General features: G+C 45.0%; 3 protein-coding genes, 2 long non-coding RNA genes, 1 other non-coding gene and 1 pseudogene across 20 annotated transcripts; 1 reads left to right on the top strand and 6 right to left on the bottom strand.

Moving 5' to 3' along the window:
• Window positions 1–24,034: 24,034 nt before the first annotated feature.
• Window positions 24,035–27,284, bottom strand: LOC113913346. Its single transcript, XR_003517165.2, has 3 exons — window positions 27,167–27,284; window positions 25,603–25,833; window positions 24,035–25,003 (listed from the first exon to the last, which is right to left on the bottom strand). It is a non-coding gene; the product is annotated as an uncharacterized LOC113913346 (long non-coding RNA).
• Window positions 27,285–31,984: 4,700 nt separating this feature from the next.
• LOC113912930 lies at window positions 31,985–55,544 on the top strand. 3 transcript variants are annotated; one of them, XR_003517041.1, is made up of 8 exons: window positions 31,985–32,120; window positions 37,962–38,494; window positions 39,181–39,336; window positions 41,780–41,892; window positions 42,949–43,179; window positions 52,977–53,114; window positions 53,498–53,660; window positions 55,115–55,544. It is a non-coding gene; the product is annotated as an uncharacterized LOC113912930 (long non-coding RNA). The 3 variants fall into 3 exon arrangements; XR_003517040.1 differs by lacking the exon at window positions 39,181–39,336; XR_003517042.1 differs by lacking the exons at window positions 37,962–38,494; window positions 39,181–39,336.
• A 5,271-nt stretch (window positions 55,545–60,815) lies between these two features.
• Window positions 60,816–388,804, bottom strand: NEDD4L (NEDD4 like E3 ubiquitin protein ligase). 13 transcript variants are annotated; one of them, XM_027575481.1, is made up of 31 exons: window positions 388,436–388,803; window positions 282,041–282,114; window positions 201,796–201,877; window positions 199,206–199,244; window positions 196,718–196,771; window positions 134,732–134,782; window positions 126,433–126,494; window positions 126,167–126,269; window positions 124,144–124,310; window positions 118,158–118,290; window positions 116,854–117,030; window positions 114,484–114,558; window positions 112,792–112,851; window positions 107,865–107,996; window positions 107,246–107,365; window positions 106,005–106,202; window positions 100,474–100,551; window positions 98,983–99,037; window positions 94,694–94,752; window positions 87,723–87,788; window positions 85,761–85,990; window positions 84,144–84,265; window positions 81,513–81,583; window positions 79,747–79,842; window positions 72,468–72,541; window positions 69,957–70,017; window positions 68,538–68,597; window positions 66,967–67,074; window positions 65,541–65,637; window positions 64,849–64,921; window positions 60,816–61,369 (listed from the first exon to the last, which is right to left on the bottom strand). In XM_027575481.1, exons 1-31 carry the CDS (start codon window positions 388,481–388,483, stop codon window positions 61,267–61,269), a joined length of 2,928 nt encoding a protein of 975 aa, XP_027431282.1. In that variant the 5' UTR covers window positions 388,484–388,803; the 3' UTR covers window positions 60,816–61,266. The 13 variants fall into 13 exon arrangements, with proteins under 13 accessions (XP_027431282.1, XP_027431283.1, XP_027431291.1 ...); XM_027575482.1 differs by having other exon boundaries at window positions 114,484–114,555; XM_027575490.1 differs by lacking the exon at window positions 388,436–388,803 and adding an exon at window positions 302,177–302,342.
• Window positions 160,844–160,916, bottom strand: TRNAE-CUC. Its single transcript has one exon. It is a non-coding gene; the product is annotated as a tRNA-Glu (tRNA).
• LOC113913430 lies at window positions 253,123–253,244 on the bottom strand (annotated as a pseudogene).
• Window positions 388,805–439,511: 50,707 nt separating the features above from the next.
• Window positions 439,512–439,820, bottom strand: LOC113912237 (U6 snRNA-associated Sm-like protein LSm3). The gene has a single exon (XM_035724089.1). The coding sequence runs from the start codon at window positions 439,818–439,820 to the stop codon at window positions 439,512–439,514; it is 309 nt and encodes a 102-aa protein (XP_035579982.1).
• A 28,961-nt stretch (window positions 439,821–468,781) lies between these two features.
• On the bottom strand, window positions 468,782–469,347 carry LOC113913138 (40S ribosomal protein S10-like). The gene has a single exon (XM_035723926.1). It carries the CDS (start codon window positions 469,324–469,326, stop codon window positions 468,829–468,831), a length of 498 nt encoding a protein of 165 aa, XP_035579819.1. The 5' UTR covers window positions 469,327–469,347; the 3' UTR covers window positions 468,782–468,828.
• Window positions 469,348–502,212: the final 32,865 nt, after the last annotated feature.

Here is a 502,212-nt window from a genome sequence, read left to right as displayed (position 1 = left end):
ATACCCCACCTTGCGGTTTTCATTCCCATCCGTTCTAGATGCCCCTGTGCCCACACACCAGTTTCTGAAACACTGCGGGGTTAACTCATTCATTTTGTTTAATGTTTATCTCCCCCATTACAGTGTAAGCTCTATGAAGACAGAGACCTTCATCCCCTTTGTTTACTGTTGGATCCCTAACACCCCAGAGTGCCTGGAACATAGTAGAAGCTTAATAAATACTTGTTAAATCAATCCTCAAGGCCCTTTAATGCCCAGATGTTCACAGTGGATACTGTCTTCAGACCGTGCTTTCCGGTTTCTATGTATATCAGATATACTTCCAAATACTTCATTCTTTTTGTTCATTTTGGCAAATCGGAGGATGAGGCTTAGAGAAAGCCCTCTTCTCCCCTCTCGCATTTAAGAACGCGCTAACTCCCCTGCCCACCCTCCTCTGCCTCAAAGCACCCTGAAGCCTCCTACCCTCTCGTCCTTCAAGCCCCGCCCCCAGCAAGCCCCGCCCCCAGCAAGCCCCGCCCCCAGCAAGCCCCGCCCCCAGCTGCGGCTGATCCTTCCCGCCGGAAGCTCAGCATGTACAGCGCTTCCCCCACTTCCGGCCTCCAGGGTCGGCCGACAGCCTCTTCCAGCCTTCCTTCTCCCACTACCCTTTATTGGCGGGTCTGTAAGTAACCGGCAAAACCCCATTCTTAACCCCACCCTCCCACCCCCCGTTCACCCGTGGATTCCAGAACTCCCAGGGCGTCGGGGGCAGGAAGAGGTGGAATTAATCTGGGCGGCGGGGCGGGGCTCCGTGCACCATCCCCGGGGATGCTGCTCACCCAGGAGAAGCAGGGACCTGGACCCTTGCGCTCTGCCGCCGGCCGGCTGTGAACGGTCACACGCAAGCCGACTTTACACCTTCCGGGCCGAAATTAGTCTCTGAACTCCAGGCCCAACTCTCCAACAGCCTCTTCAACGTCTCCACCCGAATTTCCAGCTGGAGGACCAAACCTAGTCCGTCCAACACCGGCCACTTGGCTTGCTCCCACATCTGCTGCTCCCAGGCTGCTCCGGCTCGGACAGTGGCAGCTCCGCCCGTCCTGCTGGTCAGGCCCCGGACCTGGCAGTGATTCTTGTCCCTTCTCTCTCCCTCACGCACCGCACCTCGTCCACCACCGAATGCCCTGCCTTCCCTTTAAGTGTATCCAGCACGGCCTCGATCCCTATCTCGCTGGCCCAAGGCCCCATCATCGCGCATCTGGCCTTCTGCAGTGGCCTCCTAACCCGTGTCCTGATTCTGTCCTTGCGCCCACTTCAGGCTACCCCCAGCAGAGCAGCCAGAGTGATCCCGTTAAAACCAACATCCTAAGATGCTGTCTTCTTAGGACCCTCCACCACTCCCGCAGCTTCCCATCTCCTTCAGAGGAAAGGTCCGGTTCGCTACGGAGGCCAGTGAGACCCCCACGGGATCCCCCAAATACCCGTCTGGCTTCATCTCACCGTTTGCACGCTCAAGTCCAGCAAACCCTCAGGCCCTTTGCACTTAATGTCCCCTGTGTCTGGAATGTTCCTCTCCAAATGTCCACCACCTTCTTCAGGTCTTTGCTCAGGAGTCACCGTCTCAGGGAGTCCTTCCTTGATCACCTGAGTTTAAATTGCTCCCCCTCCCTGATTGCCTTATCCCCCCTCCAGGGCTTTATTTCTGTAGCCTTTATTACCATGTGACATAATATACATTGTACTTGTTTTTTAAACTTGTCTATCTCCCTCGCACCAGAATATAAATTTCCAGAGGGCAGGATTTTTGTTTTTTTTCTGGTTTATTCGTTGCTGCATCCCAATACCTAGAAGATGTCTGGCACGTAGAAGACCCTTTGATAAACATTTGTTCACGGCATGAATATCTCTGACCCATCCACGCTGGTGTTCTCCTCTGACACAGAGGCAGGGCATCCTTATTTATCTCAATTTGATATGACCAAAAACTCTAGCTTCCCTTCATTCCTTGGCATGAGATTGTCAGAACTGAAACACTTCCAAAGCAAGAAGGCCACATGATGAGCAGTAAGCAGCTGGTCTCTGAATCAAACAGACGGGGGTCCAGTCTCAGTTCCAACACTTAGCAGCCGTGTGAGTTTGGAGAATGACTTCATCTTGCTGAACCCTAACTTCCTCATCTGATAAATGACTAAGGATACCTACCCTTCAGGGATGTGAAGATTAATTTATGTATAAAAAATAACTGGCCTAGAGTGGTATTCAGTAAATATGAATCATTATTATAACTACTAAGCTTTTATATATCTATTTTAGCTTAGAACAAGTATTAATCTGTAAATATCTTAGTCATAAGAAAAGTGAATTTTATAAATCATTTTATTATTCGCTAGGGGAAAAGAGTACACAAAACATCACCTAAAATGACTTACAACTGGAAATGAACTATATCTTCCCCTATTATTAAGAGGAAAATAAGAAATCTTGTCATAGGATGGATTTATGTCATAGATTTTTTTCAGGGTTCAGTTTTCAAAACTCATTTCACAGTGTTTTATCAGTCCCGTGCTATGTTCCCCCTCTATTAACCTCAGCCACCCAGTCTCTTAAGGGAGCTAGGCAATCGAAGTTCTAATAACTTGGCTGCCCCTCTCTTTAGAACTCACTTTCAAGCATCGAGGAGCCCTCGCTCACTGGAAACGGTCCAGGAATTACCGACAAGCCCATCTACATGAGCTTTGTGCTATTTTTAGATGAGCGCAGCTTTGATCCATAACTGCTAGCTCCTACTTTCTCTTTCATCTTCCATCTTTCTGAAAGAGGTGAATTTTGAGCAGGGCATAAAAGGAGGTGATGGATCAGCAGAGAGAAGAAAGGAAGGTAGATCCCTGTGGGGAGAGTCTCAAGAGCCAAGGTTCAGAAGCAAGGAGAGTATCGTCCGAGGGCGACAGCAAGCCGACTGGCCTGGAACGCAGGAGGCACTGTCCTGAGTAAGGAGAAAGCAGGAGCAGGCTGGGGGCATGAACCGAGTTGGTCTGGATTTTGAGGCTCCAGCTGCCCTCACCGTTACCTACAGAATAATCATTTTTAAAAGGCAAACAAGTTATTTTTCTCTGAATTACTGGAATAACGCCTTTCATTGGCTCTTTTTCCCAAACCTTCTCTTGGCTCTCTCCTTATCTTTTAGATCTCTACTCAAAAGCCATTTTCTCAGGGTATCCTCCCTAACCCGCTCACCGTGGTTCTCAGTCCTGGCTGGGCACTGCACTATCACGGAGCTTCATGGGTTCCGTACCCCCTCCCCAGAGCTGCTGATTGAATTGGTCTGGGGTGTAGCCTGTGCAGTGGGATTTGGGGGCTCACTTTTAATTACTTTGGGTGGTAGGATTTGATGCAACCCTACACAGGAGATGGGCCCACAGGGACCCCTTGCTTACATTCAAGGTTCCAATGTGTTTTTTGGGTACCAGCAAGCAATTCTGCAACCCCATGTCAGCTGGATGCCCTACAATTTAACTACATGCTGACACTATCTCCATGGAGATGGCATCAGATCCCACAGGTTCAAGGCTCAGTCCCACAAGACTGCCCCCACCGCCCACTTCAGATGCCATTCACAAGTCCAGGTTATCACCTGTGCTTCTCACCAATGAACAGGCTATAGATCGGAGGTTCCAAAGACCCCAGCCCCCTTTGGGTTCCATTAATTTGCTAGAGCAGCTCCCTGAACTCAGAGAAACATTTTACTTGCCGGATCCCCGGTTGATTGTAAAAGGATATGGCTCAGGAACAGCCAGATGGAAGAGATGCATACAACAAGGTAGGGGATATAGATATGCACCTTCCATGACCTCTCCGGGGTGCCATTCTCCCACCACCTCCACAAGTTCACCAACCTGGAAGTTCTCTGAACCCCATAATTTTGGGGTTTTAGGGAGGATTCATCATATAGGCAGGATTGATTAAATCATTGACCACCGGTGATTGATTTAAACTCCAGCCCCTTTCCCCTCCCATCAGGTTGAGGGGTGGAGCCAAAAGGCCCAACCCTTTGGTCAGTGGCTGGTTTCCCTGGCAACCACCCCTTCCTTAGATGGGGGGGGGGGCTTTCCCAAAGCTACCTCATTAACATAACAAAAGACACCATTATTACTCCCATTACTTAGGAAATTCCAAAGGTTTTAGGAGAGCTCTAAGCCAGAAAGGGGGACAAAGACAAAATATATATTTCTTGTTATAAATCACAGTATCACACACAAAAAATAAAATGAAAAATAAAATTAAAAAAGAAAAATAATTCACAGTATCACAAAGTTACACATAGCTATGAACAAAGCTTAACAGGAGTACTGTCCCCATCCCTGCAACTTTCCCTGCGATATTGTGGCATTAGTGACCAGTACAGCACACAAGAGGACACCCCTGAGTACTTATCCTCAGCCAAGTCATCAAGGAGGCACTCTGGGCTCAGAATTCCCTAAAAGGAAGGCAGTTACTTAGATGCAGAACTTTCCAGGAAGAAGCCTACACGCAAGCTTATCTTTCTGAAATTACCAGTTCCACCAAATTACAAGTGGTACCAAGAAATTTAAGTACCACTTTCCAAAAGTGAGAAAGCCTGTTCCATGCTTTTGAGCCCTAGTGAGCCCTGCTCAATAAGTTGCTGCCTGTGTGACTGGAGATTAGGGGACCAAGCGCTCCCCTGTCACAAAACACTTTCTTCATCCTTTTGCATCACACCCAGAAGGTCAACCTTTTGGGTGAAAATGTTGCATTTCAAGAAACGATGCAGATAGGCATGAGAGGATCACTCCTGCCATCTCCTGACGTGGGTTACCAGAAAGCTCAGCCCTGAGGGCGGTGGACACAGAGAGGTGGAGGAAAGATGGGAGCCTGATAATGAGGCAGAATAATGCCACGCTCCATTTGCATACAGCTGTCACTTCTTGAACTATGGACTTATGGACTATGCCATAAGCTTGTGACAGTTCAGGAGGATTATTTAGGCATCTGAATGCCCCCCCTTTCTCAAGATGGTAGCTGAGTGTGGAGATGTTGAGTGGACTCCCATGGGTCATTCATGAGCCAGCAAGGAAATCAGATCTGACGCATGCCTTATCCATCGCTCTGCCTTCCAGGCAGGTGTTTTTGGTGACTACATCCAAGATAAGCCTAAAGCCCTAGCTTATCTCAGCCCTAGGAACCTCCAGGAAGAATATCAAAGCAAGGGGTGGGGGTGGATTTGCAAAAGAGACCCGCCCCTCCCCCCACCCCCAGACCATCTTAGTTGAGCTCTCTGTTTTGCTGGGGTTCCTCTGTCCCTACCAGACCTCTGACATCACTGGCCTTAGGGCTTTGGACATGTTTATTCTCTTCATACTGAGGGTGAGACAGAGAGACCTCACTGTGGCTTACCCGGTTTGTCAGCATTAAATTTTCCAGGCTGCTTATGAGATGTTTCACCAAATACCCTTAGTGTGTTCTATTTTTATCCTTTTATCTTTATTGCATAACAACTCAAGAGAATTGCCACGGTTCATATAAATATATGTATATATTTATACCATCTATAGATACACACACAATGCACAGTCCGTCCTAAATGCATAGTATGTGAGTGGGCGATTCAAAGGTCACTCTGCTTTCTCCCAAAATTGTGAGTCACCACTTTCCTCATTTTGCATAAAGCTGGGTGCTGGCTCTGACTACCAGACAGTCCTCATACTTAGCCTGTGTTGGGTCTGGGTGGGTGGGGGCCTTTGCCTTTCACATTCCACCAGCAGCTCTGGGGGTCCACCCCCACCTATAGTTCTGACCAAGGAGATCTAATCAGGAGTCTGTAGGTGGGGCTTCCAGGAATGTTCTTTAAAGGGCATTAAGCTAGACTTCCAGGGAAGATGGTGGAGTAGGAGGACCCTAAGCTGTCTTAGATAACACCCATATCAGTATAAATTACCCAGAAAATGACCAAAAGACTGGCAGAACAAACTCTCCACAGATAAATGTAGAGGCCACATCAAAGAGGGTAGGAAGGGTGGAGACACGATTGTGAGTTAAACTATCTGCAGGAGGGAGGGATGCGGTGGGCACAGAGAGGGGAGAGGAGCAAATCCCCATGCTAGGCACCCCAGGAACCTGTAAGGGGAAGACCAATTCCCGTAACATTTGGCTTTGAAAACCAGAGGGGCCTAATAAGCAGTGGGCCTTAATACCCAGAATTTCAAAAATCAGCAGCTCCAGGAGAGCTGGAGGGTGATAGGAAATAATCCAGCCCTTAAAGAGAGAGCACAACAAACAGCCCCACGGAGATACAGCATAGAAGCATTAGTTTGAAAAACACCTGGGGTATACAGGAAGGAGATTTACTTGCTAAGGAGATTTATTTACTAATCTCTGAGCATGCACTGGAGATGCAGGGATCTTCGGGAGACTTCTCCAAGAACAAAAGTGCTGGTGGTGCCATTTCCCTCCCTTGCTCCCCAACCTAGACACACAGACACCTGCAGGAACCAGCTCAGCAGGAACATACTCCACCTAACTTGCTAACAGTGCACGCCCTGCCTCTGAGTTCTCCTGCAGATACGCTGCCTCCATCCCAGCCTGGGTATGGGTTTTTCCAGGTGGCTGCAGGCCCCCTTCCACAGCAGACCAGTGCAGGCCTTGCTGGCACAGCCTGCCCCACCGCCGAGTTCTCCTGTGGACTCATCCCTCCAATATGCCCTGGACCAGAGCCCATCCAAAGCAGTGCCACAAGCCTGGCAGCATGCAAGCAGCCCGGACAGTGGCCAGCACCACTCCAAAGTGACTCTTGCCACGGGGAGAGGGGACACACACCAGTCCAACTGTGGCCCCAGCTGTGGGCTGGGGGCAGACATCGGGTCTGACAGCAGGCCCCACCCACCAATGCAAGCTTCTCAGGGGACAGCATGGGGAAAGCACCTTGCAATTTGGTGCTACCACATCTCTGGCAAATGCCTGATCTGACTCAATTGAAATCCAAGTTGGCTCCAGACTGGCCCTCTAACAAGGGAACCCTGTTCCACAACAGGGAATGAGAGCCGTTGCCAATGACTGGAATGCAGGCAAATGGGGCTCAGCCACAACAGGAGGGCACATGCAACATGCATAGGAAACACTCCTAAAGCACCAGGTTCTGGTGAACAGGGGATATTGTACTACAGGGCACCACAGGATCTCTTCCTCTCAAAAGCAGGGGATGTAGCTGACTTTCCTAACACGTAGAAAGAGAAAGACAAAATGAGACAGAGGAATATGTCTCTTTGAAATGAAAGAACAGGACAAAATCACAGAAGAGACCTAAGTGAAATGGAAAAAAGTAATATTCCTGATAGAGAATTTAAAGTAATGGTCATAAAAATACTTACTGGACTTGAGAAAATAGGGGAGGACCTCAATGAGACCCTCAACAAAGAGATAGAAAACATAAAAAAGAACCAATCAGAGATGGAGAACTCAATAACTGAAATTAAAAATACACTAGAGGGAATAAATAGTAGACCAGAGGAAGCAGAACAGATCAGCGACCTGGAAGACAGAGTAATGGAAAGCAATCAAGCTGAACAGGAGGGAGAGAAAAAGTAATAATGAAAAGAGACTAAGGGAACTCAGTGACACCATCAAGTGTAATAACATGCACTTTATAGGCATTTCAGAAGAAGAGAGTGAAAAGGGTCAGGAAATTTATTTGAAGACACAATAGCTGAAAACGTCCCAAACCTAGAGAAGGAATAGAAATACAGATCCAGGAGGCACAGAGAACACCCCAAAAAATCAACCCAAGGAGTTCCACACCAAAACACATAGTAATAGTAGGCAAAAAGTGGTGCTGAAGAGAGAATTTTAAAAGCAGCAAGAGAAAAGAAAACACATACAAAGGAAACCCCATAATGCATTCAGCTGACCTTTCGGTAGAAACTTTGCAGGCCAGAAGAGGGTGGCATGATATAATCAAAGTGCTGAAAGAAAAAAACCTGCAACCAAGAATACTCTATCTAGCAAGGCTATCATTCAGAATAGAAGGACAGATAAAGAGTTTCCCAGACAAAACAAAAGTTAAAGGAATTCATGACCACTAAACCAGACCTACAAGAAATGTTAAAGGGGACCTTTGAGTGGAAAGGAAAGACCATAAGCAGAGTAAGAAAAGTAGGAAGCACAAAAGCAATAAAATGAAGTATATCTATAAAAATCAGTCTAGGGATTCACAGAATAAAAGGATGTAAAGTATGACACAATATACCTAAAATGTGGGGTGAGAGGAATAAAGAATGGGTTCAGACTTAAGCAACCATCAACTTAATATAGACTGTTATATGCAGAAGACATTATATATAAACCTAATGGTAGCCGCAAGTCAAAAACCAGTAACAGGATATGCAAAAAAAGAAAAAGGAAGGCATCTAAGTATATCACTAAAGAAAGCCAGCAAACCATGACAGGAGAGAGCAAGAGAAGAAAGGAACAGAAAACTACAAAAACAACCACAAAACAAGTAACAAAATGGCAATAAGTACATACCTATCAATAATTACTTTGAATTGTAAATGGACAACATGCTCCAATCAAAAGACTAGGGTAACAGAATGGATAAAAAAGCAAGATCCATCTATATGCTGCCTACAAGAGACTCATTTTGGACCTAAAGACACATGCAGATTGAAAGTGAAGGAATGGAACAGCATTTATCATGCAAATGGAAGTGAAAAGAGAGCTGGGGTAGCAATACTTATATTGGACAAAATAGACTTTAAAACAAAGACTGTAACAAAAGACAAAGAAGGACACTAATGATAAAGGGAACGATCCAACAAGAAGATAAAACAACTGTAAATATTTACGCACCAAACCTGGGAGCACCCAAATACATAAGGCAGCTAATAACAAACATAAAGAGAGCAATCAGTAATAATACAATAATTGTAGGGGACTTTAACACCCCCACTTATATCAATGGATAGATCATCCAAAGAAAATCAACAAGGAAACAGTGGCTTTGAATGACACATTGGTCCAGATGGACTGAACAGATATATTCAGGACATTCCATCCTAAAACAGAAAACACATTCTTTTCAAGTGCACATGGGACATTCTCCAGAATAGATCACATATTAGGCCACAAAACAAGTCTCAACACATTGAAAAAGACTGAAGGCATACCATCTATTTTTTCTGACCACAACACTCAAAACTAGAAATCAACCACAAGAAAAAGTCTGGAAGGAACACAAATACATGGACATTAAATAACCTGCTACTAAACAATGAAAGGGTCAACCAAGAAATCAGAGGAAATAAAAAAAATATATGGAGACAAATGAAAATGAAAACGTAACAATTCAAAATCTTTGGGATGCAGCAAAAGCTGTTCTAAGAGGAAAGATTATAACAATACAGGCCTGCCTCAAGAAGGAAGAAAAAGAAAAAATCTCAAACCTAACCTTACACCTAAAGGAGCTACAGAAAGAAGAACAAGCAAAGCCTGAAACCAGTAGAAGGAAGGACATAATAAAGATTAGAGAAGAAATAAACAAAATAGAAACTAAAAAAAACAAACAAAAAAAAAACAACCAATAGAATAATTAATGAAACCAAGAGCTGGTTCTTTGAAAAGATCAACAAAATTGATAAACCTTTAACCAGACTCATCAAAGAGAGAGAGAGAGGGTGCCTGGGTGGCTCAGATGGTTATGCGTCTGCCTTCAGCTCAGGTCGTGATCCCAGGGTCCTGGGATTGAGTCCCCCATTGGGCTCCCTGCTCCTTGGGAGCCTGCTTCTCCCTCTGCTTCTCTCTCTCTCTCCCTCTCTCTCCCTCTGTCTCTCATGAATAAATAAATAAAATCTTTTAAAAAAAAAAGAGAGAGAGAGAGAGAGAAGACTCAAATAAACAAAATCAGAAATGAAAGAGAGAAATAAAAACTGCCACCATGGAAATACAAAGGATTATAAGAGAATATTATGAAAACTTGTATGTCAACAAATTGAATAACCTAGAAGAAATGGATAAAGTCCTAGAAACATAACCTCCCAAAACTGAGCCAAGAAGAATTAGAAAATTTGAACAGATTATCAGCAATGAAATTGAACCAGTAATCAACAAACTCCCAGCAAACAAAAATCTAGGACCAGACAGCTTCAGAGGTGAATGCTACCAAATATTTATAGAAGAATTATATACCTATTCTTTTCAAACTATTTCAAAAAATAGAAGAGGAAGGAAAGCTACCAAATTTTATTCTATGAGGCCAGCATTACCCTGATAACGAAACCAGATAAAAACACTACAAAAGAAGAGAACTACAAGCTAATATCTCTGGTGAACATAGATACAAAAATTTTCAACACAATATTAGCAAACCTAATCCAACAATACATTTAAAAAAATCATTCACCAGGATCAAGTGGGATATATTCCTGGGATGAAAGGGTGGTTCAGTATTTGCAAATCAGTCAATGTGAGACATCACATCAACAAGAGAAAGGATAAAAACCATATACTCATTTCAATAGATGCTGAAAAAGCATTTGATGAAGTATACAACAGCCATTCATGATAAAAACCCTCAACACAGTATGTGTAGAGGGAAAACACCTCACGCCTGTCAAAATGGCTAAAATCAACAATGCAAGAAACAACAAATATTGGTGAGGACGAGAAAAAAGAACCCTTGTGCACCATTGGTGGGAATGCAAACTGGTGCAGCCCCTGTGGACGACAGGATGGAGGTTAAAAATAGAATTTCCTCAAAAAGTTAAAAATAGAATTACCATATGATCCAGTAATTCCACTACTGGTTATTTACCCAAAGAATACGAAAACACTAATTTGAACAGATATATGCACCCCTATGTTTATCGCAGCATTATCTACAATAGCCAAATTATGGAAGCAACTCAAATGTCCATTGATAGATGAATGGATAAAGAAGATGTGATATATATATACAATGGAATATTACTCTGCCATAAAAAGAATGAAATCTTGTCACTTGCAACCACATGGATGGAGCTAGAGAGTATAATGCTAAGTGAAATAAGTCAGAGAAAGATGAATACCATATGATTTCACTTATATGTGGAATTTTTTTTTAACAATTTTATTTATTTGAGAGAGAGAGAGCGTGAGAGAGAGAGAGCTCGAACAGAGGGTGGGTTAGAGGGAGGAGAAGCAGACTCCCTGCTGAGCAGGGAGCCCAATGCAGGCCTCAATCCCAGGACCGTGGGATCGTGACCTGAGCTGAAGGGCAAGACGCTTAACCCACTGAGCCACCTAGGCACCCTGTATGTGGAATTTAAGAAACAAAGCAAACAAAGAAAAAAGGAGACAAACCAAGAAACAGACTCTTAACTCTAGAGCGTATACTGAGGGTTATCAGAGGGGAGGTGGGTGGGGGGGGTGGGTGAAATAGTTGAAGGGGATTAATAGTATACTTATGATAAGCACTGAGTAACATGTAGAATTATGGAATCACTATATTGTACACCTGAAACTAATATAACACTGTATGTTAACTATACTGGAATTAAAATTTAAAATAAAATAAAATAAATAATAAGGGGATTGAGCTAGCAAGCAACTACCCTTTTCGTTCGGGCTTTAAGTTTTCCCTCCTGGGGCATGAAGTTGATAGCTGGAGCTTTCCCAGTCATACCGTGACCATAAGAACAGGACAGAGTGGCCACCTAGGATAGAGGACCCAAATTGCTGAAGACATTGTAGAGCCACTGCCCCAGTCCTAGGCTCTTTGCTTCCTGACTTTTTTTATTAAAGGAGAGAAAAATAAAGTTCCAGTTTTTCTAAATCACTTGTTATTTGATACATACTTTTATGTAAATTGTTCCTGTTTAAAAATAAATTCTCAAAGTCATTCAGGGTAGAGGATCTTGTTGATACCTTCTCTTACAACAATAGCGCTCACTTTTGGCAGCACATTCGAGTCACTTACTGTGATTTAAAAACGTCCATGGCTGCTTGCCCCTCAGAGACTCCTGAGTAATTGTTCTGGCATGGCCTGAGCATTGGGGTTTTTAAAACCTTCAGGGTGATTCTGATGTGCAGCTCAGGTTGAGAACACTGTGCTGTTCTCTTTCTCAAGGCAAGAGTAATTGGTTGATTGATTTCCTCCGTTGCTCTCATTAAACACTAATAAGCCCCACAGCGGCCCGGCCCAGAGCTCAGGGATTCGTCCCAATCACCTGGAGGATTTGTGAAAACACAGGCTGCTGGTCCTGCCCCCAGAGATTCTGCTCTAAGGGGTCCGGGGTGGGCCAGAGAATTTGCATTTCTAGCAAGCTCCCAGGTGATGCTGATGCCACAGGTCAGGGTTCACAGCTGAGGTGTGGTTTCTTTTGTCCCTAAGCTTCTTCCTTTTGTGACCTTTTCTGGTTCTGCCACCCCACCAGGCCCCAAGGGCTTTCTGGTTTGCTTTACTCTTCCTGCTCTATTGAAAGCAGAACAAAAATCTTGTTCCCTTCTAAAAGGTGAGCCTTTTTTTAGGTGGTAGCAGCACCCTAGAAGCTTATGCCAATACTCTTTCCCCCACTCATTTGTCTGAAAAACTTCTACTTGTCCTCCACGTTTCCACTATGTCACCTCCTCCAGGAAGTCTTCCTTTGAGCCCCCAGGTCTATGCCTTCAGAGTCCCTGGTACTTCTATCTCCTTGTACTTGGGTGCAATTGCTTCATTGACTCTCTATTCCCCTGAAGATGGAAATATGTTTTATCTCCATATACCCAGGACCCAGCACAGAATGGACACTCAGTGTTTTTCCTGCAGGAAGGAAAAGAGGGTGGCTTCAGGCAGGTCGGGCCTCTGCTCACAGTAAGAAGGAACTGGCACTGGTCCCAGCTGAAGCCAGAGCAGACAGAGGCCCTGGTGGGTCCCTCGTGACCTGAAGACTTCCCCGCCAAGCTCAAATCTGCCCTTCGTTTACCCCTCCCTCGAGACCCCTCCCTCCATAAGCTTAGGTCATGTCCTTCCTCACATTCTCTGACTCCAAGCCTAACTCTGCCCTGGCTTCTCTCTTCCTCACCCTCCAAACATACTCTGCTTTGTGGGACATTTGGTGTCATTTACCCTGCCAACCCCTCTAACCCTCCTGCCATTTCTACCTCTTCTGAAGTTCCCAGCCAAGGAGTAGCTGCTTTGAGCAGTTGTTCTCCAGTGGGGGGGATTTTGTCCCCGTGGGATATTCGTCAACCTCTGGAGCTATCTTTGGTTGTCACGACAGGGAGGATGCTCGTAGCATCTGGCAGGTAGAAGCCAGGGATGCTGCTGAACATTCTACCGTGCTCAGGACACCTACCGATAACAACGAATTCTCCAGCCCAGCTGTCAGTAGCGCTGGGCTTAAGACACCACGAGGGCGCGCTTCCCTGCCAAGGCCTCCCTGAGAACGGAGAGGACCCTGCTGTTTGCCCAGCTGGGTTAGTCAGCTAGTGTTCGGGGGCGGTAGGCAGCCTGTAACTGGGCCCAGAAAGCCTGAGAACTCTCCACATGCTGGTGGTGGTGAGAATCACAAATGGCCGACCTAAGCACAGGCCTGAGGGCACAGGGAGAGCTGAGCTGAGGTGGGGGGGGGGGGGCGCCTCCCTCCTTGCCTCAGAAAGAAAGAGCTGCTCTTGGAAAGCTCCTCCTCCTGGAAAGGGAAAGCCTCTGGAATCTGGGGAAATGGCAGACACCATGTGTCCTCCGGCCAGATGATCTCAAAAAGGACTGTCCTCTCTCGTCGTCGTGCCTCCCCATCAGAAGCCCTGCGGCTGGGCTCCTGATTCCTCTGGGAAAGGAGCAGGGAGGAAACCGATCCCATGGCACAGATACTTGACAGAAGATATAAATGAGGCCTCAAGCTCCAAGAAGTGCATCTAAAGTCATTCTGACAGGACTGTCGGGGGCCCTTCCCGGAGAGTTTTGCTGTTTGAGGCCACGAGGGAGGCTTGGTCCAGCACTTTCTGTGGCCCCTAAAGCAAACAGCTGCTGCTGAGCAGCCACTGGGGGGCCTGTGAGCTGCACAGGAGCCTGGTGAGGTGTTCACCATATTTCAGAAGGTGGCAGAAGGGAGGAACCTTCCAGAGGCAGACAGCATCCCAGTGGAACCAGCTTGAGCACCAAGAACACAGGACACTGGAGAGTGGAGGGCACCCCCCAGGAGGGCCGGTAACAGACTAGAGAGCTTGGCACACGTTTAAGCAAATGGACTACTGTCGCTTAAAATCACAGCTCCTCAGCTTTCTGAGGGTTGAGGACCCTCTTGACGATTGGATAACGGCTCTGGACCCTCATCCTAGAAAAGTGCATCTATGCATAAAATGTCGTTGTTGGCTTCAGGGGTTGAAGAATCACCCTGATTCCACCCCTGGGCCCAGGATTATCGCATCCATCCTCAGGACAAGAGAAATGGCAGCATCTCAGGTTAGAATCTGGCACGAGATAGCCACAGAGCAGATGTTCAGATGATTAAATACAAGGTGTTTGGCAGGAAAAGAGGCCACTGGATGCCAGAGACAGGCAGCTACATAGTTGTAACAGGACCAATATTGGCTAAAATAAAATATTGATTAGTAGTAATATGGCCCAATGAGTGGGGGACATGGCCCTGGAGACATGCATAAGATTCTTAACTCCACCAACCACTTATTTATCCAACAAATATTCATCACAAACCCACCATCACTGTTCTGTGAGCAAGGGTACCACAAGGTCCCTGTCCCCATGTGCCTGACCTAGTATAGACACAGAACATAAATAAATAAGTAATGTCAGGAGGTGAAGAGTGCTATGCTGGGGGAAAAAGGCTTCACTGAAAAGGCAACTTTGAACTGAAACGAGAATGAGGCAAAGGAGCGAGGTGTGCATAGATCTGGGAGACAGCGTCAGGAGAGAGGCAGCAGTAAGTACAAAGGCCCTGAGGCAGGATTACATTGGGCACGTTTGAAGAACAGCAAGGGGGTGGGAATGGTGTGGAGCAAGCAAGAGCAAGAGAAGGAAAAAGATGAGGTCTGTCTGAGGGGGATGTATGGGATCCTTGGATTTAATTCACAGTGGGATGGGAAGCCACTGAAGGATCTCGAGCAGGAGAGTGACATGATCTAATTAGGTTTTAAAAAGGAATCAGCTTCTGATGGAGAAAATAAACAGGTATAGTTAACACTCTCATTAAAGTAACAATCAGTTTTATTCCCTTATCTTATCAGATAAGTTATCTACTTTTCATTGGTCTTGATCACAGGTCAGCAAACTTTTTCTATAAATGGCCAGATAGTAAATATTCTAGGCTTTTGGAGCTATATGGCCTCTGTCATAACTACTCAACTTTGTCACTGGAGCTTGAAAGCAACCAGAGACAATATGCAAATGAGTGAGCCTGGCTGCGTTCCAGGTGACAAACCTGGAACTGAGGGGTTTTCAGGGATCCTAAGACATTCAGTGCCCAACTGGGATAGTTTGGGCAAATGGGAATGGTTGTAGGTTCCAATAAAACTTTATTTATGGACACTGAAATTTGAATTGCATATAAATTGCACATATCATGAAATAATATTTTTCTTTTGACTTTTTTCCCCCAATAATTTTAAAATATAAAAACCATGCTTAGTTCATATAAAAACAGGCAGTCAGGGGTACCTGGGTGGCTCAGCCAGTTAAGCATCTGACTTTGGCTGAGGTCATGATCTCAGGGTCCTGGGATCGAGCCCCTCATCGGGCTCCCTGCTTAGTGGGGAGTCTGCTTCTCCCTCTCCCTCTCCTTCTGCCCCTCCTCCCTGCTCATGATCTCTCTATCTGAAATAAATAAATAAAATCTTAAAAAAAAAAAAGGCAGGCTAGTCATCTGAATTTGGCCCACAGGCTATAGGTTGTCAACCCCTGGTCTTGATGACCCACCCCAGCAAAACGCATGATGATAAAATAATGGTGGCCATCATGCCTGCCCTCCTCATAGGTCCCTCCTCCATCCTGCTACCAGGGATGCCAGCCCCCACCTGCCTCTCCAGCCTCATCTTTTGCTTGCTCTTCACACTCCCGCCACACTGGTCAGCTTAAAGTTTTTGGCTCTTCCAAACTCTGTCTCACTTGGGCTTAAACACATGCCAACTCTCTTCCCTGAGAAGTCTTCCCCTGCCTTTTCATCTGGAGAATGGACAGCCCCTGCACCAAGTGAGTCTCCATGCTAATTCCTGCGTTCGGCTTTCTCATACATACCCCGGTTGTATGAGACTTTCCTGCCCCAAGGGTTGACCAGCCCCCTGTGTCACGGCTTGGACTGAAAGCTCCGCCCCAGCGGGAACACACAGCTTAAGTGAGACAATCAGTTCTGTGGCTCCGGGATCCAAACTGGAGAGACCGGGAAGGAGAAGTTACGTGGTAGCACGTGAAGAAACTGAAAAGACACCCAAAGGTGGCAGGCAGGTGGAGGCTAGTAAGTAGCGGGAGCCACTGAGACCCCAGAATTAGCAGGAGACATGAGAAAACAGTCATAGGTAAGCAGAAGCTGTGAGGACGGATGCAGATATGACAGCAGCAAGAGCAGAAAAAGGGAACAAATGAATCACCGTAATAGTAGAGGCTTAACTTATGTTTATAGCCTTGGGGGTGACCAGATACCCTAGTCTCAGGAGCACTCATGAATCCTGACTATCTGCCACTTTCCACGGGGCCTTACCTGGTGATTGGGAGCATCTGTGTGATTCCTGTCCCTTTACTGCCTTGTGTCCCTTTCCAAACACATTTCCCCAGCTCAGTGCCTTGTACATAGCAGATGCTGAAGAAAACATTGCTGTAAGGATGAATTACTTGAGATGATCTAAGAAAAATTGCTTCTTGCCATCAAAATTTCCTAACACACTACCTCCATTTTGGGATGGTTATGTGTGACCACCTCCTTTGGTTCGCATGGAGCAGCCCTGGCCACGTTTTACCCAACCCAGCATATCGGTTGCTCTAACTGCTGAGCCAAAGATCTGACTGCAATAGCCCAAGCTCGCGCAGAGATATAGGAGAGACCAGGAAAATCTCAGGCATAGGGTGTTAGTGCTCAGTGCAAGAGACTGTAAACACAGCATCCAGCCCGTCCAAATAGTGGGAGATCATCTCTGACTTCTTTGTATCCAGAGGCAGTAGGAAGTCAAGTGGAAAAGCAAGACAAGACATGCTGCACAGAAGACAGGCAGCCTTAAGAAATGGGAAGGGCTTTAATTAGCTCTTGTCTGGGTTAAATGTGCCAGAAAAGTGAAAAGGATGGGACTTATTCTCTAGGTAGAACAAGATTAGTTCTTGTCTCGTGTATTTACCAGGTCAACAGACACTGGATAGAACGATGTCTTCCGCTCCTCTCTCCCACCCCTTCAAGCCTTTGAAAACTTACTTTATCAAAATTAAAGCCGAACTGTGCTGTCAGGGAAGCCCTGAAAGCAATCAGTTTGGAATACTGAGCTAGCAAACTTGAAATCCTTTGGGACCACCGGGGTTACGACATGCAGAGGCACATCCTACCGTGAGGCGGCAGTATCCCTAGTAGCGCGGGGTCCCAGGCTCAAAGGGGTGGCCAACAGGAGGATGTTCACTTCAGCCCAAGTTGGAGATCAGAGCCCAGGCTTTTCCCTGATTCAAAAATTAAAGGAAAGTAAAGTCCCAGCTGAATGAGACTTTAAAGGCATTTTACCAAGCTCCTTGGAGAAATTGAAACTCTTCACAAACATGTGTCCCACAAACATACATACACGCATATGCACCTGCCCCAGTCGCTTGCCAAATACTACAACGTGCTTCTTTTATTTAAAAGGTGATCTTTTTCTGTGGATGTTTGGCTGCCTTTCTGAGAAGGAAAATCCCCACCAAATGACTTCCAGGTTCATAGTTCAATTGCTCTCTGGAAGAGCTTCCTGGGGAATGATTTGGAAACTTGAAGGTAGCTCAAGGTGGAAACTTGACACGGTGAACACTCCTATCCTGCACTTGCCAAAGTCACAAATTTCTCTTTAACTGGACAGCCATCTGGAGCACCAGAGTGCTTCTGCCCCGGAGAGTGTGTCTCCTCGCACGTGCTTTTCTCACCTGCCACAGAGGGTACTTCCTTCTTAAAGGTCCCCATGACACCCCATATCTACTTCAAAGACTGAGGCTCAGCACTACTATGACTCATTTGCCTGGCTGTGTCCTCAGTAGGTTGCCAACACTGGACGTTGGAGGAAGCATCTTACCGTTAAATTCTCGGTGACTAGCTTAATGCCTGACACATAGGAGGAACACTTGGCTGGATGTTGGTTGAATGAATGACTGAGGGCATGAATGTCTTACTCATCTTTGCATCCCATGCAGTGTTTAAGTATTCTAAATTGCACAATAAATTTGTGTTACATCAGTCTTTTTTCTTCGGAACACTTAGGGTGACCCGGCTGTCTAAAGCAGGCTATCTTATGACCAAGCCCTTAGGAATCTGCAGAGGCCATCTACTATTTTTGTAAACCTGGATGTGTTATGGAACCTCTCCTTTTCCTTCAGAAAGCTTGGAAGGAAACTTGAATTTCAGATAGAAGAAATGGTGCATGTTGGGTGCATGGGTTTGTACCCAGCAGCTTCCTCGAAACTGTCCCAAGGAAGGGGCAGCTGAGAGGCAGTGAGGCATTCCACGGTGGCCTGGGACGAGGCTTCCTGTGATAGGGAGGGACGCAGCAAGGGAAGAATGCGCCTAATGGCCCGCTGGTGTGAGCATGAACACAGACTGCGTTGTGAAAGACAACCAGCTCGCATCTTCCCCAGCTCCTCTGAGAAATGCAAATTCTTCGCACACATAACGGAAAAGTGTTCTGGTCCAACCCCTAACCCTGCTAAGGCCCCTCGGCACATCCTACATGGCTCATTATGCTGCCAGGTGGCAAAGGAAAAGCAGCAAGATCTTCAGGTACGGCACTGCCACCGACTGCAATGAAATGCCCTTGACCTCTAGCCTGTTGGCAATTGAATCTTCAAAATAAAGACGAGCGATTATTGCCCCCCCCCATAGTAACAAAAAAGATGATAATGTCAAAGATTCAGTGTTTCTTCAACTGAAAGGAAATGAAGGCCATAATGAAAGTCTTTGAATACCCCGTTGATGGCTCTGTGGTGGCATCTAGGACCCTGAGGCCTAAGTGTCTTTGATTGGACCTCTGCCCAACTCCTGGATTAAGAGCAGCTCAGAGAAGGGACCTAGCTTCCTTCTTGCGTCCCCAGAGCTCCGTACAGTACCAGGCACAAAGCAACCAGACAACCCATGTGTTTCTAGGGAACAGCGCCTGATGCAGGAAAGGGGGAGCATCCACATGGACCCATCTACCAAATTCTAGAATACCACATTCAGGAGTGTTCCTTTGAAACCTGAAGGAGACAGTTCTCCTAGCAATAAAAGAAAAGGGGACTTTGACATGGCATCCAGGCCCCTCATTCAGCAAGTGCTGCTTGACCTCTGTGCCTACTCTTGGCAGGCCGTAACCTCAGAACATAGGGATGAAGGGGCAAAACCTGGGTCCAGCTTGGCCACAGGCCAGTTGAACAGCCTTGCGCATGTCCCTCCGCCTTTCTGGGCTTCAATTTCCGCACTGGTATAAAGCCTACACTGGTGCACAGTTCTAACCTTCTAGTAGCTTCTGATTCAAAAAACATACCCAGTGGAAGATACAGATTTAAGAAGAGTTCAGAAAAAATGTGCAGAATAGTCATCTGCATCTGGTCAACTGCTATGCTGTGTCACAAAACCTCCTCTGGGGATGGCTGGGACATTGGACAGGCCCTAAGTGGCAGTTGTCACATTCGAGGTACACATCGTACTAGGATGAAAGGATGCCTAGGGCCTCACAGGGACGGCTCACAAAGCAAAGTAAGGCCTGTGTCCTGAGGAGGAAAACATGTCGTCGCAGCCGCCGGGGTGCTCTGCTGCCTCTCAGCTCGAGTGTGCTCTTCACTGCACTTCCAAGTGGACCTGTTCATCTTACAGACTATAGTTGGAGTCCGCAGGTGTCCCCGGGAATGCTTTATTAGAGAACATTGGCGGGAATCACGTCGGGGCAGCAGGCGAGATGGAAGCAGAGCTGGAGAAGGATGCCATAATCAGAGATTTGGAGCAGCGGGGTTATAGGAGACACGGCTCTAAAATGGAGAGTGAGAGGTTTGCCTTCTGTGTGTTCCTTAGAGATCTCTAGAAAGAACGGATCCCCAACCCCAGATGCAGAACTAACCCAGGCAGGAACCCTAATAAGCCCTTTCATGAGCCAACCTTGTAGGAAAGATGTAGAATGTCCTTCTTTTTGCTTCCTGTCTGATTCCGTCTGAACAAAATCTCAGGGCAAGTAGGAACGAGGAAGAGGAATGCCTGAGGCCATCTTGGGATTGTGCCTGAGCCTGGGCACGGTGTGCAGCCTGAGGTTCTGAGTCAGTGAGCGCCACATCAGCTGGCTGGGTCACTGTGGACAGTTTGGCCGTCCCCTTCCTAACCCCAACACTACCGCTGAGATGTCCCTTCCCTTCCACTTCATGATTACGGGGTTTTGCTGTGTTCGACTTCCTCTGCATTATGAACACTCACAAGGAAAGACTGTCATATGAGTCATCTTTCGGTGTCCAGGCTCTCCCTCAGAGTCCCTTGACAAAGCGGACAGGGAGCCAACTCCTCCATAGCCTCAGCTGCAGAGCAGGAGGTTTTGAGGAATAACCAGGCCAGGGAAGACCACAGGTGAAGGACGGACTTTCAGCTTGAGGGGACCGGGGTGAGCTGTGCTTGCATTTCGAGACAACCCCAGGACCATTCCCAGTCTCCCTTTGTCATCTGTGGAAGGACCCCCAAACCTGTCATCTTTGCTCTGCATTGCACGGATCGGACGAATAGTGTGCATTGCACGCCACAGAGCCCTCTATCACTGCTGCTTCAGTTAGAGCTCTCTCTCCAGAAGAACACCCAGAAGGACGTCAGTGTATTAATTATTTCAGGGGGGGCTGGTTCTCCTCTTGGCAGCGAACAATGCCAGGAGGAAAGAAGTGGAAGATGGAAGGAGATGCAGAGCAGACAGGAATGGTCTTCCTCTTGGGACAGAAGCTTCTCTGGACCTTGGAGCCTTTACAGTGTGTAATAGATGTGTAGACTGCACTCACACAGTGCTTTTCAGCCAGGGCCTTGGAGTTATTTTGCCCAGTTCGGCTCCTTTGGTTCCCTAATAAATATAATTGGAACCATCAGAATGGTCCCAGACAGAATGTGAGCCAGGGAATGCCCTTTCCCAGAAGTGAGACGTCAGACGCATTTAATTTAAAAGCATCCCCAGTGCCTAGGGCTGAGCCTAGGACACCTGGTAGCCTCTCAGTACAGATTTGTTTGATAAATGAACAGCGGAATGATTGAATGAACTTATTTCTGAGGGTTGCTCCAAACCTTTCAATTTGATTAAACAGATACTAGTTCATGCAGCCAAGTCACGGAAAAGAAGCTTCAGCCCAGCACAAACAGAACCTACTCCTTACTTTAAACGCCTCTCAGAGAAAAAATGCATTTCAAACGAGAACACCCAGCTGGTCCAATTGTCCCGGAAGCTGCTTGGGTTTAAAATGTTCAGGTTTGCTATGGCAACTCACACGCAGTTCGTGTAACATCTCCTGATGGTAATTCATTGAAACATAAGGAAAGGACTCGGCATACGAATTCCGAAATCAGCCTCGTAACTGGTTAACATCAGTAGAAATCAAACATGTTCTAGACTTTCTGAAAGGTCAGTTAAGCCACGTGTAAGTGTACTAGAAGTTCGTTTTCTTACGATGGGAAGTGAGGACCCACGTACGTTAATTCTGTTCCCATAAGCCTGTGGTTTGTACAACCTGGATTCAACCCACTTTTGGTCTTCCGGATATAATCCTTGCCTAACTATTCATTTCAACCCCACAAGCCTGGGTTGAACAATTGCCACATGCCTGGCCTTGTGCTCTGGGGGACATGGCCAGATTTTTTATTGACTCAGGAAAACAAGAAAATTCATCACCAGCTAAAGTATTTAACAACAGGGTGTGAGAGGCCAAGTTCAGATGACATGTTGGTTATGAGCACCAACGGGCCTGCGTTTATTCAGTAATTACACAGGACCGGGAACACTGCTGTAAGAGGAACATTCTTGCCCAAACCACACAGATGCCAAGGCATTTATTGAGCAGAAGGATTGCCTAACAGTAGCTATTTAGTGTGATAATGGCGTTTGATAGTTTGGACACAAACACCATTGTCACACTCCACAGCTCTGTTAAGGAAAATCTGTAACTTCACCTCCACACTCCGCCATTGCCACTGGTCACCATCAGGGAACCTTGGCAGCTCCACACAGTGACCTGAGCAGAGAAAAGACGAATCACGAGTGGGGGGAGCATCTTGAGGAACAGAAAGAGAGAAAAATGTCAGGCTTCTTTGTCTGGAACAGTTGAGCTAACAAAGCGACCCATTGCCTTGTGTCCACTGTCATCACCCCACGGAAGGCCTCCCACTGACGGGAATGAAACTTCCTATGGAAACGGATGGCAGATCTGTTTGCATCAATTTTCTAAGAGGGTTGAGAGAGAAAGAATCTCTAGAGGGAATTGATTTCAGGAAACAAAGACTCAGCTGTATTATGAACTGTAGTCATATGACCAGATTCATGGGCCCTCCTCAACTCTCACCTTCCCAACTATCCCAATCCACTGTCGATAAATATGGTAAGTTCTGCAGTCTAAGAAAATTAAAAGGATTTTGCATGGGGATATAGCATTTCCCCTGTATGTGCTGTATTTACTCTCAGGAACATCTATTGCATACCAAGGCATCCGATGGTGTGCTGTAATTTACTCTCAGGAACATCTATTGCATACCAAGGCATCCGATGGTGCTCAGATTTTAGCTCTTACTCACCTTGGTCATTTTCCATCAAAGTAGAGGGTGGGAGATGAGGGGAGATAAGGAAAGGAGCGCAGGGAGAGAGGAGAACGGTCGAGTTTTTTGTTTACAATACTCACTTTCCAGCAAAAGGGAGCCTCCTATGAATAAATCCCTTCTGTTTTCCTGGCTTTCCTGTTAAAAATGGTTTCTAACTGATACATGAACTCCTGCCGACCGTAGAGAATGAGAGGAAATAAATCATTTTACCTAACCCTTTATTTTCCCCCAAATGCTAGGAAAGGCAAAGGTTGAGGGCCAGTTTGTTTTTTCCCAGGAAAACTGAGTTGTTAACCTTTGACCAGAGCCTTGCTTTGGCCATAGAACTGGCCCATTCTTAAACAACTGAATATGCACCCTTCTGCATTTTTCAGTAAAAATGGCTCTTATTCACATGCAGACCAGGAAATCACCCTCTTCGACCTAGAATGTGCAGTTATTAGCGCACCATCTCAGTCTCCTTGGGCTGGGGTGGGGAACCCTGCCTCTTTTTTCCCCTTACCTTCTTGACTGGGTTGATTTGCTTATCCTCCTATGAAGCGCCTGACTTCCTCTGGTTCCAGTCTGTGACCCTCACTTGTCCTGACAGGGTGTGGTCATTTGCATGGCAGCGGGAACGTGCCCCTCGGCCCACTGGTAGACCAGCTGTCTTCAGGGGGAGCTCTTCACCTGGGCGGTTTTGGCGTGACTCACACCAAATACAAATTCTAGAATTCCAGCTGGCCCCAGTCACGCCAACCCTCGGCACTCTGGGCATAGACATGGTGGACACACTCTTCTGCTTCTTCCCCGGAGCCAGATTCATCTGCTTTGTCTTTGCCTGAGGGACTTAGAACAGAAACCCCCACTTCCTGGTCACTCATGGGATGTTGCTGACCATGACAAGAGGCTCCAGAAATCTCTTGGCCTCAGTTGGGAAGAATCACTGGGAGGTGAACAATTCACTGGTTAGAAGGGTCCCAGTAGGACATGCTTGGAGAGCCGTCCATCGGGCAAGAGCTTGGGCCCATTTCACCTCTCAGGACGTGCCAGCAGGGTCTGAGCCTGCCTGCACTTCTCCAGGTGGGCTCTCTATGCTTGAGGCATCTTACTAATCTGCAAAAGACAGAAAAGGGGAGGAAGAGTAAAGAGGAAAGAAGAGAGGAGAACGTTAATGCGTTTCAGGTAAAGCTTACAGAACTCCCGTTTTTATTTATCAACACCTCTATTTCTTTGGTCCAAGAAATTTATCTCAAGCAAAAAGCCGTTGAATTTTAGAAAAGATTTTTCTTTTCTACCAATTTGTATACAAATTTACCTATAAGGTTGTCCACGGAGCCCCTGTTTATAAGAGCAAAAATTGCAAACAACCCAAATGATAGGGAAAGGGTAATATATTTATAATATAACCTAGTCATTTAAGGTGACATTGTAGAAAAATGGTTGTTGACTTGGAAAGAGATTCGAGGTATGTGACTGAATGAAGAAGTAGTTTACAGAACAGCATACACAGTATGAGCTCTTTTCTGTGACAAATGCATATACGCCCAGGGCAAAAACATCAAATGTTAACCTTGTTATCTTTGAGTGGTGGAATTATAGTGGGGTTTTTTCCTCCTTTTGCTTCTCTGCATTTATTAATTTTTGCAATTAATGTAGTACTTTTGTAATGAGAAAAATAATTAGAATTTAAACAATTTTTTAAACAGTTTCTTTTCTTTTTTTTGGTGGATCCCATAATAAAAATTCCTTCTTGCAAAACACTTCTCTGAAATTCGGAGGTTAGAGCTTACGCTGTTTTGCCGACAAGCTTGCAATGTGAGTGCTGTGCAGAGGGGAGCCTCAGGCTAATTTCCTAGCAAATTATTAGTGAAATACTTTATTATGCAGAACAATTTTATGGTCTTATTGCATCCATCAATAAACACATATTTATTGACTGCCTATTCTCTCAGCCTTGTGAACAATTTTTTAAACGTAGTTATATTGGTCTTCATCTTTCAATGCTTTGTTTCTGTAGGAGTGGGTAAGCTGTCAACGGGCAAAGCAGTTTACACGAGCAAGTGGAATGTTTTCGGCCTCTTCAAATGCCAACCAATAATATGCCACTAATTAAAAAAAAATTAGAAGTGGTTAATGCCAGGATCTCCTTGGATATATATATTTTTTTAATTTCAGAGTCTCATTTCTCATTCTTCAGCTTAAAAAACATCTTTTGTTCTAGTATTTTCCAATTTAACAAGTGCACTTAAATGGTACCCGTTAATAAAGAACAGAATGTTTGTAAGCTGGTTGGGAAATAATTATACCTGTTACTTCCTGTGAAGAAAGTAATGCATCAGGCAAAGACACTGGGTGTTATTCAGGTTAATGTGAGATGCCTGCACCGTTTCCCACAGCTCAGAAAAGACCTTGCCTTTTCTAAGGATCCTCTGCCTTACTTCCTAAAAGGGGTCAACTGCTATGCATACCTAAACGCCTGGCTATCAAAACTCAATTTCTGTGCAGTGTCCCCATCTCCCTTCCCTCACTGTCCCAACCTGGACCGAATCTTTTGCTGTGGTCAATTCAGAATGTTGTTTCCCCACTGAGCCTGTGGGTATGAAAAACAGGCTAGCCTGGGTTTGCTCCTTTTTTTCTGTCATGGGTTTCTTGCCATAAATGGGGAGGGAGAGTTCATTAAGGAGGAAGCCTTTGCAAGCCTAACCTTCTAGTAAATTCATCAGCCTGTTAAGTATTCTGTGTGCCTCACAGCTCCTTGATCTTAGATTCCAAAGTACCAGGAATATCACGAGACTCCCTATCCTTTCTCACGTCAGGTCTTGTCTTTGCTTTCAGATGTTTCCCAGGCGCTGAGAATGTTCTAGGGCCAACCCTGAGGACCGAGTGCTTCCAGGGTCTGTGAAGTGTCATCTTTCTGCAAACCTAACCCATTAGCCTAAAAAAAAAAAAAAAAAAGATTTCTTAAAAAGCAAAAGATAAATGGAGATGCTTTTTCTTAATTCCAAATCCACATTTACTGTCATTTCAAACAGATGTGTTAGAGGCATCAATTAGATTCTTTAAGGCTGTTACAGTCTAGCTGAAGGCAAAGGAAGTTAGTATCATATGCCTGAGACTTGTCATTTTGAAAGTACATGGAAATTTTAAAATAGAATGTTCTTGTCAACAAGGAGCAAAGGCACATATCTTTTTTTTTTTTCACTGAAATCCATCTACAAGGGAAAATCTGGAAAGCTCCTTATGCCTGCAATTATTAGCGATGCTTATCACCAACCAGGGGTGAAAGTGGGGGTGGGGGTTTGATTGGGAAAATTCTCAGGCAGGTTGGGGTCTCAACAGACCTTTTTCAAAGAGAATTGTTGAGGTTTGGGGATTCCTGAGAACCGGTTTTATTCCTGTGCGGGTGTCTGTTTTCGGGGTCGTCAAGGGAACGGGGCTTCGGACAAAGGAACATCCCCGAGGCTGGTGAAAATGATCCGGATGTTTATGTGGTGAAGCCCCGGGAGTAAGGGATTCGTCCAGCCCTTTGAAAGAATGTCTACATGGGAGGCTCTGGGGAATCCATTTCACTTTCAAGGAGAAAAACCAACAGTGATTCTGAAAACAACGATGATTGTTGTAACCAGGAGAACAATTTGAAAACGACAAAGCAAGTTAACCACACAAGCTTAAAAAAACCCCACTGCTACCACATCCGTGGAACAAAGCTGGAGCGCACAGGGCCCTGGCGGTTTCCACAGGGCTCCAGAATGTTCTCTGTTCAGAATGTACCCCAGAGGGGAACACAGGGAGCCTTGCCAGGTGCTTGCCCCAGAGCATGGGGGAGGGGAGGGATTCCTGGCCTAACAAGCCCCCCTAATTCCAATTATCCTGCTGATGGGATCTTGTGTGAAGGCCTTGGTGCCACTATTCAGTCAGACCATCCTTGGACAGGAAGTGGCTCCACCGACGCCACTCCAAGGGCACCGATAAAAGTCGGGGCCATCTCTCGGCCCTCAAATCCTCCCTAGCTCCTCTCCTCTGCTGGGCTGAGAGGAACCTCCAGGAAGGTCTCCGGTTTTCCCAGCCTTGCTGAAGAAACAGAGCAATTATGGCAGACAAATTCAAATAGGCTGTGGTTAACACTTCACATCGCTCAGGTGCTGAGCGGGCTTTCTGGAAACACCTGGGCGCAGTACGCCCCTGTTACTCGGAGTCGGTGGCTACCCCCAAGAACGGCCTGATTCCCCCAGGGGAGCTGGAAGGGGCTCGGGGAGAGGGGTGCTTACCTTCCAGTCCGCGCTGGTCCCGTCCGGGCCTGGGCCCTCCTCTGGCCCGCGGCCCGCGCCGCGCAGGCTCCTGGTGTGTGTGGGCTGTGCCCTGTGGCCACAAGCCCTGAGCTTCTGGGGGGTGTAGGCCTTTCCGCTCTCCCTTTATGGGATCCAGGGTTTTAAAGTAAACAGTTCTTTCTCTCTCTGATAAGTCACATTAAATTATTGATTCGGAGGCTGGGAGGGCATGACCTTAGCCCACTAAGTCATCGTCACCTTTGGTCAAGCACACTAAGCCGGGCTGGGAAGCCCAGCGGCGCCCCCCACCCCCCACCAGGGCCGGGTGGTGGCCTGCAGCCCAGGCAGAAATGGGAGCCAAGGGGAAGGGAAGCAGGCAGCTGCACCTCCTGAACACATCTTTATCCCCCCACCCCCCCAAACCAGGGTGTTTTTACTCTTTCCTTACAGAAAGGCTGCAGTTTATGACATTGTCACCGCCTCAGATTTCAAGACCCGGAGACATCACTGGGTCATAGGAAGCCGTTAAATAAGTTAAATACATCCTTGACTCATCCTACTTGGAGCTCTTGACCAATATTTGGAAGCCGGTCTCAATCTCCTCTTGAACTGATCGTTTCTGACGTAGTTACAATCTATTTGTTCACGCCAACAATTATTTATTAAGCTCCTCCTTATCTGCTGAGCTCTTGTAATGGAAAGGTGAGCAAGACTGACGGAGTTTACAGACTGGTAGGAAGATCCACACAGAAGCAGTGAGCTCAACAACCATTGGGGACTGCCGTCAGTCCTAAATGTGGTCCGTTAGCTGCTATTATTCTATTTTTATTTTTAAAATCTGTTAATTCCAGTAGAATTAACATACAGTGTCATATTAGTTTCCAGTGTACGATCTGGTGATTCGACACCTCTTTACATAACTGCTATTATTTTTAATGTCTCTGACCATTTCTTTTCCTCCTCAGGCCACTCCGTCATTTTGCTTTCTTAGAAAGGAAGCTACTTGTCACCCTCCTTAGTAATAAATGAGATGTGAAGTGAGGTCTGGTTACCCCAGTCTAAGCGCATGGTGACCTGAGACATTGGGCGGCCCTAACTAGCAGGTGTTGTCGTTTTGCCCTACCCTTACTTGTAGTGATTCAGTTTCTTGCCAGGTGCAAGTGGAAAGCAAAGTATGCTGTGGCTTTTTCTTTTTTCTTTTTTCCCCTCTAAGAACTGATCCCAAGAAATGAGCCCGGGGCGCCTGGGTGGCTCAGTCGGTTAAGTGTCTGCCTTCGGCTCAGGTCATGATCCCAGGGTCCTGGGATCGAGTCCCGCATCGGGCTCCCTGCTCAGTGGGGAGTCCGCTTCTCCCTCTGCTTGTGCTCTCTGCCTCTGTCAAATAAGTAAAATTTTTAGAAAAAAAAAAAAAGCCCAAAGAGTTGCCTGCTATTTGGTCCTTCTACTGCTCCCTAAGTCCCTGTGGGAGCCCCCTCCCCTGGTTGCCTCGGGCCACCTGGGATCACCCTGCAAATCACCCCTAGAAAAGACCGGAGTCTTACCCAAGAGGGCTGAGGGATTGGCTGTGACCTTCCAAAGGCCGACACATTCCTATGGTAAAAGCCCAAATATTCATCCCGAAAAGAGAACATTCTGGAGCCCTGTGGAAACCGCCAGGGCCCTGTGTGCTCCAGCTTTGTTCCACGGATGTGGTAGCAGTGGGGTTTTTTTAAGCTTGTGTGGTTAACTTGCTTTGTCGTTTTCAAATTGTTCTCCTGGTTACAACAATCATCGTTCTTTTCAGAATCACTGTTGGTTTTTCTCCTTGAAAGTGAAATGGATTCCCCAGAGCCTCCCATGTAGACATTCTTTCAAAGGGCTGGACGAATCCCTTACTCCCGGGGCTTCACCACATAAACATCCGGATCATTTTCACCAGCTTCTCCGGCCTATGAATGCTGCGTTTTTGCTGAGACAGTTTTCCCTTTGTTTGGAAACCATGTTGAAGACAAATGTTCAACTTTTAGATGATTTTCTTTAAATTCCCAGACATGCTATTTGCAAGGATTCTGGATTGCCAAGAAAGGGCAAATTGTGTCCTATTTATAATCGTTACCAAACTTCTTCCAGCAAATCCCACAACCCCTACTTCAGGTGCCTTTAGAATTGACTTTCTTTTTCACATTCTTTTAATGTAAGATAGATTGGAATCCTGCAAGGCTGGAGTTCAGTTTGGAATGTCTGCATCTTTAGTGTTTGTACTCAGATACAGGCTACAAAACTGGGCTTCAGGCACGGGGAAAATCAAAATCAGGTAAGTTTCCGCTGGTGGCAGGTGGAAGTTGACCCCGCCCCCTGGAGGGTGACTCTGTTTTCTCCCCTTTCTCCTCAGAGCAGCAGAAATGTAAAAAAGCCTTCCATTTCAGTGAAGAATGCCGAATTTTGCCAGGAGGGAGGCGGAAGCTTGGGAACTGGGAATCCTGGGTCTCCTTTGAAATTCTTTGCCATTTGGATTTTTGCCTTTGGACAAGACACTATATTTTTGAGACTTTAGTTACCTCTCTGGGTAGCAAAGCTGAGAATACTTGCTTGCCATTTGCTCTGAAACCTTTGGTGAAACAGGAGATGGATGAGTTTTTATTAATGAGTAGAGAAAAACAAAGATGGACAGAGAGCGATGACAAGGGGCAGGGACCACATGGACTAATCGGTGATGTACTGGATAAGGACCGGAAGAGACCAAAGGAGTCGAATTTACCACGTGTGGGAAAGGGCCAAGCCCAGAGGGACTGGAAGGTTGCCGAACTGTCACAGCCTCAGATTTGCCACCAAGAGAATCAAAGTCACTTTCAAACCAGTGTCACAATCCAGGGCCTCAGTGAAAACGCAGAAGGCTGACAAGGGGGTACTGGTTTGATCATGGTAGTTGCACGCAGGTCATCTCCACTAAAGGTCCTGTTCTCATGGTGGGAACAGGCTCAGAACACCAGTAGGCATGGAGGGGTCAGGAGCCTGACTGCCATGGGAGGTGGGGTGGGGGGGCTAAATTAACAGTAATTCCTTAAGAGCATCTCATTTTCAAATTTCCCAATTATCTCCAAAATCTTTTTTTAAACACTTCTCTTTTCTTCTTCCTTTCTTTTTTAAAAGCTATAATCCAGTCAAGATTCATGCCTTGTATTTGGTTTTCCTTCCCTCATTGTTTTTTTTTTATTTTTTTTTTAAAGATTTTATTTATTTATTTGAGAGAGAGAAAGAGAGAGAGAGTACATGAGACGGGGGAAGGTCAGAGGGAGAAGCAGACTCCCCGCTGAGCAGGGAGCCCAATGTGGGACTCGATCCCGGGACTCCAGGATCATGACCTGAGCCGAAGGCAGTCACTTAACCAACTAAGCCACCCAGGCGCCCTTAAAATTTTTTTTTAAGATTTTTTATTTTTAAGTGATCTCTACACCCAACATGAGGCTCGAACTCACAGCCCTGACAGAGCCAGGCAGGCGCCCCTCCCTCACTGTTTAAATGACAAAAGTAATCTAGATGATCTCTAGCCACTGTCAAAATATGTTTCCATTGTAGGTTTTCCAGAGATTGGCCACTCCTCCAGGACTTCTAATGAGAAAGGCGCAGACGCAGGCCCTTTAAACCTTTAAATCTTTAAACTTGGCTTCCCTCCCCCTCCTGCAAATGAGCAAAACTCTCTTAAGTAAATCTTCTTAAACATCAAACAAGAATCTCCAATGAGACCTCATTCATTCACTCATTCATGGAAGAAATATTTGTTGAGGGCCACAATGTTCTCAGCACTATTCTAGATACTGGGTAGACAGCAGCAAAAACCAACCAACCAACCAGTCAACCTACCTTCCCTTTTGGAGTTTACATCCAGGAGGCAAGGAATAGAAAAAATAATTAAAGGTAGAGTACGGGGTAGTGAGTTTGGGGGAAGGGCTCAGGTTAAAATAGTGTGATTTCTGAGGTGGGGCTTGAGCAGAGAGTAGGAGGTTAAAAGGTGAACCATGAGGGTACCAGAGAGAAGAGCATTTCCAGGCAGAGAGGCCTGAGTGCTTGGATGTGTCTCAGGAAGGCCAGGACAGCCAATGCGGTAGGGAGAGGGGAAAGTTCCACATCCCTTAATCTATGGGATCTAACCCTGTCCCTGGGTAGACGGTGTTAGAATTGAACTGTAGGACACCCACCTTGTGTCTGAGGATTGCTTGGTGGTGAGGAACTCCCCTGCCCTGCAACATACGCTCACACACATTGCAAACTTATGGCCAGGATCTTAACCACATACTTTGGACAATCTCAAATGCCCTCCAGGTTCTGGGTCTCTGCTATAATTTTCTTGAAGGTCAAGGCCAGTTCACAAAGCAAATATATATATATATATGTATATGTATATATATATATATATGTATATGTATATATATATATATATGTATATATATACACACACTTGCATGGTTTCCTTGAAATTGAAACTTGGCAGGAAATTCTGAGCCATTTGGTCACTGTAATAACATTCCCTCTGTCTCCCTCTAGGTCAGTGTCAGGCTGAGAAGGTTTGTTTGTTTGTTTGTTCAGAGAGGGAGGGGGGAGGGGCAGAGGGAGAGGGAGAGAGAATCTTTTTTTTTTTTTAAAGGTTTTATTTATTTATTTGACAGAGAGAGACACAGTGAGAGAGGGAACACAAGCAGGGGCAGTGGGAGAGGGAGAAGCAGGCCTCCTGTGGAGCAGGGAGCCCGACGCGGGGCTCGATCCCAGGACCCTGGGACCATGACCTGAGCCGAAGGCAGACGCTTAACGACTGAGCCACCCAGGCGCCCCGAGGGAGAGAGAATCTTAAGCAGGATCCACGCCCAGTGTGGAGCTGGACCTGGGGCTGGATCTCACGACCCTGAGATCATGACCTGAGCCGAAATCAAGAGTCTGACGTTTAACTGACTGAGCTGAGAAGTCTGGGTGAAAATCCTGGGTACGTGTTCATGTTATGCATTGGGGTCTTTGTGCTCATCCCTGAGTGTGTTTCTCATAGACCCCCACTTTAATGGAGAGTTCTGTAAAGACCACCCCCCCACACACACGCACACACGTACATACATACAATTTTTGTGCAGGTGACTTTCTCCCTCTTCTCCTCTCCTTGCTCCCCGCCCCACCCCTAGGGCCTTTCCCCCCTTGATTGGACAGGGCAGCTTTCATGAGCTTTGACCTCCAACCCTGGGTCTCCCCTGGGGTCTGTCCACCAGCACCTCCCAACAAAACCTTCTCTACTCTCCTTGTTTCCTTCTCAGCCCGCCCAGCACACACCAGCCCACTTAGGTTTTGATAGAATCAACCCAAGACTTACTCTGAATGAAAACAGTTTAGACTGATAACTCTTTTGAAAAATTTAGCTAATTTATTTGCCTTCTATGCTGGCTGCAGCAGCTTTCTGTTGCCCCTTCATTTCAGAGCCAAGCAGAGAATTGGCATGTACTTTGTACTACAGAACAACAGATGCCAGAATTCAGAGCCAGGTGCCAAACTCGCTGTCTGATCAACGGTCTTAACGCTGGACTCCTGAGAGAATGCCACGTTGTCCCCTTCATTCCTCTCCTGCTTTCCCCTGTCCCCTCCCAAGGTGTAACTGTCAGGCCAGGGGACTCTAATGGTTACAACACAGATTCGGTCCAGGAGTGTTTATGCTGAGCACCCGTCCTGGGCCTGGAGTGGACTCTTAAGCAAAGTAGATAGATCGCCACTGACTGCTCATGTCAGAACAGGGGCAAGGCCTCAAGGAGTCCACAAGTGAATTGAAGAGACAGGGTTTTAGGGCTGCGGACTAACTCTGTGTTTGGGGTAACACGCACACAAGCCCGCCCGTGAATGGTAGAGATGGGACTCAGGGGTCAGAGCGGTGGTCTCAGAGCGCGGCGCAGCCAGCCCTCCAGCGGAGGAAGGCAGTCATAAAGCCTGGTTCTGGGCTTTGGCCAGGCCCTGTGCTCCGCAGGCACAGGCCCAAGCGCTGCTCAGAGGTCAGGCTGAAGAGAAGGGCTTAATTCAGCCAGCCGTGCGGACCCGCTGGACCTAAGGCAGTACTTAGGAGACATTATCTGCTAATGGTGGACAAGAGGATGATGGGAGGCACAGGGGATTGTGGGAGGCACAGGGGATTGTGGGAGACACACAGGGCCACTCAAGCGCTCCCGTTGTGAATGCAGGGGATCCTGGGAAGCAGAGGGCTTTGTTGGCGTTACACAGGGCTGAGCATACGCTGTGGGCACCGGGCACAATGGGAGGGAAGAAGGTAGGGCAGTTCTTTCCTAATCTGCTTGGTATGTAGGTGGGAAGGGGAGAGAGGAGGCAAGCCCAGGAAGCAGGAGTGAAATGAAAGTAGTGGAATTGGAAAGGATGGACAGAGAGCAGTCAGGGGTCTTTGTTCTGAGAAATGGACTACAAGTAGTAGTTAGGCGCAAGGGATTTGTAGCCAGAGAACCAGAAGTTTGAATCCTGTTTCTGCCCTTTCCTTGCTGAGTGAACTTGAGCCTAAATTTCCTAATCTGTAAAGTTCAGATAATAATACCTACCTCCCCAGACCATGGTGAGGATTAAAGGATTAAATGAGATGATGTATACAAAATACTTAGTACAGTAGCTGACACATAGTAAGCAGCTGATAAATATTATTACCATTATAAAGCAGGTATTACAGAAGACTTGAGAGGAGAGACACTCAGTTGGCTTTTGGGGGGAGGGGGCATGAAGTGGTTTATCATCATGGGAGACCGCAGGTCTATTCCTTAATGGCTCCTGCTTTCTCTGGCGCTGGGACCGTAGACTCCAGTTGCTGCCAACTGCCTTCCTCACTTTGCTAAGGAAGAAGGACCCTTGGGTCTGAGGTTTGGAGCTGGCCTAGAGGGCAAATCTGGACACTGGCCTGAGCCTCAAGGATTCCTCTCTGCCTGAGTCTCCCAAGTGACCAGGGCAAGTCGCCCAAGGGACCAGATGAAATGCTAATCCAGTGGGGGCACCTTACCTATTTATACCTCTTGACTACAACCCTTCCTCCTCCCGTCGCTCACATAGCTCCTTCGGCCCTTGAGAGGGACAGCTTGGGAGTCCCGGGCACCATGTGGAGCCTTCTCAGTCTCTCCCTGCCTTTTGCTTTAGCTGCCTGGGTCCCAGCCTGGCCTGGATCAGAGGTCAGGACAGTCATAGCAGTCCCCAGAGCCGGGGGCTCCCCAGAGTCCCCTGAGCTCTCCTCCCTCGCTCAGCCCCAGCCTTCCCTGTCCCTGCTTAACTGGCCCAGAAACAAATTAATTGTCTTCAGTTGCTTTACTTGGCCTGTGATAGGCAATCCGTTTGCACATTTCTCAGTAACAAAATGCAACAAAATATAACACCCCTTCCTCTACTTGCAGTGTCTTCATTTCTTGGGTTCAGTAAAGCACTTGGTCGTTTGCTGCTTTGCAAGAAAATATGTAACTGTGATCGTTTCTCCATGACAAAAAGGAAATTTTTTAAAAGATTTTATTTATTTATTCGAGAGAGACAGAGCATGAGCAGTGGAGAGGAGGCAGAGGGAGAGGGAGAAGCGACCGATCCCAGGACCCTGAGATCATGACCTGAGCTGAAGGCAGATGCTTAACCGACTGAGCCACCCAGGTGGCCCCCGAAAGAAATTTTTTATCACTAAAATATTGAGCCCTTTCTGCTTTGTTTTCATGCTTCTGCACAGAAATTAACTTTTCATTTCAATGCTGAATCATAGTGTAATCTTGGAAGACGTTTTAAATGACAAACTCAAAATATTCTGTACCAACAAGGCAGATCCCTCCACTGAGGGGACACCTCGACCAGCAATGACTGAGGGCTCACATCCACATAGATGACAATTACTTCATTTCTGCCACCTGCCCAACGGTGATGATGATGCCATTAATCCTAAAGGTATCCTAATTTTAGAGATGTTAAAACATGAGGAGGAGAAGTATGCCTTGGTAGGCAAAACGCAATTGTTTTGCAAAAATATGATAACAACCTGGGGCGCCTGGGTGGCTCAGTCATTAAGCATCTGCCTTCGGCTCAGGTCATGATCCCAGGGTCCTGGGATCAAGCCCCAGCCTTCCTGCTCCGCGGGAGGCCTGCTTCTCCCTCCCCCACTCCCCCTGCTTGTGTTCCCTCTCTCGCTGTGTCTCTCTCTGTCAAATAAATAAATAAAATCTTTAAAAAAATATGATAGCAACCTGTATTTTTCATTCAATATTCTACCCAATAGATGATCCATGTTAAGGATCATCTATATCAACATTCTTAAAAATAACCTTGGATTCCATTTTATTTCATTGTGTTCCATTGACTGAATTTATTATTCACCAAAACCCTATTTTGGAGTAAGTTAGGTGCTTCCTTTTTTTTTTTTTCCAGAATTATTAACAATGATGCAAAGACCATCTTTACAGATGAATAATTGCACACAGCTTTTGTAATTTTTAAAGGACTTTGGTACATATTGCATTATTAACTTTTAGTTTGATACCAAGAAAAATGGGCAGAGGTATTCTTTGCCTACGAGATCTTAAGTGTTACAAGGTGACCTTGCTGATTTCTACGTTGGGAATCCCAAATGTTGTTATATCTATTGACACACAATTTCTCCTCAATTAGAATTGCCAGATTTAGTTTAAAAAAAAAAGCACAAGACACCCACATTTTAAAATTTAAAATTAAATTTTAATTTCAGATAAACAAATGTTTAGTACACATATCTCCCATGCAGCATTTGGGGCATATACTAAAAATTATTGTTTATCTGAAATGCAAATTCAACTAGATATGCTATGTTTTACATGGCAACCCGATTTCAATGTATTCTGGGAGTCTGCAGGATCCTGTGCTGACCTGGCTCAGCTCCTTTTAGAAGTCGAAGGTCAGCTTCCTTGGAGTTACTTTGTTCCTTGAGCACATGATTATTTTAATAAAAGCGTTGCATTTAACCTTAGCTCTTCCGTTCCATGAAAGGCACTATCGACCAGGCAGACAGGGAGAACTGGGGAAGGACCAGTAGACGCAGAATCCTAAGGCAGAGAATAGTAACCCAGCCTAGCCCTTCCTGTTACCTCCATCTCCCGGAGCCTCTATTTTCCTACATAAAAAATAGAGAACAATATTATGACTCTCGTCAGTATTGCTACATAATAAATAGCAGTGGGCTGATCTATATGAAAGGTTTTTTTTTTTGCTGTTGTTGTTGTTGTTTTTTAATCAACTGCAAAGCTCCAAACATTACAATCTAAAACTCATGGGGAAAAGTCCCATGATGCCAGAGCTGTAGACATACTGAATTTTCCCACGTTTGTGTTACTGTGATCTCCTCCGATAGTCACCCCCATTCATCCCTTTCCCCCACAAGTAGAAAGCTACTCTGCAGGCCGTCAGAAAAACGCCCACCGCTCTTCGGAGTGGTTCAGCTAAAAGTGCTGCACGCAGAAGACCAAAGACAACTAGGGAAGTCATTTCCTCCAAAAGTTTTAGGGACGACATTCAAATAGGATTTTAATCAGACCTGTGTTTATGGGATGTCTTCTTCAATCCAGGTTGCATAAAGGGCAGCAGAAAGTAATCAATAACCCAGACAAGAGTTTGGAACCAGGGAAAAAAATCAATTGAATCAACGTCAAGTGTATTGGCTACTTTGGCTGAATTTGTGAATAGGGGGAAATCCCGGCTAGGACTGTCAAAGAAAAGTCAGCTCTCAGCATCGTGTTAAAGCTGTGATGTCCCAACAGGGGCCGAGGAGCGCTAGACACTAGGTTGAATCTTTATAACAGTCTGCAGCAAGTGTCTGGCTTTCGAAAATGTCTAAAAATACATATAATTTGGGGCCAGGGAATGCCTTTTCAGCAGCACACAAAGCCTAAACTCAAGAATTTCTAACAGTAGATGATTAAAATAATAAAGTCAGAAGACAAAAAAACCCCAATATTACACAGAACACAATCCCATTTCTCCCGTTTACAGAGCATTCCTCTCAATCAAGACTGAATAATTCAACATGAAAATCAGGAAAGGATATGAACATGGAGTTTATAGGAAAAAAACCACTGTGGTTAACTTCACTCATAATTGTAGAACGGCAATGAGATATCAATTCTCAGTGAGCAGACAAGTAAAAATGAAAAGGCTGGTCAACACCCAGTATTGGTCAGGCCGCGGGACACCTGCCACTCTCAAACACTTGTTGCCGGAAGTGTTCATGGTCTACTTTGGAGAGGATAATTTGACAATATCTGTTAAAACTGGAAGTACGTCCCTCTTGATCCAGTAATTCTGTGAATGCAAATTTACTGTATAGATATATTCACAAAAGAATACTAACCCATTTACAAAAATACTCGTTGCAGCACTGCAAGAACAAAAAATTGAGGCAAATTAAATATCTCTGGCAGAGTGGGTAGGTAAATAATGGAGCTTTATCATACAGCACTGTAATCATAGAGCTTATATCACGCAATAGCATGCGGACATTTAAGCAAAAACAGAAAAAGACTGGGAATTGGGGTAGGGATGGTGACTAATGCCATGCCTCCCAAGTCCAAAATAATATCAGAACACATTTGGTATAAATAAAAAGGATCTGAATAAATACTTAGGTGTGTTTGTTATATGTATTTGTTTGGTGCTAATAGTTTACTTTTTCTTTTCTTTCCTGAAAGATACAAAGAACATAATTGACGGCGGGCCTGGGGGGAGTGGGTTGGGGTTGGGAGGTGGGGTAGGGGGCTTTTGCATTTTGGGCTTTACCTGGCTATTCTTTAATTGCTTGGAAGATCAGAAGCGGAGCTCCAAGGCCTCTGAACCTGGCAACAGATGAGGGAAGACGTGGTCTCTTCGTCCAAAAGCTGAGGACAGATGCAGTGAGACATCAAAGGACGAGGATTTCTGCACAGACGAAGGCCGGCTGGCTTGCGGGTAGAGGTCACAGCACCGGCGGAAGTGACCTCCAATGGGAAGCAGAGGGCCTTGACACTCAGCAGTCCGGGGGCCAGTCAGAGTGGGAGTTAGGGGAGCTTTAACTCCATCCCAAAGGGAGGCAGACGGCTCCGAGTGTTTGCTTGTGGCAGGGGTGTCGGGGGGGAGATCCTGGGGGGCCTGACCCAGCAGTGGGGTCATGACAAGTTTCCTCCAGGAAGCCATGTTTGGCCTGAGCGCTGAAGGAGGCATAGGACTTGTCTAGGCACCAGCGGGGGCTGGAAAGATACCAGGTACAGGGAACAGCACGTGCAAATGTCTGAGGCAGGGGCCAGAAGGTGAGCCCATGTGGTTGGACCAAAACCAGTGGGAAAAGGTGCACACTGAGGACACAAGGTAGGCAGGGTGCTATCCTGTGGGACTTGGGGGCAAAGGTGGGGTTTCATCTTTATCCCAGCGGCACTGGGAAGCTTTTGTTCTGTTGTTTTGCTTTTTTGTGTCGTTTTGTTTTAAGCACTGGAAAGCTCTTGAAGGGTGTTAATTTTATCTAGACGGGATCACTTAGTGGGCAGAGACAAGAGGGGTATGGGGAAGGAAAAGAGAGGAAGTTTGGAGGCTCTGGCGAAGCCCACTTGAGGGATGAGATGCCCACGGTGGGAGCAGCAGAACTGGTGCCAGGGTTGGATAGAAGTTTCTGGGTATCTCTTGTGATCTCTGCCTCAAGACGCCCGCACCAGCTAGCGCGCCTTCCACTCCGAGCTGCCTTGCAATGTGCTTGTGGGGATGGGCACCAAAAGTGAAAAGAGATGACAAAGATCCACAGATCTGAAGACCAGTCGTGGGAGTTGCAGACTCTTTGAGACATCGGTCTGCAGCCCACATTCCATCTGTGCTCCTGGCCCTCGTCTGCTCCCACGAGTGGGGATACACAGAGACGCTGACTATTTCCATGTCGGCATTAGACTGTAATGGCGACCAGCCACTAGAATAAGAACTGTTGTGTTCTGGGGCATGAATTTCTTTTGCAGATATTGACTACATTGTTAACCACCTTTTCAGCCTCTTTCTTACTTTTCACCAAGCCTTAGGGACAGGACCTTCTCCTGGCAAAACTGTGAATTAGGAGAACCCGAGGCCCCAGCTTTGGAAAGTTCTCTCCTGCTTTCGGTACCTCCTCCCATCTAGGCTGCAGACATGAGAGGCAGCGAAAGTCTCAAAGTCCAAGCCTCTGAATACATGTGGGTGCTGTTGTGATTGGTGAACTAGAAATTTATTTTAATGTTCTACTGAATTCAACATAACTTAGGTCGTGATGCATTTTCTTAACCAATAGATCTTAAAAGCCTAACCTGTTACTATGTGGGGGGGGGCTTCTGTGGACTATTTTTTTAAAGGGGTCCTTATATTTACTAGTCTAGGGAAAAGGATCAGTAGGTGGATGCGTTATTCACTCAGTAAATAGTTATTGCATGCTTCTCGTGTGCAAGGCACCATTCTGAGCCCTGGAGATACTCATGCATGAAACAGACATAGTCCCTGTCCTCGAAAAATGTACAGTGTGGTGGGAGATTGAGGCCAGTGAACAGGTGGTTAGTGACTGGAACACCGGAGGAAAGCTGGTGTTAGGTAGAACATAAGAAGTATGGGTGGAGGGTAGGTTGAGTTTTAGGACTCGGGGCCAAGATGCCCGCCACGCCTTCCTCAGGGATGTGCGTGTTGAAAGAGGAGCCCCAAAGCGGGTAAACATTCACACAAAGAACTCGATTTCTGCTGGTGGGATTTCAGGAAGTATTTTGGCGGACTGATGCAAGCCATTTAAATAGCTCAATTGGAAAATAAATTATAACCTTTGCTAAAATCATAAGATATTATTCAGAGTATATATATTAATAACCAATATCATCAACATATTAACCATTTAGTGTCCGACATAGGCTGTGCCTGTGTGATGGACTCTGTTTTCATATATTTAAAGATCTCTGTCTGGTAATGGCCTCTGTAATGCTATTAGGATGTCAGAGTAATGCTTCTGGGGTCTGGAATGGTGCTACTGTTTGGTGGCTATTAGCCAACTGTTGGAATTTAAGCCTGACCTGCACAGCAGGGAAAGCTCAGTGATAAAATTGCCAATAATAGAAATAGAAGCCAAAATATTTTTTAATTTTTATTTATTTATTTATTTTAAGATTTTATTTATTTATTTGACAGAGAGATAGCAAGAGCAGGAACACAAGCAGGGGGAGTGGGAGAGGGAGAAGCAGGCTTCCCGCTGAGCAGGGAGCCCGATGCGGGGCTCGATCCCAGGACCCTGGGATCATGACCTGAGCCGAAGGCAGATGCTTAACGACTGAGCCACCCAGGTGCCCCAAAATATTTTTTTAAATGAAAAAGAATTTGGGACCTAGCTGGCTGGTGAGAGAAGCATGAGGAGGTGAAGCCACACGCAGAGCTCGTGGGTAATACATGGCATGGGCTTTCTTACTTAGACTACCAACGCCCTTTAAAAAAAAATTGAAATCATCCTGCAGGGTATTCTTCTTAATTAATATGACTTAAGTGTATTTTGTTGTTAATGGTTACCTTGTTGGAAGGTACTCACAAAACTCCCACTGGGGACCTGTCTGCCAAGGGAACACCCAAGGGAGGCTCCTCCGAGTGCCACCAAGCTTGGCTTGATTGGGAAATGAGAAATGCGTCCAGACCTTCCAGAAACCTTCTGTACCTGTATTCATCCACTGGGTTGGTGTCATAGCAAACTTCAGGGTGAAGGAGACTTTCAGTTATCCATTGTAAGGCAGAAAGTTCAAAGTCTATGAAATTCATAAACCTCCCTATTTAAGCATCCCAAATCAGATGGAGATCAGCTCCGGAAGGTGGGGACTTTGCTTTGGGACGAGTTGCCCCACCTGCCTAGCCTCCGTTTTCCTCAGCGGGAGCACTTCCTCAGAGACTGGTTGGCATAATCCCCTTGAAGCTCTGATATTGGGCTTTCTGATTCAGTTACTCTGGGGGAGGTATATTTAGTTCCCCATCCTCTGCTCCTTACTCCCTTTGCTTCCCTTCTCTTCCCATGAATGTCGGTCACATGGACGGCTGCGTCTGTCTAACCAGGTTGGGCAGGGAGGATTTGTCAGAGAAGATCAGGATCCCTTAGCTGTTTACAGACAATGGTCCATCACTGGGTCATTCCCCGCCAGGAAGACAGGCCATGTCGCTGCCTGTCCCTCAGGGGAGACAAAGAGCATCATGAAGGTAAGGGGTCAGTTTCCCCGCCTGACATTTCACACTGGTATCTAAGTCCCCAAAAAGTAGAGCGAACATGGCCAGCAAATTGCCTGACACTGAATGAGGGTTAACAGCCAGCCTTGTCTTCAGAAAGCTAAAGAGAAGCCTGTCTTTACTGACCAGAAGACCAGAAGACACGGGTTAGAGGCCATTACTGGGGGCTTCAATTCCTTAAACACCTTTGCAGATTTGTAGTGAGGGGAGGGGTAGGCAAAGACGGAGGCCTCCTCTCAGACCTCACAATCTTTTTGGAGAAACTAGACCCCTGCTGGTAGAGAGAGAACTAACTATTCCTGGCCCCTCAAGCGCTGGATGCTAGACAGTCAAGAAGCTACCTGTGCATGAAGATCAGCAAACCTGGGCAATCGCCTTTGAGCATTTGCGATTCCTTCACAGGCCTGGATTCTACTTCCCCTCAACACGACGCAAACATGTATCTTGGCACCAGCCTCAACGTGATTGTGGACCACGGAGCTTTTCTGCTGTCTTCGCCCTGGCAGGACTGAGAGGTGGGTAGAATTGGTTTCACGGCTTCTAATGTCTCTTGTGGCAGCCAGATTTCTTCTCCTGGGCAACCCCCAGTGCCTTTAAGCTTCTCTTCAAGCACCAGAAGCCGCCACGGGACACCACACGGAGCCTACCCGTCCCACGCTGGTGACCCTCTTGCCTCTTGTCCACTGTAGAAGTCTACTGGCTCTCCACAGTGTTGGCAAGGGTATGGGAACGGGCACGCTCATCTACTGCTGATGAGCATCTAGATCGGTACAGATTGCAAAGCAAATTATCAGAATTACAAATGACCGTATCTTTTGACACACAATTCCACTTTTAGGAATTTCTCCTACAGATATGTGCAAAATTGCAGTACTGCTCATATAGCAAAAGATTAAAAACATACCAAATATCTATTAGAAAGGCACTGGTCAAATAACATAAGGTATATTCATAGAAATATTCTGGAGCCATTAAAATAATGTGAAATGTGTTGGGTTTTCTTTTTTTTTAAACAAACCTATGAATCAATCTCAGATCTATTGTTTTTGTTTTTTTAAAAAGATCTTATTCATTTGACAGAGAGAGACACAGCGAGAGAGAGGGAACACAAGCAGGGGGAGTGGGAGGGGGAGAAGCAGGCTTCCCGCTGAGCAGGGAGCCCGACGCGGGGCTCGATCCCAGGACCCTGGGATCATGACCTGAGCCGAAGGCTGACGCTTAACGACTGAGCCACCCAGGCGCCCCATCAAAGATCTACTGTTCTTTAAAAACTCTTAGCTCATGGGATGCCTGGGTGGCTCAGTCAGTTAAGCATCTGACTCTTGATCTTGACTCAGGTCTTGATCTCAGGGCCATGTGTTTGGCGCCTGGCTTGGGCTCCGCACTGGGTGCGGAGCCTATTTAAAAACAAACAAATGGAAAAAAAAAACAAAAACCAAACCCCAAACTCTTAGAATACTCTCCATGTTTTATTAAGTAAAAAACCCAAGATACTCAGCTGTGTGTATAACCTACTTCCATTCCAGTAAAAACAGGGAAAAGAGTAAGCTATGTCTTTATTTGTCTGGCAGGACACCTGGAATGTTGCTCCCGGAGGTTGCCATGAGAAGGACGAGGGGTGCCTGGGGTTTGGGGAGTGGTAGAGACATCTCAGCTAAGTCTTCGTCTCCAAAGGCTCCTGGTTAAGTCCCAGTATGTCGGCGGACAGTATGACCCATTCATCCATTAGCACTTCAAAATGGACTAATTGATCATAGTTCCAGCAATAAAACAGAATGGAAAAGGATCAGAGAGCAAATCTGGTAAGACTTCTGACACTTCTTGGAGTTGATACATCAACATGGCTCAAAATCGGAGTTCTAGAAGGCAGCAGGCAGCAGTTGGTGGGAGGACAGACGGAGAGAGGGCACGTGGGGGGGGGTCACTCTGTATTCACGTGGCATCCAGTGGCTCACAGTTCCCTGCAGGGCCCGTGACTTCCACGAGGGTGCGTGGAAGATAGAATTAGAAAAGAAACGGAGTGCAGTCCCCCGCTCCGCCACGTACCGGCTGTGTGACATGACAGCGGCCCTCCCTGCCCCAGGTGTCGTCCCCTACAGAGAGGCTGCGATGTTGAAGGAGGCAGCAGAGAGGGCCAAGGATTTGTACGCGAGCATGACAGCGAAATCTGTGCCCGAAGTTCTAGATACAAGCGTTTCTCCGCTTCTCCCCTCCTCCATCGGCGCTTCTTTCCCTGGTTTTAAGGATATTAACTCGCTAGCACCTTTCGTTGTAGCCTGTCCTCTAGAAGCGTGTGCTGCACGGCTGCCGACTTCATCTCTGAACACAGTAACGTGTGGTTTTCTGTGGCTAGCACCAATGCCCCCTTTTCTCTGCTATCCCCCGAGTTGGTGATGTCCATCTCCTTGCTTACTTTTGCTGAATGGCTGTAAAGGCCCATTTAATTTGGCTTTCTCTCTGCTTTCCCAGCTTAGGGGAGCTGCTTACCTCTAACAGGGCGCCTGCTTTGAACCATTCGGAGAGGCCTTCAGGGAAAGTGGGACCCGCACAGCCCGTCCCCGAGACAACCACTGTTTGTCATTTCTTGTATAGACTATGAACCATAGACACATGCATGTGTATATATAGCCACAGGGGTTATAATACGTACTCTTCTGAACCTTGCTTTTTTATTTCACAATGTATCTTTGAGATCACTTTATATCAGTGCACAGACTCTTTACTCTCCTTGGCTGAGTGATAGAATGTTGTGAATTATTAAAGGGGTTGGAGTTTTACGGAGGACTGAACATACTTCCATAACGGAAATTTGCAAAACCTGCTCGAGCTGGCCTTAAGGGGAAGTAAAGGGAGATGATATATAGGCCAGCTGCAAGCAGTGATTTTGGGGGGACATTATGCTTACACCCCATGCGACTGCTCAGTGGGCCGCTTCCAGCCCCCATGCGTTCCATCGGAAGGGAGAGCTGTAATTTGTGTAACTAGGTCCCTGGATCGTCCACCTGTTGCCTGTTCAGACAACGCCACCAGGCAACTCCCTGCCCCAGTCTGGAGCCGCGCGTCTGGTTGGAGTCAATCTGCAAGTCGATTCTCCAGAGTGTATCTCCAGAATTTTCTTAATCCAAACATAGCCCCTGCCTCTTAAAGGCCATTGTCCTGTCAGCTCTTCTGACAGCTATGTGCCCCAGAGCCAGACTGCTCCCCCTTGCTGGTGACGTGAACTGGCCGGCTCAGTGGGGGGGGGGTGGGGTGTGGGGGGCAGTCTGTGCTCTGTCTAGGAAGGCTGGGAACAGCGGAGTCCTAGGTCCTCCCGATGGGCCACTTCTTCCAATTGCCTCGCTCTCGTCCTTTTAAGGACTTCCTCCTCCCTCTGCATCTTTGGGGGCAGAAATCCAACAGTTGGTCCCCTTTGAGGTTGAGCTCTAGTCCCTCTGCCCCGTGTTGCTCAGCGGCTCTTACGACAGAGGGGGATGGTCCGCGACGGCCCCGGCTTTGCTTGGGCATAGACCAGAGTTGGACACACGACAGGCTCGATTTACAGAATGAGGGGCTCTGAATTCCCTGATCTGTCCTGGGTGACACCATCCGAGAAGCCACATGCCAGACCTGGCTCACCGTAAGCACCTAGGAGAAAACCTGATGCCTATTTAAGGAGAAGCAAAGAAAAACCAGCTGCTTTTCAGAGCTTGGCATACAGCTGCTCCGCTCCTGGCTCAGACAGCGGGACGCCTGGTCATCTGGCACTCACCGCCCCCCCACGCCCCCGGGGGCAGGCTAACGGCAACACTGTTGTAAAAGGACTCGAGTCTTACAGATGCTGCTAATAAACCAGCAAAGGACCTGACTTGGTGCTGAGGCCCACTGAGCCCATCGCAGCATCTCCTACGCGGCAGTTCACTTTGAAGTCACAAACACCCGGCCGCAGAGGCAGATAATTCCCGGTAACCTTCAGAAAACCCAATTTCCAACGATGTGCGACAGAAGGACTATTTAATAGATGCAAATGTCATGCTTGAACATTTTTAGTCTTTCTCGTCAGTGCGTGAGTCACTTGGAGTGACAGATTGCATTCAGGGGGAGAGCAAGGATCTTACCAGAACCCCATTCCTTCGCTAATTTATTTCATACTTTTGACTTTCGTGAACCCTCTCAGTGATTTTACAGGAAGCTGCCTGCTGCTTTCTGACACATCACACACTTACCAAATCAATTCAACAGAACTGTGGCTCAGTTCCCTTTAAGGAAAACGCAAGTACCAAAAACTGGCCCTGCTGAATCTACCCTGCGCATTTCAAACTCCGGCTGCCTTTCCAGCTCATTTGTCTCTTTTCCTTTAGAGCTGCCTATGGCAGGAAGTCTTTTATTCATTCATTTACATTTTATTTTATTTTATTATTTATTTAGTGGCCTCAGACCCCAGAGGCTTTTGCTGGAAGGCTGCGTTGGCCTCCTTTTGCACAGGTAACAGGTGAGGGCCAGTGACAATGTGACAACACTCAGTCACTCTCGCGCTTCCCCCTCTGCAGTAGCAGAGAGGCTCCGAGGAGACAAATCAAGTAGAATTGGGGTCCGTGACTTCATCAAAGCTATGCCTTCAAGCTCGATTGACCTGGGGAGATTTTTAAGCTACCAATGCCTGGACCTCAACCCCAGAGATTCTGTTTCCACTCATTAGGGGTGACACCACACCCAGTGCCATTTCTGAAGGGGAGGGGAGGGAAGGAAGGAGAAACCATGAAGAGTTCTTATGGGAGCCCCTCGAAGGAAAGGATGAATCTTGTTATGCGTTTGTCCCCAGGTTCTAGCCCATCGCTTGGCACACAAAAAATACTCCAGAAAGAATAAATAGAAGGCTGAATGGATGTTTGAGAATGTGAACTGGAAAGCTTTGAAGACCAATAAGAGGCCAAAGAGTGTGGTGGGAAAATTCCAACCAGCTGGGGTTTGGGTGAGTGGGCTCTGATTTATTGCCACCATTTGCTCACTGGGTACTTTGGGCAAGATGCCCCCCACCCCAAACCCGCCCTCGACTCTTAGTTTCTTCATCTGCAATGCAAGGGGTTTGGAGCAAATAATTTCTAATGTTCCTTCTCTATTTTAAAAATTCTCCGAGTAGATGGTTGCTATGCCTACCGATGGCATTTGGCCACTTTTATTGCTACATGTGTGATTCTAGTCAGCTCTGAATTGGCTTAAGCTAGAGAGCAGTTGTCCTTGAACAAGAACTCTGGGGCCATCAAAAAGAGGTTGCTTGGTGACGGTGTGTGCAGTGATGACAGACACCCAGTGTAAGGGGAGAAGGCAGAGTGTTCTAGAACATTCTCTGACGCCCCTGCTAATTCCATGGTGGGTGGATGGGGGTGGGGAGGGAACACAGAAGCCTGGAGCATTTCTTTTTTGATGTGAGCTGGAGGTGTGCTGGTAGAAACATGGAAACCAAAGCCAGCTTCAGAGACTTAAAAGTCAAAGTTGACTTTTCTCCTGACCCAACTCCCTTCAGCATTGCCCAACTCTCTCCAAACACAGGTGAACGGCTGTTTATGTGCAGATGAAGAAAAGCTCTCTGTTGACTTTATTTCCAAACCCTGCCTTTTGGAATTGACACAAGAAGAGGGCAAACTGCTCACCAAGCTTGACCATCCAGTCAGCTGGCTCCAACCCCCTCTCCCAGCTTTCTGGCTCCATCTCCTCAAACAAACTCTGGAAACAGATCATCAATAACACAGATAAAAAGCAGGGCAACATGGGCTTTGAACCCCAAGGCCAACAGGCTGATTGCAAACTGGTCAGCTTCTCTCTGGGGCTGTCAGCCCCCAGGGGTGAAAGACCAAAGCTCCCCTCCTTCTCTAAGCCCCACCCTGCATGGTCCAGTCCCCCTGGGCAGGGGGACCAGGGCGTGATTTGCACTCCCAGGGATGCTTCCTCAGGACTCCGGGTGCCCAAAGTCTCGGCGTTGTGGTGGTACAGGTGGAGGGAGGCTGTAGCTTGGAACAGATGCCTGAATCAAAGAAAAGGCAGTGTTCCTTTCCGGTTAAAAGCACAAACTCTGGAGCCAGACGTCTTGGTCTGTCTCTCACAAGCTCTGTGACCTTGGGTGAGATCTTCTTTACCCTCTCCTCACCTTTTCCCATCTGAAAAATGGGAATAATAATGCACTTACCTAGAAAGGCCGTTTGGAGGATTAACTTCGTTCTCATTTCCAAAGCAGCTTAGAACACTGCCTGGAAAACGGGGTGTTTCAAATAAACTAGTGGTTCCCCCTGGGGAAGAGTGTAAATAGAGTGTGCAGGGTTCCACTTTCTGGGTGGCTTTGGGTGAAGGGTTCTCGGCTGTGCCGGCAGGACCCTGCTTCCCCTGCGGCTGGCCCTGGCTGCCCTGTGGCCTGCCTGAGTCTTTGCAGTTGGCTGTCGGGTGTGCGCCGCCAAGTTCTTCCTTTTGGCCAGTTGATCTTCTACATTTCAGCTCAAGCAGCACCTCCTCCAAGAAAAACTCCTTACCTTTTTGACAGATCTCTGGTCAGGAGCACAAGCCCTTCTGTGCCATTCCAAAATTGAGCTTTTATCAATGTGAAAGCAATCTTGGGGTGCCTGGCTGGCTCAGTCGGAAGAGTGTGCGACTCTTCAACTCAGGGTCATGACTTCAAGCCACACACTGGGTGTAGAGAGGACGTAAATAAATAAGTAAACAGAAGAAGAAGAAGAAGAAAGAAAGAAGAAAGAAGAAAGAAGAAAGAAGAAAGAAGAAGAAGAAGAAGAAAGAAGGAAGAAGAAGAAAGGGAGGAGGAGGAGGAGGAGAAAGCAATCTCACTGGGGGCAGTTGATGGCAAAACCCTGACCTAAACTGACATGAGGCTCTTTATAGTCTTTATTTATTCCACTTGGTGTAGGTATTCAAATGGCTGTAGAAATATTAATGGTGTGATGACAGCGTGCTGCCCCAGACTCTACCGGCACATTATATGGGGCACAGGATACCAAGCTTTTCTAAAAAAAAAAAAAAAAAAAAAAAAAAAAAAAAAAAAAAATCTGCCTTCCAAAACACAGCTGATCCCAGGAGTTTTGGGTTGCAGATCTGCAGCACGTTTGCTCTGATTATTGGCTTTGCTCTTCTGCCTTGTCACTAAATGAGAATCTTAAGGGCAAATGTTTGTTATAAATGATGATCAGTTAGTATTACTTGAATGAATGAATGAATGCTTTCTTGTAGGGAAACTGTACCCGTCTTTCTTAGTCTCTGTGACATTCTCCACCACTCTGTGACATTTGTGGAAGGGTCTGTAAAACTAATTTCATGTGGCTCTTTGTTTCTTCCTCCTTGGGGCCGGGACTGCAATTCGGTGGGCTGTCCCCACGCTGGGATGAGCAGGGCCTGGGAAGATTGTGTTTTGAACAGCTAGACTCCTCCACGATCCATTTTTTTGAGGAGGGTTTTGAAGAAGAGGGAGCATTTCTGGGGCATTGGCATGTCTTTTAATAGAAGAACTTTCCAAGATCAGGGAGGGGGGGAATGAGTTGATGTCTTCACTCCTGAGATTCTCTTTTCCTTCTCCTTCCACAAGATAAAGCTCTACCTGTACAATATTGAAGGGAGAGGATGCTCCACCAGACCCAGCCCTCCAGGCTCAATAAAGGCAAGGACAGTGAGAAAGACACATTGGCTGCTCCCAACCGAGTTATTAGAAGAGGGGAGGAGGTGGAGGCCTGGATAGAGTTGTGAGCCAGCTGGCTCCCAGTGTACACGAGTTAAAGACCCCACAGGGGATATACTGTGACAAGGGAGAACAGTCATGTTCTAAGTAAAGAAAAATGGATAATTATTAGATAATTCAAGCCCAAATCTCACATTGGTCCAAACTGCCTATGGTCACGAGCAGAGAGCTTGGTCAGCACCCAGAGGACACCTCTGAGCAGCCACCAGAAGTCACTTGCCAGGCACCTCTGCGTAGACAGCCGAGTGTGGCCGAGACGCCCACCGGCCTCCGAGGAGACTGCCATCTCTCAAGAACTAAAGTGTGGCTTATACTATGAGGTTTGAAGATCACGTCCAAAAGGATGGGAAGCAGAGCGAAAAGGCGACACTTGCATTGCTCTTTGGCTATTGTTTGAGGCAACAAGGAGAGTTGGCAGCACCAAAACCCTCGCTCGTGCCAAGGCCATGTGACTCTCTTACTTAGCAGACCATTTTCAGGTTTCGATGTCTTTGGTTGACTCCTTGTTTCCTCTCTTGTTCTCTTTCCAGAGACCCCAAATGCCTTTTTTACAGACAACTGGGTCTCTCTTCAGCGTCACAAGGTGGAAGGCGCTCAGCAGCCTGGCCAATGTTTGATTATTATTCGGGAGTGGACAGAGGCAGGAAATAGTGAGGATTCTCGAAACTGAAATCCACAGACAACCTCCAAGTTCACTGTAACCAGCAGCTTCACCCCATTCCCCAGACCCCTGTCCAGTTCCTTTTAGACCAGCTTTCTCGAGCATCCAGGGTACGGAGGGCATGGATGAAGCCCTGTGCCATCAGGTGGCTTATGGTGATGCGTAGGAAGGGGCCCAGTACACAAACACCACGACAAGAGGCAGAAAGGGGCCAAATGCTGCACGTTCAGAGGAGAGGTGGAACTTTCACGTGTTGGGGGCACCAGGAAGGGCTTTGTGTGGTGAGGTGACATTGGAGACGGACTCTGAATTTTGAGTAGAGTCGGATGTGTGGGAAGGTCCCTTCTAGTAGAGAGAACAGGGTGAACAAAGGCAAGATGGGAGGAAAGCTTGGGGTGTGTGGGCAGATGGTCTGTGGGAAGGGGAATACAGGGGCGGGAAGGGGAAGTGAGTCTGAAGCCTGACCGTGGCTTGGAGTGCTTGGCTAAGGAGTTGAGATTGTCACCGGTGGCCACTGGCAGCCATTGAAGGATTTCTGCAGGGGACAGCGGTGAGTAGAGCTGGGCTGTGTGTGCACTGGATTGGGAATGGGGCAAGGAGGAAAGGGGGTGCACTGTCAGGAGGTTCCTGTCGTAACTGGGGAGTTATGACAGTTTCTGAGGCCAGTCAGGTGGAGGTGGGGGTGCAGATCCTGAGCTGGTCGGCGTGTTCCTGCCGCGCTCTGCCCCTCCCCCCCCGAGATCAACAGTGTCACCCTCCGGGCCAGTCCCAGCGGTCATGCCTCAGTCTTCATCTTGCAGACCAACCGTAGTACAGATCTGCCTCTACTCACGGTGGGTTATGTCCTGATAAACCCAGCAGGAGTTGAGGTTATCATTAAGTCAAAAACACATTCACTGCACTAAGCTACGGACCCTCGGAGCTTGGCCGGGCCTCCCTTACCCGCGCTCCGAACACCGACCTGAGCCTGCACTTGGGCACAATCCTCGCACAGAGCCTCACGATCAGGGGCTGGCTGACGTCTCCTGTACGGAGCTGACTCCCTCACCGCGTGGGGAGCAGATGGTTGGCGGTGGGTCGGTCGTTGACCCTCATGTCATGCTCCTTGGCTGATGGGGAGCCGGGTCGCTGCCCCCCCGCCCAGCGTCACGGAGGGGGTCCCACCGCATGTCACTGGTCCCAGGCAGGATCCACACGCCAACTGCCAAGTAGGGTTTCTACTGAACACATATCCCTTTTGCACCATCGTAAGGTTGAAAGATCATGAAGTTGAACAGTCGGGACTGTCTGTAACTGACCCCCATGGTCTCCCTGCCTTCAAAAATAAGCTCTCCTCTACTGTTTCTGGGACCCCCCCCCCCAGCTTTCTGGGCCACTCCAATCCTGATAGTCTCATCTTACGGTCCTGGGACCCTCCTTTTCAGTCTCGGAGTTTTAAATGCCATCGACATGCTGATGGCACTTACACTGGTATCTCCAGCCTGGACCTCTCCCTGAATTTCTGTGTTCAACTTTCTACTTGACCTCTTCACTTGGATGTCTAACAGGCCTCTCACATTAGCATATTCAAAAGGGCTTCGACCTTATTCCCCAATCCTGCTTAGAGCCTTTGTGTGTCTGTTACTCCATCCCCTAGTGTGCTTCTCCAAGTAGCCACAGAGCTCATTCTCTCAGCCCCGTGAGGTCTTCACTTTGACCCCCCCACCCCCCCCACCCCCGTCTAGACGTGGACCCTCACACGCTACCTTAATCCTTCCCCTGCTTGCTTTCCATTCGTGGCTTCATCAATGTTTAATGTAACATGCATTTTATTTATGTATATGTTTCCTATTTGTTTGCCTCCATTAGAATAGATATTTCCTCATGGAAAGGATTTTTGCTTTGCTAATCATTTGTAATTGCTGTATTCTTAGCCACTACAAGTACGTGGTACATGGTAGCTGCTCAGTGCATGTTTGCTGAATGAATGGAAAACTGGACTTTGTCCCTCTTTGGACTTGGGGAGCAAAGCCATATGGAAGCACAAAGATGAAGTTCCAATGTGGATGCCTGGGAAGAAACCAGGGTACAATTCCCAGAAATTTAGAAAGAAGGGAGAAGAAGTTTGAGAGTGGTGTGAGTTTAGATTGGGATGTGTAGAGACTGTGGATAGGAGAGTCGAGGGCTCTGGGAGGGGGTAAGAGGTAGATTTGTCATTGCCCCCCCCCCCACAAAGGTGACGACTTTAAGCCACAGAAAGAGGAGGAGGAGGTGGATGAGGTGGTGGGGGGAGAGAGAGAGAACCAAGAGCAAATTATGGGGGAACATCGTTTAGGGGAGGAGAAAAACCAGCAGGAGTAGCTGGGGAGGGAGAGAACAATCCGGAAGGTGAAACGTCATGGAGACCAAAGAGCATTTCAAGAAAGAAGCAAGGGTTGTAGCACTGAACACCTCACAGCGAGGGAAGGACGAAGACTGGCGAAGGGCTAGAAGCGGCCACGCAGAGACCGCTGTCCCATTGCCCAAACTCCCCACATGGCCTGAGCGCCAGGCAGGACAATGGGGTCTGGTGGACACTTCGCATGTAGCAGAGTGAGGTGCTCGGAGCTTTTGTGGAGGCGGCCTAACAGGAGTGCAGGTTGGCTGGGAAGGGGAGACAAATAGAGGACACAGCCTTCAGGAGGATTCTGCAGGCGTCCTGACTAAAGGAACTTCTGGAAGCGAACTTAAGGGCTGGTGGCTTCAGTGTTCACCTCGTAGGGCAAGAAAATGACTGGCCCAAGGTCCTTGGGGCCCTTGGGTTTCCCAGACCCTCAAGACGGGTATGACCACTGCTCTTTCCATGTCACCAGCAGTGGGTATTTCCCAATGCTGTGGCTCTCCAGTCTCCACAGCTAATATTTGTCTCTCATTGATCCAGTTGCCAGCCTGTTACTTTTTAACTGGAGTCCAGGGTTCAAAGGCCTGAATTTTGTTTAAACACTCGTTGCATTGGGGAGGGCATGTCCCCTGATAATCCCAACTGATGAACAAGCAAGGATCTTCTAAGTCAATATAGACAGCAAAGAAGGCAAGAGAAGGTGGGGAGGGTGGGGGAGAGAGTGGGAAGCCCCTACTGGCAGAGGAGTCCTTAGAATTTGTGAGAGCGCTAAGTAACTAGGACTGGGAAGACCAATCCCAAACCCCAACTTTCTGCCACAAGTAATATTAAGTATGTTATACGTTAATATCTACAATCCTTTATCAAACAGAAACTCTTTAAAAACTATAACATCATCCTGGCGCTCCAGCGGATACCTCTTGGGGCAGAGACTCCCGCCCTCAAGTGTCTGGTCCTTTCCGGTCCTTCAGCTCTGTTGGCCAAAGGAGTGTTTGTGTTGCCCCGGAAGGTATGTGGAAAATATGCCTTTGCTTCTGAGGGTGGAGAGAGCTCTCTCCTTCGACAGGCGGAGAGGCGGTGTGGCTTCCTTTGAGGGCCTAGGGTGGGGGCTGTTCCTGAGGACAGGCTGGCTCTTCAGGGCCTGGCCGTCCCTCCGTTCTCCACAGGTTCCCCTCAGCCTCTGCCTGGGGACTGCAGAGGTCCCTGCCCTAGGGGACGGTGGAGCAGTGAGGGAGGGTGCCTGGATTCCTGAGGGACTCCTGGAGCAGAGCGTCATCTCGAACCCACACAGATGCATGAGGAAGAAACCTGTATCATATTGAGGCACCCCTTGGGTTTCCTTGTTACAGCATTAACTTGCCCTGATAAACCCTTGCTTTCTTCCCTCCTCAGGATGCATTCGTGAAGAAGGGGGCCCAGGAACTGGGGCATGATCCAGGCCAGCCTCTCCATCTTGAGGCACTGGTGACAGACCATAGCAAGACATGCCTGGATTTCAACCTGGAAGTTCAAGATGATCGCTGTATGTAAACAACAGGCTTAAACATCCTACAAGGTGATTGTGTATATTTGAAAAGTGGAGATTTTCACGTTATATATGAAATGGGGGATACTATTTGGGTATTAGACGATCTTTTTCATTCGTGATGACCTGTGGCTTCTCACGCATTGACTTAATGGGTTTCATGGCTCCAGGGCAGTGTAGACACTGAACTTAAATTCTAGCTGTGTAAACACAGCTAGAATTTAAAAAGTCACTGTAACTAATCTCATGGTTCCATTTCTGTGAAATCCGAAAACAGGCTAAACTAATCTATGGTGCAAAAAAAAATTCAGAACAGTAGTTGCTGGCGGGCGGGGGGAGGGCACCAAAGTGGAGATGGGCCCGGAGGAGACACAAAAGAACTTTCTGGGGCAATGGGAATTTGGGTTACATGGGTGCAGGCATTTGTCAAAACTCCGTGAATGTACACTTAAGATTTACTTCTTGTATGTGAATTTTACCTCCATTAAAAAGGAAACAGCGGGTCCAAAATGGAGTCACTTGTGCTAAGCAAAACAAGACTTCCTAACTGCAGTCTCTCCCCTCCGCCCCACTCCCAGGAATGTGACGGGGAGGGGGGTGTTCACCTTTTTCCACAGAGAGAACCTTCCTTCTTACTCAGTCCCCACCCGCGGGCGCCCCCAGGTCGTGACAGCCTCCTGCCATCTACTAATGAAGGGGCCTGTACTGGGTCTTAAGTCAACGCACCATCTATTTGTTTTCCGGTCCATAGAGTTCCCAGAATTAGGAAGTTAGCCATTATCAGGCCTGCTTGGCCTGGTCCAGACTGAAATGATGACACAAGCTAAAGGTAGAAGCTATGAATCACCTACACTTAGCTCTTGATAAGTAAAGAGAAGCTTTAAGAACGGCCCGCTCAAACTTCTAGTAGAGTCCACTCAGTGGACATGGTCTCCTGCGGAGCTCTGCAGAGGCACTGGGCAGGAGGGGACAAGCTGACGGGGGGGCAGGGGTGTTCACCTTTTGCCACAGAGGGAACCTTCCTTCTCAGGCTCCCCCCGTGGGTGCCCCCCAGGTTGTGACAGCCTCCTGCCATCTACTAATGAAGGGGTCTGTACTGGGTCTCAAGTCAGCGCACCATCTATTTGTTTTCCGGTCCAATTCAAGTCCCCTAAAGACCCACGGAGTCCTCAGCCTGAGTTCTCTGGGAACCTACCATCCTTTTCGAGAAGTGTTCTCTCCTGGGTGAGGGGTCTGCCAGTGGCTTTTGTGCTCACGTCCTGGGGCCTCTTGACCATGGCTCCTCAGAAGCAAACCGTGGGAATGAGAAACTTGGATGCCCACGCGGGGCGCCGCCGTTTGACTGGGGGCTTTGGCCCGCCCGAGGTGCTCAGCTCACTCACGGACTTCAGGGCAGATGACGAGCTTCTTCACCTAGCCCCCGTGTACCTGGTACGGGGTAATATATTCCTCTGTTCACTCCACCACTTGTCTTTTTCTCTCAGAAGGAACATACGCAAGTTTGGAGCCGCTCTTCCCACCAGCACCTCACACGCTGCTCACACCACCTTCCCAGCAAGACGCCATCTATTGCTAACTGCGAAAGGACTCAGTTATGCCCTGCAGGCATGTTACCTCCTGGCAGTCCCTGAGGGGCTGTCCTTGATGGGACAGGGCAAGGCCAGTAAGAGGAGGCTTCGTACTGAAGAGGAAACATTTTTGAGGTGGCTACAGTTGTTTAAACTGCAGGGAACTGATGCAAGACCTGGATTTTTGACAGCATCGTTCTTCTGAGAACCTCTTTGGGCTTCATGACCGACTTTTTTTTAATTAACATGATGTATCGTTTGTTTCAGGGCTACAGGTCTGTGATTCGTCTGTCTCACACAATTCACAGCGCTCACCACAGCACACACCCTCCCCAGTGTCCGTCACCCAGCCACCCCCTCCCTCCCACCCCCCACCACTCCAGCAACCCTCAGTTTGTTTCCTGAGATTAACAGTCTCTTATGGTTTGTCTCCCTCTCTGGTTTCATCTTGTTTCATTTTTCCCTCCCTTCCCCTATGATCCTCTGTCTGTTCCTCAAATTCCTCATATCAGCGAGATCATATGATACTTGTCTTTCTCTGATTGACTTATTTCACTCAGCATAATACCCTCTAGTTCCATCCATGTCATTGCAAATGGCAAGATTCCATTTTTTTGATGGCTGCATAATATTCCTATACACACACACACACACACACACACACACACACACACACACACCCACATCTTCTTTATCCATTCATCTGTTGATGGACATCTAGGTTCTTTCCACAGTTCGGCTATTGTGGACATTGCTGCTATAAACACTGGGGTGCACGTACCCCTTCAGATCACTATATGACCGACTCTTTAACTCACATTAAATTGAGGGTTGGTGGGTTAAAAACCAGAAGTGAGGTAAGCCTTTCTAGGGATGGACTCCTTTGAGTTATGCAAGTATTATATAAAGTCATTAATTCCCAAGCTGAATAACAAGATGACAGATGGCTAAGAACAGATGTGCAACCCAGTGAGTGTGAGCCTTGTGTTTCGGGCAGACTCCAATGGCGTCGTAGAGGTGTGGGGCTCTGAGGGATATTAAGGAAATGAGTGCTCTACATCTGCAGGCATTTAAATCCCCCGAACAATTAAGACAATGCATTAACGGAGAAGCTTGAAATCAGACAGCCCATAATACTCGATGTAGAAAACGTTCCAGCTTCCATAATTCTTTATTAAATATTTGACAAGTTGTATCACTTCTTTACAACGACTTCATTTGTCACATTACTTTTTCGCTGTCAGGAAAACAATCTACAATTTCTCTTTAGATCTCTCAAGAAAAATGAAAAGCAAAAAAGGATTTGTTCTTAAACAAAACTTTTCCTGTGTGTATCAAATTCAACCATATTTTAAAGCCATTCTGATTGTGAAAAGGAGCGTTATCCAGAAGTTGTGTTTAAAAAATTTCAAGGTAGCTTGGTTTGTAATCACCGTATCAAATAGTACTTGGCTTTGTATTATTAGGAGGTGGGGGGTTTATAATAAAAAGTTATGAAACATTGAGAATTCATTTGGAATGCTTGAAACTCTTTTCACCTTAAAAGTCACTGTTTTTTTCATGTTTCATTTGGTAAAAGATCCCGAATTACGGAATGACAGCACATTAGCATCATTTTCCTGGGGTCCCTCTCAGGCTCTGAGGGTCAGCCATCTCAGGACACAGCTTGGAGGAAACTGTAGAAGGACGAAGCTCTCACTCCCTTTTGAAACCAGATTACTCGAGAAAGGTGTAAAAATGCTATACAAATATATACATATATATTTGGACAGCATACGTATGTAAGTATATATGTATATACATCTCACATAAGTAGTAGTAAAGGAAAAACAAAGTTATGCAAAGTTAACATGAAGGAAACCGTGACAATCTAGGTGAAATCAGTCTGAGTCAAAGGGCAAACTGGCTTATCTAGGAACACAGATGTCTGCGGACACAGGGTTATGGTCATCAGAAAGGCTTTCACTGCTCTGACACGAGGCTGAGATGCAGGACAGAGGTCTGTAGCCAATGCTGTTAGATTCCTATTGATACTCCTTAGAAACATAAGCCCAACGAACAAGAAAACATGCATTTTAAAACATGCGTTGCTCTGTGCACAACACCTTTCACCAAGGAGAGATGTCTAACGAGAAGTTCTCTTGGAAAATTTCATAAAGACGGAAAGCTATCCTTTTCTGAAATAAAACATGACACAAGCTCACGTCCTAATGCTACACACAGCATCGTTTCTGACACTGAAAACACTCGGGGGTGGGGGTGTGTGTATGCAAGTGTATATACACCGTTCATTAAGGCTTAGATAAATTAAAAAGTGGTCCAAAGTATATCACATTGTCTTCCCAGTTTTAAAATCTAAAGTACAAAGTGGAGTTTATAAGGATTTCTTAAAAATGCATCTCAGACCTGAAATTGGCAGTTTTGACGTGACTTCTAAGGATGTACCCCAAAGCCTGAAGGAGACAAGAGGTAGTGCTCGATTTCCTGGGAGCCAGGAAGGGAGCAGAACAGGCAGTCACCCTGCGCAGCTGCGCCCCCTACTGACAAGGCAGGAGATGACACCAGACAGTAAGTGCCCTCTCCCGGTCAATAAGGGTGGGGGGTGCCGAGGAAGAGGAAAAGAGGGGGGCCAGCACAGCGGGCAGGGGGCTCGAGAATTGATTAACCTACGCTCTCTATAGATTTTAAAAGTTCAGAGGTGAGACACAAGACAAGAAAATGCTAGAGTCAAGTGTTAAACAATTAGTTAACTGTTACAACAACTAGGAATTTGCTGCATATGAACTTGGCTTTCAAGAGAGCCAGTCTGGATCTGGCAAGATCAAACAGCCACGGTACATGTTGCCTATTTAACACTGTGACATGTAGAAAGTGGTTCAAATATTTTGCCAACCATTTCTCAGAATCTGTCGCTGCATCTTCATGTGGGAGGAATAACCTATGTCCGTCCCTTTAGAGCATCTGCCATCTGACCACAGGGAAAATCCGATGTTCGACCAAAGGGCCTTGTAAACAAAAATCAAAGAAGCATCTTAACATTCTTGTGATTTGGTTCAGGACTGGCTACAGAGAAGTACATAATGGAAAATGTTTCAAAGCTGAATACAACCACAGACAAACGCCGCATGGTTTCCTGTTCCAGAGGCAGCCGGCAGAAAAGCAGCACACCATCTGAAGCTAATCCAGACTTTCCAAATTCGCCTGCAGGCCAGCAAGGGACAGGGACAGAGACACCCAGGACCTATAGGCAGGCGTCATAACTCATGTCCACAAAGCAGTTGTTAACTCTGGAACTAGCTTCTTAACCTCGTGGCAAAATGACCCATAGTAATACTGTTAACTTTCTTCAGGCAACTAAAAAAAGCCAGATCCAGGTAATTTCTAAGGGAACAGAAGGTACAGAGCCCCTGCACTGAGGAGAAGCGCCAGCGGGGAGGGTAACTAGAGGCGGCAGCCAGTCCTGCCCCCCCCCCCGCCCCGCCTCCCTGGGGCCTGCTGACGGGAACGACCAGCAGTCCCTGGGACTCTGTCGTGAAGACGTCGGAGAGTGGTTGTCAGCATCTAGAGAAAACAAGATGTAGGACTATTTTAGACAAAGAGTGAAACACTGAGGATTGCTGAGATGAGGGAATCCGATGTCGATCAAAAGCCAAACAAAAAAACACACCCCAAACCCAGCACTGTTCAGCCGTCACCGAACCCAGCATTTAGTGGTAGATGAAAGGAGTGGTCAGTCACAATTACGGTCTTTCAAGTATTCACAGGGGTATAGTTTGACAATTCCCATCTGCTCCTGGCATGGAAGTGATCTTAGGATGGATTTTTCTTTCAAATTTTTAACACTGCCTAATTTGCAATTACACAGAATATTCTGATTTTTTGAATACACGGTTTACAAAATGACAGAGTCCCAGTTCTTCAACTAGAATCATGGGCTTTCTCCCCTATAACGACATGATCACTCTCAAGAATCCGTCCAGGCATTGGCTTTGGTGTGAGTCTTAGAAAGAAAGCCCTCTGGACCAGGAGGGGCCACAGGAAGGGGGTTTTTTGCCATGAGACATTTGTTATATATTGACTGAAGAGAGGAAAAAAAAAAACAAACCCACAAATAGAGAAAAATAATGAGCATTGTGTTTTTTTCCAATTATTCAACCTCTGAGTTCTCTGATCACTATTGGATATTTTTAAATCAATAGGAAAAGGGAGCCAATCCTCACCTCTGTAGAAATCCACCTTCTCTCCGGTACCTCCGACCTTTGCACCTCTTAAGACGGCTCACTTATAACCCCGAACATTCGTGGTTTTTCACAAGCCACCCAGAGCTGGGTAACAATGAATCTCTTACACCAAAAGCTCCTTCTTACATAACCAATGGGGAGGCCCCCAAACCACGATTTTCTGTCTTATCTACAGCAAGAGATCGAATCTCTAGAGCCCCCCGACTGTCACGACAGGGTTTAGGACAACACAGGTTAAAGACCACAGAGCTGCTGAACTTCCAGGCTGCCCTCAGGCTTCCTCTCAAAAAACCACGGAATTCTGCAATGAACACTCACAAGCGGCAAAGAATCCAAGCGCGCGGAACGCTCCACCCCCGCCACCGCCACCGCCACCGCCAGCCAAACGGCCCGACCGACCGCGGGGGTCAAATGCAAGTTCCTGCTCACTTTTCAGTCCAGCACAGAACGGACACCATTCAGGCAGTACGCAGTGGCGAAGCATGCAACATGTCCCAGGGCACAAAACCCGGTTAGATGAAGTGTGCATTCAATGAATCTTGGTAGTCGCCCCGAAATCACAGAACGATGGGTGAGGACGGGGTCTGTAGGCTCAGCTTTACAGCCAGGTTTTAGACACCAGCAGCCAGAGTCAAAACTGACAGATATTGCACCGGAAAGATGCGTGCAGGGAGAGGAAATAATCACCACATTGAATGTCTACGGTAAAAAACCAAAACATCAACGAAACCAGACGGGACCTCCATGTCGTACATAAAGTGCCTTCAGAATTGGTGCAGTTAGAACAAAGAACTGGTTATTTAGCGACCATTAGCCAATGCATACAAATAAGATATGAAACAGATCTCTGGTTTCCACAGTTTCAAATCAAGCGGTGCCAAGGATCGTTCAAACGTCTCTGCTACGAACAGCAAAGAAGAAACGGTGAGGAGAGAAGGCCTGTACAGCATCAGGGAGGGGTAGGTAATGTCTCTTCTGAGAAAGTGCAGTCCGACCCTGTCCCACAGGTGTTCTGGCACACGTAATTACTTCTAAGGAATAATGGTGTGAGTCCTTCCAGTCAACACCGAATTTGTCACGCTATGTTACAATTCTCTCAGCCTGCAGCTAGTATGCTAAATTTGTACAAAAAAAAAAAAAAGGTAATATCCAGTTTGTTTGCATTTTGAATACGGAGAAAATTATCATTATGCCTAATGTTATAGTTTAAATGCTCTCAAAGTACTTGTTTGTAGAAGGTTTTTGGACAAAAATCAGTTTTCCAATTCTAATAAAGTAGGGAGAGGGGAGGTGCTCAAAGTACTTCAAAAATAAAAAAAAAATGTCACTGACATTAAACCTGGTATGAAATTCAAATACAAAAAAAATATGCTCACTTTTCCAAGTACACGAGACATCTTTAATTGTTAATGAAATAAAATCTGAAAATCGATCTAAATCATTTTAAAAAGTAAACATGAGTTGTAATACTATACCTGTAGAGTGATTAATTCCATTCATTGTCATTATAAAGTATGTAAAATATTTATTAAGGGCTTTGCCTACAGAGGCACAACATAAATAGAATTAAGTCCTCCTGAAATGTCATTAGTGTACACATCAACCAGTTGATAATTCGTGGTGGAAAATGCAGGAACTCGACCTGGGACTGGGCTCCCACATCTGAACCTGGGCAAGTCGTGGGCGAAGGCTCGAGAAGGCTCGGCTCCAGGAGCCACACCTGCGGCTCCTCCTTCCACCTGGTCTCTGCAAAGTCTGTTGTTAGGCAAATGCAAAAGTGCAAGCAGGGCTTGCTGGACGACCACCACCCCGAGGCCGGGGGGGCGATTAATCCACCCCCTCAAATCCTTGAGCGTTTTCCACGGCCATGAGAAGCTTCTCTCGTAAATCTTCAAAGGTCTCATATGGAGGTAAGTCAAGGCGATTAAAGCTGCAGAAGTAACAGAAAGTACAGATAAAAGGCTATCCTTGTTACCCCGTGGTCATGACAACTTTCCTGGTTGGGGGGGGGCTGAGCAGGCATTTGGTATTTGAGCAAGAGGATGTGCAAGTCTTCAGCAACAATTCCGAGTCATCAAAAATAAATACCAGCAATGACACTGTGCACGCCAAAGAGGTTCTATAACCTATGGACGAGAGACGAGAATTTTCTGATAGGCCACAAAACCTCTCTACCACAGCTAGATGTGGAGCCGGGGGGCCGGGAAAGGCCCAGCTCGGGGGGTGGGGGGGAGGCCCAAGAGGGAAGGTCCCTGACATGTGTGCCGAGTTTCAGATCCTTGAACACCAAGCACTTACATGTTTGGGATGAACCAAGGTTGAGTCTATTTGGAATGCTCTCACTTACTCTACACTAGGTCCCACGCCAAGTGCTTTCCCGGATAGCAACTTCCAGATAGTCACCTGTGATTCCAAATATGAACAGAACAAGTCCCCACATTTCTCGGGAACCCGGGAACCCTGAAGGCGACGTCTAAAAGGGTTTTCAGTTCCTTGATGCTCTCAAATGTGAAACAGAACCTCACTTCTGCAGACTGCACTTAACGGGAGCCTGTCACAGAAGGTGGCTTTCGTGTCAACTGCAACTGGTCCTTCATAGTCCAGGGCCAGGGATCCCTAGGGGGCCTGGTGGTGCCTTCTCCAGGTTCTGTCACCACCTGCCCCTTGTCTATGACCCTCTGCTCAGAATCACCGTGATGATCATAGGAGTTCAAGCACATAAAGTGCTTAGGACCCTGCGTGGACCACAGCAAGCGCTTGCCAAGCGTGAATGAGCTGGTGGGCAGGGGTCTGGCTCGGGCCTGGCACTAGCCAGCTGAGTGGCCTCCGTAGTCTCCATGGGCTTCACTTCCTCACGTGGAAGAAGTACGGGCCTCGGGAGGTGAGTTTTAGTCGCCTCCAAAGAGCAGGCGGCTCTGTGATTCTTTGTAAAGTGTAATTTTAAATATCCAAGGACTGATCTTAGCTAGAACAGTGAGATGAAGCCCTTTCCATCTCAGACACTGGATAATCACCTCTGCGAGGTTTATGGAAAGTACACTAGTTCTCGCCCTCCTGCTAAGTCAGGTTTGTATTCTGAAGCTTAACTGCCAATTTTATCTTTTCATAAAACATGGAAGAAATCAGGCCTATCTGCAGCTGAAGTTCGGTCGTGGCCGTTGCTGTGAGCAGCCAGCAAAGCCCCGTTCCTCTTAGATAGCACAGCCCGGGGCCGGGCCGGGAGGACGGGTGCGCCCCCGCCAGCCTGCGCCCAGCGCCCTTGCTCAGCGGGAGGCAGCCATCTGTGGGGAGCACTGGCAGGAAGATGCTGTGACCCACAGAGAAGCACAGAGGCTCCGGTAAGAGCCCCCGGGGCTGCTTTCCTCCCGTGGGCAGACCTTCGTCCTAGGGAAGGGCAGGGATCTTCAACTCCAGCTGTCTGCCAGAGCCACCTGGGGAGTTCTGAGAATCCCACAGCTCAGGCTACACACCACACCCATGAAGTCCACATCTCTGGGGCCAGGACCCTGGCATCGGTATTTAAAAAAAAAAAAAAAAAAAAACAACTTTCTAGGAGGTTCCAATGTGCAGCCGACGTTGAGAACCACTGAATTCAGAGGCCGTATCTGGGCAGCACTAGGCTTTAGTTGTGACCCAAGCATGTGGACTTGGGAACAGAAGGAAAGTTCAACAGTAAGACATCTGTCCACAGGGGCACAGAGGGACACATGGGCTGGACACTCGATTCCTTGGTTCTCCTCAAAGAGCCTCCAAAGAAAGTGAACTGTATCAACCGAGACAGCAGATCTCAGTGCAGGGTTAGCGTGTCGATTCTGGTTCTGGCAGAGCTGAGTCCCAATCCTGCGCTTTGGGAATCTGGGAGCTGCGTGATCACAGGGCAGGCTTCCCCGAGCGCGCCCTGACGCCACCAGACAGATCTGATCGTGCCCGGCCCACAGAAGATGGCTGGGCCCAACCGTTCAGCTCTCACTCTGCCTTCTCATGACGAGACCATGAGTTTGGGAGCTGTGCAATCAATCCCAGCAGGCCCGGGGCCCAGCTCTGTACTGCCTGCCCCCCCAAACGAAGGCTATCATAACCCAGAAAATGACATTGGACTCAGATACTGTTTGGAATAAAAGCTCCGAACTAGCAACACATTCTCCCTCTAGAAGAAAGGCAGAGAATGATGGCAATCGCTGCTTGGGAGATCCACCACTTTTAGGTGGGGTCAGCTTGCTTTCAAGGGTCGGACGGGCAAGGACCATATTCCTGCCATTCAGAGTCCTGTGAATGGTATGAACGGGGAATGCTTCCTCTCTGGCAAGGCGAGGGAATCAAAAGAACCTCCCACAGCCAATTTTCCACAAATACACTTTCATGAGAATTCTCTCCTAGGTACTCTGAGGCCGGGGAGGCGTTTCCCACGATGAGTGTTCAGTTGCATCCTGCAGCCCAGAGCGGGCTCTCCAGCAGTGAGGTGACGACCGTGGGCTCACCATTTTCCAGACGGCCCACCTCCACTTGCTTCTGAGAGCAAGAAATAAAAGCCTGTGGGGGGGAAACCAACCCAAGGAACACGGGCGCTTGGATCAGTCAGAGCTCCCCCAAGAGCTGCTGGGTTTAGGGGACTTCTCAGAGACATGGGAGGCCCCTCCTCCTGCCCTGCATCCTGGACGCCTGAGGGCTGCCTTGCTCCACACCGGTCTCCGTCGCTGACCCCTGGGGACGGGGCCTCTGTCACACCTCTCATGCTCCTCCAGCCAGTTGTACTGTTGCTCAACTCCAGAGACGTATGGGTTATTGATGGCCATGAGAGGCCTTTTATTTTTTCGTATTTACTCATTTGAGAGAGAGGGAGGAGGAGCAGGGGGAGATGGACAAGCAGACCCCCCGCTGAGTGCACAGCCTGATGCAGGGCTCGATCCCACGACCCTGTGATTATGACCGAAGCTGGAATCAAGAGTCCGACGCTGAACGGACTAACCAGCCAGGGGTCCCCATAAGAGACCTTTTAAAACAAAGTTTCTCCAGGGAATTTTATCCCATGTTCTGGGGATAAAAACCAACTTAAGGTTAGAATAAAAACCCAATCTGTCTTATAGAGTTTGAGAACAGTCATTTCCATGTCGAGTGAATACACAGTGAAATCTCTGCTTCCAGGAATGATGGGGTCTCGAGGAGGAACTCCCCCCAGCATGGCGGGGGGGGGGGGTTTAACCCTTTATGAGACAAACACACTGGGTCCATGCAGACCCTGATTTGAATTTTATCAGCATTACAACTTACATTTCATCGCCATCACTGGCACCTCGTACTCTGCTCTTCGTGGGCAGGCAACATAGCCTTCTGTGACCTCCAGCCCAGCATCAGCCCCAGCTAAGTATTTAAAGCCCTATTTATGGACAACTGTGTGTTTCTGACACTCACCATGTGTGAGCTCTGGGCAGTTTTTCAGGACTCCCCCATTGCTCTATTGTAAACAGCTGAGGACCATTGGAACCTAGACAAAAAGAGAAATAAATAAATGCCGAGCACCGTGGAGGCCGGCAGACAAGAAAGCTAAGGCGGGGCTTGGAGGAAGGGGAAGAAGGTGGGCGGGCGTGCTCAGCGAGAGCCGCACACCCCCTCCCTGGCTCCCGGGCGGTACTGCAGATCTGCCGGGGGAGAAGCAAGGGGCCCGCACAGCCTCAGGGGGCACGGACCGCGCATCACTTCGGACTGGAGGTGCGCCACGCTGAAGAGCACGCGGAGGTGCAGATAGGTACAGCCTTGCCGCCAAACCCCGCAAGCTTACACATAAAGCTCCTTTCGGGGGGAGGAATGAAGCGTGACCTTTACCACGCGGAGCGGAAAGAGTCTCCCTAACATCTCTACAGTAAGCACGGAGCAATTCTGTCTCCTGGAGGTACGGAGTCCTTCAAGATACCCCACAATGCAAAACAAGAAAAACAAAAAAGACCAACTGGTCTCTGTACAAACCCGAAAGCGCCCCTCCCCCCATCCCGCATGGGACCTGCAGGGGACACGCGCGCCCGGGGGGCCGAGCCTCGCCGGGCCACAGCGGACGCCTGGCTGCCAAGTTGCAGGACGAGCAGTGAGTCACACAGAGCCCCGCTCACCATAAAGTTCGGCGAAGCCGTTCATAGGTACTCGGGACGTCCCCGTGACAAACTGCAGTAACCGGATCCGCTTCTCGGCATCCATGAGCAGCACAGCCTAGGGACGGGGGCAGAAGGTGGTTAGAGCGTCGTGGGACACCAGGCACACGCTAACGCAGACACGCGGGACCCCACTATCAATGCCGCGGCGTCAGACCAAGACAGGTGACTGAAAATGGAGTCTTTTTTTTTTAACGGGCACCTGAATACCGCCTGTGTCATCTCAGAGAACGAGAGGGGTCACAATGTCTCTTTTTCTGCCACTAGGTCAAAAGAAATGAAATACAAACTCTTTGGTGGCACCGAGCTCATGTGTGTGTGGGTGAAGCGTGCCAGCACCCCCGGGCCAGTTACAGACATCCAGTGTTCGAGAAGCGCCGACACCAGGGAAACCCGGGTTACGGTGTGAGATTTCAGACTGTAGACAAATTCTCTAAAGAGAACGTTTTATTAGAAGAAAAACAGAGGCCAGGACAGGCCCCTACAATACCCTGTGCATGCTACACATCTGAATCAGGACAGGAACTGGGCAGACACGTGGACCAGGCTTTGAAGAGTCTGCTTTTAACATTTTCTCTCACCACTACTGCTGGCACTTGAAATAGTCTTTATAATAGAGATTTAGCAATTAAAACAAGTTATAGGAGTTCTTAGTTTTGTAAGTAAGCAATCAGCCCTTCCCCCCGGAATTGTTTTTTTAAAAAACGTCTTATTTATTTGAGAGAGAGAGAGAGAGAGAGAGAGAGAGAGAGAGAGAGAGAGAGAAGCAGGTTCCCCAGTCAGCAGGGAGCCCAATGCAGGGCTCCATCCCAGGACCCAGAGATCAGGACCTGAGCCGAAGGCAGAAGCTTAACCAAATGAGCCACCCAGGCGCCCTGAAATTGTTCTTTAGAAGGCAGTTTACGGTCTCTCCCTTGGACTCAACTCATTTCTATTTCACTTCTCTCCTAAGCTTAAGAGAAAGCAAACACTGGCCCTAAGACAGTAAATCACATTTCATTTGCATCTCTGACTGAAGGATGTAAAAATCAAAATGTCTGTTGGAATTAACCGATAAAATGGGGAAGTGATTTTTTTAACCAAAAACGGCATCTTGGAAAAGTCAGCCCCAAAGCACATTTTGCCCTGGGAGGCCTCCCATTCTTGGCCACACTCTGGCAGGGCCGGTTCGGGCTCCTGTACCTACTTCATCCTACTGTGGGTTTCTCAGGGAGCGCTGCTTTGCTCAGGTGGTTAAGGAAGGGCAAAGTGCTTTGATAAGGATCGACCCGAGGCAGGGACAGCTCTCCACTAGAGTTACGGAAAAAGAGCAGGGAGGGCTGCTTTCTGCCCCCAGGGGTCCGACCGACCCTGAGGAGCCGGACCACCCAGGCAGCCATGGCCTTACCTTCCAGAACCACTGAATGACAGGGTGGTTTGGGCAGTAGCCATTCTTGTAAATAGAATGCTGCCTCCAGTCGTTCACATCCACATCGCCAAGGCCGCACATCAGCAACTAGGAGGGAGATTGAGTAAATGTGAGTGGGGCCCACGTGAGCGCTGCATAAATCACCCATGGAGGAATGGCCTTTTCTCAATGCCAGCATCTTGTCGTCTGCAAAGCAGGTAAGCTGGCAACTCTTAAAGATGCATGACGGGGACATCGCTTTCCTGCCCCTTCCGCTCACAGAGGCAGGGCAGGTAAGGAGGGGGACCCAGTTCCAACGCGTGTTCAGGCCATGGCCTTTTGTGGTGGAAACGCCACTCCACGTCTGTCTCTGGCCCACGCCTCCAACGTGGGCCCGGGGCTCAGATTTTCTTGCGTTCCCTTTACAGCTGCCCGTTACTCCGGCTGTTTGCCCTTCTGAGACCCTGTGTGTCTCCGGATGTGAAATGTCTCCCGAACCCCAGGGGAATCAGTGCTTTATGGCAGCCGGAGCACCTCTCTGCCAGCTCGCTGACCAGAGGTACATGGATGCAGACCTGCATGAATGCAGTGACTGGGCCTGCGATGGAGTCTGAGGCGGCTCCTGCTACCTAACCCCCAAGCAGGGAAGGAGTGCTCAGGGAAAAGTGAGCATGATATTCCTGCAGAGGCACCAAAGAAAAATGGAAGGAGAACCAAACCAGAAGCCGGAGAATAGATCCTAGGCCTGACTGTGCCCAAACCTTGTTGGGTAAACCCGGAAGGTCCTTAACTGCTGCCCCCACCTGTTTCCCCACTTATAAAACAAAGGGCTCACACTATAGGATTTTGACGACATCTGTCTTGAAGTTGCTATTTCAAGAAGGAAGAACAGAAGGCTAGTCTGCGAGACATGCTTCATCAGATACGTGGCCTGGACAAATGGGTGACAAGTTCTCCAGATACAGCCTCCTCCTCCTATTTCTCAGCACAACACAGGGTGAGAGATCCCTGTGCTTTTTAAGTCGCTGGTTTTCCTCCAGGTCAACACAAAGAAGTTGAAGCAATACAATATCAACTGCCTCCTGCTACTACCTTGTTGTCTTCTGAAGTTCTTCTTTATGCAATATAAACCAGGTCAAGTTCACAGAGACATCTGTTCCACAGCCCCTGCTGCTCACGTCCTGGCCAAGGTCACATGACTATCACTGTGTGCGGAGGAGGTGCAGGATCTCAGCCAGCCCAACCTCGTGAGCAGCACGCTGCCGCCCCAACTGGCTGTCCCAACCATGACTCTATCAGAAGCAATTTTCCTTACCTGGTGCACCTGGCCATGAACCCAACCCAGCTCGGTGGGCCTCTACTTGTCTGGTGTGTCCCAGAACTACCCTCTCCTGGGTGAGGAATCTACAGCTGACTACTTCCACTATTCCCTACTTGAACATCGACAAACGCACCCCGTAAGAGACAGAGTAGAATCCACCCCAGCTTACTCCCTAGGACATCATGGGCCAGAGAATAAAAAAATACCATTTAGGAATATCTAACTTTAAGGAAATGTTCAAAATACAAACCTCCAGCTCATTTTCATCAAAAATTTTAATCAAATCAATAGGAAGCAGTTCTGTGAATCCCTGGAGGAAAAAAAAAAAAAAGTCACCCTAAATATCTTTTTCCTTGAGACAAATTTTACAGAGAAAACAGCCAGGAAAAAACACATTTTTTTGCTGATTTATAGATCAGCGATGGTATCCCTTAACTGTAGTTCTAGTAAAAACAGCATAGTCCCAATGTAGAAATTTAGAAAAGGAGGAGAATCTAGAAGGTTCGGTATTTGAGCAATTTCAGAAGCCCTTTGAAAATATGGGTTACTGTAGGCAGGCAAATTCCAAAAGCCTTTTATGACATAGCTGTGAGTCAGTATGTCCTAGAACGCATGAGCCACGAATGTGCAAGAGAATATATTTAAAAATAAGGTACTGAAGGCACAGAGATGGACTACCTAAGGAGATGGTGTGATCCCGGGGAGGAGAGAGGGACGCAGAGACCCCGCTCTAGTTCCCGCGTTAACACTGACCACCGGACTGCTCCGGTGAGATGCTCCATGCCGCTCCATGCCGCGGGGCCTCGCAGGTGTCTGGTTTCTGAATGTGGGATCACCTGGGGCGGGGCCAGGACCAAGCCTCCTGGGTTTCTTATGTAAATGAAGTATGAAACCTGCTGTCCTCCTGTAGGTCTAACTCACATTTTATGCCCCAAGTCCCTGAATTTTTTGAGTGTTCTGCTGGGCTTGGGGCTTTACCGCAGGTGACTGAGCTGGGGCAAGCTGAGGAGAGTGTTGCCCAGTGAGAACTCTGCATTGGTTAAGTGGGAATTTATAATGTGCACTTGGGGCTTGTTCCTACCTTCTCTTTACATAACTAAACCTGTTAATCAAGACTTAAAAAGGAGTTTCACTTTTGGTTAGAGTGAACCATTTCTTAAAGAAGATTTTACTTATTTATTTCAGAGAAAGAAAATGAGCAGGGAGAGGGGCAGAGGGAGAAGCAGACTCCCAGCTGAGCAGGGAGCCCGACATGGGGCTCGATCCCAGGACCCTGAGATCATGACCTAAGCCGAAGGCAGACGCTTAACTGAGTCATCCAGGTGCCCCCAAACTGAACCCTCTATAAAATGAGGAATCCCGCCACCCTCTGCTAGGGGCCTGGGAGCGTCGCTGACATTAAATATTTGGATCTGAGGAGTGGCTGCTTCACCCTCCAAGAGGAAGAAGTTGGCACAACAGGTCGGTGTTAAGACAAAAACCCAGCCGAAGACAATGTGTTTTGCATGCACCTGTGTGGAAGTGGAGTCTGCGAAGGATTCGAGGAGAACCAGAGCAAGAGAACATGAGATGAAAGAAAGGGTGGCTGACTGCTCCGGGCCACCAGCGCCCCCACCCCCAGGACCAGAGCCCTCCTCTCTCAACCCAGGACTGAGGGCGCACAACTTACCTCCAAGAAGGCATTCATTTGCTTCTGGACCCTGTTCACAAACCTCCACTGGATGACCAAGCTGCGGGAGAAACGGAAGAGTAGTGAACCACCCTCGTCACCGCGAGCCCCATTTGCTTCCTCACACCTTCTCACCCGGGGAGGGGAGAGCAGAGGAACCCCCGCCGTGGCGAACAGGGAGGGTGTAGAACCGTGGCACGCTTGATTCAGTAATGCTTTCAGGAGTAGCTGGGAAACCTAAACCCAGAGATAATTTATTCCCCTCTAATCAAGTCTTAGTTTAGCAAAGTTGCCTACCGATAGGACTACCCGGACAGAGAGAGAAAAAAACGGTCGTGGAGTGCGAACATAGAGGTGCATCATGCATGCATGCACACGCAAACTCATGCATATACACACCGACCTCTGCAACATGTACATAGGTTTTTTTTCCTCCTTTTTTGAAGATTTCATTTAGGTATTTGAGAGAGAGAACAAGCAGAGGGGAGAGGCAGAGGGAGAAAGAGAAGCGGGACATGGGACTCGATTCCAGGGACCCTGAGATCATGACCTGAGCCGAAGGCAGACGCCCAACTGACTGAGCCACCCAGGCGCCCCTAAACATGTACATATATTTTTAAAAGGAGTATCTAGTACAACATTTTGTGATACATTTCACTCTAGCGTCCAGTATACTGTTTTCAATGACACATAACTTACCAGCAAAATGATTTATGCTAATCCTTTAATACCAAAATTTGGAGAATTAATGATAAGACCTCTTTAACAGAAACCATTTTCTCTGTGACGATGTTTAGGGCACAGCAGAATCTAATGCTAGGTGAATCCATGCTGGACTCCAGCTAAAGCATTTTGTCGCGAAATAGCACGAAGCCCTCCATAAAGGGCTCTCCCTGCGAGGTGCCACCATGGCAACGGCCCTCCAGGCCCAGCCCCTCTGCACATGCCCTGCTCAGCCGCCTAAGGCTTCACCGCACTGCTCAACCATCAGCCCCAGAGCCTTCTTGCACCCCAGGGGCACCCGTGTGCCGGGGGATCGGGTGGAGATTTTCACCCTCCCTTCTTTTCCAGTGAAGCCACCTGCAACTCTGTCCAAGCCCACCCCCCAGCAAACTTGAAACCTAAAAGAATTAACGGCAAAGGATGATATACCACATGTATCAAATGTCCAAACACTCAGACTTCAGACCCTAATCCCCCTCAGGATTTAAAAATCCATTCAAAGCCTATACTTTCAAAATGAAGACCATGGCATCTGCCGAGGTGGCGTCCAACCTGCTGAGATTGTCCAAATTCAGAACAAGTGTGCCAATTAATGTGAACAGGTAAGAACTGTAGTATCTTATTTCTAGGTGGGTTTTTTTTTTTTTGTTTGTTTTGTTTTGTTTTTTTAAGCACAGCAAGCTTTTAACTTGTGAGGATGGGCGGGGAGAGGGCAAGTCTGCTATGCATGCTTTGTCAGAGTCTCTAGGTAGAGGCTCCAACACTCTCCATTTCTCCCTAATTAGGAAGGATGGGTTTTTCTTTGTAGAGGACACTAAAAGATGCCAAGACTCTAGGCCAATTCTTCAAATTCAAGTCTTCTGACCAATTATGTTGAGCAGGGAGGAGGGAACCAATTTGTTGAATGCAGACACTGGGACCCGGGCACCAAACACCACTGTGCCAACCCCATCCCTGCACTGGGGCTAGAGAGGGAGATCCCAGACTTGTGTGCTTGAAGCGCATATACACACCAAAGAGGAAATCGTGTAATGTGCCCGACAGACAAAGGCCTTCTGGCTAGCATAAATGCCCTAGGATTGCTTAACAGTTGGATTTCCAAAGGACTAAACATTTTGTTCCACCACCGAGGCTAAGATTGGGTTAAGAAAATTGTAAATATCAGAAATAATTCACTGTGTTTGCATATGTGGATTTTCTTAACCATTTTAACAATTTTCTTACATTTTCATTATGGAAGAGAAGTCACGAGAGAGAGGAAATATTTTATTTCTGGTTGTTCCTTATTTTACCCCACTGGTTGTTTTTTTTTTAAATTTATTATTTTTAAAAATTTTTTATTGTTATGTTAATCACCATATATTACATCATTAGTTTTTGATGTAGTGTTCCATGATTCATTCATTGTTTGTGCATAACACCCAGTGCTCCATGCAGAATGTGCCCTCTTTAATACCCATCACCATACCCCACTGGTTGTTGACACTATGTTCCAACACTGCAAATCTCAATTTTAGACTACACATCACATCCTCCAAAAGCATGTCCGCCATATTACTCAATACTGTACACTTTTTTCTCCTTTTATGACTCCCTCATAAGGCAGCTCACTGAAGTCATGATACAAGGCCCAACTTCCCATCTTATAGTTTGACTTCCTATTAGCCCAAGCCAGAAAGGAACTCGTATTACTGAAAGTGTGTCCACAACAGGCACGAGCTGTTTTCGAAAGGGACATCAACCAGCTTGTTCAATTTAATAAAAGGTTGTAAATCTGTGTATACGTACTCAATATATTCCCTCTTGTTTTCATTTGTCACCATTATTTCTGACCCATTGGGCTTCAGATCCACTTGATAGGTCTGTAATTGCAAAGATAACACAACAATCACCATCATGAAGTTACTGTGCACATTAGCGAGTACTAATGTCTTTCACTAAACAAGATAAGCAACATTCATTCAGAAAGACTTTCCAGCAGATGGGCTCTGAGTGTAAGAGAATATCTAACGAGGCTTTTAAACTTTTGAGATGTTACACATTTAAAGAGGTTATCAAAGGTGAATTATTTTGAGGTTATTTATGAGTTTTAATTATTCTTCATACATTACAAACAATGGAGAAGAACACTATTTTGTCACCTACTCATTTATCAGGAACTTAATTACGTGTAACAGAAAAGACAGGGTACGCTCATCAAGACTACCAAGATCCAAATTTTAATGCATTTTCCGAAAATCAGATTTTATAGTCATAAAAAAAGACGCATGGAATTTCTTTCAAAAAGGGGAAACATAGGGACTTTTAAATAAAAAAAAAAAAAGGGCAGCTTAAGAAGCAAGGCTGAGGGATGGATTTACCTGCTGTTCTGAGAACCCTGGCTTTCTATGTGCATCCGGACACCTCCTTGCTTACTGCCTGGACCAGCTCCCTCCCGCAGGGCCACCCAGCACTGTAAGAGCAAAGCTGCTGAATGCCAGCATGGCCTTGTTCTGTGCCTCTGGCCAGCCCTAACTCAACATCATGCCGTAGAAAGCAATAACTAGCAGAAAGCAAGGGACGGAGAGACTTAAAAAAAAAATAATAATAATAAAGTTTACTCTCATAGAAATTTTAATAGAAAAATTACCACCCACAAGTCTCCTATTCAAAGACAGCCACATCAATATTCTGCTGGGATCCCTTTCCTCTTTTCTATGCAGAACTGGCTATTTCAGAGAGTGAGGGTTTTCCAGAGTAAGTCTGTGGGTCACATCCATCATGAGGGAGAAGAGATTTGGAGCGGCGATGAAATCTGCTGCTCAGGCAGGGGTCCACCGTCAGCGATGCCTCACCTGCCCAGGACAGACGGAGCCTCTGTGACCCAGACGCGCAGCCCCTGTCCGCCTCCCAACGGTCTCCCGATTATGTGCGGGATCGCTGCTCCAGTTCGGGGTTTTCAGTCAAAGCACGCTGGTCATCTAATCCTTTTACGTTTCCTTCTTTCTCCTCTTCCTCTTACTCAGGGAGGGAGCTGGTGTTTCCACCCCATGACTGAACTCCACGCTCTACGATGTCACTGCAACTCTTTACCGTCTGCGATGTGGGTTTCAATGTTACCGTATTCTTAAGTTTTCTTCGAGCCCCTCCTTCCTGCCTGTTTCCCCCTTCTCCGTGGCTGTCCTCCCATCTGCCTGGCTCTCCCTGCGACTGCCTGCCCGGCCTCAAGGGGCCTTGGCAATCCTCAACAATGGTGGACACTTATGCTTAACGTGTGAGGTGGCGACGTTTCTTAGAATAGAACCAACCGTATTCATTTATACTGCTGCATTTTTAAATAAGATCCTCGTGGTTTTTCCTTTTCTCCCCCAAAGATGATCGTGCTGCTGTTCCCTTTCAGTAATGGGAGTTTCTCCGTCAGATCCACACCAAACAAGTTAATAAATCCAAGCCCAGTTCTCGGTACTGAGAGGTCTTCAGCACAGTTCAGCAACACTAAGAATTTTTTCCAGGAGCTGCAATTTCCAGAGAGCTCTGGAATGAGAAGATTGACCTCAGAGAGAGAGCGTGGGGAGGGGCAAGGAGAAAAACACCTCTGGTGCCTCCAAAACCCAACACCCAGTGAAAAAGAGGCGGCAGCCCGCACTGACTGCAGAGAAACCATTCTTCCCTACGCTGTTGGCAGGGGGTCGAACAGCTTCAACCTTTTGGGAAGGTAATTTGGCAAGAGGCATCAAATTTCAATGTGCACAGCATCCCTTGTCATAGTACCTTCTCTTCTAGAATTTGTACCAAGGGAAACTGGCTAGATCGACAAAATGTACATTCCAAGATTATAATCATCATGCTGCCTATATAGCAAAACCACAAACTAGCCTGCATGCCTAGCAATGGGACATGGTTAGAAAAGATCCGGTCTAAGACATGGAATTCAGTGTAGCCATTTAAAATAGATGACCTCGACACTTCCTGCCATGGAAAGGCAGCTGGGATGTATTAAGTTAGAAGTGTATGTATCGTACGAGTTCATTCTGTAAAAATAAAAAATCTTGTTTGCATGTGATCACAAAGAATAATTCTGGAAGACAGAAATCAAAATTTTAATCGTGAATTTTCTCTAGGCAGTAGGAGCTACGGATGATTTTTGTTGTACTGGCTTTATGTTTATTACTTACTAGTATTTTGTAATCAGATAAACAAATACCATCGTTTTTGAAGGAAAAAAGGGACCATGCTGTCTGTGTTACAGCAGCAGGTTAAGCAAGAGTCAGTCTGTGGGCAGCCGTCTGGTTCTGTGGGTGACTGACTGCGGGTCCCTCGGGGAGGCGGTGCTGGGGGCTCACGAGCAGGCAGAGAAGGCTGGTTTCCAGCTCTTGCTCCCAGAGCCTGACCATCCGTGTCTCTCAGTTCAGTCCAGTTCTCTCCTGCTTGGGCTCCTCACCGACAACACCTGAGTGGGAAGCAGTGGGGGCTCTTCCAATCCCACGTTTTCAACTGGCTGCCAAGGGCCAGGCACAGCCCGCTTCCTGTGGTCCGGGTGCAGGGTTAGGCTCGTCACAGGGGAAATCACGGACCGGTCCCCACGAGGCAGGTGCCACTGCCCCCATTTCCTCGCCGAGAGGGAGACTCAGCAGAAGTGGAGAGTGGCTTCCTCCCACCCCACCGTCTCCCCACCAACCTGAATACATACTTCCTCTGTGTGAACACCTGCATCTGGGCCAGTGTCATCATTGTCTTGTGTCTGAACTCAAGGACCCGGGATGAACAACACTAACATGGCGCCTGCACACAGGAGGCGCTCCGTATGTGCTTCTGGAAAAATCCCTATTCTAAGTCTACTGGCCTGAGTACAAAGTTACCCCTCTTCATAAAGACTGTATGTTAGATCAGAGGAACCTCCGAGGAGATGGGACTCATACATCCAGACCCTCTGCCTTGGCAGGTTAAAGCTCTGGATTCACACACATCCCCCAGATCGTTCAACGATGCCTTACGTCGAATGTCCGAGAAGTCTGCTGAGAAACTGTGTGGATCCTATTGAGTTGAGTGGGACTTGGGCAGAGCCAGGTTCGCCTGCCTGGGGCCCCATGCTTGGGCACGCTGCTCACTGCTGGGCGAACACCCACCTGCTGACAGGACATGTGCCCCACGAACCCTGCGGGATGAGCCTCAGGGTCCAGGCAGACAGGAAAGCGAGCCACGGGGCCAAGGCATCTGAGTCAACCGCCCTTCTACCTTCTTCACGTTTCCTACAGGTGTCATCTGGCTAGCTCCCTGACCTGGTCTTTGAGGAGCCCGAGCCTCTGCCCCGCCCTGCCCACCTGGAGCCACCCCCACATTAGGCTCTTGGTCTGGTTCTTCCCAGCTTTGGCCAGGATCTTGCCCCCTGTCTGTTGCTCACCTTTCCTCCTAGATCCAGTTTCTGCCTTTTACTCATTTTCTTCCCCTATGTAGTTTCTCGGCCTTTTTTTTCATTGTTGCCCCTTAAGAGCCCTTTCAGACCCCCTCTCCTGCCCCTCCCCTTTCTTCCCATTAAATCTTCATAAACAGATCTATCCTAATCCCGAGGCACATCCTGTGGCCTTTTGGGAGCGCCACAAGCCACCGTGAATAGCTCAGACTTTTTTGTTCTCCAAGAACTAGTTTTTACCCCCTTGGGGGTGATGTCACCCCAGTTCAGAATGTATGCCTTCACCTAACTTATGCCTGGTCCTGAAGAATTTTCCTGCAGGTTGCTGCCCAGGCTCGTAAGAGTCCACACTTCTAGTCTTCAAAACAACCCGATCAGATGCGAAGTTGCTGAACCGGCAATAAAGAATCTCTACTTATTACAGCTCTGAAAGAGAACCTGCTCCTGTGGGTGTGGGTGCGCACGTGCGCCCCAGTGCACACTTTATTCTTGCTGCTCGGCAAAGGACGACTGTTCACATGCTGAAATCTGTTCATCCGAGACATTCACAGGAGGCCCCAGAAACCTGCGGCTCCAAATTCTCACCAACCAGAAAGAAAACACTGCACAATAATGACCACAGCCTGAGTTTCTTTCCTTGAAATGACAGCTACCACCCAACTTCACAGCTTGATGTTTCCAGTTGCGGAATGAAAAACAAAAACAAAAACCAAAAACAAAAACAAAAAAACCCTGCTAGCTAATAGCCCCTTGGAAGGCCGGCTGCACCTACGGTCCATGTGTGTGGTGCCTTCACGCCATTGAAGAAATGACTATGTTCTGGCCCAAGGGAGGCATGCGCTTCCTCTTGGGTTCAAGTAAAAGGCAACGCGGTCAACAGCTGTGCAGAGGGCTGGAGGAGGGGAGAGGCGGGGACATCAGTGGACACCCACGCTGGTTCCACCGCTCCCCACTCCCAGGTGCTGTGCAGGTGAGTGCACGGTGGCCAGCAAGACGCATACCCAGTACTGCCGCCACCAGCCTGTGCTTAATGCCCCGCACCTAATCATAGCAGTAAATGCACAGTCATCCATGCTATATGCCACAGGGAGACATGGACGCACTCTGTGAAGTATTATGGCCTGGGGTCAAGGTCGGTTTCCTTTTGAGAAAGGGATTGTCTGAACAGCAAGTGGGAGGCAGTATGTTCCCAAGAGATGGAATGGCATGAGCAAAGGTCCTGAGGCAAGAAGGAACTGGTGTGTTCAGGAAGTCCAATGAGACCAGGCCCAGAGAGCACAAGGGGCAGCTCTGTGATGCAAAAAATGCATCTGGAGACAGAACAGATGGGGCAAGGCCATGCGGGACCTCATGGGGCCAATCGATGATCTGGATCTTTATCTTATCAATGTTTCTGGCAGAGAGATGATGATTTTTAAGTCCTGAAAAGACCAGTCTGCCGTTAAAGGAGAACAAGGTGGATATAAAAGCCCAGCTAGGAGTCTATGAGACAGGATGGTAGCTTAGACTTGGGTGTTGGAGGAGTTGGGAAGGGAGAACAGACAGATTTGATAAGTATTTGGGGGTTAAAATGAACAAGGCTTGGGGAGGGACTGGAAATGGGAGATGTGATCACTATGTGGCTGCTTAATTCTCTCTCAACTTCTTCCCAGAATGCAAAGGAGATAACACTAGTTCCCTGTTAATGAGGTCAGCTCTCTAAAAAGGGAAGCGGTAATTTAACAAAGAGGGCACCTAATCATTCTTATTACTCCTCCTGTGAGTCTGTTTTGTTACTGCATTACTCCACCCAGTTCAATCCAAAAGTCAGAAGAACCTACAGCATCAAATGAGGAGGGCTGAGAATTGTTTTTAATGAATAACTGATATGAACTATAATGATCTTTTATTAGATCTTTTAATCAGAACTTTTATTAGAAGTCTACTTAAAAATCCAAACATCATGTGTTTGGGTGTCATTTATTAGGCAGAAACAGTTCCATTTAACTGTCACTAAGGAGGCTTCCCCAGCACATCCGCTTCCAGCTCTGTCTTGCTCACGTCTTCTGAACCGTGGTAAGTCAGTCATATGGTTTTCTATATGAGTGGATATAAAGGGTTTTTTTGTTTTGTTTTGTTTTGTGCAGTCAACACACAAGATCAATTTTAAGTCTTCCTTGGTTCCTTATTTCTACTCCTTCCTCCATGTGTTAGAAATGAAAGGAAGACAGAGTTCCAGGATGATTATCCATGTGTTACCCTTGGACAACTGGCAGCACCCTTAAATAGGTCCAGCTTAAAAAACGAAGTCATTGAATTATTTTGTTTTCTCACACTCAGAGCTTCTGTTACTTACAACAAATTAACAGTTAAAAAAAAAACACAACTAGGTTGGTGCCATTCATTTGCCCGATAAGCATTCAGCAGGTCTCAGCGGCCGGTGAGCGCCAGGAAGACCAAGGCGACTGAGGTCGGCTCATAGCGGACAGTGGGTCTGTAATGACTGGGGGACAGCCTGAGAAGAGTTTTGGGAGAGGGGATGACACGGTGCAGGAACGCGGAGGGCGCTGCACAGACAGGGAGCTCGCCCGGAAGTGTCTCTGCAGACAAGGTTATAGGTACGCGATGGTTGTCAAGGTGACCAAGTGGAGGGGGGGGTCAAAAGATCAGGCTGAAGGTGGGCAGGGCCAGGTCATAAGCTATGCTTAAAAAAAAAAAAAAGTTTCAATTTATCCTGAAGGTCACAGAAGGGTCAACCAAGAATTTTTAAGTAGACAAACTGCATGTTTGTGTTTGCTTTCTAAGACAGTGAACCCAAGAGGGCAGGCACCTGATTTCCTAGCTTCACCTACACAACTGAGCACCACAATGTAAAGTGACAGGCATTTCTGACAGCAGAGTACACTTTTAACCACCTCTGAAGCAACAAGGAAGATCAGTTTCCTTTTCCATATGGCAACCCTTCATATGGGCTCCATGGTCTCATTCATTTCAAGGTCATGCAGATTTGCTCTGGGACATGGGAACCGTGTCTGGGCTTTTGTGAAAGGACAGGTACCAGGGCTGGATAAATACTGTCAACAGACCTCCCAAAAAGCACCGTGATCACCAGGCAGGGACAAATGAATAGAAGGTTTCGGGTTTAAGACAAACACACCCTATGGAACTTTAGGACGGTGATGAGAATTCCCAGCAGGCCACTTTATCTTTGACATCGATCTTTACGATGAATTCAGCCTAATGACAGTGTGTGTGCAAAGCAAGAAGGGAATGCTAGAAAAATCCGAGCCTGCTGAGCCCCACAAGACAACTTTCATCATGACCACAGAACCCTTAAAGGCCCCGCCAAACATCACCTCTCCTGGTCATGTACTTAAAACCACTACTTAAACACATGATTTTTTGAAGTACTTAAATTCTAAAACCAAGGCCTAAACACTCACATTCCGATTTGCTTTAAGTGAGAAGGAGATGGGCTTCACACCCCAGAGGCCTTAGAATCTCTAACTTGGCCGGAAGAGAGGAAGAAGTTAGCTTCCTGGCAGGACAAGGAGGTACCCATGTAATGAGATGCTAATTAACACCTGAAGCTCTCAGAAGTGATTTTAATTGTCCAGGGGAGTCCTGTCATACAGCCCTTCTGTGAAGAAGCAAAGACTGTGAAGTCAAAGAGGGAGTCCCGGGGAGGCCCACACGTACCTGTCCAAAGTTTTCTTCATCGATACAGAACATGAGGTCCAGTTCAGTAGGATCATTTTCCAAGATCCATTTCAAAGAGTTGTAATATTCACTATCCTATAGAAATGATAGAGAATTAAGTCTTCCTCCCCAAATACAAACTCATTTGACTTCTCCAAGTCATTAAGCCCTTCTAACGCAATTCCCTTCAGAATGCTCAAGGATTACTAGTCACTAATAGGCTTCTTGCTCTGCTCCAAACCTACTCTTCCCCTGTGATTTAAAATACAAATCAAACCAAAAAAACGTTGTGGTAGTCAGGAGGGGACTGGACGTGAATCCTGTCCTCCGTAAAGGGTAGAGGAAACAACCTGCTCTGGATTGGCAGAAGGAACATCAGGTTGACCATGGAGAAATCAGTATACTTCCGATCTTTTTAAGGGTGAAAATACCAGAGGAAAACAGGAAAGACAGAAAATGTTCTACTTAAATACCAATGATTTTATACCCCCTTCCTGTGCTTTTATTGCTCTCTGCAAGTCCTGTAAGCAAACAGGAAGGCTGCGCTGGTGTCAAAGCCAGAACACAAGCCACAGGGGCCTGGGCTCCTCTCTCTGGGGCAAGGCCCAGGGGCTCCACCACTGGGGACACACTGCACAGGCTCTGGGAAGGCAGAAGAGAATGCGTGCACCAGCCGTCAACAGGTGGTATAAAGTTTAGATTTAGAAGAAATTTTTATGTTCCCAGCTCCCTCATTCTATTATAATAGAAACGTAAGTTAAAGGTGGAAGCTTTGAGGCTGCTACTGGGGTTCTGTGTAGCAACTTGCCCACGGGAAAACCAGTTGAGTGGATTCATGTGCACGGTGGGCGTCACCCTCTTCCTTCACAGAGGTGATGAGCAGAGCACTGACGAACGCTGGTAAACGAGGCGAATACGGCTCAAATGCCCAACTACCTAAGAGACACCACTGACACCACAGCGAGGCCAAGGGGATGCACGTGCTTTCTCATCAAGTGACAGGACATGAAAGCAGAGTTGCAATACCCCAAGTGGACAAAGAGCTTCCTGATGGCCCTGTGAGCGCGCTGGCACTCGGGCAAACACCCCCACGCTCGGCTGGAGCGGGCTGGTGGGGGGATGGGTAAACTAGCAGAAAACCAGAAGCAGCAGGTACGTTACGAGAAGAGTGTCACTTTTGTTTTTATAGAAAATCCTTTGGACCCTAAAATGGTCAGCCTAGATAAAACGGGTAAGTTGACTACAATGGGAAAGCCCAAATCATGTTTCAGAGTGTCTTCTAGCATCCTTTTCTGACTGGGTTCATCCCGACCCCAGCACCGAACCGGTCACTTCCGTATCTGGAAGTGCTCTTCCCTTTAGCTACGTTTTGGCCTGAGCTCCTTCCACGTTTTGAGATTAGAAAACAGATGGATAGCTGATGAATCTCTGAACATTCGGATCAGCGGTTTTCGAAGGAAAGTAAGAGCTGCAGTGAGACCCCCAGATGACCCTTGGATTGAGTTTGGTCAAATCAGTTCCAGGGAAGTGAGGTGGCTGAGGCTGGAGTCTACCCACCTCGAGCAGCACGATTCTAGGAAATGTGAACAACGATTTACTTATTAGAATTTAGGGAGCTCAATTAACTTCGTGAACAAGTCAATGTTCCCTGTTGTTCATACTGAATGACAACACCCACAAAACTCACTGCAACTACAACAGGATCTCAGCTACCCCTCTGCGAGGCACAGGGGCCCATGATGCCCAGGGGAGTGATATTTACTCACCACAGATTCCATGTCATTCAGAGTTATCTGCTTTCCCAACATCATTTTGTAAAACGGTCTAATGAAGAAACCTGAGAGAGGGAGGAAAAATATGGGTTAGTTCTCAAAGCTGTGATACTGCTGAAATAAAAAATGAAGCTGCCCTCAGGTTGAATGAGAGGCCAGGCCTGGCCTAGGGGAAGGCAGGGCTCAGGCAGGATAGTACAACAGGAAGGGGTCTAAAGGCTTCTAAGGAGGGGGAAAAAAGTCAGGGCCAAGCGGGAGTCTGCAGCTCAAACAAGGCACATGAACAAGAGGACAAAAGAGCAGTGGAAGCGGAGGGGACAAGACAGACTTGCCAGGGGTGGGCCAGGTTGAGGACAGGCCGGAGAGGGGACTGGGAAGCACACAGCCAGCAGGGGGCGCTGCAGAGCCAGGCTGCTGCCTGTGGGGCTCCCGTGTCATGGAAAAGCCAGGTGAAAATTTCACCTGCACTTGGGGATCACTGGGCAGTAATGGGGAGAAAACATGGAAGGGGGCAAGTGGGAAACGAGGGAGACCACTCAGAAGGCTGTGCAGGCTTCCAGGGGAGGGGGATGAAGGCCTATGGCGGTGGACTCCACCACCACAGAGGTGGCCCGCAGGGACCCTGACTTGCCTTCCCCAAGGGCAAGTCGGCATCCCTTGGGCGCCACTTCCTCCCAGGGGGCCCTTCTCCCCCTCCTCCTTCACCCTCGCCCCCCTGCCCCATCCAATCTGTCCCGGTGCTCTGCTGCATATTCCCCACCCTGCTGGCTCAATAACCTTCGGGGTCTAGGGAGGTAAAAGGTAGTAAACGGAGGAAACCAGCAGAAGGCAGCGGTGCGCTGACCTGCAGAGCGCACAGGTTCAGCCTACAGGGGGCACTCACATTCTGAGCCCACACCCGGGGGCACTCTGGCTCTTAACTCTGCAACTGCTAAGATACACTGTTGTCCCCCCGTGTGGCAGTCTCCTCCACTCCACAACATGTTCCTGCCCCTTCCCGCTGCTCCCTCCATGGAGCCTGGCTCCAAAGTGATCCCAGCTTCGAAATGCGTAAATCCTACCCCACCCTCGAGGGGAGATACAGCGTGGTCGACACGCTCCCCGGCCCTCCAGCCAAGCTGCCTTCTCCTCGGCCTGTTCCTTGTGCCTCCTTCTCCTGTCGCTGCGATTCTTCTGCTCGCCACCACGCCCCCGCCCCAAGAGAACAGACGTTCACTGACGTCAGGATCCTATCTTCTACTTTCTAGATTTCTCCAAAGCAACTAAGAATGCCTTCTCACTTGGCAGAAGGTAAATAAACAGACCTCTGAGAAAGCTGAAATGAATCTGCATAGGCTGAAATAATTTATGGCATGACTCCAAAGTTGCAAATTAAAATATATTTACACACACCCTGTGTATATGTATATATTTTATATATACATAAATAATGACTGTGGCTTCCTTCTAATCAGAAAAAAAAGTTTACTTTCCCAACCAAAAATAAAATATGAAATGAGAGGATCAAATATCAGCTACCAATTACCAGTGAAAATATATTAAAGGGAAAAGTACAGAGGGGACATCGATTAGTTTTTGGAATAGCTGAGGTTCCATAAACACAATTAACATATTTCCCCATAAAACCTCATTTTCTATGGTAGGTAATTACAATTCTAACCCCAAATCTTACTCTCTGCCTTCTATCCTCAACTGTTTCATGCCAAAAATAGGTATTTTTGAAGATTTTATTTATTTTTTGGAGACAGAGAGTGCTCGCTGGGGGAGGGGTCGAGTGAGGAGGACAGACTCCTTGCTGAGCACAGAGCCCTTTGTGGGGCTCAATCTCATGACCCTGAGATCATGACCTGAGCTGAAATCAAGAATCAGACACTTAACCGACTGAGCCACCCAGGCGCCCCCTTCAAAAATATTTCAGATTCAATTTCCTCACTGATGATTTCTGTAATGCCCTCTTATGGGCATTACTTCTGAAGTGACTGAATGCAGAAGAGGTCTTTACTACCAAGAAGCCTATAGATCCAGCCAGGGAGGGAGTCTGACTTCTAACTTTAAGTATACCTTGAAATTCTTCCATCACTTATATGCTCTAAATAATACAGAGATTCTTTTGTGCCATCTGTTTTAGCAGTGATCCCAGGGTCAATCTCTTCGCTGAGTGATAGCATTGCTTTGAAATTACTTACAATCTCTTCACATTCAAAAATAATAATTTGGGGACAAACGGAACAATAGCAGGATATTGGATGGATTAGATCATTTTAATTAACTTTTCAATTAGCTTTTCCATCTGTCACCAAATATACCTCTTGCTAAAAAAAAAAAAAGTTATTCTGGAAAACATAGAAAATGTGCAAATACAGAATGCTCTGTGCTTTACAGTGTAAGGTTAAAAAAAAATTTTTTTTTTAAACTGTGTAGACACTATGTCTTCAGTGCTCAAATTAGGATGACACCAGGGAAAAGCACCTCTTTTACGGGCAAACCAAAAAACCAATTTATCCAATTACAGAGAATCAGTGAAACTTTTGCATAACATCGTGATGTGAAAGATAGGACACCTAGTAAGGAACCACAAACGGCACTGTCCTACTTTGGTCACTTTGTGTCATTTCAGTAACTTACCATCCAAAAGTTTCCCATGAAATACTGCCAGACCAGCAACTCTTCCAATAAAAGTGAAATAGGACAAATGGTCTTCATTACAGAGGCCTGAATTGGGGTTGATCTGAAGTGTGTAGTTGTCCCTTTGGGGAGGAAGAGAGAGGTAAAGCATAATCACACTTTTAAATAAGAAATTCAACAGGTCGACCTGAATTCTCCTTTGCTACCAGTCCTTAGACTTGCACAGTGCACCTGCAAACATTCTGTACCCAATGGAAAAAGGCGTAAAAGCTAGAGAACGTGACTTACTGTTTCGCCTCTTTGTGACCGACTGAGGTCTAACAGAGCAGGTGCACATGCCCTATGTAAGTCACATCACCAGAAACTGTTGATATTTGACTACTTTTGCTCTATAAAAAATGTCAATTGCATATGGTTCAGTCAAGTATTTTGGGAACACGAGAAACATCATGTAACAGAGGGGCCATGTGTCGACTGCCAATGACGTGAGTACTACAGGTTTTCTCTGTGAGGATGAGGGTTAATTCCTTTGAAAGACTTGTGGTTTGGAGATTAAAAGTTTTTCCGATGGACCCAACCCTTGGTCTGGCCACCACTCTGCCCTGAAAGGCTCCAAGGGCAATGGAAGTAGCATTTAGCCATCTCAACAATACAAACCTCAAAATGTTCACGTTTATCTAATCATCCTTCTTTGGTCTCAAGATCTTGAGGATCAGTGGTTTTCAAACTGGGCTCCACAGGGATTCCCTGTGGGGGGGGGGAATCTCTGGGAATGTGGGTGAGAGATAAGGGTCTTGCCTCCCTACCCTGCCCTCCACTTCAATGGTTTTATCAATTTCACATAGCAGGCTTTCTCACGGTGCTCATGGTGAACAACAACAAACAAAAAAAACAAAATGGGAACTCTTGGCTAAAGCAACCACGGAGAGCTCCCAGGAGATGATGCGGGAGAACCCATGTCCCTTGACGGCACAGGTGGCCCTTCAGCAAGGTCAATGACTATCCTACCGGGGCCTCAGGTTCAGCCGAAGCCTCTGGAGACTCCAAAGCCTGGAAGGAGCTCCCGACCCTGTGAGTCGTGGCTGTCTGATTCCTGAGAATGCAACTAACTCTGCCTCAGTTTCTGTTTGGTGAAGATAAAATCCCAATACAAGGGAGAATCTGTTTCTTCCCTTACAGACCAATACAGACCAACGGTCCTTTATATCCTGAAGAATGGGTCCTCAAAGTTTGCCATCATTTGCCTCTGAGCAGAACCTCAGAAACTATTCTTGTTCAAAACCTGATGAGTTCCTGAATTCTGACACTGACAAATCCTCCTGAATTACCATAACATTACAAATGAAAATTGCCTCTTGTTCCTAACCATAAGTCCCCAGCACATTTTCCACTTCAATTATATGAACCCGAATGACAAGGCAGAGTACATTACTTCACCTTGTAGAGTCGGAACCTGTTCTAGACTTACGGGGGGAGGGGAATGCTGAAATCAGCAATGTTAATTCACCTCGAATGACTGAGCCGCTCATTCTCCCATTAGGTTTAAATTCATTACTAATTACTCTTTCGGGGGGGGGGGGCGGGGAGACACATTCTGAGTGCACTCCGCATACTTACGTTGCAGAATACTCAAAAAGCCCATAGTAGGGGTTGAACATCTCTTTGGACAGTAAGAAGAACCACTCTCTGGCCACACCCCCATAGTCAAGACCTTTCTCCGATTCAAACTCGATCCACAGTCTGGCTTTCAGGACGTCTGGTCTTTTCACAGACATGATTCTCCGATAGGACTCTTCAAAGATGTTATTTCTGTGAAGTTTCATTTCAAACCTATTTGGAATATCAGCCTACATGAAAGAAGAAAACAAGCACGTAATCACACAGCAAATACACATCTTACTTTTGAACAGAGAAAAACAACAAAGAGTAGAAATGATGGCAGTCTTCAATTCAAATAAACAAGCAGTGACCAAGGGCTCCAACTGAGATTCCCTCCTTCAGGGATTTTATTCACACAGACATCGAGGCCCACTACGTCAGGATAAGATACACAGAGCATGAACCAGCAGCTGTTGGACGGAGCCAGCAACACATGAGGCACAAGAAACTATGTGGAGTAAAAGACAATCATCCTCTCCCCGCCTTTTATAAACAACCGTGAGGCACCTGTCCACCACTGGCCACTGAAATATAGTCAACTCTCGATACTGCTTCTGTCGAAGAAAGGGATGTCAGTCCAGGTCATTAAAACCCAGAAAACAATTCCCATCTGGCCCAGTTGAGAGCATTCTCAACTCTGGCAGGGTCTCCAGCTGGTAGATGTGATCCATGATGCCTACAAGCTAATTCTGGTGCCATGAGAAGTGGGACCTCGAGGATCATGCCAGGTTGTGGGAAAGCATGGCAAAGGTCACGGTTAAAGAACATGAACATCAACAAGCACTTGAGCGAAGTTGTGAATCACTGCTGCCTGGAAAAAGGAGGACCAGGGTTAGTCTTGCTCTGAAAGTGGATTTGCAGTGGGGTTTCCCGGCAGATGACACCCCAGCAGGAGTGCCACGGTATGACAGGCTCCCGTCCACAAAGTCATCCCCAGCTACTGGGGGACATTAGGTTACTCACTAAATAACACTGAGGAATTTTATGTGTGTTTATCAGAGTCACTTTCAAGGCAGTTATCCAAGAGCTACTTGAATCAGCACGCTGGGAGGGAGAGGATCCAAACGTGGGAGCTCCCGACGCAGAGACTGTCTCATGCACCTGCATGTCCCCAGTGCCTTGCCCATTGCAGAGGCCCAGAAAAGAGGCATCAGCCAAGGGCACGGAGTGGGAGAGACCACGATGGAGCCCGGGCAGACTGGGGTGAGGGGAGCTGTGCCCAGTACTCTCCTCTTCCCAAGGGGAGGAAGCCAAGAAACGGTGGCCGGTGCAGAAACCATGAGTGTGCACATTGAAGGGAAAACTGGTAAAACCTGCAGCAGAGAGGTGACGTCAGACAGGAAGACAGAAGACACGGTGCTGAAGATCCGGGGAGGATGTGCCAGGAGAAAATGTAATACTGTGATTTAAAACGCAGCCTGTAAAAACCTCACAAGGTTTCCCACTGAGAATTTTAATCTGAAAATTATACTCGTTCTTAACATGCCAAATATATTTGGCAAATTGTATTTGTGTTATAATTATAATTAAAACTATACTTTTGAATTGGGAGGGAAGGATGGGAACATTTTTCTGAGTAGAGTCTAGGTTTTATGATGACGACCGCAGGGTTCCCCACATTTTTTGACTAGGTCCTGAATTATTTTATATCCCACTAAAATCATTTCTACCTTGTTATTATTACATGAGAAATTACCATTCAGGTTGATTTGATATGTAATACTAAGTTAGTCTTCACTTACCAGGTCTCTTAAAAAGAAAATTCAGATTGAAGATCCAGGTGGATCAAAGTGCAATGGGGAAAGTAAGGGAGTATTTTTAGTATACACATAAAGGTAAACACACAAGTTGTTCTCACTGAAGTAACTTTGGCAACTTACAGACGACTAAAACAGCATTTTTGGAAGACATGTTACTCACAGGTTTCTTTAATTTCTTCCTAAAGTAGTCATATTTCTGTTTAAATTCTCTGGAGTAAGGAACAGCCTGGAAGATAAATTTGTAAATATAGATAAACAATACACTTGAAATTTTATGTATACTGAGCCAACATTCACAGAATTTCACGAATCATAAACCTTAAAATTCTCACTCTCCATAATATTATCACTGAAATTTATCATAGTACACGGGAAAGTTCTAGAAATGATTGAGGCTAATCGGCACTGTATGGGGGGGGGGCTTTCACCCCTGAAAACAACTGTACTGATATTCAAGAAATCATTTTTAAGGGATATGCCACATAAACCAAATATACTGTCCATGTGACTTTTGTCTAAATGGGAGTTAGTGTGTAACCTTTTTGTTGTTGTTGTTGTTGTTGTAAGTTTAGATAAAAGTTACTGGCTATGATTCTTTAACACAAAACCCAAAATGACCTATGTGGTCATTTTGAAAAGACTCTTCATGCTTTTAAAAACCATGGGGAGGAAATAAAATAACAAGGCCAGTGAACTGATACTCTTATCAAGGAATATATAATCAGGTAGATAGCATTCTGGAAACACCTTCGATTTAGGAGTCAGAAGGTTTGCCTCTTACTAGTTAGTAGTCTTGGGCAGGGATTTCTTTAAATCTGCAATGGCTTATCTAGGAAGCAGAGTGACGGTACCAAAGGTGTGGGTTCAGTAACTGGGTTAGCTTTCATTACCCAAAAGTTCTGGAATCTCTCCCGGAGAAGTAATAACCTTTTAATGTAGTCATTTATATTCTTAACTTGCTATGTTGTAAAGTGGCTTACAATATCTGAGAGCCGGAGCCCGGACTTCAGGCTCTACCGAAAAGGCTTCTAATTTTTTTAACGAAGCAGAGAAGATCGGCTTTTGCACACACATGGACTAGGACGGCCTCATACTCGGAAAAACTTGTTGCTTTTTCACAAATAGTATGAATTTGGGCAAGAACAGTTCTGCTGATATCATTTTGGGCTAAGCTAACAAAATACACTGATCCTTAGTAAAGTATCTCCAGACTCCAAACCTACCACCACCTTACACTTTCAGAAAGAGGAGAAGTGAGGAACCAAAGCTTCCCTCCTTCATACTATTTTAAGACACAATCACACAAACAATAAGCCAAAACAAAAATAACCACTCTTATAGAAAACAATAATCATGTCAGTGTTTTGCTTTGTAACTCAAGAACAATAAAGACAATGTGTTTATATATCCGAAGAACATTCTACAGACAATTTAGGGGTACCCCGGGTCTGCTCTTAGTTTTTAAGCCATTCTTCATTTGATTTTCCATTGAGCACTAGATTTGACCACATATCATATTTATTTGGGGCCGTGTTTAGTCTGATGATACCATGTATGAATCCTTATTCTAGGAAATGTAGAAATTTTGCCAATATCTGGACAACCACCAAAATGAGGGAAAGGATACAATGTTCTGACATAAGCCATGTCATGTTTTTGGCTCCACTAACACTACAGCCCATCACACACTAAGATTTCCTGCATATTCACTCTTTGGTGGTTCCTCTGCTGATTCATTCAACAGATGCTTCTTGAGCACCTACTGTGCGCCAGGGCATTTTAGGTGCTAGGGAAGTAATGGTACATCAACCAAAGATTTCTTCCCTTGTTCCCTCCTGGAGCTTGCAAGCTACTGTGTGCACGTGGCAGTAGGAAATAAATGAAGAGTGGTGAATGTATTGAGGAAAAGCTGAGAGAGAGCTCTCGGCAGGCTATGGTACGAGCAGTCAGGGACAGCTCTGAGGAAGGGACATCTGAGCCGAACCCACAGTGACAGGAGGGAATAAATCACTAGAAAGCAGTGTGTGTAAAATCTCGAGAAGGAAAGCGTTCAGCCGATGCTCTTAGCTACGCTGAACTGTGACAAAGGGAACGTAAGCTCAATGTCCTTTCACTATCTCAGGCCAGCTTCAGCGGACCTGGCTTGTAAGGCAGACTCCCACGCCAGCCAGCCATGTTGACGGACCCTCCAGACGACAGAATTTCTTCACGTTAAGAAGAAATGGACCAGAAGCACTTCAAGGCTCTTCCATTTCCAAAAATCTGTGATTCCCAGCCTATTATTTTTTGGTTTTGTGTCCACCCCCTCCCCCGAAAATGTTGAGGAAAGGCTTAAAATACAAGTTCAAGAGTCTTAAATGATGGGGAGGGGATATATTTTAAAATGTTGCCCCCAGCCTGTGCTCTCTGCTCTCCTGTCTGACTTTAACTGGGAGGTGCCGATTACATGTGGGTGGAAATAAAACGCTGAGATATTTCTGGTCTTTCTTCTTCTGGGGAACGAGGCATGAAAATGGAAAAATCCTGATCCTCCTCCAATACTTACTTCTCTCTCTAGAGAGAGTTCTTAGGAATAAGAAGTGGAATAAGGAGGTTTTTTACAATCTCCTCAACAGAAGCCAACAGCGTAGCAGGACAAAGACATCCATAACGCAGAGCCTCTGAAGACACTTCCAAGGGTGGTCCATGTCTTGTACTGGACTGGCCGGATTGTTGACTCTCTCTTGAAAATCTGGCATCTTATTTTCTTACGTACAATTGAACTTACAAAATAAAGCCTGCATCAGAACTTAACACGTCTGTTGATTCAAGCCCTTTGCTCTTTCTCAAATAGGTTTTCTATTCTGAGCACAAGTGACGAGCTGACGTATTAGAGAAGTCGGGTCTGAACGTTTTCAGGTCGTTCTAGCCCACCCGGCGCCGGAGCTCCTTACGGAGGACGGCTCGCGTCTGACACGGAGACACGGGTGAGGTCAGTGCACCTGCAGCTTCACTTTGACTTTTGGCATTTGCTGGAACTAAGGGTGACACAATTAGTTTTCCGAACTTCTGACAAATTGGGAACAACAACATCTTCCCTGCCTTCCTGAGGGGACTGCTTGGAGTTTTCAAAGCAGCTGATTATAAAGTTCTCGGCCAAGTACAAAGCGTGACACGAACATGAAGACAGTATTCATAAGAGTAGTAAGCACGGACAGCACTGGATCAACACTTCCACTGGTGATGCTTGTAACACAGAGGGCATACTGACTTACAGTAACGCTGAGCGGTCACAGAAAGGGACCCCCCTCCCTGATTCTGGGGTATTTTTTAAAACTTGGGGGAAAAAGAGAAATGTGAGGTTCCAGATAAGCAGCAAGACTTAAAATTAAAGAAGTGGGCATTGGACCTAGACTGGGTGCTTGGGCTGGGGTTTTAATCCACAGACGGGGACATGGAAGTTGGCCTACTAGTCTGTATGACCTAGGGAGTAAGAGCAGAGCTCCCTGCTTAAAACCTACATCTGACATGGGGACAAGAAAACTACCCGCCAGCCCAGGGAAGTTGTAAGGAAGCTTACCTTCTGTCCAGGACCACAAACGAGAGAAAAACAAAAAGAAACAGACCTGTGATAAATTCATACTCTAAGCCTACACCAAACTGGGTATGAAGTCCACAGTTATATTAACTGGGCCTGCATGATCCCAAGCTAAGAAGTTAACGGTAAATACAGGTCAGGTCTTATAAATGCCTCATGGCGGGGCGGGGCGGGGGGGGAAAGGTGAGCGCACACACACAAATTATAAACTGAACTACCACTGAGGAGAGTCTACAGACACAACATGTGGGAGATTTAGTGCCCCTATGGCCAGAGATAACAGAATAATCTGAAAGAGGATATGAAATAAGCATTTTAAGAATGATTAGAGAGCTAAGTACGAATTAAAAAAGAAAATAAAAAAATGGAAGAACATGATAGAATAACAGTAACTGAAAAGACCAAGCAAATTTAAAAAGACCCAATAGAACGATGAGTAATTAAACACAGTTAATGAAATAACAGACACACTGAACTGGTAAAGGGTAGGTTATAAAAAGCTTAAAAAAGAATTAGCTGGAAGAGCTAAGCCCATAATACAGCAATGGAGAGAGCTAGAGATTGAGGGAGGGAGAGAGAGAGACCGAGAGTGAGAGAGAGAGATGGAAAACTGGAAAACTAAGAGATTAGGAAGACAGAAGGTAAAGGTGAATCACATACCTAGGAGGAATTACTGGTACAGATAACCAGGAAGAATGGCAAAGATACAGTATGAGAACTAACTGCCAAGAATCTTCCAGAATGGAGGGAAGACAGGGTCCTTATATTGAAGAATTACAATGAGTCCAAAGCAGAATCAATATAAAGAAATCCACACTTAGGTTCATGAGAGTAAAATTATACAACACCAACGTCACAGAGAAAATTCAAAACTGCCAGAGAGAAGATTTACCCATCAAAAAAATGCCAATCAACAACAAGCTTCTCAACAGTTGTGGAGGCCAGAAGACAAGAAACAAGATCTCCAAAGTATTAGGAAAATAACTGTTAGCCAAGGCTTCAGAGCTGAACTGTCATTTAACGGAGAGGTCAGAAAAGCCTTCTCCCTCAGACTAAAGAGCTTCCCACTCTCAGACAGTGCTGCTCCAGGGGGTATCACCACCCCTAGGGGGGTGTGTCCAAACAGACTGCTGGGCCCACCCCCAACGTTACTGATTTTCAGTAGGCCTGGCTTGGGACTCCCAGATTTGCATTTCTTAACAAGTTTCCAGACGATTCTGATGCTGCCGATCTGTAGACTCTGAGAATCTGGAACCATACTTCATTCAGAAGATAATCTGGAAACAGCAGGTGTAAGAACCAATGGTGGGCAAAGAAAACTGCCTACATATGAGGGAAGGAAATAAGCACTGGCCATTGAGAACAAAGATAAAATATCAATGGCTGTTTGGAAAGTTTTAAAATGTTGCTGAACAATGGAAAGTAAGTGGGAAGAATGGCATGAGAGTTCCCTCAAGTCCCATTTTGCTCAGGAGCAGAGTAGAGGGCAATTAATTTTGTCATGAAGTACGTTGGTTAAAAATGTTAATGTAAGCACAGAAATAGAAAATACAACTTCCAAGCGAATATAGAAAATGAAAGAAAATAAAGGGCACTTTATCAATCTAATAGAAGGTAATAAAAGAGAAAAAATACAGCTAATTGAGTGGGAGAAAAGACATACCAGGCAAATACTAAGAAGAAAAAGTGAATGTAACTTGACTGATAAAGCCATGCTTGCCATCAGAGAGTCTGACACTACTGTCTTGGGTAGACAGAACAGCCAGGAAAAAAAAGCAGTGATGGAAATGAGTAATTTGAACACCATATGCTTGATTTAATGGACATATAAAGAACTCTATACCCAACAAAGACAGAATACACATTCTTTTCAAACACAAAAGGAACATTTATAAAAAAATGGCCAAGCTGCCAAGGAAGTTTCAAATATCTGGTAATCAATATTCCATAGATAATATTCTCTGACCACAAAGCAGTAAAATTAGAAAATTAGTAAGAAATGGATAGGCAAAAACCCTTCCATACTCTTAGAAACGAAAAGCACATTCTAAATAACTTATAAGTCGAGGAGAGAAAGAAATCATGGAAATTACCAAATATTCAGAACTGAATGACAACAAAAGCCAGCTGTCTACATTAAGTGGATAATTACCTAAATACACATGCTCTTCCTGAAAGAAGTATCCTACTACTAAGGAAAGAGTAAACAAGGCTCATTCGTTAGTAAAAAAAAAAAAAAAAAATCTTTCTTTGGGTCAAATTTACTTGGATTTATGATGCTAAACAATTTTCAATAGCAAAAAGAACTAACAGTGTTTGAGTGAAGGTAGATGATCGATAAGTGATAGAGATATTTCAAAAGGTTTCAGAATTATGTCAAAAGTCCTCTGTCACTTGAAAACAGCCTTGATTCCCGAATACGTTTCCCATGATGTAGAAGAGAAAACAGGACTCTTAACACCTTATCGTGACTGTGAATATATCAAAAGGAAGCCATGGTAGTAAGGCAGGTGTTGAAGTCACATAAAAAGCGGCTGTTTTAACTGAGGTATGATTGGGCACTTTGTGTTACACAGTAGCAAAGCAGCTGAACAAAGCCAATAAACAAATCCAACAAATTAACTAAGGGGATGTCAAGCATCAAGGTAGGTTTTCATGGTATTACCTTTTAAGTTTTCAAACAGACTTACCTTTGTAATTCAAAACCTAATTTGAACGGAATCAGATTAAAGCCACAAAAGCAGTATTATAAAAATACCTAAGGGCCTCTTAGCTCAGCATTCAATATGCTTTATTTCCTTTTGCTCCTCCAGTTTTTAGCAGATTCCCAAGTTTGCAATGCTTTGCTGATGCCATATGTTTCCTGTAATTCCAAATTAGCTCCCCACACTCACATGAACACTGACCAGAGAGGCTGGTACATTCCCTGCCGATGACTGTGACCCATGCGGTATTCGGGACCAAGTCCTTATGAACACAGCGTGCGGCAGTATTTTAAGAGGGTGCTCTACCTAGCTTCCTTTTGCACCCGGCGTATACGTGGGGACTGCGAGGAAGTTAGTGGGTCAACAGAGACAAAAGTTCTTAACTCTGCCAGCTCCAGAGGTTGGCTACAACCTCCCCCAAACTTTTCCAGACGTTCCACGCTGGAAGAGAGTCAGAATACAGCTTAAATTTGTTAGCATGCATTTACCACTCTTGGCCAAAAGAAATGACAAAATGCTACAGATACAGGGCTTGGCTTGGTATAAAAAGGAAGAGAGGACATTTTGATTGTTTTACCTTTAATCCACCTTTTTACAAAGGAGAAAAGGAAATGTTTAGTTTGTTACCATTAACAAAGCACTTTCTTTTCCTTTACAGCGAAAGCCCTTCAAAAAGGCAAATGCAGTTGTATCCCACCCAGGAACTCCAGTGAGGAAGAGATGGGGGCGATTCTAAACTAGCCAACCACACCAGGCCCCTGGCACCGGGTAAGCAGTAATACTCAAGAAATACATGTTTAGATGCAAGCCAAATATTACACTGAAGAGTTAAAACTTGAGAATACTGACCGGACCAGTAATAGCTGGATTCTGCAGTCTTGGGTCTTCCCACTGAGTAATTTTGCTATCTGAAAATTAATGTTTAAAAAAAAAAAAAAAACAGCATATTAGTTCAAATCTATTCTGTGTCAAAAATGTTTTCAAAAGAATTATTTCTGGATTTTTTTTCAAAAGCTGTCCCCCAAAATAGATAACTCAGTACTGCAGGGTTAGAAGAGCACCCTATTCTATATGCCAGCCCCCCTGCCCATACTGTTTAGTTAAAAACACTCAATCAAAAATGCACGACTAAAGCCAAACCATCTATTCACACTGTTTTTGGCAAGAAAATCTGCCAAAATTTCAATTATAAACCCCTGTTCTTTCAAGGATTTATAATTTCATCTTGATTTTCCTTTAACTGAAAAAAGGCATAACAAGTCTTAGTCCTTAAAAAGTTAACACACACACACACACACACACACAATTTTTCTCATTTCAAATACTTTTTTCTTTGCTTATGGCATTGAAAAACAGTTTTCAACTAAGAATCGTACACTGGACAAAAGAATAATCCATTATACGTGTCACTCATATGCACGCAAAAATCAGAGCTGCTAAGGAGTCCCAAAAAATGAGCATTAGATAGAGCAAAGAGGACAGAGAAAGGTCTCCCTTTTGGTCAAGCTGGCGAGAAGTGTGTTCTTTCTTCTAAATGAGTCCGTGTCAGCAAGAATGTTCAACGCCGCCTATACAATTACTCCAGTGGTGTAGGTGGTACGGTGCCATGGGCACCCTGAATCACGTGGGTTTTCTGACTGTGCACGGGGATTCCTGTGTGTGTAGGAGGCAGTGATGGATTTGCTTGAGAGGGTATGGAGAGGGCTGACTGGGGGAGAATGGGTTCTCTCTGGAGTTTTAGGGAATCTAAGTTGGTAAAAAAAAAAAAAAAAAAAAGGGAAATTAAGAATATTCATTCTGCTTATTTCCTATGTACTCTGTAAATAGATTGATAAGATAACCATTAAATTTGGTTTTAATGACCATACCAGGAATTTTTCCAAATCTGGTATTTTAATTATTTTAATGAAAGTAGAGGTCAAGTTTTAAAATCCAACAGCTGAAGCACATGATTCTAGATTCACGTTGGCAGGTAATGTACGTGAGATGTTTCGATGGTTTTAGAGAACTGTGATGGAAGTAAAAGGCATTTTGGGCCCCTTACCTCATGCATAAGAAATGTGGAAAGTAAAAGTTGCCATTGTGATGGAGAATAAAAGAAAACCAAATAAAGAGAGTACAGCTGAGTGACGGCTCCCCGGAGTACAGTCCTATCACCTGGATACCATCAAAGCAGAAGTAAATTAATGACTACCTACGCATGGCGTCTCCCACATAGTCTGTCCAGTTCCACCCTTGACACGTGCAACCACATTTCCCATGGTGACCTCAAATCCAACTCTTAAAAACCAAACCCATAATCTTTCAGGAACAAAACCCATTCCTGTGTTCCTCTGCTCCCAAATGCCCGTGTCATAGCGCATTCACTGTTCAAACCCAGCACAGGCTACACCCCCGCCCTCCCTAGCCATTCTCCTCTGGCTCCCGCCGTTCTGTTCCCCGTCTCACTGAGAAAGCTGCTTTCAGGAGGGTGCATCGCTTCCATGGACTGTGCCCTCTCTTTCCCTGGCCTCGGGCTCACTCATCCCAGTTCAAGCCTTCCTTTGCAGTTCTGCCACAGGGATCTTTCGAAAGAACAAATCTGACCAGTGAGGCCCCTCCAGAAAAACCTTCAGGACCTCCCTCCTGCCTGCAGAAGAGACAGACTCGAGTTTCCACCCCTGGCGGACGCCCTTTGACCTATGTGCCTCCTCTGTGCCCTGGCCATTTGCAGCCCCACCACAGGTCACAGACTGTGGCCCAGTCCACACACCTTCATACATCTGTATGTTTTCTCCCTCCTGGGGTTGCTCTCCTCGGGCTTTCCTGCATAAATGTGTCTTATCACTTGGGATCCATCCGAAAAGTAATCTGTTCCTAAGGTCCTTTTGCAGGCAGCCCCCAGCCCTGGCACCCAGCCACGTGGCAAGCAAGTGTGGTCCTCACCTGTTCTGCTTCTTCAAAGCTGGTTCATTCCTCTACCCAACACTGCAAATACCTTCTGGGGCTCCCAAGTCTCTATGTGGTTACAATGCAGATCGATTTTTACAGCTAAGTATTGTCAATACAGGATATGAATGTATAGTGGCCATTTACTCACTTTTTCCAGAACTTCTGAATCTAAACTTGTTTTTTGTCCTCAGACATTGTATTTGAAATAAAGGGACAAGAATGAAGGAGAAGAATGAGAAACTCAAGTTAATTTAGCTACTTTCTAACAGGTTTGGTAAGACTGCTGGCAAGAAAGACAAAAATAGCATTTTACACCCTCACTGGAATTTTTTCTCTTCTAGCTTTGATCTGAGACACCCGTGGCCACTGACTCACAGCTGAGGGGCATACCTGGTCTTTAAGAAGCACCACATGACCCCCAAGAGAGGTAGCGATTCAGTTCAAGATCTTCCCTTAACCTTTTACTCCAGGGTCGAGACAGGAGCTATTTAATCAATGTCAATACCTGATCTCTTCTGACATGACGTCTTTAAGCTACCCGTTCTGGCAAGAGGAGTGGGAAGGGAGTGAGCTGAGCACTTGGAGGGACTGGTGGCTTGAATAGGGAACAGCCCATTTAGCAAAACTAACATGTCTCCTGCCTCCCAACGAACAGAAGCAGGGAAAGCCTGGGGTGGGCATCGTTGCTGCTTCTCCAAGACGAGTTCTCTCCACTTTCCAACCAAGGACATGACCTTCCTCATGCCTTCACCACTGACCCTCCACAAATTAACTTCAAGTCACCGTTTATCAAGCATCTACTCTATATTATACTAGGTGTACGCACACCACGAGAAAAATAATCTATGATCTTTATTATTTCTAACATACACCGGGATGGACTTTATTGGCGATAGAGTTTTTCTTGTTTTGGGACCCTTCCATTAAGAACATTCATGAAATTCTTTTCAGGCCGACCCAACATCAGATCACCAGCCAGAACATGGCCACAATGCTGTGTGAAATATTCTGTGTGTAGCAGACCAAGGTTGTGTTACTGGTTAAGACCTTGTTTTAAGAAAAAGATCATTATTATTCGTATCTACCTTTGAAAACTGAAATTGTAAAGCATAAAAACTAAAAGAGGAATTGTTTTTTGTTCTTGGTGGGAAAAAGGTGTGTGCCCCCTTCCCTTCAACAAATTATGCTATGAGAATTACAAATAGCATATCAGAGAAAAAAGTGGGGGTACACACATTTTATAGCATTTATGGTAGCAATTTTAGGCTCACTGTAAAATTCTGGACAGCAGGCAAACCCTCAGTAGTTTTACTGGTCAAAGACAAAACTAAACCTAAGTACCGTGAATTACCGAATTTAAACCAAAGCGTAGCCCATTCTCCCCACAATTGGCTCATCGGTAGACTTTTGATTAGTTAAGAGAATGTAAGGCTGGAGAAACCTGTGGCAGACTTGCTAATCTTTAGGAACCAAATGAAAACAAAGAACAAAATACTACCAATTGCACACACTTGCAAACTTCTTTTAAATATACATTTTTCAGAAGTTCTAAGGGATATACGAATATGTTCCCATGGAGAACATGTTGCCTTAAAAAAAAAAAAAAAAACCTAGCTAAAAGCAATACCTTTATCAGTTTAACTTTTAGTTGAAATGAGAAACCACACATTTATTCATAGGTGCTGGAGCAACTATACTGTAATTTCAAGACACAAACTCCATATAGATTAGCGTGCCGGGTGCAAAGACACATGCTATGAATAGAAAATAAGTCAGAACGGGCTTCTTGCCATAAGACCCTTGACGGCAGTGCTTAACATGCTGCTTCAAAGCACTGCTCACACATAAATTTTTGACTCAATTATAACTTCTAACCTTATTTTCTATTACTACAGTGTATTTATTAAAAGCGCAGAAATCAAGGGGTTATTGACCCAAAAAATTTTTTAATGAAGGGGGAAAAAAGTTAATAGGTCACAAGATCAAATCGGGTAAAAGCTTGGTGGGCTCCTTTCAAGCAAACTTGGGATGAATGCACAGTACCGTACGAGGGCACTGACTCTCTGGCCTCATGCTCTCCACATAACACCTGGCTGCCTGGACAAAGAGTAAAATGACAAAGCTTTCACTATAATATTTGAATGATTCCCTGTCCCCCCCATCCCTTTACCTGCAATGCCTGCGTGTCTATAAAAAAACCTACTTACTATGGTCAATATAGAACGTTCGGCCATCCAAGTGAATTCTTTCTTCCCAACCAGGCTGGTATTAGAAGAAAAAGAGAGAGAGAATACAAACATTAGCTAACAGTTGCAAAAAAAATTAAAAATATGGCTAAATTTAAACACTCTAAGGACACTTTTTGACTCTTTTAGGGTACACTGTTACATTAAGAACAAGCCACAAACATTTCAAGTTAATGACAACATCTAGCAACACACTGTATCACATGTTCGCCAGCCTTAGGGGCCTTCACTCACTGTGTGATGAACAGGAAGCAGGGCTTGCTACTTCAAAAGCTTCAAAGGGCAACTCCAGCATTCCATGGAATAGTTGAGTTTAGGACTGAATAGCTCATTTAATTAAATATTTACCAAGTACTGAAGGGAGGAGGGAGGTTAATTTAAAAATGTCAAGAGACAGATGCTTTAGTCCTGCCACCACGTGGCTGAAAGACCTAACCCTGAGATTCTCTGGTGTGGGCTCTCACTCTTTGGACTCAGGGAATAGACGGATTTGGGTATTTTTTTTTCCCAATGTAAAGCTGGTATGCCCTCATTATATGAACGGTGCCTACTTGCTATCTGAAACTCAGGAATCCAACACATGAGGACAGCCCATGATCTTTCACGTCTAATCTCGGTCTCTGGCACTCTCTGGGCTCTTTCCATCTCAACCTAGGAACCAAACAGTTCTGGAGAGGGAGGGATATTTGTGTAAAACCTGACGAATGAAGACTGAACCCTAACCTTCCTAGATTCAAGTTGTGCGATCACATACCACACACCAGGCAACAGAGGGGTTCTTGAGTTTGGAAAATCCCCTCAGAAGAACTCCCAGCACCCTTCCATTCTACAAGAGTCTTGAATCTCCCTACCTTCCTGCCCTTGTAAGGCTGTTTGATCTGGGGGGAGGCGGCTGAGAAGGATGTATGGTGAAAGTTTCATTCAAAATCTAATATGGAGTAAATAGAGTTCAACTCCCCAAAGAGAATAAACCGATGAAAAATTAAATTTTATAAATAGTACTCAACAAGGGCAAAACACTTAAAATATCTGCAGGCTAATGACTTACAGAAACCACCTGTGATCACTTCGGCCTTTTTCTCCCACTGTTTTTAATATTTCTGTTCCAGTGACTTAATTAGCAATATGGATGGAACCCAGTGGTTGCAAAGTTACAAAATAAATGCGTGCTGCCTAACCTATCACATGTGGAGAATGCCTCTTACATCCTAGTTACAAGGTCTACCTTCTCCTAGCCGCAAACAACTCAGAAACCTCTTTCCCAAGTATGGGGCATCCGCTGTATGTACTATTAGAATTCAGCCATGCACCTAATTCTATGAAGAGATTACAGACCAACGGGATCCAAAATAGCCTGGAGAAAGAGAAGGCCCACAGGGTATCTCCCTCCACACAGGGCAGATGAATGGATAAACATTTTCAGACTTGTCCCTGCATCTGCAGTGTACTCACAGGAAGAGGGCCGAGGTCATTGGGGTTTAAAGATGCCTTTGACCGCATATGCACTGGAAATTTCAGGCGTGGATCTTCCTGCAAGAAAACGTAGAAGGCAGAGGACATTAAGAGTGACTCTGTATGTGACGTCATTGGCTCCTCCCCTTCCGGAGCATCGCAGTCCAAGCCGCACGCTGGCCTGCACGGGGTGGGGGGAGGAGAGGACCTCTCTTTGTACAGGAAGGCTGGCCGACCAGCTCTCAAGCAAGATTTTACTCTTCTCCTTGTCCTTGGTGAAGGCAGAACAGCTTTAAATAACAGGTGAAGTGTTTTCCGCGAGACCTCTAGCAGGTGAAGAGGAAGAGAGTCCCAGCAGGGAAGTTACTATGGAAACCAGAATGGTGGTTTGCCGGAAAAGATGAGGCTCTGTTTTGCAGAGGGGTAGGGAGGATGGTTCGTAAGTCTCTCTTGGCTACTGAGCTGTGGGGTGAGGGCAGCCAGCCATTCCATAGGGCCTGAGATTCCTGCTGCGCCCTTCCACTCCCTGATCTCCAGGAGAGGATGTGAATCTGATCTGAGGATCAAGTGTGTCCCGGCCAGAGTTCGGTGGCCTCGTCACATAACGTCTCCTACCCCTCACTAGAGAACTTTACTGAGATTCCTGATCAAGTTCTGCAAATGAGATTCTCATTTATGTCTCAATACTTAGAAGTTTGCCAAGGACTTCTCTTAAGGGGTATGGCTCACAAGATACTACAAAGAACCAACAAAAGGAAATACGTGCTCTGGCATCTTGGGTCATGCTTTACAATTGACAAAGAACAGGCAGATGTCTCATCTTGCAACGGCCCTGTTAGGAGGCTGTGCACACGATCTCTGCTTCTTTAGATGAGGACACTGAGCTGCCGAGACCACAAGAACTTGCCCGAGAGCTCTCACCCAGAGTCTGGGAGCACCTGGGAGTGCCCTCTCACATACACAGACCCAACAAAAATGCAATGGAACTTAGAGAAATCACATTTTAAACTCAAAAGATTAGGAAACTCAGAATTTGATATTCTGATATGATAAAAGAAAATGATAAAACTCAGAAAAGCACATTGTCAACCAAATAAGAAGCCTAAGATTAAAAAAAAAAAACAAAACACTTTATTTCAATTACATGAAAGACTTTGCTGCTGTCAGATCACTAAAAGGTTTTCTGCCTCACCATTTTCCCAAGGCAACAAAAAAATGAAATAATTGGTACAAACCTTGGACAATAATAAAACTCACTTTGTGACAGCTAGTAGGTATGAAAATGCTCTCAAACTGATTAGTGATGGTTGCAACATGTTTATTTAAGGGTCTAAAAACCACTCGTGTATCTTAAACAGGTGAACTGTAGGACATGTGAGTTATACTCCAAGAAAGCTGTTAAAAAAATTTCCCAAGTCAACAGTGTAAGCTGTTAGTATCACTGGATTATAACAAAATGACAGATTTTTGGAACTGGCAATGTCTACAAAAAAACCCTCCAAAATCAAAAAATAAAATCAACCTTGGCTTTCTGTTAACTAGAGCAAACCATTAATGGAAGAAATAAATTGTGTGAGCAGTTTATGATAGATATTGACCCTGAACCTTACTGATATCCTTTTTGAAGGGTAATCAGAGGAATAAAATAGGTCCAGTATTCTGTCGTATACTGGAATACAAACAGTGCAGTAAACGGACCCACTAAGATTTTGGATTTATAAGGTCCAATAAGCTGATAATTGGGTAAGTATTTGTGACAGGTTGGTTGTGGACAGAGGAAAAACTTGGGAGCACCCCACTGAGAGCTAGCTCTGAGCTGGACCTGGTGATGCCACAACCACAGGGCCCCCCGGGTACCCCCCTCCCAGCCATTGACCATGCTAGCTTCCGGATGCTGCATGCAAGACCAGCCATGGAATCATATGCACGGGCTACTGCGAAAGACAATCAGTAAAAAGCTGGTGATTTCAAGAACACACACAGAAAAGCAGCAGCTGAAGTTACAGAGAAGTGCCAGCATGTGGGGACGAGGAGCATGAAGTAGAAAACTCAATTTTTCAGGTCTGCTAAAATGGCCTGGCATGGAACCCTGGAATTCATAGAACGTGAGAGGGCTGGAGGCCCTTGGGGTCCTATTATTTTATTATACCATCAGAAGTCAAAATAATGGCAGTCAACCGAGAGGGCACTACTGAGCCCACCCCCACAGTGAGTCTCCTGAACTATCGAGGTGGCAGGGACCGCCCCCCCCCCCAGCTGGTGGAGCAGGTGAAGGCAGCCCCACAAGACTGATGACAACGTTCAGGATGACAATAAGCGGAAATACTAATGATGTTTCAAACGACAGAAATTAACATGAATATAAATGAACAAAATATGCAAAACCCATGTGGGAGTTTCTCCCTGTCCTCAAGCACCACGAGCACATTCTTGCACCATTTCACAACTGCTTCCCTCAATATGGCTGGAAGAATTTTTGAACAGAAGGCAAAGCTGAACATCTTAAAAAAAAAAAAAAGTTTCCTAGCAGAGTTTTAGAAATATGTAAAATACAGGAATGCTGGCTGGTTCAAAGAAACAGCTGTGGTTTTTCCTTCCTGGAAGAAGTCAACAACCATGCCTCGGCTACAAGAGTTTTATTAGTTTGGACCTGGGTAGAAAACAAATCTGCCACTTAATGAAGGTATAGTCTTTCTTGCTACAAAAAGAAGCCAATGCTTTGTCCTGGAGAAGATATAAATACACTCTTACATATACGCTTCCGGCTGCTTCCTTAGCAGGAAAAATGGGCAACCCAAAGGCCTCTCGTAATCTGCCCTCAGGCACGTGGAGGCCTCCAGCACGCCTCCTTGGCCCTGCTGACCCAGGTGGGGACAGGCTGATGCTCCCTGGATGTGGTCTGACTTTATCCTGGATAGAGTGCTGGCACACTTCGTGCATTACTCGGGTGTGCGAAAGGCTCTGTGTTATAAATAGACTTCAAAGGGAATCGGCCCCTATCAGTGTATATAAAGGAACTGTCGGCCCGTATCTTTTCATGCTGCTAGCTAAATGTAGGAAGCAAGAGCATACACACTGACAGAGGCAGGATGAGTATTTTCATTATTCTCAACCTGTCCTACCAGTTTCTCTTCCTGTTTCCATTATAAAGCTCACATTCTAAGAATAGCTATGCTGTTCGCTTTAACACACACACACACACACACACACACACACACACACACACACCCCACCCCCCCAGAGCGAACCCCATACCAGCTCCAAACAGATTCTAAACTGAAAATGGTCTTTACCCTTCCCTCCACCCTTTATCGAAATAAAGAGGCCCTTTCGAGCGTGCCTTCCACGGAGAGCATTCTGTAGAGGCCCCTGTCTAGAAGGGGTGACATAGCTGGCCCAGCACATCTGAGCTGAGCAAGGAAGCGTAGTCACTGGAATTTCCAGTTGTTACCTTAAGGGTTTTCAACAGCAGCAACAAAATACCGGTTTAACACATTAAAATGTTAAATGAGTATACGAGTCAACAGCAAGGATCTGGGTGGAAAGGGGCAACTGGAAATTCAAACTGGGTTTCATTCAGCAACGACGCAGGGAATAAATAAAGCTGGTGCGGTTTAAAATAAAACCTGCCCAGCTGTATTTACACTGCACTTGTGGCCTGAACGACGGCAAAAAGGTTAGGAGACCTGACTGCTAAGCTGGTTCAAATGACTCCAATCACAGCTTATGCGGACAAGCCGCAGTGGCTCCGTAGGCTAATCCATCCCCTCTGACAACAGTTACCCTATTTCTGGAGCTCCCATTTCTGGCTCAGGGCAGGAAAGCACAGCAGGACAGCCCCAGGTTCCACAGCCATGAGGAAAAAAAGACCTAAAAACCAATCCCTAGGACTGTCTTTTCCAAAGAGCTGCCTATCTTTCATTCTCAACTTGTCCACAGTCCTGTAATACTATCTTCAGGCAAAAAGGCACGTCGAACAAAGCAACATGCTAGCACGTGCCTTAGCAGCAGTTACGAGGTTGCTAAATGAAATGTCACCAGATCTCAAAAATGAATTCCCCTGGCAGGCTACCCCCTTACCTCTGAAGAGGAAGAACTTTTAGAGTGGTTCTCAATAAGGAGTGTTTAGGCTGTGTGGGGGCATTTTTGGTTATCCCTGTGGCGAGGGGGCGGGGGGGGGGGGGGGCGTGCGCGCGGGGAATGGTGGCTATTAGCCTTTGGTGGAGAAAGGCATGGTCCTACCCCAAATACAGAGAATGTTCTCGTGGAGACATGCCACTTCAAGATCCACTGGATTTTAGAGATTTTAGAGAGTGAGCCCTTTAGGGACTCAGTGAACATTCACCACGGGCAAAGTGTGAGCAGCAATCTAGGCCACTTTGGTGCAGGCCTCTTTCCTGACCCAATACTACTATTCTATCAACTGTACACACTTGGGGGTCTTCACTAGAAATGGGAATTTAAAGCACGTGGTCACTGGTAGCCTAAGATTGCATGGCTGGGCCAGCGACCATCACCCAAACTCAACCAGCTTTCACACACCGTCCGTTCTAAGCAAGCAGCACAGATGACAGAGGACAGAGCTACGCTCCGTACCCGGAGAATTACGCAGGGAATTACAAGGAACAGGAAGAAGAGCAAAACCTCCTGTAGCACCAGAAATAGAAACAAGAACACCAAGGTTGGTTTAATCACAGGTCTAGAGATCAACACAGTAGAAATATACCACTGACTTCTAAAGAAGAACTACAGGCTATGTTAAATAAGACACCATGAAGTCAGCTGAAGGAATGAAGGATGGACTGAGGCATACAGAGATATGCATATGCACCTCTGATTCATCTCATCGTGTTCGTTAATACAACACATTCTCTCTCCTGCAGGATTCAAGGGCACATGGGAGAGTGACATGATCAGAAAAACCAATTTTGACAAAACGTTCACCAAAAAGAGCCATCAAATTTACAACCAAAGTCCTCAGTGCATCTCTTGACCCCCAACAAAGGAACGAGACAGAGCACAGGAGTATAAAACACGAATCTGATGTGAACCACGAAGACTGACAGGACACATCCAATCAAGGTGATCATGTCAATAGAAATGCAGAAACTGATGAGAAGAAATGATTAAAAAAAGATTAGAGCTCCTAATAAAATTACAGCATCATGGGAAATGAAGCCATGACATCAAATTCCTGGCGCCCTGGGGAGCACGACAGCTTTCTCCCCAGTATGGTAGTGTCAGGACTAGAGCTTTCCAGGAGTCCTATGAAGGAAAGATGCCTAGCCTGGCACCAATCCCACAGGCAGCCACAAGCCTGTGCCCAGAAACCCCCTCCCCGTGGGCCACCCCCCCCCTCAACTGGCCCACATGTGCAGAGTCCAGATGTAGACTGAGAAGGCCCCCTTGGGGCCATGCTTCGGGGTCAGGGAAATCTCCCTCCAAGAACCAGGGCTCCTGAGTAAGGAAATGCAGGAATCAATGGCAGACCTCGTGACAAAAATGGAACCAAAAAAAAGCGGCAGCCTTACCCACGTCGTAGTCTTTGTGTTATGGTCAATGAAGAAGGGCCGACCGTTGGGTGCTATCCTCATTTCCCAGCCAGGCGGCAGGAAGCTCTGTGTGACTTTGTGTTGTGGTTTGGGGGAGTTGTAAGGTGATGGCTGTGGGGACTGTGGGTTGGAAAGGGTATCTTTCACAGCCCGGCGTATGGGCGAATCCTTGGCACCCTAAGGAATAACAACGAGCATTAGAACTCTTACCAGGTGCTATTGTGGAGGTATCAAAATGAACCTGGGTACACAAGGAACGCTCCTCTTTGGAGGGGCACAAGGGAGAGAGGCTCCTGAAACCTGTTTCTGTCATCCATTTACTTTGCAACCGATCTAACTTTCAAAGTTTTTCGGCTGGTTAGACACATGAACACATCAAGTACTTATGACCAAGGTCCGTGGGTAGCTATTCAGTACACACCCAACACACTGCTCTGTACTGAACATGATAGATGGTATCTTACAGAGCGTGGAGGAACACACGCCCCTGCTCTTAATGAGCTCACAGTCTAATGAAGAAGGGGTTGGCAATTTTGAGAGCACAGAAAGAAAACCCTGTACCCAGGGACTAGCACGGCTGCTACCCATGGCATTCACATCCCAGTTCGGAAGCGATCACAGCCACTCCCGGTCATCAGCACCAGGAGCCCCGGGATCGGGCCCGCGGCTAGCTCTAAGACACGGTCAAGTTCAGAATTTCAAACATTCGCTCTCTGGCTTCTCTAACTCAGACATTTGTGATGTGAAGGGATGGCACCAACACAAACAGGAGAGTGCACAAGCAGATGCCCCACAATGGCTTCGAGATGTGAGTGTGCCCATACAATGACAGGCCCTACAGTCGAGGGAAAAAAAAAAAAGATCAAAGCAACAGCTGTTTTAAAAGGCAACGTAAGCGCTGGTGTTTGAGAGAGCGAAACACAACGAGAGTGGAGAAAGTTCGGAAGAGAGGTGTCCCCTTCCGGCACAAGGACCTGTGGTGGCAGCTGAATGAGAGCGAGAGCAGGACTCAGGCGGGAGGCCGCGGGGGTTAGCCGGCGGCACAGAGAGGCATGAAATAAGGGTGAGGGGAGACTGCATGAGAGCGCCCTGCGCCACGGACACCACGACTGATCAGAGAGGATGGGGGCTGCAGAACTGAAACCCAAGTGAGATGAGCAAGGAGAATGAGAAGTCCCGGGAGAGAGCGACCCGGTTAGAGGGTGAGGCAGCCTTCTCACCTCCAGTGGGGCAGATAAGGTTACAGTCGGCGAGCTGAGGCTACGGGGCCGGCGGATCTGAGGCTCGATTAGGTGGTTGTTACTGTTTGTGGCGGATCCGGACGCACCGTCTTCGGCGAGCTATGTTGGAGGCAAAAACAAGTTAGCTTCACGGGAGAATCCCCCTGTGCATGTGATTAGGAGCACGGACCCAAACAACAACGCAGCCAGCACTAATAAGAGGTCTGGCCTATTTCGGGCGTGGAGGAAATGATTAAACATAATAATGGGGGCAAGGATGGAGGAACACATTCAAAGGAAATAGAAATGAATCACTAAGCCCAGCATAAAAACCAGCCTTGGGAATAAGGGGGGCTGGGAGAGAAGCTACACACTGTGACAGGCACTCCGACAGGATCTTTCATGTCCCACTTTAAAACCGCATCTAGGGATGGACTGACTGGAGGACCGAATTCTTCCTCAGGCAAGTATTAGACTTAGAGTCACATGTCTTCTTTGTGAGAAAAGTTTTCTTAAACATGGGTTCTTTAGAACAATACATTCACACCGGGAACAGCGAGCTCATGTACACTTTGGCTTCTACGGCCTGTGATTTTAAGTTGTAGGGTGATCTGCGTACCTGCATGATAGGTCGAGTCCAAGTTGTGGTTCGATTGTTATGATTGACATAGTATGTGCGTCCCTTAGCATCTTTTCTTTCTTCCCAGCCTGAAGGTAGGCCCGGCGTGGTGTGTGCATAGGCCACTGATGGCTGTTTGTGTAAGAAATCATTATTATTTAATATCCTGCATTTGCTTTCTGATCAGTTTAATAAAGTAATGTACACGCAGAGAATTACTTGATCTAGACCACGTAATTTAATTTCACTTGTACCAACATTAGTGTCTGGAAAAAAGGCAACTGATTTCCAGTAGCTTCCAATCTACCGTGAGATGAACCCCACACAGCCATGAGGCCCAAAATCTTACAGAGGTCCGTTGTAAAGCCCTGAAGTCTTAAACATAAAGGGCTGTTGCTAACATGATCCTGCGAGAAACATACAATCTGTTTCCATTACTAGATTTTACTGTCAAACCACACAGAGCTTAAAGGTATTTCAAGTTGTCAAAGGTTACCAAAAGAGGGATGCTCTGAACACTTTTTTCCCCTCAAGATAGCTGCCACGGAGATGCCCTCGTAATTCCTAAAGTCACCAGGACAGCGCAGCTGCCCCAGTCAAGAAGTCACTGGGCAATCTGAGGACCGAATTCCAGAGGATCCTGAGAACCGAGGCTCTGTGTACCCCCGTCCTCCCATGCAGAGTGTCTCTCTTTAAAAGGGTGAAAGAAGCACATGCAGTTTCTGGGTTTAGAGACACGTCCAGTATAAAGTGACTGCATCTGGATTGTCCAAATTAGACTGCAAAAGGATTCCCGAGACACTTCTGCTTATAGGAAGCAGTCTGAGAAATGCGGTCTGGGTGGAGAAACATGGGACCAGCGAGGATGTTCCAGGGATTCATGGAAAAGGAGATGGACGTCTGAGCCCAATGCCTCTGTGTGCACATCCTATCTTTCCCGTTCACTACCGACACTGTGCCTTGGCAAGGAGGGTCCCAGTCGGAGGGCCCCCGGGGCCTCTGCAGGATCGTGAACTGGGAAGTGCACTCAACGACACTGCCATTAATTTGGGGACTGCAGTTCCCGAGGCTCAATATTCTACTCCACAAGCTTGAGAGCAGATTCCAGAGAAAAACTGAGTCATGAAGCAGCTGCCTCAATGGTTATTCCTAAAACATGTTTACAACGCAATGCAAGATTATTTGTAAGAGGACTTTCTGCTAAAACTACGGTAACCGTTTTCTCGACATTTTTCCAGATGAAGTCCTGAAGGCCCTTAAATGTTAATTCCAAGACTGTGAGACCATAAGCGTTCTGGATCTAGGTGTGGGTCCACAACAAGAGTGGAAGGGACGGCAGCATGCAGACTTGACCCTTCTCTGAGCACCAAAGACAGATGAATTCATCTATCGCCTCAAGCTCTCGCCTCCCTCCTTTCCTCGCTAAGGCACCAATCCAAAAGAGCTGTTTCTTGGCTACTTTTTATCCAGGCACTACAACAACTGGACTCTGCTGAACTAAGTCAGAACCCACCATGTAACCTAAGTGGTCAGTTCATATTTTTGGCGGAGTATAGGCTATCACTCTTTGACCTACTGTTGCTTATATACTGTTGCTTATATGATGACCCAAAATGCTTGGGCTTAAATGGAAGACTGCATGCAATCTGCAGATTTTCCTCCTCCCCAATGAGTTAAGTTTTGGGAGAGGAAATCAGATACGCACTCAGAAAACTCTGTCCTGGAAACCATCAGGGTAGTATTAAAGTGACAGAATCCCTGGAAAGGGTATTTATGGGGAGACACCATAAACTACAATAACTTGGACGTGCCATGGTTAATCTCAGAATCAAATCTAAAAGCAGTTAGGACTTCCCGTACCAGGTTCCTGTCACAGATCCAGTTAATGGGACTAATCAGCTTCTGGAAACTAAGAGTGCAGTAGAGAACACTGATTTTGATTAATAGCCTCATTTTACCTTCTATTGAGAATTGAACTGGCAGTCTATAATCTAGCTCCATTTACATGAGATGGTGTTATTAAAATCTTTTTCCTTTATAGACTTCTTTCTAAATGACCATGGAGAACAACGTATGCCAACAACTGCATTTGTGACGCATTACACTGCTCTCACCACCCGCAGCAGGGGAGGAGGCAGGACTCAGCTTCTCCAGGCAGATCATTGAACTAGCCTATTTCCTACTGTGCAGGAGACCCAGCCCTGGAGCCGAAATCGGGTTTCTACTGCTGAGTGAGTGAGTGAGTGAGTTAGTGTGTGTGTGTGTGTGTGTGTGTGTGTGTGTTCACATGTGCGTTCGTTCCATAGGACCTCAAGAGACAAGTTATCAACTGCTAGTCAGCTAATTTAACTAAATTCCCCAGCTTTCCATCGGAAGAGGCGATTGTGTCTTGCATCGCCAAACAGCCTATCCTAATGGCCCCGTTTATTTCATTAAGACGGAGCAATCAATTCTGTGTAAACTGTGAAAGTTTCAATCTGCTTTTAAAGACGATGAACAGTTTGGTACTATCACAGATTCTCCAAGGTTCGCTCACACCCTGCTATACCGTTAACTCGGCGTATTTTTAGGTAGATACAGCGAAGTCCAGAAGGACTGTACTCCTTTTTGTCTTAGAGAGGGCTCCTGTGTGGCCAGCCGGAAAGTGACCCCAGTGTGTATGATCTGTGCGTATACACCAGTGTATAGTGTTCCTAAACCACCTATTGTGGTTCCATAGGTGAGAATCAGGGGTTGTTCATTAAACCTACAAAAATCAAAGCACTACCATGGGAAGAGATGTTCGCCAGGAGGGTTAAGGCAACGTGGTACATAGTGCCCCAAGGGGTGGGGGTGGAGCTGAATGCTCATCCATGGGGGGGAATTATATAAATTGAGGTGCATTCACATCACCGAATAGTGGTAATTATTAACAGGTCCCAGAGGAAGGACCACAAGTGAAAAATAGCGAATTGCTAAGTGATGTCTTTATGAGATCCCAGTTGTGTGTGTGTGCACGTGTGCGTGCCATGCATGTTTGTGGGAGCACAGGGGATGGAATGACAGGTTACGTCCCAGGGTAGCTCCAGTAGGAGACAGCACACGTGGGGCTGGCAGGCAGGGGCAGGAGAGGGTACAAAAGAGGGGAAAAAACCATGGTTAAGAGATGGAACTGGAAAACACACTTTCATCAAACCTGCCTCAGTTTCTAACGTAGCCATCAGGTAGGTTGGCTTACTGCAGCCGAAAGGTCACCAGGTACATGGGAAGCATCAGAGTAGGAAAGCATTTAAAAATGACTACTACCCAGTCTTTCTTTAAACAAAACCAAACTCATATTTTTAATTCACAGCTGAGGTGGGGTGGGGGAACGGTAAGAACACAGCAGTGGCAGGGGCCACAGGACCTCAATCAGATGGGTCACTCTGTCCTGCCACGTAGCTCTCACCATGGAGCCCAGGGCTCTCATAATTCACTTTATCCTGTCACTTAATATCTTCAGCTATCACAACACTCCAGTGCTAACAGCAGATTCCAAGGCTCCAATAAAATGCAAAAATGGATGGCAGGGAATGCTCATTAGCCCTGAATTCTATTAAAATTCTTTAATGAAATGATCTTCTCCACCTTGCAGCTCTGCTTCTGGTAGAAGTTACTAGTGCACAGTAGGAAATAGGCTAGTTCAATTCACAATTTCCTGAATTCTACTGGAGGCTGAGCCTGGCCACCCAACACATGACTTGCACATAAATCACTATAGTTCAATACCTTATAGGGGGCTCATTTTTGCTGATTGTCAATTTGATTTTCCTGTGTGCAATGCTGAGCATTAAAGTCTAACAATATAACTGAATTTTTCCTCTTTAAGTCCACATCCTGCCGAAAATCAGCAATTGCATGTGTATTTAAAGGTATTGTATTCTCAAGTAATAAGCAGTTACGACAAATCTAACAATGGTGACACAATAAGGAAAATTCTTCAAAGAGCTACAAGCGGCTCAAAGCATAAACTCTTAAGCTAAGCCTGTCTCTGGGAGGTCAAGCAAAAACCAGGCAATTAAAGTACACAGTCCTAGTCAAGTTACCCAAAATAGGAATACTAAAAGTTATTTAAAATAATGACTAAGAGTAACAGATACTTGGCTCAGAGGAACTATTTTTTTCTAGACCTTTTAAACTTCTTAAATATGTCCTCTCCTCTCTCCCCCCAAATTATACGAACACTTGTTCATTCCTGTGAGTAGAGACTCGTGGCAGAGCAGGGTCACTGGCTCATGCTCATGACACAGAAAATCTAACCCAGTCTGGCAAATCTGGTACAGGAAATGGACGAGAGAGGGGGGCCGTGCGCACGACCAGGAATCCACATGTGTAACTGCGTGCGGTTCCTGTGGCTTCTCTATTCTCCTCCAAACCAATTATTTTACCCAAGCATTCTAACAAATAAGAAAAGCTGACCAGGAGTACAAACATTAAAGACAGAAATATGTTCTAGTATATGTGCTGCCGAAGCAAGTGTGGCAGGAATATTTTCTTTTTTTTAAGTAGGCTCCACACCCAGCGTGGAGCCCAACGCAGGGTTCAAAGTCACGACCCTGATATCAAGACCTGAGCAGAGATCAAGAAACTGGCTGAGCCACCCAGGTGCCCCAGATATATATTTTAAACAGTCAAATTAAATGTTCTCTATTGAAGTTTGACAGCATTCCTAATAAAACTATATGGAATGAAAAATCGTTGTTTTACCCACTACCTTTGAACAATGTGAGAGGTTTACAGTGACAAACATGTACAGCTCTGTAGCACAAAGAAGCTGATCTTATCCAAAAAAGAAAAAAAAAAACCTAATCTTATCCAAAAAAAGAAAAAAGGGTATAGTTACCATTATGCAAAATGTTAAAACCAACCCACAGTTTTGCCATTAATGTCTGATCAAGGGTATCATTACCGTTGGCTCCTCACCACCTGTGACAGTTGATGACCGCACTCTCCTAGTTGGGGCACTGGGCTGTTGATGACAATTTACATCAGTGAAATGTACTTAGGGAGACCACCCACTGCTTCCTGAATCAGGAATCACTACAGCCAATAAGGCAGGTGACATGAATCAGAATCCCTGAAATCCACCGTGTCCAAATAAAGCTGAGAAACCACTCACTGATGACCAGAAGAAAAACAGGGACATGATCACCCTCCCACCCAGAGAAGGCTCAGGTTGTAGCCATGATTCCAGAAAACAATGAACGGCAACCTCAGGAACGTGAGCGGTCTTAACTGAAACAACCACTCCGGTTTTACCCCTACTGTTAAATAATTAAGCAGATTCTTAAATCTGCCAAACTCATAATTTGAGTAAGAGGCCACCAGTGATCAGTGAGTTGACAGCTTTATAGAGTACAGGGAAAGAGGGAGGAATCAACAACAGTTTTCAAGGAGAGTGAGCTCTTTGGTAGATAAAATTGACATTGATTTTGAAAAGGAGGGAAAGTGCCATTAATTCATCAAGGAAAATCACAGAATCATCAGGTTGAGGAGGATCCCCTCCCCAGGCTATCACAGCTGATTAGTCTGGTTTTTGGAGAGGCCTGTACTAAAACCATCCCAGAAAGGATGCTCTTGTCAAGCTTCTGATTACCAGTCCATTCCATGTGCGCCACAACTGAAATCTACCAGGTTGAATGACTCAGCTAACCAGCATACTCATGAATTCATGCTGTCACCATAAAAGACTAAAACACAGGCAACAATATGCTTTGAAGTAAAAATGTACACGATGGGGAAGACACCACGACTGCACAAAAACTGTTAAGTACGATCTTTTTTCCTTTAACTTCATACATGATATAGTATTAGTGCCCCCCAAATGATCAAGGATTTGTACTAATAAAAAAAAAAAACTGGTCAAGGTTAAACAAGTTGAACTTGCTAAAACCACAAAATATTTTCTCCTCCAAAGGAAGAACCAAATTTACAAAAAAAATTTTTACTGCGTACACCAGACCTCTCCCCAAGGCAGTCCTGGTCTGCCTTCCAATTTGATTATTTGTTCTTATTTTTGTCCTATATTGTCAAACACTCCTCATTCTCCCATATTTGCTGCTAGTTCTGAACATTGTGGGAGGATGGGAACAAATTATAACCAATTCTTTAGTTAGTAGAGCTGCCTTTATGGAGAAGGTACAGGCGCTTTGTGGGTTGAGAGTTTAGGGCATTAGTGATGGGAAAAAAACCACTCCCTGCAAACCCAGAAGAGTTCTTCCTGTTCAAAGGGATTCAATATGTTCTTAAGATACAACTCACCGGAGCACAGCGTTAGTGACTAAATGAAGTTTAAAAAAAAAAGAAAAGAATTATTAAAGCATGCTTTTTAGTTAAGTCAGGTAAGCACATCAGAATTTGGTATGAATTTGGGTGGAAAAGCCAAGCAATGGAAAGCTTTTAGCATTTCAGAGACTTCGTGGCAGCAACTCTTAGTACTGCAAATCCACTCTCCTTGGGCAATTAATTTGCTAGGAAATTCTGAGGTCTCATTTAGACAGAGAATGGATTTGCACAGGAAAAACTCTTCCTCTGTAGCCCAGATGATTTCAAATACAAGCCGCAAGAGCCAACCGATGGCTGGCGAGGGGGTGTGGGTTACCGGTGGTAGATGAGCCTGCTCGGCGGCCGTGTCAGTGACGCTACAGGACCGCAACCTCGAGGACGGCTCTCTCTGCTGAAGGGAGGAAAGGACATGAAGCATCATGAAAACACAGGCCCGGGAGCTGGGCTCGTTGCTTTAAAAAATGTCACTGAGGCCTAATGGAGTGCTCTTTGGTCTTAGAAGGTAATTAACTGAGACACCAGCTTTTCTGAGCCGTGACAGTAGTCCTTCAAGTAGCCAAGTAATCTTGCATTTTCAAGCGTTTCAGTCCCACTGGGATTCTGATTGGTCCTTAGTGAGGAGGGACAGCAGAAAGAGGAGGAAGAGCCAAAACAAGAAAGGGGACTCAAGAGGCCAGTGTAACGCTCTAGTACTGCTCTAAAAATGGAAACAGGAAGCTGGCAGTCTTGTATTCTGCTTTGGGGTGCACCCGCGGGTTAAGTTCCAGTGTGATGTGAACAGAGGAAAAAATATCGATATATGGTTATTAGACATTTATTGCACATTACTACTGACAAAGGGTCAGTTGGAGTCTAAGTCCAGAGAACTCAAATATGGTCTTGCGCTACTCCGAAGGGTCAGGTGTTTATCATTTTAGCTTCTGAATGGAGTTGAAGTCGTACGGAACAGGAATAAGGGAAATTAGCAATGTTAACCTAAAACATCGAGTGTGTGATGTATAACATTCCTCCGACTTGTTTGTATTAATCTATATTGTTAGGAAAAAAGCCTCAGAGATCCATCAGAGAACAGCAGTAGGCCCCAGACACAAGTGTCTAATCAGCAACTGGTTCATCCATGGGATAAGTACGTACACGGCACTCACTCATTTTTAATACTTTGCAATGAGAAGTGGGGTAAGGTCAAAGACAGACGCTGAGACAGTGATGGGGGCCATTCGTGTCCTTCCACAATGGTTAGCATGAAGGATTCCTTCTTTATTAAAAGGTCATGCTATTGCCCTTGAATACAGAGTGACTCTGAGAAGCAAAACTGAAGAAGAGTCCTGTATTCTTCTTTTTTCAAGACATTCTTAATAGTTAAATCAGACTCAACACAAATCTTAAAATAATACTGACTCTTGCACTTGGGATCCTAAAGGTATTTTATGATAATTAAATGCAGGCTGGTCCCCATACAAATTACTGGAGATGCTAACTTAATACTAATGCTGAAGAAAATTATGATTTTTTACTTGGTAGACTAAAGAGGTGGACACCTGCTGCTCTTGCACTACTTACTACCTTTTATAGGTTTTAAATATATGGCTTCATTGCTTATGTCGTTTCCATAGCAACAGTTTCACCAATTCAAATACCCCACATATAATTTTTCCCCCGCCCTTTGGTATTAAATTTTTTGTCTCAGTGGTATTTCTCTTTCTGAAAAACATTTACAGAATTTTAATATAAACCCACATTAACTGAGTAATCACATCAACTCATAGAATATAGGCCAATGGTGTCTTTAAATAAATTAAACACCGTAACTGAAGTAACAATGTTGTGAACACTTACTCGCTTTTACACTTGATGTGGTCCTCCCATCCACTTAGATTTGATACGGTTGTAATAATGACTATTTTTCTAGGATGCCATTTTCAGTGGAGTGACTACTATCATTTACTGTAACGTATCTTTAAGTTCAATTTCTTGAGTAACATCCAGACTGCATTTGTTCTCAACTTACACACAAGCAGGTATTTTTCTATGGACTTTTCTGCATGGTTTTGTGTTGCCAAACATGGAGGTCTTCATGATGGCTTTGCTGCTTCTCATTGGGGCTTAGCCCCATCCCAACTTTCTAGAAAGAGGTTCCCTGATGGTTGAGAAACCAAGTTCAAATGTTACCCTGAGGTCCGTGCCACCACTTCATAACCTTTCTTAAGGATTTGTTCTCTGGGACTTAGGGGAGGTCTTCTGTCTCCCATTCTAACTTTGTCTCGGATGAGTCCCTTCAACATCATGCCTTCATCTGTGACATGAGAATGAGACAGGGTGCAGCAGAGTACAAATTAAGAGGACTCATTAAGAGGCCCAATGTCTCTTAGGTCCCAGTGTGAAACATCACCTTTGTGATGGAGGTACTATTATGAGCCTTTGGCTGGGAAAAGAAATTCAGGATTAAACCTGGTAATAATAGAAGTCATGGACCCTTATTTTCTTGAGTTCTTTACAAATCAGGATTTCTCACCTGCTTGGACTAATTTTGGTATTGTCCTCTTAGGAAACGAAGACCTTTGGAAAATGTCAGAGTTCTCTGGGAGCTGGAAGAATCTTGGTCATTATTTGCACACTTAAAGCAATAAGGAATAAGCAATGGTAAAATACTGGCCCAACTTCTCATTCAAACGGGACTATTACTTACAATCAAAGAACCAAACTGCTCCCCATTGGAGTCTGGAGTGATCTGAAGCCTTCTGCTCAGTTCCTCAGACAGCTCCTGAGGGCTGGTCCGAGACATTGGGGAGGATGGTGGTGGGGGCAGTGACAGACTGAGGGAGTCCCCAGAGACGTTCGCTTCTTCAGAAATGGTCTCCCAAGGCTATCAAGGAACGAGAGACACTGGGGTAAATGGCAGGAACAAGGGATCCTCTCGTCACCTTGCCAACAATGATAACCATTATAATAACTATAATTACCATTTACCAAGCACTACAGGAGGCACACAATCTTCTCCATAACCACGAGGAAGATGTGACTACTACCCTGATGGACAGATGAGGAAACCGAGGCACAAAGAGTAACTTGCCAAAGAGGACAGAGCTGGGAAGTGGCAGGACCAGGAACTGACCCAAGGAAGCTTGGCTCTAGGAGCTGTACTCTTCACCATTTTATAACACCACCTCTCTGAGCAGTGACTCAGTTCTAGCACAAGTGATGACATATATGGGTTAAAAATGTTCTCAGGAATGCATTCATGAGTTTCATGGATTTTCTTTTACTCTAACTGCTGAGGAGTCACAATGAAAACAGCAGAGATGCTATAAGCTGTAATTAAATAGTACTTTTAAGGAACTTTCAGTGAATTTATTATCATTAATTTTGCTTTTCCAATTTTGAGCACTGTAACATTTTGTGAATGATCATCTTCATAACACACGGTCTGAAAAGAATGGATTTCTAGTAAGGAAATAGAGTTGTTAAGGGTGCGTGGAAGGTGCAGTCATTGCTCATTTGTTGCTCAATTCCTAATTCTTCCTCCAGCAATTTACCATAAACATTTAAGGGGAAAAATAATAAACCTTCTTAAATTCACCCAGATTTCTATTTTCTTGGGAATAAATCCCATGATTGTCAACACCACTCAGTAAAAGCATGTGTGGTACCCACACACGTTACAGGGCTCATTCAACTGCTGGAACAGGACAACCACGTTGCCATTGAATAAGATACGGTCAGACTCTGGGGAAAAGTAAGTTATAAAGTGAAAATATCTTGAGATTTCCACCACTAGACACAATGTCATTCCCTTTTGTAATGGAGAGACACACGTATTCATCAAACATGACTTTTATAAGCACTTCCTAAATGAATGAACATCCCGATGGTCCTCAATGAGCTGGAAGACCACGATCGGTCATTATTAGACAGGATTCCCCCGGAGAAAAAGGAGGACACGGAATCCAGCTGGGGGGCAGGAGAGGGAGAGGCCGCGTGGGGCTGGCTTACCTCCGGGCCGTCCCCGCCCTCGCTGGGCTCGGGCTCCAGGTCCTCACTGATGTGCCTGCGTGAGCGGAAGCGCCGGTGCGCTGCCTCCTGGTTGATCTGCCTGATGTTGCTGTCCGACTCGGAGGACACATCCCTGGGGGCGCAGGGCGGGCACAAGGGAGACAGGAGAGCTGACGTTGATCCCTGGCACTATGGCAACAGTCCAGTGCTCACCAAGGGCCTTACCCCCACTGACATGTCAGGGTTGTCCTACTGAACATGGACAACTAGCTGGCTGTTACGTAGAATTCTCTCCACAGAGCTTGGCTAAAGTATAGTTGTAGGTTCATAACAATCCAATAGATACAGTGTTTAAATGTATCCTGATGATGTCTTTGAGTATCTTTCAGGCATATACTGTAAAAGAACTTTAGTATTTAAGAAATCACAGCCCTGGGGCGCCTGGGTGGCTCAGTCGGTTAAGCATCTGCCTTCCTTTGGCTCAGGTCATGATCCCGGGGTCCTGGGATCGAGTCCCACATCGGGCTCCCTGCTCAGCGGGGAGTCTGCTTCTCTCACTCCCTCTGGCCTTACCCACTGCTCATTCTAATAAATAAAATCTTAAAAAAAAAAAAAAAGAAAGAAAAAAATAAATCACAGCCCTCCATCCGTTTACTCTAGTGATAAAGCAGGTTTCTCAAAGGACGGGTGACGGGTCTCAGACTCGGGGCCAGTCAGTCGTGACACTTCGAGGAGACTAGTAATGACAAGGCAGCAGCTTCTGGTCATTAACAACGGGCCAAAGAGTAGAAACAGTACAAACTCAAAGCTGGGATCTGGAGAAAAGTGCTCCTGATCCAACATGAATTTTTTTGGTTGCTGCGGATCTCATTTTGACAGAATCTCTGAATCATGACACTGTATTTCTCCCTATTAAGCCACTTTTAAAAAAATTCACACAATCAGGTGGTAAGTTCCCAAATCAAGGGGGATTTGTAGAACACTGTAACACTGTAACTTCATGCTCATTTTTTTTTTTTTTTGGTCACGTAACTCTCTTCATTCAGGATCTGAAAGCATCAATTCAATCATGAAAAACTTTTGCAGTAAATTACAGGCAATCATCCTTTAGGAGAAATACTACTTGCTGGCTTTTAGAGTAGAAGTTTAAATGTCAAAATGTTTTTTGGGGAAAACTCAAGACTCTCTCAATAAGACACCCTATTCAGTTAACAAAAATGATATTGCAAGTTAACCTTTCAAAATATTTGAAGACATTATTTCAGACTAATTGGACTAGACAGAGTATTAATCAAGGCCCTCCTTACAGAGTCTTCCTACAACACAGGTTTTAAAAATATTCGAATATACTCTTTAACTTACACTACATCCCAATAAAAAGCCTGTTGGGCCCCTGTAACAGTGAATAGTTTGAGACTAATACCACTGCATGCAAATAAATAGGTGAATCCTGGGGCGCCTGGGTAGCTCAGTTGGTTAAGTGTCTGCCTTTGGCTCAGGTCATGGTCCCAGGGTCCTGGGATCGAGCCCTGAGTTGGGCTTCCTGCTTTGCGGGGAGCCTCCTTCTCCTTCTCCCCCACTTTTGCTAACTCTGTCTCTCCCAAATAAATAAAATCTTGTAAATAGATAGATAAATAAATAAATCGGTGACTCTTCAATGCCTGTTTCTGAGATAGTTTAAGTATTTCCAACGAACATCTTTACGTTAACTTTTGGTAAACACTGTGATATGAACATTGAGTGACTAATGCATGCTATGTGCCAGGTCCTTATACATACTGCACTGTCAGAGGGACTTCTGAGCGGTTGAGAAGAAATGAGGTTTTAATATCTCTATGCCTGCATTTTTTATCTCTTAGAAGTATATAAAATTCCATTGCTTTGGAAGAGCTTACTTTTAAAAAGGGGACATTTAAAATCAATTATGCAAATCTTTCTTATCCCACAGGCTCGTATAATTAGTAATCGGTGTGAACCAGAAACAACTAAATAGCATAAAGATACCTCTGATTTTGAAATTCTAATCCCAGCTTTTACCATCTTTAGTGATGAAGTGAAAAAGTTCACACAAAGGAGGCCTTTTGCATGTCATTAAGCAACTGAATGAGACGGTTGTTGAAAGTGGAAATTTTAAAAGAGTCACTAATGGGATGATGAACATTTAAAAATATTTCTGAGTTTACAGATTAAAACAGAAAATGATTTTATTGGGGGCAAGCAAATATTTTAGGAAACGGTTATTTCAATTTTCTTCAGTCGTTAATTTCATACATATATTCTTCACTTGACTTTCATGGGAAATATACAAGTGGATAAAGGCATGATAAACCATCAGTTTATCAAGTTCAGGGCCAATTAAGATCAGTGTGAGATCACTCACATTCACATATGTTAGCTACTGCAATGATGAGCGGAGTTACTGAGCTAGGATTACATTGTTGCTACGACAGAAGATGTACAAAGTATTTTAGAAAGAGAGGTAATGGAATTAAGTAGGTCTCACAAGTTCATCTTCATTTATAACCTTAATTTCATTCCTTCACCATGTTTTTAAAATTGTATTTTTTAAAGATTTTTATTTTGAGAGAGAGCGAAAACATGAGTGGGGGGCAGAGGGAGAGAGAGAATCTCAAGCACATTCTGCGCCGAGTCTGGAGCCCGACATGAGGCTCGATCCCAAGGACCCCGAGATCACAACCCAAGCTGAAACCAAGAGTCGGGTGCTCAACCAACTGTGCCACCCAGGTGCCCCTAAAATTTTGCTTTTTACAGTAAAAAGCTTACAGCTGACATTTAAAACAGGGTCAAGGAGAATTCTAAAATTAGGGGTGTTTTAAAAGCCACCCTCATACTTGAGAGAGCTGGGAGCACTCTGTGGTCAGCCTTCCATTCTGGAATTCTATATCCAGGCCTAGACGGTTCACTAAACTGAGTGCCCATAATCACTTTCAGAAGGGATTCATCTGTGCTCGTTCGTTCAGCTATGAGGCATTTTGCTGAGCTCCTACTTTGGGCCAGGCGCTTAAGGGGCAGATCTGTGACTAAGAAAACACAGTCCCGGCTCCAAGAGGCAAGCGGAGCATTGGGGAGCACCAGCCTTCCAGTGAGACCTGAACAGAAGTACAGCTCCCCCAGAGGAAGGTAGAGGAGGCTGACCTCTAAAGGCAGCCAGAAGAAAGGGGACCTTCTAGTTTTGTTCCGGTTTTTGGGCAGGGATGGGGGGCGCAGTACTGCATCCACAGGGCCGAGAAGAGTAATCAGAAAGCAGCTGTGTATGGTCCAGCCACTCGACACACTGGGGGTTTATCACTGTGGGTGGGGAATCTGGCAAGAGACAGGGTGGAGAAGGAGCCTGAAGAACAGCCGCCGGAGGGCAATGAGCTGTCATGGAGATTTTTCAGGGGGTTGAAGTTTGGAGCACAGGCCTAATGAACTGAGGAAGACAGGGGTCACTAAGACAGTCTTAATTCTTTGCTTTAGCACATAGTTATCATGGTCTCATTTCCTCAGATAGAGTGAGCCTTTCAACAAAGATATTTCTTGGGGCGCCTGGGTGGCTCAGCTGGTTAAGCGTCTGCCTTGGGCTCAGGTCATGACCCCAGGGTCCTGGGATCGAGCCCCACGTCGGGCTCCCTGCACAGTGGGGAGCCTGCTTCTCCCTCTCCCTCCGCTCTTCCCTGCCCTGCTCATGCTCTCTCTCCTAAATAAATAAAACATCTTTAGTGGTTCCTTCGGTAGCTCAGTCGGTAGAGCGGAAGACTGTAGTGGAGAATAAAACATCTTTAATACACTTTTTAATATCAATTTCCCCTCAAAGAGTGCAGCAGTGTTCTGCAAATACTGAATTATGAAAATAATTATTTTTTAATTAGAATAATACTTTAAAATACTTCTGGAAGGCTTGAGGGCTTCTGGTCAAACCAAGTAAAGTTAAGGAGAAAGCACCTCAAATTCTCAAAACAGTTTAGATGGGATGAAAAGGTTACTGTGGAAGCTAACTCTTCATATCTTACTTTTCTCTTGTTTTCTAGAAGCCAGGCCCATTGGAGAGGAGGCACTCCCTGGGCCCCACCTCAGCTATGCTGATGTCCTTCCTGGTTCACCCTCTTTGGCTGCCTCATGGATGGGGATAGTCATGCCATGGACCACTCCCTAAACTACACATGAACCTGAACTTGGATTAAGAGCTGCATTTTTCCCATGTCACTCTGGACAACTGATGAGCCAGCACGGTAGAAATGATCTCTTTTGTTTTGGTTTAGTTCTTTGGGACACTGCCACCAAGGTGGTATGTTTACAAAAACATACGAAGTCTTTTCTCAGGAATTTCCTCATTACAGTTTCACAACTCTGGGAGGTAGAGAAAGCAAGGATTTCCACTTAACAGACTTCAGTCTACATGATTATAATGAAGGCGAGTATTTTTTCCATGTACGTATGGCCATGAGTATTTCTTTGTGAGCTGCTAGTGGTCTCTTTTCTACAGAGGTCATAGGACACTCTGGTCCCCACAGAGTGCTATGTGTCCTGTGATGATTTGTAAAGGAAGATAATGGTGCCTTAGGGTATGGCTACCAAGATTCTCGGTTCAAGATTCCCGATCAGTACATGTAACCAAGCTGAAGTTGGGGGGTGGGGTGTCCAGTTGTTTTGTTTCGTTTTGTTTTTTTTAAACTACAAATAGCTGGTCAAATGGCTTAAAATAGTTTCACAATAGCAATGGTTATTAATCAAAGGGGAATAGTAAAGAACAGAATAAAAATAATTAACCATTTCCATTTTATATTTCTATGGGAAAGAAGAGCTCATCATCACCTGGATGTTTGGATGTTTACACTGTCCTGTGACTAATGAGCTGGGTCTAAAGCTGACCAAGCACAGTTGATAGTCACAGGAACCCACTCGGGGGCTTAGGAAGGATTGGATTCATTGGTGTAGATTCGGCAAGCTTTCTCTCTAAATCAAACAAAACCTGGACGACCACTTCTTGGCTACCTTCTCCATCCAGGGTCATAAGCAGAATCTCTCTGGAATGTCTAAAGATAAGAGGCTTCCTGACAATACCATCCATCACACTGCTAATATCACTTGTTTAAAAACCATCATTAGCAAATTTCTTTCAGAGTCTGGGCTAAAGAGAAAATGATTTCAATATACTTGCTTTTATTACATATTAAAATTATATAACTGATTGATAATTACCCTCCTTGTCTTGGCTGCTAGGGAGCTCAAATTTTCAAAGATAATTTCTTCCTTTTCCTTCCTTTAATATTTTGTTTTGCCTTTTATTGTATGCTAATAGTTTTAGGTCTTGCTGCATACCATGATTTAAAAGCAAGCTGCTTCAAATCCTTTTTTTAATGTAGCTGAGGTTTAACTAGTGTTTATTTTCTACCATCAAATACAAAACTGCTGCGTGAACAAAACAGTAATCAATTCACTGCATCCCTGAGGCTGGTGAGGGATGAGAATAAACAGTAATGACTAATTCTGAGTTTGCAACCCTCCCATGGGTGTCTAGTGAGATCAAGGGGGTGATTAATAAATTTCCTCAAAAGGAAGAAATAGTTGTGTTCCCAAATCAAATAATTAAAGGGACTAAAAATCCAAAAACTTCAGAGAAAATTGCACAGCCTCTCCACCTGCTGTTTTCCATTCTGTGTTAGGAGAGAAGTGATACCATTACCATCCTTAAGATAAACCTGGGAAAAATAACCTGTATTTTTTAATGAGCCTGTATACAAAGGCACACAAAATGATTTAGTCCATACTTAAGACAGGCGAACATGAAACAAAACCAAGAGCTGCTTCTTTAGCACACGTGAATTCTGACGGGCTCCTGAGCTCTTTAAACTAAATGAAAAGGAACACTGTCGGGACCACACGCTTTTTCTGATGCAGGACTGATTTCCCTCTTTGCCCCAAGGAGCCACCACACCCCACCCTCTGAGTGCAGAGGCATTCCTGTCCAAGGGACGGTACTCACATCAAGCTTGGTCGGTGCCACTGAGTGGTCCGGTTGTTGTGGTTCACATAATAGGTACGACCGAGATTGTCCACCTTCTCTTCCCAGCCAGGGGGCAGTGGCGGGGCAGGGAGCTCCTCCTGGTGTTGAGAGGCCGACTCATTCGAGTCCACGACCTCCCAGCCATGCTGTGGAAGAAAAGCAAATGAAGATCGTTGAGGTGGGCCCTTTGGATGTGAGGAAAAACAATCATGGTGTACTCTGGGTCCTTCTTCCTTGCTCCTTGGCATTGTGGCTCTTTCAGTGGCTTCATGCGTCACATGTGAAGAAATTCCCAAAAAGGGCAAAAAAAAAAAAAATTAATTCTAGAAGAGTCTCAATTCTGAGCAATGACCAATTAATTGTGCTGCCTTTGAACGTGACCACACTGTACAGACAACACAGCTTTGGATATGTACAGTGTGTTGTGTCAAGTCATGTTACGCTCTTTCCGCACACAGATTTTGTTATTTTGACCTGAAGGCCTCCAGGGCGGTGCAAAGCCACACCAGGGACATGGGTCATGTTACCACTGTGGTCTTTTCGACACCTCCACGAGGTGAGAGGGAGCCGGGGCGATGAGCCACACCACATGTGTGTTCTTACAGAGATCCCGGCCTGAGGGGCCGAGAGGCCCAGGCTCCATCACTCCCCAGGGAGGATGACACTTGGGGTGGGGGAAACCTGGAAGTCCATCAGTCTCCCACTCTGCATCAAGTCCAGTCAGGAGAGCAGAAGTCCAGAAGCTGCTTTCTGCTTAGGCCCTCCCCGCTTGCTGCCACCCCATCAACAGGCTTCACGGTACCAGAGTTACGAATTTTTGCAACACATATTTTAGGCATTAAGTATTCCCTCCTAACATCCCCTAGTAAAGTCACTGGAAAATCAAAGTAATTCACTGGTTAGTGCAGCTGGAAAGCTACAAGAATGTAAAAAAATTCCTTGGATTTGAGATAAAAATCTGCCGATGTGCTTATGAAATCTTAACATTCGTACATGCCTACCCCCTGCTTCGCTCCTCCCCGTAGGGAGAAAGTGCACAAGTGAAACGCTGCCTGGAAATGCGACCACTTGGCACGGGGAGGGCTCCGAAGACGTGCCCCTAACACATAATTCACATAGCCCGTACATGCCACAGCTGCAAACAGATGTGCAAATAAGCCCCAGACGGGCCCCGTATAATGTACATTTCCAGAACAATAGCAGAATTTGTCTAATGCAACAGCACTGTCTGAAGCATGAGCAGGGAAGGTACAGTGGGAACCACGATGTAGGTATGGGACTGAGTTGTAAGAGGCAGCTGTGCCAGGAGGGAAGGAAAAATCCCTCTGGACAGCTGGTTCCAAAATGGCTTTTCTAGAGGAGAGCTTTCCTAATGCATCACCTGTGGGCCAAACACATAAGAACCTTGGAAAAGCTTTTCTAAATCATTTCCTCCACTTTGAAGCAATTCCAAACGCCGCGAGGAAATTTACAATGAGCTGAAAAGTCCAAAGAAATAAGAGGAGAAGGGGCGCCTGGGTGGCTCAGTCAGTTAGGCGTCTGCCTTCGGCTCAGGTCATGCTCCCAGGGTCCTGGGATTGAGCCCCGCATCGGGCTCCCTGCTCGGCGGGAAGCCTGCTTCTTACCTCTCCCACTCCCCCTGCTTGTGTTCCTGCTCTTGCTATCTCTCTGTCAAATAAATAAAATCAAAAAAAAAAAAAAAAAAGAGGATGAAATATGGTGAGCATTTCACATAGGAGTGGGGCTGTTCATGAAATGCGGGTACAGCATTTTATAAATAAAGAGAAGCCTCTTCAATTATCAGTGCTGTAACATAAAATGAAAAGTTTTTTTTTTTTTTTTTTTTTTTTTTAACCAAAGCCAAACACATCAGTAAGATTCAAAGACCCAGGTAGGTTTTTTCATAGTTAATTTATTTCCTTCAATTATAAAGTCTTAAATGAAATATTAGTATGATCTTGGGCAAGGAAACCAGATCAAGGCCTGCAGCTCTGCAACTTACCTCCATGTCTTCCCTCTGCTCACTGTTTTCTTCATCTTGACCTCCGTTTTTTGGCATATAGGCCATTTTCAATCGCAAAAATCCCTTAACTCGAGATTTATGACTGTGTGATGGAAAAAAATTGGTTATAAAGGATATAACTTGGTTACATCATTCATATTTATGACGAGTTTTAAAAAAAAAGATGCAAAAGGCAAAGAACCTGAAATCTTCCTCAGAGAAAACCAAACCGAAGCATGAAGAACACCTGTACCCCAAAGCCTCACCTTCTTGGTCTAAGGAGAAAATCCTTAAATGTATAGGGTCGCTCCATGGTCGGATCTTCTGTCTATAGGAAGAAAAAGCAAGTTTCAAACTCCTGATACTGTTGTATTTTAGATACACCAAACTGGGTTGCAGAGAACATACACTGGTGTTTTAGAACGTGGGAAGGTAAAAACGGGGTTGGTTCCTCAACCAGTATTTGACAATTATTTTATAGGTCAACAAAACTTTACCCAAGATCCACTAGATGTCACTATCAACACCCATTTTTAGGAGCCAACCCCAGCCTTAGACAAATGACAAGATTACAGTCGTCATTGCCAAGTGTAATTTCTAACTACAGGGTGCAGGCCTCAATCTCACTGCTGATTAATTTTGGAGAACCAGTGGTCACTGGTGCCTTCTTGTCCCTGTGATCCAAGAAACCTAAAAATGGAGTTAACAGGAAAATATGCCCATGAAGACAGTTTTGCTTTATTTTTAACATTAAAGTATCATATCATCAGCCTAAGATAACTGAAAGGCTATCCCCTCCTACAGAGACCATTCTAGGTAGCACCATTAATCAGCCTCTTGCTGGTGCTTATTTCATGAAGCTGTGAAATGTAATTGTGATTTTTTTTTTTTTAAAAGAAATCAGTACTCACCGTGCAAAATTCATTGGTCAAAGCAAGAAGGAAGTTGGAAAATTACTCTTCATTAATTTTTTAAATGCTATGTATGTAGCAAAACCTCAAATGACTAGGTTCTTTAATTAAAATAACGTAAAGTACTTTTGTAGCAAGAGAGACAAACCACGGTATTATGATTTGTTGACTTATTATATCGGAGGAGTGTGTGTATGCATTTATATTTGAAATGTTACATATTTTATGTCATTCCCTACATAAACTCCAATGGCTTCCTACTCTGCTTATAATAAACTGAAAATTCTTTCCTATATGTCCTATAAGGTTAAACATATACCTATAATGTCACTGTGAAGCAGTCTTTCCTTTCACCCCTTGCTCCAACCGCCCTGGCCTCATCTCTCCTGGTGCACATCACATCCAATCCTGCCCCAGCAGGTCCTTCTGCCAGACAGCTCCGGCTCCAAATGGCCTCAGCTGGCTCCGCTTTACAACCCGGGTGTGAGATCCCAGGTCATATCCTCAGACACTGCATTTGCTTCCCCTTTCCACCCTCTAATCAGAGCATCCTGGTTTATCTTCTTCCCTTTCACTATCTGAAATTATCTTGTTCATTTATTTATTTACAAATTTGTCATCTATCACTTTTAGAATTAAGCTAATGAGATTGGAGACTTGGATTTCTTCACCTTGGTGAGCAAAATCCTTGGTGCCCAAAACACTGCCTAGCACAAAGTAGGCACTCGTACAAGTAGCTGATTGATTCATCTGATCTACAGTAAAGTACTGAGGCCATGAAAATTCACTACTGCTGAAGGAAGTCAATTATATTCTCTGGGCAGTCCTCTTTAAGGCAATCAGGTTAGACATTTTGGAAACATTTTCTGAGAAAAGAGGTTTCCAAACATGTAACACTTATTATGGAAAATTTATTAATCAAGAATACTACTGGGGCACCTGGGTGGCTCAGTTGGTTGGGTGACTGCCTTCGGCTCGGGTCGTGGTCCTGGGGTCCCTGGATCGAGTCCTGCATCGGGCTCCCTGCTCGGCGGGGAGTCTGCTTCTCCCTCTGACCCTCCCCCCATCTCATGTGCTTTCTCTCTCTCTCATTCTCTTTCTCTCTCTCTCAAATAAATAAATAAGATCTTTAAAAAAAAATACTACTGCCTTTCTTCCTTTTCTCATTTATTCAACCACAAAAGTTTTAGAACAGCCACCACGTGAAAGACGTGTGGCTACAACATGGTGCCTTCCCTTAGAGTAACAAGGATGTGTAACAAGGACCATGGTAGCAACAAAACTTGAACCTAAGATGGAATAAAGATCACATTCTGTGGGACCTGTGTGGGGAGGGCAGAGGCGATTCTCAACTTGGGGATCAAAATGGTTTGGGGATGTGCGGTCCACACTGAGATGAATGGGCAAGTTTGGACACAGGTGGACAGCTGGGAGGAAGGACAGTTCAAGCTGCAGAACGGCATGAACAAAACTACAGGATCCTTAGCAGGCATGAGGGGTCTAGGATCAGCAGAGAGCGCAAAAGACAGCGAGCAGAGGAAAGCACAGACCTCGGAGGGACTCCTCTGCAAGTGAACCTGTCCACCCAACTACATAGTTTACATGACCAACACCACGCAAATCAAGAGGCAGGCCTTCTAGGTCTGTGTCCTGGATTCGCTACTGGCAGAGCCATGTGGCCAAGGGCAAGCCCCTCACCTCTCTGTGCCTCAGTGTCCTCATCTAAAAAGTGGGGCTGTAACAGGATCTCACAGAGTTGTTGTGAGGAATAAGCCAATCACCTGAGTGAGCATGGACAAAGTCCTTGCAAGGGTCCCTGGCACACCTCACACACGCTGGCCTTTATCATCTTCAGCTAATTCTCATTCTCATGTCACCTGTGAGTACGGTCACCTCCATGTTCTCCAATAAAAGGCAGGGCATTCACCTCCATGGACATTCTTGCATGTGAACAAGATGGTGATCTCGTAGAGAGTGGCAGGACTCTCCTTGGCATTATTCAGAGTCCTACTTGATCCTGTTTGCTGGGAAAAAGCCCAGGAGAGACCCCCAGGACAGCACTGGTAGAAAGCCACCGCGCAGACTGATGCTGACCGCGTTACTGGCCAAAGTGGACATTGCTGCCTCCTGTTCTGGGGCGCTGAACGTTCCCAAGAAAATCTTTTGGATACACAGCACTTTCAACTTAAAAAGGGGGAGCTGCTTTCAGCAGAACTATAATCACTGTCACATATGGTGAGATGAACAGCTCTGTGGGCAAATGGACGGAGACAGACTTACAGGGACCCTAGACTCCAAACCTGGATGCAACCACCAAAAGCACCCAAGCCTTAGACTAGGCCCCCTTCCACTCCCGAACCAGACCCTTGACTGTAACACAGATCAATGCTGGAGACGCAGGGTCTGGCCCAGCACTGCCGCCAATCTACTGATCACTGGACAAGCCACCTCCCTGTCTGTGCCCAGGTATCCTCATCGGTAAAGTGCAGGGAGTAGACAAATGGGTGTCTGAAGTCCCTCTAAGCTCTAGGACACTGAATTCTATACATAGGAGAGGGAACCGTTACCCTGCTATCAGCCATACACAGAAAAGGGGTGCTCATCAACTGAGTCACCTTCAAGTACAACTAAGGTGCCCAGAACAATCCCACCACCCTGAAAATGCTTCTCTCTAGGGAAACTGAAATTCAGAAGCTACCCTGACCGCCTTGAGTAGCACTTGACAAAAATAGGAGAAACCAATGTTCTTAAAATAGCGCTCTCCACCACAGTGTGTTTCCCGTGGATACAGAGATTTTGGAGCTGAGTAGGGTGGGCGGGCTGGGGGCTCAAAGAGCAGGGGAAACACAATGGAAGGAGGCGTCAAGGAGAACCACAGAAGTGCAACAGGCAAACGCCTGCCAGAAAATGTCCCTCTGTTGTTAGTCCAAGTCTCGGCGTTGGTTTGCCTCTAAATAATTAGTAAAGACAAGTCATAAACCTTGAACATAAAAGTCATAAACTTTTTTAACCACCACCACACCGCATTTCACAAACACATGTAAAAATGGTAGTTTACGAGAAATCAGCAATCGCAGCTGAGTTAAGCTGCGTTTACGGCTGGTGCCCCACGGCAATGGAACAACAACGAAAGAGCAGCTCTGTCTCGGCTGTGGTACAGGTGTCAGGCTGGTAGCGGGAAGGACTATCTTCCTAAATTAAGAGTCCCGCCTGCTCCGCACGCCTCCCGCGAGCCCTGCTGCCCAAGTCTCCCAGGTGACACGCGTGTCCTCTTGGTCATCTGTGCCTCTGCTCAGTGAGCCGTCGAGCCGCGGTGTGGACAGAGTGGGGTGGACACGGCGGGGGGGGGGGGTCATCTCTGCACACGCCCTCCTTTTACGGGTGACACAGAGAGGCCCAGAAAGGATGACTAGCTTATTAATGTTACCAAGGTGACTTGCTCATCTGCCAGGTCCGAGTCAACAATTCTGGAGAGATCTCCTAAAGCCTGACCTCTGGATCTTCTAAAGCCTGACCTCTGGAGACTTCCGTGAATATGTACTGATGTTTTCTTCATTCTCCGATCTACATAAAAGGTCGGACCACCAACCTTATTTACTCTCCCCTGTTCCCCCTCTCCTCCTTTTTCTCGCTCCTGCCCTCAAAAATAAATAAACCGGCAAGAAGTATGAAAGATGAGTGGCTCATCTAGAACGGGAGCAGAGGAAAGAGAGGTCCCTCCTGTTCTGAACTCCCATGTCCTGTTTCCTTTCCATGTTTTCTTCCAGAATAAAACTGGGAGAACGGATTCTGAGGGCTGAGGAAAGATGGAAGTCAATCACAAGTCTAAAATTACCTGCTTTCCTCTGGAAGCATTTGAGGAGTATAAAGCATGGAGGGATCCATCATTAGAACGGGAACAAGAAGATTATTTCCTTTCACATGACCCATCCTTACTCTTTCCTGTTTAGGGGACAATGACGGAGCTGACACTGGCCTCCTCTGGCCACTGAGGTGGTGACTCTGACCTGTGGGGTACACCTTGCTGCTCTACCTCTCCCGAGTGCCTCCTTCACTTGTCACCCTGGCAGAACGTCAACTCAGCCCCTTGCAACGACCCACAGGGCGCAGAAGGGCCCATAAGTACTCCAGGGACTCAACGTTGGGCAGGGGGTCAAGGAGGACCCTTGTGCACCAGGTCCAAGATGCCAAGATGCATGTGACTTTGCATCGTGCACCAGTGGAAGGGTCGCTCTGACCCTCCAGTCTTCCTGGGGGTCAATTTATAGCTGTCAAGTAACAGCTTAGGCAAGCCACTCCTAAGATCTTAAAAGCAAGGTTTTACATGGCAAACACCAATATCCCCTGGCAATGGAGCCAATATGTCTCCAGAATTTCAGCAAGGGAAGAAGGTTCTTTGCAAGCATCAATTACTAGGTCTAAAATACTTAGTTTTCAAACATACACAAAACACAAAATAGGATTTAAATTATGAAAAATAATTTCTTAACAATCACGAGATTACACTGAGTTTAGTTCTGCTGTCTTGGATCTTCTCCATAAAGCTCCCGATTTAGAAAAGGGCTTCGTGCAGATTAAGGCAACTTCTTAGACCAGAACCAAGACAGAGAGGATTTTTCTTTTTCTAAAGGAATAAAAGTTTGTGGTATCTTGTGGCAATAAGATAAAGCCTCATTCTTGGTTTAAAATGCCTTAAAAATAAGTAAGTGGATATGTATCTATCTGGCTACAGACTGCAACATGGAGGCAAACGCAATTAGGTATTTTGCTAATACAGATTTCAAAAAATAAAAAAAAATACTTCTTTTTAATTTCTATGATTTCAAACATCTGGGCTTTTTATTACTACCTAAATTAAATGTTCTTGGTATATCAGACCTGTAGAACTAAACAGAAACAGCCTCAGGTAAGGGGGAAAAAAAAAACAAATGAAAAATCACTAAGTAAAGCTGATGGGGATTTGGGAATCCCTCTAATAGCTAGAATTATTATCTGAGGAAAAGGGAATCCAGAATCACACATTTTTTTACCTAAGCCAACTTGGTCTCACCCTCACATGTACCATCCAATATGGTGCCATCTGCCACATGAGGCTTTTCAAAAATTTTAATTTTCATTAATTAACATGAAATAAAATGATAAATTCGGGTCCTCAGTCATATGGGCCCCATTTCAAATGCTCAGCTACCCCATGTGGCTACAATAATGAGTGATGATGCCAGGCTGCATGAGGGAGGAAGCTGCTTGCCTGGATTCCTCCTCGGAGACCAGAATCATGTCCATTGGCCATGCTCTATCAGATAATGAGGCTGCATAAAAATTAATCACCCCCGCCGTCAGATACTCAACCCTGAAAAGGCTCACCTAGGTCGGCAATGGCAAATTTACCACCACATTACTGCTCTCCCTACCTTCTCTCATTGCTAAGGAGACAATTTCCCTAATTTCTTTTATCTAAAATTTGATGTTGACAAATATTGACTCTCTAGGCCACATAAAACCTTCCTCGACAATGGTCACGTAGCTCTCAAGAAAAGAGTGACTATTATTGACTCCGCAAAATACATTCAAACGCTGACATCCATTTCTCACACCCACACTTGTGTTCTTCAAAATATAAGGACACTGTGTAATTTTCCCATGAGCACCCTTCATGTATGATCAACCGTACACATGACAGCACCTCAAATCCTGAGCCCAAAAGCTGCATCCATTCAGAATATGCTAGTTGGGTCTTACCACCACTTGAAAGGTGATGAATGCACCTTCGTTCCTTTCCTTCTGCTTCCTCTGTGGTCCATTTCCCGGACTGCAGTTGGCCCCACAAAGCTAGTCCGTCGTAAGTATGGAGATCACTGCACTCCTAAGCTCGGGGCTGTGCAGATGCAAAACAGGGCGGCTCCCTCAAGCACCCAGCTCAGGTCACAGAGAGGTTCTCAGTTCCCTCCAGGCATTCACTGGCTCCTTTCTTTTGTTGGCTGGTTTTGATTCCAGGCTCCAGTCCTGGCACCACTTCTTCCTTTGAAAGCTCACTCTTGCCTCCACCTGAAGCTAAACTATTCCCTCTGCTGATTTGGTCTCTGAAGAGGAACGCTGTTCTGTTCTCTGGGAGTCCCACCCAACCTTTCAAAACCAATTTGCCCTCAATCACTCAAACCAGGGACTGTCGGAGCAGGTTGCTTAAGAGATTCCACTTAACACCTCTCAGAGACTATTAGTACATAATTTGCCTTGACCAAGAGTCAGTTTTTATGTTAGGGAAAAGGGTGGTGAAGGATATCCACAAAAGAACTGGCCAACCCACACCGCCTCAAAATGCAAGATTACAGCTTCAACCTGAAGAGCAGACACAGAAGACCCAACTGATGTAGAAAGACGTGGACAGTCTCCTCGTCAACACTGAGACTTCCATGTCCTCTCAACACGACTCTAAAAGGATAACTGGGTTTCTGATGGCTTATGGAGTCGGTCTCATGTACACACAGGCACCCTCTGCAAGTACCTTGAAGCTCTAGGTTTTTATACAGAAACAAAAATATTTTAACGGTGTCAGTTGCGCTTCCCATTTTTTGGAAGGGAATGTGCTTGAAACTTTTCTTCCTTAATAGCTCCCCTGAGTAAATAAGAATAAATTGCTTGCTATCTCATGCCCTCACAACACATCTTCAGAGCTTCCTGGGTAAGACACAGTCTTTTCTTGGTATTTATATAACAAACGTAAGAGCCATGACTTCAACACAGTGGCAGACTCCCCCTAGGTGGTTTAAGTCATTTTAGTTTATAGACTGTTTATGCTATTTGCTCACACAAAGCATTAAAAATATTAACAAAAGGCCCTTGAAAGACAGAAACATTGGACTTCTCCTCTCTTTGGTGCTACCTGAGTCACTCTGTGATGCCCAGAGGGAGAAGGGCCAGGAGAGGGGATGTGACAATCTGAAAAACCGAAGCTGAACCACAAGCTGATCCGCCTTTCACCAAGTCCCGCTCTACCTACGGTGCCTCTGGAGCGGGCAGAAGACACTTTTAGCCGCGGTTATTGGTCAGAAGTCCCAATGGCTCTGCTACTGATCTGAGCAGAGAGGAATGGTAGCAACACCACATGTACCAAACTCAGTATAATTTCTAAAGCTGCAGTGGGTGTTTCCAGCTGACAAGTTCACTCAGAACAGACAGCATCTTTTGTCTCCATGCTGCCTGAGAAAAGCCATACACCCAAATCTGGGAAGCACTAGCTTATATGGATGCAGCCCAAGAGAAACACCCGTGTCATTCTAGACTAAGGAAACAAATATCTGATCCGACCCAAGGGATGAATTTTTGAAAGTAAAGACATTCCAGTGACAAGAAGAAGGTTTTGGCAGAGAAATGAGCTGTTTTATATGATGTGACAAAAGGAAGACCAGAAGAGAAAGAGGCTCATGATGCACACAAGCACATGTGGATGGTTCAGATACACATGAGTTTTACAATTAAGCCCTCTCCTGTCCCCCTGAAAGGACCACTTTCTAGAAAGGGCCAGGGCCAGAGCACATGCTCTTCATTTCAGCCTGCTCCACTGCCTTGAGGAAATATGCACTGAAATACACCCAACTGGAAACAATTAGAAAGCACTGCTCACAGCATGCCCCATAAAACAGGTAATAGTCCTTACCGGGAGATGACTGAGGGGTATGTCCACCTGTCCCAGGAAGTCGTCCCGTGTCTGTTGAAAAGAGAGCAGAGAGGTTAATGCCCCTATCTCTGCACTGAGTGTCAGCATTCTTAAAAATGTTTAGTATGTTTCTTTAATACAGTGTTTCTGTGATAAGTCAGGGATGATAGAGCATGAAGTCCAGGGTACTCTAATAGTGATGTGTGGTGACAGGTGACAGTTACACTTGTGAGCATAGCAAGATGTACAGACTTGTGCAATCACTATGTCGCACACCTGAAACCAAGGTAACATTGTATGTCAACTGTACTTCAATTAAAAAAAAATGTTTCTTAACAAATAGAGACCATGGTCAGGTCCTGGTACTGGAGTGCAGCGGGCATGGGTAGAAGGCAGAGGCCCCGATGCCTGGCAGACAGCCAGCGCCTGGGAGACCCGTGAGCCTGAGGCTTGTACACCAGATCTTTAGCTGCCTGAACCCCTGCAGGGCATCTGCTACCCACTCGAAAGGAAACAGATCAACTCTTCGAATTGGGGAGCATGCGATCAGTAAGGAAAGGGACACTCAGGATCACAGAGGGTTTGGGGTCACAGGTGGTCCAATTTACAGAGAAGACAGTAATGAAATGTTGGGAACACTCTAATATTTATTAAGTGCTGTAAAGAGCTTCCTGAAAGCTGAGAGTCCAAGGAAAGTGTAATAATCTAGTGATTAATAAATCTTAGAAATTACTTCTCCAAAAAAAAAAAAAAAAAGGCCTCAAGCTTTCAATCGTGTAAGTACAATACTTTGGAATCCAAGTTCATGGATTAGTTTGCTGGTTAATTTCTGGACACATCATACTTCTTCCTGTACTCTGTCCCCTACCACACAGCATACATCTTTCTGACTTGAGAGACCTAGGTAAGATACATCTGGAGGAGCTCACAAGCCCCCTTTCGGACTCTGGGAGCCACCTGGGAAGTCATAACTCAGGTTCTGCGGTCACCAGCCTGGACCACAGGGCGTCCGACAGGTTTGCTGCCTCTTATGTCCTGCTGCAGGGCTGCCTGTGTCACAGCTTCTGACATTAAGGTGACCCCAGGGTGTAAGTCTGTTACCCTTATATATAAACATGTAGTTGCTTCTACCACACTCAAATGCCTAAAAGCTCGGAAGTTCTTTAGGGGTAATCCGACCTGTCCCATAGCTAGCCTGAGGAACAGCCCAAGAGAGAACCCAGACCTCCTAACCCCAAATCCTGTGCTCTTATTTTCACTCTTCCTTGGTTTAACGAGGCACTCTAATTTACACACACTACTTTTTAAATGTACTTGAAAAACCTCTCTTCTTGCATTTAAAAAGCAGCACCTGGTAAATACGAATGAGATTCACTGAAATGATTTGCTGCAAGCTCAGCATTGCCTTATAGGTAGTTAAAAAAGATCTGATTAACTTAGAAAGCTACCTGGCTCCTCTTAAGTGATGCATGAAGCATAGTGAAAAATCAGTTAGCACCGGTCGGGTACACTCGAAGCATGAGACTAGCCTCGATCCTCTTGACGGGCATCTCCTTTCTTCTATTTCCGTGGCTACATCTGCTTCAACTCACCATGGAGATACCCTCCTCCAGCACAAAGCTACAGGTGCCAAATAATGCTGTGGATCTGAACAAAAGCAGGCGTCTGCAGAAGGTCCAAAAAAGGCAGACATCCTTGCCAGCCAAAAGAGATGGGGGATTTCCTGCTCTCCATTTGACTGATTTAATGATAAAGCTAGTGGGGCTGGTAGTTAACTCTGCTATCAAAAACCAGAAGTGTGTTGACTACTGTTGGATGTCTACCTAATGTAAGTGGTGGTATCGCCACTTGTCCCCGGCCCCTCCTGCTAGCAAAGAAGGAAAGGACACACAAGCAAAAATCAGATGGGCTTACCTGACGGAGTTCCATGCCCTCCCACCTCTGAAATGCTACTCCTCAATTGTCAACCTAAGTGCATCTTAATAAAAATTCACAAAACACCTACATGCCCAAGTTGTTTTGCTGGGGAGAGGTTGTGAGAGTTCTAGACCGGTCCAGGGCCTGCAGCTTGGCCCAGGCACCTGCCACTAAGGGCTAAAGGAGTGAACCCTATCAGGCCACACCTGATGCTCACAGCAACTGTAGGAGGTGGGCACTATTATGAAGCCCATTTCACAGACGGGGAACCTAGAGACCAGAGAGGTGTGTGACCTCTTGAAGGTTCCTATTTGGGCGGGCTGGTCCCAGAGTCCGGGCTGTAAACGAGTACTCCGCCCTACAGCTCAGTAACTGGCAGGAAAGCATGGCTTGTGCACCAGCTCTGGGCTTCTCCCTGGGACACTGGCTCCATACAGTGTGGATGGGAAGAGATTCTGATGTTAGCAGTGCGACGAGACTTGGTGGGGCCCTATGAAAATGCCCTTGTGGGGTATCTCCTGTTGCCATTTTCCTCAAACGGAGCAGGTAACTGAATCCCTGGGGTGCTTGGTCAGCAGCTTCACTTGGACATTAGTAGGTTTTCTCACTCAAATGAACACACCGTTTCTAAAACAGTCAAAGATGAAGCAACCTCACCCATAAAGCAAACAAAGGCTCTCTCTGGCTTGCATCAAGGGTGACTGTAATAAGATCAGGTTTTAAAAAAGATAGGGATAGCGATCAAGTACGGAACAGCACAGGGTCAAAAGAAATTGGCTTACATGAACGTTTCACCAAATGGAACGTGTGGTGAGATCTAGGTTTTCAAACCATCCCACTGTTGCCAGAACTATAGAAACTTCAGGAAATGTAAAGCATTTAGGTTAATGACAACATACCAATTTAAACAAATATATTTTATTTATTTGTTGGAGAGAAAAAGAGAGCGCACAAGCAGGGGGAGCAGCAGAGGGAGAGGGAGAAGCAGGCTCCCCGCGGAGCAGGAAGCCTGCTGCGGGGCTCGATCCCAGGACCCCGAGATCATAACCTGAGCCGAAGGCAGACGCTTAACCGACTGAGCCACCCAGGCGTACTGACAACATACCAATTTTGAAACACATCTTCAGTTCCCCAGAAGATTGCTAGTAGGGGGTCAGAGAGCCTACTAGTAGTCTTTATGCCAAGATGAGAAGCAGGGGCATCTCAAGGACACCTGGGTAGGCTGCAGTGGTAGGATCCCCACCCCTGGGGCCCCGTGTCTGAGGCCACCACAACTTCCTGATGTCGCTGCTGCCACTGTTCATATGGTGAACACTGGCATTTCTTGTGCTTATTTTTAAGTGGTAACTGCTGTCAATCCCAACCTCAGTTACCTGTTGTACTATTCTAGAGGCTGAAAATGTGCTGGTTAGTAACACAGTTATAAATATTCCCTTCTGACAAGCCACCAAATTATTTTCCAACGTAATGGCAAGGCAAAATGGAGCCCCTGAAATGTGTCAGATAAGGTGAAGCAGAAATCTATATTCCATTACTGGAAATGTGAAGTAACTATACCAGACGCTGTCTTAGAGCCTGCCCTCTAAGTGATGATTAACCCTCTTGAAGACTGCCCCCCCCCCCCTTTAAAAATAACTGTTCCCATTTAAATAAGAAGGAAAGGGGCAAGTGTGTGCCATCGTCATGGAGAGGTAAGCTGCCACCAGTGTGAGTGCCACTGGAACCTGAAGCCTGAGGGCAAGGAAAACAGCTCTGGTGAAACCCTAGGACGGCCCTCGGGCACCTCGCAAGCTGCCCTGTGTGCGCACCAGCCTCAGCTGCCAGTGGTCAAGTGGACACCAGGCGCCGGTGCCCTCACAAAATAAATGAGACTCGATTTCTCAAGGAACACATCTATTTTAAGAAACAACAGAGACTTTTGGTCTTTAGGTTAGAACTGTCCTCGAAGGACTGATGTGTGAGGAGTACCACAGAGGTCATGGTGAGAACAGGGCTCGGACCCTGCGCGTCACATCCAACCAGAAGCAAGCGAGGGGTGCACGCAGGTATGGCTGGGCAGTGATTTCTGTTTTACAGATATATTTATTCACCAGAGAGAGAGAGAGAGAGTATGGGAAGGCGCAGAGGGAGAGAGAGAATCTCAAGCAGACTCTGCTGAGCGTAGAGCCCGAGGCGGGGCTCGATCTCATGACCCTGAGATCATGACTTGAGCCGAAACCCAGAGTCTGACGCTTAACAGACTGAGCTGCCCTGGCATCCCAGGGCAGTGAGTTTTAAAGAGGAGTTGCAATCCCACTGGCTGCTCACAAGAAGCATGTTTTAAAAGTTCAGTAGAATGAGACAGAAAATATTAGTGCCTCACATGAATGTAGTGATTCAAGAAAATCGTTTCTGTTACATACATGAGAGAATGTGTACTAAGTTATGATCTAAATTTCTTTTCTTTGCATCATGATCAAAAGTTTAAAAGCCTCTCGAACTACATTAAGCGGAAACCATCCAGTACTACCAACTGCCTGGGGTTTTATCCTAGAAATTAATAAGTAGTGACTCCCAAGAAGATTATATTTAGAACTTCTCAAGACAAATGGAAGAGACAAGAGAGAGGAATCAGAACATAAGCTACAGAATAAGAATTTAGGAGTAAAGATATACAGCACGACTAGATTTCTGGCTATTACAAGCTAAGGTACACATCACAACTCTAACACCGAGCCAGAAAAAAACCCTCTGCTCTTCCCCTGAACCATTAAACGCAACGTCCCTGTCTGCCGCTTCCTTCCAAAGCACGTGGCCCACACTCCCGCACGGGGACTCAGCCGATGGGGGAAACGGGTTCTATTTTTAGAGTGACTTGGGAAGTATGTGCTCTGAATGATCTAAATAATGAATGGCTTGAGAACCTTTTACAGAAGCTTTTAGACAAAATGTTATAAATATCTGAACTCAACAGTTTCGTGTCTGGAGAGTCACCTGCATGTCGATTTGCATTTCGTGGTAGGTGCTATCTCATTCCTCAACAAAGCATGACGCCGGCTTTGTCGTCACACACAAAAGGACGGACGACGGGCTTGTTTCTCCTTGCACTTGTCCCACACATCAGCCTCTGCCACGCGGGCAGAACGGCTGGGGCTCACACAGGGAGAGTGAGTCGGGCCTCCACCCGCCCCACGCACTGCGAAATCCAACGTTTCACCACCTGCTGCCTCTGGCTTTCCAGATGAATGGTTTCAAAACAGGTCACCGAATTTACCTTCATCAAACAGTCGAGGGGCATTCTACTAAAAATCAAAAGGTGCCACCATGAAATGCTCTCTGAACACACGTGCTCTTGCCAAAACTCACTGGGTAGGCCCCAGAACATAGAACCAAGCAAAACTCCCGATACTTTTTCATAAAAACACATACAACTTTCACACTGTCTGCCCCTCCGCCATTTAGTTTTCTGGGTTAAGGGACAAGACCTCCCATTCACGAAAACAGAGCAAGGTGTGTCCTGGAGACACTGGCTCTTATTTACAACAACAAACAAGACTTCCATGTCAACAAGATGTCAGAGCAAACCCACAGGACCTTTATAGGCTCCTGTAACATCACACCGGGACGGCAGGCAGAACTTAATCATGCTGGAGGAATGTGTGATCGTGAAGATTATCTCTTTTAAAGGACACTTTGCTCAAAATTCAGAATGCAAAGCGGAAGGGGTCAACAGAGCAAAGGAGCACGGCGCTGGCGAAGGAAGACTAAGGCAGGAGCCGACGGGCTTTCATCCAGGCGCAGGACCCGCCCACCCCCAACAGCTGTCAGAAGGCACTTGTGTGCGGGGCACAAAGGGACTCCCAGCTGCTGCAGGTAGCCGGTCATCACAGGAGCGGATGAGAGGTGCAGAGTGTCCCCTCTTTCCTCAGTGGGTGGAGGTGACTCAAGAACATTCAGTCCTCTCCCTGCTCCAAATGTAAGCAGACTCCAGGGCCCGGGTCAAAGGAGGGCCACAGAAATCACGGCTTACTGCAGTAGGAGTACTTGATGATCTGAATTTCAGGTCCAATCAACTCTAGGGGTGGAAACTCTGGGAAAGAACTCTGGGGACCAGACACACAGAATGGGACATCCTGAGGGTTCCAGAAACAAGGTGCCCTTGTTCCCTATGGAGAGAAACTAACCAGCCCGGCTCAACAGAAATATAACGTGAGCCACATCTAGAACTTAAAAATTCTAATGGTCACAGTTAAAGTAAAAACAGGAACAATGAAGTCTCATAATGTACTGTAGTTGTCCCAATACATCCAAAATATCATTCCAACGTGTAACCAACATAAAGAGTCTTACTGAAGTATTTTACATTCTTTTCACTAAGTCTATGAAATCGGCAGGTATCTCTGGCTCGAGGCACACCTCGATCTGGACCATCCGCATCTCTGGGGGTGTGGGCGGGAGACGAGGCCAGCACCACACGACCCAGCTGCCGCCCCATACCACAGGCACAGACAGACAGACGCTGCGGGAACACCACCGGGGGAGAGACTCAGTCTGCCAAGGGTCAAGGGCAGGCACAGCTTCAGAAAGGACTTGATCTCCAGCAGGGTCCCGAAGGAGGAGTTCACCAGGGGGAAAGATGGGGGCAGCTGGGGAAGGGTGTGCAGGCAGAGGCATGGGCTGAGACTGCGTAGGAGAGAGCGTGGCAGGGGAAGGAAGAGAAGGTATGCGGGGGATGACTGGCAGGGGCTGCATTTCAGAGAGGTCGGCTGAGCGCTGGAAGGAGAAGTGACCGGAGGGGAAGACGCCAGAGGAGAAAGAGCTGGGGGGGGGGGGCAAGCTGTCGGGATGAGGCAGCACGAGGGGCTGGACCGCGCAGGTGAGCAGAAGGCTCAGCGCCCTTTGGAAGCGTTCTGCCCCTGGACTCTCCGGGTCACCATGTTAATGAGGGAACAGGCAAGGTCATGGACGCCGAGTCCTTCCACAGTGCCCACCAGGAACACTCGGGAGCCGGTGTTACTGCGAACGAAGCGGCAACACAGACAGCGACGGCACGGACCTCACGGTGACACAGAACACACGCAAGAGACGGCGGAAGCGGTGGCCACGGAAGGCGGGTGGTGTGGCCAGGCTGCTGTCCCATCTAGGGCAGTGGGCTGCCTGCGGGGTGCGGCGTGTCGTCACCCGCACTGTGCGGCACTCTGATGTGCGTCTGCTCTACGTTCCGGTTTGCGAAGAGAAGTCTTCTCCTTCAGTCCAGACAAGCTTAGTGACACAGACCCAGGAGAACAGACGGGCCCCTACAATCGTCTTTGTCTTTGGGGGAAGGAAGAGGCCACAGGCCGTCACCCCCCACAGGGTCTGGGGCACCGCATGGCACTGTCGTGACCCGTTTACACCTGCTGCAAAGCTGCCCGGCCACGCCAATGACACAGATGGTTCCTTAAAATGTTGTGCTTCTGATTTTATCCTACAACTGTTTTTAATTTCTCAAGATTTCAGAATAATTTTCTCAAGTATCTCATTTCTTCTCTGGAGAAGTTTTAAAATCAAAATTTTTTGCAAGCAATTTAAATAGATTATATGCATAAATGAAAAAAAAATAAAGTGAGGATACTTCTGGATTCTCTCCAAACTTAGCTACCCAAGAACAGACCTACATAACCTGAAGAAATTCACAATATACGCCTTTAGTAGCCAGAGCAGTGTCAAGGAATGAATGGGATATTGGGGAAAAGGGAACCTAAGTGGGAGCCTAAGTAACTGGAAGTGCAATGTTTGATTTCATTTGCATGTGTTACTGCTAAAAGCTCCTCCTCATACATCTCGGGGCATCTGAAACTACCAGTCCATCTCCCTGCCTGGCTAACCAATGGAATATCATACTCAAGAGGGCAACAAGAGACTACATGTAACTCAATGTGGTCTCATTCTTGCAATTTCAATGAGTGGCGAGTCTGAACTAGAGGTTCTATAGGTTTACACAAGGACAGAAGCTTTTAGACAAAATGTTTTCATAAAGGTTTTCATAAAAAACCTTTTCATAAAGGTTCCAGGAAAATGGCCCTGGCATGAGCTTTGGCGTCCCTGGTTAGTCTCCCTTCAGCACTGGCCATCCTCTGGCCGCAATCACATCTCTGGCCAATAGACTAAACGTTTACCGGGGGAAGAGCTCCAGCCATAGTTTGGGAAAGAACTTGAGAACTTCAAGACTGCGAAGAGTAATAAGCTAATGTGTAGCTCACCTATTATGTGCCAGAAACTGTTGTTTGCAGGTTAAGAAACTTGCCCAAGGTCACTGAGTTGGTAAGTAGCAGCCAGAATGTGAACCCAGGTAGTCTGGCTCCAGAGTCCATGCTCCTTATCATCACCATATAGAGCCTCTAACTTCATACTGGGTCTTAATGGAAAACCATGAACAGGCTCCCCTCCTTCCGATCAGAAAATCCTAGTTTGCTGTGCTGTGTCCTCAACTCCACCTCTCCTCAGGGTTACACCTGCCAGGTTCAGGGCTTGCAACCTGCAAATTTCTAAGGAACATAACCTGGGCTTTATTTGTCATGTGCATATTCTTGCATATGTCTTTCTCTCATTTATGGTCTAATAAATAAATAAGTGTAAGTTTGAAAGAGAAATGACATGGAACTGAATGATTTTTATTCCTACTAACCATCCCCTCACCCCCACCCCCACCCCCCGTATCTTTCAAAGTGGAGCTCTTTAAACTGGAGTATGCACACCTCTGCAGATATACAGAGACTTTCCGGGAACCTGGGCATGGGTTGTTTTTAAAGAAATGATTCTCTACATCCTTCCATATGCTCTCTTCCCTAAACCTATCTGTCAACAGTGTCTGTCTTCTGCTCCACTTCCTTTCCTACCTGCTTTTACCTAAATCACAATCCGCCCCCCCCCCCCATTCCTGCTTTCCAAAGAAAGGTGTACTCTTCACCCATCCTGGAGCTCAAGAGCATGCACTTGACTGGGTATAAAAGCACAGAATGAAGGGAGGGCTTTGAAAAACGCACAGCCCCAGAGGGAGCAAAGAGAGCGGAGAGAACATAGAGAGAGATTATTTCACCACCGCCTGGGTGATACAGGCTCATGGAATGGAAAGTCTTGCTTATCTACCATTCATCCAACCACTTTTCTTATTTACCTTTTTAAAATGAAGTCAGATTTTTAGTGACTGGGAATGAGCTTCATAGAGCTGACTGTTTTGAACGATAAGGAATGATTTTGTTAATTTTATGGCAGATATGTTCTATAAAATGAGCCATGTCTGCAATTACAAATGAAAAACTCCAAATTTTTCAAATACTCAATACACTAGAAGTTACATCTTTTGCAATTACTGGACTAATAACTTATTGAGCTACTGATAAATTACAGGTGTCAAAAAATATTTTTTTTTAAAAATGTGTGAGACACAGTTCTTCCAAATTCTTCACAAGGTTCACTAAGCAAAAATGTTTGGAGACTACAGTTTAAAGCGTATAATCTATCATGACGTCAAGCCATTAACTAGGTTGTTACTACAAAGCTTCCCTCAAAGCTCATTAAGTATTTAAAGCTTCCTCCTCTGGGGTACAGAATTTGTAGATAGCAATGAAAGTGCAAACAAAAATGCAAACTGAAAACGAAAATCACCTCCTTTCTATAAACAATGTTGGTGAGAAACATAGTCTGCAGGGAAAACTTCCAAGCTTTGTGAAAAATGACCCAAATGATTACGTAGCATGTAGCTAAGAGTAAACCATTTAAAATAAGAAATCTGAAGGATGAGGAGAAATTTAAGTCAATTTAAGGTTCTGGCAGGTGGGAATTAAGTCCACTCTTTCACTCCCTACAAGCTACTCAGGTCACACCGGGGCACAGAGCCCAGCTGCCCCCCCCTCCCCATCCCACCCGCCTAGTCTCCTGGAGACAGAATAATGTCAACAGGTATCCGAGTCAGGTCTTTCTGAGCAGGATGGGCAGGACTGAAGTACGGAGTTTACCAGGGGCTCTCCAGGCCTGGCTGGACATTAGACTCTCTTGAGAAGTCCAAAAAAGCCAGGTATCCGGGCCTCTCCTAGATAACAACATTGCTGGTAGAGGGCTCAGACAGGTGTTCTTCAAAAGGTCTCTGGCTGAGGGGTGCCTGGGCGGTGCAGTTGGTTAAGCGTCCGACCCTTGATTTCAGCTCAGGTCACGATCTCAGGGTTGTGAGATCGAGCCCCACGTCAGGATCCGCACTGGAAGGGGGAAGGCTGCTTAAGATTCTCCCTCTGCCCCACCCACGCCCTAAAAAGAGCTCTCCAGCTATTCTTATCTGTGGACAGGGTTGACAGCTACTGAGTAAACCTCTTGATTTTCCTTGTTCACAAGGGAAACTGTAATTACCTGTGAATTTCTACCTGTGAACCTGGTAGAATTTCACTGGTCAGCAACCTGACATTAAGCTGCAATCTCTCCACGTATGTAATAGTTTCCCCCTTCCCCCCTCATTTGCACCTCTACTGTGCTCCCAAAGGAGAACGAGCTGGACCCATTTACGCATGTTGGTCAAAGAAGTGCCTGGGCCTAGAAGGTGGCTGAGACGGGGCAGGGGATGCATTCTGGCTGCCCCTGTTTGGAACCCTAGCCCTCTGATCTGACAGCGTTGGGATATGAATAGGAATAAGATTCACAGGTGCACAGACAAAGCAGAAGGATTTCACCGGTCGTGGCCAAGGACTATCTGCCTGCCACTCTAATTCTGGGGCTAAAAAGACAAATCCCATTTCAAAACAGAATCAGGGAATGGGATACTCAGGAGGAACCTCCAAAGTGCAAACATCGCAGACTTAGTATCTCTACTCATCTGTCCCCAGCGGTTGCTCACCCTGCCTGATTCTGACCATCCCTGGCAGCGCGGAGCCCTGACTACAGGGGCCAGTAGAAAGGGCACAGGCTCTGGACCCATATATGTCTATTCTAAAATGCCAGGTCTATCTAGAAATAGCTGAATAACCAAAGGCAAGGTTCTTAATCTCCTCATCTGTAAAATGGGGATGAAAACAACTTCATCTTGCGTAGTCACTGGGTAGATATTAAGTGGGACAATTAGATTTAATAAATATTACTCCTAACCCAAGGTTTCTCAATCTCAGCACCACTGGCATTTGGGGCTAGATAATTCTTTGCTGGGGGGCTATTTCATGTTTTGTAGAGTTTTTAGAACCACCTTCTGGCTTTTACCCACAATGTGTAGTAGCAGTCAATCCCTGCCCCCAGCTGTGGTAACCAGATGGTGTCTGCAAACACTGTCAAATGTACACACATTTGTGTGGGGGGGGGGGAGGGGAGGTGGTGTGGATGGGCTCAGTTGAGAACCACTGTCCAGTTCTACTTCCCTCCCCTATGCTTCGTAAGGTGTTCATGCCACCTTTGGGCAATTCTGTAGAGTATGTTCTGGTGATTTGCTGTTGATTTTTCAACTCCCACTCCCTTAAAGCGCCAGGGAGCTTCTGTAACTAGAACCTTCTATAACGACAAAGTGGTTAAGCAGAGATTTGAACCAGAGTCTCTGTGACTCCAACTCTTACATGTGTTTCTACAATTGTGTCATTTCTTAGGGGCTAATCACTCTACACGGGGAATGGGACAGCTCAATCACTTATTTGAAGAAAGTTACCAAGTTTTTATCCTTCAGCTGGTTGCCCTTCCACCTTCCAGGGTTTTTTATTTAAGAGGGGTCTGCAAGCCAAGCAACACGCACCAGACTATTTCCTAATTAATGGGAAGAGCAGAGAGTGTGACAGTTCACTATGTGGCTGCCAGGGAAATCCTGAGAAGCTGAGAAGAAGGCTGAGCTCCCCGCCTGCCTGAGTTGTGTTTAAAGACAAGAGCAGAAGCTATGCAGTTATCAATCAGGAAGGAACTGAAGCTCTGGGCCAAAAACATTCCCAGAACAAGGAGCCGTGCTGTATAGGGCTGTAACTGGGAGTGTACAGGGGCTGGTGTTGAAGCCAGAAGGCCTAGGAACGCAGGAGACAGTGTGTGTGAATGTACTTCAGATAAAAATCAGAGAGGAGCGCCTGGGTGGCTCAACTAAGTGGCTGCCTTCGGCTCAGGTCATGATCTCGGGGTCCTGGGATCGAGCCCTGCATCATGCTCCCTGCTTAGCAGAGAGTCTCCTTCTCCCTCTCCTCTGCTCTTCCCCCGCATCCCCAACTCATGCTGGCTTGCTCTCACCCACTCAAATAAGTAAAAAATCTTAAAAAAAAAAAAAAAAAAAAATCCCAGGAGAAAAATCCAATACCCCCTTCAATATCACACCAGATCTTGAACAATCAAACCACTGAAGATGGAACGAGCATAGTAGGTACCAAAGTTTAAATCCTTACTGGTGACTCAACATACAAGGTAAACAAGCGCACATACGAAGCATGAAAGGCAGAGGCCTAGCCACCTCACCTGTAAAACCCCTGGGGACTGGGATATGCCCAGCAAGGCCCTGCGGGCAGGGCTGCCCAACGTTGAGGTGGTACCAGCTTCAATTCTGCGCCCGGATGCCTCTCCGGGCTGCCATGGTCCTGGCCTTGACCCCCACACGTGCCCCGCCACGGTCCTGGCCTTGACCCCCACACGTGCCCCGCCACGGTCCTGGCCTTGACCCCCACACGTGCCCCGCCACGGTCCTGGCCTTGACCCCCACACGTGCCCCGCCACGGTCCTGGCCTTGACCCCCACACGTGCCCCGCCACGGTCCTGGCCTTGACCCCCACACGTGCCCCGCCACGGTCCTGGCCTTGACCCCCACACGTGCCCTGCCACGGTCCTGGCCTTGACCCCCACACGTGTGGCACTGTCTGCCCTGCACCCACAGCTCAGAGAAGAGGGAAGTACAGTTTATGTTACGGGTGTAGCTCTGAAGCACCAGGGAAAGAACCCTCAGAGGCCTGGGGGACAGACTGCTGGGTGCTGAACTGGTTCAGGGACTAACCAGCGGGATGACTTTGGCCTCTGAGCCCTCCCTGGACCAGGTTCCTCATCTGGAACATGGGGCTGTGACCACCTGCACCTCCCATTTCATAAACGGTTACACACCTCAAAGGTCAGTTGACGTGGAAATCTTGGGCAAGCTATGACTGGAAGCTATGAAGCTTCTACATTTAGGGAATATTTTAAATGGAGCGTTGAGAAATGGGAGAAGTGGGGTCCCTGTCAACCCCAGCCAACTGGAAAGCAAACAGCTATTTTCAGAAACTCGGTGGTTCCATCAATGGGCTGTCCAGTCAATCCCCTTTTCTTGTGTTGCCAAGAGTTTGCACATACGGTTTGAGAAACCCTGTTCTATCCTCTGAGGGCAAAAACAGATGAAAGAGCTTTAAAAACAGAATCGACGATTATAAAATTAATTATCCCTTAAAAAAAATACATGAAAATGAAACGTCATGTTAGGGACCAAGATGGAAGACCAAAGAAGACTATGCTGCCGCCTTTTTTGGTTTGTTTTTAAAAAGCTCATCTGTGGGGCACCTGGGTGGTTCTGTCGGTTAAACATCTGATTCTCAGGTCATGATCTTGCCGTCATGAGATGGAGCCCCGGGTCAGGCTCCGCCAATCAGCCCAGAATCTGTTTCAGAGTCTCTCTCTCCACCCCTCCCCCTCCTGCCCCACTTGCACACACTTGCCCTCGCTCGCTCGCTCTCTATAAAGTAATAAATAAAAAATCCTTAAAAAAGGCTATTCAACTTACAAAGAAGTTACACCCGAGAGTCCATTTATGTATATGCTGGGTGTGGGGAATGTTAACCCCATAATCCTGAATAAAACTGTCTCACAGGCAGTGACCCCAGGGCTGGACTGCAAAAGCCAATGAAGTCTGTGAAGTAACTTGGCGCGAAGCAGCACTAATCTGGGGAGGCCAGTCTCACTCGCTCACTGCACTGAGCTCCTTAGCTAATACTCCCCTCTGCCCTGTCTGGGGCCACGAGGAGACCTGATGAGTCCCCCACAGACATCGTCATACTGCCACCCCCACCCCAAGTGCACAAGGGGGCTTCAAAGGTCACCCACAGGAAACAGCAGAACATGGGGACAATGACTGACAGCAGAGGTGAGTCACCTCCCGACCTGGGTTTGGGGTCAGGGCAAAACTGGGAGGCCATCCTGAATGTTCATAAGAATTCTGCATTCAACTCCATGATACTTCCAAGGCTTAAGACAAGAGTGATGATTTTCCCATAAGGACCTCTAAGCAGAACTACGGTGTCATGGTACTAGTCCTGTTTTTAACCTTGTGATTTGCAGTCAGCAGCTTGAAAAGCACAGGCCGCCCCCAACAACTGCAGGGACCCTGACAGAACTATTCTGAGGGTGTGCTCTCTCGGACCTGGAACATATACCCTCTCCCCCACCACTGCTCTGAGCATCTCAAAGAGTGTGTGTCTGTGTGAATGTATACAATCCAATGCATTATCACTAGAACAGTGAAAACAGCATGAATAAAACTAGCACACGATGTTGAATAAAGGAGATGCCTGACCAGGAAATTGTTATCCTACAGTGTACTTCCCCAAAGGAACACCAGAAAGAGTCACAACCTGGAGACTGTCCTTAGGAGTTGGTTTACGCGTTCACAGCCATAAACGGAACAGAGGTATATACAAAAAAGGCCCATGAAAATATAATTACATTTCCACACAATTCCTAACCTTCCCAGTCATCTGAGCTTCAGTTTCCTGAGAAGTGGTTGTCAGGCTAAGCAGTAACTTCTGTGGGGAAAGGACAGGAGAGGTACCCAAAGCATCACATGAGAGGTAGTATCAAACCAAAATACATTTCTCAAGGGTACAAAGTGCAGTAAAATCTTCTACATAAGCTGGGGGTGGTCAACCTCCCTAAATGTTTCCATGACACATTTCATTTTTAGCCATAAATCAACAATGACAATTAGCATATCTGGGACATTCACTCCCTGCCCAGCACATTCGAAGTGCTTCACACAACTCATCTCCCTTAATCCTTCTATCATCCATGTTACAGATGAGCAAACTAAAGAAAGGCTCAGGAATTTGTCCAACATCAGAAAGGTGGTAAGGAGCAGAGCCAAGGTCTAAACTACCCAACCTGTATGGATAGTCTGAAACTCATACAGGCTTGGCTGCCTACATTCAAAGTAAAACCCCCAATTCTTAGATCTCTTCATTTTTTTTTTTTTTTTTTGCTGGATAAAAATCTTACCCAGACATTAACATAATTTGCCTGTCCCTTCAGGAACGAGTATGTAAGACATGTGGCAGCAGATCATAAATGGACCAACTGCACTTTGAGAATTACAAATGTGAGCCTCACTTTGGATGCCATCTTGACAAAGACTGAGAAGAGTTAACTATGTGATTCTTAGAATCTTATAAACATCAGATTCTTTTCCAAACTCTCCACTATTCTAATCCTGATTTATCTCTAAAAGGGGCCAGTGCAGGGGAGGAGATTGCTCATCTACTGATTTATGAAATACAACCCAATTACATCTATTTCAGGACCCTAGCTGGATAGCTGCCCATGTGTGGTAAAGTGGGGTCTACCCACCCACAAAAAATAATTTAGGGCATTTCAAAGCCAAAATGATGGAGACTAGCTTCAGAGTTAAATTTTCAAAAAGAAACCAAAACACATTCAATTTATACAAAGGTACTGAAAAATGTTTTTGATTCATTAGTACATATTTCCTTTTTTCTTTTTATGCATCCACCAGTAAACGTGTGTATATATATGTTATGTATCTATGTAGATATATAACGTGTGTGTGTGTATATATATAATGTATAATAAGTGTATATATGCATATATATATCTTGATGTCTAACTAGCCAAGAAATCTACCACAGTTACTCACTTCGGTCAAACTTATCTCTGCCCCTCTCCCTGCAAAGGGGCCGTTACATACAAGATGGCAGTTGGACAAAGGCACGGGGGTGACACCTTCTGTAATGGCTTCTTCCTGTGTGAGTGGCTTAGTGTGGAAGGAATCTTTTTCCTTGAAATTCAAGTAAGAATTTTAATGAGATAGAATCATGAACTCTAGAACAATTAACTGTTCAAACTAGACCAAACTGAGTGCAAAACCACATGTTTTCCTCAATCCTCTCACATACAGAGGTGTGTATGCGTGTGGGTGCACACACCCACACATTATAGTTGAGAAACAAAAGTATATGCAAACATTCGAGTGATCTGATTCAAGGTAAGTATTTAGAAGGCAACTGTCATCATTAAATGTAACAGCTATGTAATCCTCAGCCATGGTACAAATCATTATTAGCTACAGTCCGCAACTTAACCATTTATTTATTTAGTTTCGAGTTGCACTAGAAGAAACATACTATGCTGCAATTCAAGAAGTCCCGGAGATGAAAATTATGGGGACACATTGTCATATAAAGTGTAACTTAGAAGCTTGGTTTATATCCAAGGTGAAATGGTATCCCCAGAAATGCTGAATTTGTCATCATGTGCTTGTCGGGTGGGACCAGACAGGACACTGTTTGATTACTTGGGGCAGTGTGCTCAACAGAGCCAGTAAACTGACTTTTCTCCCCCCGCCCCCTTTTTTTTTTTTTTTTTAAAGCGGGGAGAGAGAAGGAAAAGACAAACTTCAAGGCAGTGGTCTAAACACTGTATATGCATTAGCTCATTTTAATCATCCCAAAATGCCTGAGGCAGGTACCATTATTAGCCCTATTTTGAGGATGAGAAGAGTATGGTTTAGAAAAGTTAAGCAGCCTGCTCCAGTCACCCATAAGCGGGTGACATCCAGGTAGCCACAGACCCAGCATTCAAACTCAGGCTTGGCTCATCTTCCAAGCTGTCACTGCAGATTTAGTTAAGATGACCAGGGTCCCTGAGATACGCCAAACACCAGGCATCCCTGAATTCTTACCAATATCATGCCATTTGCAACACAGAAATACAGGGGCCCTCAAAATAATTCATAAAAAAAATAACTATTTTTTATTGAGATATTTCCACAGCTTTCACTAAGATAGGGAACATTCATGCAGATGGACTGAGCTAGGATAAAGTCAAATGACCCCAAGCAATATAACGGGGCATCATAGTAAGACTGAATTCTACCGTAAATTTCAGTTTCCTTGATTTTCTTCTTATTCTCTATCATGGATTCACAGAGGTGATTCTACTTGTGCCTATTCACACAGAAGCATTATCTCTGAATTGTTCGCCTTCAAGAATCTGATTTTATCTCGGAGAAAGAGAAACCAAAAGAGACAATGCACCATCCAACCCAACAGGAAGGATGAAGAACACACAGGAAGGCACGCTTGCTAGAGGCAGCTCTTGGGAAAGGACCCAGAGGCAGGAAAAACAATGGGATGGGAAAGAGGGGTGGGCTGGAGCTGATTATCTAAATTTCCCCGGGGTCAGATGTTCCGGCTTGCGGATCCGTGCAGGCCAAGGGCGCGGCTCAGCGACTCCAACAATCGCTGTTGGTACCACGTTCTGCTTCTTAGGATCGGATGCGACCTCGTTCTTAGGACTCATTTTACTTGTCCATGTCTTTGCTCTCGGCAAAATCACAAGCAACCCCGGGCAGGCCCCATGTTGTGTGTCTCTGTAACTTAGCAACAGCACCAACACATAGTATGTTCTCAATAATCACTCAGTTTAGTTTCGGAATAAAATGAGCCCTGGAGGAGAGAATCTGCAATCTCTGGCTCTCTCTGTAAGCTGTCCCAGTTGTCAAAAATGGGGCATAGTAGCAAGCTGAACACTACGGCCGGCAAACGTATCAGGTCCTCATCCCTGGAACATGTATAGGCCACCTGATAGGCGGAGGTTTTTAAGGATGTAAATGAAGGATCCTGGGGTGGGGAAATGACTCCAGATTATCCAGGTAGGCCTGCAATGGAATCACAAGTGTCCTTACAAGAGAAAGGGAAAGGGACATCTGACACAGCAGAGATAGGGGCAACATGACCTTGGAGGGCAGAGACCAGAGCGACCCGGCTGCAAGGGAGTGGATGCTGGCAGCCGGGGAGGCTGGAGGTGGCAAGGGACGGACTCTCTCACAGAGGGAGCACAGTCCTGCTGACAGCCTCACGTCCGCCCTGTAACACTGATTTTGAACTTCTGGCCTCCGGAATGGAGACAGAAGAAATTCCTGCATTTTAATGCCAGGTCTGTAGTAACTGGTTGTATGGCAGCCACAGGAAACGCATACACGGACAGAAGACCAGGGCAAAAACATGTTTAGGAGGAAAAGAACTGAAGGTCCGGGAGATGCCTCACCCTCGGATCAACTGAGCAGAATGCTCCTGCTGTGAATCCAGTAAAGACTGAAATGGCCTGGGGAATCCCGTTCTTACCCAAAGAGCTTCCTGACTAATGGTGTTGTGAGGTTCTATGCAAACTTTTATTCTGGGCAGCCCCCCAAAATAAAGATGCTATCCATTTGCCAAACTCAGACTCTGAAAGAGAGATCAGGAGACGATCTGGAGGTCTGCCCTGACCTCACTTTACAACTCAACTCATTAACAGGGTTGAGATGCACCAATACATTTCCCACCCTGCCCAAAGCTTTTCGTCTGCGCTCACAGACCACGAAGAACTTTCTTCCTAGAAACTCAGAGAAGACATAAGCAAAAATGAAATACCTTTTTCCATTGCAAACCCCTTCAAAAGTCCGTTTAAAACAACTATTTCCCCCCACCCCCCCTTGCATAAAACTTACAGATTTCTGAAGAGAACCCCTATCATGTGCCAGTAATACCCTTTCTCAACACCCGAAGTTCTCCCCCATTTTTATTTGCCTGCCCTGAGAGCCCAGGAACAGCGATCTGGTTGTCCATCTACTTACAAAGAAGTCTGTTCCACTGTCCTCCTTCACAATGTTACCATGGCAGCATGAAGCAAATGCTGTGATGCCCATCATGCTTCTCTGCTCCTTACACTGTTGTTTCTGAGGCCACACGATTACCCGAAATAGAGTGGTGACAGATTTCAATTTTATCTGAACCATGGTTTCTTTTAAAATCAAGCTCCATGGGCCATTCAAAGACTTGAGGGTTTTGTTGTGGCTTCTGTTCCTGGTGCTGTTTTAGTACTATTTAATAATGATGATCATCAGGTTAGAGACAGAAGACACAATGTACAGTGTGAAATCACTCCGCTGCTTTCCCCTGGGAGCTCAAACATGGGGGGGGGGGGGGGCAGGAGGGGGAGAAGAACCACCTGGTCCAGCAGTTTAATCAAATACATGACAATGAGAATGTCTAAGAAAAACAAATACTTATGTCACAGAAATCAACTCACATGCTGGCCGCTGCTGGTTTTTGATAAAACAACTATTTCGTTCATTTCAGAACTGCCATATTTTTACTTAGCCACTTCCTAAGAAATCTGTACGAACAGCTGCTTGGTTGAAAAATAAGACACTGAATTTGGAGCCATGCAGTCGAAGTGCTTCCCCTCAACCCCAGATGCAATTTATTCTAAAAAAAAAAGGGAATCCCAAAGTTAATCCAAGTCAAACCAAATTCAATAGACTTGGTAAGACATCCCACCACGGATTATGAAAGCCTTCTCATTATCTTGGTTACCTAAATTAAGAGAGAAAATATTACCAGAAGGTGGCAGGAAGGGGAATCCTTCAGATTATTTTGAGAAAAAGGAGCAAGCCGAAAATGTGACGTGCATTTCCACAGCAGTGACTCATTATCAGTTTTCCCCGTGCTAATATGAAAAGTCGGTATAAGGTTATAAAGGTCAGTATAAAATGGACATTTGGGGGCACCTGGCTGGCTCAGTCAGCGGAGTGTGCGGATTATGAGCTTGTTCTCAGGGTTGTGAGTTTAAGCCCGACACTGGGTGTGGAGGTTACTTAAAAACAAAATCTAAAAAAAAGGGGGGGGCTTTCATATCACTAAAGACATGGTATATGCAAAATTTCCTAGGGGCGCCTGGGTGGCTCAGTTGGTTAAGTGTCCGACTCTTAATTTCAGCTCAGGTCATGATCTCAGGGTCGTGAGATCCAGTCCCCACTTCCAGCTCCATGCTCAGTGGGGATTCTGCATCTCTCCTTCCTCTCTCCCTCTCCTCCCCAGCTCCCCATGCGCAAACACTGTCGCTCTCAAATAAATCTTTAAATTAAAAAAAAAAAAATTCCTAATATCCAAACTCCCATACTTGGAGTAAACAGGAGATCTAGAACAAACAAATCACAAGAACCCATTATTACACACCAGAAAATATGAGTCAAAAGCAATAAGATGTTTTGCAAAGACTAGGTTATGTTAATTAAAACTTTAAATAAATAAGAGCATAAATAAAAAGAAGTTTATTATTACATGATCACAGCACATGGCTGATGTAGTCTTAAGAACTTTATTGCACACAACCTGGGTTATTAAAATTACTGTGCTTTTTAATGACATGATAATTATCCCATGTGCAAGAGTTGACATCTTGCTATTCCAAAGGGGGATTTATTACTATTTTAGAGGTAATTTGTTCTTTAAATTAAAACCCAGCTAGACTGGTGCATTAACTACACTGGCACTGATTTTGCCAAGGAGAGAACAAGTCAGTTCTCAGCTTCATAAAATAATTTTATTAAGAAACATGATCCAACAGTTAATGAAGAATCCAACGGTCGCAATTATCCCACAACTGGAAAACAAATCTGAGTACCAGGTAAACACCAATTTTGCTCTGGTCAAGCACAAAGTTTCCTGTCTTGTTTGATCACTTTCTCTGAACCCCTAACTCACATTCCTGGACATCACCCAGCTGGATAGGATAAAACCCAGCAAAAAGGATTCAGGAGAAAAATATTACTTTAGATATAGCCTTCCCCAAAGACAGGTTCATGTATTTTTGGCTGTCATAAGCTAAACTCATACAAGAGAATAAAAAATTACATAGGTGTCAACTCATGTGTTTTTAAGATGATTATTCTATGGATAAAACGATTTCACCTTCCAGACTGAATTCTATTTTACAGACAGTCATTTTCTAAGTACACCGTATACAATCTAAACATCCAAAGAATGTTAAATATTGGGGAGCTAACATTCCCTATAAAGAGTAATATGTAATGAATTTATTCATTTAATACTTAAACGAGCATTTAGTCACATTATAAAGCATAACAGTACACAATATGAAGTATGAGGAAATGCCTACAACAACTCTCAACCTCACAGGAGCTTAGAGAAAAGGATGTAAAAGGGGACTTACACAGACATACTGGTAACTACAGGATAGACTGTAATATGAGCCATGAGCAAGGCAAAAGCCAAGTACTAGAGGGCAGCAGAGAGAGGCAGCTTGAGGCTTGGGTGGGGATACCCACGGAGGGGCCGAGGGAGCCCCTGCAAAGGGAAGGAGGACCAGGAGGGGGTGACAGGATGAGGAAGCAGCAGAAAGGAGGCCCCCTTCCAGGTACGGCCAGGGGAGAGTTCCTGGGAAAAGGAACACCCAGGAGAGCTGGAGGTAAAAGACCCACCCACCACCTGGGAAACCTGCGCAAGGGAGGTCCAGAGCACCTTGAGATCTGGATTCCCACTGGAAGGCACTGGTAAGTTAAGAGGCAGTAGAGAGGATGGAGGTGTAGGAAATCACGAGGTCAGCTCATCCTCGGAGTCCCAGCAGCAACGTGGAAATGGGAGGGAACGTACCGTTTAATTTCCCTGCATGTTTTTGCAGGTGAGGCCACTGGTACCCACGGGTCCCTCCTGTGCACACGGGAAGGCACCTGGCACTCCAAGTTCTCACTGAGCCTCCTGTGAGCCCCCAAGCCTGTGTTCTTTCATGTTGCTTCTCTCCCACGTGAGGCTTACAGGTAACTGATGGCCACACAGACTGTGCATCCCAACTTCGTTGCTGGCTCTGTCCAGTGTGGGAGAGGACAGCTTGGATTTTTGTTTCCTAAATATGCAGGGAGAGGGGTGTACGTATGTGCGTGTGTGTGCATGCACATGCGTGCTGTGGTCTGTAGGAGGGGCAGGAAAGGGAAAATTAAATACTTTTTATCTTGACCACCCCTAGCTGCTGTTCAGGGTATCCGTGGGGGAAAATCCTTGGAAATTCCTGTTCATCAACAATTATCAATGGCAAATTTTTTGTCCTTAGTTGCACCCAGCCACGCTTCAGTTTTAAAAACTGATATATCAGATTAGCATCTTGGAAAAACCAGACAGAAAAACGAGCGCTTTCTTAGGCCAACAGTACACCAGAGGCAAAAATCCATTCGCTGTGTGCCAGTCAGCGGGAAATTAGCCATTCAGTTATTCTCAGGGCTCAGAAAGTAGCCCATGGACGTGGAATTGGACTTAATTAAATCAGTTCGAAGGATGTATTATACCATACGCTGGTTCTAATATAAAAATATTGCTCACGAATTACAAACATCGCTCACCACTTTTTAGTTCTCTCTCCTTCCTAGATGGAAAGACTACGTTTCCCAGGCCAGAGTTTTGGCCAATGCATTCAGAGGAGGTGTGACTGACAAGTATCACCCCTGAGTGGAGGCTGGGAAAAGCTCCTGCACCAGCTTCTGTGGGTCTGGGTCAGTGACCTGGGCTGGCATGTAACAGGAGTGAGAAATAGACCTTTGGTGTGTTCAGCTAAGATAATGGGGGGGGAAGGGGAGAGGCAGTGTGCTAACATACCTCTATTTCAATGATCATCACCAGCCAGTTTCCCACTGGACACCCAGCAGAAAAACAAGGTACTACTTTGTGGCCAGAGGACAAGTCTCTACAAGACAGAATGTTACATGTCTACAGGAATCAACAGTTTCTTTTCATCAAAGGGAAACTGGCTACAATTTCAGCCCCCATTCCAGCAGGACTAATCCCGTGCTTCAAAGTCATGCTAACATGTTTTCTCGCTCCAAACTGTAGAAGACACTGCAGACATTCTTTTCTCACACGTCATTTCTAATAAGGTTGCTTCATATAAACACTATTTTCATATGCAACAAGATAAGGGATTACTTATCTATTTTTAGATGCTCTACCAGCTCTGGGCCTGGCCCATGTTGTTTATATACATTTGGAGTGACCTTCCAAGTTTTCATGCCCGCTACTGTTCTACATTTGCCAAAAGAACGAGATTCCCTCCGCAAGAGTAGTATGTCGTGCAGACAACAGGAAGTATGATCTATTTTGTCCTGCCGTTAGGAAGGCCAAACAATCGGTTTGGATCTATTTTAGATCGTCCAAACAATGAATGGGGACCTATTTTTATAATATTTTGTGCTAATAAGATTAGCAGAAGAAATCTGGTCACCGCACATCCCTGCTGAACTTCCTGATTACTAAACTGTATAATCAATGGTTGGCCCATTAGTCATTTCTTTACTTATCCATTCATGCAACAAATATTGTGCCGCCTGCTTTGCGCTAGGCATATAATAGGCTCCAAGCATCCAGAGTCTAATGCCAATCTATGGGTTTGTAGTATTAATTTATTAAAATATCTGTCCGACCACTAGAGAGTTGGCAGTTGTATTATGTTCTAATAACACAAACAGATGGATATTAAATATCTTAGTTTTCATTGTTACAGGGGTACTTGAGAGATAAGGAATGACGCTCCTGAAAGTCAATTCTATTAACTTTACCAAAGGAATTATGAATATCAGTGGTATGCGATGCTGGAGTAAGACCTCAGACTGATGATAGCAATCAAGGTAGAATTTAATTTAAGGTAGAATTTGAAGGGCGCCTGGCTGGCTCAGTCGGTAGAGCACGTGACTCTTGACCTCGCGGTTGTGAGCGTGAGTGTGAGCCCCACGCTGGGTGCAGAGATGACATACATGTGTACATAAATAATTTAAGCCAGAATTTGAAACCTTGTAGAGAGCTGTAGAGATATTCCTACTTAGCACATACAAATTTCACGGGATTTTTTTTAACTGATAGTCCTAAAATATGTAAAATCCACAGATGACCTTCTCCTGCCTTGGACACTAAAGATGCTTTATAAATACTTGGTGGTGATGAGGTGTCAAGTGGATGCTTCCTTCCCTCGTTACTGAAGACTTCTCTCACTTCAGTTGCTAGCACCCTTAGCAGATACTGTGCCTAGAGGAATGGGCCTCTGAGAGTGTGCGGCTGACTCATCTTACACCCTTGAGAAGCATGCTCTTCCCAGGCTGTGTGCAAAACACACTTCTGTTTGGAACCTTCCTTTAAAAGCTCTTTAAAAAAGCAGATTCTGGTAATAAAAACATGAAGGATTCAGTAAGTGGAATGCTTTCTCTGACTCTCAACCTTTCCTCCTACCCAGACATGACATTCATATTGGCCATGCACCCCAAGGCTGCCACCCAAGAGTCCCCCGGGGTACCAGCGATCTCCTGTGAGAAAACTGCTCACTTCCTGCTGCCCCTCCGCCTTCACTCAGCACCTCTGCAGATGCACCTGAGAGTGAAGTTATCAGAGAACAACCTTGACTGAGAGCTACTTCCTGCAAAAAGTGATCCTTGGTAAACATTAGCAATCTGCTGTCAAATTTGCTTGGGGAAGCATTCACCTATGATCTAGCACGCTTGTCAATGCCGTGATGTAGGTCCTTTTTACAGCTAATTGAGATAAATGAGTATGCAAATGAATTTAGTGGTACGGTGGAAGAAATGTTTCAATTCTCAGAATAAAAGAGCAAACACTTTGCATTATAACTATACTTAGACCCAGAGATGGTACCTAATTATGGACCTTTTTCTTTGGTCTGGACACTTATTTTTATACCTCTGGATGTGTGGTGTCAAGGGACCAAGCTGAATCTATACTGAAAACAACATCACTGGAAGAGCTTGTTTATCTGATACTTCTATCTTCTCACCGGAGAAAGTACACACCATTAGTTATCTGAGCCTTTTGGGGTTTTGGTAGCAAGTTAGTAATATTCATCTAGACTGCAGAAAAAGTTATATAATGAATGTTCAAGGTTTAAAACACTTTCAGTAGGACCTCAAAATAAAATTTAAAAACCCTACAATGGTGCTACTGGTACATATTTGGTCAGCCTCTACCAGAGTTTTAGAAATAAAGTCAATACCGAATTAAATTTTTTCACTTTGTAAATAGCAAACCGAAGGTCTCAGTAGATGACACAAACTACAGAAAACAGTTAAGTCACTTTCTTTTATGACAGAACAAAATTCTGCCATAAAACTATTACTAAATCATGTTAAAAGCCCACCTCACAGCCTTACACAGGCTGTCTGACATTTATCTCAACTGTTTACTGCTTTTATATAATTTTATTTTACAATATGAAAATTTATGGTCAGTTTTCTTAGAAACATCCTACAGTCAAAAATAAGAAAGAAGACAGAACCCAGCCTTTCAGCAGATGCTTTCTTTCCCTTCATGGTTTGCCAGACAGATTTGTGTTCTCTTTTATTTATGATACTTTAAGGTATAGCATTTTATTTTTCACAATGAACCTTGAAAGAAAAAGGAACATGAGCCTTCCCCAGAGCCTATTATTCCATTCTTCTTAAAGTCAGTAGGAGAACAGCAAGATTTCAGTAAGAACTACCTACTGGGTGGGCAAATTAGTCAGGCATGAATTGGCAAAGTTCTACTGTAATTTGATTTTAAAAGCTTATTTCCTTGTAATATTCAAGATCATGCTCAGCTGTAAATGAATCTTAGAGGATGAACAGGGCACAGGATTATCATTATTGCCTTTTTCTGTTTTGTTTTTCTTTTTTTAAATAGTTCTATGAGAATTCTTCCCACCATCTGTGTTAGAGCAAAAGAGCCCGGCCCATGGCTTACTCATTGTTCTTCCCAGCAAAACAAAGACGTGCGTGCACACATGACTTATGAAAGGATATTCATCAAAATTAAAACCCCAGCACACTGACTCAATTGTGTATCTGGTTTGAAGTTTTCTAGTTGACAAACTGTATGATGCATAAGGAAGCAAGTGGAAATACATACTACAAAACTCTTTTAGACCTCAGTTTCAAAAATATTTACAATTTTTTTAAAAGAGTTTTTATTCATTTATTTGACAGAGACAGACACAGCGAGAGAGGAAACACAAGCAGAGGGAGTGGGAGAGGGAGAAGCAGGCTTCCCGCCGAGCAGGGAGCCCGATGTGGGGCTCGATCCCAGGACCCCGGGATCATGACCTGAGCTGAAGGCAGCCGCTTGACGACTGAGCCACCCAGGTGCCCTGATATTTACAATTTTTTTAAAGTAGGCTCCACGCCCAATGTGGGGTTCGAACTCACAACCCTGAGATCGAGAGTCCCACGCTCCACCCACTGAGCCAGCCAGGCACCCCTCAAAAATATAATCAGAAATTTACGGATAGCCTGGGAACATGAAAAGTGTTGTGAATTGGAGTTTAGATTCTGCTACATAAAGTCAGAACCTAATTACTTTGCTCAGCAATGTCCTGTCGTACGGATGTGAACTCATGATCACGGGGACAAATGTCACCTACGGGTTTGATGGCATCCTCTGGGATGCCTAGAGCAATTCCACTCTATGGACCCCACCGGCAGGAAGCACGAACTAGAAGAATAATAGTACATTTTACTTTCTTTCCTCTTGTGTTTAAAAGATGGAGCTGAAAGAAGTTTATGTAAAATAAATTCACAATTACTGACCAACGCTTTGCCCTCTATTTGTAAGTCAAGCATGCAGTTGTCTGAATTCTTTGGCAGTGGGCAAACAGAAATAAATGAGAATGGAATTTCATGCTGGGTTAAGAGCTGCTTTTTTGATCATATAGACCTTTATTAAGCTCCTTAGCATTTGTACAGGATAAAGTTAAATGAGGACAAAGTTAAACCTGAGCAATGTCAAACTATAAGGGTTCAGTAAAAAAAAAAAAAAAAAGTGTTTTAAAATAGCTCTCCGAGCTCTCCAATTAAATATCAGCACAAATTCCTTTTGTGTCAATGTTAGGTTGCAGATGCTTATTCTGCACCAGTAAAAAGGTTATATAATTATCGTCAAACAACAATGAAGGGTTCCCATATATCCTTGGCCTTCTGGCAAAGTCTCCACTGGTCCGATCTATGAAAATCCCCAAATGCAGGTAATATACATGAGGAAGAGCTCATGTCTTCATCACTGCAGCCCCAACGTCTAGCATAGCGGTATTTAATATTTGAAGGTGTATTCAAAGGGACCCGTCTCAATTAGCACAACTATGTGCTGTGGATCAGCCATCAACTCACATCCAGAGCCATTGGGATTACTGTTAACTTCATGAGACCACGGGTTGCTGGGTTTCACTCTTCCAGCTACTGGAGCACTTTGTTTGCTGCTGCTAGAGGCCTACATGGTATCAACAGGATAAAGAATATAAACTATGTAAGGATAATTTATTATTTTCGTAGAATGCCTAAGACACCATCCACTGACACAAGCTTCTGACTAAACTGAATGCAAACAAGTGGAAAAAAATTGAAAAGATTTATATAAAATATTTAAGAACTACTTTATAGAAAATTCTTTTTTCAGAGATGGACAGCACAGCTTCACAGATGTCCAACCAATGTCTGGAAAATGCCACCTTTACTGGAGTGTTCACAGTTCACCCAAAGTCTGAGGACGAGAGTGGTTTCTCCTACATTCTACAGAACTCTGTAGGGACATATTCAGAAAACGTTTCTAGAGTTCATTTTACATACTTAAATTAGACAAAAAAAAAAAAAAAAACCTTTTAGGATTGACTATGTAAAGGTTCCCATGACCAAAATGTGTATTCTTTACCACCCAGGACTTAAATACACTGACCCTGCATAGATAAAGTGTACCTATGCAAAACACTCCAGCATTTCTGAAATGTGCATATATACTTAAGAACTTTAAGGTATGGAAATTGTGTACTGCAACGGAGAAGTTAAGTTTGTTTTCAGAAGTGAGGAGACTATCCTTAAATAAATGTTCTATTTAATGTGTCATCAAGATAACAGCTCGAGATTTATAAGGTAAAGTGTTGAAAAAAATAAGGGAACCCCCCCAGAAATACAGCTCACCTAATATTTACATTAATTTTCATATTCTGCTTTCGTAAAATGGCCTGAGGACAAAGTGTTTGATTCTTGGAAAGAATCATTTGAAAAAAAGAGGACAGGTTTTAACATCTGTGTTCTACAGTGGGAAAGTCAGTTTTATGAACTGGACCAATCTAGAAATTTCTCCTAGACAGGAGTTAGAAACATCCAGTATGACTGAATGAGAGATGACTATTTATCGTATAGATTTTATAGGTAATCTCTGTTATTGATTTCTATTTTTGTTCAAGTCTTTTTCTTTTTAAGTTGGTTCCACGCCCAGTGTGGAGCCCAATGTGGCGCTTGAACTCACAACCCTGAGATCAAAACCTGAACTGAGCTCAAGAGTCAGATGCTTAACCGATTGAGCCACCCAAGCTCCCCTTTGACTTTTTTTTTTTTTTTTTTTATTGTTTAGAGAGAGAAGAGCACATGGGGGCGGGGGGAGAAGAGGGGCAGAGAGGGAGAAAGAGAATCCCAAGCAAACTCCACACCCAGGGCACAGCATGATGCGGGTTTGAACTCACAAGTGTGAGATCATGACCTGAGCTGAAATCAGGAGTTGGACACTTAATGGACTAAGCCACCCAGGCAACCCCCCCTCTCTGATTTCTATCTTAATTGAGCAGGACCAGAACCTGGCCTCAGGAGAAGACTGAAAGCATGGGAAGTAACCGAATGTTAGAAAGATCTAGAAGGTAAACGATGTCAATTTGCCTGGTGGATTTTTGTGCATTTTCCAACAATTCTAACAGACAATTTAGAATGGTGAACATCATTTACTTAAGGAGGTTCCCCCACCCCGACCCTCCTGATATCAAAACGAAAGTCACAACTTACAGTAACTCCTATAACATGGCAAAGTTTAGGCATTCGCAGAAAAACTTGACATAAAAGCCCATTTTTCCAGAAACTGACAAATAATAAGAGCTGCATTTTCCTGTTAAGGGCCCCAGGCATGTTTAATTAATTCATTCAGGCTACAAGTATTTACTGTGTTACCTTCAATACACAGTACTAGGTAGCAAGTAAGGTAATGCTGAGCAAATGAGTGAAAATGAGACAAAAGACAAGAAAAGAACCAGCATATAACCCATAAAGTTCCTGGGCATCATCACCAACATTCTTTCCATTTACAGATTTACTTCCTTCATGATGTGAGTCAGAATAATGAAAAGAGAAATAGGTCTATGGCTCCAACCAGAAGAAAGTTAATTGGAATTCACCAAAATGACTGCACCAGATCTTAACACAGTAATGTGATCGCACAGATGGATTTTTTAAAGAAGATTTTTATTTATTTGAGCGAGGGAGAGAGAGAACAAGCAGGTGTGGGGGAGCAGAGGGACAAGCAGACTCCGAGCTGAGGCCGACACTGGGCTCAATCTCACGACCCCAAGATCATGACCTTAGCCAAAGTCAGATGCTGAACTGACTGAGCTACCCAGGCGCCCCTGCACAGCTGGATTAAAGAGATTTAGAGGGGCACAGAATCAGATGGAAAGAACAAACAGCACTATTAAGAATCATTATAAAACTAAGATAAATCTAAAGAAATTTTATGTACCTTAAAGCTCAGTTATCTAGGACAGTGAGAGAGTAAGAATTGAAGTTGGTAAAAAATTCAGCTCACTAAAAATTACTTCAAGGAGCCCCCTAAAACCACCCTCTTATGACTTCTCTTAAACGTCTTAAGACCAAAAATTAATAAGAATATTACAGGTGGGGATTTAACACATCGAGAGGCTCACCACAAAGGGTATCACATCCTGAAGATGCTTCTGCACATGACCAAAAATTACAAAGAACTGCTATTACGATCAGATTGTAAGGAAAATGTTCACAGGCTTACTGGAAAACAACACTAGGTCTATCAGGATAACTGTGTATAAAGCTTTGGTAATTTATTGTACTATGAACTGGGTTTTTGTATTTTTTCCTCATTTAAGTAAACAAGAGGGTTGAGATTAGATTTAACGGCAGTATTTACTCTCATCAGCAAGGCAAAACACTTACAGGACAGGTCTTAACATACTGTCTTTCAACACAGATATATACACACAGCCAGCCTTCATTTCGGTAGAATTCCACAAGTGAATCCCTATTATCTACTGTTTGGGATGCTAGTCTTCGCTTTCCAAATAGCACGTCCACTTCTCGGGCACAGGGTCCATTCCTTCAACTCCGTAATAATGCTAGCTAGGGAGACAGCTCTACTGGTTGGTTATATAATGGGAACAAACAAAGGAAAAAATAGAAACCCGCGGCAACCATAAAGCCAAGCAGTATCTAGTTAAAGGAGAGAAGATTCCACAACCCTTGGTACCTAATAATCCTCTAGAGGTATGTGAGGCAGAACCTGTGGAAAAGAACACAAGGAGGCAAAAGTACAAGCTCCCCCCAACAAAGGGAATGACCTGGTGCCCGACAGCAGACTCTGGAAATAGAATTCCAAACAGCGCCATAATATCCCAAGGAAATGCTGCAACAGTGTAAGAACAATCTATTGTTTCTCAAAGAGATTTTAGCATCCCTGAATTAAATTTTTCTCTTCCGCTTTCCCTGCCCTAAGTGACTCTGTTCCAATTCCCTAACTCAGTGCTGAGTTAGGAATGAGAAAGAGCCCATCAGAGCGCTCGCCAAGTTTTTGTGTTGAAAACCACCTAGCCACAGACCCACGTACAGATAGATCCATCTTCATTTTCACCATCAAGAGAAACTATAAAAGATGATCTCAAATTACAAAGAAACGGCCACTTGCTTCTTTCAGCCATCATGTAGGCCATGTAAAACCTCAAACTGAATCTTTAAGTCCGTTTCTGCAACATGGCAACCCAGAAATGCTTTGCAATTAAGTGTGAAAAGCAGGATAATTATGTTTGCCTATGATGCCCTCTTCCAATGAGTCCAACTGCTGTTATTACCAGTCCTTTAGCACAAGATCAACCAATCTCTAGCATCCATTTCACCCCGGATAAGAAAATTTTCAAAAAGTACTCTTGCTATATATTCCTCTTTCGTGGCTATAAAGAAAGTCTAACGTATTTAGTTAATTAGAATAAATAAAGTATTTCACCAACAGGTTGGGCATATAATTTCAGGATAGCTCATGTATCCACAAAATTTACTAACTTTAACTTACTTACTCTAAAACAGTGGAAGAATTAGCCTAAAGAACAGCATTTACTAACTTTAAAAAGCACTTATGATAGTTCTGCCAACATAATCAGATATAACTTGTCTTAAAAAAAAAAACTGCAAAATAAGAAATACATACAAATCTTTACAAAAAAGCCAGGCACCATCAGAACATGTGTGGACTAGAGTAAGAATTCTACCACTCTGAAATGTTAAATTCCACAGCACATCCAATCAGTGGATAAAAGGGCATCAAGAACATGGGTGCATGTGAATTCTGTGTGCTTCAGAACACACCTGAGTACAGAATTTCACACTGAGTTGGCTTCTCAGAGACCGTCAGAATGGTCCAGTTCCTGGAAACATAAACCATTTTACCACCAGTCAGTAGGCCTCAGCACCAGAAGCATCAGGTAAGGAGACACAAAATCTGGGGTTCACAAGTAACTGGAAGGGGAGAACTTCATTTGGGGAAAAAGGATAGCTTGGTAACCCCTGAGCACCTCCTTCTCTAGCACTGATCAGTTAACAAATCCTTTGCTTAAAGCATCTACTCAGAATTTTTTATATTATGGAGATCCTGACCCTAAAAGATATTAGCCTGTATCCACAGAGTGTGTGCATCTATGATGTATGTAGAGAGAGGAAAGCAAGCACAAGAATGCCCCCATGACAACACACACAGGGGAGAGCACAGGAGGTGACCAGCACCTGGAAGTTCACAGCCTGGTACCCGGTCACACAGCAACGCGGTTACACATAACCAGCAGGGTCAACCGTGGAATGCCTGACAGTGTCCACAGCATCCTTCTCTATGGCGATAGTAAAAAAAAAAAAGGTAGGTTTACAATTAAAATATCCAGACATACAGTTTAGCAAAGCAGTTTAATTTGTAAGCATCAATTACATAAAAGTTTTCCAAAGCAGTAAAATTATTTGGCAAAGCATCTTTACGGAGAGTCACGGATGATGCAAAATCCGCCTGCCCCAAAGACCAGATATTGCCACAGCAACGGAAGCAACACGGATGGCAGCCGCCAGCACTTATACCTATATACACAATTCTCCCTTCCTCCATCACGGATACAACCAACTCCTGCCCCCAAGGCTTTTTATCCCGCAAAAATATTTTCTCTCTTGATAACCACCTGCAACAGTATAATAAAGACAGACTGTTCATGTTGCTAGTACTGTCCCCTAAATTCCCCTTCTTGCTAATGCTGAGCTTCCACTAACAGATTTTACTCTTCATTTCCAGGTCTGTGACATGAGAAACATTTGCTAAAAGCTACTTTCAGGGAGTGGGGGGAAATCACCGAGATTACTCAAACAGAATTTCTCTGTGAACAGCATGTGGTGAGGACTCAAGACTTCTCCAAGGTGGCTCTTGTTTTGATTTCGCCTGTAGCAGTGCTTGCTAGGACCAGGAAAAATGATACAAAGTACGCTGATGAGTGGATGAGTTTGCTAAGGTTGAAGTATCACCAACTGGGCAGCTTCAACAACAGAGACTTAGGGTCTCAGTTCTAGAGGCCAGAAGTCTGAGATCAAGGTGTCGACAGGGCTGGTTCTGGCTGAGGGCTGTGAAGGAGAGCGGGTTCCATGCCTGTCCCCTGGCTGCTAGAGGTTCACTGGCAGTCTCTGGCAATCCTCGGCTCCTGTTTCATCACCCTGACCTATGCCCTTCATCATCACATGGTGTTCTCCCTATGTGTGTGTCCCAATTTCCCTTTTTTTTTTTTTTTAAATAAAGACACCAGACATATTGAATCAGGGCCCCCCAGATGGTCTCCTCTTCACTGGACTATGTCTGCTAAGGCCCTATTTCCAAATTAGGTCACAGTTTTACGCTCTTGGGGTTAGGACTTCAACCTATCTTCAACCCACAACAATTAATAATGATGAAGTGGCTAGGTGAGCTACGTTCTCAAGAGGGATACCCCATGAATCAAGTGCATGGTGTGCAGCACCAGCAGCTGGACGGGAGACTCCCTGCCAGGACCTCTAAGAGGAAGGATTCTTTTATTGCCCCAGAGCCTCATGATCATTAAGGTGGATGAATGGGGTGTACTGTGGTCATAAAGGCTGTTCTCAAATATCTTATTTCTCTTCCTTCTGGGCAATGATAGGCACTCCTTTCCACAGTCTGGAGTTAGGCAGAAGCCTTCAAGAGCAACGCACCACATGTCCCGTTTCTCTCCCCTACGGCAGTGATGATGGCACACGTTAGAGTTAGAGGTCATCATCGGGGGCCTCTCAGTGACCCATGAAGAGCACTGTTCCCCAGCTAACAAATGCTGGACGTGTATCATGAACAAGGAAATAAATCTCTGTGGTCTAATCCACTGGGATTTTGTTTGTTTCTGAAGCACAACACAGCTAACCTAGATGGGAATTCCCTATGTTGAATTCTAACCCTCTGTATTCCGTTGGGTTTCTCTTGCTTATGTAATCAGGAAAGGGAAGGCCATCACATGAGTTCACGTCAAGTAACAGGCCTAACTGCAGAATGTTATACCAGTCTGAGCCACTTTGCCCTCCCCACCGGGGACATTCACACTCACCCAGGCATCCAAACCTGCAAGAGAGCTAAATGCCTCAAGCCCAGTCAGGTCAGCTCGCTGACATACGCCACAAACCAAAATTCATTTGTTCATTCATTCAACCATTCAGTGGGTGTAAATTTTTTATTTAAATCTATTGATCTTATCCAAAAGGTACTGGCTTACCTTTTATTTATTTTAGTCATTGCAAGTAATAGGCTGAAAAATCTTTTTTTCTTCTTCACAATTAATGACCTCCATTTAAATTTCGAGGAGTATAAATTTTAGTGGCCTTCAAAATCAAATGGATGGAAAAAAATGGTTCACTTAAGATCATGAGAAACGGTCAATCATTTTTAGAAAGAGCTGCTGCCCCTGCTCTGGGGTGGCAGAACTGGATTTACCAGCTAAAGGACAGCGTTTAAACTAGCCTAGAGGGCGCCTGGGTGACTCAGTCGTTAAGCGTCTGCCTTCGGCTCAGGTCATGATCCCAGGGTCCTGGGATCGAGTCCCACATCGGGCTCCCTGCTCAGTGGGAAGCCTGCTTCTCCCTCTCCCACTCCCCCTGCTTGTGTTCCTGCTCTGTCTTGCTCTGTCAAATAAATAAATAAAATCTTTTAAAAATAAAAATAAATAAAAAATAAACCAGCCTAGAAAACATTCCTTGTTGCCCGAGATGCAGTGAACAGATGGAAAAATAAGCAGAAACTAAGTACCCACTCACTTAGACATTTTGTTGGAATTGTGAAAGACTTCGGCCCACTTTACCTTTTACCTAAAAATTAGGTTTCTTAACTTAATTTTAAAATTGCTCCAACAGGTCCCTGTAAAGTACCAAGGGGAGACGAGCATTTTTTTTTCCTCCAACATAATTTTCCAAAGACGAGGGGAAATTCTTGTGGACCGTTCAGGAAACGCCACTTATCTGAGCACTGTCTGCGGGCCTGGAGGGCCAAGGAGGAGAATGACCACTGCCTGATGACTGAGAGAAATCTGATGAAGAAGGGAGCCATGAGGGCAAAGGGAAGGGAAAACCATGAGGGAAAGCAGGCGGAGAGTCACAGAACAGAAACAAAAGCCACCTCCATGGATTTTAACGTTCCGCATAGGGACGCTAACGGATGTACTCCTCTTGCCATTTCCTCAGGGCTATTCCTTCCAGATTTAGATAGATAGATAGATAGACAGACAGACAGATAAAGACAAAATTGAAATTACAGCAGAGTTTAGGAACCGTGACAGAAGTGGAAAGCAGTTAATGATGAAGTAAGGCATTTTGTGATTAATCTTTCGCTAAATTCCACCTTTTCAATGCATCTCAAATAGGTAGCAGAGAAGAAATACTGATTATCTCTGGGTGATAGGAGCATGAACCATCCATACTGGTTTTCCCACTGTTGAGTTTTTCTATGATGAACATACGTTCATTGCGTTTGGATGCAGGGGGGAAAAAGTACTTCACTGAAAAGGACGATTTCTCAGATTCTGCCCTCATTTTTCAATTCCCTCTGCTCCCTCGGCCATCATCATTTCCTACTGAAAACACACCAGCAGCTTTCTGGAAAGGCCCCACGAGTCAGCCTGTCCAAGTGGTACAACTATACAACTTACCAGCCCCCACAGACCTGAATTTATGCCTAAGTCCCCCCACCCAGCCTCTGGAGTGCCCACCAGCTTTCGTTTATTCAAATCAAACGAGGAAGCCTGGCGCCCAGCTCATACCTTCACTTTTCTCTACACGGCACCCTGCTCACGGCCCTGCCAAGCCAACACCCGTGACCAGGTCCACTCCCCCAGCTCTCTCTCTGCTTACACGTGAGAACACGCAGACAACCAAACGGCCAACACAGAGGCACACCACAAAAGGCCCTTCAGAGGCCTTTCCTAACTTACAAAAATGATACCCACAGCGTCTCCTGGTACGCCGCAGATTCTACATTGGGATGGGAATCCTGTTCGGATGGAGGGCGCAGAGAACACTCAGCCCAGCTTAGAGCAGAGAGCAAGAAATTCACAGGGGCTCTCCCTCCACTCAAAATCTGGGTATTTCACAATGAACAGTGCATAACACAGTCTGTTCTCAACAGACTCTAAACAGAGGCCTGACGATACTCACTCTCTGGCCCCTTACAGAAAAAGTTTGCTGACTCCTGCTTTAGAAAAGAAAACAAATTCTTGTCAAATCAAGTAGAGTCGACCGTGTCACGTATCCTGGACAACGATGCAAAACCCCAGCCCTCAAATGGCCCAGATGCTCGTCCCTCGCACCAACGAAAGATGCCGACATCCTAGCCAACAGCATCTCTACACATCCCTGCTTCCACCTCCTTCTGAAGTCCTACCTCCTCTTCACCAGCACCTCATTGCCAACACTGGCCCACTCGGCTGAGATTTCCTCATCCCCAAGCCTCTTGCTAGAATGCTCTATCCATGGGTCTAAATCCCACGCGTTCAAGACCCACTTGCACCCGTCTTTCTTTGCAGCCTTTCGGCTTCCCTCAGTCATGAGAATCCACAGCTTTTCGTCCTGTCTTCCTCTGGGTTTGAATGTTCACTCCAGTTAGGAGTACACGCTGTCCTGCATGTTAGCTTTTCTCTACCTGCCTCTCCCCCTCGGCAGGAAGCCCTCTGAGGGCGGGGGCCATATCACCTTGGCCTCCCTCCCCTGAACTGATAACTAATAAACATCTAAGTATATCTAAGTAAAAGAAGCCAAATATATAATCACTGTGTGAACAGTGTTTTATTCTGAAAACCTCCAAGTTCGTATATGAAAATTTTCCGACCTAGCTTGAGAGAAGAAGGCAGATCTGCAAACATACGTGGGGGGACGGAGCTGGGAGCGAGGCGCCCCAAGGGAACAAGAGTCTCGTGAGTGAGGGACGGGGTGGAAGGGGGGGAGGGCACCTGGAGCAGGGCAGCCGCGGGGAGCACGGGTGGAGAGAAGGACGCCCTATCGGAGAGCGTCTGCGGGGACCGGCTGGAGGCGCCACCCATGAGGCGAGCAACGCAAGCCGATTTATGGCGGTGGTAACGGGAGCACAGATCTGTAGTTGAGAAGATCGCACTCCTGGGCTACACGCAAGATGGATTAGAGGAATCCGTCTGGAGGTGGTGAGGCCTCTCACCAGTTAGAGAACTACTGCCCTAGACAGGAAGTTGGCCACACAGTGGGTTGGGGTGGGGGTCAAGAAGGGAGAGCCCACTGCAAGGGGCAGAATGGGCAGGGCCTGGCCACCAGCGGATGTGGAAGAACAGTGAAGGTGCCTCCAAAGTTTCTGATCTTCAAATGGCTTTGGCTACCTGTAGAAGTCAGACCCCCGAACTCCAGAACTGGCTGCGTTATAAGCTGTTAGTTGTGAAACATACAGATTTCCAATGAAGAGAAAGGCTCTCTTAACTTTTTAGGCCTACCTGAGGTTCGATGCTATCAAAGAACTAGATGGGATTATAGATACACTTCAACACTTTTCTTTTGTCATTAAAAAAAAAAAAAAGGCTTCTTTGGTATTTTTCTAGTAATGACACTGCAGCTGAAATAAAATCTAGGGAGAAAATATTTCTGAGGCTATCAGTTTTTATGAGGCATCGTTCAACATTTCTTAGACCAAGGTTTCTCAAAGCGGACCATGGACCACCTAGGGTGCTTATAAAAATTGAAGTTTTGGACCATAACCTGCCCAAGCTAATCAAACCAGTTAAAATAGTAATTACAGCGATCCAGAAGGAGTTGAAAATAAGCTAGCAGAATACACCAATGGATTTCAAGCAGCATATATAGAATCTCAAAATATAGAACATACTTATAGGATATTTTATTACACATTTTATATGTTTAAATGTGTAATATCTATCTTCATCGCTGGTAAAGGTTAGAAATAATAAAAATGAAATTCAGGTGAATTTTTACAAAACCTCAGAAGCAGCCATGGGAGAAAAATCTGAAAACCACAGGTCTTCATCACCCCATTTACACCCACTCAAGAGCAGGCCAGAAATGCAAATGTGACCAATGACGTAGGCAGCAATTAACATCTAGCAACTAACTACTGGAAAAGAACTAACAGTCACAATTACAAGTCAAGATCTATCACATTAACAAGTTGCCTGGTCAACAACCTTTCTTTTCACTGCTCCAGGCTTCCTCAAACCAACCTGACATAGTCCCATCTGGGAGGATACCACTCCACCCATGCGCCCCTTCCCACCTCCACCCCCAGCAAGCTAGAGCTTGCCTTTCTCTGCTACCTCGGGGATTATTCTAGAATAATCTATTTTATCTGTTGCTTATATTTTCAAAGCATATTTTTCTTTCCTTTCCACAGGGAGGGACCCACATGATAGGAGTGTTCAGATCAAAGCCCCCAAGGGCAGAGTGGGCCCAGAGAAGCCAAGTCTAACATATTTCCCCCTTCAAAAGCCAAGTACCCTTTCTTCTCAACAAGTGTTCTGACTGAGACCTGCCATAAATTCCCCCTTCTGACCCAGCTGCATGTCTGGCAAGCGAAGCCTCGAGCAGCACAGCCAGCCTGGAGCCTGGCACTGAGAAATAAATACTCTCCAGGGAAAAAACAGAGTCCCTCTGCACAGAAATGTTTGATCAACAGCAGGACATGGTCTACTGGATCAAAATGCCTTAGCACGACTGTATCAAAGTTCGTAACCATAGACACCCAACACATTCCAACAAAGGATATACCCAGGGCCAGCAATGTATGCACAGTTCAGACTGACTTTGTTCCTTACAGCATGTGGCCTGCCTTAATTGCTTCAGCCTAAAATCCTTCTCAAGTCATCTTAGGGGCAAAAAACAAAACAAAACAAAAAACCCTCGACATTTTCTAGCTTTTCCAGAAAAACAACAACCACCTCGACATATCTAAGCTTTTTATTATCGATAATATAATCAGCCACATCTGTAAAGTACAAGAACACGTATATGACACTTATTCCTCACAGAGACTCTTGTGCAAGTGTGGTCATTTCACACATAGGAAAATGAACTCTGAAAACTGTAACGACTGGGGGTCACAGCAGTGGTAGAAAAAGGACCTTAATCTAGTGCTTTATTTAATATACTCCAGCAGGCTATTTTTTTAAACCGCAAACAAAACCTACACATAAAGCCAGTATTAATTTTTCTTCCTCTTGACTTGACAAAGGCTCTTTAACAAAACATTAGCAGAAGTGTGAAAAGAGACCAAAGACTTGAAATGACAAGTTGTTTGCTGCTGGCACTGCTCCATAAAGTGCCAGAAAGAGGCCAGACGAGCTGGGACTTGGTCATTGCTACTATCAGCTACCCACTGGTGAGTCTAATGAACAGCCAGGGCTGCGAGCCCCAGAGGCTCAAAGTCTTCCTGCCCTCATCCGTCTCATCCTTCTCCAGATCCGAGACCGGTGACCCACAGGTCTGGGCCAGTTAACAGGTGAGGGGTGTGCCCCCATGGTTGTTGAGACTGCAGGGCCGGGCTGGCCACCAGCAGCCCTCACCCCGTGCGGGTGACTTAGGCCATGTCGGCGTGGGGGCGTGGCACAGCTGCCAGACCCTGACTCCCTGGGAATGAAGACCGAGCATCAAACTGGCCGAGGTCTTTAAAGACCTATTCACGCTCAGGATGGAGGACGTGAGCTGTGTATCTTTTCAGATTACTCAAGAAATAGGAAATCCTTTGCTTGTCAAAAAAAATTCTTTTGCTCTGAAATTGTGTGTGTGTGTGTGTGTGTGTGTGTGTGTGTGTGTGTGTGTTGTGTGGTGGGGGGTGTTAATCACATAACATGGAGAACATGTGTTCAAGTATGGAGGTATATGGTCTGCAACTGATACTGTTTGTTGTGATTTTTAAACACAATAGATTTTGCTTCTGAGCAAGTTTACTTAAATCACATGTAACAGGGATCCAATTATTACAGAAACCAAACTGACCTCACTTACTGAGCACCTACTACAGACAAAGCATTTTACTAACTGCTACAGCCACAAAGGCCTAGGGGACACGGTAAACAAAAGTTGACTCCACTGAAGTCCACCAGCATTTGAGAAGGAAGAAAATGAAGACAACCATTCCACATGAAGCCATTCTTTATTATCTGGAAGAAGTCCTTCACTACCCACCTATTAAACCAGATTTTAACAAAGAACTGGATCTTGGTGCAGGCCTAGGCTAAGAACACTTCTCCTTCTGCAACTTCCAAGGGAACGATGCATTTCTTTAAACTGTCTTTTCCCTTCAAGTTGAATAATTCCATTCCTGAGAGCAAAACACCCACCCTTCCCACTCTGCTGGGCCCCTGCAGTTGTTTATCAGCTGTCCACACCAAGTGTATCCCTGAACTCTTTGGTCTGCCCATCTCAGGCGCCGCTACCCTGCTCCAGGTTCCGGGCAAACAGCTGTCCAAGCACTCGGCCATCCCACACTCCCCCGAGCTTACCTATGGGAGGTGGCTCTGCTGAACACATCAAGCTTCCATTCCCCAGGACTGGATATGAAGGACACTGTCCTTTTGGGTTACCTGTGGCTAACAATCCACTCCAAAACTCAGGGGCTTAAAGATCACAACAGACATTCATTACTTCTCACGAGTCTGTGGACTGACCGGGGGCAGCCTGTGGTCTCTCCGGGGCTGGAACATCCAAGGCCTCACTCCATCGGTCTGGCATTTTGGCGGGGATGGCTGGAAAGCTGGAACTTCTAGGTGGCCAACTTGACTGCTTTGCATGGCAGCCGGATCCTAAAAGCACACATTCCCCAAAGACAGCGAGTGGAAGCTTCCAGTCCTGCAAAGGCTACGCAGAGCACCAGCCCAGCCGCACTGCCACTGCATTCACCCGGGAGGGGGAACACGCCCCCCCCCCCCCCCCCCCGGCTCAGGGAGAGATGAAGCATCTCCTGCCACCACACCGTCCTCCGTGGTCACTCTAAGAAGGGCGGACGGATATAAACGCTAACTGTGGTCTTAGGGCAGGACCTATGCGATCTGCACGGAAGGTCACACAGCCTACCATTTCTGGTCTGAACTAAAGCACCTTGCAAGTTGTCCAAGAGCTCACTGAATGCGCCCCAAGTACGTCTGCTCAACTCTTTACATGGTCACGAAGCCCCATCTGCTAACACCCGACTGTCGGCAAGCATGCAGCGTCTGCACAGAAAATGAACAGCAACCCAACAAAGAGCTTAAACTTCTCTCCCAAATGTTTCCAAAGTGAAGGTGGAGTCTAAAGACATGGAAAGAAATCTTTCTGGCCTCACACACGTTCCTGACCACATTGTCTTTATGGTATCTCAGTAGAGGCAAAATATATGGCACAGACTTTTGACAAGAAAACAAAGTGGCTTCTGATCATGTGTGAGAGGAACAACGGGAGGAAGGGACCCTCTGTAAATCTCAAAGGTGACAGACACAGATTCTTCTTTCCTTCTAGAAATTTGAAGACTTTCTACTTTTCTGAATAGCTCCTTTATTTTCCCAGGCTCCAGAGTTTTTATCCACCAAGGTGCCTCTGTGTCATTTACAATCAGACACGAGGACAGAGTCTGTGACGTGAACGACCCAGAGCTCCAGACTGTTCCTTTGACTCATCGTGGACCACTATCTCCTTCCCTCTTTGCATACTCTCGCAGCACTGTGATCCCTTCTACTCCTCAGACACACTCAACTCTCCTCCCAAAGCAGGACCTCCGTGTGCTTGGTGCCTCCAAGCTCAAGAGGGGTTTGTCCTGAGCACCCTTCTTCAAGTAGGCCTCCGTATTATTTTTCTCTGTCTCAGCTTCCTGTTTACTTCCCTTGGCATCCTTAGGAAAATATGTAGTTATTTCACTTATTAGTATCTTTTTCCTATTCGTAATAATGACAATAGCTAGAACATAAGCCTCCTAGGAGCAGTGACCACGTCTCTCGTACTCATTATTTGCATCTCTAGAACAGTACCTGGAACGTGAAAGGAATTCAGAAGGGTCACTTCTCCTGACTTCAGTGTTTATAAATGTAGCAATAGCAGAGGAACCACACAACCTCCCCAGACTTAGTTTATTCTTTTTTGTTAAACGGGGGAGGCTAACTTAAAGAATATTAATTTTCTGCCAGTGTTACCACTGAACTGTATAGCCCATTTCACAGCTATCACCTACTGACTCAGGTGGAGGAATAAATGTTATTTAGATTTACTATTTAATCAGGAAAGAGTTAACAAACAGGCTTAATATCATAACATCTTAACGTAAGTCCGGACAGAAAAGCTATCTATAATCTTATAGAACACTTCAAGCATCTTAAAAGTACATAAGGAAGGTCCCAACAGAAGGAAAAAAAAAAAAGTAAGTAATGAAACCTTCGTATTTTTCATAAGCTTGGAATTTATCTTCCACACCAAGGATGATGTCCAATCCTTAACAAACTGCAGTCCTATGTTTGCAGTTGTAATTTGCTGACAAACTCCTTTCAAGCACATCCAAAATTAGCAACTAATTCTTTACACACACTTTATTAATAGACTCCTCAAATTCAGATGAGAGTGGCACATTCAGTGTGAAGAGGGGAAGATGCACAAAAAAGATTAATTTTAATATAATTCTTAACAAACAATCCAAGATGACCTATCCGGGAAAGTGCCAGGTGCCTACATTTTCAATCTCACTCAAAAGCGCTACACAATCAATAGGTACAATTATATGACTGTTGATGATGTTAGTGATCCCCAATCACCTGCACATCTTGATTTATGATTTGGTTTTTTAAAAATTTATAGAGATCTAAAGGGTAACTTAAATGATGACAACTCTGTGTGGGTTTAGTGAAAATCAGAAAGAACTTTTTCGGAAAATGTACCCAGGGGAAAGGCAGCCATTACAAAAGTGATCTTGATTTGGCCTTTAAAAAAAAAAAAGAGGAGAATAAACCACCAAAGCCTTTAAAGTCCTTTTAACTTAAGTCATGAAAATGAAAGTTGCTGACACCTGTTAATCTAATGAATCATAAAATTTTTAAGAACGCTTTTTATTCATTTTTTTTCATGGTTCTTACATTCAGCATAGTAGAAAATGTAGTAACCCTAAAGGAGAAGGACAAAACCCAGATAGCCACTAAAAAACTAAAATAAACTAAAAATATGTTTGCCAATATAAGTTCTGTTGATGGGCAATGAACCTATCCAATCCCTAACACCTGTGAAGAGTTTACAGCTTCTCCTTCAGAAGGAACAATAAAGACAGCTAAGATTTATTAAGTACTAATATGTGCCAGGAACTATGCTACACGCCAGCACAGACTATCCCACTGAATGTTTAAACTGAAATCTTACAATAATCTATCTGATTCCGGACGAGCTCCAAGAGGACAAGGAGTGTAACAGGCAAAAAGATGTGGGGGAGGAACAGATCACAGGCCCTCAATTCAAAAAGAATGACTCAAACCCCTACCCGAAACCTATTTATTCTTACTTTATAAACAATCCTACCAGGCACACCCAAACACCTTCTCCGTCCTCAGCAGATTTCAAGAAGCAGCCAATCAGAAGACGGAGGTGGGCTAGCCGCAGTGACAGGCCCAAGAAGGGGTAACGGGTTAGCAAGGGAAATGAGAAATGAACAAAAATAGCAAGCTTCGCTCACAGATCACAGGTGTCCTGAGAACTTTAATGACGAAGAAAAGTGGATTATATCTTATCAGACCCTGATGGCATCACTGAAAAATATTTATTTACACAAAGATGAGATTATATAATAATCTATAGCTCTGAGGATAACATTGAGTCAAAAAAAAAAATGTTTACTGATGTATGTTCCGAGTGTTTTCCTTAAGAAGGCTTGAAAGAGAGCCCTAGAACAGGGCGAACGGTCTTTGGGCAGTTCATTTGCAAAAGACTCCCGATGGCCAAGATTCAGCTCTAATTACTACTCTCCCGTGCTGGGGGAAGCAGGAAGAGCAGCGGTTTGGGCATGAGGCCACCCGATACCCAAGCTTGGCTACCACCTTCCTGTGTGTCCTTGGACAAAACACCACACTTCGCTGATTGTCAAAGGTATAAAACTGCAAAAAAAAAAAAAAAAAAAAAAAAGACACTGGCCCACACGACCTTTATGGTCCTTTGCATTTTTAATACTCGGCGTTAAATACTATAAAAGAGAGACTACCTATGACCCCTTTTCTGAAATTCATGAACACTGGACAACTGGTCAATGCTTTCAAGAAGAGGAGTTTGCAAATGGCACAAAAATGCACGCAATTTGTATTTACTTTGTTTACCTGGAGAAAAGTGGTATTTGCAAGTAAGACAGAACAGGACAGACCGGTCTTGCCAGTCTTGAATTAGAATCCCACTTTCACTTACTTCTTGCAGTTAGAAACTGAGGAGAAAATTATCCCTTTCATTCTAAGCTATTTTGGGATACAAGCTTTTTTCCATATACATTTGCAAATATTCAGCTGGAACATTCTGTTGTTCGTAATGCACAGGTGGTACTGTACAGCCTCCTTTGAATGGAAACTTATTTTGTGGCCTGCTGATGGAGGCCCATGTGAAGATAAATGCACTGGATCAGCACTGACACCAAGGTTTATGAAGAAAATCAAGATTTAGGTTCTTACTAGCATTAAGCTCTTAGACTAGTTGTTCTCACCCTGACTGCACATCAGCATCACTGGGGTACAGTGTCCTTCCCAGCCCCCCACACCTTCCCACATTAGTAAATCCACACACGGTCCCGGGATCCTTTAATGAGCTGGATAATGAGAATCAGTGAGATTCCTTTTATCCAGTCTGCACCATCCTTTGCAGATTGTATTCCATTAAGGGTCAACCTATTAATAGGCAGAAATAGCCATAAATTGAAATAAAATTAAAAACCCGACAGCCAGTGGCTTGCACTAGGCAGCAGGTCAGTAATTCTTTCTGCTGTACTGAACCATTTAAATACCATTCTGAATGTCGGGTGGGCCATGAAAAAAGAGGCATTCAACAGGCTTGGAAATACTTGCATGAACCCAAAAGGATTTTTTGAGACGCAGAAAGCAATGCGCTCCCTTCTATAGATAAATATGGTTTAATCCCACTCCCATCCCCAGCACGACCTGCCTCCCACTTCCTCCCTACTCCGCCTTCCCTTCTTCCCCCCACTTCAGGCAAATCTTCCTGCATCTGTTTTGCTTGGCAACACGCACCAGCATTCCAACAGATGCCACCTGGCCACTGAGAGCCTATTGCAACATAGTAGGCCAAACAAGAAACCTGCTCAAAAGGAAAAGCAATCTGCAGTGAGGTTTCTGGGAGCAAAGATCACTAGAATCACAGGGCTCCACTCGGTAAGGGAGGTGGCCTGGAACCCCTTCATGCCCTACACCCTGCCCATGACCCTTTTGTGGCCGTGAGATGGCAAGAATGTCCCCAGGAGTGTTCTCACTAATGGAACTTCCTGCTGAGGACTCCATCGGCCCCCTCCAAACCCAGAACCTCCACCCAGGCCTCAGTTGGTCAGTTCAGAGCAAGGAGGATAGACTGGCTGTAGCTACGGAGCTTCAGGACAAAGCATGACGCCTGGTATTTCCCTTTGTCTCAACCCACGTTATACGGGAAATTCTCAGGAGCTGAGACCAACGAGCATCTCCTTCCTTAAAGCAACTTAAAAGTTCTCTCCCCATCTCAGATCCTCTCCATGAACTGAGATCGTGTGGGTCTGTTTCAAGTTCTCAGCCCATCAGGGAAACACACGATGAACCAGAGGACGCAACCAAGGGACTTCAGAAATGGGAAGACGGATGGAAAAACCCCTGCTCCCGGACAACACTTTGGAAGGGGCTGCCTCTCTCTAGGGGTGAACCTTGCGGGATAAATGAGTTATTTTTAATTAAAAGCCATGGATCTGCCTTGTAGCCCACACATTATTCATCAATGGACAAGATGCCTTATAATAAATGCGATCTGCAAATCAGAAGCAGACTCCCTGGTGCAAAACTGCAAAAATAAATCCACCCACATCCTGGCATGACACAGGCAGCAGAAAGCATCTTGAAATAACACTCGCTTAAGAAGAATAAAAGCTTCCCATTTTCTCGACACTGCAACATGAAAATGACAGTCTAGATATGAAGGTTTGACAGTCTAAGTACGAAGGTTAGACTAACTCCTGAGAAAACTGATGACTGCCCCCAGTACCGGGAAGAACAAATACACAGAGCAGGGACGACAGCAGAGGCCAGAGCCCGGGCCCCGCCACCTCCAAGGTGACAGGCAACACGGCAATGGCCTCCCTGATCCTGCCTCGCCGTCTCAGGACAGAAGCCCGTGTGGTCTGTGAAGATAAAAATGGGGTCACATCACTCCGGGGCTTCAACCCCTCCTTGTGGATTTCCATCCTCGCGGCCCCACAGTGGCCCTCCACAATCGGTGTAAAATGTGAAGACAGAACTTGCACACCCACCTTCCCTGCTCTTCTCCAAGGCATTGATCCTCATTTAGTATCTGTATTTTTTCCTTTTGCTCAGCTGTCCCCATCCTATCAGCTGCTCAAGGGCAAAGAGCTTTTTGGTTTTGTTCACTGCTGTATACCTAGAACTTCGAACGGTCTGGCATGCACCAAATACCCAATGAATTCACTGCATAGACCTTTATCGTCTCATCTACTAGTAACCTCACAAATGATTTTCATCAGTCTCCAGGCAGCCCGACTGGGCAGTGCCACCCATTTGTTCTAATGGGGGGGAGGGAAGCTTCACCTAAGAGAAACAGGGAGGCTTAGAAAAGTATAAATACTATGATTCCATGAGTCAGAAACACACAACCACCTCCTTTACCCCAACATCAGTTCTAAACAAAGGCACCGAAATGGAGATCATCAACATCTAGAACCCTGCAGACTTTCTCTGCTCTATTACCAGGATACAGGCACTAAGGGCAGAACTGCATTTACTTCACTACCTGGGCTCTTCAAGTTAGGGCTGTTCTTCAATGTAAAGGTCATACTGATTGGGGGAATGGGTGTGTCAATAGATTTCTCTATCATCTGCTTGAAAGAAACCACAGAAAAGTTTTTCCCAAAAAATTCCTATTTAGTACTTGATTAAAATTAGAGAGAGAAAGAGGGAAATAGAGACAGAGAGAGAAGATCCTGAATATTTTTTCCTTCTGGATTAAGGCATGGATCCAGTAACTCTGATCTCCAAGATGAATGTTTTTGCTCCCTTCCAGGTCCCTTTTCACAAGCTATCCTCTCCATCAATCACAACCACCTTTGGCTCCAAAGAGTCACAAAATGGCCTTTTCAGGATTTCTGCTGTGTCATGGTCCCCAGATCAATATACATATTCAATCCATGCACATGGCCCCTTTCCAGGTTTCCCCAGATGAGGCCAACATTGTTGTTGCCACCTAATTTTTCTCAGTGCTCCTCTGTTAAGTCAGAAGCTGAGAGGGGTAAACGGATAAAGGAAATGGGCCCTCATGTGACCCCCATCACGGTCTTTGATTTGTGTGATTCCCCTGTCTCATCAAAAGGATCAGCTCTTTGGGGACAGAGAGAGTTTCTATATCCTCCAAACTCTAGGCATCCTCCACAAGTTTAACAATTGGGCAAAGTAAAGCATCTCTCTGCCAAGACAGCCCTTGTCCAGCGAGTACAAGTCTCAGGTCCCTGGGAAGTGTCTCGATTCTAACTGACTCCGGCATTACAAGGCAACAGGTCTTCACTTGAAGCGCAACGGGATTTTAGGCTCCTTGATTTTCAAACATGAAATATAGACCACTTTCTCTGTCAACGGCCAACAAAGCTCCAAGTGGCAATCCAAACTTGGGGTAGAATCCAACCAGAATTGGACCATTTTAGAGTACTTAATTATGTTACCTTCAGGAAGCCTATTCTCATGACATTAATTTCCACAAGCAAAAAATAATGACATACACAACTCAATTTAGCTATTTCCTATATGCATTGGCAAGAAAATTTCAAATTCTAAAATTCTGGTGACAAATTTAAAAAAAAATTTAAATTTTAAAAATTCTAAAATTCTGGTGACAAGGAGGGATTAAAGGAGCCTTCAGTTACCGAAAGGTCTGATGGCTGAGACCTGAATATAAATGCACAATCACCAAATTATTTTCACAGTAGCCAGTAATCTTAAAAGCCCTTCTTTTCATCCATCTGCTCTTTGTAAAGGGTATAGGAAAGCAAACTACTTAAAAAGCAGAAAATAGAAACATCTCTTTATAAAGGCTTCCATTCAGGTTCATAACTTCCTCTGGATTGAGTCCAATATTTCAACACACAAGAATTTCAGTACCTATAACTTGCCTTACTGTTTTTTTTTTTTCTTATTTGCCTTATCATTTTTAAATGCTTAAATGCACGACAGTCACTCTAAAGTCACATGCACGAACACTACCACCAGCAATTTGAACGTACTATTTGCAAACACAAAGTCTCCCCAAAATTTTACATAGTACGCTTACCATTTTTGTAATGTGAAAGGTACAAAGTGATGCAATTTGGGAGGATGGGCTTTTAGGTCTTTATTGTTCATCCCTCTGTGTGATACACCTGCACGTGCCTACTTCCCAGGGCAGAGGTGGGAGAATCAGGAGATTGGGGAACCTCCGTATTTTTCTGGTATTTACTAGAACTTTTACAACACAGACATTAGCAAAATTATATAAGCAGGATCACAGACACTGAGAAGATAGACTGTGAGAGAAGGTTATATTAAACGCTAAGAAAAACATCTATTGGTTTCCTGAGTTAATATTTCTCATAGTTCAGAAATTTAATACTTTTATATAGATGACTCTGTCCATTTTTTCTTGGTGATTCCCCTTTCTGCTTCCAAGGTTAGGAGTGATCCTTCACAGATCTGTTTTGTTTTGTTTATAAAGATTTATTCATGGGGGGCCTGGGTGGCTCAGTTGGTTAAGCATCTGCCTTCGGCTCAGGTCATGATCCTAGGGGTCCAGGGACTGAGTCCCACATTGGGCTCCCTGCTCGGCAGGGAGCCTGCTTCTCCCTCTCCCTCTCCCTCTCCCTCTGTCCCTTGCCCTGCTCATTCAATCTCCCAAACAGAATCTCTAAAAAAAAAAATTCATTCATTCATCCATTTAAGAGAGTGTGTGTGGGGGGAGAGGGAATCTCAAGTGGAATCCCCACTGAGTGCAGAGCCCAACTTGGGGCTCCAGCTCATGACCCTGAAATCACGACCTAAGTAGAAATCAAGAGTTGGACGCTTAACTGACTGAACTGCCCAGGCACCCTGATTTTTTTTTTTTTTACAGAATTATTTAAATCTAGATTTAGATAAATCTTGAGGTTATTTTAGTTCTTGGTTTAAGTTTTAGATCCAATCAATATTACTAATTTTATTTAATGACTGTATCCACCTATAAGAGAATATGGTTAATTTGAATAGTGGAAATGGGATTTGTTAAATCAAAATGCATACAAAATTTAAGTGTATATACTTTACATAGTTAACAGTTCCCATATCATAACGTAGAATAACAACTAGCATTTTCTTAAGTTAAAATGTCATTCTGGTAAGAAAGAAAGGCACAATAAGGCTGAGAATATTCATTCCTTTAGCCCTTCTTCAGGATAAATTCTCCAGCACATATATAAAGAATTAACAGAGCCTTATTAATCGAGCTTACTCATTTCTGTTTGGGTTATGGCCCTACAACAGATTACATTAAAGGTTACAGGCACCAGTTTAATTCCTGTTACCACTATTCAATGGCAGGAACTGTCTTGGTATCTCTTTGTCCGTGGCCTGGGCCAGGCAGGTGCTCATGAAACGGCTCTGTGGAAGGCAGGCAGACTGACCGGGAAGGAGTTCATTCAACTCAACGTTTGATGGGAAAGAGAAGAATTAATCATTCTGATAACTACACCACCACAAAATTCTTCAACGTTTCACACTGAGAAACAATCTGTTGAAACTTGCTGATCGTGATCAAGGAAATTCCTAGGCAAACACAGCAAGCACATCACTGGTGGTCACTTCTCCCTTCCGTCTTCCGAACAAACCCCTTCCGCTGATCCACCGAGACCAATCCTGGTCATCTTTCTAGATCTGGTTTTGATCTTCCCCTCCGTGACATCGTCCTTGTCCACCATGACCCACAGCATCCCATCCTGTGAGTAAGCAGCCTCTGGGTATCAGCACAAGGGTGGCACCTGCATAAGGCTTCTGCTGGTATGCCTCTTATCTCCACTGTCCTGTCACCTGGAAAGCTTCTAAGACCACAGGCTTCCCAACCTTTCGTGTTTCTCACATCAAGAAGTACACATGCAGTATCATGAAACAATAATCATTTCACGCCTGTGAGATAAAAAGTATGTTCTCTGTAATTGCAAAAATAATGCTGTTTCCTCATTTTAAAATGAAAGGAACTGGCTAAAAGGATTCCTAAGAGAACTCAAAGCTCTATAAATTGACGCATATAGAATTCAAAAAGGACTCCTGTGGGGCGCCTGGGTGGCTCAGTCATTAAGCATCTGCCTTTGGCTTAGGTCATGATCCCGGGGTTCTGGGATTTCTGGGATGGAGCCCTGCATGGGGCTCCCTGCTCAGCTGGGAGCCTGCTTCCCTACCCCCCCAACCCCGCCGCCACTCCCCCTGCCTGTGATCTCTAATAAATGAAATCTTAAAAAAAATAAATATAAATAAAAAGGACTCCTGCATACATCAGCTAGAGAACAATGCCATATTACAAAATTCAGGAACATCTCTTGTGAATATAATTTCATCTGAGGATGTAGGCAGGCCCTCAGGTACACTGTGTTTATGTAAAACTATTTTTACTGCTTTGTCCTTTAGTACAGTAACTGGGCACCCTAATAATGCATACTAATTAGAATTAGCAGAACACAGAATAACGTACCAGGATTTTTTTTTAAACATGGTTTCTATTACTGTAAGACCAACTTAAATATTAAAATTGCATCAAAAGTTTAGAGTTTTATTACAATTTAGTATCTTTTTCGAGTGGAAAACACAATCAGTACATACATACTGAACTGATCCTAAGATGGAGGTATTTTCATTCATGAGCAGAATACAGAAGAACCACAGAGCTATGCTATTAGTGCGCAGTGGTCAACTGGGCCGAACTCCTCAGGAAAGTTAGGGAGAGCTGTTGGTCACGCAATAAACTTCTAGCTGGAAGCTCTCTGCTTTGAAGAAATGCTAGGCTTCTTGGCTGGAGCTTAATATACACATTTCAACATTTCTGCTCCAACTCAACTTTTCTATTCAACTCAAAAAATCTGGACCAAAACAGCTCTTTCTCCCTCAGGAGTCAAATATCTAATTGTGTATTCTAAAAGAATATGAAAAAGAAATGGTCAAGAAGTACAACAGATTGTGAAGCTTTAAAAAGTCAAGGAAACAGATCAATTATGACGTGTGGGTCATTAAATATATTTTAAAGGTCTATCAGTTCTGGACTGACCTAGAAAGAGTAAGAAAGAGAAACTGTGAATCTATCAAACTATCTGAATCACCAAATACTTACTATGCCCCATACCATCCCTACCCCGGCCTAGCCTCCTCCCTCCCCTGCAAGAGATAAGCAACTTGAGGCAACACCCCGGTTGAAAACAGACTCCTCAGTTATTATATGAGGCACGTAAAAGCCCCTTGACTCACTCCCATCTATAAAAATTAAGTCACAAGAGAAGTCTGTGTAAATTCCAGGGGCTCTGAAAGGCAGATTTGCTAGGGGAAATGCCTGTCTCTTCTCACTGGGGTCGCTCACTCTCTTTCTGCTTACCCAGTTAAGCAAAATATAGCACAATACTTAACACTAAAATAAACACAGAATGGTTTCAAAGAAGGCAGGCACTTAAAGGAACAGATACAAAGTATCTGAACACTAGGCTAGGCACCACAGCCAATTGGAAGAAAAGAGCGCCCCCTCCAACATCAATTTCTGATACTTTCATTTCATTGCAGGACCTCTCCCTTCACATTAAGCACTTTGTTCCAAAGTGTCAGAATGGCCCATGGTTCTAAAATGATCAGGGTATAAAAAGGAGGCTTCTTGAAATTCAATCTCTTCCATCCTCCATCCTGAAAGCTCAACTTCCTGTTACAACCGTGGTGGTGCCTAGAGACCACCGAAGTGTCAACTCAGGACAGCATACAACTGGCCAGGACATCAACCACTTCCTTCCAGGCCACCTGTTTCTCTTTTCTTTTATAGTCCTCTGTATTCCAGTGCACCCAAATAAGCTGTGAGCAGAATAAACAAGGTGCAAAAAGGAACATCCATTGAGAACATTATTGATGCCTAAGAAGTCAAGCTAAAAATCTTTCGATAACCTCCATTTGCCCAGAAAAAACACAGACTTCCTGAAATACCTATTATAACTAATATTTTCAACACTCTATCCCTTTAGGCCCTTTTAACCTTTAAACTGGAGCTGGGTGTATGTAGCAGGTAGATGGGGTTAAGTGTTCTCTCCTTCACAGGACATGGAATTATATTGTGCTGCCTGGTATGAAGCAAGGGAAGTGGACCACCAAAGACAGGATACTAAATTTCTCAATAATCACTAGACTGGACTAGGCTTCCCAAGCTTCTTTTGGCAATTATAGTGGAAACTTAAGATAGTTTGGTATTCGTGCATTTAATCAATAGTTTCGACACTGTGAATTTCCTGCTTTTTCCTCATTATTGCAAATGTCCTGGTAGTATCATTAAGAGCTGGGGGAGGGGGGGAGTCAAAATATTTAAGGGCAGTAATCTAGCTCAGCAATAATATGAGCTTATTTTTATTAAAAATGTCTCCTTATCTCAAGTTATACAAATACATTAACATTCAGATTCGCCTCAATTAGTTTTAAACCATCAACTATACAGACACCCAACATTTATTAAATTTTAAGAGAATTCTTACATGGAGTCAATTTCCTCTGGTATTGTGAACTTTTATGTAGCAATAACAACTTTCTTATTAACGTGTTACAAAATTATAGATTAATTTCAATGCCTAGGAACTCTGGCTCCAGGCTTAGCCAAGAGCAGCAGCTGTGGCATTTATGAAAACCCTCCAAAAGGCAGTATCTGGTAAGGCACAAATACTACCCTCATTTGCCAATCACACAACACGGAGATCTTGTACAGATAACATGAGATTGCTGCTCAAAAGCCTCAACCTGTAAGAGGGAAAAGTAAACGTAACCAATGGAAATGTTACAGCAAAATGATTTGGTAAAAATACAACATCTGAAAACCCAAAACAGATGTTTCAAAGTTTCAAAATTCAATACAGCAAATACAATTAAAGATCCTTTTCTACAGTCCATAGCTCACCAATGAATTTGAGTCTTTTTAAGGACCGATCATCACAGGTGGTGTTTGGGATCTGTGATGCTGATTATCCAACAGCCACACTTAGGACAGATGAGATATCAAAGCTAGTTATTAAATATTTCCAGGTATGCCTTAAATCCATGCTATGCCTGATGCTGATCCAAAACTGACTGTTCAGAGTTAACTTGATCACCTTCCTCAAAGAAAGATTTGTCTATTACAACTATTCGGTTAAGAAGGAAAAAACCCCAACACCAACACTAATCAGGTACTTCCACATATATTCCCTCATTTAAACCTCACCAGAAACCTGGGAGCTGGCGATTTTTATCCTCATTTTTCACTGAAGAAGACGCTCAGAGAAGGCTTCTAACTCCCCTGAGACATGTCAGTAAATTGCCGAGCTGCCTCTGCGGGTCTCCAAAGCTGCCCACCCCCCGCCCCCGGCCCTGTTAAGCAGCAAAGCACCAACTGGAGGTACCATCTCCAAAAATTTCAGCAAAAATGGCACATCACTGGAAGCATTTAACTGCTTTTTGGCTACGCAGACTTTTAAAGATATTTTTAAAAACCCCATTATGCACACAAAGTGATAGAATATGCTAGTTCCCACATCTAATGGAGCTATCAAGTACCTTCATCGGAAAGAGAAAAGTAGCACTATTTCGCAGGATAGCAAGCAAGGCTGAGCGAGGCAATGCCTTCGCAATGGGATGTTAGCTACAGGGACCGAGTGAAATAAATGAAGGCATCCTTCAAATGGTGAAGTACTAGAGAGAGACTTTAAAAAACAGCTCCTGTCCGCGTCAACCCTGAGCAATGCCTCATCAAAGCATCCATGAAAATAGCTGAAATTTTGTTACATAGTACTGGAATATTCTCATACGATCGCATTAAGAGGTTGTTACTATATTCAAGGGAAAATCATGTTTAGAGAATCCAATCAGAAACCCAGTGAATGAAAGAAATAGCTTTTTTTCTTATTCATCACACTGCTGTTGGTGTGTTTTTTAAACAAAGGGGTGTTTTATACATATATTCAGAGAATTATTTTTTTAGGGTAAAAAAGTGACACCAGGTAGTACTAGTGTCAAGGTTTTTCTGTACAGTAAAATCATCGTCTCTGAAAGAGATTCAAATTAAAATCCCCTCCAAATAAAGAGAGTTTGGGTATTCTTTTGTTGTTTAGCAAAATACACTTTTAATCCCAAGAGATGAGTACACTACTTTTGCAAAGTGGATGTCCACAGAGAGGACACAGGGAAAATGCAGAGCCCCTAGGGCGGCAGTAAAGGAGAAACACTCCCTTCCCTGCTGGTATATGTAGTGGGTGGGAGACTACCTGTTTTTGCCCCCACTGGCCCTCCTCCCCCTGTTTACATTACAAACTGTGTCGGCAAGCAACTGAAGACAGCCCCAGAAACTTTCCAAGTACCCAGTGTAATGTTATATACACAGTGGACCTGAAACACTTCATGACATTAATGGGATCCGAAAACTCAGCTTGTAAAATGCAGAACCTAGCAGTGATTATCCCTGAGACTGTTTTGAAAGGGGGCACCGATGCTGGGAAATGGTGATCTAACTTCCTCAGAAAAACTCAAATACAGTGAAGCAGTCCATAACCGAACCAAGTACCTCAAAAACTAAGAAAATAAGTCATTCATGAAATGACTGTTAATAACACCACAAATGGAACTGCTCAGGCCTAAAGCCCTCTGAAATACCCTAACGGATGACAACAAGAACCAATTCTCCTTTCCTGAATGGGTGGTCAGACGGAAAACCATCACCAAAGGGGGTTAATGCGTGGAAACGATTTTTTTCCCCAGGAATCTAGCTGGTTGACATTTTTTGAAGTCATGTTGCATTTGAGATTTATTTACGGCAGGATGTTTGGGAGGCAGAGACACAGAAAATACTCAACAGGGTAACCTGAGGCAGAGAAGAGACTGCAATAGGAGCCCATGTGTAAAAGGAAGCCTGAGTGGTTTGCCCAATCGAGAAACATTTCTGATGTCATTTAAAAACCAGGCTGCAACAAATTTTCATTAAGTTTTCACGTGAACAAATAATGAAGTACCCTTCTGACCGAAGCAGCAGATATGTGAACCATCAAAAAAGCCTGGTGGCAGCCAGACTGTAGACGCCCCAGTGAATGTTTTCCCTCAAGATAAATAAGGCCAGGGCAGCTGCCGCCTAGACTTAACACCCCTGCCCATATGAAACACGTACAAAGTGTTGAATGGAGCAGACGGTTCTGTGATGTGACAAGTTTTGTTTGTGCCTCTTAAAGAAAAAAAGTTTTTGCTTTAAAAAAAAAACCCCAGCTGCTTACCAACCATTTATAAATTTCTGTCCATGAACAAAAATACACAGGTGTATCAAAATTCACATAGGAGACCTACACCTATGGAATTTGCACCAGAGAACTTATTCTCAAGAAAGGCTCTTTATTCTAGACCTTAAATTTCCAAATTGGAAGATACTTGTTTCCTGCTCTCACAGTCCTTTCAATTGAGAATAGCCCTTGTATCTAAGTACACATCAGTTTAGTATATACCCTGTTTGTTTCCTAATTACATTAGAAATTTCAAGCCAAATGAGATGTTACATAAACACATCTGTCTTCAACATCTAACTGCAAAATGACTGAAGTTTTTGGTAATATCATGGAGTAGTTACCAAAACTTTAGGAATGCATTTTGTTTATGAAACCTCAGCTGGTAGGCGGTCCAAGTTCAGAAAGAAATTGTCTTGCCCAGTGAAGCCTGTAACTGTTGTGATGTACTTTCTTGGGGTGAAGGTTAGAACTATTATAATATCAAAATTCTACTGAAATTTGTACTATTATATAAAAATTATATACTGGTTCAGATCAAGACAAAGCACTCAGACATTTCCTAACAAAAGGATTAGCGATAATAAAAGGATGCATGGAAAAGAAAGAAGAAACATTTATAGAACACCAAGAAAAATATAATACTTGCACTGAGCGTCGGACTACACCTTCAAAATGGTGCAAACCAATGATGGAGCAGTGTGATAAAGTTCACTTGAACAGCCAAAAACATTTCTCAAAACACGGCAATAAAAGATGATACAATTCCACACTAATACTCAGTCATCCACTTTTGAAAAGTCGCAACGCACAATCAAAACCCAAACAAAAAGTTCCCTTAATGTTTCACGATCTATCCTCAAACCAGTCATCAAATAAATCCAGAGGAAAAAAATCCATTTCAAAATGTAAGGAGCTTGGTGTTTAGACAGAGCCCTCGGTGGCTGGTAATTACTAGGTAACAGAAAGTTAACTGATAAAACTTTTCATCCCACTATAAACCATGAAAGCTGCAGAGTCATCATTTGCTTGGTGAAATTAGCAGCTGTCTTTCTGTACTCCATTTCACCGAGACGGAGAGAGCAAGAACACAGGAGAAATAAAAGCCAAAATCTGTCCTAGGGTGCCCGTTTCCACAGCTGGAGACAGGGCACTTAACTAGTCTATATACAGCCTCCGGGTTAGACACTCAAGGGGCCACTGTTAAGTTGCATGCCCTCCGCAATCTGACCATTAACATGCAGTTTTGCCTACCCTGGTCCATAAGCCAATCTGCTTCAAAAACACATTTCTTACTGCCCCACAAGGGTGACCACTCTTGTTCAGTATTACTTAATGGACAAAAACCCAAAAACAATAAATTATATAACAAGGGTCAACCCTCCACAGCAAAAGGGACATGAGGAAGAACTGATCAAACTTTCCATGCACTTAATTGTTAAGAGACTAGACTCAAGTTTTGTGACATTCTCTCACCTTTATGAGAACTGGTTATTTTTAAATGAAACATCATCAAAGCAAGCAGCTCTTAAATGCATTTCTGAGATCAACATGTTGGGGCACCAGCAGATTAATTTAAAGTAATAAATTTTTAAAATTCTCTTTTATTCAGAAGGGGACAACGAGGGAGCCGGAATCATCTGGATCTTCAAAACAGTTATTTGATTTTTAGGGTCTAAACACACAGTGTCTTAACCACCAACTAGTTTTATGGGCCTCTACCAAATACTGGGCTACAAATCACGGTCCCAGAACTCAGCCTGACATTGTTACAATGGCCTGGAGCAGGGAAACTCCGAGAAAGGAGGACGAAGTTTGTTTTAATTAGCCCGTAGAAACAGCTTTCTGGGCTTGGCTCAGTTCCTTCAGACCTGGCGGTCACACGCAAACGCACGCCAACTTACCGGGGCGCCAGCTACCGTGGAACCAGGGCTGCTGGCGTTGTTCTCCTCGGGATTCTGGGGGGCTTCTTCCGGCCCCCGAGTCACGAGAATTCTGAAGTGCTGTTGCCCCGCATTTTGATCTTGCCTGATCTTAAACGTGCAGCCCTGCCCCTGTGGCGTCCTTTCCACCGAGTTGGTCCTGTGGATTTCGGGAGCCCCCCTGCGGCCCCGAGGCGGCGTCTCCGGGTGGCCCCGCTCTTCTGTGGGGCTCCCGCGCTCTGCGCGGGGCTGCGTGGGGTACGAGGTGCTCCTCTCCAGCCGGATGCGGGGGTACCTCACCAGCCTGTCCCCCTTCGTGCCGGTGAAACCGAAGTTGAAGTCACTGCCCGGCCCCGGAGCGCCCGGTTGCGGCTGTTGCAACTGGAAGACGAAACAGCGCTTCCCGGAGCTTCCAGAAGCATCCGGAACGTGCTGCAGGGACCAGCGCCTGGGCTCCGGCGCCGAAGGGCTGCTCTGGCCGTCGGCCCCGAAGGGCGTCAGCCTCACCTGGCGCACGTCGGCGCTGGAGGCGCGGTGCTGGATCCGCAGCCCCCCGCCGCCCTCGGGGCCCCGGGCAGCCCTCGGCTTGGCCTCCTCGCGGCCGTCGCAGGCAGCGGGGCCCGGTGCTCGGCGGCCGCACGTGCCATTAAGCTGCGGGCCCGGAGCCCAGGCCGCCCTTGGGGGCGAGCTCCCGGGGGTCTTGGGTTCCGGAGGCTCCGGGCCACCGGCCCGGGATGCCGGGCCCGCGTCGCCGTCCGGGCCCTCGGGCAGCGCACCCGCGTCGGGGGCCCCGTCGGTCGCTTTGCGCTGCAGGGAGATCTGCACGGACGAGCTGCGGGTGGGCCGCGCGTCGAGCGGGCCCAGGAGCTGCGGGATGAACATGGACGTGCTGCGCTTGAGCGCGCCCACGGCCTCCTGCAGGCCACCGCCGTCCTCCGCGCCCTGTTGGGCGAAGGGGTGAGGGCCGCTCCTCCGCGGCAGCGTGTGGAATGCCATGAAAAAGTCCTCTTCCCTCTCCTGGTCTAGGATCTCGGACTCGGGGGCTGTGTTGCTGCGCCCAGCGCCAAAATGAAACCGAAGCCGATGGGCCATGGTGCCCAGGGGGGCAGGGAGGGAGAGGGCGAGCGGCGACAAGCCCGGCACTGCCAGAAGTCAAAAACCGAAGACACAAACTCCAAGAAAAAGTGTCCCATCTGCCAAAGCGTTAGCACTGCGGCACAAGGAGCGACAGATAGCAGAAATAACCCAAGTGGCAAGCGGCATTCCAGGCATGATTGGGTAAGAGCAAAAAGCTCTCTCATCCACACTGTGACAGAGGGTAGGATGGTCAGAACCACATGACCGCGGTCTCCCCCTCCAAGGCCAGCTTCTGCACTTACTGGAGTTTTCCCCCCTCTCGCGCTCTCAGTTTTTTTTTTTTTTTTTTTTTTTTTTACACACAGCAAGAGCCTGAAACAGCACCTTCCCAGCTGCTGCTTTTCCATCAGACAGGAGTGGCCCCAGCAGGGAGCTCTCACAGCTGACTAAGGCAGCAAACACAGTCCAAGCCATGCTGCTATAAATCTAGCCCGCATCAAATTCACGGGACAGTTCTTTCCGAACGAGGCAGGGCAGTCGGACTCTCTAACCAATGCCGGAGAGCCGGCATTGAACACATGCGCACACACCGTATTTCCCCCACCTCCCCTAGCAAACCAAAGAACGACAAGGAAAAATGCTCTGGCTGCAAGAAAACCCTTTCACAAGCATCCGATATTATGTTTCTGTTATTTATGATATCACCACACTACCACGACGGAATGCAAACTAATAAAAGGTACTATAAATATGATTCCACACCCCACAGAATGAGTGTCCCTTTAATGCTAAATAATTAGACCATGATCTACAAGTAACAAAATAGCTAAGTGCAGGGAGGCACAACTAGGGTCAGTTAGCTGTCTGCCTACTACTATATTTTTTCATTTAATAGGGGTGTGTGTGTGTGGATGTGGATCTCACTCATAATATGACTATCAGACATGGAAGTCCCAGAGAAAAGGAGCCCAGCTGGAGAAAACATTCTCTCCTATATGCCAGACAGGAGAAAAAACCATCACCACACCCACCCACCCCCCCATCCCCACCAGAAAAGGAAGGATAATTGAGGAAGGGTGTGAATGTGGTTTTCGTAGTGAGTTAACTTAAATACCATACAGAAAGAAGGCTGCCCAGAGCTGACTGTTTTCCAGGGAGAAGTCAGCAATATTATCATAAGCACGGAATCTTACCATTTTTGTGAAGGGCCAAAAAGGACCCGAGTAATAAAGGTCCACGTTCAAAAAACTGTCATCAGATTTGTAGCCAACTTGGATATAGTCTCTGTGTTTCAAGCTTACTGTTTTCCATGATCCAGAAACACATCAGTGATTTAACACAGAAGCTTATTTAGGAGGGAGTAAAAAAATGGGAGGGGAAAATACCAAAAGCTGCAGAGAGTGACAAAAAGTTTATTTTAAAATCCACAAAGCATGACTTTGTCAACAGCTCTAGAATTGAGGGTGTGGAGGATTAACCCCATGTTTACATACGTGCAAACCTGTTTTCCAAAGGCATGTGTTTTAAATGCCAAAACTGATCTCTATGAGAGAAATGGAAGCTAGTTCGTTGAAATGCTCAAAACTGCCAAGTACCACCATAGTCCTGTATTGTCTTAGCTGGATGAAGAGCCAACAAAGCAACAAACACCACCACCAGTTTTCAGTGAATGGTTAAAAAACAACAACAACAACAAAACTCCATAAACAGCCTGGGGCAAAGCTAGGTATTAGTATCATAAAACACAATGTTTCAGATAGTGTGTATTCACACATGATTTCTTAGAGCTCTGCATTCAAAGCCCTTTTGGGTTTGGAAGACTAGTTTGGGATCCATGGAGAGGTCATCTCAACAGCAGTCATTTTTTAGTAATCGAAATGGAAACAAAAAAAAATTTTTTTTTTACAGCAAATTTCTCTTAGTAAAAAGAAAATAATGAATTACAACACGTCTGACAAGAGGCATTTTCCCCTTAAATCTGACCCTCTCCACCTTGGAAACGTGTTGTCATACTCAATAAATGAGAGAATAAGGATTAGTCTGTATCAGTCTTCAGGGACTGACTTCTACTCAACACTGCCTGATTCAGTATTTGCTGGGTAAGAGATGGAGTGCTAAGAACTGCACCATCATCCGAATCTCTCATTCAATTTAACAAGAAAATAACTTCATACACACAGAAGTGATTTAGTTATTTGGTACTACTCATTATCACCTAAGGTATAAAAACGCTGAGTTCAACGTGAAGCCACCAAGACCCCGTATATTTTAACAGAAAAGGTGTCGGTACAGTAGGCCATAATCTGTTGGCTTTCCAATTTGGAGAATAATACCAAGCCCAGGAGATTAAACTACACTCCTGAGTTCCATAATAAGCATAAAAGGCCTGGCTATTCACCACCACTGGCCTGAGGACTTAGGAGAAGAGCAGATTCCACCGGGTGCTGTGTTTAAATTATGTAAAGTCTCCAGACCTCTCTTGTTTCATGTGCAAGGACACAGACTTAAATGAGATGTATTATAAGACTCCTCCAAAACTATATTAAGTTTCAGCTACTCAAAAGACTTGGCAGTTTCAGCTGAAATCAGCAGCAAGAAGGGTTTATAAGAACACTCCTTTTTGTTTCCAGATTTTATTTAAATTCTAGTAAGTTAACAGATTGGGTAATATTAGTTTCAGGTGTAGAATTTAGTGATTCATCACTTACGTATAATGCCCAGTGCTCATTACATCAAGTGCCCTCCTTAATGCTCATCCACCATCTAGACCCTCTCCCACCCACCTCCCCTACAGCAACCCTCAGTTTGTTCTCTATCATTAAGAGTCATTTCATGGTTTGCCTTTTTTTTTTTCTTTCTTAATAAGAACACTCCTTTTAACCAAGAAATATACACAAGTTTCATGAAAAGTAAATCTGGATACAACTAACAGAAAACTTGAGAGTTTTAATACCACTTCTGAGAGTTCCTTGAAGGCTTACACAGAACATAATAATATTCACATTCATAGCTGGAACACTTGGTTTGTGGGTACCTGATGAATACACTCTGGTTAGCTGATTCTGCCAAAATGCTTTAAAGCCAGACATGATGCTGAAATTCCATTTTTTAAAATGAAATCTTAGTTATATGTATTATATAGACAGACAGATATATAACATGTCCAAATCTTATCTATCAATGTATATATAAAATGTTTCTATATGAGTTTTATGCCTCAGGCATATCTTTGGTTCTTTGAAGGTACTTTCCACAAACTTCCCTTGAGAAAGTACCATTTTTAAAATACAGCTTAATTTTGCCTGCTAAATATAGATTCACTTTTTGCTATATACTGTTAATTAGTTTTTTGTTTTCCCAAAGAGAATCACCACAGATTCACGACTGAATGGGTGAAAGGACTGTAGTCTGGCTTATAGTAAGGTTTATTTACATGAGTAATGGCTTCTTTAAAGGTTTGCCTACCACTGCGTACTCCCAACATAAGAGCAGAGGCATATGGCTTGATGTATCACTAGTGTGATTTTCACTAATATCGACTATGATGAAAACATACACACATACAAATAAAATTTCTGTCCTATCCATACAAATGTTTGTTAGAATCATAAAACAGTAATAGGCAAAGAGAGTCTTGGGGGGGGGCATATGTACTGGCAGACGTACAACACAGATAACAGAGTTCTGAAAGATGCTGCTTTAAAATTCAGTTTTTAAAAAATGAAGCAAAAAATCAAGAACTGGGACCCACTTACCAATCTGTTTTCATCAAATACTTCAAACAGGAGTCTGTGATTAGACGGGTTTACCTATAAAGGGCACAAAAACAGTATTTTCAAAAATGGGCAAAAATAACTCGGATAAAATAAGAGACATCGAATGAAATGCTTTATAATGCACCCAGATCATCTGTGTCATCTAAATAATTAACCTGCTACTCTTCTAGAAATCCTGTGTCTATTAAATCACATTTTCTATTATTGATTTCTAGATTATTCTATGCCTAATATTTAGGCATAGAAGAATAAGATGCTCTTGGCTGCAAAGAAAATTTTAAATAGTTTTAGAGAGTTTCTAAATCTCCCCTACAAAAGGTATGGAGACCAAGGTGACATCTTCACATAGGTCTGTGCCTGAGGAAATCTCTTAGGTCTGTAATTACAATGAGAATAGCAGTGACAAAAATGAAGAGCACAGTAAAAGGAGCTATTGACTATTGTATGCTTATTTTGGGGGCACTATCTCCTTATTAAATATCAAAAACACATGGCCTCATCTAATCCTGACAGCAACCTATGGTGTATAACTGTCCTCCTAATTTTGCAAATGGGGAGCTGAGACTCTGAGGGTGAAGTGACCTGCCCAGGAGCCCGTAAGTATTATGTGGGGCAACTGGGAGGCCCCAACCAGGTCCGACCTGCTTGTCTGCAGAGCCCACACTTTGAAATTAGAAAGAACAAAGAAATCAAAGATGTCCCCATTTCCAGCAACTGTGGGGTCAGAGCTCCTGGGGCTTTCAGTGTCTTTTTGCTTCTTTCTATTTACCAAAACCTCACCAAAATGGCAGGAATCATCATTCAGGCTCAATTATCATTTATTAAGTACCAACTACAGGGGATACCTGGTAGATAAGCTTTCTGATTTACATCATTGCATTGAAACAACCCTATCAAGTGAGAACTTCTTGCTCCTTCGTGAGAGAGAAGGAATCCACAGCGAGTGTCTGTCTTCAGGTGGAGTTCTAAGGTCACAAAGGTGGTAAGTGGTAGAGCCAGAGATGAGATTCAGGTCTATTGCTTCACCATGAAAAGTGAAACAAAATGAAGTTTGACCGTAGAGCATGGAGCGAGTCATGGGCTTCTGGCCCCCTGGCCTGCCCTCTGCTTAGTGACAGAGCAAGCAGATGGACGGGGATCTAGCTAGGATCTGTCTGGAAGCTCTGTGAAGGTTGTGCTGACCAATGCATCCACACAGGCCCTGGTAGGAGCAGCACACAGTAGGTACTCAATCGAGATTTGTGGAATGAATAAAACAAAGGTCCCCCCCTTTTTTTTAAAGTAAAAAAAAAAAAAAAAACAGAGTTTACAAACTGCTATAGCCAAGTTGACAAAATCTTGGATCACTAAAATTTACATCAACGTGGCCCAGGTGTTAAACTGAGAGGAGTCTAGGTCATTTGGAGTTTTACAAGTGGAAAGCTGTATTTGAGACTTAACTAAGGGCCAATAACATCTATCTGCCCCCATTAGCTTTTCAGTCCTTCATGGAGTAATTTAAAATGCATCTGGTAGAGGCTATACATGGGATCCACCAAGTATTAAAATATCATGCCATATTTCAGCTCTGAACATAACAGAAAACAGGTATTGTAGATAGTGACCGAAGTTAGGAGCACATAAAATACTACTGTGATTGAAAGGAAGAAATCAGGACCGACGGTAATGGGTCTAATGGTAGTATTGTTCATTGGGAATCTACACTAATCTGAAGATCTCATCTGGAGCATTTCTGGAGGTAAAGAAGTTTTTAATACCACAGCTAAGGAGGCAAAGTATATTCATTTTGAAGAGGGGAAAATGAAAACTTTCTCTCCAACAGATGAGCAGTTTAGTATTTCCCAAATTTTCGTACAAAAAAATACAGCAACCACCACAAAAACTCCTTCAATAGGAATCTCCATTAATTCACACAATTGTCATTTCTACATATAGCTCTTCTAGGTGTTACACATCCAAGGTTGAGGAAATTTTACCCAATTCAGTGATATTTAAAGTCCAAAAATAGTTTTGTATTACACTTGTACACGCACACGTGTTTGAATTACAAAACTCTCCCTTCCTAACTAGAACATTACTGGTAAGTTTTAGGCTTCTTTTTAATCATGTTGCCTCTGTTGCTTTATTTTACCTCTAAAATCATTCATAACCCGTGTCTCATAGAAATAATTAAGCTATTGTTTTAATTATATTTTACCTTATTTTTAAAGAAAAATTTGAGTAGAAAAGCTAAAATATGGTACTTGGGTAACTCTTCTTTTTACTTCTCTAAAACACCCCCAAAATGAAACAAGTCCAGATTTTGCTACTACTAGGCAGTCTTTGAAAACTTATGCCACATGAGGTGGCTACCCGGCCATTTCTCAAAAGAATTTCACATAAAAATTTAACAGCTTTTACTCAGTATGAATCTATTGTGATATTAACCTAGTTATAACGGTTATTATCAAAAAAATGAAAAACTTACTCTAAAATAAAATTCTTCATTCCACTTTGGGTTCAGCGTCTGGAAGAGAAATTATCTTGTAATATCTTTTACAGTCTTTGAAACATAACAGTTACTAGTACAATGCAGTCCATGTATTTGCTTGAACATTTTTTTTGTGATTAATAGCTAAGAGATATTCAAAATGGCAATAAAAAGCATTTAGTCAATTATTTGAAACTATTCTATAAACCAGACAGGAAGGGATGTATTTATGAAACAGGTAATTCATAGATAAGAAACCATAAAGTGCATGCTATCAACCAGAAGGAATAATGTCAGGGACCTACAAAGAGCCATCATCATGAAAAATATGAAGATATTCTTCAAGAAATTCACATTCATATGATTATTTCATCAAGAAGAAAATGAATTCATTTCTCTCGACCTGCCACAAATCTATTTCAGAGAGTAAGGAAGCAGGTGGGGAAAGGCGAAAGTATTCACTAGTTATATAAATACTGAAATCTGAAGAGTATTTTATAAAGAACAATAATGATGATCAGATTATAGTTCATGAAAAAAAAAAAAACCCGCCAGTTATAAATCCGAAGTGGATTTTCCCCCCAAATAACTGGTGTTTAAAATCTTGACCTCCCTGTCATTCCTGTCCAACCATCCACCCATCTTCATGCCAATCTAAAGATCTATCTCACAAGGACACGGAACAGATACTTTTGTCCTCAGTACAGACAAAAGATGGGCTGCCAAGCATCCTCTGAAACTAAGATGAAACAAAGATACTGTGCAAGAATACATATATACATGTTAATGCATTTGGACATGCATAATACTCTTAAATAAATACATCCCTCAAAAATCCTACGTACCTACGTACAAACTGAAAAATCACCACCTCGCCAAAGTCTACAGCTATTTTTTAGGCTGAACCGTATTTGCCTTTCTCAATGGAATTCCTTTAACATACTAGTCCACAAAGAAGCAAAGATAGAACACAAATGCACCCAAAGAAACAACACACACAGAATTCACATAACACTGAACTGGCATTTCTAAAAAATCAGCACTTTGCCGGCCCACAACTCAAGAGGGACTCCAATCCGAAAAGGATGGGGCTTCATACTTTTGCCTGTGAATGGAGCCGGGGATACAATGAGTGAGAAGGGGGGAGAGAGAGTGAGTGGGGGGGGGGTGGGGAGAAGGGAGAGGTACCAGGCGGGCAGCAGGAGGGGCAAGGCAGGACCGGGCCTGCCAGGGGCGGACACAGTCCGGGACGCGGGCTGCCCAGAAAGGCACGGGGCAAGAGGCAAATGACAGGTGAGGACCGACGTGAGCCCGCAGCGCGCACGAAGGAACAGGCGGCCGGCCACGAGGCAGGAGGACGACAGCAGTTCGGAAAGCAAACCGAGCGAGCGCGGACAGCACCGAAATACTAACCGGGAGGCTGCGAGCGAGGCAAAGCAGGCGCGCTGGGCGGGAGAGGAGGGAGGCGGCGGCCCGCCCCGGGCAGTAAAAGCCTTGTCGGTAGCCCCCGTCTCAGCTGGGGCGGGGGGGATGCTGTGGTTCTTGGCTCCCTCCGCGTCCGGGTGCCCAGGTCTCCCCCCGGTTCGCCTGCGCTGCAGGGCGCCGGCCCTCCCAGGCGGGGCCCCCAGCTCGCTGCCGGCTGAAGCAGGGACAGCGCCTGCCACCCGGAACAATGGCCTCCGTGCCTTGCGGAGTCCTCCCCACTAATCAAAACACAGGCTCTTGTTTGCAAAACAGATCTTTAATGCCACTCACAAAGCCAGGTGGAGGACGAGCTACATTGGCTGTTCCTAACACAGAGTGACCCGGTCAAAGGAGCTCAGGTGTCTGCACAATGGCAGTGAGAGTTAGCAATTTTTAAAGCCATCCTGTTCGCCAGGAAATGCTTATCACACAAAGTATTGGACTATCTGTCCCCTAAAGGTGCCAGGAAAATAGTAATTAATAAATAATACTGAAGCACAGATAAAAACAGTATACTTTGGATAAAAAACCTACATCTTCAATAAATGCCCCAAATATGGAGTAAATACTTAGATTTGCATACACACATACAGGAAAACATGGTGACAGAAGAATTAAAATATAATTATGGAAACATCTTTAATGAAATCATGTAATGATTTAGAAAACAGATACACACAAATGTATAATTTCATTAATATTTTCATTTGTTCTCATGTAACTAAGCAAAATATTTCACTTCCTTTGGTAATATTTGTTTCAGGTTAAACCATACCTTTTGTGTCTACGAACTGCACACACCACTCCATTCCATTAAATGTATTTTAAATGTATTCATGAAAAACAAGAAGCCAACAAGAATGAATCCTTGTCTTACTGTATTCTTTGCAGGGAAAAAGAACTGCTAATTTTAATAACACTTATTTTAAGAATATTGCTTTTACAATCATTTAACTGAAAGCCAGAATGGATATCCTGTTCAATTTATGGATTTAATACTGGGAGATGTTTAAAATTAAAATACTGCCAAACTTAAAATACAAACTTCTATGGCGCCAAAGTACTTAATTTAATTGGATTAAATTATGACTTACATGAAGTTTAATTAAGGATGGACACCTACCTTTTTAATTGTTTTTGTCTGTACCAAAGCGAGTTCTCTATTCTCATCCGCTACGTACAATGAAAGTTTCACATACGGATCACTGTAAGAAAATATTTCAGATTTAATGAGATTATACTTTTCATTTAAAAAATACAAAAAGACAAAAACCTAAATGAAAATGCAAATATATCAGTTAATGCCCCAGTTTATGTAAATTCCACAAACTAAGCAGTAACATTTTCAACATGCCTACTAAGGAAATACACAAGAAAAGTTTCTATCAACCAGAGTCAATGATACTTACCTAAAAGCAAAAATATCTCTCAAATAAATCTTTTTAAAAGGGGGGGGGGGCACCTGGGTGGCTGAATCAGTTGAGCATCCAACTCTTCATTTCGGCTGAGGTCACGATCTTGGGGTCTTGGACCAAGCTCCATCAGGCTCCCTTCTTGGTGGGGAGTCCACTTGTCTCCCTCTCCCTCTGCCCCTCCCCCTGCTCACCCGTACTCTCTCAAATAAATCTCTAAAAAAGAATAAAAGTAAAAGTATCATGAAACATACACTAACTTTATTTTATTTTTTAGTGGGGAGGGACAGAGGGAGAGGGAGAGGGAGAATCTCAAGCAGGTTACATGCCCAGCACAGAGCCCAACAGGGGGCTTTCTCATAATCTGAGATCATGACCTAAGCCGAAATCAAGAGTCAGACACTCAACTGAGCTACCCAGATGCCCCTACACTAACTTTAAAGATAAGTAATTCAAAAGAACTAATCTACCATATTTCTTTTCCAAAACACAGATTCTGAAAAGATTAGGCATACAAAATGTTTATCAGACTAGCAAAATCTAGCCAAAAAATTTAGTTTGCATCTTATTTGTATTGATTTCCACTATATAAAAATGATTGTTCCTTTAATGAAGGTAAAACAGGCATTGTTCATCTAAACCAACACTTACCATTTTACAGATTAAAACAAAAAATCAAAACCCAAAGAACTAAAGTGCATGAAATCAAGAGAGATTTGCACAATGTTACTGATTTCAGTAAAGGCTAGATTAACTGAACACTTTTAGCAAGAAGTATATTAAAAGGACTACTCACTGCAGACTTTCTAAGAATCTAAGTCCACTCACATATTCTAGTCTTACTTAAGCCTGGGATACCTCAAGTCTAGTCAAACTATCACTCTTTAAGGGTTTAAAATCCAGGTTCTTCTGTTTCACACTGGAAATCCTGAAAATCATAGATAGGGCTCTCAGGTATTCAACTCCTAAATTTTCACTCATCTAAATTACCTATAACTGATGATTTATTTCTACCCAATTTGAAAATTATCCTTTAGTGGATATGCCATGACTATTAACCCTTATTCTGCAACTTTAGGGTATTTCCAAAGATTACAAAGAGCATCATAAATGCTTTAGTTTTTTTTTTTTTTAGATTTTATTTATTTATTTGAGAGAGAGAGAGAGAGAGAAACAGCATGAGAGGGGAGAAGCTCAGAGGGAGAAGCAGGCTCCCCGCTGAGCCGGGAGCCTGATGTGGGACTCGATCCCAGGACTCTGGGATCATGACCTGAGCCGAAGGCGGTCGCTTAACCAACTGAGCCACCCAGGCACCCATAGATTGATTTTTATTTAATACCTTAATAAATATGCCATGAATCCTTTGAAGAAAGGGGAAGGTGTGATAAAAGTAAAAGTCTGGTAATAACAGGACTCAATATCCAAAACAAATTGTCAGTGAAAAATATTGTATATATAGTATTTATTACCCATAAAATGCATCTTAATGGAAGCTACAACACATCTTCCACACACAAAAAAAAAAAAAGAAAGAAAAACCAGCAACAGAATTTGCTTGGTTATACTCTATTATCAGTAAATGTTTTTAACATTCTGGTTTAAAGAAGGTAGTCAATTCTTTGCCTCTTATCCATAAACTATCGATATTATTTGATTAAAGAACATCAAACCCAATGTACCTACTTCTCCTTATTTGGACACTCTCAGACTCATAATAAAGATGAATCTAATCTAGGCTTAAAGACCCCAAGAACACCCTCCTAATTAGAACCACGGTCTGGGTGATGAATCAGAAGTCAATTTCTAAGGTTAGAAGCTCTCAGACTTCAGCGTATCAGAACTACTCGGGGAAGGGGGTAGTTGAGACACAGATTGTTGGGCCCCAAACCCAAAGACCCCCCCACCAAAGATCCAGTAAATCTGGGGTGGGACCCTAGAATTTGTATTTCTAATAAAGTCCTGGTGATGCTGATGTTCTTGATCCAGGGACCACACATTCAGAACCACTGTTCCAGGTAGTATTTGAAAAGAGTATTTTTTAGCTATAGAAACTAATTTTCTATTTCCAGCCACCAAGCTATTGCTAAAAAAAGCTCAAGGTCTGGTATCTGTTATCTCAAAAACAGGCTCTGAGCATGCCACAGAGATGTGTATGTGTGTGTGCGCGCGTGTGCGCGTGCACACACAGTTCTGTATTCTGGAGAACACCATAAACTCCGCCAACTCGTTTTCATGGCCCTCGGCTATCATGGCTACTGCCTATTACATAACTGCAATAAAGACTAAAGCGTTTGCTTTAATAGAATACACACATCCTTCTACTGTTTATTTGCCTCGCTTTGAATCCCCCAAATAGTTCACAGTGAGTGACACATGCAGTTGGGAGTTGAGAGTGGGGTCTCTGAGTGGGACAAGGTCTCCCAGCTGTGATAGGAAGGCATGTCTGAGCATGTCATGAGTGCTCATCCAGGTCAAGGTAGGTACTAGGGTGTCGGCATGAAAGATCAACCAGGAAACTCCCTGGAAGAGAGTGCAGCATGGAGAGAGATCCAAAAGTGTGTGAACTGATAAAAGGATGGTAAGATGTCAGTACAAGAGGAGGGAGCGTAGGACACAGGATGAGCTGGCTGGTGACAAGACAGTAAGTTCAAGGGTGGTGGGCGGTGGGGAGGGAGGGGCAGGACAGTCACCCAGACTGGTCCCAGGTTCTTCCTCCCTTTCTGATGGAACAGCAGTACCATTCACATCAACAAGTAATTACTGAGCACCAACCATATTCCAAGGACTCTGCTAGGAGCAAATACAAGAGCCACTGAGCTGGGGAAAGGAGTGAGCAACAACAAAAAAAATGATTAAAACAACAAAGGCCATTAATGGGCATTTATGAATCGCCCCCACTTCACTCAGCGGACGGAGTGAGGAGGATGGCACTTTCCCATTTCGGCAGGGTGAATGCTAGAGCATGACGCTGAGATACGGGACAGGGCGCTGAGCATCAGAAAATGAGCAGGAAGACGCCAGAGCAGCCGGAACAATAATCAATACTAATAATCAATACTACCCCAACTGTGGGCACAACTGGCACAAGCACCACCAAGCACCGCAAGCCCAGCACCCAACCGCCATTAAGCACCCAGTCTGTGCCAGCACACGGGAGATACGCAGTATCTCCCTGGATCCCCAGTGCAAGCTTACAAAAGTCGGGACATTTTTTTCAGATGAGAAAGTGAGAGAACTCAAGCCACTTGCCCAAGGTGAAACAGTAAGCAGGAGAGCTGGGAGGGGATGCAGGCTGCTTGCTCCAGAATCCAGCTCTCCCCAGAGAGCGCACTGCAGTCTTGCTGCTGCATGCTACCGGCTGACCACCAACAGAGCTGGCTGGAAGGAACGTCTAGGGGCAGGAGTTCCTAACATTCTGCCAAGCTGGGAAACATTTTGTACCGAGACTGCTATTATGACCTAATTTTTATCTTTGCTGCTGTAGTGTCTGGAGGATGATCAAGACGCCTGGGCTGAGTGTCTACCTTTGGGGAAGGCCACGCCTCGAGATCTTATCTTCTCAACACCCCCAAATAACTAGCTGTATACCTCGGACAAATCACTTTAACACACTGAACCTGAATTTTTGTTATATCTCCAAAATAAAGGGATGAGATTCAATCGGTGGTTTTCAAACTGCATACTCTACAGAGCCTTACTTCTGCATTAACTATCTTGGGGAAACTGCAAGCTACCATTTACCCCTACGGCTGTTTTATATATTGGGCTTCCATGTTAGAATTTGGGGGGAGGGGGGCAGGGTTCTGTAATATAAAAAAAAAGTTTAAGGGGCACCTGGATGGCTCAGTTGGTTAAGCGTCTGAGTCTTGGTTTTTGGCTCAGGTCATGATCTCAGGGTTGTGGGATTGAGCCCTGAGTCGGGCTCTGCACTCAGTAGCAAGTCTGCTTGAGATTTTCTCTCCTCCTGCCCCTTATCTCCCTACCAGTTCGCATGCTGTCTAAAATAAATTTAAAAATCCTTAAAAATAAATACAAGTTTTAAAGCTATTGAACTACATGATCCCTTTCAGTTAGCATATTCTGAATCTCAGAAAAATTCAAACTCACTTCTCATCACTCATTTTAACTACAGCCTGGTCCATCCTAAGTAAACACAGCTTGACTACCTAAAGATACAGCAGGAATAGGGAATAAAGCCCTAATCTCTATTAACAGGTTTTCTCTGTCAGATGATAAAGGGTAAAAAGCTCACAGTTTTGGGTATGTGAAATCACTCTTGATCACCACCGGGCTGAAATTTTCCAGTACACGTTACCAGCTTCTAACGAACCTACCTGCTGGGAAAAACATAGGGGCATATGTACACGTATACTTGTGCATGTGAGTCTAGGGCAAGGAAACTAAGGCTCTCCGGGTTACACCACCACCCAAGCATTTAGAAGCTGGTGGTGAGGTTTCCTGTCCCGGGATGGCCTTCATTTCTGAACACAATGTTCTGCAGGAGTGGAGAAAGGGAAAGAATTCAGTTTCCAGAGGCTTTTTCACCCCTAACTCCAATAAAGACAACAGTTGTGGCGGAACCTTCTGCCCTCTGAAGTTCTTCAACACATCCCGTACCTTTGCTACAAAAGGCCAACACATCCCGTACCTTTGCTACAAAAGGCTTCTTTTGTAGAAAGATCTTCAACACATCCCGTACCTTTGCTACAAAAGGCCAACTCAGTCCTGAGGTTAATGCTTAGTTAAGACATACCTCCCTACTCCTGGACCACTGGGAAGCTTAGGAAAGACACAGAAGCAGCTCCTCAGAAGGTTCCAGTACGGGGAGTAAATACAGGGTGTGGGAACAGGTGTAGAGAGTTCTGGTTTTCATGTTACTCCTTATAAGTGGTTGGAAGATTTGGTTGTTGTTGGAAACCATGAATACATAATACTTATAAAACAGGGGCACGGGGGCACGGAGGGAAATAGGCCAGAAGACCATCCCTCCCCCTCCTCTCATGGTGCTTCTCCATCTGATGCCATTGACCATTTCCACTGGTGTCTCCAATCTCCATTTCACCAACTCTCTGACCTTCAGATGGTCATTTAACTGCTCTTACCTTCAGATTGTTCATGAATGAAATGGGAACAGTTTTTAACTCAGAGGGTTACTGTGAGGATCAGATAAAATTGTGTTAAGAGCACCTGGGGGGCTTAGTCGGTTAAGCGTCTGCCCTTGGCTCAGGTCATGATCTCAGGGTCCTGGGATCGAGCCCTGCGCGTTGGACTCCCTGCTCAGCGGGGAGTCTGCTTCTCCCTCTCCCTCTGCCTGCCACTCTGCCTACTTGTGCTCTCTGTCAAATAAATAAAATCTTTAAAAAAAAATAAAACTGTGTATTAATATCAGTACCCACTCAGCACCAGACACACAGTACAGGTGCCTTACAAATGATAGCCACTGTAATCATGATTCTGTTCTTTCCTCTTATAAGACTTTTGAGGTTCTCTGTTGCTCCTTCTGCCCCCCACTTCTGCTGTGATTGCTGATCTGATGTGCCCCTGATTACCTCCTAGTGAAACTGTGGACCAGCCAACCACAGCACACTGAGCTCCATGCTTCCTCCTTATTCACACTGCATGGCAGCCTCCTGGGGATCTGGGTGGAGAACCGGGTGGAGAACCGGGTGGAGAACTGCTCACCGTATTTACAGCAGAGCTCAGAATTCACTCCTGGCCACTAGTTCCGGTCCTAATGGCTGGTGTGTAGGACAACTCAGGGCCAGCATGAACATTACTCTCTAAGCAGCTCAATTCTTTGTGGATTAGTCTATTTCACAGCAGAACCTTCTGCCGTTTCTGCACAGTAAAGCGCTTTAGGCCACTTTCTTTTTTTCAGCCTTAGAAGGAGAATAAATTGATAGTAGGATTTAAGCATCCCATTCACTGTTGCCTACTCTATTCCAAGCAAGGAGATAATAAGACACTGTCCCTGCCCCCATCTGAATGGGTCACAGAGAAGCAAAGTAATAATTCAGACAGGGTGTGCCGAGTACTCGGGAATACAGCACTCCACAGCAGTGGTCCCCCACCCCAGGCCTGCCAGATCAGAATCTCCAGGGCTGGGACCTGGGATTCGGCATCTGTCAAATGTCCCACATGATTTCCATGCACTGGTCAACCTTGGCACCCCTCCGAGAGAGGAATCTGTGAGGCCAAGAAGGGAGGACCAAGAGCAATGTGAGATTTCTCCAAAGGGGAGAACATAAGCAAAGGTCCAGTGGCAGGCTGGAGCCAGGGTGTGTGGCACAGCTGCAGTCGGGGCGGGGGGGGGGGGGGGGGGGGGGGGGGGCTTGGGCAGAAGAGGGAGCCCTGGCTCAAACCACAGGGAGCCTTGTATGCAACTTCATGAAGAGCTGGCCATCACCACTGGGGGGGGGAGGGGGTCAATCCTGGCTCCCCTCATTTGTCGCTGTATGACTGTGGAAAACTCCTATAGGCCTCTTTGTGCCTCAGTTTTACCATTCATGTAATGGGGAGACTAGCAGTACTTCCTTTTGTAAGGAGGCGGTTAGGAGGACGGAGATAACAATAGTGCCTGGTATACAGTAAGCACTCAATAAATGTTAGCTGCCTCCGCCGTGACATCACTATTATCACGGGCTTGTTGAAAGGGACGATTCTTTGACCAGACTCAATACAAGGAGATGAAACAGCAGGTAGAGGGACCAGCCGGAAGGTTTCTGCACCGAGGACTGAGGAAGGTCTAAACACAGAGGCAGTAAGGACCAAAAACAAAGGACTGGAGCAGCCCAAAGGTGTATGGCAAACATCTGGGGATCTAACGAAGGTGGTGAGGTCAGGAGAGGCGTGCACGCCAACTTCCAACCTCCTGGCCTGGATGACCGTGTGCAGGCTCACACTACGGAACCGGACTGGGGCTCTGAGCCCTTACTGGGCCAGCAACATCCCCCATGGAGGAGTGGGGTGCGCCCACTGACGAGGCAGCTCTACCGTCTGGGGGGAAGCCAGTGAATTCCAGGCCACCACCTACGGCCTTGCCTTTATAACCAAAGTCCTTTTACACAGCTCTCGAAGTTTTAGGCCACCTCACAAGAGGCTCTGGAATCTTCTGCGTCCTGCCCATGAAGGGATCTAAGTCTGCAAGGGCCTATAAAAGGCTACGGTCTGTCCTCAGAGAATCCTAATGACTGAGTGTTATTTACATTATAAGTCTGAAAGTTAGAATTGGCCTCCAAAACTACATGTCTCAAGTGGGCAAACCACAAAATGCATCCTGAAGGCTCTTGGGTTCCTCTGCACTTTTCACTGAGTATGTACAGTTCAGAAGAGAAAACCACCTGGGGAGACTCGGGCTGTTCACTCACAAACAAGACCCTGCATCTGTGCACAGATGATGACTTTTTAGGGAAGAAACAGAAAGGTGTCATCACTGTATCTTGCACAAAGGAAGCCCCAGAAACTGCAGGAAATCAATGGCTAGAAGACAGATCCTATTAACTGGAAGCCGCTCTGTCATGGGAAGTCACCAAGAAACCTTAGTCACAAGCCCACCCTGATCTTGCAAAACTGATGAGCAAAGAGCATTGAAATCGTTATCCTGTTCATTCTCAGCATGGAGTCCACTGCTGAAAAATTCCATTTCCCCTCTCTCTGGGCCTCTGTTCCAGTTTTCTCCAAGAGACAAGAATTCAGAGATGGGTCTTGTTCCACCTTCATCACCAGTAAACAGAAACAGGGCAGACAATGGGCATTTCTCAGGAAGAGATGGACATAAGACTTCTGGCTTGCCCACTGCTCAACCTCCAGGACTGTCAGTCTGAGGCAACATTAACAGAGTGATACTTGGCCCTCTCCATCTGACTGGCTCAAATGGTCTATGACCAACAAGAATGTGTAAAGGCGAATCCTTTTGCACAGATTATTTACTTATTTTGGTCAGACTAAACAGTCTTTGCTGAGATCCCTATATCTTAGAGGAGGCCAGAGGCCAGAGAGTTGACTCCACTGGGCAGAGCATTCAAGATGGGTTACGATCAGGCTGCGGCCAGGTTGCAATGACACTGCCTTGTCCCCCAGCTGTAAAAGTGTCCTTCCAAGTTATTTGGAGATCAGAGGACAACGAGAAAGGTCTTCATTTTTCAACCATTTTTCCCTCCTAAGGGAAACACCACAACCATAGCCTGAAAGAAGCAGTAATTCCTTCCTTAACATAAGGCTGCTCAATATGCCACAGCCTATAAAAGGGCTGAGTCTTTTTTCCTTATTAGCCAAGAACAGTGGGCTAGTGTAGTATATTACTTCATGCTGTAGATCAAATTTGTTTTGACTACCTGATGTATCTGATGCACAGAGACTTAGCCGACCCAGAAGTCGTCTCATTGGAAAACCTATTTGTTCAAGGTTTTCCTCATTCTTTTCTATGGCTATTAATGCCAGTGTTGCATAAATTACTGACATCTGTAACAAATAGCACAAAATAAGGAAAATTACCTAGAAAGCATTGGAGACTAAAACACATTAATTTAGCAATATTGTTAAAACTGAAGTTTTAAGTCTAACAAATTGTCAAAGATGCAAGAGAGGTAACACTTTTGGAAGAGGCAGACATTTGAATACTAATGGAAAGAAATTATTCCAAGTTTTCTGGAAAGCAACATGGCAGCAGGTATCCAGTATAGAGTTGATGCCTTTATTAAACAAATCTATTTTTAAGGATAAATCCCAAAGAAATAATCAGACATGCAAGCAAATATTTACCTACAAAAGATACTCATTACAGCACTGTATATAAAAAGAAATTAGAATCAACCTTTTAGTCCAACAGAGAAATGATTGAATAAATTATCTTATCATCATGTGCTAGAATTTTAAAACCATGAAAATCATGTTTTCAAATAATATTTGTAGGAGTGCCTGGGTGGCTCAGTCGTTAAGCGTCTGCCTTCGGCTCAGGTCATGGTCCCAGGGTCCTGGGATCGAGCCCCGCATCGGGCTCCCTCTCCCACTCCCCCTGCTTGTGATCCCTCTCTTGCTACGTCTCTCTCTGTCAAATAAACAAATAAAATCTTTAAAATAATAATAATATTTGTAAATGGGAGAAAATAATCATGGTATAACATTAAGGAATAAGCAGGATCTAAAAATTCTACATACATATGGAAGTAATTGAGAAAAACAGAGCTAAAGTTAATAGTTGTTCTCTCTAGATAAGTTTATGAATTATGTTTATTTTCTTCCTTGAATTTTTTTTTCTAAATTTTCTACCTGAGCAAATACTATTTTTTTTTTAAAAAAAAGATTTCGTTTATTTGAGAGAGAAAGAGGCAGCGAGCAAGTGCGCATGGGCAGGGGGTAGGGTCAGAGAAAGAGGGAAAAGCAGATTCCTGGCTGAGTGGGGAGCCCAACTTGGGGCTCCATCCCAGGACCCTGAACTGAAAGTCAGCTGCTTAACTGACTGAGCCATTCATTGAGTACTATTTTTACAACTGCAAAAAAGTCATGAAAATACCAATAATAGTTACACATATGTTTCAACCATAATAAACTCTTCAACAAGGCACTGAAACCTGTAATTTCATGGCTAATCTACATTATGGTAACAAACCCAAAAGGGCTTCAAATTTTTTTTCCTACACAGAAAACTGCCTCAAATGGATGAGTACTAAAGATTTTTGAAAGAATATGCATATACATTCCAGCCCTTGAGACTTAACGCAAGGCATAAAATATGCTTTGAAATACATCACTTGCCATCAATAGTGGCAATGAGTTACTCGATACAATCTTTCAACAAATACAAGACAGCCCTGGGTCAGTTTACAGACAAATGAATTCTTATTTTGGTTCAAGGTAGGTTAAGTGAGGCATTAAAATTTTACAGCTTAGGTGTATTCTGTGAAACTGCTTTTAAAAAAAAATCTACTTTTCGATACTTCAGTTATGATTTTGTTGTTGGGAGCAACTAGTGGCTTACCCCTATCCTAAAACCTTCCCTGTCACCTAAGCCTTGAGAGTCTTGTCACCAAGACTGACTCTCTCCTGGCCCCCTGCCATCTATAACCAGTCCCCTGGGGAGGTCCCAAATTTGGGTCGTGGAGAACCCTGGGAGCCTGGCAGGGGAGGGGGGAGTACCTGCATGCCCTTCTGTCTAACACACACACACAGTTTTCTTTCTATCTGGGTAGACATGCAACAGCCCCTGAAAATATCTAAGCTACAGTTAAAAAAATTTTTTGTTTAAAACTAAAACCTATGTTTTCCTTTGTTGTAATAGTATAACTATCGTTCATCTCATATTGTCGACAGAAAACTGTTTCACCCTATAAATAGCTGAAACATTCAGACAGGTGCCAAAGGAAGCGATAGTTACAACTTGCCCTTATCTCCAGCATATTTTTTTAAAGATTTTATTTATTTATCTGACAGAGAGAGAGACACAGCGAGAGAGGGCACACAAGCAGGGGGAGTGGGAGAGGGAGAAGCAGGCTTCCCGCCGAGCAGGGAGCCGGATGCGGGGCTCGAGCCCAGGACCCTGGGATCATGACCTGAGCCAAAGGCAGACGCTTAACCGACTGAGCCACCCAGGTGCCCCTCTCCAGCATATTCTCTAGGTCTTTTCCCCATACTACCAAAGGTTAAGAAAACACTTCTTTCTAGTAATGCTTTAACAGAGCACAGAGCAGCTCACAAAGCCACAGGAGAAGGGAAAACAAAAACAGCTCCCTTTTCAGACTAATAACTGATTTAATTCCTCAAATAGTCACCAAGTGTCCACCCAATGCAAAGGATTGCGGCGGGCACCCATGGGGGAGGTCAAAGAAGTGGGTGGCAGGGGACAGATGAGGAGGGGCCCTCAAAGAGGCTGTCTACCCCTCCCCTCCAGAGAAACCAAAGTCAGACAAATGTACATAACGCAAGGTGTGTTGCCTTTATGGAGTTGGCTGTGTATATTAAGAACTCAAAGAAGCTCATCAATTTTTATGATTATTCTAAGACGATCTGAAGTGCAGGGAATACCTCATATGAAGAGAAGTAATAACTTCCAGAAACACCGATCAAGCACTACCTGGGTGAACAGCACTGTACCTGGAGCCTTATGTATACATCATCTCTAATCCCTCAAACAGTTCTGGCAAAGGGGGATGTTAATATCCCCATTTCATGAATAAGGAAAAGATGTCCTAATATATGTGTACACATAAAATGCTACACAGCCGTTAAAATGGTATTAATGAACTTGATTTAGTTGCCTTTAAAGAGAGAATGTTTTAAAAAAAAATCACATATTACAACTATAAAAACAAATAAAACCATTGCATTATAAATATACCAAACTATAAAATAGTGTGTATTACTGCATTAACGAGACCATGAGTAATTTTTTTCTTCCTCTCATTTCTCCATATATTCCAAGTAAGACAGATGTGTTACTGTTTAGCTGGGATGCTGAGACTGGAGGGTGACAGAGCTGGTGGGCCCCCCCGCTCTGGAAATGGTCCCAAATGGCAGCAACTAGAAAATCCAAGTTAAAAATATCGTATGTTTGCCTATTAAGTAGGTGGGGGGAAAGGCATTTACAACTTGAACGTGAATCTCTGATTTAACAGCCAGAGGGTAAGTAAGGGGGTAAAGAGGTCTCAAAGAGCCTTGAAAGAAAGGTACACAATACAGTAAGTGGAGCGGATGGGAGTATCTTAATTTCCACAGTATCTACGTTCAATGTCCTGTTGGTGAGACAGGCTTCATTAACATCATTCTAACAGCATCTCCCTGTGGGGCCGTGGCAAGGAGGGAACGTTTAATTATCAGGCCACAGCACCTCCTTTCTTAAACCTTTAGGAGGTTCTAAGAATCCATTCTGCCAAAGGCCTCAAGTGCTGTCCCCCACGCACATTCGAGGGAGGGAGCAATTCAAATCTGCATGCTTGTGAGAGAAAGTACCCATGTTCCCAGCTGCTGAGACAAGACCCTGCCCGGGTCTCTCTTCTGAAACGGTCATTCAGGAATGTGAGAAGCACAAGCACACACCCACAAACCACACGCACACTTACGGGAAGAATGCCACAGCCTCACAGTGTTTGCAAAGTTTCGGGGGTTTCCTGCCTTAATGTAAGTGAGTATCGCAAAATAATCCATCGATCAAAAGACGTACACTTCACAGATTAGAAACGGAACAACAAAGTTAAAATGACTTTGACTGTATGGTGGTATTGTCTCTCAATATGCAGTAACGTTATGGAAATCTTCAGCCAAACAAGACCATTACATCAAACACAACCGCATGTATCACTAATTTCAAACTGTCATAAAGGTTCAGAGGTACTTTTAATCCTTTTCTTCAACCTTTATTGACAAGTCACATTTGTTACCTCCCCAGGACCAGCCCCACATAAAGCAGTAGACAATAACCCAAATTCGGGCGCCTGGGTGGCTCAGATGGTTAAGCGTCTGCCTTCGGCTCAGGTCAGGATCCCAGAGTCCTGGGATCGAGTCCCGCATCGGGCTCCCTGCTCCTTGGGAGCCTGCTTCTCCCTCTGCCTCTCTCTCTCTCTCATGAATAAATAAAATCTTAAAAAAATAAAAATAAAAATAACCCAAATTCATAAGGGCCCTAATCCTAAGGACCCCAGCTAACTATAAGCATAGGAGTATGGCACATACTCGTGCCAAAAACATGTAACTCACGTTCACTTCATCAAAATACTCCATAGATGATCTGGCTGAACATAAATCTGTGAAATGAATCATCTCCCCATTACCTCCCAACACAGTCCCAGACATGGTCCCATGAACAAAAATTCTACCTGGAAAACACATTTTTTTAATGTGCACACATTTGGAAAAAAAAAATGCACATGCCCACACATGCACACACACGCACACACAAAGCCTTACTTCTGTTGAGAGCATTTGTTCTTTGTCAATAAATTATGTGTGTATTTAATTCATTAAAAAAAGGTCCCAGAAGAATGTCCATGGGCAGTAAATCCGTATGACAACATACCCTCAGTATAAAAATGCATACTTTCAAATTTACCACACAATTAAATTCCGTGTCATCATTCTTCACTGATCTTAAATATCTAAGCAGCTATCCTACTTATTTAACTGAATAATTAGCATAACCCAGAAGCCATACATTTTCAAAGACCAATTTATCTCTAACATGCTTGTACATTCACTGACCACAGAATGCTGCTCCGAAGCATTCCTGCCTGCAAAAGTGTTACCCACTCCAAATGTTTATGTACACTGGTTTGCACAAAGAGTTATAAGCTTCCAGAACTCCAAAGAAGTAAAACAGACAGGAATTCCAAGAAGTAGTTCAGGCAGAAACTGTCTGGGAGGGGTAAGCATGTTAATAACAGATGCATACAAGGCTATCAAGAAAGCCTGCAAATACCATCGGCTCTCCCACTTAAACATGTGAGAGGAGAGCCACATCCTCCTTCCAGAACTTTCCTTCCACCGCCCGCCCCCCACCGGAGAGAATCCGGAGCTGGCTGAACACAGGTTTCAATCTTACAAGTCCTATAGATCCTAAATGATCGACCTAAACGTTAAATCATCCCCAAAGAAGTTCTTTTGAAAACCATACAGTCCAACTCTATTAAATATTTAAGCAATATTTTATACTGTAGCAGAAATAGAAATCTGCTCAATCTATTTAACTATCCAGGCCAGAGAAGGAAATATACGTGGGGCACAGGGAAGTAGTCATGTAAGAAATCTTGTGTCACAGAGGATACTGCTCCTGTGAACAATTAGGAAGTTGGTGAGATTTATCAAGGAAACTTTCGAGTATTTCCCATCTGTGGCCCGCATCCTGTCACAAGACGGCTCCCCCTGCAGAGTCTACTCCTCACCTTTCTCCAGGTACCTATTGAGGGCTTCGATCCCGCTCTCACTTGGCAGTACCTACACTCTGATGGTGTTTGCCCACAGTAAAGATAAACTAGAACACATGCCCTGTCTGTTGTAGGAGCACTAAGTAGGGGGCTCAAAGGCAGACAGGCCCATTCTCTAGCCCATGGCATCACCACAATGGCTGTGACCTCGGGATTAGGAAATCCTAGAGGTTCTCAAACTGGGGTGGGCATCAGAATCACTTGGAAGGCTGACCAAAAACACAGGTTGCTGGGTCCCAAACCCTGTGTTTCCAATTCTGGTCTGAGGTAGAACAGGGTAGTCTGCATTTCTAACAATTTGCTTGTCTGCCCGTCCCCTCCCCTTTGGGGAGCAATGAGACTCTACTTTTCCCTCTTTGTGTCTCCAGAATCCAGCACAATGGGTTCATTCAACTCAGTACATGCGCCTCCACTATCCGATCACCCCCAAGAGGACCGGAGGAGGGTACAGCCTCACCTCTACTGGAAGCCAAGGTCTTTGACACTTGACACTGCCCTTGTTTACTGGGGTTGTAGGAAGGGCAACCTACAAGGCCTACCTGTAATTTTAATTAACCAGTCAGTACCGCTTTTTGTTTATTTCAATGGGGGTAAGGGAGAGAGAGCAGAGCAGAGGCAAGTCAGTTCTTGTCTATTTAAAAACACACCGTTGTCTAAAGAGACAACGGTTACAAGTACCCTGTAATAACATGAGCCTGTCAGGAATTCAGTTCTAAAGGGAATAAGGGGAAGAGGTGTGAGATGTGATACTTCAGCCAGCCTCACAGTCAGGTGGGATACTGACACCTGCTCATCTACTCTGTGATTCAGAAGAAAAGTCAATCCAACTCGAACGTCAAACAAAAGCTCAAAGATACATTATTTGCTATAAATTAGTTCCCTTCACCCCCAATTTATCAAGTCAGTAGCCTAAAAACAACAGGTGCGCAGATGCAGAACGGCACTGACATCAGCCTGCGTGGGACCAGACCTCCAGAGTCATCACCCATCAGTCACCCCGGAAGCCAGCTCCTTGGCTAATACCACCTGTGTCTTCATGATCGACAAGGAACAGCGCTGGTCAAACAGAGCAACTTTGAACTCGATGCCCAAGTGGAATCAACACTGAGCTGTGCCCACCTAGAAAAGATGGCCAAAGCCAAGGTAGAGAAGGACTCGGGGAACTAAACAGAAGAAAAGCTACTTTCAATGAACTCTAAGAGTGCTGGTTCCCACAGCAGTGGCGGGCTGCACGCTCTGGGGCCCCAGGACTGAACGGGGCATGGGGAGGGAGGTGCTCAGCAGCCCTCCGGCCAGCACAGAGATGGACACAGCCCAGACGCCTGTGTGCCTGGTGCTCAGAACAAAGGTCGAGCAGAGGGAGAGGCCCTGGACTGGTGAACAACAGCTCTGCTCAGAGAGCTCCTCGGACGGGCAGGGGAGCGTGGGGAGGGGCAGGGACCCCAAGTCAGCTGTGCATTCTGCTCCACACATTCTAGGCACATCAACATCAACATCAACCTCTCCCCCGCCAAGTGCTGACTCTGTGCCAAGCACTGCCCTGAGCACTTTCTGTATAATCTTTCCTTACACCTACTTAGTAAGTGTCTGGACTTCTCGGCGGGGGGGGGGGGGGGGGGGGGGGCGGAGACAGGCAGTGGGGCCAGGGGTCTCTCAGGAGCTAATGACCATAGGACCAGTGCGGTTCTCACTGTAAGAACTGGTCTTTCTTGTCACAGGCAGCATTCCCTGAGGAAAAGGGATTCCTCCCTCCCTGGAAGTTAGCGTGAGATATGGCAGCTTCTGAAGTCTGCACAGGCAGCCTCATGAGTGATGCCCATCAGTGAAGCAGCTGGTGGGGTGGGGAGAGGGGGGCACCAGGGAAGCCCTGAGGCGGAGGTCTCGAGCTTAGCACACACCTGAACACAGAAAGAACAGAGTAGCTCATCTTGAACCATTCCCTAGGTAATAGGCTAAATTGTGCCAAAAGACAGATAAGTTGAAGTCCTAACCCCAGTGCATCAGAACAAGACCTTATTAAGAAAAAGGGCCTTAGGACGCCTGGGTGGCTCAGTCGGTTAAGCGGCTGCCTTCGGCTCCGGTCATGATCCCAGGGTCCTGGGATCGAACCCCGCATCGGGCTCCCTGCTCAGCAAGGAGCCTGCTTCTCCCTCTTTCTGCCGCTCCCCCTGCTTGCGCTCTTTCTGACAAATAAATAAAATCTTAAAAAAAAAAAATAGGGCCTTTATGGAGGTAATCCAGTCAACATGAGGTCATTAGGGTTGGCCCTGGTCCAACAAGATGTTGTCCCTACAAAAAGGAAGTCTGCAGAGACAGACATGCACACACAAAGACGATGGGAGGACAGATAGCCATGTGGCTGGAAGGACGCGTCTACAAGGCAGAGGGAAGCTAAAGATCGCCAGCAAGCTCCAGAAGGGAGAAGAGGCAAGGGAGGGGTTTTCCCCCAGAGCTCCCGGAGGGAGCGCTGCCCTGCCAACACCTGGATTTCAGACTTTCAATCCCCAGAACCGTGAGGCGATACATCTCTAAGGTTTTTTATTTAAATTTTTTTTAAATATTTTATTTATTTATTCGACAGAGAGAGACACAGCAAGAGAGAGAACACAAGCAGGGGGAGTGGGAGAGGGAGAAGCAGGCTTCCCGCAGAGCAGGGAGCCCGATGCGGGGCTCGATCCCAGGACCTTGGGATCATGACCTGAGCCGAACGAAGCCGCTTAATGACTGAACCACCCAGCTGCCCCACATCTCTAGGTTTTAAGCCACCCAGTTTGTGGTACTTTATCACAGCAAACCCGGGAAACTCAGAGTCCGTGTTAAAGCCAGTTTTTCTGTGAAACCCTTGGGCCCAAATGTGTCCTAGAACTCTCACTTTTTTCTTGTTTTAGGAGGACCCGGACTATCTGAATTCTTGCATAACATTCCCAGGAGGGGCTTGGGGCAAGACTCGTAATCAAATGTCACATCTCTGCAGTCTGTATGAATAGTTATATTTAAGTGTTCCACACAAAAACCAGAAATGAGACTCAAGTCTGTTCAGGTCAGGTTTTGCCATCAAAGGAGTTTCCTACAAACCTACAAAAACATTCCCAGTTTCCAGGGCTTTTTGGATTTTGGAACTGATAAAGGAAGGATCTGGAACAGATAAGGGACTATGGGCCTGTTCCATGTTGCAGAACAACCCTTAAAATACATATACTCCTAATGCCACCCTGCCAATCCCGTTCAGACTGCTCACAGAAACACAGCTGCCTGGGAATCCTGCAATTCCCCACGGAAACAAAAGTATGCCCTCAACTCTTAAAAAATAATTTGCAAAATAATTTTTTACTTTACAAGTTTTATCTCCAAGGCTATTACACATGCAAACAAACCACGAGGCCCTCGACCTTTCCATTATGCGGAGTTCTGAACTATGTCACCACAAGGCTTTTTAAAATGTAATTTTATAAGAGAGGCAAAACAATTATGCTTCACGCTATCATCACAGGAAGAAAAGCAAGTATAATCAATAGAAAGCAGGCCAGAGGATGATAATGCCCCACCTTTTTGCTAGGGAGAGAGAATTGTCATCCGGCACACGTTCCCCTCCCCGCCTCCCAGTGATGCAATAAACGTACAGCACGTACTCACATTTGGACTTCCTGGCCTGTATGTTGTCAAGAAGAAAGGAAATTTATAGAAGAAGTAATAAAGTCTGTATCAGCATGAACTATCTCGGTTGACCTGCTTGTTTGTTCCTCACTGGTGTGAGCACCACCAGAGCCCCTTACCGTATCTCCAAAGCTAGATGCACATGGGAGATTTCCCTCTTTTGTTCAGATATTTTAAAATCCTCCCTTAAGTTACTGTGCTAGATGAGACTGGATACTGAAGGACTCCCAAAGAGAGCCTAGGGTGGGTTCTAGAATTGCTAATAGGGATTGGTCCTACCCACACCACCCTCACACCGTAGAGGGTGTTTGCGCGTGAAGGTTTAGCCCCTAGATGATTCTGTGGTGTCCCTGTGACCCTGAAGAAGTGTTAGATAATCATGGGGTGAGGGCACACAGAATAGATTAAGAGAATTTACCCAGAATAAAATGCACCTTTCCCATAAAAACTATGGTGGTCAGACCTCAATTACACTGAAACAGGACACGGATCCTCGTTTTACTTGTACCCGATGCTGAAGAATTTCTATTAGGCAGTAAGTGCAGAATCTAATTAAACCACTTGTCACCAACATCCACACCTGTCTGATTCCCCACATATGCCAATCTCCTAACTTCCAAGTCTTCACGGCCCACTTGCCCTGGGTGCATGCTTGCGTATAGGTGACTAGGTTTTCTCCCCCTCATTCCAAGGGAAATCCAGGTAGCCAGCACCAACCCCCCTCTTCTTCCCAGAACAAAGCACCCTATACTAACCAGCTTCCCCATGGCTCTACCCTCCTACAGTTGTGACCTTTCAGACCATTCCTTTGCCACTGAATCACATGGCCTTTCTGTATTATTTGCCCTTTACTCAAGTGTGTAAATCTTAGTTCTCTTAAACTATTTGCAAGACACTTAAGGCCACTATCTACGTTTTAGGCTAGTCTGCATTTTCCACCAAACCTCTCAAATATTTCTTGGTTGCCTGACTTCCTACCCATCAATATGACAGGGTAACTTCTTCCTAGGGTCACACGCTTGCAAACATGGTATTGCGTGAGTTGCCAAAACCCTGAATTTCTCAAGTTTATTAACCTCAAATCCTTAGGCGGCTGCTGGTGTGGATTGAGATACCATTAAACGGTGATCATGACAAGATATACTATATGCCACTTGTGGGTGTAAGCAGGTGTCACCACAAAAGGAGACACACAACCTCTCCCTTCGCTGGGTCACTAGGGGTAAGGTATGTTACATTACCCCTAGCAAGGTGAACATGCATATGCACTTCCCCATTCTGCAGGAATAATAGTCAGTAACCATATTGAATAAGCAGTTTGAGACCTCGGCAATTAACGTTCAGGTAACAGCATGACTCCTTGTAAGTGAACACAAAACCCTGCCCAGACACATGCAGTCTAAATTTGAGAAATGGTATGCGTGGGGATAACTATGTATTCTAGCCAAATACCAATTATTACCTAATTAGATTTATAGTCTATAATTTTGAGGACCTAAGGCTTGAGCACTAGGCAAACAAATGAAGGAATCTCCTGGCCATCCAGTCTCAGTGATTAAACGCCTCCAGGATGAAATTCACTACAAGCCCCAACCTCCTCTACTTCACATCTTGTTGATGCAGCCAAATATTAACCCAAATGCCCAAGCCCAACACGTAGCCATCGCCCACTGTGAAGTGGTTCTTTGTAATGTACGAGACAGTCTGGAGAATACACGGTCCGCCTCTGCGATTCCATCACCCCTGTGCCTTACACATGTAGCCAAGGGGGATGATTTTTTGTTCTCCAAACAAACCATGTTTTCCCTCTGCTGGAAACGTCCTGCGCCCACCTTGTGTGCATATGACCCTCACTCAACCTTAAAGACCAGCTCAACTGTCTCTGAGAACACTGCCTAACCCCAAACCCCCACTCCTGTTGGTAGAAGCCAACCAGGAGAGCAATCATTTACTTACGCGTCCATTTTTGCTACTGGTCCGGAAAATCCTTTTGAACAAGCATCCATGCCTTGATCACTTGTGTATATGGTATTCCAGTCACACAGTAGGTCTGCAGTAAGTCATGCTTTACAGGGTATCATGATGGCCCAAGAGCAAGTTAGGCATATGGGGCCCTGGGGATAAGGTGGTTGGGTTAAATCTCAAGCTAGCTGGTAGCCAGATCCTGGAACATCATGGACCGTACCGTGGAACATGTGAGGTTTATTTTAAAATAAATACTGCTAACAAAGGGGTAAACTGGATGGAAACAGAACAGCCTCATTTGTGATTTCTTGGTTATTTTTCTCAAGTCATGACTGAAAACAGGGAAATTCAATAGTAATGGAGAAGCCAAAAGTGAAGGATAATCTGCTCTTAGGGAGTTTGAACAAGAGGCAATTAATAAAGGATTAAGGCAAAGTAAAACCACAGCGGAGCATGTAACTGCAGCGTGCTGAATGCTGAAAACCAGAGTGGCAATTAGATAGGAAAAACCCACGATGGGTAAAACATTTGCTGCGTCAAGGAAGAGCTGCAAGGAACTTCAGAGAGCTATTCCCCTGTGCAAAGACCTCGCTGTGTAACAGACGCCAGGAGGCTACACTCTGACCCTTAGAAAAAGCATGTAAGAAAGTCTCCGTTCGACTTTCATCTCAAAGTGGTGACAACCATCCAGCCAACGCCATTATCCTAATGCATACAGCTGGGGTAAGGTGTCCTATCAACAAGTCACCTCAATACACCGACAATTCAGAAGAAACCACAGCCTCCAGGAGACCAAAGTCAGAACCAGGAAAGCCCAGGGGAAGCTCCCTTCACAGACCCTCCCCCTTCCTTCCTTCAAGAAATCTTCACTGGGCACCTACTACGTCTCCAGCACTGGTCTAGGCACCTGAGATACGCCCGGGAAAGAAACACTTAAAGCTCCCTCCCTCTGTGGAATTTACACTCCAGCAAGTGGAGATCGTTGGTAAACACAGAATAAATTCGTAAAGAAGAGGCATGTTAGAAGCTAACACTTGAGACAAAGGGCTGATGCTGGGGCCCTTTGTGAAACAAGTGATTTTGAACAGCAACTTGAAGGAAATGAGAACGCATTCACTGGAGGTGGGAGGGAGACCCTCACAGAAATAGAACGGTTGTGCATTTGACAAAGACAGGATGATGTTCTCTCCCGGTTGCCTCAATTTACTTGACTTAGGGTAACACAGCCACGCAATTAAGGGCGTGAGCTCAGTCAGGAGTAAGACACACCTGGGGCTGCTTTCCAGTTCTGCTACTTGCAACTGGAAATCATCAGTGAATCTCATCCAACGGCGGCCAGGCTTCCATACCCTTTCCCTTAGCACTTCGTGAACTGCCGTCGTCCTTAGCAGTAAGGAGACCACAGTAGGTCCCAAAGGACCCTGCTCGCAAGCACAGCACAGGAACTCAGAGCCTGGGGACCTGAAAACTGGCGATGCTGGGTTAGGAAGTTCATACTCCTAATGTACTGCTCTGCATGTCTTCACTTTCCCCCTACCTCTCAACAGCCTCAAGTTTTAAAACAGTAACAGTTTATGAGGTTTGGTTCCATAGGCTGCTATAATAAATCTTGACTTGAGAGAAAAAAAAGACAATTATTGGAAGTCACAGAACCCTAACAACTCCATTTGGCAAAGGACAAACCTTGTGTCATGTCAATGGTGCAGCTCCAAGTTCAACCCTCTGTGTTATCTAGGCCGCCACACCTATTATAGGAATCACTCACTTTTATGCTACTCCATTGATGTGGATGCTCCTCATTTCCAGTCAGACTAAATGACACTTCAAAATGCTTGATGGGTGGAAATTTTTTTTCCAGGAAATATCTTCTCCTTTTGCTCTAAGATCAATGACCACTTACCCTTTTAGGCACCATAATGTAGAGCTTTCTATGCAAAGGATGTTTTACAGGATATTTAAAAGCAGCCATTACCCTAGTGCTGGCCACAATTTCCATACTAACCAAAACCAACCATACTGGAAAGTGTCAGGAGCTCCCATACAGAAGGAAAAAAGCTCACCTACCTCTACAATTGTTAGACCCTCCTCCTGATTTCATTTCTTTAGATACCCTCACATTGCCTTCAATTACAGTACCTGTAATTGTGAACAGTACCTGTTCACTCCCCCGACAGGATGCAGCTCCCTGAGGGTGGTGGAAGGGGCAGGTGACTGTACGAGGCTGTGCAGCCTGCCCAGCACCCAGAACCTGAATGGCCCCTGAGGCCATATTCGTTGAATAACTGACTAAGTTTCACCTCAAGGCTGGGAGCCCATTTGGGCTCTAACTGGCGCATGCTCAGTATGGGAGCTCACAAACTGCTTTTCATTTTGTTCCCTGCCCACACATCTCCCCTCCCTTAAAAAAAAAAAAAAAAAAAAAGCAGAGCCAAATATAGGATGTGCCCAAGCACAACAAAAGGGTGAGTTAATTATGACGCAGTTAACACCTAGGATTAGGCCAGGACCTGCTGCTGGGGGCAGAGGAGGAGGCTCAAGGCTCCAGCCCAGAGGGGGTAAGGGGCTGCACTGCTTATAACTGCATGGAGGAACCCCACTGCTGAGCCTGTGGCTCTTACCCCCCAATGGGTTATTGCTAAACCAAGATGCTGGCTTTGTCACCAAACCTCCTGCCTTATATTCAAGCTGAAGTTGATTATAAACAGCAATATCCCTTCAGTAGCAGGGTGATGCATCATCTCGTGGGAGTTGGGAGTTTCACAAAGGTGACAAAGCCTCTTCTGGGTCGTACCCCCCCCAACACACCTCCCTGCTTTACATAACCTTTCTAGCCATCAGGTTCTTCCCCACCCCACCCCCCCGAAACAGAGTTCCACTGGCACACATGGGAAGAAAACTATTCTACCTTTGGTATGTGGCTTCCCATCTGTGAACAAAGAACTGAAAAGAAAAATGTTTTTAAACCAGCTAACATAATTAGGGGACATGTTTTCCCGATCATTAATCTTACAAATCAATTAAGTCTTAATTATCTTTGATGGCCATCTTCACTCAGCCCAGTTCTTAACAGCTGTGAGTTTTTAATCAGATAAAAACAAGGGGGGAATCAACCTTGAATTTTAGCTCAGCAAAAACTGCCAACTGTAGGAAAAAAGAGGTACCCCTCAGTGTCTAGCACAAAGATACTTAATATTTGGTAACTGACAGGCTGAAAAGTAAGAGGAATCATTATAAAGTAATGAACAAGACATTACACCTGTCTTAAATAGCCTGGTCAAGGAGTTAAAACAGTCACACAAATAGAACACTAGATGGACGGTGTCCAAAGAGAGCACCCCTCTTTCGGATACATTGCTCGCTGATGAACACAGGTACAAACCTCAACATGAAAGGGCAACAGGGGAGAAGGAGGAATATATTAAAGGACACTGAAGCCACCACACCATTCCCTTTAATGAAGCCAGAGACCTCACTGAGTCTCAATTACCTACTCAGCCCAGCAGATCTTGGCCAAAATAAACTCCCTGACCTCGGTTAATTGAGGGCGGAAGGTTCAAATCCCTGCACCTGGCAAGTGCTCCTGACGATCACAGCCCCAGGACTCTGCACAGCCTCTGCTCCAAATTCTATGACCAAACACCCTCATACTGTGACGAGGTCTCCAGGCACTGACCTGAGTCAGCGGTGGTTTATAATTCCATGTGATCCCTTGCCTGCAGCAAGCCCAGTAATAGTGAGATGGGCAGGACAACCCAAATCATTTCAAGTGGTGCTCTTCTATGTACTTCGACAAAGATCCGTCTACCCAACTTGGATCCGTCATCTGTGTTTCCACTTAGTGTGAAGTGACACTGTTAACTGCCTCTGGGGTGTGATGCTATGTCACAGGTCTCAGGTGCCGTTCCAAAAATTTCCATCGAGTCTTTCATGCTCTAGATGAAAAATCAATCCTTTGTTTTCAGGGATGATGTCAATCAGGTGCTGGAAATTTTTCTTTCAACTTTAATTCCAGTATAATTGTTTTATATTAGTTTCAGGTGTATGATATAATGATTCAACAATTCTATACACTCTTCAATGCTCATCACAGTTAAGTGTCCTCTTAGGAGATGGAATTTTGACTTTTCTTCCCGTAACTGTCTCTAAGATGAATAACAGCTCACCCGTCACGGCTGAGAGAGTATGGCTCACGGTTACCTGAGAAGATCTCATGATTATTTGGGCTGATCTAGTTTTGGCAACAACAGCAGGGCAGGAGGAATTTTCTAAAAGATCTAGAACCTCGGGCCTTTAAAGGATTCAGAAGCAAAGTCCTCTTTGATTTCAAGAGGGGCAGTCTCAACTCAAGACTAACCCACAAGTCGCGGCCAGTGCGCAGGATCACACGGGGAACTGTTTACCTGTGCTTCCAAGAAAAACAGGCCAAGCACCCAAGGAGCATAAATATTTACAGTAGGTGAAGGCATGCCAAGTGACTCTCTTTGGAATTCTGAGCCACTGAGAACATAGTTGAGGGCGATTCTGGAAACACTTGAGAACACGTGTTGCTGTCTTCACCATGAATGTGAATGACCTCAGAGGCCTTTGGGATCCAAGGTGAGAGATGAGCTGGCTTGCTTTGGGCTGACCTATAGAGTGGGACATCCTTTACATTGCTGGCACATTAAATCATTGCTCGCTAACCCAAAATGCACAAGGAGGGAAATCACAAGGAGGAAAAAGATTTCTGATAAGGTGAAGGAAATGACATGTAAATGCCTTCACCTGAAAACGGATTCGGAAAAGCCCTAAACGGTACAGATGATAGAAGAAACACTGCCTGGAATGAAATTCAAGAAAAAAAGTCAAAACAACCCTGCTCTCCCAACACAACCGTCATGATCACAAAAGCCTCTGTGTTATCACCCACCTCTAAGAGGTTGTCAATCAATATATATGGCTCCCCACGATCACCACACCCACCTAAACAAACCATTTTAGGATAAAATGTTTATATTCCTCTAATCGCAAATTCCTATCATGCCACTCCTGCCTTCATTTTATATATTATATTCCATGCCAATAAGACTGTCCTAAACATGTTGTTTTAAATCAACATTTCAGTTTCAAGATAGGACTCCAAAAAAACGACCTTCATTTAAAAAATTGATAACATCTGTAAGATTCATTCCTTTTTTTTTAAAGATTTTATTTATTTGAGAGAGAGAGAGAGAGAATGAGAGAGAGAGAGCACGAGAGGGAAGAGGGTCAGAGGGAGAAGCAGACTCCCCACTGAGCGGGGAGCCCGATGCGGGACTCGATCCCGGGACTCCAGGATCATGACCTGAGCCGAAGGCAGTCGCTTAACCAACTGAGCCACCCAGGCGCCCACATTCCCTTTCTTTTCTAATAGAAAGGATTCCCCCCCACCTCTTGATTTCACCAGCTTACTCAGATTCCTACGGGAATTAAAGTTCACCTCACCCTCCCCACTAACATTTAAAGGAGGGGGTACAAAACCACATAGGTTCTTTAAATTCCCTTTTCTCTTATAGTTTGGCTGCTTGTTTTCGTTTGTCTGATTGGCACAATCTAACTCAAACACCTGTGGACAACCTACTTCTCCACGTGAAAAGTATTTTATGAAAGAATGACTCAGATTTGACTATAGGCTTTGCCATCTCACACTCGATACATTTTTATTTACTGTCTTAAAATTCCATCACTCTTAACATTTAACATTAGGAATACTTGTTTGAAAGTAACCTGGCTCATTAATATAAAGGTGTGGCCTGCACGCTGATTTATTTCAGGCTTTGGCAACACTCACCGACACACACTAACTAGTTAACTAACAGTTTATGAATCACCATCAAATGAGACAGTAAAGAAACAGAAAAATCACATGTTAATCATAAAGTCTACTTGTACGTATGAGTAGTAAGGGTGGGAAAATGACAGCAAAACCTCAAGGAAAAACTCAGTTGAATATGGGCTTTAATTTTTGTTCTCTCAAACCCAATCATAATAACAATGACAATAATAAACGCATCCAGAACAAGTTATGAAAGCCAATACTAAGGGGAAGAAAGATTTCTCACCACCAACTAACAATTCAGATATAAGCCATAAATAACTCTCCAAGCCAACCATTTCCAACCTAAGATGTTATTTTCATTTGAAGCCAAATAGAGCTGGTGTCTCCCCTCTCCTCCAGTGAGATTTCTAAGTCAGAAGTACTCAAAGAGAGATCCACAACAGAACAGGAAGAAAAACAATTGTTTCTTCCTAAACCACTGACTTCTAACCGAAGTGGTCTACATTTTCCATTATTTTCACAAAGAAAACAAAGGTATCCATCGTGCTTTCGTTTTGAGAATAAAAAGTGTACGCTTTTCGAATCAAGACAGAAGAAAGCAGAAGGGTAGAAATCAGGAGAATTCAGATCACAACTCTTTCCAAGTTTCATTCTTTGCCTACCATCCCATCCATACAAAGCAAGGGTAAAAGTGATCAACCACAGCTAACCCTGAACACTGAAAAGTAATTTATCATGGAAAATCTTGGTATGTGCTAGAAAAACATGCCGCTGACATCCAAACAGCCCTACACCAAAATCAAACTCCGTGCCCACAGATGTTATGTATTCATATAACAAACATACAGTGGCGTCTTTGTTCTTACCTATAATTGTCCTCAAGGCTCATGAAAAACAAGCCATCTGTCCTGCCGGGAAGCGTCTGGTGGAGCTAGGTGTGCAGCCACACGGCTGGCAATCTACCTGGACGACCCTGGGGCTCCTGGCCTCGTCTTCTTCCTTCCCAGTGTGGAAATGCTGCCCGCACACACCTCTGCCGGCACTCGGGGACCACCAGGAAGTCCCCGCACAACTGAGGAGGAACGCGGGGAGCGTGCTACTTATACGGATGAGTCACTTCAATGACAGCTAGAGAGAAGTGCTTGTTGGTGGAGAAGGAGTCGACTCAAGCTCCACCCCTACCGTAAGGCTTAGGGAACTCCGCCCAGCTCAGCAATTAGCTTCCACCGCCCGGTGCCGTAACATTAGGTTACCAAGTGGCGCTTCTCACGAGGGAGGAGAACAACCAAGTCCCGGTTTACTGAACAGGACGGGTGATAACCCGATAACCGGAGAGCACATGGTGCTCGTCCTAACTGTAACTGGGGCTGCGCGGTTTTGTTCATTTAAAGCTGTGCCCCAGTCTTCCGGGAAGACAGGCCGGAGAGGTCTGCCCTTCACCTTCACAAGGAACTCGGCTCCTCTCCAGTTCCGTCGCGTGAGGCCCCCACACACCGGATATACCTGCTGGACCTCAAAAAGCTGAAAGTCGTCTTTTTTTTTTTAAGATTTTTTTTTTTTTTTTAACTAATCTCTATACTCAACCTGGGGCTTGAACTCACAACCCTGGGGTCAAGAGTCACATGTTCCACCAACTGAGCCAGCCACGCGCCCCAAAAGCTGAGTCTTGAAGGGGCAAGAGGCCAGAGCAAAGGTAACTATGATGCAAACGACAACACCTTACAGAACTGACAGGGGGGGGGACGGATTTGGTGTCACTGGAGAGAGAGCACCACCCTATAAACCAATCTACCATCTCTGGTGGGCAAACCCATTTTCAGATTAACCAGCTGGGTGTGCTTAGGTCTAGACTGAGGGCACTGAGTGAGGGCAGGGGGAGCTCCCCTTGGTACTTCTTCAGCACTGTGTGCCGCTGGAGGGGTACAGTTTACAGACCTGACCACCCTTCACTGGACTCCCGGGGACCAAAACATGTGCTCTTTGGCTTGTGACTGGCACTGAGCTCCACCTCCTTTGCTCATGGCCAAAGCCAAGTCGAAACCCACGTCTACAACCCCAGCAGGCGTGGCTGAGACAGGAAGTGTCCCCACTTGTAGCAAAAAGCTAACTTTCTACATTAACTCAAATTTGGTGGCACGCTCACCCATGAACTAGGCACGTCAGGCCGAGAATCTCTAAACCAGACTTTCAAGTTCCCACAGGGGTTCAAAGGCCGGGATTCCCTGAGGTGCTGGGGACAAGGCAGATCACCAGGGGAGTCGGCGACCTCTCGTGGCTGGGAGGATCACTGAGGGCTTGCTGGAGGACATCTGCCCCGGGGTTACCTCTAGAAACCCTGCCTCCAAATACACCTGCACAGACAGGCTGACCGTTGCAGCCATTTTTAGTAGAAATCTTAAAACAACAAGGGAAATACCCAAAGCTTTTAGTATTCAGCAGGTGAGGACACACAAGTGCTCAACACCACATTTAAGAGCAACAACTCCATCTCTGACTCTATCTAAAATTACAAAATTAAGCTGGTTCACATTTACACACTGGCTGGAAGGTTAAAAAAAAAATAAGAACCACAATGTACTATAAGAAAATGCACCTAAACCAGATAAATTTATTTAGCAATTTGCCTGTTCCATTAAAGATAAAAGGCACTGGGGTGTCTGGCTGGCTCAGTTGGAGGAACGTGCGACTCTTGATCTCGGGGTCATGGGTTCGAGCCCCACACTGGGTGTAGAGATCACTAAAAACAAATATATAAACGTAGGGGGAAAAAAGGCATCTATCCTTCCCATCAAATGTTACGCAACTGTTATGGGCTGAGAATCGTGTCCCCATCCCTACCTTACCCCAAATGCTTATGTTGAAATTCTAACCCTTAGTTCCTCAGAGTGTGTGTTTGGAGAGAGGGTCTTCAAAAAAGTAACTGAGCCACAGTGAAATCTTCAGGGTATCTTAAGGGTGGGCTTTTCGTCCAGTATGACTAGTGTTCTCACAGGAGAAAACATGGACACAGACAGGAGCAGTGGGAAGACCACGTGAAGAGACAGGGACAAGATAGGCCATCCGTAAGCCAAGAAGAGGGACTCTGGAAGAAGTCAATCCAGCTGACACCTTGCTCTCAGCATTTTGGCTCCCTGAACTGTGAGAAAATGAATTTGTTGTTTAAGCCACCCAACCTGTGGTACTTTGTTATGGTAGCCTTAGCAAGCTAATGCACTAATGATAAAATCACTTAATTCTAACTATGAATATAAAAAACAAAGACAGATTTCACATTTTTGATGAATAGCTATTCTCCCACAGCCGAGCACTTCATTTTAGTTATTTTTACTCCCTCCCTGTCTACTGAGGCTCTGCCTTGAATAATGCATAGAAGACCTTATTCTGGAAGGTCTACCAGTGATCTCTCCAACTCCCATTTGGCCACTTCCATTTACAGTCAAACTTACAGACCAAGTGGTCTCCATCCATGTCGTTCTCCTCAACCCACAGAAATCAGCTTCGGCTCAACCCTCACGAAAATGCAAGTAAACCCATCGACAACAATCTTAGCTCTGAATTAAGAGATGTTTTAACAGTGGAGGAAATGTTCGTTAACAGTGGAGGAGATGTTCGTTAACAGTGGAGGAGATGTTCGTTAACAGTGGAGGAGATGTTCGTTAACAGTGGAGGAGATGTTCGTTAACAGTGGAGGAGATGTTCGTTAACAGTGGAGGAGATGTTAGAAGTCCCACTTGGGGTCCCTCTGTCTAAAGAAGCACCTGGAGCCCAACCACAGTCTGACGTAGGTTTGACCCAAACATTCAGTCCTAACGTAGTGTTAGTATCCCTGCCCCACTATGCTATTAACTGAGGACGGCCTGAAATGATGGAATCTCTCCGATATTCCCGAAAGGAAATCCACTGCTCTACAGAGCAGCTATAGTGCAGGGAAACAAGGATATGAACACTGGATAACTGATGGAGTGTGGCCAAGGTCGGAGAGGAAGCCCCCCAAACCCCGGCTTCTTCAGCTTGGGCTCCATTTGGGGGTCGGGTACTTCTTCGTGGGGGGGGCTGTTCTGTGCATTGTAGGGTGTTCAGCGGCATCCCTGCTCTCCACCCACTAGACAGAGCTCTCCCCAGGGGTGACAACCAAAAATCTCTCCAGACTCTGCTTAGTGCCCCCTGGGACGTGACGTTGAGAACCTCCGGGTTAAAAGAACAGGACTTTGCGCAGAGAGGAGCAGAGAGGAGGAGTTGGTGGCCCTGGAAAAGGGGTGGGGGCAGCCACTTCTGAGATGGTGCAGAAGAAGAAAGGACAAGTGCAGTCGTAGACAGGGCAGGAATGAGGGACAGGGAAGGACAGTATATAGTGTTTCTCCCTCTGAGGGCTGCTTTTTTGTGATTCATTGCTTTGTTTTTTCCAAAGAAGTAGAAGACCAGGCCATGGGCTGAGAGTGAGGGAATTACAGATTCAAGAGAGACAAGAATACCAAAGTCTGGAACAGAGAGCAAATAGGATCGGAGCAGGGCTGAGTCAAGCACACTGAGCAGCTCTGAAGTCAGATGGAAGACAGTCCCATACACTAAGCACAGCCCCAGCACGGGTCACACTGCAGGCTCCCCCCTGCACGTCGGAGGATCCAGGAAGGTATGGAAGCCGACTGGATGAATGCAACTGGGGTCCCTACAGGGGTGTGGACACAGGGTGCCACAGATATGCCGTGGTTTTCAAGGCCACTGTGGCTCGCAGCAGGCAGAGCAACCTAGGGTTACTGGAAACTGGAAACAAGGAAACGAGCTGCAGCAGAGTAAAGGAAAGCCTCTTACGGGGGCACTGCCGCAGGAAATCAAGATCCTATAGACAATCTAGAAGGCTAACGACACTCTCCCTTTGACTTAATAGTTCCAATCCAAGGAATCTTTCCTAAGGAAATAATCAGGGATCTAGTCAAGTGATACAGACCAGTAAATTCCTTATGAAAACTAAGAAACTATACATAACCTTAAATGACCAACGGCAGAGAAAATAAATTACAGATATCTGTATGTTCATATCCTCAAAGAATATTTTACAATATGGGAAAAATAGACTGTTAAGAAATAAAAGCTATAAAACTCTACAGAACATAGTCCAGTTTTTAAATTTTACATATATGCAAGTATACATTTTTATAGCTTCTGAGTTTTAATCTCCATTAAGACAACAGCAGACACCAGATTTCCAAGCTAAAAAAAAGGGGGGGGGGGCACCTGGGTGGCTCGGTTGTTAAGCGTCTGCCTTCGGCTCAGGTCATGGTCCCAGGGTCCTGGGATCGAGCCCCACATCGGGCTCCCGGCTCAGCGGGAAGCCTGCTTCTACCTCCCCCACTGCCCCTGCTTGTGTTCCCTCTCTCGCTGTGTCTTTCTCTGTCAAATAAATAAATCATAAGGAAATAATTAGACTCTCGGAGAAGACCTAACAAAAGGAGTGGTCAGAGAGGAAAGAAGGGGAGCCAGGAGCTGAGAGAGTCAAGGGTCAAGGGTCAAGGGCTACAGAAGGTTGAAGAGGAACACGCTGAGCAAATACCCATCTCTGGATTTGATGAACAGGAAGTTATTGGTGTCTTGAGATGGTACTTCAATTCCACAGTGCGGGCAACATGCAGTTAGCAAAGGGAGTGGAAGGGATTCTTTCCTGGAATTCCCCACAGAAGGGAAGCCTGTGAAGGGGGGGGTGGGGGGGGCGTCCTCCCAGAAGTGTGCCAATAGGAAAGACTGCTTCTATTCTTATTCTATTCTCACTTACATCCCTTGGGGACCTATTTTCCAAATTTAAATTTCAAAATAATGTTTAAAATTCAGGGCAATTCTGTATTGCTTACAATGAAACGTGTATGTTTACGGCTTCCAGGGATTCTGACATATTACTAAAAAGGTTACTCAGTATTGTTTACTACACTTAGGAGATTGGTGTAAGTTGGAATCTTATGAAATACCACAAAGGGTCACAATGGATCAGTATGTTCTGATGGAAAGCAGAGGAAGAATACAAAAGGTGAATTTTTAAGTTAATATAATCAAAAGAAAAGTGTGAAGGCTGATTTCATTCATAACAAGATTTTGTTAATAACACAAAATTTGAACTTCAGAGTAGGATTCCAAAGACTTTTCAGTGGGTTTTTTTTTTTTTTTTTTTGGTTTTAAGCTTAGCAGAATTTGCCAATTACTGAGATCATCGAGTTTTTTTTTCCTTAAAAGCCATTGTCAATCTACCCATGCTCTGCAGCCTTCAAAAATCATCTTTCTAAAAATACTACTACAAGTTGTCATAAAATGCTCACCATAAAATACTGGTTTAAAAGCATCATTCCTTTTTTTAAAAAAAGCATCATTCCAAACAGTATTATAGCATTATTCTAAATAACCAAATTACTTCCATATACGTGTATATATATATAAGGCCAAAGAACTAAAAGAAAATAAAACAAAATGGCAACAGGTAGATCACTGTTTTATAATTTCTTTCCCAATGTCTAATTCTTTTATAACCAGAAAAACAATTTTAGTTGCTAAAAATCATCACTTATTTTTAAAACAGTAACCAAGTGAAGAATCTAAATACTTGGGGGCAGGGGGGAGAACCCAAGTTTCCCCTGTTTTGCTCAAAATCAGTTACAGCAGGAAAAAAAAAAAAACTAGGACACTTGGGGGGGAATACATTGAACAAACGAGGGTGACATGACACAGGAAAGGAAATCTTTACATAATGCAGGCCAGGTGTGGGGGTGATGACATCAAGTCTCAAATTTCCTCACAAGGTCTTAAATCCTCCTAACTTGAATTAGCTTTTTCTTCCAAAGCTACAAAAGAGGGCAATGTGTAATTTCCATGCTTTACAGGTTAATACCATCAAGTCCCAAGTGACTTTATCAAAACATCTGAAAGAAGAGAGTCTCACTGAGAAGGGGAAAGCTGTCTCGAATCTTTATAACATCATGCTGTGAATCTCTACTCTGCTCAAGGCACTAGCCACAACCGGATGGTGGGTATCCTCAAGCATTTGTAACCTGACAGCTTGCAGAAAGTTCCCTAATTTATGAAATGGCTGTTTTACTCAGGTTCCTGAACCCATTTTCACATAGGAGAAGTGCCTCAACCTTCATGCTCCTGTCCCCTCCCTTTGGCTGCAGAGACCATCTAAATGCCAACGACTCCCGCAGGCCTAACCCAGCTGGGACCTGGCCCTCAAGTTCCATTCTCTCTTACCGTCATAGTTCTCTTCTGCTAGAGGTCCAAGAGAACTAACACTAGTTTCTGATTCTGCCTCTGCACCTGATCCCCATCTCAGTGGCCACCAGCCAGCCAGCTGTCAAGCTAAAATTTCCTCAATTCAACTCTCCCCCTCCACCCCCCCGCCCCGCACACATCTAGTCCATGGACACACATTCTCTACCGATGGCAAGTAAAAGGAAAACACCCAAATATTAAGAGTGATGTTCTTTCTGTTGCTGGTAGCTTTTTTTTCCTTCTAATTTCTCATATTTTTTTTCAGATTTAGAAAAATGTGTATACATAGCTTTCACAATTGGAGGGGGCAACCTCACTTTTAACATAAAGATATAATGCTATACGTAGCTGTTAGCTTTCCAAGACACCACAGAAAAGACATTTAGAAGCACAATGTTAAAATTACAAGCTTCTAAACAAAATATACAAATCAAACGAGACAAACCCTATTTCCAAGAACTCTTACAAATCAATGAAAAATGAACAACCCAAAGAAAAATGGACAAAGGATGCAAATTAGCACTTACTAAAAGGAAGAATAACAAACATATGAAGAGATATTCAACCTCACTGATTAAAGACAAGAAATGAGAAACTTCCACCTTTCTAATGGCCAAGACTAAAAGATGGATGAAATGGAGTCATGCTGAGCATGGGAAAACCTGGCGTCTCATCAACTATTGGCGCCCATGGCAACTAGCGTAATACTCGGAAGGGCAAGTCCCCGGTATCTATGAACATGGTATATGTGATGTTCTTTCATTCAGGAAGTCAACTGTAGGAATTTATCTACAGAAACACCCACGCACAGACACAAACACCACAGAGCATTGAAAACATGTTGTCAGAAGACATCCTGACATATCAACTGGGAGAAAAAGCATGCTGCAATCTAGTTTATCTGGCGTGGACCCATTTTTGAAAAAAGCAGCAACTAACTTTCATGGAACTCATACTCTACAACAGGCCAGGCGCTGTTCTAAGCCCTTAAGAGCATCGTTTACTTTGCTCTTCACCATACCCCTTGGAGAAAAGCACTATTTTACTTATTATCCCTGCTCCACAGATGAGAAGAAACAGAAGTTTATATTCAGATGCCCCCTGAGTATACATTTCTACCACTCTTCTTCCACTGAGACTAAATATCACATCCCTTAAGAGTCCTAGGGAAGTAGGAAAGACTGTCATCACTTGAGCAGAAATGGGATGGGTCAGATGGGGAGAAGAACAAAATGAGAGCCTCCCAGTACCTCCCAGTATGCAGAGGAGAGCCGCTGCATGGGTGGAAGTGTTCTCTAGGTGCCAGAAAAATCAAGAGTCTGGTGATACAAAGGCTGGAGGGATCCCGGGGGCAACAATCAGGATGATTAATCAGAAAACCTCCCTTCCTCTAGCTCTTCCCGGTGCTACCTTTCTCATCCAGGGGAAGGCAGCAAAGTTGTGCGGTCCTGCAACTAGAAACCCAGGTAGAAGATGGCCAGGAGGAACATACAGCAGCCACACCTACAGGGCCACCAAGCCCCACACGTGGCCTCAACCTGACAAATACCAGGGACAGGCTGCTTTGGTGAGAAAAGGCAAATAGGAGTCACACATACAAAGGCCAGCAAAACACTAAGAATCACCAAGCGTGAAAAAAGCAGCAATATTGCAGAGAGGCACATGCAGGTAGAGGAACCACGCAGTGTCGGAAATGGAAGAGTAATTTTAAATATGTACAGTAATGTTCTCATAAAGTCCAAGAGGGCACCAGGGCGTCAGAATAAGCACAGCCTGGCATGAGAAAGAAAAAGAGAAAGATCTAAAAAAGGCAACCAGGATTTTTCACTTAAAGCATAGTGCTTTGCAGGTTCCTCCACAGGTAAAAATCTGGAATGTGGTAGACACTCAACCATGGATGGGTTTTTACATTCGAGCCAGGAGAGGAGGTGGAGGTGCTGGTTTGGAAATACCTTCTCTCCCCACCCCTCCCACCATTCAAGTCAACCTCCACTTCCCTCTCTTAACTTAAAGAACCAGAGTTTTCACCTGCTTCTCCATGCTCCCCCATTTACGCACTGGAGCAAATATAAGGAGAACCGGTCCTTGCTTCACCACTGGGTATTATATATACACTTTTCTGAACCAACTTCCCACAGAACCCCCCCCCCAACCCCCGCCCAAAGCCAACAGTAATATAGCTCTAATTCTTTCTGTTTAGTGGCTGCATACTGAGCCATGGTACAGATATCCCGTAAGTCAGCCACGTTTCAAGCAATGAACATTTGTTATTTTCAGTGTTTTGCCGCTATGATGGTACAATAAACATTCTTATACATATGACTTTGTGTACACTTTTATTTCTAGAAGACAGATATCCAGGAGAAAGGCTGCCTAGAAAGGTACATTAATTTTTAGTTTAATATGCATTGCCAGTCTGCTTTCCAAAGAAAGAATGGTAATTCACATCCTCATGCTAGCAAGTGTTACTCTCCTCTATTTTTACCAGTCTGATAGGTTTAAAGTAATGGCTCGTTGTTTTAATCTGCATTTCCTTAACAAATGTGAAATCTTTTTCATAGGTTTGCCGGCTGTCTGCATTTGCTTGGTATGAATTGCATATCCTTTCTCCATTTTCCCTTGAGTTGTGTTTTTCTTGCCAATTTAGAAGTTATTAATATTATAGACAGTAACCCCTTTGCTGTCATACATATGATAAATACCCCTCCCTCCCCAATGTGTCAAGCTTGCGGGCATCAAACCTTGCTTAAGAAGTTCTCCTTACCCCCAAGAATATACAAGTGGTTTCTTACGCTTTCTTATAAATTTGAACTTCTTGTAAGTTTTTGAAGATTCTGGGATTTCTTTTTTTTTTTTAAGATTTTATTTATTTGACAGAGAGATAACGAGAGAGGGAACACAAGCAGAGGGAGTGGGAGAGGGAGGAGCAGGCTTCCTCTTGAGCAGGGCTCCATCCCAGGACTCTGGGATCATGACTCAAGCCTCAGACGCCTAGCGAATGAGCTACCCAGGTGCCCCTGGGATTTATTTGTGATTATAATGTAAGATGTAGATCCATCTACCCTCCCCCTTAAAGAGATGGCTATGACAGTATCCCCCAGTGAATAATGCATTCTTTTCTCAACAGTACTGAACTACTCATCTTGTTATATATTACATTCTCCTACTTAATGAAACCTGGCCTTGGATTCTCTATTCTGTTCCACTGAACTACTTATGTTATCCTGTGTCAATAACCACATTGATTTGATCACAAAGACTTTCTCAGCACACTGTGATCACTTGTAAGCCAGGTTTGCCCTCACTGGTTTTTTCTACATTTGTCTGAGCTCAAGTATTATGCATTTATTCTGTTACATAAACTTCTGAATTGTTTTATTCAGTTCAAAAAGAAAAAACCCACTGCACTAGAAATTCTAAGCAGCATTGCAATAAATGCATGAATTTTATGTGTCACATGTTTTTATTTCAGAATCTTACTAAAAAGGATACAAGTTCCATACTTGTTCAATGTTTTCCTAGGTCATCTGCTACTATTGAGAAGAGGAATACTTGGATCTCCATTTCTGGGTGCTCATTTTCCAAACAGAAATGATCACTTCTAGATTTTTTTTTTATCCAGCTACCTTGACAATTTTTCCTATTGATTTTATATATATACATACACATACATTTTTTAAACTAGAGGTTCTTAAATTTTCTAGACAATACAAGTATTTCATTGTCTTATTACATTCATTAGAACCTCTAAGACAATGATAAATAATTGTAAAAGCAGATATCCATTTGAAAATTCTTAATTACAACTGAAATAGTTTTGTTGGAGTTTTGCCGTTTTAGGAAACATTTGTTATTGGGGTGTTTTGGTTAATACTGTAATATCTAGGCTTTTTGTTTTTTAAGTAATTTGTTTTTATTCCTATTTTGCTTTTTTAGATTGTGTCATATTAGGAATGGCTTAACTTGATCAAATATGGCTTTCAGCCTCTCTTGAGTTGGTCTTAAACTTTTCTCCTTTACTGTGTTGAGGTACAATAGTGGATGATGGTGATAAAAGTTCCTAATAATCACCCTAATTGATTATTGGAATAAACTTTTATTTTTTTATTTAAATTCCATTAATTAACATATAGTGTATTATTAGTTTCAGAGGTAGAGTTCAATGATTCATCAGTCTCATATAATATCCAGTGCTCATTACATCCCATGCCCTCCTTAATGTCCATCACCCAGTTACCCCATCCTTCCACCTTCTTCCCCTCCAGCAACCCTGTTTGTTTCCTGTGATTAAGAAGAGTCTCTTATGGTTTATCTCCCTCTCTGATTTTGTCTTGTTTTATTTTTCCCTCCCTTCCCTTATGCTCCTCTGTTTAGTTTCTTAAATTCCACATATGAATGAAATCATATGATAATTGTCTTTCTCTGAGTTTCACTTAGCATAATACCCTCTAGTTCCATCTATGTCATTGCAAATGGTAAGATTTCATTTTTTGATGGCTGAGTTTTATTCCATTGTACATATATACCACATCTTTTTTATCCATTCATCTGTTGATGGACATCTGGGCTCTTTCCATAGTTTGGCTATTGTGGACATTGCTGGTATAAACATTGAGGTGCAGGTGCCCCTTCGGATCACTACATATGATCCTCTCGATAGATACAGAAAAAGCATTTAACAAAGTATAGCATCCTTTTTTGATTAAAACTCTTCACAGGTAGGTAAAGAGGGAACATACGTCAATATCATAAAAGCTATATATGAAAAGTCCACAGCGAGTATCATTCTCAACATGGAAAAACAGAGAGCTTTTCCCCTAAGGTCAGAACACAAGAGGTATGTCCACTCTCACTACTGTTTCAACATAGTACTACAAGTCCTAGCATCAACAATCAGACAACAAAAAGAAACAAAAGGCATCCGAATGGGCAAAGAAGAAGTCAAACTCTCACTCTTCGCAGATGACATGATACTCTGTGGAAAACCCAAAAGACTCCACCCCAAAATTGCTAGAACTCTTACAGGAATTCAGCAAAGCAGCAGGATATAAAATCAATGCACAGAAGTCAGCTGCAGTTCTATACACTAACAATGAGGCAGAAGAAAGGGAAATTAAGAAATTGATCCCATTTTCAATCGCACCAAAAACCGTAAGATACCTAGGAATAAACCTAACCAAAGAGGGAAAGGATCTGTACTCTGAAAACTATAGAACACGCAAAGAAATTGAGAGGAAGACACAAAGAAACGGAAAAACCTTCCATGCTCATGGATAGAAGAACAAATATTGTTAAAATGTCTATGCTACCTAGAGCAATCTATACATTCAATGCAATCCCTATCAAAATACCATCAACTTGTTTCACAGCGCTGGAACAAACAATCCTAAAATTTGCATGGAACCAGAAAAGACCCTGAATAGCCAAAGGAATGTTGGGGGGGGGGGTACCCAAAGCTGGTGGCATCACAATTCCAGACTTCAAGCTCTATTACAAAGCTGTAATCATCAAGACAGTATGGTACTGGCACAAAAAGACACACATAGATCAATGGAACAGAACAAGAGAACCCAGAAATGGACCCTCAACTCTATGGTCAACTAATCTTCGACAAAGCAGGAAAGAACATCCAGTGGAAAAAAGTCTCTTTACCAAATGGTGTTGGGAAAATTGGACAGCCACATGCAGAAGAATGAAACTGGACCATTTACTTATACCATACACAAAAATAGACTCAAAATAGATGAAAGACCTAAATGTGAGACAGGAATCCATCAGAATCCTAGAGGAGAACACGGGCAGCAACCTCTGTGGCCTCAGCCACAGCAACTTCTTGCTAGATACTTTCCAAAGACAAGGGAAACAAAGGCAAAAATGAACTACTGGGACTTCATCAAGATAAAAACCTTTTGCATAGCAAAGGAAATTTCAGTCAACAAAACCAAAAGACAATCGACAGAATGGGAAATTGTATTTACAAATGGCCAGTTATCCAAACTCTATAAAGAACTTATCAAACTCAATACCCAAAGAATAATCCAGTCAAGAAATGGGAAGACATGAACAGACATTTCTCCAAAGAAGACATCCAAATGGCCAAAAGACACATGAAAAAATGCTCAACATCACTTGGCATCAGGGGAATACAAATCAAAACCACAATGAGATACCACCTCACACTGCTCAAAATGGCTAAAATTAACAAGTCAGGAAGCGACAGATGTTGATGAAGATGTGGAGAAAGGGGAACCATCTTATACTGTTGGTGGGAATGCAAGCTGGTACATCCACTCAGGAAAACGGTATGGAAGTCCCTCAAAAAGTCGAAAATAGAGGGGCGCCTGGGTGGCTCAGTCGTTAAGCGTCTGCCTTCGGCTTGGGTCATGAGCCCAGGGTCCTGGGATCAAGCCTCACATTGGGGTCCCTGCTCTGCAGGAAGCCTGCTTCTCCCTCTCCCACTCCCCCTGCTTGTGTTCCCTCTCTCGCTGTCTTTCTCTCTGTCAAATAAATAAATAAAATCTTTAAAAAAGAGAGAGAGAAAAGAAAAGCTGATAATAAGAGCTATCCTGCGATCCAGCAATTGCATTACTGGGTATTTACCCCAAAGGAATAAACTATTTTACTTAAACTGATTATTTACTGCAATCAACTATTGATTATAGTGCATTAGCTTTTTTTAAAAAGATTTTTTTTTAATTTATTCATTTGACAGAGAGAGAACATGAGCTGGGGAGAGGGGGAGCGGGAGAGGGGGAGCGGGAGAGGGAGAAGCAGGCTCCCTGCTGAGCCAGGAGCCCGATGTGAGGCTCGATCCCAGGACCCCAGAATTATGACCTGAGCTGAAGGCAGATGCTTAACCATCTGAGCCACCCAGGTGCCCCAGTGCATTAGTTTTTGATGTTAATGAATTAATTGGAATTTTTCCATTTACTTTCATAAATATTGGTCTGTACTTTTCTTCTTTAAAAATATATCAGGTATTAAAATTATGCTGGTTTTATAAAATGAATCACAAACCTTCTCATATTTGCTACATCCCAAAATAGTATAAATAACATTCTGTTTTTTTTAAACATTAGATAAAACTCAGTTGACAACCCATGGAGGCCGGGTGGCTTTTTCAATCCCATTTCTTATCTCTTCTATACTAATTTTTTTTTTTTTTTTTTTAAGTTTTCCATTCTTCTTGGATCAATTTTGGTAGTTTGTATCCCTGTGTTTTTCAAATGTGTTGCCAGGGGGCGACCTGTAGTGTTTTCCTACAAAGCCTATTAATCCCTCTGGTATCTCTCCTCATTCCTATTACCTATGTTTGTTCTCCCTTTTCCTCGGGGTGATGAGAGTTTATTTTATTGGCCCCTTCAAATAATTAGCTACTGAATTTATTTATCCTTTAAGGTTTCTTTTCTGCTTTATTAATTTAACTTTTACCATTGGCATCTCTTCATTCCTCCTTCCCGCCTTTCTAAGTTGTTCTTTTTCTAATTTCTTATGAGGTATACCCAATCCCTTCATTTTCCATCTGCTTTTATACTGAGGGTAGCTTTCCTGTTCTAGAGGATATCCCCTTTCTAGGTGATCTACAATATTTAGACTTTTCTTTTTTATAAAGAACAGGAAAGAAAAACACCTCAAATGAAATTTTAAGAGCCACAATATAATTAAGCAATGGAACTAATCCTCTAGTTGGCATGCTAAGAGCAGGGGCTTAATAAATGAGCAGGCACAGGAGGAAGACTTGTCCCCATTTCCTTAGTACAGGCCAAGTCTCAACAAAAGTCTATCTTACTGCGCTGTCAGGTTTTCATTCTGCATGTCACACTTGGAAAGTGACTGGATTCATATCTAGGTTAAAAAAAATCACCACCAGAGTAAATGCTGCAGTCAGTATACATTCAGCCTCATATTAAAACTTCTATCTGTAATCAGAACAGTGCTCCAAATCTAGGGCACCACAGATCCTGCACCAACAAAAATGGGCTCTTAGGTCATGATGGTGAACTTACCAATGCAAGAATGTGGCCTGATGCCTTTGAGGTGCATCTTCAGGACAGGTGGGTGTGAACCTTCCCAGGTGATCAGAAGAACTCATCATCCGGAACCCACTCCATTTCCACGTTCAACAATGCACCATAGAAGAAGCAACCTCGTCTGTGTGATTGCTTCAGACAGCAACTCTTAAAAATCAATGCCGAAGGGACTGAAAGAGGGTCTGTGCATCCCAGGGTGAGTGGCTCTGACCTAATTAGAAAAGTGTCTGAGGCCAGAAGCAAAGCTGCTACTATTTTCTTAATCCTCACTACAGGGAACTTTAGAAGACTTAGAAGATCCCAACCTGGCCTGAGGAAATTGAAGATGACACTCAGATAAAATCGCATTCATTTATGCTCTACTAATTCAGAATTATTTTTATGATCTGGAAAGGTTTGGACTCAGGTTTCCGTTTTTAGACCCTATGACAACAGGCAGAGAAGGAGGCTCAACCTACTTATGGGAACAAATTTTAGAAGCTCTGACTCATGTGTAAACAACCCATGTGCTAATAACTTATCTGTTGGTTAAAGCACATACTTCTACTTGGGTTGCTACCCTAAGTCCTTTTTGAAACCACAAGAAATTAACATTTTCTACATTTGTTTTTACTTTGTTCCTGAATGTTTCCCCCAGTGAATCCCAGTAAGTAAGAGGTCATTATCAAAGGCCCATTATAGCAGGGACCGTTTGGTGGTAGGGCCTCTAAACCAGTGAGGAAATACATCCCTTCTCTTTGGGCTCCCTGCACTGCTTTCGGGGAAGGACCACAGTCCCACCCTACACAAATATCCTATTAAGGACCTATTTCACCTACAGATCCTGATCAACACCCAGATGTCAGACACCAGTGCATATGTCAGAACAGAAAGTCATGCGTGTGACTGTACCCTGAGAACATTATTGGGAGGTGGGCATGGCTGGCCGCTAAGTCACGGAGATGTTAGAAAGGTGGATTAAGATTCAGAGGCCCGAAGCTCTCAGGACTCTTAAATCTCCTGGCCGTCTGGGTACTAGACTGACAACCCAAGTACCTTCCTAAGTTCCTATTTCCCCGGAAAAAAACAGTCCTGGAGACAAAGCCCCCTACACCTAGTGTACATGTACATCACCCTAACCGCCTTACCTCATTCTTCAGCAGGGAGCTACTCTACTCCAGATGTAAGAGTCATAGTTCACAGTCAAGGCCCAGTACTGGCTATAAACAAATCGTTTCCAATTCCCCAGAAATAGCTTTACCATGGGGTACTTAGTTGGCTGGTTTTTTGTTTTGTTTTCCCCTGCATGGCATTCTGCTTTTCATCTGTCAAAATTAAATGGGATTGTTTCCAAGGTTCAGGGGCAAGCAGCTACTATGGTTAAGAAATAATCTGGTTGTGGGGAGGGCAGGGCAGGGAGCACCTGGGTGGCTCAGTCAAGGTTAGCATCTGCCTTTGTTTCAGATCATCATCTCAGGGTCCTGGGATGGAGTCCAGGGAGGCTGTCCCCCACCAACTTGACTGGTTCCCTGCTCAGCAGGGAGTCTACTCCTCCCTCTGCCCCTCCCACTGCTCATGCTCTCTCTCTCTCTCAATTAAATCTTAGAAAAGAATCTGGTTGGGCCAGAGATTCTCGTATTATCATATGAAGTACTTAAATTTCACTTTTTGGTGGAAATAATCCTTTTTTTTTAAAGATTTTATTTATTTATTTGACACAGAGAGAGCACAAGCAGGGGAGAGAGGCAGAGGGGGAGGGAAAAGCAGGCTCTCCACTGAGCAGGGAGCCCAATGCAGGGATCGATTCCAAGACTCCAGGATCATGACCCAAGCCGATGGCAGACGCTTAACCAACTGAGCCACCCAGGTGCCCCTCTGGTGGAAATACTTCTAAACCCTTCTTATTCTTAGCAGATGGCTACATGCTAACTCTCAAAGAGGAGGGAGGCGTGTTTTACCTCGCAAAGGCCGGGGGGAGGCAGGCCAGGTGAAGAGGCTTCTTCTTGTGTAAGGAGGGGTGGGAGGCCGGTATCTGCACGTCACCCCTGCTACCCATCACAACGCCGTGTGCCCAGCTAGGCATGCGGCCACGTCCTACTGCACGTACCTCGTGGGGTCACAGCCACGTGGACCACCTGGCCTCCGTGCGCACACAATACCCCCGTCTCGCCAGTCACTCGGCTGTCGTTCCAGTGGCGGAGTCTGTCCCCTTGCCTCCCACCTGCGCTCTCTCTCCACTTTGTAGTTTCCCCCACAAATTTTAGCCAGGACGCCAGATCTCACGCCAGAGTTCCCGCGTCAGGCAAAGACGGATTCGCCACGCCGCCCCCAAGGTCTGAGGACAGGAGGTGGCGTCCCCGTGCCAACAGAGTTCAGAAGCCTGGTGGCGTTGGAGTAGAAAAGTTTGTGGGATCATTATGCTGACTTCGCCAAGCTCAGCTAAGGGGCGCCTAGGCTCCGTGCACAGGGAGCACTTCCACTCCTCCGCAAACCACCTTATTGCAGTTACAAAAGGAATGAAGGAAGCCTTTGTAGGGAGGCTGCTATCTGAGCGGGGCCTCCCCAGTAAGCAGGGAGCACCTGTGCATGTGCTCGCTTGCTCGCTCTCTGCCTCACACACACACCCCACCCCACAGGTATAGCATGAAGAATGGTGCGGGGTGGGGGGGGGGGGGGGGAATCAAACATACAGGGGCCTGGGCAGTTCAGCTTGGCAGCAGCAAAGCAGATGGAAAAGGAAGTGAAGGGGCCTCGGGCTGAACCAGAACTATCCTCTACCTGAATACCACGAAAACGGTATGGGGCCCCTTTTTCACAGTATTTTTTCCTTCTGGTGGCTTCCACCATGTCTCCATAAGTCTTCAACTAATGACATGAAAAACCTTGAAATTTCACGATTCTACTTTCTACATGTTTTCTATTCTTATTCTATACCAATTAACTTAATCATCTTGTTTCCCTCTCCCGATTGACAAATCCAGTCCCTATCAGCTGCTGCTCCCTCTCTCCCTCCCTCCCTCCCTCCCTCTCTCTCTCTCTCTCTCTCTCACACACACACACACACACACACACACACACACACACACACCCCTCCCTCCCTTTAGTGGAAACAACCCAAGCTATGTATGATTATAAAACAAACTTTCAAATATTTTTACCAAAAACATTTCTCCTAAATATAACTTCCATAATTTTGAGAAAGGCCAAATATTTTTCCCAGGTGACTATATTTATCTTTCTTTCATCTGTTAGTCCTTTGGCCATTTGTGAACACAACAGATTATGAGGAGTATTAGCTCAGTGCTCTAAGCTCACATTCCTATTGACCCATGTTGTAAGTACCAGCTAGAAGCTGGTGACCATAAAACTACCTTAGTTCACTAGCAGTTCATTAAGAGGACTAATGATCTAAATAAAATAGCAGGAAACAAAAATAGGTCACAATAAATGAGGATACCTATAATTAACTCTACATTACTTACTAGGGAGACCATCTTAGAATACCTTGTGATTATCCATCAGGTGATGTTCATTCAATTAGTTTAACTCTCAACCAAAACCTCTTTGTGTTGAGGTACTCACAGCCTATTGGATATTTGCACCTGATACACATTCTATTTGATACAAGGTTGAGTTCCTGACTTTCCATGTTATCTTTTTTTAATTTCTTCGTTGTATTCTGTCAGATTCCAGAGTTGGACAGCTTCATTTCATCTCACAAACCATTCAATCCTTTCCCCCCCCAGTGTTTTAGCACCTTCTTCCTCTTATACTTTTACACGCAACTCTCAGAAAGATGTACGATACTTATGAAACCTTTTGTGTCATGGATGTGTCATGCTACACGTTATGGAAATTCTAAATTTTTAAAAAGACAAAAGCTCAGAAACGGATGCAATACCCATATATCATGACCCGTCTGCAATCAACATAATGTCAAGTATCTGTAAAGGCCCGTGAGTAATTTTCATCTATCTAGATGCCTACCCATTCTCTGGGCTGGAATGACCCCATGGAACCCTGCCCAGCGGAAATGCTAAGGTTTCTATCAGACGGTGAGCATCCTGAAGTAAAGGGACTCAATCCTCTATATTCCTTATAACCACCTGTCACACAGACACCAAAAGCAAAATAAATGCTTATGTGAAGAACTAAATCATCCTTAACTATTTTGTAAATGTATGAGGGCCTAAAGTGCAGAGGGGTACCACGACAAATCTGGTAATAAGGTCAATTCAGCCTTCAAATTAAAAAAAAAAGGCTGAATTTTTATTAAGAGTCCTTCTACATCCAAATGGCCAACAGGCACACGAAAAAGTGCTCAACATCGCTCGGCATCAGGGAAATCCAAATCAAAACCTCAATGAGATACCACCTCACACCCATCAGAATGGCTAAAATTAACAAGTCAGGGAACGACAGATGTTGGCGGGGATGTGGAGAAAGGGGAACCCTCCCACACTGTTGGTGGGAATGCAAGCTGGTGCAGCCACTCTGGAAAACAGTATGGAGTTTCCTCAAACAGTTGAAATTAGAGCTACCATTCGATCCAGCAATTGCACTACTGGGTATTTACCCCAAAGATACAAATGTAGGGACCCGAAGGGGTACGTGCACCCCAATGTTTATAGCAGCAATGTCCACAACAGCCAAACTGTGGAAAGAGCCAAGATGTCCATCGACAGATGAATGGATAGAGAAGATGTGGTATGTATACACAATGGAATATTATGCAGCCATCAAAAGGAATGAGATCTTGCCATTTGCAACGACGTGGATGGAACTGGAGGGTCTTATGCTTAGTGAAATAAGTCAATCAGAGAAAGACATGTATCATATGACCTCACTGATATGAGGAATTCTTAATCTCAGGAAACAAACTGAGGGTTGCTGGAGTGGTTGGGGGTGGGAGGGATGGGGTGGCTGGGTGATAGACATTGGGGAGGGTATGTGCTATGGTGAGCACTGTGAATTGTGCAAGACTGTTGAATCACAGACCTGTACCTCTGAAACAAATAACGCAATGTATTTTAAGAAAAAAGAAAAAGAAGAAGATAACAGGAGAGGAAGAATGAAGGGGAGTAAGTCAGAGGGGGAGACGAACCATGAGAGACAATGGACTCTGAAAAACAAACTGAGGTTTCTAGAGGGGAGGGGGGTGGGGAGATGGGTTAGCCTGGTGATGGGTATTAAAGAGGGCACGTTCTGCATGGAGCACTGGGTGTTATGAACAAACAATGAATCATGGAACACTACATCAAAAGCTAATGATGTAATATATGGTGATTAACATAACAATAAAAAATTTTTTAAAAAAAGAGTCCTTTTGGTTATTTTCTGTGGCTAGAAACAATGGCTTTTTCATGGCAGCTGATCTGAACTGGATTCACTTAAACCAGGCTTAGATTTCCTAGTACAAATTTTAAGTGCTGGAAAAAATTCTTTAATCAATTATGCCCTTATAAATGGCAGTACATAGTTATTTTTCAAATGCAACAAGTTTTAGGGTCTGATTCATGACGTGTCTTCTCAGACAGTCTGGCAAGACTTAATTTATCTGAGAGCTCAACTACCAAATGGAGAATTTCATGTAATTATATAAAAAGTAAAAAGAATTTGAAAAATGTTTTTTTACCATAGTTATTTTAACATATACTAATTTAGGTACTAGCTAACATAGTTTAGAAAAAAAGATCATCTGTTTCTTAGTATAAAAAGCTGCCTTTAAAAGAAAACTTTATTCTTGTACATTTACCAACACTCCATATTGTACCAAAGTCTTTCCTCCAGTGTACTAAACCTCAGCACAGAATCTAGATAATCACTTCCACTTTCCAAAAATTGACCTTCCAAAACTGAAACTGGAAACGCTGAATCCAACAGTAAAGAATTTTTTATTATGCTAATGATTTCAAAATGTAGTCACTTTAGCTGCCAACTCAGTTTGGGGATAATTTAAGGAGTAATTTCCAATTAAGTTTTTATTTAAGTATGCACTGAGGCCTAATACTATCAGTTACACACATACATACACACACACACACACACACACACACACACAAAGCAGCATCAAAGAAACCAATAATAATGGAAATAATGATGATGATGATGATGAAGGAGCTCGTACATGACGGTACACACCACTAGCAGCCTTTTTAAGGCCCTTAACCTTGATAAGAAAATGCACAATAAACTAAAAAAAATTTAGCATGAACAGAGTCATGAAATAAAAGCAAAGGTACTTACCCAACATGTGACACATGACATAAGAGATAAATCCAGAAGGATGAAGGCTGTATATAAAGGGGAAGTAGAGGGCAGCACCAACCAGGAAAGACCTTGCCCCAGAAGAGATTAATTCTCAACCCTGTACAGAGAGAGGTCGGTGTGGAGCAGGAGGAGAGGCGCCTCAGGATGGGGGGAGTAGAATCTATTTGTTGAGAAGAAGCCTGCACTGTCCCTGTTGACGAAACACAGCTGTATCCCCTCCTGAAGGAGGCCACCAGACTGGCACACCCAAACTGGACTGGGCATGAGTTACCTGGGGGTCTGGGGAAAAGCTGACTGACTCGGTACATCTGAGCACAGGGTCCAAGATTCTACATGTCTAACAAGTGCCCAGGTGAGGCTGCTGGTCCACGGACCATACTTTGAGCAGCACTGCCCAAGAGGAGAGCCTGGCCAATGGTGGGCAGAGGGAAAGAGTCTTGAAAGGCCATCAACTGCTGGGCAGGGCACAGGAGAGCGGGGCTCAGGCTCTGCCCTCACTTCCTGGGTCTCCAGTCCTTCATCTGTTAACACCAGAAGGACGAGCCTATCTCTAAGTTGTCTTTCTAGCTTTAAAAACTTGGGGCAAGAAGGGAGGCTTATAACCTGAAGAGCTACACCTTCTAGATCAGGTGTTAAAGAGAAGACCAGAGCTTGAGGGAATGAGAGGTCAACAAGCAGTTGGGACTTCTACGAGACAAGACTGGAAGAATTAACTTGCCTCTTTAATCTTATCCCTTTATCCCTACTGGAATGCCTAGACAAAAATACAAAATGATGTGTGCACAAGGCTATTTATTGAGAAACAATGGACAAAGCTGGGAATAACCCTAATGTCCATCAGTAGGGGATTAACTGAATAAACTCTAATACATTCATACAAGGGTGTATGGCACAGCTGTAAAAATATGTGAGGACATTCTCTATACACTGATAGTAAGAAAATTGTGGGAAAAAAAACAAACGAACAAAACTAACAATATATCAAGTTGGTGCTGTAATCATAGAGAGAAACATTATCTCACTTTACTTTAAAATGTGTTTTTTTGTACATCCCTAATGGGACAGACCCTAAGGTAAAAAGAATTGTAAAGCAATATTAAACTGTATCCAATAGCAATAAATGGCAAAAATGTCAGTAACTGTTCAAGTTGGGTGATAGGATCTCATTATGCGTTTGCCATCATGCAATTTTCTCTATTTTTGTATACACTTGAAAATTTTTTTAAAAATCAACTCTCCAAGTAACCTTTAATATTAACCCACATGCACACCAAGCGAGAATGCAAGAAAGGGGGCAGATGGGCAACAAAACTCACCTTAGTCCCAGGTGAACATCAAGGTTCCTAATATAAAATGTACCGCACAAGTCAGCAAGGGCAGGAATGGGGGAGGTTGGCTGACACCTACTACAACATAACAACATATTCCACATCTGTACACATTTTACTGTATTCAAATACATTTTCTATGATCTCATTCTGTTTTCACAACGCGATTTCTGATGACTAGCCCACTGAGAGCTAAGGTAATGGACTCAAACTGGTTCAAACCCAAGCTCTCCTATCTCCAAGCTTTCACACACTGCTCCCCAGTACCCACACCAACAGAGGAATGCGGTGGGGGCCAGGAGCCTAAGGGCCTTGCTAGAAATTTTAAGTCCAACTTTAAAAAAATTCATGCTGGGGCACCTGGGTGGCTCAGTCGGTTAAGTATCTGCCTTTGACTCAGGTCATGATCCCAGGGCCCTGGGATCCAGCCCCTCTCCTGTACCCTCCCTAACTGAGCAGGGAGCCTGCTTCTCCCTCTCCCTCTGCAGCTCCCCCTGCTTGTGCTCTCTCTGTCAAATAAATAAAGTTTTCTAAAAATTAAAAAAAAAAGAATAAGTAACTCATTCTGATTTAAAGAATAAATAACTCATGCTGATTTTCATTTCTGCCTGAATACATACACGTTTAACACTCTCAGTGATTTATCAAATAGACCCACATGTATACTTTGTATCTTTATGAACCCAGGAAACACAATTCCTTATTCCAGTTTCAGAGGCATTGAATTACACCAGGCTGCATTGGGACAGTGACATCTGTCACCCAGATGCCTTTAGAGGCCCAGCAAAAAAAGGGACACGTCCCATTGTCCAACTAGCACATTGCTGGTAGCATTCCCAGCTGATAGTATTTCAATTGGCACCTACAAATACACTTTCTGTTGATGTAACTTTTTAACCTGAAAATTCTGTCTAGTCTTTTAAATATACTACCTAGAAATGAGTCAGTGCAATGGCAGGCAATTAACATCACATAATATGGTTTGAAATTGCTCAAACCAATTTGAGCGCATTTTGGAAAGAGGCACTTCATGGCTATCCTGAGCAGAAAGCTGAGAGGTGAACAAGGAATTCAACTTCGCAGCAGCCTATTCAAGGGGGGGAAAAAAAAATCACTAACATTTACTACTATGTCCTTTAATAAAATTATAGTTTTTTGTTTAAATTAAGACCTTTTTTAAAGAACAGTTTAGTAGACTTATAGAATTATTCCAAAGATAATACACAGAGTTCCCATATACCACATCATCTGGTTTCCCCCATTATCAAATTTTACATTAGTATGGTACATTTGTTACAATTAATAAATCAAGGTTGATACATTATTATTAACTGAAATCCATGCTTTATTCAGATTGCCTGTTTTTCCCTAATGTCCTTTTTCCTGTTCCAGGATGCAATTTTGATTTTCTTACAATTTAAAATTCACCACAGGAAGGCTATTTAAGCAAATATGACAAATACAAGGATAAAGGACTAAAATGGTACTTCTCAAAGCCAGAAAAATGCAAATATTGGATGAAACACCATCAAGAGTCAGCTCTTCAATAGACCAGCCTTGATCTATATAGCTCCCATAACCATCATCTTAGAGAACCTGTCAAATGGGTCATGAATTTCCATGTGTGCAAAGCGAGTTATGGTATGAAGAACACCAGTGTGGAGTCAGGTTCAGATAGTAAGGCTGGGTCAGTCATGCTAAGCTTAGGTGTCACTGAAATCAGGGCAACAAAGAGCTCCTGGAGTCAGAAACATACTTCTGTGGGTACCGCCGGGCCCCAAAGGCACGCTAGCCACTGCCCCATCCCCAAAGTGAGTTCGAGCAAATGAAGGAGTTGAGAAAGGAAAGCATAAAAAGGGAACCTGAAAGATTTCTAAGAGCAGGGCATGGATGACAGCTAGTGTGGAGGAGGTGCGCACAGGATTAAATGGAAGCTAATTCATTAAGTGATTAGGCAAAAATTGCCCTAAGAACTGAAACAGGGAGGGAGAAACCATGTCAGCATGGTTAGAAAAAGGAAGCCCACCTTTCTGGGCTCGAGTCCATCTCAAAGGAGAACGTGTTAGACTAAACTGATTCTTGAAATCCGCTTCTGCGTCGAAAATGCCACCGTGCCTTCTCATTTTGGTCACCAACAGCCCAGTGAGGTTAGCGGCAGGGACACCTGATCCTGCCATCGGCCACAGAGGGCCTCTGAGGCATGACCACAACCAGGTCTCCCCACCAGCTGCCACGGAGCGATCCCACAAGCAGAGAGCTTCTCCTGCCTGACGGGGAACAGAAATCCTCCTGGCAGGCTGATGGTACGAGCAAACGATCCAGTCACTACTAAATAAATTACGTTAAAGAAAGACCCTCTGCAAGTAATCTGAACTTACAAGAAAGACGTTTTATTGTCTTGAAGCTATGGAGCTATGTATCACATGATCCATTAATTTGTTAATTCAACCAGGCCCAATTGAGCACTTTTGGCAAAACAACAACAAACAACTGGCTTTAATTCCTTCGTGGAGAGGCTACCCAGAGAGTTCAGATTTTCTGTAGCCTTTTAAACTTTGTTCACCCCTTATTGACAGCAAGTGCCCTGGCACTACTGACACTATGGTTAGACACTTCTTTGTGCTGGAGGGCTGTCCCGTGCACTATAAAGACCAAGCAGCACCCCCGGCCTGTCCCCACAAAAGGACAGTCAAAAATGTCTCCAGACATTGCCAAATGTCCCCTGGGAGGGAAGCAGCAAGATTGTCCCTGGCTGAGAACCTCTGCCTTAAAGTAATTCATGATATATATAAATACAATATGATTTCAATCGTAACGTAAGATTTCAATGTGGATTAAACGATGTTTTAAAAACCTTAACTGGTCCATATGTACCCGTATTTATCTCAGAAAACATAATCACCGTGAATGACTAAAGAAGCAAAATTTGGTAAGAACAGATACTACACTTGATCTTAGCCAAAAGGCTAAAGAAGCAAAATTTGGTTTTTCCCTCCACTCGAGTTAGTACTTTTTTTACAACAGTAACTACACATAATGTATAGACTTGATAATGCCCCAGAATCAAGGAATTGGGGTTAGAAATCATTCTCAATCCTTTCCGTCCCAGGATTCCAAAGTAAACATCAGATTCTACACACAGAAGCCGAACCAACCAAGCACAAGGCAGAACGTGGTCTGGGAAAGAAGCCAAACCCAACGAGTCATGACCACTGGGTGCCACCCACCCTACCTACATTCCACCTCAGAGGACCATGGGCGCACTGCCCAAGGGCCATTTTGCCACCAGCGATTAACACAGACCCCATTCCCTAAAAGAAGATTAAGGCCAAGCAAAGAAGAAAGCTAATTTAAGTATGTGCCTCATAAACGCCTCAGGCTAATGTCCGGAGCTTTCCAACAAGTCACTCAGCTTAAATTTGGGGGTGGAGAGGAGAGGAATATTTTTTTTTTAAGGTTTTATTTATTTGAGAGAACGAGCGAGAGAAAGACACAGCGAGAGCAGGAACACAAGCAGAGGGAGGGGCAGAAGGAGAAACAGGCTTCCCGCCGAGCAGGGAGCCCGATGGAGGGCTCGATCCCAGGACCCTGGGATCGTGGCCGGAGCCGAAGGCAGATGCTTAACTGACTGAGTCACCCAGGCGCCACGAGAAGAATATTTCTATCATCAACAGTGAAACAGGACGAGGAAGTTCTTCAGGGAAACCTGAGAGATTGCAGGTTTGGTGCCTAACTGGCTGCAAAAGTGGTTTCTTAAAAATCATTAAAAAAAGACATTCCTCATTTTCGTGGTTATGGAAGCTATTTCTTCTTCTAGGTGTTCAGTGTGAATGTGTGCAACTCACCACCACCACATATTTAGGCCAAAAGAAAACAGCTAACTCTATCCAACCTGTAGCCCCAAGGCCATCCCAAGGCCTCTTCCCTTCGAGAAGGGAAGCCAGTGGATGTCCTCTCAGAAGAAGGGGAGGAGTGCAGATGGTTGCCAGGGTGGCTTCGAGACCCAGGCAGTCTGCACCTGGGCTGGGAAATGGGGCTCACCCCACATCACCACCCCCTGAACTAAAGTGTGAGCAGCCCTCCCTAAAGCAGGCTCAGCACAAAGGCTCTCTAGATGGGTCTCTGGATTTCTGGAGCCCTCCACTTCACAGAGCGCTCTGCAGCTGCTCCCTTCCCCTGAATATCTTTGGTTCCACCTCATCTGGCTCACACCAAACTCGCCCCCCCACACCCCGGCCACCCCCAGGGAAAGAGAACACATAAAGAGAGAACTGGCTGTGCCCAGTTTCTACAGGTGGGCAGATGGCTGGCAGAGAATAAGTCCCAGGGGAGGACCAGGGAGTTCAGCCTGTGTGGTACTAACCAAGCTAAACGTTAATCATGGCACAGGATCATTTACATTAAAGATCATTAACCAGGCGCTCGGGCCTCTTGGCAAAGAATGAGAGTTCACAAGCTGAAAAAATGCATTTAGATAAAGTCCCAGCCTCTTGTTGCCAAACACAGCAACTGGGTCACTTCAGGAGAAGGGCACCTCAATGGCACAGAAGGAGCAGAACCCAAGAGGGGCATCTGGCGAGGGGTTGGGGGGCGCACTTCTTTCTTTCCTTCCAGAATGTTCTCCACCCAGAGCTGCAGTTAATTCTCTGAGATTTATTTTCTGTTCTTCCTCATCCCTTATGAGGTATAACTGTCACCTCGCATGCAAGAAGTTTACAGGTAAGGAATTATAAACAGGTAAGGTGTGCAGACTTTGTGTCTCCAATTTTCCATTTCTTGGTGGAAACCTCTCCTTTTTAAGGTGGTGGTTTCGACTCCAGAGTTTTGAGCCACACAGAACAAGGATTACATGTCCCTCTTCATTAGGCGGCTCTGCCTTTTCTCCCACATCCAGGGCCCCAATATCACTTCTCACGCAAAACCAGAAGTCGCCATCAAGCAAACAGGGTCAGAAGTTCAATTTCACACATTACAGACAGCCATGGTTTTGAAGACTTCTGACAAGTGTTCTTTCTGACATGCTTCAAGCGGCTACACAGGCTCAGGCTTCCCCCCTCACACACCCTCCTCCACAGCTCAGAGATCATCACCAGTTCCACCGCCATCCTTTGCCGGAGGCAGCCTGAGAGTTTCTTGTTAGGGACTCACCCAAAAAGAGCAAGCACTGCCCTGCTTTTCCATCCCAGTATTACATAATTCAATTTCCCTCCAATTACATATTTGCCGGAAAGCATTACTTGTGACCGAAGTAGAAAGAAGCGGGGGGGGGGGGGGGGGGGGGGAGTAGAACCACACTAATTCTTGCTAGGGAGATTAATCTGAAACGGACAGACAACGGACTCCTGGAGATTAATCTCTATACGTATTTTTAATGACATTTAGCACGAGTACTCTTTTAACTTAGAGTCCAGAAAATCTAACTGCCAGTTTTATTTTCTCTATAAGGGAATACAAATTTGTATGTCTGGAGACTGGAAAATGTGGGGGAAAGATGATCAGGCACCTGGTTTACAATTCTGAAAAGTTCCTAACTGAATATCCATCCACAGAAGAGCAAAATCATTTAATCTGTGTGAACACAAGTGAAAACTAAAGTTAGGAGTCATGTGACTCATCCTCAAGCATTTCCTGTAAAGGTTATAAAACAAATAAGGGAGGTGTTTGTATCCCAGGAGGTAAATCTAAAACAATAGAGAGGTACGCCTGTCCCACCATGACCTAGCCGACTGCATTTGCTATGTTTAAATTGAACTTAACAATGAAGTCTAAAAAGAAAACATTTTAAATGAAAGACCTATCCTCATGTCACCTGGAGTTTTGTACCAAATTTCCAAACTCTGCATGACAGATCCTTCACTGTGTCTATTTCTGACATTTCAGGAACACAGTGATGACAAATGCAGTAATTTATTCATAAAAGGGTGGGGGGGGGGCGGAAGAGCAATATCTAGAATAGTTTTTCAGAGCACAGGAAAAAAAATAGGTCTCAAACCAGACGACATAGGTTAAACACGTAATTAAAATGTTTCACTGTATATACTTTTATTCTTGCAGCATGCAAAACATGTTTAACGGACACAAAAGAGATCAAGTAATTCACCCAATTCTGATCCAATTTTGATTAAAGCTAACAAATCCACTGTAAGAGAATGTTCTCCGGATTTAACCAAGGAAAACAGAACCCTTTGTGGCGCTTACCAGATCCTGGGCAGGAAGACCTCCTTTTAAAGGGGAGAGAGACAGAGCGAGGCTGGTCTAGATGCAGATGGTTGTCTGTTTCCCCTAACAACAGCAGCAGTGAGAAGAAATCCTGGTCTCCGCCGGGTTCCTCCTGTTGACAGGTGATCAGCAGCCTGGGGCGGGAGGCTCCGCACTCCCTGGGAGGTGTTTCCAGGGGAGGGTTCTGCAGCAGCTCCCGCCCAGGTAAGGCCCCACGGAGAGCCACCCACCCCAGACACCCTTGAGCCGTACTGGCTGGTGCTGTGCCGAAGCCTGTCTGGGCTGGAAGCTACTGCGGATGCCTGCGCCTCGAACAAATCAGGAGCAAATTCAAATGTGGGGAAGAGAGGAAGCCGCTCATCTGAGGCAGCAGAACCAATGGCTATAGGAGGAACTTTGTGGATTCAAGAGACACAAAACACAAGACACGGTCCCGCAACACTGCCCCCGCAAAAGAACAACGGGAAAGTTAACAGCTGACTTACAGGAAGAAGTGCGCACACCCGGCCTAGCCGAGGGGACCTGGGACTTTAGAAACCCCAAGGCACACGGAATGTCCCTTTTTGAAAATTAATGGCATTTCCCCCTAAACGTTCATGCCAACGTTGAAAGGAAGGACATTCAAGGAAATGAAGAAATCCTTCTGGATACTCATGTTTAAATAATTGCTCAGTTGCCCTCCTCTATATGGAATGAGCACGTGAGGAATGAGATCCTGGGGGCAGAAACCAGCAATTCAAGGTCAATGGGCCTGAGCCCCACCTCCCAAAAGCTGGTGGCTCTAACAGTACTGTCCTAAATCAACCACAGCCACCCCCTTTGACCTCCCCTCAATTTAAAAACCAATCCAACACGTAACCAATAGCAAAAGATGAGTTTCTCCTACTCTCTATTTTAACCAATGTCTCCAACAGGTTAGGGAGGCCGATGTAAACATCATTTTAGCATCTGAAGGTCAAAGCTAAATCATGTGGCCCCTCGGCCCAAAGCGTGAAAGGTATACCAACCTGCAGCCCGAGTCAGAGGAGGTTTCTGACCCAAATTCCTGGGGCCAAGAACATGCACATGCTTACTTCTAGGAGTCATTAATGTTGAGGGAAAAGATAGGCACTTAACTCAGCCAGAAGTCTTTTTCTTTTAAAAGGCAATGATTTCTTAAAATGGAATTCAGGGGCTGCTTAGGACACTACTCTTTGACAGGAACAACAGTGGCATGAGTAACCCCCATCAGTGCTATGCTTCGAGAGACCTTCGATGGGAGGGGGACTCCCAGAGTCCGGCTGGGGCCAAGAAGCTGCCGTCACCATCTAGTGGTGGCTCTTGCACATTGCAGTCATGAGCCCCACACCACCTTCAACCCATCCTTCTAAAGGAGGCTGGTTGGCATTCCTGCTTCACTGATTTTCTGAAAACAGGTTTGGCCGTTGTTCTTTCTTCCCCAGCACATCTTCTTCCCCACCCTCCTCCTTTCCCACAGACTTCTGATCAGGCTACTAATTACAAGTGGAAGGTTCAAAGTTCTGTTCTTCCCTTTCACTTCTGTCTCGGATCCAACACCTGGTGATTTGGTTACAAAGAATAAAGTCCCCAAGACAGAGAAAAGAGAAGCAAAGAGCCAGTATGTTCCCAAAACGTAACAGCCAAGGGCCAACTGGAAAATATGAGGCAGGCATCTTCACCAAGGAAGGAAGCCAGTTGAAGACCCAGGACATGATGAAAAAGAGGCAGTCTTTGAGCCGGGCCCTGGCCAGTGAGCAGGACTCAGGTGGGTTCAGGGGAGTTGTTCTGTGCGGCTGGAGGACAGAATGGGCTGGAAAAATCAGGTCACAAAGAGTGGCCAATCAGGTAACATTTGAAAAAATGCTCCCAACCACTTCACTCCTCCAAAGACTTCATCGATCCCTGGTGAATATATTTAGGTCCAGGAGGCTCCCAAAAGCAGGTGACTGACCACCTCAGGAAAAATATGCCAGAAGAAGTGAGGTCTACAGAGAAGAAACTGGAAAATTCACATTTAAGAGGTGTCGCTGGGATATGCTCTAAAACAGTACTGGGGATTTCTGAGCAAGTACCCGGGGAAGACGGTGCATGCAGGTTTGATAGACAGCCGTGGAAGGCCTGGGTGACCAGATGTGCAGCAGCTGCTTAAGAGTATAAACGAAGATGCCTCCTTTGCTTACTAGTACAGGTAGGAATTTCCAGGATTTCATACTATGTAAAATGTCCTTCCTGTTGTACCCACATCACCTCAGTAGGCTATGTGCAACAATTATAAAATGAACTACCTGACCGAAATTTAGCTTTCTTTTCTACGGGCGTACCTCTGAGACATTTCAGGTTCCATTCCAGACCACCAAAGTAAAGCAAGTATCAAAATAAAGGGAATCAAATGGATTTTTTGGTTTCTCAGTGCATATAAAAGTCCTGTTTACACTATACTGTAGTATATGTATGCACAGTAACATTAAAAAAAAAACAAACAATGCACATACCTTAAGTTAAAAATAGTTTATTGAAGGGCGCCTGGGTGGCTCAGTCAGTTAAGCGTCTGCCTTTGGCTCAGGTCATGATCCTGGGGTCCTGGGATCGAGCCCTGAGACGGGCTCCCTGCTCAGTGGGGAGTCTGCTTCTCCCTCTGCCTCTGCCCCCCACTCGTGCTCTCTCTCGTGCGTGCGCTCTGTCAAATAAATTCTTTTTTAAAAATTTAAAAAAACATTTCATTGCTAAAAAGTGCTAACCATCATCTGAGCTTTCAGTGAGTCATAACCATGGATCACAGATCACAATAATGAACAAGTCTGAAGTATTGGGAGAATGACCAAAATGTGACAGACACATAACAGTGACCAAATGCTGTTGGAAAAACAGCACCAACAGCCTTGCTTGATGCAGGGTTGCTACAAACCTTCACCTTGTGGTAAGAAGCAGTATCTGTAAAGCCCAATAAAGCAAGGTATGCCTGTACTAGGTTAATTCAAGAGGTGTATTTCAGGATGTTGTCTTCCAATCAAATGTACACTCTCTTAAGAGCTCGCCAGTATACAATTAGCTCTTTCCTAAATTCCATTTATACAAACTGGCAAAAAGATAAAATGAGATAAAATAGCTTTGATCAAGAAATACAGTCCACATATACCCCACCACCACCACCCACGACACTGGCCTTGCTCTCTTGTCAGCCACTTTACTTCAGAAACCTCGGTACCGGTCACAGGCACATCCCCAAGGCCCCACAGGCTGCTGCGTTGTGTTGGAACAGGACAATATCCAACATAAATACTGATTCTTTAAAACAATCAAGAAATGAAGCAAGCAGGCAGAAAGACAACTCCATGCGTTAACACATCCCCTCCTTTTTAAATGTCTGGAAATCGGTGCCCGATGTTCAAGGGCCACACTGAGCTCAAATCAGCAATAGATGACAAATTCCTGGAGGCCCAAACTCTGTGTTCCCTGGCTCCCGGCACACCACCTTGGACAAGAAGAGAGAGTTACTAAGTTCCACTGAAAGACAGATGCAAGTGCCTGTGAGCTGCATCCCCACAAACTAACCCAGCAAAAAGCCCCGAGCCTTGCGTTCTACGAGGCAGGAAACAAATGAACCGGACCACATCAGGGCAGCCCGGTGAAGACCATTACAGTGAGCAGTCCACTGTCAAAGGACTAGCATGAATCACTAGACTGGATAAGCCAGGAGTCAGGAGACCCACAAACTAACCCTAATGATGCCATTAACCACCTTCTTTCCTTGATTTAAGGCAACTTAACATCTTCACCTTTCTGAACTCAGCAAGTCTCTCATAGGAAAGTAGTAGAGGAAGGTGCCCACCCTCTTCCCTAGTTGTTAAATCAATGGGCACCTGACACGAAGTCAGTACTGCTGAGGATTGCGAATCATTTGTGATCCTGAGCACGAATTTAAACTCTCCATCCCAGAACACTCATATGTAAGGCACAGTCCCTTGTCCTACGGTGTCACAATCCAGGCTCACATATTTAGGAACCCGGGCTTAAAAACCCAACTCAGATGCTGTCTCGCTTGCTTCCAGGTATCAAGTACCACATGCTGGCACTGGGGCTTCTGGGATGGAAGAGTCGGCCTCTCCCTGCCCATCCAGGTCTTCTTTTCCTGAAGCCCTCAACACATGTCCTCTGTGCACACAATTTAGCACTTAGCCTGTCCACCAAGTTCTAGATAAATGTAATTTTTTTTTTAAAGACTGTATATTTATTTATTAGAAAGAGAGTGAGCAGGAGAGCAAGCACAATTGGGGGTGGGGAGAGGGAGAAGCAGACTCCCCACTGAGCAGGGAGCCCGATGCGGGGCTTGATCCCAGCACCCTGGGATCAGGACCTGAGCCGAAGGCAGATGCCTAACGACTGAGCCACCCAGGCGCCCCTCATTGTGTTAATTCTTTTGAAGGTGCAAGAAGATGGATTTAAACCACCGGGGTAAAAGGTCTATTCTGAGGTTCAAATCACAGGTTCTCAGGCACTAAAGAGGCAATTTTATTTTCTAAAACTGAAACTTTTCCAATCTTTACGAAAGCAATGTAGATTCTTTACAGGAAAATCACACACACACATACACATGTGAAGGAAGAAAATGAACACCCAGGAATCCCCTTCTCTAACACTATTAACACATCAGTATGTTACTATCCTTTCAGATCGCCTCTATTTGTTTTTGTGTAGAAGAAGTTTCTTACAAAAGGATGGGAACAAATTATACAAATCAATCTGTAACTTACTTTTTCATTGGATAGGTTTCCACGTCATCACACACCTGCATCATTTTTAATTAAGGTTTTGTACTATTCCATTTTAGAGATCTACTTATAATTAAACTATTTCAGATTGTTTGAACTCTGTCATTATGATAAACACTGCTTTGGAGGGGCAAAGGGAAGGTTGTCCCCAAATATACTGCTTTGACATGAAGATCATTTTGAGTTAAAAAGCAATCAAGGGGCGCCTGGGTGGTTCAGTCGGTTAAGCATCTGCTTTTGGCTCAGGTCATAATCCCAGGGTCCTGGGATTGAGCCCCACATCGGGCTCCCTGCTCAGTGGGGAGCCTGCTTCTCCCTCTCCCTCTCCCCCACTTGTGTACTCTCTTTCTCTCTCTCAAATAAACGAAATCTTAAAAAATCTTAAAAAATAAAAAGCAGGGGCACCTGGGTGGCTCAGTTGGTTAAGCGACTGCCTTTGGCTCAGGTCACGATCCCGGGGTCCTGGGATCGACCCCCGCTCTCCCTTTCCCGCTGCCTCTCTCCCCTGCTTGTGCTCTCCTGCTCTCTCTCTGTCAAATAAATAAAATTAAAAAAATAAAAAATAAAAAATAAAAAACAATCAAAACAGATTGAGGAAAAGCTCTTTACCTCTCCAACTACCTAAAAAGAATTAGAGGACTTGCTCCACGAAGACAGCGATCACCACAGATCACCACATTCTTCTGTGACCTCGGTTTGGTACACAGGGAGGAACCTAGCAAGGCCTGTTTGGTCAAACCCTCTGTGTCCCAGTGTTTCTGAGAGGCCCAGCAAACATGCGTTTACCAAACATTTGCTCTTTTTCATCTCGCTGTGAATGGCAGTCCTTCCCCTGGAAGTCCCGGTGCCCTACCCCCTCCTCCTTAGTTCCGAGTAACAGGTACTCCTCGCTGTGCCGGACTGTCTTTGGAATTTCCATGTCTGTGTGAATTCCCCTTACTTACCCTACTAAATTTTATTTTCTCCTGTTAATCTGTCTTATGTCAATTTGATTTTTAGTCTGGCTAGCAGGACCTTGAAGGTGACAGGATGTTCTTGCTCCCTGACAGCTTCATCATTAAAGCTTTATTCTTTGGATATATATGTAAAATATAAATATTTTATAAAACATGTATCGCACATATATATCCTTAGGATATACGTATAAGGATACAATACGTACCTCACTATTTTCTTAGGAGTTCCTTCTGAAGTGTGTTAGCTACATCATCAGGCACGCACATTTTTCTTTCAGTATACTGATAACATTCAATAATATACCTACTGCAGAAAATTTAGAAAAAAAGAAAAAAACTGGTAACTCTACCAACCTGATAATGGTGTTAACATTTTATTGTGAGCCCATTTCAAGCTCTTCTATGTGTCTATGTTCTTCTTTTTCCCAGTTTTAGAAAAATTTTGCCTCAAGGAACACTTGGTTGGTTTTACCAGGGGTTTTAATTTTAGGAGAATTCCATAAGAAATATTCAATTTATCTACTTTAAATTTAATAACATGAATCAAAACTTTCATTCAGGAAGTCCTATTGTGGACCAAAAAAAGGCCAACCTCAAAGTAGGTTAGTAAACACTTTATTCCTTGTCTTCCTGAGGACCGTGGCCCAGGAGACAGTATTTCAGGTGGCCCTGAGGAAAGGCTCCGAAGCCCATCAGCTACAGGGGAGATTCCATACGCAAAAAGGGGAAAGAGGTCTACGTGCTTGTAAGCAGTTCCCCGAATATTTGCATGCCACAAGGTACCATTTGGTTGTGAAAATTACGGTTTCCTGATTTCCACACAGACATCCTTAGGTCATCTTAATACATTTCTATCATTATCTGATTGTTCCAAAATATCGCCTGCATGCCTCTGCTTAACTGGTTTTCTGGTTCTTCTCGTTCCTGAGATTCCCCCCGAGGTTACATGAGAGGGTCACAGAAGGCTGACAGTCACCTCCTGAAGCTTTCATGCGCACAACAAAGGTAGACAAACACAGGAAAGGGCCAAGAGGAGAGAAGATCCACTACTGCCCCTGGACTTTGGGCTTCCCTCTGGAGGATCACTACCTTCGAAGTCACACATTCGCCGTTAGTTACAACCTCTGGATTCAGGGGAAGAAAACAGCCAAAACGCCTGGCCACAGAGTTAGCACAGGCCGACCAGAATGTGGTCAAGGCCCACATCAGCATCTCAATCCCATTTTATATAGTTTGTGCCCGCGCTCAGTAGCTGTTGCCACCCTAAGCTAATAACCGTCAGGTGTACCTGTACTGAATTTGGCCAGCCAACTGCAGGGTCCAAAACTCAAACCAGTCCGGCGGACAGGCTAAAGGTGCCTGGGGCAGATCGTGAGTTCTAAGACCTAGCAATTCATTCTCGCTTTCATCTAAGGTTCACTGCTTAGAAGTCGCTTTCTCCCCCCGCCGCCCCCCCAACACTTGGGTTGTATAATTTCAACAACTCTGGTGTAAAGGTCAAACCTGTGGTTTTGGTTTTGGTCAGAAAGAAGAGAGAGATGTACCCCCAGAGCATTCCAGGGCTTGGGGGGAGTTCGGGTGGGGAACGAGCCAGAGGGTGCTGAACTTTTAAAGACAAAAGATCCTGGTGTCTTTCAAACAGCAGGCTAGGCAGATAGAGAGAAAGGCTTTATAAAGTCTAAAAATAGGTACTCGCAGCAGAATGGTTTCTTTTGAGAACAATTTTAAAGATTCCCAGGAGGTGTCAGGTGTTGAGTAAATATCAGAGGAGAATAAAGGCTTTCTGAGCTGAGCTGTTGGGGAACTGCAAAGCCTGGCGAGGGATTCCTTTGCTTTTGCCTGGCGCCCCTGGACAGGTGAAATAGAAGTCTTTTGTTCCCATCCCTGCTGTAGCACAAAGGGGACTGGGAGAGAAGGTCAAGGCTTGGTTTCAGATGCAGGAGAGCAGTGCAGAGAAATAACTCCGGGCTTCTAGTTCTCTGGCCTCACAGACGGGCAGCAAGAATATTAGACCATGCAACTGTTTTCATTAGAAAGATAATGAATGAATGAAGCCCCCTGCAATCCTAACAATAAATAGAGATTAATAACAAGTACAGATTAGTTGTGCAATAATACAGATTATTATCCATCGTACAGACATAAGTAGGCATTAACTCAACTTCCATTATTCAAAACTAGGTGCTGAAGACCAGTAGGCTTACCCAGCGCCGTGTCCAGAAGTGTGATGTTGCTGGGAAGGTCAAGACTGCAGGACCTGAGCAACACTGTGCCGGAGAGGGCTCTGTGGCCAAAGTCACTGAGTCCCCTGGGTCACTGGAACCCACACCAGGCCACAGATGGGAGGCAAAAGCCCTAACCCGGCCTCTCTCTGCAACTCCGGGCCCCCAATGTGATTCTGATGTACAGCCCGGCTTGAGCACCACTGGTTCCAGGGGCTCTGAGCTCTGATGTCCTGTGTGTTTCCCCAGTAGGTTAGTGACGACCTGCCTGAGGAGAGGGAGAGACTGTACGCCCCGTGGGTTAACCTGCACATGGGATGCGGGGCACAGCTTTTGCTGGACCACATGCCCTCAGCGAATGCCTCTTTGCCCCACTCTTTCTGTTTTGAACACCAACTTACTCATCTCCACGGGCCCTTCTTCTATCCCTCAGAAGACCTCTCAAATCCCTACGATGCTGCTCTCTCTGGATTAAATGGGAGCAACAAAGATGCACCCAAGAGATAAAGCAGGCCTCACACACACACCTGAGTCTCTAGAAGGCAGAGCAACGTTGCTGCCCTGAAGGATCAGCCCCTTCATATTCTCTCTGCCATGAGCTCAGACCATAGACAAAGGAATCCCAGGGTGAGGGGCAGGGAGTGAGGGCTTTCCGATGTGTTAATGTGGCTTCCATATTGGCTTCCAGAATAGAAGTTCTGTCTGCCTTTTTTTTTCCATGAGAAGAGGAAACAGCATTTAATCATCTCTGAATATCACTAACATACATTTCTACCTCAAGTGTCTGGCAATTTGATTTTCATAATTAATCTTAAAATGTACTTAAGAGAACACAAAAATCTCATGACGTGGGAAGGAAAACAAAAGGGGGGTCCTACTTTCTGTGCATTTATCTACCATAAAAAATATTAAATAAAATGTTCATATGTAACAAAGCGTACTGAACTCAAATCTTTATCACATCGTTTTTAAATTTTTAATTTCTTCCTTATAACTCTTCTGATTTACAAGAACCCTAAGAAAAGACGAAAAGATGGGTTTTTCCTTCCTAACCCTTCTTCTTCTCTGGCCCCCACTGCTTGTGCATCTCTCTACTTGTGATTTCTGCCCAGAAGTTTCGCTCCTGCCCCCACCCCCCACCTCCCCAATCTGGCTGAGCAACTTTTCTGGGGCCAGAAAGCCAATGCTCGAAGGTGAGAACAAACCCAAACCAGTCATCCGAAGTTCCTCTCTGTTCCCCAGGTCCCTCTAGAGCCATCTCATGGAAAGCCAACAACTGCTGACCAGTGAGGACCCCCGGCCAGAGACAGGGAATGGAGTGCTTTCTAGAACCCTCGGGGCACTGTGCCCATCTTTCCTACGTGGGGGTCCCAGCCACTGCCTGCTGCTTCCATCCTTTCCAAGCTTGTGTCAGAAATCACTTTCTCGCATGAAGACAGGCCTGGCAGTGTGAAAGAGAACTCTCAGCCTGGAAGTAAAGCACCAGGAATCAGAATCTTTTATCACGTCAAAATCCCTAGTGAACTTCATCATTTTCTGGTGGTGTGAACTGCTCGGTGCAGTCACCTGGCAGGGGGGCTGTAAACACCGCAGCCCAGGCCTTACCCCAGCCCAGCTGAACCTCAAGGAGCTTCACAGGCAGGGGGGACAGGGTTTCTGCCAACACCGTGGCTCCTGCCACTTACCTGCCCTGACTTCAGACAAAGCACTGAACCTTTCTGACCCACAGTGTTCCTCACTTGGAAAATGCCAATCCTGTCTACCTCCTAGGATGGATGTGAGGACTATGATTTGATTACCACATACGAAATTACAGTAGGTCTCAGACTCTGCTGCTTCATCTGTAAAATGGCCATAACAAGGGATAAAGATCCCCTGGGGAACGTACCCGTACCGTAGAAAGGAAGGCGGGAGGGGCTGTGAGTCATACAGCCCGAGCCTGTGTTTTTCATATAAATGAGAGAGTTACTCCACTATCAGTCAACATATGGGACATTCCATTCCCCTGCTCCCAGGTCAGGGGTGACCCAATAGAAGGCAAGCCCCAAAGGCTGCCGGAGCCGTCCTCTTGCCTCTGCTGGGAATGAAAACCCGCTGAGAATACAACCAGCAGAAAAAGCAGCCGAGGGGAGAGCTTGGAAGGTGGGGTAGCAGACCAGTGTTGCAGGCCCAACACAGGATCCTGCGGGTGTGATGAGCATTTCTGTTATTCCTCCTGTTTTCTGACTGCCTCAGGAGGGAATGTGTGGTTCTGTACACCTTCCACTTCACACACGCGCACGTGCATCTGCTGGATACACGGACAGAATTGGGAAGGCTGGTCTCAGGGCAACAGCCTTCGGATAAATATTCTGATTAAGTATTCCCAAACTGCTCGAGGCTCCACCACTTACACCTCCTCCAACAGTTCAAAGCTAGCCATTTCCTCACACTCCTGCCAACATATTGCGCTATTAAATGTTTCTTAAATTGCAGTAGAGTTGACACGCGGTGTTATGTTAGTTTCAGGTGTCTCATACAGTGATTCAACACCTCCATCCATGTCTCGGGGCTTCCATCTATCACCATACGTGTTATTACATTATAGGATTACTTACTGACTCCATGTGTTGTTAAAATTTTAATTTTTGGCAACATGGTATTTGAAAATGGTATTTCACTGGGTTAATTGTGATTTCTTTTCTTACTGGTGAGATGAATTATCACAGTTGTTTAGCTGTCACTGACCTGGGCCACTGATGCGTGTCACTGTGCCCCCGGGTCCTAGCACAGTCAAGGCCTCCCTGCCTTTCCAGTAGCATCTAGCCAAACCTGTGCTCTCTGCTGAACTGCACCCCCACACTGACCACTAATACAAGTGCCTTGAGAACAACAAGGGCCATCGTCGGGGACCATCACTAATCGGCATCCCTGGTGCTACATAAACCATAAGCAAACACGGCACACAACCCTGTCTCCCTGGCAGCGTTGCCATGCTGCTTCGGGAGAAAGGTAAGCAGGGCTTAGCAAAACAATACCTTCTTGTACCCAAAAAACGAGACTCCACGAAAAACATTTCTGGAATATACACTACGCTACTCCTTCAGAGAAACTTTAAAAACTGACCCAGCTCCTTCTGGAAACTTCTTGAGCCACCACCCCATGGACCCCACTAGCCCCTGAGATGACCCTGTGAACACCTCCAGCAAGGCCTCAGCTGCATATTCACAACCATCCTAGAAGGCTTCTGGTTTTCACCAAGGGCAGGAAAGCTCATAGCGTCTGTTACAGCAGGCCCGGGGTGGAAGACCAAGCAAGACAGGCTTTTAATCCCTGCCTCTTACAGGTTTGCTGAGATTTCCACCACAAACATCCATCTTTTTCCAGATCACACCAACATGCAAATTTATAAGTAAATAAAAACACTCACATGGTCCTTTCTCATTATTATACTAGGAAACTATGATGTGCTGCCCATGAGCATTGCTGGGTTTCCTTTTTGGGGAGAAGAAGGAACACGCTCCATCTCTCTCCAATGGACACTCAAAACTGTTTTCTTTGGTATGGATGGGTACCGCAACCCAATTTGAGGCTCTGACAATATTTATGACTTCATCAGGCCCAGCCACATTTCTTTGCCATTCCTCACTGTTATTAGGGACACTCTCTTCTTAGTCTACTCTGCAAATCAAGCCTCAGATTCTCCACAAAGGCCCAAGGGGATACAATGTAGCAAGAGAAAGGCCTGAGGGAAAGCTGCCCAGAGGGCTGGAGCCTGAGGTGACGAAAATGTCCTCTGTCATGACCATGTGGTGAACACATTCCCCACTGCCGACCCCCTTTCTCTGCAACCTGTGAGGTCGCCATCATGTTTCTCAGGCTCTCCAACCCATAAGGAGGTGAAGAAGTACCCTTCCATTTAAGTTGCATTTTCTTCTCAGCTGAGATGGTCTTAGGATTCTTTGTTCATTCACCTGCCTGCTTTGGAGGTTGGCTTTTTTTTTTTTCTCCCCCAGGGGAAGGTGCCTAGACATAACAGTAGGGCCTTGTATTTGTATAAGGTTTTAGCATTATCAGGGGCTATCACGTGAAAACATTATCTCATGAAAACAGTCCTAACAGCTCTGAGAATGAATCTCAATGTCTTCAACTGAAAAGAAAAACTATTTTAGTGTCTGCTCACACCGACACTTTTATCCCTAATATTTCTCTCTGGTGGCTCTTGAAATTTTTCTTCTGTCCCACTGAAAACATTCATGGCTTTCTTCCGGTTTTTGTTTTTTGGCAGTATTCGCAGACATTAAGAAATGGCCAAGGGAGAGAAGAACATTATTGCAAAATGAGTAGATAAATGATCTATACCATTTTCCTCTGTGGGTGTTTGAATCACCCTGACTCTGTCTAAATAAGTCCTTTGCTGTAACATACCCACCTAGGCAGACTCTCCCAAAGACAACTTAACGACTCCTTCCCCTGCACCCGAAAGAATTTTATCAAAACAAAAACAAAAACCCCCAAGCATACCTGAGAGAAAATTAGCCAATCTTACATGTAAAAAAAAATTTTTAAGTGCTGCTACTGTTTTTCGAGGGGTATCAATATGAAAAGTAACGCCATCTACATGCATCGTTACAAATTTAGCTACAGGGACGAGAAAACATGAGAAAAAACATTTTCTAAACCTCTCGTCTTTTCTGTAGTTTTTCATGTCATGAATTGCTCCATTAACTTCTCTGTAGTGGTAAAAACTTCTAAACCACCTCAGAATGATATGCAAGTTTTTTTAATTCCAAAGCCAAACATGAAATTTTTGAGATAATCCATACCTGTTTGCCATAATTAGCATGGATATAGGTACTGTTTATAATTACTTTTCTATATTAACAATGTCAGCCTGGAAATTTCTTTAAGAAAACAGAGTGCTTAAGTTCTGATCTATCAAAGTGTGAGGCTAAAAACACATTATAATTCATTTTGTCTATGAATGCTGTCTATTCCATACTGAATATGAGGTACCCCTCATTTGAAGAATTTCATTCCTTCCCAGTATCAGTTATTTATTCTTTTGTAGTCTATGGCATTTTGATGATGCTACAAGTTTAGGAAATTACTGGGCAAAGAAAGGAAAAGAAAAAGGGGGAAATAAAGTTGATGCCACTTATTGTTTACTTTTAAAACCAACTATGTAAAAAGTAGGAATTGCTTAAAGTAAAATCATTCTTTCTCCTGTGTGTAAATGTCACTATTTGAGAATGACTTAAATACCTGCTAAAGCAAAGATCTGAGCTAATTTTAAAAATCAGAAAATTAAATTTAAAAAAGATTATTAGGGGCACCTGGGTGGCTCAGTCCTTAAGCGTCTGCCTTCGGCTTAGGTCATGATCGGAGGGTCCTGGGATTGAGCCCCACCCACATCGGGCTCCCTGCTCGGCGGGAAGCCTGCTTCTCCCTCTCCCACTCCCCCTGCTTGTGTTCCCTCTCTCACTGTCTCTCTCTGCCAAATATATATATAAAAAATAAAATCTTAAAAAAATAATAAATTTAAAAAGGTTTATTAGATCTGAATACCATTTTTACAGTCTAGAATGAAAAGGCACGTGATGATATGGCCGCCAGAGGGAGCTATAACTCCCCAATACATGTCCTCCGCCAGGCATCAAGAGCCATCCATGAAGCCTTCATGGTCAGGAACGCTCACAATTCCTCTCCTCCAGTGAGCTTCCCATGGACAGAGGAGTTAATGGTGAGGTATTCCTTAAAGTTTTTGCATTTGTAGCAATTCCAAAGCAGGAAGGAGCTGGAAATAATGCATGTGTTAGTCGAGAATTTTTGTATTATTAAAATTGATAATCTGCATAAGAATGAGGGTCTTAAAGATACAGAATAAAATAAGTAGGAAATTATGAAATGAGACAGTAAGGAAAATATGAGCATGTATAAATCACTGGGAGAGCACAAAAGCAGGAGAAAGAAACTCAGCCTAGTGGCAGGAAGGGTGCCAAGGGGCTGAGAGGAATATGCAAGTTTGCTGAGTGCATGGGCGGCGGTGGGGGGGGGGGTGGGGCGGTGATGGCAGTTATGGATTTGGTGGCCCTGGGCCAATGTGGGACCACAGCAGGGCGCAGAGGAAAAGTCCCAACACCATACCTCAGTGTGCCCACACGCAGCTGCACAGGGGTGAGCAAACAAAGCCAAGTGACACCAGACCTGAGTAAAGTGGGCAGAGACAGGGAAAGCTGCCTAGGGGTGATCTCATGGGGTGGGGGGTTGGGGGGTGCAGGCATGAAGGACAAGAACAAGGCAGCTGTGCAGAACAGGAAGATGCTGGTCATTCTGGATGCCCAGCAAAGGCAAAGGAGGCAGAGTGTGGTCTCTGAAGGCAACCGCAGCATTGAGTGTGGCTGCCTAGGAAGGTCAAGGCCAAGAGAGATGCCCTGGAGGGTGCAGAGTTGTCAAGAGTAAGGGGCTGGGACCTTAATCCACAGAAACAACTGATCCGATCATTAAGGGTTCTGCCAGGAGTGAAATCGGTCTATGCTGGAGAGAATTCTGTTTCGGGGAGGGGGGGGGGCGCAGATGTGAACAGCATCTGGGAAGTCCTCTACACAAACACGGAGACCAGGCTGGTGGGTGGGAAGGAGGGATGAGCGCCAAGGTCAACTCCCAGGTGTCCAGCTCAGATGCCTCAATAGTCGCTGCAGCCACCAGCGAAGACAGATCATTCCAGAAAAAGAACAGTTTCAAATACTTTGACATTCCACACCAAGAAACAGTGTAAGAACAAACCAAAGATCCTGAGTTATATGGTCTCACTAGTCATTCAAATCTCAAGATGGTCTGACTATGTATTTAATAACAGAGAAAACGAAATCACACTATGGGGAGCCCATAACTCATTCTGGAAGAAAGGAATTTGCAAATTTCCTTTCTACTCTCCAGACTGTCTAGATAACATTTAAAATCACTTCAACAAAATTAAAGCCACTGTTCACAATGAACTCCCAAGAGTTTACAAGTCAGAGGCAGAGAATATATAACGAACACTATCATTTTCTCACTAGCAAAAACAAAAAGAAAAAAGAAACAAGGATCAAGTTTTGTAAAGATTCACCCATTTTTGATTTCCCAACCAGTTGCCCCCAAACGTGAAACATAGCATTTCTTTCAAACGCTTTTCTGTTTTCCTACCATGAATGCTTAATTTCAAGCATCTAAAAATAACAGAGACTTGAAACAATCATCAGTTCTTCAAAAGGGGAAGCACAATAGTGCACCTTGAACAAGGAAGGAAGAAATGCAAACACTCCTTACAGCACTTTTACTACCCATTGCTCTCAGACTGCCAGAAGGAAGGTGAGCACACACTCATTAAGAGGCAAGGAAGGTATAGGGCGCCTGGATGGCTCAGTTGGTTAAGCAACTGCCTTCGGCGCAGGTCATGATCCTGGAGTCCCAGGATCGAGTCCCACATCGGGCTCCCCGCTCAGCGGGGAGTCTGCTTCTCCCTCTGACCCTCTTCCCTCTCGTGCTTTCTATCTCTCATTCTCTCTCTCTCTCTCTCTTAAAAAAAAAGAGGCAAGGTATATTTTATATCACTTGTGTTGATATTATACAGTAGAAATGCCAGTTCTTTTAATAATTTACTGAGGAGCCACACATTGCAGACTCCTTATTAAACATTACTTGCCCTAAGGTCCTAAGTCTAAAAAATATTCAGTGGAGAAAACAGGCTGTATTTTAATTACAGTACACTAAATTATGGGTCTGCACATCTGCTTGTACATGTATAAATTCAACTTTATCATTCATGTATTTATAGACAAAGCAGTGAGAATCATTTCCTCTAGGACAGAAACAATTTGACAGTTGTATTCATTCGTAGACTTCAAAATCCACAGTGCCGATCTAAAAAGTTCCATAAATGGGGCGCCTGGGTGCCTCAGTCAGTTAAGCGTCTGCCCTTGGCTCAAGTCGTGATCTCAGGGTCCCGGGATCGAGCCCCAGCCTCTCCCTCTCCTCTGCCCCTCCGCCTGCTTGTGCGCTCTCTTTCTCAAATAAATAAATAAAAGCTTTAAAAATTATTTAAAAATAAAAAAATAAATAAGAAGTTCCATAAGTTACATTGTAAGCATGCTGCCCTTGGAGAGAGGAAAGAAAAAAACGTTCCTGCAATATCTAGAAACCCCATTCCTCCACGCCCAAAAAGTCAATACTGGCTCAATTCCTGTCTGTCATTGACTAACCAGCATTGACTAACCAACAATTCCTGTCATTGACTAACCAAGTAACAGTTTAATCTGAAAATCATGACCAAATAACACTGGCACTCCCAGTTCTAAATATGTACGTTGTAGAGAATCAGTAGAGAATACTCTCAGGGGCTGGCAGCTTAGGGCCCGTGGGCCACCGGCACACAGACGCACCCACTGGATTCTGTCCTGGCTGCTTCTGAGCTTTCTTGGAGACCGTAAGTCCTGCTGAGCCCAAGATCTAGTATCTGGCCCTTCGAAGAAAAAAAGTGTGCGGGCCCCCAATTTGGATAACCACTTACAGCACTCAGAGGAGGCTCTATTTCCCACTTAAGAACCTGCCAGCTCACTTACACTTATAAGCCATCTTAAAATTTTATCTTCCAGGTCCCTCCCCCAAATATAAACCCTAAAGTAGAAGTAATTGTATGGAATCTAATGACAATGTTTCTTAGAAGATGAAATACTGTAACATAGATTTGTATCTGAGAAATCTAACATCTTGGGATTCCAGAGATATGTACCCCTTTTTAAAAGGGTAACTTTTAGGTATAATACCAGGATATTTTCACCTTCAATAAGAGCATGTCTGTCAACGCTGATGCATCGTGGTCCCAGACAGCAGTATTCCCAAGGCCTCTCAGAGGCCTGGCCACTGAGAATGGGCTGGCGAGCCACCTTCACCCCCTAACAACAGGGGAACCACTGACTGAGAAACCTCTCCCTCCTCCTCTGGTGAGGAGATGGAAGCGGAGACCCCCGGCCATCCCAACGCTGGACCTCCCTCCACACGGTGTCTTCTGGCTGTGTTTCTTCTGCAGGCTTGGTTGTTAAGTTCAACTTTTGTAAGATAAATATTGTCTTCATTGTCTTACACATTTAGAAATGCTTTCGTTTCTGACTCTTCTCCAGTTGGCACACCTCCTCGCTTATACTTGAGCTTCTTACACTCTTTCCCAACCTCCCCCCAAAAAGGAAGATGGTGAGACAAGTATAGAATGCTTTGGGATAAAGCAAGACTGAAGGTACTGGGATGTGGGCCGGGGAGTGGGGGAGGACGGGGGGGCGGCCTCCAGGCAAAGACCCGCAGCTGAGGAATGAGGGGGGGGGGCAGCCGGGAGGGGGAGCCCACCCCCCATGTCCACAGACATCCACTCTCCACCAAGGCCCAGAGGGGCCCTCTGTAATTACATTACATGATTAAAATAGTACCCATGGCTCAAGTAGCTTTAATCTTTCCATTCGCTCGGGCCCCCACTCTGACCTGATGACCAAAATTTATTGCGCATCTACGATGCCGGTGCCCCTCTTCTTCCTGAGACCCATCCAATTCTCTGCCTTACAGACTCAGTGACCAGAGAACGTTGTTCTAGACTCTGAACACAATGAGGGCAAGACGTCCTCCCATTACCCCCTCCGCTCTCTGTCGGACCATGTGGCCGAGCAGAGGCTTCTCTGATGATGCCCACATGTTCATGCATCAAGAGTGGAGGCCAAGGGCGCCTGGCTGGCTCAGTCGTTGGGCATCTGCCTTCGGCTCAGGTCATGATCCCAGGGTCCTGGGATCGAGCCCCGCATCGGGCTCCCTGCCCCGCAGGAAGCCTGCTTCTCCCTCTCCCGCTCCCCCTGCTTGTGTTCCCTCCCTCACTCTCTCTCTGTCAAATAAATAAAATCTTTTAAAAAATAAATAAATAAATTTATAAAAAAAGAGAGTGACGGCCAAGCCGAAGATTCTGAATGAGGGATTCACCTTAACATCAGAGAATGGCATTTAAGTGTGGCCTGTCTAGTTCATGCCTTCATTACCAAAACTGGGATGACTCAAAGGCCAGTTCACATAGCTAGTTTTATAGATTATCAGATGGACCCGGCACAGCACAGCTTTTTCAGTGACTCGAGAGCATTCTAAGTAGTGTGAGGACACTAACGGTACTACAGCAAGCCCGGGGGCCTGATGCAGAATAGAAACACGCTGGCCCTACACACTGACCCCATCTGCCACTTCTAGTTGTTTCCCTCTGGGAAGCCACGTGGCCGGAGCGGTGTGCAAAGCCATGATGGACAGATTTCTAAGGACGTGGCATAGACTCGTGCATTCAAAGACCAGGAAGGAAACACGGACACAGATAGGGTGGTGTGCTTTTTTACAGAGTAAGAGGTTTCCGTTCGGGAGGAGGACAACAAGACCCTTGAAAGTCCTACCGGGGGTGGGGAGGGGTGGGGAGGGGTGGGGGCAGGCACAGCTGGAATAAATCGTCTGACAGTGCGGTTCTCTGGGGCGCTCACATGAGTAACTGTATGAGCTCTTAGGGGCAGGAATTTTAAGACAAATACTTTTCAGCCCGGAGGCCGTTAGTGATGTTGTGATTCTGCAGCGATGCCCCAGATAGCTGAGGCCTGGCAGAGAGGAGGCTGACTGGCAAGCGCCTGCATGTCACAAACACCATCTCAGCTGAGCGTAAGGCGCTCCGCACCCACCTAAGGAGGTCCAGGTACTGTGGGTGGGGGGAGACTCCACTCTCTAGGTTAAAGACCCCCTGTACAGGGGTCAAAACCAAACACAGTCCGTCCCTCCAGGGGCTCAGGGCTATGTCAGCAGAGGAGGCTGGCTGCACGGAACAGGACGGGAGACGCGGGTTTCCTGGCGGCCCAGAGGTCATGGCCCCACCTAACGAGTGCATCCAGGAGACACCTCCAACCCCGTGACCTTGGGTGTCTAGATTGCCAAGATTTTCCAGAAGCCTGGAAATAATGGATTTTTAATATGAAATCTCCCAAGTGTTGGCTCAGGATTTTTCTTTGTTTTAGTTTTCCATGGGCCAAATACGCACACCTGTGAGCTCAGTCTAGTCCAGAGGGACCGACAGTTTGCAAACTCTGGCCTAATGAAATCCTAGAAGGGCTTACATCAAGGGGACTCTCAAGGCATGTATAGCCTCAAGGTTTCCCAATTGGGTAAACTTATGCTATGCAAGGTTTTCAAAAAATGGCAAAAAAAAAAAAAAAATCCTATTTGGAGACAAAGTGAGTTAATAGGTAAAATTTACTTGTGTACAGTGTGTGGCCAAAATATTGCCTCCCCCATTTCTTACTGGTCACCTGGGGGAAAAGTCAGGACCGTGGATGGAACAGACCATCCCCACATTAAAGCTGGGATCCATCTTGTTTTAGCACCGTTGGTTGTAGGACACCCAGACATTATGTTCCACCTGAGCAAACAGCATCCCCATTCCTGTCCCCAATGTTGAAACTGAATTTGATCAAGTCTTTTTTTTTTTTTATAAGATTTATTTATTTTAGAGAGGGACAGAGAGAATGTGCATACGCGGGAGGGATACAGGGCAAGGGAGAGAGGCTCTCAAGCAGACTCAGCGCTGAGCGCAGAACCCGACGCAGGGGCTCAATCGCACGACCTTGAGATCATGACCTGAGCAGAAACAAGAGTTGGGACGCTTAAATGAGCCACCCAGGTGCCACTGATCAAGCCTTTAGATGCAACTTCTACCAGACAGGAAACCCAGGAGGAGTAAGAGCACAATAAATGATACAGCAAGTAACAACTGAATGACCATTCCAGGTCACTTAAAGGGGGAAGGGGGCGGGGGATGATTCTAGATTAACAGCAGTTTAAGAGAACCACCAAAAGTAAATGCAATACATGATTCTCAACTGAATTCTGCTCTAAACGGCCCAGTTATAAAAGGCATCATAGGCACGGTTCAGGGGAGTCAGGTAATGGACCAGGTGAGAGTTCATGAGGCAATTATTGTTAACTTCGTGAAAACTGTATTGTGGTTATAAAGGAATACGCCGTCTTATCGAGACGCAGGCTGAAGTACTTAGGGGCTGGGTGTCATGATGTCTATAATTCACTGTGGAATACTGCAGTAAGGAAAAAAAAAAAGATAATGAAGCCAATGCAGAAAAATGTTTTTTTTTTTTTAAAGATTTTATTTATTTATTTGAGAGAGAGAGAGAGAATGAGAGATAGAAAGCACAAGAGGGAAGAGGGTCAGAGGGAGAAGCAGACTCCCCGCTGAGCAGGGAGCCCGATGTGGGACTCGATCCCGGGACTCCAGGATCATGACCTGAGCCGAAGGCAGTCGCTCAACCAACTGAGCCACCCAGGCGCCCTGCAGAAAAATGTTAACAACTGCAATCTAGATAATGGGATGGAGGCGAGGCGGGGCCGTGGGGCCATCTCGCTGGGGCACTAACTCCCCGTCACCAGCCCACACGAGGATTTCTTGCCACATCCCTCCGATGCCCTCGATGTGTGTGTGTGTTCTGCATTTCAAATCACCGCTTGTCCCAAAAAAAAAAAAAGGTCAGCAACCAAACAGGTGTAACTTAATGCTAATAGTTCCACACACAAAATCCACAGAAGCAAGTGTGAAATGAGAGTCCTGAAATCTTCCGTATGAAAGCATGAAATTCTAGTTGTCTTAGCCACTCTTGCTCAATTTTAAGGAGCAGCTTTATGGTCTCAGATGATTCTAAGTAACCGCAAAAAAACCGCAAATGACCGATCACGATTCAGGCAGAAAAGGCGAGAAGGTAGAGCTAAAACTTGTATTAAAAGGACCCTGTTGGGCGCCTGGGTGGCTCAGATGGTTAAGCGTCTGCCTTCAGCTCAGGTCATGATCGCAGGGTCCTGGGATCGAGTCCCGCATCAGGCTCCCTGCTCCTTGGGAGCCTGCTTCTCCCTCTGCCCCCCTCTCTCTCATGAATAAATAAATAAAATCTTAAAAAAAAAAAAGGACCCTATTCAGTTACTACTTAAGCCTATGACAAAAAGTTAGAGGTCCTGAGATAGAGGTTTACCTAAAGAATACAGTTTGAAACTTAAAGGTATTCTACGTTTAAAAAAAAAAAAAAAACACAAACTAAGATCTTACTTGGCAAAATCTATCTATTCAAAATCGATTTACTTCATGATATTCACTTACAATTCTAAGGACATGGGTCAGCTCAAATACAATGGGCAGTTCTTTAAATCTGCTTTTTAAAAAAAAGTATGCAGCGATCACATTTCAGCTTCTAGAGAGACCCTGACCGTCATCTAGTCCCAGTGGCCCGTCCAGGGACTCAATGTTTGTCACTCAGGTAGAGCAGTAACCTACCGTTAGAAAGAGCAGCCCAACCTGATCAGTCTGGACGAAAGGAGTGGTGCTGGGGGGGGGGGCCCAGACCAGACCAGAGAGAGTGGCCAGAGCCTGTTACCAGTGGACTCAAATCCTACACCTCAACAGGAGATTGCGACTGTGAAGAGGGGGCAAGAGGACTTTCCGGGCAAAGGGGCCTCCTTGATTCCCCCACATCACACTTTACCTCACAAAGACAACGGACCCATTTCCAAAATGGAAGCAGGTACCCCACGTATGCCACGTTTTCAACATGGTTTTACTTCCTTTTGAGTGTCATATTGGCATTTTACAGGTGGTATGCTTTTGTTTTAAGAGTTAAGATTTTCTTTTCCTCAGCTTTAGGGGAAAAAAAAAAAAATCAAATAGCATTCCCCCCCCCCCGCCCGCCATAGTTCATCAAGTGGGGCGGTCTTTTACCTGGGGTGACCGGTCTCCATATACATCCTACGTCCTGACCTCCCACATTTGACATAGCATTTGTTGCAAACAAAAGTGTCCCTGTTTAGTTGACAGATTATATGGTCGCCCTTCTTTAACCCGAAGGTGTGGCCCAAAAGAAAAGCTTTCTCTGCTAGTGCCATTTCCACACAGACCAAACACTCAGACATTCAAAGAGAGCAAGAGCTCAATTACCAAATCTTCTTTAAACAAAGGCTCTTTTAACAAAGTTAGGCTCTGCTGGAAGGAAGCTGGAAAATGATCTTGTATTCTTGGTGCAGGATTGGGACAAAGAATGCGGAAAAGAAGGGCATTTCAGGTACAGGCCTCTCAAGGGTGGATCAGCTGTCCTGGTGGAGAGGCAGGCCCGAGACCAGGGTCCCACAAAAGCCACTCCTCTGAAGTGGACCCTTAGACAGCCTCTCACTTGGGAGAGATGGAGTGCTCATGACACCGCCGACCAACACATCCTGCCCCTCTCCCCCCAACCCACGGTGCCCCAACCACCAGCGGCCAGGCAGCCTCCCTTGGAGACAAAGCAGAGAGAGCCCCAGAGAGGTAAATCCTGTATTGAGGTGCCTTGGTGGCTCAGTCAGTTAAGCACCCGACTCTTGATTTCAGCTCAGGTCATGATCTCAGAGTCATGAGATCGAGCCCCGCATCAGGCTCCGTGCTCAGCGCAGAGTATGCTTGGGATTCTCTCCCTCTCCCTCTGCCCGACCTCTGCTCTCTCTCCTTCCCTCCCTTAAAAACAAACAAACTATTCTAAAAAAGGAATAAACCCTGTCTTTTCAAAACACCCAAATCTATATGGTTTCTACCACTTAGGAGTTTCCGACGCTGCTGCTTGCCAACGCTAGCCTTCTTTCTCCGTCCATTATCCTTTCCACCACAGGGGTTCCCGTTCCTATCCAGCTCCCTTCCTGGGAAGGGAGAATGGGAAACACCGATGGAGGGGGTTCAGTGACAGGCTGTAGATGACAGGGAAGCTTACTGGGGTTCAGAAGGACACTGACAGTAAGGGTCTCACCCCAGCAGAGAGCAAGGGACACACACCACAAATCCACACTCATGACTTCTGCCTCCAAACACGGGAGAACTGCCAGGTGAGCAGAGTGACCAGGGGGGCCCTCCCCAGACTCCCGCACACCAGTTACGAGGCAACAGTGATCCCTGTTCTATACGAGCTGCTGGGACACACAGAGCTAGAGAGGATTTGCTCAAGGTAATGTGGAGGAGAATGCAGGTCATGGGCAAAATAAGAAGAAGGTGATAAACGGGGCCATTCTACAGTGAAATGCCAAAGTGGCGTGACCTGCACGCTGCCACCTAATCCTTCCGTTTTAGCTCACTCATTGGCAAATGGGTCCTAAAAGAACTATGGCACTTCAAAGAAAGTGGAGACCTGAGCGAGGCATGGAGAGCAGAGGAGGAAGGCAGGAAGGGAGGACGGTGTGTTTTGTGTTTATTAAACTAAGAAAATGAAGGACAGGGGCGCCTGGGTGGCTCAGTCAGTTAAGTGTCTGCCTTCGGCTCAGGTCATGATCTTGGGGTCCTGGGATCGAGCCCTGCATTGGGCTCCCTGCTCAGCGGGGAGTCTGCTTCTCCCTCTCCCTCTTGCAGCTCCCCCTGCTCGTGCGCTCTCTCACACTCACTCTCTCTCTCAAATAAAATGGACAGAAGTAGGATCCAGACTTTCTGCTCATCTTCCAGCACTTGGTCCATTAAGTCATATGCTATCTTTCCAACGAACACCTTGAGGTATTATCTGTAATTCCTTTTACCCTGCTGCTAAGAAATCATGCTGCCTCTTTTCATGTAAAAGGTAAAAATTCAAGGCTCGGATTTGTCTGCCTCTTCTAAGATTTGAAGCCTAATCCCACTACCAATTTTAACCTCAGATCTTAACAGGCTGAGAAATACAATATGAGTCCATTTCATTGTTTCATGAATGGCTTTGGTAAAACAAAGCAAAAGCAATCAAAATAAAAACCGCTGAAATTTTCCAAATCCAACCTCTTCCTTCAAAACTATAAAATTCATGGAAAAGAGTGAGAGCAATAGGCATTCTGGACATAAGAGCACAATTTACTGGTCAGCATGCAAATGTTTCAATTAAAAAACAATCTGCCCAGTCTGGCTCACGGTGCTCTGTATAAGCAACAGAAGAGAGAGGTCTCAATCCCCTGTAAATTCTAATCTAGTAGGAGACAGACAAGTGAGATATTGGCGCATTCACAGGGGCACAAGAAAGGAGAAGGAACCTGCAGGTGAGATGTGCTTCCCTCCCACACCACCAGCAGCTCCTGATGGAGGCGCATGCGTGCAGATCCCAGGACGGCTCAGACAGCTGACCCTCAGTCAGTCAGCTGAGGCACACATAAGAATGGAGAATTTTTTTTTTTTTTTTTAAGATTCATTTGTTTTGGGGGGGTGCGTGCAGAAGGGAGAGGGAGAGAGAGTAGCAAGCAGACTCCACGCTGAGCGCAGAGCCCAACGCAGAGCTCCATCTCAGGACCCTGAGATCACCATCTGAGCCAAAATCAAGAGTCAAGACACTTAACCCCCTATACCACCCAGGCGCCCCAAGTATGGGGAACTTTTAACAAGATCTCACGGATTTTTCTTGCATCAACTTTATTTATGTATTTTTCATAATTTCTCCAGGTGCTATTGTAGTAACTTATTGGGACGGGAAAAGCTAAAAATGTCCAAGAAGATATAGGACAGAAAATCAAGAGGTGTGCCTACCCAGGGCAGAAAAGGGCTTCTGCTGGGAGAGCATGAAGGTGAGGTTAGCTGGACAGAGCAAGGGCCCGTTACAGAGCGTCCAACATCACCCTGAGGCCCTGAAGCCAGAGGGTGACTGCGGGCAACAGCAGGGGGCCGACAGGATGAAATGAATGTTCTAATGAGAGCACTCCAGCAACACCCAACTGTCCCCAGCAGCCACCGCAACCCTCATGGCTCAATCCTACAGAGTACCAAGCGTGAACCGAGCGGGGCACCAGCGGCCTGTTCCAGCACCACTGACATGCATGCCCTGGGAAAGCAGTAACCTTCCCGGATAAAGTTCTGTCAACGATAGGACAGGCAAGTGGACTGGGACACCTCTAATGTCTCCATGTCTAAAGTTCAAAACGGTCTTTGTTCTCCAAAATCTGGTCCAAATCCCAGTTCTCAGTGGCTCTAACCTCATTGTGCTACTGGTCCAGTAACTTATTGCGACACCCAGCAGAGCCAACAGGAATAAAAGGGCTGATTTCAAGATGTAGGAGTATCAGGCACAATACTTAAAATAAAAAAGCTAATAAGGACGCAGAAAGACCAGGCTGCTGGTATTTCCAGAAAAGGCACAGAAATCACCAAATTCACTCACATCACCAAATCTCTCAATTCAGATTATACATACCAGAGAATACCCAGTTCTGGTAGGAACAAAATAAGAGCTTTCGTGTCTCCCTAAATTAGAGACTTTTTTTAAAAAAAGGAATGTATTAAAATAAACACACATTCCCAAACTGTATTTTTCTACAGAGAAAAAAAAAAAAACAACACATCGGAATCCAGTCTCCTCATCAAATCAAGCCAGATGGAAGGCAAGACCCCTGCACAAAACGAGGTCCCTGGCCCGACGGCCTCAGCACCACCTCCTCCATTGCTCCATCAGCAACTCAGGAGGGGGGCCCGGTAATCTTGTCTTAAGGAGGCCTCCAGGCGACACTGACACATGCCTCAGTTTGGAAAGTGCTTGCCTAACTTGTCAGAAGCCTCCAAAAAACCAAAACAAACATACCTGGCTCCAAAGATGTCCTTTTTGGCGAGATCAATTCCAGAAACCACCTTCACTCTGAGAATACGTGACTCTCCCTGTTGAAGGAGAAAGAAAAAAAAAGTTTAAGAAATGGACCTTCAATGGGTCACTGTCTTACCCAATATGCAAAGGTTAACGATTTCTGTTTAGACCAGTACTGGGGACACAGAACCAATCAACTTAGCATAGGCGATTCTTCCTCACACTGAAGTTCAAAAGGCAACATTCCAGCTCAGAATCTTACGGCCCTAGAAATTCAGAACATCTTGGGGCACCTGGGTGACTCGGCTGAAGTGTCCGACTCTTGATTTCAGCTCAGGTCATGATCTCAGGGTCCTGGGATCAGGCCCCGAGTCCGGCTCCACACTCAGCGGGGAAGTCTGTTTGTCCCTCTGCCCTCCTCTCCTCCATGCTCTCTCCCTCGCTCTCTCAAATAAATAAATAAAATCTTTTAAATAAAAATTTAGAGCATCCAGGTTAATTAAGCACAAGTTTAATTCAAACTACATCAAGCAGATCGATGTGGACCAGTGAAAGATTTCCCAGTTATATACCAAGAACACAAGTATACATTTGAAACCACATAGATCTTTAACTTTAATAAAGAACTTATTTAATAAATAATTCCTTGATTTTTCACTTTAATAAATAATTACTTGTGCAAGTTTGTACATTTGTGCACATGGCCTGAGACAGAAAAAAATTTCACGTAGTACAGTATTTTCTCAAAATTACAGTTTCATCATGTTGGTACAAAACAAGCAAAAATAATTCCTCAGGGGACGCCTGGGCGGCTCAGTCGTTAAGCATCTCCCTTCAACTCAGGTCATGGTCCCAGGCTCCTGGGATGGAGCTCCACATCGGGCTCCCTGCTCCACGGGAGGCCTGCTTCTCCCCCCTCCCCACTCCCCCTACTTGGGTTCCCGCTCCTGCTGTGTCTCTGTTAAATAAATAAATAAAATCTTCAAAAAACAATAGTTATTCCTCAGTTGCAGTGAGGAGGAAAAAAAATAAAGATCATAATCTTAAGTGGAAATCATCTCAAACCATCTCGGAAATCACTCATTCATTCATCCATCCATCCATCCATCCATCCACCCACCCACCCACCTGCTTACTTATTCATTCCATCATTCTCTAAGCTGCTCCTATTACAATTGGGCATTGAGCAAGGTCTTAAAATATAGATATGAATATGCTCACGGTCTCCTATGGGGGTGGGCAGAGCCACGGTGCAGGACCCCGTGATGGCCTCACGCCCAAAGGCACAGGTTAGAGCAGTAGCTAAGGACTAAGACATTCAGGCTAGAGGAGCTGGCTTGCTCTCAAGTTTCTGGTTTGGGTCACTAAGTGTTAACATGAACTGAAAGACAGGAGTAAGTTGAATTCAAGGTATCTATGTAACAACCAGGTCGGGGGAGAAAAAAAGACTAGGTAAATGGGAAAGACATCTGGTGTGGGTCAGACCGGGGCGTGACCGGCGTAGAGTGGTAGTCGGTGGTTACAGCCACGGTGTGAAAGAACATACCCAGGAAGGGTGAGGAGGGGAAAGGGCTCGGCGTGGAGCCCTTGGTGACAGGAGCACCGAGGGGCAAGAGAGGAGGGCTGTGAAAGCCATCTATCCATGTGTTTGGTCAAGACCTGCTGAAGGAAAAAAAAATCCAAATGATTATGTCAAAGGAGGCAGGGTGAAATTAAACACGGAGCCAGGAGGCCACTGAGCCCTGGTCAACGAGCTGTACACTCACTGAGCGTGCCTGTGTGCAACCAGAAGCGTGCTGGAGATCGTTACTTTCCAGGATTCTTCCATCCATCCTCCCTACCCCCTCTCCAACCACCTACCCCTGATGCAAGGCTGCCCACCTGCACACACAGCAGAGGCACAACAGGTTTCTCAACTTGCGTGTACTGAGGATCCCTTTCCAAATGAGGTCTGCATTCAAGTTTGGATTTCATGTGCTTGCTGGGCTTCACGAAAGCATGAAGACAAGTGAGGGATAACTAAAACATGGCTTTGCTACAGCCCAGCAGTGTCTCCAAGGGCTTCCCAAAACTTCCAGCTTAGGCACCGACTGCCCTGACCTTTCTCCCTTCCACTCACCTCCATGGCCGGGCATCAAGGATTCCTTGTTAGCACAGCCGTTACCTAGGCTACAGCTCTTCTGTCTCTGCCAGCACACTGCACCCCGCCACCCATCATGAGACCTCTCTGATGACCTGCTCAACTGAAGGAATGCCGCGGCAGATGCAGGTTTTTACACATGGATAAAAATCTGGCCGCACCTTTGTAGAGTTTATGGTACAATATGAAGAATTTAAGGCCCGCTGGTGCGCACACACTGCACAGAAGCTGAGGATCATGGGTGAAAACGAGATCCTTGTCAGCCAGGTGAAGGGGATCTCACACCTGAGAGGGAATGAGGAACCCGGCAGAAGAAATGAGGACAGGGGACAGCGGGAGAGGAGCGTACTTTCCTGTCTCACTGCTCCCCCCCATCCCAGCTCTCTGGCCCTCCCCCCACCCCATGACAAAGACTTCCAACCAGGAGTTCTCCCCAAACACACTTGTGTGTGTGGGGGGGGGTGTATCAGTTGGTACCCACGGATGGTGGATAGCGTTAAAAGAAGTGCTAAGTCTACAGGCCAGACCTGAGTGCTGGCAAAAGGAGACGGTGAATCATCTGGTCTGCCAGGCATAACCAATTGGGGAAAGGTAGCAGTCTTTCCACCCCAGGCTGGCACTGGTCACCAAGCTGGGGAAGATTAACAAGGGGCTGTCTAGGATGGAAACCCATGCACAGTTGGTAGCAGAGCAAAACATAAGAATTCTGGTAAGAAATGGTCTCTTTATCTCATAGGACTTGGGATTCTCAAAAATCCTGGGCAGTGTCCTGGACTTGCCACCAACTTGATAGGGGGCTCAACTGCATTGTGTCTGGATTCTAAGGATTAAGATAAGCCCAGCTCACACCGGTTCCCTGAGGTTTATATTAACACTGGGTGAATGTTCTTTGTTCTTACACTGGGCAGACCTACTTTTCAAAAGCACCCATTTTGAAGTCAGGGAACATTTATATGAATAAATGAATAAAAATAACACTTCACTGAAGGAACAAGTAGAATTTTTTTTTATGGAAATTGATTTATTCATTTGGTAAGCATGAGCGCTTGTTCTAAGATCTAGGGATACAGCAATACAGACAGAAAAAATGCCCCTCGCTCACCCTGCCCCACCCAGCTTCTGGTGTTCATCAAAGTGCTCTGTATACCAAGGCTCTCAACTACATGGGGACACAAATTGGGGGCCTGGAGGACAAAGGGCAGTATATAACATATACTTTAAAATTTTGTACACATATCTTTCCACTAAATAAATTCTCATGTAGGAATCAAACCTAAGAAAATAAGCACAGATATGTGCACAAAGCAAACCAAAAAGGACAGTCACCAAAGCATTTTTTTAATCGGGGGAAAAAAAAATGCAAAAGTCCCTCAAAAGTAGACAGTTACGTGTTCACGGCAATTCTGTGCAATGAGCTACAGCACTGTCATTAAAAATGTGTGAGATTCTGGGGCACCTAGGTGGCTCAGTAGGTGAAGCATCTGCCTTCAGCTCAGGTCATAATCCCAGGTTCTGGGATCGAGCCCTGTGCCAGGTTCCCTGCTTAGTGGGGAGTCCGCTTCTCCCTCTGCCCCTCCCCCTGCTCATGCTCATGCACACTTTCTCAAAGAAATAAAGTAAAAAGTGTGAGATCCTGTAATGATCTTCATTCGTTCCACAAGTGTTTACTAAGTACCGACCATGTGTCAGACACATTATCTGGGGGTAGAGAGATGAACAAGACAGAGTTCCTGCCTCAAGGAACCTACAATCTAGAAGGCAGAAAGAATATAAATATATATTGCAAACAGGAATTTCTGATGGTGTAAGTGCTTTGATGACACCTCAATAAAAGCAACTAGGCAGAGGGAGAGAGGGAGGATATTTATGAATATATATTGCAAACAGGAATTTCTGATGGTGTAAGTGCTTTGATGACACCTCAATAAAAGCAATTAGGCAGAGGGAGAGAGGGAGGATATTTATGACTGGTGGTCGGGGAAAGGCCTCTCTGGAGAAGAGACACCTGAGCTAAACCCAAAGGAGACAAGAGGGTGATGATGGGGGTAGGGATACTCAGGCAGGGGTGACAGCAAGTCCCAAGGCCTCGGGGAGCAGGTCTGGCATTGCAGGGAGAGGCGAGAACAGAGTGGTACGGTGGGGCCAGAGACCCAAGAGGCCAGCCAGCCTCTATAGAAAGTGGGCATTATTCCAACCATCTCTGGAAAGTTTTAAGCAGGGGACTGATAACATTTGACGTGAGTTTTTAGAAGACCACCTTGGTTGCTGTGCAAGATCAGACTACAGGGGAACAAGATACAGAAACAGATAATTAGAGATCTGGCAAGAGATGGTGGGGGCTTCTCATAGGATTGAGATGGAGAGGAGACCATGTTCAAAGTAAACAACTTGGTTTATAAAAAAAAAAGTTCCATACACAATTGAGTTAGAGATAATTAAGGTGGTGAATAAGCTATAACCCCTTCCAAATTGGACTACATTTCCCAGCATTCCTCACAGTGAGGTGGTCATGTGACTAGCTTCTGGCCAGTGGAATGTGCACTGAAATGATGTATGCATCTTCCAGACCTGGCCCATAAGACCCTCCTACTCATCATCCTCCCTCCATTCTCTTCTCCCGGCTCAGCAGAGAAAATCCTGAAGGCCAAGAAGGGAAAACCTCTGTGAAGGGAGCGTAGAGGGACAGAACATCTCCACTTCATCTTGCCCCCTCCATCACCCAGCCACCTTGCCAGGACAGTGAGCTGGAAACAGACTTGTAGTTTCTTCCCACTGTAAATCAAAGGTTGCTTTAGCAGTTGGCCTTTGCTCATACATAATATAGTCTCAATTTTCAATATCTATCAATTATGTATAGGCACAGAAAAAGACAACAAAAGGATTATAGTAGCAGTGATTACCTCTGCATAATGGGTAACTTTCTGGTCTACATTTTTTTCTTTTTGAAACATTACGTATTTTTCTTTGGAAATTAAATTTTTGTAGAAACACGGGAAAAATACATAAGGAACAAAAGAAAAATTTAAAATCACAGGCTTAGGAATCTAGGTTTCTGTATTTCTAAGGTGAATAAACCTTTTGTCATAATAAAAAGCTACAGGTTGTATTTTTAGCTAAGTCACAAAGGTACAGAGCTGTCTACCTGGGAGATGTGAAAAGGACACTCTTCTGTAACACCCAGGCCAACAGCTGGGAGGTGAAAGGAGGAAAGGGCCTTTATTGAGCACTTACTATTTACAAGCAGCTGTGACAGGAAATTTCACCTCCCTCCGAAGTTATGGGGCAGGGGAGCAGGAAAGAGAATGTTACTCTATAAAAATCATTTTTACACACGGGTTTCAGACATACAGCAAAAACTTATCTGTGTTTCCTCTCAACAGTAAGTGCACATACAGATAAGCAGCCATTGTGACCCTGTAAAGAAACATGTGGTCAGGTGTGTGACTACTTTTATCAGATGTAATGCCCGACAAGCTGAGCAACTGGACTTTCTGAGGCATGTTATTACTTTCAAAAAATCTACGCAGGACATTGAGGGCCCTGGTTATGACTCCAATAGAATCCAGTATTTAACTAAGGCGGCTTACGACAACGAGATATTATTTACAGGTGGGCTGTGCGAAGCAGAGAAAGTGCAGAGAAGAGGTGAGACCGAAACACAGAAGGTTCTCAGCAAGTGCCGAGTCCCAGGGATAATAGTCGTGGAGAAAAACCGTAGAAGCGCAGGACTTCTGTGCACAACCTACATTTCTCGACCTCTGCCAAATTATGGCCATCATTATGCCAAATGGAGCAAATGGGGAAAGGTAAAAGGATGGCGGCCCTCCAGAGCAGAATCGTAATTTTAATGCTCAAGGTGACTAACTTTCAGAAATTATGTTGTGTGGTTTTTTTAATTTATTTATTTGAGAGAGACAGACCAGGAGAAGGAGCAGAAGAGAACCTTCAAGCAGACTCCCCGCTGAGCACAGAGCCTGACAAGGGGCTCGATCTCATGACCCATGAGATCATGATCTGAGCTGAAACCGAGTCGGATGCTTAACCGACTGAGCCACCCAGGCATCCCCATGTTCTGCAGTTTTAAAATATGTCCACAACTTCCTTCTTCCAGAGGCAGAGCTTAAATTTCCTCTCACTGGAGGTTGGACACAGTGACTTCTTTCTAATAAACAGAATATGGAAAAAGTTGAAGATTAGGTCATTAAAGACACTATAAGCTTCCTCCTCTCTCAGATCGCTCTCTCTGGGGAAAGCCAGCTGCTGCCATGTTGTGAGGACATTCAAGAAGCCCTACGAGGGGTCCAGGCAGTGAGGACTGAGGCCTCCCGCTAACAGCCATGTGAACGAACCATCTTGAAGTGGGTCCTCCAGGCCCAGGCAAGCCTTCCGATGACGGCACTCCTCACTGACATCTTGACTACCACCTCATGGTAGATCTTTGCCTGCTATATGCCGGTAACTCTGCAGCGCACGTGTGGTGAGCCAACACCAACCAACGTCACCTCGTTGCTCCTTCTTCCAAAAGCTACTGAGCATCTATTATGTGCCCACCTTGAGTAGGTGCTGCTGATGTGTGGCAGCTTCTATTCATCCTAATTCACTGCCACCTCATTAGTCTAACCTTTCTAGAATGTCCTTCCTCCCTTACAACAGTGGGTCTTCCCCATGGATAGATGGATCTAATTAAAACCCCTCAGCATAGCAATGAAGGCTCAACACAACCACCTTTATTCCTACTCCCTGTGTTCTTCGCAGGGACCCAATTCCCTTCCTCACTGCACCCATCCATCCTCTATGGTCTGCTCAACGTCCATGTCGTCAGGTAACCCAAAGAGCTTACTCCGCTCTGCAAACAGTACCAGAAGAAGGAGTCAATAAGACAGAGTTCAAGCCTATAGGACTTTACTTTGTGTCCCATGAGAACAACATACACACAATTACAAGACGACACAATAAACTTAATAGCAGCAGTGAATGGTAATCTACAAGAATTCAGAGGAAGAAATGAAGGTACATGTAAGGGCAGGGGAGAAGGAAATTGGCCAGAAATCTGTAGCCTCAGATGAGCAGACATGTGAGGCAGGCCCTAAAGATTGAGAAAAAGGGAGGAACAATCTTCCAGACAAAAGCAGCAGATGAGGGTACCTCGAAATGGAGAGCAAATCAATGTGCAGAGAGACGAGAGGGAAGAACTGCCCAGGCTTCATCCTCTGTGTGCTACAGGGCAGACACATCCCGCAGATGAGGGACAGGCTCACTGGATGACAGGAGCAGAGAGAGTCGAGTCCAGAGAGACGACAGGACACGAATTACAATGGCCCACTACACTGTTCTGGCGGAGAGCGCAGTGGCTCTGGGGATGGAGCACACGCGACTGGTTCCAGAGCTCGGCGGGGGGGGTGTGCAGCATGGCTGGGTGACAGGCTGGTTTTGCAAGGTGAAGAAGGCAACCGCTCAAGATCCCAGTTTGGGTGTAATGGGGGCTGGCGCTATCTGATGGTAGAAAATAAAGGAAGAAGAGTGAGTCTGAGGTGAAGGGCAAGAGGAGAACGTGGATTTCCTGATCTGAGGTTACCTTGCCAGCGTGCAGGCAGAAATGTCCAAGAGGCAGTCAACATTCAGAAACCAGAGCTTGGCACAGAGGTCAGAAATGCACACTGAGTGTGGGGGCCCATCCCCTTCCTCCGAGCCTGGCTTCAGACTGATCACTCCGTCTGGCACTTGAGTAATAAGTACTGTAGTCTTTTTTCACTGTAGGTAAAGTCTTATTTTCTCAACTCTATGGGTGCACCGTCCAATATGGTGACTGCCAGCTACACAGGGCTATTTAAATTGAAGTAAAATCCATTACAATTAAAAGTCAGTTCCTTAGGGGCGCCTGCGTGGCTCAGTCGTTAAGCGTCTGCCTTTGGCTCAGGTCATGGTCCCAGGGTCCTGGGATCGAGCCCCGCATGGGGCTCCCTGCTCTGCAGGAAGCCTGCTTCTCCCTCTCCCACGCCCCCTGCTTGTGTTCCCTCTCTCGCTGTGTCTCTCTCTCTGTCAAATAAATAAAATCTTAAAAAAAAAAAAAAGTCAGTTCCTTAGTAACATGAGCCACGTTTCAGGTGCCCAACAGGTACATATGCCTAGGGGCTGGCTACCGTGTTGGACATGCAGAGACAGAATATGGGGCATTTCCACGGATGGTGCTGCTCTAAAGGGCACTACAACTCAAGGCAAGAATGAAGCAGGGTTTGAACACCATCTTGTGAAAGGTGGGAAGACTTGAAAGAAGGAAGGGAGAGAGGGAGGAAGGGACCCCTACTCTTAGCCCAACTGTAACTCAATCCAGCTGTGGAATCCAGCTCCCTGGAAACGAAAAGGGGGAGCTACTGTAATCCCATGTTTTAAGGGCAAGACTTCTCTGGACTACTGGAGACCAGCATGCAAATTCATAGCTGTAAAGGTGAATGAAGCCAATACTCTAGAGTGCAGTACAGTCCCTGAGTCTAGACATAACGTTATACAAACAGAGGGACAGTGGGGACAGTGGCCTAACCGAGCGCACAACGGAGACCTGGGAGCGCAGCTGATGAGGCCAAAATCGTGACCAGGTTGCTCCATCTTGCACAGTAGTCACAGGAAAACGGAGAATACTCGGGAGGGAAAGGGCACGTAGGCAAAGGGCAGTGACACCAGACGAGGGTGAAGAGCTACGGCCCACCACCAAAGCACTGCCTAGAGGGAGGCCGGCCGAGTGCAGACAGACCGGGGCCCAGAGGACCGACGGCCTGCAGGGAGGAGGAGACGGCGATACAAGGGAGGAAGCCACAACCAGCTGCTCCACAAAGGAAAGGCTGTTGCTGAGGAGCACCTGGAAGCTTCTGTCAAGCCTCATGCCAACTCCCACACATCACACTGAATCCCACCCCCCCACACACACACACACACTAAGTACAGTTTTCACCCATGTCTGAAAAGTGCTAGCTCTGCATCTATTTCTTTCAGTACCAACATGAGAAGTCTTTGTTTCTGACTTCTCAACAGAGTGTCGAGCCTTGGCGTTCTGGGTTCTTTGTAGAGCTTACCATCCTGCCATCACTTCACCTAGAAAATCGGTCCCTCAATTAGAGGAGATGGGGGGCCAGGCGGGGTGAGTGGTGGGCTGAGTCGTCAGCCGTGGGTGGTGGCTGGGATACATCATGTGCCGAGTTGCGTTCACAGTCCCACGGGCCTCACCCCTAATGGGACTCAAATGTACACCTCCGCAAGAACGTAAAGCCTTCCATGTGTGGACGGAGCTGTAGAGTGGCTCTCAACGAAAAATGTTCAGTTCTCGAATGCCAAGAATCCACAGTAATTCAGTGATCACGCAGATGGGAAAGGAGGGTGCCACTGAACAGCTTCTGTGAAATGAATGAGCTGGAAAGAGCTCCAGCACAAAGCACAGAGTCGCTCTCTTCCACTAATTAAAAATTCTCTTTTTACCAGAAGAGTTGGTAAAATTCCATGTAACAGGTCTTCAAAGAATCCATTTATCAATGGTGCTTTTGTTCCCAACCTCTAATCACAAGACAGGAAACACGTTTAAATTCCCCCCAAGATCACTAACACAAGAATTATCTTGTGTTTATAGTTCTAAAAATGATGATAATAAACAACTGCACTTTGTTGAAAGCCAAAAATCACAGCTTAAAATCTAAAATTCTTTATTTTTCATGGCAGTCATAACTCTGCCCTCTCCTCTTCAATAAAGTGAAGTCTGGGTTTCTGGAATGTGTAGTTTGACTAGAAGAATCTGGAAAAGGTCTGGGTTTCAGGCGGCAGGGGCTACTAAGGGCCCCCAAGAACACAATCCACGGAGTGAGTTCCCTGGTCCCAGATCTGAATCTCCCCAAGTAGGATCAAAAGCTGACTCATGAGTCAGCTGACTCATGCCAAGGGCACCTAGCATCTTGAAAAGGACACACCTGAACAAAGTTTGGTGTTGAGTTTTAGATTTTACAGTGAGGAAATGACCTGTTGCATGGATCTGAAGCCTCAGGACTGGCGTGTTTACTCTACAGGCAAGTTGAGCAGGTGCAAATTATAATCAGTCAAAAGGCTGTGTGTGGAGAACAAGGCTTAGTTTGAGTATCCAAATACATGCTATACTTGTCTCCACAACGGGGTGACCCTGCCACTCACAAGTGCTTGAGCCCCGAGGCTCTGGACAGGCCTTCCAACAGCAGCATCAAACAGAAATTTCTCCGGGCTTCCATTTCTGGAACTCCAGGCCACGCGTCCCCTCCCACTCCCAGGCTCTGTTCCCACCATGCAATGCAAGTGACAAGGGTCCCCCTCCACAGACGGCAACCAAATGCCACCCCGCCCCCCTGGAAATCACACCCAAGTCACCTCCACCGAAACGGTGGGTGGTCCCAAAATCTCCAGCCACGTATTTACAGATCATTCCTCGCTTTGCTCCCACAAATACCTTATTTGCTCCTAGCTTAATCCTCAAGAGGTTACTGTTCTTGATTCCTGGGAGGAGAGGAAGATCTGCTAAAGTAACAACCCATGCTTATGCTCCAGCTTGAAGCCTTCCTGCCCTCATGCTGCTGACTTCACTCGAGGCCTGGGGGAGAAGGGGACTGGGGGAACCAGGGCCCCAAAGCAGCAAATCTGGGATGTCAAGGACAACCTAGCTCTGCTACTCATCCCAACGAGTCACTTGGCACAGTGGCTAAGAGAATCTGCCATCAACCCCAAGGAATCAGACACAAAAGATGGGCAAATGTCCCAACTTTGAGAGTAAAGAAGCTATGAATCGTACTATAAATGACACACACGGGCTAAGATAGCTTTCCCCGCTGCCAGATCCACCACCTCGCTCTTCGGTTCCTATCTCCTACCTGCCCTTCAGCCCTCTGCTAACGCAGCACGTTCTCTGAAAATGTCTTCCCAGGGCTCCTAGGCTAGGTAGGGCCTCCCACAAAAGGCTCCCACGGTGCCCCAGATTTCTTCTCTCACCCTTTATTGCCGCTGCTTTTAAAATTAGCTACCATGGGGTGCCTGGCTGGTTCGGTCAGTAGACTGTGCAGCTCTTGATCTTGGGGGTCGGGGGTTCGAGTCCCACAGTAGGTGTGGGATTAATTTTAAAAAATAAATCAATAAAAAATAAAACCTTAAAATGAGCTATTGTGCCGAAGACGAAGCTCTCAGAAGGCAGGGCTAGACAGCAGATCACTGGGGGTGGCAAGAATCATGGCCCACGTGCAGCCCAGTCAAGGCTGGGGAACCACAGAGCAAACCCTCAGCTTGCTTAGCACGGCTTTCCAAGACTCTAGTAAAGAGCTCGGCACCCAAATGTTCCCAGGAGGGTGAATGGCTGGGTGAATAAATGACATCAATCCAAAGTAAAGTTCTTGAGTGAATTACTAAATAGTCTGTGAGCCTTTAGAAAAGGAAAACAATCTACAGCTCAGGTCTGCCAAGAATAAGACCTGCAAACTTATTTCCTTTTCTGATAAAGTAAGATTAACAGCTCCAAAGCTGCATACCTAAGTGTACAGAGACTTTGGCCAAACCACGATCATATTCTTCTAGACGAGGTGACAACAGGAGGGTGAACTTAGTTGTACCTTGTTAACTCCCAACCCAAGTATAATCATTAGACAACTCCAGGGAGGAGGGGTCGAAGGGGTGTGTTAGGTCCCAGGCTTCTATTATTAACTCCAACCTGGGCAACATTGCAAGCCTGGAAAATCCAGATGAGGATATTGATGGCAGGCTAATTCAATTGACAGCTGACACACACAACTGGGTAAAATGTCAGTAAACTGGATCAGAATCCAAAAAGATTTCATCAGAATGGGTGATAGGTCAAACCTTGAGGATGGTTTTACAGTGGAGGGTGTGCTCCGCTGCCTGATTCAGTGCAGGGGGCAGGAGTGAAGAGCACCAAATGTGTGAGAAAAAAAAAAAATCTTTGGGGTTTTGGGGTGCCTGGCTGGCTCAGTCAGCACAGCATGTGACTCTTAGTCTCAGGGTTGTGAGTTCAAGCCCCATGTTGGGCGTAGCGCTAACTTTAAAAAAAATCTTGGGTTTTTTTTTTTATCTCAAGCTCAGTATGACTCAACACTGTGACAGTAAACCACCTGTATTATTCAAAGTCCAGAGCCGGGAATGTTGTCATACTGCACCCTGGGCCAGGGTTATGTTCAATTCCAAGGGGCATGACTTAGGAGGAAGATGATGGTTTTGCTTTATTTGAGGACAAAATCTATACAACAAAACACGATGCAACCATAAGAATGAGAATGTGTTCTACAGCCAGCCTTGCAAACCCGAGCCGTACGTGACACGGCTGGGTGGGAAAGGCTTTGTACGGTGTGCCCTCCTCCATCTGAGGACAGGAAAGGAGATGTGTGTGTTGACACACATGCATATTTGTTCGCATGTACACAAAAAAGTCTGTAAGGACACAAGAAAATGGTACCACTGACAGACTGAGGACAGAAACGAGTTGGCGAGGGACCGAGGCTTATGAGACAGACACACAGAGATGCCTCACTGTATGAAAGCCTTCTTTAAGCTTGAATTTAAAACCACTTAAAGGTATGAACAACTCAAGAAAATGTTTTTTGAGTATCCAGGATAGTTAATAAACATCACACGAAGACTTAAGAATGTTTAACCTGGTTTAACAACAACAACCAGATTCTTTCTGTGGGAAGGGGAGGTGGAGTCGCAGAAGCCAAGACATTTTCTGTTCTGAGGCTGCGCAAACCTCAAACCAAGGAGTGAAAGCTGAAGAAAGGCAGATGTGCTTTACAGAGGGAAGGAAATTCTGGTTGTTAAGCCTGGTCAAACACAGAGCAGGTGGCCTCCTGAGGCCCAGAGCTGACTGGTTAGCACCAGAGTGAAAGCAAAGGCCTGCCACCTGCCCGAAATATCACCAGGTAGGGGGACCATGAACCAGATGATGCCTGATATCCCCTCCCAACTGTAGGGTGTGATTTTAGAAGGCCTGCCCATGAGGAGCCAGAAACTCAGACCAAGAAGATTCATGCAAGATCACACAACACTTTCTACAGATACATACACATGCGATTTCTCTAAGACAAACGCTAATTACGGTCCCGTCTCTCTCACACTACAACACATTCATAAACCAGAATACTTCGTCACATGCAACCCGTTTCAGGACATCACGAATGAAATAACCAATGGAAATAAGAGCATGTGTAATCAGTATGTTTTTGGTTCTGTTGTTGTTCTTATTCCACACCTTATTTCAAGAAGGATTTATGATGGCTAGCTGGCTCTATACAAGATGTTTAAAATTCCTTTTATAAAGAACAGCAAAACTTCTACCATGGGCTGGTCGCTGGAATTGTTCTCAGAGATCACGCTATGGCAGAAGGAGAGAGGTCGCTGGTGCAAGGAGCAGCTGAAGTTCGCTTGGACTGCTACAGAAAGCTCAACCGGAACAACACAGAAAAGCAATACCATCAGCTCCAAGGAGAGCGTCCAGATGAACCTCGGCTAGGGAAAGGCTGCAAATGGAATAGAGCTCTCCTATTAGAAACTTCAAGAAGCCGCAGCAAACGGTGCCACAAACCTTGGAATGCTATAGGCATCAACCCCAGGAGAGCAGGTGCCGGGGTGACAAGGGTACAGGATCTGTGTAACCATTCATGGCCTGAGGCCCAGGAAGCAGCCCCTTCGAGTCCATCCTAATTCCTCACTCTCCTTCTGTGGCTGAAAGCCAACCACACACCATGAGGGATGTTCATTTCATACCAATATATCCAAGACAAAACCTTCATGGTCACTGACTTCACATTTAAAAGGAGACAAGCGGGGTGCTGGGTGGCTCAGTCGATTAAGCCTCTGACTCTTGTTTTGGCTCAGGCCATGATCTCAGGTTTGTGGGACCAGCCCCAAGGCGGTAGTGGCTCTGAGTCCAGGAGGGAGTCTGCTTTCTCTCTCCCTCTCCCTCTGCCTCCCCATCCCTGACCCCGGCTTGTTCCTCTATCTTTCAAATAAATATTTTAAAAAAATAAAAGGAAACAAATATGCTAGATCATCGATCTTATGTTGGGCAGAATCTCTGCTTCTTATAAGCAGAAATTTAGGGCCTTAAAGTATGCACATGTGCATTATCAGATTTAACATTTCAGCGGAACCTCATTATCCAACAATGCCATTTTATCACAAAGACCTAACGTTAATAACTCATTAAGATAGTGACTGAAACATTCTATTTCCTAGCTTATTGGAATTTTACCTTGTGTTTTGAATCATGAATTTTGAAAAAAATAAATTCCTAAAAACAGAAAGCTATTATTTTTCAGGTTCCTCATAGGAAAAAAAAAAAGATTAAACGATTTCATCTCAGTACTCACTTTGCTTTTTTTTTTTTTTTTATTTAAAACTATCAAAGTCAAGGGGCGCCTGGGTGGCTTGTCAGTTATGCGTCTGCCTTCAACTCAGGTCATGATCCCAGAGTCCTGGGACCAAGCCCTGTGTTGTCTGACGTCAGGCTCCCTGCTCAGCGGGGAGTCTGCTTCTCACCCTGCCTCTGCCCCTCCCCCTGCTTATGCATGCTCCCTCTCTCTCTCAAATAAATAAATAAAACCATAAAAAAAACCCAACTATCAAAGTTTTCTAATTTTTTCCCAAACTACAAAATAATCTCAATTACTCTGTGGCTACATACAGCTTCGAAAGAGAGGTATAAGAACCTAATACCAAAACGAACACGACAAATGTTATTTCCAACAGAATGCTTTTAGGGGAAAAAGGAAACAGGAATGTTAAGGTCTTCTTCTTTAAATAACAGCTATAGGATGCTAGACCAAGTCAGTGTGCTAGTTCTCTACAAGACCATCTGAAATACATTTTTAAATATTTATTCCCTTCACAGTAATATTTTATGAAGTTTAATTATTTTTTAATTGTCCTAATACAGGTTTCTCCCAGGAGGGGAGAAATTCCAAAGTAGTCCCTTCAAAAGTGCTTGCACTGCACTACCTACACATGTACACACCCACTTCTCCTGTATCGGAACAGAGTCTGAAACGGCAGGTCTTCCTATTTGATGAGCAACTGCTTACTGCGGGTGATACTTGGGCTTAGCCCATCCTGCCCTGGCAGCAGCTTCCCTGTTCCAGAGGGTGGCTGGGACTTTATCAGGTGTTAAAGGGAACTGTGACTGTCACATCATTCTGTCCCTTGTGGTCACTGCATACAACCCTGCATCTCCCTTCTCACGCCACGGTGCACCCACTCTTAGAAGAGTTCTGCTCACGAGAACAGCAGAGGGTTCCATAGGGCCCAGGAAACACAGAGGCAGTCTTGCTCTGCACGTACCCAAGTTCATGTATCACAGGGTCGTTCAAAGCAAGGGTGCACAGTTTTCACTGTAGGGAACTTCCCTTGGACTTACAGCCTTTTTGTAAGACCCATGTCTCGTGTTTTTATTTTTTAAAGATTATTTCAGAGAGAGAGAGTGAATGAGCAGGGGGGAGGAGCGAAGGGAGAGGGAAAAGCAGATTCCCTGCCAAACAGGGAGCCCGATGTGGGACTCGATCCCAGGACTCTGGGATCATGACCCCAGCCAAAGGCAGACGCTTAACCGACTGAGCCACCCAGGTGCGCCCATTTTTATTTTATTCAGGATATCCTATGGAACATTTTTATTCCATTCTTTTGTCACTCAACCTCTGCTGAATGCTGGGTTTTTTTTCCTGTTATTTGAAATTAATCTTTAATTTTAATGCCAAGGACTTTGTACTTGGACTTTTGATGCTTGATGTTTACTTGCTTTTCCTTCGAATCTTCCAACAGATACCTTAGGAGACACGAACGTCAACCTCTTCCCACCTCTAATTTAAATCTTTACGACTACAAGCCCTGGGACACATTTTGTACCTTCTGCAAAGCCTCTGCTGTTCTTCAGGTCCATCTATAAAGAGCCTGTTACATTGATGAGGGTGATTTTTTAATTATCAAATGCGAGACTGTAGGACGACAGATACCGATTCATCCCTAGGATGATAAAGCTTCTGATATAAGCCATTTCACCCTCAGGGGCAGTGGATCCAGATCCCTTCCACAGCCCATGCATGCTCATTTCACTCCCATTCCCTGAAGCCCTGAGGATGCAGGAAGAACATCAGCCACCCTCGAAGTGCTGTTCACAAATTAATACCTGTCATACAATTTGTGCATTTCTCACACTGGACAGGTGCTAGTTCCCTGCATGATTCTATGCAGCATGAGGTACTGAGAAGCCACAGGACCGGCAGGGAGCATCTTCTTGGAGTACCGATTTTTCTGGAAGCCTCAATGAGTCGGACAGTGGTTCTCAAACTGTGGACCCCTGACTACCAGCACCGCCATCACTGGGCAACTTGGTGGAAATGCTCAGACCCCACCCAGACCTCCAGAATCAGAATCTCTGGGCTGAAGTCCAGTGATCTATGTTCACAGGCTCCCAGATGATTCTGAAGCACAATAAACTTTGAGGAACAATGTCCTATTAAAACTAAAAGGAAGTACCATGGAGTAAAATGGGCAATTTGCACCCGTTTTGAAGATTTCCCATTTGCAACTGGCGGATTTGGACTCAGCTGCAGGGAGGAGCTCAATCCCCTCTTCCCAGCCAAAAACTTCTAAATGCTGAGGACTCCCAGATCTGCATCTCCAACACTAACCCCCTTCCTCTGGCAGCCCAGCCCTGAATCTCAATCCTTCTCTCTCTTTCTCTCTCTCTCCCTGAGCCAGCAATGCTGGCAAGGGTGACTGGGGTCGTACATCAAAAGCTGAACACATCCTGTGTTCCTCCCTCCTCTGCTCCAAGGCCTGGCAGCACCCCAATAACTTTTTTTTAAGAGATGGGGGAGGGGCAGAGGGGGAAGGAGAAAGAGAATCTCAAGCAGACTCCCCACTGAGCGTGGAGCCTGAAATGGGGCTCAATCCCACAACCCTGAGATATGACCTCAGCTGAAAGCAAGAATCAGATGCTCAACCAACTGCGCCCCCCAGGCATCCCCCAACCCTTCCACCAGTCACTCTTATCAAGAGTCCCTCTGGGAAAACGTATCTACCAAACATTACCAAAAGTTCCTCTATGGGGCTTCCACTTTGGGTATAAATTTTTATCATGCCTGAGTGGTTTCACTTACCTTTATTCCTCCACAAAGAGCATCTATTATACTCTCAAAATAAGAAATTAAATTGTTTTTATAAGGAAGTTGAACCACTTTATGACTCAATAGCTTCCTTTTGTGTGACTCAGTATTTACTGAATCTCACTGATTCCATCCTTCTATCCCACGGAATAGATGCCTCGATTCCATCAAATTCGAATGAACAATATATTCATTCACACCATCCCCCAGTGGTGATCCAGCAGTGATCTCATTCTCTCCCTGGGCCCAGCCACGAACACTAGGGTATCCTGGACGCCCAGTCCAGGGTCCTCCCTTGCACACGGTCCGCCCTCCACTTGGCGCACACAGCCTCCTCATGGTGCTCTCATACCACTCCACTAAATCACTAGTAACACCTGACCCAACAAGTCCAGTACTACTTAAAATACCAGCAAGCCCTTTCCAGGCTGCCCCTCTCCATACGTGCACACACACACACACGCACAGTCCAGCCAGGCCAGTCCCAGGCTCCGGGCCGCCCCTCTCCATACGTGCATGCACGCACACACGCAGTCCAGCGAGGCCAGTCCCAGGCTCCGGGCCGCCCCTCTCCATACGTGCATGCACACACACACGCAGTCCAGCGAGGCCAGTCCCAGGCTCCGGGCCAGTCCACACACACACACACACACACACACACACACACACACACACACACACACAGTCCAGCGAGGCCAGTCCCAGGCTCCGGGCCAGTCCACACACACACACACACACACACACACACACACACACACACACACACACACACACACACACACACACACACACACACACACACACACACACACACACACACACACACACACACACACACACACACACACACACACACACACACACACACACACACACACAGTCCAGCGAGGCCAGTCCCAGGCTCCGGGCCGCCCCCTCCATACGTGCATGCACACACACACGCAGTCCAGCGAGGCCAGTCCCAGGCTCCGGGCCGCCCCTCTCCATACGTGCATGCACGCACACACTCAGTCCAGCGAGGCCAGTCCCAGGCTCCGGGCTCACCCTGTTCAGCTGTCAATTATCGGGCTATGGTGAGCTCTGTATTTTCACACCGGCTCTGGGCCTTCCTGTTTAGCAACCATTACTGAGAACCTGCTATGCACCAGAAATCTACATCCTGAATTACCGTAACTCATCCCTCACCTGAGGCAAACCATGACACAGGGAACATCCAAACAGGAGGAGAAAGAGTAATGGAGCTGGGACAGACCCCAGAGGAGAAAGAAACAGGAGGAGAAAAGGTGAACTGGCTGAGCAGACACAGGGAGAGTGGTCCGCAAACAGGGTCTTCCCTGGCAGGTTTCGCCTGAGCAGGGACAGCAGCCCCTCTCCGGGCCGGTGGTCTGTATGCAGAGATGGCATCAGTTATAGAATTATTTTAGGTAGCATGCAAGCAAAGGAAGGACTCCAAAAGTCAAGTTTAGGCAGCAGAAAATGACACCCAAGGAAGTTATGAAACCCCCTATAGGGGTTTTTAAAAAGTGGGTTTAGATTCTAATCACTCTGCCTGGTTGAGGTGTGGCCTGAATTCCCTAAGTGTTCAAAGTCCTCTTGCAAGCTGGAGGAGTCTGGGACTTACACTAACTTACCTAAGGCAGGGGAGGGAAGTGAAGAGAGATCACAGTAGGCAGGGGGTCCTCTGCCCCCCCCCCCAATGGAAAACAGTGCCCCAGCCTTGGTGCCCACCAGCCCCCACCACCATGCACTGGCCAGCAGGCAGGGCCAGCCCGCTCATAGAGGGACCAGTCACCTGGAGGAACACCTGTATCCCCCTCAGAAAATAAGTGGTCCTCTAGTCTCCCTCTCCTCCTATGCAAATATTCAAAGCAATCTAGCTATCTCAGATCTAAAATGCGTTTTGTCAGACCAAATAATTGGTGCTTTTAATTTTCTCCCTTTAAGCACTAGGAACAAACGTTTCAAACCAGTAGTGAGAATTTATCAACACAAAGGTGGATGGCCCAGGCCAGCAGGGTAAAGAGCAGGTAAATGGATATGTCAATTGCAGAACAAAAATGCAACACCTCCTTCACACAGAATGCTGTGTTACTCAGCCATTTACATTTAATTTTTCATGGAAATCTTTTAACAAACAAGGAAACATACAAAGCCTAAAAGAAAACCCACCTTTCTTCCCCCCCCCAAAAAAAATCTAACAATTCTATTCAATATTCAATACTGGGAAGAGCCTTACTCAGACAAGATGTACAGAAATCAATTCCCATTCCCAGCAAAGCTTCAATTCTCACTCAACAATTTAAGAGAAACATTCACAGATGCCCATTTCTTCTTTCCTCAAGAAAAATTCTCAACTTGTTTAAATCTGCTCATTTTCTTACATTTTTTCCCCCAAAGCAACACCTCCATTTAAGAAAACCAATCAGGCTCATTTGGACTCGTTCCTTAAAAAGTTCCCAATCCTGAGGTCTGAACAAAAATCCTTCCAGAAAGAAGTAAACTAGGTCAAGTGCGTTGGAGATGAATTACCAGCTCGGGAATCTCGATGTAACCCAACACTGCTAGGAGCTGTGGAAGAATGCCCAGTTTTAAAGTGTCCCGGGAAGACAAAGCCTCCTCCCCCGACCCAGAAAAGTCTTACCAGGTGGTATTAATTCCTTCAGTGCAAGACATCTCACTTAGGAGACTACAAATACGCTAAATCGTTATAGGTGAGGTGACGCTGGAAAACCCAAGGGCATCAGCAGTTCTGAAGGGTATGCGGAAGTCTTGGCTGCCACCAAGGTAACTTTCCACTGCCAGGTGACAGGTGTAGGGACAGCACCTTTAACCCACCTTCCAGGAAGGTGTGCCTCTGCTTTGCTCCTCTCCAGAAACCCGTGCTCTTGTCCCATCTCCCGTCACGTTGCGGGTGCCCTGGGAGCTTGCCACCTGGCCACACCAGATCCTCGGAGCCCGGAGCTTGCCACCTGGCCACACCAGATCCTCAGAGCCCCGCAGGGCTCCATCTCTGGGAAACGGAAGGACGGAGATAGCGCAGGTAACATCAGCGGTCAGCGCGCCTCCGCCTTCAGTAAATACGGACAGGTACGCCCTGTCTTAAAGGAACGCTTTCAGCGGTCAGCTTTTCCCTCTGCGAAGAATTCCTCTTCTGCCACTGCCAGGTTATGCAATCACACAACTGGCTGGAGGCCTCTCAGAAACTGCACCGTCCCACCCAAAGCAAATTCATTAGGTTCCTTGTATGTGCGAGGCTGTTAGCATCACTTAGTGAAGGGACCCTGACGTTCTTACCAACTTCTTAGAAGCAATCAAATAATGAAATATTAAAATACCTCCCCCCCAAAAAAACAAAAAAACAAGGATTCACCTTTATTCTAAGAAAAATTTAATAATCCACTGCAGCCTGGTCTCTTCTCACAAAAAGCATAGTTAAGTTATGTCATGGGCTGAACTGTATGGCAACCTCTACCTCCCCCCATATTCATATGTCGAAGCCCCAACTCTCTATACCTCAGAATGTGACTGTATTTTGAGAGGCGGGCCCTTAAAGAAGTGATTAAATTAAAAGGTCATGAATGTGACCCGAATCCCACCTGCCCGGTATCCTAAGGAGAGGCAACGTGACACACAGAGGCACCAGGTTGTGGGTGCGCGCGCGCGCGCGCGCACACGCACGCACGCACGCATGCACGCACACACGCGCACACACACACACACACACACACACACGAAAGCCCGAGTGCGGACAAAGGGAGCACAAAGGCATCTACAGGCCAAGGAGAGATAACAATCAATATCAATCCCACTGGCACCTTGATCATGAACTTCTAGAAATAAGTTTCTGCTATTTGAGCCCCCCAGCCAGCAGTATTTTGTTTTGGCAGCCTGAGCAGATGGAGAGAGCTGGGAAGAGAAAACAGGACTCAAGGTAAGCAAGACAACAAGTGTAAGGCATGACATCAGTCAAAACAGTCTTCAGACAGGTGATTCCAGGGGGACAAGGGGAGAGCTCCTTGGGTCCTGTGTCCTTTCCTGGGGGCACACACCTTGACAGATGAACCCCCGTCAGCCTGACCCCTTCTGCAGGACACAACAGAGGTCACCAGGGCCAGGAGCAAAGACAGCACATGAGGTGGGCCCAGCAGGACGGCGATGATGTGCTGGCGGAGAAGACAAGAGGTAACAGAGAAAAGCCACATCCACGAAGAGGACATGCAAAACCCCAACTGAGAAATGAACAACCAAAAACTGGATGATGGGCAGGAGGAATCAAGCCCACACTATGAAATTAGCAAATGCACATTTGAAATATTGGCCAAACTCCCCCACTGCTGTATTCAAATGACATCATGACTTAATGCCTCTTGATTTAGGAAAAATTAAGAATTTTAACAATGCTGTTTAGGCAAAAAATGAGCATTCAGAGCAGTGGTATTAACAACCACCAGGATAATTCAGAGGCTCGGTAGAAACTCAGGTCTTGCTACAACAGTGCTTCTCAACTGGGGGCGACTCTGCCTAAGAGGGGGGCTGGGCAATGTGTAGAGACATTTCCGATTCCTTTGGGGAGGGGGCTATACGGTTTATCTCCTGGATATTGACCCAGAAGTGGGGGGCAACACACACCACCCCCCTCCCCTCTTACCAAGCCCACCGGGACCCCCTTCTCCTTCATCCTTCCCCGAAGTGCACCCACCCTTCTGCCACACCTGAAGCTTGGCTCTGCAGAGAATACAGGCCTGGGGAGGCCAAGGGTTCTCCCACACTTCCCAGGACCAGGGCCGACCGCCATGCCTTCAAACCCCTCTCCTCCACTGGTCAGTAAGAGTCCCTCTTGCCATATTATCCACAGACCACCTGGCTCATCACTCAATGCCCTTGTATCTTAGCCCTTCTTCAAAGGTCACCCGGAGCTGGAGTCACCACCTTCCTCTCTGGCCCACATCTTGCATTATCCTAAATGACGCCAGGGCCCACGCCCATGGGACACCCTCAGTTTCCTAAATGGCGTCTGAACCCCAAGCATCTGTGCCCACATTCCACCTCAACCACCCACAGCCGTGCTGGCCTTCGCCACTGCTCAGAATTGCTCTGCCTCTGCAATTGTGACCCCAGCACCCCCACCCCAACTTCAGGTGTCCCCAGTTCCCTTTCCTGAGGGTCAACAGACCAGCCCACATAATAGGAGCTAAAGTTAGCTCAAAAGTTCATTAAAGGGTAACAACTCCGAGTCCACATTTTTCCACGTAGTCTCTTGTAGTCCTCACAAGAACTGAGAGATGGGGGTGCCTGCGTGGCTCAGTCGGTTGAGCGACTGCCTTCGGCTCAGGTCATGATCCTGGAGTCCGGGGATCGAGTCCCGCATCAGGCTCCCTGCTCGGCGGGGAGTCAGCTTCTCCCTCTGACCCTCTTCCCTCTCGTGCTCTCTCTCTCTCATTCTCTCTCTCAAATAAATAAATAAAAATCTTTAAAAAAGAACTGAGAGATGGCCACTACTCCTACCACCCCCACCTCCCAGGGAGAAAAACGAAGGGGAGAGATTTTGAGAAAACTGCTCTTGGTGACTGAGCCGGTGAGCAGTCCAGGCCCCAGGAGCTTGGACACAAAGCACAACTGCTCCCACCTGAATCTATAAAAAATGCTTTCAAACACTAATAATCAAAGGGATGCCAATAAAAAAACAAAGAGTATAGGTCTTCAGCCCAGCAAACTGACAAAGAGCAAGAAAGAGTGACAATACCCAGGCTGGTGAAAATGTCGGGGGAGGCAGGTACTCTGTCAGAAGGAAGACTGAAAACTGATACGGTATTTCTAGAAGGCAATTTGGCAAAACATAAGAAAGCCTTAAGTAGCAAAGAGCTTGAGGCAAACTGTCCACTTGTAAAAATCCAACCAACAGAACCACCCAGACAAGTGGGCAAAGATGTATTTACAAGAATATTCATCAAGGGCAAAAACCAAACAATTCACCAGACATCATCTAACAGGGCTGGTTAAACCATCAGACTAATAATTACCATTACTATTGTTAGCACTGTTATGTCAGCCCGGGTAAGCTGCTAATGTTTTGACATAATTTTATTTAATCCTCACAACTTGGTGGACGTGACAAGTAAGAAAAATGTTGCCTAAGTCATAACATAAACTGGTCGGTCGTGCCCTTAATGAGTAGTTCAGCTGGAATCCAAATCCGACTCCAGAATCGGCACCCCAGAGGAAGATGAAATAGAATTCTATCTGTTGATACAGGAAAATGTCCTTGATACATAATTCACAGCAAAAACAGAAATAACATTAGAACGGAGCAGAGGTTGATTCCAGATTTAATTCTTTAAAATGGCACACAGTGCTGGCTACTTAGAGCCACCCTCTCCTTCTCTGCTCTGTGACACCTAGCTGAGGACCCCACGAACTGTGCTCCCCAACGGTCTTTCCAGCTGGCTCCCTGGCAGGGCCCGGAAGAGGCTGTCAACATTGCAGGCCATGAGCTCCAGCTCCCATCATCCTTGAGCCCCTGCTCAAGGCTCCACCAGAGCTGGAGGGCGCCACCTGCCCCCAGGGGCTCAGCACCTTCCCTGCTGGGCCTCCTCACATCGCTGTGGTTCAGGTCACCCCAGCTCCTCCCTCGTTCCCAGGGGGGACGAGCTAACCAGGGTGACCCCCTTTCCTTTCAGCCTCCACACCTGCGCAAGCAGGTCTCGGGGCCAGGGCCCTTCTGCCAGAGCCTGACTGACAGCAGTGCGCGCACGACCACTCAGCGGCTCAGTGGGGGCGACTCCCCAGCTCGCACCTCGCACCAGGGGCCTGGGACACAGGCCAGGACAGACGGGCCCCACTCCGCTCTTGGGGTTGATGGGGTTCACACATGCTGAAAGAGTACCTGCTCATCCTTCGGCCGACTGAGATGCTGGGTCATTTTTCTCTCTTCTTTTTCTGTGGGTTCCCCCCATTCCAGTATTTACCTTCACAATCAGAAAATTCAATAAATAATCTAAAAATAAAGTAGAAAAACTACCTTCCTCTGTGAACTCCATAATGTTCCAACAAGATCGGTAAGAGAGCCTAAGACTAGCCTAGGAAAGAGAAGAGACCCTGCCCTCCGTACGTAACCATGGTCCTGTTTAAACCATATTTGGGACAGAATATTTTCTGAACCAAGAGAGATCCCTGATACCGTCACAACAACAACAAATACTAACTGACGCGCCCGCCATGTCTAAGCAGAAAGCTAGGACTTCACACCTAAAGTAGTATTTTAGAGGCTCAAGGTCAGATCACGGAGGAAAGGCCCACCCATTTTATGTATTAATTAACTCTCTTCTTTCCTAGGTGTGACACAACAGCGTCTCATGGTGCTAGGCCAACACCTGCAGAATCCTGGAGCTGGCCCTCCATCCCTCCCTCCTGCCGTCCTCGAACAGCTGTGGAAATCCAGGCTTGCACACAGCCAACCACGTGACTGCTTTCTAAGGGACCCCCCCCCCACACCCAGCAGGGAGGCTCCGTCACTTCCCATGCCTTCGTTCGCCAGGCAGTGCATCCCTGCAGCCCTGGGGGCAGGACACAGGCCAGACACGGCTCCCTGGAGTTCCTGGACCGTGGGTCTCCTGGTAGCTTCCGTCCCATCCCAGAACAGCAGTACAGCATGACCGGCACGGGGTCCGTAAGGTCTCTCGAGTCTTCCAGAGCCTGCCTGTCATCACGGAAGATAAGGAGGAAGTATGGAAGCGAACGAAACTGCCTTTGTGAGAATAACTTACAAGAATTACTGAATTGTCCAGTTCAGGAGTTACTGTCGACGATGAATCCCAAACCCTTTTGGCGAGATCAGGCAGCTGTGATCCATCTAACAAGCTCGAGTCAAGTGTTACATGTCGAGTCACCAGTGGAGAGGTATTTTTCAGCTCTGTGACCCCGGGCACAGTATTAAGCCTCAGTTTCCCTATCAGCAAACGGGGATATAATCCTCTACCTCTACCTAAAGCTAGCTAGGTCAGTCAGTAGCTGCCACACGAGAGGGTATCAGCACAAGTCAGAACTGGGAGCCGGGCCTCCTGACACGCGCCCACGTGAGCATCCTGCCTCTTCTCCAGCAACAGGGTGGTTTTCAATTCTGACCCAACCATATAGTCTGGTCTCCCCTCTCCCAATCTCCATTCCTACAGACTCTGCCTGCATCCAAATATCAGTGGCTTGACAATCAAACACCCGAGATAAAGATTCCTCTTAAACAGTTAAAACTGTTAGAAAAAATAACGAAAGGCGAGGTTTGTCATTTTTCAAGCTCCTTCTGTTGTTGCACAAAAGATGTAAAATTAAATTCTCATTTCAAGACTCATTATCTGGGCCTCAGTGTTCCTTAAATATCCGGCATGAAAATGCTAAGTGGAAAGATCTTTCCTGAACACAGAGACTTGGTTAAGCCAGTAATGAGAAATATATCAAACGCAAAGGTTTCTACAAAACAGAGTAAAGTTCAAGGTAAGAGTCCCAAAACTCCTTTTATATAGCTGGAGTTTCAAATTCTGCCACTCGGAAACCACTGGAGGTTTACAGCACGTGTGAACCCAGGTGCCAGGCTACATACAGCAGGTCCGAGGAATCCATCAGCATCGGCTCCAATATGCCCCAGTTGGAAGACACAGGATATTCCTTCTAGAACTGAAGGAAATTGCAGGCATGAAGTTAGAATCAGAATTTTAAAGTGGGTGATTCAAATTCAATTAGAAATTTTGCAGCGGGGGTGCCTGGGTGGCTCAGTTGGTTGAGCGACTGCCTTCGGCTCAGGTCATGATCCTGGAGTCCCAGGATCGAGTCCCACATCGGGCTCCCTGCTCGGTAGGGAGTCTGCTTCTCCCTCTGACCTTCCTCCCTCTCATGCTCTCTACCATTCTCTCTCTCTCAATAAATAAATAAAAATCTTTAAAATAAAAAAAAAAAAATTTGCAGCGGCGGGAAGCCTGGGTGGCTCAGTTGGTTAAGCGTCTGCCTTCAGCTCAGGTCATGACCCCAGAGTCCTGGGAGCCCTGGGATTGAGTCCCACATCAGGCTCCTTCCTCTTCAGTGGGGAACCTGTTTCTCCTTCTGCCTGCCGCTCCCCCTGCTTGTGCTCTCCCTCTCTCTCTGACAAATACTTTAAAAAATTTTTTTGCAGGGAGCAAGCGAGACAAAGCTGGGCCTGTGCACGCGGATATGGAATTTGCCATGACCAGAACCCCATGCTTGCCTTCACAGAATGGTGCAGCACTGTTTCCACAGCCCCGTGAGTTGCGTCAGACAGCAGCTGGGAACGTGAGCGCTAAGCCAGGCTCCTGAACCACAGGGGCAGGCTCCAGGATTCACTTTAGAAATTTGGGTAAATTTTCAAATACCCCTATTAGGTACATTCAATCTAAATGATATATATGCACGTATATGTATTCACAACGCTAGTCACAACACACATTATACTAGCCTAGAGGGAAAAGTAGAACTTCATATATGGAATTAGGATTATTTGTACAGGAAATCAGGACCTGCTTTCACACTCAGAGTAGGAATGACAAGACCAGAGTAAACCATCACCAGACGAAGTGATCTAGCACTTCAATGTTCAAAATAAGAACAATCTGTAGCTGGATGTTCAAAGAAAGGAGCAATATTCTGTCCCATTTCCAACCCCAGCCCTGATGGACGAGAGGAATTTTATTTTATGCTGTAACTCAAGATTATTTCATCACAGCCCCCAACAAACCCTCCTTGCCTCTCTGTGATAATACTGGGTAAGAGCTCATCTTCTCCCTAACCTGAATAATTTATACTGTTTTCTCCCATTGCCTCATGGTTGGGAGACAATCAAAGCCGCTTTTAAAATTCACCACCATGCGTCCTGAAAAGTGAGGACCCGGATCACTAGCAGGACAGCGAGAAACCCCTGATCGGCTGATGAGCACTCACCTAGGCATCAGCCACCTGTGCCAAGACCACCCTCCCAAGCAGCCTGTCAGCAAAGGTTAGTGTCCTCCTCCCAAGCAGGAGGAAACGGAGGCCCAGAGGAGAGAAACAACAAGATTGAGGAACTCATGGTGGGAGACCTGGGCCTCAGACTCAGGTCTTTCTGCCTGCAAAACCCACGCTCCTCCGCACAGCGCTGTCATCAGAATCGGTTATTACCAATGTGATAGTTGGGTCTATAGCAAGACGGAATCCTGAAGGCTTTCCCCAAGGCCTTTGATAGTCTCATAAAAATAAGCAATGACTCCGAGTAAAGACAATTTCACCTGTTTTATCACTGGCGGAGACCTGCAGGTGGCGGAGGGTAGCACAATGGATCCATTCAAGAGCCATTCAAGAGCAGAACTTTGCAGCAAAGCATTACACGAGGAAGGCATTCCTCCTCCTCCTCCTCCAGAAAAACACTGAAAATACACCACTAAAAATGGAAAGGAATCCTTTGCTCAGAAGTGGACAAAAGAATCCACTGATGACTATACAAAGGAACCAATCTGATTGGAATTTTTACAGCATGCAGCACCAATCTGCATTTTTGTAATATGACGAGGAGACGGGCTGTGTATTTCCCAGTGCTGGCGGCCTTTTGCAGGGCAAACAGGGAGCTTTTTATGAGCCTTGGGAATTAGGATTTTCATCAAGTTAAAAAAAAAAAAAAATCCACTGCCTGAAACTTGAGCAGTCCTTGATCTTTGCAACTGAATCTCCCTGTTACACACTTGCCAGGAAGCCCTCTGGGGCCCGGTGCAGAGACCTTATAGCTGAGTCCACCTTCTAGGTGCTCCCATCTGTCCCTCACCTGGATGACCTGCCTATATCCTAGCTTGTGTCCCTGCCTCTGCTCCTGCCCTCCTCCAGCACCAGGAGCCAGGGCAGGGGAACCAAGATACAAATCTGAAATCAACACCTTATGGAAAACTCCACCTCCAGGGGCCCTAACAAGTCTACAAAGCCTGAGCTTACCTGTAGAACTACTCACCAGCCTCACTCCATTCCTTCCAACCCATGCTCTGCGTTTTGGCCATAAGCCTCCCCCTTCTGGAGTTTGCAAGGAAGATGTGTGAATAAAGCTGTTCTGAAACAGCTCCTTAGACATAGCTGTCTATACTCAGCCAGACCTATACAGCTCTACCAGAACGTAGAATGACTCTGTTATCAAGTAACTCAGACAACAGATATCTTTAACCTGTCCCTAACTACCACCAGATTTAGGGGTTTCTCACTTTTTTTTTTTTTTTTGGTATTTGATGTTTTTATAACAAATACGCATTACTTTAAATATATTTTATTATAAAATAGGATGTATTAAAATGATAAAATGGATTATCCTCTATCGTCCCATTCTCTCCATGTCATCAAAACAAAGTTTCAGTTCATTAAGGATTATGTCCCTTAAAATGAATAAGGGTGCTGACAAATGTAACTGAGGGTCTCCTGTTCAGTGTGGGAGAGGCAATAAGGAATCCTATTATCTGCTCCAAATTACCCTCTCCTCCCAGCTCGCCCCTAGGAAATGTGCAGTTCTTGCCTTTCAAGCAGAGTAAGAGGAGTCTAATTTGCGTTGTTAAATGACCGGTGTATTAAGTGAAAGTCAGTAAGCTTGAGCATTCCAGCTTTAAGGGCTACACTGGCCAACTGAAGGCAGAGAATGAGGACACGGGAGCATGTCCAGGGAACAAGCCAACCCCAGGCTGCGGTGATCTGTGGCTCCTGTGAAACTGGACTGAGGCTGGGAGGTCCTCTTGAGATTCTGGCATCCTGCTGCGTCAGCCATGTGGTGCCCAATCCTGTCCCTTAGCCAAGGATCGAGAAGGCAGGGGATGGAGATGATTTCCCACATTTAGTAATTTATCAAAACAAGGGACTTACTTCTCAGGCCAGGTAAGTATCAAAACTTCAGGTGTGCAGCCTGGAGCACCTTTCCCCACACCACCCCCCAGCACACGCTCTAGCACCCTGCACCACCCTCTGTCAACACAGTGGATGGTGATGCTGCTGGTGGTGACACCATCATTCATTTCCTCTGTGATTCCTAACTCTGCCACTTGTTCTTTCTGAAGAGCTTCAGGGAGATGGGAGAGGAGGGGGAAAGGAAACGTAGAGCAGGGGGAGGAAGTGGGGGAGGAGAGTGGGGAAGGAGAGGGGAGGTGAGGAAAGGGGAATGGGGAGGGGCAGGGCAGGGGAGGGGAAGGGGCAGGGGAGGGGAAGGGGAAAGGGGATGGGGGAGGGGAAAGGGGATGGGGGAGGGGAAAGGGGATGGGGAGGGGAGGGGAAAGGGGAGGGGGAGGGGAAGGGGAAAGGGGGGCTCACAGCAACAATGCTATAGCATCTCTGTAAGTGGTCATCTAGATGGGTGTTTTTCAAACACAAGTCATACAACCTATGGTTATGAAATCAATTTAGTGTATCCTATTTAATGAAACAGAACAGAGTAAATGAGCAGCACTAAAACAGAAACCAAGGAAGAGAAAGGAGCCATCCCATAGAGGCCCCAAGGTCAGAGAGAAGCCCAGGAGATGCCGACAGTGGGCTCCCATCCAGCTCAGACCAGGGCAGCGGGTCTGGGAGAGACATCACCAGCACAGCACACCTACTGGGTCTGAGATTTGGAGAAAGAGCTGGGGGATACCAAAGCCGACAAAACAGGGGAAAGCACCATGGTGCAGAGATGGCGTCACGATCCACTCCTCGGGTCACAAAGTCACCACAAGGTAAACATGGACAACCCACCTGAGGGACATGGCAACAGACCAGTGTGGAAGGAGGGAGGGCCAGGGCTGCGTAGGTGAGAGAGGGCAAAGCCCTCACTTCCAAACTAGGAATCCAGTTTGAAATTCAAGTAGCAGCAACCAAATCATGTTGAGATTTGGAGACACAAGCTAAAAGAAGAGATGAAAATGGTTGCCTCTCAGGAATGGTAAATGGATACACATTTTGGGGCTCTCCCTCATTTCCATGTTATCACCCCTGTCAATGATGAGCCTCTCTTCCTGGCTCTCAAGGCTTTTCCCAGGGAAAGGACCACATCCCCACTGGTGCCACCCTCCCCTTCCTCCTCCACTCAGGCTTCCCACAGAGTCCTAGGAACCTCCTGTTCTCACAAGAGCTTCCCTGCTTAAGGACAAACAGAACTCCTTTCTCTGGTCTTTGAGGTGGGTTGAGCTTTATGAAGATAAGAGTCTGGTTATCCAGTTTCCTGTGTTAATGAGTGAAGCCACATGAGTAACATGGCCCATAAATGACACGGAGTGCATCTCTATCCCCAGGGCACAGCCTACACCCTTGTGGGAACCTTGCACCCATCAAGGTATAACTTTCAAAAGAGTCCAGGTGCTCTTTGCTTTTTGAAAGTGACTAAATACTGCTTACTCACACTTAAAACAACTGTTTTTGCCAGATCAGACACCTTACTGCCCTTGAAGTCAATGTAAATATACAGAAAGTCCCTAACTTACAAGGGTTCGACTGAGGGTTTTTCAACTCTTCGATGGCGCGAAAGCCACTCGCATTCAGTAGAAACCCTACTTGGCAGTTGGCATGTGGATCCTGCCTGGGACCAGTGACATGCGGTGGGACCCTCTCCCATGATGCTGGGCGGGGGGACAGCGACCCGGCTCCCCGTCAGCCAGCGAGCATGACATGAGGGTCAATGACTGACCCACTGCCAACCATCTGCCCCCCACGCGGTGAGGGAGTCAGCTCCGTACAGGAGACGTCAGCCCCTGATTGTGAGGCTCTGTGTGAGAGGATTGTGCCCAAGTGCAGGCTCAGGTCGGTGTTCGGAGCGCGGGTAAGGGAGGCCCGGCCAAGCTCCGATGGTCCGTAGCTTAGTGCAGTAACTGCATTTTCGACATGATATTTTCAACCCGGGTATGTCAGAATGTAACCCCATTATAAGTGGAGGAAGACTGTAGTTACAACAGCAGGTTACCAAATATTTAAGGACACAGGAGAAACTCTTTAAATTTTTTAAATCTAATCCATTTCTTGATTTTATTTTTCTATGAATTAAGAAAATCAGTGGGGCACCTGAGTGGCGCAGTTGGCTGGGCCTCTGATTCTTGGTTTTGGCTCAGGGTCGTGAGATCAAGCCCCACGTGGGGCTCTGCACTTAGCCGGGAGTCGGCTTAAGATCACTCTCTCCCTCTGCCCCTCCCGCTCATGCTCTCACTCTCTCAAATAAATAAATAAATCTTGAAAGAAGGAAGGAAGGTAGGTAGGTAGGTAGGTCAGGCTATGACTCCATTTTAGTAGCAAAACCTGTCGGCCAGTGCACACAGCATTGGCGGATAACAGGTTCAGTTCTGAAGGAGTCAAGTAAACAAAAATGTGCCCAAAGGAAACTACTACAATAGAGCTGAGTCTGGAACAGCCTCTCCTCACACCTGCAACATCTCAAGGGCTGATTTCCTCAGCTTCTCTGGTTCCTTCTGGAATGCCCTTGCTCCCTCACTTTAGAGCTACCTTAAATCTGAAAAGTTTCCTGAAGTCCCTCTTATTCCATAAACCTTTCCCTTGCTACTTCAGACCTTCCTTAAGTCCCCCTTTGTGAATGCCATTCATTCCCCTCCTGTTTCCCACTAGCAAACAAAAATCGCTTCAAGACAGAGAACATGACTTGAGCCAGAGTTCTCCCAGCCTCGATTCTGGGGAGAGAGGCCACTCAGCACAGACAAGCGTTAGTGCCAGTCCCCAAACAAGCAGACCATTTGTCATTAAAATCACTCTGCCAGCCGCTTACTCAGGCAGATTCATCTCAACTCAGGGCCAGGACTCAGGAAAGTTCTTCCTTGAAACCCCACTTTCTCTGTTCACATAGAACAATCACCCCTTTCCTTGCCAAGAGATTAAATATAAGAAACTGCTTCCCACAGAGAGCCAAAATTGGTATGAACCCCACAATAAAAAGACAGGAGACATCCTCAGCATGTGAGCAGTTCTCTCCTTTATTTACTTGCTTTACCTCTAAGACACAAAAAGCTTCAAACTGAGTCCGCATTTGTAATCTCCCTTTGATTCCCTGGTGGATGAGGTGAGTACTGGGTTTGCCAGTCCAGCTCCCTTGTGTTCAGCCACGGTGGGGGAGCCGGGGAAGCAGGGCAACCGTTAGCTCCTGGCCAACCTCACTAGGGCTACTGACATCAATGAGAAAATGAAAATCCAGTGTCTTCTTCAGGAAACTGGCGAGGACTGTCTGAATAAGCTGGGATCTCCCTCCAGGAGACCTGCTTCCGTTATTCCTCTACTCTGTCTGGCTTCTCTCATTGTGAGACCCAAAGACAGACAAAACCACCCCACAAATCAAGGGAGGGGGGAACACTCAAGTCCACACACCAGGAATACCAATGAAGAAAACTTTCTAAATGCGTTAACTCCAGAAGAACAGCCAACAACCAGTGGGGAATTTACTAGAAAGAGGATGGCTGCAGCCAAGTATGCCAAAGGGTAGTTTTTGCAGAATGCCTCAGATCACAACTTAGAATTTCACACTCTGCACTAACAGAATTAGGAAGGAAGGAAGGAAGGAAGGAAGGAAGGAAGGAAGGAAGGAAGGAAGGAAGGAAGGAAGGAAGGAAGGAAGGAAGGAAGGAAGGGAGGAAGGAAGGAAGGAAGGAAGGAAGGAAGGAAGGAAAGGAAAAAGGAAAGGAAAGAAAGATTGATTTTTATCTGTCAGTTCAAGGTCAGATGGCCTCCACCTCAAGGTTAATAAAGAATCAGAAGGGCAAAACAAGAAAAGAAGGCACCGCAAACACAACCCATCCCTCTCAGAAGAGGCACAAACACTCATGTTTACAACAAACAGCAGTTTAGAAAGCACGTTGCCTGAGTGTGAGATAGAGTCATGAAGCTACAGCAAGAGGCCAAAATCACCACAGATCTCAAGATGCTGGGACAATCTGCCACATCACCAGCCCTTCCCTCCTCGTCTGGAAGGCTCAACATTCACTTCTCCTTCATTCACTCATAACTATCACACAGCGTTGGAGGGCTTACTCCCGGGCAGGCACCACAGCAAGGGGTCACTGCCTTTGGGGAGCCGGAAATACGTTAAGTAGGCCGTTCCAATAAAATGGGAAACCCTTGATTCAAGGATACAAAGGGCACAGTCCTGCCACAGCAACCCTAGTTTGGAATGGAAAGAAAACGTAATTCTGAAATTTCACATAAGACATGGAATTGCTCTGATGGATTTGGGTGACACATGACAGCAAAAATTAAGAATCTGAAGTTCCATTCTCTACGCCTCACAATCTCATCCCCCCAAAGGGGATAAAATTAATACCGAGACTTGTTAGGAGGACCACAAGAGCTCATACTTCTACTTGTAAAGCACTCGGAACACAGGATAGCAGAGTGAGCGCTTACTATACTAGCATTTTCATCTTCATGAAACGTACATAAGGTAGTCTATGTGCATGAAAGGGAAAAGATGTTTGCTTTACTGTATTAGAAGACTAAGAAAAAAGTCAACTTGCACTTCTGTTTAACTCATTTAAATATATGGACTTTTTTTCATGTACATACACACACACACCCCCCCACACACACAGGTTAATGCTAAGAGCATATGATTTAAAGTAAAAAAGATCTGAATTCAAATTCTGACCCAATTACTTCATCTGGCACATCAACTGTAAACAAGCTTCTTTATATTCCTCTGGGCTCCAACCTCATCTATAAAAGGGAAGTGACATCTACCTCCCAGGGGCAAGATTCAATATGGGGCTTGAGAAAACCCTTTGTAAGCCCTGGAGCTGTGCAAACACTAGAGAAGTGAAAACAACCGGCACAGAAACTTCAGGAGCTCATTCTCCTAATTACCCGTTTCCTCAAAGCTTTAACATGCTAAATAAACAGTAGCATCTAAGCATAAAAACCCATAAGAATTCCATTAGGGTCAAAACCATGGATCTCCCAAATAAATCAGAGAAGACATCCAACTCTCAGCTGTTACTCATGTTCCAGTCATTCATTCATTCATCCATTCATTCAACAAATGTTTACTGAGTACCACATACCAGACATTTAAAAAGAGGAAGCCGCATAGCACCATGAAAACTAAAATCCACAAAAAGGCCCCTCCATCTGGTTTTGGAATGTACACTACGGTTTTTAAAGCCAGTGTTAACCTCCTAAATAGGAGTTAACTAACATTTGTTATTTGAGTTTAATGATTTCCTAATACATTTCTTAATATATTAGGGTTCACAATCCTCTAGCTACCACATCTGTTAAAATCACTTTTCACAGATTGCCTTTTGACTTTTTTCACAAGAGTTTAGTTTTTATGAGTTCAAATCACAGATACTCTCATCACCCTCAAGAAACAAATCAAATCAAAAAACCAAAATAATACCAACTGCTCAGTTCAAAGTCTTCAACAGCTCAGAAAGGCACCTCCCATTTGCCGAGCACCATGTACTTACGAAGTCTTATAAATTCCATAACGCCAAGTCATAGCATCATGCCATTTTACGGATGAGGAACTAGAGACTATGATAAGATTATTTACTAAGAGCACTCTGGAACAAAGTAACCTTGCCACTGGCCTACCTGATAGTAGACAGTTCACAAGTAATGACCCAAAATTACTGAAATACCCTTTGTTATGCTGCAACCCAAAAGGAACATGTTCAACCCGATCATAGTACTACATATTAAATTCGTATCTGCAAATAATCATTTAAATACACCGTCCCTTCTATCCACCCTATATGGCCATCCCACATTTAATTCATCCTATGGAAGTCCCATAGGTTTTCCTTTCCTAACCCCCTTTCCAGTGAGTGGCAAAACAAAACAAAAACAAAAGACCCACAGAAACAAAACCCTTTTAAAGTGGTAAGAGCCTACAGGGCGGGATAAGGCTGAAAGGCTTTTAGAATGCCTAGTAGGGGAGAACAGAACTTAGGGACAGGGTCAAGCAACCAAGGATCTTCTGTTTCTCACCTTAACCTAGTGCTTTTAGAATTAGTCTTAACCCTCTGCTCCAGCAATGAGGGGCAGGGTGGGGGGAGAGGGAGAGGAGAGAAAGGACACAGGGCCAATGGAGGGTTCTGCTGGCGGAGAGAAGGAAGAAGACCAGTCTTAGAAAGTGCATGTTATCTCCCATATTTTCAGAATAAATTTACATAATGTCTCAAATGATATAATCAAATTTGTTAAGAAACGTGGTCAAAATTCTACAGCGTTCTTCCCACAACTTTCCAAGTACACATCAACAGAGTCCAGGAAGCCTCTGTTCATAAACACACACACACACACACACACACACACACACACACACACACACACACACACACACACACACACACACACACACACAACAAAAATTCAAAAGAGCATGGCTTGGTGAAAAGCGTCGGGCCATGTGTTCTACCATCAGCACTTCTTGCTTGCAAGCAAGCAAACCACAGTGAAGCTGCAGATGCACAAAATGAATCCGGGACTGCAGGGGTTACGAGGTCCATTTGGGGGTTTGTCTGGGACAAATCTTCCAAGAGTTACATTAAGCGGAGCACACACAATTTAATGTAATCATTTGTCAATCCCCTCTCTTAACAGGTACATTACTTTAAAACTGTAACACTTAATGGGCCAAAATGAAAAGTGGAAACTAAGATGGGTGATTTACTGAAGTGGAGAAGCTTCCAGAATGGAGATGAGCCAGATGAACTATGAGTTTCCATTCTTTCTCTGATCCCAGGACATGATGCACATAGCTATGGTCGAGTTTCAGGCCAGCACACATACTGAAGCCCAAAGTAGATGACTTCTATTGTTCATCCTGAGTCAAGGGTTCTGTTTCCCTCCTAATGTTGATAACTGAGAACAAGGCAAGTAAGGCTGGTCATGGCCTCCTCTATTAAGACTTTTGTGGAATGAAACAAAAGCAACTGGCCAGACAACTTTCTGAGGATCTTCTCTATCAGCAATCTGGGCTGAACCAACCATACATATACATGTTCAATAAAGCATTAAGCACAGGACTATTTTTTTTTTAACTCTCCCATGTGTGATCTGGATTTTGTACTACTGTGTAAACAAACGCTAGAAAATCTAACTCCCCCACGAAACCTCCCCCCTCTTGATAAGGGAAATCTTATACATGCATGACAGGCACTTCATAGCTCGGAACTAACCGCCCCATTGTGAATATGTACGCACAGCAGACGGGGTTACTGTAGGTAGGAAATCATTAACCGAGTACAGTGAGATCACTCTCCATAATCCAAAGGCTAAAAATCAACCAGGAAAAACAAAAGCATCACTGCCCTCAACATCAAGAGAGAATGCATTTTATGCTCCGGGCATTTCAATGTGCTGTTCAGCCACAGTGCATTAAGCAGGGAAGGTTTTTAATCCACAGAATCCCAGCATTATATCATGGTAACAGCAAGTCCTATCTAGCCATACCTGCCTCCGAATCTAGAAAGGTAGGAACCTCAGAGAACAAAATAAGGGTACCCAACGGAAGAAGGAAACAGAACACGCTTTAGGCTGCATTTTTTTGTTTATATTATGGAATTTACATTTCTTGGACTTGAAACTTCCAGTTGCCTAGATGCTTGTATCATGTACTCAGAGGCAGCTGGACATAAATATTCCCACCCACCCCCATTAAAACCGTTTCAGAGATTGGGTTCTTTCACCTTTTGAGTTTCCTAGAATAACCACAACCAGGGATGTTGAGATGACTAAATGAATCATAATGGAAAATGTGTATCTTAAAACTTCAAACTTCATGCAGCCAAATTAATGTATTTAAAACTGAAACAGCACTGCCCAGCACTTTCCAGGACGTGTGCAATGCCCCACATGACAGCTACCAGCCACATGTCATTACTGAGCATTCGAAAAGTGGCTAATGTCACGGAGGACCTGAATTTTAACTTTTATTTAGTTTTAACTCATCTCAACTAGCCTCACGTGGCTAGTGCTTCCTGATTGGCAGGCACAGCTCTAATCCCCAGGAAGTGGCAGAGAATGCCATACTACACAGTGTTGTCAGAGAAAAGCATAGAAGCATCAGCGGGTGTGTAGAGAAAAAGGTCACCCCAGCAAAGACCCAGCTGTCTGGGCCTTACCCAGCCCAGAAAGGAAGGAGACATGAACACAGAGAGAAATGCAGATGTGCTCTTGTCAGTCAACAAGGAGACAGGATGGGGCCGGACAGGCAGCACCCGAAGGTGCCAGGGCGGAGGTGAGCAAGATGGCAGGATGAGCGCTCTGCGGGCTGACGGTCCTAAGAGGGGCGACAGAGCCCCACAAGGAAATAAGCCTATTGCAGGGCTTGGGGAAGGGCTACGCAGAAGCCCCCAGGCTTCAGACTGAGGTCTGGTGTCGCACCCAGGTGACATCCTCAGGCACTCTCAAAAGTGACGGGGTCACGCGAGTCATCAGAGGAGGAACAGACACAGTTTCAAGCTCGCAAGGGGAAGGCTAAGAAGGTGGACCATGGAAAGCGCAGAATCTGTTCTCTGAAGGACACTTTCTGTGAAGTGAAGCACAAAAGCAGGAATGGCAGGAGAGGAACACAGAATTTTTAAGGAAATTTTGAGAGAAATGTTTTAAGGCCTATTTTCATGCCATTTGGAATGATCCAGTAAAAAGCGAGAACTGACTGCAGGAGAGACATCCTTGAGGAGGTTAAGAGGTGACTCCTCGGGGGAGAAGGGTGGCCGTGGACAAGAACAGGCTGGCGCTTCTGCGGTTTTGGGTGACGAGGCAGAGGCAGGAAGGTAGTTTGACCAAATGGCCTCTTATTCTCAATGAAACCAAAAGCAAAGTCATCAGCTAAGAAAAGGGGGAGGCAGGCGTGAGAGAACTGGGAAGAGATCAGAGGGGGTGAAATTATTCAAAAAGTGTACGAAGATGCCGGACAGACGCCCATCCTGAGGCAGGTGGTCCCAAGTGTGACAGGAGTCCTGCCAGCACCATTTTGGAACAGTTGGGAAAACGAGCCTAACCACTGTGGAGACTCTACCCGGGGCTGCTGGCGGTCTCCTCGGGAAGTGCAATGGGTCAGAGGATCGAGGTGGCTTGGGTGATTACAGGAGGGAACCCTGAAGTCCAGGCCGTGGACAGAAACCACCTGAAGGTGGGTGACAGGTGGTGGGATCCACAGTTCTGCAGAACACTCGGCGGTAAAGTGACAGACTGACGTAGAAGCCTGCGAGCATAAGACTGAGGTGCTTTGTATCATGATTCTGATCGTGATCAGGACAAGATCTAAAGAGGGTTGCTAAAACGAGATGCGGACAGGCCAATGGAGCCGAGGAGGTCAAGAATGGAGGCCAGGATGCTGGCGGGGGGGGGGGGGGGGGGAGGGGGTCATCAATGTGCACAGTGAGGTTTCCCACACAGTGAGGGGGGCTGAGGCAGGGAGGAGGTCATCCGTGAATGAGGGCCGGGGCCCAGGAGGCAAGGGCAGAACCAGGTAAACAAAGGGGTGCCACAGTTGGTGACAAAAGTTCCAATGGGGCTCAGGTTTAAGAAGGGGGAAAGATAGGTTGCTGGAAAGAGCAATAGGGAAAAATTATTCTCTGAGGAGACTTTAAGGGAAGCAGTGTCCTCTGGGAACCACCAGCCATGTTTCTGTCAGAGCGAAGAGGTTAGCCAGTGCGAACGGTCATTGTAACAGGTGGTGCTACTTTACAACTGGTTTGGTGGTGGACGGGACACCTAATTCCCAGGTACCTAAGCAGGCCTCATTTGAGAGGCTACCACAAGCTTCGAGGCTCTTACAAAGGGCAAGCTCGAAGCATAAAGGTGACGGCATTCCCAGAGCTCACGAAAGCACGTTAGCCATCGCAAAAAGCCAAGCCTGTCATCAGCTTGTTGACCTGGAACCATCCCCCTCCACCCCAGCCCTACAGCGGGATGGCCGCTTTAAACCAAAGTCAGCCACCACCAGAGGGCGACACAGCCCAAAGACCTGAGCAACTCCCAGGCACGAATTTTAATTAAAAAAGCTCCAAGCAGGAGCCGACTCTGGCTGAAATTTCTCTCAAGTTCAAACTTCACTTAGTTCAGTTTTGAGTGTGGAATACTATAAAAACACAGAAAGGACCACGTGTATGGATAGGTCCAGAAAAAGGTCTCAAAGGCTTTATTACCAAACTAGTTAACACTGGCTTGCCTCTGAGAGGCGGGGGTGCGCAAAAAGGTTCACTTTCACTTTCTCATCTATATGCTGTTGACTAAGTATTTTTCAAGAATGCATTCACATGTTATTTGTATCACTTAAAAATACACTAAAACTTAGGGGCGCCTGGGTGGCTCGGTCAGTTGAGCCTCTGACTCTTGGTTTTGGCACAGGTCATGATCTCTCGGGGTCGTGAGATAAAGCCCTGCATCGGGCTCCGTGCTCAGCTGGGAGTCTGCTGGAGATTCTCCCCCCTCCCTCTCAAATAAATAAAATCTTAAAAAATTTAAAGTAAAAAACATTAAAAATTAGAAAGTAACAATTACACACAGAAAACTTACTATGGGTAGCAAACTTTAAGAACCAAAATAAGAGCAGCCATGACTCAGTAGCCCTCAGGATCGAAAATCTATCTCATCTAATTCTACGTTTTGTCCCAGAAGAAAACTGCCCCCCCCCCAAGGGATTAAGAAATTCGTTCAAATAACAGGCGCAAAATTAAAATAACATCCAAGTTTCATCCAGGATCCTAACATGTGGGAATCCTGTTTCATCCCCTGTGAAAACACTGAAACACTGTTCAATATTCAGTCACCGGCTCTCTGCTTCTTCAATGTCAGTGCCATCTCTTCTCTCCCCTGCAAGAAGGGGAGGGCGGAGTACTTAGGGATCAAGTACCTGGAATGGTTTAAGTCTTCCTTCGGTTAAATTTAATTTTAACAAATACTGGTTGATATTTTCATCTCTTGGTGGAAAACATGGCGATCACTCGATCAGAGAACATAAACACTAGAAACCTATCCAGTCCTCCGGCCCCTGGGTGGCACAATCAGCTGAGTGTCCACCTCTTGGTTTCGGCTCACGGTCATGAGATCGAGCCCCACCTTAGGCTCCACACTCAGCACAGAGTCTGCTTGAGATTCTCACTGCCTCTCCCTCTGCTCCTCCCTCCCCAGCCCGCCACTCCCTGCACACTCTCTCTCAAATAAATCTTTAAAAAAAATTTTTTACGGAGTCCTCATCTTCAAATCACCCGCCGTTTATTAAAACAGCACAAGCGGGATACGGTAATGACCACTCAAGTATAAAGGGATTGCCCAGGGGGTGCAGCACTAAGGACTATTTCCCTGAATTTGAAGGTAGGAAAGGACATGTTTAAGGAGCATCTGCTGAGCACTCACTCCGGGCTAGGCACGTGCTAAGAGCTAGTTTATGCTGTTACGAGTCCTGTCCTCAAAAATCCAATGCGGTAACTATAATGAACTTCCTTAAAGAGGGAGGGAGACCACAGCTACCCAATGAGTAGCAGAGTCGGGGATTCAAACCCAGGTCTGCCTAATCCACCCCTTCTCTGGTCTTCGCCTCTGGCAAGCAGATTGGAGGGCACCCTCTTTGCTTCCCCTGATATGCACTCCATTTCCTCCCCAGCCCCTGTGCCCTTGCTTTCACAAGACTGACATTTTTATGTGGATCGTCCAATGTGGCCAAGGTCAGTGCAGGCAGAAAAAGGGCTCATGGGCTCAGATCCTGAAGACTGCAGGTGAGGGAGGGGTTCAGAGGCAGGCAAGGGTCAGACGTGGGCAAGAAGAATATTTCTTCCTCAAAGGATCAGCAGAGATCTTAAAAGATCAGCAATCCTCTTAGAGGAGGATGAAGAGTAGACAGGAACAGACCTTGGCTCTCAACTGTGGCTTCTTGGAATCACCTGTGCAGCTTCTAAACACAACCTGCCAAAGCCCAGCCTGCCTGCCCCTGGCCAGTGACATCAGGACCTCTGGGCATGAGCCTCAGGGCCTCAATGAAGTTTTAAACCTCCCTCAGGTGACTCTAATGTGCAGAAGGAATTAAGAACCACTGGGCCAACCCAATAGCTAAGAGGACTGAAATTGGGCAGTAACAAAAGGCAGGTGGACAGGATTGTAAAGTCTCAAAACTAGTACGGCCAATGTTAGCAGCACAGACTTGTGATAAAGCCACACAACTTAGCTTGGTGACATTCACCAGCAATTTCCCGCAGCTAGGAGCAGAAAGAACACAACAAGGTAACCCAGGACAGCAGGTCAGTGGGTCAAAATTAAACGGAGGGAGTGCAAAGGCACCGTGGCAGCCCCTGATGAAGGAGTCCAGGCTGAATATGGAAATGAGGCCCAAATACAACTGACAGAATCCAGGGGGGCATCCAGGCTGGGGGCAGGCAGGGATGTCAGCATGGCCTAGGCACCTTTCGACATATGGACATCCATATGAGGGTCACACCTTCCCTCTACACCCCCAATTATTCTGGTAGTTGGGAACATCTTCCAGGTGTTTCTGATACCACTGTCCCACCGAGACCATAGAGACAGAAGGACAAGAGAAAAGGAGAGCAAAGAGGTAAGGCCAGGAAGGGGAAAACTGCAGAACTGAAGAACCTCCAAAGGCATCAAGGGCTTGGATTAAGGAGAAGCACCTTTGGACTTAGTTCAGTGAGAACAAGGCCAGGGGATCAGAAGCCCATCCACAGGGTTATCAAAGGCCCTGACAAAGATGCAGGGGAAGCCGCGGGGGGGCGGGGCACATGTAAAGTGAGGAAGGGACACAGAGTTGTGGCCCCGGGGCAGGCATAGCAGTGGTGTGAGGTGAGGTCAGGATCTCCAGGAGAGACCCGGCTTGGGGTGGGGCCAAAGGTGATCTGGAATCAGCAAGGAAAGACGAGAACCACGTTGGCAGGAAGAGAAGCCTTCATGGGAGGGAGGGAGTGGGGGAGCAATGTCCTAACAATTATTTTAGGCGAAAGAAGCAGTAGCTTCCCCAGCTGGAAAATTAGGAAATCAGGCTTCTCCTCGGCCCTAGTGGGCTACGGCTCCATTAAGTATTTCAAGGAAATTCTGAAAGATTTGGTATAGAGACTATTTGACCAAAACGACAACAAAACACAACTGAAAAAGGAATTCAAGTTCGAGAGTAGTGAACAGGCCTAAAAAAGGGCAGAGCAGTTCTGAGAAGTCTTTTTTTCATCAAAGGGAGGAAGATTTAAAATTGCTCTGAACTAAGAAAAACACGTTCTGACTATATGCAAACTGTTGCTTTAGCACATGGATGAATCAGACCTTCCAGTGAAACCAGTAAAGGAGATAAAAAAAAAAAAATGAAAAGCCAAGTTTGCTTCAGCCTTTCATCGACCCACAGATGTCTGAGACAGCCCACCTTTGGCCAACAGACGCATCCCACACACGTTGGGCACAAGGGAAGCACTGATAGACACACGCAGGTAATGTAAGCACATCGTGCAGAATACACACCATGTGTTCCGCTTGGTAACACAAGTCCCATGAACACATCTGTGTGTTCACTAACAGAACAGACGTGAACTTAGAAGGCATATTAAGTTTTAGGTTTCCTGGCACGTTTCTGAAAATAGGGGATCATTTCATGAATGAGGAGTGAACTAGTTAACGATATGGCAGGACACCAAGGACTGAGGGGCTGTGCGGCCTCAAGCATTGGGGTGTGTCCTTTCTACCAGAATGTCATTCACAGTAACTAAGTTTGGAGCCGCTGTGACAGAAAGAGAGAAAGAAAGAAAATGAGAAAAACACCTGATTGTAGGAGAGGCAGCCATTACCTAGAGGTGGAGAGAGAAAAGGCTTCTATGGTGAGCACTCACGAAGAAGGGAGGCAACATTCTGGGTGTGTCATAGGCAGGGGCGTTGGGGTGACCAGAACCAGGGCCGTGTCTTTGCCCACCATTGGAGGGAAACATTCAACAGTAACTGTCCACAGTGATTTTTCACACTTACAGACCCAGTCTCGTGAGCATTTAATTTTACCCTTTCCACTACAATAGGATTCCCCCATCAAGAGTGAAAAATGGCGGATAGCGTCCCTGTAAATACAGATTAAAGTAGAGGAGCAAACAAGGGTGACATCCAAACTCCAAAACATGTTTAAATTTGGAAACAAAAAATAAATTGATCGCATATTATCTTCAACCTAAATCATTCTAGTTGGTAATAAGGATAGGCTGTTTTTCCTGCTCAAAGGCCTACGTAAATTCCTATATCCTCTATAATACATGTGCTCATTTTGATTAGCCTCTGGAACCATAACCTTAATGTATCCAGAGAAAGTTCTCAGAAGGAAGAGGTAGTTCTACAAATGCTTTGGACTAGGAAAATATAAGTTTTTTAATTCTTAGTTCATCCCTCAAATATTTCCTAAGCCCCTGAAACTCCCTTCTAGATGGAGGGAACACCAACCAGCATACTCCTGCTTTACCTTCGCTCACTCCACCCAAAGGCAAGAAACGCCCTGAGTGTGGATAAGGAACCAGGCTAAACCCCTGCTCTGGTTCAGTCTTACACACTAGATAGAAATCTTCCCTCTGCTTGGTACGGCAACCTAAGTCCACGATGGTGCCTGACCAGAGTGGGCATGAGGGGCTGTCAAGTCTGCCCAATTCCACATTACCAAGTCCACTGGCCTGGCCACAAAAGCCACATTCTCCTGTGTCAAGCTTTAGCCCTAGTAAAGATGAACTATGAACTCTTCTGTTAGTGTCAGAGGATGGGGTGTATTTGGTGGACCCTCTTGAACTGATGTACAGGGCCAAGGAGTTGAGAGGCCAGGGGGTGGCTCAAAATTTGGGATGCAAAGGCCTATCTGGAGAGGCTGTTTTTTTAAACTTTTATTTTTTTTTAAACTTTTATTTTTTTTTAAGATTTTGAGAGTGAGAGGGCGCCTGGGTGGCTCAGTTGGTTAAGCGACTGCCTTCGGCTCAGGTCATGATCCTGGAGTCCTGGGATCGAGTCCCGCATCGGGCTCCCTGCTCAGCAGGGAGTCTGCTGCTTCTCCCGCTGACCCTCTTCCCTCTTGTGCTTTCTATCTCTCATTCTCTCTCTCTCTCAAATAAATAAAATCTTTAAAAAAAAAAAAAAAAAGATTGAGAGTGAGAGAGAGCAGGAGCACAAGTGGGGGCAAGGGGGAGAGGGAGAAGCAGGCTCCCCACTGAGCAGGGAGCCCGACCCAGCAATCTGGATCCCATGACCCTGAGATCATGACCTGAGTGGCAGGCAGCCACTAAACCGACTGAGCCACCCAGGCGCCCGTGGAGAGGCTATTTTAAAATGCAAATTCCCAAGACCTGGGCCCATAAATTCAGATGAAGGCGGCCTGGGAGGGCTGAGGCATCCGCGCCTCCGACAACCACAGCTAAACCAAAACTACACCTGGAGAAAGCCTTGGGGGAAGTTCATGGCTTTTCACCTCTGGGCTTAAAAGCACAATGTGTCAATAATAAATCTGAGTTTCCATTTCTGTAAGATGATATGATTTTTACGGTCGATTCGGTGACCCACAGAAAATGCTCCCAGGACAGGAAGACGGCAGGTGAGAAATGAAAGCCTGAGTGTGCTTAAGTAACCGGATACCCCAGTTTGTCACCAGTTCAGCCTGAGTCACCCACGGCCCAAAGAGGTGTGCTGGGAGGGGGCCAGGTCCTCACACAAGCACGGAGGCCACTGAGTGGGCAGACAGTGGCTCTGGAGAAAACTGGCAGCGCCAGGTATGATCACGTTCCCTAAAAAAAAAATCACTGGATCTAAACATCTTTCTCCTCCAACCACCCCCCGATCTCCAACCACATGTGCAGTTAACAAATGCACTATTGTCCAGGGCCCGCCAAGTAAACACACTGCCTTGATTTTTCTAACCTCTTAGCAGAGGAAAAAGAATCCCATTCCAAGATCCGTGATGTTAAGACTGCACAAAAGGTCAAGTTAAAACTCACAAACTTTGTATTAATATCATTCACAGATGTGCTCCCGTTTATCAATGTTTGGCTCAGGTCCCAACCTTCCAACTGCATTCTTAGACACCACGTCCAGAACGTACCTCCTTTCCACTTAAGGAGTGATTAAAACAGAATAATGAAAGTGTAAGTCGTTTTGAACTTTCAAAGGTCCTAAAATCCTAATTCCTTTCTCAATTAAGGCTGTATCACAGCCCCCTCCCCCAACACAAGCACCGGAAATCAGAATTTGATTACTTCTCAGATTACAATAAACCTTTAAACTAATCTTGGGATGACCCCTGGACATCCCCTGTAGTATTTTAACACGCTGCCTAAATGAGAAAAACCCAAGGTAACCCACTGTTTCCTAAACACACTAGTCTTCATGAAAAACTTCAATCTAATCAGTTCATGAATGCTATTTCCCCAAGACTGCTTTTAAAAAAACTCTATCATTTTAACTACAGAGGAATTCTCGTTAGAGGATTATATGTATTCCCAGAAGGTAATTCCACTCCATGATTTTAAAGTACGTACTGTGTGCTCAGGAGGGAAAACAAATCTAGGGTCAATACCAGTAGGAATCAATGAGCCAATTTCCTAGCATGAGAAAGTGTACGATTAAATCTACCACTGTGGAAGACAGAACAATGGCCCCCAACGCTGGCTAATCCCTAGAACCCATGACTATCTTAAAGGAAAAAGTGGGATTAAGGCTGGTCACCAACTGACCTTAAAACAGGGACATTACTGTGGATTATTCAGATGGGCACAATGTAATCATGAGGGTTCTTACAAGTGGGAGGGGGACACAGAAGGAGAAACAGAGGTGCCCACAAAGGAATGGCTAGAGAGGCTACATTGGGGGCTTTGAAAGTAGAGGGAAGAAAGAGGGGTGTCGGTTACCCAAGAAAGAAGCTGGAGAGGGCAAGGGGTCTTGCCCCTGGAGCCTCCAGAGTTAACACAGCCCTGCCGACACCTTTTGGCCCAGTGAGACTCGCATCGGACTTCTAACTGACAGAACTGTAAGACAGTAGGTTTGGGTTGTATTAAGCCACTGAGCTTGTGATGATCTACATCAGTCATAGGAAACCTACCTCTGATGCAACAGAAGGTCCACTGCTCCTTCCCCTGAGTACCAGAATGACTTCTAATCTACGTTAAGTGCTTACAAAAATACCGGATTTTCAAAACCAAGGGAAAAAGATAAAGGCCTTAAAAAAAAAAAATCTCCCAATCGATTCTAACAGGGAAGAAAAAAAAAAACAAAAACACCTTTAACCACCAACTACTGCCCAGCAGCAAAACTGTCACTAGAAACCACAAAAATAACAAATTTGCCCAAGTGTCAGAAGCTTGCAAAAACACATTTTCTAATTTGGTTGAAGAATTTTAATTATGGAAGGGTCACTCAAATATTTATTTAAGAGAAAAGCATGGCCCTGGAAGCTCAGAGAGGCCTTCTGCGGAGCCTTCACTAGCAGGCGTGAAACAAGGACAAACATTACAGAGACGGCTCCCTGTGACAGGGACGAGCAGATGGGACCTGCCACGAGTAGGAGTGTGGGAGCCCTCACGGAGAGTAAAGAAAACAAGGGTGCTGGAGCCCCAACTTACAGTCCCAGCTCCTATGCCTCCAGTGGGGTTCCTGGGCAGGTGGATCCCCGACACTCTATCTCCCTGCACCCATTCTTGCCACCATCTCACCCCCAAATTGCAACACATTTGATGCACAGCAACCAAAGTGAATTCTTTTATTTTTAAGATTTTATTTATTTATTTATTTGTCAGAGGAGGGGAGAGAGAGAGAAAGAGAGAGAGAGCACAAGCAGGGGGGAGCAGCAGGCAGAGGGAGAAGCAGGCTCCCTGCTGAGCAAGGAGCCTGACCCAGGACTCGATCCCATTACCTGAGCTGAAAGCAGATGCTTAACCGACTGAGCCACCCCGGCATCCCCCAAAGTGCGTTTTTTAAATTGGATGATGCTGTTCCCCTGCTTTTTAAAAAAACCCTTCAATGATACGTCATTGCATCTTGAGTAATATTAGCACGTCCACAAAGAGCCCTGCCTGATCTGGCCTTGGTCTCAGGCCTCCTCTCTTCCCCTTCCCCACCCTCCAACCACCCTGAGGTCACCGTACTTCCTCTAAACTGCCAGAGCTTCCCTGCCTTCCATGGTCACAGCGCCCCTCCCCTTTCCCTGGGTCTCAGATGAAGTGTCACTTCCTCACAGAGGTCTTTCCTGGCACATCCCCCACCAAAAAGAAAGTAAAACTCAACTCGGGAGTCCCTGTCATTCTCCTACAGAGGACCCCTTGCTTTCACAGCCCTTTTATGATTTGTCACGCCTTTATCCCTGAAAGGTCTGTCCCCAACTAGACCTGACCCTCCATGAAGGCATGGACCCTGCTCAACGCCAATGGCAGACTAGTCATTCAAATGGTCTGTTCACTTAGCACACGAACTCCAGGGGATCCCCATTTTTAGAATTTTGCCCATTTTTAAGAAACCATGTGATTTTACAACATGAATAGTCAAATATGTACTGAAAATGAATCGGACTTTGCCAGACACTGAAGTAGGCTCAGAATGAAGACAAATAGGAAACACCACCAAAGCTCCTCACTTAAGTGATGGGAGGTGATCTTCATGCTCACACAGGACTAATTCTCATTTCAGTTTAAGCTTGCAAGTTTCTCAACCAGAAGCCATTGATTGGGCTGGCCAGTGGGTTAAGCCGAAGAATCCAACACTGAACAAAGTATCACATTTTAAACTGAGACTGTAAGTCTGTAGATGGAAGGTAAGCATGTCCCTACAAAACACACACACTGACACCATTAATAAGGGAACACAAAGTCACAAAAGCATGAGCTACCAATGAAAGACAATGTGTGTGACCAGGAAGGCAGAACCATGCATGACATCTAAGTTTCACGTTAAATGATGTGAAAGAACATGTGACACCCACCAGGATGGCTCTAATCAAAGACAGACAAAAACGAGGGCTGGTGAGAATGTGCAGAATCAGAAGGCTCAACCCCTGCTAGAGGGAACGTAAAATGGTGTAAAACGGCAGAGCAGCCCTTCACACAGTTAAATGTAGAATCAGCATAAGACCCAGCAATTCCGCTCCTAGGTAAAAGCCCAAGAGAAATGAAAACATGTTCACAGAATAACGTGTACGAGACTATCCAAGAACACACATGGATGTTCACAGCAGCATCGTTCATGACAGTCAAAGTGGAAACAACCCAAATGTCCACCAACTGATGAATGGATACCCAAGGCTCTAGGAGGGTCAGCACTGTTTCCATCTTTAGAAACCATATGGTTTTACAGTACACTGTATTCCATACCATGGAATATTCTTTGACAGAGAAAAGAAGGAACTATTGATCCAGTATTTGTGTATGAAAGGTCCAGGGGAGGAAATCTGTACAAAGTAGATTAGAGGTTGCCTGTGGTTGGAGAGGGACTGTACGGAAGGATTGGGGAGTGGGGTTTCTTTTGGAGGTAATGGAAATGTTGTAGAATTATGGTGACATGAATTCACCTGATTTCACCAATATGTGAATCTACTTAAAGCCACAGAACTGTACACTTTCAACGGGTGAATTGTACGGCATGTGAATTATGGCTCCATAAAGCTGTTTTTGAAAAAGAACATGTGGGTTCCTGACAATTCATTTAAAAATGTGAAAGTATAACGGTGACAAAGAAATGTTTTTGGTCACAGCTGTACTGATCCATCTGTGTGTGCATTCACACACACACACAGACGCACGCACGTACTGATTTATAGTCTAGAAAAGGAGAATCAGCAAATTTCAGCCTCTCGTAGAACAACCTGAGTCAGGAGGGGCTAGCTGGTGGTAGAAAACTACCACTGCCGTCTCACATCTTAGAAACCTAAAGTGAAGGTTTCTTCCCCAGCGCAGGGCCACCCCATGTCGACCTGAGTCTGCTCTGTGCAGGCACTGACCTTGCTCGGGGACCCAGCCCCCCCCACAGAGCTGAGCTGCCCTGTGGAACATACCCAAGAGCGCCCCAGTGAGTCTTGTCTTGGCTCAAAATCAATAGGAATCTCATCTGTTCACTTTCTAACTCATCTCTAGGTGGTCACATCATCACGTCTGAGCCCACTGGGGCAGGGAGACGAAATTGCACCATCTATCCTGAAGAAGAAAGGTCCAACATTTGTGAGTGATCATAACCACCACCACAGACACCAATATCAAGCTCTACTCCTCAGAGCCAAGTCTCCAAAGAGAGAGGCAGTCACATTCACTGTCCCTTCTTATGCAGATGGTTCCAGACCCAGAGGAGGGCCAGCTACTTAAGGAAAAGGAAAACATGTGCTGCCCCTGACAGCTCCAACTCAACTCAACCAATCTAAGATCCCATGATCTGCTCATGTCCCACACACACCAGGCGTGTGTATGAATGGCACCGTTACCCACCCAGACACCCAAGCTAGAAACCCAGGGTCATCCCCACCCCACCCACATTCATCCTGACTGCAATGCCAACAATTCTAGAATCTGTCCTCTCCTCCAGGCTCCAGCACCTGACACCCAATTTCAAGATCTCAGTTTCATCTGGATCATTGAGAAATCTTTCCAAAACTCCTCCTGGGTCTCCACGCTGCCTCCTCTCCAAATCCTCCTCCACGCCACCATCGGGTGAGTCTTCCTCAATTGTAAATATCGGCCTGTCACTTCCCACCTGAAAATTTGTCGGCGGCTCCCCACTGCCTGGGAGGTCTGTCCCCCTTTCAGGTCTTGTCTTCCTCCATTCATCCCCCCTGTGTCATACTCATCCCTGCACGACTGTTTCCTAACCATGCCATGTACCCTCCAGACTCCTGCACGTGCTATTTTCCCAGTCTGAAATACATTCTCCACTCCTCTGGGTGATCAAACTCTCCCAGAAATTCAAATTTCAATGCTAGTGCTTGCTCCCCTGTGAAACCTCCTGCAAAAACCCTCTCTCCTAGAAAGTCCCCCTCTTCAACACCAACATGGCAGTGTGAGCATGCCTCTCGGCAACACTCGACATACCCTCCTGGTCTTGCCCACCTGGCCCAGAAGCTCGAGGAGGGCAGGAGCTTTGCCTTTTTCTAATCCCTAGCACTCAGCCCCTGGCTGGTGCTCAGACTTTTTTGTTGTTGTTGAATGAATGAATTAACCCAAAATTCATTGCTATATATTTTCCTCTATTAAAAAGTCTTTTTAAAAGACCCCTAATTTACCTAGTGATATCCTCCTTCAGTTATGATGATGATGAGTGCTCACCATGGGAAAGACACAGCGACAGAACCTTCACATACATTACTGTATGCACGCTCTCCATCAACTCAATGAGATACGTATAATTATCCACTTTCCACAGCTGATAAAATTGAACCTCTGCCAATTTATGTCATACGATAAATCTGACAGAGCTAGGATGAAAACCCAGTCAGTCTCAACTCTAAATCTAACCTCGACTACCCCGCAATTTGCTGATTAAAATAACATTTGTTAATAAAATTAAGGCATATTTAAGGAATTTAATTTTAGAAGATTTACATAATCTGTTTCTCTACAACCACAGACCAAAACAATTTCAGAGTCAGAAGCTACAAGCTACTTTGAGGCAATCTACCATGAGACCCAAATTCTCTCTTCCCCAACAAGAACCACACTATGATCCTAGACGTCCCGTGCTCCATTAAGTACTCTGCTCAATAAAGGACTCCAATGCCTAGCAAAACAAAATACAGATTTCTCAGGTTCCCATTTCCCACCCAGTCAGCCACCCAGTGCCTCCTCCCATTTACCCAGCTCTATCCAAACCAGGGTGCCCGCAGATCCCACAACAGCTCTGCTCATTCCAGATCTCTGTGTTCTGGGGATGCTCTTCCCACCACACAAAGTCTGCTCCTCTTTGGCCTTGGAAAACCGTGTCTGAAATCAAAAACTCAAAAATCACCTAGACCAACCGTCTGCTCCGTCTGTTCCAATGCTCCTAACTGTGCCTTCTCTCCAATTCCTGATAATAGGTATTTAATCCATCTGGTGTCACTACTAATCATTTCCTGCTATGGACTGAATTGTGTTTCTCGAAAATTCGCATGTTGAAGTCCTTAACCCTCCACATCCCAGAACATGACTGCATTGGGACGTAGGCTCTTTAATAAAGAGGTGATGATGTTACAATGAAGTCATTAGGGTGGGTCCTAATCCAACATGACTGGTGTCCTTAGAAGAGGAGGATATTTGGACACAGGTACACAGGAAAAAGATCATGTAAGCACACAGGGAGAAGACAGCGTCTACAAGCCAAGGAAACAGGCCTAAGAAGAAATCAACCCTGCTGACACCTTAAACTTTTAACCTCAGAATTGTCACAATTAAATGTCACTTGTTTAAGCCTCCAGGCTGTGATCCTTTACCATGGCAGCTGGAGTGGACTAACACACTTCCTAATCTTCTCCTGCCACGTCAGTCAAGAAGCCCGGAGTGAAGGGTTTGGGGACAAGCTCAGACCCTGCCTCAGCCCCTTTCCAGCAGTGAAACTTCTGCCACATGGTCGAGACACACAATGCAGAATAACTGGGACACCACCTACTCTGCATGATCGTTTCGAGGATTGAATGTGATCAGGAATTGTAATGCCCTTTAGTTCTAGGACAATTTTGTTTAAAAAAAAACTTACCACCTGGGGCATCTGGGTGGCTCAGTCAGTTACGCATCCAACTCTCGGTTTTGGCTCAGGTCATGATCTCAGGGTCAGGCTCTGTGCTCAGCAGGGAGTCTGTTGAGATTCTCTCCCTCCCTCTCCCTCTCTAAAAATAAATAATCTTAAAAAAAAAAAAAATTTGCCACCTGCCAGGAACTGCTCTCAGCACTTTACATACATTATTTAATCCTCATAACAACACTCTAAGAAGGGTCCTTCATTCGCCCATTTTACAGATGATTAGTCCAAAGTCACAGCTCATTTGAGAAGCAGAACAGGACCTCCAGCCAGGCAGCCCAGCTCAGCCCTGGTGACTGATGTGCCAGACTCCGCCACCCCAGAGTGCAGGGTCTGCATCTTGCTCTCCCTTACCCCCACAAGTACCTGGCACTCAAGAGACTATAAACAGTGGGACGTTGTAACCTCCCCAAGAGCAGCAGTCTTTAGGGTTGTTTTGTTTTGTTTTTAATCTTTCCACACAGTGACAGATGCCAAATTATCTTAAATACCTACAGATAAATTAGGCTCATAGTAGGATTTTAATACCCTGACCTGGAGTTAGAGGCAAGACTGAGCAGTGGGTACACAAAGGCACGTCCACGACCCCAGAATAAATTCCATCCACCGTTCTGGACACAGGCTCCCAGTCCGAAAGCTGATCTGGACAGTGTCCGGGGGGCCTCAGGCCAACCTCTGCAGGATGAATGCCTCCATGCAGGAGATGTGCCTAGCTGAGGGCCACCCGATAACTGGGTTCAGGCCTCCAGGGAAAGGCGGGCCTGTCCTTTTTTGCTGGACACACATCGAATAGCCAACCTAAGAACAGTTTTCCTTCTACAGGGCAAAATGGACCTCTCTCCACTGCTAGCTGCGGTAGTCACTACTTGCTGGGTGTTCCTGAGTTGCCTTTTTCAAAACAGTTCCTGAAATCTAAACCTTCTGGAAGGCTGGCCCTGGAAAAGGCAGAGTGTGGTTTATAAGCACAGCCTAGGACCCCTACCGGATGATTTCTTGTGGGCTGGCTTTCCTATCCTTTCCTTCCACAAAGCACCATGTGAAAATATGCATGCTGTAGGAGACGCATCCCAGGATGCTCACTGGAAGAGTGAAGGGTTTATAGGTCAACAATGCGCTGTAACGAAGATGGTCGAACATTACATGGACCTACATATATGGTAAAACATGTGTACAGGCAGTCCCTGATTCTTCACCGCAGTATAAGAGAAATGACCACAGAAGCTGAAACTGTGTTAAGTGCTACTAATCAACAGGGAAAGTTTCAACTGTCCTGTGACCTTAAATGTTTGTCACAATACTGAAAACTGTCACTTATAAATGTACAGGGAGGGGCGCCTGGGTGGCTCAGTTGGTTAAGCAGCTGCCTTCGGCTCAGGTCATGATCCCAGGGTCCCGGGATCGAGCCCCGCATCGGGCTCCCTGCTCGGACAGGGAGCCTGCTTCTCCCTCTCCCACTCCCCCTGCTTGTGTTCCCTCTCTCACTGTGTCTCTGTCAAATAAATAAATAAAATCTTTGAAAAAATAAAAATAAATAAATGTACAGGGAAAAGAAAAAAAGTCAAGCTAATATTTAAGCACGATGTCATTTAGAACATTAGAAACTGAAGTGTTTGATTTCTTCATTAAAAAAAATCAATAGTTTAGAAGTGCTTGCCTTCTTCTTGAAGCATAACTTACAACACAAAGAAAGCATCTTTTCTCTACCTTGGCAAATTGTTCTACTCTAATTGAGGTGAAATTCAGATAATAAAAAAAAGTGAACTGTTTACATTTGTTTTTTATTTTAATTCCAGTATAGTTAACATACAGTGTAATACTGGCTTCAGCTGTACAATATAGTGATTCAACAATTTTTGGGGGGGGTGATTCAACAATTCTATGCATTACACAGTGCTCATCACAAGTTCCCTCCTTAACCCCCTTCACCTAGTTCACCCACCTTCCTCCCCTCTGGTAACCATCAGTTTGTTCTCTACATTTAAGAGTCTGTTTCTTGGTTTGTCTTTTCCCTTTGTTTTGTTTCTTAAATTCCACAGAGTAAAAATCACATGGTATGTGTCTTTCTCTGACTTACTTCGCTTAGCATTATACTCTCCAGCTCCATCCATGTTGTTACAAATGGCAAGACTTCATTCTTTTTCATGGCTGAATAATATTCCATTGTATGTATACTATCACTCTTCATCTATTGGTGAACACTTGGGCTGCTTCCATTATCTGGCTATTATAAACAGCGCTGCTATAAACCCGGTGCTGCATGTATCCCTTTGAATTAGTGTTTCTGCATTTTTGGGGGGTACATACCCAGTAGTATGATTGCTGGACTGTAAGGTAGTTCTACTTTTAACTGAGGAACCTCCCTAGTCCTCTGTGGCTGCACTGGTTTGCATTCCCACCAACAGGGCAAGAGGGTCCCTTTTTCTCCACATCCTCACCAACACTTGTTTCTTGTGTTTCTGATTTTAGCCATTCTGACAGGTGTGAGGGGATACCTCATTGTGGTTTTGATTTGCATTTCCCTGATAATGAGCGACGCTAAGCACCATTTCATATGGCTGTTGGCCATCTGTACGTCTTCCTTGGAGAAATGTCTGTCCCTGCCTTCTGTCCATTTTTTAATTGGATTATTCGCTTTTTGGGTGTTGAGTTGTAGAAGCTCTTTGGATATACTTTGGATACTAACCCGTTATGAGACATGTCAAATGCAAAGATCTTCTCCCATTTAGATTACCTTTTAGTTTTGTTGGTGAGTTCCTTTGCTGTGCAGAAGCCTTTTATTTTGATTTAGTCCCCATGGTTTATTTTTTATTTTACTTCCCTTGCCTCAGGACACTAGGAAAATGCTGCTATGGCCAATGTCTGAGAAATTACTACCTGTGCTCTCTTCTAGGATTTTTATGGTTTTAGGTAAAACTGAATAATTTAAATTTAAAGAATTCAGAGGCATTTAGCACATTCACCATGTTGTGTAACCACCACTTCTGTCTACTTCTGAAATATTTGCAGCACCCCAAAAGGAAACCCTGAACCCATTAGGCAGTTAGTCCACCTTCCCCAGCCCCTGACAACCACCAATCTGTGTTCCAGCTCTATGGATTTACCTCCTCTAGATATTTCATATAAATGGAATCATATAATACATCATCTTTTATACCTGGCTGCTTTAACTCAGCATCATGTTTCCCAGGTTCACTAACATTGCACCACATTATCAGTACTTCATTCATCCTTTTTATGACCAAGTAATATTCCAGTTGTGTGTATAGACCACAATTTGTTTATGCCATCATCCACTGATGGGACACTTGGGTTCTCACCACCTTTCAGCTACATTGAATACTGTTGCACCACAGGCCACGGTGCTTCCTAAGACAGAATACACATATTTTCTCTTTTGCACTTTCTATGTTGGGAAATAATCGGCGAGTTCCTTTAATGTGAAGTTTGTTGTTTTGCCAGCTTCGCGTTCTCTCAGATATCTTTCTTCTCTCCTCCACAACCATGTTCCTCGTTTACGTGGATAGCTCACCTTCCTCACTTCCCCAGGCGGCAGTCCTAGGCCCTCCAAAGGCTGGAAGAGCAACATTCCCAGATAAGAAATTGTATACAAAGCTATTCCTGCTACAAACTCCATGTAGGTTGTGAATTGTCACTTCCAGCATTTTGAACTTCTTTAATGCACTTTCTCCTTTATTGACCAATTCCTTCTCAATTATTGCTCCTTTTGTAAAACGTCATATTGGTTTACCACTGGAAGACAAGAAGGCAACCTAACCACACACTTTGTGGCCTGTGCTTGAAGGGAGTGACAGGCGCAGGAGCCAATCACCAACAGACTTTGAAAGAAGGGGTGTGACTGGTTACTGAACAGGATGCACATCAGTGATGCATGTAGCCATTCATGGACTGACCACACCAGCAGCAAAGTGTGTGTACTTTCTGCAATTACAGTGCCGTTAACACACTGGGATAATGGAAATTTGAACTGTATTGTTGGGGGACTGGTATTTTTTAAAGGGTGATAACTGAAATTCATGCATATCAGAACTTAACCAAGTGAGGACTACCTGTATATGTGGGCATGTAAAAACATACATGTGCACACACACATGCACAACACATATATTACTAACTACAGTACACAGCTTGAAGGTAAGTAGCACTGCAACAAATCAGCGACACCACTGCTCCATGGAGAAATAAATATGCAAGGCACAGCGCCTCCCTCCATTCTATTCAGTTTGTTCTGGATACACTATCGCTGAGCACCCACTGCATGACAAGTCAGGACAGCCCTCCCCTCAAGAAGCAGCCTCTCCAACTTTTCTCACTCACTGTGTTCTTAGACACCAAATCAGGAGCCGGTTTTGAGCATACGAACAAAGGCTGAGCAGCCTGGAGACAGGAACTGCCATGGGATCAAACCTTCAGTATTTTTCACGACTTTTTATTTTACATTTCATATCCCAAGAAGGAAAACAAAACAACGTCAAAACTGGTCCTAAGGGAGGGCCCTGAGAGAGACTTCTCGAAAATAAAAGTGCAGGATGTTTACCATACAGAATTTTGCCCTATTTTCAGGAGCCAATTTTGTTCACTTTCCAGTTCTGATCAGGTTACAAAAATTAGTTTCAGGTGGATGAGCTGTTACACTAGTTGGATTTTTTTAAGTCCAATTTCCTAGGACCTAGGCGTCTGTAAATCCCTGGGCCACAGTTCTCCAAGGGCTCAGCCCTCCCCTGGTGTGAAGACGGCCTCGAGCACAACAGGAATGCCATTAGGATGGCCATAGTGACAAAGGCAATGGAAGAGGAAGAAGAGAAAGGAAACTATATTCCCGACCCTATTTCAAAATGAATTACCAGAAGCTTGAAAAACAATGTTTAGGAAAAGAAAGACAGAGAAAAGGATCAAATTAGGCTTGGAGGTAGCGAAGTAGATACATTAAAAAAAAAAACCAAAAAAACCAAAAAACAACCAACGAGCACATCACATGGGCTCTGCAGCCAGATCGACAGTAGCGGCTTCCTAAATGGCTTAACCGTTTGCTTCTACACTCATTTAAAAGAATACCCTCATTCATTCCATCATGAATAATTCACCCACTTTCCAAGAAGCACCCAACATGATCCCATTCAACAGAAAGAAGTCTCCCACCCTGGCTCCTCCCTTTCTCTCGGTCTACCGCCGACGCTTGTGATGAAGTAATTGACAAGGGCAGAAACAAGCATCTGAAGGGGTTTAAAAAGGCATCTGTCCTAGAATGAAAATGCATGTCACAGGGAGAGAATTTCCATTTGTAAATATGGTTTCCTATCCCATGATATCCTTCTGCCATCTACTGATGTGCGGGTATGTGAAAATCTAATTTGTAAACGGAAACTCACAGGACCTCAGAGCCATGAGCAGCGCAGTCGCTTGTTACTCAAATATCACTTGACACTGGGTAAACCGAGAATCACTGATTCGAAACCTCAGCCCTCATTACCCAAAACAAAGCGCTGGCTCTTTCCATGACCAGGCACTCCAGACACCAAATGCAAATTAAACCAACAGAACAAAAACCGTATTCACAAAGCACAGATTGCAGAAGCCTTGTTCTAAGTTCAGCCATTCACAGACCCTAAGGAGTACGACGCTGGGAGAGAAACGCAGCTGGGTGGCACAGAACATGCCCAGAAGCTACGCTCCTTCCTCAACCCGAAATGTTGGAGAGCCCACTTATCCAAGTCTCCTTAATACCCGTCCTCCTCTTGGTTGGCTCTATCCCACTGAAAATTGACATTTCAGCTAGAAGAATAAGATGTACATTCCGGCCGGCATTTTTTGAAGCTCTAAACTTCCCAGATCTAAAGTCTAGGAAGTTGTTTCTTTTTTGCACCCTGATAAGAGCTTCCTCCTCCAATATCCACTTCCATCAACCCCCCTATCAGCAAGGTTGGGGGAAAATATCCCCTTCAGGGTCTGAAGGCAAGTCAAAAACCAAGGTTTTGTTCTAGGCCTCCCCCCGCCCACCCAGCCATCAGGGAGAGTCTGATTTAGGACAGCGTCAACCCCCAGAAGAGAGATTTGGACTATTTCAGCCAAACTGCAGTGGGCCTGGACAGAGTGGTATTCAGGACTAGAGTACCAGGCAACATTCTAAGTGTGGGAAGGGTTCCCAAGTGTGTTTTAGTCCTCCCCATAAAACCTGAGTTTAGGATAATGGGCCAACATGGAAAGATCCTTTGGAGTCTGTTCAACAGTATCACCTTGGCAAAGTCCCTTGACCAATCAACTATCACTCGCAAGCAAGTGCCAGATAATTTACATTATACTCACTCATTACTCTGGCCTGCAGGAGCACTAGCTTTGGAAAGCTACAGTCTAACCAAAGGTTCCTCAGCTTTCCAAGAGGAATTTCAGAATCAACCAGAATGCTAAGAGAACTTAATGACTCTGCTGGCCCAACAATGTGGCCCCACCCCCAGCCCCCAGGTGCAGGCTGGGGAAAGACTCCAGCATCTATTCCCATGAACCCTCAGCAGCCTGCAAGAGGGGGACACTTCCACCCTTCCTCCCACTAACTCGAGAACGCGTCACCCCAGCAAGCTGCTCTCTGTCCTAGCTGCGGGAAGACCCCTAGCCACCTCAAATCCATTTTATATCCCTTCCTTCCTAATTCCATCAACCATTCTCATTTCATTGGACCTATACTTTCATTCTAAGCTATCTCAGATTATTCTCTATGGCAGGCAGAATATCAAGCAAGAGAAATGGACTATTACCTCTCTTATACCGCAACTATAAATCCAAGCTGGAAAGTAAAAGTGGTCAGGACAACTCATCTAATGAAGAGTGACCCGGTGCTTTTTGAAAACATCTGCTTACACCGTGGTTTGGCATTTACTAACAAATATGGTGAGGTGGGCAGGGTACCACCAGCTCTCTTCCACGTGTGGGGACAGAGGCTCAGGAATGAGAGTAAGCTGACAAGTTTTTGAGTCTAATAAGTACAGCATGATGGCTGTGAACCATATCTCCTGACCCTACGACCCTCTATGCCCCCACAGGGAATGCCATACACTGAACATTTGCTCCTCCCCAAAATTCACGTGAAATTCTCATTCCCAATGCCTCTGGGAGGTGATCAGACCATGAGGGTGGAGCCCTCATGAATGGGATTATGCCTTTTAGAAGTGATCCCAGAGAGCTCGCATGACCCAGGTGAGGACCCAGCAAGAAGGCGATAGCCTCTGAACCACAACAGAAGTCCTCACCAGACACCGAATCTGCCAGCACCTTGATCTTGGGTCCCCAGCTCAAACGGTGAGAAAGAAATTTCTGTTGTTTATAAGCCACCCAGTCTATGGTATTTTTGGTATAGCAGCCTGAATAGACTGGAGAAGGAATCTAGAATAAAGGGTATTTGTTTCCTTTGGTGGGGCTCCAGAAATGATGCAGGGAAGGGTATGGGTTTGTGTGAAAAGACAGGAGACGAATATAGCAACAGCCAACACCTGAACAGCTCTAGCTCCCTGAAATTCAGGAACTGTCACTCTTCCTAGTTCACACAGCTGGGAAGCGGCCGAGGCAGTGGAGTCGGGGAATCCCGCTCCTAGCTGCTCAGGACAAGGCTTCTGTACCTATATTCCGGGTACCCCGTGATGAAAGGGCCAGAGGCAGAGCAGATTTGGGAAATGAAGGAAAAGCAACATGAAGAGGAGAACAGAGGTGGGGGCATGGCTCCAGAAGCATCTCAAGCTCTTACAGGCCCCGGAGTCCGAGCCTCATCAGGCAACATGGGGCCTGAAGGGAGACACCAGAGTGACATCGGGTACCCTGGAAGCAACACGTGTGTGGCCACTAGGTTCATCCTTCCCACACCTGCAGGATGCAGCCATGCTGTCTAATCCCAACAACTGTCCCTGGCTGCTGGCGCGCCCCACGTACCACTGGGCCCATGAGCACGTCCCTCTTCACTGCACACCCAGCCCTCCTCCATCGGACTGTGACCTGACCACTCCCCTCCCTTCTCATGGCTCTGTACCCTGCCTTGGCTAGACTCCAACCCATGATTCTAGGACCATTTTCTGGGTAAAACTAAGGCTTTGGGAGGGCGGAAGGGGGGGGCCACTCACTAGGACAGCTGTGGTTTCCTGCTTCTAAATGCTTCCTGTAAACCCCCTCCAGCTTGCAACTACCTCCCCTAGGCGAGGATCGGAAAGGCTCATCTCTTGCTCTTACCATCTGCACATCTCACTTCAGCGTGTGTCCATTCGGAAGCTAAGGTCCTCCGGCTCACTACAACTTTAGATAACATGTCACAGAGTCCAGATAAAGAACAGAGAATTCCTGCCCCGGGGCTGCAAACAGCGACCTGCTCTGGGTTCGCTGTTCACCCATCGTGGGACTGGAATGCTTCTCCCACTTGGAATGGTCCCTGCGTAAACCACCTGCTTGCCAACTGCAAACCCGCCCAGAGAGGATTCAGCAGCTTCTCCAAGTTCTAAATAGCACTTAACACAGAGCTGGCACTAAAATATTATCCCTGACAGCAAGTTACAATGGCCGTATTTCTTTCCCATTAGAATGAAAGCCACAGAGCTTGTCATAAGTCTTGGAAACAGAACAGTCCTCATGCAGTCACTTTTTGGTAACTTAAGAATTCTAAATGGTTTGCCTCTTGAGATGCCATGCTTGATCTGAAATTTTATGAAGCACTGACCTGAATGGTCTGAAGATTCGAACCTTAAATGGCTATTGTAAACTCTAGAGCACAGAAAAATCTCAAACTTCTAACTGCCACCTGCTATGCCTCCACATGTCACTTTACAACATTGATAATGACTTTGCAAAGCTAAGAAGAATCCTCATCCCGACACATCGCACTCCGTGATTTATGGGCCTTCAGGACTGATCGACTGTATTTTTCCACTGTAAAGGAAAAACCCATTACAGCAAGTGGGAGCATGGACCTGGTTTCTGAAATTACCCGCGCTCCTGGTCTTAAACAAAAACCACAATGTGAAATCTAGATTCACACTGAGGCAGGGGTGCACCTGAGATACAAGCACAACCGCAGAATGACTTCTCATCAAACCAGCCTGATGCAGGACTCGCAAGTAGTTCTCCCATGTTTACAGAGACCCAGCTGTTGGCTCTAAAGCACCCTTGCAGATGAACACAATACCAAATGTTAGATTCTGCTAACGAGCCCCCATTGGGAAGAAGCAAGATCCTCCCAATCAACACAGCTCCAAAACGCAAACACCAAAATGCAAATTCCCAAAACCTAAAGCCTAAAACTCTAGACCATGTAAGTCAAAGCTTTCTGGCCGAATTTTTCTTTTTGAGAGAGAGAGAAAGAGAGAGAGTGCACGCATGGGGGATGGGGATGCAGAAGCAAAGACAGAATCTCAAGTAGGTTCCACACTGTTTAAGCGTGGAGCCTGACACAATGCTCTATTCCACGACCCTGAGATCATCACCTGAACCAAAATCAAGAGTCAGATGCTTAACGGACTGAACCACCCAGGCGCCCCTTGCTGGTGGAATTTAAAGTATAAGGCACACCTTGTTTTAGGTTCAATGTGAAAAAATGCTCCTAAGAAACAGAAGAAACTATGGACACAATTACAGGGAACATGTAGAGTTGTCAAACCCTAAATGAGGATTTCAAGCCCCAGTCTCAAAGCCCAGGAAGGTGAGGGTTCTATGTGATTCTGCGAGGTAGGCACTGGCTGACCTCGTACCACAGAGTCTCTCCCTTGGCCTGTTTCGTATGCATTCAGGCCAGAGCGAGCCCTGGGAGGCCTCTGCCAGCCAGTCCCACCCATATGCCCCGGCCTGCTCTCAGCCCCACTGCCCTGCCACCCGTGCCCTGCAGGGACCCTGTCACTCCCTGGCCTTCAGAGCATGCCTGTGCGTAGCTACTCACAAAGGATGAGGAGCCCAAAGGATGGGCCCATCCTTTCACTTTTCAAAGTCCAGCCCACCCCACAAGGCCAGCCAAGACCTCACTGGCCCACAACACAGCCCGGCCTTAAGAGGCAGGTCCTCCCTCTCTCCCTCCCTCCCACCCAGGCAGCAGGTGGCCTCTGTGAGAGCACAGGGGTGCAAGGCAGTTAAGTGAAGCCCTGTGTGACAGAGAGTGAGCAGGGTGCGAGCAGGAGGGCCTACCCACCACCCACAGCCTGTAGACCTTCCCCAGCAAGCCCCGGGTAGCCCTCAGTCAGGACCTGCTGAATAAAGTGGCCCTCGAGCCCCACTCCATGGCCCTGGGAGACCAGCACGGCTTGTAGCTCAATAAACACCCATGGAGGAGAGCCTGAGTGGCTCAGCTGTCAAGCATCTGCCTTCGGCTCAGGTAATGATCCCAGGGTTCTGGGATCAAGTCCCACACTGGGGTCCTTGCTCAGCGGGGAGCCTGCTTCTCCCTCTCCCACTCCCCCCTGCTGTGTTCCCTCTCTCGCTGTCTCTGCCAAATAAATAAAATCTTTAAAGAAATAAATGAACAGGGGCACCTGGGTGGCTCAGTCGTTGAGTGTCTGCCTTCGGCTCAGGTCATGATCCCAGGGTCCCGGGATCGAGCCCCACATCGGGCTCCCTGCTCGGCGGGAAGCCTGCTTCTCCCTCTCCCACTCCCCCTGCTTGTGCTCCCTCTCTCACTGTCTCTGTCAAATAAATAAAATCTTTTAAAAAAGTAAAATAAAATAAACACCCATGGACAACCGGCCTCTCAGGAACAGAGAACGGAGATCAGCAACATTGTGCTGGGAAGGAGGAAGGAAGATCACCTAGTAACAACACCCCAACTAGTAAAACATGTAGAAAAATGTGAGAATCCATGTAAACACACAATCCTCAGGCATCTGAAATCCTAATGAGCACGTAAGACCGACACAGCAGCCAGGGAAGCCCAAAGACACCCGGATAAAAAACCAGCACCAAGCCCTTGAACAAGGAAATCCCTTCTCTGTGTTTTTCCTGTAGGCGCCCTTTCTAGGTATCTCCCGGAGGGAGAAGCACTAAGGCTGTACCAGCCTATACATTCTTCCACATACTCCGCCATCTTCAAAGGTGAAGGGTCTGCATGCAAAGCTGCACCCCTGCCACCTGGCTTCCGGGGTGTCCAAGATCCCGCTGTGCCCAGTCTGGCCTTCCACCACGTGATCCCTTCCGCAGGCACTCCACTCACCAAGAGAAAAGTCCACTCTGCAGAGGGGGAGTCCACGGTGAAGGGGATAGCAAGATGGACCCTGAAGGGCGACCAAGGATGAGTAGAAGCCCATCAGGCAAGCAAGGGAGGAACGGGAGCATCCCAGGCAGAGGGCAGGGCTGGAGAGCATCAGGTGCAGGACTACCAGGCCATATGGGAGTGGTTCAGTGAGGCCAGGGCAGCCAGAGGTAAGCGGGCAGGACTCAGAGGGGGGCAGGCAGGTGAGAAGGACCTTGGAAGCGGGACCAGGGAAGGAAGCCCTTATTCTACAGGAAATGGAGAGAGGAGGCTCAGGCCACATCTGTGCCACAGATGTCCCTAACTGTGGCAGTGTGAGGTAAGGATGAGAGAAGGGAGTCTGGCCATGGTCCTGCCTCAAGAGCTCTGGAAACACCCTGGGTTGGGGCTGTGGGTCCTCTCAGTCATCATGTGGGGCATGCAGCAACTTTGAAAGAACGGCTCTCATTTATAACAATTTATTATCCACAACTGGATTTCTCCAATTGTAACCTAGTTTAGGTTATGTACCTTATATACCCTTCATCTACAAAATTTAATTTCCGGAGTGTGTCAAAATGTTTATGATGTTTTGAGAGTGGACAGAATTCCCCTCCAGCGTGAGTTACATAGTGCTTGGCCTCTGCATCATCAGACAACATGAGGGCACACTCCAAAGGAGGGGAGGACCACCGCTTTACAGGACGTTTCTTCAGGTGAACTACCTGACCGGACAAATGAATACGCACACACCATAGTGGCTTGAGTACAGCCACCTTCATTTGGGGGGGTAGTAAGGTCTGTGTGTGTCCCCCACCCCCAACGCCTGGAGATAACTCTGCTATTCCTGCTTTTCAAGAAAAACTTGCTAAGCTACAATACTAGTTAGTCTAAGGGACAAAGAAAATTAGGACATATTATTACTAACTGACTCCAATAGACCAGAAAGCAGAGTAAGAATAAGTGTTCAACATCTTAGACATTTCTCCCCAAACATCTTGCTATTATTCAAGACCATGTAATAAATACTTGTTGAAAAACTCCTACGTGAAAGCACCATGCTACTAGACACCATGAAATCAAAAAATTGAATCACTATATTCGGCAAAATCCATGTTCCCAAAAGCTTACAACCTATAAAGGATCCCATTCCCATCTCCGTTGCCTGGAAAGGTCCTTTTGCCTAAGTGACACTTGTAATACAACCCCCCCACACACACCACGGACCTTAAAACCAAATCCGAACAGGGGCACCTGGGAGGCTCAGTCGGTTAAGCGTCGGACTCTCGTTTTCGGCTCAGGTCATGTTCTCAGGGTCCTGGGATCGAGCCCCACGTAGGGCTCCACACTCGGCGCGGAGTCTGCTTGAGATTCTCTCCCTCCTGCTCATATTCTCCCTCCCTCTTTCTCAAATAAAGCTTAAAAACAAAACAAAAAAACCAAATCTGAACATATTTCTGAAACACCATTCAAAAGAGGAAACAGATCTTTTTCCTTTGGTACCATGGAGAGGACATCTTTATTTGATCTGAACTCTCAAATCCCACATAAATGGAAATTCTGGCGATCTGTACTGCACGGATCTGAAGTAGTGTTGCTTTCAGGGGTGCCTCAGTGGCTCAGTCGGTTAGGTGTCTGACTCTTGGTTTCAGCTCAGGTCATGATCTCAGGGTTCTGAGATCCAGCCCTGCGTCAGGCTCTGTGGTCAGTGCAGAGTCGGCTTCAGATGGTCTCTCCCTCTGCCCCTCCTGCTCATGCTCTAAGAAATAAATCTTTTAAAAAACTAAAGTGCTATTGCTTTTATGCTTTTTAACTGCAAGTTCTTGGAGATCAAAAATCTCCTCCCTTCGTCCCCTCCACCCCCAGCCATGACATCTGGTGCGGCGCCGGGCCAAACAGCTGCTGGAATCCCCTCTACCCACAAAATGTCTGTACTTCCCCATCTCATGTCAGAGGCTCAGCCCTCCTCCTGCTGGTCCTGACCTATCTGTCCAGCACCGTGATTACTGCTATGCCCTCTGGGGCCTAGGCTTTGGTGGCCCACCAGACCCACCTCTGCCTCCCATCCCCAAATATGAGATGCTCAGCAATCTCTCCTATGTTCTACACACAATCCCCCCACCCTGAGCCAGCCAACTCTCCCCACAGAGACCTGACCCATCTGCGAGAAGCAGTCTTGTCGTCCGTCAGACTTGCAAAACCTCCCGCTGGCGTGCCCATGTTTTTATCTCCTATGTTGGCAACACCCTCCACCTGGTCTCTGGATTAAGATCTCACCTGAAAGGAGGATGCTGGTGGCAAGTCACAGCACCTGCCTGGACCCCTGTCCCATGCCATCCCCCCTTTTACCCACATCTTTAACTTGGAGCAAACACAGAGCAACAGAAAACACCCAATACATGTAATGACAGAATCACGAGTTCCAGGGAGGACATTTAACCAATGAAGGTGACAACCCGTACTTGGAGCCAGAACACAGGGGTGCAGTGGCAGCCACGCGGGTCCTGGGGCATGCGGGGGCCAGAAGCTCCCAAGAATGCAATAAGCCCAGAGTCATATGTGGTTGCCAAAGGAGCTTCTGTGGTCTTAAGACAACACGCATGACGATATTCTGTGCTTATTTACGTGAAGACAAAGTCTCATGCCACGGTCTGTTCGTAAAACACAGCACAGCAGTTAGGGAAGCAGATCCCGGGGGCCTCCAGTCAGACAGAAACCTGGCTCCTTTTATTAGCTGCACAAGCGTGGGCAAGTGACATAATCTCTGTGAGAGTCAAATGCCTCATTTGTAAAATGGGGATAAGTCTACTAGCGGGAGTGAAGATTAAAGAGTAAATCCCTGTCAAGCCCTGAGCAACAGTACCTGGTACAGAGTGAGCCAGTCAATGAGAACAGCTGTTAGCTGTTTGTCATTCTCCACTGGGCACCAACTGCACACCAGTCCCCATCAGGTAACACACACACACAGACACACAAAACTATCTCATTTCACTTCATTTTATGAATGAGCAAACAAAGGTCCACGAAGGTTCAAGGACTTGTCCAAGGGTAAAGAAGCGCAAATGAACTCGAAACTCTAAGGAACTCCAGGGCCTAAGCTCCATCTACCCTGCTGCACTGAGAGGCTCTGGAACCTTCCCTCGTTGTACCAAGTACTGACCATCACACTTGAAGAAAGATACACACAAAATGGTACCCAGTCGGTGGAGAGCAGTGAGGACGGTAAAAGGCCCGAATTCCAATGGGAGAATCATATGGGGAACAGGAAGGCCCTGGAAAGGCTCAACCTGGTTCTCTTTTGGCCCATACAATGACTAAAGGTCAGCATGTAAAGTTTTCAGAGGACAGACCTGCCCCTGTATCGGTCTCCTAGGGCTACCATAACAAGATACCACAGACTGGGTGACCCAAATAACAGGAATTTATTTCTCATTGTTTCTAGAGGCTAGAAGTCCAACAGGTGCGTGCAGGTGTGATTTCTTGTGAGACCGTTCTCTTGGGCCTGCAGTCACCTTCTTGCTGTATCCTTTCGGGACCTTTCCTCTGCAAATCTTCTTACCATTTCTTCCTCTAAGGACACCAGTCAGATTGGATTAGGACTCACCCTAATGGCCTCCTTTTAACTTAATCACCCCCGTCTCCAAATATAGTCACATTCTAAGGAACTGAGAACTAGGGCTTCAATGCGAGGAGGGGACTAATTCAACCCATAGTAACCCTCAAAATAAGGAAGACCTTTTTCATCGCCTACTGCCCTCCAAGGATGGAATAAGGTGCTTCAAGAGGCAGCAAGTTCCCAGTGAGCAGGGAAAGGCAAGCATCAGCAGCTTCAGCAGGATAATCACTCGATGGTGAGGTTACCTGCCCGGATGTTGGGCAGCAAGATCTTAGGCTCTCATCTCAGCTGTGAAAGCCTAGGGATCCGTGCACTTCAGGTGGTTGGTTTTTTTTTTTAAACAACATACCTCTATACAAAAGATTCTGTGGAAAGAACAAGAGACAGAGTTGGAAATCGCAAATGCAAGGAGTCCTGGGTGTTATCTGGATAACATCCCCATGATGGGAAAAGGCTTATTCCCCCAAGAAAATGGAAGGAACCAACCGAAGTTCACAGGAGTTCATGTGCCAAAGAAAGGAAGAGGTGGCGCCAGCTGGGCTCCACAGGCTTCATGACCCAGTGACAAGGACTGCTGGGTTCCCCACTCCCACAGTCATTTATACTTAAAGCAGTACTTCTGCTGGGTCCCTCAACTAGCCACATACAGTTTCAACCAATCTGCCCTGAGAGCCGTGTCCAGTGACCACCAACGATAACACAGCCTCTGAGGAGGAAGGGGAATGGCAGGTGGTCCTAAGAGCATGACCAGAGTCCCCCGCCAGGAAGAAAGCACAAATACCACCAGTCTTCCAGTCTTCTTCAAAGGCTAGTAACTCCCAGTGGGAACTCTTATTCTCAACAGATCATCTCCCATTACCCGCTTGAAATGCATTTCAAACCATTCAAATTTGGGACTTCCAAAGATTCAATGTTATTACTTTAAACATCACACCATCTTATCCAGCACCCAATCGGCCACTTCCAAAAGCCTTCTCCAAAATCAGCAACTCCTATTAGTTACATTTTCTCCCATCACTGTTTTCTAGGAGCAAACTATAGAATTAGGGAATAAAACCTGGAATGGGTAAAAGCAAGATACAAATTGGGCTTTCTCCGAGGCCGAATCCTCCTAGAGCGAAGGAGGCTGTATTTTTTCTTACTGGACTGTGAGCCAGAGGACAGTGGGGCCTCATCTGCTTGCACACCTCGTATTCACAAGTCCCTGGAACACAGTCCAGCAAATGAGTGGAGTTCAAGAAATATGTATTGCATTTAAGAATATCTGGTTTTTATGCCCACAAATAAATTGAAATAGCTCACAGTAAAAGATCAAGTAATAGAAATATGCAAGTTAGGAGGATCAAGATCATTGCCACGTTTGAATAAGTACCACTTTTACTGTCCTCGGAGCCAGAGCAAAAATGGAAACCAAGCTTGTGTTTATACCGATTTCTGGAGAAAAACCATTTCTCTAAGAAAGTCTACAATGCACACCAAGTAATAAACAATGTGCCCACCTGCACCTACTAAAAATGCAATACTGAAGTTCATAGGATTCTTTCACATGATATCCACTCATAAAAGATGCAGGCTTATAAGTAACATGACAGAAACCAGATGACCCGTGTTTAAAGCATGACATTCTCACAATCAGTTGACATAAATCACTGGATTTCACAGAAATGGTGTCAGTCTCGAGGCCAACATCATCATTTCGAGGCCTCCCCAAGGGGGAGGTAAATTTACATCCATGTGTGGTCACCTTCCACAGGAAGCACGGCCGATCTATAACCAATAGGATAACCAATAGGATATCGTGGGAATGACAGTGTGACATCTGAGATTAGGTCATAAAATACATTGCAGCTTTCGCCTCTCTTGGATCTCACCATGTGAGGGAAGCTAGCTGCCACACCTCTTAGACATTCAAGCAGTCCACAGAGAGGTCCACGTGACAAGAAAACTGAGGCTTCCTGCCAACGAGCACTAACTTGCCAGGCACAAAAGGAAGCAGGAATGCCTGCCCCACTCAAGCCTTCAGATGACTCTAGCTGTGGTCACCGTATGACCACCGCCTCCGGAGAGACCCCGAGCCATCATCCCCGAGCTGAGCACTCTCACATCCCCTGAGCTGCACAGACTGTGAAATGATGATGTCCACGGGGTAAAGCCACTGAGTTTTGGACTAACTCCTACCGCAACAATAAATAAATAATACAGATTCTGCCAACGGCAAATGATGTGCTCCTGTCATAAAACTAACATGTGAGAGTGGCTTATGGAACCCAGCAGCGGAAGGAAGCTGGAAGGACTCAGACAGTGTTAGAAAAGCCAGAAGCGCAGCCCTCAGGGTCTTTCAGGAACCTGTGAGGGATGGGGGAATGTCAGAAGCTGGAATAAAAAGAATCCTGGTTACTTAGTGACAAAAAATTTAGCAACACTGTTGCCTATGATCATGTGAAAAACAAAAATGTATCTAATGAAACAAAGGATCTGCCTAAGGAGATATCCATGCAGAGTGTTGAGTGTGCCATCCATAGTCTTTTTAACTACTCAAAAACAAAACAAAACAAAAAACCCCACACAACCCTGGGAGAGCCACTGAGGCAAAAGGAAGGTTTCTAAGAAATAAGGGTGTTGTCCCCTAACAACAGTAACCCAATGTAAAGCACAGCTTCTCTCTCTCCAGCAGATCTGTGGATGTGGCTTTTGTCTAATCAAGTGAACCCCATTAAGATTCATAGGGCATCCACAACATTTTTAAAGGAATTACATTTGCAGAAACATCAGCTTGAACTGAAAGACACAAAGACAGTACAGAAAAAAATTCCTTTGGCAGGAAGCTGAGAAATCTACTCAGCTGGCAACAGAGGCTTTTATAGAAAAGGAAGGATGATATGGGACATAATGGTTTTCAGATGCTAAATTTTTAAGTTCTTAGTATTATATATTAATAATATACTTTTTCTCCAAAACACAGAATAAAGGTTATTCCTCTAATTCTCTTGGATTCAAAAATGACTTTTTGATCAGAAACCAGTAAAGTTAGGGCACGTGGGTGGCTCAGATGGTTAAGCATCTGCCTTCAGTTCAGGTCGTGATCCCAGGGTCCTGGGATCAAGTCCCACATCGGGCTCCTGGCTCAGTGGGGAGCCTGCTTCTCCCTCTCCTTCTACTGCTCCCCCTGCTTGTGCTCTCTTGCTCTGTCAAATAAATAAAATCTTAAAAAAAAAAAAAAGAAAGAAAAATGAGTAAAGTCAATAAATGAATTTGTAGATAGTGTGCTTATGCTTAAACATATTAGGTGGGTGACCCTGTCCTGTATGATATGGCCAAAACAAACAAACAGCACCCCAAAAACTAAAAACCAAGGACTCGAGTTTTTCCATAACATTTTTAGACAGTGAGATTGTTCTCTTAAATTAGTATACTCATATAGTTAAAAAAATATATGTATTAGACAATACACTGTAAACACCTCCCTCTCACCCTGACCTCCATCCTGCCAGCCCCCACCCCATCCCACCCACACACAAAACACCACAGGAAACCACTATTGCCAGGTTTCTTGGGAATGCTTCCAAAGTTTCTTTTTACAGACAGAAATATGAAAATCTCATCTCATATTCTCCCTTCTGACAAAACAAGCAGTATCTATTACACACTGTTCTACATCTCAGGGAACTCTAAATTAGCTGGAGAGCGGTCCATTCAATGCTCTATAAGCATCTGGATGATGAATGTTCTACAGTGCTCAATGTACTTTGAGTCAAGTGTTTTAAACGATTAAAAGTCAAAATGAAATATGTATGAAATTCAACAGCTCGAATTCCAATTACCTATAAGCAAAATTTACCCAAACCAAGGTGTATACACCCATGCTCTGATGGTTATAAACAAGGTAAGATAAAAAACGGTGCAAATCCGCCACCCTGGAAAACAGTATGGAGGTTCCTCAAACAGCTGAAAATAGAGCTACCATACGATCCAGCAATTGCACTACTGGGTATTTACCACAAAGATACAAATGTAGGGATCCGAAGGGGTACGTGCACCCCAATGTTTATAGCAGCAATGTCCACAACAGCCAAACTGTGGAAAGAGCCAAGATGTCCAACGACAGATGAATGGATAAAGATGATGTGGTATATATACACAATGGAATATTATGCAGCCATCAAAAGGAATGAGATCTTGCCATTTGCAACGACGTGGATGGAACTGGAGGGTGTTATGCTGAGTGAAATAAGTCAATCAGAGAAAGACATGTATCATATGACCTCGCTGATATGAGGAATTCTTCATCTCAGGAAACAGAGTGTTGCTGGAGTGGTGGGGGGTGGGAGGGATGGGGTGGCTGGGTGATAGACATTGGGGAGGGTATGTGCTATGGTGAGCGCTGTGAATTGTGCAAGACGAATCATGGATCTGTACTTCTGAAACAAATAATGCAAGATATGTTAAGAAAAAAGAAAAAGAAGAAGATAGCAGGAAGGGAAGAATGAAGGGGAGTAAGTCGGAGGGGGAGAGGAACCATGAGAGACGATGGACTCTGAAAAACAAACTGAGGGTTCTAGAGGGGAGGGGGCTGGGGGGATGGGTTAGTGTGGTGATGGGTATTAAGGAGGGCACATTCTGCATGGAGCACTGGGTGTTATGCACAAACAACGAATCATGGAACACTACATCAAGAACTAATGATGTAATGTATGGTGATTAACATAACAATAAAAAATTAAAAAAAAAAAAAACGGTGCGAATCCTAACCATCCCTTGTTAAGGAACCAGCTGTAAAATCTGCTACACTGTACCACAGTAACCAATGCAAGTGATTAACAAATACACTGGTCTCCATCCCACCCCTAGGATTGGGCTCCTGAAAACTCTTAGGAGAATCTGAGGTTGGTGTAAAATAAGACTCTCTTTTCAATAGAGAAAGGAAATAACTGGTTGCAAAGATTCAGCTTGGAAGAAAGCTATGTTTATTATTATACTTTACTTTAAAATACAGACAACACACTGAGTAAATAACATTTGACATACCTTATCAACAACGGGACCTATATTTTCATCTGCCTACACTTCCCTAATTCACATTACTCTATTTGCAAACGTCAAGTTTCAAAACTCTGAAGTCAACTCAAGACTCCTCGGTTCTGAATCTTGGCCTTTTACAAGGCCTTCAATCCTTGCACCTTTTCTATGTTTGCTTCATCATCTTGTATTTATCGCCCTCCTTCCAGGGGCTTCTCTCTGCAGCACACCTGCTGAGCAGCACAGATTTTCTGAAGTATGCTTTTACTATGTCACTCTCAGGTCATCCACCCCCTGCTGGCCCCCCACTGCCTGGAGAGCCAAGTCCACACCGCTGACTCTGGCACCCAGCCCCTCACAACTGGCCCAACTCCACAGGTCTATGCACCCCTGCCACTGCTGTCAATCTTTTGGCCCTAGAAAGATCTGCCAGGTCACTAGCCCATACCCCTTTTTCCCTGCCTCTCCACTCACAGGTTCCTGACCTCAACCTGGTAACCACTGTAATGGGCTGAACTGTGCCCCCCCAAAATTCTATGCTGAAATTCTGATGCCCAGTACCTCAGAATGTGACTGTATTTGGAGAGAGGGGTGATTAAATGAAAATGAGGCCATCAGGGTGGCCCCAACCAATATCACAGGCATTCTCAGGAGAAAAGAAAGAAAAAAAAAAAAGGAAATTTGGCCACACAATGAGAGAGTACGGATGCACACACACAAAGCAAAGGCTATGTATAAGGTCACAGGGAAAACCAGGCCTTTTGCACGCCAAGGAGGAACCAAACCTGCCAGCCCCTTGACCTTGGACTTCTAGCCTACAGAAATGTGAGACAATAAATTTGTTGTTTAAGTCAACCAGTCCATGGTATGTGGTTATGGTAGCTCCAGCAAATTAATTCAAGCCACCCCCACCTTCCTTCTATAATGCTAAAGCTCACTCGTTTTTTTACTTAAAAATATGCCATAATTTAAATATACCAATTGTATGGTATACCACACATACACTTCACCCATTTAAAGCGTACAATTCATTGGTTTTCAGTGTATTCACTGTATTAGTTATGTATTCAGGGTATGTGTTATGTAACCATAACTAATTTTAGAGCATCTTGCCCCCTGAAATAAAAACTGCACCCATTTCCCTCTTCCCCTACCCCTAAACAACCACTAATCTATTTTCTATCGCTATGGATTCACCTATTCCAGACATTGCACAGAGTAAAATTACACAGTATTGGCCTTTTGTAACTGACTTTCATTTTGCAGAATGGTTTCAAGGTCTATCCATGCTGTAACAACTGTCAGAACTTCATTCCTTTTCATTGCTAAATGTATTTTATTGAATGGACATACCACATTTTGTTCATCTAGTCAACAGTTGATGGACATTTGGGTTGCTTCCATTATTTAAGCCCACCTAATTTTTAAGTCTCGCTTCCTCCCCAGAACATTAGAAGTAGACTCCCTTCACTCCCAAAATCCCAGAAGACAACATATAAATTACTTGGGTCAATATCCAGGGTCAAACTCTTACACAATAAGCATTAGCTAGTATCCTACTATGAACCAATGCAGCGCTTCTTGTATATACAACCATTCAATCGTCTTCTTTATGATCACTGTCTTAGGTTCATTCAGTCAATAAACATTTGTTGAGTATCTACATTAAGGCACCATGCTAGATCTACATATTCAGTTACTAAAACAGATGCCTTATCTACCCTTAGAAATCTTTATTGTGTGTGTGTGTTTTGTTTTGTTTTTTTGAGATTTATTTCAGAGAAAGAGTGAGCATGTGGTGGGGAGAAGCAGAGGGAGAAACTCAAGCAGACTCTGTGCTGAGTGCAGAGCCCAACATGGGGCCCAATCTCACGACCCATGACATCATGACCTGAGCCAAAACCAAGAGTCAGATGCTTAACGAACTGAGCCACTTAGATGCCCCATGTGCTACTTACTTTCTACAGTCAACCCTTGGACACAGGTTTGAACTACACGGATCCACTTATACAGGGACTTTTTTTTTCAATACAGTGCTGTACATTTATTTTCTCTTAGGATTTTCTTAGTAATTTCTTTTCTCTAGCCTACTTTATTGTACCAATACAGTATCTAATACATGTAATGTACAAAATATGCGTTTATCAACTGTTATCAGTAAGGCTTCTGGTCAACTGGGGCTATTAGTACTTAAGTTTTGGGGAAGTCAAAAGTTATATGAAGCTTTTCAACTGGGGACAAGGGGGGGTCAGTGCCCATAACGCCTGTATTGTTAAAGGGTCAATTATACTTCAAATTTAAGTTCCTCCTAAAAATAAATATGTTTTGTCTCATTAAGAGAAACTGATAAAGGATATCTGAAAGGAAAGAACATGATGAATAAAAATGCTTCCCACAGCCTGTTTTGTAATACGGGAAATACCAGAAACAACCCGAGTCCAAGAATATGTAACAGACAAGTAAATAAGAGAATATCCATATGATGCAATAATCACTCATAATAATGCTTATAACATTTTTTAAAGGAAAAAATGATTTTATAAAAAAGATAATGTAAAAAAATACATCAACAGAGGCATTTCAATGTGTAAACTACTAGAACCACTGAAAAATTGTAACATCCATTGGATCTGGGTTTTCCCCCCGCTCCTCTCACATTTTTCCAGCTATGAGAACATACCCCTTAAAAACATCAGACTGCTTAGAACTAGAGTTTCTATCTAAATCTGAACACTCAGGAGCAAAGGAGTCAAGGGGATGGGACCTTGACAGAAGGGCGGGCTGTGGACACATGGGGTCACTGTGGTACATCCAAGCTGGGAAATTTTGTTTTGTACACTTCTCTGTGTATTGTTTCACAGTACAAAGGCCCGAAGATGCTTAAGGTATGCTCCTTAAAGGCAAAAATCATCACAACTTAAGTCATTACATTTCCCACATCCTTTGCACATCCTACTACTAGTTATGTACACCAAATAGACACTATATGCGTTTAATAAATGCATCATCCACCAATTCTTAAACTTGAACAACTAGGGGCGCCTGGGTGGCTCAGTTGGTTAGGCAACTGCCTTCGGCTCAGGTCATGATCCTGGAGTCCCGGGATCGAGTCCCGCATCGGGCTCCCTGCTCAGCGGGGAGCCTGCTTCTCCCTCTAACCCTCCCCCCTCTCATGTACTCTCTCTTTCTCGCTCTCTCAAATAAATAAATAAATCTTAAAAAAAAAAAAAAACTTGAACTAGCCCACTTGCTCTTCTGGGACACATAACTTACTGTCTCTGCTAGGATGGTAAAGGCTCTTCCAGGTTACTAACTGGCCCCTCCACCAAACTACCACCTAGGGTTTTATAACGTGTCTCTGTCTCTTCAATTAAAAGATAAATCTGCACTACCAACTCCTGGAAAAGTCATGTCTCCCAAATGATAGGTCACCAAGTAACACAGCAAATAGGACAAAACGTAAGAAAAGCAGAATGCAGAGGAACAAGAACGAACAATGGAATGTATTATACCAAGATGAGGAAGGAAACCAATAAATTATGGATACAGTCCATTTCCCCATGCAAAAGCTAAAACCATTTTTCAAAGTCCAGATAAACAAATGGCTGAGATTTCGAGCTGCATTTTTTAGTCCGGGGTCCCAATCATTTTCTGTGCCATTCCTTTCTAACATGAAAGACATGCATTACTTCACTCTTAAAATATAAACAGCCTGTCAAGTACAAGGGGAGATTATTAGATTAGGTAGTTACCACCAACTCTAAGGGAGATGTCACTGGGGAAATAGGCATTGTGAATTCTATGCAAAACACATCTGTTACGGAGAATGGCCTGGAAAAAGCAAGAAGTAAAGCAGACTCAGCCAACTCTTGTTTCTCTAATAATTAAGGTAAATACTCTGAGGCAGGTACAAGGGTTCAACCTGTACCACACAGGTTCAGAAGTAGGAAGTGGGAAAATGAAAATAAACAAAAGCTTGAAGTTCACATCAGGCCAGGGGAAGACAGGATGGTTCTATTTCTGTGTTTTATTTTGTTTTGACGGTTCATTCCAGCATTCAGACCTTCCACATGTGTTCAAAAGTCCTTTTGCACAAATAACAATAAATCCCCTGCTGAAAAACACCCACTGCATTCCAAAATCTAATTTGTGAGCTTTTCGTTATCTGAAACTTGGAATCCATTTCCCCAAACACAAATGAGTTTCCAAAACTAGTCCACAACTATCTTTTTAACTCCCCACGTAACTGAAAACACCACAAGCTTTTATTCCCTGAAAGCAGCAGAGAACAATGTCATGGTAATATTAACATACAGCAGTGCTAGAAGCCCAGACAACTTGTTATTCCCAGAGTTATGATGCTTGGGAGTCTGCGTGCTCATATTTCTCTGACATCTGACAGGGGCGTCCCCCACTCACCCACCCCAACCCCACTACCTCTCCCCACCTCCAGCAGAGTATTTTGGCTTGAGAGACTGCTCTATAAGACTGTTGCTCTCTCCTCCTGAAAGAGGTTGACCAGCCACCAGAACTTTCTGTCTCACCTCACACAAGTCGGCTGGCCAGGGGCCGCCCCCAAGCTCCAATGCTCACTCTAACAGATACTAAAGGACTGTTTTCTTTTTCTTGCTTGCTTGCTTGTATTTGATGGCTAAAAACAAAACCAAAAATCCTATTTAGAGCAGCCAAACACGCCTCCTCCCATCAACATGTGGGTATGCTTTTCCAAATGAGCAGCAGGTGCAGGACTGAGGAACATCTTGCTGCCCCCGCCCCCCGCCCCGATCTGGCTCTGCTCTCTGAGGTAACACAAGTCTTCCCCACAATGGTTTTTCTTCCACAAACTAGCCATGAGGTGGCTCAAGCTAATGAATATATAGCTTCTCACACCTTTCTAGACCAAAAACATCTCCAGAGGAACTGGGTATCTCACAGAAAGAATCACACTTTACTCTCCAGATCAAACCCACAAGCTTCAGTTAACCCAACACTGCAAGAACCAAAAACCTCAAAGGTTTTATGTCAAACCTAAAGCTTTTACCAGAACTCAGAAACCTGAGTGAACGAACTACTGCTCATCTGAACAACTGTGTGCATGCTGGAGCCAGGGGTCCAAGTGGATCCCCCCATCTAAAGGGAGCACTGGACCCCAGGCCCTCCCACTCCCCAGGGACCGCCTCACCACTCCATTCCCTTCCCCCTCTCCACTGACACATTCTCTCAGTAACTTACATACTCACACCTCAACCAGCTTGAAACAAAATAACTTCTATAACCCCACCCACAGCAAAAGGCTTCCCAAATTCTACACACACACACACACCATCAACCCCCATCCCCGAAGTTCACAAGGCCCCCAACTCCGCAGCCTCCTCCAGGACCCCAGGCAGGGGAGGTGGCCAAGTGTTTAAGATCCCAGAAGCCAACTGTGTACCTCACCAAGGTCTGCCCCTTTCTAGCTCTGACCAGGGACAAGTCACAAACTTCTGAGCCTCGGTTTCCTCATCTATATAATGAAGATAACAGTAATACGTACATTATAGGGTATTGAAAAGGATTACTTTTAAAGCCCTGAGGAAAGGGCCTGTAACACAGGAAGTGCTGTGTTAAATAGAAGAGAAAATGTATGCCTACTGCCATTTATTATCACTCTGATCATTACTGTCATTCCATTCCCAGCTTTCCTTCCAGAAGGCTCAACACCACAGCATGCTAGAGACAAATGATCTTTAAGATTATCCAGGCACCTCCATTTCAGATACGAAAAAATGAAGGAAGTTAAGAACAGAGAGATTAACTTGCTCAAGGACCCATTATAATTAAACCCCAGAGGGGCACCTGAGTGGCTCAGTCGGTTAAGTGTCTGACTTCAGCTCAAGTCATGATCCCAGAGTCCTGGGATCCAGCCGTCTCCCTCTCCCTCAGCCCCTGCTCTCTCGCTCTCTCTCTTAATAAATAAAATCTTTTAAAAAATGAAAATAAAAAAATAATTAAACTCCAAAGCCAAGCCAAGAATCCCAGGGAGTTAAGTTCATGAGCACTCCCTGCAGCATACCCAGGAGGCTATTATTCATCCACAGTGACCCGGGTACACCTTATACACACTTTATACGTACGGGAGTGTTCATGCACTGCCCCACACAGCCCTGGTTGCTCCCTCCACCCAGACACAAGAGCGCCTTCTAGCAATGGGGACATTTTATCAACTCTCACATTTAATCTTACAACAACGATGGGGCGTTGTTCTTTCTCCTCAAAGTAGATGTGAGTGGTGAAATGAACTGATCCTAGATGAACATCTCTAGAATAGAGATGTAATCAGGTTTCACCCAATCCAATCCAGCCAGCTTTTTGCTCCTGCCATATTGTCTCCAGTCCGGAAACTAACTGAGCAAGAAGGAACGTTTGATCCCATCTTGCTTGTTCACTCTCATCTTCCTGCTCTTTCTCGGGGCCAGCGCAAGCCCCATCTCCCACCTGACCACCTCAAGAAAACATCTCCCCCACGCTTTGTTAAGCCCTCTTTTTTATTTTACATTTTGTTTTCCTGAAGACTGATAAAATACAGATCAGAAGCCAGAGCAATTCTAGAAATGCACCTTTATCAAGAGACACTGTGGAGTCAAATTAGACTTTGTGAAGAACAGCCCCATCAATTTCTCAAGGCCCCAACTACTGAGATGCCCCCCTACCCTTTCTTCCTTCACCCACCTTCATCACTTCCTGCCCACCTGCATGATAGGCCCTGTTTGGTTTGAGGCTAATTACTGCAATCCCAAAACACTGTTTTCTCTGCTTATAATAGTTTTTAAAGGAAACTTAAAGGCCACAGAAAACATTACTTTTTCAGGCAAATTCACTCAAAGTTTGAGATAACTGGCCTTTTAACCAGCTTTTGGATATCAGATTTTAAATGAGGAACTTTCTGGAGCAGAAATCTGTTATTTTGTGGACAACAGGTAGATCCTGATTACAATACCATCTCTAATGGTCCCATCCAACTCTTAAATCCATCTCATGGTTTAGTTTCCTTTTAGGCCAAAAAAAAAAAAAAGTTTCTCAATCTCAGCACTACTAACATTTTAGTCCACGTAAGTCCTCATTGTGGGGCTGTCGTGGGTAGCACAGAATACTCTGCAGCATCCCTGGCCGCTGCCCACTAGATGCCACCAGACCCTCTAACCCCTCCCCCACCCCAGGTAGGACAACCAAAACATTCCCAGTTGAGAACCAATGGGTTTTAAGATTTTATTTATTAAAGAGAGAGGAAATGAGTGGGGGGAGGCATAGAGGGAGAGGGAGAAGCAGACTCCCCGCTGAGCAGGAAGCCCCACACTGTGATGTGATCCTAAGATCATGCCCTGAGCCGAAGGCAGTCGCTTAACCAACTGAGCCACCCAGGCACCCCAAGAACCCGTGTGTTAAGCAAAAGATCCCAAGGAAGCCAAAAATGGAGATCCATGGTCAAGAAAAGGGCAATAATCACTTTCAGTGGAGGTTGAAGTAACCAGGAGGCGCTTCCTGGAGCAGAAGACCCCAGGCCTGGCTCACCATCAGAAGCACCTGGGAGCTCTTCAAAGTACAGATTCCTGGGCCTGCCCCCACCCTTCTAAATCAGAAGCTTTGATGACACCTGGGAATTTAATCTTGAAAAAAAATTCTTGGAAGAGATCCATAACTAATACTGAACTATACTTAATTACATGCACATTAGGTACGTAGGACTAAAGTGTACTGATGTGGATCGTGTACTTTTAAAATAGATCCATAGGGGCACCTGGGTGGCTCAGTCGTTAAGCATCTGCCTTGGGCTCAGGTTATGATCCCAGGGTCCTGGAATCGAGCCCTGCACTGGGCTCCCTGCTCAGCGGGAAGCCTGCTTCTCCCTCTCCCACTCCCCCTGCTTGTGTTCCCTCTCTCGCTGTGTCTCTGTCAAATAAATAAATAAAATCTTTAAAAATAAATAAATAAATTAGATCCATAAATAAGATGGACAGAGGGCATAAACAGGTAATACAGCTGTTGAATAGAATGTTAATTGTAGAATCCAGAAAGTGGGTATATGGGTGTACATTCTTCCGCCTTTTCTGTGGACTTGTCATTTTTCAGAATAAAATGTTGGGGGGTAGTGTGCAGAAGCACTCCTGACGATCAGCAGGATTTGAAAAACCACGGATAGAAAGCATGTCCAACCTCCCTGGCTGAAGGAGACAGGCCTCATCTAACGTCTCACTTTACTCATTCCATAGTTAGCCAAGTTAACTAAAGAAATTCATAAAAATGGATCCAAACCTCAAACAGGATTTTTAAAAGTGTGCTGGCCCTTTTCCCTCCGTGCCCCGCAACCCTTTATTTTAATGGTATATTATAGTATGAAGCAAAACAAAACCGACCACCTTTCCTAATTTTGTTTAGTTTTTCTGGTTAATAGCCCCAAGCCTGAGGCAGAGCTCCTCACGGGCTACTGGTGCTTTAATCCTTCACTCTGCTCAATTTCAGAAAGGAAGGGTTTGCTTTTCAAAGGTCCAAGCCACTAACTCCGCCTCCCACACTGTAGTTTATAGAACTCAAATTATTAACACCATGCCAGTCTGGCCTCGTCCCAAAATACACCATCTTCAGCTCACATACTTGCAGGCTTCTCAACTTACCAAAAAATCCTCACCACAAAAAATGGACAGGTAACATTCCCACTGAACCACAATGTGAGCAATCAAGGGAAACACTCTTTGGTAATCTAGTGCATGGTATTTATCAAATGGCATAATCATTTCTCTTGGTAACAGCAATGTATTTTCCACAGCACTTTGTGCCTACCTGATGATTACTTTGTGCAGGAACGAAGTCCATGATCAGCTACCTGAAGAAAACAGTTCTTAAAACCACCTCCTGGAGCCTCAATCCTTTTATCTCCCTTTTGTTGTCTACTACAGGAAATCCCTGCTACTTAGGAGGTTCTGGGGTCCTGAGATTGTTGGATAAATGGGACCTATGCAAAGCATTCGCCCTCCCAAGAGAGCAATGGGGAAACGGAGTCCACAAGAGAAAGTATTCGAGACAAGGAAGGTCATTACGTAATGCTCAAGAGGTCAATCCAACAAGAAGATATAACATCTATAAATATTTATGCACCCAACATAGCGGCATCTAAATATACAAAGCAAATATAAAAAGAGAAACAGCAATACAGTAATACTGGGAGACTCTGACACCCCACTTATATCAATAAATAGATCATCCAGACAGAAAATCATTAAGGCAACATCAGCTTTAAATGCTGTTAGATCAGATGAACTTAACAGATGCGTGCTGAACACTCCATCCAAAGCAGAATACCTTCTTCTCAAGCGGACACAGAAAGTATGGGGAATATATGCAAGTTTTTTATGTCCTAACAACTGTCTGTCCATCCAACTCTTCACCAATAGAGAAGTCTCCCCTCCCTGCCCCTCCCGCTCTCGTATTTCCCAGCATCCTCTGACTCTGAGCCAACCACGTGCCACATACTGAAACGTTTACAGCCAGTACTGGCTGAAGATCTCTGGATCCTCTCTTCTAGGTCCCTGTCATTTGGGCTTCATCTCCTTGCTTTAATATGCAGCACCATTTCTTCCCTGAGGGTAACTAGCCAAGGACAAGAATCTGTTTTACTCTTTAAAACAAATTATCCAGGGTGCCTGGGTGGCTCAGTCGGTTAAGCGTCTGCCTTCAGCTCAGGTCAGGATCCTGGGGTGCTGGGATCAAGCCCCATGTCGGGCTCCCTGCTTCTCTCTCTCTCTCTCTGCCCCTCCCCCGGCTCATAGCTCTGTCTCAAATAAATAAAATTTAAAAACAAATTATCCTTGCTTACTCTGTAAACGTTTGCTCAGCGTTGAGGGTCTCATGGCATCCAGCAGATAGAAGCTTTTTGATAGTCTCTAATTACCTAAGATCATCTCTACAGATTTTTCCCCCTCATTGTGCTAATTTTTTACTTCACATGATTTGGGGAGGATAAGAGCAGAATGACAAGGTACGTGGAGAACGGGGAGAAACATGGCTATATCTAACACTGATGGAAGCTTAGGCTCATGTATTAGGTGGATGTGAACCAGCGGCCTGAGGCCCCTAAGTCCCTCAACTGAGGAACAAAAGTACATCCCTATGCTGCTCCCTTAAATCCAGTGACATGGAAGTAGACCCTGCCAGTGGCTGTAGGGAGGATGGGGAAAACAAAATGCGAATTTAAGAATTCTGCACAAGGAACAAAACGCCCAAAGTGTGCACAAGCCAGATGGTAAAGCCTAACCCACTGTTTTCCTGATACCTTCGTTGCATGTGGATGTGCCCTTATTCTTAAATAACCTTGAGATTTAACTCAACGTTCACCCTTTTGAAGGATACAATTCATTGATTTTTAATAGAGTCACAAAGCCGGGCACCTAGCACCTTTAGATAATCCCAAAACATTAGCATCATCCCAAAAGAAACTCTATACCCTTTACAGAAACACTCAATTCCCTCCTGCCACCAGACTCCCATAAACACTAAGCTACCTGCTGTCCCTATGGATTTGCCCATCCTGATCACTTCAAATAAATGTGTGGGGGCGCCTGGGTGGCTCAGTCGGTTAAGCATCTGACTCGACTGCAGCTCAGGTCATGATCTCAGGGTCCTGAGATCGAGCCCTGCATCAGGCTCTGCACTGAGCATGGAGCCTGCTTAGGATTCTCTCTCCCCCTCTCAAAAAAAAAAGCCAAAAACAAACAAACTCAAATAAATATGTGGCCTTTTGTGCCTGGCTTCTTCCATCTCCTGTAGTATTTTTAGTGTTCACCCATGTTGTACCATTTATCTGAACTTTACTTCTTTAATAGAATATTCTGTTGCATAGATAGAACACATTTTGTTTATTCATGCATGTCCTAGCACTCTTTGTTGAAAAACAATAGACCATAAACCCAAGGATTTATTTCTAGACTTTCAATTATTCCACTGATCAATATGGCTTACTATACGGTAGCTTTTGTAGTAAGCTCTTTAAACTGAGAATTGTGATTCCAACTATGTTCTTTTTCAAGATTGCTTTGGCTATTCTGAGACCCTTGCATTTCCATGTGAATCTTAGGATCAATTCAGTTTCTACAAAAAAGCCAGATGGGGTTTTATAGGGATTTCACTGAATCTGTAGATCAATTTGGGGAGTACTGCCATGTTAACAATGTAAGTCTTCCAGTCCACAAACATGGGTATACTTGACAATGTCCCACAGGTCTCTATGGTTCTGTCCATGTTTTTATTCCTTTCTTCTTGTTCCTCATACTGGAAAATCTCAATTAACCTGCTTTCAAATTCACAGATTCATTCCTGGGCCAGCTCAAATCTGCGACTGAGTCCCTCTAGTGAATTTTTCTTTTCAGTTACTGTACTTTCCAATTCCAGAATTTCTTTTTTTAAATAATCCGTATCTTTCCTTACATTCACTACTTGGTGACAAATCACTCCATTTTTTCCTTTAATTCTTTAGACATGGTTTCCTGTAGTCCTTTAAACATATCCATCAGGGCTGATTTAAGTTTTGTGTAGACCATCCACCACCCAGGCTTTCCTCCAGGACTGTTTCTATTAACGGTTTTCCCTTTGAATGGGGCTGGCCATATTTTCCTCTCCTTTCTGGGTATCTCATAATTTTCTGTTGAAAACTAAACACTTTAAAGAATGTAATGTTTCAAATCTGGAAATCAGCTTCCAGAATTATTATGGATCCCTGGGTTTGTTGTTGTTCTTGTTTACAGAATCAGTCCAGGAAAATCACTAAAGTCTCTATTTTTGTCATATGCAGCCCTTGAAGTCTCTGCTTAGTTCACTTAGTGGTTTGCCAATGACCGCACGATGACTCTGAACCAAAAACCTTCCAGCCTTTACCAAGGGCTTCTGTGTATATGCTGGGGTGTGCCTTCAGGGCTCTGTCAGTGTATAACTCTGCTTTGTCTTCACTTTTGCTTGCACAGAGCACCATTAAGGTCAGCCCGAGGTGAGAACTTAGACCTTCTCAGGTCTTTCCTGTGCGTGTGCAAAGCCTTGTAAATTCCCAGAAATGAGTTGGTGTTTTTCAAAGCCCTTAACGGACATTTCATGCTCAGCTTTTTCTTTTAGGATATCAGTTACCGGTTGGCCCTAACTAGCAAGACCATCTTCGGGAGCTGTGATTAAACAATTGCATCGGATTGTTTCCAACAAATGCTCAGTGAGTAGAGCCCCTTAAACAAAGCAAATGGAGTCAGGTCAAATAAAGAGAAGCCAGAAGAATGGAGCTTTTAAGCAAGCTGCCAGGCAAGTCAGATACTGACATTTCCTGCAGGAGCAGGCCTTTTAGGGAGCTCCAAAATTCTGTTCTGCCCCATCCAGTGGCTCCTAGACTGCTGGTTTTCACAATTACCATACTTGCAAGGCTGTCACCTTTCAAGGCCACAAAGCAGCTGGGGCAATGGGGGGGGGGGGGGGATGGAATTAACACAAGTTAAAACACCACTGTTCCCACTGAGGTTCACTATTCCTACAGAGAGACCTCATTGTTTTTCTTGAACAAGTAGTCCCCAAACAGTTGCACGTCTTTAGTGAAGTTCTGAAAAAGTTGGTATTGTTAGCTTTTGCCATTGTTCTCAATGCATTTATGACATACATGTTTAGAGGCCCTTACTCTTCCCATTCTGGAATTCTAGAGCCCTTCTCTTATTTTTGCATGAAATCTTAGTGGGGTATTTACCATCATTTAAAACTCGGTAGAATTCTAGAGCCCTTCTCTTATTTTTGCATGAAATCTTAGTGGGGTATTTACCATCATTTAAAACTCGGTATTACTGTGTCACCCAGCATTACAACATTAACACTTCCTATTTGTGTTCTGAGATACTGCTACTTTAAAAGTATGCGCAAGAAAGATGTGGAAAATTTGTAATCACTGCCTTCTATCCAGCCAAACTTTCTTCCTGGGGAATCCCTAGCATCAACCACTTCCTAACACTCAGCTTAGGAGGAAAGAGAAAAATGATTAGAATCTAGAGTACTTTTAATAATATTTTGCCACACTGTTAAATTTATATCAACTTCAACTTCTGAGAGTCAGTTCCAGGCAAGATGTCCCCCAGTGCAAGTCTAACACTGCTGAGCCTTAACAATTGTGCTCCTCATGCTGTTAACACTTGCTGAGGAAGGGCATAAGGAGATCATCATAATTCCTGATAAACCATTCAAGAGAAGAGTATGTAACAAGGAGCTAGAGAGGAACACAACCTTTTCAAAAGGAGAATTAAAAATCCAGTGCCCTCAGAGGCCCCACTCTGTCTCCTACCAACAGGGCATTCCCATCACTTCAGGGCCAAACCTGGTCCAAAGCCATTCACCTCACTGACCTCTCTTAAGTGTCTACCTTTCTTGGATGAGTAATGGGAAAAAAGAGAAAAAGTGGGGAGTGGACATTTTCCCTTGTAGGTTTCCTTTCAGTCTCCAGTACAGCAATGCTAAGGGAATGCGTAACACCTAACACCTAACCCCAAGACAGTAAGGGGATGTGTTGACCTTTATCTCCTTTATCGCTCATCAGAATCGTATTTACTTGGTTCCTCACCTAGCTCCTCCACTTTGCAAGTTAACAATCCTTTCTCTCTCTGCAGAGCCTACAAACAAATCAGCATTAAGGACAGCAACAGGGATGCTTCTGTTCTTTGTGTTTAAGAATTGTGCAGCCCTGTTGCCAAACAGTGCAATCCCACTTTGCCCTTCAGGAAGTTCCACCCCGTGGGTCCAATCCCCCACCTTGACGCAGACCACCTGCACTTCCCCTGCTGCCGCCACCAGCTGTCTCCTAGAATCCTCCCACTCCTAGGTCACCTCACTTCACCTCCGATCTGCATCACACTCAACGGCTCCACTGGGATGCAAATTAGGTATTAGAAAGGACAATATACGTGGCCAGTCACAAAAGCACTGCAAGTATTGCAAAGTCCTCAGAGAGCCACTCTTCTTACTTCCTAGCTCAGGCTCAATTTCTTAGCTAAAAGGCCTGCACAGAGCTGTGCAGTGATACCGGGATTTTCTCTCATTTTCCCTTTATGGTCGCTCTTCACGGCCCGCGGTCACCGTGATATCAGATGCACTCATACACCCTCAAAATCGAGTTTGAACACATGCATGCGTGATAGGTGAATTCGGACTTTCATCCAGACCTGTTTTAAGCTAGGACTAAACACTGCTTGATCCAAACCATAAGCCAGCACCGTGAGTCTCCACACCAATTTGCTTCCACGGAGCTTGGCTTGGTGGTGCCAAATCCTCCCTCATTCCGCTGCTGTTCTTTCTTGGCAGAAACTGAAAACGCATTTAACTTCACTGTAAAAGAAAGGGCCTTTAAAAAGCTTACATTGGTGAGCCTATCAAGGATCACTGAAAGATGACAAATTCTGAATCCACTGTGGGTGTATAGGAGGGATCTAAGTTTAGAAACCTCACAAAAATCAACCCAATCCCCAAACGAGCGTGCAGCATTCGAGGAGAAAGTGCTCGCTCAGCCAGTTACTGAATTTCCTAGTGCCTAGAAATCAATGTCCCAAATAAAGCCCGAAACCACCTAACTTCTATGAAAACAGAGGCTTCAAAACAGGATTTACAAAAGGCATCCAAAAATACCTTATAACAGGAAACAACTGAAGTGATGGGGGGGGGAATGGGGGGGAATGGGGGGGATGAGGGGGGAGCGGGGGGGATGGGTCTGTATTTCTACTGCATGAAAATTCAGTAGTTTCTGCTTTTACTTTTGTTAAAGATTTATACGAACTTTCTTTCCTGATACTAACTCTATAAGATATGCATCTTAAAGAATATGGCCGGTTCCCTCTGAATCCAGCATGAGTAACTGTGGCATGCCATTCTAGCCACCCTGGGACTCTTAACACTTATTTCAACAGAAAGTCCTCATTCGACACCTTCTCAGACCTTCTCTACTGGAAGAGTTGCCAAGAGAGCCCAGATTCCGTTACATCCAACACCCGGAGTGGTGGGCAGGTATGCTTTCCCAGGGGATAAATTTAATTTCCAGAAACAGCTTCAAAGCCAGCCATAGTGACTAAGACAAGTGTTCAATCCAGTTAAGAGCATTTTAATGAGGTGTTACTGTAAGGCAATGAGGCTAATGGGGACAGTAACCTGGCTGAAAAAGCAGTTTTGACAGAATAAGGATTACCGAGAAATTCACTGACCTTCAGTTACCCTCCCCAAGAACCCACCTTGAATGGCAATGCTCATTCGGATGGGCAGCATCCAGTCGATCTGTTAAGGAAATGTTCCTTATGTTATGGTCATCCCTGATTAAAAGCAAAGGGGGAGGAATTATTTTAAGGCAAGAATACCAAAGCTATTCAGGAACCGTGTGCAAGTCTGTGTAGCCGAGGCCCCAGCTACACGCTGTGCAGGGCACAGAGACCCAAGCTCTGCCATGCTAGGGACTTCAGAGCCAATCACTGATTTTTCGTTGCCCTGAAAAAGAAAAATCCAACAAAAGCATTTACTATTTGGAAAATCGGCAAGCTCATCTGACGGGTGACAGGGGAAAAAGGGAAAGGGCTGCTAAGGAAAGGAAAGAGGAGACTGAATGAATTGTTATTTTTAATTATTATTTATTCATGAGAGAGAGAGAGAGAAGGAGAGGCAGAGGGAGAAGCAGACTCCCCGTGGAGCAGGGAGTCTGACTCAGGACTCGATCCCGGGACCCCGGGATCACGACGCAAACCAAAGGCAGATGTTCAACCAACTGAACCACCCAGGCACCCCTGAATTGTGTTATTTTACCAGGGGAATTTTCAGTACCAAACTGTCTTTTAAAAGTAAAGGCAAGATCTGTGCAAGATCAAACAGCAACAATGCTTAAGATGTGTGAGATCTAATTGACAATATATTGCTGAGGCCGGGTGAGAATCCCCCACATTCTGACCCCTCACAGCTGTGTAACAGCAGAGTCAAGAGACAGAATACATCAGCTTCCCAAAGAGGCTCCGCCACTCACCATCATTCTGGAATCCCCTCCCTACTGGATTGACTAGAGAGCAGGGACCACAACTTGCACAGGAAGCCTCAGGCAATGACCTTCATACATTAATACAAGCACATTCTAGGTCATCTACATGGCCACCTCATGTCACTGGGTACTCCCACTGATTTCTGGAGATTCCACTGGCACTTGTATTCATGGTCAAGATGGAAGCAGTACTTCCCTGGGTCTCCAGCTAACAAGACTTCAAGTCAAAGACACCTTCATGCTCCAGCACATAGTACAGTAGAAAACAGAAGTAAAGGAGAACAGAATTAAACGATGGACCACCCCCCCCCAACAACTCCCCGCACGTGGTAGGTCAGGAAAGGAAAACTTGTCCTAGCAGCTAGTGCTTCCTGAGCATGGATACGATAGCTGTGGTTTTAGCAAAACAGCATCACCTGTCACATTAAAATCATAGTTCAGGGGCACCTGGGTGGCTCAGTCATTAAGCGGCTCCCTTCAGCTCAGGTCATGGTCCCAGGGTCCTGGGATCGAGCCGCACATCGGGCTCCCTGCTCTGCGGGAAGCCTGCTTCCTCCTCTGCCACTCCCCCTGCTTGTGTTCCTGTTCTCGCTGTGTCTGTGTCAAATAAATAAATAAAATCTTTAAAAAAATACAATAAAATAAAATCATAGTTCAACTGAATTAGGTTGGGAATTAGATTTGTAATGAATCTGCACATTGGTTTTAGTGATCATTATGGTGATACATGCACTATAAACATGTTAATTCCTTTTATGTTTAGACATATTTTAAGACATTATAATAAAAAATAAATTTAAGGCCACACGTGGTGTCCCCACTAATGTTTTCTCTCTAAAGGAGGTCTACTCTATAAAAGCTTTAAAAAATACTGTATCAAGTTGCCTGTGGTCTTCCCACCCCAAAAAGGAAACGAGATTAATTTGTTCTTCCCAAGGCAAGCAATATAGAATAAGGTCTTCCTCACTGGGAAATCTTGGGGCAGAAGAAAGCTCAACCCAATCAGTTAAGCACTGAATAATATTAACATTAATATAGTGAATAAACGTTTGTTACGTTTGTTATGTTGATGGTTATGCCCCCATATAGAGACAACTTTACTAGAGTTCGTTTCACAGATCATGCCTTCAGTTTATCAAAACTACCTACTACTACTTTTGAGTTATGCTTATGAACCTAAACAAGGGATCTGAAACGCAGAAACTACACAAGTTCAATGCTGAATGTGGTCTAATCCAGGCTAGCGACCACTAACACCAAGATGGAAGCAAACAATGAAGTTTTAGGTCCTCCTTGTCTCATTTTCATCCTGATTTTGTATCCATCTGTGCCATAATGAAAACATGAACTCTCCCAACAGAAACCTTTGTGGCTCTGCTGTTGGTTTGCCAAACTCCTCGGTACTCCCTGAGCATCAACTTTCTAGCAGAACTGACAACAGATTAGCAGGTGCAGCAAACAGGACTCCCCCAAAGCACTGGCCGGACTAAAGAACCCCATCTGTTTCAGGACAACAGATCCAATGGGTGAAAGACAGAAACTGCATGCTCACCAAATGGTCCCAGCAGCCCAAGCACCAGGACACCGTGTGGCCAGCAAAAAATAAGACTACACAACACAAAGACTGTTTTAAACAGACAAATCATGCCCATAGAAGTTCCTATCCCAATTTCAGTGGGGCAGCCTCCTTCACATCACCATCCAAGACTAGATCCTAAAATATGTAACTTTGAAAATATCAGTAATAGGATATCATGGACAGTTCAACTACGAGAACTTGGTCCCAAAGCTCTAATCTCACGAGCTATCAAGGAAGGCTGCTAATACATCCAAAATCTGCCCAGGAGCTGGATAATAATTCGAAAACCCATTAGAAAATTAGCAACTGTATCCTGAGCTACCAAAAGCTGTCTGGTCATTCTAGACCACACTAAAACAAACCGATTCTCAAAAGGGCTCCTTACCTCTGGCAAATCAATGTATTTTTACATTTATCTCTAAATCCAGAGCAGTCCTATGGGATCTTCCAAATTCCCCTCTTCATGCCATCTCTTCCTAAAGGGATACTTAGTAATTAAATTACTAAGAGGGGCCTGCAATAGTTCATATGCACAAGGAATAAACAGGGTTTGGAATGAAAATTTCTGCATTTTTGGTTATCATAAATTAACCGTAGTATTTTTAAAGGAAAAGATAGTATGTGTTCCCATATTTAGACCTGCAGGGGGACGCCAACGTCTAAATGATCATATTTCTGTGAAATCCTCACTGTAAGACCTTCAGGATTGGAAAATGCAGAGCTATTCGATCCTATGCAGAGCTGAGTATAAATAACCACCTTCCTTCCTGCCTCCTCCAGTCTGGAGCCAAGGCTACAGAAAAAGAACCTCACGGTCTGACGAGCCTCTTCCTCTGCAGCAATGTGAGGAAGAAGAGCAGCAGGGAGAACTGAGAAGACATGTCTGGATTCTGACATGGGTTCAAATGCCGACTCTGGCACTTACTAGCAGCTCCCTGGCTTTGAACCTGTTCCCCACTAAGCCTTGGTTTTCTCACTGGAAAAATGTGAAAGATGGAATTTATAACGTCTCATGATTGGTTCACGGGTTAAGTTAGATAGCTACGTAAAACTGATACATATACTGGAGTGGGATTGCTCAACCTTGGCACTACTGGCATTCGGGGCCAGGTATTTCTTCGTTGTCAGGGATGCCCTGTGCCTTGCAGGATGTTTAACAGCATCCCCTGCCTCTAACCCACTAGACTCCAGTAGCACCTCCCAAGTTTGTGACAACCAACAATGTCTCCAGGCATAGCCAAATGTTGGAGGGGGTTATGTCCCCCAGTTTAGAACCTTTATACTAGGTATTTAATAAATGCAGGTTTCGGGGCACCTGGGTGGCTCAGCTGGTTAAGCATCTGCCTTTGGCTCAGGTCATGATCTCAGGATCCTGGGATCGAGCCCCACATTGGGCTCTACACTCAGACTCAGGGAAGTCTGCTCAAGGATTCTCCCTCCGTTCCTCCCTCCACTCACACACAGGCTCTAAAATAAATACATCTTTAAAAAATAATAGTAATAAGAAAAAATAGATGTAGGTTTCTCCCTTCCTCCCATTAATGTAGCCCCCAGAAACAAGAAAGGTGGGTGATTATTCTACAGTCCTTTTTTCTCATCTCATCAGCCAGTCATCAATCCAGTGCCACCTGCATCCTAAATACCTCCTGCATTTATCCCCCTTGCTGGTTCCTACAGTCATCACCACCCTCTGTACCTGGCCAGCTGCATGACCACCCACCATTACTCACCTCACATCCACTCTCCCCTTGCTGCATGGTGAGCACCAAAAAAGCACCATCAACACCGGTTTCCCAAAGTCCCTCAGAGGATGGGGACCCAGTTCCTCAACGAGGTCCACACAGCCACTTCTTCTCTGCCTTTCCATCTGGCCACGAGGGCCTCTGCGGTGCCCTCCTCCCCATCCCTGAAGAACTGCCCTGAGACCCCGTGGCGTGGTGGTTCCACCCACGGTCCTGGGAGCCAGACTGCCCGGATTCAAGTCCTGGCTCTGCCAGCTACCGGCTCTGTGATGCTCTGAGCAAGTCAATTAACATCTCTGTGCCTCAGTTTCTCACCCTGACCCGGTATGACGGAGCCAGGAGGACCCACCTCAAAGAGCTGATGTAATGATTAGGTGAGTCCGTTTTTATAAGACCTTAATATCTGCACCTCGCATGTGGGAAGTGCTCAAATTTTAGCTGTTCACTTATTTTCATCTAAAACTCAGCTCAGAAGCTCACTTTGTGAAACTGGACACCCTGGCTGGCTTCTCCACCTATCTTCATGCCCCAGACCCCAAAGCAACGTCCTGTACCAGATGTTTCTGCTGCTTCACGGCCACCACGTGCGATCGCGGTCTTGGGCGGAGCTCAAACACATCACAACACTTCCCGGAAGCCAGAGCTGCATGCCCCCCCCCCCCCCGGGCTACCTCCGTCCCCAGCACAACATCAGGCCCGGGAGGTGTGCACTCCAGCCAAGACCCTTGCAGATCAGACAATCTCATCAGATCAGCTCTTCCCCCGCCCCAAAAAAAAAGAGAGAGAGAGAGAGAAAGTCCTTTTTAAGATCTTTTTGAATCCTAAGTTGTTCATGCCATAGAGATTATCCCTTTTTTCTCGTCTATTCCATGACCTAGAATTTAGGAGGGGAAGGAGAAGACGTAAGAGTAAAATCCGAACTGGACAGACACACCTATTGCCTCTCCAAGCCCCAAGGAGGCAAATACATTCAACAGAAGGGCACAGACTCGCCTTTAATCCTCTGACACACCCTGGGTTTTATTTTCCACAGATTCTTAAAAGGGCAAAGAAACGGTTGAAGCTGTCACTGTCCATACCAGAGCACCTGCTTGAAATGCCATTTTGCAGACTCCAGGCAGAATTCAGCCTGCCTGGCAAAGAAAGGCGTGGTCCTTGTTGCCTGAGCGTTAAAATCACAATAATAATAAAACTAAGCAGTTGCTCCTTCAACAGGGACATTATGGAATCTGGGCTTGCCAACCCACCTCAACCTGTCCATGAAAGGGCATTCCTGTCCCTTCCTGCAATTATTAACCTTTTTGTGTATTAAGACCAGCCTCATTCTAACAAGACTAAAGTTACTTTAAAATATAAGCCTATAAAAGCATTTCAAAGAGGGCAATGGGAGAGAGAAGGTCGAGGACACCAGGAAGTGTACTGTGGCTATCGACCACGAATTAGAAGGGTAATTCCCAAGCTTGACATTCCATCTGAAAGGTGAAAAATCTCTCTCAATTCTCCTCTGTGCAGACTTAAAATTCTGGGTTGTGATTCCATTCAGGAGACATGAACTAGGTGTGCATCGTGTGGCACTGGCTGCCACCAGGCTGGTTCCCAGAGCCCAGCAAGGCCATGCCAGCTCTGCATGTTTGGTGCCGACTCAGTGCTCCGTGCCCTTCCAGCTGTAGGGAAACTCACACCCATGACCCCCGTCCACCATCATCTGGCCTTCACTAGGCAGGAGGAGGTCAGCACTGACGTACTGGCGTTTCACCTCCTTGGCCTGAGGCAGATGAAGGGTCACCTATGCCAAGAGAACCAGAGATGGTTTCGAATGCAGGCCCAGAAACCCCACAGCGATGATCACACCAAGCTCACTGTGTAGGCAGATCCCCTCACTGCACCAATTTCTCCCTCTCCGCACACAAATACACTCTGGGGTCTCCCAACTTCAGAAAACATCCTCCAGGACCCATTCCTTGCTCTCCAGCGCCACAGGTCTCCACTCATGTTCATAGCGAAATTCCTCCCCAGAGCCGCCTCCAGTCCCCACCTGTGTCTGCTCCCCTCCCAGGGCATCCATTCTCACCCCTCCTAGCACAGCTTTCAGCCGGGCCACCAACGTGTGCGCCCCAGGCCCCCCAGCACTTGGCCCCCACAGCACCAGGCGCACTGGCCGGTCCCACCCCAATGGCCACCCTCCTTGCCCAGGGCCTCCACCTGCATCCTCACCTTCCCGAGTCCCAAGCCTTAAGTGTCAACTAGACACCAGGCGCTCCAACGTCCCATCCCCGGCCCGAGGGCTCCACTGGCTTCTAGACACTCATATCCCCCTGCCTGTGGGCATCACCCAGACACTTCATAGCTCTATCACTTTTAGCCTCATCGACACAGACCTGCTGATCTCCCGATTTCCCCCCCCCCCCCACACACCGGCTGCCGTGCCCCGGCCTGGATCCCAGCTTGCCACACCTCCTCGTAGACCAGTACCACAGTTCCCTGACTGGCCTCCCTGCTTTCACTCCTGCCCCACCCCCAACAACCCCTTCTCCAGAGTCGCTTCAAGTCACAAGTCAGAACCCACTACTCCCCTGCCAGAAACCCTCCAACCCGGCTTCCCACCGCACTGAGGAAACCCCAGCCCTCCACACTGGCTGTCAAGGCCATTCCTGATCTGTCCCCTGTCCCCCTCTCTGACCCCACTGCCTGCGAGGCCCCCCATGCTCCAGCCACTCTGGTTTTCCTTCTGTTCCTCCTGCTCATTTTCATCTTGGGGCCTTCACGTTTGCTCTTTCCCCATCTGGAACATTCTGTCTCCAAACCTCAAGTAGCTGGCAACACCTCATTCGGGCTCAGCTCAATCCCTATCATATCCCCTATTATACTGCAGGCCCCTGGACCTGTAGCACTTGGGGGGGAGGGGCACTCAGCCCCCATCGAGGACACAAAAACATGTCATAGCCCCTCCCTGATGCAGGGATGGCAACAGCTCAACACATACACACACCGCATCGCCTCACTACTGCGAACACTCATTTAACATTTATAATGGGCCCGATTCATGCTTAGCGGAGTCTTCTTTGTGAGGGGGAGATGCTGTGCTGCCCAGCATCTGAAAACAATTCTTATGTCTGGGGATACCCCACAGTGTGACTTCTGGTGGGAGGCCAGGCCTACCTCCCCCAACAGAAACCAAACATTTCAGAAAGGAGGAACAAAGCCCTCCTACCCCTCCCCTGGCAGCAAGGGTTGCTGGCACATGACCGAGACTGGCCAAGGCCTCCGAGAGGCAGGATGCAGGACAGAAGTGGTGCAGCAGGCCCGAGACTGCTCTCCTTACAAAAGCCTGCTTTCAAGACTGGCCCTTGGCTGGTGTCTGGGAACTCGAATGGTCAACGGTTCCTTCCACAGACAGAAAATGTTCCCTAAATGAGAAGTGTGCCTCACTGGGCCCAGAGACTGTGCCAACCACGTGGTTCATGCTGAACACTGACTCCCCTTCCCGGAGTCTGGAATGGTCGTACGTGCTGGACAGAAGGTGCTTACAGGAGCAGGCCCTGATAAAATCCCTGGCACGGAGTCTCTAGGAGCTTCCCCGATGGACGACATTGCACACACATGGGCACAACCGCCACTGGAGGAATTAAGCGCATCCCGTGTGCCGCCCCTCGGAGAGACTCCCGGAAGCTCAGAACCTGGCTTCCTCTGGATCTCACTACGTGCAGCTTTTCTTTAGATTTTGCTCGGTATCCTATCACTGTAATAAACCGTAACTGTGAGTACAACCATTTCTGGGTCTGGTGAGTCCTCCTCTCGAATCACCGAACCCGAGTGGTTGTGAGGACTGCCAACACGGGTAAGAAAGAAGACAGGTGGTGCGGCCCCCGCGACACAGCCTCCGGAGCCAGACGTGCAGCGGGGGTGTGGGCGGCACTCGGTGGCAGGGAGCCAGGGTTCTCTGGCCATGATCTGGGGTGCCCAGCCTCCCCTGGCCCCTGACTGCTATCTAGGCCTGGGTCTCTAGTTTGACAGGTACTTCTGTGCTATCCAAAATGCCTTCAATAAATCCCTTTCTGCTTAAACTCATCAGAATTGGTCAGTGTTGCTCGCAATCAAGAGCCCTAACTACAACAGATTTTGTGTAAAATAAGGGCTATAAATAAAATTGGAATGGCTGAGTCAGGGGGCAGGTAGGGGGTCCTGTGGGTCCCAAAGCCCCAGTCTGGGGAAGTTGGCCCTTCTGAATGGGCAGAGCAAAGGCAGAGTGGATTCAAGTGCCTGGATGGCTATTGGACCCAAACTGTGTGCCGATCATTCAAGGCTCCTTTCAAACTGCCCGGAGGTAGAAGCCCTAGGAATGAACAGGGCATGGAGACCAGTCACTAAGACAAAGAAATTCCCAGAACCAAAGACCTCATCTAGATAAGGTCACTGGCTGTTCTTACCAGCCCAAGGAATTGACTAGAAGCAAACAAACTCAGACACTAAGTTTTCACAGGAGCAATCCTGCTGCCAAACATTCAGATCAGAGGACACTAGCCTGTGGCTGTTCAACCCCAGACACACAACCCTAAAGCCCCAAACTCACACCCAGCAGGACCCAAGAAGGGGCAGTCTGCCAGTGCTGGCCCCAGCCAGGTGCAGCTGCAGAGGACAGGGACTACAGGAGGGTCTCACACTGGGCCTAATCCAGCAAAGCCAGAAGCTGCCAGACTAGCTGACCAGCCAGGGACTCCTTGCTAGTCCTGATCCGCCAGCTACCACACTGAGTTTTCTTATTTTTCCCCTCTCCAAGTGGGAGGTTTATTGTAGCATGCTACTCTTTCTTCACAGTTGTAGGTTGACGTTTGGGGGACCACACCTATTCAGCCATAAGTCACTAGACCATTAAAAAAAAAAAAAAAAAAAACTCCTTTCAAGTGTTAGAGAAGGGGCAGTGTATCGCCCAGAGATCCTTGCAATACTTAAATGAATTATTTGGGTTGCCTCCTTAGAGAAAGGAAGCATGTGATCTCACAGAGCCATGGGTATTTCTAAGGTGTACACAACTGAAAGTGGATGAATTATCCAGCAGGTGGAATGTAGGGTCATCATGGACTTCACCTCAGCTCAAGGGATAAACCCTTAGAACACTAAAGGTAATTCCATCCCCTCCTTGCCATTAGCTGGCTGAGAGATAAGCAGATCGAAACTTCCTTGGTCAATGGGACACAAGAGATTGCCTGGGTGTTTCTGGAAATGAAATTTCTTTAATCTTAAAGAGAAAGACACAGGAAGCCATTCCCTTTGCTCTGCAAGTAGGAAAAAAGAACGAGGCTCTGGTTACCACTGGCAGCCACCTGAGGACCCATAGGTCTCTGAAAAGGGCTAGACTTTAAACAATGGGGTAAAGAATGGAACTTGATTCCTTAATGACATCACTGAGCTGGCACAGGTCCTTACTGTCCAGGTGGGCGCTTAACAGACACAAAACTGAGCGAGAGATAATGTTCATCTCCATGACAACTGTCAATAATCTGCCATAATATACAAAATGAGATTGGCCAACTCAAGCACCACAGTTCTGTGAACGGGAACTTACTGTCAGGCTGTAAGCAGGAAGGAGGGAGTGTGGTATGAGTGCAAGGAGCCTAGCGCCACATTAAACACACTGGAAGATGCGTCCTTAGGTCAGAAATATTAAAAGCAGTGGGGGTTGGGGGAGACACAAAGAGTCAAGTGTCAGATGACACATAATGTGACATCTGTCAACTGCACCCTTTTGTTCGGGAAGGGACCACCATGAAACGTACTCGGACGTACTGATACTGGATGGACATTACAAGTCTGCCCCAAGGCCAAACGAAGAGCAGCTTCCAGATACTTAGATATTTGCACAGATGATGAAAGCCGTGCACAAGTTCCATTCTGACACCTAAAACGATTCAGGGCTGCACCAAGGTGCGAAGGCAAAACCCAAGGACACAAAAAGAGAAACAGATTTCAGTTTTTGTTTTTTATAGTGCACACAAAAAATTTCAGAGAACATAAAATGCTACTAAAGATTTAAATTATTTCTATGCAACTGTAACACACAGAAGGATGAAAATACAAATTTGAAGTGCCCATGGTGGAGAAAACAAAACCTCTGTTCTACAAGCTCCAAGTGAAAAGAAGTCTAATTTCCCAGTCACTTTGTTTGAAAAGTGTCCCATCCTTCACCTATCCCTCCACTTCCCACGTTGGTGGGGAGCTCCTCAAAAGCACGAGTGGCAATGCGACGACCTTGACATCCTTAAACACAGAGCACACAGCAGGCCCTCGATGAACATATGTTCAACTGAACACACACTATCAGTATTCTGAGCAAGTGCTCTCATTTTTACCCAAAGCCTGAAGTACTACAAGCATTTGGGAGGTTTCTTTCTATCTTACTTTGAAACTTACTTTTATATTAAGAAAAACTTCCCTGTAGAAAAATGTAAGAAAAATATAAAAAGGCAATGAAAATCACACCTGAAATCCCTTTGCTCAAAGATAACCGCCATCGACATCCTGGGATACATCTCCACTCATTTTTCCCTATGCATAAATACTTTTAGCACAATGAGATTGTACTGCACCCACTATTTTGTAACCGACTTCTTCCAGTTAGACGAGTGGCCTCTCCACGTTATTAAATACTCCCCAATACCTCCCCTGCCCTGCCAGCCACCCCCATTACTGCAGGATGCTCTTCTCTACCTCACTTCTCAAAGAAGCAAAGGAAAAGCTCTTAGCCCAAGCTCAACGTGTTCTCTTTCACTAGTAACAGCCAGGGAAATGAAGACATCTCCTCCAAAGGCAGGTGGTATGGCACATACCAATTTCTCAATTATCAGCATCAACATACTCTAGAACTCAAATATCAACACAGGGTTCAGCCCCTCCAGACAGAGCTTAAGTCAAGTGCCACATTCATGTATCCTCTGGAGTTATTAACAAATGGGGAAGATGTGCAGTCGGTTCAAAGTTGAGAAACGACCTGCCTGCCGTTCTGCTCACATCCAATTATCACACCCCAGACACGGAGCACCAAAGGGACTGGAGGAGGGTAAAAGGAAGCAAACGGATTCTCAGTTTTGCTTCTTCTTTAAACCTCACACTCCTTCCCCTTTCCAACCCAAACTGCCAAAGATGAAGTTGGCACTAGGCTAACACTCGAAGATGAATCACTTATTAACTGAGAGGGGGGAGAAATGGAGACTTAGAGGAAAAAAAGCAAGCAAGCACAGGTTTTCAACAGACTTTGGTTCTAAAGGTAGTTGGCAGATTTGAGAGTAAGTATGTGGAGCTTTTAATTCCATGAGATACACACTGAGCGCTTACTAAGCAAATTCTCTAAATAGCTTAGGCTTGCTTTTGTTTTGTGGGGATGCGGATGGGGGTGGGGGGGGGGAGAGACACCAGACCAAAATAACTTCCAGTATTTAAAAAAAACAAGACATACACGTGTAAGTAAAACTAACCCATTCAACAAACATCTTCGTTTAAAAAGGAAAAATCCAACATCAAAAAAAATCAAAAAACAAAAAGGAAAAATCAAAAGATCTTTATCTTCTCCATTACCTCTGACCCAAGCCTGTCTCCACTAGAGTCCTCATTCCTGTGACTTCTAACACAGTTGCCAAAACATCCATGAACATTCGAAATCCTATAGATCCCTGAACAAAACTAAGTTTGCATTTCGAGACATTAATCCGTAACAGATGTGCCACAGAGGCGGCTCGGTGGGACTTCCCGCCAGATATAAACGTGCTGGCGATGTGCCACAGAGGCGGTTTGGTGGGACTTCCCGCCAGATATAAACGTGCTGGCGATCTTCCCCAAGGGCGATGCTCTCCCCCTGTGAAGTCCGGCCTCACAGCGCGCTCTGAAAGGCACACTACAAAACACGATCCACAGCTGCATCCAGGAGAGCGAGGAGAGCCAGGCCTTCAATGCAGCTGGAAAGTGCAAACTGTGCTGAGGCCAGACCAAGACTCACAGGCACAACACAGCCCCTGTCGCTGCACCACAGGGTCCCCCGCTGGGGTCCGCTGGAGGTGGCCAGTCATGCGCAGAGGCAGAAGGAGCACATGGCCTCCGCCCGGCCGACAGAAGATGGACAGTGCCTGAGCCACTCATGCAATCCATCCAAACTTCACTCCAGTGTGCCCGGGACACCTCGGTGCACCGGAGTGCAGACACACTGCAGGCGATGGGACACGACCCTGACCAGCCATGGCCAGTCCATCCCCTCGGTGGGACCACGATCCCTACAAGCCCTTCCAAGTTCCATCTTGGATTTCACATCGCAGCATCTTACACTAAAACAGTCACTTTTCGGGGACCTGGGTGGCTCAGTCGGTTAAGCATCCGACTCTCGGTTTCAGCTCAGGTCATGATCTCAGGGTCCTGGGATCGAGTCCCGCATTGGGCCCCCTGCTCAGCGGGGAGCCTGCTTCTCCCTCTCCCTCTGCCCCTCCCCCTGCTTGTGTCTTGCTCTTTCAAATACATAAGATCTTTCTTAAAAAGATTCTTAAAAGGGGCGCCTGGGTGGCTCAGTCGTTGGGCATCTGCCTTCGGCTCAGGTCATGGTCCCAGGGTCCTGGGATCGAGCCCCGCGTGGGGCTCCCTGCTCAGCGGGGAGCCTGCTTCTCCCTCTCCCACTCGCCCTGCTTGGGTTCTCTCTCTCGCTGTGTCTGTCAAATAAATAAATAAAATCTTTAAAAAAAATTCTTAAAAAACAAAGTCACTTTTCAATGGCCCCTTTTTCTTGGTGAATAGGAGGTATAAAAATACGAACTCTCTCAGTGGATGCCTGCCTGCCAAGAAGTCACCCAACACTGAATTTGATGACAGCAAGGGAATTAGATAGTCTCAACCATTAAACTTGGCAAGTTCTGAATCAATACAGGACTTTGGAGTCTGGGACAAAAAGTCGATTAGAGGGTCAGATTTAAGCTAGTTACCCCAGATACGCTAATGGAATATAGCTTTCCACACCTAAAGGTATTATTACAGTAATAGCTGGCTTTCAGGCCACTCGGGTTCAGAACAAATCATTACAACTCTAACAAGGTCCTATGTGTTCTTGAAATATGTGTCCCAGATCTTTACACCGCTGGTTTTCTCTCTGCAGAACCTGAGCCACAGTCTTACCTCAGGAATCAAGAAGTTCTCCAGCAATCAAATACTTGGGAATGGTGATAATTATTCCTCCTCAAAGTCAATGACAATTCCAAACAGTCCATACAGAACTAGCATTTTCTTTTTTTTTTTTTTTTTTTAAGAAGTCTCTCTGCACCCAAGAACAAAGGACGTGACCGTGGTTCTCAAAGGAACTTTTCTGTGTGTGTGTTTGTGGGGGGTTTCCCCCCAGATCCAAATGCCTGTTCCTCTTCCAAATTTAGTATGCCCTGGATAAAAGGGTATTTCTTGATACTGCTCGCACTGACAATCACCTTAGGTGTTTTTACTAAACAAATTTTTTTAGTTTGTAGGAAAACATTGGTTTCTAAATCTAGTTTCTTTATCTTCATCGCTAAATTTGGCTCACTTCTATATTCCACCAACAGGCAACTCCCAAAGGAGAGTAGCATCATGAAACAGTACAAACATTGCCACCTATAGTCAGAAAGTGAGATCTGTTTGTTTATATAGGGTGACCTGGAAGAGAAACAATACAAGAACAGAAAGTAACATCTGGCCACCCTTCTCATAGCCTTCACCAATCCTACTATCCTAATACTTATTTTCATCATTATTCATATATTATTTTGATCCTCTTTAATATTGATGATCAAAAGTAGTTTGCTTTATTGCCAATTACATAGATCACTAAGCCAAAAACACTTCAAAGACCTACAACATCAAAACACCCGAAAACTCTTAAGTTAAAATCTCATTTTACTGCTATTCATCTAGAACCCAAAATTCAAGGGCACCAATAAAATCTGTTCAAATAGACCTTTTAACTCAAAATAAAAATGTTAAGATGATCTCAATCTGTCAAAGAGAAACTGATTTCTTTCTTTCACCAGTCACATACTACCACGCTTCTCTGTTGTTTAAGAAACTGCTGGATGCAGGAAGGCAAGTCAACTAGCAATGGGCATGAAGTTTCTTCCCTCACAGTGAGTGCGGACGCAATTTAACAGGAACTCAAAAAGCACTGCTGCAATGTGTGACACCATTCCCTAACGTCAGGGATTTCTTCCTGGAGACGTCTCCTAAATATACGGCAAGCATTTTGATGCTCCCGATATCACAAAACAACTTTGCAAGGAAGTTTCCTGGAGATGTGGGTCCTTGCTGCACTGAGGAGATGGCCAAGTACCATGCACCCTCTTCTTAAACTGTGTTCTGCTACGGTGAAGAAACCAGGAGGGTCTAGGGATTCCCGTTTTGCCACAGTCCTCACTCCTTTGAACAAAATTATTTTTATTCCCTGAGTTAAGGAAACTGCTTTTCAGGAATGAGGTAATTTAAAGCCTTCTGACTTAAACTGAAAATAAATTAAAATGTCAGTTTCTGCAACTGCCATAGAACCCTTGAAGAAAATAAAAATCTAATGAGAGTAGAACTTTAAGACAATACATTATATTTGTCGGTTTATAAAATTGCTTTTAAATGTCACAATAAAACCTAGGCCCTTTTAGGGTTTTTCTTCAGTCTTAGCCATCACAATGCAGACTGTTAACTCAAACACGCTCGTGTCCTAGGCATAAAGCACACCAACCAGCACAGCTAGGCTTGATTAAAGCAACTGGAGCTGGAACAAACGGGCAAAGCTTTATCTCCCTCTACAAAACTGCTGTTCAGCCATCCACCTTTAGTCCAGACAATATCTTATTTCCAAAAGCAATCTTGTGATCGTTTGTGCACAGCAACAAAGATGGCATGCAGGGTTTCAAGTAATCTCTCGAAAACACAGACCACTTCCAAAAAATTAACCCTGAGTTACTTACAGATGGCTATTCAGGTGGCCTAGCTCGTAGGCTCTCTGTTTCTTCTCTGCCAAGGCCCAGTTAAGAGCATTTCCCTGATGCGACCCCTTTTCTCAGAAATCTGACCAGCAACTGACTTGAAAGCGTTGAATGACTAACCTACTGAAACTGATAGCCCAGGGTTATCCCACATTTCTCATGAGAGTCAGGAATTCTAAAACATCCTGAAATAAGGATGCTTCATAAAATTAATGGTATATCATAATGTGACACCAACTGTTTTGTCTTAGCAGTACATAAAATAATGGTGCATCTTCAAGTTGACAGCATCTTAAAGAAAATATACCTATGCCAACAGTTAAACCTTACAGGTTTGTTATGGAGTAAAAGGAACCCTAAAACAATAAGGAGTAGTGGGGATGCTAGCAAATACAGCACTGCTACCACATCTCCAGGGCCACCTACATGGACCCACCAATTGTGCCAGGTGAGAATGGAGCCCCAATGAGGTCAGATCTTTGCCATTTTCTGTAAAAATTCCCAAGCTTTAAAACACAGTGGAGACCATACTAATAAGCAAGCTTCCTGGTCAGTTCAGAACTAGAAGTCTTTGGTTTACAACTTCTGATGTTCATCTCCATTGCAAATCAACCTCAACAACCTAACTATGAAAACCTTTCAAGATACTTGGAAGAGAGGAAGAATGCTAAAAACTAGGGCTGTGCAATCAACAAAAGAAGTTCAAATCCTGACTCCATAACTTCCTGTGTGTCTTTATGCAGGTCACTTAACATCTCTGAGCCTCCAGTCCTCATCTGTAAATCTTAGCACCCCTTGGGGGGGGGAGGTTCATGAGGATTAAATGAGACTGAAAGTACATAAAGCCTTAAAGGTGCTAGGTGCAGCACAGACAATATGAAACATTAGCCAACTATTCTTGTTTGTATAAAACACAGAGGGAGGGTGTCAAAGTACTATCCCACGTCAGCCTGGCCTTCATTTCTATGCCATCTGCCTCACTGTAACCACCCAAAACCTGCCACATCTAATAAGCAAGCTGTCGTTCAGACTTTAGTGTTTCACCCAGAAATCTTTTCCATGAAATATACCTTCCTAAGACGTTGTAATAAAAGACTTCGAGAGGTTAACAGTTTATATTCACAAGTAAACTGCCAAAAAGTGCTACACATTGCCAAAAAAAATAAAATAAATAAAAACAAAAAGCAAAACAAAAAACTGCCAAGGAACCAAGCCAGATGCAGCAACGAGTCCAACTGTTCTGATTCCAAACCAAATCTGACGCTGGGCCCTGCATCACAAGTTTTGCTAATTTGCTAATCTCTCAACACCAAAGTCCTTCATCTGATGGCAATTTTCAAATTTGGTTTCCCTAAGGTGACCTGATTTAAATCAGTAAATATGAACTCTACCTCTCGAGGAACCTCAGCCAGAAAGACACAAAAATCAACAGTCCACGCACTCACACAAGTAAAGTCCGTATTTAACCCCTTTCATTCTATAAGCTAGAGGGCCCGAGGAAGCAAGGTCCTCTGGTCTTGGCATCCCACAGCAATGCTTCATCACCAGCAATACTTACAGCGAAAGAAATCCTTCTGAGATGGGACAGGACACTAAGTGCACTCCAAACACACAATGCTTTCCATCAACTTCCAAAGAAAATACAAACTAACTTTTAAGAACTGTGCTACGTATGGACACCTATTTTGCTAAGAGATGTGTAAGATAACTCTTATGTAGCCATCAAACTATCTTCAGGTGTGATGTTCCCCAGCACACCAAGCGTGTAAACTGAAGTGCACTCATATTTAACACGCCTTGGAAAATCAACCCTGCCATTGGTTTCATCAGACTGCCTGCCGTAGGCCTGGTTCATTTGTTTTCTTACACTGACTGATTCAGGGGGACAAAACAAGCTGTGCAAATTCAACGATTTGTTAATATTCTACGAAGGCATTCTGATTTTCCAAAGGCTAACCTGACGGCATGAAACCTCCCATAAAAAGCAAATACCATAGAAATGTGAAGTCATCAAAACAGCCCTGCCTTATTTTTTTTCACTGGGAGAAGCTGAAAAAAGACAACAGATGCCGACTTGTCTTTTGTAATGTAATGTGCTGGGGAACTCAACAGTACCAGCAACATTGCCATCACTCATCAAGAAAATGTCTTCATCACCTCCTGCTGTTCCCTACACAGCCCCAACACCCTTCTACCAACATACAGGAGTGAACCCATTCACACACACACACCCCCCAATTCTGTGTATATTCCATCCTTCACTTTCACACTGGACACCAGTTAAGAAGATCTGAGTTAACTCATCTAAAAAGGCAAGATGTATGCTAGGTAGATGGTGACACTGGATATAAATGTAAACAAAGAATAAACAACAGGGACATGCATTGGACTCATTTATCCAGTTGAATTTCCCAAAACACTGTTAACATCTTTTTCTTCAGCATGCTATTAACAATCATACAATTTAGAACAAGAGAGACCAGAGATGAAGCGCAGCTGTCTCCCCCCACAATACCTCAAAAGCCCTTTGTTTAGGAATGTCTGTATCTCAGCACCTTTCTAAGAGCTCACTGCCTGCCATCTACCGCTGCTAATTAAATGGAGAAGTACAGAATGAAAGGGAAAGCTCCTCAAAGTGTAGAAGAGCCTGGGAGAGGAGAACCCCCTGGGTGAAAGAAAAATGATGCTTTTCACCCATCCCCAGGTAACTGCACCAAAAAGGGAAATTATTTTACACGAGCACAGCATGGCAAAGTAATCAAAAACGTAAATCACACATTATTTGCATTGTGATCATTCTTTGATAAACTACATACCACAGCAAGCCTTACCTAGCCCTGTGAAGAAAAAGTCATACCCCCAAACACTCTCCCCACCCCAAGATAACTATTCCATTACACACTTACAAAGCACGCGCGCGCACACACACACACCCCATACCAGAGCAGCAAAGCTGGTGAGAGAGAAGCCATAACGTGGGCAGGTCTAGATAATAGCCTCTCCACTAACCCCGCCCCCAACACCAGAGAAAGAGGGGACCTCAGAAAAGAAAGGAAAGGAAGAAAGAGAAAGCCAGAAATCCTCGAATCTCCAGGCATCAACTTTTCATGAAATGCACAACCAGGATAGGAAATACCTCCCTGCTGAGTAATGCTTCATGGGTTGTAAATTCACCTCTCGAAAGGGGAGCCAGACCTGAGCTCTCACCCCGCCAGATGGCAAACCCCTCCTACCTGCTCCATCCAGCCTGCCGGTCACGCCGCGCCAGCGACAGGCCTCCCACCCCCCTTTTTGGCACAGCAACACACCAATAAGAGCCGAGCGTAGCTGAGGACCGTTTCCAAAGGGGGGAGTGGGAAACCGCGAGGAGAGAGTGAGGGTAAAAACAAAGCTCTTTGCACTCAAACCGACAGCCTTGGGGGCGTGGCTTATTTGATTTGCTCTATTAGTAAAGACGATCAATTGAGCTTTTGTCTCCACCTCACCTACCCGGGATGTGCCGGGCTCGGAATCCTTGGGAGGGGAAATAAAAAAAAAAAAAAAAAAAAAAAAAAGGCAGGGCTGCAAGCTTCCTCCAAGTTTCCAGTAGCACCTGCCACCAAGCTGGACGTCCTCCCTCACGAAAAAGACCCCGAGATCCACACTCCTGGTTTCGGCTCTGCAAGCCAGAGCGACAGACACACCCAGCTCGAGCGTCTTGCCCACTCCCACCGGGATAAGCACACACTCATCAGAGCACTTGCTGACACTATCACCGGAAAGTTCCGGGGGGAGGGGGGTGAGAACAATTCAGGTTCCTCCGCGGCCCCGGGCCCCCCCGCCCGGCGCGGGCCCCCAGCCGAGACCCAGACGTGACACACATCATGGACTCCCAGGCTGCAAGGGCGAGAGGCGGAAAGTTGCCCAACAGTCCGGGAGACGCGGCTGGGAGAGGAGGGGGAACAGGGGGCCAGAGAGGAGCACGCGCCCTCCTCCCACCCCCAAGGCGGAGAAGCGGCCGAGCGAACCCCGGCTCGAAGAGCGTCGCGCCGCTTTATTTACAAACAATGCATTCCGTGGAGGGCTGGGGAGCGGGGGGACGCGAGCGCGGGGCGATGGGCCCGAGCACACCCCCCCGCCCCCAGCCGGGCCCCGCCGCCCCGCGCCCCGCGTTTGCGGTTCCGCCGCAGGCGCGGGGAACGCGTACCCCGGGGGGCGGCCCAGTCCCCACCCCCTGCTGGCGCAGGACTGGGACTCCCCGGGGAGTCCCAGGCGGGAAAGGGGCGCCGCTCACCTCGTCTTCCGAAAGTCCGTAGACCGGCTCCCCGAGCCCGGTCGCCATGGAGCCGGCGCCCCGCGCGGGCTCCGAGGCTCTCCCGGGCGGCTGGGCTGCGGCGCGGGCGGCCGGTCTTCTCTCCTCCTGCGCGCCCGGCCTGCGCGCGTCCCGCCGGAGAGCCGCCGGACGCCGGCAGGTGAGGGAAGCCCGAGCGCGCCCCGGCCGCTCCCTGCGCCGCTTCCTCCCGGAAGGCTGCGGGGCCGTGCGGGCTGGCGGTGCTGAGAGCGTGCCGTGCGGCGGGCGGCGGCGCGGAGCCCGCCGGGCTTTCCCTCCCCGCTAGCCCGGCGGCCGCTCTCCGCCCCTCTCGGAGCCTGCTCTCGGATCTCCGGAACCCGGCTCGCCCGCCCCCTCGCTCGCTCCCTGCGGCCCCCGCTCTCTCCGCCCCGTCCTCCGCCTCCTCCCACCCGGCGCCCAGAGGGGACCCTCCCCGCCTCGCCGGGGCGGGCACACGCGCCCCCCAAGCCAATCACAGGCCCGCCTGGGGGGGCGGGCGGCGGGCTGAGGGGTGGCTGGGTTCTGCCCCCACGCCCACCCCGCCCCCAGGCCTTCCGAGCCGCGCTCGGGGGCTCACCCGGCCTCGGGGCTGCTCCGCCCGGGGTTGGGAGCGAAAGGAGGGTTGCGGGTGCGGGCTTGGCCTTCCGAGCTGACCCACCCTCCCCTTCTAGCTTTCCCTCTGTTTGGGGGAAGGGGCGGCCTGGGCAATTGGGGGGGGTTGTTGAGGGCATTTTCCCCAAGGGGGGAAAAAAAACACAAAACCCGCTCAGTTCATTCCTCTTCTCCATGGTCTTTCTACCCAGAGCCCTAAGCTCGTCGTAACTGTTAATGGGGGAAACGTGGATGTTTCGAGACCCCTTTAAATTCTTGGCAACCCCAGCCAGCCGGACTCGGCTACGCTGTCAGGTCCCTGGGGCCGATCCGCCCTGCCCGGCCGCCTGCCGGGGAGAGGCTGCCCCGGTGTGGCCGCGAGTCGCCACTGCCTGTGTCAACCTTACAGGGCACAAAACCAACACGGCGCCCGCTCTGGGTACACACCCTACCCACTCGGAAACCGACAGCCTTGTTCTTTGAATAAAAGGCAGCTCATTTGTGAGCCGCAAGGTGAAATATCAAACTCAAGTTTAAGGTTATCCTCTGCATATGCAAACCCTTAAGACGTCTTATTAGGCACCGCAGGATTCTTCCCACATTCCAGCTACTCTTCTTTAGCAAGCGGTTCATTTTCATCCTTCAGATTTATAGGAACGCCAGAGACTACTCGAAATAAGTGAAAGAAATTCATCACTCGACTTTTTCCAAGAAGCCTTTCCTTAAATTTAGATGGTAAATGCAGTTGCGAGTTTTGGGGGGTTTTTTTGTTGTTGTTTTTGCCTTTTTTTTTTAAGCAGAACATGCCATTTTCCTTTGAAAAGAAACCTCAGAATGCCTACTTGGGATTAACAGGGTGCTTTTACAATTTTTCAAGTAAGAAAGGAGAACTCAAGTGATCCGTAAGTATCTTTATGCCTGTTGCCAGCTACTTTACTAAAATATCTGCTGTAGGCCCTGCTAGATCGTTTTCAAAAGAAAGTGGGCACACCCAACCTAACTGAAATTCTCCTTTGCTTCCCCATGACATTACAGTGGCTTAACACAATCTGCTCTGCGTCTGATGGGTTTCCTTTCAAGGCTTAACCCCATGGAGTCAGCACTGTACTCAGAAGCCTTCTTGTCTACCAACGGTGGGCCATTAAATCAATAGTACTTAGATGCCAGAAAAGCCTGACTGAGAAAAAAAAAATTAACCTTTAACCGGTCTCCCTCTTCATTCTTTCCAGGCCAAAGTTTTTCCACCCTTTCAGACCTAGATTCTTTTTGATAAATAAAAGGTTCTCTAACATACACACCTGTGCACACACACACACACACACACACACCAATTGCGACTCCTATAGGTTTCACTACTTCTTTACCCTAGCTAGCCAGGCCTTTGTCAAGCTTCGTACCCTTTATGGGGGAGGGGGGACAATAATTGATTTTAAAATTTTCTAATAGAGAATTGTAATTTCTAGTTACATAGGACACCCTTCCTACATCCTGGAGGTACATAGTCCCAGGCTTTATCTCTGGGGGAAGCTGTAATTTTGCAGGAAATGTAGAGGTGTGTCATACTTCCTCTCATCCTGTCTTCATCGGTCGTGCTCCCGTGCCCTCACCCCAACAGCCTGCATCTCTGGCACTCTTGGGTCACATCCTTGGCTTTTGCTCAGGGATGGCAATTAGAAACGATGATATGAAACTTGCCATATGTCATTTATTGTAGGGGTGTTTATAAAACTGTGATCCATAACATCATTCAATGGCCCCCGTAAGAAGACTCAAACAAGATGTTTCAGACCTATGAAGAAAAGCTTTCTTTCTTCCAAGGAACTGGCAAGCTTTTACAAATGGGTGACAAGAACGATTTCAAATGCTTGTTTTTCTATTTACTTTGGCCACCAGGAAACTCAGGACCAACTTTATGGCCTTAAGCCATAAAAGAACCTATAAAAAAATGAAATCAGTCCCCTTTGTAATTACGTACGGGTTTCCCCCAGTGCAGTGGTTCTCTGCTGAAGGCACATCGTCACCATCTGGGGAGCTTTAAAATTACCCAGTGCCCAGTACCAAGCACTCAGTTGCCAGTGTAGGAGACTGTGATTACACTGGTTCAGGGTAGGAGCTCAGGCATCAGTAGTTTCAATGGTTTCCCAGGTGATGCTAATGTGTATTTTCTCTGCCAGTGGTTCCCAAATGTTACTGCACATAGGAACAGCCAGGGGAGCTTTAAAACTATTATTCTCTAGCCCCCACCCCATACACTGATCTATTTGATGTGGGATACCACATAGGCATCAGGATTTTTAGAGGCTCTCCAGGTGATTCTATCTAAGGTACAGCAAAATTTAGGGATCTCTAGCCTAGTTAAATGATCCTGATTTTTTTAATTTAGACAAAATTGCATATTATAAACACACTCAAATCCTTTGTGGAAGGAGATAGGATGTAAACAAATACATTTAATGTGACTAGTATTGCTGATCAGTTCTTCTTAGGCCCCACCACTTGGAAGTCTCAGAATAGCAATCCAGTTTTTTTTTTGGGGGGGGAAGGGGCTAGTGCAGGGAGGACAACCCTTAAGACAAACTATTTGGCATTCTCATCCAAACTGTTGTTGCATCTTCCAGTCAGGTTCCCATCTACCCATCAATTGCATAGAAACTGACTTGGTTGTTCTCTAGAAGTCTTTCCGTTCTGTTCACTTTGGAGGCTGCTTTAAACATCTAAGATTTGATACTGTAGGTGTTTGGTAAATGCTCTTCATTGGGTCATCAGAAATGAAAAATTAGCAAGAACGATTTTAAAGTACAACGGGTAATCACAAATAGGAAATATTTTAATGTTAAGCCTCTTTACAAATTGAGTTGGTTTAGCTAACTATGTGTATCTTAATCAAGCCTGGGAAGTACCCAAAGCTGAATAGATAGTGTCATATATTTGCATAAATTTCATATAAATAACACTACATTTTTCTCATCAATTTTTTGGTGACTTGGGTTCTTTAAAAAGAAAGCCCATGAAACAATCCTTTTGAAGATGGCCACGTACCTTTAAAAACTGGTGTTATCTTGGAACTTAGCTGCATTCATTGACACATAGAGAAAGCTCACAAATTTAAGGTGTTTATGATTACACATGGAAATAAACCATGCTTCAAACTGTTGAGGAGTATAGAGATGCGTAACAAAGAAAGGCTTGTAAATAACTAATCTTTGTGTATAAAAATAGCTAAGCTTTTTAAGAACCACATGTTGAACACCTATGTGCTCTTCATTCTAGAGCTCCAAAAATATCTGAGACGTAGATAACAGATTCCTATTTTTTTCCCCAGTGTGACTAAACACTTGCCTCTTAACTGGCTATCTTAGCGATTTTCCTTTTTTTTTTTTTTTAGATTTTATTTATTTATTTGAGAGAGAGAGAGATCACAAGCAGGGGGAGTGGCAGGAGGAGAGGGAGAAGCAGTCTCCCCCCTGAGCAAGGAGCCCGCTATGGGGATCCATCCCAGGACCCTGGGATCATGACCTGAGCCAAAAGCAGACGCTTAACTGACTAAGCCACACAGGCGCCCCTAGCTATTTTCCTTTTTAAATAATATTTCTAAAATATCTAGATTTGTTTCCACATTTTTACTGTACTTTCCCTTATTTTTAAATGAATCTTTTTATTGAATTATGCTGTTGTTTTATTATATTTGTTTCCTTCTCCCAGCTGGGATGTTAATTGCTGCATTTCTATTCTTTTACTGTTTACTTTTACCATTTTATATGCATGCCTAACTTAACAAATCTAAAGTTAGTATCTTAATCCCCCATCTGAACAGTAGAAGCAGCTTAAAACACTATTTTTTATTAGCTCTTTCCATGGTCTATTACTATCCAGTTTCATTCCATCCTTTTTTAAACCACCAAATTAGTTATTTTCATACTTTTTTCCTTTTTTCTTTTTTTGGTTTTAGTAATGTGTTTTGTGGTTCCGTTTCCAAGGATTATTTGTTGCTTCTTAGACATTCATCTGAGATCATTTTCCTTCTTCCTGAGGAACAGACTTTAAATTTTTTTAGTAAAGGCTCATTGGCGATAAACTCTGTTTCTGTTTATCTGAAAATGTCTCCATACATGGAAGATGATGAAAATTATATATTAGAAGCAGACTCAGAGTGGTTATGGAATGTAGAAAGATGTAAATAAATCTTCTTAATGTGACTAGTGTCATCAACCTACCCAACCCCACCCCTCTAAAGTCTTGAGTTTGTGAATAATTTGGGGGGCAACTGGGGGTCAGGACAACCCTTAAGAAAAACTCCGTGGTCTTATCCAAGGTGAAAGGATGATCTCATTCTCTATACTTTGAAGATGCTATTCCTCTGATTTCTGGCTTCCGTTGCTAATGATGAATGGGCACCTCTTAGTCTAATTATTGTTCCTGTGTAGGTCATTTGTTTTATCTTTAGCTGCTTTTCGTGCTGTTCTGAACTTTCTATAATTTGTTTATACCTGGCTTTCCTCTTACTTATCCTGCCTAATCTACTTTGTGCCTTCTCTGTGGATTTAAGTTTTTTTATAATTTCTGGCAAGTACGCAACTTTCATCTCTTCAAATATTGCTCTTTTTCCATTCTCTATATTTGTCCCTCTGGGATTCCAATTGACCACATGTAGACTTTCTCATTCTATTGTCCGTGTCTCTTACCCTCTTTAACATGTCCCACCTCCTTGTCTGTCCGTGGGGCGTTCTAAGGGATTTATGCAGATCTCTCTTCTGCTTTGCTAAGTAACTATTTAGTTGAGTCTAGTTTTTTTGTTTAGCCCATCAATTGAGTTTTTTATTCAATAATTATGTTTTTCATATCTAAAAGTTCTATTTTTATAATCAGCCTCATCATTCTTGAGAGTTTCTTATTTTGTTTCCAAACTTTACTTCATTAAACAAGTCATAACTAATTTTTATTATTTGCTGATTCTAATATGTAAAAGTTTGGAACGTGTCTCTTCTGGTTTCTGCTGATGCTCACCCACCGTGACCTCATGCCATGTGTGTTTATCGTAAATTAATGTGGTTGTCAATTTATTTGGTTAATCTTAGTCTATGGGAATCCAAAGTGGATTTGTGTTTGCTTCTAAGACCAGGGGCACTACTGAGACCACTTTATCCTCATTTCAGAGTCTTGATTTCAGACAGAAGTCTCAGGTTCAGTCACTTGCCTAAAAACTGCCCTCCCCTTAATTGCAGTGCTGATACTGCATTTACTGCAGCTTCTTTGGTTTCAGCTAACTCTTTCAGGATGGAGGAGTATGGCACATTCATTATTATTCAGCAGATATTCACTTCCTCCTGTTCAGGAGGAACAAATGTTCCTGCCCAGTGATATTACACTTGACCACATAACTTACTCCGTTCAATGCCCTATGAGCAGAAGGCACTAGTGGCCAATTCAAACAGAGATAAGACGCTTTGCAAGTTTTGCCACTTCTTTTGTGTCCTTCTTTTGAGTCCTCCACCCACTCTAGGTTTGGTTTGCCAGCATCTCTAGAACATAACCTCCGTGAATGTTCCACAGTCTTATCAAGTGGATGCGATAGATGTTGGTGAGAAGCTGCGTTGCCTTCCAAGGAGGACAAGGCTTGAGAGAACAGGATTAAAATGCTGGAGAGAAAAAAGCCAAAGGTTTGGTGACATACTCTGTTGGCCAGATGGTGGAGATGCAAAATTTTCCCCCATTGCTAGTGAGTGTGCAAAATAATCCCTGTGGAGAAGAATTAGTCCGTGTCCATATCAAATTACATTGATATGATAATCTAGTAATCCCACTTCTAAGACTAACAGCTACAGGAGAATATGAAGCCCTGTGCATTTGAAAATATTGAAAGATTGAAAATAACCCCAGATGGCCATCAGTAGAGAAGTGGTTGAATCAGTGATTGAGACAACCACACAATGAAGTACTGTGTAATTGTAATAATAAATGGGGGTGCTCTCCATACACTGACATGGAGTAATCTCAAGGATATGTTGGGTTTTTTTTTTTGTTTTAAAGATTTTTATTTATTTGACAGAAAGAGACGCAGCGAGAGAGGGAACACAAACAGGGGGAGTGGGAGAGGGAGAAGCAAGCTTCCCACGGAGCAGGGAGCCCGATGCAGGGCTCGATCCCAGGACCCTGGGACCATGACCTGAGCCGAAGGCAGACGCTTAACAACTGAGCCCCCCAGGTGCCCCTCAAGTATATGTTGTTTAATGAAAAGAAAAAATAAGCGAAGTGCAGAACCGTGTTTATCGTGGGCTACCATTCATATGCAAATCGGAAAACACGCCTGAGTCCAGAAGTACAGATAATGTCATCAAGGCTCTGATGCTTGGCTCTGCTTGGCTCTGCTTGGCTTCACTCCTCAGTCTGGTTCTTTCCAAATGAGAAGATTGCTTGCAGCCCCGGCTCCTCCATCAATGAGGGAGGGCCCCGCCTGGGTCACAGGCCTGCCCCCGTGCAAGGGAGAGAAGAGGACAGAGTGGTGACAGCCCCACCAGGACCAGATGGCAGGACAGCAGGGAAGGTCCCCAAATGAAATGGGGCCACTGAACACACAAGGACAAGAGAAGCCCACAACAGGCTCAGACCTCTAAGAACAAGACAATGGGAAGAAACCATCTCAAAGTTTGTCCACATTTCAAAATTCTGTGGAATAGCTGAGCCTCCTTCCCTTGGGGGTATCAAATAGAAGCAGCTGTAAACATTTCTTCAAACTTCATAGTCAAGAACTCATAGCAAGCCATTGAGTTAATTTGGGGCTGGCATCATAGTTTGCTTCTGGTTTCTCCACCTCACCTACCAGATTTTTCTGGGAATCTGAAGCCTATTGCCTGCAAACAGAGCAGGAGTTGAGAAAGTGAATGCTGAACTGTGAAAGTAGAATCAAAGCAGCAGGACTCGCATCTGTACAAGGACAAAACAGCTTTTGGTGTTATGTTTCACACCCAGAGAGTTCTCCCTTTGCTTCCCTGGTGTGGATGCCTCTGGGATTCTCTGGGGCCAGCTGTAATGGAGAGCTTTAAGGAAGGGGCAGGTGTTACTTATTGGAAGAAGGCTAATGACCTCAGCAGCACTTTGGGACAAGCTGAGAGCCTCCGGCGAGCCTTGTAACAGGCTGCCAGCCCAATCTTAGCATTTACGGAGACTAGCAAAGCATCCCAGTGGAAACAGAATTTCTGTGCATCCGAAGGTTGTGATGGCTAAGAAGCTCAGGTTATTTGGAGTCATCACACCTGTTTCAGTAGGAAGAACATTATTGCAAACTACTTTTATGGAATTGTGCAAAAGCAGTTTCTCTTCCTTTCTTTCCCTTTCTCCTAAAACCAAACATCTTTGGGCCGTGGGTTGAGAAATCTTCTGCTTCCCATGGTTGAAACTGTGCCTGGGGAAATGGTCTTGTTACCTTTTGATAGATAATTCCAGTAAGCCCTGCTGGCTAATGGCCACTCACTCTGCATGTTCCCCAGGATCTGCTCAGTGGAGCTTCAACTTCAATTACTATAAAACAAACAAACTTCTATGCTTTTACAACCGAAATTTCTCATAGTCATGTAAACTCAAGTTCTTTTTTTAAAAAATCAGAAATCTGTGATTTTTAAATCTGTGATTTAAATCTGTGATTACCCTATGTTAAAACTATAGCACATTAAAAATACATTCCGTTACATTTTGCGGTTTACCATTAGAGTTTAATATTAAATCACTTCTTTGAGGCCTGTGTCATTGTGCCCCTCTTCCCTCTCGTTGCTCCGATCCTCAGATCCCTCCATCCATGCACCTGTCCTGAACGAAGACTTTGGTGCCTGGTTCCCCATTATCCTGTCCACCTCAATGCCTGGGCTATAATCTGCCTGGGATTTGATGAATGGATGCAGAGCTGCCTCATCCAACCTGCTGGCTTCTCAGGTCCTTGACCTCCCCATTTCGAACGGGCTTCACCTCTACATCCGCGATGTTGTCAACACTCCAAACTGCTCCACCTCAAACATCAGTGACTCAAACACCAACTCTCTCATCTCAGACTCCTCCCACCCCAGCTTAGGGTCTCCCGTGTCCTTTGGCATCATCAAGACCATTATCCCCTCCACGGCAGTGGACAGCCCTGAGACCCTCAGGCTTCATTCACCACCTTCCTGGTCTAGCTGAAATTCTAATCCCTTCTGTCTGTCCCTTTCTCTCGAAGTTGTGCCTAAACAGCACCTGCCCCCATCCCCTGCTCTTTCTGCTTTATCCCACCCTAAATTTGGGTAGCTGAGAATTGCTGAAGAACGTAAAGCTCAGGAGCTCCCCCCCACCATGAATTCCCAGTCACCATCCTCAACTGTGCTCCCTTTTCCTGACCTCTCTCCTACCCCGTCCCTCTCAGTGGATGGCTTTGCTTCTTGTCTTAGAAAGGGCTCTAGGGGCACCTGGGTGGCTCAGTCAGTTAAGCGATTAAGCATCTGCCTTCAGCTCAGGTCGTGATCCCGGTGTCCTGGGATCGAGTCCCATATCAGACTCCCTGCTCAGCGGGGAACCTGCTTCTCCCTCTCCCTCTGCCTGCCATTCCCCCGCTTGTGTGCACTCTCTTTCTCCCCCTCTCTCTGTCAAATAAATAATAAATGAAATCTAAAAAAAGAAAAAGAAAGGGCTCTAGGAGAAAAAACAGAAACCATCAGACAGGCCCCTCACCATCACACCTGCAAACGTCTCATCCACAGCCCAGCCCCAGGGCCACCTCCTTGTCCGTTCTCCTGTCAGGGATCCGTCATCCCAAGGAGGCCTGGAGCCCATTGCTCCCAGTCACCCCCTTTTTGCCCATTGGATCCTTTTTATCAGCATTTAAATTTTCTTCCAACCTCAAAAAAAAAACCAAAAAATAAACCATGAAGACAAAGCTTTCTCTGGGCTTCACATCCCCTTCCTTTTACCAGCTTATCTCGAGTCTTCCCTTCACAATCAAATGTCTACACCTGCTGTCTACACCTCCTCACAACCATTTATTTCCTGACCCCTCCAGTCTGGTTCTCATTAATTTCAATAACAACATGCCAGTGGAGACTCTTTCATCTTTTTTATTTCTTCTCTTAATGGCATCCACCACAGAGCGCTCTTCTGTCCTCTGGAAACTTTCTGTTGTGCTTCCTGGACTCACTGACAAGCACACTCACCTGGTTTCCCATCCACCTTTCCAGCTTCTCCTATTCCCTTCCCATCATGTGCTCTTTCTCCTGCAGCCCGTGAGCTCCCAAGGGACTCACTGCTGGCCCCTCTTCTGTTCATACCCTTTATGATGTCCCCTGCGATCTTGTTTTCTCCTCTGCTTTCAATTACTATATTTTCACCAGAGATTCTGAAATATACACCTCTGTCCCAGGCCTTCTTTCTGATTTCCAAACCTGGGTGTATGCTTAAAAAAAATTTTTTTAAGCCCCTACAAATTAGGGGTGCCTGGCTGGCTCAGTCAGGAGAGTGTGCAACCTTTGATCTCGGGGTTGTGAGTTCAAGCCCCATGTTGACTGTAGAGATCACTTTAAAAAATAAAATCTTTTTTTTTTTTAAGGTTTTACTTATTTGATAGAGCACAAGCAGGAGGAGCGGCAGGCAGAGGGAGAAGCAGGCTCCCTGCTGAGCAAGGAGCCCGATGCAGAGCTCGATCCCAGGACCCTGGGATCATGACCTGAGCCGAAGGCAGACTGAGCCACCCAGGTGCCCCTAAAAAAGTAAAATCTTACCAAAAAAACCCCAGTCCTGAATGTATGTATATAATCCAATTGACCACATAACACTGGAGGGTGTCTCAAATTTCAGTATGTCCCCAGTTGAACCTATCACCTCCCCCCACCCACCCATCCCCCAAATAATCTCCAGACAGAACAGGTAGTAAGCTCAGAGGCACGGAAGTCGGAGTGTGAAAGCCCGATGTGGGAGCTGTAAGGGAATCTATGAGGTTATGCGTGCAGGGCAATGATAAAGCGAAGAAAAAGATTTTATAATTTATTTATTTATTTTTAAAGATTTTATTTATTTATTTGGCAGAGAGAGAGAGAACGAGAGAACACAAGCAGGGGGAGTGGGAGAGGGAGAAGCAGGCTTCCCGCTGAGCAGGGAGCCCGACGCGGAATGTGATCCCAGGACCCTGGAATCATGACCTGAGCCGAAGGCAGACCCTTAACGACTGAGCCACCCATGCACCCCAAAGAGAAGATTTTAAACAACTACTTAAACATAAGCCTACCCTTTTCCTGCCTCACAAAGAAGCTACACGAATAAATGAGGTAGTATTTCTGAAGGCTGAACTGTATTTATAGATTCTGAATACTCCCAGTAGACTTCAGGTTGTGTTTATTATAATACACATCCAACCCCGTTCTCCTAAATGATAACCTCATTGTGTAAACGCCTGATACAGATGTATTTTTACATAAGACTAACCCTTGAAAATGGTGAGTCTCCAACCTGGAAAAACGAAGGGTCAGGTTAAAATGAAGGAAACGTATAAAATCATGAACACGTGAAAGAGAGAGAAGATGAGTCTGTTCATTAAATTCCAGAACACCCAAGAGAACATTCCCAGAGAACACCTGTTGAAGCTTAAAAGAAGTTGTTTAATATCAGACACCGTGGACAGTAAGCTTCTGAAACTTAGCCCCAGAAGTGATACAGCCTCAGAATGAAAATGAATTCAAGAAATGTTTAGCTGAGTGAGTGGAGGACGGATTTAGAGGGCCTTGTATCATCACAGCAGACCCTTACTGAGTACCACAACCTGTGTGGGACCTCATCGGGGCCCTTAACATTTCAAAGGTCACACCACGAGGCCAACTATAAGGACTTGTGCCACTCTCAGAGAACTGGCTCAGGTGTCCCAAGTCTAACCTAGTCTCATGAGCTCTTTGTTCTTGCGCTTCAGCTCCAGCATTACAAAGGACATTATGTGAGTGATTTATCATGTTATGAATGCTGCAGGTTTAGACAAACCTTTCTTGTCTTTCTCTTAAGGCATAAACACGATCCTTTTCATACTTTGCTCCAGACCCAACTCTGTGTACACACACATACGTGTGTGCCTACAGGTATGTGCGCCTTTTCTTCCCACATCTTGTTTTCCCCCACAAATACATATGAAGATACAGGTAGCATTCACGGTCTCCAAAGCCAATTTTGCAGTTCCTGTGTTGACCCCTCCCAGACGTCACCCAGTTCTGGAGTGGTTGTGAAAATCTCAACACAAAATTCATTTCTTGTTTAATCTAGTTTTGCGAAAAGATGTACACCAAATAGAGCTCAGGAGCTGGGAGGGACCCTGTATCAGAATGAAATAAAACGATGCATAGAGATCGTGGATCCAGGCTTGAATTACGATGGCGCTTCAATCTCCCTCTTCTTATTCATTCAGGATATAAAACATTCCTGCTCAGAGTTGAATTTCATGATTCCTCTTACACCCACTGGGTTTCAACTAATTCATGGAACGTAATGCATAGCTCCTACCCCAGGGCAAGGAAGGAGAATGTTTTCTCCATGGCTATAAAATCATACAGTGGTCGGGTCCCCCAGGAGTGAAAGGAATGATTTATCAGTTAACAAAATCATTTGATGAAAAAGCAAGCAATGGTCTGAACTGCCTGGAAAAATATCACCAATTCCCAACGTTTGGTGAAAATAGTCTCTAAGAGATACCATGGCATTTCTAGTAAACACGACTCCATATTTATTAGCTGATCAAAATAAAATAAGGCTTCTGCATGGGAAACAGTCATGGATTTAGTGTATTTGTCTTGGAAGGAGGCAGAGATCTATGCCAGTTAGCAGAAGAAACCATGGTTAGAGAACACAGCCCCATGAAGAGTTCCATTATTCTCTCCTATCCTGAAGAAATGCCCTTGGGAAAGCTTTGTGATGCAGCCACTTACAAACCTTACTTCCATTATAAAAAACTTCGCCTTGGACCTCAGTTAATATGCTTGTTTATGACCTGTTCAGATGCAGGCAATTGAAGGACATGGGGAACTGAAATATTTCCATGGCAACAATTTTTATGAAGAGAAGAAAATGCCAGAATTCTTTTTGATGACCAGACTGTTCTGAAATAAATACCTGGGCAAAAAAGTTATTCAAGAGTTGTGTGTGTGTGTGTGTGTGTGTGTGTGTGTGTGTGTGTGTGTGTGTGTTTTACCCAAATAATGTTTCAGTGATTAGTTAAAACTGAAAACTAATATCCAAGACTTCTGACCCCTAACTAGATATATCACTTAATTCCTCTATCTCCCCCATCCTCCCAGCAGTAAATAGAGATGCCGATAGTAATGTCATGTACGGGTAGTTTTAAGGCTTATTAGCTCATGATTGTAAAGTGTGTTTTGAGGTGGTAAAGTGAAAAAATACTACAAAATTTTATAATGTCATCACAGTTTTGTAAAATATAAAAATAAAAATCTAATGTACTTTGCCCCCATTGGGTCTGTAATTTATGGACTTTAGCTCTTATTTCCAAAATTTTTTATTTCAGTAGCTACAAGCTCATTCTGAAGTGATTTCATTAGTATCTCCTGAATCCTAGTTTAAGAAACACACACACATACACACAACCCGTCAGCTACAGAGACAAAGGCTCTTTCTGAGCCTTCCAGAAAGACAGCCAGAATCCCTCCTCTGATTCCATTTCTTGCTTCTACTCCCATTTTTCACTGCTTTAGAAAATGGAACCATATTTGCAACTCTGAATTCTTCAGCACAGTTCCTAAATTTGACTCTCAGATTACTTAAATATTTAAATAAGCAGGAAGACATCATATAACATACTTACATTATTATTTTCTAACAGTAAGAATTCAGTATAAGTACAATAATTCATAAGCTATACTAAATACAACATTGCCATTTATGTTGACAATTCAGAAGGTACTCCCAGGGACCATAATTAATTATGTTTACATTCTATTATGGGCTGCCAAATAATAAGAGGCATAGTCAAAGAAAGTTCACTTTAAGTTTTGTTTTTTGGTGTTTTGTTTTGCAAATCTCTTTTTGTCCTAGTACAAATACAAAGATCTATACATGGGGAATTTAATGAGTGCTTTTTGTGTAAAATACAGTAATAATGGGTGAAGGTAGTTAAAAGGTACGCTATCCCAGTTATAAGTCAGGGGACTTATAAACTAAATATAGCATGGTGACTATAGTTAATAATACTGTATTGTCTATTCAAAAGTTAGGAAGAGAGGAGAGTAGATCTTAACATTTCTCATCACAAGAAAAGAAATTGTAACTGTGTGGCAATGGATGTAAACTAGATTTACTGGGGTGATCATTTCCCAAAATATACAAGTAGCAAATCATTTGTCACATATGAAACTAATATAATGTTATATATCAATTATATTTCAAAATAATGGTAGTGACAATCATCCTATATAGTAGATAGTATTTTACAGAAAAGGAAACTGAGGCCCAGAGAAATTAAGGAGGGAGCTCAAGGTCACACAGCCAGGATTAGAACCTAGACAAGTCCGACTCAACAGCAACTTGATACACCTTGAAATGTCTGTCTCTGTGTCTGCAGTACAGTGACCGCATCTAGTGACACGCACCTTCCACAGCGATTTTCTGAGCTTCTAGGCCAACAGCAAGTCAGTGCCCGGCCTCAAGAAGTCTGTGTTGGAGGATGCATAGGATACTGTCTACAGTCCCATGAATAGCCTCTCAATGTCGAAAGATCTCCAGCTCTCCAAGACGGGGTTTGTCTACTCAGGATGTGACTCATTTTCCCTTCAGGTTTCTAGGCAGGCTGGTTCTCCTCTAATTGATGGTGATATTGTCGTCCAGACCTATATATAACCCCCCACCTCTCCCACCTGAGGTCCTACACTGAGTGCCTACAACAGTGGAGTGTTCCAGCCCCTCTTTCCATTCCCAAGCCCCATGCAGCACCTCACAGGATCGACCTCGACACAGCCCCTCTCTTGCCCAGAGGTACCACAGACCCCCAGACTGCCTTTATCACAGGCACAGACTCATACAGACCACCCCCAAGCTCGGCCCTCCTCCGAAACATGCCAAGCAGACGAGGAGGTGGAGCAGTGGCCAAGACTGAAGCAGAGCGCCAGAGAGAACTTTGCCCACAAACAGGGCAGGAAGAAATGAATGAAATGTGGAATGCTGGGGAGAAGCACCGTGGAAAACAGGAAGCTGACGGTGGCTGAGCAAAAACCCCTATGGATTTTTGTTTAGATGAAACACGGTGTTTCATCTAAACACCATGTCACACACATTACAAGCCTCCAAATGAGGGTGCAGGTGTAGGGCAACCATTGACCAGGGGCCAGGTATGGGGGCTGTGTGGTCTTGGTCACGTCGTTCCACTTACCAAATGTTTGTTTAGGGCATGGTCTGAGGGAGCGCAGGAAATATAAAGATGGCAGAGATCAGCTCCTACTCTTCTCTGATTCCTGTTTACTCACTTCAAATGAGGTCCTTCTCTAGTCTAAAAATCTGTGATTCAAGTGTCCTTTACTGAGGACCAAGGAAAAGTTAAGGAGGGGTGCTCTCCTCAAAGGTAATGATCACATTCTGATACTGATCAGTGATTAACCTAAACCTTAAATAAACCTGTAAATAATTTGGACACTGGATTTTCTCATCTGTAAGTTGGGGATCATCTCTCTCGTACCATCAGCTGGGAAAATGCTTGTCAAGCCTAAGGGCTATTAGGATTTTCTCCACAATAACAAGAGGCTAGGTCAGCACTTCTCAGCCTTGGCAGCCCATCACAATAACCTGGGAAGACTTATAAATATCAGTATCGGGGCCCTACCTCCATGATGCGAATTTAAGCCAACTGGGAGTGGGGCCGGGCGTCAGAACATTTGAAAATCCTCTAGGAGACACTAATGTGCAGTTAAGGTGAGAAGTGCTGCTCTCAGTTAATTTTAAGGAGTTAGTAGTCGTTTGGTTCAAATGTGATGATTCCTCAATTAAAATCAGCATTTTTTTTAAAAAGTGATGCAAATCACCCCAGGCGTGCTAGTTCTTCCCTTCGGCTGCGTGGACAGTGTGATTGCTGCCCCAAGCTGGCTGACAGGGGCATTCCTCCAGCAGGAACATGTCCTCATTCATTTGGGGGTTTTTTTGTTGTTGTTTGTTTGTTTGACTTTGTTGCAGCTTATTTCAACTCAAATGACCACTACATTCCTGCCGTTGTCCTTTTGACCTTGAGGTAAAGAAATGCTGACCTGGGACACAGCTGAGGACCGAACTCACTCCCATAACATCCCCGAGCCAGGTAAAGATGATAGAGAAACCGGACTGGGAGGTTGGAGTATACACTAGTAGTGACATTGGAAATGCTGATGAATAAGGTCTACACAAAAGAAAATCAACTGACACCTACAGCTGTAAGTTACTAAGACCTGTCTGAAGGCTGATACACAGAAAAACCCCCGTATTTTCAGCTTGCATTTAATGTGACTAGGATTTTATTCCCCACAGGCCTGAGAAGCACGTATTCTCAGCCTCAGAAATTGATTCCCTTTGTCCCGTTCCTCGGGATACTCCAGTTTTTGGCTCTGGTGACTTTTCCAAAAGTCTATAATCCATTTCACTAAATATAAATCAAATGGTGAAACCCGATGGCGTATGAGGAGCCCCAAGCTCTTTCTATACACGCGTGTACATTTTTTTCTAGTTAAGAGCCAGAGTTAACGCCCTGGAGAACGAAAAGAATAATAGCACGGGCGCATGAGAAACACTTTTCTGCTTTTCATCTAAACACTATGTCACACACATTTTCAGAAACAAGAAAAGCTAAAGCGTCGACACATTCCACCTTTCAGGATGATCCCCCGTCCTTATTTCTTTTAGCCTACACTTCCTTAAACTGGACTGTTTTCTTGAGTAACCAAAAAAGGAGGGATAGGGGCGCCTGGGTGGCTCAGTCGCTTAAGCGACTGCCTTTGGCTCAGGTCATGATTCCAGGGTCCTGGGATCGAGCCCCACATCGGGCTCCCTGCTCAGTGGGGAGTCTGCTTCTCCCCCTTCCCCTGCTCATGCTCTCACTCAGTCTCTCTCTTTCAAATAAATCTTAAAAAAAAAAAATATATATATATATATATAGGGGACATAATTGCAGCTAGCTTTTGTCATGTTCTTACAGGCTGGGCTCCGTACTGAGTGCTTACTTAACCTACAATGTAGGTGCTATGTTGTCCCCATTTTGCAGATTGGGAAACTGAGATACAAAAGGTTAGTATCTTCACACCTGGCCCGATTCCAGAGCTCTGTGCTTAACCAGAGTTAGGAAGTCTCCGTTAAAGCCTTCTCTACTTAGAGACGGTCCACATTATGCATGTGCTCCCTCAGAAAATGTGGAAGTGCATATCCATTCAATCAACAGATGTTTGGTGAGTGCCTAAAACGGTCATGTCCTGTACTAGAAACTATAGATAGACACTCAGACAGACACAGCCCCTCCTTCCTCCAGACAAGTCCAACTGGGGGGCAGATGTTACCTAAGAGCCATAGAAGCCATTCTGTTCAACTGTGACAAAAAGCCCAGAAGGGGTGTTGAGTGACAAGTGACAACAGCTGACAGCCGTGGAGGAGGTTATGGGAGGTTGGGAAAGCAGGAGACAACACACGGAGTGTTAGCTGTGTGTCAGGCATTGTGGTAAGCACTATACATCTGTCGTTTTATGTATGTGTCACAACGGTTCTTTGAACTAGGCTCTATTATAGTCTCCATTTTACAGAGGAGCAGACTAAGCACAGAGAGGTTAAGTAACCTGCCCAAGGTCACACACTGAGATCAGACTTTCATTGCTGGTACCAAGGCTGACAGGAAGTTCTGACTGACCCTCCTGCAGAAAACTAAAAATAGCCTGGATAAAATATATATTTAAAAAATATTCTTGGGATGCCTGGCTGGCTCAGTCAGTTAAGCATCTGCCTTCAGCACAGGTCATGATCCCAGGGTCCTGGGATTGAGTCCTGCATCGGGCTCCCTGCAGCAGGAAGTCTGCTTCTCCCTCTCCCTCTGCTCATGCTCTCTCTCTCTCTGACAAATAAATAAAATCTTTAAAACAAAAAGAAACAAACAAAAAAATTCTTTTTTTTTAAAGATTTTATTTGAGAAAGTGAGAATGAGAGAGAGAACACATGAGAGGGGGAAGGGTCAGAGGGAGAAGCAGACTCCCCGCTGAGCAGGGAGCCCGATGTGGGACTCGATCCTGGGACTCCAGGATCATGACCTGAGCTGAAGGCAGTTGCTTCACTGACTGAGCCACCCAGGCGCCCCACAAACAAAAAAATTCTTGAAAGCATTTAACAAGTGATATGACCAAAAAGAACTATTAAGCTAAAATCTGAGAAAAGGCAGAAACCAGATAAATAAGCAGAACACAGAGGATGCTTTTTTATTGGGGGAGGTGTTGTTTGAACTTGAACTTCAGGGGTCGGGCCCTCTTGGATAAAGAGCCACAAAAGACAAAGCTCAGGTGTCTAGCAGGACATCTTCTGCACATTAAATTGGGATCATAAGGACCTAGCCCCTAAATGTCTAATGATGAGCCAGAAATAACCCAACCCTCCCACCCTCACCCCCAAGGAAATTCTTCTTGGACCCAAGCATATCAGGAGGAATTAAACCCCTGGCCCAGAAAAGCCGTGATAGAAAGCAGCTCCTTCCGTGGATTTGTGGGCCAAATTCACATCACCTGGGTATTCCAGAAAACCTCAAGCTATGACTTCATTCTAAAGTTGCCCCAGACTCTTAGTTATCTTCGTGAATCTGGCAAAAGCAATGCACATCTCAGAGAATCACGCTTTCATCCCTGGCCTCAAGTAATTCCCTCAAATAATTTCTTAAGGAAAATGCATAGCTCACAGCAATAAATGAATGCATGCACACACATTCAAGTAAACTAAGTACCATGAGTGAAAACCGATAGAAAAAAAAAAACAGGGCAGAACAGCCTTATAAAATTTCAAATGCTGAAATTATCCAAAAGAAATTATTTGTTTTAAAAAGAAATTATTTTTAAACATACTCTGCCTCTTAGATGAGAAACAAATAGATAAGCTTGAAAGAGGAAACACTAGCAAAACAATGACAATTTTTTTTTTATTGAGCTAGAACTGATGTATAACATGGTGTACATTTCAGGTGTAGAGCATATTCATTTGACACACTTATTTTGCAGTATGATTGCCATTGTTGTGTTAGCTCACCCTATTGTGTCACATTAATATAATTTCTAGTGGTGGGAATGACTAACAGCAGATTTTAAAATTAGAACATATAGAAATAAAATCAATGATTGAAATTAACTCAGTGGACATATTAAGCATTGCATTAGGCATGGCTGAAGAAAGATTTAATACTCTGGAAGATCGATCTGAAGTCATTATGCAGAGGGTAGCACAGAGAGAAATGGAAAACATAAACGAGAAATTAAAAGATACGGAAGACAGGGTAAAAGTTCTCACATTTGTCTAATCAGAGTTTGAGAAGGAGAGGAGAGCAAGATTGGGACTATAATATGGAACCTGAATTTTATCTTGAGAGCAATAACCACTGAAAGATTTTAAGTAGAGGGGCATCTGGGTGGATCAATCGGTTAAGCGTCTGCCTTCAGCTCAGGTCATGATCTCAGGGTCCTGGGATCGAGCCCCATATCAGCTCCCTACTCCAAGGGGAGTCTGCTTCTCCCTCGCCCTCTGCCCACCACTCCCCTTGCTTGTGCTCTCTTTCTCTCTCCAATACATAAATAAAATCTTTTTTTTAAAAAAAGAAAGATTTTTAAGTAGAGCATTGAGTAGGATTGTTATAAAAGATGATGTTTATTCACTGCTCAAAGGTGAGGGGGCAAAGGGGCTGAAATGTGGACTGTGTTCTGTTTACCAGGACGCTGATGAAGGGTTGCATCTGCCTGGAGATAGGCGAGCATTTTTTAATTCCTGCAGGGACACTGTATGGCTATTCACAGCACTGGACCTGACATAATAGGTTCCAAATTTTTCTCTTTGGATGTAGTATAGAAAATGGGTTTTCCCAAAGAAAAGTGATATCAGATATGCTTTTCCATCATTTCTGCAAAGGTCAGATTTCCAGACTTTTCTTCCCTAAATGCAGCCAAAAGGTCACACTGTTAAGAAATGATACACATCCATGTCTATTTGTTTCATGGGAGATCGTTTAAAGCTATTTTAGTTCTTGATCTGGACTCTGCCTTAATAGCTGAGTTCTGCTATTGTCTTCCTCCATAGCTGCTTTCTTTCTCTTCTTGTGCCTCCTGAATACATTTTGGGTGGAAAAGAGAATTTATCTTCTCTTCCATCTTATCTTCTTTCCCATACTCCCATCTTTGGAGTATGTAATGCAACATTGGGCATCACTTTGCGTTCTAGAGCATGTAAGCTATTTTCTTTAGTGATCACATCCAAGAGATAGCCCATGTTCATGTCCCTGTGCATTATCTGAAGTCTCTGTCAAAAGAGCAATGTGACATTTCATCAGCTGGTTACATCACATGTGTTTTAGGGAATGATGGATGGTGGTTAATGGCTCAACTTCAAAAATTATAAAAGAGGACTATTAGGTTTGAGACAGTTTACGATCCTCAGAATGGGAATTAGTGGTAGAAAATAAAGAAATGAATGTGGTGCTAATTATATGGAAGGAAAGTAAAGCAGGTAGTTGGAGTTCATTGTGGTGTCTGTTAGGACAGAGAAGCTGGGATCTGGGTAAGGAGTGGGTCCCTCTGTAGTTAGCAGGAACAGGGTTATATCTGCTCAATCTTAGGTCTTGGGGAAGGGAATTGAGAAATGTCTCCTGAACTAGGCTTACTAGAGGAAACCAGTTACCCCAAACATCCAAATCTTCTGGGTCACTCTCCTGTACAAGATCCAGGGGCCAGCCCCTATGGGTAAGATCAGAAAGGCAGGAAATACTTGCTTGTCAAGAAACAAAGCATCTTGGGCGCCTGGGTGGCTCAGTTGGTTAAGCGACTGCCTTCGGCTCAGGTCATGATCCTGGAGTCCCGGGATCGAGTCCCGCATCGGGCTCCCCGCTCAGTGGGGAGTCTGCTTCTCCCTCTGACCCTCTTCCCTCTCGTGCTCTCTATCTCTCATTCTCTCTCTCTCTCTCTCAAATAAATAAATAAAATCTTAAAAAAAAAAAAACACTTAAAAAAAAAAAAAGAAACAAAGCATCTTATTTGCAGCAAATTAGGACAAATGGACAGCATTTCTTTTTTTTTTTTTTTAAGATTTTATTTATTTATTTGACAGAGAGAGAGACAGCGAGAGCAGGAACACAAGCAGGGGGAGTGGGAGAAGGAGAAGCAGGCTTCCCGCAGAGCAGGGAGCCCGAAGCGGGACTTGATCCCAGGACCCGGGGATCATGACCTGAGCCGAAGGCAGACGCTTAATGACTGAGCCACGCAGGCGCCCAAAGGTACAGCATTTCATGGAAGCTTTGGGGAGGGGAAATGTTTCCACTGAAGAAGGGATGATAACTTGAATTAATTACATATAGCATCCATTACCACTAATTAAAGATGTGTAATGCATTGTTAGTATTTCCATTGAGGATGCTCTTGGCTGCCTATTTTCTCTCTGTGAATACAGAAAATATTAATAAAGGCTTTCATAGTATCACTTCAAACTTTGGGATCCAATTCTCCTTTTACCATAAAGCTGAAAGTGTTTAACCTCCTAATTTTCCTTTTTAGGGGGAAATCCTGAATCTTGCTCTTTTAGTTGAGATCTTACTGTATTTATTTTTTTTTAAGATTTTTATTTATTTATTTATTTATTTATTTGAGAGAGCGAGAATGAGAGATAGAGCACATGAGAGGGGGGAGGGTTGGAGGGAGAAGCAGACTCCCCGCTGAGCGGGGAGCCCGATGCGGGACCCAATCCCAGGACTCCAGGATCATGACCTGAGCCACCCAGGTGCCCGAGATCTTACTGTATTTATATTTATAAAGAACGGCTTGTTAAATCCATCATGAAGACATTGTAGGCAGGGTTATCCTGCTCTTATCTGCCAACCCACTTACCCAGAAACAACAAAAGGATGAGCTGAACCTATAACCATTGTGTTCTGTGCCAAGAGAAATAATGGTGACTAAGACGTAGACTCTTTCTTTAAAACAAGTGCTGAAAGAGAAATAGGCATATAAATAGATAATACAATTCAATATGGGAAGTGTTTATTTTTTTTTAATTTTACTTATTTGAGAGAAAGTGAGTGAGAGAGAGAGAGAGCACGAGTCGGGGGCGAGCAGAGGGAGGAGCAGAGGGAGAAGCTGAGGGAGAAGCAGACTCCCCACTGAGCAGGAAGCCTGATGCGGGGCTCGATCACAGGACTCTGGGATCATGACCTGAGCCAAAGGCAGACGCTTAACAATTGAGCCACCCAGATGCCCCTGGGAAGTGTTTAAATAGATAATTGTATATAGTTGAAGCACAGTAGAAAGCATAATTTATTCATTTTTAAAATATTTGCACACAGATGTTTATAGCAACTTTATTCATAGTTACTAAACTTGCAAGCAACCAAGATGTCCTTCAGCAGGTGAATGGATGCCATGAAAAGACATGAAGGAAACTGAAATGCATATTACTTAGTGAAAGAAGCCAATCTGAAAAAATGTATATACTGTATGATTCCAACTATATGACATTCTGGAAAAGACAAGACTATGGAGACAGTACAATCAGGGGTTGTTGGGGGCAGGGGAGGAAAGCATAAGCAGAGCACAGAGGATTCTTAGGGCAGTGAAACTATCCTGTATGATACTATAATGTTGGATACATGTCATTATACATCTGTCTAAACGGTAAAATGTTCATCAAGAGTGAACCTAATGGAAACTATGGTCTTTGGGTGATAATGACATGTCACTATAGGTTCATAGACTGACAAATGTACCACTCTGGTGGGGCACATTGGTAATGGCAGAGGCTGTGCATTTATGTGTGTGTTTAGGGCAGGGGGGTGGTGGGTGGGTAGGAGGAGGACTTATGGAAAATCTCTGCACCTTCCTCTCAATTTTGCTATGAACCTAAAATTGCTTTTAAAAAATAATTGTTTAAAGTATTTATTAAGTACCTCCTGTGTATAAAACATTATGTTAGACATTGAGGGAGATGAAGGACTAACAAATTCTTGGACCCTTTTTTTATGTGAAGGTATGAGCAAGTTCGAGAAGAAAAAAATTTTTCAGATTTTATTTATTTAAAGAGTGAGTGTGAGTGGGGGGAGGGGCAGAGGGAGAGAGAGAGAGGGAGAGAATCTCAAGCAGGCTTCACACAGCACAGAGCCCAATGTGGGGCTCGATCCCAGGACCCTGAGATCATGACCTGAGCCAAAATTGGGAGTCGGACGCATAACCGACTGAGCCACTAACCAACTGAGCCACCCACATGCCTCAAGGAAAAAAATTGCTTTAATCTCCTAAAGATCCTACTACCTTGGGCCCCCTGGTAGAGAAGAGAAACTGAAGAAAATTCTCTCTGCCAGCACTTATGGCCCAGAGGAATCTCTTAATCCAGGAGCTAGGATGTGTTGGGTGAGGCAGTTGATTTCTCCTGATGTTACAGAGCACTGCAAGGATCCATGGCCAAATTCAGTTCATTTTTATCAGAGATCACTAGCAGGGCTTCCGGCAAATATTTAACCACAAGTTTTGCATTTTGCCAGGAAAATAGTTGCCATAACCTCTCCTCACTGTCGGATTTGCTGATCAGAGGTCAATAGTAGCTTTGAGAATAGTTATTGATTTATGAAGTCAAATATTCTTTGGTCCTTGCCAAACATAGATTCCATTCCTCACCCAGATGAACTGGTATGGTGTAGTTACTACCTGGAGAAAGGAATTCTTCTAAACCCCATTGTATAATAGAACTATAACAACAATAAGCATGTTGCTGACATCTGGTTTCATTCACCCAGATTAATTGCCTTTCAAAGAACATGTTGACTGGGCACCTGGGTGGCTCAGTTGGTTAAGCGACTGCCTTCGGCTCAGGTCATGATCCCAGCGTCCTGCAATCGAGTCCCGCATCAGGCTCCCTGCTTGGCAAGGAGCCTGCTTCTCCCTCTGACCCTCTCCCCTCTCAAGTACTCTCTCATTCTTGCTCTCTCAAATAAATAAACCTTTAAAAACAAAAAAAAACATGTTGACTTTGCCACCACCTTCGTCAGTGTTTACTTTGGGATCAATAACTCAAGTCAAAACTTTAAAGGTGGAGCTGAAAGCCTACAGATTAAAGAAGCTCTGACAAGGAGGAACTGAAGCAATGTAATGAGGAAACTGACAAATCAACATGTTGACTTTTTTAATGGCAACAATCGAGCTTTGGAAACCCAAGTCAGGATTCTGGCCTGGCTCTCAGGACTTTTTTTTTTTTTTTTTTTTTTTTTTTCAGAAGAAAAAGTAGACACCGGCTGCCCAATTCAACAAATCATGCAATGTGTACAGTTTCTTTCCTGAGATGGGAAGTAAATGGGAATAAAATTGGTGACTCATGTTTTTATTACCAGCATTCATGGAGCATACCAAATGCATGATGTGCATGTCAGTCAACCCTCAGTCCTACACAATTTGGACTGAAAAAAAGCTTTCTGTCAACTAATTACAACAGCTTCTTAGTCAAAGCCTCAATTTATACTTGAGGAAGCTGATCCTCAGAAAGGTTACGTTAGGGGCACCCGGGTAGCTCAGTTGGTTGGGCGTCTGACTCTTGACTAGGGCTCAGGTCATGATCTCAGGGTCCTGGGATAAGCGCGTGTCAATCTCCCTGCTCAGTGGGGAGTCTGCTTATCGCCCTCTCCCTCTGCCCCTCCCCTTGCTCTCTTATAAACAAATAAATCTTAAAAAAAAAAAGAGGGGCTCCTGGGTGGCTCAGTCGGTTGAGTGTCTTCCTTTGGCTCAGGTCATGATCCCAGGGTCCTGGGATCGAGTCCCGCATCTGGCTCCCTGCTCAGCAGAGACTGCTTTTCCCTCTTCCTCTGCTGCCCACCCCCCCCCGCCCCACTTGTGCGTGCATGGTCTCTCTCTGTCAAATAAATACAATCTTTAAAAAAACAACAAAAAAGAAAGGTTAGATTAAATTTGTAGGACTCTGAGCTGCCCTGCCTTCCACCTATCTGTAACCCTTCATGCCACCCACTGCTCAGTCGTTAATGGGAAAATACTGTAGACCAGTGTTTCTCAAACTTTACCTGTATGTGAGTTCCCTCAGGAGCTTGAGTAAATGAATGTTTGATTCAGCAGGTCTGTGATGGGCCAGAGGTTTTGCATTGCTGACAAGCCCCTGGTGGTGCTGGTGTTGATCTGTGACTGTACTGAGCAAGCAGGCTGTAGATGTCCCGTGCTCCACAGTGTTCTGCCCGGCTCGTTATTGGCATCATCTGTGGTGCCACTTTCCATCTTACTGTGTGTGGATTTTGAACTTGTTGTGACAGGATACCAAGTATTGAATCTGCTACAGGCTCTTATATTCCGAAATAATACTTAAGAGATTCATTTCTAATCTGTTAGGGAGATCTTTAAAGTATCTTCAGGCCATTTTTCCTTTAATGTCATTCCTGCTTACTGTTGAGACCTGTCGCCCTATATCAGGACTAAGGTAGAAAATCTGACAGCTCAAGGCACAACACATTTGTCCTGGTACAAATGCACAAAGTTTAGGGGGGAGAAAAAGTGACAGTCTTTTGAATATATTTTGAGCCAATGCTGAGATGTATTTTTCAGAGATACAGCAGAGAGGACGTGTCATGAACTTGGACTCATGATTTCCTGGATTCCGACATCCCTCATCCCTTCCCACCTAGTCATGTAAGCCTGGGCTCCAGCCCTCTGGTCCTTGTGTTCTGGATCTGGAAAGGGAGTGGTTGGAAGAGATAATCTGGAAGGGCTCTTAAATTCTAAAGTTTCATGGTTGGTAATGATTACCACTTTTCCCCCTACATTGCCTACCAAAAAAAAAAAAAAAAAAATCTGATGGAAATGTTTACCAAAGAAACATTTTGTCTGATCAAAGTTGTTTCAGGTGAAATGAGTGGGACAAAACAGTAGGATCAAAATAGAAGAGTAAAATGAGAAGACTAAATTGTCCTCTGCTCATTTCTTTGTATTTTCTCTTTTTTGGTTAAATATTTTTATTGAGGTGCAATAAATATAATGTAAAGTTAAAAAGAAAAAAGAAATGTTTACCAAAGAAAGAGACAGCCATTTTTCCATTTGGATAACCAGGAAGATTTTTTTTGTGTTTTTGAGAGAGAGAGAGAGCGAGCATGGGCACAGGTGGGGGATGAGGGGCAGAGGGAGAGGGAGAATCTTGAGCAGGCTCCACAGCCAGCACTGAGTCTGATGTGGGGCTTGATCTCATGACCCTGAGATAGTGACCTGAGTTGGAATCAAGCGTCTGATGCTTAACCGACTGCACCACACAGGTGCCCCATGGATAACCAGGAAGATTTTGATGAAAAAGACTAGTAAAGATAAGCCAAGTACTGGCTTTCTCAGCTTGACAGTTGCTATAGCAGAAAGAGTTACGGGTTAGGAGAAAAGAGATGGACTGTGTGATGTTGGGCAAGTCACTTCATCTCTCTGAGTCTGATTCCTCACCAGCAGAATGATGGGAGTGCCACTCGCATCCATTTTCGTCTACTGATCCATCCAATCCATAAATTCTTGAACCTAGTTTTCCTTTCTCCTTAGTCATCCATTTTGAGCTATGATGAAGGGAATGGGTCCCTGACCACACCCTCTAGCCTTATGGATGGAGCAAGTATAAACTCCTGAAGACAAAGACACATTTTATTTTCCATCCTTCCTTTCAGCATCCATTGAAGAGTTGGCACAATGAAGAAATGAGTGAGCATTTCCTACCACAGGACAACAGGGAATAATCACACACACCAAAGTCAGTGGTGCCCACAAGATTCACGTCTCCAGGGGACGGCACACAAGCTCCTGCCCAGAGGGCAATGAAAGGCATTTTCAGCACCTGAGGTTTGGTGTTCAGATTCCCCTGCTTGTGAGATGAGTTGGTGAAGGGTGCTATTAGCAAAGCTACAATGGAAAAATTAGCAAATTTGGGATCCTCTTTAGTTTTTATTTCAATCCCTAACGCTACATTTTAATTTGAATTGGGAATTGGGTTTAATCAGAAGTACTTCCACAGGGAATGGAACCTGGAAAATTAGAACACATATGTAGCTGCTGAGCTTGGTTTCAAGAGAAAAATCCAACCTTGCAGGGAAGCTCTGAACGTTTGGGAACTGTCGGCAGATATAATTCATAGAATCATAGCTGCTAGAGCAGGAAAAGTCCTCATAAATTAGTCCTACCCTTTGTTTGCTGTTTTTCTCAAAGACAAACTTGGAATGTGGAGAAAGGAAAAGAAAATTCCCGACAGGAGCATGAGAAGCTACTGCTGGGCCCCTTCATGCACAGACTCATTTAGGGTCCTCGGGTAGGGCCAGGGATCTGCATTTTTGCCAAGCTGCCCAGGAGATTCTCAGATACTGTCAAGTTTGAGAATGTAGCTTTGAACGACTACCAGTCATTCATACATTCATGTGACTAGATTTCAGATTCTTTCCTTACTGCCAATTGTATTCATTTAAGAGGATGAAGGAGAAGAACCTATGGTTAAATACAAGAGGGAATTTTGGAATGGTGTTAGAGGAGGTAAATTTGGAAAAAAACACAGCACAAATGCGAAGACAGAATGCATTGGGAAAAACCTTTGTATCAAAGCTTTGCTCAGACTTAGCTTTGATTTACAAATATTTGAAAACACAGCTCAGAGACATCCCTTTAAAGATGTTTCCAAACAATGAGGACATGGAATTGCTCTTTGATCCACCTCACCAGTTCAACTCCTTAAACTTCTTCTGCTGAGGGTGAGGCAGGTGGAGGGAGGCCCTTGAAGACATTTCCTAAGACCAAACCTTCCACAGAGCTATCCACACATCCGTGGGCACCGCCGAGTACCTCAGCCTGTGTCTCCTGACTTCTTCCTCCCACTCCTCGTGAAGACAGGTTCCTGAAAGGAAGAAATTTCATTAGACATCCAGCCACCTTCTCAAAATCATACTATGTGTCTTGACATAAAGGGATGTTGTCATAGCAGGATTGATAGACACCTTTTCGGGATAGACTTTTCCAAGAACTGGTGATAATTTATACACAGGGCCTTAGGAATTCAGGTATTTGGAAGGAATGAGCAGAATCCTCCCTGGGGACTAGCAATACTCAAGGAATATAGAAGACATGAAATGCAACGTCTCTCTTCTCTAAAAGTTAAGGTTTTGTCAGGGAGATGAACCAGACATACACAAAGCAGAAAACCTGTACCAGACCCTACAGGCTCAGTGCCAAAGGGAATACCGTTTAACGAGCTTCTATATAGCACCAACCAATTCCCCCTTCAAAATTCAGCTCAAATGAAAAACCCTCTGTTTGCAAGGTTTTCTCCCAGATTATGTTCCTAATGCATTTCCCACTTGGCTGTTAACATGAAGCAGTACTCCCTCATGCCATCTCTTGTTAAAACAAATCAAAGCCTGGAACAGAGGAAATAAGTGTATTTCGCATGGGGATGGCACATGAATTGTGGCCAGCAGGGAAGCAGTGGCAAAGTGTATTTCCTCAAAACAGCCACGCCCACAGATACCCATTCCCACGTGCTTTTCTCAAAAAGCCACAGATACTGCTTCCACTGACTTGCAGGGTCTATTCCCCTTCCTTCTGAATCCGGGCAGGAGCTGAAGACGGCCTCCAGCTGACAACCAGCCAGAAGCCAGGACTTTCAGTCAGATAGTGCAAGGAAATAAATTCTGCCAAATTACCTGGATGAGCATAAGCGCATACTTCTCCCAGCTGAGTCTCCAGATGTGAGCATAGCCCATAATACTTACGGTCCAGTATTAAAATGCATTGCCAAGGGACGCCTTCGTGGCTCAGTTGTTAAACCTCTGCCTTCGGCTCAGGTCATGATCCCAGGGTCCTGAGATCGAGCCCCACATTGGGCTCCCTGCTCAGTGGGAAGCCTGCTTCTCCCTCTCCTACTCCCCCTGCTTGTGTTCCCTCTCTCGCTGTGTCTCTCTGTCAAATAAATAAATAAAATCTTTAAAAAAATAAAATAAAATGCATTGCCAAATTATAAATGCTATGAAAGGAAAGAAAGTAGTATTGGCTTGGAATACTTCAGAGAAGAGGAGAAACTTTAACTTCACATTAGGAAGAGGTTTATTGGATTTGGGTGAGAGGAAAGGAGACAGGAGGGCATTTCAAATTAGGAGAATAGCCAGAGAAAATTACGTAAGGGTGGAGAGGAGGAGCAGACTGACATTTTAAAGATCATAAAGAGATGCTCGTGACAGAAAGTCTTTCTTGGAGAGTAGTAATCATGACCTGTTGCTTCTACTGTCTTTTCATGGCTACTGGATTTTGTGAGCACTTGTTTATTTGCTTGGCTCCAACTCTATAATCTAGACCTACTTCACACTGAGTATATAGATTTTTTGTTAGTGAAAACAATACATTTTGGAGTGGATTATTCATTAATCTACATTGTTAGTGCCATAAATTCATTCTGTATCAATCCAAAATGGGAGAAACTCCAATTCATGACGAAGCAGATTAATTTGACCTATGACGTAAGGTCTACAAATTGTAAAACCAGAACACTTAAATTTCTTAAGCATTGAGATTTATGAATAAAGTAGAATACCATGACTAAAGCCTGCCCATACCTCTTGGGATTTAAAGTTCATGTAATCTGGGCGCCTGGGTGGCTCAGATGGTTAAGCGTCTGCCTTCAGCTCAGGTCATGATCCCAGGGTCCTGGGATTGAGACCCGCATCGGGCTCCCTGATCAGCGGGGGCCTGCTTCTCCCTCTGCTTCTCTCTCTCTCTCTCTCTCTCTCTGTCTCTCATGAATAAATAAATCTTTAAAAAATAAAATAAAGTTCACATAATACAAGGTATTAGGATGTTAATAATTCTGACCTCACCAGAGCTGGTTGAGGTGTAGTAAGAACAGCAAGTATATGTATGTTAACTTGAAAAATCTGAGTTGCATGGTTGTTATGGCAACAAATAATATACAACTTATGTCAGAGGTTTGTCATGACATAAAATGGGAAATAAGTCCATCGTCATGGAATCTAGATGTTTAGCTCAGTGGCAAAGCGAAACTCCTAACATAAGAAGAGTGATCAGGCCTCGTGGGAGGGGTACAGGAAACCATCCACCTGAGGAGGAACCTGGGAACTGGGTAGAAGGGCCAAAGTCAGGTTACATGACACATGGGGAAGATATGTGCTAACATTAAGATGGCAGCTAATTAGTCAGGGTAATCTGAGTCATGCTGTGGAACCAACTCCAAATCCTAGGAGCTTAAAACTACAAAGAATATTGGTTGCTCGGCCTGCTTATCTGTCATTGGTCATCTGAAGAGCTCTTTCTGCTTTATCCTCATAGAAAGAGACAGGCTGAGAGAGACTCCCTCTTTGGTTTCCAAGATTTACAAGATGGCTGAAGTAGAAAAAAAGAAAACATGATATTGTGCACTGGCTTTAAAAGTTTTCACCTAGAAGTGCCACACATCACTTCCGGTGACATTACATTAACTGAGCAAGTCAATGACTAGCACACCAATGTGCCCCATATCCTGGCTTCTCATTCCCAGCACTCGTGACATCTGACCTGGATACTTCTTTACCATGGGGCTGTCCTGTGCATGGTAGGATGGAGCGCAGAATCCAGACACCCTGCTGTCCAAGAAGTGCAGAGCATGGTCACAGAGGGGAATGGGCAAGAGTCAGGGTTGACTCAAAGGCTAGGAGACACCCCCGCCGGCAGCCAGGCCAGGTCTTTCTCTTTAGAACTCCCATGTTGCTGCAGTGCCATTCAGCAAACCTCTACTCAGAGTCTATTCATTTGGATGACCTTGGTCTAATTAGAGGCAAACACAGGCTGACACAGTAGCTGCTCAGTAAATGTTTGTGTAATTAAAGGCACTGTGCTTTGGAACCAGCTAGATTGGGGCGGGGGGCGGGGGAGGATGAAGATGAAAGGAAACTCATTTTCCATTTGGCGTACAAAAGGATGTGGAATCTATACATTTACTCTTGCTGTCTCTTGAAACCTCATTGAAATGATAGTGGAGGGAGTTTTTAAAAGACATTAACCCCCAAGAACAAGGAGCATGGGATGGGAGAGAGCAGCAAGCACATTTTGGAAGCTGGAGAAATGGCTGGTAAAGGGGCTTCAGAAAGCCAAAAAAAGCTGAATTCTAAGCTGGCAGTGCGGAAAATAAAGACCCAATCTGATTTATAATACAGAATGAATGCTTAAAAGATTCCAAAACTGGCAGCAACAGGCACCTTTGAAACTGAAGGCTAAAAAGAGGTTCCTACAGGAAAGAGGCTTGCCTGAAAGTCTGTTGAACAATCAGTCAGCTGCATAGATCTGCCCCACTATTTGCTCATTCTGGTGGAAGACTCAGGGTTTTTCTCTGAAGATGGTCTCTGGATTAAGGACAGGAGTATTGAACTGAAAAAGGTGAGAGGATGAAGTTAACCCAAGCATGCTGAACCCTCCTGCTCTCCTCCTCTGGGGTATTGGCAACATAGCAACCAGGCCAACATCTTCCCGGCAGGAGACTGGCAGAGTCTGCAGCAAAGACAAGAGTCTGTTGTGAATGAAGAATCTCACCAGTGAGGAAGAAACACCTGAAGACACAGATGATATCAGGCTTTCCAATTAAATGGTCCAACCAGATCATCCTATAGTGAGGTTAATGGGTGAGAAACCCCAAGCATGTCCCAGAGCTTTCTAAGAACGTTTTAGTCCCAACTCTTACATTTGAGTCGACAACCAAGGATTATTGACTGCCAGGAAAAAGCCTCAAACAAGACAGAGACCTAAACAAACAAACAAAAAAGCAACTAGAAGGAAACATAAACTATATAGGTAGATGAAAACTTATTTTTAAAAGTCAATCGGGGGGTGCCTGGGTGGCTCAGTTGGTTAAGCGACTGCCTTCTGCTCAGGTCATGATCCTGGAGTCCCGGGATCAAGTCCCACATCGGGTTCCCTGCTCGGCAGGGAGTCTGCTTCTCCCTCTGACCCTCCTCCTTCTCGTGCTCTCTATCTCTCATTCTCTCTCTCTCAAATAAATAAATAAAATCTTTTTAAAAAAGTAAAATAAAATAAAATAAAAAATTAAAATCTATCGATATTCTTACAGAGTTAAGGAAGATATTGTAACCATGAAACAAGAACAGAATGTTATTAAAGGAGAACATTCAGAGAACAAAAATATTTGCTAGAAATTTAAAATATGAGGGCATAAATCTAAAATTCAATAGAAGGGTTAGAAAATCAAGCTGGAAACATTTCTCAGGTAGCGGAACAAAAAAGAGCTGGGAAGGGGAGGAAAAAATATAATAAAATTAGAGAATTATTGCAAGATGTCTATCATTTGAATAATAGAACTTCTAGAAAAAAAAGAACAGAAAAAAAAGGAACGATATCATCAGTGAAATAATTCAAGACAATTTCTCAGAGCCGAAGGACATGAATTTCCAGATTGAAAGGGCCCATCAAGTGCCCAGAACAATGTTGCAGATAGAACCACAACCAAGGGGCGCCTGGGTGGCTCAGTGGTTAAGCGTCTGCCTTTGGCTCAGGTCATGATCCCAGGGTCCTGGGATGGAGCCCCACATCGGGCTCCCTGATCAGCGGGGGGCCTGCTTCTCCCTCTCCTTCTGCCCCTCCCCCCACTTCTGTGCATGCACGTGAGCACTCTCTCAAATAAATAAAATCCTTAAAAAAAAAAAAACCATAACCAAGGCACTGCATCAGGAAGTGCAAAAACACTTGGGACAAAGATGAAACCTTGAAACTTTCAGAGGGCAAAAGCAGATCACAACACAAGCAATGCTGGAAGCTAGAAAGATATGAAGCGGTGTCTTCACAGTTTTAAGATAAAATTATTTTTTAAAACTAGCATTATGTTCTCAGACAAACCATAAATTGTGAGGATACAATAAGGAAATTGTTGGAGTATAAGGTCTCAAAAAATTACCTCCCAAAGACACTTTGACTGGAAATTACTAGTGGTATGCTGTGGAATATGATAGCTACTTGCCATGTGTGGCTATTTAAATTTACAGTCATTGCAATTAAATATAATTTAAAAATTCATTTCTTAGTCGCACCATTCACATTTTATATTCTCCATTGTCAGTTGTGGCTGCTGACTACTTCATTGGGCTGTGTAGGTAGAGAACATACACATCACTGCAGGATTTCTGTTGGATACTGCTACGCTAGAGGATGTGCTCCCCCCAGATAAGTGAATTAACCAAGAGAGAGAAAGACGTGAACATGGAGGGAAGAAAACATTGATCCAGCTCAGCAGGAAGTCTGCCTGTCCTTCCGCCTCTGCCGCCCCCACCCCCCTCAGCCACTCACGCACTCTTCCCCCAAATAAATAAATAAAATCTTTCAAAAAACTACAACTTGTTAATTTTGTTAATTGCATGCCTTGAGAGGCGATCCATGCAATTGGAAAAATGGTTGAAGTTGATTAGTGATAAGTACATAGAAAACAAAACAAGAAAACAAACAGGGCACTATACCCAGCAGGGTTTAATGAAACATCAGAGTCATTCACACCTAAGCCTTCCTGCTTTATTTTTTTTTTTAAGATTTTATTTATTTGCGAGAAAGAGAGAGAGAGAGAGAGCAGGAGCATACGCGCTGGGGGAGGGGCAGAAGGAAAGGAACAAACAGACTCCCTGCTGAGCAGGGATCCAGATTCGGGGCTCAATCCCAGGACCCCGGATTCATGATCTGAGCTGATGTTTAACGGACTGAGCCACCCAGGTGCCCCTAAGCCTTCCTGCTTTAAACAAGATTTCTTTGGCTGCCTCATTCCCAGGCTCCTCTTTGAGATGAGTCCTCAAGCTCATAGCCAGGGGCAACTTTGGAAGACCAGGGAGGGAGGGAGGGCTTAGGGGAAGCAATCTGATTGGCTGTGAGCGTGTCACGAGCAGAAGCAGATTTATGATGCACAGTAGGCTAACTAATGACCCCCCTGAGGATGCACCTGTCCTCATCTCCAGAATTTGTGAATATATTACCTTATATGACAAGAGGACTTTGCAGGCGTGATTAAATTAGAGATCTTGAGATGGGGGGGTTATCCTGGATTATTGGGGTGGGCTCCAAATGCAATCCCAAGTGTCCTTCCATGAGAGAAACAGAGGGAGATCTGACTACAAAACGGAGTGTTGGAGGAACGCAGGTGAGAAGGACTTGAGTGATGTTAAATGAATTAACACTAGACTGAGGTGGCTTCAGTGCCTCAGTTGCCTACTTATGCAAACCAAAACCTAAACCTGAAATCCCTCAAAGTTAAGAAATGAAAACCGCAGCGCCTGGGTGGCTCCGTTGGTTAAGCGTCTGGCGTCTACCTTTGGCTCAGGTCATGATCCCAGGATCCTGGGATGGAGCCTTGCGTTTGCTCCATGCTTAGCAGGGAGTCTGCTTCTCCTTCTGTCCCTCCCCCTGCTTGTGCTCTCTCTTAAATAAATAAATAAAATTTATTTTATTTATAAAGGAAGAGGAAGAGAGGAAGACATAAAAACCCAAGGACTGCCCATCACAAACAGCCAGCTAGGCTTTCCCAAATAAGGCAACCATGTAAGCTATAGTCAACCAAATAATTTCCTTGCTTTGCTTCCACATCTTCTTTGTAAAAATCTTGCCCCAGCTGCTGTTGGTGGAGCTCTCCTAACCACTCCCCTTTCGGTACTGCCCAATTTGAATTAATTTTTTTTTTCAAATAAACTCTTGATTTTTTTAATATGCTTCAGTTTATCTTTTAACACCAACCATTTCTGGCTTTAAAGATGGAGGGAGTGTCCATGAACCCTGAAATGCAGAAAGCCTCTAGAAGTAGAAAAAGCGAGGTAAGAGAGTCTCCCTAGGTCCTCCAAAAGGAATGTAGCCTGGCCAACACCTTGAGTTTAACCCGGTGGAACTGATTTCAGAATATCTGACCAGAACTGTGAGAATGAAGGTGTGTTTCTTGAAGACACTAAATTTGTGATGATTTGTTATGGACTTAATTGTGTATCCCCACCCCCACCCCGCCCCCTGCCACCAATTCATATGAAGTCCTAACCCTTAGTACCTTTGAATGTGACTATGTGTCCTCTAAAGACAGGACCTTTAGAGAGGTAATTAAGGTAAAATGAGGTGACATTGGTGGCCCTTATCCAGTATGTCCCTATAAGAAGAGATGAGGACAGGAGATGTGCAGGTGCAGAGGAGAGTTCGTGTGAGCACAGGGTGGAGTGGCCATCTACAAGCCAAGGGGAGAGGCCTGAGCAGACACCAGCCCTGCCAACACCTTGACCTTGAACTTCCAGCCTCCAGAACTGTGAGAAAGGAAATTTCTGTTGTTTAGCCACACAGCGTGTGGTATTCCGTTATGGCAGCCCTAGCGAATGAACACAGTTTGCCCTAAGAAAACTAGCTATGCCACTAGGTAGGAGGCGGAATAGAGATAGAATTTTACATGAATTTGAACACCAGTCAATTGTCCATGGGCTGACGGAGGTTACAGAGGTGCTAAGCCCCTGTCCCTAAGCCACCCCTGCCAATGACAGTCCTTGCCATTTTGTTCTTTCTAATTTCCTGTTTAGCCCAGAGTCGTTGGCCACATTGTTCTCAGTTCAGCTTGCATTTTAACCTGCACGATGCTACAATGTCATTTACCCACACTTGCTAAACCCAGATGGGAGAGGTGCTATGGCCAAGAGTCAGGGAGCTTTCCCAAGCCGTCTACCTGGCTGGTGCTCTGCCTGCTTATTAACACCACTCCTTCCTGGGATTATTTTTTGCTTGTCTGGTTTCTCACTGGGTATTTGCTATTCCAGGTTCTTCTGCCTCCACCCCAAACAACCTAGAGCTTTCCTCTTCAAAGTCCTTGAATCCTAAAGAAACAAGATTTTGTGAACTAGTTTTTAAGACACTCTCTCTTTTATCTTCAGCCTCCTGCAGGACAAATTCCATGGCAGGGGACTCTCCTGTCCCTTCAAGTGGGCTTTCAATACCCACAACTGCCCCACAGGCCAAATTTTGCTCTATAGCCTCTGATTTTAATCCTGGTATTTCCTGTTGCCCCGTAACTCTCTATGGCCCTGCTTTTCCCTGTAGGTGAGGCAAAACTTTACCTTTCCCCTCTGAGGGTCTCCAACGGGGCCTGGGAAGGACACTGATATGAGACAGAGTAATAAATTCTTACATGGACATGGGGGCCCCCATAGGAAAACAAAGACCCCAAACAGGTAGTCCCAAGAGCTTATATACTATTAAAGAATAGCAATTATAGAAAAGTAACTAACATATACAGGGAGAGAATAGGAAGATAAGAGTTTTTTTTTTTTTTAAAGAGTTGTTTTAATAAGGTCTGTTTGTACAGATTTATTTTCGCCTTGACTCCCATCTCTGGTGATAAGAATGTTTCTGTCCTCCTGAGGGAAACTTTCCCCTAGGAGTTTTCGCTCCTGCTTAGAGGGCAACAAGGGGAGGTCAGAGTGTCCTTCCTGAACCTCCTGTTTTTCAAGTGTCTTTAGCTCAGAATAATCTTTATGCCAAGGTGGCATATTTTGGGACGGCATATTTTGCTACCCTTCACCATCGTATTCCCAATTTTGTACCGCACCATCGTCCTTCCTTCCTGCCTATCTCCATCCTTTCTCCCTCACTACTTTCTTCTCCCCTCCCTTCTATAAACATTCATCTTCTGCTTTGTGTGAGGTAGATATTTCTGGTCGGTCACTATTAAACTCACTCATTTACCAGAGTGGTACAACAGAACACTGGCCCTTCTGTTTTCCTCATATAGTAACTGGGACAAGGGCCATTGTTGCAGTGGGTCCCTAGCTGTTTACTCTCCTTCGTCAATGCTATTGTGGACTCTTTATCATCTAATCATCTATCACGAGGGTGTTTTCCTGGAAGTTTGTCTATTTTTTTTTCCCAGTTGATTTTCCAGGCAGGGACTAGAAGGGTTCCGTACATTTTAGTGTAAGTAAAGGCAAGAAAGTTTGGAAAGGGAAAGAACTAGGGCCATACCTTCTATGATATATTTCTACAGGCAACAGAAAACATTATTAACCATGAATTAAACAATGAAGGCATCTTATTATCTCACTGAATGAGAAGTCTGAAGGAATGCAGACCAGAGCTGGATGAGGGGCTCAGTGATGGCATCAAGAAGCTAGGCTCTTTCTATCTTTCCTTGTCCACCATCTTCCATGTGTTGGTTTTGCATCTTTGTGCTTGAGGCCTCATGACTACAAAATGGTTGCTCCAACTTCCAACATTGAAACAGAGTTCCAAAACAGGAAGCAGTGGAGGAAGGGCAGCAACCAACAATAAAAGAACTTGTCCTCAAATGCCTCCCCATAAAGAAAACAGTTTTGCAAAAGATTCTGTCTCATATCTCCTTATAGCTCCTTGACCAGAACTGGGTCACATGACTGCCTCTAGCTGTAAGGATGGTCAGGTAAGTAGGGATCTCACTTTTCAGTTTCCCTGGAGGAAGTAACTCAAGGAAGACAGAGACTGGGATGGCTGTGTGTTAGCCATATGTATTATAACTGACCAATCAACCATACATATTACCACTCTTGAGACTCAAAGGCTCTTCCATCACAAACATTCTGAACTTTACCTCTATTCAAAGTCCTTAAGGGATCAGAAGATAGAAGACATGATAAAATTGGAGGAAAGATGTCTCAGGCATTGCCCAATTCCTCTCCTTACACATTTGCCCAAGTCCTACCTCAATATTTTGTGCCCAGAGCTACCTGGTTGGGGTGCTTTGTTTAGCAGTGCTAAGGCTGTGCATATGCTCTGGGGACCCTGGATGGCTGCCATGGGGATCAATGTTCTCCTGTGCTTGGGCCCTTATTTATCAGGCAGAACCCCACTGGGGTCTGTGAATCTATGAAGACACTGGCCGCATTCTGTGAGCCCATCATTCCTGAAATATAGACTCCGTCTCCAGTCCAAGCAGAAATGGTCTCAAGGATTCACGTAATACACATAAATCAATTCAAGTATTAGACAAGAGCTAGTGAACATTTACTAGAAAAGAGAGATTACATGTCTTGTGACCATTTTGGCCCCAGACGGTCGTCAGAAGGAAGGCTCTAGAGGCAAAGGCTTGTCCTAAAAAATATCCAGCAGACTTCTTTTTCCCCCAAGATTATTTATTTATTTATTTATTTATTTATTTATTTATTTATTTGTCAGGGAGAATGAGAAAGAGAGAGAGAGAGAGCACAAGCAGGGGGAGCTGCAGGCAGAGGGAGAAGCAGGCTCTTCGCTAAGCCAGGAGCCCCATGTGGGGCTTGATCCCAGGACCCCAGGATCATGACCTGAGCCGAAGGCAGATGCCCAACCAGCTGAGCCACCCAGGAGCCCCTCCAGCAGACTTTGAAAAGGAGGAAGAGAAGAGCATAAACCTTGAGGAGGTGTTAATAGGTATCACCAAGACTGCACAAACATCATCCTGTGGTCAGACAGGATAATGGCCTGAGTGACATCAGACCTTTTAGGTTTCAATTGTACAGGATAAAAGAACAATAATAAAAAATGTTTCTCATTTATTTCTGAAGATAATATTGGTGACTCAATCGATAGGGTGGCTTCTACTTATTTTTCCTGTGAAAGCAGTAGATTTCTGTGAGCTGTTCACTCTCTCCCTGTCCCCTCTCTACTAGATAGAAGAGACTGTTCTTTGAGAGGATTGAACAGGGTTACGAGCAGACTGTCTTTGCCCAGAGCAGGTAAGCAGTCGGCCTCCTTTCTAATCCCCTTAAGCCCCTGCTTTCCCTCCATCATGCCAGACCTTGCCTGAGGCTCCTGAGCCTAAAGAGCAGGCTCTGTTTGTCTAGCCCTGGGCTCTCCCTAGCACCTTCTCCAAAATGACCCCTCTCTGGTCTGCCCTCAAGCAGTGCTGTGTCATCTCATGTGCTTCCCAGCCCTGGAGGAGCTTCTTGAGCCCATCTTGGTAAACTCAACCATTTGTCAAGGCCTCTCTCAATTGTCACCTCCTATGTAAATCCTTCTGGGACCACATCCAGCGGGGCAAGTTGTCCTGTGCTCTTTGTGCCATGGTGTCTTATATGCATGATGTGTATGCACTTGAACTTTAGGACTTCAACAGGTGCTATATTTTTTGTGAATATGCATGTCTCTCTCTGAGACCATGAACCCTTCCAGATCAGAGACTGAATCTCAATCATGATGATTATAGTACTTTCCCCAGAGAAGGCTTGCCCACTAGAGATTTGGTGGGTGAAGAAGTAAATGTCTCTGTGCTAGAGAAATTAACCCATGTCAAGGCTTGATTACAGTGTGATTTGATCCCAAAATTTTTTTTAAGTTAAAATAGGAGTATCCTGCTATTAATGATCACTTCATCACAAAACAATGGTTTTGAAAAGGAAAAACAATGTTAGAGGACTTACACTACCCAATTTCAAAATTTACAATTAATTAAGACTGTATAATATTTATGTAAAGATAGAAAAATAAATCAATGGAACAGAAAGGTGCCAAAACATTTCAACGATATTTCTCTTCACCAAGTGACACGAGGACAAATGCATATCTGTATGCAAAAAAAAAAAAAAAAAAGGAAAGGAAAGGAAATTTAGGCACTTACCTCCACCATGCACAAAGGATTACAGACCAAATGTAAAAGTGAAAAGGAAAAGACTTCTAGAAGAAAACATAGGAGAAAGTTTTTGTGACCTGGGTTTAGGAAAGGGTTCTTAGATACAGCACTAAAATCATGAGCCATTAAAGAAAAAATTTTGATATATTGAAATTTATTAAGTTAAAAACATTTATGTTTCAAAAGATACCACGAAGAAAATGAAGACAAGCCTAGGAGAAAATATTTGCAAATCATATATCTGATAATAGACTTGTATCCACAATATATAAAGAACTCTAACAATTCAATAAGAAGACAAACAACCCAATTAAAAAGTGAGCAAAATACTTGAATAGATTTTTCACCGAAGAAAACATACAAATGGCTGATAAGCACATGAAAAGATGCTCAACACAATTAATCATTATGAACATGGGAATTAGAGCCCCTTTAAGATGCCACCTCATACCCACTAGGTTGGCTATAATAAAAAGAGACAATACCAAGTACATAGAGAAACTGGAACCCTCATACATTGCTGGTGAGAATAGAAAATGGGACTGCCATTTTGGGAAATAATTTTCACAGCTTGTAAAAAAGTTAAACATAAACCTACCTAGCAAATTTACTGAAGAAATCTACCCAAGAAAAATGAAAACATATGTCCACACAAAGACTTGTGCATAAATGTGCAGAACAATATTATTCATGATAGCCCCAAACTGGGTATCAATCCAAATGTCCATCAACTGGTGAATGGATAAACACAAGTGCTATATCCATACAATGGACTACTATGCACCCATCAAAAGAAATACAATAATGGTACATGGTACAACTTGGATGAATCTCAAAAACATGATGCTAAGTAAAAGAAGCCAGACACAAAAGACCAAATAATGGGTGATTGATGATGACATTGGACAGTTGATCATTTTTGAAGCTGGGTGGTGAATATGTGGGGTGAACTATTTTCTATAATTTTGTATATGCTTGAAATTTTCCTTTATAAAAATTTTTTAAAAGCTCCCAGTCACTGTTTTTCAATTATGTTTCAGAACTATGAAATCCATTTCAGACTTTATCTATCGTCACTCACTACTTTCATTGTTATTTCCTTTCTCTCCTCCCTTGACCTGGCCTATAACACATTCAGAAACATGCACATGTACAAGCGTGCTATGCTCCCCATCTTAGTTCTTCTCAGCTTAGAAGTGCTCATCACTCTTCTAGGTCATTTCTCTCTCAATGCCACCTTCCCTCACCTTCTCTTGCTTGTTTTTCCCAGAGGGGGTCCATGCACCTTTCCAGACACCATCTGCTCACACTTGACCCAGATGATAGTTTCTGCTGCTTAGCCTGTATCTGACTCAGTTGTCCATTTCTATCTGGTTGGGAGCTCTACAACCTTCAACTGTGTTTTTGAAAATCATTCCAGTGAGCTTCTTCTACACTTTAGAACTGCCGTACTTAAGCTTTCTTCCATTTATATAAGGACATCTACTGGGCCAGGTTTTCTTATTATATGTGTATCCTTTGGGGGAATGGGTATTTTATGGCATTTTATGAGCATTTTGTTCCCACCATTTTATACATATGCTCCCAAGGATAAGTGTCAGACTCTAACTCTATTGAGCAGATACAATGTTTACCCTGATGAAAAAATCGATAACTCTTGCTTGTGATAGGTGCTTTGGATGCAAATTCTCATTTAATTTATGCTTCACAACAACCCTAAGAAATAGAGTTTTTATCTCCATCTAATGGATAATAAAATGGAGGTCTGGGGGGCTCGAGTAAGTTTTTCTTGAGATATACAGGCAGTAAGCAGCTGAGACAGGAGGGAACTCAAACTTGTTGGATACCTAAGTCTAGGCTGACAACACAGACTACCCTGCTTTCTTATCAGCCTTGAGTGGGACCCACCCGAACACTGGGGATTTGGAATGAAGAGGAACCAGAAACACTAATGTTAGCACCTTATCTGTCTATTCTACTCTTCAACTCGTAGAAGGACTGAAGAAATGGCTGGGCAGCATTCTACAGGGATGGGCGGCCCAAAACACCCAGCTGGGGGTAGGAAGACACAGCTGTGGTTTGAACTCAGGTTTCCATGACTCCTTCTGCTGTAACTTGCTGTCTCTCGAGGAGTTATTTGAAATGTGAATGGGATAAAAAAAAAAAAAGAAAAAGAAAAGAAATGTGAATGGGATAGTCAAAACATGGACCTAAAAGACAACCTTGGGGGCGCCTGGGTGGCTCAGTCGTTAAGCGTCTGCCTTCGTCTCGGGTCATGATCCCAGGGTCCTGGGATCGAGTCCCGCATTGGGCTCCCTGCTCTGCGGGAGGCCTGCTTCTCCCTCTCCCACTCCCCCTGCTTGTGTTCCCTCTCTCGCTGTGTCTCTCACTGTCAAATAAATAAAATCTTAAAAAAAAAAAAAAGACAACCTTGGCCATTAAGATCTAGATTCCTTGTCTGAAGGGGAGGAGATTCTGGCAGACTCTGATAATCCTGCTAAGAGGGCCAGCCCTAGTCCCAGGCAGAATAACCGTTAGGATGATTTCAGAATTTCATTCAGAATAATTTTCTAGATACATCCTCATGAGATTCCAGAATAATAAGAATAGAGAGACAATCCTGAAAGCTCCTAGAAAGAAAAAAACAAAATTACTTAGAATGAAAGTCATAGTGATATTGAGATGATTTTATCCACAACACTGGATGGTAGATGTCAGTGGAACAATGCCTTCAAAGTCTTAAACCTAGAACCTAAAATTCAGTACTCAGTCAGACTATCAATTATGTGACATGTATCCCTTTGGAAGAAAAAAATATTTGTAAATATAATAAAAGAAAATGAATTTTCTATTGATACTTAAAATATTACCCTTCCTGTGGCACATTTTTATTTTTATTTTATTATTATTTTTTTAATTTAAATTTTACTTAGTTAACATGCAGAGCAATATTGGTTTCTGGAGCAGAATTCAGTGATTCATCACTTCCATAAAACTTCCAGTGCTCTTCATGGTACAGGTTAGAGACATAAAACCACTGTTCCTTCTCTATGGATGGAATCTCACTATTTTTTTCAAGTGGAGAATATTTATATTATCTAATTATGTATTATTTATACTTTTTATATATACTTTTTTATTTATACTATTTATATATATACTTTATATAATTATAATATCATAAATGCTGCTTATTGGCTCTTGATTTTCTTTTTTTTTTTAAAGATTTTATTTATTTATTTGAGAGAGAATGAGAGAGAGAGAGAGCACATGAGAGGGGGGAGGGTCAGAGGGAGAAGCAGATTCCCTGCTGAGCAGGGAGCCTGATGCGGGACTCGATCCCAGAACTCCAGGATCATGACCTGAGCCGAAGGCAGTCACTTAACCAACTGAGCCACCCAGGCGCCCGGCTCTTGATTTTCAAAATTGACCTACAGACACATACTGAAAGGGATCATAATGTTATAACTCTTCACATCATAAAAATAATGCCATAGCTGGCAAAAGGTGGAAGGAGGGAGATTAGAGAATGGTGGGGGGATGTTATTGAATGGAGAGAAAGAGATACTATTTACAGTTGAAAGATTAAGAAATAGAGATCTAATTCTACTATTTTAAGGTGTAAGTTTTGAGAGACTGATTATAGAAATGGACAATGGCCAGACCAATGTAAACATAGAAATTGGATCCACAACCTGCTGCCCAGGTAACCAAGCCTTTATTTATGATAAGGAAGCCAGCCCCTGTAAGTCAAGCTTGCAGGAAGTCAGATTCCTATCTCTAGTGATAATTCAGGATGCTACACAATAACTTCTGTACCAGTCAGCCCCAAATGGCCAGGACAATTAACAACTGATAGCTTCCCTAATTTTCGCCCCCTCTTCAATTTAAGACCAACCAGAAGAAGCCAAACACATCCCAGACCAATTACATAGGATGCTCCACTTCTAGTTGGCTCACCTACAGTTCCCCAGGCGAACAGCCCCCAAACAGGACACTTCTGAAGCCATCTCTTTTTTCCACTATAAAGCTTTCCTATTCCTCTGCCTACCTTTGACTCTCTGCCAAAATGCAAGGGATGGTGGCTGACTCCCTTGCTATATCAAAGCTCAGAATAAATAGCCTTTGCTTTTCTCATTTGGTTAGTCTTCACTTATTTCCACAGTTGACTCACAGAAGGATCAAAAGATAAAAATATAATAAAACTTTGGTGAAGGAGGAAAAGGAGTAATGGCAAAGTAAATTCCTCATTTTCGTGATGAGAAGTCAAGAGACACTTTTTAGAGCGATAAATCAGGAAACAGGGGCATATCATATTATTTAGAGTTACAGGGGTACTTCCTCATGATTTATAAGAGCCAATAGTCAAAAGCAGCTCTCCTGAGGAGGGAACAGAGAATGGGGGAACGGCAGGGGGATGCTTTCTTTTCACTCAAGAGCCTTCAACAACATTTTAACTTTTGTTTTCACATTGATTCATTACTCATAACAAATACGTTTCTGGATTGTTGCCTTTTATTTCTCTGGATAAACAACTTACATTTCTTTATTTATTTGAGAGAGCATGAGCAGGGGGAGGGACAGAGGGAGAGGGAGAAGGAGAATCCTCAAGCAGACTCCCTACTGAGTGGGAGCCCCATGCAGGGCTTGATCCTAGGACCCAGAGATCATGACCTGAGCCAAAATCAAGAGTCAGCTGCTTAACCAACTGAGATACCCAGGCACCCCACATCTTACCTTTAAAATGTAGATGCACCTAAGGAAGTCAAAGTCCTTGGCACTGACCTTGTTAGGGAAGACCCAGGCAACGGGAAAGACATGAAGTCAGAAAGTGGGTAGTCCCAGGTGCTGACTAGAAGGGAAGGGGTGAGGTGTTGCCGGATGGACATGATGTTGGGCAACAATGGTAGGCATGCAGCCATGGTCATGTGGAGGGGTATCAAGACATTCAAACAGGGGTGCCTGGTTGGCACATTTGGTTGAGCATCTGACTCTTGGTTTGGGCTCAGGTCATGATCTTGGGGTCATGGGATTGAGCCCTATATCGGGCTCTGCGCTCAGTGTAGAGTCTGCTTGAGATTCTCTCTCCCTCTACCTCTACCTCTCCCACCTGTGCTCGCTCACTCTCTGAAATAAATAAATCTTAAAAAAAAAAAAAAAGCCATTCAAACATTTCCACTCTACACTTTTCCTGGGGATATTTGTTACCTAGTCCAGTGACAGGCATGCAGGGTCAGACCCACGGCAGTGACTGCAACTGAAGAAGGAGTGAATCTGCAGAGACAAGGTTAAAACAAGCAAGATTCCGTACCAGGCAGTGACACAGGAATTGATCTGAAATTTTTAAATAAATGAGTTTTAAGAAAAAAACATTAATCTACTTTCACTTAATGGTCTAAAATAAAACCATCTATTCTACTTTATATTTGCTAAAATTGTGATTATTTAAGTGTCTTTGATTATTTCCCTTTATATCATTTGTGGGGGTGGGGTAGATGATGAATACTTGAGTAGCCTCTGAAATGTTCCTTGCAGCTCTAACCTAATAATTGTGTTGGTGTTAAGAGCTGACTAAGGAAGAGGAAGTCACAAAAAGCTCCTGGATTGTTGAAGATGCCATTGGGCTTGCTCCTTGCTGGTTAACACGGAAGGAAGGACCCCGTGTGGGTAGATTGTTATCTTTTCAATACCCCCAAGCGGTTGCTTGTTACAGTGCTTTGAGAGTGGTGTTGAAAATACAATGTAAGTGGGGCGTCTGGGTGGCTCAGTCATTTAGCATCTGTCTTCAGCTCAAGTCATGATCCCAGGGTCAGGGGATCGAGTCCCGCATCGGGCTCACTGCTCAGTGGGAAGCCTGCTTCTCCCTCTCCCACTCCCCCTGCTTGTGTTTCCCTCTCTCGCTGTGTCTCTCTCTGTCAAATAAATAAATAAAATCTTAAAAAAAAAAAACAATGTAAGTGGTCACACCCAGGAAAGGCTCTGCATACCAACGCAGCAAACTTAACTGCCTCAAAACTAAGACTGTATTTTTAGCACTGGGTATAGAGCTGCGAAGGACCAATCACTTCTGTTCTGTATGATTCTTAAACTAGGATTCATACAAATATACATTCATCCCTGGCACCATTGCCCTTCGGGATGCACCAAAGCCCATGCCATGAACAACTTGCAGCCCTTTCTAGTTCCCGTGGCTGTTGATGCTCTGGTGTCCATTGCCCCATGCCACTGCCCAGGAGCCTGGCAGGATCTCACCAGGCTTGGTCTCTTGGATCTGGGATGCCTGCTACGGCCATTCTCGACAACTCTCAAGAAGTATATTGAAAACATAGCCGCTTTAGAAGGTGCGTGGTAGAAAGAGAACAGGTTTGGTTACCAACTCACTGGGATCTTCACCAAATCACTGAACTTCCCTTTGCCTCACTGGTAAAATTCTACCAGGACTTTCTACTCAGTCCTCACTCCCATGCCCACAGCTTTCCTGGTATACTTCATAATTGGCTCATAAATCTTGGATATCAAAGAAGCATAGAATCCCAAAGGTGGAAAGAAATATAATTGAAGTTATACAAATAAAACTTAAGGCTGAGGACTACATGGAAGTTTCTATTCCTAGCTCTCTGGAGTGATTTTTGGGAATTCAGTGGACATTTGTTGACTTTGCTGCCGGTAATAATCTTTTACTGTCGTTTATTGTTTTTTTTTTTTTTAAAGATTTTATTTATTTGATAGAGAGAGACACAGTGAGAGAGGGAACACAAGCAGGGGGAGTGGGAAAGGGAGAAGCAGGCTTCCCGCTAAGCAAGGAGCCTGATGCCGGGCTCGATCCCAGGACCCTGAGATCATGACCTGAGCCGAAGGCAGACGCTTAACGACTGAGCCACCCAGGCACCCCTCGTTTATTGTTTTGATTATACTGTTGTTCTGTTTTACTATTCTCACTCTCTTTTCAACAACTAGAATCTGTGGCTAATTTAACAGAATTTCTAAAAGATCTAGATCAAATACAACACAAAGACTGCTTTCTTAGAAAAGGCAAGTGAGAAAGTTATGGTTAACCAGGTAATTTGGATGGGGACTGATACCAATTCTTAGACGTTGTTGGCAATTTAAGGAAGCAGTTTTGTTAAGTTTATTCTTTTTTTCCCCCATGACAAATTTCTGTGGATTACATTACATTTGTGTATAGATCTGTCTGACTCAGGGAATTGGTGTCATGATTTAAAAACCAAGATCCACCCCAGCAAAATGAATACCCTGCCCCTTGCCTTTGCAAAACACAGCTCAGTCTTAATTCAGAGTCTCACATGAATGCATGATGGGCAGGACCCAAATTAATCATGGGAACCTAGCTTTGAATGTCATTTTCTGCTTTCTGGCCTCTGCTGTATTGGAAGACACACTGGTTGAGAGTATGAAGAGTATTTTTTTTTTAAAGATTTTATTTATTTATTTGAGACAGAAAGAGAACACAGAGGGAAAGTGAGAGGGGAGGCAGACTTCCCGCTGAACAGAGTGCCCCATGCGGGGCTCCATCTCAGGACCGGGAGATCATGACCTAAGCCGAAGGCAGACGCTTAACCGACTGAGCCACCCAGGTGCCCCCAGAGTATGAAGAGTCTTTTTTTTTTTTTAAAGATTTTATTTATTTATTTGAGAGAGAGAATGAGAGACAGCACGAGAGGGAAGAGGGTCAGAGGGAGAAGCAGACCCCCCTGCTGAGCAGGGAGCCCAATGTGGGACTCGATCCCAGGACTCCAGGATCATGACCTGAGCCGAAGGCAGTCGCTTAACCAACTGAGCCACCCAGGCGCCCAAGTATGAAGAGTCTTAAGCAAGCAAGGCAGCCCACAGCCCACCACTCCCTGTCTGGGCTAGAAACTCAGAGATGGATATGCCATTCACCTGTCACTGAGGATGCCCAGTCCAGTTCAGGTGATTATCCTGTAAGTATGTAACTATGTTTCTGTGTGAGATGCCATGAGAACACACAGGAGGGAACAAGTCACTGCCACGGGGAGCCATAGAAAGTTCTAGAAACCAGGAGGTGACATCTGCAACCTGAGTCATGAATGTGAGGGGAAGGTGTGGAAGGAGTATGATAAAGGATGTGAGACATGCAGGGACTTCGGCAACCACTGCTGGGGGAGGAAGGGAGCAGCAGGAACATGCTTGGCTGAATGCTGACCACGCCCAGGGGCTGAGCAGAGGAAGACATTGTGACCAACACGGGAAGCTCTGCTCTTGCACTACCCAGCTGCAGGGGAGCCGAGTGGAAGCTGTGTGGTGGTGAAGAGCTAAGGGCTCGAGTCCAGCTCTGCCACTTACTATTTGGGGTCAAGTTACTTAAACTCTCTAAGTTTCAATTTTCCCCCTTCAGCCTCACATACAGGTGGGACCTTCTAGGTTCAATTAGTACCACATGGAGCTACACCCGCCCTCCCTCTGCTTAACCCTAGTGTCCTGCCTGCGTTCACTTTGATGGAGCTCTCCCCAGATTGGAAAAAGCAGACAGCCTATAGCCATAAACGGGAAGCAGGCCAGATGCCCTGCTTCCTTGCAGCTTTTTAACACATTTCTAGATATTTCTAAAGCTGCCTCCAGCCTATTCCTTGAGGGGGAGGAAGAGAAAATGAGGATCTTAGCATCTGCCTTCCCCTCTACCTTCCCTGTCCTCTTACTTCTCCCCATATTCTTCTGGGGTGGAAGGGACAGACTTTCTCCTCTCCCCTATATATCGATGGGAAACCTTTAACCTAAAACCCTATGGTGCCAAGGGCCAGGCTCTTGGTATTCTCTTGGAGGAGACAAAAGAAAATGTGAATCATATTTCTCAACAAAGTGTGGTTTGTAACAGGACGTATTTGGGCAAAAAATCCCATTTCAGATGCCAGAACCTGAATACCACCTCTTTCTACACTCCTGTTTTAACACCCCCTCCACCAGTTAGAATCCCACCACCCTCTCCCCCGGAAATGCATATATAGACAGCACAAAGATGCAAATGAGGAAAGCACCATCTTGTTTCTTAAAAATATTAATGTTACAAGCTCAGAACTTTCTTGCTGTGATGGGATTTGATAAGGAGGCGCCCTTGAAGTGTGAGTGGAGAACACAGCATTGCGGGGAAGCAGGAAGAAGGAAGAAGAAAAGACTGAGTGTTTCAGGGAACATGGAAGGCATCTGGAGCTTCCATGACAGTCTGACTCAGGGCAGGCATGGCAGACACTTTCTGATCTCTCCTGCCTTCCATGGAGGGGAAAAAAAGCAAGTTCAAACACCAACCAAGTCGCTGCCCACACTTGCCCAGCGGACCTGCTTGCTCCCTCAATATGAGCTTTCCCTTCAGCCACATTGCCGTCTGCATCTTTGCTGGCCCCCTCAGTTTCCTGACCATGTGCATTCTGAGAGATTTTTTAAAAAAAGACTTTTATTTTTTTTTAAAGATTTTATTTATTTGACAGAGAGATAGCAAGAGAGAGAGCACAAGCAGGGGAGTGGGAGAGGGAGAAGCAGGCTCCCTGCTGAGCCGGGAGCCTGACTTGGGACTCGGCATCCCAGGACCCTGAGATCATGACCTGAGCTGAAGGCAGACGCCTAACGACTGAGCCACCCAGGTGCCTCTGAAAGGCTTTTAAAGATTTCATTGTGGACAATTTCAGTAGGTGTTGAATATAGTATACCGAGCCCCCATGTACTCATCATCAGCTTCAACAATGATCAACTCTTTGCCCATCTTGTTTCATCTGTAACCCCCTATTCCTACTCTCCCTGCCTCCAGGTCACCCCAGATTCCAGGAGATCACAGCATCTCTGAGGCCTTTTTAATATCCCCTATGGCAATCTGCCACCTCACCTAAAATGCATGAGCCCCTCACTCCAAACCTGGACAAGATTCATAAACAGTTCTGGGTAGCTCAGAGTTTTGAACTCTGATTCCATTCCTGTGTCGCATGTCTCCAGGAACTGTGCATGAATCTTTAGTAATGAGAAGAGCAATCCCATAATTTATCCACTTTGACAAATAAGTCAGTGTCCCAATGACTTTAAAAGAAGTTAAGTGCTTCTAAAGCATATTAAAGTAATCAAAGGCTGCTTCTCTGCAGTAGTTAAAATTCCTGCCCTCCTCCCCCCCCTACTTCCCCTGTGCTATTTACCTAATTAGTTTGCTTGATGAAATATACATATTTTTGGTAAGGTTTTCTTGAAGTGGAGAGAAAGTATGTATAACTCAAACCCGTTTTTCAGCTCTAATTAATTGGGAAGACTAAGATGGCAAGAAAAATCAAAGGATGACTGTTTCCTTTTGCAGATGGACTTGAAGTTGCCCCTGCACAGGGACACATTTTATTAGATAAGATTACAGTCTCAGCTCTTTCTAAATGCCTTCTCCAGCAGAAATTGTAACATGAGATTCAGTAACAAAAGCCTGTACTCTCATTTCCCATAATGGAAGAAGTGGCTAAATCTTCACCCCTCCCTCAGGCATTTGTTTGGCATAAGAACTCCAGAGGCTTGCTTTTTGTTGCAACACTCGAATATTGCTAGCGTACTCACTTTGTAATGACTGAGTTCAGACCACAGGCTACCGCAAAATATGGCCCCTTGGCATATTAAATATATTAAGCTTAAGGAATATGAGAAAGGACAGGTGCAGGAAGGACTGTATGACATTCCCCTGATGCAGGTCATAGACCCTCAGGTGAGAGGCACCCTCCCTGTATGTACTTGGAGGAAAGGAGCATCCCTTTACCTCCCAGAACAGGAGATGCCAAGAGGAATCCAAATGAACAGGCTTTGCTAAGTTTCCTCAATTTACTCCATTTAGCTCATGCCTATTTGTCCTATCACATTTTCCCACCACTTCCCACTCTTCATCTAACCTAGTATAAAACACTCGGGATGAACCAGTTCTTCGGGTCTTCATTTCTGTAGGAAGGCTCCAGAATCACGTGAAACTGACATGAAATAAATGCGTATGCTTTTCTCTTAGTACCCTGTCTTTTGTTACAGAGCCCCAGCTGAGAACCTAGGTGGGTACAAGGAAAAGAGATTTTTCCCCCTCCCCTACAGTAGTTTGTATCTAGGTTCTGTATATAACCCTTGCTAGCCTAATTGTAAGCTGTCCCTGTATCTTTGCTATTGGCTAATGTCTAGGCAGGTGAGCTGGCCTAAGTGTTTAGTGTTGAAATATGACATATTCCCAAACAGCCTTGTAGGTTTAAGTGTTGAGTGTTGCCAATATTTTGACAGACAGTCAACAGTTTTCCAATATATATTTGCAGGCAAATATTTTTATTATTAATATTGCATGGAATAAAATGTAAGGTTGCATTAGTGCAACAATAGTGATGACTTTATGTATTCATATGTACCATGTGGAAGAGTTACATTTTCTCTCCCTTTAATTAATTAATTAATTTATTTATTTATTTTACATCTTGGTGATCACATTTATTGAAAGGGTTGGAAAAAAATTAAAATGCCCTTTAGCTTAAGAATTTGTGAGTTATCTGCAAATCAACCTATTTCAGGAGTGGAAGAATCCTTGGTAATTTCTTAATATCAAAATTTATGCAGGTTTCTCTTTTGAATGTCTTCTACATTTAAAGAGGCAATCATACAAAAGCTCCTATATTCCATACATGATAAATCCTTTGTTTCAGCCAACTCTTAATGGAGGGGCAACTAGTACACCACCACCTCCCTGGACAAAAAACATGGGAATATTCCATTTTGTTGATTTATGTATCTTTTCATATGTTTCCTCCTCAATTTCTATAGTAGTCTTGGTTTCTTCCGCATCCCCCATTATCATATTTAAATGCCGATCATAAGCATGTAATCTGCCTCGGAGCTCTTTGTCATTTCTCATTTTCACATGAATTTGCTCATCCAGGCTGAGCCTGATGAGATCCAGGGGCTCTTCTACAGTATTGGTAGTTTGTCGCTTGTCCACGTCATCTACCATGTTTCAAATCCTGCACTCTTTTCTTTCTTTCTTTTATTTTTTAAAGATTTTATTTATTTATTTGACAGAGAGAGAGACAGAGAGAGCAGAAACACAAGCAGGGGGAATGGGAGGGGGTGAAGCAGGCTTCCTGCCTAGCAGGGAGCCCGATGTGGGACTCGATCCCAGGACCCTGGGATCATGACCCGAGCCGAAGGCAGACGCTTAATGACTGAGCCACCCAGGCGCCCTCTTTTACTTCTTTTTTAAAGATTTATTTATTTATTTATTTGAGAGAGAGAGAAAGAAAAAGAGAGAGAGCACGAGCAGGAGGGGCAGAGGGAGAAGAAGAGAGAATCTCAAGCAGACTCCCTGCGGAGTGCGGAGCCCATGTAGGGCTTCCTTTTATGACCCTGAGATTACAACCTGAGCTGAAACAAGAGCCAGATGTTTAACTGACTGTGCCACCCGGACGCCCTGATTTTCTCTCATTTTATAAGGAATTCTCACTTATTTTTTCACCTAAGATTTTTTTTCAACTGTTATATAAGGGACAATTTCTAAATCTTAACTCCTATTTGCATTTCCTACCATTTAGTGGTTTTAGGGCCAACTACAAATTCGATTCCTGATTATTTTTCTCAGAACTAGGAATTTTTGTAAATGTTTAAGGTTATTGCTAGGAGAGAAAATGGAGGTGATCTAGTGAAGCCCACGTTCCTCATGTAATGGATGGGGAAGCTGGGGCTTCCAGAAATTCACACTGCCAAGAAAGGGGAAGACCAGCTTTACAATCTGCACATTTTTACTGCCATCAACTCTACGAGGCCCCAACATTCTGCTTTTAAAAAATGATTTCTGGGTGATTTCAGCATGATTTTATAGCTCATTTGCCCTTTAGCTAACTTAAACTGGGATTACATGCTAAAATATATTTAGCTTGTCTATGATTTCCTTCCCTTTATGGAAATAAAATGTGAGAGAGTCGGAGTAATTGGAACAATGGAAACTCTGGGGGGGTAGAGCCAAGCTCAAAACTCTCTGTATTCCCTGAATATTTGCCCTTCAGGGGAGAAAGGATCTGTCCTGTATTTAACTCTGGTCCTTTGTCAGGTCGGGGTGGGGGGCGGCAGTGATATTGGCCACCATCCTCCTTCGTGGCGAAGATGACTTGAGCTGATGCTGAACATTTGGTAAATAGTGATCAGTCGCTGGGTGGTGATGGCAAACAGGAGTGTGTGTGTGTCCTGGGTTCCATGACTGCTTATGATCTAGTGATCATGGACTCTGGTGAAGACAGGACTGGAAGCATCCAGAACGAGCCTCTGGCAGAATTCTCTTATTTTATAGATAAGGAACCTAAGGCTCAGTCAATGATGAGAAATGTATCATGTGGTCCCACCATGCAAGCAAGAGTGGAGAAGAATTGTAGAGTGAGTTGTGGAGATAAGCAAGAACATGGAGTATGAGACACTTCTTACTACTCTTCAGCTGCTCTCTTTATTTTTGTGTTTCTCCACTTAGTGGGTATCTGCCTCCCATGCCACACAGGGTGGTCTTAGTTGATGTGGATAACTTCAATAACATTGAGTCCCATGGTGACAAAGAAAGGTACTCCCTTTCCAATGTTCCAAATCCCTCCGATGAGTTAAGGAGAAATGACTCTAACACTCACTGAACTTCCTTTTTCCCTTGGCCTCAAAGCCCAAAGGCAGCAGCAGCTGGCTAGAGCTCAAGAAATAACAGTGTTGCTTTTAAAAAATGTATTTATTTTTATGTTACCTTCAATTTGTGGCAAACAATACTGGTTTCCTATTCATGGAAAGCTTCCTTTTATTATTTGTTTGTTTGTTTGTTTGTTTGTTTATTTAAAGGTTTTGTTGTTGTTGTTTAAGTAGGCTCCAAGCCCAACGTGGAGCCCAACATGGGGCTTGAACTCATGACCCTGAGATCAAGACCTGAGCTGAGAGGCACCTGTGTGGCTCAGTCAGTTATGGCTCAGGTCATGATCTTGGGGGCCTGGGATTGAGCCGCAAGTTGGGCTTACTGCTCAGCAGGGAGTCCACTTGTCTCTCTGCCCCTCCCTGCCCTGCTCATGCACACACACACACACTCTCTCAAATGAATAAATAAAATCTTAAAGAAAAAAAAGAAAAAGAGGCCCGAGGTCAAGAGTAAGACGCTTAACCAAGTGAACCACCCAGGCCCTCATTTTTAAGTAGTCTCCATACCCAGTGTGGGGCTTGAACTCACAACCCCGAGGTCAAGACTCACATACTCTGACTGAGCCAGCCAGCTTTCCTTATTTTAAAGGAAAGCTTCCTTTTAAAGTAAGTTAAGGTAAGGGGAGATGCCTGGGTGGCTCAGTTGGTTAAGCGTCTGCCTTCTGCTCAGGTCATGCCTGATCTCCAGGTCCTGGGATCAAGCCTGGGGTCTGGCTTCCTGCTCGGCTGGGAGTCTGCTTCTCTTTCTGTTCCCTCTTCCCCTCCCCCTGCTTATTCTCTCTCTCCAATAAATAGATAAATAAAATCTTTTAAAAACTAAAATAAGTTAATTTATATTTAAAAAGTGAGTAATCCAGAGAAAAAAATGTCTAGTAAAAATAGCACCTGTGGCATGAAGATGAGTCAACATTGGAAAGGTAGCAGGTGACATGACTGGGAAACACTCCACCAAGTGCATGAAAATGAATCTGAGGGGCAAGAGTGGAATTTAATACTGATCAAGTGACAAATACCCATGTAGGAAGTGGTTCATGACTCTAAGTAGTTTAAAATATATTTGAAAGGGCGCCTGGGTGGCTCAGATGGTTAAGCGTCTGCCTTCGGCTTGGGTCGTGGTCCCGGGGTCCTGGGATGGAGTCCCACATTGGGCTCCTTGCTCAGCGGGGAGTCTGCTTCTCCCTCTCCCTCTGCCTCTCCCCCTGCTTGTTCTCTCTCTGTCTCTCTCACAAATGAATAAATAAAATCTTTATAAATAAATAAATAAATAAATAAATAAATAAATAAATAAAAAAAATATATTTGAGAAAAGAAGACATTATATATATATATATATATATATCCCAAGCCCAAATGGTGAGCGGTCAGGGAAGGCCATGTCTTGCCTCTGCCTTTCTATAGGAGGGAAATAATTGCTTTAAGCACATGAAAGAGAGATATTTCTTTTTTTTTTTTAAGATTTATTTCTTTATTTTAGAGAGAGAGAGAGGAAGAGTATGCAGGGGCAGAGGAGAGAGAGAGAGGGAAGCTTTAGCAGACTCTGCACTGAGTGAGGGTGGAGCCCAATGTGGGGCTCGATCTCACAACCCTGGTATCATGACCTGAGCCGAAACCAAGAGTTGGAGGCTTAGCTGACTGTGCCACCCAGGCCCCCCAGGAAGAGAGAGATTTCTTTTGAGCTGGGCATAGGGAAGATATCAGGAAGGAGGGAGGACCTTATCCAAGCCTAGAAATGTACAATTTTAAAAAATTAAACAGGATAGGGAGAGTATTACCAGCAAACCTGTTGTTTCCATCAGGTTTTTTAGGATTCTACATAGAAGCTTACATCCAAATTTCATTTTTCACAATGGAGTTTTTCTACTATTTTTTTGGAAGTGTATCAGCACACATTTGCATATACTCCAATGTGACAGACACAGATTTAAACATAGGGGAGGCTGCCAATGTGTTAACTATGCCAAATGGCTGAACTATTTTGTGCTGACCTCGATCTCTTTATTATATGCTTACAAATGTAAATAATGCACCAAGGATGAAAGTGAAATAGAGTTTATCTCTAATACACAAAGACAAAATAAACTTTGTTGTTTTAAAAACTTTCAAGTGTCAGGAGTGAGCCCTGAGATTTTTGAGTTTCTTTTCATTTATATCATTGAACATTTCATGTTATAAGATATATTTGGAAAGTATTTTTTATGAACAGCGAAAAATTTAAGTGGTTGAGAAAGCTGTTCATTAACACTTTCAAAATTAAACAATCACCAACTAAGGATTATGAGCTGTTCTTAGATACGCTACATGCTTCCATGTTGAAATGGAAATTTCCTATAACTCTACGCTCAAGCTTTTGGAAGACTTTACTTCTGTGTATCCTGAGATTGCAAGACAAGCTGTTAAATTACTACCATTTGCAAAACTTAACTGAATCGAAATCCTCTTGATACCAAACAACAATAAAAAAACACCAGAAATAAATAGAATGCTGATTCATTCAAGAGTCATTGTTTTAAGAAACAAAACCAATACTATCTTATACAAAAAGAAAAAAAAAGAGTATTTATTGCAAGAAGACTCAGAAGAGTCTCAGAAAATCAACAGGTGGATGATGAAATTTATCTTGGGAGGGCGCCTGGGTGGCTCAGTTGGTTAAGCGACTGCCTTCGGCTTGGGTCATGATCCTGGAGTCCCAGGATCAAGTCCCGCATCGGGCTCCCTGTTCAGCAGGGAGTCTGCTTCTCCCTCTGACCCTTACCCCTCTCGTGCTCTATCTCATTCTCTCTCTCAAATAAATAAAATCTTAAAAAAAAAAAAAAGAAATTTATCTTGGGAAATGGTAAAAAACCACGGGGGTTCAGGGTGGGAGAAGCAGAAGCCCAGGAGAAGTTGCACTGCACACTCTTGCCTCTGGGATCACCGCCAACCATCCATGTTCCCGTGATACTTGCTCAAGATTTAAACTTGCAGGGGAAAGAAAGCATCCGAGTAAGTGAGGCTTAGTCATGTCGTTCTCTGGGAATAAGGAGGAGCTAATGGCCCTTTTCATTAGTGATAAAGTGATAATGTCACTGCCTCCCACCAACTATGCACAACAGACACCCCACGGAATATAGGGTACTAGCAGGAGGAAGAGAGGGCTGGATGCCCAAAATGACATTATTCACTACAGGTGGTGAGTCTGATAAAAGACCGGAAACTGTTAAGTCTAACTCCCAAGTTCAAAATTTTGTGTTTATCGAGCTCATGGAACTAACACAGAGATCTTGGTCTCTGACACCCAGACTCCATGGACAAAAGACTGATTCCAAGGCTGGAGCAGAGCAGCTGCAAGATGACCAGGACCATGGCGGTCCCCAAGTATGTGGAATATCTGGCCAGTCACTTTTGCAGGCTGTCTATCTAAAATTTTGGTTAAAAAATGTATTACAAAATTCATGAGACCACATAAGTTATGATTATTTATCAATGAAGATTTGGACTAACTGATAGAAAAGAGGTTGTTACCTTTGTGTGATTGGTCAAAGAACACATGACGATCATTCCCAGGATCTGGGCACCATCTCTTCCTGTTTGCCCAAAGCACTCTCCTTGGCTAAACTCCCACATCTCACCACAAGATAAAAGGTAACACTGTTAACTTCAAGAGCCACAGATCTTTAGGACCTGTGTCCTAAAGTTCTTACTGAAACAATATAGATTTTTTTGCCTCTGTATCTCTCTGGTACCATTTGCTCATGATGCTGCGTCATCCATGGAGCAAGCCCGAGAATGCTAACTTCCAGTGATTCAGTCCAAGGTGGTTCCTGTGCTCTGTCGATGATGTTCACATGCCTAAAGTGTGCAGGGAACTAAGATCTATTTTATATTTTCTGGACATGTTAAATTTCCCATTCTGAATTTTATAGAATGTAGAATAATGTAGAATAACATGTCTTCTTGTTGTGTCATCTCTTGAACTCCTCAGACATTCCTGGAATTTGCTCTCTTTAAATGTTGACTGTGCCCCTGCCTGGCACACACCACCAACAGGATGGTGGGGGGGTGGGGATCCACAAAGAGCTCATGGGTGGATTGGGAAGAGCGTGGTACCACTTATGCAAGAAATGGTTATCCCAGCTCCAGCACAGCTTGAGACTCCCTTGAGGGCAAGAAACGACAGAGAGTGGAAAGGCTCACTGCCCGTGTAGTGTGTAGTGGAGAATTAACCTCACCCAAAGAGAGGTCAGCCTTTACCTTCAGCTACTAGGAGGTGATCTCCTGGCTCTGGAATGTCCTGCCTGTGGGAGTGTCTGTTTACCTGGGAGCCTGCGCTGCTGGACAATCTAACAATGGGACCTATGAATGGGGCTTTGGGCTGTGCCTATCAGTTGTGACCTCTAAAGGAACTAGAGACTCAAATTTTAACCCAACTTCTGGGAAGGGCTAGAGACTAAAGGTCAGCACGTGGGCGGCATGTGATTGAACATGAACACAAACTCTGGACACCAAAGGCTCGGGTGAGCTTCCCTGATTGGCAATCTCTAGATGTACCTTCAGACATCACAGCCGGGAGGAAGTCATGCTGCCCATGACTCCACAGGAGAAAGGGACCAGGGTTCCGTGTTTGGACCCCTCCTGGGCTCTCTTCTAACATGCTTCTCCCCTTCACTGGCTTCAGTTTATATCCTTTCCTTGTAATAAACTGTAACCATGAGGGGTGCCTGGGTGGCTCAGTCAGTTAAGGGTCTGCCTCTGCTTGGGTTGTGATCTCAGGGTCCTGGGATGGGGCCCCATGTCTGGCTCTCTGCTCAGTGGGGAGTCTGCTTCTACCTCTCTCTCTCCCTCTGTGCTCACACTCTCTCTCTCTTTCTCTCAAATAAATAAAATCTTTAAAAATAAATAAATAAACTGTAACCACAAATATAACGGTTTTCAGTGAATTCTGAGCCCTTCTATCAAATTACCAAATCTGAGAGTGGTTGTGAGATCCTCCTAAACTTGCAATTGGTGTCAGAAGTGAAGGAAGTCTTGTGGGGACTGTTCCCTTAGACCTTGCAGTTTGGTTAACTCTGGTTACAGGGCAAGGGCCTCAAAAACCCTCAGCAGAGACAGGCAAAGCCCACGTGTTGTTGATCAGAACATGGTGGGGGCTGAGCTGACGTCCAGGCCCAGACACCAGGCTCCAGCCCAAGAGCCTGCAGCGGGCAGTAGGTGGCCCACACCTCTGAACTCATCCTGTGCCCAAATGTGTGCGAGTCATCCCAAATCAGCACATCAGCACAATGTTGGTGGCCCAATCTTGAGTGATTCTGTGAAGGAAATGAGAAGATTGGGGCAGTGTATCACAGGGAAGAATTGAGACCCTGTACTCTACCCAAGCCTCCGGTGCTGGCCCTGGGAAGTTCTAGTGATGGAGTTTTTGGAATGTGTTGGGGTCCAGAGCCAATGAATGACCACGAAAGAATTCTTGAGATGTCTTTGGTGCAAAAAGGGTGGTTTTATTAAAGCACAGGGATGGACCCATGGGCAGAAGAGCTGCTGCCCTGGGGTGGTGAGGAATGGCTGATTCTATACTTGGGAGTTGGGGGAAGGTAAGGACAAGGGAAGGTGGCCAGGAGGACTTTGATATGCTAAAGAAGACCCTCAGGACCCTGGAGGCCTGGCTATTATCAAGCTAAGATTGTTCTTCCTTCTAGAAAAACATTAAGACAGTTGGGGGGAGCCTGGGTGGCTCAGTCGTTAAGGTCCTGGGGTCGAGCCCCGCATGGGGCTCCCTGCTCCGCGGGAAGCCTGCTTCTCCCTCTCCCACTCCCCCTGCTTGTGTTCCCTCTCTCGCTGTGTCTGTCAAATAAATAAATAAAATCTTAAAAAAAAAGAAAAAAAGAAAAGACAGTTGGGGGCTTCCTTGCCTATCTCAAGTATTTGTCAATGGGCTGGTTACTGGGACATCTAATTTTATTTACAGTCACTTCTGCCTTTGTTTCCCACATCATTAGGACCCAGAGGAGGACTTAGAAGAACTTGAAGATGGTAGGTAGTATGAAAGCACATGACCTTCTGAGGCCCTGGCCTGGAGCTTCCCTGGGTCTAAACATGAGACTGATGGAGGAAAGATGTAGTTTTCAAAGCCCACGGCCAAGAAAAAATTCTTGAGACGTCTTTGGTGCAAAAGGGTGGTTTTATTAAAGCACAGGAGGACCCGTGGGCAGAAAGAGCTGCACAGGGGTCGTGAGGAGGGGCCCATTACATACTTGCAAGTTGGGAGGGGGTTAGGGATAGCATAGGTCTCTAAGGAATTTTAGAAGCAAGGTGTCCAGGACCTTAAGGCGGCTAGCTTTTGTTGCGAAAAGGTCATTTATTACTGTCTAATAAAACCTTAGTCATGAGACCCTTCAGATGTGTATCGGTGGGCCATATGCTTGGGAGTATCTTGTGGGTGGGGTAGAGATAAAGAAACTTAACAAAGGAATTTTTAGATGTTAAAGTAGACTTACAGGATCCTGGGGGGCGGGGCTAAGATTGCCTTTTGCCTTTAGCCAAGTATCAACATGGAGGCAGCTGAGCTCCTAGAGGAAGGTCACTCTGCCTGTTTCAAGGACTTTCCAATGGACTGTACATAGTAAGGAAATTTAGTAATTTTTCTTCTGCCTTTGTTTCCCACATCAGTACTGGTCTGAAACAGTCCTTTGTGCCAGAAAGTAAGAAGGTGCTCCAACAATGGAGGCTGCAGGAACCAGTTTGAAGAGTCTCCCGATCTGAGCACAAAAATTATTAAGCACAGTAACAATTTATAAACCATTGAAAAAATACAAATTCATGAATCTAGGGAAGGAAGAAAGGAAGGAAGGAAGGAGAGCAGGGCTATAGACCAGCTGTAAGTGTGGAGGGAGTGCTGGAGTTGACCAGTCTTCCATACATCAGTGTCAGCAAGCACTGAGGTAAAGGTTGGGAATGGCCAGAATCCTGAAAGAATGCCAAGTCAAGGAGGATGTTTTGATGAGGAGCGGAGTATATGTATTGTCATAAAGTATCTTCCCAGGGAAGCTGTCACAGTTACAAGGGAGGAAGTTATAAGTTATGATACAGTGGAAACATCAGGCAACACCTAGACTGAGAGATCAAAATTAACAACACTAAGGAGAAACAGAGGGGCGCCGTGTACCTCCAAGTGATGAGGAAGCAGAAGGCAAGCTGAGGACAAAGTACAAGCTGACACCCTGCAAACCGCGCCCCCCAACTCCTGGGTGGGATGTATGTGACATTGCTCCAGGAAACTCCTAACCGTCTGAATGTTAATGATTTGCTAGAGGGCAAAACAACCTTAGCTTGACAGTGGCGAGACCTCCTGGATCCTGAGGGTCTTCTTTAGCATATCAAAGTCCTCCCGGCCACCTCCCTTTGTCCTTACCTCTCCCAACTCCCAAGTATAGACTCCCCCATTCCTCACCACCCCAGGGCAGCAGCTCTTTCTGCCCACGGGTTCTCCTGTGCTTTAATAAAACCACCCTTTTTGCACCAAAGACGTCTCAAGGATTCTTTCTTGGCTGTCAGCTCCGGACCTCACCAACATTCCAAAAACTACATCACAAGTCTGATGCTTTGAGCACACAGCATCCTCTGTGCGGTGTTCCGGCCAAGGATATGTAACCGCAGTCCAGTTCCAAAGAGACATCAGGCAAACCCCAAATGTGGACTGTCCTATCAAAAAAAGGGGGGCAGGGGGGATAACTGTACCCATTACAAATGGTAATGGTATAAAAGAGAAAGAAATGAACTGCTCCAGACTAGAGGCAACTGAGAGACAGAAACACTAAATGAAATAACTGACCCTAGGCTGGATCCTGCAGTAAGGGGCATATTAGAGGTGTTATTAGGTTAACTGACAAACTGGAGCACGGCTGGTAGAGTATTGAATCAATGCAAATTTATTTATCAAGCTGAAAACTGTACTATGATTACATAATGGAATAGCCCTATCCTCAGGAGATATGCACTGATGTATTTAGGGGTGAAGGGTCATGACATGGAACTCATCCTCAAAACCTCCAGAAAAAATTGTGTGTGTGTGTGTGTGTGTGTGTGTGTGTGTGTGTGTGTGTGTGTGTGTGGTGTGCAGAGAGAACGGAGCAAATGATAAAGCATACAGGGTAAACTGTTTATAATAGCAAATCGGAGCAAAGGATATACCAGGATACTCTGACATTTTTATTTTTGTAACTTTTTTAAAGTTGTTTACAAACAAAAAGTTAAAAGTGTTTTGTGTTCATCAAACCATGCTGAATCTTCTTGTTGATCGCTTTTGTTATACATAAACATTTCTAACTCATAATTAAATATATCTGTCTTACACAGTGTGTGCAAGGTTTTGTTAATCTGCTTTAAAACAGGTTTGGGGCTCTTGAGTGGCTCAGTCAGCTGAGCATCTGACTCTTGGTTTCGGCTCAGGTCATGATCTCAGGGGTGGTGAGATAGAGCCCAGAGCCCCGGGGCTTTGCGCTGGGCACGTAGCCTGCTTAAGAGTCTCTCTCCCTCTGACTCTCCCCCACCTCTCTCTCTCTCTCAAATAAATAAATCTTAAAAAAAAAAAAAAGAATAGCATTAAAAAAGAGAGAGAGGGGGGCGCCTGGGTGGCTCAGTCGTTAAGCGTCTGCCTTCAGCTCAGGTCATGGTCCCAGGGTCCTGGGATCGAGCCCCGCATCGGGCTCCCTGCTCCGCGGGAAGCCTGCTTCTCCCTCTCCCACTCCCCCTGCTTGCGTTCCCTTTCTCTGTGTCTCTCTTTGTCAAATAAATAAAATCTTATTTAAAAAAAAAAAGAGTGAGAGATTTGACATCCAATGATGTAAAGGCATAATCCTGGGGTAAAAGTATGAGATCCTGTGGTAGATCGTTGAAAATGCCGCATTAAAAGAGCATTCACACAAGTCCAGACCCACGCATATACAAACAGATACGTGTAGACTCCCACATACAAAATGTGTCAGGGAGAGAAACTGTATGTGTAGCGTTCGTAGAGTCAAAGATTTGGAAAAAATCCATGAGATGATTTGGTCAGTTCTCTTACCCTAATATGAGTATCTTGAACTAAAATACAAGTCCCTATAAAATAAGACTCGGGCTTCTCTAAGACAACCCATTTCCACACTTAACAATCCCAACTGTCAAGGCCATTCACATATTCACCATATCCTTTTGTGTCGGGACTCAAATCCTTATCTTCCTGCCCTCAAGGAATAGGCAGAAAAAAAACCATTTTCACTTTAACAATCTTAAAAGATCTCCTAGAAGGAAAAGCATTTTGTAAATCCCTAGCTGAGATACTTGTGTTCTCAGAGTTTGGTTTCTTCCTATCGAAAATGAGCAAACAGTGGGCTGGCTCAGTCAGTAAAGCATGTGACTCTTGATCTCAGGGTTGAGTTCAAGCCCCACATTGGATGTGGAGCCTACTTAAAAAAAAAAAAAAAAAAAGGCAAGCAGCCCTGACCTGCCCTACAGGCGTGTTATGTAGATCAACTATTGGGCTACAGGGGAGAGAAAACACTTCTGGTACAAGATGGGGTTTGGGGCATGGGTACCGGTTTGGAGTAGGGGTGGGGGTTGCCAGCTAAAATAGATTTGGAGCGGTGGTTCACAACCTGGCTGCTCACCCACTCCCTTGGGGACATTTTCATATCCCAGATGCCCCGGCTGCACCCCAGACTGGTTACTTCAGACATAGGCACCCGTGTTTTTGTGGCTTCCCCGATGATTCCAGTATGCAGCCAAGGCTGAGACCATGGCCGTAGATGGCTGTTTCCTGGTGTTGGCCTCTACTCTGCATGACTTCCGTTGCTCTCCTCCTGCCTCACCACAAAAGGACTGCCGGCGAGAGACTGCCCTGGAAGGTTCCAGAGAGTTCTCCCACTCACCAAGTGAAGAGAGATCATCTCTAGGCCATCACGTCGATTTTAATTGTTTGTTGAGTCCAAACTAGTAGTACATCCTCACACAACTCCAGGGGGCACTGCTCACACCAGTTTCTGTGACAGGCTCCCTTGTGAATAAAACTCTCTGTGAATCAGGTGCCACCCGGAGGTGGACAGCTGGTTAGCCTTGGTTCAAGTGCTGGCCCCAATTAGATGATTAATTCCACATTTCTCTTCCCCCTGAGAAGAAACAGGCTAGTGTTCTACCACCTGGGATACAGCTCGAGGTCGGCCTCATTCCTTACGAGGCTTCTAGTGGTGATGCCTGTGTTACTCCATTGGTCATGAGCCTCAGCTGTGGCCTGTATAGGGCAGGCTTAACAGGAAAGCTGGTGAACAAGAGACATGTGTACGGAGGGTGCTAAGAGGTGCTGGAAAAACACCCTGACACCGCCAATATCTTACTAACTTTGCCCTTGGACTCCATCTTCCTATCACTGGCTTTTCGATATAATCATTTATAATACCTGTTTGGTCATTCAGATGTATTTGGTCTTCAGCCACAGTTCCTGAGTATGCTTCTACTGGAGAAGTGAAATGGCGTCTCCTTATTATAAAGGTGATTTTTGGACCCCACCCAAGGGTGGGGACTGGTTGCCAGGAGGACTAACCATGAATGGAGGGTGCGGGTCTACCCCCAGACCTCCAGGGAGGGGAGACGGGCTAGAGGTTGAATCAGGCAATGGCCACGACTTAATCAATCACGGCTATGTAATAAAGCCTCCATAAAAACTGCAGAGGAGAGCTTTTTTATCTTCTGAGCACTTCCTCTCTTAAAGCCCAAAGACTCCCATGTGCCACCAAGCTGGTGCCAAGCTCTACAAGGACAGAAGCTCTTCCATTCCGGACCTTGCTCTATCTCCTTCCAACTGGCCCTTGATTCATATCCTTTATCCTATCCTTTGATAAACCGGTAAATGTGTTTCCCTGAGTTCTGTGAGCTGCTCTAGCAAACTAATGCCACCTAAGAAGAGGTCATTGGAACAGCCAATCTGAAGCCAGTAGGTCAGAAGCACAGGTGACAGCCTGGGGCTTGTAACTGGCATCTGGAGTGGGTGCGGCCCGTCTTGTGGGACTGAATCCTTAACCTGTGGGATCTGATGCTATTTCTGGGTAGACAGTATCAGAATTGACTTGAATTCTTGGATACCAGCAGGATGTCCGAGAAAATTGCTTGGTGTCTTGCAGGGTGGAAACCTCTCCCCTGCCATGTTGGAATTGGGTCTGGGAACCCTAAAAGAGACTTCTTTGTTTAGGTGTTTGTAGATAGCTGTAAAAATGGATATATGGTCTGGGCAGGAAAAGTAAGGAACTAATTATTCTGGTGCAATTGGTTAATTATACTAACGTTTGCAGTGTGTGGGACTCTGGAGGGAATGGCAACATAAGAGGTATTTTTAATACGGGGCCTGGAGAAAGGGAGAAAAATTTCATTCCTGTCATTTTGTATCAGAAGAATTTAGGGGGGCCTTGTGGGCATGGTGGGAATATGTGGGTGGGGAGTGATGGGAAGGGGGACCAAGAAAGAGGAATATTAAAAAAAGTTAATTTACCATTCTCTAGAGCCATCCTGACTAGGTTTTCATTTATTTACTAAGTAATTTTTGCGCCTCTGTTTAGCAAGTGTTTTTAGTACAGAGGATAAAAGTGAAAAAGACATGTCCCTTCTTTTGAGTAATTTGCAGTTTAGTGTCAGAGACACTTAGGATGATTTAAGCTGCAACTGTTAGAAAACCAAACTTAAAATGTCTTCAACAATAAGGGATCTATGCCCCCCCTCCCCTCCACAGACATACAAAATCTGGTTTGGCATTACTAGGGTTGGTTAATTCAAAAATTCATGAAGGACCAGGTTTGTTCCATTTTTCTCCCTTGTGCAACTCAGTGTCTTCATTTCAACCTCACTCTACTCACACTCACAAGGTGGCTGCCATAGCTCCAGACATTACTGGGAGACCCCAAAAGATCCAAGATTCTTTTTATTTTATTTTATTTTATTTGAGAGAGAGAATGAGAGAGAGAGAGCACGAGAGGGAAGAAGGTCAGAGGGAGAAGCAGACTCCCCGCTGAGCAGGGAGCCCAGTGTGGGACTCGATCCCGGGACTCCAGGATCATGACCTGAGCCGAAGGCAGTCGCTTAACCAACTGAGCCACCCAGGCGCCCAAAGAGCCAAGATTCTTACTTCCCTACATGTCTTTTCTTTTTAGAGTGAAAAAAACCTTTCCTACAACTGCACAGCTGATACTGCCTTGTGGCTTTGTTAGCTGTGATTGCCTTAAACCACAATTTACCTGAGACATGGGGGAGGAAATGGATATCAGAAGAAAATCAAGGCTCTCATAAGTATGAAATGGTAGGGGCACCTGGGTGGCTCAGTCGGTCAAGCGTCTGCCTTCGGCTGAGGTCATGGTCCCAGGGTCCTGGGATGGAGCCCTGTGTCGGGCTCCCTGCTCAGCGGGGGAGTCTGCTTCTCCCTCTCCCTCTGCCCCTGCTCCCATTCTTTCTCGATCACACTCTCTCAAATAAATAAAATCTTTTTAAAAAAAGTATGAAATGGTAGGTTATTGTGATTAATTTGCATTTCCCTGGTGATTAATATGGGGGTAAGCACCATTTCATATGCTATTGACTGTTCCCACCCATTTCCCCCTCCTGGCCGGACCTGCTTATTCTTTTGTCTTCTTTTCAATTACACTTCTCTTACTGATTTGTAAAAGTTATTTAAATACACTGGGTATTATTAACCCTATGTCACTTAATGAATTACAAGTGGCTTCTTCCAGAGGGCCCTGTCTTTTCTATGTATGTCTGATGTCCCTGATTATAAGAAATTTTAAATTGTAATTTGGCCAAACATCTGTAACTTCTGTTAAGATTTATGTGTTCTTATATAGGTAAAATATTTTCCTACTTATTTATGATTCACTTTTCAGATTTAGACTTTTAATATACCAGGAATTGGTTTCTATCTGTGATAGGGATCCAATTTGACTTTTTCCTACAGATAACTAATTCTCCCAGGGCTGTTTATTGAATAAGGTTATACACTCTCCAAAGGTTAATAATCCCACTTCTGCCACAAACCGAGTTTCAAATATGAGTGGATTCGTCTCTCTATTCTCTTCCATTGATTGTACATTTTTTTACCCTTTTCTCTTCCTTGTATGGATTTTAAGATCAGCTTGTTAGAGCCAGAGAAAACCCTGTGGAGATTCTTATCGGACCTCAATTTAATCTATGAATTACTTTTGGAAGGATTTCCATCTTTGTGAAGTTTTTTTCTTCCCATATACAAGCATGATGTATGTTCACTTATTCAGGTGGTCCTGTGTCCATTAATAACAGATATGATTTTTTCTATTCTGCTTTGTTCATCTTTGAGATTTATTCTTAGGTACCTAACAGTTTTTGTTGCTATTACCAATATACTTTTCTAATTGATTATCATTGGTATCTGTGAATACTAGTGACTTTTTTTATTTTATTACTATTGACATTTTAAATTTAATTTTTTTTATCATAGTAGTACCTGGACATGACTTTGAAATCAATTTCACAAGACTTATAGCAAAAACACTCTTCTGTTCCCTATTCCAGTTTTCAACCCGGCATGACTTTGCATGCGCTCATCCCCACCCCCCAGGGACCTCTGTACTGTGGAGAGATTTTCGATCTTCACAATTAGAAGGGGGGATACTCCTGCCACACACTAGGTCAAGGATGGGATAGCCAGTCCCCTACAACAAAGAGTTCTCCAAGTGCACAGTACTGACAATGCCAAGGTGGAGAAGCTCTATTCTCTTCCGTACAATCACTCTTGTAGTTGTTCCTTTGGGTATTTAATCTCCTCGTTTCTAAATAATTTTTTAAAAGATTTATTTATTTATTTGAGAGAGAGAGAAAGAGCACAAGCAGGGGAAGTGGCAGGCAGAGAGAGGAGCAGACTCCCCGCTGAGCAGGGACCCTGAACGTGGAGCACTCAATCCCAGGACCCTGAGATTATGACCTGAGCCAAAGGCCAACGCTGAACCAACTGAACCACCCAGGCATCGCTCTAAATAATTTTTAAACTGCAACTGTTTCTTTTCCTTCTCCCTCTTTTTTTTTTTTTAGGGATTTTATTTATTTATTTGAGAGAGAGAGTGAGAGAGAGCATGAGCAGGGGGAGGGGGAGGGGCAAACTACCCTGCTGAGCAGGGAGCCAAACAGGGGATTGATCCCAGGACCCTGGGACCATGACCAGAGCCGAAGGCAGACGCTTAATCAACTGAGCCACCCAGGGGCCCCCCTCTTTTTTGTTTTAAAAGTAGCTTTCTTTGATTTATCCTCCAATCTCTGCCAAGATTAAATCTTCCGATATGTTGAAACAGCAAATACACTATCATTTGCATTTGTTCTTGGGGAATCCCTTTCTCCTCTTGCATGCTCTGTAGAACTGCTGGAGAGATATTAATCTGGGACTACCCTTTGCTGTAATTTTGGGAATTTCACTTCTCCCCTGTGTTGGGTTACCAGTTGGCTGAATTCCTGTCTTGTGTGATTTCTTCCTTCATTTTTCTGGAGCAGAAGTTTCAGTGTGTACTCACTATCATTTAAGATTGATAATTTGGTTGCTTATAAAATTCTGGACTGGAGATAATTTTCCTTCAGAATTTTGAAGACTTTGCTCCATTGTCTTCTGGCTTCCGGTGTTGCAGATGAGCTGTTAGATGAATTCCTGATGCCCAGTTCTTCATAAGTTCTTTTGTTTCTTTGCAAGATTCTGGGGGTCTTCATCACATAAGTTCTGTAAGTTCATGATCCTAGATCTTGATGTGGATCCTCCTTTATTGGTCTAAGCACACAGAGGCTCCATTTGATGTGGAAATTCATATCCTTCAGGTCTGGAAATCTTTTCTTGTTTTCATTTCTTTAATTTTGTCTTCATATCTTTATGAAACTCCTGTTTTCCAAATTAAAGGTTCTTATCTTTTATATTATGAACCCCTTTTCACAATAACACTTTGAAATACACAATATACGTATGCACTCTGTGCATTAAATGTAGAGTTTATGCACTAAAACTGTAGTGCATTAAAATAGGCGACTGATGTCAGCTTTCTGGGATCTCTCAAGTGACTTCAGGGAGAACCCACAAACTAGAACCAGAAAACCAGTTAAGCAGAGGCATGCAGGCAATATTTTTGAATAATCATTATGATAGAAACCTAATGTATTATGATGACTTAAGGGTATTTCATGTGTCTGTGTGAAAAGCAATAAACCTTAATCTTTACAACAAAACAAATTATACCTGGTGACCCACGAGTATTTGGAGGATTGCTTGCAAGAACATACACACCCTTCCCCTCTTTGTATATAGAATCCCCTGTAGCTAACAGGCTTTGGAACAGTTCTTCAGAGTAACCTGAAAGTCTCCTGGGCCATAGTGCTCAGTAAGATGACAAATAAAGAATTTACTAAGCTACCTTCCCGTTGGCTTTCTTTCAGTTGACAGATTATAAAAACACTTCTACTGAAATATAATTAACAAAACATTAAGAAATAAATTTGTCATATAGTTATATGTGTTATTGTATTTGTTACAGTTGTATGCTTAAATAACAAAATTCAACAGCAAGTTTAATAACTTCCAGGACTTTTTAAAGTAGTAATGAGTGGGGCTCCTGAATGGCTCAGTCAGTAGAGCATGTGACTTTTTTTTTTAAAAAGATTTTATTTATTTATTTGAGAGAAGGTGAGAAAGGGAGAGAGAGCACAGAGGGGGAGGGAGAAACAGACTCACTGCTGAGCAGGGAGCCTGATGCCGGGCTTGATCCTAGGACCCCAGGATCATGACCTGAGCCAAAGGCAGATGCTTAACCGACTGAGCCACCCAGGCGCCTTGAGCATGTGACTCTTGATCTTAGGGTTACAAGGGTGAGCCCCATGTTGGGTGGAGAGATTACTTAAAAATAAAATCTTACGGGGTGCCCGGGTGGCTCAGTCAGTTAAGTGTCTGCCTTCAGCTCAGGTCATGATCTCAGGGTCCTGGGATCGAGCCCTGTGTCAGGCTCACTGGTCAGTGGGGAGTCTGCTTCTCCTTCTCCCTCTGCTCCTTCCCCCAGTTTGTGCTCTCTCTCACTCTCTCAAATAAATAAAATCTTTTTTAAAATGAATAAATAAAATCTTAAAAAAATAAAATAGTAATGTGTGCAAACTCATTTTAAGAGATCTGTAACAACTGAAAATATCTAGGATTTCTCTTGGCGACAAGGTCATAGGACTACTGTGTTTTGTGGCTTACATTAATAACAAAAGGAGATGCTCCATTTCTGTTAGAGATTAGGGAAAATAAAGATGTGGTTTTTTCACATCCGAGTTCCTGGATCTCTTGAATTTTCTCCACAGACCTTTCGAAAGTCTGGTGAAGAATCAGATGTTTGGTCTCTAAAACAGATCCTCCAGTTTTGTTCTCTTCTCTCCCTATTTTCTGTCTCTTTTCCTTTTGTTCTGATTTCCAGATGATGACTTTTATTTTGTTCTCCCCTTCTTTGGTGGAATTTTTTCAAATTACATTTTTAATTTCCAAATATTCTCTTTTGTTCTCAAAATGTTCCTTGTTTTAGTGTCGCTGATCTTGCTGGGTATATGCAATATATCCTCTCTTCTTTTCTGAAGATTTAAAGGTTGTTTTGTTTGTTTTAGTGTTTAATTTTCTTATACTGCTTCCATCCTCTCTCTTTTGTGAGTATTCTTAACTATTTATTAGGGATCATGAGTTCAAAATAATGAATTGAATGAATTTATCTTTTGGTTGTTCATTTTGTTGGCTTTCTTAGTTTTTTTCATATACTTTGGAATTTTGGCTTTACACTTAATGGGAGGGTTCTCTTTCTCTCTCTCTCTCTCTCTCACACACACACACACACACACACACACACCACGCACACAAACATGCATGCTCATTCATTCATATTTCCCCTCCTCCTGGTCCATTTTCACAACAGACTTCAGCATCCCACATGGGGCCCAGTGCACACGCAGGTCTCATCCTGGCAATGAAGAGGATCAGAGCACGCTACCCCAAAATATGCCACTTTTTCATGAGGATTATTTTGAGCTGAAGGCGACTGAGAAATAGCAGACCCAGGAAAATCTCACTGACCTCCCTCTTTCTATCTAAAGGCAGGAGGGCATAAATTTCCCTTTGTCAAGGTAACAAATCTCTGTTTGTAAAGGTATCTCCCTGTCCTGAACCAGGAAAAGGAAGATGACCTTAATCACCAAGACAACTCTCATCGACGGAAAAGACCCCCACTCGAGTCTGTTTAACAAACCTTACTACATGACTTTGATCTTCCTTTAGTTTTTCCCATGTCTTTGTCTTCCCACAATTAATTTACTGCACTTAGGAGCCCAACCCTTCCTTCTCTGTCTAGTTACTTCTCCGCAGTCAATTTTTTACCCTTTGTTAAAATGGTTTATAATCCCTAAATTCTGACTTCCTTCTTTTTTTTTTTTTTTTATTTTTTGGCTTAAAAAAACCACACTCGTTATCTCACAATACTAGAGGTCAGAAGTCTGATGTGGATTTCACTGAGCTACCATCAAGGTTTTAGCAGAGCCGTGTTCCTCCTGGAGGCTCCAGGGGAGAATCCATTGTGTGGTTTCCACTTTCCAGGGGCAGCCTGCATTCCTCGGCCTCTTCCAAGCCAGCAAGGCCCACTGAGTCTTTCCCACCTCACCCTGACATGGACTCCCCCACCCACTCCCTCCACATTTAAATGAAATCTCAGATTACATTGGATAATCTACACTAATCCTCACCTCTTTAAGATTTTATTTAAATTCCAATTAATATACAGGCTCATATTAATTTCATGTGTATAGTATAGTGAGCCAACACCCGGTGCTCATCACGACAAGTGCCCTCCATCGTCCCCATCACCTGGTTCCCCCACCTGCCACCTCCTCCCCTCTGGGGACCATCAGCTTGTTCTCTAGAGTTGAAAGTCTGTTTCTTGGTTTGTCTCTCTCTCTCTTTCTCTTTTTTTCCCTTTGCTCATCTAATTTCCTTCTTGAATCACATTTCTTTGTGAACTCCCCTTATATGTAAATAATTAAATTTTTTTTTCTCCTGTTAATCTGTCTTTTTTCTGTTTGATTCATGGGCCCCACCGACTGAACCAAAGAGAGTTGAGGAAGAATTCTGTCTTCCCTACAGCAACATAGAAATACTGCTCCATATGATGTTGAGAATATTTAAGATCAGTCACCAAGCCTTTGTAGCTTGGCTTAATTCCAACAAAAAAAGTGTTTATGTTATTTTTTTGGACTGTGACCAAGAGTTCTTGCTTGACCAAACTTTAGCCAGGTGCCCTGAACCCTCTCGCTAACAAGATCTGTCTGTGCTTCCTTGTAGGATCCAGTTTGAGCAAGAATCCTCAGTTTAGGGGCACCCGGCTGGCTCAGTTGGTGGAGCATGCAACTCTTGATCTTGGGGTTATGGGTTTGAGCTTCACATTGGGTGTAGAGATTACTTTAAAAAAAAAAAAAAACTTGAAAAAAAAAAAGCATGTCAGTTTAGCAAGATTTCCCTATGCTTGATATCTGATCAAACTTCCCACTACCACTATCCCCTCTCCCAGGTGATATCAGATCACCCTGGCTGGACTTGAGCAAGACTCTCTTAGGGGGGTTCAACCATAATTTCCCCAGGCTTGGTATCTCCTCAGAGTCATTGTCCATCACCAATGGCCCCTCCCAAAGCTTGTTCCTTGGCTGTAATTCTCCACTACTTCTAGCTGTTTCCAGAATTAAGCCCAGTTCTATACTAGAGTCTCTTCCCCTACTGCAGTAGCTTTTTGAATAAAGTCTGTTTTCACCACCTTAAATTCTGTCCAGTTCTGATTTTTCTTTGGCATCTGTTTTTATATTTTTTATGTATTTATATCTTATTTATTGTGTATTGCAGGAAAGAGGGGGCACCTTACATCTTGAAACTACAATGCAACCTTGCCCGGAAGCCCTCCATTCTTTTTTAAGTGGGCTCCATGCCCAATATAGGGCTTGAACTCTGACATCAAGAGTTGCATGCCTACTGACTGAGCGAGCCAGGTGCCCCCCTCCATTCTTTCACCCACAGAAATCTGCCTTCTATCCCCACGACACCTGTAAAGCTACTTTTTAAGAGAACATCAGTAGTCATTATGTTGCTCAACTGAACATCTTTCAGTCCTGATCATGCTTGGCCCCTTGACATGCGTGCCAGTTGACTACAACCTTTCTCTCCAAATGCTCTGTTCTCCTGGCTTCTCTGGCACACTTTGAAAATTGTGGCAAAATACATATAGCATAACATATACTATCTCAACCACTTTCATACATATGGTTAGTGGCATTAAGCACATTCACATTGTTGAGCCACCAGCACCACTGTCTATGTCCAAAATTATTTCCATCTTACACAACTGCAATTTTATACCCATTAAACACTAGCTCCCCATCCCTCCTTCCCCCTAGTCCTTGACAACCACCATTCTACTTTCTGTCCCTGTCAATTTCACTGCTCCAGGTACCTCAAACAAGTGGAATCATGCGATGTTTCTCCTGTCATGACTGGCTCGCTTCACTCGGCATAATTGTCCTCAGGATTCATCCAGGTGACAACACACACTTTATTTTCTTTCTCAGTCCCTGGTAACTTCTTGTTAGTCTCCCCCTTGTTAATCTGTGTCTTAAATATTAGGGTCCTGGAGTGTCTGGCTGGCTCAGCCAGTAGAGCATATGACTCTTGATCTCAGGGTAGTGAATTTGAGCCCCATGTGTGGTGTGGAGTTTACTTAAAGGAAAAAATTAAAAACATATATTAGGTGGGGCTCAGTCAGTTCTGAGTCTGACTCTTGATTTTGGCTCAGGTCCTCTCAGGATCGTGAGATTGAGCCCTGTGTTGGGCTCCACGCAGGGCATGGAGCCTCCTTAAGATTCTCTCTCTTTCCCTCTGTCCCTCCCCCTCCTCATTCTCTCTCTCTAAAAAAAAATTTTTTAAATATATTAGGGTTTGGCCTGGACCTAATTTTTTCATTATCCCCCATCCCTGGGTAATCTTCAGTTATCTACATATTGATGGGGATAGACCCATGTTTCTACCTCTCCCCTGAGCTCCTGGCTTTGTATTTTAAATTGTCTGCAGGACATTCTTTCTTGAATGATTTGCAGGCACTTCAAAATCAGCATGTCCAAAGTTGAATTCCTCACCTCTCTTTCTTTCCCCACACCTAGCCTGCTCATTTCCTACCAGTAACTCGCACCACCCCCTACCCCAATCCAATCTAGAAATAAAGAAGTAATCTTTGACTCTTTTCTTACGTCTTATCCGACTGCCACAGTTAACTCACTCACTTCCTATGTCCTAAGTCTCCTTATATCTGGCCCATTCTCTCCATCTCCACTGCATTCAATCTAAAATGGACCAATCTAGACTTTTCTAGCCTGACATGTAGACTCCAAATCTTATACCTCCCTTATTTATTCTCGAAAATGTTACTTTTCGAATGCAACTCTGATCATTACTTCTTCTTTTTTTTTTTTAACTTAAATCCTTTAGTGGTTTTGCATTGCAGTTGGCATAATGTCCAAACTTCCTGGCATGGCTTTCCTCGACCAACCAAGAACCCACCTCCAGATCACACTCTAACAATCAAACACCCCCAACAACATCCAAACTGGCTTTCCTAGGTCAGGAGAAGAGCTTAGAAGACAAATGCTGGGAGATTATGGCTCCATCTCTTTAAGGTGGTAGGTAAGACCATAACTGATTAGCATACATGCGCTGGTAAAGTTGGCACCACCGTGCCATGCAGCTGACCGTGTGGCACGTGGTGGCTGTGAGTGTGAAATCTAGCAGCAGGAGGAGAAGTCTCAGGTGTGATATGAGAAGGATTGCTTCCTTCAGCCTCGGATTCAGAACGTCCTTTGATTTTCCTGTCCCCCTATCAAGGTAAACTCAGTGGGACATCTTTATTTGAGCAGAGTCTAAGTTTCCAGTTTATAAATAAATGAAGAAATGACAAAATCTTAATGCCCATTCCAGGGGGGGGAAATTAACCATTTTAAGAATCAGAGAGTGAGAAATAATTTCCTACCTCACTGTTTAGGTTTGGAGTATAAATGTGAGCAATCTGGCATGAATATAGATGATAGATAGATAGATAGATAGATAGAAGGTAGTTTGGGATTCAATGAAGGGGGAGCAGCCTAATGGATGCCCTGAATGAAGAGCTGGTTCAAAGGGAAAATACAAAACAAAGGAAAATTATTTGTTTGAAACCTTTTTTAAAAAAATATTTTACTTATTTATTTGACAGAGAGCACAAGCTGGAGGAACAGCGGAGGGAGAAGGGAGAAGCAGGCTCCCTGCTGAGCAAGGAGCCTAACTTGGGGCTGGATCCCAGGACCCTGGGATCATGACCTGAGCCAAAGGCAGGTGCTTAACTGACTGAGCCACCTAGGCACCCCATGTTTGAAACCTTTTTAAAAAGAACGAGGAAGGGTGCCTGGGTGGCTCAGTTGGTTAAGCGACTGCCTTCCGCTCAGGTCATGATCCTGGAGTCCCGGGATTGAGTCCCGCATCGGGCTCCCTGCTCAGCAGGGAGTCTGCTTCTCCCTCTGACCCTCTTCCCTCTCGTGCTCTCTCTCATTCTCTCTCTCAAATAAATAAATAAAATCTAAAAAAAAAAAAAGAACGAGGGAAAAAAGTGGTTTTCAGTCTTGTTTCAGGTCACCTATTTCTTTGAGAAGCTGTAGAAAAATCTCTACCTTGGAAAAGACTAAATGCAGAGCCACATCAAATTTGGACTAATTTGAAATGGTCTGTGGTATCCTTGAAACAAATCTATGAACTGTTAGGGCTCTGTGAGCTTCAAGTTAGGAACCTCTGACTGGTTGTTAATGAGAACTGAAAGGATGGGGCTTATCTGGGAAAGATCATAAACAGTTTTCAAGAGCACAGGTAAGCCCAACCAACATGAAGGACGCAAGCAAAGATTGCTAAGAGCAAAAACTGGAGCTGAGGGGAAGTCAGGGTCCCCCCTGTGCCTAGGAGAAGCTTCAGGAGCATCTCCAAGTTGGAGGCTGTTGAGATTTAAATTGCGAAGCCTTTGCCTCCCCACCCTACCCCTCCTAACCCCCCCCGCACCCCCGCCCTTTGGTTAAGAAAGGCCCCTGCCTTGAAAATCAGTTACCAGTTCCAGAACAAGAGGACCATTTGCTGGGAAAGGAAACAATGAGGTTACATTTAGCCTTTCTTGAGGAAAATTCCAACACTTCCATTGACTGTGACTTTAGAGAAGAGAAGACAGCCTGTTTAAGATAAATAGATGATTGGGGCCCCTGGGTGGCTCAGTCGTTAAGCATCTGCCTTCAGCTCAGGTCATGGTCCCAGGGTCTTGGGATCGAGCCCTGCATTGGGCTCCCTGCTCCGTGGGAAGCTTGCTTCTCCCTCTCCCACTCCTCCTGCTTGTGTTCCCTCTCTTGCTGTGTCTCTCTCTGTCAAATAAATGAATAAAATCTTAAAAAAAAAGATAAATAGATGATTACATTTTGACAATAGGTCCTAATTGGGACTTTGATTAAGTAATGGAGTCATTACTACTACTTGAGAACGCGTGCTGGACTGTGACAGAAAGATGACACAGAATTAAAGCACTATAGGAGAAGAAAAGGATTCTGAATAATGTGACCTTCAGGCTTGAGATGTTCTGACATGCTTATTAGCTTTAAAAAAAATAATTTTTCATGAATATTGATAAAATCGTCAAGCCTCCTTCATGGAAACAGTTACTGAGATGAGCTTTTATGTGTGCAGTGTGCTCTAGCTGGGGATGCTGGCAAACTGCAGAGTCAAAGAAAAACCCTTCTCTTTCTTGCACCTCAGCTTCTGCATTTGTAGAAGAGGAACATTTATAGAACCTCAGGTCTACAGACGACCTTGAAAAAGTTACCTCATGTGTCTTAATCTTTTTTTTAAAAAGATTTTATTTATTTATTTGAGAAAGAGAGAATGAGAGACAGAGAGCACGAGAGGGAAGAAGGTCAGAGGGAGAAGCAGACTCCCTGCCGAGCAGGGAGCCCGATGTGGGACTCGATCCCGGGACTCCAGGATCATGACCTGAGCCGAAGGCAGTCGCTTAACCAACTGAGCCACCCAGGCGCCCACTTCATGAGTCTCGAGGCAAGTTCCCCAGAGAAGCAACACTGACATCCCTTAATGATCCATTCAATCCCACTTAGGTTCGGGGACTGCGGAGATCCTCTACTATTGACTTGGGATCTTCAAAAGATGTGCCAAGTGCCAAGAAGCTCTGCCAATGGGCATCACTCGGATCAGACCACTGCCTCATCCATGGGCATCACTCGGATCAGACTACCACCTCATCTAGCTGCATGTGTTTTTCTTTGTGACTTGAGAGTCAACTATGAAATTAGCCATTGGACTTGGCTCCCTTAGATCCTAGCACCTCCTTGTGTTATCTGGTGTCCTGACTAGGTCCTGACTCTGGATCTATTCTTTCCCACCAGGATACCATTTCAGTGCCCACTAGCCTGACTTCTGGTGGCCAGGAGCAGCCTCTTGGCCTGAGGACTTCTTCACCTGGCAGAGCCCATTCTGCTCGAACGTATGGCTGGCTGAAAATGCCAAGGAATTACTAACTCAGGAGTGCACATAAGAGTGGTTGACAAATATGCCAGCATCCGTAACCTTTTGGGTGGGACCGCTCTGCAGTGCGTGCTCTATAATGCTTTCTAGAGTTCCCTGGCAATCATAAGCTCTGGTTGTCTCTACATCAGTAACTTGCTTGATAAAGTACACCCTATGGCTGCTTTCTCTTCCCTCTCTCCCTTCCCCACCTCCCTATTTGTGTTTCCTTGAATCCTCTCCCGATTCAACTATTGCACTCAAACTCTTGTCTCAGAATTTGTTTCTGGGGAACCAAGACTAAGACGGGAATATCAAATTTACCATGTCCAGAACAAATCCTAACTCATTTGCCTCTCTATCCTCCACTCATACCTAATCACACCCAAACCACTTCCATCTCCCCTACCCCCCATGTGGGCAGGCAGGCTACGTACCTAGGAGTCCTCTTTAATTATCTTTTCCTCTCAAACCCTATATCCAACCAATCAGCAAGACCCACTGGCTCTACTCCCAAAATAAATCCCGAATTCAACCACAGCTCATCAACTTCCCTGCCATAACCCCAATCCAAGTTACTCTCCTTTCATATCCGACTTGCTATAACCTCTTACTGCTTCCCCATTTCCACTCTTCACCCTACAGCTCACTTATACCTGACAGCCAGTGTGGTCTGCAAAAGTATAAATCAATCTTGTTACTCTCCTGCTTCAACCCTGAAATGGCTCCCATTGCCACCAGAATAGATACAGAACTCCTGGCCCATAAGCTCCAGCCTGTCTTTCCACTCCCTGTCTTCTACCTCATTCTCTCTAGTCTACTTACATTCCTCCTTTCTGTTGCTTATACACACCAAGCAAACTCTTGCCTTAGGCTTTTGCATTTGCTCTTTTCTCTACCCAGAATGTTCTTCCTCTGTATATTATGGATGCTGTCCCCTCTACCCCCAGCTGCTGAGATCCCTCTTCAGAACTGAAGGACTTGCTCCCCAGCTGCTGAAAGTGTTGCCAGCAGACAGCCCTCAGCTGTCAGTGCCCTTGGGGAGCTGCCCCAGCCAGGAGAGCTGCGTCTCCCAAGGTCATGTTTCCTTTCTGGAGCAGTCCACATCTAATGGCTGATTACTGCAGAAGCATAAATGCCTGCCCCACCCCAACTTGGGGCAGCTCCGAAAGGCCATCTCCACTCCCGAGGCCTCATTGGGACTGCATCTGCCAATGCTGCTTCCTCTCTCTCCATTCCATGGGCGTTGACCCCCCAGCACACACTGGAATCAATGCCTTGTGTGCTAATTTCCACCCAGGGTCTGTTTCTCGAGGAAACTGACCAGCCACACTCACCGTGGAGGTATCAGCCCAGTATCACCTCCTCACGGGCCTGACCATGCAACCTAAGGTCGTATCCCACTGCTGAATGAGTGAAGACAAGCACTCAAGAAGCATAATGGGGTGCCATGTGACTGTAGTAAACATTGTGGGGAGGTGCAAAGCAACGGGTGCAGTTAGAGATCACGGAAGGGGGACATTAGGGAGGCCAGATAGGTTAGGGAAGCTTCGCAGAGGGCTTGGATTTCCCATGGTCCTGATGAATCCAGGGTTGACATATCAAGATTCTGGACTCTTTCTTTCTCTCCTCCGGCTAGAAGTTGGAGGAGCAGGATTTCAATCCTGTCTTTCAATAGGGGTGATGGATGGCCACTTGGATGGCACTGGTCCCTGACTGATCCGTTAATGGGAGACCATGTAAAGGGCATCTCAATGGTGACATCACATCTTTCCCTTGCCTCTTAGGGGAACTGATTAAAAAAGAATGGATGAAAGCCTTTTTTGCATATTGGAATCAAAGTGCTATGATAATGTAAGCAAAGCAGGTTTCTGCATGGGCGAAAAACCCAGCTGCCTCTGCCTTCCCCCAGCAAATGCTGTTCAAATGCTAATCCTAAACTCAATTCCTCTCTCATGCAGCATACTTCCTGGCCACTTCTCTGTAGCATTAATTAGTGCATACTGAGAAAAGCAAGCTCATTTCAGCCCCAGCCCAGCAAAACAATTAAAAGAAGGGCACACCAACCGTGAGGAACATTTCATGCAATTCCACTCTACCGATAAACTAGTGGGTTATTTTCTTTCTTTCTTTCTTTTCTTTCTTTTCTTTTTCTTTCTTTCTTTCTTTCTTTCTTTCTTTCTTTCTTTCTTTCTTTCTTTCTTTCGTTCTTTCGTTCTTTCGTTCTTTCGTTCTTTCGTTCTTTCGTTCTTTTCTTTCTTTCTTTCGTTCTTTTTCTTTCTTTCTTTTCTTTCTTTCTTTCTTTTTCTTTCTTTCTTTTTCTTTCTTTCTCCCTCCCTTCCTCCCTCCCTCCCTTCCTTTCTTTCTTTCTCTTTTTCTTTCTCTCTTTCTTTCAATTTACTAAGCATTATTGTAGAGGGCTCATTTCCATAATCTGGCACTGAACGTGCAGAAAATGCACAGGGATCCACTCTAGATTTAATGTGCAGCTTTTGTGCCCCACCCAACCCTCCAGCCCTGACACCCCGGGACTTTCGAGGATGTGGGAGCTGGGTTCAATCAGGTCTCACGTAGACAACAAAAACCGCACTGGGGCACCAGAAATGGCTCACTGGGCATCCGCGAGCATTCCTGTTTCCATTCAGTGGGTCTGGACTGCAGTATACACGGCTGTCTGCTAAACCTGTCTACTTGCTTTAACCAGACAAAAGGAGAAGCCTCCATCCCAGCTGCTGGAGCAGCTGCAGCAGGAGGGAGGCCCCCTCACCCTCTGCAGCAGCCCACGTGGTGGTGCTCAGCTCAGAAGTGCTTCCAAATCATTGCTGGCAGAGCTGACCACCTGGACCACGGGGCCAAGGAACGCATTATCTCTCATATGCGCTAAAGCCAATGAATTACTAATAACATGGCTGGACTTCTGCTCTCAAAGTGTTTTCTCCAGCACTCCGAGCCCTAACCACAGTGTAAAAGCCCCAGGAACTCCATTTTTCCAAATAACATTTCCTCTCCACAAATTAAAACTACTTAGCATGTGTTCTGGCAGAGTCTGTCCAGTCTGCCGCTAAGGTATGTAAGCGTGGTCCTGCCCTGAGGTCTCACTTCTCAAACCCGTCAGCCACCAGGCCCAGAACTGAAACCTGGAAGAGACCGAGGTCCAGGGGACACTGATTTACACGTCTCTGATTGCTAGTGAGCCTGAGGAAACATCTTTTCACATATGAATTGCCATTCGTCTCCTTCTTTTGCGGAGTAAGCCCTAAGGTTTTACAAAAGAACCAGAACATACTCTGTTCAATAGGGTATCTACGTTTTCTGAAGTACGGATAAAAGGCAAAAACTGAGCTAAAGTTGTTGACGCCATTGGATCCTTACAACAGGCATTGTACAAATTTGGTGACTCATTACAGAAGTCTTGCTCCAAAGGTTGTATGGATACTGATGAATTCTAATTTGAACAGAAGATAAATTTGTAGAGAGCTCTTCCTTCAGGCAAATCTGATCTAGAATATGAAAATCCAGATTGAGACAGATCATCAGAGATGATTATTTGCTTTACAAATGGTTCACCATAAGGTTCCCTTATATAGTCAGCACCCCCCACACACGTGTATTTAAACCAGAATCCCCCCCTTTTATTTTTAAATTTTTTTCTGGCTACAAATTTATTCAACACAAAACATCTCCAACTTTACTGAGGTGGCTGACCACGTCCGCGACCAAATCCGCCTCTAAACTGGAACTCAGTTGCTGACCCAGCCCCAGCCTCAGCTTTCTTGTCGGCACCAGGGGGCACAGCGCTTCGTCTGTAGGTGTCTCTGTCAGCTTCCCCTCGTGTGAGTCTTGCAGGTCGCTCTCCCTCCAGACCTTTGGGCCGTGGTCGGCCAGTCTCAGGGCGGCTGCGGCGCAGAGTAGCAGGCACAATCTCGGGGGGCAGGTGGAGGTAATCACGGAGATACTGGATGCCCTCGTTGGTAAGGAACCAGTAGAAATGTCTCCAGGCAAACTGTTCCTTTACGTACCCTCGTGATTTGAGAGACTGCATGGCCTTCATGACGTGAAGGTTGGACACATTCTTGTCTGCCAGCTCAGGATGTTTGGGCATGTGGACATCCTTCTTGGCCACCATCACTCCCTCCTTGAAAAGGAGTTCATAAATGGCAATTCGGTTCTTCTTGGGGATCAACATCTCAGCAGCTTCTACGTCCGGGGCCGGAGCTGGAAAGCCCAGAATCCCCTTTTATAACGCACAGTGTTAATGTATCTGATATACCTGACACATAAAGAAAGGTAGGTTTCCCAAAATACATGTTGTTCTTACAAAGGAAGCTCTTGCATTTTTAAAGATGCCTGTTGAGATGGGAAATGGTACAAGGTGTATTTTCTCCACTTTTCTCTCCCCTTCCAAGCAAAAAAGGCAATTGACAAAGGGTTAATGTTCTGCCTTCTGGTAAGCACAAGATTATTGCTGGGACCAACCGGGGCACGACACAGCCTGCTTCCCGGCACAGCTGGTACCCCGCCCTCGGATTCTTCTGGAAGACAACCAGTGACAGTCCTGGGTAACGATGATCTGATCGGCTACTCTTCTCGCCATAGTTCTTCGACCGCAGCGAGCTGCCCCCCAGGTCCAGGCTCACGCCCAGGGCGTCATAAGGGGTAGAATGGAGAAACCACCTGGACCTGAGTCCCAGTGGTAGATGTGTCCTCCACGGCCCTCCCTGTTATCCACAGACAGGTTTCTCGGTTGTTTTCTGCCTCCTGGTGCCACCGTTTCCAGAATGCTGCCTCACAGACCTCTTTGCTGGGCTCTCCCTTTCCCTGGAGAGTAGCCACTTCATCGTGGAAACGGAAAGCCTCAGCCACGAAGCTGGTCACCGAGACTACTTCAGATGCTGGTACCTCAAGTTGGACAGGCTCCCTGTCACCAGTGAGAAGGTCTCTGGGCAGCTTTGACCCCTTCTGTATCTACTCCATTCCCCTGAAACTAAGCAGCTTTGGTTCTCCAGGACCCAGAGGTAGGGTAATTTCCAGAATTTTTCAGATCATGAAATAAGGAATTCTCTCATTTGAAAGTTACATATAGAATAGGCTTCTCCCCTGATCTTCTAAGAGTTGGTTTAAAAATGTCCTTTTTGGGGACGAGTTTTTCTATTGCTTGAAAAATGTTTATTAATTCCTTTAATCATTTTCTGTATTTTTGTTCATCTTCACAATTCAAAACGGATTCTTTAATATCCCCAGTGAGAAGTATGGGTTCAAATTAATTTTTCTATTACTGATATTTAACCACACAGATACCACTATCATAAGAACAATAATTCTATTACTCGTTTTGATTTCTTACATATTAAATTTTGTACATAAATTAGAACTATTCCATTTCTCTTTGGTTCTGTTAGTTTATGTTTTAGAGCAAATCTCTAAAATATCATTTTGACTACTTGAGTATTATAAAAAGATCGATTTTCAGAAAAAGCTAGTTGTCTCTCACTATTCTTTTTATAAGTATTCCTTTTATTTTCCCAAATGAATTTTGGGCTTATTATATTAAGGTCTGTAAAGTATGCAATTAGAATTTTAATGAGAATAGTGCTAAAACTCTGGTTTAGAATTAGAGAGAATTGCTATATTACCATATTTCCTTTCTTTTTTAAGGAACATGGTATTTTGCTCCAGTGGAATTAGATTCTCAACTATTTTATATTTTAGCTTGCCTTTATGAAAATTATACTATTTTATGTTCTTTTTACATATAGTACTGAAACTTGAAGATGACTCTCATAACCAGACATTTTATTGAACTTTTAAAGAGTCTTTACTAAAAATGTTTGTGTTTACTTCTTTGGGTTTGTTAGGAATCCATTTTTGCCAGTTGGAAATAATCTTTTTCTTTGTTTTTCTGGGATTTTAAACTCAGGCCCTTCTTACCAGGCCCTGGTAACATGGGGAACAAAGGAAAAAGAAAAAATTAAATTTTCTTACGGCCTACAGCCCTTGAAGCAGGCGGAGTGACACTCCTCTAGGAACTCAGTGGCCTGGAAGTTGACACTTGGCTGAGGGCAAAAGGCAATCTTAGCCCCACCCCCTGTAGGTCTTCTTTAACATATAAAAATTCCTTTGGAAAGTTTATCTCTACCGCCAAGATACATATTAGCAGTCATCCCCCGAGCATATGACCCACCGATACACATCTGAAGGGTCTCATGACTAAGGTTTTATTAGACAGTAATAAACTACCTTTTCCTAACAATAGCGAGTCCCCTCAAGGTCCTGGAAATCTTGCTTCCAAAATTCCTTAGAGACCTACGCTATCCCTAACCCCCTCCCCTCCTCACGACCCCCGTGCGGCTCTTTTCTGCCCACGGGTCCTGTCCCCCGGCTTTTAATAAAACCACCTTTTTGCACCAGAGACGTCTCAAGAATTCTTTCTTGGCCGGGGCGCCGAACCCCAACAATTTCTACATCACCAGGACTTTAGCCACCTACCACAAGCAGTGGAAAAGATGAAGCATTATGCTAAGGACTGATTATCTAGAGATAATAGGATCCTGAAGGACAAAGTGACACAGAAGTCAAAGGAAGAAACAATTTCAAGGTGAGGGGATTCGACTCAGGAATTCCACTTCTCATAATCTCCCTTAAAGAAATAATAAAACATATGGACAAATCTTGATATGTGAGAATGTTTGGAGTATTACTTACCAAAGTCAAAATTTGGGAGAAACCTAAATGAACTGCAATTAGGAAGTTGCTAAATAAATTATGGATTCCCTGTAATGGAATAGTTTGTGAGCATTAAAACATAATGCAAGGAGTATTTGACCACTTACAAAAATGGTCATGAGTTATTTACTGAAAAAGCAAGAGATGAACTATATATAATGCAAACTACAAATGCAAATATGTATGCACAGAAGAAAGAATGGAAGGATGTGTTACTTGTGCTTATCTCCAGATTGTGGCATTATGAGTCATTTTCATCCTTCTATTTTCTACAATGAGCATGTGCTACTTTGTGATTAAAAAGAACACTGCTATGGGCTGAAGGCATGGGCCCCCACCCCCACCCCAATTCATATGTTAAAGTCTAACTTCCAAGGTACTGGAGGCCTTTACCAGAAAATGAGGTCTAGAAGGTGGACTCCTTCTGAATAGGATGAGCACCCTTGTAAGAAAGTTCGGGAGAGTGAGGATCTTTTTCTCTCCGCCGTGTAACGACACAGGGGCAGGGCAGCTGTCTGCAAGCCAAGGAGCAGACCCTCGCCAGACACTGGATCTTGGGCTTCCCAGCCTCCAGAACTTGAGAAAAAATGTTGTTGAAGCCACTCCGTTTAGCTGTATTTGTTACAGCAGCCTGAGGAAATTAAGACAAACACCATATTATTTATTATTAATACGAAAAGTAGAAGTATGAATGAAGAGAAGCAGGAACAGTCTGGGCCAAGTAGCCAAGAGAAAATAGACCACAGGATTTGTCCATTGGAGTTAAGTGACCAGCTTTTGGGTTAAGTGTTAGGCACATGGAGGTGAAAACGCTATGCCTTTGATTAGGTACCTGGATTCTGAAGCGAGCAGTCCTTCACGGTAGCTGAAAACCCACTGGACCTGCCATAGGGAATTTTCTTCTGGGGGGATGGGGTGGGTGTGGTAGCTTAAAGATGGCTGCAAATTCTTTGCTACTCCCACGGAGAGATGGCATTTACTTCATCCCTCCTTGAATCTGGGTTGGCCACAGTGACTTCCTTCATCAGTAGAATGCAGTGGAAGTGATGTTCTGGAAACCTCAAGGCTAAGATCATAAGATTTACTTTCTACCTGGCCTCTTCAAATACTCTTTGTGGGAGCCCTGAATGCTGAGTAAGAAATTCAAGTAACCTGAGGCCCCTATAGCAGAGAGATCTCCTGTAGGCGCTCCAGTCGACAGTCCCAGCTGAGCCAAGCCGTCCTTAACCAAGGCAACATACCAGCAGGAGAAGCCATCTTGGACACCTCCCAACCCTGCCCCAGACCAGCCCATCCAGCAACTTTGAAATGACTTCTACAGGTGATTGGTGAAATGCAAGAATCACCAGCCACGCCCTGCCCGACTTCCTGACCCACATAATTGGGAAATACAATAAAGTGCTTACTGTTTTAAGCCAGTACATTTTGGATTAGTTTTCTGTGCAACAATAGATAACTAGAACAGTGGAGTATCTGTTTTTACATGAGCTGCTCTTTATGGGAGTACGAAAGTAGATGGCCTTCCCTTCTCGGTGAGTTTCCCTTTGGCATTCCTAGGATTCACGGAGGCCTCTGGGAGGTACCTGGGCTCCCAGACTGGGAAATTCCAGTAAGAACAATTCTAATTTTCACTGGCCTCAGCCTCTTAAATCACCCTGAAAAAGCTCTCCCAGGAAAACTTCTCTGCCTTTCTTCCTCAGTGACCATCTGCTAACTGCTTTAATTGAGCTATAATATTAACCACAGGCATGGGCGCCTGGGTGGCTCAGTCGGTTAAGCGACTGCCTTCGGCTCAGGTCATGATCCTGGAGTCCCGGGATGGAGTCCCGGGATGGAGTCCCGCATCGGGCTCCCCGCTCAGCGGGGAGTCTGCTTCTCCCTCCAACCTGTCATGTGCTCTCTCTGTCTCTCATTCTCGCTCTCTCAAATAAATACATTAAAAAAAAAATATTAATCACAGGCATTTGAACCGGGGCAGGAAGATGCTCTGAAGAGGAAGGGCCAGATGAAAATGCAGGAGAGATTTGGGGACTGCAAGCCAGGAGGGCGCTGGGTCACCAGTGGGATGGAATAAGTGCTCTCATTGTCCCCACTGTAGAGGCCATCTGTCTCCTTTCAGGGGTATGTGGTGCCGCGGTCCTAGTCCAGGAGCTGTGTGAGCTGAGCTGGTCCCCAGTGATCATCTAATCCCACCCCCTCACTTTACAAAAGAGGAAACTGGTCTCAGATGTGTGGGGTGTTCTCAATCATGCTGTTTGCAGCAGAGAAGTAGCAAAAACCCCAGGCTCCTGACTCCAGGCCCACCTTCGTGCATGTGCATGTGTGCGTGTGCATGTGCACGCCTTCAGGTACTCTTGCACAGTGTCAGTATATGATGAGGAAGCAGAGGGAAGGACAGAAAATCTTGATTTTTAGCATGTAATCAGCAGGTTCGTTCACCTGCTGGCTCATGAACCCTCCACCAACAATGAGTGCTGGAAGTTTCTCCCTCATAAGCACTATCAGTAAGGCAGTGACTTAGGGGACAAGTGTCAGTAGGGCCTGAGTGGAACCGAGTCCTACAGGAAAGGGTGGGAAAGAAGTCCCCCCCCCCCAAAAAAGAACACGGGCAGGGGGAGCACCAGCCCCTGAGCTGGCTGGCCCTCACCCTGATCTCGCGGATCATTCTAAGGTGTTTGGAACTGCTGTCGCGATACTGTGTTTGCTGGGAACATGCTCTCCGAACACTCTTGCTCTGGGTACGTGCCTTTTGTCAACCATATGTTGTTTGCTCTTTTCAGCAATGAAGTATGAATGTGCAGTTCTTTGTGTGAATAACAAAAGAGTTACACGAGGAAGGATTCAATAGATGATAGTTACAACCAGGCTAATTTTCTTAAACCATTGCAAGAATTCCCTTTTGGAAACTACATTCTCCTGGCTATTTATCTTTACAAAGCTTGTCAGGCATTTTCAGTTTTTGTTCACCTTAATTCCATTGCTCAGGCCAGACAGAAATGAGCAAACGCTTGATTCTTCCAGTCTTTCAAATTCTCTGACCTTTTAGATGGAGCGGGGAGGGGCTGAATTTTTATCTACACGGTCTATCTCCAAGGGCTGTGTGTTTATTCAGATGCTCAGCGCGCCCCCAGGTTGAGCTCTGAGATGGTTCATGCACCCCGCTCCTAAAAATTAAATGATTCTGAGCTAATATAATCATTTCAAACAAAAATAAAACACAAAGGGTGTAGAAACTGGATGAATTCTGCTCCACCCCATCCCTCCCCTCCTCCGCACGTGGTTTACATGGTTAAACGATGGGTTTGTTCTATTCAGACCTTGAGTTTGTTTTGTGGCACTGGCATTTTTGTTTCATTTTCCAGATGACATCTGTCTCGTACAAAATCTCAGCCAGTTCCCGCATTACCTGCGCGAAGGCGACCACGCCGAGTGCCCTCAGAGGCCCGTAAATTAATTCTGAAAACACCAACACAGCTCTCTGGGGCTTCCCGTGGGGGATGCATGCTCTTGGAAATAAGTCCATGTGAAAAGAATAAAATAGTTTGGAGTTGTGTAAGGCAATGGTCTTAGCTAAATTTAATGCAAAGGAAGAGGCGGTTGAAATAAAGGCTCTGAGATTATTCCTGCCTTCCTCCTTTCTTGAGTCTCTCCATCGTGCAGAGAAGTTATTTCTTACCAAGCCCTGTGAGATGTCACTGTTGGAGTAAGTTGATAAAACCAAAGTGAAAGCGATGTTCTTGCTAATTATCATTTCATAGCAGCACCTAGATGCACCTGTGGGCTAAGGCGACTCTGCTCGATCCCACAAACACTCAAAGCAAATTGATCACGATCCAGGTAGAAGTCAGTATTGTCAAAACAACAAGTTAAAACATCAAGTCTAAGAATTCTCTAGGCTACAAGATATACAGTTGGCATCTCCTTCTGGGGAAAAAATGTGATATGACATTTGTGCGACTATTTTAAAATATAGTCAAGGATTTCGGAACCCAACATTTGGGAGCAATGACTGAGTCTTAGAAATGGTCTCTGCAGTGATAGGAAGCTAGCTAGAGAGCCGAGGGATGCTGAGGCCCAGGCCAACCCAGAGAAGGGTACCATGCAGAGCCAAGACATGCTCATGGCTCTCTCCAAAGTATCTTAACATTGGCATTGAACTACTGGTCTAAAGGCAGGTGCCTATAAATATTAGGCATGATTGACACTGAGGGGGACTCTGGACAGAACTTGAACCTCCTGGAGGAGGCGTGGTCAATATAGGCTAGAGGTGGGTGACAAGCAGAGGTAGACTGGTAAATATTTCACAACCAGCTCTGTGGAAAAGTATATGTGTGTTTGATAAATTTTACTCACATAAGGGGATGTGTAGCACACAGTTTATAAATAATACTAATATACACAGTACTCTTTATTACAAATTCCATATAGCCATTTGATGCTTACAGAAAATATTCTTATTTTTGTCAAATTCTCATAACCATAGTCCACCTCTGGTTGTAAATCAACACCACTGGGTAGGTGCAGTTGCATCCCAAACCCCTATTCTTCCAATAAACTTGTTGTCATTACTTCTGATAGGTGATCGACTGTTAAACTATCCCTCAGCCTTGTAACATTGTGTTAATTACACCAAAACCTCTTTCAGCTTCACTACCACATCACTGTCATTTTGGGCTTTTAGGTATCAGAATCCAAAAAACAATTATATGTCACACCAATAAAAGTTACAATACCACTTGAGGGGTAATATAAAACCTTCTGTCAATGGTGTCTTCATATAATTTTAGAAATAAAATTAGTTTTCAGCTAAAACGCTCACCTTATTTTTCAGTTTATACTTCCACATCAGTGTGATTTGGGACTTCATCCCTTCATCATGGCATAAGCGACTTCTTTGCTGCATCAGGTAAGGGTTTCCAATACGGGAAGAATATTTCCTTAATATTTTTATGCTATCCATGATGTAACAGCTACAGACAGGATGCACTTTTCAATGTAATCCTGTTATTAACATTTACTCTATCTAGTGGAAGCAGGTTTCGAGCTACCAGTGTGACATCGCTGGGCTTTGCATTGAAAAGAGATGGGCTGGGGTGCCTGGGTGGCTCAGTCGTTAAGGGTCTGCCTTCGGCTCGGGTCATGGTCCCAGGGTCCTGTGATTGAGCCCCACATCGGGCTCCCTGCTCAGTGGGGAGCCTGCTTCTCCCTCTCCCACTCCCCCTGCTTGTGTTCCCTCTCTCTGTGTGTGTCTCTCTCTGTCAAATAAATAAATAAAATTAAAAAAAAAAGAGATGGGTAGTAGCACGCCGTTATATATTATTTGCACCACACAGACTCAACAGATGTAAATAAAAGTAAAATGGTGTAAGATAACCAAGTGGTAAGTTTCAGGTATTTATCACCTTTGCATTTAGCAGTATTTAGTGGTAAGTTTATATCATTTAATTTTTTTACTAATAACTCTATTTAACAATTGGCTCTCAGAATTCCTGAGCATGTAGCCACCAGCACTCCCCAGCTTGTATAATCCAGCTCCAATGTAGCACTGGTGGGGGCCTAGATGGTGGAGAAGAGAGGGGAAGGGAAGCAGCAGGAGACCACTACATACTCACCCTTATCCCTGAGCATTAGATCCTGAATCGGGTTGGAAATGGAGGTGACCCAAGATGCAACATGGAAACACCGTTCCTGGACATGTGAGTGAATCTTAATTCCAATGGAACGGAGGCAGTTTGGGTTCATCTTGCCCTTCTTGACTGGCTTGAAACAGAAGTGGTTGCTCTAGGGCTATCAATGGGTCGTACTGAGAGGAACTATAGAGAAGGCCGAGGCAAGAGAAATTAGGCAGAGCCTAAGAAGAAGAGAGATGTCAAGAAGAAATGCCTGTGAGACCTGCCCTGCTCTGCACCTTTAAGCCCACCCAGCAGATCTATGCAGGAGCTGCTCACCTGCTGACTCATGAAAAGTCTCTGAAGATACCCAGTGGCATTAGAGTATCTGCAGGAATTCTTCTAAACCTTCCTTGTGTGCCCTCCAGGTCCCTTCTCAACCTCACTCAGGCCCGCCGAACTGGGCATTCAGCCTCTGAAGCCCCAACTCTTAGAGCCGTCTCAAGGTTCTAGATTGAATTTTAAAATTATATTTGCTGGTGGCAAGGCTGCAGCAACATTGGCATCTTACAGACTGTTGGCAGCAACATATAGTAGTACAACTTTTCTAGAATTCAACTTGGCAATACCTGTTGAGTCTTAAAAATGTCCATAGTCTTTGACCCTACATTCCCACTTCTAGGAATATACACTATAGAAATATTCAGAACAGTAACTAAGGGAAGTGATGGATATATTAATTAATTTCATTGTGGTAATAACTTCACAATGTATAGATAGTTCTAACATCATATGGTATACCTTAAATATAAATCATTTTTGGGGCGCCTGGGTGGCTCAGTCGGTTGAGCGACTGCTTCCAGCTCAGGTCATGATCATGATCCTGAAGTCCTGCGATCGAGTCCCGCATCAGGCTCTCCGCTCAGCGGGGAGTCTGCTTCTCCCTCTGACCCTCTTCCTTCTTGTGCTCTGTATCTCTCATTCTCTCTCTCTCAAATAAATAAATAAAATCTTTAAAAATATATATATAAATCATTTTTGTTTCTTAAAAATAAAAAAAATATTCAGAGATGCCGCAAAGGTATTTATGTCAAGGATATGTATTATTTGTTTTTTTTTTAAGATTTTATTTATTTATTTGACAGAGAGAGAGAGATAGCGAGAGCAGGAATACAAGCAGGGGGAGTGGGAGAGGGAGAAGCAGGCTTCCTGCTGAGCAGGAAGCCCGATGTGGGACTCGATCCCAGGACCCTGGGATCGTGACCTGAGCCGAAGGCAGACGCCCAACGACTGAGCCACCCAGGCGCCCTGTATTATTTGTTGTAGCAAATAATTAGGAACAAACTAAATGCCCGATAATAGAGTTCTATTTAAGTTAATTATTTGTCCATACTAGAAGATGTTATCCTGTTACTGAATATCATGGTTTTAAATAATATTTAAAAACATAGGTAATGATTATGAAATAATAAACAGTGAAAAAAAGCAGGAAACGAAACTATGCATGCAATATGATCCCAACTGCATTAAAAAATTATGTATATAGGGGCGCCTGGGTGGCTCAGTCAGTAGAGCATGTGACTCTTTTTTTTTTTTTTTAAAGATTTTATTTATTTATTTGAGAGAGAGAGAATGAGAGACAGCATGAGGGGGAGGAGAGTCAGAGGGAGAAGCAGACTCCCTGCTGAGCAGGGAGCCTGATGTGGGACTCGATCCCGGGACTCCAGGATCATGACCTGAGCCGAAGGCAGTCGCTTAACGAACTGAGCCACCCAGGCGCCCCGAGCATGTGACTCTTGTTCTAGGGGTCATGAGTTAAGCTCCCCCTTGAGTGTAGAGCTTACTTAATTAAAAAAAAAAAAAAGGGCACCTGAGTGGCTTAGTCAGACTTAGTCAGTCAGTCTTAGTCAGATCTGAGCCCATGCCTTGGGCTCAGATCATGATCCCAGGGTCCTGGGATCGAGCCCTGCATGGAGCCCCGCATCGGGCTCCCTGCTCAGCAGGGAGCCTGCTTCTCCCTCTCTCCCCTGCTCGTGCTCTCTCTCTCTCTCAGATAAATAAATAAAATCTTAAAAAAAAAAAAAAAGAAATAGATGCAGAACGGAGAGAAACTTGTTCCTTTAGTTGCACCCCCTCCCCATCCAGCAGCTGTCTGGGTAATGTTGAAGGATTCGCTCTGTCACATCGGAGTCCACATCCAAGACAGTCACAACATTTACCAAATGGCATTAAGAAGTGAGGTTCAGTGTCTTAAGAATAACAGCATTTTAATTCTTTTTTTTTTTAAAGATTTTATTTATTTGACAGAAAGAGACACAGCGAGAGAGGGAACACAAGCAGGGGGAGTGGGAGAGGGAGAAGCAGGCTCCCCACCGAGCAGGGAGCCCGATGCGGGGCTCGATCCCAGGACTCTGGGAATCATGACCCGAGCCGAAGGCAGACGCCCAAAGACTGAGCCACCCAGGCGCCCCGCATTTTAATTCTTGATAACATTTTCTGCCGTTATAATTGATATTAATGAACTGGTCTAAAAACAAAAATGATGCTCTGCTAAGGGCTGTGAGAAGTAGTCAGAGGAAGTGTTTTAGCAAAATAGAACCAGGCTTATCACACGACCTTCATAATTCTTCTCAATCTTCCTTCTCACTTTGCTCTACTCTTACCCACTCACATCCTGATTGCGTCCCAGCACACTCTTCTGACTGCCTTTGGCTCTCAGATTTTTCCCTACTCTATTTCAAGTTTGATTATAATCTGTCCCCTACCATTCTCTTTAGAAAATGTTTTTATCTTAATGGATATGTCAGCTCCTCAAAAGGTGGTGTTTCGTTATTCACTCGTGACTCCCTAGGTGCTCGAACCAGAATCGAGCAAAGAGTTTGCGGTAGAAAGATCTTGTGGGCTTGAATGGATTTGACTCTCCCTTCGAAGGCTGATTTAGGATTATACATTTCTCTGTGGCCTTATGGGATCTTGGTGGTGTTCTGGAGCTGAAAGGATCTGTCAAAAATCCAGACTCATCTATTGTAACTCAATTTTTTTTTTTAAATCAAATTTCGACTATTTACAGCTGGAACAAAGACCCTCACACATCGCATCGCAAGTAATTGACCCTTAGGGTTTATTTTTTTCCCCATTCAAAAAGCTTCCTCCACTCTCCCGAAAGAAGTGGAAAGGAGGAAAAGAATGATAAGGGTCCCACTTCCTCAGCCCCTGGCGCCACCAAGTGCAGCAAAAACAAAAAAACGTTTCTGGGCAAGATACAAATGATGGTGTTTACCTCTGAGGGAGCAGGAAAGAGGAGGGGCAGGGGGGTCTCCCATGTATCGTCAGTGTTTGAAATAAGTAAGGCTAAATGTTAATATGCATTTAATCCGGCCCCTGGGTACGAGGAGGGCCTGCCATGTAAGTTACTGCACTTTCAGTTAAGAATGAAAGAAAGAGGAGGTGCTAATACTTACATGTGGATTGGTCAGAAAACTAGGGGTCTGAGTCCTGCATCTTGCTTGGAAACCATGTCAGCAGGTGGGAATCTATCCTTTTCTGAGCTCAAGGTGACCTTAAATTATATGTAGATCGGGATATATGAAAATCCTGAGAAACTGTTGTAGTAACCAGTGGAGGGTATGTGTTGAGCCTGGATCTTCCTAGTAGGTGGTGGCAAATGTGAACCAGCATTGTGGACAGAGAACAGAAAAGTACTTGATTCATTCAAGAGGCCAATTCATAAGGCAAAGCATTATAAAGGAGTTTAGGAAATTCAGCATAAAAAAATGGGCAATAGAAAAATATATCCCAGGGAAGAAAGAAGACAAGCAACTCCAAACTACAAGAAGCTAAAAAACAAAACAAAACAAAAAAAAAACCAAAACCCAGTATAGGGCTCTTTCCCACCATAAGGGTCTGAATGTTGAGAAGAAGTGACACCATGCAGTGGTGCAAAGAAGGCTGAGCATTCTTGGTCTCCAATAAGCAGAAATATTGCCGTTACTGTTCCCTGGAATAATGTCAGTGTCCCACTGACAGACATGAAAGTGGACTTGGCCAACGGAGACATGTCTTCTCCCAGTTTGAGTGGAAGTGGTATTAAGAACCAGCCAGGGGCGCCTGGGTGGCTCAGTCGTTAAGTGTCTGCCTTCAGCTCAGGTCATGATCACAACGTCCTGGGATCGAGCCCCACATCGGGCTCCCTGCTCCGCGGGAAGCCTGCTTCTCCCTCTCCCACTCCCCCTGCTTGTGTTCCCTCTCTCGCTGTGTCTCTGTCAAATAAATAAATAAAATCTTAAAAAAAAAAGCCAGCCAGGGCCTGAACCACTTATCACATGGAAATGAATGATACTTAGGAGCCATCTGAGGTTGATGTTCTTGGCAGAAAACCAAAGGGCTTCCTCTAGTTGCGAGCTGCTTCTTTGGGCGGGTCTATGCGCAGTGACTGGGGGTCTGCATAGATGGTTGAAGAGAGGATTGTATCTCTGGGAGCTGACATGAATGCCCCAACAAGGGGTCTTGGCATCTCATGGATTCTAGAAAAGATTGTGTTTGCCAATGCAAACTGGTCTGGTCAAAACATTTTTTTTCCTAAAAAAAAAAAAAAAATTTTTTTTTTCCTGTAGCAACGGAAACAAGCTTATTGAAGAAAAATCATTGTGTCCCGAACATAATAGGGACTACTACTTACAGCACTCTCACGGGGTCAGACCCACACAATCTCCATAGACTTGATTTTACTGGATTCTCACACCAATCCTTTGGGTAGGAACTATTATGACTCCAGCCATGGACAAGTACATTTTGGAGCATTCCGTGATCTCAAGGGCGAAGTTACAGGTCAAAACAGCCTTCAGAGCTCAAATCAACAAACAGTAGTCTCTGGAACCTCTGAAAGTGGTGGTTCATGGATGAGAATTGACTCTATTCTCCGTTTGCTTCCAAAATGTTCCTGGACTGGGCGCCTGGGTGGCTCAGTTGGTTAAGCGACTGCCTTCGGCTCAGGTCATGACCCTGGAGTCCCGGGATCGAGTCCCACATCGGGCTCCCTGCTCGGCGGGGAGTCTGCTTCTCCCTCTGATCCTCTTCCCTCTTGTGCTCTCTATCTCTCATTCTCTCTCTCTCAAATAAATAAAATATTAAAAAAAAAAAATGTTCCCGGACTCTCTTCTAGCACTCAGGCCTTCAATCTAGCAACAGATAGTATTGCTTCTCCAAAGTTTATGTACCAGGAATGCTTTCTGAGGGATGACAATTTGAACCCAGCAATGCAAACCATCACCTTCCATACAAATGAAGGACACAGGAGTTTGAAATACAGAAGTTCTTCCCAGCTGAGACCACTCTAGTGACTCATCAAATAGAAAGGGCACCATCCAGGGGTGCCTGGGGGGTTCAGTCAGTTAAGCACCCCACTCTCGATTTCGGCTCAGGTCATGATCTCAGGGTCGTGAGATGGAGCCCCACGTCAGACTCTGCGCTGGGTGTGGAGCCTGCTCAAGCTTCTCTCCCTCTGCCCCTCCACCTCTGCCCCCTCCAGCTTATGCACTTGCTTGCTTTATTTAAAGAATGGGCACCATCCAGAGGATCAGGCCTGGAATAAGCCACTCCATCCTTCCCCCAACCATTCAGCATTGCATTGGAGGAGGGCCCTTGGCGAGAGATGAATGGTGCCTCCCAATCAAATTTCTCTTGCAGGAAATCTATCCCTCCAAAGAAGAGTAAGACATGGCCCTGGAGATTAGTAGGAATGCACTTCTTCATCCCCTGCCTTGTTTCCTCTGTTATTTCTGACCTCAACTCCTCCCTGTGGAAACGGTCACATCCCTGACTTGGAGGCTTTGTTCTGCCCCAGCTTCTGAACCAGCTGTGGCCAGAGAGAAATCCTATCAGATGCTTCAGTGACACCTGAAATGGCTAAGTATGAATTGTGTCCCTTAAGCCTAATATCCTGTTCATAACACCCAGTGCTCTTAAGGAAGGAACCAGGCAAAGCCCAGAGGTATTTACCCTGGTTACCCTTGCAGCTTTCCCCAGCCTCATTCAGGACTGACTCACCATAAATCTAGGATCCAGCCTGCCTTCCTTTCTCCTTAGTGCTTCCAGCAACCCTGCTGAGTGCCCCTCTGGACCCTACTTCCTGTCTCCCTCACTGTAGCTTGGAGCTGGATCTCCTCTTGCCAAATCCTGTTCTGCCTGATTTACACATTGGCCAGCTGCCTGGTTTTCCTACTCCGCCCACTGCATGGGAACTTCTGACAATGGGAACTTCTGACAATGGGAACTGTAACCAAGTGCCCCAAGGCCCTGTACTCTCTGCTTGGTTCATCTTGTTGCCTTTGCCCGCACCAGCTTCTATACCTTGCGAGGCTCCACCAGCGCAAGTCTCAGTGATAGGGCGTGGGACCCTCTTCCTTTGCCATCAGCCCCGGGTTGCTATGATTCCAAGAGGCCCCATGTCCCAGAGCACTGCGGTAATGGGATCCTGAGGACACATCACCACCTCCTGGGACTGGCTGGAGGGGGTCCAGCATGGAGCAAGTCACGGTTGCCAAGGAACTGCTGATGGCACCTTCCCCCCTGGTGGGCTCAGCTCCCGCCCTCTGTATGTGATTCTTCCTTTAATCTCCCTGCAGGATATTATGGTCTCAACCTACTTCACCCCTTTCAGGGATGTCCCAACCTCACCTGAGAACGATCTCGCTACCAGACCCTCAGTCTTGACGCAGAGCCTGAAAGACCCCAAACTAACTCTGCCTAGTTCACTCTAGGCAGGAGCATCTATTCCTGAAATTTGTTTTGTTTTGTTTTGTTTTTGCTTACTATATCTTGAATTTCATTCCATGTCTGTCCATGTACTGTGTGCCAGGCCCTGTGCAAGGCCTGGAGATACAGCCCCTTGGAGTTTACAGATTAGGTTATAACAGTTGCTCAGCCTTTGATTCTTTGTCTACTGACCCCTTGATGGGTGTGTTGGCCATTTTCAATGTTTGCACGGTTACAAACTGCCCTGTAAATCACATTCTTATACATACATCTTTGCACATTTGTGCAAATATTTCTGTACAATAAATTCCTAAAATCATATTGCTGGATCAAAGGGAATGCATTCTTAAAGTTTTAAAATCAACTTTGTTGAGATATAATTTACATACAAGTTGACCTATTTAAAATGTTCAATTTAATGAGTTTTAACAAATTATATATATGTGTACATAAATACACACCTGTGAAAATTGATATCTGTGAAACCACTAGCATAATTAATATACAGAATATTTCCTTCATCCCAAATTCTCCTTTTTCCTATTTGCAATCTGTGCCTCCATCGGCTCTCTGCTCCAGGCAAGCACTGATCTGCTTTCTGTCACTATAGATTGGCCTACATTTTCTGGATTTCTTTTTAAAGCAGAATTAGGGGCGCCTGGGTGGCTCAGTTGGTTAAGCGTCTGCCTTCCACTGGGGTCATGATTCCGCTGGGATTGAGCCCTGCGTTGGGCTCCCTGCTCAGCAGGGAGCCTGCTTCTCCCTCTCCCGCTCCCCCCTGCTCCTGCTCTCTCTCTCACTCTCTCTCAAATAAATAAATAAATAAATAAATAAATAAATAAATAAATATCTTTAAAAAGTGGAATTATACAGTAGGTACTCTGGTGTTTGGCTTTCTTTGAGATGTATCCATGTTGTTGTACATAATAGTAATTCCTTTTTATTGATGAGTAGTATTCCCTTGGATGGAAAGGGTGGTGGGGGCATGCCATGATCTGTTTATATATTTATCTGTTGATGTTTGGGTTGTTTCCAGTTTTGAGCTGTAATGAGTAAAGCTGCCATGAATATTTTTGTAGATGGTATTTGTGTGGACACATGTTTTCATGTTTCTTGGGTGCTTAGGAGTGTAAAGTCGGGTCATATGGTAGATGTATGTTTAACTGTGTAAGAAAGCAGCTACTTTCCTAGGCGGTTGTACCATGTTCTCATTCCTACAAGAAGTGTATCGTTAAACTTCTGATAGTTATTTCTTCTTCAAGGTAACTATCCTAACGCCCTTCAACAGTGAATAAGAGGGTTTATTTCCTACACTCTCCCAACATTGTTATATATCAGTCTTTTTCATCTTTGCCAATCTGATCATTACACATTATGATTCGTTGTTTGGAAATGCATGAATTAATTCTTTGAGAATTCCAGGATCTCTCTGTATATGTATTTGCCATTGGCATTTGGCCCTCTTTGAATTATTTTCATATCTTTTGTCCATTTTTAAAATGTGTCATTCATGCTTTTCTCAGAGCTTGTTTTTTCTCTTTTACATTAGGACTATTACTAATATTATTTATATTTAGATCTTTGATCTGGCTGGAAGATGTTCTGAAATAAGGAGTGAGGTAGGGATCTATAGGAAGAGTTGTGAGACAGGCCTGAGGTCTGGTCCTGCCAGAGAATAGTCACATCTCTAAAGCTTGGAAAATTGATCTTTCATTTACCTTGTCTTGTAGTGAACAGTCAGGAAAACTCAGGAGACATTTTGAGCAAGTTACTTAGACTTGGTGAACACTAGGCACAGATTCAGAATTTCCAGAATAGTCAGCAAAATCCAGCAGGACATAAAGACTCCCCAAGAACAAGAGGGTGTGTGCTTCTCTCAGCAGGAAAGAGGTATCCTAGGCATCTGTATGTTCTCACGAAGAGCATGTGGGCCCGGAAGGCGTCCACCTGGGACCATGCTGCGCCGAATGCCGCATGGTGTGGTCCTATTGTTTTCAGACACATCTCAGTATCACTGCCATGAAAGAAAGTTTATATACCCTTGGCTATGGTTGTTGGCATCTTTCCATCAAGCACATCACCCTCCCATGTTGCGACCTGCTGAGTTTTTTCCCCAAATGGCTGGCCAATTGTCCATGTATACCACCTGTTGAATCATGCATCCTTCCCCCCTGACGCCAGTTCTCATTTTACAAGCTCTGTTCCATTGCCCAGTTTATTACTGTGATACCCCTGTGTTTTTTACATTAGTTTGCTTTCTCAGATATTGTAATTGCTGGTAGGACAAGCCCCTTCCATTACCTTTCTTCCAGAAAATTCCTGAACATCCTACTCTTGCTCATTTATTCTTCCAGACATGCCCTATCGTAGAACCGATTTTTGGAGAACCTTTTCTGGTAGAGCACTCATAAAACATCTATACTTAATTGGTAATAAACTCATAAGCACTTGGCCACAGAGGATCCTTTGGTCATTGCTACTGTGCCAAGCTTGGGCAAAAGCCAGTCAGTGCTGTCAGGAAGGTCAGGCCTGGCACCTGGCTTGAAGGTGGGGGACACTAGGTAGAAGGGGATTAAATTCAGAGAAATCCTTGATGGCTAGAAAGAACAGAATCACTATGGTCAAAGTCCTGGGAGCCAGCAGCAGAATCAGGAAGGTAAGTTTACAGGAGTATACAGGCCAGGGTTCTGGGCACAGGATGTGGGCACAGAGCTGTCCCAAAGCTTAAGACATAGGTTTGATTTTTCTTTTTTAAAGGCGGAATCTCAAAATGTGGTCTGTATAAAAGACTTTTGGGCAGCAGTCACAGAATGAAATTTTATACTTATACTGAAGCCAAAATTTCCAGTTCACAAATAGGCCGTGTTTATGCTGGGTTATATGATCCTTTACAAGATGCTGTGGGGTCCATCTTCCTTCCCCATAAAACAGGGTTTGTTTGTTTTTTTAAAGATTTTATTTATTTATTCGACAGAGAGAGACACAGTAAGAGAGGGAACACAAGCAGGGAGATGGGAGAGGGAGAAGCAGGCCTCCTGTGGAGCAGGGAGCCCGATGCGGGGCTCGATCCCAGGACCCTGGTACCATGACCTGAGCCGAAGGCAGACGCTTAACGACTGAGCTACCCAGGCGCCTCTAAAACAGGGTTTTTAAAAAAAAAGATTTATTTATTTTGAGGGGTGCCTGGGTGGCTTAGTCAGTTAGGTGTCTGCCTACGGCTCGGGTCGTGATCCCGGGGTCCTGGGATTGAGTCCCGCATCGGGTTCCTTGCTCAGTGGGGAGCCTGCTTCTCCCTCTGCCTCTGTGGCTCCCCCTGCTTGTGCTCTCTCTCTCTCAAATAAATAAATAAAAATCTTTTTTTTAAAGGTTTTATTTATTTGAGAGAGAGAGAGAGAGAGCATAAGTGGAGGGAGGGGCAGAGGGAGAGGGAGAAGCAGGCTCCCCGCTGAAAGCAGAGGCTCAGTCCCACCCCCCATGAGAGCACGACCTGAGCCAAAACCAGGAGTCAGATGCTTAACCAACAGATCCACCCAGGCGCCTCTCTCCATAAAACAGTTTTAACGGGAAATGGAGGGAGTCCTCATCAATGCCTGCTGCTTGATTTTAAAAAAGAAATTATTGTAAACACCATAATTGGTAAGTGTGACAGTCTGAGTGTCTTGGTGACAGCAGAGGTCAACTCTGGCAAACATAAGTAGGAAAAACAATGTATTAGAAGGATAACAGGTAGCCCGTAAAACTAATGGGAGCAGGGGGGAACAAGGCTCGGGAAATGGGTTGGAACAGAAAGCACCAGCCGCTGGGAACACTGCCAAAATCTGCCGAGAGGGACAGTCTGCTTAGGATCTGCCGCTGCCATATGGGCCCCACAAGTCTGGAAAGTCACCACGGGGTGCTGGGTGCCTTCCTGCCCTGGCCAGTGAAAATCTTTCACTGTATCTTTGCTTCACTCCTTGAGGGTCGGGGTCCTAGCTCCCAGAACATGATTGGCAGAGCGTGGATTACACACCCATGCTCTTGTCACTGGGGACAACTAGAGGGAATATCTGTCGTTCTCTATCTCCCAAAACAGGGAGCGGGAGCTTCTGGCCTCGGGAAGCGTATTTATATACAACACTGACAAGAAAACAAGTGAAGGAACAATGAGAATTGCACTACAACTGGAAAAAAAAAAAATCTGTCTACTACTGTTTAGGACTCATCTTTCTAAAGTTTTCCGAAGCTGATTAAAGAAGGCAGAACAGAACCCAAACACTGACATTGTACTTGGCACCTGCATCTTCAAACTGCACTGAACAAATTGTTTTATGCAGCAAATCAACCCAGTCATGTTTCCTGCAGGTTTCCTTAAAAGTGAAGGCAACAACTAACACTCTGCTTTCTCCTTGCATCGGGCATCTTAGAGCATTAACTCCAAATGTGGTGGTAAAGTAAGAAGATGGGTTCTTGAAAATACACATATCGCACTCATTACATTCAAATGTCTGTGGTTTCCTTCTCAGACAGCCACCTTGTGGAGCTCTTATGCCAACAATTTGGGCCATTGACTCAACACTTCTCTCTTACACGGGTCTTGAAACAACCACCTATGACATTGACCAAAATTTTAAAAAAAATGTTTAATCCCAGTGTTGAAAAAGCTACGGTGAACTGCTGGCCTGAATCCGACAGCCACGAACAAGAATGCCCCACAGCAGCATGGACTGGCATGAATGGACCACAAGAACGTCATGTGGGCAAAGTAAGGAAGTTATAAAAGAACACAAAAAATATAATTCCGATCACAAAGAGGACAAAATCATGTACATCCAGATGATATAGAGTTCAGTCAGATACGCATAGGTGGTAAAATTATGAAGAAAACTAAAGGGGGTGTTTGTCTGGGTGGCTCAGTCAGTAAAGCGTCTGCCTTTGGCTCAGGTCATGATCCCAGGGTCCTGGGATCAAGACCCACATCGGGCTCCTGACTCAGCGGGGAGCCTGCTTCTCCCTCTCCCTCTGCCTGCCACTTCTTCTGCTTGTGCTCTCTCTGTCTGTCAAATAAATAAAGAAAATCTTTAAAATAAAAAAAAAAAACTAAAGGAATATTCACAATAATGGTTTCCCTGGATGGGGGTGGGGGGATGTGATCAGATAGAGGCCCGAAGAGGGTTTCTAAATGATATAAATATTATCATTCTAGGCTCGCCTGGGTGGCTCAGTTGCTAAGCGTCTGCCTTCGGCTCAGGTCAGGATCCCAGGGTCCTGGGATCGAGCCCCACATCCGGTTCCTGACTCAGCAGGGAGCCTGCCTCTCCCTCTCCCTCTGCCTTTCCCTCTGCTTGTGCTCTCTCTGTATCTCTGTGTCTCAAATAAATAAATAAAATCTTTTTAAAAATATTATTCTATCATTGATACAAGATTTAATCTGAGAGGTGAGAGTATGGGCATTCGCTTTAGTATCATTCTTTAGCCCACATATATGCTTATATACTCTTTGGCATGTAGGATAGATTGACACAAAAGATAAATAGATATATCCAAAGATACCCCTCCCCACTCCAAAAAAAGAAAGGGAAAGATAAGGTATGAAACTGTCTTATATTGAGTGGGAGTACAAGAATCCTCATCACAATATTATTGATAAGTTGAAAAAAAATGGAAACAAATCTGTTAAATTACTGTCCACATGTCCGATAATGATAGCTATTCAAAAAAGTCTTCCAGAAATCTTTCCTAATATGGGAAAATAGTAATTTAACATTATTGTTCAATGAAACAAGCTGTATATCATCTTTGTTTTGGTAAAAGGAGATGTGGAGGATCAGACGGTAAATGAAAGACTAGAAAGAAACAACATAATATTTACAGAGTGTTGCTATGTAGTGGTGAATTTTATTCTTTACTATGCTCTACCAATATTTTGGAAAATGCAAATGAATGAGTTAGTTTTATGATGAGGGCACACATCATCTACAGGGAAAATCAGTAATCAGTTTAACTTTCTTAAAGATATGTTGTTATTTTCTTTTTTTTAAGGATTTTATTTATTTAGAGAGCACGAGATTTTATTTATTTAGAGAGCATGAACGGGGGAAAGGGCAGAGGGAGAGGAAGAGAGAACATCTCGAGCAGACTCCACGCTGAGCCCCACTCGGGGCTCAATCTCACGACTCCAAGACCATGACCTGAGCGGAAACGAAGAGTCTGACGTTCAACCAACTGAACCACGCAGGGGCCCTTAAAGGTATGTTTTATTGGGGCACCTGGGTGGCTCAGTCGGTTAAGCATCTGCCGTCAGCTCAGGTCATGATCCCACGGTCCTGGATCGAGTCCCGCATCGGGCTCGCTGCTCAACGGGGAGTCTGCTTCTCCCTCTCCCTCTGCCCTTCCCCCGTTCATGCTCTTACCCTCTCTCCCAGGTGTGCTCTCAAATAAATAAATAAAATCTTTAAAAAAATACGTTTTATTGTTTTATGGTCCCAGGACAGTCTCCCTCCCTCCCTTCCTCCCTCCCTCCCTCCCTCCCTCCCTCCTCCCTCCCTCCCTCCCTCCCTCCCTCCCTCCCTCCTCCCTCCCTCCCATCCTCCCTCCTCCCTCCCTCCCTCCCTCCCTCCCTTCCTTCGTTTTTTTGGGTATAGCTCTACCCCTCTCATCCTGGTGTGGCTCTCAGAGCAGACCCAGCTGCCAGCTAAGGAAGCAGGACTGTGACCAGCCAGGCATGGTGTGGCCACGGGCCTCAGGCTGAAGCAGCATGGGGCATCCTGGGAGCTCAGTTTGGGCAGGGTGGTGCCCCTGGAAGCTTCTCCCTCACTTTTTTGCAGAAGGGAAAGCAGCCTTTTGGGAGAGGAAAGACAAGCCCCTCGCCTCTGTGGGAACCCTGCATGCCCTATGATTTCCCTGTCATGGGGTCAGGGCCTCTCTGCCCCCGGCCCCATGGATCGGGGACAGCTGGGTCCTGGGGCAGGGGAGGTGATGGGCCCCACTCCACAACTTCCTCCTAAGCTCGGTCGGCAGGTATCTGGAGGAATGCTGGCTTTCTTCTTTAGAAAGTGAGTATATAATTTTCCTGTGGCTGCTATAACAAATCACCATAAACTCGGTGGCTTAAAATAACAGGAATTTATTTTCTTATAGAACAGGGCTGAGTTCTTTTCTGGAGACTCTGAAAGAATCTATTTCCTTGGGGCGCCTGGGTGGCTCAGTCGTTAAGCGACTGCCTTCGGCTCAGGTCATGATCCCAGGGTCCTGGGATCGAGCCCCGCATCGGGCTCCCTGCTCCGCGGGAAGCCTGCTTCTCCCTCTCCCACTCCCCCTGCTTGTGTTCCCTCTCTTGTTGTGTCTCTCTGTCAAATAAATAAAATCTTAAAAAAAAAAAAAGAATCTATTTCCTTGTCTTTTCCAGCTATTAAGGCCCCCCACATTCCTTGGCTCATGAACCCCCATCCCCCCTCGAATGCCAGCAGGGTTGCATCTCTTTGATGGTCTTCCATAATCACATGACCTCAATGAGGAAAATTTCTCTTAAGGATCCATGTGAGCAAATTGGGCCCCGCTGAATAATCAAGTAAATTCTCTCCATCTCAAGGTCTTCTTTATCCTTAATTATACCTGCAAAGTCCTTTTTCCATGTTAGGTAAATAGTCACAGGTTCTGGGGATCAGGATGTGAACACCTTTGGGGGACCATTTTTCTGCCTACCATAGTGGGTGTACTTGGTACCTTTGTGTGTAGGTTTCAACCCCTTAGTCATGACTCTAGAACCACAGGAAAATTCCACTCAGCATCTCATCATACATACATACATACATACATACATACATACATACATTCCTCCTACAGTATAAGAGATTTTCTAATAGATGGTATCTATTCCATGGGATTGTCATGAGGAATACATGGCATGGTGCATATTGCCTGGCACATAGTAAGGGCTTAGCAAATGGTGCCCATCATTGCCAGTTGTCATTCCTACATAGAAAGATCATCAGAGCCAGCTTGGTGGGTGTGCAGCTTGTCGCACAAGCCTACTCTCAGAAGAGCTCTGTCCTTGGTTTAATGCTCTGCTGTCGCCATCTTGGAATTCTTAGTGCTTTTTCAACACAACACCTCACATTTTCATGTTGTGCTGAGCTCCATAAATTATAAAGCTGGTCCTGAAGATTACTCATCATTGGAAATCCACTTACAAGCTCTTTCCTGAATTCACAGCTCTTGCTGAGCTTCTTGTAAAGCTCTTTTCTTGTAAAGCATGGTCTTAGTTTAATTTCCCCCAAAAGAAAAATCCTGAAATAAGGAATTGGGTGCAGTGAGTTTATTTAGGAGATAATCTCAGAGAGCACAATGAGGGAGTAGTGAAAGAGCCTAAGAGGAAAGCAGATAAAGGGCACATTAATGAGAGGGTCACTGGTGGGGCCCCTAGGATGCAGTCCTGCTGAGGAACCTTTGACACACAGGCAACAGATTATCTCAGAATTGTTCTTTCAAGGAAGTGGTGAGGAGCCAGGGCTATTTATCCACCCATTCAATCCCTCGGTGGTTAAGTGTTATTCCTGAGGAATTAATCACCCAGCTCTTCTGGTCTGCACCAGGTATGGGTCTGAATCCCTCAGGCAAAGAAATAGGATTTGAGATAGGAAGCCACTGATGTGTATGGAAAGTGAGTCTCAAAACATGTTTGGGCTTTCACTTCAGAATACACCGACTGTTGAAATTTCATGGTCTGTTGGAAGGAACTCTGAACGAAGAGGTAGCATAGCTGGGTGTTAGTTCTGATTCTGCTGTGTGGGCAAGCCGTGTCCTCCGTTTCCCCAGGCCCCTTGCACCATCTGTGAGAAGTAAGAGTTGGGTGGTATCTGACCTCCTGCTGTTCTCAATGTCCTATTCTCAGTTGCCTCTGTAACAAGATTGTTGGGCTTGCGGGAGGAAAAATGCCAATCCACCAAACAAGTAACTCATTAAAATAGAAGAGTCTCATTAATTTTTTTTTTTTTTTTTTTCTGGAGAACTGAATTCTTAAAAATAGGGAGGCATATTGAATAAGAGAGCAGGAGCAGCTGTTCTGTTTTTCTCTGAGGATAGAATGAAAAAGGGACTGGACTTACATTATGCCAGAAGGGATTTATTTAAATTAGACATTTAAAAAGTTGTGAGACAATGCCACGTGTTACCCAAGGAGATTTTGGAAGCTGCTATCTAGAGACATGTTTAAAAGAATGTGTTTTATTTTTATTCTTTAACGTGTACGTATATGTTTCCACCTAGTCTTTTGTATGTACACTGTACCTCATCATAAAATGAGAAAGAATAGCGAGGTCTTTCTGGGAGAAAATCACAAACAGGAGGCACATATTTCCATACCTCTCCCCACCCTCCCAAACTGTGGCCATGGCAGACATTACTAATCAAGCATTGCTCTCTTCCTGTCCAAGCCCAGGCAAGGCCTCCTAATTTATCTCAACACTGTGACCCAGGCAGCCACTACCAGTCAGTCACTGTTGGTTGGTGAATAGAAACCTATCTGCCCTCTCAGGTAGGTCTTCCATGATTCTGGGGTCTCTTGCTTAACGGTTATGACTATTTCACTCACCTTCAGGGGTGACTCAAAACAATTTGTGCAATATCCTATGAAAATATAGCGTCCCTGAGCCTCTTCGAATATGCCAGCCAGAATGCTCCTGCCTGTCTGGGAACATCAGCACTTAAGAATTATTATCTCTTCTTATTAAAATATAAATTCCAGGACCTTGTTCCCAGAAATTTTTATTATTATGGGAAGAGGTCCAGATCCTGCATTTTACCAAGTGATTCCGATGCAGCTAATCATTGATTACTCTCTGGGAGGCCTTGCCCCGAAAGGAGGGAGGCGAGTCATGGGCTCATGGCCCTGGTTCTGGAACCTGTGTGGGAAATAAATGCACTGTATTGGCATGCTCAGTTCTGGGTTGTTCCTGTCGGGTCCCATCTAGAGTTCTACCTCCAGGCCTGGGCTGGACTCTGCCTTATCTTTCTTGCATAGAAATAAGCCCTTCCTGGTTGCTTCCCCAGGCTGTGTCTCTAGTTGGGACCCAGATCAAACTGAAACTCCGGAATGCCCCCTATCAGGTTACTTGATACCTGCCCAGTGGGTCAAGAACCTTGCTCTTTACTGTCCTGTGGCTTTTCTCTTAATTGTCTCTGATATTTCAGACTTGTATCACTGATCTATCCCTGGACTTTTCTTGTATGTGGTTTGTCTTGACTCACACTTGATTTTCTTTTCTTTTTCTTTTTTTTTTTTTAAAAGCTTTTATTTATTTCTTTGACAGAGAGAGAGCACAAGCAGGGGGGAGCAGCAGAGGGAGAGGGAGAAGCAGACTCCCCGCTGAGCAGGGAGCCCGACGTGGGGCTCGATCCCAGGCCCCTGGGATCATGACCCGAGCCGAAGGCAGACGCTTAACGATGGAGCCACCCAGGCGCCCCTCACACTTGATTTTCTTACAATTGAGCACCCGTTTCACACCTTTTTGAGCTCACTAGCTATCATTTTGAGCCTACTACAAAGTCACATTTATTGATCACCTTAAAGAAGGTTGAAAACATGGATGATATTCAGAATATTTGACAACTTGTCAGAGTCAAAATATAGACCAAATATAGACAACCGGCAGAGACCCCACCAGTTCGAGGAGACTCCAGCTCTAACCGGCCAGTGCCGCCGCCTCGTGTGGTGGACGGAACAATGGTGACGAGAGATGTCCCTGTCCTAATCCCCAGAACCTGTGAAAGTTCCCTTACAGGAAAATGGGATTTTTACAGATGTGATTAAGGATCTTGAGATACCTTGTCTTACACGGTCGGAGTGGTACCTAAATGTAATCACAAGTGGTATCAAAAGGGACCCGAGGGAGATTTGACCATAGACGAGAGAAAGCAATGCTACCAAGGGGGCAAAATGATGTGCTGCTGACTTTGAAGGTGGAGGAAGCGAACATGACAGGGGATGTGGGTCACATTAGAAACAGAAAAGGCAAGGAGACAGATTCTTCCCAGAAGGAACCAGCCTTACCAACATTTTTATTTTAGCCCAGTAAAACTAATTTTGGAGTTCTGACTTCTAGAACTGTAAGAAAATCAATGTGTGTTGTTTTAAACCACTAACTTTGTGGTCATTTGTTACAGCAGCAGTAGGAAATGAATATACCTGGAAATATCAGTTTGAAAACAGCCCAAGGTGTGAGAAGAATTAGCCATTACATATTCTGGCAGGCCTGGATTGTGGACTTCAGTGTAACATGGAGTCCGGTAGAGGCTGGAACCGAGAGCCTGAGACCTGCTGGAAAAAGAGAAGGGAGGGCATCGAGAAGTATTTGGTGGCCAAAGTCAAAGCAACACTGCTTTTGACTGGTCCTATACTCGTCCTATATGTAAGTAGAATACCCCTCTACATGGTGTAGGGTGCAACTAATATACCCAGGTTGGGTGCAAATGCTTGCCCGCCTCCTTTTTTTGGTAAGGTGAGCACAAAAGAAGTCAATCTATTCCCTTCCACGTCTCCCATACCCTTCCCATAATGCATCCAGAAATCCTCCTCTGGTGCTTGTTAGAGTCTAGAAATGGTATCATGAGAAGCTGGCTTCATGCTCTCTGAGACTCTCCCTATTGGATGCTTGGGGGGATTCCCATTGCTAAGCACCCTTCTGCCACTGTTCTCTTGCCTCTCGACTCTGCTTGTTGTGCTCGTCACAGGAGGTACTGGCGTAAGGATAGACATTTAGATCAATGGAATAGAATTAAGAGTCTAGAAACAAGCCCTTACATTATGGTTAACCTATTTTTGACAAGGTTACAAAGACGATTCAATGGAGGAAAAAAATAGTCTTAACAAATGGTCCTCGTATCCCTGGATAACCACAAGCAAAAGAATGAATTCTGACTCTTATCTCACACCATATACAAAAATTAACTAAAAATGGACCATTGAATTAAAGGTAAAAGAAAAAACCATTAAACTCTTAGAGGAAAGCATAGTAGCTTTGTGACCTTAGATTAGGCAATGGTTTCTTAGATAGGACACCTAAGCACAAGCAATCAAAGAAAAAAAAATAAACTGGAAGGCATCAAAATTAAAAATGTGTGCTTCAAGGATACTGTCAAGAATGTAAAAAGATAACCTGCAAAATGGGAGTAAATATTTGCAAATCATGTATCTGATAGGAGACTTGTATCAAGAATATATATATATATATATATATATAGAAAGCTTTCAACTCAACAAAAAAATAATAACCCAATTTAAAAATGGGCAAAGAATTTAAACAGACTTTCTCCAAAAAAGATATATAAATGGCCAATGAGTACATGAAAAGATGCCCAATAGTCATTAGGGAAATGCAAATAAGACCCACAATTTCACACTCATTAGGATGTATAAAAGAAAAATGAAAATAAAAAGTGTTGGTGAGGAAGTGGAGAAATCAGAGCTCTTACACATTGCTAGTGGAAAGTAAAATGGAGTCGCCACTATGGAAACAGTTTGGCAGTACCTCTGCTAAATATACAGTTACTATATGATTCTGCAATTTCACTCCTAAGTATATACCCAAGAGAATTGAAAATGTATATCCACACAAGAACTTACACATAAACATTCATAGTAGCATTATTTGTAACAGCCAAAAAGTGAAAATAACCTAAATGCCCATCAACACATGAATACATAAACAAATTGTGATATTTCCATTCAAAAGAAAATCATTTGGTCATCAGGTACTAACCCATGTTACCACAGAATGAATCTTGTAAACATCATGCTAACTGAAAGAAGCCAGACACAAAAGGCCATATACCGTATGATTCCATTTATATGAAATGTCCAGAATAGGTAAATTCATAGAGATGGAAAGCAGATTAGTGGTTGTCAAATGCTGTGGGAACGGGTAATGGGGGATAACTGTTAATGGGTATGAAATTTGCAGGGGAGATGATTAAAATCATCTGTAATTGGATATTTTTTTAAAGATTTTATTTATTTATTTATTTATTTATAGCATGTGTGTGAGTGGGGGAGGGGCAGAGGGAGAGGGAGAAAGAATCTCAAGCAGACTCCCGGCTGAGCCTGGAGCCTGATGCAGGGCTCGATCTCATGACCCCAAGATCATGACCTGAGCCAAAATCAAGAGTCCCATGCTTAACCAAAGAGCTACCCAGGTGTCCCTATACTTGGATAGTTTTGATGAGTGCACAACTCTGAAAATATTCTGAAGACCACCAAATTGTATTCCTTAAGAATGAATTTTATGGTCTATAAAGTTCATCTCAGTGTAGCTATTTTGGAAAGAGAGAGAGAAATTGAATGGTTCACAGAATTAGGGAAGGGCTGAAGAACCATGCTCAGGGTAAAATAGCTAGGAACATGGCCCTAGAACCTGTTGCAGAATTGGTCCACCAAGCCCAGCCTATCTTGGTCCCTGCATCCTATAGGCGGCACGCAGCATTGCCTTGAGTACCCGGTTGGCCCAGGAAGTCAAACTTGCTGCCATTCAAAGCCTTGGGTGGAGTGTCTAATTGGAAGATGCTAGGCCATGTGCTTATGCTCAGCTGCAAAGCCGGCTAGAATAGTGAACATCAGTATCTTCCACATTGGATATTAGACCATCAAATTTGTAAGTGAATAACCCCCAAATGCAAGAGGATGGGTCAGCTGCTAAGCTGCTAGAAAAGAATAACAGATGACTCTTGCAGCATCACATTTATTTTTTGGCTTTTCCTGAACTTCTGCAGGCTACAACATAACAACCTTAATCATAGTTTCTCTCCTTTCTCTTCATTATGGCTTCCTTGCCCCTTAGCTGTCCCCTGATGATTGTCTATACCGAATCTCCATTGGCTGCCAGCCTATATTCCAGTTGGCATAACCAAGACATTAGCTCTTAGGGTTTCATACTGTTCCAGGGCATTTAATTTTAATTGGGCACTATTGAGAACTAAAAAGCTTTTATGATGGAGAAATCTGAAAAGTGTAGTGGAAAAAGAACAGACTTTGAAATAGGCCTTGAATATGGATTTCAACTCTGTTCTCTAATGAGTTTCTTGCTTCCTAAGTCTCAGTTTCTCCATCTGAAGACGGGGATAATATTTACCTTCTAGGGTACTAAAGGGAGTCATATTTGTAAAGTCTACAGCACTCTGGCCAGCACCTAGTAGATGCTCAGTAGTAAATGGTAGCTGTCATAGGAGCCCATCGGTGACACTAAGGTACTTTGAGAATAGTTGCATGCTTGAATCTGCTTGGTCACTGCCTGAATCAGGCACCTGAAGAATGGTTAGGCCCAGGCACCCCTAGCAGAGCTTGGATACCAGGAGAGAGGAAAAGACATCCAAAGGCCATTTCTGAGGCCATTTCTGAAGATGGTTACGCTGAGGGTGAAAACATGTGCATTTCACAATGGCGCAGAGGTAGGAGTCAACAGATTCTATCCCAAGAAATGGAGGATTTTGTATATTGTAAAAATAGAGCTATAACGATGGTCTTTCAGGGGCGCCTGGGTGGCTCAGTCAGTTAAGCGTCTGCCTTCGGCTCAGGTCATGATCCCAGGGTCCTGGGATCGAGCCCCGCATCGGGCTCCCTGCTCTGCGGGAAACTGCTTCTCCCTCTCCCACTCCCCCTGCTTGTGTTCCCTCTCTCGCTGTGTCTCTCTCTGTCAAATAAATAAATAAAATCTTAAAAAAAAAAAGATGGTCTTTCAGAGAATGAAAACCTACTACTAAATGCTCTTAAATTATGTGTTTATCCATTCAAATATGTATATTGAGACCCTGCTGTTGGATGGGGTTGAAGCTACCTTCCCCCTTGCCTCATGTTCCCATGTGAGAGATGCTGGGGTTCAGGATTCATGACACTAATATGGCACCTTGGCATATTGAATATCCCAAGATGAAGGAATTTGAGACATGGCCAGGGCAGGAAGAACTCTCTGACCTTCCTCTGAAGCAGGTCATAGACCTCATGTGAGAGGCGCCCTCCCTGTCTATACCCGGAGAATAGGAACATCCTTATCTCCCAAAACAGAGGAACACCCAGAGCAGGCCTTGCTGAGTTCCCTGCCCCCATTCGCTACACTGACCTCACACTCTGTCTTTTCATATTCCACCACAACTGTCCAGTCTTCATCAAATCTAGCCTAAAAACAGCCAGGCTTAGCCATTTCTTTGGGTCTTCATTTCCTTATGAAGGCTCCTATGTCACATAAAATTCATACTAAATAAATTTGTACACTGTTCTCCTGTTAATCTTTTTTTGTCGTTTAAATTTTCAGACCCAGCCAGGGCTCCGAGAGGGTCGGGGAAACCGTTTCTCCCCCACAGACAACCATTGGTATAACACTGTGACTTCTGGTATCTTTCTATGCACTTTTCCCCAGGAGATACACATGCATGCATACACACACACACACACACACACACACACACATTTGCACATACATGCATAACTGAGAGAGAGAGACCTGGGCTGGGGAGGGAAGCTTTCTCCCTGTATACCAGGGGGCTTACCTCTCCAGCTGTGGGAGTGAACTTAGTCTGAGGAGGAGAGGAATTATTTTAAAAAATTTTTTTAAACAATTTTTTTAAGTAAGCTCTATGCCTAACGTGGCACTTGAACTCAGGATCTTGAGCTCAAGGGTTTCATGCTCTACTGACTGAGCCAGCCAGGCGCCCCTGAGGCAAAGAGGAATTATAATGGAAGACGACAGGGGAAAATACAGAAGACTTCCTAATGGCTGCCTCCCGAGGCCTACTTTCTGGCCAGGCCCCCATGTTCCACCCACAGGCCTCTCTGTGTTGGGACTGAATTCTGTTCTTTCCGGAATGACCTAGGACTTCCGCTCAGTAGCAGAGACACTTCCTATCTCCCCGGCCACATTTCTGGTGCCTCCTGTGCCTTCTCACCACCGCCATGTCGGCTTTCAGAGTCTGTCACGCCTGTGGGCCCTTCTTCTGGCCCATCCTTTGGCTCCAGCTTCTCAGAGCCCACCTTCCCACTGGATCACAGCCCCTGCTTCCCACTAATGCCCTGGAGCCTGCCCGCTGTGGTCCCTTCCCGCTGACTGCTTCCCACAAGGTTCTGCCTTGGCAACCCTGGTCCTGGGATCTCACTGTGTCCCCCCCACCCCCCTCCTCTCTAAAGTCCTGGCAGGCCGAACTAGAACAAAGGGACCAAAGGGAAGGGCTAAGAACTCTGGAAGAGGAAAGGGGCCTTTGTTGTCATCTGCCTTCTCCTCTGGGCTCTGGCCCCTTTGAAGAGCTGTCCCCATACACTGTAATGTTAACATTCACCCACTGATCCATAGCACATGGCCTCCCCTTCCCCACCATCTGTGCGGCAACGTAACTGCCTGGCTGTGCATACTGCAGACTGTAAATAAACCAGTAGTCGCAACTTCTGAGGGAAAACCAAAGCACAGAAATTATGTTAATTCCATTCCTACCCCATTTACATGCATACATTAATATGAATCATGTTACTGCTCCAGCTGTTTTATTGTTACAAATCATCTTTGGTGATAAAACCATCAAGTATAAATAACCAAACATCTCCCCTTCCAGCCACACACTTCCACAACTGCCAACACCATCTTGTTCTACTATAGTAGTAAAAAATCTGGTATAGCGATTGGGAATTTAACCCGCCCCCCGCCATGATGCAATTGCCCCAAAATGGATATTAACTGTGATGTTCCAAAGAAAACGTCAGAAATGACAGGCTGTGGTGTGTGGACGGAGCTGGGGATTATTTTAGAAGAATTTGCATCCCAAGCATTCAAGTTCCTATGCTCATTATGATCAATGCACGTCACATTCTATTGAGTGTTGGATTTTACATAATTGTTGAGCAGATGGGCTGTAGCCATGATTTCGTGCAAATGTAAATTATCTTCTAAATGAAATGTGCTTGGGAAAGATACACCAGGCTCAAATTTCCAAACACAGAGGGAAAAAAACAGCTCACCAAAGTCCCATTATTTACTCAGCTGGTTTTGAATGTAGTTCTCCTAGCCAATGTTTTGAAAAATCTATCCCACAGTCTCAGGAACAGAGAGAGGTAAAGTAGGCTGCCTGGGTTCCTCTCTCTTTCCCAGGCCTCAACAGCAAGCCATCTGCAGAGACAGGAACTTTGCTTTTCCTTGGGCATAGTCCAGGGACATTAATATTCGAATTCTTTCTTTTTCTTTAACATGTTTTAAACTGAAGTATAATTAACATACAATGAAATGCATGGCCCTCAACTGTTCGGATAGATGAATTTTGACAATTGTATATGCACATGTAACAACCACCCAAAACAAGACCTAGAACGTTTCCATCACACCAGAAAGTTGCCATCCCTAACCTCAACCAGGCAACCATCGATTTGCTTTTTGTCACTGAAGAATTAGTTTTGTCTCTACTAGAATGTCATATAAGTAAAATCATATAGTAATAACCTTTTTTTGTATTTAGCTTCTTTCACTCAGTGTTTTTGAATAATTCATTCAGGTTGTTGCATGTATTCATACTTTGTTATTTTTTATTGCCAAGTAGTATTCCATTGTATGAATATGCTATAGTTTATCCATTTTTATCTGTCGATGGACATTTGGATTATTTCCAATGTTGACATTAATTCAATGGAGAAAGGAAAATAATTTTAATAATATTGCTAGAACAACTAGATATATATGTAGGAAAAAAAATGAACCTTGATCCCTGTTTCACTCCATATACAAATGCTAATTCAAAATTGATCATGGACCTAAATGTAACACCCACAGGCACAAATGTGCTAGAATGAAGCATAGTAAGTTAATGACCTTGGGATGGGCAAAGAGTCCTTGAACGGAACACAAAAAGCACTAACCATTAAAAAAAATAATAAGTTGGACTTCATCAAAATTTAAAATTTCAGCTCAGGAAAAGATACCATTAAAAAAATGAATAGGGGCACCTGGGTGGCTCAGTCCTTAAGTGTCTGCCTTCGGCTCAGGTCGTGA

This window comes from Zalophus californianus, chromosome 14 (assembly GCF_009762305.2).
Source record: "Zalophus californianus isolate mZalCal1 chromosome 14, mZalCal1.pri.v2, whole genome shotgun sequence".
Lineage (NCBI taxonomy): Eukaryota > Metazoa > Chordata > Mammalia > Carnivora > Otariidae > Zalophus > Zalophus californianus.
The sequence above is the reverse complement of the archived record's forward strand: the minus strand, read 5'-3'. Positions and strand labels throughout refer to the sequence as shown.

Coding starts and splice junctions, on each gene's coding strand:
- LOC113913138 (XM_035723926.1), bottom strand. CDS start 469,326: ATGTTGATCCCCAAGAAGAACCGAATTGCCATTTATGAACTCCTTTTC.
- NEDD4L (XM_027575481.1), bottom strand. CDS start 388,483: ATGGCGACCGGGCTCGGGGAGCCGGTCTACGGACTTTCGGAAGACGAG. Junction 106,203..107,245: donor CCTTATCTGCCCCACTGGAG/GTGAGAAGGCTG, acceptor GTTATTCCTTAG/GGTGCCAAGGATTCGCCCAT. Junction 100,552..106,004: donor ACACAAAGACTACGACGTGG/GTAAGGCTGCCG, acceptor GTTTTCTTGCAG/GAAGATCCACGCCTGAAATT.
- LOC113912237 (XM_035724089.1), bottom strand. CDS start 439,820: ATGGTAGATGACGTGGACAAGCGACAAACTACCAATACTGTAGAAGAG.